This window comes from Anas acuta, chromosome 2 (genome assembly GCF_963932015.1).
Source record: "Anas acuta chromosome 2, bAnaAcu1.1, whole genome shotgun sequence".
Lineage (NCBI taxonomy): Eukaryota > Metazoa > Chordata > Aves > Anseriformes > Anatidae > Anas > Anas acuta.
This window is the reverse complement of record NC_088980.1, coordinates 109,570,679-110,122,806: the sequence shown is the minus strand read 5'-3', so window position 1 is coordinate 110,122,806 and position 552,128 is coordinate 109,570,679. Positions and strand designations below refer to the sequence as shown.

At 40.9% G+C, this 552,128-nt stretch overlaps 11 protein-coding genes and 2 long non-coding RNA genes across 33 annotated transcripts; 7 read left to right on the top strand and 6 right to left on the bottom strand.

Moving 5' to 3' along the window:
* The first annotated feature begins 26,973 nt into the window (after positions 1 to 26,973).
* PTPN2 (protein tyrosine phosphatase non-receptor type 2) lies at positions 26,974 to 58,357 on the top strand. Of its 2 annotated transcripts, XM_068671685.1 has the most exons (10): positions 26,975 to 27,194; positions 29,582 to 29,672; positions 37,312 to 37,412; positions 38,115 to 38,213; positions 39,351 to 39,488; positions 46,664 to 46,873; positions 48,447 to 48,605; positions 51,595 to 51,773; positions 53,258 to 53,359; positions 57,996 to 58,357. In XM_068671685.1, exons 1-10 carry the CDS (start codon positions 26,997 to 26,999, stop codon positions 58,015 to 58,017), a joined length of 1,299 nt encoding a protein of 432 aa, XP_068527786.1. In that variant the 5' UTR covers positions 26,975 to 26,996; the 3' UTR covers positions 58,018 to 58,357. The 2 variants fall into 2 exon arrangements, with proteins under 2 accessions (XP_068527785.1, XP_068527786.1); XM_068671684.1 differs by lacking the exon at positions 57,996 to 58,357 and having other exon boundaries at positions 26,974 to 27,194; positions 53,258 to 54,350.
* Positions 56,776 to 72,237, bottom strand: PSMG2 (proteasome assembly chaperone 2). Of its 5 annotated transcripts, none has more exons than XM_068671688.1 (8): positions 72,088 to 72,237; positions 70,422 to 70,593; positions 69,599 to 69,657; positions 68,537 to 68,655; positions 67,450 to 67,623; positions 64,272 to 64,392; positions 63,753 to 63,890; positions 56,776 to 56,863 (listed from the first exon to the last, which is right to left on the bottom strand). In XM_068671688.1, exons 1-7 carry the CDS (start codon positions 72,142 to 72,144, stop codon positions 63,771 to 63,773), a joined length of 822 nt encoding a protein of 273 aa, XP_068527789.1. In that variant the 5' UTR covers positions 72,145 to 72,237; the 3' UTR covers positions 56,776 to 56,863; positions 63,753 to 63,770. The 5 variants fall into 5 exon arrangements, with proteins under 5 accessions (XP_068527789.1, XP_068527788.1, XP_068527791.1 ...); XM_068671687.1 differs by lacking the exon at positions 56,776 to 56,863 and adding an exon at positions 61,788 to 62,407; XM_068671690.1 differs by lacking the exon at positions 56,776 to 56,863 and adding an exon at positions 71,551 to 71,687 and having other exon boundaries at positions 63,497 to 63,890; positions 72,088 to 72,217.
* Positions 72,232 to 86,026, top strand: CEP76 (centrosomal protein 76). 3 transcript variants are annotated; one of them, XM_068671680.1, is made up of 12 exons: positions 72,232 to 72,377; positions 72,646 to 72,801; positions 73,469 to 73,550; positions 73,947 to 74,171; positions 75,201 to 75,386; positions 77,109 to 77,206; positions 77,877 to 78,005; positions 79,108 to 79,299; positions 81,972 to 82,138; positions 83,369 to 83,702; positions 84,938 to 85,155; positions 85,689 to 86,026. In XM_068671680.1, exons 1-12 carry the CDS (start codon positions 72,300 to 72,302, stop codon positions 85,825 to 85,827), a joined length of 2,004 nt encoding a protein of 667 aa, XP_068527781.1. In that variant the 5' UTR covers positions 72,232 to 72,299; the 3' UTR covers positions 85,828 to 86,026. The 3 variants fall into 3 exon arrangements, with proteins under 3 accessions (XP_068527781.1, XP_068527784.1, XP_068527783.1); XM_068671682.1 differs by lacking the exon at positions 72,232 to 72,377 and adding an exon at positions 72,448 to 72,577; XM_068671683.1 differs by lacking the exon at positions 85,689 to 86,026 and having other exon boundaries at positions 84,993 to 85,130.
* A 737-nt stretch (positions 86,027 to 86,763) lies between these two features.
* On the top strand, positions 86,764 to 212,525 carry SPIRE1 (spire type actin nucleation factor 1). 4 transcript variants are annotated; one of them, XM_068671676.1, is made up of 18 exons: positions 86,764 to 87,327; positions 97,529 to 97,563; positions 143,475 to 143,711; positions 166,142 to 166,267; positions 175,899 to 175,982; positions 176,898 to 177,062; positions 183,042 to 183,128; positions 183,511 to 183,640; positions 187,509 to 187,550; positions 194,243 to 194,406; positions 198,646 to 198,736; positions 199,088 to 199,230; positions 201,884 to 202,057; positions 205,382 to 205,519; positions 207,487 to 207,557; positions 208,047 to 208,074; positions 208,164 to 208,300; positions 209,157 to 212,525. In XM_068671676.1, the coding sequence occupies exons 1-18, from the start codon at positions 86,994 to 86,996 to the stop codon at positions 209,413 to 209,415; spliced, it is 2,445 nt and encodes an 814-aa protein (XP_068527777.1). In that variant the 5' UTR covers positions 86,764 to 86,993; the 3' UTR covers positions 209,416 to 212,525. The 4 variants fall into 4 exon arrangements, with proteins under 4 accessions (XP_068527777.1, XP_068527778.1, XP_068527779.1 ...); XM_068671677.1 differs by lacking the exon at positions 187,509 to 187,550 and having other exon boundaries at positions 86,766 to 87,327; XM_068671678.1 differs by lacking the exon at positions 201,884 to 202,057 and having other exon boundaries at positions 86,766 to 87,327.
* A 5,239-nt stretch (positions 212,526 to 217,764) lies between these two features.
* Positions 217,765 to 227,517, bottom strand: PRELID3A (PRELI domain containing 3A). 2 transcript variants are annotated; one of them, XM_068671675.1, is made up of 7 exons: positions 227,361 to 227,517; positions 225,615 to 225,783; positions 225,136 to 225,225; positions 224,322 to 224,392; positions 224,113 to 224,215; positions 222,246 to 222,334; positions 217,765 to 219,231 (listed from the first exon to the last, which is right to left on the bottom strand). In XM_068671675.1, exons 1-6 carry the CDS (start codon positions 227,390 to 227,392, stop codon positions 222,281 to 222,283), a joined length of 519 nt encoding a protein of 172 aa, XP_068527776.1. In that variant the 5' UTR covers positions 227,393 to 227,517; the 3' UTR covers positions 217,765 to 219,231; positions 222,246 to 222,280. The 2 variants fall into 2 exon arrangements, with proteins under 2 accessions (XP_068527776.1, XP_068527775.1); XM_068671674.1 differs by lacking the exon at positions 222,246 to 222,334.
* Positions 227,518 to 227,574: 57 nt separating this feature from the next.
* On the top strand, positions 227,575 to 251,464 carry AFG3L2 (AFG3 like matrix AAA peptidase subunit 2). 3 transcript variants are annotated; one of them, XM_068671671.1, is made up of 17 exons: positions 227,575 to 227,795; positions 230,946 to 231,045; positions 231,521 to 231,589; positions 232,576 to 232,688; positions 233,588 to 233,740; positions 236,053 to 236,127; positions 237,730 to 237,854; positions 240,207 to 240,480; positions 241,054 to 241,191; positions 243,828 to 243,981; positions 244,608 to 244,715; positions 244,840 to 244,965; positions 245,984 to 246,094; positions 246,647 to 246,762; positions 247,691 to 247,891; positions 249,436 to 249,630; positions 250,451 to 251,464. In XM_068671671.1, the coding sequence occupies exons 1-17, from the start codon at positions 227,682 to 227,684 to the stop codon at positions 250,691 to 250,693; spliced, it is 2,415 nt and encodes an 804-aa protein (XP_068527772.1). In that variant the 5' UTR covers positions 227,575 to 227,681; the 3' UTR covers positions 250,694 to 251,464. The 3 variants fall into 3 exon arrangements, with proteins under 3 accessions (XP_068527772.1, XP_068527773.1, XP_068527771.1); XM_068671672.1 differs by having other exon boundaries at positions 232,573 to 232,688; positions 237,733 to 237,854; XM_068671670.1 differs by having other exon boundaries at positions 232,573 to 232,688.
* A 539-nt stretch (positions 251,465 to 252,003) lies between these two features.
* Positions 252,004 to 256,066, top strand: LOC137851001 (uncharacterized). Its single transcript, XR_011092945.1, has 2 exons — positions 252,004 to 252,142; positions 254,842 to 256,066. It is a non-coding gene; the product is annotated as an uncharacterized lncRNA (long non-coding RNA).
* On the bottom strand, positions 255,541 to 263,410 carry TUBB6 (tubulin beta 6 class V). Its single transcript, XM_068671673.1, has 4 exons — positions 263,251 to 263,410; positions 262,859 to 262,967; positions 261,631 to 261,741; positions 255,541 to 257,096 (listed from the first exon to the last, which is right to left on the bottom strand). The coding sequence occupies exons 1-4, from the start codon at positions 263,305 to 263,307 to the stop codon at positions 256,033 to 256,035; spliced, it is 1,341 nt and encodes a 446-aa protein (XP_068527774.1). The 5' UTR covers positions 263,308 to 263,410; the 3' UTR covers positions 255,541 to 256,032.
* An 11,314-nt stretch (positions 263,411 to 274,724) lies between these two features.
* CIDEA (cell death inducing DFFA like effector a) lies at positions 274,725 to 288,019 on the bottom strand. Of its 2 annotated transcripts, none has more exons than XM_068671668.1 (5): positions 287,866 to 288,019; positions 284,393 to 284,549; positions 284,039 to 284,185; positions 281,839 to 282,020; positions 274,725 to 278,822 (listed from the first exon to the last, which is right to left on the bottom strand). In XM_068671668.1, the coding sequence occupies exons 1-5, from the start codon at positions 287,901 to 287,903 to the stop codon at positions 278,687 to 278,689; spliced, it is 660 nt and encodes a 219-aa protein (XP_068527769.1). In that variant the 5' UTR covers positions 287,904 to 288,019; the 3' UTR covers positions 274,725 to 278,686. The 2 variants fall into 2 exon arrangements, with proteins under 2 accessions (XP_068527769.1, XP_068527770.1); XM_068671669.1 differs by lacking the exon at positions 287,866 to 288,019 and adding an exon at positions 286,560 to 286,626 and having other exon boundaries at positions 284,393 to 284,475.
* Positions 288,020 to 297,264: 9,245 nt separating this feature from the next.
* Positions 297,265 to 298,266, top strand: LOC137850995 (uncharacterized). Its single transcript, XR_011092943.1, has 2 exons — positions 297,265 to 297,526; positions 297,704 to 298,266. It is a non-coding gene; the product is annotated as an uncharacterized lncRNA (long non-coding RNA).
* A 6,735-nt stretch (positions 298,267 to 305,001) lies between these two features.
* Positions 305,002 to 325,765, bottom strand: IMPA2 (inositol monophosphatase 2). The gene is made up of 8 exons (XM_068671667.1): positions 325,618 to 325,765; positions 321,157 to 321,290; positions 315,775 to 315,879; positions 314,350 to 314,395; positions 311,888 to 311,996; positions 308,341 to 308,449; positions 308,033 to 308,184; positions 305,002 to 306,983 (listed from the first exon to the last, which is right to left on the bottom strand). Exons 1-8 carry the CDS (start codon positions 325,750 to 325,752, stop codon positions 306,868 to 306,870), a joined length of 906 nt encoding a protein of 301 aa, XP_068527768.1. The 5' UTR covers positions 325,753 to 325,765; the 3' UTR covers positions 305,002 to 306,867.
* Positions 324,904 to 353,400, top strand: MPPE1 (metallophosphoesterase 1). 4 transcript variants are annotated; one of them, XM_068671663.1, is made up of 11 exons: positions 325,796 to 325,936; positions 340,346 to 340,496; positions 344,776 to 345,160; positions 345,978 to 346,086; positions 346,408 to 346,511; positions 347,324 to 347,404; positions 349,234 to 349,342; positions 350,278 to 350,349; positions 350,461 to 350,583; positions 351,351 to 351,491; positions 352,927 to 353,400. In XM_068671663.1, the coding sequence occupies exons 3-11, from the start codon at positions 344,886 to 344,888 to the stop codon at positions 353,107 to 353,109; spliced, it is 1,197 nt and encodes a 398-aa protein (XP_068527764.1). In that variant the 5' UTR covers positions 325,796 to 325,936; positions 340,346 to 340,496; positions 344,776 to 344,885; the 3' UTR covers positions 353,110 to 353,400. The 4 variants fall into 4 exon arrangements, with proteins under 4 accessions (XP_068527767.1, XP_068527764.1, XP_068527765.1 ...); XM_068671666.1 differs by lacking the exons at positions 325,796 to 325,936; positions 340,346 to 340,496 and adding an exon at positions 324,904 to 325,204; XM_068671664.1 differs by lacking the exon at positions 340,346 to 340,496 and having other exon boundaries at positions 325,815 to 325,936.
* A 3,034-nt stretch (positions 353,401 to 356,434) lies between these two features.
* GNAL (G protein subunit alpha L) lies at positions 356,435 to 548,224 on the bottom strand. 4 transcript variants are annotated; one of them, XM_068671658.1, is made up of 12 exons: positions 547,398 to 547,693; positions 474,991 to 475,063; positions 474,076 to 474,130; positions 473,773 to 473,892; positions 412,025 to 412,122; positions 366,887 to 366,941; positions 364,646 to 364,719; positions 363,711 to 363,769; positions 363,366 to 363,486; positions 362,356 to 362,486; positions 360,639 to 360,706; positions 356,435 to 356,682 (listed from the first exon to the last, which is right to left on the bottom strand). In XM_068671658.1, the coding sequence occupies exons 2-12, from the start codon at positions 475,023 to 475,025 to the stop codon at positions 356,536 to 356,538; spliced, it is 963 nt and encodes a 320-aa protein (XP_068527759.1). In that variant the 5' UTR covers positions 475,026 to 475,063; positions 547,398 to 547,693; the 3' UTR covers positions 356,435 to 356,535. The 4 variants fall into 4 exon arrangements, with proteins under 4 accessions (XP_068527759.1, XP_068527760.1, XP_068527761.1 ...); XM_068671659.1 differs by lacking the exon at positions 547,398 to 547,693 and adding an exon at positions 475,407 to 476,271; XM_068671660.1 differs by lacking the exons at positions 356,435 to 356,682; positions 360,639 to 360,706; positions 362,356 to 362,486; ... (3 more) ...; positions 366,887 to 366,941; positions 412,025 to 412,122 and adding an exon at positions 470,980 to 472,273 and having other exon boundaries at positions 547,398 to 548,224.
* Between the last annotated feature and the right edge of the window lie 3,904 nt (positions 548,225 to 552,128).

Genomic DNA, 552,128 nt, shown 5'->3' with positions numbered 1-552,128 from the left:
GCGCAGAGTCGCTTGGGGCGCAGAGTCGCTTGGGCGCAGAGTCGCTTGGGGCGCAGAGTCGCTTGGGGCGCAGAGTCGCTTGGGGCGCAGAGTCGCTTGGGGCGCAGAGTCGCTTGGGGCGCAGAGTCGCTTGGGGCGCAGAGTCGCTTGGGGCGCAGAGTCGCTTGGGGCGCAGAGTCGCTTGGGGCGCAGAGTCGCTTGGGGCGCAGAGTCGCTTGGGGGCGCAGAGTCGCTTGGGCGCAGAGTCGCTTGGGGCGCAGAGTCGCTTGGGGCGCAGAGTCGCTTGGGGCGCAGAGTCGCTTGGGGCGCAGAGTCGCTTGGGCGCAGAGTCGCTTGGTGCGCAGAGTCGCTTGGGGCGCAGAGTCGCTTGGGGCGCAGAGTCGCTTGGGGCGCAGAGTCGCTTGGGGCGCAGAGTCGCTTGGGGCGCAGAGTCGCTTGGGGCGCAGAGTCGCTTGGGGCGCAGAGTCGCTTGGGGCGCAGAGTCGCTTGGGGCGCAGAGTCGCTTGGGGCGCAGAGTCGCTTGGGGCGCAGAGTCGCTTGGGCGCAGAGTCGCTGGGGCGCAGAGTCGCTTGGGGCGCAGAGTCGCTTGGGGCGCAGAGTCGCTTGGGGCGCAGAGTCGCTGGGCGCAGAGTCGCTTGGGGCGCAGAGTCGCTTGGGCGCAGAGTCGCTTGGGGGCGCAGAGTCGCTTGGGGCGCAGAGTCGCTTGGGGCGCAGAGTCGCTTGGGGCGCAGAGTCGCTTGGGGCGCAGAGTCGCTTGGGGCGCAGAGTCGCTTGGGGCGCAGAGTCGCTTGGGCGCAGAGTCGCTTGGGGCGCAGAGTCGCTTGGGGCGCAGAGTCGCTTGGGGCGCAGAGTCGCTTGGGGCGCAGAGTCGCTTGGGGCGCAGAGTCGCTTGGGGCGCAGAGTCGCTTGGGGCGCAGAGTCGCTTGGGGCGCAGAGTCGCTTGGGGCGCAGAGTCGCTTGGGGCGCAGAGTCGCTTGGGGCGCAGAGTCGCTTGGGGCGCAGAGTCGCTTGGGGCGCAGAGTCGCTTGGGGCGCAGAGTCGCTTGGGGCGCAGAGTCGCTTGGGGCGCAGAGTCGCTTGGGCGCAGAGTCGCTTGGGGCGCAGAGTCGCTTGGGGCGCAGAGTCGCTTGGGGCGCAGAGTCGCTTGGGGCGCAGAGTCGCTTGGGGCGCAGAGTCGCTTGGGGCGCAGAGTCGCTTGGGGCGCAGAGTCGCTTGGGGCGCAGAGTCGCTTGGGGCGCAGAGTCGCTTGGGGCGCAGAGTCGCTTGGGGCGCAGAGTCGCTTGGGGCGCAGAGTCGCTTGGGGCGCAGAGTCGCTTGGGGCGCAGAGTCGCTTGGGCGCAGAGTCGCTTGGGGCGCAGAGTCGCTTGGGGCGCAGAGTCGCTTGGGGCGCAGAGTCGCTTGGGGGCGCAGAGTCGCTTGGGGCGCAGAGTCGCTTGGGGCGCAGAGTCGCTTGGGGCGCAGAGTCGCTTGGGGCGCAGAGTCGCTTGGGGCGCAGAGTCGCTTGGGGCGCAGAGTCGCTTGGGGCGCAGAGTCGCTTGGGGCGCAGAGTCGCTTGGGGCGCAGAGTCGCTTGGGGCGCAGACCTGCCGTCGCTTGGGGCGCAGAGTCGCTTGGGGCGCAGAGGTCGCTTGGGGCGCAGAGTCGCTTGGGGCGCAGAGTCGCTTGGGGCGCAGAGTCGCTTGGGGCGCAGAGTCGCTTGGGGCGGAGTCGCTTGGGGCGCAGAGTCGGCTTGGGGCGCAGAGTCGCTTGGGGCGCAGAGTCGCTTGGGGCGCAGAGTCGCTTGGGGCGCAGAGTCGCTTGGGGCGCAGAGTCGCTTGGGGCGCAGAGTCGCTTGGGGCGCAGAGTCGCTTGGGCGCAGAGTCGCTTGGGGCGCAGAGTCGCTTGGGGCGCAGAGTCGCTTGGGGCGCAGAGTCGCTTGGGGCGCAGAGTCGCTTGGGGCGCAGAGTCGCTTGGGCGCAGAGTCGCTTGGGCGCAGAGTCGCTTGGGCGCAGAGTCGCTTGGGCGCAGAGTCGCTTGGGGCGCAGAGTCGCTTGGGGCGCAGAGTCGCTTGGGGCGCAGAGTCGCTTGGGGCGCAGAGTTGAGTCGCTTGGGGCGCAGAGTCGCTTGGGGCGCAGAGTCGCTTGGGGCGCAGAGTCGCTTGGGGCGCAGAGTCGCTTGGGGCGCAGAGTCGCTTGGGGCGCAGAGTCGCTTGGGGCGCAGAGTCGCTTGGGGCGCAGAGTCGCTTGGGGCGCAGAGTCGCTTGGGGCGCAGAGTCGCTTGGGGCGCAGAGTCGCTTGGGGCGCAGAGTCGCTTGGGGCGCAGAGTCGCTTGGGGCGCAGAGTCGCTTGGGGCGCAGAGTCGCTTGGGGCGCAGAGTCGCTTGGGGCGCAGAGTCGCTTGGGGCGCAGAGTCGCTTGGGGCGCAGAGTCGCTTGGGGCGCAGAGTCGCTTGGGGCGCAGAGTCGCTTGGGGCGCAGAGTCGCTTGGGGCGCAGAGTCGCTTGGGGCGCAGAGTCGCTTGGGGCGCAGAGTCGCTTGGGGCGCAGAGTCGCTTGGGGCGCAGAGTCGCTTGGGGCGCAGAGTCGCTTGGGGCGCAGAGTCGCTTGGGGCGCAGAGTCGCTTGGGGCGCAGAGTCGCTTGGGGCGCAGAGTCGCTTGGGGCGCAGAGTCGCTTGGGGCGCAGAGTCGCTTGGGGCGCAGAGTCGCTTGGGGCGCAGAGTCGCTTGGGCGCAGAGTCGCTTGGGGCGCAGAGTCGCTTGGGGCGCAGAGTCGCTTGGGGCGCAGAGTCGCTTGGGGCGCAGAGTCGCTTGGGGCGCAGAGTCGCTTGGGGCGCAGAGTCGCTTGGGGCGCAGAGTCGCTTGGGGCGCAGAGTCGCTTGGGGCGCAGAGTCGCTTGGGGCGCAGAGTCGCTTGGGGCGCAGAGTCGCTTGGGGCGCAGAGTCGCTTGGGGCGCAGAGTCGCTTGGGGCGCAGAGTCGCTTGGGGCGCAGAGTCGCTTGGGGCGCAGAGTCGCTTGGGGCGCAGAGTCGCTTGGGGCGCAGAGTCGCTTGGGGCGCAGAGTCGCTTGGGGCGCAGAGTCGCTTGGGGCGCAGAGTCGCTTGGGGCGCAGAGTCGCTTGGGGCGCAGAGTCGCTTGGGGCGCAGAGTCGCTTGGGGCGCAGAGTCGCTTGGGGCGCAGAGTCGCTTGGGGCGCAGAGTCGCTTGGGGCGCAGAGTCGCTTGGGGCGCAGAGTCGCTTGGGGCGCAGAGTCGCTTGGGGCGCAGAGTCGCTTGGGCGCAGAGTCGCTTGGGGCGCAGAGTCGCTTGGGGCGCAGAGTCGCTTGGGGCGCAGAGTCGCTTGGGGCGCAGAGTCGCTTGGGGCGCAGAGTCGCTTGGGGCGCAGAGTCGCTTGGGGCGCAGAGTCGCTTGGGGCGCAGAGTCGCTTGGGGCGCAGAGTCGCTTGGGCGCAGAGTCGCTTGGGGCGCAGAGTCGCTTGGGGCGCAGAGTCGCTTGGGGCGCAGAGTCGCTTGGGGCGCAGAGTCGCTTGGGGCGCAGAGTCGCTTGGGGCGCAGAGTCGCTTGGGGCGCAGAGTCGCTTGGGGCGCAGAGTCGCTTGGGGCGCAGAGTCGCTTGGGGCGCAGAGTCGCTTGGGGCGCAGAGTCGCTTGGGGCGCAGAGTCGCTTGGGGCGCAGAGTCGCTTGGGGCGCAGAGTCGCTTGGGGCGCAGAGTCGCTTGGGGCGCAGAGTCGCTTGGGGCGCAGAGTCGCTTGGGCGCAGAGTCGCTTGGGGCGCAGAGTCGCTTGGGGCGCAGAGTCGCTTGGGCGCAGAGTCGCTTGGGGCGCAGAGTCGCTTGGGGCGCAGAGTCGCTTGGGCGCAGAGTCGCTTGGGGCGCAGAGTCGCTTGGGGCGCAGAGTCGCTTGGGGCGCAGAGTCGCTTGGGGCGCAGAGTCGCTTGGGGCGCAGAGTCGCTTGGGCGCAGAGTCGCTTGGGGCGCAGAGTCGCTTGGGCGCAGAGTCGCTTGGGGCGCAGAGTCGCTTGGGCGCAGAGTCGCTTGGGGCGCAGAGTCGCTTGGGGCGCAGAGTCGCTTGGGGCGCAGAGTCGCTTGGGGCGCAGAGTCGCTTGGGGCGCAGAGTCGCTTGGGGCGCAGAGTCGCTTGGGGCGCAGAGTCGCTTGGGGCGCAGAGTCGCTTGGGGCGCAGAGTCGCTTGGGGCGCAGAGTCGCTTGGGGCGCAGAGTCGCTTGGGGCGCAGAGTCGCTTGGGGCGCAGAGTCGCTTGGGGCGCAGAGTCGCTTGGGGCGCAGAGTCGCTTGGGCGCAGAGTCGCTTGGGGCGCAGAGTCGCTTGGGGCGCAGAGTCGCTTGGGGCGCAGAGTCGCTTGGGGCGCAGAGTCGCTTGGGGCGCAGAGTCGCTTGGGGCGCAGAGTCGCTTGGGGCGCAGAGTCGCTTGGGGCGCAGAGTCGCTTGGGGCGCAGAGTCGCTTGGGGCGCAGAGTCGCTTGGGGCGCAGAGTCGCTTGGGGCGCAGAGTCGCTTGGGGCGCAGAGTCGCTTGGGGCGCAGAGTCGCTTGGGGCGCAGAGTCGCTTGGGGCGCAGAGTCGCTTGGGGCGCAGAGTCGCTTGGGGCGCAGAGTCGCTTGGGGCGCAGAGTCGCTTGGGGCGCAGAGTCGCTTGGGGCGCAGAGTCGCTTGGGGCGCAGAGTCGCTTGGGGCGCAGAGTCGCTTGGGGCGCAGAGTCGCTTGGGGCGCAGAGTCGCTTGGGGCGCAGAGTCGCTTGGGGCGCAGAGTCGCTTGGGGCGCAGAGTCGCTTGGGGCGCAGAGTCGCTTGGGGCGCAGAGTCGCTTGGGGCGCAGAGTCGCTTGGGCGCAGAGTCGCTTGGGGCGCAGAGTCGCTTGGGCGCAGAGTCGCTTGGGCGCAGAGTCGCTTGGGGCGCAGAGTCGCTTGGGGCGCAGAGTCGCTTGGGGCGCAGAGTCGCTTGGGGCGCAGAGTCGCTTGGGGCGCAGAGTCGCTTGGGCGCAGAGTCGCTTGGGGCGCAGAGTCGCTTGGGGCGCAGAGTCGCTTGGGGCGCAGAGTCGCTTGGGGCGCAGAGTCGCTTGGGGCGCAGAGTCGCTTGGGGCGCAGAGTCGCTTGGGGCGCAGAGTCGCTTGGGGCGCAGAGTCGCTTGGGGCGCAGAGTCGCTTGGGGCGCAGAGTCGCTTGGGGCGCAGAGTCGCTTGGGCGCAGAGTCGCTTGGGGCGCAGAGTCGCTTGGGGCGCAGAGTCGCTTGGGGCGCAGAGTCGCTTGGGCGCAGAGTCGCTTGGGGCGCAGAGTCGCTTGGGGCGCAGAGTCGCTTGGGGCGCAGAGTCGCTTGGGCGCAGAGTCGCTTGGGGCGCAGAGTCGCTTGGGGCGCAGAGTCGCTTGGGGCGCAGAGTCGCTTGGGGCGCAGAGTCGCTTGGGGCGCAGAGTCGCTTGGGGCGCAGAGTCGCTTGGGGCGCAGAGTCGCTTGGGGCGCAGAGTCGCTTGGGGCGCAGAGTCGCTTGGGGCGCAGAGTCGCTTGGGGCGCAGAGTCGCTTGGGGCGCAGAGTCGCTTGGGGCGCAGAGTCGCTTGGGGCGCAGAGTCGCTTGGGGCGCAGAGTCGCTTGGGGCGCAGAGTCGCTTGGGGCGCAGAGTCGCTTGGGGCGCAGAGTCGCTTGGGGCGCAGAGTCGCTTGGGGCGCAGAGTCGCTTGGGGCGCAGAGTCGCTTGGGGCGCAGAGTCGCTTGGGGCGCAGAGTCGCTTGGGGCGCAGAGTCGCTTGGGGCGCAGAGTCGCTTGGGGCGCAGAGTCGCTTGGGGCGCAGAGTCGCTTGGGGCGCAGAGTCGCTTGGGGCGCAGAGTCGCTTGGGCGCAGAGTCGCTTGGGGCGCAGAGTCGCTTGGGGCGCAGAGTCGCTTGGGGCGCAGAGTCGCTTGGGGCGCAGAGTCGCTTGGGGCGCAGAGTCGCTTGGGGCGCAGAGTCGCTTGGGGCGCAGAGTCGCTTGGGGCGCAGAGTCGCTTGGGGCGCAGAGTCGCTTGGGGCGCAGAGTCGCTTGGGGCGCAGAGTCGCTTGGGGCGCAGAGTCGCTTGGGGCGCAGAGTCGCTTGGGGCGCAGAGTCGCTTGGGGCGCAGAGTCGCTTGGGGCGCAGAGTCGCTTGGGGCGCAGAGTCGCTTGGGGCGCAGAGTCGCTTGGGGCGCAGAGTCGCTTGGGGCGCAGAGTCGCTGGGCGCAGAGTCGCTTGGGGCGCAGAGTCGCTTGGGGCGCAGAGTCGCTTGGGGCGCAGAGTCGCTTGGGGCGCAGAGTCGCTTGGGGCGCAGAGTCGCTTGGGGCGCAGAGTCGCTTGGGGCGCAGAGTCGCTTGGGGCGCAGAGTCGCTTGGGGCGCAGAGTCGCTTGGGGCGCAGAGTCGCTTGGGGCGCAGAGTCGCTTGGGGCGCAGAGTCGCTTGGGGCGCAGAGTCGCTTGGGGCGCAGAGTCGCTTGGGGCGCAGAGTCGCTTGGGGCGCAGAGTCGCTTGGGGCGCAGAGTCGCTTGGGGCGCAGAGTCGCTTGGGCGCAGAGTCGCTTGGGGCGCAGAGTCGCTTGGGGCGCAGAGTCGCTTGGGGCGCAGAGTCGCTTGGGGCGCAGAGTCGCTTGGGGCGCAGAGTCGCTTGGGGCGCAGAGTCGCTTGGGGCGCAGAGTCGCTTGGGGCGCAGAGTCGCTTGGGGCGCAGAGTCGCTTGGGGCGCAGAGTCGCTTGGGGCGCAGAGTCGCTTGGGGCGCAGAGTCGCTTGGGGCGCAGAGTCGCTTGGGGCGCAGAGTCGCTTGGGGCGCAGAGTCGCTTGGGCGCAGAGTCGCTGGGGCGCAGAGTCGCTTGGGGCGCAGAGTCGCTTGGGGCGCAGAGTCGCTTGGGGCGCAGAGTCGCTTGGGGCGCAGAGTCGCTTGGGGCGCAGAGTCGCTTGGGGCGCAGAGTCGCTTGGGGCGCAGAGTCGCTTGGGGCGCAGAGTCGCTTGGGGCGCAGAGTCGCTTGGGGCGCAGAGTCGCTTGGGGCGCAGAGTCGCTTGGGGCGCAGAGTCGCTTGGGGCGCAGAGTCGCTTGGGCGCAGAGTCGCTTGGGGCGCAGAGTCGCTTGGGGCGCAGAGTCGCTTGGGGCGCAGAGTCGCTTGGGGCGCAGAGTCGCTTGGGGCGCAGAGTCGCTTGGGGCGCAGAGTCGCTTGGGGCGCAGAGTCGCTTGGGGCGCAGAGTCGCTTGGGGCGCAGAGTCGCTTGGGCGCAGAGTCGCTTGGGGCGCAGAGTCGCTTGGGGCGCAGAGTCGCTTGGGGCGCAGAGTCGCTTGGGCGCAGAGTCGCTTGGGGCGCAGAGTCGCTTGGGGCGCAGAGTCGCTTGGGGCGCAGAGTCGCTTGGGGCGCAGAGTCGCTTGGGGCGCAGAGTCGCTTGGGGCGCAGAGTCGCTTGGGGCGCAGAGTCGCTTGGGGCGCAGAGTCGCTTGGGGCGCAGAGTGGCGCAGAGTCGCTTGGGGCGCAGAGTCGCCTTTGGGGCGCAGAGTCGCTTGGGGCGCAGAGTCGCTTGGGGCGCAGAGTCGCTTGGGGCGCAGAGTCGCTTGGGGCGCAGAGTCGCTTGGGGCGCAGAGTCGCTTGGGGCGCAGAGTCGCTTGGGGCGCAGAGTCGCTTGGGGCGCAGAGTCGCTTGGGCGCAGAGTCGCTTGGGGCGCAGAGTCGCTTGGGGCGCAGAGTCGCTTGGGGCGCAGAGTCGCTTGGGGCGCAGAGTCGCTTGTGGGGCGCAGAGTCGCTTGGGGCGCAGAGTCGCTTGGGCGCAGAGTCGCTTGGGGCGCAGAGTCGCTTGGGGCGCAGTCGCTTGGGCGCAGAGTCGCTTGGGGCGCAGAGTCGCTTGGGGCGCAGAGTCGCTTGGGCGCAGAGTCGCTTGGGGCCAGAGTCGCTTGGGGCGCAGAGTCGCTTGGGGCGCAGAGTCGCTGGGGCGCAGAGTCGCTTGGGGCGCAGAGTCGCTTGGGGCGCAGAGTCGCTTGGGGCGCAGAGTCGCTTGGGGCGCAGAGTCGCTTGGGGCGCAGAGTCGCTTGGGGCGCAGAGTCGCTTGGGGCGCAGAGTCGCTTGGGGCGCAGAGTCGCTTGGGGCGCAGAGTCGCTTGGGCGCAGAGTCGCTTGGGGCGCAGAGTCGCTTGGGGCGCAGAGTCGCTTGGGGCGCAGAGTCGCTTGGGGCGCAGAGTCGCTTGGGGCGCAGAGTCGCTTGGGGCGCAGAGTCGCTTGGGGCGCAGAGTCGCTTGGGGCGCAGAGTCGCTTGGGGCGCAGAGTCGCTTGGGGCGCAGAGTCGCTTGGGGCGCAGAGTCGCTTGGGCGCAGAGTCCGATGGGGCGCAGAGTCGCTTGGGGCGCAGAGCTCGCTTGGGGCGCAGAGTCGCTTGGGGCGCAGAGTCGCTTGGGGCGCAGAGTCAGAGTCGCTTGGGGCGCAGAGTCGCTTGGGCGCAGAGTCGCTTGGGGCGCAGAGTCGCTTGGGGCGCAGAGTCGCTTGGGGCGCAGAGTCGCTTGGGGCGCAGAGTCGCTTGGGGCGCAGAGTCGCTTGGGCGCAGAGTCGCTTGGGGCGCAGAGTCGCTTGGGGCGCAGAGTCGCTTGGGGCGCAGAGTCGCTTGGGGCGCAGAGTCGCTTGGGGCGCAGAGTCGCTTGGGGCGCAGAGTCGCTTGGGCGCAGAGTCGCTTGGGGCGCAGAGTCGCTTGGGGCGCAGAGTCGCTTGGGCGCAGAGTCGCTTGGGGCGCAGAGTCGCTTGGGGCGCAGAGTCGCTTGGGGCGCAGAGTCGCTTGGGGCGCAGAGTCGCTTGGGGCGCAGAGTCGCTGGGGCGCAGAGTCGCTTGGGGCGCAGAGTCGCTTGGGGCGCAGAGTCGCTTGGGGCGCAGAGTCGCTTGGGGCGCAGAGTCGCTTGGGGCGCAGAGTCGCTTGGGGCGCAGAGTCGCTTGGGGCGCAGAGTCGCTTGGGGCGCAGAGTCGCTTGGGGCGCAGAGTCGCTTGGGGCGCAGAGTCGCTTGGGGCGCAGAGTCGCTTGGGGCGCAGAGTCGCTTGGGGCGCAGAGTCGCTTGGGCGCAGAGTCGAGTCGCTTGGGGCGCAGAGTCGCTTGGGGCGCAGAGTCGCTTGGGGCGCAGAGTCGCTTGGGGCGCAGAGTCGCTTGGGGCGCAGAGTCGCTGGGCGCAGAGTCGCTTGGGGCGCAGAGTCGCTTGGGGCGCAGAGTCGCTTGGGGCGCAGAGTCGCTTGGGGCGCAGAGTCGCTGGGGCGCAGAGTCGCTTGGGGCGCAGAGTCGCTTGGGGCGCAGAGTCGCTTGGGGCGCAGAGTCGCTTGGGCGCAGAGTCGCTTGGGGCGCAGAGTCGCTTGGGGCGCAGAGTCGCTTGGGGCGCAGAGTCGCTTGGGGCGCAGAGTCGCTTGGGGCGCAGAGTCGCTTGGGGCGCAGAGTCGCTTGGGGCGCAGAGTCGCTTGGGGCGCAGAGTCGCTTGGGGCGCAGAGTCGCTTGGGGCGCAGAGTCGCTTGGGGCGCAGAGTCGCTTGGGGCGCAGAGTCGCTTGCCGGGGCGCAGAGTCGCTTGGGGCCCGCCAGAGTCGCTTGGGGCGCAGAGTCGCTTGGGGCGCAGAGTCGCTTGGGGCGCAGAGTCGCTTGGGGCGCAGAGTCGCTTGGGGCGCAGAGTCGCTTGGGCGCAGAGTCGCTTGGGGCGCAGAGTCGCTTGGGGCGCAGAGTCGCTTGGGGCAGAGTCGCTTGGGCGCAGAGTCGCTTGGGGCGCAGAGTCGCTTGGGGCGCAGAGTCGCTTGGGGCGCAGAGTCGCTTGGGGCGCAGAGTCGCTTGGGGCGCAGAGTCGCTTGGGGCGCAGAGTCGCTTGGGGCGCAGAGTCGCTTGGGGCGACTGGATAGCCGCACCCAAAGAGTCGTGGTAAATGGAGTCAAGTCCTGTTGGAGGCCGGTCACTAGTGGCGTCCCCAGGGCTCGGTGCTGGGGCCGGTCCTCTTTAATATCTTCATCAATGATCCGGATGAGGGCATTGAGTGCACCCTCAGTAAGTTCGCAGATGACACCAAGCTAGATGCATGTGTCGATCTGCTTGAGGGTAGGAAGGCTCTGCAGGAGGATCTGGATAGGCTGCACCGATGGGCTGAGGTCAACTGCATGAAGTTCAGCAAGGCCAAGTGCCGGGTCCTGTACCTGAGGCGCAATAACCCCAAGCAGAGCTACAGGCTGGGAGATGAGTGGTTGGAGAGCTGCCAGGCAGAGAAGGACCTGGGAGTGATGGTGGACAGTCGGCTGAATATGAGCCAGCAGTGTGCTCAGGTGGCCAAGAAGGCCAACAGCATCCTGGCTTGTGTAAGAAGCAGTGTGGCCAGCAGGGCTAGAGAAGTGATTGTCCCCCTGTACTCAGCTCTGGTGAGGCTGCACCTCGAGTAGTGTGTTCAGTTTTGGGCCCCTCGCTACAAGAAGGGCATCGAGGTGCTTGAGCGGGTCCAGAGAAGGGCAGTGAAGCTGGTGAGGGGCCTGGAGAACAAGTCCTACGAGGAGCGGCTGAGGGAGCTGGGCTTGTTCAGCCTGGAGAAAAGGAGGCTCGGGGGCGACCTTATCGCTCTCTACAGGTACCTTAAAGGAGGCTGTAGTGAGGTGGGGGTTGGCCTGTTCTCCCACGTGCCTGGTGACAGGACGAGGGGGAATGGGCTTAAGTTGCGCCAGGGGAGGTTTAGGTTGGATGTTAGGAAGAACTTCTTTACCGAAAGGGTTGTGAGGCATTGGAATGGGCTACCCAGGGAAGTGGCTGAGTCACCATCCCTGGAGGTCTTTAAAAGACGTTTAGATGTAGAGCTTAGGGATATGGTTTAGTGGAGGACTTGTTACTGTTAGGTCAGAGGTTGGACTCAGTGATCTTGGAGGTCTCTTCCAACCTGGATGATTCTGTGATTCTGTTGCAGTCTCCAAGCTCAGAGCCAACCACCTATTAGCCTGACGCAAATTAGTTTGTGTTCCTTGCATTAGCTGTTCCTTCACCTCCTCTTCAGATACAAGGACACATGTCTCTTTCATGCTCCTTTGGGAGTAAACAAGCCAGGATAGATTAAAGCCTCTTTCTTCACATCAGTAAGATACCTGCCTTTGGTTTCAGTGAGAATTCAGGCCCTAACCACTCAAGTGTCTTCTGGACGGTGTTTCTTCTCAGTAGAATAATTTCATTTCCCTTTGGAAGACTCACAGGGATGTAGTAACAAAAGCAATATACCGGTATCTGAGGCACAGGCTACTTTTCAGCCTACAGCAGACTATAGGTATGACATCATTTCAGACAACTATGGTCAACTATGGTCTACATAATGTGAAGTGTTCCAGCATGCTTACAATCTGCCAAAGGCCAGAAAATGGGACCTTAATTTTAAGACTGTATGGAAAAGAAAACAAAGACAACAACAACAGGGAAGGATCTTTTCCTTCACCTAACTTTATTATGCTGCAACTCCTTCAGGTGTCCACAAAGAATTTTGTATCTATCTTCCCCCCCCCCTGTCCCCAGCACCACCAAAAAAAAAAAAAGACAGTGTGGCATAGAGCTATAATTTCAGTTCACACCAGAAGAAAGACATTCTTCTCATTCTTCTCTGCAGTACTGTTAAGCCCCACAAAGTTTCCAAAAAAAAAAAAAGGCCAAAAAGTAATGTATTTGCAAATTAGTTTTACATGTTGGCATTATTTACTTGTCTGATCTTGCATTCAGGGCTTGATCTGTCTGGAGGGGAACATGTAATGCCATGCAAGGTTGTTTGGTTGTATGACTGACAACGGGACTTTAAAAGTTTGAACTGTTTGTATAGAAGCAAAATACAGAAGAGTACACTATCCCCAAGGGAAAAATAGAAAACTGCCTGTTGCTTCTCAGGTTTAAAGTTTTCCCTTAAAAGGTGTAAGCATCTCTTAAGGTGTAAGAAGAGGTGAAATCAGCTGTTTGATTGCAATTCTTACATAAACATGAACATTTTCCTCTCCAGTTTCCAACTTGGAGTGCAACACTTTTCGTCATACTCTTAGATCAGGATTCTGATTCTAACCATGGTTCCTAGTGCAGAGAACTTTTCCAGAGAACAGATAAGCAAACCAGTCCTGACTGCTTTGAAAGAGACGGAGATAGCAAACAAATGTATAAGAAGAAAATAAACCTGTGGGAATGTTTTCCAAGAATTGTCATAGTCCAAAAGCTTTAAATTGGTTCAATCCCTGAAAGTTAAATAGCGTAAACTCAGGTTGCATCACTGAATTTGAAGTAGTAGGTTAGACTTGCACCATTGCAGAGCCTCAGTCACAGATTAAATTGGCATTGCCTCTAACTCTATACAAGAATGAAAGTGAAAAGCACATCTTTCCAACTTGTCAGCTGCTGGCAGACCTAGAGGAAAAAAAAAATGTTGTTAATTAAAAAGTAATGTTGTTTTAAGGCATTTCACCAAATATGTAATATCTGGTAGTAACAAGACAACAAATGAAAGGGAAGAAGAAACAGTAGAAGGTTTTAATGGCCTTAATTTATGTGGCAATTTACACCACGGACAACCTGCCATGATTTCAAAGTGCCTTATACCATTCACCCTTGAGACAGAAAAATGGGATTCCTATATGATGTAAAGGGAGTGCAATCCCTCTCAAAATACAAAAGTCTGGGGTATGCTACTGAGTACTGAAAATGTAAAGACTAGGCAGCACCGAACTCAACGGAGAAGGGAGGCGGAGTCTTTCTGGCTGTTCACGTAACAGAAATGAAACTCAGATTTTAGCCCTAAGCAGCTATTTTTAGAGACGGGCTGGGAACTGGTTCTTTTTAAGCCAGGGACCATTTCAGCATCCTCAAAGCTAAAGAAAGAGTTGACTGCTCTGTCGAATTGTGTTCCGAGTAAAAAAATGCTGGGGACCAGATCTGGGGGCCAAAAAACTTCCAAAAAGTAATGTCTTTACAAGTTAGTTTTATATGTTGGCATTATAACAAGGGTCATATATCTGTTAGTCACTCTGTGAGGAAAATTTGTACTGAGCCTGATAAAAAATAAATAAATAAATAAAATAAAACAATAAAAAAATAAAAAATAATAAGAAAAAAAAAGAGAGAAGACCTTAATAGCAAAATTGCTATCACAGATTTTCATCTGTCTAGTCATGACAGATAAAGAATAGAGCAATCAGAATTAGTTTTCTTGACATGTATTTTGGAATTGGGTTCAAAATCTTCAATTATTTAATGATTAAAAAATTCAGGAAATATGTGAGGATTGTCATCCCAGGATGTTAATTTACCCTTATGTTCAATTCCAGTCAATGCCCAATTATGAAATAAACACATTTATCCCATGGTGACATTTGTATCAGGTGTTTTTTATTAGTGGAAACACTGATGCAGACCTAAAGTTCAATAGAGGAATCATCTCATGCTGAAACATCAAAATTACAAAAGGGGTGAGGGGACAAACTATACCCCTTATATTAAGGCAAGCAGTCATTAAATTGTCAAATACAGCAGATGATATCCAGTGTAACGAAGAGGGATTCACATATTCTGGGAAATGAAACAATGTTTATTTAAAAAAAAAAAAAAAAAAAGCCAGACCATCTTCTAGATTAAGAGCAAGTAAAATAAATTTTGTGGAATAAGATTAAATCTCTCTGGATCTCCTCAGGAAGACTTCAAATGCTATAAAAGAAATGGTCTATAAAAACTAACATGCTACATCAAGAGAGGGATTTTCCAATGACGAAAGATAAGTCATGTAAGACCACAGACATCTTGACATCCAAGATGTTATGAAATGGAAATAATGTGAAAACTGTATGTAGTTCAAATGTTTTACTTCCTCACGTAGGTCAAATGTAAAACTTTGTTATTATGTTGCCTATTTTTAGTCTTTTGAATAAGAAGTACAAAATTTTTTAGATCTTAAAACTTGATGAAATAAAGTTTATTCAAGAGTACTGCCTAACAATTCAAGATTACTGCCTAACAAGACATTCCCCTTTGAACGGTCCAACAAATTTAGGAAGCAAGGCATTGACTGCTGTAGTAAGTGCAGTAGCTCCCTACTGTGTTTCTTGGGTATCCAGAGGGTGGAAGCAGTGGTGCACAAAAGCATGATATGGACTGCAGAGCAGTGATAAGCACCCACCATGGCAAAGGACAGGAGGGCAGAAGCAACCCTCGTTACTGGTGGCAGACAGAACACTTTGTACCATGTAGCAAGGTAATGGGAAGCCTGCTTGAACTTATAGAAACCCCACAAGATTTGCAGTTTCCAGTTATGGAGCCACGAGTTCGACCATTAGCTAACCTCTGTGTACTTCATTTTACAGCTAGAGCTGAACAGTAAAGAAAAACATTTCCTTCGTGGTGATGGTAAGTATGAGGCAGAAAAGACAGTGTGAATTTAACCTTATTATATGTTAGATCACATACAGAGGAAGAACATACTGAATTAAGACAGTCTTGATACATATTTTTTAAAATTTAGGTTCAGTATTATCTACAGATTAGATTAAATTAAACCACAGAATAGGAGGAGAAAGAAAAATATCTATGATAAGATTAATTTTTCGCTTTTGACACATTAGGCTGATTTTATTCGTACTGTATAAACCTGTATCATTTAATTATCTTCTGCTGGAAGGTCAGTGTAACCATATTAACATTGGTAGAGGTATTCAGAATGACTCGTAACTGTCACTGCCTTTGGATTTAAAGAAAATGCAATTAATACTTTCCTTTTTTTCCCTATTGACTGCTTTCTTCTGCTTATACAGGAAGGTTTTAAAAGATACAAAGGCCTGCCAAGAAGAAAGTAAATCAAAAAAACAAATTGAGGAAGTCTGTCTTTTGTGGTTACCTTTATCACTTGCTTTGGTCTTAGCTGCACTAGGAACTGATCAATTATGGACAATCATGGATTATCATGCCAACGGCGAACAGCATATGGCATAGTGAAATGTTCCATTTCTGATAACCATTTAAAAATGTTATTGTTGACAGAGGGGATCTTCCTGGCCCTGTGGCATTCATGAGTTTTCCTGTATCATGTTTTCCTCAACGTGAAAATTCAATTCCCAATAATTCGTAATAGTTCATAGGGGGTAAAATACTTAAAATCTATTAAGTCTTCTGAAATTAACAGATTAAAGCACTCTGGAAATACAAGTATTTTGTATTTGACACAATAATAAGTGTATTACTGAACAATTAGAGTTGGTGAAAAATTCCAGTAAACCCAGTCATTAAGTAGGCTGATTAGCTCTGAGAATCTGAAGCTTAATGATTAGAATTTGGAAACGTTAGGCGCACTGCCAGCAAGTGGTCTTGTATGTGTAAAATGCTATGTCATACCAACTAGAAATCTAGAAATTGATGTTTCTGAAGAAAGCACCCATAATTGCAGAAGCATGTGAAAGATGTGGGGATATTTTCCTGTCAAGGAAAAAGAACACCAGAAATTATTGCTATGAAGAGTAAGTCAAATTAAGAGGATCACTTACCAGGCATGACTGGCAGATCATAGAAAGAAATTAGTAGCAAAATTAGATTTCATGAGCAGAAATGAGGGTAGATAAAGTCCCCAAGTCTTCATGTGAATAAAGTGAGAGTAAAACTCCTACATGTGTTTAAGGAAAGTGGAAGAACAACTCTTTCTTTATATGACATGCTGCTTTGTTGCTGCTATAATCACAGTTTGAGTTAAACCTTGTTTTGCTAGGTTGCTAGGAAATCAGTTGGATGTCCCAATCTGAAATTAAAACTTAATGTTTACTTTAAAAAGAATTCTTGCATAGACACAAGAAAAATAAACTTCAGCTCAAAAAAATTTACATTTTACCACACAATGAAAGAAATATTACAGGAAGACAAAGTAACCAAAATAGTCCTTGATTAGCCTAAGAAATGTCATCTGAGCAAAACAGTTACGCAGTTATGATCAAGTATAGCTTTGGCAGCCCAAAAAAATGAGCTAAGGGGAACCCAAAGTGATTTGATCTAAGTGGCTTATGGATGGAAAACTATTTTCAGTCAGATGAGCCTGCAAAGAAATGTAAGAGAAAATTGGGATAAGATACAGACGAGCAATATAACAGACAGCTAGGAAGGGAGCGGTAATGGCTTCGTAACAGATGAATATGAGGGTTGATCTCAGACCATATAAATACATCTGAGCTATCTTTAAACCAGTGATCTCAGGATGGGAAATAGAAACAGAACTTGTAGGAGTGAAAATGTAAAAAAGCTGGCCCTGAGAGTTTTCACGCTGAGGACAGGAAAGTCTAAACTTAGCAGCAATGACTTTCCCCTGTCTGTTTTTGTATGTATGGAAAGAAACAGCAGAAGTAGAAGACAATGTATAAATCTCTCACCAAGTTGAAGGTTAAACCATCTTTGCAGACGACACATGATGTAATATTGAATGCAATATTAAGGCTGTTGCTTACAGAAGGGGTATTTACGCTTCTTTACAAGTTAAGGAAGCCTTTGATGCTTTTACATGTGGGTGATAATGTGAATTTTTCATGATGGTAAGAAAAGATTTCAAAGCACCACCAAGTACCACAGTAATATTTAGTTATTTGGACAGTGGGGTCAGAAGAAGGCAAATATCCCACTGGTTCTCCATCTCCTCAGATGACTTACCCTTCCTAATGTCTTTGCACGCCAAAAGCTGCAGCACAGCATTGAACTATCCCACGTATCCCACGCCTGATCGAGAATCCTCTCGTGTGTCCATCTCCTCACTGTGAATACCCTTCCACCTCTGGAGCCCGTGGTCTATCTGTGCTCCTGCACACAGCCAAGTCTCATTTCCTTCTGCAGCCTGCTCATGGGGAAGAGCACTGCTGCTGAGGGAAGAAGGAAATCTTATGGCCTTCGTTCTTCTGCTTCTTGACCGTGGGATGGAGACACAGTGCAAATAACAATCCTCTGGCTCTGAGGAGGGAGGCATAGCCTGGGGGACATGCAAAGCAGGGCTGGGCCACATTACACAGGGTGGTTTCTCTCACAGGGTACTGTATGATGCCAGATATGCATCATGATGCCAGAGGTCCCTAATGTGACTTCATTTCATTTACCCAAGGCATCACATCTTCTTCATTATGTGTTTTTTTTTTGTTGTTGTTGTTTTTTTTTCCTTTCTTTGCAGCTTTCCTTTCTCACATTTTAACAGTGGGTATTCAACTTAATATAATAATGTATATTACATTGAAAAAAAGTTGATTCCTGGAGCTGACACTAGGGTTCTCCATGGGTAGGAAAATTTGAATTTTGCAGCAGTAGTTATAAGGGTCGGTATAAGAAGGAGTATGGGGTTTGTGGACAGTGGAGGCACATGAAGAAGTGTATGGGGAAGAGAGAAGAGGGACATGCAGGCAGATTCATTGTGGAGACAGGCTGAGAAGACCTGGTGGTGTTTTGGCTGACTAAGAGGAGAATTATGAGGCCCTTTTCACTCTTCTTTGGCTGCCAACCCACCAGTCTCTAGACTGAGCTTCTCCTTGCCCACACTTCTTACCACTTCAGCAGCAAACAGGGCATTTTTTACACCTCCTCCAGCATTGCCAGGGCTCAGCTGCCCTGTACAGGGAAGGGGCGGAGATAGGACTGAGTCAGAAGGGTCAGGTTTGCTACTGCTGGCACATGCTCACTCTGAGTGAGTATAAAACAACACAAATACAGCATAACAGATAGAAATAAAAGTATAAATCAGTCAGGCTGAGAGAGTTTGCTGGCAGGAGCTAGAAATCCAGTGCCCACATACCATAACAGCTTAAATGCGTCTCTCCCTCTCCACAGGAGAAAAGGCCTCGGCAGTGGAAAGAGTGAAGCCTGGCTGCTTTTTACTGAGACTGTTTTGCCACCCTGGACATCCGCATCCGTAGGCAACCTGCCTGTGTTGTCTGTACCTGCAGTTGGTCTGGCTGTTCTCTATTCAAATAAAAGAAATATTGCAAAGTTAAAATGGAAATGTCATTGGCTATCAGTAGAAATAAACCCTTTTAATACTTTTTTTTTTTTTGAAAGAGAAGAATAAGTGCTTGTAACAGAGTATACTATCTGAACTTTTGTCTGGTTAAAATCTGAATTTCAAGCGCAGCAGAAATTGTACAAGGCAGTTTGAAAGGTTTCTGGCAACAGGACCAATGTCATCATTGCAGTGTTAGCTATGGAGATAACTTCCTCATTACGTGTCACATGGTTGGTACTTTTGCTGTCAGGAAGCGTAACAAACATGCTTCATTAAAATTCTATTTAGCTGTAATAGGCTAAAGAGCTTTTGAAAGTAACATTTAAAGAAAAACAAACACCTATTCCTCAGTCCCAACAGGATCACCCACCTAAATATATATACATATATTTGAACAGGTATATAAGGTCATTAATAGATTTCTACATCCACAAGTGCAGCAGTTTAACAAACCCAGGATTCATTCAAACTGCCTTTTACATTTGACATTTAACAAAAGAATACTCCTTGAGGCCGTTTCTATGTGTCTAAAAGTAAGTGCTTATACAATCGCAATCGGAAGAACCAAATTAAATGTTGTGTTCCAGGGCTAACAGGAATCCCAGCCAGGGCAGGTGCTTGTGCACATTAGACTTGGGGAAATAAAACTGAAAGGGTAACATGAAAGGGCATAGCCAAGGTTCTCAAACTGTCAGAAGATGCTTTCATTTCTTCTTACGTAGAAGAGACCCTGCCTCTCTCAGATTTCCAGTTTCCACATAGTGTATGGGTAGAGTATGGAATGGTTTTATAATCACCTGTTTATCAATATCATATGTTTCATACAGCTTTTAGAACATTGTGAAATGACTGCAGGCATAACTGGATGGAGTTTGTTTAACTGGGACACAGTTAAATACGTATCAGCAAATATGAGCTGGACAGTGATGGAATCACTTTCTAGCGAGACCACCAAAAAAGTGGTCAAAGCTAAACCGATCTGTTGAGGAATGTTTCAGACTCCAGTAGAGAGAACATCGAAAGCCTAGAAGCCTGCTAAACACTCTTCTTCCCTCTGATGTTTCAGAAAGGAAAGAGGATGAAGCAAAGAAGTTTGCCACCCAAACTGCAGAATTAGGTTAGACAGATCTATGTAAGCCTGTAGATAGCCTGCACAGACTGTTTCATTTTTTAAAATGTGCTCACCATGTGGCTTTCACTGAAAACAGTTTAGAACTTATTGTGACAATAATTGTTCATTGTTTCCGAAGCATTTGAAATATCTGGATTAAGAGCATGCAATGATTCCAGGGAATTCCAGGGGAATCATACTTTAGCTGCTAAAAGACACATAACTGCAGAAGCTAATTTTCCATTCATTGGAAATTTTGAAAACGTTTCACTTCATGCACTTAAGGCTTCAATTCCCACCACCCCCTCCAGTCAAATTCTCAGTAACAACTATGCTGCTTTACAGTCAGCTACAACAATGTGTTCCCTTTGACGAGAAACTGTATGGTGGTTTTATACTCATCTCTGACCACTCCATTCATCCTGTCTCAACATGGAGTTGCTGTTAAATCAGAATCATAACAGGGAGAGATTTGCAACAGGAATTGCTACGAGGACAGGTTATCCAAGGGACCAATCATTAAATGCAGCAAAGAATTTATGTAATTTTAAATTGCTGCATAAAGTTTATGGTCATGGTTCTTGTTTTTATATTTTCAATTAAATTATTTCTAAACTTCACTCTTGCAAGACAAAAATGAGGTCTGCACATTGTTAAGTCTATTTTCTGCAGACTTGTACTAATTAGCATGGTTGGCTGGCCTTTCAGGAATAAGGGATGTTTGTGCTGTGACAGACATTTAAATTGAAAACTCTAGACACATGGAAAAACAAACAGAGTCCAAAGCTAAGAGAGTACCCGCCATATGAACACACTGAAAAGAGCTCTTGAGTATTTTAAGATACATTTGTATCATGACGTTAAAATAATGGCACTTCGAACATTCCCACACAGCTCTATTGTGGAGGCTTAATAGCAACTGCTGAGCAGTGAACACTCTTTTCAGCAAAGTCGAGATAAGTGATGCTAATTACCAGCAATTGCTTCCTGCCCAGGGTAACTCATATTCCACGTTATGGAGAAGACAGTGTATACCTAACAGATAGAGCTGACAAAATATTCAACATTTCACAAAAATTATCTGATTTGGAACAAGCTGAGATGCAATTCTTTCAGATTTGTGCATCCTTCATGAGTGGCTGATATACTGTCCCCAAGTACTATGTGTAACTTTTGAACCTAACAAACCACGAGGGACATCTCAAATACACAGAGAGTTCACAGCGCATTGCAGTGCTCTGTGGGAGGGTTGCAGGCAGAGATGGTTATATACACAAATATTATTCACAGAGTATAGGCACGCACACTAAATTCTGAATAAAAGTGTTTTGTGCATGGAGTTTACCTACCCACTGCCTCTTGAATTAAACAGATTAGTCAAACATGAAAATATTATTTCCATTTTCCCCCAACAATGCTATATTCTAATGTCAAAAGAGTTCAACTTCAAAGAGTTAGTCATGCAGTTAAGGACAAGCTAGTGTATCTGCCCAATTTTTTACAGAAATATTTAAAAAATATTGGGAAAAATATAATCTAGCATTTGGTAATTCCATTTGGTAATTCCAGCTAATTTAATTTCCATCACATCTGGTAATGCCTGGAAGTTTAAAATGTATACATACATGTAATTTGTGTTACAAAACAATTTGATAAAATGATGCATGTATAAGTTTCCAATTAGAGTAATCAGGGGTTATGATTTGCAGCATAGATTTCAGTAATTATTGAACCTATTAATGACTCACTCCTCTGTGCGGACAGAGCACTCCCAGATACTTCCTCTCACAGCAAAGTGAGAGAAGGGAAAGTTTTACCTTTTATATGCCCTGATAGCCATATGTATTTATGTTTTATCAGCACAATCGTTGCATTATTTCACTGAAACCTCCTTCCCAAGGTATTCAGAATTTATTCCACTTGCTGTGACAGGTTGGTGTAAATTCTACATTCACGTTGCACAGTTATTTGTATTTGACAGCAGATTTAGCAGCAACAACTAATGCAGTTACCTCCCTCACCTCTCTCCCTCATCCTACTTTCCTGAAGCTCTAGAAATGAAATGGGAATTATCCTTACACTTTGTATGGGACCAAGAAATACTAGCATCACTGGATCGGAAATGTTACCCAGAGGAAACCCCTAGAACCAAGCTTGCATGTGTAGCAGTTTCACAGATAAGGCATCTCATTTCTTCTTTCACCACCGCTGCTGCCATATTGAGAGGAATCTGACTCTGGTGATCTAACACACAGTCAAGACATTTCTCATATAAAAGGGTGACAAAATAAACTAAATGGTGCTGTAGGACACCTCAATGAACATTTTTCTTTGTGACAAGTTACTTCCACTGCACGTAGATTGTCTGGCACTAAAGGAGTTGCCGTGTTCTGCTTGAGAAATGGTGGCATGAGTTTATGAAAAAGAGAAGGACGTCTTTTGTGAACTGGTGATATCCCTTCATGTGTGCAGAAACACTGGGGAAAAGATCTAAAATTCAAAAGAACCACAGATTTCATAGGCACGTTTTGATACTGAACAGATGCTGCACCAGGTGCTTTTCTCCCCAGGTTATCAATTCCAGTAAGCGCAGCATCATGACTGGAACTGCTGGAGCTCTTCCCTGGCTAAAATAAGGCATTAAAGGCCTCGATGGCATTCCTGTTGGAAAACTTGTGTTACAGATTCTTCTTTCAGTTCATTGTACCCAGCTTTTCTTTTCTTTGAGGAAACAAATTGGTTTGGCAGTTACAGCAGTTTATGTGCCGTAAGGAGATGAATGACAAGTTTTAAATGTCTGGACCAAAGAAAATATAGCACATGTTCAGAGGCTGTAATATGCTTGTTATCCAAACCGGATTTTTTTAAGACTTCATAATTTGGTAATTACTTCAAAGCCATTGTTCTAAGACACAAACATATTATCAAAATAAGGAGGAAAGATAAGTTTTACGTGCACTACTGATTTGCTTTCATTAGGATATCATACTGCCTGACAAATCAACAATTTCATCACAGTTCTTCGCCACCTATGGGCAAAATCCATTTTCCACCTTACTTTCTGATTTACTTTGAGAGCAAGAAGAGAGGTATATCAGTTATTACAGTCCTGCCTTGCGAAGTAAATACAGTTATGCAAATTCGTATCTAGCGTTCCACAGTCCTTACGAGACCCGGTGTCTTTACGCACTGACAGGCACAAACACCTTGCTCTATATAGCATACTAAACGACATCCCAGCAGGCAAAAACTCTCCACACATTCATGGAAGCCTGCCACTGAAACAGTGACTCAGAGAACGTGGCTCCTACAGGGCTGCTGATTATCTCAATAGGATGAGCTTATACGGGAAACTGTATGAAATCAGATGTATTAAAGCCTACTTAAGAACAGACAAATACATCACAATCTTGCATAGATCTACCTCTGCTAGCACAGGAAGGGCAGAATTAATTACTGTAATATATGTTGAAGGCTCACTACCACATGGTAGATTTAAGTTTCCATGAAATTGGTAACAACAAGATTTTTAAAATAATCATTAGGTAGCAGTAAAAGAAATTCCTTTCCTGTTATTGGTACTGCAGGTTGTCTAATGCAGTAACATAAATTACAAAATGGATTACTATCCTAAATCACATTGCCAAAATTACTTTTATGACTTTATTTCAAACTATTAAAAAGAAAAATAAAATAAAAAAATAAAAATAAAAGCAAACACAATTTGCAAACTTTTACACCCACAAAACCAGGCATAATTGCTATGTTCAGATGCCAGGAAACCCAAAGAAAACCTGGAACAAAAAACTGAGAACACAGATTTACAACAGAAGCATTTACCGATACTCCTCATTACAAACTTCTTCTGCCAAAACATCATTTTCTTACAAGACTTGTCCTAGCAAATAACAGTGGTATGAGTTGTGCATTGCAACCTTTTCAGCTATAATTCAGAGAATGCCCTTAGTTGTGTAATTTGGGAGATAAGCTCAAATGCAGATGAAAATATCAAACATGGAAGCCACTATAATGCAGAATGTAAACGAGCTAGAAGATCCTGATAACATCATTAGGAAATTATGAGAGAATGTGACTTGAAGACTCACTAGCAAGGCAACATAATGCTGTTTCCAAAACTGCAGTTCAATCGCCTCTTTAACCTTTATACAGTAATGGAAAGTCATGCTTTGGAGCAACAACTGTGAGGTCAGAAGTGGTTTTAAAATGGAAGAGACCTGTGCAATCTGTGGAGGAAATACTTTGAAACTTTGATAAACTAGTGGTCTTCAAGAAATTTCAAGTCTGTAAACTTTTATTGTGTAGCCTTTATGCCAGCCTTAGGCAGTTTCTATAGGTGACTATCCAGTTTCTTCTCAAAAATCCTGAGTTTTAAATTTAAATGCTGTTTAAAGAGGCTTTAGTTAACAGCACTAAAGATCACGTACAACTTTTCAGATGTTAATTTAATGATCTTCTAACCAGTAATGTGGAATGACATTGAGCCACCCTGGACACTCGCTGCCTTAGATTTCCTCACTTGGACACTATGATTTCAATAAACATCATTGTAGCTGGGGTGTGAAGAGGAAAGAGGAACAGAAGATTGACTAGAATATACAAACCAGCCCCAGCAAGCAAGATCCCGTCTGCAAGCAAGACAAATGACAACTTCAAGTCACCTTTCTCTTGGCAACTGATTATTCTCCTCTCCCTATGGCCATACCCCACACCCCGTGCATCGACTCGCAGACATTAGGTTTTGTGTCTGACTGCACACCCCGGCTTAGATTGCTGGAAGGGCTGCTTCACAGAGCCACAGCAGAGGCTGAAGTGTTTCTACCCATTGAACAGCCTGGATGGCTGCCTTTTCAGCTAGTGAGTGCCTATTCACTCATGACAGCACATCTGCCTGTTGCAATTTCCTTATCATGCTTCACAATTATTTCAGCTTTACCACAGGAGTCCAGGAGTCCATAGGACATTGGATTGTTCTGTTCAGCTTCTGCTACTCCCTAGCAGATCCCAAAAGAGTGTCCAGCCCTTCTGGGTTTCCAGGCCATCCCCTTCTTGGGGAGAGGGAGCATCCTCTTCTCCTTTAGGCCATGGTCTATAAAACTTAAACCAGGAATGACATACTCTCATGCTCTTACACTACATAGCAAGCTTAAACACATTGCAGCTTTATTCCTTAGCAGCCAATATTGACGTGGAGTACATCTGTGAATAAAATCATATCAGGGAAGAATTTGTTCTTCATCTACTACTATCCAAAACCGTTCTAAGAAAAGCAGCACAAAACAGATCATTTCCAATAAGTGATACTTAGGTAATTACCAGTGAATGATCCAAAAAATGGACATGTGGAGTCCATTCCAGATTGGTACTAAACTTAATTGTTGTACCAAGGTCACTGGACAAATATTTTAAGTTAACTTGGTTGGTCTTTTCCATTCAGATGCGCAAGAGCATCAAAAACAATTCTGAGATCAGAACTGCTGTGGATACCAACTGCCTTGGGAAGATGATACGTCAGCACAGCAAGGGGCTTCTCAATTTATCGGATATTTTAATAAGGAAACATTACATTAATTACGTGCTTGTGTTTATACTAAGACAGAAAACTCTAATACACCACACATTCCAGCAACTCCATTATCCTGTTTTGCGTATGTCTCACGCTGACTCAAGGGTTTAAGAGTTTATATAGCAGTTTGTCTGCTAGTACAGAGCTGGAGTATGCTATTGGCAACAGAGTAAATAAAGTTGTCTAATGAGTGGACATGGATTATGTTGTATATCCAGTTTTCCTCCAAAGACCATTATGAGTCCTGGGCCTAGCCTGGGCTCAGTTCCCAAAGAAACAAAACAAAACAAAACAAAACAAAACCAGAACTGGTACAATATTTTCAGATTTGCCATAAAAAAAAATAATAATAAATAAATAAATAAATAAATAACTATCAAAGCACAAACAATAGCAATTTCTCCAAATGTCCCTGGTTTATCAATTATGCCAGAAAGACATGACAATTAATAAACTTTTATTTTTACATAAGCTGCCTCTAGGCACTGATCTGCCTACAGATTCGAAGCATGCTCTGGAAGAAGCTGGCAGCCCATGGCTTGGACAGGCACACTCTTTGCTGGGTTAAAAACTGGCCGGATGGCCTGGCCCAGAGAGTGGTGGTGAACGGGGTGAAATCCAGTTGGTGACCAGTCACCAGTGCTGTTCCCCAGGAGTCAATGTTGGGGCCCATCCTCTTTAATATCTTTATTGATGACTTGGATGAGGGAATTGACTGCACCCTCAGTACGTTTGCAGGTGACACCAAGTTGGGGGGAAGTGTCGATCTGCCGGAGGGTAGGAAGGCCCTGCAGAGGGACCTGGACAGGATGGGTCGATGGGCAGAGGCCAGTGCATTGAAGTTCAACATGGCTAAGTGCGGGGTCCTGCTCTTTGGCCACAACAACTCCATGCAGCACTACATGCTTGGGGGACAGTAGCTAGAAAGCTGTGCAGAGGAAAGGGATCTGGGGATGCTGATTGATGCTTGCCTGAACAGGAGCCAGCAGTGTGCCCAGGTGGCCAAGAAGGCCAACATGCCTGGCTTGCATCAGGAACAGTGGCCAGCAGGACCAGGGAGGTGATCGTCCCCCTGTACTCGGCTCTGGTGAGGCCACACCTCAAATACTGTGTTCAGTTTTGGACCCCCAGTACAAGAAGGACACTGAGGTCCTGGAGCGTGTCCAGAGAAGGGCTACGAAGCTGATGAAGGGGCTGGAGCACAAGTCCTGTGAGGAGCAGCTGAGGGAACTGGGATTGTTTCATGTGGAGAAAAGGAGGCTCAGGGGAGACCTCATTGCTCTCTACAACTACCTGAAAGGAAGCTGTGGGGAGCTGGGGTTGGCCTCTTCTCGCAGATAAGTAGTGATAGGGTTGGAGGTAATGGGCACAAGTTGTGCCGGGGAGGTTCAGGTTCGAAATGAGGAGACATTTCTTCTCAGAAAGAGCAGTCAGGCATTAGAACAGGTTTTCCAGGGAAGGTGGTGGCATCACTGTCCCTGGGGGCGTTTAAGGAAAGGTTGGTTTCTAGGAGTCTACATCCCCAAATATCACAAGACAAATACAAGCTTCTAACATGCATTGCGGCTGCTAATTAGAAGAGCAGAATACAGATTGATGTGTTTATGTATCCAAACTACATTTCTCCTGCACCCTTCTCAAAATACACCAATGTCCCAACGGCTGGCTCAGCTGATGCAGGCTGCTCCTTAAACGATAAGACCTGAACACCGGCTCAGTGAGGCAGGACATCTCCTCACACTCCACAGGCAGTGACCTCCACATCTCCCCTGGCCTTTGCGCTACAATTAAGAGGAAGTATCGTGTCACTGGGCAACACCGCTGCCTGTTCTTTGGACTGCCAGCCACTGGGCTTCCTTTAGGGGTGACCCGTGCCAGAGGGCTTCATGGGTGTCACGGCGCCTGCGGCATGGAGGTAGCAGAAAAAGGCAACCGTGTTTCGATACCAAACGCCACACGCACAGATCACTCAGCACGCCGCTGTCCAGAGAAAAAGACTCAGACCAGCGAGGACGTTTTGGTTTCGTTTATTAAAACTCTTTTCTATTTTTACTTCTTTATTAAAATTCGCTCCTTGGAAGACGGCTTCTATCCACCCACTTGCCGCCTCACACCTCCCGCCAGGAGCCCACCGCCCGCCCCAGCGCCCGCCCCAGCGCCCTCCCCTCAGCGCCCTCCCCTCAGCGCCCCGCCCGCCCCGCGCCGCCATTAGCGCTCGGCGGCGTGTCCCGAGGGGCGGGGCTACGCCCAGAAGGGGGCGTGGCTAAAGGCAAAGGGGGCGTGGCTTCGGGGAGGGGGCGTGGCTATCGGGCTGGGCGTGCAGAAGGGGTAGCGGCGGGCGGCGATTGGGCGCGAGGCGGAGGGGGCGGGGCCTGGGGCGGGGCGGCGCATGCGCGCTGCGCCGGCGGGCCCGGCTGCGAGCCTATGTGCGCGGGCAGCGGCGGCGGCGGGGCGGAGCGCAGCGCGCTCGGCCGCTCCCCGGGGGTGGGCAGCTCGGCGGCCGCCGGGCCAGCTGGCGCTCCGGCTGCTCCCCCTAACACCGGCAGCGGCGCCATGTCCGCCGCCATCGAGCGGGAGTTCCAGGAGATCGACGCCACGAACGACTGGCAGGCGCGGTACCTGGTGAGCGGGGCACGGGGAGGTTAAAGGCGGGGGGAGGTGGGGAATGGGGAACGGGGAACGGGGAGGGGGCCGCTCGCCGCCGGGCCGCTCCCTCCGGGCCGCCCGGCAGCGCTGAGGCAGCGCTGAGGCAGCAACGGGCCGCGAGCAGCCGTTGCGCCGCCGTTGCCGCGCGTGCGCGCCGCCTGAGGGAGGGGGCGCCGGCTGCGCGTGCGCATGCGCGGCGGACGGAGTGGAGTGAAGGGGGGGGGGAGCGCCGTGTGGTGATCCTGGGGGGGGGGGGGGGGGGGAGCAGCTCCTCGCAGCAGGATGAGGAGAAAATGAAGCAAAAAAGTGATTTTATTTATTTATTTGTTTTTAAATCACACGTAAATTTCTCACGACGTGGTTTTCACGCCGGCTGCTGGTTCGGGAAGGCCGTTTGTTTGCCTGTGGTGTCGTCACGTAGCGAGCGTCCTTGCGAGAGGTGTGCGTTCTCTGAAGGGAAAAAAAAATAAAAATAAAATAAAATTTTAGTACTAGGAGATCTTATTCGTCTTACCGAAAACCTGCGTTCGCACTGCAGTGCCGTGAATCTGCCAGGGCTCGTGGTGAAACCCCGTAAAGCTGGGAGCGTTCAGGCTGGCTCTTGGAGTTCCCGTCCAGTCCGATAAGTGACTGAATAAATAATGCAATTTCGCATATTTATTTTTCCTATGTATGCTTTTTTTCTCGTGTAATACTACACCTGGCGCCTGGCTGGTTTCTCTCGGTTGTGGCAGCTGGGTTGTGTGTGGGGAAACTGATTTCAGAACTGGTCATTAAACTTCCACGGTTTTACTTCTCCTTAGCAAGCCCCATCGCTGCAGTAATGTTTTGAACGGTTTTATTTTTTCTTGAAGAAATAACAGGCCCGTTTCTGGGCACAGAGGATGGCAATTCTTTCTAAAACAAAGTATGTTCCATTCTGCTATGGAACAATTAAATAAAAATTATCCTGGGAGAACTTGGTAGTGAATGGCTGCCATCTATTCAGTGTGTGTGTAGCTGCTCCCAAAAATTGTAAGCCGTGTAAACTAGAGGAGAACACAAGCTCCATTGTGCTGTACCAAAATAAAAATTTTGTTTTTTGTAGTAGATGAAGTGATTATTTTTTTTTTTATATACAGTTGGGTGTTGATGCTTGACAGTTGCTGCTCCACATCATGGTTGAGGTTCTTCACAGGCTGTTTTTGCACATAATCATGGCGTACAGCAGGCACTAAAAAAATGGAGTTTTACCTATATTAGATTTCCACTAGAAAGGAGTCATTTCCACGACAAAGAAGTCCTCTATTGTTGTGTTTGTTATCTGGAAGAATCTCGACTACTTAGGAAGTTTGAGAAGCCCTTCTTTGTGGTAGCGGAAGCATAGAGAAGACCGAAGAATGTTTAGTTGTCTTTGGGACATAATGATCACATACAGCAACGTCATCTAAAAGCAACAACAACAACAAAAAAATCAAATATTGTTAATCTTATGTAAAGTGTCTGCTGAGGTGACATCAGTACAGAGATACAAGGACATAGTACGGTTCATTGGGGGCTGCTTGTCAATAGCACTTCATCTGTGCTTTCATGGTTGTAAATCTGTACTTGGTTCCAAGTTGTGGAAGAGATGCTGTCACTAGAGGCAAAAAAAAACAAAACACTCAACATCGAGAATATGTGAGAAGTATTACTCCTTGAAACACTGTGTAAGTGAGTCTGTTTGATGGTCTTCCAAATGCTGATTATCAAAAGGTTTGCATTAATGCCTGGGAGGAAGCAGGCTGTGATTTCACATTGATGCAACTTGGTATTTGTGAGCCTAAAACTGTTCTTTCATATTGGATCGTGTCTAATTACAGCTATTAGGGATGAACTGTCAAATGACCTATAATAATTTGGTGGCTATTAATGAGTTTATGGCTGCAGTTAACTAGTTCAGTTACCTTTGTAACTGAACTTTGTTTACTCTGCCAGTTGGTGTAAAGGAGCTGGAGCTATACTGCTGTTAGCTCCATCTGACTCGTATTTCTATGGGAGATAACATGCAAATCCAAGGTAAACCCTGGGCGTAATCCCCGCTGTTCTCCCCTTTGTTCCTGCTGTATCAGTTGCTTACCAAATTGTGCATGTGCAAGTCTGTCACGTTAGCCAAGTGTAAAAAGATCTAAGTGGCAGTGGCATGGCCAAGAATAATGCATGTTTTCTCAGGGAAAGTAGTGTTACCTGTAATAAAAGTTCATTTAAAAATGTTAATATCTGTATTAATAACTGTGATTAAGTAAATAAGATCAAAAGCTTTGTGATTGCATGTGTAGAACACTAGCCTTACTCTGCTTAGTGTCTATATAAGTAAATTGTATTTTTTTTTTTGTCTTTTAAAGGAAATTCGACATAAATCCAGTGACTACCCTCATAGAGTTGCAAAATACCCAGAAAACAGAAATCGAAACAGATATAGAGATGTTAGTCCATGTAAGTATCTTTTCCATATTTTCTGCAGTAAACTTTTCAGACTTTTTACTTACCCCTTCAAACACCGTAGCAAATGCAGCCTTGTGGTCCTTGTGGGTTTTATATTATGTTTATTTTTGTAGGCATGTGTCGTCTGATAAATGTGTGTTTTTTCTTAACGAAACAAATAACAAAAGGGAAAAAAGCTGAAGGTTGAACTCACAGTACTGACTGGAGAACGAGAAGATTGTAAACCATAGTTGTTAGTATATAGGTAAATGTTTCTGAGCTGCAAAGCAATTCATATTTTAAAGATTTTTTTTTCTTATAAGGAAGTCATTTAATAGTGCTTTATCTGACAAAAAAAAATATCGGAACATCGACATCTGTTGAGCATGGAGATTAAGTTAATAAGTCCTTACTAACACAAACAATTTATTTTAAGACTTTTTTTTTCAAGACTGCGTAGATGGCTCTGCTTGTTTGTGTGGAGAAATGCCATTGGATTTCTACTTTGGCTTTAAAGTTGACTTGAGATTTGGTTATTTTGTTCTGTTCAAAGTATGTGTGTAACAATTTCCTATAATTTTCTCAGTGCAAGCAGGTATGTTACATAGGGCTTGGTACTTTACTAACTGACAAAAAGTGGTATTTGTGACATAATGGTGTTGTATCTCAGCTGAAAACAACTTTTTTCTTTTTTTTTTAACTTATTTGCGATTGAAGTATTGAAGTGGTGTGGACTTCTTTAAACAATGTTTACTTGAAGAAATGTTAATCCAGAACCCTTATAAAAAGACACGTGAGCAAAACATTACCAATATGTAATTATAGCTGGAGAAAGCTATCATAAACCACTTCCAAAAGGAATAGGAAAAAAATGTAGCACGACCTTAATTTTTCTACAAAATATTGAGGTTGGAACAGGCTAAATGTTTGTGTGTCCTTTCATACTAAGCTTCCCAGAGCAGCAAAATCTCTTGTTACTGGATCTAGAATTTTTGAAGGGCTGCTGATGTATTTGGGGATTTTTGTGTGAGAGCCTAAAGTGAATACCTATTGTAAGATTTGGAGAAGTGCTGAACTCCTTGTTTCCAGTTGAAAGTTGTGGTAATAGCATGTGCACGACACTTCTCAAAATCATACAGAAAGGGTCTCGAACTGAGTCATGCTGGTCAGATAGCAGTGCTGCGTGCTGATTGTTAGGCTGCTGCCAGGATCCTGACTGGCACGGTGTATTCCCACCTAACGGATCCGTCTGGCTTAATGCTGAATCTAAGTAGCACATGGCCGTGAAACTGAACCTTGATACCATACACAGCCCCTTTGCTGCGTCTGCGTGGCATTTCCCACTACCGTCCTGCCTGTGGAGCGTGCGTCTCTGAGGAGGATGCTTTGTTTGCTGAGGTTGGTTAGCTTCTGCTGTATGCTCAGCCCGATAAGCCTCTGCTAGGCGTTAGCTGACCTGTGCAGAGGGTCTCCGTTTTGCTCTCTTGCTAGAACACAGCATTAGCTTCTTAACCTGTGATAAAATAGAAACAGAAAGTGAATGAAACATAATCTATACCTACACAGAGGCAGGGGTTCTTAAGAAGAGAAGGCAGGAAATCGGTTTTGAACCCTTGAGACCCAAAGTCTATTCCTGTGTCCATTACACAAGTTCTGTCACAGAAGTTGTATTAATGTATTTGCCATTTCTGCCATCCATGTATTTCATTTCTTTTATACAACTGCAGAGAGAATGGCAGCTTGCTTTTAAAGTTGTTTTTTTTTTTCTTGCTCACAGTGTGACTTTTACAATAGTGAAGAGCACTCAACACTTCTGTCATGGCAAAGCCTGCTTCTGGAGTGCTTGTTTAGCCAGAAGGAAATTTTGTGACTGTATTGATCCATGGACTCTGTCTCTTTGCTGTTACACAAATAAAATCTAGTCCTGAAGTAGTAGCTGAATTCAGGATGGTATTGAAGTAATTACATGCTAGTTGACTGGAAGTACAACATGATGAGCTTGATGAAGCATGTCTCAGTTCTTAGCATACATGAAAGAACAGAGGCTTGAACTGGAGTGCCAAAGCAGGCCCACAGGGCTGGGCACCAGTAGCAAGGCTGTGTGAGGAGAACACAACAGTCGTCTCTGAGACAATGGTAGGAGTTGGCAGGAGAAAGAGACCTGGAAGGGAATATACGATAAATAATCTTCCAAGACACCAGGACCTAAACTGCAAAGCAGCTGGGGTAGAAGCTTTGTGGTTAGGCTGCTGTGAAGAGCCCATCTAGTCATGGTGCACGTATGGAAGGAACTGGCCTTGCAGAAATGTTGGGAGACTCAGTCTTGCACAACCTAACATTCTGGTCCTTCACTTCTTAAACCTTACTGCTGTTTAAGTGTTTAACTGCAATAGTGGTGGTAACATGCCATCTCTCATACCGAAAGGCCTTCAGAGCTAGTAGTTCATACTCCAGCTAATTAAATAAGCATATTATAAGACAGACACAACTTGATGAAAATGTTTTATGCCTCCACAGCCATGAGAAAAAGGTTTGTTTGTGTAGCAGCCAGGCAAGTCTAAAATCCCAGGTGGTACATCTGTAGGAGGAAATGCAAAGATAACTGTGTTCCAGAAGAGATGTCAACTACAAGTGCAGGAAAAAATGCTTTGGGTTGATTTGCCCCATTTCAACTATAACATACAGGGCAAGTGTGTTAAAACTAATTTGTATGGTGCATCCATTTCTAGGTGGAAGTTTATTTCTGTTAGCTGTATAAAGCTAGTTGTCTGCCTATTACAACCAGTTGAGTTTTATAGTCTCCTGTTCGTAGTAGTAAGTGTCCAGTTTTGCTGGCTAAAGAGCCGCTGTGTGGAAGTTTAGTTGCATAAAAGCCCTCAGGAGTGATTGCCTAGCCAAAAAAACAGTAGTCATGCTGTTTGGTGTTAGTGTAGAACAGGGAGAGCAATATCTTGGCTATGTAGCAGTATTGAAACAGGAAGTTAATCTGAAATAGGTTTGGTTTGACAGCCAGTCATTTCCTGACAGATGAAACCATTTCTCAGAAAACATTGTTCAGAGGAAAATAACTTGTGAGGCTATTATTTTTTTTATTGATACTGTTATTGGAACTCGAAGACTTCTGTTACTGCTTTCCTTATACATTTTATCTCTAATTAATCTCAAAGGAGTCAAATGGCTCAGATTGACTGTAAATACCCTTGGAGATCTGCTTGTGGTGTTCCCAGATTTAGGGTCAGGAGTCAGATCCCCTGGATAAAATTTGCAGGATATCTTTTCTCCTTCTTTTGGAGGGTAGAATGGGGATGACATAATAAATTTTACTTTCAGCCTTCCTTTGTAATGGCATGTGTAACCCAGTTTCTTAGGTCTTCTGAACTTTTTCACCAGGTAAATCACGTTACTGTTGGAGGTTAAGAGGTTGTGATTTTGCTGAGGCTGGTGGTAGACTTTGTGTTGGACCTTTCAACCACGGGCTTATGGTACTCAAAGCATCTCTGCCAGGGAGAGAGGAATGTGGAGAGTATCGTGCTGTACAGGGAGCAGACTCGGAGTTGATGTGCTTGGTCTTGCGCTTAATGGTGATTAATCATCATCGCAAAATGTTCCCTTTCTGTCCTGCGCTGAGAACAGGGCGATGTTCTGTCCAAAATAAGCCTACACGCTTCTTGTTGTCCGTATTAGAAGCTGGCATCAATGATTTTTTCATGATCGAACGATTTTGTAGAACATCTTGTTACCAGAAGCATGGCATAAATAAACCCCAAGTGTTGCTTTTGGAGATATTTCTTAGTCTGGGTTTGGGGGATAGAGGAGTTTCCTGGCACATCCTGATCTAAACTTCAGAATAGAGTAGTCCAGCTGGGAGGGACCTTCAGGGATCATCCAGTCCAACTGCCTGACCTCTTCAGGGCTAGCCAAAAGTTAGCGTGTTATTAAGCACATTGTCCAAATATCTCTTAACACTGACAGGCCTGGGGCATCAACCACCTCGCTAGGAAGCCTGTTCCGTGAGGGTGGTCAAACACCAGTAAAAAAAACTTATCCTAATGTACAGTCTGAACCTCCTCTGGTTCAGACATAGTTTACTGTTTGTTTGTCTTGGTTTTACTTGAAAAGTACCAGGATCCTGAGCTGATCCCAAGTTAGGGATGTGCTTCAGTGTGAATACATTTTAGCCGTGGGCTAGCCTTGACTGCTGTATCACGATGGCATTTGTTGCGTGCAGCCAGTGGCAGGGTGGGGGGCAGCCACCTCACCTTTCCTTTGCCTTAGGCTCCCTCTGAAACTGGATCTGTCTGAAGCTTGTGAGCGTATGTCCGGTGACAGCAGTGAAGTCGGGATCACCTGGCAGCTCGGGTAGACTGGATTTAGACTAGTGAAATGAAGGGGGGTTGCTGGTAGGTGGTAAAGGGTCAGGCTGGGCCACTGGGGTGGCTTATTGCTCGTGACTGTGTTTAATCCCCTAAGCAGCATTTCACCCTCCTTTGTTGCAAATAGCACCGTATTTGGCAAGCAAGAGCCGGCTCTCGGACAGAAGAGCATTTTTAAGTTACGCAGCGGTTTCACTTCTAGAAATGCAGTTGTTTTCGAATAAAAACCTTTCATTAACCAACTGCAAGAACTGCATCATGTGAAATGCCAAACGTTCCTAGCTCAGTTTTAACTGGAGATGGCACTTTGCTTTTAGCAGGGAGTGTGCAGATGGACGCGTGATGTGAAATCTTGGTCTTTTATGAGATGCAGGGCGTGCTGTCAGTGATAAGAGGGACAGGGTTTCACCTGAAGTGGGTAATAAGAGTTCCCTTATCTCGCGGGGGGGGGGGGGGGGGTTGCGGCAGTAGTTTTCTTATTGCAGGAGTCAGAATGAGAATCACTTTTAGGGTTTCCACTTCCTTTTCAGACTATGTTGAAATAGGGAAATTAACGCCTCAGAAAATGAGCGCTGTATTTTAGCTGTTGTGGGCATGGCAACATTTAAAGATAAATCTCGTAGATTAGATTTAAGATATGTTTATCATTCATATAAATCAGAAGTACTTTGTAACTGGAAATGACTTACATATGGGAAATCTGTTACAGCTAATTCACTATCAAAAGTTGGCTTGCTTCTTTTAATTCAGAAGAGCAAGCCAAGGCTTGAATGAGGTTTCTAGGTCATTGTGTCCTTTAGGAACCTTTTTCCCTTGAAAGGGAAATCAATATTTGCTAGTGGCTTTCTTTATCCTCTGGGTACACCGCTGTATTTGGAAGAGCGCCTCTGTTTTGGCTGGGGAGGAGGGAGGGAGGGTGACTGTGCACAGAACTAGTTGTGGGTTTCCTTCAACTTTCCTAAGTTTTTATAATGTTTACAAAGCAGAACCTAAAAGAGAGAAAAAGTAGGGTCAAAAACGTGTGCAAGCATTGCAGCGTGAAACCTCATTAGGGCCTCAGCAGTTATCTCCTGGCAGTAGTACAGCAGCTGCTGCCGGGTGATTAAACTGTTAACAGGGCTGGCTTACGTCACCTTTCCGAGAACACTAGTACCGGTATGTGTGATTTACTATAACAAGATCTTAAGTTTTTCCTGTTGGCAGATGACATGTAATATTTACAAAGGTCTTGGTTTCTCTCCAGCAGAAACATTTCAGATAAAGTGATACATGAAAGGAAAAAGTAACACTTTAATTTCCAGAGAAAATAGTGCAAGAGGATATGTCTTAAATCTACTGTCCTAAGTAAAATATGTTTTTGACTTTGATAATGCTTTTTACTTCATACAGATGCATCGTAAATTCTTTTAAGACTCCTGAGAGTTAAGATGGTGTTGCCTTTCAGCTGGAATGCTAATGAAAGCAGACTAACCCAGTAGCTTTCTCATACTTTTGTATTAAAAATAGCTTTTCAGCACGCTTTTATCCTCTGTTTGCATGTGACTGCATATAAAAGCTAGCAGCTAAAGGAGGTATAATGACCCCAAACCTTACTCCTGGGGTGTGTGTGGTGACTTTAAGAAATTAAAGGTTATCCATATCCAAAGAGTAAGTAATAAAAAAGTTACACCAGGGCTCGTAAAAGGGCCTGTGTATAGCTTTGTATCCCCTCTGACAGTTGCCAGTGGCAGATAGCTGAGTATAAAAGCAGATCAAGGCATAGTAAATGTATTTTTTCCAGGTTTCCAAAAATTTGGAAATTGTTTATAGAATAATATGAGCAATCCACAGAACAAGAGGCTAATTCAGTAACTATTCCCTGATTCCTCACAGCTTTTTGCCTACTGAGGGTCACATTCATGGATTTCTTCTTATGTAAGCCTTGTGCTGTATAGCCTGGCAGTAGCACAGGGGATTGATCTGATTTAACTAGCGTGACTGTACAGAATGTGGTAATTGGGAGGTGCTTGCCCAAAGCTCATGGATTTTGTGCGTTTCATAAGATACTTGTCAAAAGGAAGTCAGGGTTTTGGTGTGGCTATCTTTCAGCGAGGGTATGGGAAAGGAAAAGGGGGGCTGACATATTTTGACAGCAGCTGTGACGTAAGGCTGCTTCCTGGGTGAGTTTTGGGGGTTGCACCAGGTGAATGTAGGTGAAAAACTGGCATTGCACCCGGTTCCACTCAGCTCTGACAGTTGCTTTGTGGAATATCTTTCTGAATTATGCTGAAGTAACTTTTTTTTTTTTTTATACCCTGCTCTTAAAAGCAGTCTGTGTAGGTGGTTGAGCTTCACGGGGTTTGCAGTCAGTTGGACGATACGCAGTTATGGACAAATATTAAATGAAAGATGCTGTTTATTTAATGGAGTCTGATAAGTGGCTGACAAAGGATTATTTAATGTGAACAAGTCTGATTACCTAAATGCCTCCCAGAGGGTGATAAATTGGACTGAAAAGTCCTAAAAAAACAATCACAGTGATTTTTTTGTTGTGGTATTGTTGTATGGCATTCTGATCTTTCTCGTGTTGATGTTAAACTTTTATAAGCAGTCCTTTGAATGCTTCCCTGTCCTCTAAATAGGGGAATTTTCTGTCCTGCCTCTGCAATCATGGGAAAGGTAGAAACCATGTAATTAGATCAGGCTTTGTTTAATTGGAAGATTTGTTAAATAGGTACATATTTGCATGTGCCACTTTCTCAGTGTTTCTAATTTTCAATTGTGTTAAACAATAAATTATAAGGACAATTAAGTTCAAAGCTTGGTTTGAATTACTGCACGTAGTTTGTTTTTTTGTTGTTGTTGTTTTGTTTTTTAACCTATGTCAGTTTATGATTCTACCTTGAACTGTAAAATTTTAGTTTGCTGAAGATCTTGGCATTCTAAACTTCAAGCATGCGGTAAAGTGATCTGGTGTAATATGAGAGAATGTTACTCGTTTTGGGTTGTTGTGCTGTTATATTAAGGAAATACAGCTGTTGAGGGATGGATGTGAGCTGTTTTGGTGTGTGCCAAGGGGTTATTTCATTTTGGTGAGTTGGTTTTAGAGAAAGATGGGTATTCCAGTTACTACTCTGCATTGGAATGCTGAGGGGAGAATAAGATGGGTATGGTTACATTTGTCATTTGGTTATTACTGAAGAATTTATTTTCTAATTGCTTGTCAGACCTAAGCTTGCCTGTTAGTGTATTCATCAAGAGGGATGCATCATTAATTCTTAAGTTTCTTCTAATTTTAGATGATCACAGTCGAGTAAAACTGCAGAACACAGAAAATGACTATATCAATGCAAGCCTAGTGGTCATAGAAGAAGCCCAGAGATACTATATTTTAACACAGGTAAGCCATTCCAACTAGTAAGTAGCATGGGGATTGAAAATATGGGGGAGATAGATTTGTACAGAAGTAACTTACATTTGGAGGATTCTTTTTCACTGGATATATACCTCATACTAACTGCCTGTTTGATCTAGCTGTTAACTCATTTTATATTTTAATAAAAAAGTAAAAGAGAATATTCAAGTATATATAGTTAACGATGCATAAAGCTTTTCAAGTATTTCTTGCTGTTCTGTTCTTCAGGAAGTAGGATTTTATACTTCTATACTTTTAAATGTAAACATGAATTTTGAAATAAGGTGTAGAAGTATTTAGTTTTATACTTCTATACTCCTAAGAAGTTTTATACTTTTAGACTTCCACTTTTTATAAGTGTAAAAGTATAAAAACAATACTTCTACCCCCTACTTCTTGTTCTCTTCTTCTCTCTCTCTGCAGTATCTTCTAACTGCATAACAGTGTTGCTGCCCAAATTAAAACATTCCTTCCTGGAATTTTTACTGTTTTCTTTAAACTTCAAAGACTTGGATTATTTGGGCAGTATGGTTACTTTCCTGCATGTCTTTTCTGTCATTTTGTTGATATTTTGTTTAAACTTTTCTAGCAGAGGCTTTTTCTTGTTTGACACAGTGACATGTTAACCATGTTCGAACTCTGCTTTACCTATGCATTCTCTGACGCATTGTTCTCTTTGCCACACAGGGTCCACTGCCTAATACATGCTGTCATTTTTGGTTAATGGTATGGCAACAAAAAACCAAAGCAGTTGTCATGCTGAACAGGATTGTTGAAAAAGAATCGGTAAGTGGTGTTAGACATTTTACATATGTGGCTCACTTTACAACTTACCAAAAAGTTCAACTATATTAAAGTTATGTTAAAAGAATTTTGTTAAAACAAACTTTGACATTGGTGCAATATTTACTTAATTAAATTAAAGAAGTGATGGAGCTAAGACGCAAAATTAATTTCAGTAGAAACAACACCTAATAAATTTACATCCAGGTGAGAGTAAGGTGTTGAGAAAGAAAGGAGAGGGTAGAGACAGAAGTAAGATGGAGTAGAAGCAGTGTAATATCTTCTAAATATCTATCTTATATTATTTCTTTTGAATCCAGTAGAGCAGTGTTGTTTTTATACGGTAAACAACAAGTGTTCGTAGCAGTGGAGACAAGCTGCTGCCACCGACCATTTGGACAACTGGTCTAATTATTTTTGATTCTTTACAACTGATAGTACATGTGCAGAACGTATCAATTTTCTGTTACTACATAGTTTTTCTACTAATGTGCTAAAAACCACTGTAAATTTTAATTATAAATACATGTCACTTTGATTTGTTCTTTTTTTTTTTTTTTTTCCAGAATGGATTTGTTAGCAAAAAGGATTTGACTAGTCCATAAAAAAAGTCATTTTTTTTCCTAAGGAAAAAATTTCCTGTGGTAAGCTTGAGTGCAGGGCAGGAGGAGTAAAGGACAAGGAACAGTTTTGCATTGTTTGTTAATTCTTTGGTTTTGCTAGAATCTTCCCGTTTTCAGCCAGACGTGGGAAAATTGGCACAATGTGTTGCGTCACGTCTGTAAATGTGCAGATGTCCATGTTGGAAGTGCAGGGGAAAAACGTTGCAACAGCTGAGTATAGATCTCTGTCCACCGTAGACAACTAGGTAGAAAGGGTGGGGAGAGTGAGAATTAAGGTATGTCTCCAAACATGCCAGAACTGAGATGAAAGAAAAGCTGGAATGCGTAACAGCACTTGAAACAGTCATCATAATTTGGCTGTAAACATGATGAGAATTCCTCAAACTAGGAGCAGATCATAGGTACTTGAGTTTACTGTGTTACGTGGCAGGATCTCAGAATCCGCTAATGTGAAGCCCAAGGTGCTAAGATACTTAACCAGATTTCTTTTCCTTTTTTTTTTTTTTTAATAACTTAGGTGAAATGTGCACAGTACTGGCCAACAAAAGAAGAGGATGTTATGACATTTAGTGAAACAGGTTTCCGTGTGAGGCTAGTATCAGAAGACGTCAAATCCTATTACACAGTGCATCTACTTCAATTAGAAAATATCAACGTAAGCTTTTCTCAGTCTGTTTATCTCATATTCTTGGTCTTAAATATATAATGAAAGCTATTAAGCATACTGTCACTGCAGGTTTGATCAAGCTTTTACACTAAAAATTGTAATGCATTTTGTTTCTGATAATGTTGAAGATGTAAGTGTGGCATATAAGCAAGTGAGCAAACGCCAATCTATGTGTTAGGAGATAACGCCTTCAGCATTTTTCTATACTTCTGTTTTTCATTTGACAGTACCATTTAGCATGCTGAATTGTAATTGATGGTAGCGGTGATCCTAAGAGGAGCTTTAAGAAATACCCTAAAAGGAGGAACCTAGGATTTGCAGTTTCTGGTTTCTTTTGACTGCCAGAAATAATACTCAGTAATTCATGGGTTTTTAATGGGACTGTAATTTACCACATAATTTCAGTCCAGCTAACTAAGTTTGGGGGTTGGGGGGGAATTACCACCTGTAGACAGGTAACTTTATCTCCTCTTGCTTACCTCCCCTTTTGCTCCACAGGACCAACCATCCTTTTCTCTTAAAAATTAAGCACTTTGACAATTTAATCAAGTTAAGCACAAAAAAATTGTTCCTGGCCTGAGCTTGGGTTGGAATTTGCTGCTTCTGTTTCAGAGCTGAAGACAGGATTGAAGAGCTTGTCTGTTTGTTCCAGCTATGTCTTGTAAGATATTCTCTCTCCCTATAAACCTTGCCTTATATTAATTGAAAGTGATCATATGGCAAGTTTTATTCAAGGTTGTCTTGTCAGTGGATTTGGGAAAGGAAAGCTTGAAGATATCTTTTTGCATGTTGTTTTATACAACTAAATCTTGACATATTTAATTGAAATTATTTGAATTACACTAACTAATAATGGCACTTTGAAATAAGTACCATTTGTTCATTTGAAACCTCCCTCACGAGATAAACATGATAAAACTTGGCATGTTGTTCCTTGATCTATTCGATGTACGAAGATCTTTATGCAATTCTGTCCTCCTGAGTTGGAGCATTTCTGTCTAGTTGTTGGTTTATTAACAGCAAATACTAAGAAAAGAGGAATAGTGCTTGCAAGATAGCATCTGAGAAAGAATAACTCTCCTTTTCCAAAAAGTGAGACAAGTTTTCCTAATTGCCAAAAAGGCTTTTTGGTTGAATTATTTGGCTGACATTGGTCTGTAGTCTTGGACTTCCTGTTTTTAAAGGATACAATTTTCATGATATATGTCATAACATTAGTTGGAAAATGCAAAAATCACAAGAGGAAAGGCCCAACTTATACTGTAGGTGATGTTTTGATTAAAAGTTTTTCAGCACTTAAATTTCTGGGTTTACTTTGGACTGTTAATGCAGGCCCATCAGTGTTGTATAGACATTCTTCTATGTCATTTAACTCACTGTTACACATACTTGGCAAATGTATTGTACTGAATATTTATTTTTTAATACCCCAGTGCTCCTATAAAGCTCCGTGAATATTAATTCCAAATAATATTTTAATATTTTGTATATAAAACAGCTAGAAGAAGTAAAACATACTTGGTTACTCAAGCGGGAAAAATGCATAATTCCCAGAATAACACTGCAAATGTTAAGTGAAGCCTTTTGTAAAAAGTTGATAAGTTTTCAGTAAAAACTAGTGGGAATCTGGTATTTGCAGTGACTTGAAACGTGAGCTTAACTATGTTTATGCAACTTGCTCTGGAGGGTGCTTTTGTGGGGACAGAATAGTAAACCATCTAGCCACTTGATGCCTGGAATATAAGATGAGTCACAAATAAAATTCTGCACTGAGTTCCAAGAATACTTAAGAAATGTTAGTATTTCTCTGAAAATACAGAGAACTGAAATTGTCTTTACAATATAGCCATTATGATCTCAAGTGATTTATTTGTATTATGACAAGAAATCTGTCTAATAGACAAGGAAAATAAATATGTATGAAAAAGTGTTTCATGTTCTTACCACTAAAATAAAACCTCTGACTATATACGCTTTTTATTTACTTATTGTTAAAGAGCAGTTAGAAAGAGTGGTGGGCTTGGGGGGGGGGGGGTGTTTGTTTTTTAGGATTAGGTCATGACATTTGGCAGTTGGATTTGTTTAGATCTGTTCTGGGCGAATGTTTGTTTTTGCTGTTGTGGCTGGGATTGCCCAAAAAAATAGAAGAGATTGTTTATTGATGGTTTTCCAAAAGTTTTGAGAATATTTGAATGCGCTTAGTTTTGCTTGTGACTGTTGCAGAGCTTCCTTATTATTTTCCTGAGCTGATCTGTGTTTTAGAATATAGAAAGGCAGCTTCTGATTTCTACCGTGGTGTGCTGCGTGTCCTCCATCGCTTTGTTTGTGTCAGATGCCTTCTGAAAGTTAACCACTGCTTTCTGCTGTGAGTGTGCAGAGTCACAGCGCTTCTTGAGGGAAGACTGAATGTGAAGGCTTGTGCAAACCCTTTCCTACGTTGGAAAATTGGAAGAGAGGAAAATACTGTGCTTTTACTAAAAATCTGTAGTCGTTTCCTTGAGAAACTGTTGCCTGTCTGCAACTTGAAGTGAAGTCTTCAAGTGCACTGGAGAATGTGATAGGTGTTTTTGAGAGCCTTTTTTTTAATCTGTAAAATCATCTTACTGGATAAGCGGAAAACTTGTATTTCCAGTAACTTCTGGTGTGGTAGCCAAGTACTGTGGAGAAGGATGCAGTGTGATTTGCCTGTGGAGTATAGCATACCAAATGCTGGTGAGCAAAAAGGGACTGGGTTGGTACTGGGGAATACAGGGGAGATATGGAAGAACAAAGGGGCCACAGTATTTAAGGGAAGCTGGAGATGAGCTGGGTGTGGAAATGAAGCAGTGGAAAGGAATTAAAATTGCTAGTGGGACCTAGATGAAAGTCTCAGGCTGGATTCCTAGAAACAGGAGCAAATACGAGTACAGCTGGAGAGGTTTGCAAAGAAGATAGTTGCTGCAAGAGAAAGGACTGGAAGAAGTAAACTACATTTGTTGCAACACTGGTGGTAGGAGACCTTAGAGAAAGGTCTGTTGTAATAAATTCCGGGTGGAATCGTGAGTCTTCTGCAAATAGCAAACAGTTGGAGGAGAAAAAAGGAAGTAGCAAAATGGATTCTGAACACAGCACAAAGCCTCTGTGTGTCTGCTGTTGTCAGGTGGAGGTGACATAAGACTCCTTTGTGTCCCTCGCTGACTGGTACTTCCTGGTTGTTCATCCGCAGGATCAGTGTGTTTCAAGAAGATAAGATTAGAATTGCTGTTGATTTCCAATATCCAAAACTTTAAATGTACTGAGAAGGCATTTTGCTTCTGGAGCAATCTAATGGTAGGCGATGTTCTGGTGTCTCGTGGAATCCTTGCATATGGAAGTGTGTGTATGTGTATATACACATAAAATCAGAAATTCCTCCAAGGCTCTGTAGCAATTATAGTTTTTTGCTGTTGTGGCTGTATATGTATGTATATATGTAATTGCTACAGTGATTCGAAGGAATTTCTGAAACACAGTGTACACTTGCTTTTACACTTGTGAAAAGCTCTCATATCACTTTCACAAATTGCAGGAGTGATTAGTTCTGCTTCTCATGACCACAGAAAGAAGACTGGGATGTTAGGAAAAGTACTGCTGCCTAACAGGAAAGGAGAACCCAGACTCTTGTATGTCAACGAGACATACAAGATGATTTGCAGATTTAATGGATGTAACTATTAATCATACTGAGTTGCAGGGTATGCACTAGTTACTGAAAAACAAAGTGTTTGTGAGGATTATTTGGCTCCATTGTCCTGTTACTATTTTTATGTACAACTTCAAAATTATTTTGCCAGGCTTTGTAATAAAGAAACAGAAAACATTGCTGTAAAAGTTCATTAATATTTTGAATGTCAGTGCCTAGATCATTACCCTCAGAGAACGCCTTCTCATTTTTATGTGATCAAATTAATTGTTAATGCACTTGAGGCTTGAGCGATAAGTGCAGGACCACTGGTGGGGTGTAGGTATATTTTTATTCCCTCGTATGTTAGACCATTACAACAGCCTGTAAACTATGAAGTTGTCTTGTAAGGTGTGTGTGAAATTTGTCGGACTAGCATTTTCTGTCTTCACCTACTTGACACTGAAGGCATCAACTTCTTTTAAGTATTTTCATCGTATTTCATTCCTTTTCATACTCTCAGATGACTGAACGACCTGAAGTTGTTCTGAGACTTTTGTACCCTTTTAGTTTTTGGACGATTTGACACTCACTGTAAAAAGATTGCGATAAGGCTCATTTTGTTGTGAGTTCATCCGATTGCATTATATCACTTTTCTGCTCGAGTCCTTGTGTAGATGTTTGCTTGTATTGCGACGCTGCTGCTGGTGTTGCCAGCAGTCAGTGGAGAACCTGTGGAACCTGTGCAGTGTGGTGATAACTTTCCAAGTTAACCACTTCTAGCAGTGTTAGTTACTGGCTGTAAGTTTATCTCAGTATTTCATGAAATTTTCTCTGGAATGCTTTGACGCTTATTGAAGTTGTCTGTTTTAATATTGTCCCATAATTTTTCTAGGAGTTTGTCAAGTAGTTGGTCTTACAGAATAAATCCTGCAAGAATGTTGTAGTTACTGTAGATAAGCTGGTTCTCAGTTGTCAAGCAGAAGAGCATTCTCTGCATGTAAAAATTTATACTATATAGATCTGGTAAATTTATACTGCCTATCTGAATCTTGAAGCCCAGCTTTTTTCTTTAAAATAATATCTGGCTTCTTGGTAACATTTTAAATAGAAATGGTTGTTCCTGAAATTGAATTTCTGTTGGTCAACAGTTGTGAATCTTCAGCAAGCCAAACATTCTCTCTCTAGAGTCTTGCACAAATTCATGTAAGTGATACCTGTGGTGCAAGCTAGCCACATCGCCTAGTATTATAACAGGGGGAGCTCTCTAAGAAAGAATGGTACAGATAGTTACATAAAGACAGGATTTCAGTTGTACAGCTTAACTGCCAAGCACCACTTGAAAGAGTTTTTCTGTCTGGGAGAAAATGTGGGAGGTTTGAAATAGTCAAATGGGATTTGGCTGTACTGCAAGTTCAAAGAACACCAGCCAGTTTCAGTGTTCTGAAATCGGAATTGCAAAGAAAGATTAAGAGAGTAGATATATTTTAAATGAGCTGAAGCAAAGGAAAATTGTGAAAGGGATAAAGATTTTTTTTTAAAAAAAAAAAAAAAGGATAAAGCAGTATGGAGAAAAAGAAAAAAAATAATTCTGTGGGCCAGAGCTGTATGAGATGTACAGCAGCAGTTAGATCCTTCCTTTAGGCACACCTATTCTCAGATTAGTAGTGTATGTGCAGGGTGGTGCTTGGGCATGTGCATGAAGCCCTACTGTGTGTTTTTTTTTTGTTTTGTTTTAGGATGAGGATACACCTAGTGCTTGATACAGTCTAGGATTTAAAAAAAAAAAAAAAACACATCACCTGTATTTTTAATAGATAAGAAATGGTTTTGTTATCTTGAGGTGTAAGGGAGGCTTTGTATTTAAAAATCCTCGGGGGGGGGGGGGAGTATTAATTGCCACTTTCAGGATCATCTAGATTCAGAAGAAACAAAACTTCTCTTTACCTCCTCTCCCTGGTTTTCCTTTCTTTTGTTTGTAAATCAATGCAGTATTTTCCTTAGAAATGAAAGAAATCACTTAGCATGTTACCTTCTTTAAGATTTTATCATTTCCAGACTTCTTACGAAGAATATACCTCCTTCATGATGCCTAAAAAAATCAGCCATTTCAGTTCATAAGCAAGCTAACTCACTAGTTCAAAAACTAGATACAGAAGACCAGTAATATAATCTCAGCAGAAAACACAAACTTTTAAAAATACTTCCATTCAGACAAATAAGAAAGAGAAATCACCACTGTATTTACGCAATTTAGGAGGCTTTCGTAGATTTTACCCTCTTAAATCTCACTGCAGACTCATGTACAAAATATGATGGTTCAGACTCTGTTGTCCACGTTAAGCTCTTAGCCAAAAGATGAAATGTTCCTGTAAAATGTGCATTTGAGAATGACTGAAGTCATGCCAATATTCCCTGTTTTCTTTGAATCATTCTTGCAGCATCAGGCATCGAAGGCAAAAGACAAAATATGAGAGTATTTTCTTACTGTGGTTAACTATGAATTGAATAATTTTAGTTTAACAAAGGGTTTTCATAAGTTGTCCCTTACAAGAAGTTAAAACAGGCCGAGCAGGAGATGAACTGTAGAACTTACTTGAATTACATAGATATATTTTGGTGGTGCTGAAAAAGAAAACTGGATTTTCTGAAATATCCTGGCATTTTAAATCTACTTCTGTTTCAAATTTGTGGAGGCTTGTGTAGGTTTAAATCTGTGGAAAACCAGACGAAATGGAGGGATGGTAAAAATAAGGAAACCTTTCTAAAATTCATGAACTAAATTGGTGATCAAATTGTCTCAAAATTGCTGTAAAAATAAAAGAAGGGAGGCAAGGGGTAGTATTTTATAGAACTCACTTCAGATTTGCTGTTAAGATATGATCCAAATTTGTGATCAAAGCTTTTCAGGATACTTACAGGCTCTCTTACTGTCATTTCATTACTTGCACTTAGTTGGTTGCGTTCGCAAAGAGAGGGGAAAATGTTGCATTGTGTTAAAATCTGTATTTCCTTACACTGGGTAAATGCTTCAAGCTGGGTCTCGCAGCCTGGGCACTACAGGCCTTTGCCACAAAGCTTCCTGCTGTTGTATCGTTAGTATAAAGGAGATGCTGATACCTCTTGGTATTAAAACTTGCTCTGAACAGGAGTGGAGAGTGCTTACAATGCTGATGGGTATTTTTTCAGTCCTGTCAATGCTAGCAGCCATTAAGCTGCATTTATGGCTGAAAAAGGGATTTTGTTTGCTTTACTTCCTGCCCCAAAACATTAACACTGGAAGCTTGAGAAGAGGAAAAAAATGTTTGGTAGTAGTTGCAAAGGGGAAAGACTACTAACGTGGATGAAGAACTGCTTCAAATTGCAGTGCTGGGTGCCCTCCAACAGCAAGATCCTGGGTTGTTTGTTGAAGCGGGAGGTTTGAAATAGAGAGTAGCTATTGATTTGGATTGGGGAAATGTGTGCTAACTAAACAAACGTGGAATACTCTCTAGTTGCATTGTTTATTTGTTTTCACTTCTAGAGTGGCGAGTCCAGGATGATATCTCATTTTCATTATACTACGTGGCCAGATTTTGGAGTTCCTGAATCCCCAGCTTCATTCCTCAACTTCCTTTTTAAAGTCAGAGAATCTGGCTCACTAAGTCCTGAGCACGGACCTGCAGTAGTTCACTGTAGTGCGGGGATAGGACGATCCGGCACGTTTTCATTAGTAGACACTTGTCTTGTTCTGGTAAGTGATCAGTTGATTTCTGTCACCACTTCCCTTCCCCTGATACCCTGCCTTTCTTCCCCATTTTTGGTTGGAAGGCTTTAGAAGCACTTAAGTTAATGATGTCAGTGAAAACTTTGGTTAGGGCATCACACTTCTTTTTTTTTTTCTTCATGTTTTAATAGCTTAAAAACACAAGCCTTGCAATACATTTACAAATCCCTCTTGAAGTACTTTACATATTTTCACAGCTTCCTGGAAAGTAAATAAGAAGCACTCTTTTATGTGATGTGTGTAGAATAGATTGAGATTTTGTTTTTTAGATATTAATTTAGGCTTGCGAACCATGTCCTCTGTAATTGCTCATAATTTGGGCATATTATATATGTTAAGTATTTATTTAACATGTGTTTAAGGTTTTGTTGGATTTCCTGAAATTCTAGATTCTGACTTTGGTTAGGCTTAGTATTACCGAGCAGTATAACATGGGGTTAAGCCAGGTAAGATTTCATTAGATTGGAGGATTGGAGCACCTGTCATATGAGGACAGGCTGAGAGAACTGGGCCTGTTTAGCTTGGAAAAGAGAAGGCTGAGGGGAAACCTCATCAGTGCATGTAAATATCTGAGGGGAGCATGTTGAGGATGGAGCCAGTCTCCTTTCAGTTGTACCCAGCGAGAGGATGAGAGGTAGTGGGCATAGACCGAAGCACAAGAGGTTCGGCTGAATATGAGGAAGCATTTCTTCACTGTGAGGGTGACAGAGCACTGGAACAGGTTGCCCAGAGAGGTTGTGGGGTCTTGTTCTCCAGAGATACTCAAACCCCGCCTGGATTCATCCTGAACAACGTGCTCTAGGTGATCCTGCTCAGCAGGGGGGCTGGACTGATCATCAGAGGTCCCTTCCAGCCCTGCCCATTCTGTGATTTAAGTTCCGAAACAGTCATCTTATGTTTTGGGTAGGCCCTCTAAACTTATTCATTATTTTTCTGCAGACTTTCTTTTTTTCTGTGTTCATAAAAAACATAATGTGAATTGTGATGCAAGTATACATTAATATTAAAAACTCAAGTGAACCTTGCAACAAGCACAGGTATGCAATTAAAAATGCCCCATGAATGTGTAGTATGGGGAAAAATGTGTGTTGCTTGAATTAGAGAATCTGCTTTAATTAAAGAAACCTCTGCTTCATTCATCCCAAATTGCCATTCTATTCAGGAGCAATAGGAAATACTGTTTTATGGTTCTTACTGTGACAGTTCTATTTTGAAGTACAAATGTATGTGTGAATAAGGCATATCTAAATTTCTAAGACTTGATATGAGGGTACTGATTTATTTGGTTAAAACATGATCATAGATTTGTTCATTATAAGTTTTTGTTAATGATTAAATTATGGTAAATGGTTAATTTTTTTTTTTCCTGTGAAAACAGTTTAGAAATTTGGAGATGTTAATTTCTAACATAACTAATATAAACGTAATGTGAAGAAATACACATTTTTTTCAAATTGTGACTCATTTTTTACTTGTAATTATTTTTTGTATGTTGTCTTTATCCATACCTGTGACACTTTCAATATAACCTTCTTTACAGATGGAAAAAAAGGACCCGTTTTCTGTAGATATTAAGAAGGTATTACTGGATATGAGAAAATACCGAATGGGACTTATTCAGACACCAGATCAACTAAGGTTTTCATATATGGCTGTAATAGAAGGAGCAAAGTTTATAATGGGGGATTCAACTATACAGGTAAATATTTCCACATGTTTAAGCATAAAGAGTAGAATGCCAACAGTAGCTTAAAAATGAGCTCCAAACTATTTTAAAACAAGCGTTTTGTGAGACTTAAATGAACTGCCTTTTTCAATAGATGCCTTGAAGGTATTAGAGGTATATCTGATTAGCCTTTTCTAGCTGCTAAACTCTTAATCCTATGTAATTGTCTCCTCTGAGATAAAATACAAAAATAGCTCATTACCCTGATTTTGGAAGGGTTAAATCAATATCTTCAATACTATAAAGCAAAAGCAACACTCGGTATCGCTTGGAAAAGATAGTAAAGATCTCTGCTGTGTTTCTTGATCCTTGCTATAAGTTTATCTAACAATAAAATTGCCTGATGCTCCAGGTAAGTTTTATTAGTATAGCTTATTTTTTGTATCCTTTGCAACTTCTGTTAGAGTTACTAGAATGTAGCTGAATGTAATGAGTTTCAGGACAGAGATTAGGGTATCTCACCAGTACATTGGTGTCATTTGTGATACTTAGTGGCTACAGCTGCATTAAATGTCTGGTGCTGGGGGTGGAGGGAGGACCAGAAGGAGAGGTTGTTTAACAGACTTAATTCTGCTTTCATATGCTAAGGTTTTTTTAACAAACCAGCAAAATCATTAAAATCATGAATGAAGCAGATGAGCCGAAACACGTTTCCTCTTCTGTGGTTCAAACACTGCTAACCAACGCCTAGGGAGTTTGCTGCTGGTGTGAACACCTGTACCAAGTGCCTAGAACACCCCGTGATTCATCTTAACGTGTACAGTAGTTTAACCTCCTATATTTTCTGGAGCATTCTTTCTGGTGGTAATATTTTTTTGCTTTGTCCATTAAAAAGCTGTGCTTCAAACTGAGCAGCTCTGGTTCCCACAAATATCCACGTAGATTGCAGGATTTCTTGTTTCTGGATACAAGGAAGCTTTGTCAATTCAGGGTGCTGCTTGTCAAGTTCAAATGTGTTTTGTTTGCACTAAGAGCACACTGTGGGCACATTTCTTTACTTGCGGAGGTGGTTGTTTTGTGTTCTCTGATGGTTCAGGTGACCTTTCCTAAACCAGTGTTTTCTGCAATGTACTTAGCTATCCTGGTGCTTTCCAGGGCATCAGGGTCATACGTAGAAAATCAATACTTGTTTCACCCAAGTTGGCAGTACTTCCAGGAGCGTTTCTCCATTCAAGGACAACTAGATTACTTTTTCACCCATGGAGAACTGTCGCACTGTCCAGAGCGTCAGAGGTGTTTCCTTTTCTGCTAACGATGGGGCGAGCGTGAAGTTGTGGCAGGCTTCACTACCAGGCTACTTCTACCACTGTCCATAAGTTCAACTCTGACCTTTCCATGTTTTTTGGTAAACTCTGCAGGCAAGCACAATTGCACACTTGGACCTTCACTTGCTTAAAGTGGCTGCAACTGCAGTAGTTGTATCAGGGTGGGAGACCCTTCCTCTCATTTAGAAGGGATCAGCGCTCATCATGAAGCTGCACAGGGGTGTGTGTCAGTGTGCTGGTGCCTGGTTCTGTAGCTGAGACAATGACTTCCTTCCCAATTGTACTGCAGTATGTAAAATAAGGGAGGTGGAACAAGATTGAAATTTTCATTTCTATAAAATTCCATCTTATAATAAAGGTAAATTAATATTGTTTCAACAATGTAGTATCACTCTTTCAGGAAAAAATGTGTTGAAATGAGTAGTCGATGGAAAAATGAATTTGTGGCTTTGAAAGGACAAAGAAGGCTTAACTGCTTAGATCCATAGATGTGTTTTGCAGAGAGAACAGTAACACCACAGCTTTGTACTGAAATTTGTGAATGACAAGTACAGTTTAGAGGACTCACCTGATCCAGTCAACCGAACATCTTAACGTGCCTTTCCCTTCTCTCCATTCATTCTAAGACTTAATACAGGCCCTAAAACTTAGCTCCCTTACACAGACATCTCGGTTATAATTTTGAGGGTGACTGTCTCTGTTTCGGGTCTTCCTGTGCACTTGTTACTCCATATTTAATCAGTATTTGTCTTAGCCAGCAAGTCTCTTACTGACACAACCCTGTCTTCAGAAGGGGCTCTTTCTGTGGCAGTAAAATGAATCTACACTGTGGATTTCCATAAGTTGTCCATGTCTGTTTTTTTCACATCAGCCTCTGAGCTAGTTTAGGTTAGTCCAGCAAGCTTGAATTCATTCCACAGGCGAGAATCTAACACGAGTTTTTTGAAGAGTCAAATTACAGTTCATCTTTCTAATCGTAGACATTTAACAGCAACTAATTTTTGTTTCTGAAGTATTCAGTGTCCTTGTTGGCTGGCTGATTTGTGTGAGAAGAGCACTGGTTTGTTTGGGGGGGCAACTTTTTTTCCTTCCTGTTACATTCTGTTACCTGCAGGCTTTCTTCTGTGTAAAATTTTGTTTATGCAAGAAAGTCTTCAGGCTAGTCATAGCTGGGACAATTACCCATTAGGAAAACGATGTAGTAGACCAGTTACTACTGTCTACTATTCATCTTTTATTTTTCCTTCCATGTTATTTCAGACTACTTCTCAAAAAAAAGGTGAATTTCTTTATGAGGCAGTATGTCTTCTGGGCTGATGGACATAAAATGAATCAACTAGTAGATTGCAACTTTGGAGTAAATAACCCTAGAGGTTTTTTTATTTTTTTTTTTGAGGGACTGTAAATTTCTCCAGTTTCTCCCACCATTCTTTGGCTTCCCCATATCTCTGTAGAAAGTTCTCTTGGACATTCTGAATATTGTAGGAATTGGTTTGGGTGGCCATTTATCTGATGAGAGCTGCCTTGCCTCTAAAGATGTGATGTGAACCTCCTTGAAAACACTGTCTAGCAATTTTTTTTCTTGATCTGATAGCTCCCTTAATCTACTTCTTTGTTCAAGATGTCTTCGCGCAGAACGGTCACCGAATACCCTCAGCGTTAGGGGAATGTTTGAAATATATTCTCCTTGTTTGCAGAAACGGTGGAAGGAGCTCTCTAAGGAGGACCAAGCACCAAGTTCTGAGCAGTCTCCTCCACATCCAGCCAAAATAACCACAGAGAAGTACAATGGGAACAGCATAGGCCTGGAGAGCAAAGATCAAACGGAGAAAAATACTGACCTGCCCTCTAAAGTTCAAGATGGAAACATTGAAAGGTAGGTGAAATGAAGAAATAGTTCAGGAGGCAGAGACGTTCTTGAGAGGCTGAATTATTGTCTGTTTTTCTGATCATAGGAAACCTTCATTATCTTCCTTCAGTACAGGGAAAGGACAGGTGGTATTTGACAGTCTTATTTATTTTTTTAATAAAACAATATATTTCTTATGATAAAGTTTATTGTGTAAAGGACAAGAGAAGGAAGAACGTGTGTCAAATTGAAGCAGCTAAATTTCATGCTTGAAAGCATTTTCTTACAGACTCTCTGTGAATTCCATTGCACATGTGAATTAGGTCTAAAAATGCCCAACATAATTTGATACTAATGTTTAAATACTATACCAGCTTACCTTCGGAAAAATACATACTTCAGAAGCATGGAGGCTTTAATTACCTACCACTTCCTATGTGGTGCTTGAAATGGTGTTGTGGAAGCCGTACGTCACCCTCCATGCATGTTATATTTCTGCCATCGATAGATTTCTGTGGTCTGGTTCTGGCATCTGACTTTGTCTCACTGTCAAGTTAGCCCATGTCATGAGCACCAATGCCTCGACTCCTGGGCTTACTCTAGCCAAGGTTCCTGCACACAGCTGCATTGGGAACTGCTGTCTGGGTTGCTTTGGGATCTGTGTCACTGGGGTCTGCCTGCGGTACCGCAGACTGTTGATACACAGCCAGAGACCGGGACTGGATTGTGCAGAGCTGTGCAAGCACAGGAAGGAACAGTGCCTGTTCCAGAGGACTGCAGCCCCAGCCGGGCTGCAGACATTCCATGTAGATAGAGTGAAGTTTGGAAATAACAGATGGCTACTAACTTTTATGTCTTTATCAGTCTTTTGAGAGAGAGAAAATTGTTTTGCATGTGTCTGAAGGCTGCTCACAAGCACAGAGAGGGGTTATGGGTGTGTGTGGTGTGTGAGTGCTAGGACTGGGACGATCAGAGGCTTTTTCTTGTGGCAGATCCATGCTTTTTTAGAGATGGTGAGGATGCTTCTGGAGACAAAAATCACCAGGGCCTTCTTGTAGCATAACAGCACGTAGCTGATTTCTGCTTAGCTCACTTGGGATTTGGTTTCCAAGCTAAGACGAGCACCTTGAAAGTCTGCATGTAGACATGAGTAGGTTAGGGTCAGTATATCACTGAGTTCAGTGTGAGCTCCATAGTGGAGGCACACACTTAAATGTTTACATGTAATACCCTACACTGCACATACCTGCAGCCTGTGTGCAGTAAATCTCAGCCAGCAAGTGGGGCACTGATGGTGAAAGATACAGAGCAATTAAGCTCAATCTATTCCCCGTAAAACATTTACATCTTTACATGTGTTAGCTAATTCACGGGTCTTCACTAAACTGAAACCATCTACATTAAATTCTGTTAAAACAGATTAAACATTATGTTTGGAAGAAGTTCGTTTTAATATTTGAAAAAGCGTTTTTCCCATTGCATAACTTAACATTTATTTTTTTTTCTTTAAGTACTGTCCGAAAACGGCTGCGAGAGGATAGAAAAGCTAACACGGCACAGAAGCTGCAGCAGATGAAGCAGAAGCTAAATGAGACTGAAAGAAAAAGAAAAAGGTGGTTATATTGGAAACCTATTCTTGCTAAGATTGGGTTTGGTACACTGATTTTAGTTGGCGCTTATTCTTGCTGGAAAATGTATTTTCAAGAACATTCCTTGTAAGTAACAAGTAAGCCTGTCTGCTCCAGCAGCTAATTTTGCTGCAAGTGAATGTCCAGGGGTGTGACTTTAAGCAGTAGACTCCTTACACCTGGAATGGGTACAGACCATTACATACTATAGAGAAGTGATGTAAACTTGATCATATGTCGACATCTCAGGACTTTCCATTGCAGGTACTTACGAAAACGAACTGCTACCCTCCCAACAAAGTTTTTTGTTTATATAAGCAGGTACAAACCTGCTGCAACTGTTTATACACTTTTAAAAATGGTGATCTGCCGGATCTTGAGCAAACCCTGAACCACAGCGGTTTAGCTACTGAAGGCTGTCTGAATTTCAATTTACATGCCTGACATAAGCAATAAACAGTGTTGTATCATTTACGTTATTAATACAAATAAGTTATCCTTAAATGTGTGTAATGTGTAATGTACCAGTGAGCATAAACATTTTATATTCTTACGACCTAGGATAAATATATTTTATAATTGCATATTTAATCTTTTTGTAGTTCACTGTACTTCTAAAGGCTCAGTTTGTACAAATTTCTGACCAAAAAATTTGATTTTTGAAACTAAATGTAATTTGTGCATGGAAATAATAGTGCAAGCATTCCCCTTATTTTGACTTTCAGATTTATATGAGCAGCTAGGGGTCTGATGAAGCACTTACCAATTTCTACTCTGTTAATTTGCATTCCTTATTTATTTTTTGTAGTTTTCATTATTTAAGTAAGGCTTGGAAATTTGAATTTTTTAAGGCTTTGGAGAACTTAGCCCCCACTGAAAAGCATACTGTTAAATTGACAAATGTATTCAGACTTCAGCTACTGTTTGAAGGCCAACGTTGTTAAAGTTCTGACATTCCATTAAATGTGAAGCATAACGTTTTGTGTGTCTATAGATTTTAATTGCTATAAAGAATAAAGTCCACTTATCAGTAATATATGTAGAAAGCACAGCAAAGGAAACTAGTTTGTCTTCCAAGTGTGGTACCGATAGGAAGCGAATGTTGGTAGTATTCTCCTGCAGGCAGTATTTTCAGTTGTGCTAGCCACTTCTGGAGGCTCACAAATTCTAGAATTGCTTCTCAGGTTGCCTACCTCATTTATTTAAGAGGCATGATGGTAAAAACACTCAAGGACTAATATTTTGAGACTACCTATCCTACAGTCTTATTAATATTATTGAGTACACCCTTGCCATTACTTGGGCAATAACACTTCCCAAATAGTAACCAAACATAAATCATTTGCTGTACTTCAGGTTGTCCTCACAGAGGTCGTATGTGGCATATGTAGCTTGTTGCCATCCAAGCTGAAACTTAATCATTAGTAGTATTGGACTGCACTTGGAAACCTGGATTTTATTTATTCAAGCATTGACTTGTTGAATGACTTCAGAGAAGTTGTTTTCTTGTTCTGTTTTCCCAGTTTGTTTCCTGTTGGGTGAGGTATTTGGGATTGGTTGGGTTTTTGTTTTGTTTTCTTTGGTGGGTAGGATTTTTTTGTGCTTATTTTTTTGGTCCTTTCATAAAGCACTTTTTGGATTTGTTGCTGAAAAATACTGAGAGAGACAGATAATTACTTTGCTCCTCCTCCAAAGGATTTAACTTGAAAGGTTCCCAGTATGTTCAAGTTCAGTTGTAACGTACAGGCACGGGGCCCGAACAGTCTGACGTTAGCTACGCAAAGCTGCGTTGCGCATACACTTTGAAATCCTCGTTTCACAATAGTTAATACTATTTTGGACTGCACTGTTTATATAGTAAACAAATGCTTATGTGTCCAGATAAGGAAAAGTGTAGTTTCTTGGAACATACAGTTATGTATTTGGGAAGTCATGTGTCAGTAAAACAAAGATAATTTGTATTGTGGCATTACTGGCTGTGTAATTTGCTATTATACAGCTATAATAGCAAAATGACATGCTGATGGCTGTGACGCACTATTGGCAGCCAGCTTACATATTTTAAGGCACCCATAATTTTGAAAACCACAGTAACTTAGCCAACAACAGGTTTGCTGGAAGATTCTTTTGTTTTATTATTCTTATTTTTAAAATTGGGAAAATTTTTCTTTAAAATATTAGCTGTAGCTGACACAGTATAAATTTATGTGCCTTATAAAAGATGTTTTGGTTATGGAAAAAAAATTGTGGAATGTAACTAAATGCTTTTATAGCAAAGAAATATTCCAGATTTTATTTGAAATGCTTAAAAGCAGCTATGGAAAAAGTGCAGGCAAAAACTTTGGTGAAAACATTGTCATTTATCAACTTTCTGTCTGCATGAGAAGAATTTTCCTGGGCCACCAACATCATGCAGATACTGAGTTCAACTTGTGTCTTGTCAAGTTGTCCCTTGAAATTTTCCCCGTTTCCATCTTCTAAAATTTGGCTTTTTTGTTCTTTGAATCCTGAGGAGGCATTCTGCTTTTCTGGGTGAGAGCATGTGAGGCAGGGCCTGAGGGAGCCTTCTTAGATCATCTGGCTTTCACCTTCCTGATGCAATAAAGTAGAACTAGGATATTTAGCAGTTGATAGGTAAAAATTCAGTTTGGTTGCATCCTTGTAAGGCTCTTCAAAGTCTAATTGATCTTAATTTAAGAACAACTAACTAATATAAGTCTAGGACAAAATTGTTTTGACCAGTGAATTGTGCCATGGGAGTAGGAAGGAAATTAAGCATTAGATCTTGTAGAGTATTCCAGGCAATAATTTGGGTAAAACTCTTCTGCTCCCTCAGTATCTGACTTGGGACAAAATCCTTTAAAAGCTGAACTTGCAGGAGGCTCGCTTTCTGTACTGCCAACTGAGCCCTTGTGATATTTCGTTATTCTGTAGGATTTAACTTTACAGCAGTTGTGCACAACTCGGATGTTAAATAAGAACAAATGTGGGCCAAAATGGAAGACCTGTCAATCCCAGTGACCTTTATTTTAGGAAATGCTTAAAGAAAGAGTGAAAATGAAGGAAACGCCTTCTGACAACCTACTCCTCCTTCCCTCCAGTTTCTGGCAAGCTGTTGGCTGTTTCTGTGTCACTTCCAAAATGCTGTTGTACTTTGATTCAGAGTGTTACTGTGTTGGTTTTTTTTCCCCATTTTGGAAACACATCAGTCAAAATACTTGATGCATAGTGAACTTCTTAGAATTTAATGAAAGTGTTTGACTCTCAGATGAACACTTCTATACAAATCATGCATGTTTTAGTAAATATCAATTTAAAAAAATGTTTGGACCTCAGTTGCAAGTAGTTTGCAGGTTTGGAATTAGTCGTTCAAGTTTTCTGTTTGATTATATCCTTAATGCAGGGATGGTCCACTTGATGTGATGGTACGATTTTGTTTTTCTTGAAATGTGTCAAGTAAGAGACTTGAATTCATTGTGAAACAGAATTCTGGGAAAAAAAAAAAAAGATTTTATGTAATTAAGATACTGCAAGGGAAACCTAGCCAATCTTGTTAAATCTTCAGTGAAACGGTTTACTTGCATCAATTTATATTCCACTGAATAGGGAAAAAGTGCAAATGTGTATGCATGTACGTGTGTTTGGATTGTGCAGGCAATCAGAAAGCCTGGCTAGCTTTAAGTTTAATGAATGTTAACCAAATTATTTAGTTTGCTCTTTGGCATTATTACTTAAGCCTGACACACTTGATGACTGCACAAGAAACTAAGTTAATGAATTGATGACAAAAGAGGAAGTCTTCTGCATGGCCAAGTGGCTTAACTGACAGGATGGAAGTTGTGAAGTTGACCTAACTCACGGTAGTCTTCCTGGGTTTTTTAACCCTGCTGCCCCCCAAAGGTTTAGGTCAGTCTTTCATTTTCATGTATGAAAAATAAATGCGTTCAAAATTGCACCTCTGTCTGAGTCTTTATTTAAATTGGATAAATACTTGGGAGAAAATTCTACTGTGTTCTAAATTAACAAAGAAACCTGCCGTATAAATCACTGCAGTGTTCACAGAGCTTAGAAGCATTTTACCTGTCGCACCCAGGGTGTTTTAGTGCTGTCAATACCATGGTTTTTGTGTGTTCCTTGGCGCATAGCCCTACCTTTGCTAAGAACCAGATGTCTAATGTCCGAACGTCTTCCTCGGTATGGGCATGCTTTGCCTAGAAACTGATTTCCATGCCTCTGTGCCGGGAGCGGCCCTACAAAGCTGTGACAGGTGATGATAGTCTGTTGAGATGCGGCCTTCCGTAGTCCCACTAAGGTCAAAGAAGACTCCTCAGTGCTTGTGGTCGGACGCACGAGTAAGTGGCTTGCTGGACTGACCTGTACTGGAAGCTCTCCAGCAAGTGCGTGCCGTACACTGCAATGTGGAAATCCCCTCTGGAAAGGCGACGGCTTTCCAAGAGTGCTTGCCACAGACAAACAGTAACCAATCAGTAGTCACTGCAGGGAGTGCATGAGAAGCTGCCTGGTGTTTTATAGCGAGCTGCCGACCCGTTGTCTGTTCTTGTTTCTTTTTCCTCGTACTGTGTACTGAATCCGTGACTTTCTTTTGCGTTGTATGTCGTAGGCCGAGACTGACTGACACCTAAGCCTTCGCGACTTGTGAATATTCTGCAGCTATAAACTGCAAATTATTGACATGCAAAGCGAGACATGAGCCCCTCTTCGGGAACAAAAGTGGGGTCTGTTAAGTACCAAGAAGACCTCAGTTATCTGTTTACAGCGTAAACTACAGCGAGGGGATGAAGAACACCACCAGCATGCTACTTTGCAAAACAAAATAATTTGCTGTCTTGTGTTTTTATAATGCCTGTATTAATGTAGAAAGATGTAAAAGAAATAAATTAGGAAATATTTTGTTTTGTACTGCCATTCTTATTGTATTTTTATACGTTTTTGGCAGCATTAAATATTTTTTTAAATCGACAACGTGCTGTTGTGTGCGCATTATGTTAGGAAGCAACTGTTAAGAGCCTGTTTTGAGCAAGCAGAAATGTTTCACCTTCAGATTTCCTGAAACCCTATCTTAACTAGAAAATTGTGAAATATTCTGATTAGAATGGGCTTTATGCAAATATTTTTAATTATTCCAATGCTAACTATTGTATTTTCAGCTGGGAGGAGCACTTGCACATTTCTTTTGTAATGCACCACTAAGAATATTGTTTTATTAATCTGACCAGTTGGTTTGGTAATCCTTATGTTTGCTATAAAATACTCACAAAATGTTCAGAATAACGGTGGGAGGGGAAATGTTTTGTTGTTCATCCTTTAGTGGAAGGGAAGCTGGGAAAGCCAGAGCTACCCCAGCATGCCCAATTAATGGTGCTGAGGGCGAGGTGCAAAGCACGCAGTCAATGGAGTCGTTAATTAAATAGGCTTTGGATTGTGCCATCAGTGTGTTGTACGTGTAATGTTTTGCTTCACATCTCCAGTCTGTCGGTGCTCTCCCTCTCGTTCTGAACAGCACCACTGGGAGAGGGGGGAACGGATCGCTGGCTGGAGGAGTCGGTGTAATGGCCCCAAGAGCATTTTGAGCCCTGTACCTTCTGTAACCAGGTTAACCAAATTCAGTGCTCACTCAAGTCCTCACAGTTCACTGAAAAGCTGCATGTTATTAGATACAAATGTCTAACCTAGCATGTGGTGAGGCTTTACATGTAATTTGTACTTGGCATATTTTTGTAACAGGATTTTTGGACAAACCATGAGGTCACTGAAAATAGGGAGAAGAAAAACACATGGAATCTGAGCACTGGGGACACTGTTTCTGCTACACCATGTAACCTGAAATTTTAACAAGACTTGTTTTTGAGGCTGATAGGTGAAAGCAAGTGTGTTTAGAGTTATCTTCAAGGTGAAGCCAAAAGAGGGGGGGGTACTTTATGCCATTATTTAAGCTAAAAGCCTTGGCACCATTGTGAAATGGTCTGAATTAACAGTCTCCTTTGTCTAAATACCTTAATTTAAGTGATTAGCATAGTTCAGAGTATGTATTGGAGGAGGAAACACCATCCTAATTGGATTAAGCTTTCATTTTCAACTTGTTGTGGCTGTGAGACCAGGAGTACCTATAATGAAGGGTCAAGGTCTGGCCAAAACCACTGCAATAAACCCCAGCACTGCTGAATACGGGCACAGGGCCTGTCCTTATCACTTGACACATCTTTGGATACAGCTTTCAGCAATTCAGGGCTTTTAATTTAAGCTTAAGATTTATGAAGATTTATATTTTCATTATTTTTGTTATCTTTGGATTGCAAGTGAACATAATGTGTAGGACTAAGTGGGAATGCATGTGTACACTTCATTATGACCCGCTGCCATCTCAGATAGCTATCAACTGCGCAACTCATTTGTCTTACTGCATGGAGTGCTGACTGCTGAATGTACCTTGGCCCTTCTCCACGCTGGACTCTGTTTTCAAAATGTTCTTGAAGTTTTTCAGACTGCTTCCCTCAGCTGAGCTGCCTGCCTTTGGTTTTAGGCTTAGCTTCGTGAGCAGGCGCAGGGGCGAAGAGCGAGTGGTCCTGAAAGTGGGGCCGTGTCTGGTGGCTTTTATCGAGGGCTGGCTCAGGGGGTTCCTGCAGGTGCCTCCCGCCTGCTGGCTCTGTGCAGAGCTGTGGGTCTTGGCTGCTTTGAAACCTGCGTGCATAAAGAGGAAGCGGGGAGGCTGCCAGCTGAGGGGGGAAACGGGTTTCTAGCCCTGGGGCTGGAAGGAGTGGGAGCCCAGAGGACAAAGCAGCCCCTTCTCCTTCTTGAGGCTTTAGGCTGCTGCGCTCCCCCGTTACTGCTTCCCAAAGTTGTCAGTACTCACCACTCTACTCTGTGCCAAGCTGCTAAATCTTCCATCAGAAGATTAAAGAAAATAATAAAAGCTTAGGCTCTGATGCATTTCTTGCAGCTGAGGCATAGTTTCAGTGTATTTTTTTGTATCTAAAACACATTTCTGCCTCCCAGCTAGCTCCATTAGTCAGTTCCTAGACTCCAAGGAACTCCTGTAACTGCAGCATTTTGCAAACAGTTCCAGTCGCTGCTTTAGGAATCATCTTTGCCACAATCTGGCCTCTGCTGCCTGGGTTTCAGATAGATGCTGGGTACTTGTAGTTGCAAGAGACACTACAGTTATGACCCTGAATTAAAAAAAAATTTTTTTTTTTGAACAATGAGCACTACTCTAGGGAATCCTATCATCTGGTTGTGCCACGGGGTTCACTGTTTCTAATAATATATGAAGAAAAATAGTTTGTGTCATGTCTGGAATGCTCAAGGCTTCATCCTGACTATTGGTAAGTAGCTCATAGCCCAAGAACTAGAACAGGTATTTCTACAGTAGTGATAATTGTGTGCTGCTTCTGCCTCATTTGAAGAAACACACAGACCAGTTCTCACAACAGAGGATGGCTGACAAACGTAAGCCAAGGCATCATGCTGGTTAAAAACACCAAGCTGAGGTAATATTCTCATGCCTGCAAACTCCTAACTGGAAGATGCAGTAATTGAGCTCACAGTTGGTCTGACAGGCTGTGCAAGGTGGAGGGAAAGACTTCTGCATTAGAGGGGCAGAGCTGTCCTCAGACTTGGGGAAACGAGGTGGATAAAGCATCGCCTGCAGGTCAAGGAAGATGATCCTTCCCCTCAGCACTGGTGAGACTGCACCTGTAGTGCTGTGTCCAGTGCCAGGCTCCCCAGTACAAGAGAGACGGGGATACAGTGGAGAGAGCCCAACACAGGGCCATGAAGGTGATGAAGTTTTTGGAGCACCTCTATGGGAAAGCTGGGACTGCTCAGTTTGAGAACAGGAAACTCAGGGTGATCTCATCAGTGTCTGTAAATACCTGAGGGGAAGGCGCCATGAGGATGGAGCCAGGCTCTTTGCAGTGCAGAGCCAGGCTCTTTGCAGTGGTGCTCAGCACCAGGACAAGGAGCAGTAGGCACAGGCTCTGAGCCCCAGGCCACCCTTGTGTGCTGTGTGGGTGGCCGAGCACTGGCACAGGCTGCCCAGAGAGGCCGTGGGGTCTCCTCATGGAGACCTTCAGAAGCTGCCTGGCCGTGGTGCTGGGCACCCTGCTCTGGGTGGCCCTGCTGGGGCAGGGCTCCAAGAGGGCCCTGACAGTGCCAGCTGCTTTGGGAGTCTGTGAAGTTTTGAGCGTGGAGTTCACCAAAACCTTCAAGAGCATACAGAATTTTAAAAGAGCTCTAGGTGATAAAAATAATAACTATGAGCCTTTTAACTGCTTGCAAATACTAGATTTCATGCCTCTTCTGGTTAATAGCTGAAAAGAGATTCTAGTAGTGTAAATCTTTGTGTGACTAGTACCACTATAAAGTTCAGTCAATTCAACAAACTAGAACCAAATATCATTTTGTATTTTCCATTACCTTTTTTTTTTCACAAATTTATTGCAAGATTTAGAATAAAAGATTAAGAAACTGTAGAAGAATATGTTAGGGGGACAGGAAGTTCACCCTGATTACTGATAGTTAACCACATGAAGGTGCATTTAGGTTAAAATACATTCAAGTGTTACGTAGCATTTTCTTAGAGATCTTGTCACCGTGTTATAAATAGGAACTTACCTCGTACCTTCACGCATTATATGTTCTCCAAGTTATAGCACAAATGGATTTTAGAACAGGAATATAGAAGAATATGTACTTTTGAAGGAATAGCAGTTGGAAGGACAGCATCTTCTCTGAAACCAAGTGGATACATTTTCCAAAGATGTTTTTAACGTAAGTAAGTACTGGTTTATTCAAAATGACAGCAATAAAAACTACTAAACTATCTGAGTATCTAAGCTATCCAAGAGACTATTTTCCTGAAAAATTGTACCTTAATCTGTCATCTGTAAAAGAAAGAAAGACAAAACTTCCATGCCTCAGAAAACTTCTGAATGCTTCTGCTGTGGTCCAGTGGTCCAACTCCCCCTTGCTGTTGCTTTCCCTCTCCTAGATTTTTATCATGGCTTCTCCTTGCTGCAAACAAAATTAGTAAGGCTTGGAATTTAATTTATCACAGCTGCTTTTTGATGAAAATTGCTCTGCACCTAAGTACCTTCTGAAATGCTGCATCCCACCCCCATTACCATTCAGCATACCTAACACTGCATCCTGATCAATACAACCAATTAATACATTTTACTATTTGATTAATTTTCTGTGCATGCCCAAGCAACACTACTTGTTGCCTAAATAAGGTTTTAACCTTCAGATTTTTTTTGTGTCACTTAAAAAATCACAGAAGTTGACTTAGTATTCCAAATGCTTTTTTTAGAACCTTGCTTATTTCATATTTACACAAAATATTCCAGACCTTGAACAAAGTTGATGCCTGCTGTTAGCAGCTGCAGGAAACCCCGGTCGGGCTTGTTATTTGTATGTAGCAAAATGCCAAAGGTTATACACACTGCCTCCCTGCAGGCTGAGTTTTTTTGAAAAAAAAAAAATAAAATAAAATAAAAGACTGTGAGCCAAAATAAATAAAAGACCAAAACTGAACATGCAGCTTAACAATGCAACAAGTACCATTACAAACATTAAACATGTGAATTACTCCTCACCAAACCCGCACTGCATGCTAGGCTGATACAATACCCAGGTAGCAGCAGGCTGCCTGCTACCAAGGCAGCGTTTTACTTCCTTTGTGTTTCAGGGCACTATAAATGTCCTCAAGTTAGTCTGAGACGGCTTGTCTACCTAGGAAGCTTTAATTTCAGCATCTCAGCAGTGCTTGGAAGAAGGATGGAAATTATACCGTGGAGGTAGGCTAGAAGAGAGAGAACAGGCTGCCATGCAGCACTTAGTCCCCTCAGCTGAAGCTACTACACCAGCATTGGGAAAAAAAGGCAGAAAGATCACTTCTGAGCTTTACTTAGATCAATGGGGGGGGGGGGGGGGGGGGGGGGAAGGAGGGGTTGGAAACAAGATCCACAGTTAACACGGAACAACAGGATCTTATCTTTCTATAAAGATCTAAAAAAACCTGCACATCTATCTCAAGTTTTCAGCTATGGAAGGGTACCATGAGCTTTTCCAGTGCAATAATACTTAACCAAATAATTGTTGTTGTTGTTGTTTTTAACATTTTATTTAAAAAATAAAAAAATAACCAAACTTATTCAATAAACTGTACAGAACATATTACTTTGGTCAATTTCTGAAAGTTACCTTTATTTCCTTTGTTAGCCACATATATGAAAGGGTTTTTTTCCTAAACCAGGAATTTATGTACCTAACAAATTAAGTTGCTGTTGCTTGGCAATTACTATAAAATCATCTTTTCAAGGGGTGTTTGAGACTAGGCTGTACATATGCAACTTACAGAGGAATTCAAAATGGATCAGAAGAGTGCAGGTGGAAGACCGTTGCCAAAAAGTAAGCGCCAAGAACTCGGTATTTTCCATTGTGAAGAAGTATCTGGTATTTCCTGTTCTGGAGAAATATCTGTGGAATGGCTTCCCTGCAACAACGACAGAGTAACTCTCAAGTTTTAAACATTAAAGCAATTTAATGTAATTCACTCTCTGGCATACATATTAAAATAACAGGCAGCCTTTCAAATGTCAGTATCACTGTGGATTGCTTTAGAGAAGAGTTCTGGAAGATTAAACTAGATCAAAACTTTACACAATTTCCCTCCCACACCTGTTAAACAAGGCTGTAGTGTTTTTTGTTGTTTGTTTTTTTGTGGGAAACTTCCTAGTGAGATTTTAATCAAAATATATCTTTAATTTTGCCCATTCTTTATAACCAAGGGCAAAATTTGACCCAATTGATGCAAAAAATGAAAATAAACAATACAAAATATTAAAGCAAGAACTCTAGATCAAACAGCACTTACTTTGCTTTTAGTTAGCTGGAGCCATTCATTAAGATAATTAACAAGAGCAAATGCATCAGGGATATTGTCCCCTTCCGAGCAGAATTTCAGAAGAACTGCCATTTGGATTCCTTTTGAACAACTGCAACAAGAAGCAAGCAGGCATTTCTGTTTCTTTTATAAATCCAGAACAGAAATATTTATTTATTAAGTGCAACAATCTGCATGTTGTCTGTTTAAAAAAAAATATACAAAAATAGGAAAATACAGACTTTTATATATATATATACACACAATCCTTACATATGCCTATGAAATATATTTCTCTTTCCCCCCCCCCCGCTCAAGATTTGCTTGTTTGCGTTTTCATACTTCATGATTTCCTTCTAAATCTTGAACTTGTTCTTTGCTTTGTAAGGCAAGAATCCTAGGTCATGGCAGGGTTATTTGGGGATCCTTTCATATCCTTGGTTTGCATTTTTGCACTGTTGGGGCATTTATACAGATCGTTTTACAGATCTGTTATACAGATCCCTCCTTCTCTTTCTATGTGCTTCAAACAGCAGTTTTGCAGGCTGCATATCACTACTTTATTCACAATATTCCCATTTTAAGAAAGCACGTGGTGGAACATGAGAAAACAAGCTCCAAGCAGGCAGAGCAGGAGAGCTGACAGTTAAGAGTAGGAAGAAATTTATTGCTAATTACTATTATTAATATCTAGGAAGGAAACTGACAACAGTGTCAGAAAAAGAACATTAAAATCTAGCCAAGGACAGCTACCTGAGAAAATGAAATTAACACATACATTCTTGAAATACCTCTTTTGATACAATGGCCTTACACATTCAGCATTAATCTCACATGGAACAATTTCCATTGTATCTGAGCCTGAAGGCTTCTCACTTCCTGTAATATTTAGCTGAAATTCTACTAGTATTTCAAAACAAATTAAAAGTTTCACTTTTCCCCCCAAAATCAATAGGGAGAAGAGAAGGATTCTATGAACTATGTGAACTTAAATATTCATGTAGTTCAAATCAAAGCATGTACGTACCAACTGAACAAGTCATTAAAGCAAAAATAAAACGTGTCTGGATTTCTTTTTTTTGCCCAAGTCTTTTAAAGCAAAACATCAGACATATAGTCACATTCAATTATGACATGAATAAAGACTTTTTTAAAGGCAAAGCATTACCAATATCAGAGAGAATAAAGAGATATTTAGGATGCATCTTTAAACATAAACACAGTAAAAATGTGTATGACATTGTTTAAAAGCCAATCTCCAACTTAATGAGATGAATTTAAAGACAGCACAACAGAGCTTGGAAATATTTCTCAGAGGGATGATGTTACACATCCACCTCTGCCTGCTACCAATGAACAAACCTTTCCGAGCCCTGTTTGCTATTTAAACATTCAGGGAAAAGTCATTCAAACCAGAAGTCAGAGCAGATTTAAGCATATATTTTGCAAAAACACATGCTGAAGTTCACAATTTCCTTCGTTAGACCAGGAATACTATTTGTGGTAAAATATTTGTGGTCAAATCAGATATGTAACAGCTGTCAGGTTAATAAGTTAGGTATATCCAAGAGACTGCATTTTTTTTTTTTTTTTTGGAAAGTGATACCAGCTATTCAAAGGGCCACAAAAGAGAGTTAATCAGTGTTGTGGTTGAAGATGGCAGGTGACTGGGCACCACACAGCCTTCACTCATTGCCCCCCATCTCACAGCAAGATGTGGGAGAGAATCAGGGGGGAAAAACAAATCAAAAAAACCTCATGGGCTGAGATAAAGACCGTTTAATAGAACACAAAAGGAAGGGAGAAAAATAATAAAATAATATACAAAGCATGTGATGCGCAATGCAATTGCTCAGCACCTGCTGACTGATGCTCAGCCCCTCCCTAGCAGCAGCAGCCCCCAGCTGTTGTTGCTCAGCATGACCCCACACAGTGTGGGACATCCCCTTGGCCAGCCCAGGCCAGCTGTCCTGGCTGTGTCCCCCTCAGCCCCTGGTGCACCCCCAGCCTCCTTGCTGGCAGAGCAGCATGAGGAGCAGAAAGGCCCCTGGTGCTGTGTAGGCACTGCTCTGCAGCAACTGACACATCCCCATGTTATCAACACTGTTTTCATCAACAATCCACACCACAGCACTGTACCAGCTATAAAGAGGAAAGTTAACTCTATCCCAGCCAAAACCAGGACAGTTTAAACTAAATGCAATTTCTACTATGGATGTGCCACAGCAACTTAATTAATTTTCTATCCTCACAGTTCAGTTTCCTTTAACATCACCATGGTTTATTCATTTAGGCGTGAAGGTTTTTGTGTTCCCCCACCCCGCAAGTGCTGAGAGGTCTTATCTTTTGCATTTATATATTGCTTCCATAACTGAAATTAATACAAACATATGCATCATATTAGTATCATTCTTGCTGTTAGATGCAGCTCTTTAGATGGGTGTCAAAAAGAACAGCTAAGGAAAAAATTCTTAAATTTTCCACCTGACACTTACAAAACAAACACCTTTTGCACAGCTAACCCTATTTACCACGAGTTTTACTATCCAAAATTTGACACTTGGACATGCTTTTGCCACAATTTTGAATGCACACATCTTTTAACTAACTAAATAAATAAAGAAGTAAAAAAAAAAAATGCACAACTAATCAGTTTTGTTTGCTGGCCCTGAAATCTGAACTCTTTCTGAGTGTTCAGAATTTCTTTGCAACTGGTGATGGAACTATTTGTCACAAGGGTCTGACTGTTTTATTTAAAATGGCACAGGGTATCTCACTACCATTTGTGGTCTGCATAAAATCAGATGCAAAATTAACAATGATCTTAATTGTAAAGGATTTATTATCTCCTTTAGCCCATTCATTCATATTTTTATCATATTTTAAGCTTTCTGATGCAGAATTCCCTATTTTCCATTGCCTAGAATAGAATTCCCTGTTACATCAATTTTTGGGAACTGCAGATTTCCCTATTTTATAAATACAATATATTATATTCTCTAAATGTGCTCTTAGTTATGGGCTGGATCTGCAAGTTCTATTCCTACAAAACTGTTCTATGAGAAGAGGACTTTTTTTTCCTACAACTTTCCACTTTAAAAGATAATTTAATCATGCACTAAAATCAGGACCTCTGATACCTTTCTGTGTTTATCTTCAGGCAACTCACCTCTCAGTAAATAGTAGTTTTGTGATGCCACCTCCAGGAATATGTAGAACTTTTTCTCTATCATTTATTCCAGGGTAAGCTGCTATTTTTTCCATTTCTTTCCACTTTAGCTCCTGCATACGGCCTTCAACTGCTTTCTCGAGAGCTGGTGTAAGCAGGTAGCGCAGTGGTGTCCTAGGAACAGATCAAGAACACACTCAGGGTGACAATAAGAGACAGCACTGAAGTTAGCGCTTGTGACAGAAAGGAAGTACAAGCACGGAGGACCTCTAACCTGCAATGATATATTGCAGTGACATTCTCTTCCTCCCCAAGTCACAGTTAAAAAGTACTTCTGGGTTCAAAACAATATACCCAACTTTCTGCCACAAATATAACCAAATATACCTGTTACAGGGTAAGTACCAGATACATAAGCACATGAGTAGGAGAACTGTTGCTGTTAAAATGATGTACATACAAAAGGTTTTTATTCCTTCAGATGGGAACTGATTCTATTAAAGTTAGTTAAAGTAAGCTCAGACTTCACTGTGTGTATTTTTAAAAGCTCACACTACAGATACCTGCAGGCTTCATTAAAGTTGAATGTTTTCTGAATGTGTTACCAGCACTCTTCAGTGAGTCTGGTGACAGAGTTATTCTGTGGTGCTAGAAAATCCTCAAAATGCAAAATAATCAACAAGAGGTTAAGAGAAACTAACATTCTAATTAAATGTTAAATATATAATCTGTGGCCTGTATGTTAGCAGCTAATCCTTGACGTAGCTTGCAGCCACAAGAAATGAAGAAGTTAAAACTGATGTTCTGAGGCCAACTGATGGTGCAGGCCAAGTGCAATTCACTGTTACTACCTAAGCTGTTAATAAGCTGTTACTAACAAAGTTCAGAGAAAAGTGCTGTACAATGTTCTGTTTTAATAATATTTTAGTATTTATTTATTTAATACATAATAGTATTTTATGACCTACCTACACCGCAAAGCAGAAGAACCCTACCAAAAGTACTACACAGAGGGAAACACGCCAGTTTGCCAGAGAACATGAACATTAATTAGATCTTTCAAGATCTAATTAATACACAAACATACCCAAGAAGTTGCTCATCATCGCGCTGGTACGCGTGGCTGCTGGACAAAAGAATGACTCTGGCACATTTGCTGCTTTCTACCCAAGAAAGCAGTGCTCGGCAGAATGGCCTGTATTTGTTCTTCATGCAGAGACAAAGAAAAAAAGAGAAATGTATTGTGTCCTTAAAAAAAGAAAAGCCCAAAGCTGACAATACTAGATGTTATATTTAATACTCAGCAATGATCTCGATTTTTCTTCATATCCCTTTAGTTTTTCACTTCCAGATTTGTTTTTAGAAAGCAGAGGACTGGCTGTTTACTTGATCAAAACTACAATTTAAAATACAGAACTACAGTTTAAAATACAAAACTACAGTTTTGAATAACAGTACTCCCCGCTTTGCATGCCATTGATACTAATGCTAAATTCACACTCTATTTTGCCAAACTTTGCCAAAAACTGCGGTACCATTTCTTGTCTGGAGTGGTATTCTGCTAATTTAACATTACAGCCCGTGTCTAGTTAATGAGTAGTTTTAAAGTCTTCACTTTTACACAATGAGTGTAATGAGTGCAGTTTAAATGAATGCTGAACACTGAAATAATTCAATTGGAGTGACAGGGAAAACTTAAGCTATTACAATAAAAGACAAATACACAAAGAGAATAACTGTAAGGAAAAAAAAAGAGAAATGGATAAGACCCACAAAATTTTGTGTTTTGTTTTGTTCCAGGCTATTAATAACTAAGGTCACATGAACACCAGAATCTACTGATATAAGTGCTCTGGGCCTTGGAAGAACAAAACAAAACCTCAATCCTTTTTGAAAGCAGACATCAGCTTTGATCTAAAATTGTATTAGCAGCAAAAGGTGTTGCAGCAGCAATGACAAAAACATTTTGTTAGTGTTTGGTCTGTGTTGTTTTTAACAAAATGCCTTTTAACCTGGCAGAGTTCTGGTTGTGCTTCTTTAGTCTGTTTGAATAATGCCATAAAATTCACCCATGCCACTTAAATGATTTGCCAGCAGAACCAAAGAAACTACTGAATAGTGAATTCAGAACAATGGTGAACATACATACCTTTATGAAAGGTGATCTGATCTGCAGAACTACAAGTTTCTTCGAAGGTAACGAATACACTACAAGGAGAAATAACTGAGTTTCACAAGAAAGCACGTAAGAAATCCAGACTTAGAAGTATCCAGATTTATCCACTTTACAAACCTGAGGACGGTAAACCTTTCAGCTATCAAATCCAATTACTGTAAAGCCTGACTACTGTTAAAAATAAATACCTATTTTATGCACTGTCTTCATTGAACTTAATTTTACTCGTTATAAATTCAAAGGATTGAATGAAGTAAAATATTTGAAGATCTGCTTCCTGTAATCATTCAGATAATCTCTTTATACAGCTTTGCAAAGATCATTTTGAAATTTCTGTGATTTAGGAGAAAAAGAAATGAAAACAATAGAAATTTAGTGACGCAGACAGGGAAAAATCCTGAGAATTTAAAGGGGGCAGAAGATCACCAATGCAAACACAGGTGATGAGGAAGAAGTGAAATATCTTTCTCCACAGAATGCAGCTTGCATGTGCACACCGTATGTTGCTTAGGGTTAGAACTATGGATAGCTTTGGCTGCACTGTAATATGGTCAAGAGTCAACATTTCTTACTGGTTCCATATGCCAAACTGGTTATCCAAAATAACACGAGTAACAGTTTCCTCTGCGAAGTGTAAATACATTCTTATCTGTAAGTCAGAGATTTAGTTATTGAAGTTGTTATTCCTGACCTTAGTTTAAACATTTTTCACGTAAGCAAAGTGTAACACCACAAGTAAATGTAACCTTCTTGCACTGGATGCATCTTGCCAATATCACCAGCGTTCAATACACACCTTCAGCATTTATACTCAGCTCCACCGAATTTTCGTTTGATGTTGCATACGGATTATTGCCAACCATTGGCACCAGGCAGTCCGTGTAGAAGTAACCAATTTTAGTCATGCGAAGCGTGGAAATCACTAGATCAATTGCCAGTTGACCAACATTTCCCACTGACACTGCTGGCTGTAAAAGAAGTTACAGAATCAAGGTGTGTTTTTTACAGTGTGTTTTACGGACAAAACAATACACCCTTCAAATAGCAAAGGTTCAAGTTAGAATAATTCTGGTTAAACACAGGATTTCTTAAAGTGGCAGCTCATCTTCTAACAAAGGTGACTATTAGGTTGGTCCCTGTCCCACAGAAACCCACTGTCCACTTCTGTGACTAATGGTGTCTTGCTGTAAACTTAAACCAAGGCTTGGAAACTTGTCCCCTCCCTTCCTCTTTTTGGGTACAGGGTAGGTAAAAGTCACTCTAAAAATTAACGCAGAGATTGGGTGGCCTCAAGTGACACCTAATGGTAATGTTGATATTACACCTAAGACTGTAAGCGTCAGTTTGACCAATATACACAGGGCATTTTCCATTTTCTTGTAAGGATGGGTGTCATCTTGGATATTCGTTTTGTAGGAATTGCCACGGGTTATCACCAAGCCCGGCAGACACTGTCTTAATTAAAACAGCACAGAAAGAGAATTTCAAGCATTTGTGTCCTTTTACAGATACCAGCAATGACAGATGACATTTTCAGTTGCTTCCCTGTGACTTCTAGGCAAGTCCGTGCCTACAACTTTGCTAATGCCCAAACTGCCACCACACGCGGAAACACAGCGGACCTGATCCTGACAAGCTCACAGCAAAAGCGGCCTTACAGGTGCTTAGAGACTGTCACTACAAGCCGGCTGCTCGGTACCCTAGCTGAAGGAAACGCTGTGACCTGTTTCCTCTGACTAGTCAGCTGATCCGGAATGATTTCCTGCACCCATGTGAGTTCGCAGTCACAGAATCACAGAATACCCCGAGCTGGAAGGGACCCACAAGGATCATCGAGCCCAACTCATCGAGTCACAAGGGGCTGAGTAGCTCTCGAGATGAACAGTGGTGAAGCTGCTTATAAATAAGACACTAAAGGAACTTACGAGAAGGAAAATTAATGGCTTAGTACCTCCCAGCCTGACAGGAACTCTTATCCCAAAATAAACTAAGTAGTCTCAGGCTGATCATCGTCAATTGGTTTCACAGCAGGCTTGAAAACGATTAAAATACTTTCTTAATCCTAAAAAAAAATGATTATTTCATGATCTGAATTTGAATACAGCACAAATGAGGATTTTTTTCCACAGAAAACGTAAATACAACAACTAAGTGAAAAAAAAAATGCATATATTTATTCCAGTGCCGACCCACAGGTCCTGCAAACGTCGCGAAACGAAGCGTGCCATGTTAATTAACCTGGGAGGGAGAGCACCTAACTACAGCTCTACAAACACCGCCCAGCTCCTCAGCAACGACACCGTGGGGAGGCTGAGGAGGGAGGAACCGACGGAAACGGAAAGCAACGCGCGGAGCCCTGCGGGGAGGGGGGAGGGGGAGCTGTACCCAGGCCCGCGGCCGGCTCCCCTCAGCGGCGCCCAGGGGCGGCCTCACGGCGGCAGAGCAGCCGCCGCAGCGCTTACCATGAGCAGCGTGAAGCCCTGCAGCTCGGGGCCGCCGCCCTCGCAGGGGACGAACATGCCGGCCGAGGCGCTGAGGGAGCCTCGCTGAGCCTCGCCTCCCCGGGCCGCCTCAGCGGGGCGGTAACGGCCGCTAACGGCCCCGCCTCGCGCCGCGACCGTTGGCGGGCGGCTGGGGGCGGGGTCTCTCCCCCCCTCCCCCCTCCCCTCCTCTCATGGCGGCCGGCGCCATGTCGCTGCCCCCCGAGCGAGCCGCGGAGCTGCGGGAGCTCATCCAGCGGCAGCTCCTCAAGGTGCGTGAGGGGAGGAGTCCTGCCCCTGAGCTTTTTTCCTTAAGGCTTAAGACCCGGTTACTCCAAGTGTTGGATTTTGGGAGATAATGTAACTTCTTTGACTAGTTCCTACTAAATTAAAAGACTTAACTGCGTGCAGAAAGGGAGTAATCCTCATGGAGTAGCTGTTTCCACGTTCCTGCACTCTTACAGAGTCATAAGTAAGAGTCTTTAGTCATAACTGCTATCAAGGGCTCGTAGTTGTAGCCTATCTTGCATTTTCTTTCAGATGGATGTCCACGGCAGGATCAGAGAAGTTCTTGCTGAGACCATACGTGAGGAGCTGGCACCTGAGCATCAGCAGCTGTCCACAGAAGATCTGATAAAAGCCTTAAGGCAACGAGGAATCGTTGATGATGTTATGAAAGAACTTAAATTTGTAACTGTAAGTAGCTGTCAAGGAAGGATAAAGTTCTTGCTTATTCTTCTCATTTATGTGGTGTGTTGACAAAGTTATAACTCACTGGAATCGTAGAATCACAGAATGCGTTAGGTTGGAAGGGACCTTAAAGATCACCTGATTCCTACCCACCTGCCAGGGACACCTCCCACTGGACCAGGTTGCCCAAAGCCCCATCCAGCCTGGCCTTGAACACCTCCAGAGATGGGGCATCCACAGCTTCTCTGGGCAACCTGTGCCAGGGCCTCAGCACCCTCTGAGGGAAGAATTTCTTCCAAACGTCTCATCTAGACCTCTCTTAGCTTAAAGCTGTTCCCCTTTGTCCAATCCCTGTGCTCCATGATAAAGAGTCCCTATTCATCTCTCCTGTAGGCCCCCTTTAGATGCTGGAATTTACTTCTAAAGGTTCCTGAGGGTTTACCGATTTGTGATGTTCTGAGAGCAGAGCAGCATAATGTGTGTACTAAAGTAGATCTAATGATGATACTATATTGAAAGTATTTGTTCAGTTTTAAGTCTCACGTACTAGAAGGGAGCATACACAAGGAATGACATCCATTTGAAATGGAGGATTCTTTACATTTTAGAATAATGTGGGAATAGTGCTGTTGCCTCGCTTGATACCGTAAAAGTGTCTTAATTATGATTCCAGGATGTGAATGAAAAGGAGAGGACTTCTGCTTCAAAACCATCAACACATTTTGTTGCTAGAGAACCACCAGTTCTGAAAAAAAGTATGTTGCTTGTTTATTCTTTTTTTTTTTTTTGATCATAGTCTAGAAAGAAATTTGAAGTGTATGATTATTGAATGTGAAATTAGTAGTCCAGTATGGACAGGATTCACTTAAAACCTCCAAACTGTGGAGAAATAAATGTCTTTCCTGCTTATCTAAAGGATAGCAGTTCATGTAAGCAGCAGATATTAATGTCACTTAAAGTTTGACTTGTAAGGGTTTCACTCATTTTGCATTAAGATAGTTTCTGTGTATTTTAAAATCACTTTCTTCTAAGGACTTGTTTGTGGAAAAAAAAAAATCACATTTCTATTCTCCTGTTAGGTAGCTGATATTTAATGTGCTTCCTAAGTGCTGTTTTTGTAGTCTCTTCATTTTTGTTGCTACGCTTTACAGCTAACATTGACCCAACACGAAGGTATCTTTACCTTCAGGTCCTGGGTGGGAAAGCTTTTCTGGAACATCTTCAGGAACCAGATCCTCTGCCTGGCCAAATCTGTTCTACTTTCACTCTGTGTTTACATTTCCGAAATCAGCGCTTCCGTTCTAAACCTGTTCCCTGTGCCTGTGAGCCGGACTTTAATGATGGTTTTTTACTTGAAGTACACAAGGATAGCCTAGGTAAGGAACTGGTACTGTGGTGGTTTTTTTCCTTTCCCTGACTTTATAGTTATTCTGAAATATATTTGATATTATTTAATATTATTTGGTTGTTTTTTTTCCCGTAATCATGTTTGCCTAGGGAAATTGATAGCTCTATTAGGTTTTGCTACTTCTACATCTCTCTCTATTCTTACTTCTTTTTCACTCTAAAGTTGGTCTAATTTAAAAGTTACTTTATCCAGAATTGACAGTGAGATAGTAATCTTAAGGATGGTAAGAGATGCTAAGATAGCTGTGATTTTCACAAGCTTTGTGCTTACAAGTGAAGAAGGGGGCAGTATCTCCCTGGAGGTCCTTTAGAAGCCTCCTGGACGTGATCCTGGACAAACTGCTCTTTTTAAGCAGAGGAGTTGGACCAGATGACCTCCAGAGGTCCCGTCCAACCTCAACTCTTCTGTGAAGAGAGATGTAAACTTGTCACCATACGGAAGGGAAAACGTCATTGTACATTCAGTTTGCCTACCAGGCAGGAGACGTCTGCAGAACAGGCAGCTATCTGCAGCCTGCATTACCTGTGCTGTTGGTAGCCGGGGAGCATGGTAGGAGTTAAATGGTAAGGGAAGACTTGTGGAATAAATAGGTGGGATAAAGGAAGAGCATATTGATGCTGTCTGAGTCCTATAGAAATTCAGGGAGGTATAGTAAATAGACTCAAAGTTACAAAGAGCGTGTTTGCAGTTGCTTTTACTTAGTGGTACTTTAATATTTACTTTCTTAAATGTTAATCCCATTTTTAATTTGTAGAATTAAACCATTTACACTAGGGTAGTCAAATCGAGTAATCTTTTTATCCCCTATCTGAATTGATGGTAATCTTGCTGTAGCTCCATCGTAATCTGAGTTTGATTTTAAGATAGGATTGTTGTTTATGCTTCTAGGTGCAAGATTTTCTTAAAATGCGCTGTTGATGTGTATCTTTCACTTAATTTGAAGGAGAACTTGAGATAATAATATGCTGGCTATTTTATCTTGGTTTAATAATGGCAGGTGATGGAAGTAAAATGGTGGATGCAACCACCATGTTATCTATATGTGATCCAGTGCACATGGTTCTGATCAAAACAGACACGTTTGGTGAGACAACCCTAGTAGCATCCCATTTCTTGGAGTGGCGATCTGTCCTGGCTGCAGAGAACGGCATAACAAACGTTGCTGTGGAACTCCTGGGTGTAGGTAAGAATAAATAATAGGTATATCACGATGACTTAAAATATCATGTACTAAACTTGCTTATAGGCTTAAAGCAGTATTTATGATGTTGTTTAGTCTTAGTTCAACTGGAAAATTACTGTAAGGTATCCTTAGGAAATGTTTAGGTAGGAGACTAATGGTCAGATTATTGTGTTAAGAAAATATTAAAAACGAGTGTGCCAGGTCCTGTCTGGGAATTCCTACAATTGGTTTTCTGCAGAATCTGGGTAAATTATCAAAACAAACAGACATAAATCAACCAGTGCATCTCCAGGAATCTGTCAGGCCAATGCACCAAGGGGTAAAGTCTAGCTTGTGTCCCTTGCTTAGCAAACTAGCAATTGCTGGAGAAAGTAATCTGTGCTCTGCTGCCTTGTAGTCACAGAACTGGAAGGACACCTTCTGATAGAAGGGATAAACAGCTTTGTTCAGGTGCTTAGCTGTGTCCATGTGTCACTTGTCACCACTCCCTGTTTCAGGTGTTTCATCTTAATTGTTCAGAATAATACAATTTAATGGATAAAGGTTAAATCCAGGACTCAATGTATCATGACTTCCTACTAGTTATCCCAGAGCTTGGTCAAGTTACAGCTGAGCCATTTGAGTATTCTTTATCACAGTTTCTCTACTAGTTAGTTAAGCAAGGCCCTTGCTAGTTTCAAGAGAGTAAACTGTATCTTTAAAAATATTTTGAAAATAGCATATATTGTGTAAGTCATGCTTAACTCTTACCACCTTTGCCTATTTTTTTGGATGATTTAGTGCACAGGTTTATCCAGTGAACGTAAATAGATTTATGTTTATTTACTGATATGTTTGTTTGCAATTTCAGGATAAAATAATGCTAACTTTACTAAGCAATATGGGTTTGGATAGACTCTCAGGTAGACAGTTTTTAATTTATAACAAATAACCTTTGAAATATATGAAAATAACTTGTTTGTTGCTTGTATGGGTGATGGGAGAAATTCTGATCTACTTCTCATTAACTTTTTTCTAAGTAATAAGGTACAAATCCGGTTAATCAAGTACTTTTTGTCCTCTTTTAAACTAGTCATTGTACAAAATTCATCAAGAACATCAAAGCATGCTGGCAATTCAGATATATAGACAAACCACTATGTGAGGTTTCTGTTGCTCATACTGCATGTAATTCCATATCTCTTGTAATTTATTTCTTCTCACTGTTTATGGAGTCCAAAACTTTGAGCATTATGCATTAGTATTATTTTAAACATGATTATTTGTATGGCATTCTGGGTCTTTCATAAAAGAACATATATTGAGTGAAATGAAATTGACCCTATTCTAACTCCTTAAATCTGAGCTACCTGTGTTGTCAGTAGGAACAGGCACTCTTGCAGTGTGGCTCTTCTAATCAATTTTAGATGCCTCAAAATAGATGCCTTTTCTAGACACTTACAGAACACCATTCAACACATTGTATGTCCTGATATTGGCTGCATTGAAAGCCACGGGTATTTTCTCAGGTCTAGGTGTCTGCTTCTTTGGCCGTGTAACCCTTTCTTTCAGTCTTACGTGAGTTTGAACTATGAAAGAAGATGCTTATGTTTTAAGTATTTAAATAAGTTTTAGTTGTTTTTTGTGATAATATAATTAAAACAATAATTTGTTCCTGTCTCACTGATGTGTCTGAGTAAAAGGAATTTAAAGGGACTGATTGATATATATTTTGGTTCGAAGGTTCAGAATCAAAGGTTTCTGTTGGTGTTTTGAACATCAGACTTGAAATGTATCCACAACTCAGTAAGACGCTGTCTCCAGAAATAACTAATACTCAAGTAAGTAATTCTTGGGAAGGCTGACCTATTCTTTTGGGAGGAGGAAGAGGGGGATCTCAGTATAGAATTACTCGTGGACATTGGGGACTGTGGGTTTTTGAGCATTCAATAGTATTTTTTTTGACTCAATTTAAATATAATTGCCTCTTTTAAACTACTTTGTTTATACTGATCATTACTTTATTTGAAATATTACTGTATGTAGTTTTCTAATTGCCCGTATCAAAGCTTCAAGAAGAGAAATGAGTATGAAATACTTAAGTTTCTTCAGATAGTGTTTCCTTGCTCTCTTTTTCCATTTGAAAAATAATTTCAACAGTCAGCTATTCTGCTTGAAAAGCCAGTAAATGGTGGCCTGAAGGCGCATGCAGATATTACTCCACACTTCACAAGCTGAGTAATCCTTCTGTACAGACATGCATCACTGAAGATGAACACTACTCCAGTCAAGCCTGAGCCTACAAACGAGAAATGTAAATTGAGGTTTTCACTCGTTGGATTTTCATTTAAAAATACTATTCTTTTGCATTGGTGTGGGCATGCCATGTAAATATTAAGCTGTATTTTACCTAAGACAGGATTTGGTGTTGATACACTCATTGATTACATTTTTGTTCTTGTTTGGAATTAGTATATGTGTCATCTGTTATGTTTATTTTCTTACCTGCAGTTTACTTTGGAACGTCAGAAGACAGCAGAAAAAGAACGACTGTTTCTTGTGTATGCTAAACAGTGGTGGAGGGAATACCTACAGATTAGGCCTACACACAACACGAGGCTAGTAAAGATCTTTGCACAGGTTTGTAAATTTTATGAATATGTTTACCTGTTCTTTAAGTTATCTTTTTATTCTTAGATAGATACTTAAAGTTTATGTACGTAGAATCTGTATAGATTTATGATGTGGCCATGTTCTAGTCAGGGCTACATGTGGTTTAGCATGCTGAAGATGAAATTTTAAGGATTAAACTTGCGTGTGTTCGTGTGTTTACTGAAGCTTAATACCATTATGTAGAAACAAGTCCTCCTGGCACCCCTACAGAGGAGGTAATAAAGCCTCCTTAGTCCTTTCCTGAATAACTACAAATGTCAAAGGCTTAAGACAATAAAGACAATAAGAATTTAAGTCAGTAGAGATCATAAATGAAAGAAAGAAATGGGGATGGAAAGATGATGCAAGGGCAATCACCACCTCCTACCAGCAGACTGATGACCAGCCAGTCTCCAAGTAGCAGTGGGAACACATGAGATTATCAGAATTGTGTGATAACTCCGTTATTATCCACTTTTTACATGTAGTGCAGAAGCATATATTACGTGCTTTTTTTTTGTTTTGCTTGATGACAATGTGGAAACTGACAGCAGATGGAGCACAAACTGTTCTTTTCTGTCTAGAATATCCTAACAGTTACAGAGCCAGTAGAAAAATCTAGCTGTAGTGTCTCTCTGAATTAATTGCATTAATGGTCTTGTCTTAATTTTAAAAGAATTTTTCTGTCTCAGTATTTTTGAGTTACAATTATTTGGGAGAGAATAAATTCTATCGCAAAAAAAGGTGGTCTAAAATCTATCTTTTGAGATATTTTCATTGCTGCAAAGTAACTGTACTTTATATTTACATCGATTGCAGCCCTCCCCTTTTTCCTATTATTCCCCCATGAGTTTTTCTCGCTTGCACCTTTCCCCTTCTCTTCCTCAGCCCTGCTGCAGGAGAATTAGAGAGCGACTGGGTGGGGGCTCACCGCCACTGGTGGGGCTATGAACACCACACCCTTGTTTGGAAGGTGATGCTGCTACTGAACACACCTGGTACAGCCAGAATGGGAGGTGTCACTTCCGTGAAGAGAAACAGGAGGCACTTCAGGAAGTTTTAACAGTGCTGTTTGTTTTTATATGTTAAGGATGAAAATGGAGTGAACCGTCCAGTGTGTTCGTATGTCAGACCGCTTCGAGCAGGCCGCTTGCTAGACACACCTAGGCAAGCAGCGCGGTTTGTCAGTGTCCTGGGTTATGAAAGAGCTCCTGTCATTGGAGGAGGAGGTGGCAAACAGGAACAGTGGTGCACCCTTCTTGCTTTCATATGTAGAAACAAGGTATGTGCAAATAGTCAGTGTATGACACCTTGTCATTGGTATGTTCTAACTGAGGTTAGTCATTAAAAACAGGCTGTGAAAGGTGGATTCGGTCCATCTCAAAGAATTCTCTGTTGCAGATGGCTCATTTAAGATATTTTTAGAGACCCAGCTATTAAATGGTAGATGAGCAGGCTCTCGAGCAGGCTTGCTTTCTTTTCTGCTCTTGTTGAGGTCCATGTTCCAATACGTTTTTCAGTTCTGTTGGACAATGAGGTTGCTACATTGGCTCTAAGATCCTATACGGTTATGCAGTGAATTGATCCTAGTGTGTAGGCCACTAGTTTTCTTCCTGGATTAGCCTAGAATTATTGGAAAAGTGTTTTGAAAAACATATTTTGTATGTATATGTGCTAAAACTTATTGATGGTAAGTCTTTGTATTCAGTTTTTGCAAGGTAAGGTTTTTCACTAGAAGTTACTGCCTAGTCCAATATTTGTATCACATGGCTATAATAAATGAAATAATTCGTAACTCATTCTGGATTATAATTCTCAGGTATCAGTACAAGTAATACCACTCCCTTTTAATAGCTCTTTGGAGTGATCACTGTTTTTCATCAGCACTGAGATACTTCTGCATTCAAAAACTGTCTCACTGATGTGTTTATAATTAAAAAGATCTGCTGTTCTTGGCAGCAGGAGCTATATCTCATTTTTTAGACCAGTCTCAAGGACCACACAGGAAAGGCATTAACTATTGTCTCTGAATATAGATTTAGATGAGATGTTTGGAAGAAATTCTTCCCTCAAAGAGTGGTTAGGCACTAGCATAGGTTGCCCAGAGAAGCCGTGGATGCTCCATCCCTGGAGGTGTTTAAGGCCAGGCTGGATGGGGCTTTGGGCAACCTGGTCTGGTGGGAGGTGTCCCTGCCCATGGTGGGGGGCTGGAAGCAGGTGACCTTTAAGGTCCCTTCCTACCCAAACCATCCTGTGACTATAACACGGTATCACACACAGGTACCAGCCGTGTAAAGGAAAGCTCTGAGCTACCTGCTGGCTTTCAGATGAAAGTGATGATAGTGACTGAGTTTGAGGACTGTTACACGTGGAGGTACAGAAAAAGGGTTTTCACCAAGGCAGCGTAGTGGAAAGCTATGCAGAAAATAACTGAATTTAGCTCCTGAGACACCAGGTGGACCATTATTAATTTTCTTAAGAAAAACAGCGTGACATTATATTGTGTTTTAGCAATAGTAGTGAGTTAAGCAGCACACAGCTTCTCACCCACTCGCCCCAAGTGGGATAGGAGAGAGAATTGGAAAGGTAAGAAAGAACTCATGGGTCAAGGTAAAGTCGTTTTAATAAGTAAAGCAAATGCTGCATGCACAAGCGAAGCAGAGCACGGAGTTTGTTCACTGCTTCCCATCAGCAGGCAGGTGTTCAGCCACTCCCAGCCAAGCAGGGCTCATCACACATAATGATTTCTTGGGAAGACAAACACCATCACTCCCAGTGTCCCCCCCCTCTTTCTCCTCCTTTCCCCCAGCTGTTATTGCTGAGCATTGGCCCCACACGGTGTGGGACAGCCCCTGGGCCAGCTGTCCTGGCTGTGACCTCCCCAGCCTGGTGGCTGGCAGGACATGAGAAGCAGAAAGTTCCTTGGCTCTGTGCAAGCACTACTCTGCAGCGACTGAAACATCCCTCTGTTATCACCACTATTGTCATCAAAAGTCCAAAACACAGAATTGTGTGAGCCTTTATGAAGAAAATTAACTCTATCCCAGCCAAAACCATGACACATTATTAACACAGTTACAACAAAAACCTGTTTTAGATCTACTTATTTGGATATTTGCTTTGTACATTATGGTAGGGGAAGATTGTGCTATTTATGTAATTAATGCTGTGCTTTATATTATGAAGGCTTTGTTGCATTAGGAACTCTTTTCTGTTACAGCTAACAGTTGTGAAGAGCATTTAATTAGACATTAAAAAATTGGTAGCAATAAATTGATGAAGAAAACTTTTTTTCTGCTTTGAAGGAAATGTAGCTGACATGCCTTTCAGCTTTTCCATAGTCACATCTGTGGGAGATCTTAAATTAAAAAAGTAAAGTAAAATTACAGTAGATCTATGTTTTATTCGGTGACTATATTTCCTAACTATGAAAATACTGAATAATTTCTGATACTGTCTTGGGTATTTGCCTTATATGCATACTTATTTTTAATTTGAACATTGATCTGTGAGGTTCTGGTTTTGTTTTACTTGAAGTTATCCTTAAAAGATATGTTTTCCAGTATTAGTCACACACTATACTTAAATCAAAAATAAAAATAGTCTGCAATGAGACTAAAACAACTTATTCTGTTACAGAAAACCAAAACTTTACCACAAGAAAGAATTCTTTACTTATCAGAGAAGCTAACCAGCTACTGGTATGGGATAACAAGATTTTTTTGTAAAATTAGCCTGGAAATTTCAGAATAGTTTGTACTGGTTAGTTTTCACATTATACAGTTAGCAGAATTAAACTAGTTCATGATTTTGGCCATCTTTGCTTCTCCTGCCTAAATAGGAGGGAAGTGTGAGTTATTAAATAACAATTGGAGACATAGAATTGTTTTTCTTTCTTTAATATTTTTAGCTGTGCCTGATACTTAAGCCAACTTACAAATGCTTACTGTCTAGGGTGACTGTGAAGACCATGCTAACCTGCTGTGCAGCCTTCTTCTTGGATATGGACTGGAAGCCTTTGTGTGCGTGGGAACAAAAGCAAAAGGAGTCCCCCACACTTGGGTAATGACTTGTGGAACCGACGGAATGATTACCTTTTGGGAGAGCTTAACAGGGCATAGGTGAGTTAACAGAATGTGAGAAAACTGAACAAGGTGTACTGAGATTTGTGTAGTTCTTTGGTTATTTTTTTTTTTTTTTTAGTCTCTACATTCTGTCATATAACTAAGTATTTAAGTGTCTAGGAGGCTTTTGTCTTTGAATTTGTGTTCTGTGTTCTGCTGCTGTTTGAAGAGTAACTGGTTCAGCATGAGGTGAAGTAGTTCATCAGTTTGTAATGTACTTTTCAGTAGTTTAATACAGTGTAGTAGCTGTTTTGTCTTAGGGCAGCTGATCATCTTAATTTATGAAGAAGGAGATAAAAGCTGATATGATTGTTTAGGAGTCCATATGTGGTTTTTTTTTTGTTTGGTTTTTTAATCTTAGTTCATCTGTGAAATCAGCATTGCATTACTTTGTTCCCCTACAGAAATCTCTGTGCAAGTTCTCTGAACTCCTCTCACACTTGAGTCATTTTAGAAGGGCACATTGTTGTTCTGTATTCTAAAGCTTCTGGTACCTGTTTGTTAAAATTCTTTCCCTTTTTTGTCATTCTGCATGTCCTGTTGCTCAAGGGCATAGAGTGGTATTCAGTCCCAATTTTTATATCAAAATGAAAAAAAAAAATTGTTCAGAACTTCAATGATAAGAAATTCCCATTTACAGATGACGCTCAGCACTATGGTCCAGACCGCTATACTTCTTAGTGCTGTTTGAAGCAGTAAATTTCTTTGGAAACATAATTTTTGTAATATATAGCTTCAAGTTGTAAGTACAGTGGGACCATATATGTGAATGTAAAACTTCTGGCTTTGTGAAAGGAGCTGATTAATAACCAGTTTTGAAAGTGAGCAATTATGTTTTTTGCCAGTGATTATGTATGCTGTGATTAGCATTTTAAGCTGTACTTCCCAAAATGTGATGAACAGTGTGGAAGCTGTACGGACATGTTTTTATAGTTGCAAAATGTAATTGTTATTCCACATCTCCTTGATTAATCAGAATATTTTCCTACATATAAAGAAGAAAAGTGATGTATTATTGCATTGTATGCTACGCCTCCAAAAATGTGTGTAATTACTTTCCTGTATTAGAATTAATTATTAGAATAAATAATGGGGAGGAAGTTTTATTAACAAATTTGCATTATATTTTAAAATGGATAAATGACTTACTTCTGTCTCATCTACATATTTTTACCTTCACATGAAATAACGTGCATTAATAAATAAAAACTGAATGTTTCTGATCAGGTATATCCACAGGCCTATCAACCCTGATGACCCTCCGCTAGTTGAACAACCCAAGCCATTGTATCCCTATCGCACAATAGGTTGTGTCTTCAACCATCACAAGTTCTTTGGAAATTGTCAGCCCACTGATGCTGTGGAGGTCTGCGTGTTTGACCTGCATGATGAGTCTAAATGGAAGCCCATGAGTGGAGAAGCAATAAAATCTGTCTGTTCTCCTGGAGCAGCATCTTCAGTTCCCCCTTTTCCTCCTCTGTGTGCTTCTGCAATAGATGCTGCCGTAACAAGCAATGAGATAGAGTTGCAGCTGAGATTACTGGTCTCAGAACACAGGAAGGTAATCTGCTTAGAAAACTATTACCGATCTGCTGAGGTGGTAAAGGTGCATGTTTTTTGTGTGTTTGTTTTGCACAGATGTTTGTTGGTTTAAGTAGTTGGGCCTTTGTAACGTGTTTTCTGTCACCTTTTGCCATAATGCAAGATGTGAAAACTGAAGTAACTGAAAAACATCTGGGATGACTGCACTGAGCTACTTTAGACATCATACTGACCGTTTGCTGTGACAGAGCTGCAGTCACGTGTGGGCTTATTTCCCCCTTTCCTCTCTTTCCTGGTCTGTGATTTTTGGCCTACTGGCATCTGCAGACCGCTTATGAGTGGTTTGTAAAAGGGCTGAGAAGATAAGCATCCTTAGCACATCTATCACATTATTATATCTTATTTTATATGTGTGTCTCTTCCCTTGATGAAAGCAGTCTTTCAGTTTTCAGAGTCTTACTCTGAGTGCTATCCAAAATTAGCAGATATTTTTAGAAGTTAGTTTTGTCCTTTATCAAGATTTCTACGTGACATAATATACCAGAAATTATTCTTCCTGGACTGAGTATGAAGGAGATGATACTCTCAGTTCCTGATGGCTGATAGCTCTTTTAGCTGATAGCTGATTGAAAAAAAAAAAAAAAGAAAATAAAGAAACAATGTTAGCAATATCTTTACTTTTTAATCTCTCCTACCACATAATGCTCAACCTGAGGGTGTCAAGTAATTCTCAGAGTATGAATCCTGTGCAATGTTGAACACTGAAGTGGTTAGATTTTTCTACTTGCTTGCATTTGTGTGATGGTAAGAGTGCACATACATACGTATCCGTGTTTTGGGAACTTGGTGTGCATTGTTTTTTGTAGTGAATTTCCAGGAGACATTAGGAGAACGTGAGGTGATTCCTTGTTGATCTTTCCCGTATTTCTGCTGCCTATCTTACGCACCAGCACTGTAGTCTTAAATTTCTTCCAAATATACTGTAGCTAAAATATATAGTTTCAAAACTCTGCTGGTCTTGTTTAGTCTGACTTAATTTCTTGTTAAGTGTTAAATATTTTGTTGGTGGTGGTTGATTCTTCTGGTTTGGTGTGTGAATGAGTACCTAACCCTTACTGCTTTATGGATTCACATCCATGAACTGCAAGTTAAAGGTTGGTCATGATTTTATTTGAATCTGTACGTTATGCAAGCTGATTAACATCCTTGTATACTTTCTGCATGGTTGTCATCATGTTGTGGCTTGCCTCGCAGGATCTTGGCCTTTCTACTGTTTGGGATGACCATCTATCCTATCTGTTGTCACCAGCGTTAGCAGCCTACGAGCTCGAACGTACCACGAGTATTTCTGCTGGAAACGAAGAGTTTCAAGATGCTGTACGAAGAGCAGTACCTGACGGTCACACATTTAAAGGGTTTCCTATCCATTTTGTATACAGAAATGCCAGGAGAGCATTTGCCACATGTCTTCGGTAAGACTAAGTATAAATTACAACGTATATGTGAAAACCAAGTAGGAACACGCAATTATGAATTGCAGGGGTTTTTTTGTTTGCTTTGATAGTAAAATTTAAAGAAAATCAAGTTCCTTACATAAGATCTGGAACAATAAAGAATAGTTGTTTGATGCACATAATGAATTGAACATCGGGTGTAGAGCTTTTGTGTTAAATGGGTGAGTTCAGTGATGATAGACTGCTGATGGGTTAAATCAAATACTGAGGAGTGTGTTGTCCTTTCCCCTGAAATACAGTTCATTTAATTTCTCTGCTCTTGCTAAGTGATCGTCAGTGGTCTTGTTCTTCTCCAAGACAACAGCCCTTGCGCTATAAAACAATATTGTTTGTATTGACAGATTTGGGATGCTTGTTGTATGTTAATCATGTTTCAAATAATTGCACTTGTATAACTGAAAACTTTAATAGTAGCTTATTGATATTCGTTGTTACTGTTATTTTTCTTCTCTGTGATATTTGTTACTCTTGTTTTTCTTCTTTTGTCATAGGTCTCCTTTCTGTGAAGAAATAATCTGTTGTAGGGGTGACCAGGTGCGACTTGCAGTTCGTGTACGAGTGTTTACGTACCCTGAATCCGCATGTGCTGTTTGGATCATGTTTGCTTGTAAATACCGCTCTGTCCTTTGAAAAAGAAAATCATGCATGCCTCTTTGGATCTGCAAAATAATGTATCTGCATATCAAATGATGCAATTAAACTAATATTGTATTTTTATATAGGTGCCACGGATTTTGAATACTGTATTGTGTGAAGTGAATTGTATACATGATAATAATTGTATTTATAAAGAGAGTTTATTTTAATAAAAGCAACTTTAATACTTACAGGAATGTTGTATGTTTCCTTTCCACCGTGGAAATGTATTTCCATCTCTCTTGGAGCTAGCGATAGCTTCTAAGTTCAGCACCTAGGAACAGTGCAGTCGGGTATAGGTAATTTTATTAATCTATGAATGTGATAATTTATGGGGGTTCTTTGTACTTTCAAAATTAAGACTTGGATACCAGAACATGTGAATAGCTGTGCTGAGTTAGATGAAGTCTGTCTAACATCATGCCTTTTCCCTGAAAATAATATCACAGAATTGTCTAGGTTGGAAGAGACCTCAAGATCATCAAGTCCAACCTCTAAAATATGTCATGGATGATTGGAGGAAGAAAAAAAAAAAAACTGCAGGGGCTCATTTCTGTAATACCTCTCCCCTTTCTGACACTCAACCTTAGCCTGCTGCTGAGATAGAAGTTGTTCTGTGTAATACCCCTCTGTGATTTTGTCAGAGGCTGATACTCTCACCTACGCTTATCCATGTGTGGTTTTGGTTGTCTTAAACATGTGGATCGGTCAACACCGATCTCATCGCATCTAGTGTAATGTAGAGGGCTGGATAGGGATGAATCAAAGCCCTTTCCTGCACCACCCCCTCGGCGCAGCGCTTGGCAGGGGGCAGTCCCAGCTCCCCGCCCTTACAGGCAGGGTCCCCCCCTCCCGCAGCAGCAGGGGCCGTGCGGGCGCTGCGGTGCCGGGGTGCGGGCGGCAGGGGGCGCTGCGTGGCGCGGGGCGGCCATTGCGCGGCTCGGAGCCGTTCCCCCCGCGGCGGCGGCGGCGGCAGCGCCAGCGCCGGGGCCGCTCCTCCCGCCCCGGCCGCCCGCTGCCCGCCCGCCTGGCTGGGCCGGGCTGTCCGGCGGCCTGGCGGCACTGGCGGGGCGGGGAGGATGAGCGCTAGGAGCGGCAGCAGCGGCACAAGGAGGAGCAGCAGCAGCAGCAGCAGCGCTGGGCGCTGAGCCGCGCAGGGCATGGCGCTGCCGGGGGAGCGCGGCGCAGAGCCGCAGCCCGGCGCCTCCCGCCCCGCCGCCGCCGATGAGGACGGAGAACCAGGAGGAGGAGGAGGAGGAGGGCAACCGGAGGCGCTGTCGCTGGAGGAGATCCTGCGGCTGTACAACCAGCCCATCAACGAGGAGCAGGCGTGGGCCGTCTGCTACCAGTGCTGCGGCTGGCTGCGGGCCCGCGCCCGCCGCCGGGAGACCCCCGCGGGCAGACCGGGGGCAGCCGCGCACCTCCGCGTCTGGAGGGACGGAGCCGTCAGCATGGAGCAGGGCGAGCCCCGGCGGCCGCCCCACAGCGCAGAGGGTAAGGGGAGAGCGCCCCCGAAAGCCCCCCCTCCGCCGCCTTTGGCCGCGGGACCCGCGCCCGGGGAGGTCCGGCTGGGGGCTGCGGGGTGTGCGGGGTCTGTCTGGGGTCATCTGGGTTTATTTGGGTTTGTCTAGGTTTGGGGGTTTAGGGGGGTTTCAGCCCAAACCCAGCCGGCACGGGGATGAGGCATCCATGGTGCTCCCCGCTGTCAGGCTAGCCGGATTCAGCATCGCTGAAATTGGGGGGAAATTCAGAAAATTTGGGGTTTTTCAGGCTGGTGCATGCACAGTGGGGTCAGTGCGTGGATGTTGTGCTGCGTGCTATGGGTCAGTACCCCCAAATAGCGAAAAATGCAGAATGGAAGAGGGGCTGCGACTGCCCCCCACAGCTTCAGTGGGTCTCATAACCATTTCCACCTGAATACAGGCTGCTGTGCTCTCGTATTTTTAACAAATAGGTGATGGTAATGTTAATAAAATTAACATTTTATTAACGGGGGAAGCATTTGCCTGGCCAGTGGGTTTGTGTGCCGGGCAAATTGCACCCCGCATGCTGCTTTTGCTTTTAGTGTTTTGGGGTGGGATCAGGCTTCTTCCCCTCTCTCACGTCAGCTGTAGGAAAGGCAGTGATTTAGTAGGTGTTTCTTTTTGTTGTTACCATTTCCTTGCTGTTTGTGGCCTCATTCTGTTGCCTCTTCATGTTTCTAAAGGCCTGTGGGGTGTATCTGAACGTGAGGCTCAGGCCCCGCTCTGGCACACACACGCAGATGTCCGTAACCTCCTGGGAGGGCATGAGGGGACCACCAGGCACGCACCCCTCCGATACCTGTAATTAACAGGCGAGGAAGGGAGCTCGGGGCCAGATGTCAGCTGCCAGACCATGCTCAGCGATCCCACGTCTGTATCTGCCTGCCCCAAGTCATCCCAGCATCCACACCTCCCAATACGCCCGTGCAGCACGGGCTGTGCTCGGCCTTCACGCTTTTACAGAGGATTTGTAGGACTACCTGGCAACAACATGAATCCAGGATTCTATTTTTCTTTGGTTTTCGGAGCCTGTGGCAGGTTTCCATTGGAAATCGCCATCTGCATGGTGCAGTGGATGCTGCGTGGAAGAGCTGGCAGCAGGCTTGCTGCTCTTTGGTATCTTTTGAACTGTCCCAGTTCTGTGCTGTATTGCTCCCTGCAACGTCCTTGGATGATGATTAATGAGCGTTGCGAGCCTCCTTCATCTCAAGCCTCTCAAAGGGATAGTTATTCTTACGCTCGGGTATTCAGCTTAGCAGCAATGAAAACTTGAGAGCTGCTGCCCCGGTGCTATGGCTAGGGGAGCCCTGTGCAGCAGCACAGGCCCTGAAGCCGTCTGGCCACGTTAATTTTACTCTTGAGATACAAATTAAAGCTGTCCTAAGAAGTGCTGATTATGTAGAAATGGGTGGTGCGTTTCCAGACCCATTTCTTGTGAATCAGTTCCCCGGCTAATGTGCAATACTTGAAATTCCGACTGAAAATACCTAGAAATTGAACAAAATGTCCTTGAGGTAGGAAAGAAAGATGAGTTTCACTGATACGGATGGCAGGAAAACAACCTTGAAGTCAAATCCCTGTCATTAACCAAAACCAGAGAACAATTTTAAAATGTTTGTCTCAGTGTTACCTGCGTAGTCTGCTAATCCTCGGATCCTTAGTTATCTCTTTTTTTTTTTTTTTTCCTTTAATCAGTTATGTTTTGGTTATATAAAAGTAAAAAAAAGATCGAGAATGGAAACCTTTCTCAGCTGTTCATTTTCATGCAAGTGTTTGTGTTACCTGACCGTCTGAATCCCCAGCAGGAGGAGGATCAGGAAGGATTCCTGGTAATTGTTTTCCTGCCTTCGTGGCTCAGACAACTTAGGTTTAAGTGGCTGTGTCAGAAGATTTGCTGGAGCAGTAGGGATTCTGCGGGCTAATAACTCTGAGCTGTGAAACTATTCTGTTACTGCAGTGCACGAAAAATGTATAGCTGTAGGTTGGCGTGTAGGTTTGGGTCATCCCAGCATCAAATATTGGCTGTTGGTGCCTGTTTCGGTAAACAAGAGGATCCTGTGTGGCAAATAAAGGAGTCCCTACAGAATGGTGTCTTTGGGTCGCCAACATTCAGGCTTTGTTCAGGGCCGGGAGAAGGACGCGATCGGTCACGCCTGTCAGCAGAGCTCCGGCTAATTCAGGAGCCAACGCGGCCGCGTCGCGGACTTTGCTTCAGGGACACTTACAAAAGAGCTGCTTTCACAGTGCCTTGCAAACCTTACCGTCCTGCCAGAGGTGGAGCGAGTAAGAAATAAACATGAACATGCAAAAAAAATGGAGAGTTCCCCGTGGTCATCTTGGTATGAATCATTGCAGCTGTCTGACATCTAAACACCACAGAAATGTGGGCTGCTCGGACAGATGAATTTGGAGATACGGCGTATTTTACCTAATGGATGTTTTTGTCTTCTCTGTTTTGCTTGCAGTTTATATGGAAGGAACTAACAGTGGCATCTAGTAAAGTGCCAGATGTGATAAAAAAATATCTTCTGAATGAGTTAAAATGTTGGTTGTAAACGTGCGGTTTGACTGCTTCGAGCCCTCTCCTCGAGGAACAGTGCTTACAAGCGGTGGCGGTGTTTTTAGACGTGAAGCAGTAACAAAGTGATGGGTATGCGAGTAGGAAACCAGCGCCAGAACAACCTCCTCATCGTCCCCCTCCTCCTTTTGTGTCCTCCTCCAGCCCCAGAGGAGGAAGCGCAGAGGGAAGCTACTGAAGTGCCATGCAGATTTTCCTCCTGGGCAGCTGCCAGGTCTTCAGGGCAGGGTATAACACATGAAGAGCTCTGGCTCTGAATCAAAAAGATCGCAGAAAAGTTGACTGCGTGGTGGCTTTCACGGGACTCAGAGGGCTCGGGGTGAGACGTGGTAGAGAGGAATAACGCAGTGTTGGCAGCTGTAATGGCTTTCACATCCTTCTTTGTGTGCCCAGGTATTGGAAGGCAGGGAGGAGAAATATAGGACTAATAAATGCAAATTTTCCTTGTGTGCATCAAGAGGTTCTCATTTATCAGCCTCTTGAAGAGTGCTTATGAAAGATATGCGTGCTTTTCAGAAGAAGATGAATGTCCTGGCATTGTCCTTCTAATTTGGTTGACCCTTTTGAAAGATAATGGATGGGAGTAGCCGTGTTTGCTGCCTAAACTTCAAAACAGGGGCCGCCGTGACTACTGCTGAAATAAATCCTGCTTCTAGAATTAACGCTTAATTATGCTCTGAACTCAGATTTTGTTCAGGGATATTCAGAAACATCTGTGTTTATGATGTATTAAACCTCACAGTTTCTTGTTAGAGTTGTAAGATGTGTATCTATTAGTGGTGGAGGTCAAGATAGGAAGAAAATGTAATGCCTTTGGCTTGGAGTAAATAAGTAAATAAAATCACATTCCAGATGCCTGCACAAAACAAGTGGAAGGAAGTTACCAATGGGCAACCTCGGTTGCCAGATTTGTTCACAAAAACGAAAAGATGGGAATCAGGCTGTGAAGGCAGAGTGACTAGTTTGGTGTTGTCCGAAATCTGCATTTATTGTTCCTAAGGAAAGCTGAACAGCAAGGAACTTTGAGGAGCTGTGGGCTCCAGATGCTCATGACTTAGTGAAAGATAATACTTTTGTGATTTAATGGGACTTTTCTTTACTAGTGCAATGAAATGTTGCTGTATAAGGAAAAGTAGAATTGTAATTGTCATTGTGAACAGTGATTGAAGAGTGAGAAATGAGACGTCTTCGTGATGTTGCGGGGAATTAATATGAGGTCTGTAAGGGGCATCACAGCAGAAGGAACAAAGGTGGGGTTTTTGGTTGTGGAGTCCAGCGTCAGGGCCTGGCTGGAGGTGGCAGTGACCGCACGGCAAGAAGTGACGGGTAGGAGATGATCCTGGAGTCCCGAGCCTGGCCGGAGCGTGAATGCCTTGGCGAGGCTGGGGAAGGTGCCTTGCAGTGAGGGAGGCGATGAGGGGATTAAGGCACGTAGCATCCTGGGTCCTTGTTGAATGTGGCTTTGAAAACCAGGGAAGCTTTTTCATCATCTCTGTTGAAAGAAAACTGCAGTGTTCGCGTTTTGTTAATTTATTAGGTTACAGCACTGGATCCAGTAAGGAGACAAAACGATTATTGTCCCACCACTGATAAAATCTGCAGGTAGCTTGCGTGACACGCGCAGAGGTATGAGCATGCCACCGATTTTATTGCTGCACGCTTTAAGAGCAACAGAAAGATGAGTCAGTCTGTGCACTGTAAATACCAGGCTCCAAAGACATAGCCAAGGTAGAGAGAGGCTGGGAAACTGCTTTTCCATCTGCTTGAGAGAGCTTATTAGCAGCGGGTAAAAGCTCGTAACTGGTCCAGCAGTGCTGTGGTATCAATTTAGAAAATCCATAACGTGCTTGAAGTTCCCTCAGACTTCAGTGGATTCAGCTTTCTGCCACAAGCACCCGTGCTTGTTGGACCAGCAAGTAAGTGGATGGCTCTAGGAAAAATGAGAGTATGATTAGAATAACAGAACTAAGAACAAACAAACAAAAAAAAAGCTTTTTGAGACGTGAAGTCTAAGTGCATATTCATTTTTTATTTTTTTTTTGTGGAGAGTTGATAAATGGACATGCCAAAGAAGAGCAAGCGTAGTATCTGTACTCAAATAAGCATCTGTGGAAGAGGATGGCAGCTCTGCATAGAGCTCAGCAGCACTTTGAGATGCATTTCTAACACAGTATTTATCTTAGAATAACAAAAATTGTCTCGATCCCTAGGTAGACGTATGGGTTTGCTGTAGAGGGTGAGCAGTGGATGTAGAAAGAATTGGACGGTGACCGGAGCCAGTTTCCTTGTGCCGAGTAAAAATGGGACAAGACAGTGAGCAATCACTGTGTGGTACCTTACAGGGTGGCATTAAGGTAGTGTGGGTTCCTTAATTTGGTATTAAGGAAAATTATTATTTTAAAAACTTTTATTACAAAACTTTACTGGGTGAAGACCTCTTAGTCATTATCTGCTGTGGACATTGTGCAGAGGATTACTTATGACTGTACAAAATGAGGAGTAACTTCAGTGAACCTGGGTTGAACGGAGAAAGATGAAGTCATGAAAAAAAAAACATTGACACGAGCCCTGGCCTCCTTCAGTATGTTAACACCTCTAAGAGTTTTCCTTGTATTTTCTTAAAATTTCCTTTCTCTCCTCTTCGTCCTCTCCCAGTCTGAGAAGTGCGGCATACCAGGTCTAAGTCACCTGCTGGAGGCTGATACATAAATCGTGAGTCAGATCCAAAAAGCCATGGGCTGTGAGGACTCACCCCATTACCTGTTGTCCCCTAATTACACAGTTTAAAGGAGGGATATGTTGACTCTTTAGGCCTAAGTGTTTTCCTTAAAAACGTCAGCCTCTGCTGGTTGCTCCGGGGAGGTCTCCTGTTTCCCCTCCAACCCCCTCTGCTTCCTCCACGGCCTCATCTTCTCAGCCTTCCTCCCCGCAGCCTGATGGCCATCTTCAAGCTTTGTTTATATTTTCTTCGCCATTTTCACGTTTTTCTTTTCATTACCCAGGCTTGCTTTCTGTCCTCCCATGCCTTTCATCTGTGTGTCCTGTAATAGCCATCCTGTGCCAGAAGCCTGGCTCACTCCTGCCACATCATTGCTTTCCCCTCCGTGTAATTACTAACCCCGTGCTTTACATATCATCTCCTGTCTTTATGTCGCTTGGGTGCCTTTTGCTGCCTTTATTCTCGTCCTTTCCTTTTATTGGCACTAATCTTGACTCCTGGATTGAAAACCTTGTCAGCTTTGGTGAGGACTGCCCCAGTTCCTGCAATCAGGTGATTACAATGGGTGCTTGTTGTTGTTATGGTTTTTAAGGAGTTCCTTGTTCTCTTAAGGCCAGGGAAAAGCCTCCTCTTGTAGCTAGAGTGCCTCTTGCAGACTTGAAAGCCAGAAAATACACATAAATTCAGCTTAATCTGGGGGCCTGACTAAGGCCTGTTGAATTTGTGTGTCTTGAGTTAGTGACTCCCATATTGTCCCTCTCTCCTTCAGGTAGGCCCCATGATCCTTCTGCCACCTCTGTCCTCCGGCACGAATGGGCAGTGGCTGTCTTTCCTGAGGGCACCCTGAGGTCTGCTAGTGTGGAAATAATAGGTTTAGTTCTCCCCAGACCTGCAGCAATAGGTTGTGATATTTAAGTCGAATATTAATCTTTAACACGAAATGACTTCCAGGCTCATTGCTAGCTCACGCACCAGCTACGCTGCTGTCTGAACGTGAGTGCTGACGATCTCCCTTCTGCAATCAGGATCGAAGCTGTCTGGAAGGAAATGTTTTCGGATCGGAGCAGAGGAGTCTCAGATGTTGCTGGAAGGCCGGGAAGGGGCTCACAGGCTCTTGGGGCAGCTGCTCGCAGTGGAAGCAGCAGCAGCCGTGTGGCTGCGGTGCCGGGACACAGACATCGACTCCCTAGTTTTATTTTGGGTAGAGGAGTGCAAATGGTTTGGCACATCCAGCAGCCTTTCTCGCAAATATCTGTATCAGTCACTCCTTTTTAACATACTGAATTACCCACTCCAGCTTTAAAATGATGTCTTAAATGCGTGCCTCATACTTTTTGCACCAGTACATGATAGGCTTGCTGTTTGTTTTTAAATCAGTGAAGACCTTTATCTGTGATATATTAATCCTTGCAAGGCATGGAAATGGCCCTTCAGTGAAGCATGGGCTATTGGTTAGTTGAGTACAGTCTTTTTAAAACCGCATTCCAAAATGATTATTTGGAAATAGTTATTTCTCCCTGTCTAATCAGCGACCTGAAGCTCCTGCCTCGAGGGACGAGTCAGAGCGCCCTAACGCTCAATGAAAGTTTGGCCTGACTCAGCTTGCTGGGGGCTTGAAATATGAATAATTTTCAAATAGAAATTTTGAGAAATGAAAAATGGTGGTCAAAGGTTTTTGTTGGCTTTGTTTTGTTGTTATTGTTGTTCCATGGCCTATACGTCTCTTTGAAGGCTATTTTCAGGCATACGGGAAACCTCCAATGAAAGCCTCTTGCCTTCTTTCAAAAACTGCATTTTTTTGCATTTCAACAACCCATGAGGGAAAAATCATACGATCTCCCAAACTGAAGAAAAAATGAAGTTTAAAAATTGAAGTTAATTTGACAGTTAAAGTTGTGCTGTTTACTAGTAACGAATGCATTAGTCACTAATGGAAAGCTGTCACGGGAAAACACTTTTGATATATATCTTTTGGCATTAAGAATGGTAGAAACGCACAGGTTAGCAGCTGGTTGAATGGTTTTGAAGGGCAAAGAGGTTTGGATCTATGTAAAGAAGCAGCTGCTGACATAAATTTGTAAACCTTCACTTATTTACGAGATAAACAATTCTGCCTGCGGAGATGGTTTTATGACTTCTTATAAGTGTGTATATATATATATATATATATTATATATAAATGTGTTTTTTTTTTTCTCTCTCCCAGTGCGAATTAGGAAAGTGTGACCCTTAGGCTATGTTTAGAAGTTTTTTGTTTTTTTTTTTCAGTCATCTGAGCTGAAGAGAAGAAATTCCTATAGCTAGCCATTATGATTAAATTTTGCTTGCATGGGCCATACAAGAGCAAATTCAGCTCAGTCTTGATAGATTCATGTCAAAATGTGTTTCTTAGGTGAGTTAATACAGGTGTCTTTAATAATCTGGGAAACTTCCAAAAGAGTCACTGCAAACAGATCAGGGAAATCTGCTGAGTACATGGTTGGAATCAAGGTAGAGAGGGGCAGGGAATGGTATAGTAAATAATTTCTGTAATACAGTCTGTAGTGTTAAAATGGTGCAAGTCAACAAGTAGCTTGTGCCTGTCTAGAATACCATCTGTGGTGTGTTTGAGCTGGTGTGAGACTTAAACTACTTGTTACTCCTGTTTCCTTCCTCAGAATGTGGAATCCTGACAATACCATTGTTTTTTGAGGTGCTGGTAGAAATGTTGCTCCTCTTCTGTGGTGTTGCCCAGTTTCCAAGTAATGGGAATAAGTAATATGGCTTAAGATGTTCCCTACATTAGTTATAGTACTAAAAAAAAATAAATCTCGGTAAGCAGTAGTAAATTGTGGTAGTACCAGATAAGAGACAAGGGAAGGTTTTAAAGCTGGAGTTGAGGAACTTATTTCGTGGAAGTTTATCAAAGAAGATTTATCAGAGGCGCCGTGAGATGAGTTTCTTGCTGTTCCTTTCAGAAATGGAATTTTTGCTTTACCTCTTTCGGTGTGGGCTGATTTATTTGTTTTGTATGTAAGGGTTTGATTAAGACTTCTGTTAAAAGGATCTTCATAGGATCTCAGCGTAGCCGTGAAGTGTAGCGATGGGTCTGTGCAACTGAGAGGATCTGGTAAATGGTCTGACTCCTGTTGGTCATGCTACAGGAGACACAAGTCAAAGTACTTGAATTTATCAGTGATTGCGAGTACTGGCAGAATGGTGTGTGCCATTGCGTGATTATAGGTTTAAAATCACTTACTTTTTCTAAGTAGTAATTTTCCAAAAATACCTTTTTTTTTTTTCTTCTGAAAAGTTTTTTTTCTTCCCCATTTTGACCACATTTCTGTGAATTGGCCTTCACTTGTCTTACATTGTGGAGGTGTGTTGTTCTGGTCATCTTCATTTGAGTTTCGCAGAAGCAGCCCCCAATAGTCATAAATCTGCTAATATTTGTAGAAGTATTCAATAAATAAAAAAAGTTCTCATTTACCACCGTTTACCGTTTAAAACAATCAAATGAGTGCTACCATTTTGAACACCAGGAATGTCTCCTGTGTGGATCTTGACATGAATTGACCAGAATCACCAGTCCTTCTGCAAAGAGGATGCAGTATTTAAAAGCTGCCTTACTAAGTCACTCTCCTGTGCTTCATTTTGCAATACGCCACCGGTGTTAAGCGTTCAGCTTACACTGGCAAGAGTTCAAAATAAAGGTAAACAGCTTTCCCTCTGTTAGTTAGTTGCTCCGTATTCATTCAAGATGCATGTAACCTTTAGGTTCAAAGGGAGGGCGACTAGTTCAGCGTGAAAAATAAATCCTTTTCTGTGTGGGTGACTCTTCCCTGCTTTTGTGTGCCATTCAGATTCTACATACTAAGTCAGCACGATTGCTCCTGTGTACAAATACTATGCTAACCAGTAGGTTGAACTTCCTTGAGCTCGCTTGGGCGATCTGATGAGGACAGTCCTTCCATTTACGGCTCCCCGTTGCAGGCTCTCCTGGGGGGTCCCAAAGAGCAAAAACCACATAGGTCAAATTAAAGTTGCACGTGTTTTGAAAGTCAGGTTTTGGGGAGCTACCCTTCTCTGTGGAATGTTTCTATGGAATATTTCATTTTCCTGAATATCATTTCCCAACAGAAAATCGTCCTGCTATGTCCTACTTTGTGCTCTTCTCATATGAATTACCAACACAGAGTGATAATCTTGCAGCTGTTAGTCGAATGGTATATGATGTGAAATTTCAGTTTTATTTTTTTCATAAACTGGCAAGCCACTTGTACTTTTATACCAAAGTTTTTTGTCTTTGAGAATATTGAGATTTCAGTTTGATTAAACAATTCAGACGCTTAATTTCTCCATGTTGTGTAAATTCCAAAGTGATGTTTCTGAACTCAGAGGAAACACAAAAATTGAAAGAAAAGACCTCTGAAAATATTACAACAATATTTCTACTTTAGCTTGCTCAGACTTCATCTTGTTATTGTTGAACTCTGATATCCCAGAAGTATCAGATGAAGCAAGTGGCTTTTTCCTGGTCTATGAATTAATGGTATGTTTTCTCTTGAAATAATTACTTGCTCCTGCTTAATTTAAGCCAACATGTTTTCATGTTCCCTCCATGGCTGAGCATCATTCATACAATTTAAATAATGAAGCCAAACATTAAAGACATCTTAAAAGGGAGAGTCGTGAAGGATCCAAATAAAGAGGGCAGGGCCTTTTTGTTGTTAATTCTGTGATGCATGTATAATTGCAATATTATTGAAATGTGTGATTGAAGTAAGGCAAAGAATATTTGGCTAAAACTGGAAAAAAAGAGTTGACTTCTCAGTGTCTTGTCCATTGACTTAAACTGAAAGCTTTTCTTTCTTTTTTTTTTTTTTTTTATTACAGATAAATCAGACCGGTTACACTGCACAGAAATGGAGGTAAGAGAAGTGTTTTGTGTTCTCTGCTGGTGCTGATTTAGCTCAGTTTGTTTTTGTTACCTTAAAGTGAAAATGTAGAGTGCTTTCAGTGGGCAGTCTTACTGTGAAATGTTTGTAGTATTTATGTCTCTAAATTAACAGGTGCATAAAAGTGTCTTAACATGGGTCATTTAGTCTCACGCTCAGAAAAAGAAGAAAGAAAGTCCATGTAGTTTTCAAAAAACGAGACTGGAGCTACAGATAATGTAACCTCATTTGTTATTCAATTCTTTTAAATAAGTATCTTTGGTTTTATTTTAGAATATTTTATTTTAAATAATTTCGCTTGGATAAATTATCTCAGTGTGCTTTCTAAAGGACTAGTAGATTGTGGAATAAATACTTAGTGTTAACAGAATGGGTTGGCGATTTTTGGCAACCCAGGAATTTGGATAGAAGCAGAGAAGAAAAGTGATCTCAAGATTATTTTTCTACCTCAAGGTGTCCTTTTTTCATGTGCTTTTAGTATTTCCTTTAATTTATCACTTGGTGATATGGGGCCTAAGGAATAGTTTAGGTATGTCTTGCTGGAGTAGCAACAGAATTGTAAAACCAGTTCAAAACTGCTTGCTTTATATCTTGACCATTTTTTGACTCTGTGTCTTTGATCCTAAGCTGTTTTAAGAATGCTCAAACCACCATTTTGTCAGATCCATAGATTTAATCCAAGACTTGAATGAAAACTAGGTAGACCTTCTTGCTGGACAGGATGTGGACTCACAACTGTTTGTTATGATACAGAGCAAATCTGATGGCCTACTCCTTAACTAAACTTTTCCGGCAATAAATAAAAATATCTGTGTCCTTTGCAGGGCAGTGTTTTCTTCTTGTCTTTGAACTTTCTTTGAAATGGAAAACTGAGTTTTTACTTTAACTGTTCCATTGCTACCTCAGACTGGGCCTGGAGGTAGGGCATCTTAATTGGCAGGCTGTTTTCTCATCCCGAATATATGTGGGGGTGACAAACGGCTGTCGCTAAAAGGTTTGTACTTAGACAAAACTGGGTATGAAAACAGCTGGTTTAATAACAAAATGGAAGGCCCGCTAATTGAACTACACATGGTAAAATGCCAAAGCCGTCCAGGTTTTTGCAGCTGTTTATAACAAAATGGCAACGTTCCTTCAGCAGGAAGCAGTCTAAGGAGAAATTCCTCACTGATACAAGTCCAGAAATTGGAAGTAGGCACATTTTGTTTCTCTTTGTGCAGTTCAGATTAAGCAAATGCATCCTGTTTTTGTTTCAGCATTTGTAGAAACCCGGTTCATAAATCTCGTACCTTACTTACAAATGATAATCTAATGTGTCATTTGCTTTGCATACTAAACATTGTTTACAATTTTCCTTCGTGTTTTTTAGCAGAAGATAATGATAGGCCCTAACAGTGAAAATAGAGATGATAAACCCTGTTAAAACATATTTTTTAAGAAAACATAAAATATTTCACTTTGGTATAAAGTAAAAATGCTTTTGTTTCAAAAATGTCTAATGAGAGTCAGTTGGACATCCTTTACTTCATTATCTTCCATGGAGAGAGCTATTAAATTTTCATATTTTTAAAAAATAGTTTTGTTAATAGGTAGAAAGAACAAGTTCAGCAGGTTAGAATTTCCCATGGTACAGATGCGCCATTGAAAATTGTCTCTGATAAGCACTGTGACCATTAGCATATTGACTCTTCTGTTTATCTTTGTCATCTTGAAGGAGCCTGTGAGGGAGTCAGTAGCTTTTTTTTCTCCTCCAAAATTCCTTTGGGGCTTCAGCTTTAGCCCTGGCGGTGATGATGTTTGTGTTTTTCAGAACTAGGCATTCAGCAGAGAGCCTACTGCACATTGTTGATTCTTGTGGAAAACTGTGGCCTGATCAAATGTATTAGAATTTGTGGGAAGCTTCTTAGAATTGTAAATAATGATAATCATATTTCTTTTGCAGAACATGTAAGTGATCCTAAGTTGATATTCTATGTATTTCAAGCTAGTGATTCAAGGTGTGTGTGAAATTCTGGGTCCAGGTACCAAAGCCATAGTGGGAAGATGGGAGTAAGGAATAAGGTCACCTTATTTAATCTGTGTCTGCCTGTGTCTCTGTTTGTACATGATGATAGCATTACTTCGTTGTCTTAACCAAGGTGGTGGAGTGGTGAAGATTATTTAAAATATGCCAGCCTCATTTGTAAACACTTAGTACTCATATAGAAAGCATTCTGTGAATGCTCAGTGATTCATATGTAGGAGGGTTTAATTGCCACGTATTTCAGAAGACCCACCTAACTGAGCATAGGCTTGTTGTGTATGAATAACGTAGTTAACCAGCATCTATGCAAATATAAAGGTACCTACAAACTCTCACATTAGTTTAAAAGCCAGGCATGAATTAAATACCCTGTCCCAAACAATGGTGAATAAGCTGTTCAACATCCATCAGCTCATGTCAAATCACAAAATGAATCGTTTTTCAAAATGTTTTAAGGAGACTGCTGCGTGTTGTGTATGCAAATTCTATTTGCAAGCCATTGATTACATGTGTCTCGTAATTATTAAAGATGTTAACATACAGTGAAAATTATGGTACTTGTCTGGGAAACTAAAACTTCTCTTTCAAATCTCTTTGATTGGGAACTTAAAATATTGACTATTTCAGACAATAACTTAGGGAAATAAATGTATAGGTTACATGAGGATACTGTTTCTACTTCAGTACAAATAGGAATGTACTTGTTACTCATTATATTGACTCAAACAGAAAATCAACCACTTCTCATGCTAATGAAAATCCGAGCCTGCATTTAATAGCACAGAATGTTAGGCTTTCAAAAGATGTGTCATAATTTTGCATTAAAAATAAAGCCACACCTACATTCAAGAGTGTTGCATACTCAAAATTCAAGCAGTATAAAATGGGTTGATTTAGCATATACTAATATCTAGGATTCTTTTTTTCATCCCTGGTGCAAAGAGAAGTAAGATTGTGGTTGAGGGGCAGTTGCAGCAGTGAAGAATCACTGTCTGCACAGCGGTGATCATTAGTTCTGCTTCGCGAGCTTTACCCTTACGGTGCCAAGGGAGGAGAAATGTCACTGCAAGGAGGACAGGCAGCAATGTTCTTGAGAACAATTTCCCATAGTGAAATATGGCTGACTCTTGTCTCCCAACAAATGAGTTTTGATTATGCACTGAAAAAAAAAAAACAACACCAAAGTTCTCTGTGAGTGCTTGGGTACAAATCTGCTAATTCCATGAAAGCTCTTGGTTCCCTGTGCTGTTAAGAGGAGAATTAGCAGGGATTCAGGATTGCTTCTTAGAAATCAAAGTAGAATCACACATCTTTTCTTGACAGCATTAAGTCATGCTCCAGCATTGGGTGCCTCTTCTGATGAGTGAAGCGCTCATCACTTGCTGATGGGATTATCTCAGAGATGATGCACTTCCAGCCTTTGAGGGACCTGTTATTTTAGATACCTGGAAGCCCATTATGCTTGTTTCTTGGTGTGGTTCCTCTGTGGCAGGCAGTCATCTGACCTCCTGATTTGCCTGGATTACTTCATAGCTGCAACAAAACAACAGGCACTCGATTAAATTGAAAACACTCAGGAAAGTAGAATTCAGGTTTTGATCATCTGTGTTTTGTAACGAGCTACTTTTTGTAACGAGCTACTTTTTCAAGAGGAACTCTGTCGTCCTTGATTTGTGTAAATGTGCACAGCATACCATGAAGAGGTTGATCTTGGAGGAAAATGGATTTCTGTTGTTTGCTTGCTTTAAGCTTGGCACATCGCCCTTTTCATTCAGCGGTTTCATTAAGAATACACAATGAATATTGGGCTGGAGAACTGATCATGTATTTGACTAAGCTGATTTAGAGATAGTCGAATCCTGCCATCTGTCCAGGGTCTTAGAGGAGAAAACAACTGCTCCTTGTAAAGGCTTTGTAATTTTGCAGCGTAGTATGATGTGCCTGCAATAATCCGCTCATCCTAAAGTCACACGGGATTTGTGACAAAATCTTCGTTCGAGTGATGCCGCTGGGAAACCTTTCCGTCAGCTGGGGAAGAGCAGAGAGGCAAAAATTCAGCCCTGCTCTTCTGACAGGATTTCAGATCCTGTCATTTCAGGCTTTGATCCCTCCAAGGAGCATTGTGCATGTGAAAAGCATAAATCGCAGAACATGGAGCAGTGACTTAGGTGGTGGTGACTCTGTTAAATGTCAAAGCACAAAAATGTGAAGTCGTTAGAATTACACAGTTTTATCACAAGATTAACTAAGGAAGTAGAAGTTTGCCAATTCAGTTTACCTTACTCTGAAAGGGATCTTAGAGTGTGGGGAGAATAAGGCTGTTTGTACAAGTCTTCAGTCTTTGCAAAACCCTTCCTCTATTGGTTCTATTATGTTGTTTGATATGATACCTATCATATCAATGATATGCTGTCATATCTACAGTAGCTGTCATAGGTATTGATTGACGTGATAGCTATCATATTAATTAGCTTTAAGGTGCTAGTTTCCTAGTAGACAAGTGCCAGTTGGACTCAATGGACTTCAGAGGTTGGACTCGATGATCTTGAGGTCTCTTCCAACCTAGAAATTCTGTGATTCTGTGATTCAGTAGATAAGTTTGCTTCTGTGTTCAGACCAAGAGAAGAATCAAAGTGCTCAGTCAAACAGTAGGGAAAACTTAAGCTTTAGGTATTGGTTGAGTGCATACAATCTAGTAGTCCCTTGTATTGTCCATCTTTGTTTCTTGTGTGAAATAAAATATAATTCAGTGTATGAGAATGAAAGGAAAAATGCAATGTTTCTTTTTGTTGTTGTTTTTGTTACTGTAATAATAATAATAATAATAAGCCATAAACATTCTGGCTTTGTTCCTGGCCTAATAAAACCCTCAAAGGCTTCTGAGATTACTATGGCACTGCTTTTCCATGAAGTCTGCTGGTTACAGGTTCTGTGATAGAGATGCTGGGTTTTCCAGCCTCTTCACAAAGTACCAAATTGAGTGGGGGGATTGTGGCAAAGGTGGCAATTTTTATAAATTTACACACAATATGCACATTAAACTACTGATAGAAAGGAAGAAATCATGCTTTCCAAACAAAGAAATATATATAAAAAAAAGGCATCAGTTACATATATTTTTTATTGGTATGTCATAATTTTGATTTTATGTTTTGGGATTTTTGTAGGCAGTATCTTCATGTCATTACTGCAGTCCAACATCTACAAATCCTAAATTCTAGAAAAAGAAAACTAGAATAATACAGAGGTTAAATTATCATATACAAGTTTTTTTCATTACTTGAGCAGTTCAGACTTTTCTTACACTAATGTAATATTAGGTCTGATTTTTTTTTTTTTTTTTTTGGCGTAATGTGTTTGCCAAAATTTATTGTCGTCATGTATGTGTGGGTTAAATATTTTATGCCTCTATACTAGTATTTTGGCCTTTATACTTTACAATGCATAACTTCTGATGTGTGTAAGATTTGTGAAGCAAATCTTTTTAAAAAAAAATGTTTTGCTGTGACTTTTACTGGCTACAGATATGGCACTGCAGCAATTTTTAGGGCAATTGATATAACAGATATTCTGCAGAATGACAGTTCTTGCTTACAGTATGAAATCAAGTAGGTTTATAGGAAATTCAAACTGATTGGTCTTAACAGACAGATTTCAAAGAACTGGGGCAAGATCCCTGTAAAATACTTAATAATAAAAGCATAATCCAAACAGGGGGTACACTTTCTGGGGATGAATAGAAGCCAAATAATATTTCTTAGTATGATTTCATGGAGGGAGCTCTTCTTTTTTCTTTTTTTTTTTCTCCTTTGTGGATTTTGCCTAAGGCAATTCTGAAATTAATGTGAAATGCACCTCTGCAGTTCAGTGAGTTCGCTTTCAGTGGTAAGCTTGACCTGGTGGTATGGTGTGGGCTTTTTGATCTGGGGAAGAAGGGATGACAGCAAAAACAACCAACCATTCTTAAGCATCTCAATTATACATTCAGTACTCCAACAGCCACAATATGAAAGTATGCGGAACATTTAAAGCTGATGGAATAAAAAGTACGTAAGATGTAGATGAAAAAAGCACACAAAGAAGCTGATTTGGCATATTGTGCTGTTATCACTCTTTTCTAACTCAGTTATTTCCTATTAATTTAACGCCTGAAAGAAGCTTTTGTTTCCATCGGTAGTCCAGTGGGAGTTAGCGTATTTGTTTTTTAATGTCTAAGGTGCATAAACTTGTGCTTGATACTTGTCTCTACTGTCTAGAAGCTAAGTAATTGTTAAAAATCCAGAGGATCTTACTGGCTTCTTACCCAGTTGTGAAATACTTCTTTCATCACAAACCTTATAAATTTGTTAGTCTTCAAGTTGTTAAAACTTAATTAAGAAATGCAATGATGTGGAAGAAAAAAGTGACTCTTTTGATATTTTTTTTTTATTGTTAGCTGAGAGAAATACTAACGATCTAACATTGAATCGGAGCTTGCTTTCAGTAAGTGCTGCTGGTTTTTTATTGCCTCTGTGGTAGGTTTGAGGTATTTATTGTAGTAGGTAGGAATACAGGGTTTCATTCACATCTTAATCTCTATTTCTCCTTCTGTTGCTTTTAATCCTCAGAAAAAGACAAAACAGAGGAATGATACCAAAAATCTTGTTATTGTGCTTCCTTTTCCGAAGTCTTGTAACTTTGTGTTTCCCTTCTGCTTTGACAGTATACATGATAGGAAGTAGACGTACAGTGCAATACGAGTAGAAGAGAACAGTTGAGTTGGAAGGGACCTTCAGAGATCATGGAGTCCAACTGACTGACCTCTTTAGGGCTAGCCAAAAATTAAAGTGTCTCTTGAACACTGACAGGCATGGGGCTCCAACCACCTCTCTAGGAAGCCTGTTCCACTCTTTGACCACTCTCAAAGTGAAGAACTGTTCTCCCAAAAAGTGTTTCTCTCTGAAGATTTCCTTTTATTTAAGCCATTCTTTCCCTAGGTGTCCATGAGTGGAACCTGTACCGCTTCCATCCACGGAGCACTTGTGCTTCCCGTGATGAAGTCAGAGTGCTGAATAGGTTCAGTGGGAAGTTTGATTGAGAAGCCAAGGGAAGTCAGGCTTCTCCACATCATTTTTTTGGAAGACTGAAGTGTACTTTGGTGACCTGTTTAAGTATCTAAATATAATATTGCATTTTTCTTTCCAGATACGCTTACTTTAGCTAGGTTAGCTGTATCACTGCAGGGCACAAGTAACCTTCTCTGACTAAAGTTGGGTATTAGTGGCGTTCTGTGAAAAATAAACATCAAATTTTTGTAATATTTCATAGTTCTACTAAATTATTAAATCACTTTAAGTGAAAAAAATTGCTCATAGACCTTTTTTATTATTATTTATTTATATCTCTAATTGATCTCTAATTCTTATTTCTCAGAGGCAGGGTTTAGTGTCTTTCTCTGACTCTGATATAGAAGCCCTTGAATGTCCAAGTAGCAGTGCATCATAGTTGGCATGCCAAGAAATATGACGTGGTTAATGGATTAGGCTTATTTTAACATAGTTAAGATAACATAGTTACTTTTTTATCAGTTTTGAATTTGGTCAGTGGTCAAAGCAATCAGGAATTCAAGAGAGCTGAAGATTTAATTTCACTTCAGTTCAGTTACCGGGTACCAGCTTCCCAACCTAAAACATCCTCTGCATTTAAATTGTAAATTTAACCATTAAGAAAATGACACAAGGATAGCAAGATAAAACTAATAATATCAGTAAGTTCATTTTTTGAATACTGGAGAGATTTGAAGTGAGAGAAATACTTATTTATGAATGAAGTAGATCCAGAGTGTTCCCACCTACTTGAACAACACCTACGCTTTTCAGTACTAGCTTGCACTACCGTTGAGTCATTTTAACATTCCTGCTTTGAATCCGCTTGGAAATATTGATCCAGTTTATCTAAACTGTATCTATATCAGATTTAGTTTATCTGTATCTATTATCCTGTGAAGTAAATGATGTTTTAATGTAGAAATTCTCATTAGTCACTCCCACTTCTTTTAATGTGTAGAACTCCCAACAATTTATAGTTGGGAAAATAACATTATGAAAGGCTTTCTTCTTTAAATGCAGCTTTAGCTAATGTAATGAAAACAAACGCATGGAATTTTTATGTACTAGTAGACAGCGTGGCTCTGTTTAGCCTTCGGTTTCTCTTGCCTTCATATGCTGCCCTGGCTATCCGCTGGGAGGAAGAAGAGCTGTTGTCATCTGGTTTTGATCATGCAGAAGCTTCAGTTATTGCAAGAGAAGGGAAGAGAAATGTGGTCTCCCCTCTTGGGATTTCCAAAGGTCATTTGAGGGAAATACTGTGAATGAAGCTTAACTGTAATTTTAGTCAGATGTGCATTTTCAGTAGGTTAGTAACAGAGCGGATCAGATGTTCCCAGTAACACCATCCCTGAGCATTAAAAACCACAAGACATGTACAATGAGATCATCAGAAATTGGTTAATACATACTTAAATGCTTTTTTTTTTTTTCCCAATTCTATGACTAAATGCTTTTCTTCTAATGAACACTAATACGTAAATTCTGATTTAAAGCACTTGACCTGAGAAGTTGAGACCTTCAACAAAGCAAGGTTTGCTGTTGAGTCATGAGAGCTTGCAGCACTGTGAACTTTCTTTGCCAAAGAGGGTACAGAATCTGTCTTGGGGCTTGCTGAGGGAAAAAGGAGTTTTTGTTAGTTTGTACTTTCTTTTGTTGGACTTGACACAGTGCAACCCATTTGAGCTTTTGTTCTGGAGTGAGCTCTTTAGCAACTGGTAAGTTTCAGTGCGCCCCATGACCTACTAGTGTGGATGTTTTCATCTTATATTGCTTAATTTTGTCTGGCATTTACCTGTTTGTAATATTAATCATTATAAAGAAAGCAAGCTCCAAGATCTCTCCGTAATGGCATGAGTGGAAGACCCTAAGAATGTTTCTTGGATTATCCTTCAGTGTTGCTGTATGCTGCAGCAGGTGGATTAAAATACTTAGATTTACTAAAATGAAATACAAATGGTAAATTAAACACGCAGATAAAACAAAGGGGTGACTGCATTCTAAATGTGTCATCATGTCCCTTTCTTCTATTAACCAGAGGTTAATATAGCTACATAATAAATTATGAAGTACCTGTAACACCTTCACCTTCAGCAAAAAGTTAAGGTTAAATAATTAACTAGGATAAGGCAAGCTGTTCACGCTTCATAGATTAGCTGTTGCTTCAGTTAAGGAGGTAGGGACACTGTTAAACTAATAGGGAGGAACATGTGAGGGAGAAAAACTCAGCCTGAAACACCCCTGTCCAGGTCTCTGTTTCCCACTTTTAGCATACCTTCACTTCCAAGCCTCCCTCTCCTGTTTTCTCTCAAAATCTCTTATAGTTCATGCATTAACTTCCTTTATATCCGTTTCTCTCTGACCAAAAAGTTAGTCACCTGCTTTTGTGGGTGTCTGTTACTGTCTCTGCCTAATATTTGATGATTGTCGATGTTGCCATCTCTGCTCCAAGTGTGTTTTTTTTTGTTGTTTTTTTGTTTTTTTTTATAGCCCCCTGCACCTCTGCTTGTTTGCTCTGTAGGGCCTTGTGGATGTTGTACTGCTGCCTGAATACATTACTTCGCCGCCGTGCATTTCTCATTGTGTCTCTATCTTTCTCTGCTATCTCAACTTGAGATATTAGCGTTATCTTTGACTCACACTCTTTCCTTTCCTCCAGATGCTTGCCAAGTCCTTAATTGCCGTCTGCTAAAAGCACCCCTCTCTTCTCTGTTGCCAACATGTTAATTCAGGCTTTGTTTTTTGTTGTTTTTTTTTTCTTTTTTCTTTCTTTCTTTTTTGGTATTGGCTAATGCAGGCTGCCCACCACCTACTCCTTTCTAGGTAATGATGAAAAATATGTCTTCAGAGTTTGTTTAGAAGACTCTTCTCTGGCTGCATGGTGGCTTTGGGTCGGTGCATGCTGCCTTCCTGTTCACCTCTGGCCTGCAGATTCAGGTTATCTCCTTCATGCTGTTGCAAGTCTGGAGCAGACTTGCACTGCACAGTAAACAAGTTGCCTTCAGAAGCTCCATCTGGTCTGTTCCTTGAGGAGGATGTGCCATTCCTCGTGCTGTGGGCTCCACTTGCTTTGGAGCCAAGGCGGTACGAATGTTAGAGAGAACATGGATGTCCACGTAATCTTCTAAACTATGTTATCACTAACCCCAAATCACCATTTGGTGATTGTGAATCAATGCTTGCTTTTGAATATGCTTTGCACCATATCAGATTACATTTATTTTTTTTTTCTGGAGTGTGCTGCTTGTGCTTCAATATCCCATTGAGCCTTTCACTTTTGTCCTTGGACTGAAAGCTTTGTGCAATTCCTAGATCTTCAAGGAATGTTTCATCTAGTTGGGCATGGAGAAAACAAATCCAGCTGAAACTATGAAAACAGTGAAGTAATTTGTGGTCTCTGGCCATCGGCCACTGTCTTACCTTGTAATTTTCCAGAAGAGTTGCTCCTGTTTATAACTCTTTGTATGGCTTACTGCTGGAGCTTGCTTTAAACCTACAACTAGTAAAGCATGCAGAAAATAATTCTTTTCCCTTTTCTTCTTTTTCTTTTTTTTTAAATCTGTTCATATGCTAACAGGAGTAATGTTCTTAATGAACGTTGTTGGCCAGGATGGGTTTATAATATTGAACATCCTGCATTGTTTTGTTTAAATTGTTCTTGTTTTCTGTTCAGTGTAACCTACTTTGAGGACTTCTGCTGTGGTTTTGTTTAGTAAACAGACTTCTTATTTTGATACATTTTTCTTCAAAATCTGGCCTTTACTTTTGTCAGCTTTCATTAATCTTTTTATGCAGATCTAGTACTCAGAGGTAATGCTGAACCTAACCTCATTTTATCAGTCTGGCGCTTTCATCACGAATTGTAAAGGACCTTTGACAAGTAGCACTGCACGTACAAGGAGAGTCAGTTGCATAGGTGTACCTATAACATTTAAAGCACTGGCACTAGGAAAATGTATGGAAATACAACTTGTTTTTACCATTGCAGAGTTGGTCCTAGATGTTAAATAAAAAGTTAATCTGAAAAATTTAGGTAAAGACAGTTAAATGAGAGAAAAGTAGAAAAACATGCTATTGTGATGGATGAGTTTTACCACTTATTTGGACATATTAGAGCAAAATTATTTTTCAATTTAAAGTACTTCATTCTCTTACATAATGAAAATGCTTATTTAAAAGTTAAGATCTTCTCAATTCCTGGCCTCCCAGCTTTCTGGAATGTTGTCTGTTTGCAAATCTCAGATCCTGCAGTTGATGTCTGTCTGTTATGCTACTTATATATGCAAATGCAATGGCATACTTAATAGCTTAAAACCCAGAGCAGCAGTAGATAGATGAAGAGTGTGCTGAACCTGAGGTTCTCCGAGTAGTCCCGGTGACTTAATTATGTGGTAGCCAAGATGAATGACTTTTGGGAGAAAATAAAAGCTGTTCTCATTTTAGAGAAGGAAAAATCAAGCTCAAGACATCAGGGAAATTGTGACATTCAGTCTGTGTGGCAGAGCCAGCGCAGAATCCAGATTTTTTAAGCCCTGATCACAGAACCAAAAACCTTTCTGTAGATTTTACATACTACCTGAAATAATAAGCCTATTTTTCTTTGCTGCCAAAACAATTCTAATACCCTTGAGAGACGTTTCATCAAAATACTGTGAATTTACTTTCAGGCTAGACTATCCCCTCTCCCCCCTCCCTTTTTTTTTTCTCCTGTGTAAATTTCATAAATACTTTGAAAACCTATAAAAGCAGTAATCCATTCTCTTTCAAATAAATCTCTTATCTTTCAGGGTTATATATGTGTGTGTTACTGTGCTAGTACAAAAGCAGACTTTGCTTTTCTATTGTTTACTTGCTCTCTGGCAGTAGATGGACTGAGTGTTGTTCCTACACAGAAGACAAACTCACCCCTATCTTTCCTGTAAATATTTCAGGAAGTGTTTCAAAACTGAAGTAGAATGTTAGGGGGAAATCAAAATGAACAGCTTTATGAAAGAAAAAAACAAACTTTGGGGGATATGGAGCAGGAGTCTTATTTAGGTACAAGTAAAGGAAGAAGTTCAGTAAGAAGGCAAAGACACATCAAAAACTAATACAGAATGGGGAAACAAAGGTACCTTTTATTTACTGCAGCATTTGGAAAGGCAGTGAAATACATGAAGAGTGTTGTCATTAAAATGCAAATGAAATAATGTTTAGCTTCACAGTGTGGTAATACTCCACTAGTAAGTAGTAGGGCAGAGAACTCGAAGGGGAAAAAAAAAAAGTCTGACAAAATTGAGCAAGTTCATGGTCCTAAAAATAGTATTTCATTTTACAGAATCTGCCTCAGAGGGCTGGTATCATTTTTCAGCAGATGTATCACGAACAAAGATATAATCATTAAAAACAGCCTGAACCTCACTGCGGATTTACATTTCAACAGCACTTCTATATTCTTCCAGCGCTTCAAATGTCATATTGAGATACAAACTGTCAAATTAATGAGATACCAGGCACCTTCCTGTCAGTTTTTCTTTCTTTCTTTTTTTTTTTTTTTTTTTTTTTTTTTCAGATTGCTCATATATGTATGAAGATCTTGGTCCTTCTATCTTGTATCTGTATGAATATCAAGATAGCTTTTGCCAGGCAGCGGGCACTGCAGCAGATACTGCAGATGCTGTCTTTCAGTTCCTATCTTGGCATGGAAACTTGAGTGTTATTAACAGGCAATTGTATTTGTGTTTTTGTTGTGTGTAACTAAAAATACACCGTTCACCGAAGGTGATAGAATTTATATGACACTGCTTTCTGTTTGGTTTGTTTGGGCTTTTTTTTTTTTTTAAGTGGCCTATTCCAGTTTTTCAAAAGTGAGTGTGATGGCAAGTTTTTAAAAGCTTCCTGAACACAAAACAAAAGTGCTGTTTGCTGTGCTTTATCCCTGTTTAATGGCTGTAGGAACAAAGAACAAGAGCTGCTTCAGGTGTTACGATAGTTGCAACCTTTGCAGCTTTGATGCAGTGAAACTGAGAAATGTTAGGCTTGGAAATTGCGTTCTTCAGAACAGTTGAGCAGAAATTATAAAACAGTATTGTTTTGTTAAAATCTGAGTTCTTACAGTCCCAATCCCCTATCTAAAGCAACTACACATGTGCTTATGTTTACGCTGATAGTAAGTTTGCTCAGGATATGACAGTTCGTCTCTCCGAGATAGCTCCCGTGTTTGTTCAGAGTCTGGGTTACTGGGCAGCACCAACACCCGAGAGCAGGGATTCTCGTGGTGCTCATCGAAGCTCCTCTGTTGTGGCTCCCCTGTGACACGCAGAAGTTGTGGTTAAGAGCGTGTCATCCCTCTGACTCATCCAGCACAACAGGAACTGTGTTTTATGGATGTGTCCTTTTCTGAATTTACTTTTTTATGACTCATTGGATTCATAATAGAGTGATCTTGACTCATTTATTCTGTTTTTTTACATCTCTCTATCCTCAAATAATTATTTTCTAATTAATTTGCCTGTCAGCCCTTCAGTTCCTCGGTGAATGAGGATCCCAGTCTGCTTTTCCTTTGACAGTCTAGCAGGCAGCAGTCTACCTCCTGAGCACAGTCTCATCAAGTCATACTTCTTGGTATCCAGCCCACATCGAGTATTGCTGCTGCTCTGGAGAGGTCCGGGCACTAAGCACAGAGCTGTCAGCGGTCTCGTGTCCCACAGCCAGAGGGAACAGAGCCCACGCCTGCAGAATCCCTCCTTTGAAGAGTGATGGGTTTCTGTTTGGGTCGTGTTGACCCCATTGGTGTCGCAGTCTAATGCCGGCGTTGTCCCTGGCTTGGCCTCCTTAAATTGTGGCCTTGGGCACTGCAAATCTCAGATGTCCTCAGCATCCCAGTGCAGGATTTCACCTGCAGATCTCACAACAGTACCCTGAGGGGGAAAAAAGACATTAAAAAAAATGGCCTGATCAAAAGAAGCTGCTCTGAATGGGTGCAGCAAAGGATTGTCCTTGGCCACTAGTTCTGCTGAAGTCTGGCTGCAGCTGCAACCATTCCACTCTCTGATAACACTGACAGCTAGAGATTCAGGATCCTCAATGTACAGCTGACTCTTAGGGATGCTTTGTCCCTCTTACCATCTCCTCTCCATCTGTTGTGTGTTCTTGGGAATCTGACCATGACCTACAGACTCATGCTGCATGACACTTGGTCCTGTTGCCATTGAGAAGGGGTAATAAGCCTCCTGCAGTCCATTTTAGAGATCTAAAAGTCTCAGATTTCCTTAGCTTTGTCCATTATAGCAACTGACTTGAGGATGTCTTTTTCCTGGGTCAAGAAAAGCAAGCCTCATCTTCTTCCAGCCTGCAGAGAACACTATTAGATCATAAGATGTTAAACAACCTGATTCCTGTGTCATGAGACACTGAACAACACAATATCCTATTGAATTTGTACCTATGACTACATATTTACTTGTGTGTTTTTCTGTGAAGTTTGTCTTCCTGTTAACCACATCATTATTAATGAAGAGACATCGAACTGCTCCTCTATAAGCAATTCACGTGTGTTTTCCTTCTGGATGCACAAAGTTTGAGCCGTATTATTTGCTCTGAATGTGAAGAACTGTCTTTTAATATCCACAAGTACAACCCTTCAGATATTTGTCTCCAGTGTGGAGTAACTGTGGGGGTTGGCCATCCCTATTCAAATCCTTTTGTCATGGCTAATGTGTTGTGCCATGACTGATCTGTATGAGCTAAGGCCTTGCTGAAAAGTCTGTCCACAGTGTTTTCTGTTAAGGACTGCTCTGGGCTTTGGATACTTACCTGTATGAAGGCCTCTGTGATCTGCTCTTTGATAAATGTAAATCTGTGGCACCAGGCTTGAAATTGGCCCTAATTATAATATCAATGAATCATAATAGAGGTTAGAAGGGAGCTTTGGAGGTCATCTGGTCCATCCCTAGTGACCAAAGATGCTCAAGACAATGCTAACCTCAAAGTTAATGGGGTTGATGAGGACCTTGCCCAGTCAGGTTTTGATGGCATCCAGGGATGGAGATCCCACAGGCTCTCTAGGCAATCTCTTGCAGTATTTTGCCACCCTCACTGTGGAGAACACACATGCAGGCAGTCACCCAAACACAGAAAAAGAAATTCATAGCAGTAGCTGTAGTTACTTGAAAATAAAATCCACAGGTATGGGTACATTCTTTCTGTCTTCCCTTTAATCTTAGTACTTGTTTGAATTGCAGGTTGAGAAATACTGAGGGCATGGAGGTTAGTGCTCGGAGCAGAGCGTTGATGCAGCAGCACAACATGAAAGGTGACTCTGTGAGCTCCTTCTCATGATGCTGTAAAAGCCAGAAACACTTCCCAAACTCGAGTGCTTATGGTACACAGTTGGTGCTGTATACTGAAACTCTGGATCACAGATAGTAAAGAACTCGCTTCACTGGTAATAAATCTTTTGCTCCTAGTTTTGTTCCTTGTATTTCTCTGTTTGGAAAATGGCTGGTTTTGATCCAGCAATTTCACACCAGTCCTCAATGAGTGATCTTATTTGAACTTTGCAAATCATTCTGAGATTTCTTGGATGCAAAGCCCATACTGGATTATGCATAGTAAACAAAAATGCACGTGTGTGCATATGTATATGTATTTGGTTTTGTCATGGTAAAATAGTAGACAAAAAGATGGTGTAGTGGATATATTGGTGTTTGCTATTAACAGTGGACTTGTATTGTTTGTATTTTACACATGTAAAACCCCTCCAGGAATTAGTTTGCATTGTACATGTAAAAAGTCAAGTTAGACTTGATAGCATTTTGTTAAGCTGTGGTAGGTAGATACATGCTCATTCTGAATATGTAAGTATCAGGGAGGAAAAAAAAAAAAGTTTCCCTTTAAGATCATGTCAAGAGGCATAGAGCCTTGTGACTGGTCACGAGTTTTAGAAGAGACTTCAAATCGCTGAGTCTAATGTAAAGTTTACTGTTATTTAACAAGTCTTATGGATAGTAGTATTTAAAATACCAGCATGTTTTATCATAATGTATCCAAATGTAATCGAATGATCTTGAAAAGACTGTTAGGTAACCATTGTTATTAGACAGTTGGATATACTTCATTTTCTGGTTTAGATGGTATCACTGTTTATTTGCAGTAACGCCGATGATGAAATGTTTTCCAGGCGTATGAGACTGGACAGTTTCTACATTAACTCAGAGCCATTTGTGTAACCTAGATCTCTCTCACTTTGTTGTGTGCATCTTTTTTTTTCCCCGTCCCACGTGGATGTCTCAAATTTAGATATGTGTTTTCCAATGATTGCTTGTATTGACGTTGCATACCTGAGATTATTTCATATTTTCTTATAGAAGGATAGCTGCTCAATAACAACACTTTGTGTTATAAACCATTTACTCATAGATATGCCTATTTATAAAATTCAGTTTTTAAAATGAGAAGGTTTCAAGGTTGGCAAATACTTTTATGTATTTCTCAAATATTAGTGATGTTTTCTTAGCTACTTATTTTGTTAAGCTAGCCTAAACATGTGCTGTTTGGAACATTTTGGTGATCTGTTAGTTCATGTTGCTGTAATGAAATAATTTATTTTAAAAAGACGAGGCCTGTGTGTGTAAATCAATCCTTTTTATTGCTTCTCGAATGCTGTGAGTCAGGGTTATTTTAGCTGTGTATTTGCCTGCATTATCCTCTCCAAGTATTTGATGGAAAGAAAGTTCATTTGTTTTCCAAGTGCAGAGAGGAGAGAGAGAGAGACTGATGCATGGGAGTCCTGAAATATTTTAATAGCTTGGGACGCCCACATTGACCTCGCGTATGGAGATGAGGTGTCAGAGATGATGCAGGGAGGTTTCAGGGAGGAGGCAGGAGCATTGCCCTGGCCACACAGGCTTTCGCTGACTCACTGAGTGTCACTGGGAGTGTAGGCTGGTCAGATGGCTAGGAGGAGCGAGCCCTGATAGCGGCCAAAACAGGCTTTAGTTTCCTTAAGGAAAGTCAAGAGGCCTGTAGGAAGAACAGAGTAAGAATGGGACAGAGGAGACAGCACCCGTGTGTGCACTGGGGGGGCTCATGCACACCAAAATGAGTGTGAAATCACAGGAGTCACAGTAACACGACAGGCAAGAATGATTTGCAGATGTGAAAGTTGTATATGTGGTTGTTTTCGGTGATTCCTTCAGTAGTTGTTGATATCCTTTCTTTTAAAGTAAGGCCTTGTTTATGTGATACTGTTGATGGATATAATTGATATTTTCTAAACAATACAAATAAAAAAGCTTTTGTTCTCTTACCACAAAACCATCAGTGAATTTATTACTTTTTTTTTTTTTCCCTGGGAGATTCCTACATATAATAAACTTCATTTAATTAAAAAACAGACAACATGGGCTTGTTACTAGATCTCATGATCAGTTATGAAACGAGTATAGTGAGCAAATTACCAAATCTTCTTTATTCAGCAAGATGAAGTTTCTGCTTTCTTCCTCAAGAAAATAACGCATATTTTGTCTCAAAGGTTCTACAGAGTTAGGAAAATTCAAGATAGCTTGTGAGAGAGCTACACTGAACTCTTAACTTTCAGAGCCCACGTATATTTCAGAATCATGCATTGCACAGTAAGTCTGGACACCAGGATTGTTCTTGATGTTGACTTCAGACATCTGATTTTCAGTATCATTTTGTTTCCTCATAGTTGCCACATACCGTTCAGTAGAAGAATACACCTTTTTTTTTTTTTTTTCCCTACCGAAGACAGTGCTTTGGGGTTTCCTGGCACCAAGGCACCGTGCCTGTGTCAGGGCCCTGCACACCCACCCCGAGGAGAGGCCAGGCTTCCTGTGCTCAGGGCTGGCCCTGCTGTGGTAGAGCTGCAGCCTCGGATCAGATTGCTATAAAAACAGCCATGTGAGGGCTGTGGTATAGAGCCATGAGAAGTCTCATCCCCCATGTTCCTCCTTCCTGCTCAGGAACAGCATTTAAGCTGAGCCTTCGCATTTTGTCTCTTGAGCTGTGCTGCAGCTCAGCCTGTGCCCTGCCATGTCCCTCGCTGAGCCTGACCTGCTGACTTGCCTTCCTGGCTAAACCTTAACCTGCCTCGTCACCGTGGGACTTCTCTGCTGATTGTGGACTGTGGCTGACCCTGGTTTCTGTCACCAGACCTGCTCTTCTTTTCCTGTTTGGGTACCTGGGGCTGTGTCCCTAGTCAATGAGGGCACTGCCCCTGCCTGTGTTGTGGTCACCCTCAGCTCCTGACTCGCCTTCCCTTGCTGCGTTTGCTGCTTCCTCACACTGTTTTCCTTACTCCTTCAAAAACAGGCAAGCATGTGTCCTTTCTCTGGCCACAGCATAGAAATTACCAGTACAGTAATTACAGACACAAATGGATGGTGAACCCTGTAGGTGGAGATGTGAGTGCTTGTTTTCTCCCCCAACTTGTGCTTGTGAGTAGAGGTGCGCAGACCACAGTATACAAAGGATTTTATGGCAAAGTTATGAATGATCTGGAAAAGTCATAACTTTAATGCCTCATCCAGCTTGAGAGTATCGTAGTGGGATATTGAATTAAATACTGAGGAGTTGTCTCGTGTTTGTTGTGGTACTTTACCATGCCCTACCTGCTGACAGGAATTAAGGTGCCCCAGTGTTTGAGAAACTGATTCTGGTTTTGTTGCATTATTTTACCTCCACATCCTGTTACCAGCTAGTGGAGATGGTGTGACAATAGGGGCAGCAGTCCATCTGTGGAAGAGCCTCCAGCCAGTGGGGTGTTGGTGGCCTACCTGCTTTTTCATCTTTCCACTCCTGGTGTCCATTTTATGTGGCCATTGTGAACGAGTCACAATTTAATTTTAGATTATTACTTAGGATCATTGTGCCTGTTCGCCTGAAGGTCAAGGACTTGTTTGTGAGAGAAATTCCTGTGTGGAAAAGCAAACATCTCAATCATTTCACAGCGAATTGTATTCAGAAAGAAATGGGCTCACTGAACTTCTGAGAAGAGAAATTACGATGCCTACACTTTATGAGTCAGAAAAGAGCAAGCTGAAACTCTCAGGCCAACAAAAATAACGCAACAAAGTACTAAATGTCAAGTAATACTCTGAGTGCCCCTCACATACTTTCCTTGGTAGTGTTAACAGCAGTATTGCAAGGACAGTCCCAGTTTTAATGCAAACTAGTATGTTTTGTGCACCCTTCTCTCTGAAAAAAGGAATAATGCACTCAGGGAGGGAACTTCATTAACTTGTAAACAAGAGCATGAAAAGCCTGACCTTTCTAAAGAGACACACCAAAATCAATACTCCTGTCCTTTCTTCTCTTGCAACAGATGAATTGACAGTTGTTTTCAAGGGACATCAGTTTTGTACCTTCAACAGTATTAAGGTATTTGTCAAAACCAGCCCAGCTTTCATACTGAAATTAATGTTGGTCTCTACAGAACAAAGAAAATCATCCTTTGCCATTTTTATTGCACTCCAAAGGCCGGTGATGGCATACTTCTGACACCTGTGGTGAAGCTCCAAGTTAAATGTATTTATTAGATCACTGTGCTTATTGTTATTATTGCAAAGGAAAAAAAATAAATAAATCTTCCCTTTTTACGTTGCTATGAGGTAATCAAAAAAAAAAAGCCCATATAACACTTCGTTATCTGAGATGTGGTTGTTCTGTGAATAAAAAAATCGTATGTGTTAAATGCAGAATCTGTTTGTTATTTACTCAACTGGTTCTCTAACAAATCCTGCAATGTCAACTTCCCATCATTATCTGATGTCACCTTTTTCACGTCTTTATGCCAGACTCCTCTAATCAGGCACTGCTATTTTACAAACACAGGCCTTCCACTAAAAACAAGAACAGAAAATATCCATATACTACGTGAAAATTATTTTCTGGACTTAAGATAACTCAGGTCCACTGCATATTGGCTGGGGCTGTGAGTCAGGGAGCGTTGCTGAAGTATGAATTGGCCTACAGATTATTGTTGTACCCATTTTGCAAGAGGACTGCTCTATTCAGTGTGACTGCGTCATTTCCTGACTGATGTGGAATGGGCAGAAATTTCCCAACCCGTCAGTCGTGCTTGAGATTCTTCTGTCTTGAGGTGACTGATGTATTCGGGTTGCCTTCAAGGCTTAAGGGAGCAGAAGATACAATGCTTTGGATTTGAGCATGCAGTTTTTCCATAGAAATTTTCAAATACATATATTTAAATGAATATCCATGTATCTCTGATGTTGCCATCTACGTAGTAATATTTAATATAGAAGGACCAGTGTAGGAAAGGAAGAAGGGGGATGACTGAATTTCCTAAGTTACTTTCTAATTGATGTAGCCCTAGTGTTGGTGTAGGGCTAATAGATCCAATTTGAGGTTCTACCTAAAGGATATTAATCATAGTAAAATGTAATCTAGGATTATATTTAAGTAGATATATGCCTCTTATCACAGTCTGAAGCATAACTGCCTCTCAACAATTGCCTCGTAATGTACGAGTTTCAGTGTTTGTGCATGAGTTCTGGCCCCGAGTCTGTCTTGCCACAATTTTCAAATATAAAATACACAATTTTGTGTATCAACCACAGGGAAGGCCGGTGGTATTCAGTTTGACACATCTCAGTTGTATATCTGAATGCATGTAACCATGGTGGTCCTCAACTCCACATGGGCAATATGACTGTGAACCAGTTTGATCATAGTGCTGGGCTAGTGCAACAGGCTGCTTTTCTCTTTGTTTCACAGAATTCCATGTAAGAGAGTAATGCAATGCCATTACATCTGCCTTTTAGGAAGAAGGGTGCAAATATTTTTTTTTAGAATATTGCTGTCTTCCCAGAATAACAGAAAATGCTACTTCTTAGGTTTTATGACATCTTGCATACTCAGTGAGAGTCTTTGGTGATTAGCAGCCTCAAGCTGCATCAATCAAAGAATCGTAAAAATATAGATAGAAGGGACTTCTGGAAAATTTGTTGAATTTTCTCTTCCACATGGAAGCGGAAAAAAGTCTATCTAAGTGATGCCAAACACCCTTCACTAGGTGTTTTTTAGAAAAGTGATTGATTTGTTTGTTTATTCCTCTGCTGCTACTCTGTGCTTGTCTTCCCTACCAAGAATACGAATCTTTATCTTTTGCTTTCTATGTGGTTCCCTTTCATGCCTTTGAGTGAACACAAGAGATTTGTTACCTGGGCTGTAAATGTTTTATCTGCTTGTTAATATTTCCTGATTCTTTCAATCCTTTAGATACAATGAAGGGGTGCCTGTTCTACATCTGAGGAAATTACAGGATATGTAACCAGCTAAGGTTAAGTTCAGTTTTAGTATAAAAACTGTTTCTTAAAAGCACGACCACCTTTGAAGAATGGTGCAGGTTCTTTTTTCTTCTGCTGCTTTTATTTTGTATCTTACACTGAGTAAATTACTTGAAAGTCTGAATTTTCTGCATGTGATTGAAAGAAGGTACAGTAAATTTTTTGGTAATAGTGTGTTTTGGCCTTCGGTAGTTAGATACACGGAAAGTATATGATAATTGCTAATGAGACTGCTCTTTTTGGGTAGGATTTGACTGGTGTTTAAAAATAGCTTAACATTGCAGGAGCAGAAGTGTTGGTGCTGGGATAGTGTGAGAGTGATTTTTTTTTCTGTTTTCTAGGTGTTTTTTTACACTAGTATTGTTGTAAAAAGTGTGCAGAGCCTGTATATTCTAAACATCACTCGGAAATCTGCAACTGTTAAAAAGAAGTTATATAATGATTATTATGGGAATGGTAAATCTGAGGTGGTACAAAGCAGCATTATAAAACACAAACATTTGAAATCGGGTCAGGCTTTATAACAGACCTTTTGCTCAGAAATTCCTAAGTTTGAGTTCTTTCTTTTCCTCCTTAAAGCCCCAGCCGCTTCAGAATACACGCTTTCCTTCTTTCTCTGCTTGCACTTTAAAGGCTAAAACCACCACTTTTAAATAAACAGCAAAAAGGCAGAAACTTGCTCAACTCGGGAATTTGGGCTGTAAGGAACAGGCTAAATTGCATGAGCCTTTTGATTTCAAGAGCAGTTGGAAAAAATGTATCATGACAGAACAGGTTTTAGTACAAACATGGCTAGATAGTTTTTTGTAGCTGCTGTGCTACAAACCTCCTCAGTTGCCATAAACCGAGGCCTGTGTGGTTTAAGGGTTTGTCTTTTTACATTTTCATTAAAAACCTTTCAAGGCAGGTTTTGCTGGACTCCCAAGGAATGCCTCCACCATAAATTGTGTTACTGCATTCATCTGATACATGTCACCTTTCATACTTTCTGTGATGAATAAAATAGGCTATCCCATATTCACAGAATGAAAAATAATATAAAATATTTTAGAAAAACACTGGTAGACGATGTAGCTTTTTTATGCTATAAAAACTAGCATCATGATCATCATAGTAACAAGTGTCCTTGAAAAGAGAGACATCTGAAGAGATGTATTTTTGTAATGAGGCCTCCTCTTCTTGCAGGGAAGAATCAGGTATTTTTTGTGAACTGTTCCTGGAGATGACCTAGAAACTAAACCTTCATCTGGTTAAGTCAGGCTGTATTGGCCTAATTTCTGCTTTTAAAAAATAATGTTTTCGTGATGCTGATGCAGACTGGCTGTTCTGGTGGGAACATCTCATGCCTTTTGTGATGGCTGAGACAAAGGAGTGGCCTCCTGGATTTTATAGCATGACTCTCTAGGATTTCAGTGTCAGCTGTGTCAAACAGCAGCACGCCTGTGAGTCAGTTAAAGTATTTGGTTGTTCAGAAGAGGAAAACTTGATGAAACTAGGCAATATTGAGTTTTGCCCTACTCCATCTCATAATCAATTACCACGTAACCCAGGGGTCCTCCTGAATACGCCAGAATCCTTCTAGATGCGTTCCCCCTTACCTCCAATTGATTTGTACTTCAAACATAAGGTGCCGTGCCACCTTCAGCTGAAGTTGTCTGTTTTCAAGTTAGCCTTCCCTCTGCCAAGATACAGGATTGGAAAAAAATAAAAAAAAAAAAGCCGCATTTATGTCTGCTGCTATGCAATATGCAGCCACATCAGATGCACAAAAAGGATTTACCGCATCAGGAGTGGATTCCAGCTCATACAGATTTTTAATGACTTTTAGTTCTGTGGTACGTTTGATGACTTTCCCCTGGTTTAATTTAGCACAATGATTTTTTTGTTTGTTTGTTTATTTGGAAGTTCTTCAGAACATTGCTGTCATCTGGACACCCAAAATAGTAATAGGAAAAAAAAAAAAAACAAGAATTCAAGTAACATAACTGCTTATATTTACTATTCTAAAAACAAAGGGAGGGAAGATCTTTTATAAATAAGGATTTGCATTCTATTTGATGTAAACTGTACTTCAGGACTCTATAAAGTAACAAATTATAATTATAAATTATTTACATAAATTGTCGTGTGCAAATTTTTAATCAGTTTGAAGGAAAATTCTTTTTTCTGGGAGCCAGACAAAACACCAGCCCTGTCAACTGTTTTATTCCAAAATATTCATATGTAAATGTGCAATGACTTTTATATTTTCATATAAATAGCACACAACAATAGGATTTATTCCATAAAAAGTTAATAGTACTGTGTGCACATGCATGAAATATGCCATCTTAAGAAGAGCTAAAAGCCTAATAAATAATGACAGCCTCTAATTTATTTTTTTAAGGGACAGCTGGGACAGCTTTCTTTTTTTTTTTTTTTTTTAACATATCTATGACAACCAATCAGTATATTTCTATAAAAAGAAAATTCCTCACTTCTGCATTTGTTACTGCTAACAAGTTAGCTTATGTGGCCATCACGATCAATACAATTGCTTTATGTCAGCTACTTTTTCCACTGCAATTGCAACATTAAAATTTTAAGATAAATGTTTGGTTGAAAAATTCCAAACCATGACACTGGAAGGGTCAGCCCTGGTCAGCCCATGTTGCTCTGGACTTTTTTTCTATTTGGGGTTTGAAAACCTTCAAGGACAGCATTTCTGCAGCATCATCTCTGAGCAGCCTGTTCTAGGGCTTGGGTATTTCCAGGGGAATTTTTTGTTTCCTTACATGCAGCCCAAGCCTCCCCTGTTTCAACCTATGATCACCGTCTCTTGTTCTCACACCATGCAGTTCAGTGAAGAGCCTGGCTCCTTCTTCTCAATTACCACCTCGCAGGTATTAGCTGGCCGTGCTTAGGTCCCTCAAAATCTTCTCTTCTCCAGCTTTAAAGAAGCCCAGGCCCATCGTTCTCTCCTCGAATGGCAAGTGCTCCAACACCCAACCATCTACAATAAAGGTGATAATCCCTGGGTGTGACTCATTTCCTTGTCTTTTCTGTTCTTCTCTGATTATTATTTTTTTTTAATTTTCAACAAATTATACTTTAAGAGACTGTAAAATAACAATAAAGGGCCAACTAGAGGAGAGAGGAGTGGTGGGAAGGAACGCCTCCGGAGCTTTGTGCAGTGGATCAGCGAGGAAGCTCTGCCTATTCACACCCAAAGGCTGGTCTGGGGAACTCAGTGCTTTGAAAGTGTGTCATTACAAAGATGTAAGAACCTTATTATGATAGGGATAACAGAGTATTTTGATGATTAAAAATGAAATCTTAATGAGGAGGGGTTTTAGGCTTTTGAACCATGCAGTGTAATAGGCTCTCCCACATTATCTGATTATCTGTTTGCTTGACTCTTGAATCTGCTGTAAGCACTCTTTCTTTTTTTTTTAAAAGACTTTCCTGGATTGCTTTTTCAAGGCTTTGTTTAAATGAACTCAAAGAATAAGAGAGGATGTATGAAATACATCAATACTTCTGAATTAATGTTCATGGAAATGGCATATCATGGTGGAAAGCAGTGTCTAAATAAAATAAACATATTCTGAAGGAAGGTCCATGTACTTATAAACACAAAAGACGTTTATCATTGATTTTACTGGCACTTTTTCTGTGCCAGTAAAAAAAATTACTTTTTTTTTGAAAGCAAGGAAGAAAAGAAAAATCCTTACGTGATGCCTTCTTTAACCTTTGTTCTTCCTGCTCATAAAAAGAGAGCTTTGTGCTCTTGCCCCTTCTGCCCTTGCAGGCATAGAGCCATATTTCCTAGTCTATGTGTTTACTAAAAACTCTCTAATTGAGAGGCATCAGAAGGTCATTTTTGGTGATATTTTTCTGTACACTTGCAATGCTAATGGTCAGATGATTTTCCTTAATAAGCAGAATATTTGCATTTGTTTCCCAAATTATTATTTTTTAACTGTCGTGTACTCTAATCCCACAGAAGCCAGCAGAATCGTATTGTAAATTGCTCTGAATGGAACAGTACGGATGTAATCATCCCTGACTTCTTTTTCTGGCTGTTAATGGCAAAATGATTTGAAATGAGGTTGAAATAGAATCCAGCAGAGTGTTTTGATGTGAATGGGTGCACAATGGGTAGAAGCATGTGCAAAAGATTAAGCCATTCTCGTCAGGACAACATTTTTCAATTCAGCTTCCCTGGTAGTGCTTTCATTAGCTGAACTGGTTATGGTGCTCTTAATACGTCTTTGAAGAGGTGTGGAAGTTCACATGTTCTTCCATGATCTTATTAAGAGCTGATTTAAAAATCTTTAAGGCTGTTAAATGTCTCAAAATAATTGCTCTTTTGTTCCCTGTATAGCATAGTTAATTTGAAAGAGCAATAGGATTATGAAGGTTTGCCTTTTTACATGCATTATGGCTCTTCCTTTTAAAAACAAAACCAAAAGAGCAGTATATTAGATACGAACTGACTAATTCTGGGTAGCTGTGAATTGGCAGAGGTTTTCATTTTTAAAATGTAATTACCCTTTTCTAGATGATTATTATTTTTTTCCCAATTAGTTTTATGCAATACCTATGCAAATCACATTTTGTAAGTAGAACTTTTGTAGGGTCAGACTTATGGTTGGATTTACAATTTGCATAATTGCACCGTGAAACACTCGTAAACAAGACTAGCCAAAATTAAAAATAATAAAAAAAAAGTGAGCTGATCTTCACAAGCTCTACAGGACTGACCTAATGTTTGAAGCTTTTAGGTGACACTAGCAGCAGGTAGTTAAAGGAGTGATACAGACTCTTCTTTAATGATCTGTTTTAATTTAAAGCAAGCTGGTAGAAAATGGTGATGGTTAACATCTGATACCTCTTGCTGATGGAGCTCCAGACCCCTTCCTCTTGAACGTGCCTTTGGCTGGAGTTAATCGTCGTCTTGTGAAGGACTCAATTAGGGTATCTGTAGCTCGCTATGGCATGACTAAGAGGCCACATGAAAGGAAGAAACGCTGGTTCTCCTCCATGGAGTGACTGATGAGAGCACTTAGTGCTGCATCTGTACTCTGCACAGGCTCTCAGCTGCCGGTCACATCCTGGGTGCGGCTCTAAATCGGGCTATTTATGTTCAAAGCCCTAAATGGGCTCAGACAGCGTTATCTCAGAGGCTGCCTGTCATCTCCATAGTAGCTTTGCCCGCAGAAGCAAAGCTAATGAAGGATAGGCTTGGTCTCCACTTTGTTACATATTCAGGCACTAGGAAGGGTTGAACATGTTATGGTCTTCTGAAAAGGGCTGAACCATTAGTTTTGTTTTGTTTTTAAGCAAATATCCCTCCAGCAGTTCCAGTGTAAAATTGCTGCCCCTAATAAGCTTCCATAGTAAATAGGGTAGGTTCAACTCTTCTTAAATAAGCAGCTTAACTTCAAAGCCGTGGCAGGGGATAGATGGGACAATCACTTACTGCTGCAGATAATGGTGTTCCTATGTGTACGTGTGCATGTATGCTCGTATGTGTGCACACATTTCAAAACATCATTAAAGTGGACTGTGTCCGCACATATTTTCAAGGATCATTTTGAAGGAGGGCCTGTGTATGACACTACTTCAACACATACACATACTAAAAAAGAAAGCGCAACAAAACCCATCACCAACAACTTGATGAGGCTGTAAATTCAGGTGTTCACAAGCGAAGAATGCCCGTCCTTGGTGGTGCTCTTGGAAGAGCAGTTTCGTTCCTTTCCATACTTATATAACCCTACAGGATTTTCAGGGAGTGGTCCTATTTGTGACATTCAGAACATTCAGGACATTCAGAGATGGGCTAACTCTGGCTATCATGGCCACTTATGGCCATTATATTAACTAATCACTGTAATTTCGAAATGCTATACAAATATGCATTTTCATAATGTGTTTTCATCTTGTCCTACAAATTTGACTGCTACTCTTTGAGTGTGCCCATCAGAGTCGCATCATGATGAGGCTTTGTATATTTTCAAAACTTAATGTGATTTTAAAGTTTTATACTTTGCAGTTGTTACCATATATCAGCTACTAGTAACATCCTTGCTAGTTATTCCTGGTCTGCCTATCCCTGTAAAATGTAAAATTAATGACAGAGACCCGCAGTATTACTTTGTTGGTGTAACATGAACCATGCAATGGTCCAATGCATGGATTACATGTATTTTTGTGTTGTTGGTTTTAATTAATTCTGTTCAGTGTTGATAGTCAATAGTAAAAGCAAAAGATGCAAGTGTTTCTCTTCAACACTTTAACATTTTATGAAGCCTCCCATTATTTTTTCATGTTGCCTGGAGAAGCTCTGAAAAAGAGACCTGATACCTGAAACTAAAATTAGGCATCGAACAATGCCTGATGGTTTGGGGACAGGAGAGGGGAGTCAAAAATACAGAGCCAATTCTTTGTTACCAACACAAACTTCCCTTCTGTTTTCCTTTGCTCTCTGTTGGAATCAGATACTCGGGAGACACTAAAGCTTTCTCTCTATATTGAACTGCAGTGATCTGAACTCCGCCAGAGTTCAAGTTACAACCAGCTCAAGATACCTGACCTTGACAGCCCAAAGCCCTGCAGAACAGGTGTCGACCACCTGAGATTGCATCTCACAGGCTGGGCTTTTTGTTAATTGTGGAATAACTACAATTGGCTGCTTGTAAAGTAGGGTTGTACATCAATGCTGCTTTGTGAGTCAAGTCCTCATTAGAGTCCTTTATAGTCTCTGGTAGTGTAGATCCAGCCTGGCAAACTGCTCAAGGTGATGTCGGACAAATGCTGATCTGCTCAGAAGTTATCTCCCATTAAAATAAATGCTCATTGGAGAAGGATCTCTCTGGTAAAGATCTACGTGATAAAGTGGCTTAGAGCACCGTGTCCGCTTGTGTTCCCAATGTCTTTTGTCTTGGGGACCTTGGATCACAATTAATCACCGTATTGTCAGCTACTTAGCACACAGGTTATCAGGTTTTGCCTTTTTTTTTATTATTTATTATTCCTCCTTTTCCCCAGAGATTCAGCAGTGCAGTTTCACATGTGTAAGTTACTCTCAAGCATCCTGTTTCCTTGCAGTCCCCATTGCCTTCCCCTCCCCCCCCGATTCTCATCCCTCAAAAGCTCCTTCACCCCTCTTTGTCAGTGATGTAACCCCAAGTGCAGGTTTTCTGAGATGATGCACCGTCCATGATTTGTTTTCAATTACAGCTATTTTCTATAGGAAGCAGACCGTCTTAGGTGAGGGTTACTTAGAGTAGATTTTTTTTTGGTCTGTATAGAATTATTAACCCATTACAAAGTCTGTGGTTTAAGGAAAATTTTGGAAGAGTAGAGTGACTGTATCAACCACCAAGATGGGATTTGGAAAATACTATTAGTGTCCAAAGTCATCTGATAATATCTGTTGACACGTAGCAAGTGTTTGTTAGTGTTTGAGAGGCTCTGTCAAGCAGAGAAAAGGAGCCTTCTTTTCTACCCTGAGGAATGTTTTGGTGGGGAATATTTTTGCTCCACTATTTGTTTTAATCGAGCATGTCATTTCTGCTGAGTAGCTCTTTTTGTATGCCTCCTTTGCTGCTTTTTGAGCATTACAAACATCATGATTTCATTTTGCGGGGGTGAAGGGACGCATTTTGGAGAATTTGACTTGAATCCCTGCTTGTGTTAAGTAATTGTACCTTGGAGTGGAAAGAGGACTAGATTTGGTGCCTGTGGAGAATCCAGAATCCATCTGGCTTTCCTGAATGCTTTGGTTTAGGTACTGGAAGATGTAGCCACCCTCTGGTTGTAGTGTTGGCCAAGTCTTGGTGAGTTCCTTCTCCCGCATCCCTCCCATCTCACAGTCTGCTGCTCACAGACCTCTGCTCAGGACTCAGCAGAGAGATCTCTGTGCTGAGTGCTGGATACTACATAGGTGAAAAGAATCCTGTACGGGGAGGGTGTGGCTTGGGAGATGGTAATTACAGTGCCTAATTATTCATACGATGTTACAAACCTTCAGCATGTAACTAACCTTATTGCATCCGTATTTCACTGTAGCCTGGCTGAAGTTGAACCTGCAGTAAGAAACGTAATGGCCTAACATACAGATTTTAAAAAAAACATGTTTGTCATTATTGTTAATTTTTTCATTTCTTTTCTTTAAGTCAAAGTATCCATTGCTGAGTCTGCGTATCATTTCCTTCACATGGTGTAAAGGTGGAAGGTGCTGGTTTGACCTGCAATATCGGTGGACCCGTATTATTTCACCTTTTAATGTACAGAGCTCCAAATTACATTTTAGCTGTGTTACATTATGATGGTTGTTACATTCCTCTTGTAATTCTGCATGGGTGATAATTGCTTTCAGTTGCACAACATTGTAGCAGGAAGAAAATTTACTAATGTTGTTAGAGGACAAAAAACAGGCTGTTTTGTTTAGGAAGTTCAAATTGTTGACTATAAAAAACAAACAACAAAAACAACCCACAAACCTAGTTATTCTGCTTGTTCCAGTAGATTTAAAGTATTTTTAAATGATGATAACCATCTTCTCCATTATTTTTTTTTAAGAATTTCTGAACTTTTCATCAGAAGCCAATGCATAAGAAAGCATTTAATGTACTTTGTAAAAATCTGGTGAAAGGCATCGTCTTCTACTGTATGTATGGGAGGATTAAAGTTTGCAAAGCAGGGCTGTGGTACTCATCTTAAAGAGAATTTTCCTGTTCTGTCAGTATTTTCACTTCAAAAAAAAAAAGCAATATTTTAAAGGTATTTCTAAGGTATATTATGCATCAAATTTGTGTTCTCTTTACAATGTACTTTGTGATTAAGGCAAAAGTTGTAAAACACATTTTCTTTCTTTCCCATTACCTTGCTGATTGTTTGCATTGACTCAAAGTAGAATGCTTTAACGTTAATGTTTATAGATTATGTTTATACCTTATAAATATTGATAATACAGGTGTTATTAAACTGTCTCCCCTACCATCAGCATACCCAGACATAATGATAATCATCTCCTTTCAGCTAGGGGAAAGATCCTCAGTGGATGCAGCCAAATTTTCATCAGAGGGTTCAAGTACCTCTCCTGATATACCAGAAGTACAGCCAGCTGCCTTAAATTTCCAGTTAGACAGAAACTAGGTAAAGACTGCATCTGAGCTGCCCAACTGAAGACAAAATGTTCTGCTTAAAAGTATTATGAAAATTTATGCAAGCTGTTGGCAGCATTATTCTTTCTATGCTGGCTTAATACTTTTATGGTTATTTTAGAACTTTTCAGTTGTCCTTTAGTCTTGCGTTGAAGGTATTTTTGATGTTTCATTCTCAGATCAATCTGTTGCATTAACAAGAAGCGTGTTGCAAGTCTGTAGAGCAAGAAAGTTGGTGTTGAGGACACGGTGTCCACAGAATGTGTGCCAGTTGCTTCACGGCAGATTACCTCTAATCCGAGAGCTTTAGGCTGAGAATGCCATCAGCACAGTGAGTGTCTTAGGTGAGCTCTTGGATTTTATCTTCTGTTTTAGCTTCATTCCGAAGGAGCCCCATTTTGCACCACATCCATGATGCAAACCAAAAGCACAATGAGGGACGAGGAAGAGGTTTGCTTCAAAGATGCTTTTCTTTGACAAAATGCTTTTTTTTTTTTTCTTTTTTCCCACAAGTGCTGCTTTCTTTGCTCGGAGAAACAGTTGGGGCTTTGAGCAACCTGGCCTAGTGGGAGGTGTCCCTGCCCATGGCAGGGGGTTGGCATTACATGGTGTTTAAGGTCCCTTCCAACCCAAACCATTCTGTGCTTCTAAGATTCTGTGATCTGCTAACGTAAACACTAATGTGAGTTCCACAAAGTGGAATATGGTTGGTCAAAAATCTGTTCCAGTAGGGTTAGCAGAAGCCCATCTTACTTGAAACCTGAAGTGTAGTAGTACCCTTTATCACTAAAGGGGTACTTTTGGGTACTTGGGACCTTTATCCAAGTATGTGCTGCCTTAGTTTAGCAACCCTTAGTAACCCTTTAGTAAGTCTGGGATATCATTCCACATTGTAGTGCAGCACATTCATCAAAGGATGGGTAATGAAGGCAGAAACAAGACTGTGAATTTATTTTCTATGCTTCTATAATTGATGAGCAGTTACTTCTTAATTGGTGAGTTATAGAAGACCAAATGTTTTTAACAGGTTTAGTTTTTCTTAGTACAATAGCACAAAAACTGTGACTGAACAAGAAACAATAGGAGCCTTCAATAATAAATTCTGCAGGAATTGTAAAAGCTCATAGGATGCTTGGTAGGTCTGGTAATTGTCTCAAGTTTCCTTTCCTAGGTTTAATGGCTGTTGTTGCATACAAAACAGTGTCGGGTTGAGAACATGACATGTTAATGTTAACATGATTTTATTTTTTATTTTTTAATTTTGGAAAAGAGCAAAACAGAAGTTTCATACTAAAGTGAAGTACAGTTTGGAGGAAGGAGCTGTAAAACAGTCCAGAATAATTGGCTGTAGTCCAATGGCTAGAAGGAGAGATTTGGGCAAATAACATGTATGCTCTGAAAATATTAAGTCTTGCCTTCAGGAATTGTTATGGTCCATATCTGTGGTGGCTACTAGCCATCCTGCCTGGCACACATTTCATCTAGTGTTCCCACGGGAGCAGCACCGACCGAAGCATCTGCACACTGGAGGAAGTTTCTCCCTGAACGTGTGCTTTCTGCTGAGCAGTAACCCACAGCTCTAAGGTGTACCTTCTGCATAGGGAAAGAAAAATATTTTTCTCTTGAAATTGCTATGTGCAAGTTTCTAGGTCACAGTGTGGTGTTAAGGCATTTGTACATGGTTCCATTGCTTCGTCAATTCCTGGAAAATACGTTTTAGCTGGGAGCTGTGTTGAAAATGGTTATAAACATTATTCATTACCTCAGTTTTACCATCTAAATATAGAGAGCTTTCTGGGACAGAGAAAAAAAGCTTGATTTCTTCTGGTAGAATACTCTTCATTAGCTTAATTAGGTAAGGGGGATGAGCACGGAAGGCTGCGTTTCCAATCTGCTTGTTCCTTTGCACCTGGCTTCTGTTAGGATGTCAGGAAAAACACCTTTAAGCGTAATGGGCGAATACTTACACATTTGATTTTAAGGGTTTTAAAAATTAAGTTCTTTAAAAATCTAAAGGGAAACACTGTATTTTTGGAGTATTGTGCTCTACTATGAAAATAAATGCTAGTTTAAAATATGTTATTACATTATAAGTTATGGTTTATTTTATTGTGTCTTGCTTTTGATTGATTAATTTTATGTAATTTTAAAATAACCCAAACTTTTTTTTTCAAGTCTTAACGGTAGAATGCAAGGACTTTCCCCCCTTCCAACTCTAATTATAATAATTATTTGGTAAAAAGTAACGTTCACAGATATAATTGGAGATGAGGGAGGACAGTCTACAGTAAAAAGGTAGGAAAATTGTCAGAGGAAGAATTCCGTTCATACCAAACATCTAATCTAAATATATTAAGTAGCTACTGCACAGTCATCCTTGTGATGGACAATCCTAGCTCCTCCAGCTGAAATAGACATTTCTTTCACCTGCAAGTATAGCTGTGAGGTTTCTGCAGTGCTGTGCCTTCTCTTGGCCTGAAGCCACAGCTGATGTAAGGCGGCACAGAGGGGGCAGCTCCTCCGCTATAAGCTTCAGCCAGGCCCCATCTGGGCTCCCCTGGCCTCACTCCCAGGAGCTCAAGCACTGGGGAGGAGGCTGTGTGGTCAGCCTGGTTGAGGATGTTATCTGGCTGATTATTTCTCTCTTAGTGTTTTTTGTGTTTTTTTTTTTTTCTTCCCTTTTTCAGGTCAGGAAACCCCGATGTTTTTCAGCAGTCAGTTTTCTGTTCTGGAAGACCAAATTGCCACACAAGCACTGTAACATTAGCACAGGAGAGGTGGAGAGGTGAGGATGACACACTCACAGAGCTAGACAAGTAATAGTTATGCCTTAAGACCAGTGTTCACTGAAATGGTGTCAGTGCTGTTTGCCTGCCACTTACTCATGGTCCCAGTACATACGGCAGACTCACCTCCTCTCTAAGGTTTCACCTTCTCATAAGCCAACAATTGCATGTTGCTGCCTGTTGTGTAGTTTACATGAGCACATGTGGCTTAATGAAGGATAGTAAGACTCAACAACGTTACTGGACAAATGAGAAAAGTAGTCCATGAAAAAAGGGTTAATGAGGAGGAAATAAAAACAATTTTGGCCATCACTCTGAGCTCCAGACTTCACAGATATAAATTGTTTACTGGCATTAGAAATACTGTACGTTTGATTTCCTAGAGGTAGCTGAGCAGATGCTCTTTCAAACTGATTTGATTGATCTCTAACTCCTTCAAGAGTGTTGACTATTATGCTCATTTAATTAAAGAAATCTAGGCTTATGTTTGTAATACAACCATACCTGTATTTATTCTTAAATATCTTCAACTTTTGGGGCACTGCAAAATAAAACAAGGAAAAAAGAGTTCTCTGACTGAATGAAATGACTGTTTCAACAGAGTTAAAGAGATTACTTTTGATTAACCTGTTTCTCTGCTATTCCATAACTTTTTTGCCTTTCCAAATCTGTGGTTCCTCCGGAATTCCAGCAAAAATTTAGTATTTCTTCTCTAATGGACCTTGTGACCGGTACACAAAATGATTTACCTTGTTAGAGAACTTAGAGAACTATCTAAAGAAACAACCTCTTTTTTTTTTTTTTTTTTTTTTTTTTTTCCTTTTTGATTTTGTCTGAAGAAATTGCCAGGCAATTTCTTTTGCAACTATATTGTGACCTGTCATGTTGTGTCTATTACAAAAGCTATTCCTAAAAGGGTGTGTGGATGTGATCAGATTTATAGAATGTTAAAAGCTTAAAGAGTATTAAAAGTAATTAGGGATTATTAATTAAATTCAGGACCAAGATTTAAAGCTACAACGTCTAAAATCTTTAAAAACATGCATGTTGTCCTTTTTTCTATTTCTTAAACTTCAAGACATTCATTCTCTAGGAAGTAGACTGGTAGACATAATTGCATTGGTATAATGAGAGGAAGGGCTGATGCTGTCAGAGTTTATTTCCTGTGAAATTTAGAACAATCTGATAGTCTAATCTTAGCTATTTTCTCTGGCTACCTTTGCTATTTACATTTAAATAAATTACTCTTACATCTTGCTTTATATTCTCAAAGAAAAGCAGTTTTGTGTGTCGCATTGCACCCAGCTGATAAGCCTAACCATTAGCCTCAGGCATGTACTTTTCTTCATTTTTCCTTCCCCTATTTTATAGGGAACAAAAGTCGTAGGGAAAAGAGGATGATTAGAGGGGCTTCCAGCTGAGTTTGTCTTTGTGTGTGACGTGTAGAAATATAATTTAGACTCGCACAGCACTTCTCATCCAAAGCTTTTAAACTGGGTCAATATCCTCATATAACAGGTGGTGAAACTGCTATAGGAAAGGGGAAATGGCCAGTGTGAGGTCTCTCAAGAAATGGGCAATTAGGAAAATCCCACATGACCTTCAGTCCCATTAATTTCTTACATTTGAAATTGGCTGCAGTAATGGGTGGACAATGTGATGTCTTCTTTGTTTGTGTGAAGAAAATTGTGTAGGCAACTATGTTCTGACTCAGAGGTGCTATGGCAATGCTTGCCTAGAAATTATAACTCTGAATTGTAGTCAATACCACAAAGTTGATGTTACAAAGGAACGTGTGATGTTTTCAAAATCAGGAAACTCATCAGTACAAACATAACACTTTAACTTTCTTTTTCCAGGTAGGGTTCCCATTCTATCACTGAAAGGGTGATTAGGTGGTTAGAAAGACAGGGTAATACTGCAGCAGCATTTTATTTTCTGAAGCCTGAGAGGTCTAAGGGGGCTGGTATTCCCTGTATGTCTAAGCTGAGCTTTATTTTTTTTGCTAGCCAGAGAGGAAGCTCTAAGGAGATAGCTGTGAATCTTTGATTCAAGGATGAATGGCATAGGAGCACATTATAGCTCTCCTGTAATGCTCCTCTGGATGTGGTAGATTGCTCTGCCCTGGTGTTTCCCCTTCCACTTGCTACCATGTTATGTTTCATATACATCTTTATGTACCTGGCTTTTCCTTGAGCTAGGACGGAGAGAATGGCAGCACACCCCTTTACGAGGGTTCAGCACAGGAGAATCTCAGGGTTGGCTCTTCTAGGCCTTGAACTGATGTGACTCTTGAGATCCCTTGGCAGTGCAAAGTAGGGCAGCGAATCTGAGTACCAGTTTTGAGGGACTAAGTCTAGTTAATTGGCATACTTTTAGCTTTTTATATACATATATATATATATATATATATATTATTTAATCAATTTTTTAATTGTAGTTGCTCTGAAGTACCTGGGCAGCGTACATAGATCCCAGTGTTTAAATTAACCTTTCCCCACCAGTGGTTGGATATTAAGAAACTTGGCTGCTATCTCAGCAGCTAAATGAATTATCTAGATAATATCTCGTAATATCTCTATTAGAAGGCCAAGGGCTGAGCATTGTAGAAAATCTGACTGTATGATCTAGGTTTCTGTGGGAAATCAGAGTTGGGAATGCTTGCTTGCTTTGCTTCCTTCTTTCTTTCTTTCTTTCTTTCTTTCTTTCTTTCTTTCTTTCTTTCTTTCCTTCTTTCTTTTTGTAATCTTAACGTAAAATGGAGATGGATTTTTTGGAAATAGCATAACATTTCTGAACTGTGATTATAAGCAGATCTTTACCATCATCTCTGTACTAGAATTCATGGATATTATCATCATTGACAAAGGGCAATAGGGCAATGCCCAGCCATTTGTAGTCCAGGAATATGTCTATGCCATTAGGGGTAATAAATTGTTATAGTTCAGCACTTTCTGATGACGTGGGGAGGCATCAGGTACTAGAATATCTTTCCCTAAGGTACTTCATACCTGAGGATATAAGCTGTATGTTTAATTTTTCAGTAACTTTGAATTGTGATAGAGGTATGCTTTAATCTGGTTTTCTTTGGCAGAAGATTTCACTGTTCAGAAGGAACAATGAAGGAAACAGAAAACTGAATGTCACTTCATATATGGTTTCTCTGTGGTTTTACAGCCCAAAGAGTAGGTGGTAAATTTTCTGCTGAGGCTTAGCCACAGGTTCTGTTTCCTCTTTGGTGTAGGGAAAGTCAGCCTCCCATGCTATCATTGTATCTGAATTTCTGATCTAAAAAATAATGTCAGGTTTGTATCTTCTTATGAGAAAATAACTTGATCAACAGTGCCTGCTGGTGCTTTCTTGCATTATTCTGGGGAATGCTTGTCTTCTCAATGAGGCCATTGTGAGAGCTCAAAGGTAATTGTGCAGTAACTCCCTTTGCTCATTACTAAAATACTTTATGTTCACTTAGGCATTCAGTCTTGGAGGAGTATTTGAATGCCAGTGATCCAGAAGCTTGTGTCTGATGTTGCTGCTTATTGGGAAGAGGGCATGGAGTAATATTCATATGAGTAGGAGCTTTGCACAGGCTTTGTCATCCTGCAGCATTATGTTTGTATGACAGGGTTAGAGATCATACATGCCCTAAATGAATAGCTGTCTGACACGTAAGTAACTCCTTGGGCTATCATGTTAGCCCATGTGAAAATTCACGTATTTCATGATCAAGTCATGTCCTTCATGCCAAGCTCGTGTTTCCTTGCACATCTACTACAGGGCTACACAGATGGTGCAGGGTCTGGAGAGGAAGATGTATGAGGAGCAGCTGAGGCCCCTTGGTTTGCTCAGTCCCGAGCAGAGCAGGTTGGCTGAGGGGAGGCCTCATGGCGGCCTGCAGCTCCCTCACGAGGGGAGCGGAGGGGCAGGTGCTGAGCTCTGCTCTCTGGGGACAGCGACAGGACCTGAGGGCACGGCATGGAGCTGGGACAGGGGAGGGTCAGGCTGGGGGTTAGGGAAAAGGTCTGCACCCAGAGAGGCTCCTCAGGACAGTGGTCATGGCACCGAGCTGCCAGAGTTCAAGCATTTGGACAACACTCTCAGACATGTCGTCAATTATTTCAGTGGTCCTGTGTGGAGCCAAGAGTTGGACTCCTTGTGGGTCCCTTCCGATTTGGGATATTCTGTGATTCTGTGATCTGACTAACAAAAAGCATCTCAGTAAGTCTCCAACTTTTCAGCTTTTTGTTCCCAGGCCATTTCTGCAGATTCCGACTAGTTTCTTTAGGAAATACATCCTGTGTAGATACCTGCCTAGGTGTGGCTGAGTGCTTATCCATGAGACAGTAGAGGTAGCCATGCATCATTAATCTTGGGCTGCTGTGTAGTAAAAGCCAGTGTCCCATGGAAGAAGATGGATTTTAGGAAAGCTACGCTTAACCCAGAAGAGGTGTCGTATTCCTGACTCTGCAGACTTGTTCAGATGCTTCAGATCTGTCTCTGTTAAGTTCGTTGTCTGCAAAATGCTTGAAATGCACACGTACATCTGCAAGACATGGTGAAAGCAGCCTGACTTCTGTCAGTCTGCTGAGAGCCTCTGGTGGAAAGCTTATAAGACATACATGCAAATGTGAAGTTTTAATTAATCTAGAATTTGTATTTAAAAGAACAGCTTTCATTGTACAGTTATTTTATTTGCTTGGCTTTTATAATTGTTAATTTTGGGGGGAAATAGATGTGAGAAAGTTCTTGAGTCACCAGAGGAGAAGTGGTTTACATTGCAACTGGAGTCTACTCACTTCATTTTTGGATTAATTAAATGGGGGCTGAGGCTGTAGCAGACGACTCTAGTGGCTGGAATGAAATCTGTGTGGGAAGGCTGAGAAGTTAATACAAATAACTTGTTGAGGAGATTAGTTGAACTGTCTAGATAGATACTTTGAATAAAAGTGGCATTGGTTCTGTATTGCTTCATGACTAAAGTAAATTGGACTGAATCAAAGCTACTCAAAATGTTTTCAAGTGAGGTTATTTTATTATCTTGCATCTATAGCTTGTATTACAGACTGTGGGCAGATATGCAATATCAGCCAAATTTAAACCAGTCACACGTGAACTCTGAGGATCTGAGCCACTGAACTTGTTTTCTTTTTCTTTCTACAAGTTTTACTTGAGCTGGTCACCTACCTCTCACTACAAATGGTTTTGCTGTAGTTAATCTGATATTGTATTGTAATACAGATAAATTTATTCAAAAGGCTGATACAAAAAATGACAATTTCTGTTCACATGATTGATTTCTACTTCTAGGCCAACCTATATATGTTAAAAACAACAACTAAAACCACAGAAATTTTGTTTGGACCTCATTTTATTTAGTAAAATCAGGTATACTGAAGGATTACGTGCTAAAAAGAATGACTTTTTTTCAGTTGCATAGGTACAGTATTAAATGACTCTGATGTAATATACTACTACTTTGAGTTTTACCAGCTTAATACTGGATTCAAAACTTTTCTTAAAAAACAAACAAACAAACAAAAACTCTCATGTGCAAGAAGCATTAGTTTGAAGAGTTAGAGCATTATAAGGCTTTTACAGAATCCTAGCAGGGCTGAGGCTGTCAGGGCCCTCTGGAGGCCCCCTGCCCCAGCCCCTTGCCCCAGCAGGGCCACCCAGAGCAGGGTGCCCAGCACCACGGCCAGGCAGCTTCTGAAGGTCTCCAAGGAGGGAGATATTTTGCATGAGAGGGGAACTAGGGCAGTAGTTTGTGACATGCTCTGATTTTGTATCTTGAACTTAAAGTAAAAAGCATGTTCTAAGGAGCATTTCCATAGTCCTTGAGGCATTTGCAAACTAAATTTTGATGTGCTGAATTTTGAAGCCTCTAAGATTTTAAGTGAATTTTGGGGAAAATTATCTTTATAGACAATGACAATAAGGTGCTTCTAAAACCCCAAGATGAGACAACATGCCTAAAGTTCTAAATACATAAGATATTTTAAGACATTTTTCAGATAATTTTAAGCCTGCAGTGGGGAAATATAACAACATATCTGCTCTGCCTTTGTTTCAGCAAATATATTCCATCTCAAAACTCTTTATGTCATTGCTATTTCTGCTGTTTACTTAAATTAGATCTGGCTAAAGGTCTTAATATGACCTGTATTTCAAACCATGATATGAACAGAGGTGTATGTACGAACTTTAAAATGACTTTCACCATCTGTGTTACTTAATTATTGCACCTAATTCTTTTATTGGAGCTTCAGCTATTACTAGAGTTTTCACAGTTAAATCAGGGAATCTAATTTCGTTTTTCTCTGGGGATGAGCTGTCACTTTGGTGAAATTCCTTCAGGTTGGATAAATTCTTTAATAACAGACTAAATATTTCTCTGAAGCTCGGAGATTATAATGTATGAATGAAAACTAGAAGAAAAAATGATTTTTTCCTAATGTTTTGATGCAGCAGATAAAATGTAAATTGAGACTGATACAGTGGAAGAAATTCTGTTTTCATTTATACTAATGAATGGTAGTTCTCCATAGATAATCTCTAGAGGGAAACCTAGACAACCAAAAACATGTTTATAATTATCAGAACCCCTGAATAAGCTGGAGAGTTATATTATTACACTTGAGCCTTAATAAACATAGTTAAATTACTGCCATTTTCTAGGAGGCAACTGGGTCCAAGCACATTTTAACTGTTTAGATTTTTACATATTCGCTGGGGAGGGAACAAAGAAAAGGAAAAAAAAAAAAAAAAGCTGGCATTGCCTTTGTACATTTAAGCTTGTTCTGTGTCTTTGATCAGTTCTTCCACTGAACCTCTTTATTGTGTGCCTGAATAGTAAAATGATTCAGCAAGTAGGTCTCAGTACCTATGTTGTGCATTCACAGACTTGCGGATATAAAGTCAATTTGGAAAAGATCTACCCTGAATATGATAGAGAAGTTTTCCTAAATCTGAATATATCTAAAACAAATTGAATTTAATTAAGTTTGCATTTCATTTCTTTTCATATTTATTTTCTGTTGTATCCTGTACATTCTGATTTATTTTTTTTTTGCTTTATATTAAATAGGAAATAATAGTATTTTATTACTGCTTTGTATTAAATAGCAAGGCTCATTATATTGCAGAAAACAGTATCTCATTATTTCAGTCGCGAACCAACACCACCCAGAAGTTAAATAATCCTGTCTCTTATGTCTATATTTGTTGGTTATGAGTAATTCTGATTCACTGCAAATACTCCGAATCCTTGCTGCTCAACTGGGAGCAGCTGAAAGCTTTCACTTTTTCTTGTTTGACCGTCTGTTTTCACTAATGTAATGAATCTGTCCCCCCTAATTTAGTGAAGGTCGTATTTAAATGTAGCGATGTCCCCTGCTATTAAAACCCAGGCGATGCTGGCCTGTTACCACCAGGGAATGAACGTTGTGGTAAAACTGCCATGAGTGTACCTGAGGTATGCAGGGACAGCAGCGAGTCCTACAACAACCTATTTGGGTGTACTCTGCTGTGAGTTATTCTTGAGAGTTACCCAGGGCACTAATGATGAGGTAAATAACCAGAAAGGGTACCTGGGTTTATCCTAACCGTGTTATTTGCTCATTCTCCCTAAAAGCGGGATCTTTCTCAGCTACAGAATTAGATTCTGAAGAAACAGGCAAATTGCTCTGTTACAGAGAGAAATGGCAATCAGAGCAGCAGCCTGCTGGCTTTGGTGGAGGTGAGCAGTCTGTTTTCCACTCGCTTGCATACACCCACCTTTTGGATTGCGTTGCAGAATTTTATCACAAAAACTTGTGCGTGCCCTAATGCGCAATAGAAAACGTCAGGCACACAACCCTTGAAATTGGAGTTGTCCATGGACAGGTCTCCACGGCGTGTTACACCACCAGAAACACGGCGTGGAGCCCCTGGCAGGCTAATACAAAGCCAGCAGTAGGGCAGGTGGAGGTCGGTGTTTGCGTGCTGTCTTGGTGGGTGGCAGCAGTGCGGCCACTGCTCTTACCCTAAGACAGTGATTCTCTTTCATAAATCCTCTGGAGAACTGCTGGTAAGAAAGTTGAGAGTTTAATGATAATAATTGTAGTGTAAATTTTTTTAATTAAGAAAAAAAAATTAGAATTCGTGAAAGTTGGTACAGAAGAAATGCAAATATTATCGTGACTGGGTGCTGTATTTGAGGTCCCTGTGGGAAAGTTCAAAGTTAGTTGACTCACCTTAGGAGCTGGAGCTTTACGGCTTCTTTAATCCCAATTTTGGGCTACGAAACCTGCGTGGCTTTGGGCGAAAGGGAGAACGTTAGGGAGGGACAGGAATTTGAGCAGAAAAAAAGCCCTTTGCTGCTGTAAGGACGAGCCTGTCCTTAGGCTTTGTTGCTTTGTTTAAAAATTGAAGCAAACCCTAGGAAGGGGATGAAAGCTTAGACAGTGCCCTATTGTGTGTGCCGTGAGTGGGGGGAACGGCACGCAGATTCTGCCTCTCCTCTAAGCTTCAGAAAGATTCAGAAACATCTACGTCCAGGGGAAAAAAGGATTCTTCTCAGGTTAAAAAATAAATAAATAAGTGAAATGCAGTGATTTCACCTGAAACTTTTGGCAAGTCTTTGTATGGGAGCAAGTTTTGCTCCTATACAAAGGCTGCCTATGTGAAGAGTTAAAGAATGCGAAATTGGCGGCGGTCACTAGATGAACATAACTTAATGTCCCATAAAAGACCTGGGAAGTAAAGAGCCCCTTTCCAAGAGGCGTGCCTCAGCGTCTTGGAGGGACGTATGCAGCATGGAAAGTTTTGGTGTTTGCTTTTGAAACAAACTTGGTGCTTGTTTATGAAAATGATCTGAATGGTTGGGCTTTTGTTTTAGTGTGTGTGTAGAAGGAGCGCGGGGATGTTGTTTTTACAGCATGCATCAAGTCCAAATGTTCTGGCAAAGTGTCTCGCAAGTTTATCGCAGGTTGTTATAAAGTAATAGTAAAATACAAGTCCAGACCGGTGTCGGAACTGAAAGAACACTCACTGCGAGACAAAATTCCCCTTTCACTAATGATTTAAGCACAACGGAGTGCAAGTTCAGTCTGTGGGAAATGTTTGGTGTGTGGGTTTTTTTTTCTTTGGTCTGAAGCCATGCCTTTCAAAAGAACTCGGGGAGAAGGTGTAAAGCTTAATAACACAGATTTCCATGTTTATTTTTTTAAGTTATTTAGCTACTGATTGATTTGTAGAGATCAGGTCCTTTGCCAAAATTTAAGTCAGCCAGGAACAAACGAGTTCTAAAACTGGAGAGGCAGAACTTGATTTATTTATTTTTAATCTGAATCGAGCAGCCTTGTTTATCATTTCTACTGGCATTTGTTCCAGTGGCATGTAGCTGTTTTGATGTGTCAATGTACATCTGTCTGGCTTAAAACAGGGCTTCACTAAATCCCACTTTAAATTTCACTTTCTTTTCATGCTGTACCTCTGCTTTCATGGACATAAATCAAAAGTGTGTCAGTACTTGTCACCTGTTAGGTGCTGGAAGTATTTACTTTGTGTTAAATTAACAAACAGTGCAATTTAGAACCAGTCATTTCTTTTTAAATAACTGATGCTTTTTTAACAATAATATGTTAGTCCCTGATTATCCAGCTCAATAAACCATGTATTATCAATTCACCCATTCAACCATGAACAGGTTTCCCGTTTTCTGTTTGCATTTGATTTATGTTACAGGCAAAGTGTCAGTGCTCGTGAGATTAGTCAGCAGTGAGCTGTCTAACTTTGTACGTTGTGTTTCTAGTTATATAGACACAGAAGTTTTATTTGTGTACAGGTACATTAGCAGTGCCGTCCTGGTGAAGAAGTTTGGACGGTTCTGGGACTTTTGTTTGATATTCATGCCACACTCGTGGTTTGACAAGGTCCTTGGTAAACCAGGGTTACTCAGGGCGCTGAACGTTCTCAGTTTTAATGCAAGCCAACTAAAGTTGCTCGATTAAGAAGCGTGGTGCTTTGTCTCTCGGCAAGATGAACCTGTGATACTGACAGACACCAAATAAACACGGTTTTGACCATGGCTCCTAAATGAGGAGCTGAAAGCTTGAAATCTGGGTCTGAATTTGAGCCATTTCAGGTTTTCGTGTTGTGTCTGCCTTGCATGTATTAGGAAATCTGTACATAGCATGGAAAAACACACAAGCTGTGGTACTGAACTACAAGAGCCCCGCTGTGGATACATCAAAGAAAGCAGCAGCTGTCACCCAGCTTTAGCCATGGTGCTTTTGAATGCCTTAATCCTGTTCCCAAACAGGAGGAGGCAGAGGGAGTGCACTTTCTTTATACCCCTCTTCCATGGGTTTTTTAAAATGTTGGTCTAGCTAAATCCAAAATCTGTCTTCAGCAGCCATCTCTGTATGGCACAAGAAGTGATTTTCTTTGCATCCAATTCAGACATCTCAGTCCTTCTCAGGTATGCTAAGCTCTTTTAAAGTTAGGCTTTATTAAAGTTAGAAATGACCTTGTTTACTCCCAAGTGTTTAAAATATCAAAGCAATTATTCAGCTGTACTTCATTTTTCATTTGGGTCCACTTCAGGTTGGAATTAACGTGCTGTTCTTTTGTTCCCTGTCAGCAGAAGGGGTATACGTTGAGATTGTACTGAGAGCCTGAGGTATAGGGAACAGGTACCTGTGTACCAGTAGAATTTATTTTATTTTATGTAATTCCCATTTCTGTAAGAGGCAAACCAGAAACATTGCAAACATAGGTTTTAATAAGTTAAGGCAGTTGTTAAGGTCTGTATGGTGCTGGGTCCTGTCTCCAAAGCGGGTCACAGCAGATGTCTGGGGAAGTGCGTGAGAACTGAGCTAGCATACGGTGATGCTTCCCTGGTGTACCTGGCTGTCTCACTGGCATTTACTGAGTCAGAAGCTATTCTTTGATCTAAATAAATCAAGACGAATTTTTCTTCATTAATTTGCCTAATCACTTTTCTGAGCTATATCTTAAGAATATTTTTCAAGTAAGTATAAACACATTTCAGAAGAATAGCGTAGGAAAAAAAAAACATTTATATTGATCAAGTTATTAGAATTATTGGAAATAGATTCTAAAAGGGTTGTTTTATTTATTGGGTTTTATGTTTGATTGCTTATTAACCACTGTTTTGCAAAATGGATTTGCACTGCAATGAGATCTCAGCAGAGGAATGAATATAAGCGTAAAGCCATCAGGCTACAGCTGGTGCATGAAATTGTCCGTTCAGCTATCATTTTTAAGTCTTTGTAAACCTCCAAGCATTCATACAAAAATACTTTGCTGTGTAAGAATGAGTAAGCTGCTAGGGTTAATTTTAACATTTTAAGAATCTGTTTATGTTATCCTATGTACCAAAATGGACCTGGAAAAATCTACATCAAAAAAATGTGTTGACCAGGGTAGTACTGAAAGCCAGATGAGAGCAAATGGCATTTGATGACAAGGTTTGGTATGTTTAGAAATACTTCTGTTATTAAAGTTGCTCTAGTGCCAACTACTCCTACACGGGAGTCTGCTCGTTTGTGTGACACGCTAGCCATCATAACACACCAGGAAGATCAGAGATCACATGCAATAGCTCCAGTCCTACTTTCCTTGTCAGACAAGCATCTACGTTGCCTTACTGTGGTTTACTCTTGCAGCCCATTTTCCCTTCCTTCTCCATTAATACCACTTTCCAAACTCCTCTGTTTGAAATGCCATCTCTTTACATCTCTAACAAAGCTGCTAGCTTCGGTGTTTACTGTAAGGAAAATAATTGATGCCAAGAAAGGAAATGTGCATTTAGCATTTTAGGATGTTTGTGACAATTTATTGTTAGCTTTCACTGAGTAAGGGTTCATCTGCTTGCTTTGCTCTTGAAAGAGCACAAAAAGGCAACCTTGAATTCAATGAAAAATCAAGGTACAATGAATCAAAAATCATTACAATGAAATCCAGGTGTTGGTAGCTTCAGTGGAGCATGTGCAGAAGGTAAAAGAGTTCCTGTGTGCAGATGTCCCAGTGCTCAGAGAGTTAATACTAGGATGCCCACAGCTGGCTGCAGACATTTCTCAGGTCTATGGAGAAATGCAGAAAGTAAAGGCCAGTTTCCAAGTGTTGTAACCATTTGTGGGAGGAAGGAGGCATCTCATGTTAAACTGTTCTTTCTTTTCATTTTATTTTTGTTTTCCCAAGAGAGAAAGATTGTATATAAAAATCTATAGTACTGTTTTTTTTGAGTACTTTTTTTTTTTTTTAGTCAAAAAGGGCCTGGATTTATTTTTATATTAATACTTTTATTTCAAAATTTGAAATAATGACCTGTATGTTGTGTGCTACATTACTGAAGTATTACTGTAGATAGCGGATGTTCATTTTTCTCTTTAATTTTGATGTTTGTTGTCTTCTCCATTGCTACGCTTGTAATATAAGCACCAGAAAAGAGCATTTCTAATCTAGCCTATTTGTGCGTTTGAATAGCATTAATAAATACTTCTTTTTTACTTTTATAGGTTATCGAATCCCTCGGGATTATTATATACAAAGCCTTGGACTATGGTTTGAAGGACAATGAAGAGCGGGAATTAAGTCCTCCTCTGGAGCAGCTTATAGACCACATGACTAACACCACAGAAACTGATGGGGGTAGAGATGAAGGATATGATGCTCTGGATGAGGGAGTGGAGGACGATGACGATGATGACAAAGCAGAAGTTGAGGCTATTCATTCCTACAAAGATGTCATGAAGGTACAGTAATAGGCAGATAAAATGGTGTTTCACTGTTCTTATCAATGAGAAATTCAACTCTGTTTTCCGTGTTTTTGTCCACTATCATACTAGCTATGCCTTTTTTTTTTTTTCTGATTTTCCTGGTCATTCTGTAAAGTTTGCTTTCAAGAATTACATGCAATATAGTATTTCATTATGAAAGTTAGCAACAGAAGGTCCATGATCAACTTTACTGTAGGATCTGCCATTAATATCACATTCTTATTTCATCTGTGTGCTGGATATTGAGCCTTCCAGTGTAATATCTGTTGAGTTATTTTGTGTGCACTTGGTTACTTCATGGGCTGCTTAAATTATTTCACCTTTTCATTAGTGCAGTGTTACTTTAATTATTCTTTATCAGTTTCTCCCTTTGCCTTCCTTGTCTACCGAAGCAGAGGACTGCTTCTATAAGTGCAGCCTATTTGTATGGAGTGAGTCAGGGTGTAGTATTTCATGGATGATAATTATGATTGTGGTTCTTGACCTGAGTTGTGAGATTTGGAAATACAGCTTATGATTTTTGATTGCAACAGGTTTGCTAATGTTATCTAGGCTACTGTGAACAATGATTTAGAAGTTTTTAACCCTCTATTTTCTTTAGAGTAGAAATTTTAGAGCCCAGCGAGCCCCTTGTAGAGACAAAGGTGTTAATAAGCATGGGTTTTGTCAAAAGCTGTGTGATTGATTTGCCTCATAAGTAATCTGAGAGTTAATAGAGGTTGGAAAATTATATGTTAAATTGTACCAGTGCAATGAACACTATTATTGCTTGTACTTAAGTGCAAATCATATCTGAGGACCAGAAGCTGAGTGTGGACAGAGAAATTAAGAACATAGTGGTGAAAGCTGAGAGCATCCTGAATAGCACATCAGGACACATTAGCACACAGAAAGAAGACCCCACTGAAACCTGCCACTTCTGATGGGCTGGCCATAAAGAGGAAAGCTCTCAGGAGGTTGGAATGGAGGTAGTTTTTGTGTGAGGCTTTTGCATTTGTAGTTAAACTTGTGGTGTTATTTGGGAAAGTATCACTGACAGCCACACTCGTAAACCTGGTTAAAATTAATGCTTATGTTCCCATCCTGGAGGATTTACATCCCGCTGTTCCTGCTTTTCCCTGTGACAGGGCTCTCATGCTTCACCGCAGTCCTCTCACCACCCAGCACATGGACTTGTGTCATGTATGTATAACTGCAGTCTAGCATTTCCCCTGCCCAAACTATCGTCTTTTCCTCCCTGCAGTGGAAATGATGCCGTACACTTAAAGCTTTCGTTTTCCCTCATCCCCCAGCACAGCAGGGGTCAGCAGGAGCAGTGAACGAAGCAGCTTTTGGCTCCCCACCGATGGGGAAGGCCTGGCCATGTGTAGGCCTGCCTCTCCCCATCGAGCCCCTTCTGCTCTTGGGCTTTCCAAGTCACTGCCCTGTCAGCGGGAAGGAGCGAAGGTTACTTTTCTCTCCTCTCCCTCCGCCACTCCCTTCTGCCCAGCCATCTTCCCCGAAAATGGCCAGCAGTGGAGAAGGCCGGGAGCACCCCCTGAGCCCCCGTGGGGGCTGCTCCAGCCAGCCTAGCTTTATGTCCCGAGTGGCTGCTGGAGAGGGTAGGTGCAGCGTGTCCTCTCTCCCTCCATTCTGGCACTAATGCTGTGTCGTGGTGAGACAGCCAAAGGTGGATCATTAGAGGAAGTTTTGCTTGGTGTAGAGACAGCAGAGACATCTGCCTACGCAGAGCTGAGGTTAGAGGTTTGTAGAAGTGACTATTTTGCACATTCTTTACCTAATGTCTGCAAACAAGAAAAGAAGTTTGGAAAACATCTCTGGAATCCTTCGATTACACTGGTACACGTCTGAAACACAAGAGGCATAAGAAAATGTTCAGTCAGACTTCAACCATTAAGGCTGCTGAACGGTGGCTTTTCTGGTTCAGCTTTGTCCATGAGCATCTCTGCTGGTCTGAGGCACCTGCATATTTGTGGTTGAAAATCAGCATCTTAATTTTTATCATTTTTTTGCTATTAGTTTCATATTGTTCTGGAAATGTACTCCTTTTGTGATTTCACCTTAATACACTGAACTTCAGCTGTTGGTCCTACGTTATCCAAACTTTAACTCCTAACTGCCTTGGAATTCCCTTTTGTTGCTGTTGTCGCTTTTACTTAAATTACTTGCTGCAGGCTTATCTCTATGACTTGCCTTTATTCCCTATTCTGTCTCATTAGGCCATCGACATGTCTCACCTTTATTTCCTATTCTATTTCATTAATCCATTGACAGTATTAGAACAGCAGCATCATTCTTGCCACATTTTTGGTGCCCATGCATATTTGTGTGATTTTTTTTCTTGACTCTGTACCTTTTCAAGGATAAGACCATGTTTTGGATGTGGCTTTTTTTTTTTTTCCTCCAGTCCTGAGCTATATTGCAGGCTACACCCTTATTTACCCACTGACTGTTTCACAACAGTAGTGTGTGGTCTTGTGACCATAAGGCTTGATTATTGTAATTCCCTCTTGGCAAGACTCACTGTGAAGCTTTCTCCTCTGCAGTCTGTAGTGAATGCCGAAGCAGGTTTGCTTGTTGAATTGAGCAACTATCATTTTTGCCTGCCCTGCATTCTCCAAATTGCAAGCTTGAAAATTGGTAGAGGTGGGCCGTGTGCTACTCGTGTTGATTTGTAAAGTTTTAACTATATAGTTTCCAGCATGGACATGATTTTGTCCTTGAAATGTGATTAAATCATAAAATCATAGAATCATTCAAGTTGGAAAGATTGAAAGGTTGAACATCTAGTCCAACCTTTTAATCTACTAAACCATGCTGCTAAGTTCTACATCTGTAAGTTTCTTAAAGACTTATTTCATCCTTCCCCAAAAAGTGCTGTTGTCAGGTCCAAGGCCTCTCTTACCACTAAGATTGAATTTTTCCTTAAATTGCTAATATGGGTGAGCCTATCTAGTGATTAAAACACAGAGATAGAGAAGATACGCATCAGGTTTTGCTGTAATGTAAATTAGGCGGGTCAATCCTGAACCCTTCCCTGACACAGAAAATTCTGAGTAATGTGGTAGATATCTACTCCCAGGAACTGGGAAAAAGGTTAGCACTAAATAGCGCTGCCAAGGTCAGCACTGGCAAAGTTCAAGTTTGGAGAAGACAATGATGATTTTTCATGCTGCATCTCTGTATATGTGGTTGATCTGGCTTTTGATTTCCTTAGCAGGACCGACCCACTGTGCAGACTTGATCAACTCTTTTAAAAAATGTATCTATGAAGACAGGAAATATTGTTTGCCATACACTTACGTTTTTTAGACTATGATGTATTTCAGACATGGCAGACGTAGTACAAATGAAGGAAGAAATAGAGACAGAAAGGACTGGATGTTTTCAGACATCTTGTCCACGCCAGGTTTACTATGCACCTGTGCAAAGAAAGGTAAACTCGCATATGGGGTGATCTAAAGGGGTCTGGTGCACATCAGATTCACATCACACGTACAGCTCAACAGGGAGCCTTGCATCAACAGAGGATATATGCAGAGTGGGCCTGGCATGCCAGGAGGTGTGTTAGGCTTGCTAAGGGTGTGTGGAGTCCTGTCATGTGGGACCTTTATCATGGCATGTTGCCCTCCCTGATATTGAAACGAGATGATGCAGTTCATCAACTTTTTCTAGAGCATGCTCAAACCCTAATTCCACTCCTAATCTTAGCATTATCTCACTCCCGATCCCACAAATCTCTGCAGTCAGATAGTCTAAGCCAGCTCCACTTCTCGTATTAACCCTGAGTTTCCTTTTAAGCTGCAGCTTAACAGTATCTGCTGGCCTGAGCCCCATCTCTAAACCCAGTTCTAGTGCTATCCTTCATTCTAAGTCAGCAACCTCTTCTAATTCCAGGTATAAATAACGCCCCATGAACTTTCTTAGTGCATTTGATACCAGGTTTTGTTCTGTGCTGGTGTTTGCTAGGCTGAACTGCCATCATAGCTCTGTCATTTCTTTCAGCTTTGAACATCATCACAGCTGAATTGCTTCTGCCAGTACTCGCCCTTAGCTTAGCTCTACTTCAGAGAAGGGGTATAGCCAGTAATATCTGCAAATCAAGACACCGATCTCTCTGCTATTACCTTTTTCTTCAGGTTTCATGCAGTATAAGTAAGGAGGCGGTGGTCTTCCTGAACCAATACCCTACTCTTCCTTATGTTTACCTTGCAGCCCTAAAGTTAACTCAGCTTTAGCAGGAAACTTACCTGTGGCTGAGCCACACCTTGGCCCAGAGACAAATAAAGCTGGGTGGCCCCAAGGTGCTCGGTGTCCTCTGGTCCCTGGCCTCACTGAAGAAATCACTTTGAGGTCATTCACTAATAGCGTTAGTTAATTCTGACCGAACATTAACTGTCATCCAGCTGCTGCTTCACAAAGATGATTTCGTGACACTTGTCCCATAGTAAGCAAGACTCATACTTGAGAAATCTCCATGCTAACCTTTTAATTTGTATGAAAATTATGAAAATTATTTTCTGAGCAGTTTGTGCAGTACTGAGTTACCTTGCTGTAACAAATGTGAACAAGATTACAGTTTGTTGGTAGAAATTCATGTTTGTGATTTGCTCAAAGAGGAAGAAAAAGTTACGTTTCTGTGAAAAAAGCAAACATAATGTCAGCTATTTTAATTGGCCTCTAAAATAATGTTGCAAATTTACGTGATTCATGCTTTGGTAGTTTAAATGTAGAATATCTTCTTTGAGCTGGAAGGAATTGAAGTGTACAGGGGTGACACCGATGCACTTTTTTCTGTTTTCAGTACTCTTGTAGTACAGATCAACTATCTTTGGCATGTGTCGAGCTGTAGAGTAAAAGAAGAATATGTCCTGTTTCCATGCAATTACAGGTGGGATGAAACAATCAACATTTAGATCTACATGTTCTGGAGGCACCCTTCTTGAGTGTGAGGACATATATTATTATCATGTATGTGGTATGACCCCATATAAGTGTAATATGGGAACCTGTTAGAGAGGAACCAGAAAATGCAGTTAAAAACAAGTCTGGGCATTTGTTTATGACAGACAGTTAAAGAGTTCATGTGGCTGGAATTCGGAGGCCCATCATTTTGCCTAGTTCGTGAGGTTAGAATTAGTAAGATGCAGCTTTCTGCAAGTATAATTCTCTTTAGGGCTGGATTGGCTTTATCATTTCTATATGAGCCTGCAGAGCAGTATTTATGCATCATTTCAAAACAACCAACTTGCAGTGTACCCTGTCACTCTATCTGAAGCTGCTGCAGATTTTGAAACCTTACTGAGATGGTAAGCAATGCCCCAAATGTCAGGTTATTTTATATTAAAAAGAAATGCAACAGTGCTGGGAATTTGTGAAAATCATTACGCTTCAAGATAACAAGTGGTCAGCTCTCTTCCCTTGGGTCCTGTTCTTAGCATACTCAAATGTCACATGCTTATCTTTATTTTGGTGTATCTTGTTTTAGAAAAAGGCAATTTGTGTGTCTGAATGTTGATGGGGTGACGTAATCAGTGGGTTGGAAGTCCTCCTGTGCTGACCAAAAGTTAATCATCTTCTACCTCTGGATCTTCAGTTGTGCATGCAGTCCTGGTGCATGAGACCCTTGTTCTAATGTTGGGGAACCTCCTGAACCAACCACTGGGTTTCTGGAAGTGCCAATATCTAGTTTTACCTAGTTTTTGTACCTCTTCAGTTTTGAGGGGGGCAGGCTCTCCTTTGGGTATATCTGTTTGCACTTTATCTCTTTGTAAGCTAGAAAGAAACCCAAAGACCTCCCCAAATGATTTTGTGAACACACCCTCATGCCACAGGGCTGTGACATGTTAGCCTTTGGGAGGATCTCCATGGTTGGCACTGGTCTGAGCCGGTAGGTGGCTTGTTTTGGCACACTGCCTGACCAAAATCTTTGCTGGAATCTTCACACCAGAGCTTCTGGTTCTTGGACCTCTTGGCGACCCCTCTTCTCTCTGTGCTACATTCACAGAAGTGGGACCTCTGCGTTCAGCCATGTAAAGTCCCAAAGACCAGTGCTCAAAACCCATTCTTAGGAGGCTTAAAAACATTCCCTTTTGGGCTCCAGCCTTCCCAAGGCATGCTGACTGACAGTACACCTTTTTGGGTCAACTACTCCATGTCTTCACACAGGTGCACAGACACTGTGAAGGTCCAGGAGAACAATTTGTCAGATTTGGTTAACAAAGGGATATATAGATCTTGACAAAATCAGGCCCATCCAGGGGCACTTTCTTATTCCTTCACCATTCTTTGAACCAATTCTGAGTTGTCTTAAAAATGCAGTAAACCTGCTATTTTTTTTCTTGCCCAAGCCTTGCATGTCATGGCTATTGATTCAAACCATAGCATGTTTCTTCTGTCTGTTTGTCACTTTGGCTAACATCCTTATCACTTGTATTTAGTCAAAGCATCACAAAAGGTTTTTCTGTTTGTTTGATTTGTTCTTTAACCCCATCAGATTCTTCTGATTCTTCTGTTTTGCCATAAGACTCCTCGAACATTTGTGCAGACACAAGCAAAGGACTAGAGGAGTAAACTGTGCTGCTGGCTGAGCCATGAGAGGGTTTGGAGCTTCAGCACTGTGCAGGCACAGGGAGCTGAGCGGAGAACAGAGTCTGCACAAAAAAGCCTCTCTCTCTACCCATATTTGAGTCTTGATAGTGCATAAGCAATAGCTATGTTTGTTGGTTTTAAAATAAAGTTGTTTAACAATAATAGTGTAGTTTTGATATGGAGGGCTTTCTAAACAGCTGCAGAGCAAGTAGTGTGACAGTGGAGGACTCTGCAAGTGAAAGTAGAAGTAGTAGTAATTTTGTACTGATCACAACTTTTAAAGTTTTTTTCTGTTTTTGCTTAGAAACACATTATACCAAATGTACTCATGAGGAAGCTACCCCACAGGATTTAGGTCTTTCCATCAAAAAACAACAACAACGGGAATTTTTTTTTCTTGCTTTAGTAATTCTTATATAGAATGGTTGAAATATCCCTTATGTTGATGACAACTTAGCTGGATTAGAGTGTTTTATTCCAGGTTGAGATAGAAACCAAAGTCAACTTTTCTGCAATGATTTTTGTGTTCGCATTATGGCTCATAGTAATGCATCAACACCGGTTAAAAAAACCCGGTACCCATAATTCACATAATTATACTGGTATAACCTGTCCAAGGTCTAAAATAGTCTGAGGAATCCAAGGAGTTGTCCAACAAAAACAGGAAACACAGATTGAGTGTTCAGATAATTTTTATACATTGGTAAGTTAGAATAGGTCTGAAATCTGTGTGTGGCCTTTAGGTCTTTATGCATCTAAAAGAAGCAGAGCAAGGTATTAACTTTTTTTCTCATCTGTTTTTTTTTTGCTGAAGTTGCTGTAAATAATTTATACATGGGTACAAATAAAGTTCCAGCTTTCAGTAGAAGGATTCTTTGGTGGCAATGGTGTCCCACACTGCATAAAATGCAGAATTTTTCATTAAAGAGCTCTGGTTTTCTCTTTAAAAATATAAATGTCTGAAATGTGCAAAGCAGTCTGTCAGAAATAACACGCTGATTATGAGTTTTAATCCGAATTATCGAAGAACATGTATTATCCTGTGCTGCCTAAAATGGACTCAGGAGGCCAAAACAGATCAATGAGTGTTTACTTCCATGAGGTACGTTTTGTTTGATTGGATTAATCTAAAATGCTAACTAATGAGTGGAAATCAGGGTAATGGTTGGTCAATTAATACCGTAACATTGTAGTGACCTGTTACGAAGTCAAAAAGAGCAGAGCTGCCCTTAATTACCACAGTGTCCCTATCTTCTCGGCCCTGCAGAGTGGCTCTGGCACTCGGCCAGGGAGTGCAGACTGGCAGTGCAATCTGTCCAGAGCTGCCCAATCAGCTCGAGAGACTCTTCAGCTTGCAAATGCCTCCCCTCTCCGGGTGTTGAAACTGATAAGAGCACAGAAGGCCATGAAGGATTTCTCAGATTCACTGTCATGTCATGTTCATGCATGCCAGCATCCCCTAGGGAACGTCCCAGGTACCTTACCAGTACTGCTTGTAGCATTTACATGATGTATGTGATACATGCGGTAGTAGACAAGTGAATTAATGGTGACATGCAGAATTGCTGTGCAGCATTTTCTCTCATACAGTGCTATGTGTTGAAAATCCCCAGTAGCTGCACTTGCAGACCATGTTCAGAACAGTAGATGACCTTGTTTCTGCAGTTTGAAGTTGTCCATGTGCAGCTCATGTCGGAAACAGGCAGGATGAGCTTTGTTTTAATGCTCAAAGGATACAAGAGAAGCAGGATTTATGGGGGGGCAACTGATACATCTGGGTGAAAACACCTTATCCCTGAAATAAAGGCATGAATGGCAGGGTCTCCAACTCTTGTCTGCTATCAAGTGTGTAGTCTAACTTTTGTAAGGTGAGAGAGGTGAAGAAGAAAAGAGCCAGTGGAAGCTTTGTCTTTTCCTCTTCTTGCCAGGACACGAATGACCAGGTTTGAGGATGCTCAGAGCATTTTCTTGTTAGTCTTGTGTCAGACCCGTGGGTATTTCAGTTGTTAATGTTGTGTCATTATGTAAAATTATGTTTATATTAAAGTTTGGTGTCACTATGAGGACGATTTCACTGCATTGTAAAAGAAAAGGGAAGCAGCGTAGTTGCTACAAAATTCCTTAATTCCTGATAGAGGCATATTGTGCTACAACAGTACCATGGGAAAAGTGAAGAAACTGAGCAAGGGCCCTTTAATTAAGCCACTGTGATCTTCTTGCTTTTGAATTATTCAAGAGGGAGCCTTGGGCTTCAGGCAAAGTTCCTTTTGGTGTATTTGTTTCAGTGCTGGTAACAGTAGTAAAAGAAATGAAACATTTGGAGGAAAGTTGTTTGAATTGACTTAAAAGTACCACTAATTTTCCAGAATAATAAACTCTCTGTTTGAGCTAGACAATTTTTTTTAATATGTTCTTGTTTGTTGTGTTACCATGATGCTATTTTCTGCTCCCCTTTTCTTAGTGTACTGTTGCATGCTGTATTTTAGAAAAAAATATTTGAGTGAGATAAGGACATTTAATACAAAGAAGTAAACTGTGTGTTAGATAGTACTGACCCCTGAAGATCTGAATCTAAAAGTCAGAATTTATCTCAAATACTGGTCTTGAAGACCGGGAACGTTTTACATTTCTTAATGAAAATAATTTTACAGTAGGTTTTTGTTTAAAAGATGTGGTTGCAACATTTTTAAATAGTATTGTAAGTGAAGTAGTCTTACAGAGTGGCTTTCAAAAGACTGTTGCAGGTTTCATAGCCCTGAGTGTATTTTAAAGGATTGATTTGTAAGTATTTTTAATGAAATAACACAGTGGGAAAACAAGTATTTTTCTGGGTGATAGTTGCGTTGGATTTCTTAGGTAGTTTTATCTTTGCCTTGCTGCATTGCTTGGGCTATACATTCTCAAAGATTGTGCGTCTGTGCAGATGAGTTTTGAATGCTTATTTGTGCAAAACTATTTGTACATTTTTACCTAGCAGGCTTCTTAATGACTTATACTAACTTGAGCAACTAAACAAAATGATCCCAAGAGATAAACTCCTTGACTGTATCTACCAAGTTTGGCAGAGCATTTGTTGAAGAGAAGATGTAGACCAGCCTGGAAGGTATATGAAGACAGCAGGCATGGGACTTGAGGGCTTTTGCTGAGTAGTGTCCATCACTACTGGTCACCCAAAACAATCATATAAAGAAGAAGATAGAGCTGATTGTCAAGGGCAGAGGGCTAAGTGCTCCTTCTAAGGGAAGCCAGCAATGGGGGCAATGCTTCATACACAGGTCTGAGTTTGCCTTGTTTGAAGTCTGTGAAGAAGACACTTGGAAACCTGGTTTGATGGAAAACAGCTGTTTGTTGTTTTGCTTTGTTTTGTTTTGTTTTTCTATTTTTCCTGTGGAGGGAACAAAACCTTCTGCTTTATTTATGTGCTTGCTTCTGGGAAAAAAGAGGATTGACACTAAACACTAAATTAAACTAGGAGTTGTTTTTTTTATTGTTTTTGAGTTCCTGGTGGCAAGGAAGAGCAAGACACTTTGAGTGATTGAACCCAAAAGACATAACTATGTCTTTTTTGCCTGGCTTACCCTTAAGGCAAAGGAAGCTTGGAGCTAGGACAAGAAGGTCCTAATGAGCAATTGTATTTGCTTTTCCTTTTTGGCATGCCTAGATTTCTTGAGGTGAACAGTAAGATCAACACTTGTGAGGTTGCTCTAGACGAGATGAGAATTATTTGCTAAGAAATAATAATTAAAAAAAGGGTCTTTATGAACTGTTCTCTTCTGATCAATTCATGCTGATCAGTCTACTGTACTGTGTGTAGCAAGCCCCCATCTATGTATTTTATACATTTACACACACTTGTAAAGGTAGATGTAAAGTATCATTGTCCTCAATCCACTATTTAAAATTGAAAGACTATAAGGTGATAATTGAAAACATGGCAGAGAAGAGCCATAGGGTTTGTTTTTTTACAAAAGCTTTGACTTCTGTGGCAGCATGTAATATTAACAAACAGATGAAAAAACTCTGAAGTTCAGGAGAGTATTAGTCAGCATGATTTATTAAGGCTTTTCATGTCTGGACGGAGGAATTGTGTCACAGCAGAAATATTTTTAATGGCTCAAAGGTAAAAAGTAGAAAATATGTTTTCCAGGCAGCACACACAAAAAAAATCAGTAGTTTAATTTTTCTTTTCTGTTTGTAATTTCTTATAAATCTATATAGGAAGTGAAGGGATTCATGTGCCTCAGCATGATCAAGAAAACTAGGGAAAGCTTGTGTAAATCCCTTTAATGTAATTTTAAAGCTGCTCTGAACATGACAAGTGTTTTAGTGAATTATGTTGATGGGCAGGTTTCATTAATTAAAGTGATGTCATTTGGTGTCTTAAAGATTCTTCATTCTGGGCAGTGTAATTGGAGGTCAACACATAGTCTGCTTTCCTTTGAAATTAACCACTGTTCTCTTTTTAAGAATGTGATGTCAGCCTTCCTAACATCTGAATGTGTTAGGGGGCAAAGAAGGGGGTGCTGATGGCAGCGCGTTGTCCTGGAAATGGTGTCTTGTGTTCAGAGCCAAAGGCACTTGGCCATGGATTTTCCAATGAAGAATCCGTTTGCAGGTTGCCAAAAGCACTGGGCTGCATGGTGCCAGCTTCAGGAGAAATGGTGAAATCTTCGTGCCAGAGCTTTTATATTTATATTTATATTAGCCTCCAGTTCTGCCATTTTGGGATGAGGAGGCCCTACCTCCTGCTTAAGCAGTCTGTCAGCCGTGGAGAACCTTTAAGTTCAAACAAATTGCAAAACAGCTGCAAATAACATATCGTTGAACACCTTTTCTTTTTTTTTTTTTTTCCCCAGTTATTCCTCCCTGGGCCTGTTTTTTGTCACGAGTGCCTGGAGGAGAAAGGAGGGAGATGGGAGCCACCCCGCTCCCTGCGGGAATGGCACCCCCCTGCCTGCTCACACTGATCAAGCGATCACTTAAAGCTGGACGGGTGTTTCTGTCACCTCCAGGACACTTTCTGCTATAAAAAAAAAATGGGTCTGGAGAGGTCTGTAATCTCCCAGCAGATATTAATTCTGCCTGGGTGCGGGGAGCAAACTGCTGAGGTGAGGTAACTGGTGAGGTAACTAGGCCATCCCCCACTAATCTCTGTTGTCTTATGTGCCTACCACAATAACGTGATTAGTAATTTTCTTTACCGCTTGGACAGATAAAGATAACCTTGCTAATTTGGCAGCCATTGAGGTCTTTTAATAAAGATGCTGTAAGCAAGATGCTTTCTTGGCAGCTCTCTGTTGGTGTCTCGTAGAGTTTGAGGGAACTGGGGCCCCCTTTGCTTTCCCCCACCCTCCATTTACATTTGAAGTCTTCTTTCTTGTGGGACCCTAATGTATACTAACAGTACTGCTAAGAAGTCCTGTAGAACCACTTAATTTGGGGCTTTTTGACACCACAGTAATGTTTTCAGCTGTCTTTGCTGACAAAACAAGCTGCAAGCTTTCACACTCATCAGTTTTACGCTAGGCTCTTTGTAGATGTGAGGGCACATCCTAAATCCAGTTTACAGCTGTCAACAAACTCCAATTTAGCCACTTTGCCAGCATCTTAGATTTGTCCCTCCATCTATCACAGTCAAGCCCTTCTATATGAAGCTGATGTTAAACAGGCTTTTGTCTTGCCTAAGGTGGCAAGGTGTGAAATAGATTTTTGCATGTGCATTTCTGGTTACTTGTGCTTTGCTCTTAAGTCTTACTTGTTTTCAAAATAACTGCCCCGAGTTTTATCCCTCAAAACTGTCTCTCTCATGAAAAATGTCGGTACAAAAAAGAGCTACCTAAGAGAAACAATTGGTTTTTGACTAAATACAGGAGAGTGCTCTGCAGTGATCGCCTCTTTGATAACCTTACTCTCCACGGATTGAGGTCACTACAGTATTAATTACCACCCAGAGATTCAATTCCTTTTTATGTTTCTTCTTTGGAAGGCATTGGTAAACGTATCATGAAAAGGAATCTATTTCAATGGACTTGTAGTGGGTGCCTCTGCAAGTGCCAGTGGTTTTAAAGCTAACTTTGAAGTTGAAAAACTGAGCTGGGAGTTCCTGCCTCCCTTGCAGAGATATGTCTTTCATGATATGTAACTGAGAACAGGTAAATAATTATCTATGGCACAGGTCCTTGGAATACTTGGCATGAAATGGTTTAATTATTTTGAGAGCTCTGTTTGAAAACAAAGCTCTCATGCAGTGGTTGACTGGAGAATTAGGAATGTGATTAGCCTCTCTCCATCTTCTCCTTTTCCCTTCAGATAATAAGCTTTTGATGAAGGGCTGGCTTGTAGCTTGGTTGTGGTGTGTGTATGTATGTTTTTTGTTTTTCCTTAAATCTTCTGTGTCAAGGATGTATCCCTTTAACTGTAGATTGTTTGTTTCCACAAGACTCTTTCGTGGATAAGAACGGTAAGGCTTACGTGATGTGGTTGCAATAAGCTGAAGTGCAAAATTATTTTATCTGATTTAAAAGCAATGTAATAAGAGTTGGGAATACCCATCAGATAATTAAAGGTATGTTTTTTTTCTGTTCCAGTGCTTTTTTTTTTTTTTTTTTTGAGAATGCAAGGGAATTTCTTTTCAAAGTAATACTCAGCATTTTCAAGTACAAGTAGTTATCTTTAAAAATACAACATATTTTGTTTGGTTTTGCAATCCGAGACTGGCCAAAGCTTTGCTTTCTTCTACAAGTGGCATATTTTGGCATAAGGAAGCTCACTTATAGTAAAAAAAAAAAAAAAAAAAAAAAAAGGCAAAAATTAGGGAAGAATAAATGCTTCTGAATATAGTTTGTCAGCAACAGAGGATATCTCGTGCTTTTTATCTTTGGGTTCTCATCTTCTGTTATATATTTTTTGGCCTTGTTAGAAAGAAAGACTCATTCCTATCCCAGCGAGTCATGATATTAAAATAAAATTAATGTTAATAAATTTTAAGATTGGGGCAAGAGGTCAGTCTTTATTTTGCCCTAGAATCTCCACCGTCTCTTAATTAGAAATAATGAACATTACATTTCATATGTACTCCTATGAGTCTGCGACCTAAGATTTCCAGAAACAATTCCAATTACTACAAGATGTGTAATAACTCACTACAAGACATGTAATATCTCCCTACAGTTGTTCAATCCAGATTTTCAAAAAGAGATTGCAAGCTTTTTGGCAAATAGAAGTGCAAATGAACCCACAAAGCAGAGATATAATGGAAAAATAACGTACCATTCTATATGTTTTTTTTTTTGATCCAAAGGTTTTTTTTTATTTTCTTAGTCAGAAAAGCTTCCTGACCAATGCAGTTAGCTTTGTATCTGGCAAAAGAGGAATGATAAATTCAGAGTGTCCCAAAGATGAGAGAACACGTGCAGGCTGTGAGGCATCTACTGCGATGCAGCCCCTGTAGTGACTGCAGTCTCCACAGCGTAGACTTTGGGTCGTTTTGGGTATATGAAGAGGCCCTGAATGTTTGTCGGAGTGGTGGTTCTACTTCTAATGCTGCCACTGGCAAGAAATGTGTGGAGGCCAAGAAGAGCTTGAGGGCTGCCTTTCCCTCACCTCTCTGAGCAGTCAGGGCAGTATAAACACCATCTGCAGCCCCTACAGGTGGTTAATCCCACCTGTGTAAAGGACGTATGTCAAACCCACTGATGCTAGATAATTCAATTTCTAGTGATTACCATACTAGAGGCAATTTCCAGGAATAACGTGTGCATAGAGGAGGTGGACAAAGAGCTCTCCACCACCTGAATTGGGGTGAATTGAGGAGAAAATAACACCTTTTGAGTTCCATCTTACTGGATATCTTCTTTTGCTTGAATAAGCAAGGATATGTATTTGGTTCAGAAATACAATATTTTATTTCTGATGAAAATACAATCCATTGTGGATTAAATAATTTCCTTCAAATTTATCTTCAAGTAGCATATGTTTTAAGTATTAACATTTATGTAACTGATTTGTTTTGTAAGACAGTTGTAAATGGAGATTCAATGGCTAAAAATTTTAAGCATGCTTTCTTAGAAGAAGAGGAGGAAGAATTTTTCTGTAGGCATTCTGGTGCCATCAGTTTCAAGACTTGATTTCCCTGACAAAGGTACTACAAATAAGGAGTACAGCATACATAAAGGAATGGCTTTCCATATGCTGAGATCTAACGAAAGCAAAACGAGACTGGTTAGAAGTTGCTGGATTTATTCATTGGGAATGAAGTTTAAAAGCTTGCTATGTTTAGTAATGCAGGTTGTTTGGTTATGCAGCTGGAAATCTGTTTTTTTGGATAGGAATGAAAAGTCATGCTTCAGGACAAGACATGAAAGCAAATTATTATTATGCCTACCAAGAGAAGTTTCAGTGCTTTACATAAAAATAAACAAGCTTCCCACACACATACATGTTAAAGCTCTATACACAAACTGTAAATTGCTGCCCAGGAAAGTGCATGTTTTTATTTTAGCTGATATATTTTAATTGGTTTTTAAGTGCCTCATGAATAATACTGCTTTGCATTAATACACTGTCTCGTACTTACTGAGTATGCAAACATCTGAACTGTTTAATAATGAGATTAATGGGCATTATTGAAAAATTGGTGTAGAAACAATCTTGTCTGTGTTATTCTCCCCTTTCTTTTCTGTATGTATCAGTGAGATTGAGTTTTCTGATTTAAGAGTCATTCCCAGCTATTTTGTTGTCTTTTGATATTTTTTTTTCCTCTTTTATTCTTCACTGCTTTTCCAGAGATGCCCTGTTTTGTTCAGGCTTGCACTGAAGGCACTGACTGCTTTCTGTGTTTGTGTGGAGGCCTGGGGAGAGGGAAATGGAGAAGGGCGTCTGTGCTGTTCTCATTCACTGCCACGTACGCCGAGCATCCGGGTACAAAACCAACTCTCTTCTCTTCTCTGCTGAGCAGAAGCAGTAGGTCCAGTAAGAAGGCACCTGCCAGTCCTAAGGAGGACCTGAGAAGCATGTCTGACAGCCATACAAAATCACATTGCAGGGCTGCAACTCGTTGCTATCAGTTGTTCGGGTCTAAGTTATTTAATAATATAAAGGGTGTTTCCACAGTTTAATGGGCTGCTAGTTAAACAACTGTGCAGGTAACCCTGGTAATATGTACAGACACTCCCCTTCTCCTTTAATTATCCGATTTTATCACGTTTCCCCATCTACGCTTCTACTCCACTTCTGAAGCGAGCTTCCTCACCGAGATGCCTCCATCCCATCCTTCACGCTGCTGCTCTGCAGGAAAGGCAGATAAATGCGTGAGTGGTGCAGATGAGAGCTGCTGAGTGTACACAGAGCTGTTGCCTTGTTATGAGGCAGACAGCTTTAGAAAATGGTTGCTGCTGACAGGCTAACGAGTGGCTTTGCTGTTTGTTGCAGGGATTGACATTTACTGTAGAAAAAAAAGGGGGAAATATCATTTGTAGGATTTCACCCTTGCTCATCAATAATCCCATTGATGTTCCACTGAATAGTCAAAGAACAAGAGCTAGCAAATTCAGATTGCTGCATATTTATATTATTAATTCCTCCATTATTCTGCTAAGGAACAACGGAGCACAGTTTCTCTGAAACTGGGAGAGAATGCAGAATTGGTTTTCACTTAATTGGCTCCTTTGAAACAAGCTCCTTTGGGAAGCAGGATGTTGTTAGTCCAGAGGCACTGCAGAAAAACAGGCTAGCAGTACACACAACACATTCTAGCACAGCTGTATGCTGGGGGTATATTTGAGGTGTAATAATGGCTAAATAGCTTTCAAGAAGAAACGTGAGTTTACATGAAGGCAGCTTTGTCGAGAAGTCTGCACAGTAGCACATAAAATTAGTTAGACATTTAAAAATTAATGTTGTCAAATTACCTGGTGGAGATACCGTCTCACAAAAATACCTGCTGACCTTCATTTGAAATCTTTATTTTGATGATCAAAAAGTCAAGTTACTTAGGAAGCTAACAAAGAGTAAGAATAAGGATCACTAAGCATGAAAAATATGGGATCAGGCTGACAAATAGTCTGTAATGTATACAGTAGTGCCATTTCCCTTTCTTAACACCCATGAAAGTTTTAAATGCTGTCAGAAGTGTTAGCAATTGTGTTAGGTATTTGTGAGACTTTTTCTTCCTAAATCTGGCATCATGTAAATGTAACAGAGTGAAAACCATCCTCACCTTTAATTTGTTTCTGTTGTTGGAAAAGGTTCAAGTTTATAAATGAGACAAGTCAGTGAGGTGTTAGTTTTGTGTTGCTGTCTTATTGAAATTTTATCAAGATTGTCATCGCCGCTTAAATTGTCTCATATCAAGGAGAAGTAGTTAGGCCTATTTTCAAACAGTTGTGAAATGTACTAAAGTGAATCATCGCACTCAGCTTCTGAAGACAATTGGTACCTGTAAGAAATGTCAGGACGGGTATTCTTTTTAGAAGAAAATAGTTGAGGAGAGCCCTTTGCTGTGCACCAGTTTCATACTGAGTGTTGTTGAATTGCTCAATTTTGGCTTTTTTATATTGAAAGATAAATTCAAAAATAAACACACATTTCAGTGTAGGAAACGGTACTTCAGCCTTCCCAAACACAGTCTACCCACATGAATCTTTCTCTTTTTCTTCCACGCCGAACTAAGTTTTGATTCAGGAGAGCATTTGCAAATGTTTGTTAGCCCATTCCTGTTCGGCATTTCAGTTTATACGTAAATAATTTGCTTGAAGCCTTTAATCCTCAGAGGTTGCAGAGCTGAGCATGGTTAACGATGATACAGACAACCGGACACTTCTTTAAGGATCCAGAATCCAGAGCACTGTTTTCAGTCCTTTTGTCATCTAATTCCCACGTGCAGTTTTGATTTGCATTTCAGTTGCTACGTTTTTTCCTCTTTTTATGATCCTGCGAGAGGGAACCAAGGCAGGCCATTACTTAGTCAAGCTGTACCTGTTATTGTTAAGTGCAGTAGCTTTGGTGGTTCATTTAGGTTTTTTATATTAGAAAAATCACTGAGGTGAAAATGTGTGTGATAGGCCATATTATGGGGAGGACTGACTTCTGATCGTGTGTAACAGAGCTGTTAAGCACTACACGGTTTTTCTCTTGTCCACCTCAAAGCAATGGAAAAAATGGAAAACAACAAATCCCCGCGTGAGGGGAAAGCCTTACCGGATTGCTAGGGAGCACTTCAATAATGAGGTAGGTCTGCTTGACACCACAAACAGTAGCTATTTGCATCACTTTTCACAAATTGCCTCTTCCTTGAGGTGTGAAATTAATTAGGAACTCACACGTTGAGCAATTGGACATTCCACTGCTCTTGCGACTGATCATTTGAAAGATCGGTGTAAAATTCACAAAAGGCTCTGAAGGCAGCTTTACAGGAATCGTAACTTTCTCTGAATACTTTCTGTACTTTCATTGATTTTGTGGATTAATAGCTGACTCTGCTCCCATTCCTTTTGCATTACCACAGTCTTACCTCATTAGTCTTCCCCTGAAGTCCTTTATCGCAGTACCTCAGGGATCAGCTCATTCTTGGCCCACTGCAGTTATAAGCCGTGGAGCCCGGGGCAAATCTCTGCCCAGAAAGCTCGGGAGGAAGGTGAGTGGCTCCATCCAGGTCCTGTGAAACCTGCCTCAAAACTAGCACTGAGCAAAAGTCCCTTGTACAAAGCACGAGTGTGGTTGTAGCAGGCAGGACCATCTTCCAGACTCCTGTCAAACCACGTCTCGGTGCTCTGAACAGTCCATCCCTGTAACTTTATTCTGGATAATAAACTAAACAAGTGCTAGGTTGACTTGTACAAATACACAGGTGTTGTTTCAAGCAAGATTGTCTGCTTTTCAGTGCCAGGCTTCGATGCTCCTTGAAGTTCACATTAATAGGAATAAAATTACATATATATATATATATATTATTTTTTTAAAACAAAACAAATCACTACCCCAAAATAATCATGAGGTCTAGTTCATGTGCACGGAGACAAAATCTTTCTGAAAGTAACCTTGAGCTGGAAGGACAATCTCAAGCTGAGTTTTATTCTTGGAGCCTGTTGCAGCGCAGTGCTGCAGAGGATGAGGCCGATGCCCAGTCCAGTTGCATGTTCAGTGATCTGTTGGTTACAAGTCATTTCTTCTAGTTGGTTAAGAAAAAAGCATGTTTTTTAAGTCTTATGTTAATACTCCAGGGCTTTAAAATCACTTAACAAGCCTGGCATTTGCAGCCTGGTAGTGCGTTTTGCATAATATCAATAGCTTGCCTTTGTGTCCCATGGGAAAAAAAAGAGATCCTTTTATTCTCTGTGGCACATTCATTCAGGCACTCTGCCCGAGATGATTGCAAGTGGAAACACTGTTTGTCTTCTAAAATCAGAATTCCAAAAAGCCAGGTGTTTGGGTAAAGTTTGCAGCATGTATTGAGCCAAATAGAAGGTTTTGCAAAACCTACCTGGATTTTAGTGGATGAGTCTGCTGTGAGAATGCATTGTAATTTTATGTGGTCCCTAATGTTGAAATGCATCCAAGAAACGCTGTTTGATCTCTTCTGATGGTTAAATTGTGATTTCTGTTAACGCTGGTTTGGCTTGATGCGCTCTGTTTCCTAGTCAATCGAGGGTGAATTTGGACAGAGGAGCTGGCAAGGCTCCGGTATTTACATAATGCCTTTTTTCTGTGAACCCTGAATGTGGATGGAAACAGTCTCTAATCTTCTTAGTGATCTAAGCAAAGATTGAATGGTTTGGGTCAAGCTGGTTTTTGGATAGGCTTAGTTAAGGGAAAAAAGGAAAAAGAAAAAAAAAAATCCCAGTTCTTCACAGTGATTACAAATGGAAATATTACAGAGCGACCCATTTCAGCAGTTGACAATATTTTTGATATTCCACCAGTTTGTGAAGACCACATCATTGGATTTCACCCATGCTGTGTGAGACTTGTTGGAAGCAGAACAAGCAGTCCTTGTGTTATGCTCTGGATGCTGGTCGCATTCGTTCCCCGTAGGATAGTTTTAGGTTATATCAGGAGGGATGAACAGGCAAGTGTCAGAATAAGCAGGGTACAGAGGCTGCCTTTCCTTGACGAGCGTTGAATGGCTGGAAAAGACCGCAGACCTGCAGTCCTGCACCACGGCTGCTATGACACGGTAAGAGGAGGAGGAGCTCCTTAGGTGCCTGTGCTTTCCTACCTCAGGTATTAAAGCATTCTGACTGATTTTTGTGGTGCATTTCAGAAACACAGCTTCTCAGACACTGCTAATACCAAATTAAAGATGTGATTTAAAAAAGCACAGGGGGATAAATACGCTAAACTTAGGCTAGAAACATCACGTTTCACACTTCGTGTGCCTTGACTGCCTACATTTTTACTTCTGAACAACGTGCCAGTGGAATAGATCCCAGGGAAGAAAAATCAGTCTGGCTTATTTGCATTTTCCTTCTTCTTCAGGCTCATCTTCCGCTATCCAAAAAATTATGCTAAGTCATTTAATGTTACCACAAGGGTGTTGCTTTTTGTTATGTAGTGTGTCTTCACATGATCTAAGATCACTCAGATACTGATTTTTTACAACATGAAAGTTAGCAGGAGCTACTGGGCCTCTTTTCATACCTGTATTCGAATGATTACAAACCAAATGGTTGATTTCTTATGTGGTTATGTTTCTGGTAGCTTTTGCAGCAGGCATTTAATTTTATTTTTTGCTTTACTTCATGTTCAATCATAGAATCATGATTATATCCATCCCCTGCTTGAACTTGCCACTGCTGCATTTCATTAACTTGCTGAATATTTGATGCAAATTGTTTCTAATTAACATGCTTCTAAATAAAGAAAAAAGGCATTCTTAAAAACCTATCTGCAATCTGAATAATGAAGTTTTATTCTTTCTGATGAAGACTTGTGCCATTTGAGGACTTTTTTGAAATTGCTGTTGTTATTAGCTCATTATAGTTATTATTATTATTCCTGTAAGTGGTGTATTGTAGAATGAAATCCTTTTTATCCATGCTGCAGTTAATAACTAGAAATAGCTTACCCAAACATAGTAAGGCAGGTAAGGACCTGATTAGTTATTGAGAGAAAGGAACACGAATTAAGCATACTCTGAATTTGATGTGTTTTAATGAAGCATAATTCTGAGTTTTCATTAGGTCAAGGGAAATACCTAACAGCTTCTCTCTTTGTGGTAGGTGTTGTTACTGTAGCACACATTAGAGACACGTCTCTTTCATCGTTTCTCCCTTTACCTGCAAAGGAGAAGATACGATTTGCTAAAAAAAAGTAATTGAAAAATGTGAACTATGCCACTCTGATTACCCAGAAATAAATATGAAGTGTGTAACAAAATGTTGGCTGTCATCAGAAAGCAGTATAAAATTTGAAAGCGGTGAATTGAGGGTAGATTTTGAATGTCTGTCTTACTTTCCTTACATATAAGGATAGTCTTAGATCTAAGGATATAAGAATAATCCTTATATCCTTAGATATAAGGAAAGTATATGGGAAGGAAGGAAAAAATATATACATACACTTTCCATATATATGTATATGTAGATCCTTTTTTTAGAGCTAAAAGGATTTAATATACGCACACACATGGTTACAACAATCAGAGCAGGATATTGCAGGAGTCCAGATGGTGCTTGTGAAATTTTATCGAGTTGATCAAATCTGACCGTCGGACTCCGTATTGTTACACTAATTGGAGGAAATCAAAAACAACAAAGAGGTTGTGGCCTTAGAAAGCAATTTGTCAGCGAGATTAAGCCAATCTAAATGTGACTGCAACCCAAAGAAATTGTTCAGCCCATCCTCCCTTCCCCTCTCGCTCCCTGTTTCGGCAGGGTGTTCCCATTGCTCCTTTTTGCCTGCGCTACTGCACATGCGTCTGAGCCATGAAGAATAATTCTCCCCTGCCCTGCTTCCTTCACTGTGATAAATTTTTGCCTGGGTGAGGAGTCCCCTCTGTGTTAGGGCACAAACTCAATTGCCAGCATAAGGGCATCAGTGGGAGCCTGTGGCCAGAGGCCTCAGGATCATGCCTTGTAGTGTCAGTGTGGATCTAAATCAGATGGGAAACAATATGGAAATGCAGTCTGAGCTTTACTGGTATTGTGCCCTTTGTGCCCACAGTGTACAGTGTAATGCAGGAGAGATTTAGAGAAATATGCCACTAGGCTAATTAAGGGCTCTTCTCTAAAGAGGCTTTTGTTTCAAGCCTTACTGCTGGAGATCTTCTCAGTGTAGCCACCCGTTTCCTCAGGTTCTGGCTTGATCATTGTTTTAGCTCCAGCTGTTATGAAACCACAGTAATAAGGCACATTTTAAAGCCTTGTTTAAGATTTTGTTGTATTTTAATATATACCCCAGAATGATACATGATACAGTTTTTTTAGTTTTGGTATTGGGAATTTTTTGGTATTAAGACTTTAGCAAATTGATTATAGACATTATTTTGGTTCTGTCTGTTTCCAGCAAAGATTTCTGTGAAGAATACTTACAAGCGATGGATGTGACTTAGGGGATGTTGTAAGCAAAAGATTATGTCTACCAGCATCAGTGCTGATCTATTCTATTACAGTTCTCTTCATGAAACTCATGAATATAAAATAAATGGGAGCAGAAAAATTAAAAAGTGCACCCCAATTTCCACCTAAGCTTAAACATTGTTCATGGATTTTTGTGCCTTAAATATCCCATTGTGTTCCCTTTCATGTTATCTCATGCTCTGCAGCAATAATTAAGGCAATGAGGGATTGTTTGTAATTGCTGTTTATTTTTCTCTCTAGCTGTGTGCTGCCCACCTGCCAACCCGATCAGAGGCAGCGAACCACTATCAAGCAGTATGTCGGGCTCTGTTTGCTGAAACAATGGAGCTGTACACTTTCTTGGCCAAAATTAAAAGTGCAAAAGAGGTAAGTTTTTAAATCTGTTATAATGTGTTTTAGGCTTACAGAATCACTTCCGTACCCAGCCAGCAGTGGATGTCAGATACGTGGGGAAATTATTTGTCGTGTTCAGGGAGAGTAGTTCTACAGCTGTGTTGTTTGTATTTTGTTTTCTCGTTTGGCCTGTAACCATTTACAGATGTCTCAGAAATAGTTATTAATTGTGACTAGACTATTTGGAAGGAAAACAGAAAAATTTCTTGGGATGTTATGCAGTACTATTCCATTCCAACATGCATGCATGCAAGCAATGTATTTGAGTCTGAAAACTGCTCTGGTGTTGTGAACTATCAGAGCTTTCCCTGTCCTTCCTCAGTTCCTTCTCATGCCTTGTCTTTGGCTGAGAATTATCTGAGATTCTCCTTGCTCGTAATTTGTCCTCAGTCAGCAGCTTTCCTTGCCTTTGATGTATGATTGTCTTGTTTGTCAGTCGCACAGGCTTCACAGCAGAGCCAGCTTAACATAAATAAATACATAAACAATTCCACCTGTAGGTCATGGTGTCTGTGTTCACTGCCTGCTTGGTTGTCCTGTTGACCGAAAGGCCATCCTATGAACCACTTCAATTAAACGATCTGGCTGAAGAATAACTTTGAGGGTGGGTGGATTAGTTTTAATGAAGATAGTTTCAGTGATCTGGTCTGCAACGTAGCTCCATCAACAGATGTATTAACACAGTGTGGGTGTTGGTTACAATGGAAAACCCATGGGTGAGGGCAGGAAGGGAGCGATAGTTCTCAAGGATGGTTTCTTCATCAAAGTCAACCGGTCAAGTAACAGCACTTGCATAATTTTCCTTTTTAATAAAGACCTGAAGGATTTGATTTGCTTCTCTAAGGTCCAAAGTGCCTTTTGAAAAGATTTTATAGGCTGATGTAACAATTTTGCTACTGAAAGAGGCAGAGCTGTTCCACACATTCATACGTGCTCCCACTGCTTTACTTCCTCTGATTCTAGAAAACAAACACAGAAAATAAATAAATGAATTAAAAATAATAACCAAGGCTTTCTTGTCAGGTTCATGAGCTGAATCAGCTCATCATTGGGTCAGGTGTGCTTCAGTGCAGCACAAGAGAGCTCTGTTGTTGCACTGGTGGAAGATGCAAACCAGTCGGAGGCATAAGAGACTGCTGCTGTCTTTCCACCTCTTCAGAGATGCATCCGTCCAAGGGGCCAAATCCTTCAGAGATGGTTTTCTGTTGCCCAGGGTCAAGCTTCACTTCCATTTTTCCTCCAGCCCTACTCAAACTGAAAGCAATTTCTAAACTGAAGTGGTATCATACACAGATAATTTTGACGGTGTCAGCATGGCTAAAGAGCCTCTTGTTTTCTGAAGCGCCTGCATTACAGTGCAGCTGACGCAGAGAGTTGACAGAATGCAGCGTCTCGGTGCTAAAACCTTGACATCATTAGTTTCACATCTTGGCATTTGACTGCTCCTTGGTGTTCCGACCGCTGGATAATTGAAGGATCTGTGCTATAAACACTTCAGCTAACAGCTAGTGCAAGGTCCATGCTGAAGCCCAAAGATAAGGCCCTTTGGAGTTCTTGTTTCTGCCTAGAGAGGAGCTACATTTCCAGTAGTCCATAAACATTTTGACTGCAGTAAGCAGTAATAAGATGTCAGTGCTGTCAATGTTGAAGTAAAATATTGCATATTGTGATTCTTTAAAACATTTTTTTTTCAATTTATTAAAATAATTACAGGGGTGTTTTAGAATTTGCAGATTATTTATCATCTTGTAATTGGAAATGAAAACACAGCATTTGACAACACCATAGAGCATACTATGAGTTAATCTCAAATGAAAGGAACCATTTGCCTCTCAAAGGCTATTAGGGATTGTTTCAGACCACATTTAGGTCAAAGGAAGTAATCCTTGTAGATGAAATTCTGGCCCTACTGAAATCAATGAGACTTTTATCACTGCCCTTATCTAAAGCCAGAATTTTGATCATTTGATTTCATTTTACCCTGGATCAGTCCCCTAGCAGGCATACAAGAAGTGACCAAGAAAATTATCTTACAAGCAGCTTATGGAATATAAATATTTTTTATGATATTCCTGATCCTTGCTTATAGCTTTTATCCAACTATAGATTCAAAAACAATGTGATTCTTGAAAATAATGTAGTACACAAAGGAAAAATAGGTGTGAAGCAAATACAGGCTGGAATGCTGTAAATCTTGTTATTCCATTTTAAAATTACCTCTATAGTTTATACTCAAGGCAAGCAGGAATCATGTAATCATGCTAGGTTTGCGCCAGTGAAAACTGAGGTATTATGTACGTTTTGCTTTTTCAAATACATAGAAGAGTCTTAATTCATGAGGAATACAGTTAAATAAAATTCAAGTTAATAAAATCCTTTTTCTTTTCCTTTTGTATTGTCATATGAGTATGGGTATAATGGAGAGAAACACTTAATACTCTAGTAAGGATATTTTATTGTCATCGATTCATGGTGATTGCAATGTTGGAGAATTAGGGAAAAAACTACCTATATATATCAGCTCCAATTAAAACCACAAACTTATACAATGTACTATTGTGTCTGTGACCCTAAGGGTACCAGGAGTTTTAAACTTTATTTTAAAAACTGAGAACTTAATTTGGAGAGCCTTAGAACCCCTCAGACCTAGTTGTAGCTATGAGATCAAAATGAAAAACATGGCTTAAAATAACTTTTCCTATGAATAAAAAAAAAAAAAAAAAAAAAACTTTAAAATTCCCTGGGCTCTTCCTGGGGCCACTGTGTTGTATCTGGGTATCTGTTCCCCAGCTATATAAAGCTCGTGCTTTTTGCTCGGTAGGCACTTTAAACAGCCAATGCCACTGTAGTGGAAGAGGGAGAATTTTTATCTGCAGAAATTCATTTACTAGGATTGTACCAAATCTGATCTTATGCTGCAGCCCAGGGCGGGTTTAGCAGGAAAGCGCGCTTTGAAAGAGACAGAAGAAACTATTGCTGTGATGCTGTTTTCAGTTTGTATAAAAACATTTCAGGGCTTTGAAGGTTACTGGAATTACGAGGGATGGATCAGGAGGCAGGAGGTGCAGGCCTGTAGTGCTCCCCAGTCTGTCCTGTGAGCATCACTGCCTTGGCAAATGGAGCACAGTTTCAGAAAGGGCTTTACTGGCTGCACTTGGGTGAGTGCATTACTCAGAAATGATGAAGCGATGAGTGAGCTGTTAAGGTCATCTCAATGGATGTCGAATATAATGTCTCAGGCACTTTGTCACATACTTGGTGCCATGTGGATTTTATTTCCAGTTTGATTCTCTGTGTGTGAGAGGTCAGCAGTGGAGATGACTTGCAGACAGGCAGACGACATTTCCATTCTTAAAGACAAAGAAATGTTATGTCAAGTAGTTGTACAGGGCAGTGCTCAAGACAGAGATGAGAAAGGTGCAATACTACTGTTATAATTTTTTAAAAATGATAAAGAATAAAAGGAGTAAAAATACATATTTATTGGGAATAGCAGCAACTCCAGGCTGAAATTCAGTTAACTAATCTGACCTAACTTTGCATCTTTTTGCAAGATGAAGGTTTTGTAGAAAGTATAGTGGGGTGTCTTTTCAGCTTGCTGGCAGCACCTGTATGCTACTCGAGCTCTGTGAAAGGAGATCCACCCCGTGTACTGTCTGATGCCATCCAGAAGTGGTCTTTGATGGGCCAGGACCTCCTGACTCCATGGTCCTGCAGTTCATGTTTATAGCTGATGGCAAAAACAGGGTACAGCTTATTTCTCATCTCAGGCAGTGAGCTTTATAAATTACAATCAAATTTTTCCACAAAAGCAGAATCTTGCCCTATGTTTTGGATAGTGTGTGTGGAAACGTGGACAACAAGGTGGAGGAAATGTATCTGTGTGTGAGGCAAAGACAGTTTGAATATCTGCTAAAATGAACCTCATCTGAAAGAAAAGATTAATGTTGTTCAGGATCATCAAAAAGTCATTGAGATCATTTTTGTTGGCCCCTAGCCATAGGCAGAAGTGAGGGATGTCCACCAGATAAAACAAATGTTCCTGTTGTGGAGTATCTGGAAAGGTCTCACACGTTGCTCGGAGACAGCAGAGAGCATGACTGTGAGAAACAGGGAGAGACTGTGCGAGCACAGGAGTAAAGAAATTGTATTGGATCTGGGTTGGACCATGGATCTGTTTGGTCTGCTGGCCACTTTGTGAACCTGCTTAATTGACCCTGGTCCTCCTTCAGCTCCCTGTTACTGCCCAGGCTCTCTTCCCACTGGGGTGGATGCTCCACACCTGCTTACTGCCTGAGGGGGCCAGCAATGTGCCCTTGCCACAAAGTAGGCAATGGTGCCCTGGGCTGTAGTTGGCAAAGCACTGCCAGCAGGTCAAGGGAGGTGATCCTTCCCCTTCACTCAGCACTGGTGAGGCCACACCTGGAGTACTGGGCCCAGTTCTGGGCTCCCCAGCACAAGAGAGATGAGGACACACTGGAGAGAGCCCAACAGGGGCCATGAAGGTGGTAAAGGGCCTGTAGCCCTTCTCCAGTGCAAAGAGGCTGAGCGAGGTGGGACTGTTCAACCTGGAGAAGAGGAGGCTTGGGGGGATCTCAATGTGTATGAATTGGGCTCTGAGCCCCAGGCCGCACTTGTGTGCTGTGCGGGTGGCCGAGCACTGGCACAGGCTGCCCAGAGAGGCCGTGGGGTCTCCTCATGGAGGCCTTCAGAAGCTGCCTGGCCGTGGTGCTGGGCACCCTGCTCTGGGCGGCCCTGCTGGGGCAGGGGGCTGGGGCAGGGGGCCTCCAGATGGCCCTGACAGCCTCAGCTGTGCTGGGACCCTGCGAGCGGTACCAGTAAATACTGATGTCAGCCTGCAGCAGAGCTAAGCGTTCGTGAGTGGGCTGGGAGTGTTGAACTCATGACTGGTACCACCTCAGGTCCTAAAAGACAGCATGGGATGCTGGGCACCATAAGATAAAGGCATTGTCTTGTAGGCAGATGTCTTCATCTGCCGCAGTAGGTTTGACTTGTATCTCAAAAATTTGTTGAAATGGATGTATATCCTAGAGCATTACAATTAATATTCCTTCCAAATTCTATAAAATTGTGTATAGTTTTATAATTGCCTACCTCATCAATTGCAGTTAAAGTCCATGTTCATCAAAAACTTGTCCATAATTTCATTATCCACGGTATGCCTTTTAATTAACCAAGTTTTTGGTAGAATACAGAAAAAGCCTTCAGTCTGTCATTTTTGTACTGATCTTACTGATCTTTTAAACAATGCCCCCTATGATTTCTTTCCTGTCTAATCTAATAGCTTAATTTTTTTCAGTCTGTCTGGATATATTCCAACCTGACCTGTATGAAAACATAAACCTTCCAAGGTCTAATTAAGTACATAAATAGAAATGAAATCATTCCTTTCTACTTTTTTTTTTTTCTTTTCCCCTATCTTCATGCCATCTAGAGACTCAGCTGGAAAACAGCTAATTAAAAAAGTAAATTACTTTTTATATAACATGGCTATACTGGTGTATTATTTGTACAAAATATGGTTATACGGGTATTTAGTTAATAGATACCTAAATAACGTTAATGGCTAACTTATTTCACAAATACGGTCACTAGCCAAGTTACTCTTAATAGTCTTGTGACCATAATAGCTGTTAAACAAACTGCTGAGTGGATTTCCAGAAAGGACAGTTGGAGAAACTGATTCCCAATTTTTTCTGCCAATAACCTCGCCTCTGCTTCCACTTCCAGGCTTCCAGTGACTCCACTTTCACAATTGTGTTGTCATTAGGCTTGCAACTCCATCATGATTTGTTTGATCCCTCCATTTAGGACCAATTTAAATGGCAACCCTTCAAATGAGGGAAAATACTGGGATTTTTTGTTTGTTCTGTTGTGTGTTGCAGCCACTGTAATTCTGTAAGTGTTCCATGCATTTGTTTTTTGCTTGTTTTTGTCTCTTCTTTAATAGTTTTTTTTTGAGCAGCACGGTAACTTGCTCTTAAAGGGGGCTTGGGGATCTTCAAAGAACTGAAGTAATGCTGCTGGCCAAGCCCTTGGAATTTAAATTCAGAATGGATGGTTGTATACATGAAAGCATTTTTCCCCTATATGCAGGTTATGCATTTTTAAATTGACTACAAAGGTGCAAGAAAATTTTATTAGTTTCCCAGATACCAGCATAGGAATCACTTGCATCAGTGACCAAATTACCAAGAATGTAAAGCAGGAGCTGCGGTAGGTTTTGTCCTGAAACCGGTGAAAGATGAAGTGAAGATCTGGATTCCTGAAATACCATCTTCACTAAAATGTTGCATTTTAGGGAGCATTTTGTGGAAGCAAGCTCCTGACGCTGTGCTGACAAGTGTCTTATATAACCTCCCATCTGTCGCAGGCGCGGGAGAACGTGTCCCAAATGTGGGACAAATGTGGGACACGTGGCAGCAGCGAATCAGCTGCCTGCTTTTAATAGCGCAGGAAGAAATTTGAAGAAATTCACTATTTCTGTTACTAGAATTTGTCGCAAAATGCAGCTGAAGAAAAAATGGCCAAGTGCTGTAATGGTTTAAAAAAGCCAGAGCTATTGAAAGGCTTGCTCCCTACACGTCCGACCCTTATTTCGTGAACATATGCCCAGGCTGTAATAGGTGAATCAGATCTGTGGTACGGGTTTGAGGTTCTGGGATCATTTAGAAAAACCCTTTTAAGATGTTTTTGCTTTCTGAAAAGGAAACCCATTTAGGCTATGTATTTATTACACCATAATAGCTTTCCTTAATCCATTGTCCCAAGGGTACGTACAAATGGATACAGCAGCTGAGGTTACTCATAGGTTTTGGATCCCAGTTCTGACAAGCGGTCTGTTGTATTGTAAATGTTTTGGTTTCCATAATTTACGATTGCAGCAGATTCTGAAACCCACGGACACTGACTGGGGATGCTGGAGGGAAATGATAATATTTCATTTTGTCCAGAAGTTTAAATGCAATCATTTGTCACCCTGAATTGATTCCTTCCTAAGCAGCACCTGGCAGATGGAGGAGAGTCAAAGACACCTAATTCATGGCTGCAAGGATAAAGCACTTTGTTTCTTTTTTCTCCCCAGTCTTCCAAAGCTTTCCCAATTTTATAGTGGTGGAAACTACCATCTATGGTGAGCTGCAGTTAGGGGTCCGAGCCAGTTGAGTTGTGGGTAGGGGAGAAACTATTCCTATGAAAAAATGAGTGTTTTCCCCGCAGATTTTCCTCGCTACACAACTCCCTGTCAGGCAGAGTGAGTGGCTCTGTCAGTGCTCAGGAAGCATCCAGAGCACCCAGACCCTCACTTTGGCTGTATCCTGAGCTTATGCCAGCTCATTTGTGTCAAAAAAGGGCACTTTGAGAAATGTACCTTGTGGCTGGTGGGTTTGGCTCTCAGCTCTTGAGTGTGTGGTAGCCAGCAGCACCCACACCTGCACTTTCTAAAGTAGAAGCTCCCCCTCCAGCTATGTTCCAGAGAAACTAATTAGATGGCTGCCTTGTTCAGAAGATCTTTCAGCTGTTCAGTTATGTGTGTTCTTCCCCCCCCCTTCCTCCCCTTCTTATTTTTTGTTGTTAAGAAAAATAGGTTGTAGTCTTTTTAGCTTCATGGAATATTTACATCAGTCAAAGGCATCAGCCTTTGGGCATAAACCAGCCCCGTTAAGTGTATGGTAGGGAGCATGGCTGCTGAAAGGGGTAATTGCTGCAGATGTTGTTGGACAGTCAAAGTAAAGGTTAAGCAGCTGGAACATGTTATTTTTTTTTTTTTAATTGATAAATACCTCCCAGTATGGAAAGGAGGAGCGACTCTGACAGCTGTGAGCTAATTTACTGCAGATCATTTTTTGATTAAGAAGAGAAAAAGGAGAAAGTACCAGAACAATTGTGTATTTTGCAATTTATTAGTAAAGGTTAAATGTTCACACAAAAGCAGGTAGCTCACAGTTCACATATACCATCATAGAAATGGCTACTGCAACTTCAAAAATGATACAGAGAAGAAGAAACACGGGGTGGCAAAATAGGTATAAATGAGGCCTTCATGTTACTTGGTTTTGTGTTTTTTGTTTGTTTTTTTTTTTCCCCTTGGAAAAAGATTACGGCTTGCTAGAGTTAGACTCCCACAGCAGCAGGACCAGCCCAAGTTTCCATACAACCATTCTTTCCCAGTTGGGCATCCTGCGGCAATACTGCGAGTTGTGCCAAAATGTGCCCTCATTGTGCAATGATGGATGTGCTTCTGCAGCATAGGTGATTTATGACTTTTTAAGAGTCTTCCTCTAAATTATATATATTTTTTTTTAATAGGGCAGCGGTAATATTTCTTCACTGATGTGAAAGCAAATGTGTTACTTGCTTAAATAAGATAATAAATTATCCATCTGCTGTTTTTCCAAAACTTCCATGGTGGCTGACTCACATGTGCTGTCTCTGTTAGCACATGTGGTAGATACACTCCTTTATGTGTGCGAGTTAAGCACTTTTCCAGTGCTTGCATTTCTTCCCTTGAAATGGTTACGGTTTAGGAACTACTTGCAGGAAAAAAATGTTTTACCAAATATGCTTATTTTTAAGCTTTCTGGGAAGCTCCAAGGCTTGTTCAGTTCCATTAAAGGAAGAGCTTGAGTGCTCAAAAGTGAGACAAATATTTTTAATACATTAATACATAAAACTCTGTCAGACCTGTGGGTTTAGTCTCATAAAATAACGAAGTCGTTAGCAGATTTAACTATCCTTTTTAATACATTAATAAGTAACAAGAAAACAGATCAAATTAAACATTGGTAAAGATATCCCGGAAAATCCTCTGTAGAAGTGGAACGGAGTATTGAGAATGCATTTGTGTGTGCAAGCTGGCCTGTTCTTTTGTTGACTGTAATTTTTGATCATTTTTCATCTTCTTGTTAGTATGAAAGCTTTGTTTTCCCCCTTTGTAAACAATCTTTTCCATATTTGCATCATCTAATCTTGTTCATAAATAAGAGTTTACTCCTGACAGATCAGTTTCTCTTCCTTACTTACAGATTTTGGGATCTGAGTCATAAAATCATAAAACTATGTTATACAGGCTGCTTAATGTCAATATAAATGCAAGTCTGTCACTATTCTGTTTGAAGGATTTCTCATAGTTGATTTCACCTTGCAACTGACTTTCTGGGGATTTCTCCTTCAACAAAAAGGAGCTGTCTTGCATTTGGCAAGTAGCAGTAATTTTGTTATGAATGGATTCTTGCTAAGTCTGTAACCTTTTCTGTGTTGGAGTTTAACAAGCTTGCTACTTTTTTTTTTCAGATAGTAGCTCAACTGTAGGCATAGTACAATTTCTGTGTATAGTTTTTTCTGTTATGCTGTTATCTGAAGTATTCTCATACTTAGAAATTAAGACTTTTTGCAGCAGTGAAGGTCCATTTTTCAATTAAGAGAAATATTCAAATAATATTTCAAATTATTTTTGCAGTATTACTATTCAAGTTATAAAATACTCAGTAGAATACCCAAACAACATCATACAAAAGATGCTTCTGCTTTACTGTAAAGTAATGCCACCATTCAGTTCATTGACTAATTTTCTTTTCAATTGCAGAATCTGAAAAAGATTCAAGAAATGGACAAAGAGGCAAGTGACGAATCCAGTACAGACCTTGATGACTTAAAGAATGCTGACTGGGTAAGACAACAATTGAATAATGATTCAGCACCATTATTAGCAATTTATATTTCTTTATAATGGTTACCTAAAGTTGTTTGGTTTATGTTAAAATTGGTGTCTGTTGGTTGTTTTTGTGTTTATTTTGTTGTTTCTTTTTTTAACATATTAACTAGTACTAAATTATGACAAGCTAGTACCAAATGGAATTTCAGCCTTCCTTCACAGATAGATGAAATAATGTAAGTATCCAAGCATCACACTATTTCTTTAGACTCAGCTTTCATGTAGAAGCTTTTGCAATTTAAAAGGCTGGACATTTAGACAGGTATCATGCTAACTCCCCTTCAGAGAGGCAGCCAGGAAGTAGGCAGAGCCACCAGCTGAGTTTCTTTAGTGATGAAAGAAAAAATGCTACAGAGAACAGTCAGTAGCTTGTATTGTTTTCTATGTACTTTTTTGGCCAGTATGTAGAGGAACATTAAGACATTCTTAAAAGTTCTTAATTTCATTTTCCTGATCTTCTGTCTACTACCTGTTCTTACTCCTCTCTACCCATTCCCCAGTAATAAGAGGGAAATGTTAGCATGTGGTAGGCAGAGCAAAAAAACAAATTGAGTACCAAGAGGGTATTGCTAGACCTGTATTTGTGTTTAGAATTGTCCGAGCCCAGATGCAGGACCTTGCACTTGGCCTTGTTGAATTTGGAACTACTACACGGAGAACAAATACATGAGTCCTGTTACGTTCAGGGTTAAAAATAGGCTTACCTAAAGTCACCATGGACAAAATGGATTTGGTTGATGTGTTAAAAATAAAATGATAAAGCTGTACATATTTGGTGGTGTCCTGAAAGGGGAGTGAGCAACTTTAGTTTAATCTTAGTTGGTATGCAAGGGTAAGGTATTAAATAAAATTTTGCTCTCCTCTCTTCAGGCTCGTTTCTGGGTACAGGTGATGCGAGATTTACGGAATGGTGTCAAACTTAAGAAGGTTCAAGAGCGTCAGTACAACCCACTCCCCATAGAATATCAGCTTACACCCTATGAAATGCTGATGGATGATATTAGATCCAAACGCTATACCTTAAGAAAGGTCATGGTAAGTCAAGAGAATTACTAGAATTTGTCAAATCTGAAATAATTCTCTTTATTTTTTTTCCTTTGTTTACTGTTTCTTTTTATATTTTTTCATTCCTTCAATTTTTTTTTATTTTCTTTTTTTTTTCCTGAGAACCCTGAAATTATGATGTCAAGTAGATATTACTAATGTTCATGGGTTTTATATGGCATCTTAAATCTATGTAGTATTTTGAGGGGAAAAATGTGAAGCCAACAAATATGGAGTATTTTGTTTTCCATGTGGCAGGAAAAAAAATTAAATTTTGAAAGAAATTCCTACATATCATATGCTTGAAGAAGTGATTTATGTTGGTTCATGATAACCTTAAGAGTCATTTCAACAGTCCTGTCATATTTTCTACTGAGAGATGGTGTTAGGCTTTTGCTGGGGAGAACATTTATGGTGAAATACAGCATAATTTTTGGAATAAATGTGGCATTCCAGAATATAAGGTGCCACCAAGTTGTTATATGAACTGTGACAGGAAATGAAAACCTACAGTGTTTGAAAACTTGTAGTACCATGATCTGCTAGGAATTGACAAGGAACACATAGGGTAAAACATTTTAAACCTTCGATTTGTAGAAACTGAGCTCAGTTGTTTTCAGCATATCATATTGCTACTTTCAAGTGGAAAATTAAAAAAAAGAAGCAAAGGCAAGCTGGAGAGTGTTGATGAGTCTCCTCGTAGATACTCATGAAAGTGCATGTAAGATTGACCTGAGGCACTCTTTTTATCAGAGCCCATTTGATATTTACTGGCGTCTCCTTGTTCTTTTATTCCTTTTAGTTTATACTGTGTTCATCATAAAGATGTTCTTCCTGATAAGGCAGCAACTGATCTAAAAGGATCCTTATCCTTAGTAAAACATTTTAAACCCCTTTGTCAGAGGCATGTGTTTGGATGTGTTTGGTCATTGTCAGCATTTATATCTGACATTTATTTATGTTTGCTTGTTATTAGTTACAATGGAAACATCTTGTTAGAATATCTTGTATTCAACTATACTTGTGTTCCTGAAAAAAAATCACAAAACCTTTGCTAGTAGGAAGGCCAGGACTCCACCAGAAAAATTGAGAGAGGAAAGAGACAGAAATCATTTATTTGAGATAGTTAAAAAAAAGAACAGAGGAGGAAAAAATTTAAATTACTTCCATGGAGAACAAATACATGAGTCCTGTTACAAATATAAAGGCCTTTTGTGTATGAAGTGAAAGTATTTTCATAACCAAAGTGTGGATGCAGACTATCAGACTATTTTCATTTTCTGCAGCAGCTTTCTGTTGCTTAAATATTAATAGGGGGAAATACATACCCAGGAATGGTATCTATCTATCTTTACACTCGCAGTTCAGAAAACCAAGCTAACTGACCCTATTATCCACTGCAAAAGTCACCTCAGGACCTTGCTTACTGTATGCAATCAGGGTAGTAGTTTCATCTGAATAGGTACCCTTGGGTGATCTGATTTTGCTTTTGGCAAGCTGGGCTTTAATTCATCTTCTGTTGAGCGAGCTCCTGCCTCTTCTGAAGAGATTTTCTTCATTATGTTGTAGGTCTTGGAGGCACAGCTGCTCTCCTCTTCATCCAGACTCTTGCCATATGCAAAATCCCTGAAAACATCTATTTTTGTCCTGCTATCTTGTCTACTAGGTTGATTGTCCAAAATGACCTCTGGGCATAAACGTGAATTGGGATTATGATCAGCTGTAGGTACAAGACCTGTAGTGCTGTCTCTGATGCAATTGTTGGCCTTATCTGCTGCTGGTGACTGTGTGTTAGAAAACTAACTTTTTTTTTCCTTATAATAAACCTTCCATCCAGTAATTTGGATTCTGCTGCAGGGTCTGCCTGAAGAATGTGCCAAATATGCCCAATAGAAGGCGGTTTGATATGAAATGTGTGGAGCCTGGAGGATTCATACAGAATTACAAGTTCGGTTAGATGTCATAAATACAGCATCGTTTAGCTGACTTTTATGGGTCAGAGCTAATTATATATATTCCCGTCAGAGAGAACTGTCATGCTTCTTGAGAAGAGGAGGAAATGACAAGAGTCCTAAATCTGAATTTTAAAGCAGCCTGGGAAAGATGGATTATGTTTCTTTCTATCAGCCAAAGCAGATGTTTGGCAAAATCTTTATTAAAAACATTTTGTTGCTTTAAAGTTATGGGTGGTATTTTTAGAACTGACGGCTCGTGAAAATGCATGCCACTGAAGGTAACAGGAGGTGGATCGTTTTCCAGTAAATAAAATGTTAGATAAAGGCTTTGCTCTTCTTTTTACGAATGTAATGCTGTGTTTAAAAGAGTATCTCGATCTGTCCCTGACTGCTCGGTATTCCTAGTAAAAATTAGGAAAGGAACAGATGTTCCTGTTAGGTGCATCACTTAGGAACTATTTTGGTGGTTTAGACTGTCAGCAGTGTTAACAGATCCCAATAATGGGAGCTGTCTGTTCTCACAAGTCTTCTGTCATGGGGCAATCCTTCAAAATGTCTTGATGTAAAATGTCACATTCTGGGCTTTTTGCAAATAACTGGTTTCACTAGTTTCAGTGACCTCTGCATTTCTATTTTAGTCGATACGAAAATAATTTCAAATTTGTCATCTCTCCGTCCCCCTGATGCAGGAGTCTTTGTTTCCGTGGTTGTCATGGGAACAAGATGACTTTCATCCTGGCATTTTGTAATCCTGGCATGTTTGCTTTAGCAGCTTTAATGGCTTTTTTTTTTTTTTTTTTTCTCCTACAAAACACTCCCAGAAATCCTAGGTATAGCAGCGAGCTTTACAGTTCTTAATCATGCTTTAGGGCTACCCAAGGAAGTAGTGGCTCTGTGTGAGTACCACAATTATTATATGGGATCATAAACTTGTATCTGTAATAGACGTGCAGGTGCAGCAGCACGAATACAGTGGTTTACAATGTGCAGTATCAAAGAACAGACACTGCTGCTTGACCTTTCTGCATGGAGCTAAATCAGAAAATTGATATGCACCGTGTAACAACTAGGTGACAACTAAAGCACTACACAGTCTGCATAACGAAATTTGACAAATGCATATATATCTACTTACAGTGCTTGAATTCACAGCCGGACTGTATCATGGGCTGTTTTGGGAATGATGTAGCACATCCCCTCTGATGATGTCAGCCTTCGCAATTTCATCTCAAGTGAAAATTTCTGGATGGCACGAAACCATCGGTTTTATTTTATCAGTTACTAAGAGATAGGACTCTTCTACTTAATACTGTCACCTTTTATAGTGTGAAAAATAAATGGCTGAGATAGGTGAATGTCAGTGATAAGTGACATAGCTCTTGTGAGTCGTGCACAGATCACCAAGTACCATTTGAAGTTATTATTTTAACTGCAAGTCTCTTTATATATTAAAATTTGATGGAGGCAATGATTATGTGGTAATTTCTCTGTGCTGTAGCTGTTCAGATCTCTAAATTTCTGGCTGATTTTTGTAATCATTGATTATGCTTTTCCCACCTGACCAGTTTTAATGCATGTACAAAAGCCATTTTATACACATGAAGATTTAGGACAGCATTACAGTGTTTAGAGGTATTTATTCAGGTACTGGTTTGCAGTTCAGGGCAGTGTGGTATGTGAGCACCAAGAACATTTTGCTTGTGTTCTGCATGTGCCGCGGCTGCATCTGTGCAGTGCAGCTCTGATTTAGACTCTAATTGAGCCATGAATTTTAATTAATTAATTAAAAGATGCATGTTAAATTGCTCATTACAGGGAGAGTCGGTTTGAGTGAAGAAATAGATCTAGCATGGACGGAGAAGATAAAAGCTTCCCTTCAGTGTCTTTCCTGTCAACATCTTGTCTGGGAGCAGAGTATGAGCAGGGAGCTTCTGCTGGCGCTCCCGATCCTGGCTTCTTGGCTGAAGCAACTGATAAACATCCACTTGCTTTGCCACCAGCTTCCTCAGCATCCTGTGGAAAATCACTTAAGCAAACCTTACTTTTCCCCTTTTCCAATCCAATGGAAATAGTGATACTAATTACACTCTGGTGGCATTAAGTCAGTGCAGAGAGTGCCCTGAGGTGAAAGGCTCAGAGCCATGTATTATTTATTTCCTAGCGTGGTGCAGAGAGCTGCTCCCCAAGGCTGGAATTGAGATTATCAGCGTACAAAATGGCTGTTCTGATGCTAATAGCTCACAACTTAAGCTATCAGCCTTGACATCTGATGAGCAGTAACCTGGGGATGAGAGACTCACCATTTCATTAAGGATCCTGCAAACCACGCTGGCCTTGAAGAACTGCTCAGTCTTTAAACAGGAGAAATCAATCACATCACTTAAAATAATTTCCTGCTTATCATAAAATGCCAAATCACCATTTAATATAAATCTTTCCCCTTTTAATTTTTCCGTACTGTTTCTAGGAAGATGTCACGCCACGTGGTGTAGCAGCTTGGTATTCTGTGCCACGCTGCATCAAGTTCCCTCTGAGGAAGCTAATGTGGTGGGGAACAAATGGAAATTAGACCATGTAGGTAGGATACCTCCAAAAAGAGTCCCAAAGGAAGCAATGAAACGTTCCCCTGAAGGCACTCGGCATCTGATCCCATTTCAGGGAAGGGATGAGCCTTCGATGGGAGGCTGTCGCTCTGCCTCAGCCCAGAAACAGGGCACGTCCCAGGTCAGCAGAGCTTATGTGGGAGCTGCATGGTATTAGTGAAGTTCAGTGAGGGGTCATGCTCCGGTGACCACGTGGGGATGTAAAATTTCTTTCAAATTGGAGGACGGGGCTGATAGCCAGGTACTGTGTGGTAAGACAAGGTGCCAGAAAGATGTATGGCATAGGATGCTCTCTGACAGTGTGCTTGGGCACTGTGCCACACAGGCTGAACCCGACAGATGGATTTCTTAAGCAAATCCATACAATTATTCCCAGCTTACAATTCATAAATTCTTCAGATGATAGGAAAGCTCCCGTCGCCTTGTTTATATTCTGTGCATGTAGTGAGTTGTTGGCTGTTTCCTGTGATGTGCTGTGTATGGTCTTACCTTCAGAACGAGATACCTGAGGAAGAAATGCCTGTCTCTTCAGATAAAAGCAAGCAAACAAGAACAACTCCCACCCAGCCCCTCCTCTGGTCCCTCCCTGTACTCTCAGTGTCATGCCATGGCATTCTAGCAACTTGACTTTCTGGACATATTGGCTAATTCTGCTTTACTCTTGAGTAACTTACTGAAGTGCAGGTGAAGAGGTGTCTATAAAACCATGCCCAGGGGTTTTCTCTCCTTCTGCTGGGATTTCTACACCAGGGCACCTTGTCATGGCCAGAACAGCAGAGACAGGTTACAAAATCACAGAATCACAGAATCATCTAGGTTGGAAGAGACCTCCAAGATCACCTTGTCCAACCTCTGACAAAAAACAAGGGGAGCTTATCTTCATCCATTGCTAAAAGCAAATCGTTGGTGATAGTCCTGGTGCGGTGCTTTCTTTCATATCAGAGTTTGAGAGATGTTAAGCGGATCAGAAAACTGGGCTCAAAACCTAAGAGCAGGCTGTTAGAGACTGTGTAATGGTTGGCAGAGAGCCATGGTTCAAATAGATGTTCCTGAAGAAATGGTCCTGGCACCTTTTCCTCCAAACGAGATACGAGCTTTGTCTGCATTCTCTCATACACATGGTTGTAGCCTTGAGACTTAATTCCATCATTTCAAAATCCTAAGTACTGCTGATTGATGCTGCTGGAACTGTGGTTATTCTGGAGCTATCTGCAAAGCTGAAAAGCTTTCCCTTAAGTCTTTGCTTGCCTGTGCTGTGCATACAGATCGTTGTTGTGTTCAGGACTGTTGGGATTTTACATCAAGTGCAGGTGTCAGAACTCTGCAGGCTCTGCCAGGGATGTTGCAGATTGTCTTTTTGTCATCTGCATGAGTATCAATGCAAGACGTGTGTTTCCCTTTCTCCTTTTCAGGTCAACGGTGACATTCCACCTCGATTAAAAAAGAGTGCCCATGAAATAATCCTGGATTTCATCCGATCACGACCTCCATTAAATCCTGTATGTAATCCAGCGTACTTCTTTCCTAACGAAAATGTGTCGTTTTAAAAAATGTCTGTGTTCAGGGAATGTGTTAAATATTATATTTTCTGACACGGTCTTTCAGAAATATTGATCTATGTATATAGAATGTGGTCTCTTGAAGAACAGTGTGTGATGCCTTGCAGCTGCCAATAGCTGTTCTTACCAGCAGCCCTTTATCTCTGAGTCACGGAAAAATGCATTTCTCCTTCTGTTTTCTGTGAGTTTTACAAATGAGTGCACATAAAATCCTATCACAACATGCCACATTTTATTGTGTCGTTCCCCCCTCCCCCCAATGTGACATCTGCTTTCAAGGGAAAACTGTTTTATGTAAATCTAATTATCTGCATATACCAAGGCCTCTGCAAGAAAACTGAAACCAACCCCACCACGGCCACGCAGCCTTCACGAGAGGATATTGGAGGAAATCAAGGCAGAGAGGAAGTTGCGTCCAGTCTCACCTGATGAGATCAGGCGTAGCAGGCTGGGTAAGTCCATTCCAAGTTTTTACCAGCAACATTCACAGAAAAATTCCCACATAGGGAGCAGCAATATAAGCAATATCTATGCAGATGTCACTGAAGACAAAAATTATTTTTACCCGTTCAGATGAAGAGAGCATAAACCTAATGGCTTTGCTAGGGCTGTGTAGTCTTTGTGCTAAATTATTTTCAAAATAAGGTACTGTATGATTCAACTTGATCCCATCTTGCTTTTAATGTAAGCATTAGATAAATTTAATGACATTAGATTGCTCGTTAGATGTGACAGTTAATGTTAGATTTGCTCAGACTGGAATGGATATTAGTTCTCCCCAGTGCAATATCTCTTACCTATCTGTGTAAGTATTCTTTACATGTCTGTCCTTAATTTTTTTTCTCTTCATTTCCTGTTGCTAGCATCATCAATTATTTTATTATTTTACATGAAAATCTGCTTTGATTTTGTTTGTTGAAAGTATTGCTTCTATTTTGAATCTGAATCTTTGCTTCATATTACAAGTTATGGAGCATGTGCTTGTATATGTTTTGAGTTGATCAAATAATTTAGACCTTTGCTGCAAATCTGTTAGTTTCTGCAGTGTACATTCAACAACCCACTATGAAATTATACCAATATTACACTTTGCAATGATCACCAATTCGCCTTAGTGCAATGGTTCTGACATTGACAAAAGCGTGACAAATGCAGCCTTACATTGTGGCATACTTTACTTTAAAAGCATGGTATTTAAACTGCGTTAGGAAAACTGAAGTAGCTTGATTTTTGAAGAGCAAAAGTGGCATCTTATGGTTGAAAAAGCATGAAATAATCCACGTGTGTGCTCTGTTGTTGCTTTTGCAGAATATTTGTGCCTGCCACATGTGCTTAAAGGCACTGATGCAAGTGGATTGTGACAACCCATTCATTCTCTCTAGAGGAAAACAGTTTCATTAGCTGTTCTGTTGCATTGTTCTTTGATAGAGTACATTGTAAAGTTTGGTGAATGCTTGGGTGCATTTTAAAATGCATGGTGCTTTGAATATTGTTTCTTTGGGCCTTCCAGCTTCTGGTTTTGATTCAATTTATGCTTGCTGTATCAACTAATGATTCTAATAGCCCTAGACATTTTTCCAAATGTAGGATGTTTGTAGAAACGTGGAACAATTCTTTGCTTTTCTTTCAAACATTAAACTTCAGTATTTTACACGTTCTCCATTTGGAAACTATCATGTCCTGTAAGGGGCAGCAAATTTGATCTAATAATTTTTTACAATTTTTAACTGATACAAATTACATCAAACCCACTTAGTAAACAGTTTCTAAAAACAATCTTAGATTTTGGAGTATTACTGGTTAATTCAGATTTTGGGGTATGTCTTTCAGTAAAGGATACCTGTCTTCCAGCAATTCTTCTTTTTTAAGAGAATTCTTTTTTTTTTAAACTTGGGAATTGTGATAATTCCCCTTCAGTCCAGTGAAATGTTTGGGTTAAATGTCATATTACTGGAGGTGTAAAAGGGGATGTGAGTTTTACTTCCCAACCATAGTGTTGAAGATTTTATTTTTTTAATGTGGAATCATATATATTTTTATTTGTTGCTGGCATGCAGAAGAAAAAAAGAGCCAGGATCTTGAAGATAATTGCTTCTTATGTTGAAATATGAGGCTTGGGGTTTTGTCACATTGAAATGATTGTTTTGCCCAAAGTTCCTTTTAGAATACAATGTGTTTGTGCAGAACTGGGGACAGAATAATGCTAGTAACCTTCAATATGATACTGATAGATCTACCATATAGTTTAGGTGACCACTGAATGTAATTTAGTGTAGCAAAATGTAAGGCAAAAAGATTTAAGGATTGCAAATCTAAGGAGAAGCACGGTGTGGGACACTTGTACCATTTGGACAGAAATATTTGTTGCTATTAAAAAGAAAAGAAAAAAAGGAGCTTTATAATGAAAAATTTGGGAGTCTGTGGTACACTCCACACATCCCAGAGTTACTCAGTGTTGCCCAGTTTATAGCAGTAAAGCACAAAGCTACATTTGAATAGTCTCTGCAATATGAGTGGACCTGTGGCTTCCCAGCTTTGTCTCCTTGCTTTGCACAACCCACACATACAGGTGAGATCTGCTCCATCCCAAGTCACCATCGAGCAAAGGGAGAAGCTGGAAGCAAAGTGCCAGCCCCTGAGCCTTGCTGGTGGGCTGTGTGGCTGGCCCAGGGCTGGCTGCTGTTAAACCAAAACTTCTTCGGAAATGGCAATTTAATCTTGGTAGCTGCACTTACAGAGGGGGACACTGGGTTGAAGAATTTGAATCAGTTTTCAGACAAGCTCAGCGGATCATCAGAATAAACTATCAAGGCAAACACAGCCTTGAGGTACATCCCCTTTTAATTAAAAGTATGGATTTATGACTCAAGTTGAGCTAATGGAGCTTGGAGAAAACTTTGTTTCATGCTCTTGTTTTATTAACCTTCAGTTGGGACACAGCATTAGGTGATAACAACCCTATGCTTTAAAATGCATTTGCCTTTATGTTAAGTTTGGACAGCAGTTTAGATACTGTTCTGCTCTGCTGTCTGTGGCTGATGTTGTCTAGCTAATAAACTACAGGAGAAATGCCCTGACTCCCAAATTTGTCTCAGCGTCAGCCACCTACTGTGCTCCCCACCTAAATTTGCTCTCATGAGCAAAAGTTGTCCCAGTACAATGCTTTTTCAACCTGTTTTCACATAGAGGACCCTTTCATACCAACGCTGCATGTTTATCAGCCACAGGTATCACAGGTAAGCTGATGTCAGTTTTCACGTGTCCTGGTACATTCTGGTAGTTGGGCCTTGCCTGCTTATCTGGATTAGTATGCCGAAATTTTGGTTTCAGTTGAGAATATGTCGAGTGTCTACTCCCCGAATTACACTGCACAGCTCGAAATGTGGGTAGGTTGAACACAGCAGAGGTTTGTGTGCGTTTGGAGCTAGGATCATGGGCAGACCAAAGGCCCGGAGGAATGTTCAACAGCTATGCCATGTGATTTTCTTCTATCCAGAGCTTTTATTTTCATATGTGATTTTGTTGTTATTAAGCTGGCAAGGAACGAAGCTATTGGTTATGTAAACTTTCTAGAAATAAAGAGCATCTGACCACTTTATTGTCTAGGGATAAAACTGCTAGTGGCCCTAAAAAGAGAGGGTAATATTAAGGATACATTGTAAAGGCTAAATCCACCTAAGTTTTGTTGTTTTTTGTTTTTAAAGAATAAGAATCAGCACAAATCATACTGTTAGGCCTTTTTTTTTTCCTGTTCAAGGAAAGAAATGCTCAAGCTTAGCTTGAGTGTCTCTCTTTATTAGTTTAATTATAATCATTGGAGATTATGCTTAAAAAAATTAGAAATATTTATTTCAGGTCACTGAAACTTGTGTGAAATGTGGCTTTGTACTTTCAACTTTTTTTTCTCTCTCTTTCTGTACTTTTTGTCTCTCTCTCTTTTTCCCTTCCCCATTCTTTCTTCATGGCATTTTATTTGAAAATACTGTGGTTTTAAGATCCTTGCCTCTTGTTTTGGTATTTGATTTATTGATTTCCAAAAATCTAGTTCTATAACTCTAAAAATATCTTTATAACTCTACAAATATCTTTATGCTTGCTCTGTTTGCAAGTCCCATTTATGCTACTGTAGTTTTCAGACTTCAGGCTTTACTCCAGTAAAGCAATAGTATGTCTGACAAATTTTGGATTTAGGCAACAGAATCCAAAATGCCTCAAGTGGAGTTAATCTTTTGTTTTCATTACCTCTCTGCTTTTCTAACAGCTGAATTATTTTCTTTTTGTTGTTTTTTTTGTTTGTGTGTTTGTTTCTTTTTTTTACAGCAATGCGGCCTCTTAGCATGTCTTACAGTTTTGACTTGTCAGGTAAAAGGTGCAACAACACCTGACGTGGTTATTGTGCTTATTGTGAAATCTGTTCCATCTGTTTGTTGAATTCCCATTTAACAAAGAAACTTGAAGGGATTCTTCCAACGTATGGTCAGTGAAAATAAAACTTGAGACAAATTACTTTTGTTAATACCTGCATTTCCCCTCTGAGAAAAGGATACTTAGGTATAGGAGACAGCTGTGTTTCACCTGAAATAAAGTGCTGGAATTCTGTTTAAGTAAATAAGTGTAATAAGGTGGCCTGGAGCTATTCCAAACTCTTAAAGGGATTGTAGAAAACAGCGTCACCTTCAAGTCTGAGTTGCTTATTATTTATTAATCTGACATTAGTGTCTTTACAGTCACTTTTTGACTAGCCCGTTTTCTGCAGTACTTTATTTTTCTTGAGCATCCAAAACCAAGTTTTGAGTTCTTTTGCCTTTCTAGATTTAACAAAATACACCTGTGACACTAATCTAGAAAGGAACTGTCAATTCTACCGAGTGTCTTTATAGTACGTATTTTGTGAGTTATAAAGTGAAAGACATTCACTGAAACCAGGTTAAAGCTTCCAGCTTTCCTGGTTAGCAAAGTAAGTTGCTAAGGTTTGCTGCTAACAATCCTTGTAGCCCTAAAGTAAATTTGGTCGTCCTTCAATGTGCACTAACAGGATGCTCAAGCCCAAAGACTCCATCATTCAGGCTATAAATATTCTGTATTATCCTCAAAGATTTGTGCACTGAGGAGAGCTCTTGTGCTGGCTATTACCTAATTTCCCTAGGGTGAGTCCTTAAAAAAAAAAAAAAGTTACCAAATAAATCCATGCCCTCATTTTGTGAAGCAGCAACACCAGCTGTACCCTCCCCTCCCTCCTGCCAGCTGCACACAGAAACATCTCACCCCGTACTTTTGCAGAGTTTTCTTCCCCTGTTTCTCTATCCACTCTCTAACCTCGCTTTCCCTTAAAAAGGCATAGTCTGACTGAAATGCTGGCCCACTGCGAACTAGAAAGACCATATAGAGGTTATTTGATTGTCATGATATAATAAAATACAATAGCTTTGTAATACAGGCATGAGGTTCACAAATGATCTATATCTGAACGTGGTTTCATGTTATGGCCAAGTATAAAGCTTGCCATTGCCAAGAAGAGGGAGGGCAGGCTCTTGCTCCTTCCTTCCCCTCCCAAAAATCCCCCCCAAACATGTGATTTCCCCCTCCTCCTTTGCATTCATTTATTCACAAGATAAACTGGTTCAACTCACGTAACCCAGGCACAAATACTTGCATTTTTTTTGCGAGGTTGGTTTTCTGCTATTTTAGGGTTTTAAACCTGCCCACTATCTGATCAGATGATCGGAGAGCTGGGTAGATAATGAGCATGGGTGGATGGGAGGAAGGAACAGGCTCTCCCCGTCAGAGGCGGCAGCACGCTGTTGATCCAGCTCCAGCCCTTTTGTGAAACCTTACGCTGAAGTTGTATGGTCCAGCTGCCACGGCTGTCTGCTGGGATCCAAATCCTGCATGCACTCGGTGTCATGTTTGACTCCACTGAAAGAGGAAGCGTCCCCTGGAAGCCAGATAACATCATAAGCTGTCAAACTTCGGTTTTCAAAAACTTGCTACTTTCAGATATGCCTGAAAATTGTAAAACCCTTCAGTTTTAAGGCTATAAAACTGAATGTGCCAGTGACCAATGAAAGGGAAACGTTCAGATCTGTCTTTCTGCATGTATCTGTTTGCTTCTTCTTTTGCCTTTTATTTTCTAAGAATCCCGAGGCATCCTCATTTGTCGAAATCTCCAAAATATTTTGTAAATGCTCCCTTCATAACCCATTAATTCGTTACCATGATGTTTTTATTTTGAAGAAGTAGCATCGTAGCAATCTATGCTGTACTTGGATTTGCACTTTTTTACTGACCACTGAAGAACTCTTCCTGTTTTCTTTATCCATCTGCTAAATGTGATTGGTTTTGTGTTATTTTTCCAAGTCATGTGGCTCTAAGCAAGTAGTATCATTGCGTGACTGAGTGAGCTGATAAATTGTCTTTAGAATTTAATTCAGGATGATTAAAACATTCCAGTTAGCGGGGTGTGAGGTGCTGGATGTGCAGTACAAATGAAATGGATGTGTTGGGATGTAGGTGGTAAGCAGACAAGCAGTTGTTTTCAGTGTTGTTGCTTTGTGTGTTTTTACTTTTTTTTTTCTTCATTATTTTGGAGGTGGGGTAGTCTGTGCTTTCATTCTGTGATCACTCTTTCCACATATTTGCTCTTGCACTGCTTTCATTGCTCTCTGCTTGACAGAATTGCTGTCACAAATGCACAAACCTGCTGAATATCAGAATTGTTTTATTCTAAGTGCTAAAGGACAGGTTCAGGGCTTTATTACATTTGCTGTTTGCCTCTTTCTCTGGCACCACACCGGTATAGTTGATATGTCAATGTCATGCCGCCCAGCGCCACGTATCTCCCTGCTGCTGTCATCCTGAGGAGAGGAGGAGGAGAGCATTTTCCTGATGGTGAATAGAAGGAGCGAGCAGTAGCCATGTGTAATGAGAGTAATCTGAGACATACTCTGGTATCAACTAGGGAACAAGGCAGGCACTGGGCTGCTTTCTCTCATAGAAAAATAGCTTAAGAGCAGCTTTACTTCTATGGACTGCGTTAAATATACTCAAAAGCCCAGTTGTTCATACTCGTAACACTCAACTTCTTACCTCAAAGCTGTGTGCACGCCTCTTTGAAGCTGTTATGTAAGCAACAGGGAACAGGGGAGAAGAGAGAGAAAAAAAAAATCCATATTTCACAGGGATTATTCCTGTTATTTCCAATGCCGGGAGATGGCATGTATTACTGTTGGTTTTACACAACCTATGCCTCACCAGTGTGAGGAAGGAACTCCACCAAGTCCCAGTAATCTCTTCATTTAGATAACATAATAAAGAATGAGATGCAAGCACCACCAAAACACCAGCCATTTGGATTTATTAGTTCTCATGTTGGACTTTGCTAGCCCAGTCCATTAGAAGGAGCAGCATACCTCTGTTACCATTATCCGTTATATATTTCCTAGCATATTGGCATCATACCTAGCAAAATGTAAACGAGTATTAATTCTGCAAACCCGTTTTATCCTTCTTTCCATTTCAGCCTTCTTTCAAACTCAGTGTAGAAATGATGAGGTTGAGGAGTACACTTGTTGTACAGAACCAAATTCAGGTTTCTGTTGTCGTCATTTGCTAAGGAGAGGTGCTTAGGAGCAGACAACATCTAGTTAGTTACATGACTGCTGTAGTTTGCATGTAATGTGTGGTCTGCTTAATTCTTTGTTTCATAAGAAACAATCTTACATGTAGATCAAGGTGAATTTCTTATTATCCTGTGTGGGTTTTTTTTCTCCCCCTTCTTAAGGCTAGTTAGGGAAGGCCAACACAAAGCTCAAGTAATCAAATCCAAGACCTCTTTCATTTGCCTGGTGTAATGATAGTTTAAAAGAATCTCAGAAGAAACCAAACATTACTTCAATTTGCAGGTACTGTGCATTGTACTCACTGCCTGAAAACATGGAGAAATGACACTCTCCCAGTGTGTCTGATTATCTATTAAGGTCTTAATTCTAGGCTGTTTTAAAAAATAATAATAATAATAACATTATTTTTTGCTTCAGTGAATTTTTAATGAATTTCTTCTGTCGTACTCATTTTAATAAGCATCAGTCTACTTAATGTTTCTGACTTGTTTATCCTGATTGGTTTTACCTTGTTTATGGTGATACATGATTATTTGCCACATGGTAATGTTTCTGCTGCCTGAGTACATCAAGAAAATAGCTTATACGAAGTGATACTATTTTTGCTCTGTACCAGCTAACAAATTCTGTTTTTAATTTTGGAACAAGTTATTTTTGTTGAAATCTGCTGGATGAAACTAAATTTTCATGATCCTTTCCTTAAATTACAATAATCCATTTAAATCCAGTACTAAACTGCAGGAGTGATAAACTGAACTCAATCACTGTTGTCCAAAAACATTTTATAAATGGATGAGTTTTTAGTTTTATTTGGGGGAGGGAGGTATTCTTTAGTGTTTGCAAATTCTAAAAACATTCCCTGTTTTTGTCTTTAGAGGAAAGAATGACGATAAATGATTAGTCCCTACTGAAGAGCCCTTCAAAACAAATACTGTGGATTGTCTTCTAGATTCACCTAAAGCTTCACTGGCTATTCAAGAAGTCATAAACAATGTGTTTCTAAACAACTCCTACATATGTAAGCTGAAATAAAAACAGTTTTAGGCTTTCTAGAAGGTGATTGGCTACATAAATTACCTCTAAAATGGTTTGGAAATTCCCATTTCTGGGGCCTATGTTCTTGGAAAACAAACCAGGCAAACATAAAACAACAAGAGCAAACAAATTATGTCACGGACCTTGAATATCCAGTTCCCTATATCACATCCCTTAGTGCTAGGGGATGTCGGGTGGACTTTCCCTCCTGTCTGCTTTCCCCAAGCCTATTGTGTGTACTGCTTTTTGCAAGGAGGGCAATCCTGTTGGCTGTCCCATCGATTTTCTCCCAGTGACTCCAACAATATTTCCAGTCCATGCTCCAGCCTCCCTACCACTGGGCGGGGAGTCACCATCCAGGAAGGTTTGAGAGGAGGAACATCACCTTTGGTGCTGGGGCTGCTGCTTTGGCCGGTCTGGCCAGGTACCACCCTGTGCGATCAAAAGGCAAATCAAAGGTTTTTCTCTTGCTCATTTGGGAAACCATGAGCTTCTTCAATCAACTGCGTGCCAGCTAATTACGAGGTCTCGAGCAGTATTGGCAGCAGGGAGGTGAGGCAGTTTGGTTTTCGTTTTCCTGCTGTCGCTTTCTGGGATTGCATGAAGCGATCGTTACGGCAGGAATGCATTTGATGTGGAGGACACCCATGCTGTACTCGCAAAAATCTAGCAGGGAAAAAAAAACATGACCTAGAAGCCATAGCGCTAGTCAGGACATCCATTAGGAAAGCCTTTGAAGATAGGAACTAAAGGTTAGAGAGTCTAAGTCTTTGATTGCAATTCTTTGTAGGGAGGACCTGAAGGCAGTAATAACACTGTAGTACACGATTCATAGGCTTGGAATGCCACCATGGCTTTAATAGCCCAAATCATCCCCTTTTCTTACATTCCTAGTTGAAGGTATGATTTAGAGAGGAACTGTAATACGTCCCCTGTCCTTTCTCTCTGTTTTCAGCGTTTAACAATGACCTAATTAATTCTTTAACATATATATTCATTTAACTTATTCTTCCTATTATTCCTTTTAAATAGCTGCTCCGGTGAGAACGTTGTAAAAGTGACCTACTGCTGCCACAGATGCTTTGTCTGCACTGTGCAGTTTTAACTTACCTAGTGCAAGAACAGCTGTTATCAATGCAAATTGTGTTGTGGTAGCAGTGACCGTGCCTGTTTAAGCCAGGGCAGCGATGCAAGTGACTCCAGACGATGTGTGAGTACTTGTGCTGTCGGCACTGGGGATACCTGGATTGTATCATTGCTCTGTCATAGTCCCCCTGGTAACCTAAGGTACGAGTCACTCGGCCGTCCCTGCCTCTCGTCACCGTGTGTAAAAATGGGAATAATGACCCTTCATTACACTAACCCTGAAATACCTGGAGGTGCTTTGTTATTACAAGACGGGGGAAGGAGTCATATAATTAGATGTGTAGAAAAACACATTTGTAGAAAGACCAGATGCTTAGGCATACGATGCAAATGGGAGATTAAAAGCTTCTCTTCCTTCTCCCTCCAACATAATTTTCTTCAGATTGGAACAGTGCACTTTCTACGTTTACAGGGATAAAACTGAATTACCAGACCAAACCTAAACCCTCCTAAAATATCAAAGCCTAGGTCATTATCTGAATGTGTAAGCTAAGCGAGGCTAAGCCCAGCTGACCCTGGGCTTACGTTACAAGTGCTGCATCTTCATTGCACACTGGCAGAAATCCTGAGTAATTTATTTGGTGGAGTTACATCCTTGTAAAACTCATGTAGATGAAAATAGAACAGGATCCTCATGTTGCTGCTGTTACATGAAGATTTGGCATCGCAGACATATTTTTAATACAAATGACCATGCAAACCAGGGAACTGCGCATATTTTTGATGACTGCTAGTTACTTAGCTCGTTCTCATTTATATCTGTATACTGCAGAACAAAGTGTAATTCTCTCCTTGCAGGAATAACTAGGTTTACTCCATGCTTAACCTCATAATTTCTGTGTGGCATTGTCTTCAGATTCTCTGGAAACCCACTTGTCCAGATACGGTTGTGCATTCTTCTGATACTTAGTTAATTATAGACTATAAGTTGAAGGAAGAATATTTTTGGTTTCAACATGGGAATTATTTTTTAGAGCTGCTTGGGATTAGTCTGAGGTCGTTTTTTAGTATTTTGCACTGCTGCTTTTTCCACTGCTTTCATTCCTCCATATTGCTTCTGTAGCACAAGCCATTGCCTGTAGTTCTGAGCAGTGTATTGCTGGAGTAAAATAATTGCACACGTATAACTATCACAGTATTTTTCCCTTTTGTGTGAATTGCCTTGACAGTAAGTTCTGAGAAGGCAGAATTAAAGTTGATTGTTCTATTTAGCACTTGAGGTCCAAGCACCAACTGTTCTGTTTCTTTTGCTAGATGTATCTGCGCCAGAGGCTGGAAGAAAATCAGTGGATGCCTCTGTAGCAAACGGTGGCCTGGCACCACAAGGAAAGCAGAAGGGGGCCGCACAAGTGACAGTACAACGAAAGAGACTCCTTAAGGCTCCCACGTTGGCTGAACTTGACAGCTCAGATTCAGAGGTAAAACATCAGGACACAACTTCTTGTTTGCCAGAATTCGCTCTTATTCCTTAATTTGCTGAACTGATCCCCTAAGAAGTGTCTGTGTAGATTGTCATATGAATTCTCCATGACTGTTTTGCCAGCCTGCAGAACTTCAAGAATATTAGATCAGACCTCAGAAATGAGAGTATTCTTTAAAAAGCTTAAATGATGATTTTGTCTTTAATCCTAATATTTAATTATGTATTTATTTATCTATCTATCTATCTATTTATTTATTTATTGTAAATGCCCATTTATTGTAAATGTCCACAGTGCATATGCAGCAATTACGCTTTTGGGAATGATGCAGGAAAATAACTGGCTTGTATCCATCCTTCTGGCACCCATGCAGGAGCTGTCATGGAAGGCCTCAGATGTAAGCCCAGCCTCGTTGTCCCAGCTGTTAAATAAAGAGCATCAGCCATGCCGGGGAGGTTGCAGTTCAGTGCAAATTCAGTGGGTTAGTTTGTCATGTAGGCTTGGGAACTAACACCCAGCAAATGCTTCACAGATTGAAACAAGTAAATACCACTTAGCTGGGGACAGAATGTTGAATCCATTCTCTCTCAAAGGGAGAGATAATGATTTTTAAAAACCATAAAACGGAGAATGGATTAAAAAAGCTCTCTAGCTTAAAAGCCACATTATATGTAGTCCTCGAGAAGCACCAGTATTATATCCTCAAGAAAGAATTTTGCTTTCTGGACCAGTAATATTACTGCTTTTGAACCTTTCTAAAAGTTAAGCTGTCTGGAAAGCACATTCAGGCAGGGTTTTGAATAAAGAGGCTAATTTTAGCCTGGGGAAGGCAGTCTTCCCTGATTCTTTCTCTCTGTTAAATCAGGAGGGTGGGGTTTCCTGACAGGGAGCTTACAATTGGAACTAAGCTGAGAGATAGGAGGCTGGAGAGAAATAAATGTGGGGATAAATATATCTTCTTGCACGCTTTCTTCATCCATGGGAAGTTGGCCCTCTTTGTGTTAGGGGTTATCCTATGGGTGACTTGTATGGGTGCATAATTTGGTGCATCTAGTCTGAAAGCAAAAGCAATTTGCATTCTGAAATCTCTCAGCAGTGTTTAAAATTACAATAGAGGCTATATGAGGTTTTGTTAATATTAATGAAGCTGGGCAGAATGCAGGAATATTAAGACTCGTCAATGAAAGAGTTGGATCTTGAACTCGGCTTGGAGGTCCGTGCATCCTGAAGCTAATGCAGCATGATGTTTCGCATGGAAAAAAGAGCAGAAATCACTAAAGAAAATACTGTAAAGGGAAACATTAAGTGATTCTTGTGGGTGGGGAATAAAATGTGTGGCTATAGCTATTGATTAGGGAATATGGTGTAGGCAAGCAAAATCATAAGGGATAAGCTTTGGGGCATACAGCAAAAAATAAATTGAAAAATAAATCAGCTACATCGAGCTGTCACAGAGAACAGATGCTTTATTGGTTTGAGTCAACAGAAGTAGCTGGTGAAGCAAGTCAGATGATTAAGATGCCCAGCAGAGTACTGGTTGGGTTTCAGGAACAGCACTGAAGTGGTGTAAATAAACATACTGGAGAGATTTGGGGTGAAATCTTCCAAGCTTACAAAGGGGATGGGACATAGAATGTTTGACAAAAGTGACCTTTGCTCTGTAAAAATGTCTTTTTTTGCTGATTTTTGCTTTATAGGTAACACACAGAAGAGCGAGTGTTTTGTCCTGTTTGTCTTTAAGCCACTCGGGCACCTCTTTGCCTGCAATTTGAATTGGGCTTAACCTATTTAGAGTTATTCACTGGGAGTTAAATTATGACTGTTATGCCCTAATTACAGGCTGCAAATATCTGCACTGCTGAGCTATGGACCTCCAAATGGGCTGAGATGCAGATGCATTTTTTTTCCTCTGCAACCCCTTTGTTCTCACAGCTGTATTGTGATTCTGACTACACCCCAACACTCTGCATTGCCAGCCAGAGGTGAAAGAAAAGGTCTGATACAGCCCTATACCCATTTGCTGGCAAGGATGAATATTGTACAAACCGTTCCTACATTCTGTCCTTGCTTTTTTCTTCATTGCCACTAAAATCATGGTTTTGGATGGGGAGCAGGGAGTGCCATACTCCTGGTGTGATTAATGGTAATAAATAATAATAGTAATAAATAATAATAGTAATAGTTAATAGTAATTTTTGATACAGCTAGGAAAATATCTTGCTAATGAAACTGCAGGATTATTCTGATTGTTTAGTTCTCTGTGGAGAAGCATACAATCCCAGATGTTAGGGTTATCTAACCTCACATGTAAGGTGTCTGATTGCCTACCGTAATAGTCAACAGTTACTGTATCGATGTGAAGAAGCTTGTAGGAAGGTTTGGCACAAGATTTGATTCCTGCACAAGATTTCATTCTCGAAAAAAAAAAAAAAAAAAGCTTTCCATGTCTGAGAAACTGTAGGGCAGTAATAGCACTTCCCTTGCATGTGTTTGTGCGCAGAAGTAATTAGAAACGACAAACTTGGAATACCTGTTGTCCAGGTAGGATAATATCTCAAACAATGTACTCCTGGTTTCCATTCTCTCCGAAGTGCTGGCTGCTCTTCATTCATAGAAATAAGCAGCAGAGCAGCGTGGTTATGGTTTTTGATTGACAGCTCACTTAGTTCTTCATCTGAGCTTTTTAGCTTCTCTGGCAATGGAAAAGTAATGGCTTTGACTCCTAGAGAGTGAATAGTTCAATGATTCATTTTGTACAGGGGTTATTCTCCATCACAAAATTTAAATGTTTAACTTCAGACTTGTGAGCTCTGTTGGACCACACCTGGAGAACGGTGCACCCAGTTGTCCCGTAAGTTCTGCAGTGGTCTTTTAGGGCAACCATGTGGTGTGAACCCGAAGTCCGCAAAGATCTCTGAGCTGGCTCCGTAGCTAAATTCTGTTGGTTTCTGGAAACACGGCAGCTGTTGTAATTAAATACGCTGTTCAAAATTTCTTACAGTCTTCCTACCTCAAACACTAGGAAGGAGCACATTGGGTATGTTAAAGCGAAAGTATTGTTCTGGGAGCTGAGCTGGTTGGGGTCTCTTTGCAGACTGTTGTGTTGAGGCATGCACACTGGAAAAATATACATCACAGTATCCTTGCATACAGCTCATCCGTGCCCTTGGGCTAAGCACACAGTACAGATCACCTGGTGGGAGTTTATAAGGGCCCCTGTCCTGTGGTGCACGGTGTCCATTGAGGTGACCCTGCCGGCTTTGCTGTTCTGACTTGCTGCTACCAAAGGCTGCTTTTTCAGTCAGTGGGGGTTTTCCTGCCTGCAGTTTGAGTAACTAAAGAAATCCATGAGAGAGAGGCTCAGCCGCGTGCTGGATTTTAGAGCAGGTCACTTGTTCGATCAGTAAATCTTGACATCTTAAACGATGTGAATTTCCTCAGTTAAAAGCATTCACATTAGAGCTAAACAGCATTCACGATCAGCCCTTCAACTCCATTCCTTTGGGAGGCTCCTGTGATGGTCTGTATCTTCCTAGTATCTGGTGGCCGAAGACAGAGGTTTGGGGTGAAAGGATTGGTTAATTTTGGAGGCATGCTGTGTTAGATAGCTGAAGGATGTTAGTCAAAGCCTTTCATTCATCGTGCAGGACTTGCTCTTGGCTGTTGTGACGAAACAGATAATGAATAAGAGTTCCTTTAAATACAGAAGAAAGGAGAGAAATGCACCAAGATTAGGAATTAGGGAACAGTACAGGGGAGATCAGATTCACTTCTGTTTATCTGAGTCACTTGTATGAGGATCTCTCATTCCTTTGAAGACCAGAGAAATCCGAGTGCTGGTTCCTTACTAATGTGAGACACAAAGTTGGTTTAATGTGTCTCCTGTAGTTAACAAATCCTTAGAAGGCCTTGAGTACAATGAGCAGTTACTGGTGGAATAGTAACAGGTTACAGTGGATTCATGCACCTCCATTTTGATCCTAACATTACATGCAGTGCTTAAATACACTGAATTCCAATCACATACCATTTATTCCAGTTGATGAAAAAGTTGAGCTTAGAAAGTTATGCAGTGCTGTGTAGAGTCAACATTTAGCTCGGGACTTCTTCCAGGACTGTGAGTTATTTAACATTGTAAAATGCCTTTGATAGCTTGAGATTTCTGTGTGCTAAGAAGCAGTAAGAGAAGAAAAAACAATTTCTGAGGAATTCTATTTTTTTTCTCTTTCCACACAGGAGGAATCAGTGCATAAATCAACAAGTAGCAGCAGCATCTCCCCCTCACAAGTGGAAGACCCCTCTCAGGAAGGCACCAGCAGCAGAAAGAGTAAGTTTTGATTAGAGAGCTCAGCAACTGCTTTTACACACTTTATTGCCTTCTGTTACGTGAACTTTGCTTGAAGTTTTTATCGGAAGCTTAAATTGAACATTAATGGAATAAATCTGTAAAGATGAACCCTAGAACAAGCTGAATCGATCAAATGTGATTACTGAGTGCAAGGCATTCGCCTGTACTGTAGTACTGTACTGTACTGAAGATGATCTGGTGGTGTATGTGTAACTTGAGCCACCAGTAGTAGAAATTCCAGTAAATCAATGTTTGTTTCAAGTACTGAGCAATGTTATCCAGCAGTCTGTCTTCAGAGAACTGATTTTTTTATACCGGTTGAATCTTCAGCGCCTCCAAAGTTCTTGCCCATATCATCTACGCCACAGCCAGAGAGACGGCAGCCGCCTCAGAGACGACACTCCATCGAAAAGGAAACGCCAACCAATGTGAGACAGTTTCTACCACCTTCAAAACAGAGCTCCAGATCACTTGTAAGTGGAGTGGGTGGTAGGAGAGAGAAAAAGAGGCATTCTAAGAGTATAATGAAAATTAAAACTTGGCTTCAGTGTGATTAGAACTTGACTCAAAGAAAACTCCTGAATTCAGAAACTACTTTGGCTACTAAAGACGTTTTGAAATCAAGATTTGAACTTTCTCTCTCTCTATCATTTTGATCCAAAACCCCGGGTATAGGTGCCTCAAAAAATGTGTGCACTTTGATTAGGACTCTGGGTAACGCCATGTGCCTTGCTTTTATTTCAAAATATTACCAACACAGGCAAACTTCACCTTACTGATTTTCAATCTGAATAGAGATGACTCCAAAGCTCTGGATTATTTTTTTTTATGTTATTTTTTTCTTTTTTTTTTTTTTTTTAATCTGTTGATAGTATTTTAGTTAATGGCTGAATGAATGGAATGGTTTCTTTTCTTCCCGTCCTAAGAACTTGTGTGGTTAATGTTTATACATGTGAAAGTCCTTTCAGTAATCCAAATCAAGGTTTCTCTGTGTTGCTTTGTTAAAGTCACTGAGGCAAAAAAACTGTGTTACTACTTGAAAAGAAAGTACAGTACATTTGATCAATTAGCTTTAATTGAGAGCTGTTTTCCAACAGAGTATAAGCAGCAAAGGGTATGAAATCCTGGTTCTTTTATGCTGACATACTGATTAGTGCTTTGTAATTTCATGCAGGATATGTTCTTCGTCTCTTTTCCTACCAGCAGGGTTTTGAAGTATGCCCCATGAGGTGCTGGTGAATAGAGAAATCAATAAACACATCCTGGTTTTGAAAGGAAGGGAATATTCACTCACCCTGTCTTCTAGAGCAGTTGCATTAGTGGGTTTTGAAGAGTGTTCTTGTTGGCCCAAGCAATGGTAGCTGGGATCTGAACCTATTAGTTGAAGAAATTAAACTGTAACAAGAAAATAATCTCCAAATATTCCCACCACATGCTTCCTCCTCTTCATTTCAGAAGGTCTGCTGGATTTTCTTTATTATATCCTTCCACAAGAATGTAGTTTCTTGTTCAAAGTGAAGTTCAAGTGGTAGCGTATTGATAAACACTAAACACAAGTAGACTTCTGCTGAAATGAACTCGGAGTGTAGCATGCTGCACCAGAACCAAGTTGGAAGGTTCCTCCACCACGTGTTTGAAGATGCTGTTGTACAAAGTGGATTGCTCTGTCATTGCCTGCTGCACTCACTATATAGGGAAGCACAGGGCTTATTTTCTGGCAGGTCCAAAGTCATTCATGTATATACTGTTTTAAGGCAGGAGGGAAGAAAGCATCTTCTATTATTATAGTGAGGTATCTGCTCCATCACACTTTTAAGGTATCTAAATATGGTACATCGTAATACTGATCTCATCTCATGTATTTGGGAGGATCATGCAACTTAAAAATCTAATTTGTGAGGCTGTTATTTTAAATAGGTGAAACAAGTTCTTAATAGAAGCTTTTTGGCCACCTATGTATTTTCTTGTATATACCTATTTCTAGGCATATGGTTACTGACATATGCCTAGAAAGATAATATCTGAAATAAAACCACTAAAGAACGTTTAATTCAATTGTTCTACTCCTGCTTAAAAATATTAAAGGAAGAGGGAGGAAAAGACTTTAGTCAGGCAAATGTGGGAACAGATGGGAAGGATTTTTACTAGTTTCTTTTCTGCTTGATTTTTTTTGATCTCTGAAGAACTGTCACCTAGCTGGGTTTTGGCTACGAAGCGAGAAAGAAGGGAAAGCAGTACTGAAATGACGCTCCTTTAATAAGAACCTATTTTTATTTGATGCCTGGAGAGTGAATTCTTTAACTTGGCAATAGTGCCCTCTAGGGTGTGACAGACAACTCCCACAATACTTTTGTTTTTAGTTTTGGTAGATGGTTTCTGATATGGTGGCACTGTCCCAGTTACACGCGTTGGCTTGCTGCAGAGTTTTTCCTTCCCCGGAGGATGCCGGCTCCGTTCAGTGGCTGCGCCAAGTGCTGCCTACGTAACGTTGCAGTTCCTTCCCTGAACGCCTCGCAATGCCTGCAGAACATTACTTCCTTTTTATTTGACTTCACACTTCTTCGTCCCTTCCTCCAGGACTGATGGAGTTTCATTTCTTATCAGCTGCTCCTGTGACTGCGGTTCCTCTTCAAGGTGAAAGAGGCCTCGCCAATAAATAGCTCTCAATACCAGTGAGAACAGGCAGGAGTTTTCTACTGTCTCTTAGCAGGATTAGCAAGAAACTGGTCTGTCTTGCATACTAACTATGGTTTTGTGAACTGGCATCTCATCAGACAGAAGGAGTTAGAGCTAAGTAGGTGGGGAAGGGAAACAAATTTGGAAAAATGCCAAATATCATCCTTCTGATATGTCACCCTACCAGTGCTACGCGGAAAGGCAGGGCAGCTCAGTGAGTTTTGGGGGGATCGCCCTGGTGGTGCGCTTGCTGCAGTGAGCTGACTTGGTGCTTAATCAGTGAGATGAAGCCAGTGTCCTGAGATGTACATATGAATGTCTTTGTAGTTTGTTTGCTTTTTTTTTTTTTTAATCATCATCGTCGTTTTATTTTTCATGACCCAGAGGACCAAAGCTAATGATTTCATTCATACACAGCATTCGCTTCTCTGCTTCCTATCTATTGTTCAGGTTCCTAGGATAACGAGTTTATTTCCAAGGATGACTTTCAGACCACTTTTTTCAACTATGCAAACAGCTTCTCTGCTCAGCTCTCATCCCGTTGAAGCAGCCATGTGTGGGGTGGCAGGGGCTATGTACTATCTCTGTGAGAGAGCTTTTGCCAGCAGGTGGAAACCCGCAAAGGTTTGCCTCTTTTTGCTGGCTTTGGAAATCACCTTCACCAGCATGTTCCCTCTTAGGGGAGCACTTCCTAAGCTGTGGCAAGAATTAAAGCTTAGGCTGGGACATTGCACCTGATTGACGTTGATTTCAATGTGTGTAGGATATTTGTGTGTCTTCAATCACCTCACGGGGAAAAAGAAATCAGTTCTGAAAGGACAGCAAACTAAAAATGCAACATCACAAGATTATCAATGGGACAGACCTTAAATGTTACAGCACATGAAGATCCTGCAGCAAAAGCCCAGCAAAAATATTGTAATCCTTGGACTGTCGAAAAGAATAAGCTCTTGTGTTTCTAACAAGTTATACTATGTAGAATGGAAGGGCATTTGCAATCTGTTTTACTTGAAAACCTACATACGGTTTTGGTCCTCAGCACACTTATGTATCAGAACTTGCAGCATAACTAATAGCTGTGTACCAGGGAAGGCAAACTGACTAACAAGAAAAACTGATTCATCTACCCCTATGTAGAATCAAACGTGAAAAATTTCAATTTATCCTTCTTTTTCTTCTTGACCCAACCAATAAGTCAGAATGGGAAACCTTCTTCTGCAGGAGAGTTTATACTTGAGATATCCAGCTGAGCTTCTTAGAAACATTTAGTCTGCAACATCAGTGAGAGTTTAGAGTGCGTGATTAACCATTAATTGCAGAATTTAGAGGCCAATCCGGCACATGTTCATATTGCAATTTATTAGTGCAGCCCATTTGATTGCCTAGTGACACATTTTAATGAGAAATTTTACAAGGAATATATTAGTTTTTTAAAAAAAAAAAGTCGTAAGGACCTATTAGGTGTGTGCATGCTGAGAATGACCTACAAAGCACTTTATTTCACATAATAAGTATATAATTCTTACTACTTGTTTTTCATGAGTAAAAAAAAAAATTAGTTACACATATACACATTAAGCTACTGTGGTGCATATAATGACTGCACAGTCCAAGTGTAAAGCCAATTCTCATGAAGATCCTGGAAACTCCAAGTTCAAATTAGTGTTTTAAGTATTTTTTTTCCTTTAAAAAATAAGAATACTGATCACCTTTAATATTGAAATAAGTACTGAGTACAATTCAAGCCACAGTTTGTCTTTAGTATGTTCTGTTGTCTGTAAATGTTGCAGAGAACTAAAGTTCTCTGGTTTGGAGCTGCCTAACTTGGGTGTAGATTATTGTTGAAGTTTGAGCAATAACTCCAAAGCATCGTTGTTTAATGAAGTTTAGTCAGTGCTTAGTGTAATTTTAACTAATTTCAGTGCCTTAGAGCTAGCGTTGAACCAAAAGATTTTCTTGTGTACTTATTTCTATTCCGAAAAGGGAAAAAAAAATTCAAGCAGTTTTCTGAAATCAGTATAATATTTATCTTTCATTTAATGTTGCATTAACATTTTGTTGTCCTTGTGTAACCTCTGGAATTAAAACATTAGCATTTAAACTTGTGAACATTTTTCTATGTTTCCCCTGTTGCCTGCTAGCTATTTCTATTTGCCGAAGCAGTAATCATTTTTGATTGGTACCGCAGCAGAGCCACCCTATTCCCCTAGTAGCTGCTCTACACCTATAGTAGATCTACAGCCTGTCTTCAAAGGAGCAATACTCACTGACATCATCGTCCTATAAATTAAAGGAGTGGGCGCTCATGAGGGGGAAGGAAGTGCCTTCAAGTAAGAAACCTATTTCTAAAGGACTTAAAGCTCTGATTGATCGGAAGCATTCAGTCCGCCTCATTCACTACAGACAGTTTCCCAGTCTCCCACGATGCAGAACTGAGGTCTTTGGCTGGCATTGTGCGCACCCTGCTTTCCCACCCACTTCCTCTCCCGTCTCGCCCCGGCCGGCGGCCGTGCTTTTCTCTGTAGCGAGGCAGTTGCTATGGGAAGGACCCCGAGTGAAATGCTGATAGCTGGGACGTTCCTCCTAACGAGCACAAGTCATTTTGTTTGGCTGGGCTGTGTTACACCTCCGAGCAAATTGCGGTTGCTTGTGACATAGTTTGTTCTTTGCGGAAAACGAGCGATTATACGCCCCAAAGATTGAGCTGGCAAATCTAACAAAGTTAACTCAATTCTAGTCTTTTGTGGGGTACCTTAAACAGAGTGAAGTTTCTTTGTGTTCCCTTTCTAGATAGGTAAGACAACAGTTTTTAAAAATGTGGTGGTTCCTAAATGCTAATGTTTGCCAGGTCTGCAACGTAGAAAAATTTTCCTTTTAATCTAATGGAAAGACAGAACAGCACTCTGAATACAAGCAAATCGAGCATTGCACAATTAATCTGAATCATGGCTTCAATTTATAAATTAGATCTCCAGACTGTCAGCCGTGTCTTTGTACTTGCAGGAGAAATTTCCTTCCTTTATTCAGAAGGCATTAGATGTCATTGTCATTGCCACACAGTAGCCCCTCTGGGCGGACTGAAAAGGTTTCACCAAGCATAAAGCGATGGGAATTCCCACAGAGGTTTCTGTCTTTCTGTTGGAACTGTATAATCAACTACAGGGCTGGATTACAAATTGGGTTGGTGCTTTTTATTCTCTGGTACCAAATTCAGGCGCTCTCTACTCAATATTCTCCAGCACGCTGTAATACTGAATATACAGAAATTTTGCAGATGGGTCATTTGTGGTTGTTGGGGTTTTATTCTCTATTTGATCCTCTTCCATTAGTAATTCAACACTGGGTGACCAATTCTCATGCTTTATGTTTGAAGATTATTCTTTCCATAAAGCCTAACTTGCTGTTGTTACTCTCTAGGGGTAGGGAGGAGAGCCTTTCTGCCTGAACTGCCTCGACTTTTTGTAGGCCTGCTCATGTGAGCGCCAAAATGTGGTACCACTGAATAAAAAATTCTGCTAGAAGGGGCAACTAACAACTTTCCTTGGCCACTCTGGGCACCACAAAGTCTCAGGGAAATTGTGCGTCTTCAACAATACTTAAAATAAATATCATGTGCCAAATTACCTTTTCCTTTTCAAATTATAAACCTGAACATTGATTTGTTAAAATAATCTTCATAAGAAAAGACAAATGGTCAAGTGGCTTGAGGAGGAAAAACAAAGGAAACTGTAATTGTTGTGAGGGCTGAGCATCAGACCATGTAGATCACACCTGAGGAGTCTCAAACAGTTTGAAACTCGTGTGATGCCCACGAATGAGCCAGTGCCATTCCAGTTTAAAGGGAGAAACCCTCTGTTTCTGGAGCTACTAACCAGGTGGTTGGTTGTCTAGGTTGAAATTTGGAAGAAGCAACTTGGCTTTGAGTTCATATGTTTTTTTGGCTTCCAGGAGGAGTTCTGTTACCCGGTGGAATGTCTGGCTCTGACGGTGGAGGAAGTCATGCACATCCGTCAGGTGCTGGTGAAGGCAGAGCTGGAAAAGTACCAGCAGTATAAAGATGTCTACACTGCTCTCAAAAAAGGAAAGGTATGGCTGAGTCTGCAGGGGTGCCCAAGCTTTTGGAGGGAGGTTGGTCACACAAGCCTCCCCTTTGCACGTTCGAGCCGATAGAAAGCTGGGTGCTGGCATCAAGGCTTGCCATTGCTTCCTTCCCTGGACTGGAGAAAAGTTGCTATCCACTGATGTATCGTGTATAACAGATGGGTCAGCTTCCTTGAGTTATGTACAGAAACATCAAAACTTTTATCAGAAATACCTAGTTTGTTTATATCTTCTATAAAAATGCAGCAGGTTTTGCAACGATCAGAGCACATCTCTAACTGTATGTTTAAACTTCACTAAGGTGTCTTCTGCCTCCATGTCTTCTGCAGTATTACTTTAAAGCACGCTAAAGAACTGCAAGTATGTGAAAGCCAAAACAATCCTAAATATAAGTCCCAAATCTGATTTCTTCCCAACTTTGCTGCAAAGCAGTTTCAGTAAAATTCTTGTAAATTGGCCAGTGTCTCTCTCCTTGTACCTAGCTGTTAATACTTCAGTAATGGAGTTCCCTTTTAAATATAGTCTCCTACAGCTTCCAGTCTGGCATATAATGATTTCTGTCTCTGAACTGTTGGTTTTGTGGTGGTGGCTTTGTTTGGTTGGTTTGTTTTGTTTTCCACACACCAAAAAAAAAAGAAAAGGATCCAGTCTTTCAATTCCAGTATGTCATCTTCTGTTTGACAGAAGACCATTTTCTCTGTTCAAAGCCTTTTTTTCTATAAATGTTATTGGGATCCCTGCCTCCTTTGACTAAGCTAAACATACGGGACTATAAAACCAGTTTTCCTCAAGTATGATAGCTATAATAGCTCGTTCCTGGACTTTCTCTAGTTTTCAGTAACGTAAGATTGGAAGAAAATCATCAAATCTTATCACAGGCAACTACCTAATATTCCAGAACTTGACTTGGATGGTTAGGAATAATTTCCAGCCCAAATTTATTTATGGCTGAATTTGTCCCCATTTTTTTCCTGTGTTCTTCAGTTATAATAGTTACTGTTGTTACTTTTACTTTCCTGTTCTGTTTTGATTTGGTTTTGTTCTTGCTTTTATATAGCACTCATATGAACACCGCTGAGGGAGGAGGAAAATAAGTTAATAATTAACTGCCAGGTATTTAATTTAGGTAGGAAATTAAAAGAATATTTCTAAATACATGAAGATATAATTCTGGACTCAGCCCTGCAGGCCCCACATTGGGTGCCAGAAAGGACTGCTGTGGTTTAGCCCAGCAGGCAGCTCAGCACCACGCAGCCGCTCGCTCACTCTCCCCTGGTGGGACGGGGGGGAGAATTGGAAAGGTAAAAGTGTGGGAACTCATGGGCTGAGATTAAGGCAGTTCAGGTAAAGCAAAAGCTGTACACGCAAGCAAAGCAAGACCAGGAATTCATTTGCTAGTTCCCATCAGCAGGCAGGTGTTCAGCCACTCCCAGGAAAGCAGGGCTCATCACACCTAATGGCTTCTTGGGAAGACAAACACCATCACTCCCAGTGTCCGCCCTTCCTCCTCCTTTCCCCCAGCTGTTATTTGTGAGCATGACTCCACACGGTGTGGGACAGCCCCTGGCTGTGGGACAGCTGTCCTGGCCGTGTCCCCTCCTGCTCCTGGTGCACCCCCAGCCTGGTCGCAGGCAGGGCAGCACAAGGAGCAGAAAGGTCCTTGGCTCTGTGCAAGCACTGCTCTGCAGCAACTGAAACATCCCTGTGCTGTCACCACTGTTTTCACCAAAAATACAAAAGACAGCATTGTGTGAGCCTCTGTGGGGAAAAAAAAAAAAAAAAAAGCTCTGTCCCAGCCAAAACCATGACACTTTTCAATATCCTCTTGGAAATATGGACCACAGAATTGGATGTAGTATTGCAACTCCGGTCTCACTAATGGCAGCTCTTGGATAAGATCATTGTTGTGTGGGATTTTGTCTAACATTGTGAACTCTCTGTTCTTCTTCTAGCTCTGCTTTTGCTGTCGAACAAGAAGGTTTTCTTTCTTTACCTGGTCTTACACTTGTCAGTTCTGTAAAAGGTAAATATTTAATATCTGTTAATAAATAAGTACCATTTCAGAGTGAAAAATATGAGTTTGTACCTTAGATACCCCCAAATGTTTCTGCTGCACACTGCTGATTGCTTTCATTTCTATAACAGTGAAAGTTTAAAAACAAACCAGCAAAAAAAGTATACTAAAACAGATCTTTCCTAAGTGTCAGTCTTGCTTCTTTGGACTGAAACTCTTGGCCAGAAGTGAAAGAAACGTGAATTTTTGAACAGTAAGACAGTAAGTCTGAAGATCTATGGAATCACTGATTTATTGCATCAGTTACCAAAGGATGTTTCTTTAGAGGAAAAACAGTTCCTTTTCTTCTTTTTTTTTTTTTTTTTTTTGAGGTGTAGTTCTTTAGAAGCTTTAAAAATAAAAATGTTTGTTTAAGGGGTTGGGATATTTATTCATTTTTCTTTATTTAAATAAAGTTTTACCCAATGAAATGATTCGTGCTTTCATTTTCTTATGCAGGCCCGTATGCTCACAGTGCTGTAAAAAAGTAAGTACACAAATTCATGGATTGCCCAGTTCTGAAAAGCTGTGATCTTTGGTAATAATACTGCATGTTCCTTCTGCTGTTCTCAACAGATGCGATTGCCATCAAAGCCATACTCTACTCTCCCCATTTTCTCACTGGGACCTTCTACCTTGCAAAGAGGAGAAAGCTTTATGAGGCCAGAGAAACCCTCCACCAGTCACCACCGATCACTGCGGAGCATGCCCAGGTGAGGATCAGCCCTAACTCATGTATGTATTGAAAGAGCTTACCAAGTCTTTCATCTTGAGTTATAAATCACTAAGAAGACACTTTCTGCTTGTTTCGTAGTTTTAAATGTTTCTAATGCTTTTAAGTAACCTTTCTGAAGCCTTCTGAAATCCTTGTTTCTCCATTTACTTCTTCAACTACCAGAAACAACAATATTAACAGTGTGTCTTAAAACCTTTTCACACTACAGGTGAAAAACAACATGACATGGGGACAACTGTTGTTTCTGTAGTACCTCTGGGACTTTATAGCTTAGAAGAGGAGGCTCCGGGTGGGATCTCATCAATGTCTATAAATATCCAAAGGGAAGGTGCAATGAAGATGGAGCCAGGCTCTTTGCAGTGGTGCCCAGCGCCAGGACAGGAGGCAGTGGGCACAGGCTCTGAGCCCCAGGCCGCCCTTGTGTGCTGTGCGGGTGGCCGAGCACTGGCACAGGCTGCCCAGAGAGGCCGTGGGGTCTCCTCATGGAGGCCTTCAGAAGCTGCCTGGCCGTGGTGCTGGGCACCCTGCTCTGGGTGGCCCTGCTGGGGCAGGGGGCTGGGGCAAGTGGCTGGGGCAGGGCCCTTCCACTCAAGCATTTTGTTCTTTAAAAGGTAGACTTTACACATACCTTCAGTTAGTGACCCTACAATCTCGCTGAACCAGACCAAAGCCATCCTCTGTAGTGTTTGCTTTCCTGGTGTCATTTTTGGGATAGGAAAAAAGGATAACTGGAGTCAAGACCATTCTGTCTTGGCTGTTTCCTGAAGGCATCCCTGGGTGCCCACTGCCATGCTGCTAAATAGTGAGATGAGTCCTGCTCTTTTGCCTTTCAGGTTGGCCTCAAGGTCCAAATCCGTGGATAAGTCCAATGAAGAGCTGCAGTTTCCCAAAGAATTAATGGAGGACTGGAGCACGATGGAGGTGTGCGTGGACTGCAAGAAGTTTATTTCAGAAATCATCAATTCAAGCCGGCGCAGCCTCTCTCTGGCCAACAAGAGAGCCAGGTTAAAAAGGAAAACGCAGTCCTTCTACATGTCCTCACCAGGAACCTCTGAATACTGCCCCTCTGAAAGGACTATCAATGAGATCTGAGCCTTGTGCCTTTTGCTTTGCTTTTGTCTTCATGAGGTCATCGTCCATAAGAAAGGTCACGAAAACTGGATTCTCACTCCGTTGCTTCGTTTCACTTGACAGGCCTGAATTTGCATTAGATCACAGGATTTCCTACTCCAATGCTTTCCAGAGACACAGAAGGCTGTTTTTATCTGTACAGAATGGGATGCAATGGGTCAGCACTGGAAGAAAATCAATAGTTTGAAATTGTTGCCTCTTTTGTACGTGTGCATTGAAACTAGAAAGCTTTTTCTTGCTTTCAGTCCTTTTTTTTTTTTTTTAACCACCCTTCGAATCATTTTTCAGGAGATGAGCTAAAACATGTTTGATGGAGAACCAAACCTAACAAAGTGTCAGTGTTAGCACGGTAGCAAACAGTAAGTCATATTGGCATTACCAGGCTAGTAATGCTCACATCCTAGATTAAAAAACAAGGAGTCAACTCGCACACCAGGCACCTAGCATGAGCAATTGTGGTTCGAATTGTCTTTCTTTGAACCATTTCTGTTGCTCTGAGATCAGGGCCCAGCCCAGGACCTCACCGTCTGTGTACTGGGGCAAAATAACGTGACAGCTGTCTGCCCGTGCGGCCGGCTGTTCCCCTGAGCTGCTCTACTTCTTAAGCCTTAGTGTTCGTCTGAGCGTCTCCTGAGCAGGTTTTAGTGGTTCACATTCTGTCTCGAATGTACGATGATGAATACTGGTAAATTTTAGTAGCAGACAGTTGTACAGCATGTGGGGAGGAAATAAGGGAGGCTTCTCAACTGGAAACCTGTCAAGCTGTTCTCGTGGTTCCTCAGAGGAGAGGGTGGGTGAAGGTGTACATTTGTATTATAGTGGAGCACGCAAATACTGCTATCGTTATGTCTGACAGCATATCCACTGGTATCCCCATTTTTTCTGGGGTTTATAACTTGGCTGTAAAAATTAGGATTCTGCTGAAATTTGGGACGGCGCGGTCTCAGATTGGGAGCAGTCTCTCTGTTCCCCCCCCCATCCCCTTTTTTCTTTCTTTTTCCTTTTTTAATTTGCTCACAGAAGAATGCTAGACTAGTTGGTTAGAAGTCCCAACGGTGGTACACTACTAACTGACATCACATGTTTTTTTTGCACTTTTTTTTTAATTTTCAAAGTACTTTTTTTTTTTTTAAATGCAGGCGTAGCCGGAGTTTAGTCTGTGATTTGGGGCCGGATTGTTTTGGTATTTAAAAACAAGCTAATATAGCCAAGTTATTAATACTTGAAAATCAACTACTGTAACTTTTTTCATAAATTTTTTAATACCCTGAGGCGTATTTAATATCTATATAGCAGTGTATTATAGAGTGACATAGCAGAAAAAAAAAAAGTTTCAGATCTATTTATTAACATTTCTATACTAAGGATTAATGAGAGATACCTCAGAACTGCTCCAAAGTAGCTGGGACTGGATTTAACCCGATGTGATTTGGATGGTACATTCACCAAAACAAATCCTCCTGGTGCGTTTGGGAGCCCGGGGGGAGGCAGACGGCCCCGTCAGCCCTGGCGTGGTGCCGTGCGCTGCTGCTGCCCTGGGGAGGATGATTCCCCTTTCCCCATCCTCTTTCCCATCCCCTTCCCCTTCCCTTTCCCTTTCCCCAAATGTCTGTTCTCATGTAACGTTGCAGCCTTCGGAGCAGCCACTCGTGTATATCCACGGTGATTCGAAAAGCACAGGCGAAAGTCTCCTTAAGCCTTCCCAGAGATTCGTCCCTCCTCCTTTTTCTCTGAATGGAAAACGAGGATTGTGCGTACGCAGAGCTGATGGAAATAACGTTTTAGCATCTTTCTGACCCAATCTGAACGGGAAAGGCCAGGGCCAGCTCTCCCTCTTCAGCTGCCCCGTGTAAGGTCGGGTGTCAGGGCCTTTCTGGGGTGCCTCTGGAAGCGTTTGGCGTGGGAGGGTGAGGACGTAGGATTGCAGGGACAGCTTGAAAGGGCCCTGGTGCTGCTGGAAGGGCCGCCTGATCTCAGCCCCGTCAGCACTTTCTCTCATTTCTGTGCCAAAACCAGGCCTCGGGTTTGCTGCAGCGTGCACCGGGAGAGCTAGGCCGACAGAAACGCGTGACGTCTCACTCCGAGCTCCCCCATCCTTTTCTTCAGCATCTTCAAGCCTCTTAGCCCAGCAGCTTATCTTCCCCTTCGAGAAGGGTCTCGGGCATCACAGAGCTGACAGCAAGGACCAAGAAATCCCGAGCGATCCCCCGGGACGTGCCAAGGCCCCTCCGCCTCGGCAGCGCTACGGGGCAGCGGCTGAGCCTCCGGGCAGCTGCGCAGGGGTAGCATGGAGGGGGAGCTCACCTCGCATGCTTTCTGCCTCCCTGCAGAGAGCGAGGGCTGCTCTGAGCTTTCCATCTCGCTGTTGTTTTCAGCTTTCCACCTCACTGCTTGCGCTGGCATCCCCGGTCCCCTCCCGTCACCCGCCTGCACGTCCCGGCCCTGCTCTGAGCTTCGAAAGCGGGAGCCTGTAAATAGGTGTAATATATTTATTAACGTGTAGGGAGTCTCCATCAATCATGCAGTGGGAACCGAGCTTCCCGTGGTGTTTTAAAAAGAAAACGAGTCCTATTTATATGTGTGTTGGCTGTTACCTTTATTAGAGTTACTGCTTTCGGCCCCTCCAGGCAGTTCGCGCCCCATAGGCATTTTAGAGTGAATTATTGCCGAAAGGAAGGTGGGACCAGCACAGTGAGCTCCCTTCTGGGAATTTTTACCATCTCGTTACTTTTCTAGCTTCGTTAATATGCCCACAGCCTGTTCAGATGGATCGTGGGAGACCCAAGGAGTTAAAAATGCCGCCGGCAGCGTCGGTCTTGTTTCATCTCTGACCCCAGTTGCGGAGGATTCAAAGCCAGCTGAGCCTCGCTGCTGCGACGGAGGGAGCAAGCAGAGCCTTGCTGCAGCTCTCACACCTACAGGACCTGAAGCTGCAAATGTTCATGGTGACATTATTGCTTATGGGGTTTGTTGGCTGTTTGTTGTTTTTTTTTTTTTTCCTCCCTTTCCCCTTATTTCTGTTATACTGGGAGGGGTGTTACTGGGCGAAAATAAAATGCCTTTCCATTACAGCCTTTGTCTGTGTTAATTATTCATGTGGAAGCAAATGTAAAATGTCTATCAGCTCGCCTTTTTGTGTGTGTGTTTTTTTTTTTTTCATGCTTTTATGGGTTTGTAAAGCTCGGTCAGCTGGTTCTTCTGGCACAGGTTTGTTAATGAAAATGATTGAACAGCAGCCGAGCACTGGCTGGGCTGCACGAAGGGAAGGAAGCACTCGTAGAATAGCAATAAAATAAAACTGTTCGTGTCACCCAGCAGCGCGCTGAGCGTGCAGTCATCATTTCCAGCCCGGTGCTGTAACCCAGGTGTGGTTACTTCAAGCACTGACGGGGGGCAGCTGAGGAGCACCGACCTTCCCTGCACACAGCGCAGGTGTTCAGGCATCGCCAGCCCTCAGCTTTGAGAGAGAAACGCTGGCAATCACTTGGAGAGGGTTTTTTCTTGTTAGGTTGCTTGGTTTTATTTTGTTTTTTAAACCAGAAGCGGGGAGAACGTTTTTATCACAGCCACGGTGTTGTTCCCTCTTCTCTTTCAAGTGTCCCTCTGTCTCCCGGGCAAGTTCAGCATCAGCGCCCACCATTAGCCACTGGCTGCATGCTGTAGAGTTTAAAACTAATTCAAAAGCTCCGGCTTTCCTGTCATGACTGCTGTCTCCGTGCTTTACCTCCTCCAGCACTACGTCCATCTCCTAGGCTCAGCTGCACAGCCCTGACACCACACAGACACAAGGGACGGCTGCTGCAGCCTCATGCTCGTATGGGTCCTGTTAACATAACCGAAACATTTTACAGTATTTCCGTGTTGCTAACTTGGAGCTGCTCTAGTTTATTATTTTTTTTTCTCTTTTGTATCTGTGTGTAGATCTTAAGGTAAATCTGGGAATGTTTATGAGTATTGAGTCCAGCTATAAAGATCTGTTTAGTTGTTTCTGTCTGATTATTTTTTTATTTATTACTATCTTTTGGTAACTACTTGCTGAAAATAGTAAAGGTAGGAAAACAAGCAGAGAGGGGCATTAGCTCGGTCTGATGTCATACAGAAAGACACGGCCCCTGTTTCCTGATGCATACGTGTAAGTTTGTGAGCACTGCCCTCCTGGCAGCTTGGCCCGCGCTCCCTCCTGCTGGCAGGCCTGGTGTCAGCCCAGGGCAGAGCGAGCCCTGGCTGCTGCCTCTTGGCTTGACACTGAACGATTTGCAGTAAGGATTTGGCCGGGCTGTTTTGCAGCAGCACGCCCGGCTGGCCTGAAGCTGAGCTCTGTCCGTAGCCTGCGCTCTGCATCTTGAGGCAACAGAAGCAGCACCGCAGGCTGTGCTGGCGGTACAGACAGGCTGCGTACAGCAGTCCCAGGGGAAGGCCTTTGGGGCAGACAGCTCTGTAATCAGAACACATTGCCTAAGCAAACGGTCCTTATCTCGAGGTGCTGCTTAAGGGACAGTCATAGCTGAAAAAAGACCTGTTGGATTATTAACCTATTTGATTAAAAAAAAACAAACATCATCACCACCAACAACAAAACCACCACTGAGTGCAAAATACAAGCAGCCATTAGGAAAAATGCATTCCTGGTGCCTCCTACGTGGGGGTAGCATTTACATCAAGCTTTGGGTCCTCCCTGTGTCTCAGCCCAGAGCTGTGCCAGTGCTACATACACACTGTGGGCCGGCAGCGTTTTGGATTTTGCAGGACAGGGTGCATGGGGCTGCTAAACTGGATTTCACGGGGTGCTAAAGCTAGACTCAAAGGACACAGGCTTTAGTTGATGCAAGTTTGGCTTCCAAAGATTGGTGGGCATAGGCAATCCCATTGACATGTGAGCATAAAGTGGCTGCATCCTCGGGACCCAGCCTACAGGGCAGCGAGAGGCCACGGCCCTGGTTTGGCTCAAACCATTTTAAGACAAGCACATTTCTACCGAAGGGGTGGTGGTTACATTGCCTAATCAGAAAGCAAGACAAAGATGAAAGGAGGCATGTATTACTTGAGCTGTGTTTCTAATAAAGTTGGTTTCCCTGACCCTTTCCCCTCCTTAAGAAAAAAGAAAAGGCCAAGCAGGAGATGCACTTTTTGGACACTAACAGTCCTAAAGCACAAACCCTTCCCCTCTGAACTTCTCTTGCTTCTATGCTGTCGCTGCACATGTACCTTCCGTGTGGCTTCAGGTACACCAGGGGCATCAGCTGTCACCACAGGGAAGGGCAGTAGAATCGTTTTCTGCTTGTTTTCATGTTATGCGGTACTAAAATGCAATTTCTTGTTTATGCATTGCTAATAAAAAGTTGTTTAAAATAGCATTTCGTTGCTCTGGCTTGATCTACTTGTGAAAATGGGACGCATCGTATGTTACACAGCACAGCTGAGTCATTCAGTGTTTGGCTGGTTAGAGCCCTGAGCCTCAGCTGCTGCCCATTTCAACCAGGTTAGAAACAAAAATCACGGAGGAGTCAGAACTGTTCTGCCAGCGGGGCCCCAAATTAGGAACTGGTGATCTTCCTTGCAGGTGCCTTCCAAATGAGCATCGTGCCTCAATCACCCTAACTGAGGACAGGCGGCGTTTCACAGCAGTGCCTTTCATTAACAAATTCAATGACCTCCCCCCGGAGCTGCAAGGAAAAGGCGAACACGTACCTGCGTAATTCCGACCTGTGGCAAGTGGTGTTGGGAGGGGTAAGAAAACACCTTATTAGCTAAGTAAGGTCTCGGGTACCAGTCACAGTTAATTTAGGTAACTCCTTCCTGCTGTACTGCTAAATGAAGCAGCCGACAGTGGAATTACCAGTTCAGACAGACTTTTGAGCAGGGTGCTGCATGGCTTACAGCTACTTCCAGAAAGCCTCTTACTCCGTCCTGGCGTTTCCCAGCACAGAGTAACTCAAGCAGTTTTTCTGCAGACTCCTCTAAAAAGCAACAGTCCATACCCAGGACACTTTTTTTTTTTTTAACAGAGGACATCTTTTATTTAAGATAGCACCATAGTGTACACAGACACTTTACAGATTCCTGGCCTTCACAGCTTACAGTCTAGGAAGATGCAAGAATAGTACAGGTGTTACCAACTGCTCCGCTCGAGGATTTATATGAAAACTGCCACAGCAAGGAATGTCACTGTTCAGGTTCCTCTTTCTCAGCGCTGCTTTATTACATGGTCACACACAGGATAAGCAGGACACACTCTTCAAAGCAAAGCTCCTCTCCACACACACATCCCCCCACCTCCCTTCCTCTTGAATTGCAACCTGGTGGTTGAGAAATACGTGAACAGCAGCAAACCACCTCCATCCCCCAGCGCACAAAACACTACTTTCATTCAATTTCTAACTCTCAAAGTGCAGGATTATCATTCGAGACAGCACTTGCTACCCATTCATGGTCACACATGCTGAGCTTTCTTCTGCTTGGTGCCCAGCGCTTCAAGATCCCTCCAAGTTAATGAGTTAGCACTATTTCTGCTTTATGAACGTCTTTCCTTCTGCACACCAGGCTGTTTCTGCACTGATACGAAAAGCTGCCCCAGCAATCTCCCTAGCACCTCCCATTAGGTGGCTTTCCACCTCTGACACTCAGTCAGTGCACATGACATAAAACCAACTTCAGAAATATGTTGTAGCCATTACCAGTAAGTAAAAGAGATGGGAGCTTCTCTAGGGAAGGATAGGTGTACAAGACCAAGACATGCAATTCCAAAAAATTTTCCCAAAAAGGTAAACTCAGACTATAACAGTGCCAGAACCGGGGTGGGAAGCGGCATGCTTGAAAAATGGTTGTGTACAGCAGGGCTGAACATGCAGCTGCTGATCCCAGCAGAGCCCACGGACAAGACTCACGTGGTCAGAGCAGGAGAGCAAAAGCTGTGTGCAAACCCAATGAGCAGAAAGCAGAAAGTCCAGCTCTCCACAGAAGCTCAGAGGAAATTAAGAGCTACTTCCCCTGCTAAACACTGCAGCCTGCCTGGTCGCAGCATGACCACCGACTGCGAGGGCCCTTTGTACACACGGGCAAAGTGAGCAATCGCAGGAAGGGCAACAAGCCCAGAGCTGCAGGAGTGCCACCTACCCCAAAGAAACAGCAGCACTCTTCTGGCAGTCGCGAGAGGCAGCTGGCTGCCAGAACTGACCTCTGAAGAAGTTAGGCTCCTCCTTACCCTAAACTTCCCCTCTCCCATTTAGCTTAGAGACCAGCAGAGGGCTGAGCACCAGAAGACAAGGTGTTGAGCGGTGGCAAGAGGAGCAGCGGAGAGACTGGAAAGCCAAGTGCATGCTGTCTAGCTCCTGAGTCGCATGAAATGTGGAGAGAAACCAGCAGGGAACGAAAACAGAAAGGAGATGCTGCAACACAAGCAGGTAAGGATGTTTCTGGAAGAAGGAAACAAAGTGCAAAGTAATCAATAAAAACAGAAGCACAGTTAGCACTGACCCTAAGGCAGAGCAGACAAGTTTGGCCCCGGGCACGATGCAGGTGCTCGCAGTGACCTTTCTGGGAGGGCAGCCAGTGCTGAAGGTGATGTGCACAAATCAGTCAGGTTAAGACAGCACTAAGCAATTACTTCAAACCTGATGTAAGAAGCAGCTTTAGACAATTCTTCCTCTGAACCAAAGCCATACACGAACCCCTCAAAAAAAAAAAAAAAAAAACAACAACTTTTCCACTCCCTCACAGTTTAGTTTTCACCATCTCCAAGCAGCACCTACTGAAATGCTGCAGTACAGGTCTCCACATGCATAAACACTTACTCATCCTTGCATATGCAGAGCTTCGCAACAGCTGCGCTCCCCTTGCTAGCCCAACGTCACAAGGTGCTACAACAGCTTCTGCATTCTTTGCACAGGAAGTGGCGTTGCTCACCGGGGAAGCATGACCATGACTTGCACCACAACTATCCAGCAGATCTTCCAGAAAGGAGCTGCTATCAGCAGACTTTCAAGTCTAAGTTTCTGTTCCGAAACGAGAAAGGCTTAAGGTCCGTATAAAAATAGCAATGTAAATATCAGCTACTCATTTCATTACTTTTTACTAATAGCTAGATATATACCTTAAGTTTATTAGGATCATGTAATTTAGCTTGACTATACTGACAGCCAAATTAATATTCACTTTCAAGCTAAACAGAATGCAAACACTGAGATTCCCTTAAGCTACAGACATTTTAAATGACCAGATCAAAACAATGACCACATTTTACTCTTTTTTTTTTTTTTTTTTAAAGAAGTCAGTCATGCTCTTTAACAGCTTCCTAAACACACGGTTTGCCACTTGAACAAGTAAACATCCTTGCAACATTTATTTCAGTTTGTGCACACAAAAAAATAATTTAAAATGCCCCAACAGAGGGCTGTCTAAGAAACACATACTACACCTGACCGAGTAAGAAAGCTTTGTGAACTTCTGACAAAGGCTGGTACCCATTTCCAGTATCTATTTCTGTATATTTTAAGAGAGGCAATTTCAATAGTTACTGCGGTATTTTTCGAGATAACGAGAAGCAGTTAAAAGAATTCTAAAAACATTTGTACCAATGTGGCAAAGTGTTGAAAAGATCAGTTACGCTAGTAGTCAGTAGTTTGTAGAAAGCACTCAAAAAGGAGAGTCCGCTTGTTTTTCTTGTGCTCTTTGTTTTCTCCTTTTAGGCCGTGAAAAACACGTGTTTATGAAACATCACCCTTCGGATTTCAAACTTCCTGCTTATTTTGACTCTTCTGGTTATTGCATCAGTCTCTTCCTCAGTTAAGACATTCTGTGAAGAGCAAGGAGCAGTGGAACAGCACAGCCTCTTCATTCAAGTAGCCTACGAGTGCCCTTCTTACAGCTAAATAAGAGAAGTATTTTCCAGCACCTTCCAGGAATTACCACTCATCTTCTGGTAGTGAGGGGAGGAACTAGGGGAAGTTAATAAATAGGAACATAAATTATAACCTCCCCCCAAAAGAAAAAAAAAACAACCATCTGTTTAGGCTATTAACATCAAACATCAACAGAAACTTTGTCTTCGTTGGGATATAAACATCTAAGAGGTAAAGCATCCGTCACGTTCAGACAGTACATTTAAACAACAGAAGAGTTAGCATCACACAAGTGTTAGCTTTTGGGAATGATTCTCTAGATAGGTATCTTGCTCTAGAGTATCACGTCCTGTCTCATGTAGTTCCCTTTAAATGGTTGTAAGATGCTGCCAGGTTACAAACCAAACAAAATTCAGTGCTCTAGTATCCACAGGCCCTTCACAGAACAAATGCTCACGTGGAGAACCCTCAACAAACACGAGTTCTTTTCAAGTTTCAGTATGAAAAACCGAGATGGTGTAAAATATAACATACTCTCAATCTTTGTTACACAAGGCACATTTAGGCAGTTTTAAATGTGCTAAACATTTTGTTTCCAGTGTTTAAAAGAAATCGTTTACATGAAAAGAGCATCTGCAGGTGGTCAGTTCAGCCTTCGGTAGGCCACAGGAGCTGCTGTGGAGATGAAAGATGAGGTTACTTTTCTGCTGATCCTATGTTCTTACAAATGTATAAAAACTATGCAGATCAGCCTTGGAAGGGAGATCTATAAAGCAGTCGGCAGAATAATATATCTTTTTTGTCAGTTACGTGGTACTTTTGGCTTTTATTTTTCTGCTGATGCCGCTGCCATGGCTGGTTTCACGCCCTCGCGCGTTGACTTCAGCTCCTCCAGTTCTGTGTTTAGTTTGCTGATCACCCACTCCAGGGCGTCTCGACCCTGCCAAGAAAATACTGAAATTTAGGATCAGAACAAACACAACGTCGCTGCTAACGCTTCTATAGTTCTTCCTCTGTCAGACACGAGATTTGTTTCAAAATTAGTTCTGTACCCTGCGTGGTTCCATACGGGATTGTATTGATTATTTCTCATCTAACTGAAATTTCACTGCAAAGGCATCTGTGCAATCCATAAACAAGAAGTAAATGCAATATTGCTGTGAGCTCGCAGCCGTGCATCTCTGCAAAAAGCCTCACTCTGTATTTAAGGTCCCTTGTGGATGAGGATTGCCATTTTTACTGTTTGCTGCTCCCACCACCTAGAAATACCAGCAAATTTATGGAAGAGTCTACACACTGTTTGCAGATTCATTAATCAAGATATATAGGGACACTTTTTGAGAAGTTCCAGGACAAAGAAAGACAGTCTTCCAAGCTCTCTTTGACGTAGCAGCTGATTGATTTGATCTCTAGCTAGAGTTCAAAGAGATGGCCTTGCACTCACTTCTGTATTCATGCAGTGACTTTTCAGCATATAAAACAGACTGTTTGGAGAGATAACAGCTGCACCCTGTATATCAAGGGACGGTCTTTCTTCACCCAGTTCTCAGAAAGGGTCGGGAGTGCCTCAAAGCCAGGCACTGGCAGCCTACGTTTTAGTAAGAGTGGTGGAATCCAGCAAAGCAAGCAGGTCAGAAGTCTTCTGCCTTAAGAAGACACCGCAGCACCTGCGCTCCATTGACCACAAGAGGTAGAACCGGTGGAAAGCATGAACTGGCAGACAGGGGTTCTGGAAGTAAAAGGTTTATCTCAAGACTCATTAAGTTCAGAGAAGGGCCAGCATTGGTTCCCTTCAGGTTTTTCATTCTACAGGGACTCACAGAAAAAACACGAAGTCTTTAAACAGAGAAAAGTCACCCACTTAAGGGTGAAAAGCCAGCCACACAACAGAGCATTCAGCCTTTGGCCAGAGCTCAAGCAAGGGGGATTTGTCTGTACCCTGACCTACCTCAAGAGCTAATAGCTTCAAGTTCTCTTATTATATGATATGCCTTCAAAAAAAATGAACAAAATTGAAAAAGGAATTGTTTCTACTGTCCCGTTTAAGCATGGGCTACTGGAAAAATTCCTTAGAAGAGCACAAGCATGGTTTAATTTCTGAGTTCCTCTACTTGCATCATGCTTCAGCGGGTGATTACTTCCACCACATCTACGTCCTGTGTGAGACCAGGGAACGCCAGCAAAGCATGTGTAAAAGCACCCTGACGAGAGCAGGCTACTGCACAGCAACGCGGTGTAACTGGCCATGAATTAGCTGAGTAGAGTGCTCGATCAGGAACAAAGTGGGGGGAGAGGGAGGGAATCATCTTTCAGCGAGCGTGCACTGGGTATTTACAAGTCAGGTTAAAATGTCCTCTCCTGGGTGACACACAGGAACGGAGAACTGAGTAAGACAGCAGTGCCTTCTACGTTTTATTTATGTAATCACACAGAGGGAGCTGGTCAGGAAGTCAAACACCTCTGATGCAGAGAAATGCTTAGTAGAAAAATAGAGATTCTTTCAGGCCCTGACTACCAGGTCACAGCGTTTTAGTTAATATAATCTACTTGTTGAGGAGACAAAACAGCAGGAGTAACATTCAACTCGAGTGCTAAAACATTTCCTGCAGCTTTAACAGCTACGGAGGTCTGCACATGTTTCCTTAGACCTGCATACGCTGTTTGCTATAATTTGCAGCTAAGAATAAACTCGTGGTGCTGGCAAGGAAGGTCTCAGGAGTATTCTGCATGGGAAATTACGTTACAAAATTTAACAAGGTGTAAAACCTCCGAGTATTGCAGAGCTACCCGTTTTGAGAAAAAATCTGACAGAGGATTGGTCTATAAAGTTTTACGGTGCACAACGATTTCTGTAGTAACTGATTAAGCAAGCACATTCATAACCAGGCATGCAGGGTACATTAGTCTTCGTTGCACGTGTTAGCAGCGTGATGGGTTCAGTGGACCACACACCACATATGAAGGTTTGTTGGTATAGCTGAAGTGGTTGATAAATGCTGAGCCTGCGTAGTTGACGTTTTCTAGAGAAACAGCCATCAAAGCTTAGTGGAATGAGAACATAGAAGCAAACACTCGTTACATACACTGACCTCGAAGTAAGCAGTGTACAAAGACCCTGCACTCTTAACAGACAGAAGCAGCACGATGGGCTATTTTTTAAAATTTAGTCTTGTCAGTGGAAGTGTGAGCTAATACAGGAATGACAGAGACAGGCTACACTGGCTAGCAGAAGGAAAACCATCCACAGAGGCATCAGAGGCAACTGCACTCAGTTCTCTCAGCCTTGAAGTCAGACTTTGTCACAGTTGATAGCTTAAGGGACACACCATTACCAAAAAGAATACATGTATAACTACAGATTGAGTGAAAAACAGCAAGAGAGTTCAAACTTTGTACAGATTTCCACAGAGGCTGACAGAAGGGCAACAATACTCCTCAGGCATAAGAAAAGCAAAATACAATTGCACCATGCGAAAGATTGCCCTTCTTAGGCAACCTGTTTTAAGAAACCAATTTTATATCCTAGGAGTTTGATTCTGCTTCATTTTTATCATGCCAATTTCATTAAACAATGTGCTAATAATTCCTTTGGGCACCTGTGTTACACACTGGAATCACCAAACTAGGACCAGAGCAAACACGTGATAGAGGGGCTCGTTCCCCTGCCCAGGTGTTTGCAGTCATCATTCCACTTCCATACCACACGCAATAACGTGGCACAAGACAGAGCTGCAGCAGGTTGATGGTTCAGTGACACGAGCACAGGCTAACTGATCCCGTCCAGGTGTGACCGACTCCCTGCAGCTGCAGCGTAATGAACGTTTGCCATTCCTGTATGTAACGCGTACCAAACATACGTGCAGGTTAATTAATGGCATCCACGTCACAACAATCCATGCACACGTCTGCCAGAAAGCTGAAATGCTGCGCCAAGAAGAAGAAGGCTGGCATTACCACTAGTTAGTGCAAACTGCAGGTGTGGAGAACTGCTAGCTTAGAGCGCTTTCAGAATTTTGAATTATCCACTCAATAGCATCCCACCCCTGGAGTAACACAGAAAACATCGACAACATAGGGCAAAAGATTTTTCCATTGTAAGTGCAATAACAAAGCATAATCTGCCACCTCCACCTCAGAGAAAAACCTCAATACTTATTTCTTCAGAAACAATGCATATTTCAGCAGCTGTCATGAAGTTTAAGAAGGGTGCTAAGAACCCAGAAGGGTAGCACAGCATGCCAGAAGAGCTAGTAATAGCAGAATAGGTTACTGGGTAGCAAAGAAAAGGGCTTCAAGTACAAATTCCTGCCAAGTTCACTATCAGTAAAGAAACTCTTCGGGGAAACAGACAGAACGAGATGATATTTTTCCTCTGTAAGAATATTGTGAGACAGTGTGTTATTTGAAAGAGGCAGAATAGAGGAACAGCTTTAAAAAAAAAAATGAGCTTTCACACAGCAGCACATGAATGGTACCAAGAAATATTCCCACACTTTCTCTGAGTTCAGTGGAGCCATGCAAATGTGACAGATGCCACAAGAGGAAATCAGCTGGCACTTCTAGGCGTGCCCAGTTGTTGTGGCCACTCCAGCAAGTTAGTGCTTTGCTATCTCTGAGTCAGGCTGAGGTTTTGTTGTGAGCCAGAGTCCAGACTACTGTTGTAAAATCAAAATAAATGCCCAGCACAGACTTTTAAATGGAAGCTGGATCAAAAGTGAATTGGAATTTATCTGAAACACATTCCATTTATGATCTTTTAATCAACACAGAGAGCACTCACCTAGGTAATGTTACTCTTCAGTGTCTAAAAACTACCCATTGCTCCTTCTTCATCCCCCCATTTTAAGCTGCCTTCCTCTCATTTTTGGAGAAGCACAAAGACTGGAGGCAAAGGAGACTTTCTCCTTCTCTAATATATTGGTCAATACCTCCTACTAAGTCAGGTTACTCTGTCTCCGTCAAGCAACATCTCTCACAGGGACAAAGGGGCTGTCTCTCTGGCCTAGAAGTTACCTGGGCCAAATTCCCAGTGTGCAGAACCTCCCCAGCAATGCAGAGCACAAGCTCACATTTCAGCTGCACTCATCCTGCTGCTAGGCAGTGATGTCAATGCTTCTCCATCAACTCCACTTCTTCCCCACCTCCCCCAAAGAAGTGTAGGACAAAGTGTCCAGGAACAAGCACTCTGGAAACTCTGTCTGTGCTGGAGTTCATCTCTATGGCTGCAGGCCAAAAAGAAAAAGCGAGCACAAGACAGAGGAGTGGGTGTAGTGTTACCTACAAAGGCCAGCATAGTTTCCTCTCTTCAGAGAATATGCCTCTGCTGACATGACACTACTTTCAGCCAAAGGCAAGGAGACAGCTCAATAATGGATAGGAGCTATGCAAAGAGGCACAGAAAATATGCTGGCATTACCTGCTAAATCCAGATTACAAAGGCTGAAAAGGAAGTAACCTACTAACACTAACTCCTGTAAATACATGGCTGGTGCTTAAAAAGGTACTTTGAAAAAAGAAAAAAAAAAAAAGCACTAATAATATGTTTCTGGTGTGCGTTGCTGTAGCATACACATGGAGGTTGGTTTGTTCCGATGTGCAATTCCAGCTGAAAACCAGATACTTAGTAGTGAAACCTTTTCATACATTGGTAAATTATATTCTACTTCCTGAGGTCCTACAAAAAGTCAATTGGAATTCTGTGCACAAAGTTTAGAGAAACTGAATATAGTACTCAGCACACACGCTTGACAATTCGGATTTCAACAATAAGAAAGGTGTTTGTGGGGGGAGAGAGGGAGAAAACAAAATAAAGGATACACACCTTTCTGGCATTAGAAGATATTGTGTTTGCCATTAAGCTTTCCAAATAACTGCTCAAGCTAATGCCTTTAACGGTAATAATTGCTTCTTGCGTTAGCACAGTTCTGTAAGAGAATAAAGAGGAGTTAATACTTAAACTGAATTTGACTAACTTACTGTCTCCTGTACATAAAAAAGCACCATAAAAAAGCACACAATATCCTTACTTACTTTTCAGGGTTCTCAGGATGAGGCGTGTAAACCAGTCTCTCATCAACAGACACCAAGTTTGTGAGAGTAATCTTAAAGAGAAAGAAAGACCTGAAATTCTGACTTCCAACTTTTTTGCATTATCGACAGCACCACTCAATAGCAGAGCAGTCATTTTAATGTCAGAGACAAAACAGCATACACAGAATATGAAACCCAGAACACAGTCAATAAAAATACCTATACAGGGTGATGCATCTTGTCCTATCCTAGATCTAATTATAACCATCTAAGTCCCTATTCACAGTAAGCTGCACAAGCAGTTTTCTGTTTGTTTTCTGTTAATGTTGAGCCATATCAGATTTAGGTAATGCCATTCAGAGAGGCTCTTTAAGACCAAGACCACTGCAACACTATTCTGAGGGTAAAGAAAATTAATATTCAGGAAAGAAAATGCCTCTTGTACAGAGACCAGACTCTCCTACAGATAACTCTACATCACATCTGGTAAGTACGAGTTCCCTTCAAAAATTAGGGAAATGCTTCGTTTACACTTGTGGAAAAAAGGCATTTCAAAGTAAAATATTTGTTGTTAATAGACTTTAATGTGTTTAACATTACCCTGCTGTCACGTGCATTCTGAGAAATAATTTTATTAAAAACACAATCGTATAAGCTTGATCCCAAAGTATTTGTGAAGAAGAAGAAGAAAAAAGAGCCAACTAAGACACGTCCCTCCTTCTAATGAAAGATGTAAACACATTTCCAGATGTTAAGAGACGAAACATCTAATCTCCAGAACTACTAATCAGAAACTTCTTAAGCTATCACTCACATTAGTTGAGCAAAGCTCCATCTTTTTTTCTACTGGATCTACCACAGAATGTTCTTCAATGTAAGTCAGAGTTCTGCTTGTTCCTAAAATCTGAAAGTGAAGAAAGACAACGATAAAGAATAAAGTTTAGTACTAAAACCAAACAAACAACAAAAAAGAAAGCATAAATCCCAAATGAATACACCTCTCAAATACCCAGACACTGTGATCAGTGGTAAGATTACATGGCGGTAATTTGCATCAGTCATACAGAATGACACAGACCAGTCTAGAAAGCATGTACAGACGTAAAAAACACTGTGGGCATATTAAAGCCTACAATGTATTATAGCTACAAACTGTGCTGATTACAGCTTGCATGATACTTGTGGATGACGCTTCCTATCAATCAAGCTTTTACTTTGAATTCAGCCCCAGTTCACCTGATGACATAAATGCATCACACCCCCTAATAAAGCATTAAGCCTGTAAAATCATACCGCTTTCACAATGCTCGGCAATCCCCACTCTGTGCTGAGCAGGCGGTGACTGTGCAACCTCCCCTGGTTGTCAAGGCTCCTGTCGAGGACATCTACTCCTACCACACATGGATTCATCGGGTTGGGGTACTTTCTCATCGCAGCTTTGATCACCGTGTCCCAGGGGTGCCTGGAAAAAGAAGAAAATACACCATTTGTAACTATTTTGCATTTAATTGTGAGTATTCAAGCAACTAGCCTGCTCGAGCTTTCACAACATGACACATGCTGTACAATTTCCTAGCTGCCACATCAAATATTCCTTCAGGATTCAGTGATGCTTGGAAAGACCATGAGAAAGCATTGGTACACAAACAGGAAAACAACATATATCCCTATCTTCAGAGCGAAGAAAAGAATTATTAACCCATGACTAACAGAAATAAGGGCAAGGGGCAGCAGGCAAGCTGCTACGTGTGCCATTCCAATTAGCGATACAAAAAAAAAAGGGTGACTGACCACAGAGGCTGTTGAATCTCCACCTATTCAGAACTCAGCTGGAAAAGAAACCTGGCCCAATATTTGAGTTATCCCTGCTAGGAGAGGGAAGCTGGGCTAGATGTCGCCACAAGCCCACTCCAGCCTGAATGCTTCTGTAATGTTACCCACACCAAACAAACGACAACTACTTTTTTACCTTCTGTTTCCTCCTAGAGTAAAAACAAAAAAAAACAAAGTGAAGTTTACTTCATTTTTTTAAAGTAATCAGGAAGTTCAAAATAGAGAAATGGATTTTCAGAAACCACCTCAAACCTGCTGCCTTAAGCCTGCGCCTTTCCTGCTGGTTTTGGCAGCCTGGTAGCACGAGGTACAGCTACGGATACCCTTCTCAGTACAGAACCGTTCTGGTGAAAGATGTTTTGAAAAGTTTGGTTTGTGAAAAGCGTTCTGAGGTTATTAAGCTCTGATAATCTCCAGCTATGTAGACAGAGCAGCCCCACCACCGGAGGACAGCCCGTCCACAGGCTGAGGGACTTCATGTACCCTTGTACCAAGGCTAGGGCCCCAGCAGGGGCCGGATACACCAAGGACTTGATCCAACACAGGGATTTTGTTCCTGAAGACCTGTTTCTGTACGCGGGGTACCTGGCAGACCTGCAGCCTTGGAAGGCACCCCCACAAACCCGCTGTGGGTGCCCAGCCAGGGGGTTACGGGTGCCAGCAGCCACTCTCGTGGCCCTACAGGGATTTCATTTTTCGGCTCGCTACTTTTTGGTCTTAAAGGCGGTGCAGAAGGGCGAGAAGCAGCAGGATGGGGCAAAACCCAGCTTATATTTTGTGGCAGGGGGCAGGAGGAGGCTGCTCGCCCTCACATCCCACAGCCCGGAGGGGGGGGGGGAGGGCTGCAGGACCCCCCCCCGCTGCCTGCAGCGCCCACACGAGCACAGCAGCAGCAGATAGCGGAGCTGATAAGGTCAGGGAGCCCACAGCAGCCCCAGGGGGGGGGTTTGGGGCCGCGATGCGACACGGCTCGGCACCTCACAGCCCTGCCCTACCCGCACAGCACCACTGCGCGATGCGGGGGGGGCAGCGTTAAACTGCCAAACCCAAACCCAAACGCCAAACACCGGCTGCACCCTGCCCCAGCAGCCCTGCCGAGCCCCCTGCCGAGCCCCCTGCCCGCTGTTAGCGCCCGGCCCCCCGCCCAGCCACAGCCAGCCCCGGCGCCGCCAACACCCGCCCGCCCGCGCGGCTTTGGGCGCTCACCCGAAGACGTGCTCCGAGCTCCAGATTTTCATGGCCGGGGCGAATTCGGGTGCGGGCGGGCGCAGGGCAGCGCGCGCCGGCACCCAGCAGCCGGCGAGGGGGCGGGGCGGGGAGGGTGACGTCACCCCCCGCGTGAACCACGGCGGGGGGAGGGGGGAGGGGGGAGGAGGAGCGAGGCAAGCTGGCGGCGTGATGACGTCACGCGTCGCGCGCTGAGGGGGGGGGCGGGGCTGAGGCGGCGGCTGTGGCGGCGGCGGAGGGGCCGGGGGGCGGTTGGCGGCCGTTAGGAGCCGTTAGGGCCGTTGGGAGCCGTTAGGGGCCATGGCGCACCGCTACCTGCTGCTGGCCCGGGGCGGTTGCGGCCGCCGGGGGCTGCCCGGGGCCCGGCTGCTGTGCGGGAGGGGCCTGCTGGCCGCCAGGCCCGGCCTGCTGCAGGTGAGGGGGGTGCGGGGCCGGGTGCTGAGGGCAGGGGGGTGCCGTGGGGCTGGGGCTGGGGCTGGGGCTGGGGCTGGGACTGGGCAGCCGTTGTATCGTCGCGTCGCTGCTTTTGTTGTTTTTAATGCTGGAATTGCGGTGTTCAACGGCCCTGTGGTTCTATGAGGAGCAAAACAAGGGTGTATATATTGTTAAGAAAGGTTTAAACAAAAAGCAACAGCTTTTAGCAAAACAAAATAAGTAACTCACCTAAAATTAGATCTCTGTATCAGCTTTCTTTTCCTTCCGCAACATAATTTGATGTAGTATTTTGGAGTCTGTTGGGTACTAGAGGTAACTTTGCCCTTAACCTTCTGTTCCATTTAAGAATTCTGACTTGGACCTTGTCTAGGGATAAAGCTGTAAACTCACAACTCTTCTGAATTAGTGGATTCTTGATCTTTTGCTTACGCAACTGAAAGTGGATTTTCTGTTCTTGCTTAGTGTGTCCCTGATTTAAACAAGAAACAACACGTGGACGATGATCACAGTGTTTGTGTGCAGTCAGTAGTTCTGTTTAAGATTTGCTTCGCTGAACATTGGAATTGTGGAGAAGGCCTTTCTTGGGTGGTAGAGGCCGTGTGTTTGTTATGTGCAGGAGTAGCAACATTTTCTGGGGTGTTTTAGCTGTAGAACTGATTTTGGCATACTTCAAACTTGCTTATCTTGAATTTCTATTTAAAACAAAACGTTCATTTTCAGGCAGCTGTCACAAGGTTTGTCTGAAATACCAAACTACCAGGGTGTTTGCATGTGCTGTCTCTCTGCTTTGACAGCTCTTCCATCTCCAACTGGGAGAAGCTCACAAAGTCTCCTGCTACACACCCCACGGAGCCACGGTGCTACTTGAGCATCCAGCCCAGGCCTGTGCTGTTTGCCTGCGCTGCGCTTGGGCACTGGGTGTGCTGCTCTCAGCTGAGGCTGCTGTGGCACTGCTGTGCCAGCCAGCTCAGGGAGAGGTCCTAGAGCAGGGTCAACACGATAGGTTCTCACGTTGGCGACCTCCCCAGTCAGAGCAATAACCCCACGTGTGCAGCGTGTCGCTACCAGCTTCTGCGTTTCTGGAATGCTGCGGAAAGGAAAGGGCGTTTTGCAGGGGGTAGACTTCGGTGAGTCAGCAGGCAGGATGGAAGTGTGCCTCCCAGCCTCGGTCAGGTGATTTGCTGGATGTGTGGTGAAACTGGTTGCTTCCTTTTCTCACAAAATCAACTTTGAAACGCTTATGTCTGCTACTTTGCCTGCCTCCATCTCCCTCTCTCACTTTAAACCTGATTAAACTGTAACTTAATGTTGTAACAAACCTGTGCTGGCCTAGCTCAGCCAGGCAGTTGGATCTGGCTTACTTAAACTTTTCCTTTGAACATGAGCAGTTACTTTACCTTTTATTTCTAAAGAAACAGGAATATTCAGAAACCTTCACTCCAATTAAAGTAATCTGAGTTTGCTGAATAAATACATCTTAATTTTTTGTTGTTGTAGGAGCCCGGTGATGTAGAACAGAAGCCAGTATTGGCGGACATGGCTTTGAGTTTCATCTCAAAGTTTCATCTTTGAGTTGCTGCGTTCGCTGCCTGTTTGCATTTGAACTAAAGATGGGTTGGTCTGTGGCAAACTGTTTTTGTTTTCCCTCACAGATTTCATCCCACTTGTCCTAAAGCTTCTCCCAGGAAGAAGCACGCATGCCATTGTTCCTGTTGGAGGTCATGGCATATTGGCCCTGGTGGCTGTTCTCTAGAGTAGCAGTTTTCCGGGTTATCTGCACTGCACGTGCTTTATATGATCAGTAAAATACCCTTTTGTATTTCCAGTGTCAGCCTTTGCTTAAAGACACACCTTGGCTGTGCCAAGCGGCTGAAGAATTCCCCTGACCTCAGTCTAGAGCAAAATAAACAAGGACGTTTTGGCATTCCTCGAGGTTCCAGCAGGTGGAACTAGATGACTGCTCACAATAACTCCGTGCTATTTCCTCAGTTAGCAGGGCATGGAAGGGGAAGCTCCCAGGCAGAAGGCTTCAGGAGAATTAGAATTTAATTTACGATGTGCCCGTATCTCTAGGGTAGACTCAGCATGTAAGCTAGTATCCTGCAAGCTCACAGGTGCTGTCTGTAGCCACTGAAATATAACAAAATAGTTACGGGGATACTAACATTGAGCTTTGCTCTCTCTGTTGTGTGTGGTTTTTACTATTTCTCAGGTAAATCGCTTCTGATCAAAAATAACAGGGGACTGAGCGTTCCTTTGGGGCAAAAGGAAACTGAGACAATAATAAAGTTAATTTCATGAGAAGACATAAGAGGATTCAGTCTCTGGGGAAGTCTTGATATGAATTTTTTAGAAGTGATGGGAAAGCTTAAGAAGGGGATAAAGTGTGTGTTTGTTTTTGGAATTTGAAGTATGTCCTAGAAGAAAAGAAGTTTGAACTCTGTAATAATATTAGGTTTCACTGTTTTAAAACATTTGGTAACAGTGCCTAAAGTTTCCTTAAGAATTAGTCATTTACTTTTATTTTTCTTCGTTGCACTTAAATGGCAAATATCTTTGTTTTTTAATAGATCTCCACCTATACAGGGGCTTAGGTCCTCTTTCTGAGGTGTCACTCCTTCCATGCCTTGGTTTCTTAGCTAGACCTAAGCACTGACTGATGTGTCCTTTTGGATTCAAGCAGATTTTTCTTATTCAGCAGTTGTGTTCTTAACTGTTTGGAAAAAGCTGCAGTTCTTTCATGAAAAATAATCCAGTACTGCGTAGGTCGTGTTTGCACAGTCACAGTTAACATTGCACTTAAGTAGCATTCAGGGGGTATTATGAAATACTTCCTGTAGCATCAGTGTACAGGTGTACATCAGTGTGCGTGTTCGTACCTTGTGGCATTTCCTGCTTGATTTTTCTGTTTTACTAAAGAGTATTGTGTTTTTTGTTTTGTGAGACAAATCTCTGCAAATGTAAAGATTATCAATGTGATTGCTTTTTCCTTATTTCATTGTTCTCTTACTCTCTGGACTGCAGCAGTTCTTTACCAAAACTCTACAACAGACCTTATAGTACCTGTTAGAGAGCTTGAAGACTTCACTGAACTTTCTTGTTGTTTTATATTTATTTTTCATCTTTCAGTTCCGTGAAGAAGTTACCAGCGGTGTTACTACTGACAGAAGTACCGTCTTGGCGAGTGTAATTGCTGCTTGCAGAAGGCTCTTCTCTCAGCCTCCCAAAGGTGAGGGTGACTTTGATCACTCGCATGAAGCAAACAGCCTGTCTTGCTGAGGACTGCGCGTGGTTGCGTACCATTTAGGTTTGTTGTCTGTGGGGCAGTAAGTTTTCTTATTAAACAGCCATTAATCTTAAGATGGAGCATTGATTTTATGGCGTTTTTAGGAGCTATTAAAGAGTGACTGCAGTTTGTTCACCTTAATATTAAGCCATGCAACTTTCTGTTCAACTATGCTTGTCTGTCTGGTGTAAAGGACAACTTCAGTTTATTAAATACATCTGATTTTTTTTATATCAGTAGTAGATTTGTTTATGGGAACCTGGGAGAGCTCTTCAACAACAAGGCAAGAATAAGTTCATTTTTTGTAGTTGTGTTGCTTGCTTCTTTTTTTGTAGTATACGTTCAGCTTGTGACTACTGAGGTGTAATGATAGAATTGTAAACTAAAGGTTACTTGCTTTCTAACTCTTTCTTGATAGGATTTGAAAAATATTTTCCCAATGGGAAGAAAGGTAATGGAACTAAAGGCGCAGCTGGAGAAACAAAAGGTACAAAAAGCTGCTTGATTTCAGCTCTTTTACTCATTTATTAGGATGTGTATTCATTAGATTTTAGCATATCCTTGGGTTTAGCGTTTTTTCATTCATTTTTCAGGGAAGATATTTCTATACCAGATCAGTTTAAAAGTACAAAATGTTTTTATAATGTTACTTTGCTTTCACGACATGTATTTCTTCTGGGATAATACTTATTCTTATCTCTCATTCTTTCGCTTAAGTGCTTGTCCTTAACTTCTTGCTTTACAATCTCCTGTTAGCTGACAGTCATGTATTCAGATATTCTCTATAGTTCTCAGCTTCTCCTAGAGCAACATGAAGTACGGTCTTTGCTGTCTGGAATAACCAGAATTGTCATTCTGGGTGGGGATCCAGAACCAGCGCTTTAGTAAGGACCAGCCATGTAGCCTGGTGCTTGAAAGAGGAACGAGTAGTGTCGGTCTGATACCATGCTGTGCTTGTTTCTAAAATATGAAACAGGACTCCAACCTGTGATGTCCTTAAACCCCGAACTTCAAGAGGAGCATATTATGACCAGAGGGGAGGGGTGAATTCTGGGAGGAGGTGTTGCTTGCAGAATGTGGGGGTTTTGTTCGGTTTTTAAGAATATGTATATTTTTAAGAATAGTCTTCAGTATACTAGTGCCGTGGAAATATATTTCAGGTAGTCTCCATAACATGTTTCTTTATGTATTTGGGGTGTTTTTCTAGTTATTCTTATCCAAGTGTCATCAGTTACACAATTAACAGACCCATCTACTGTGTGAGACAGATGTCTGTCTGCCAACTAATGGACTATATATTTGTTTTTCTATGAAAAATGTAGTTCCATGTTCTCTAATTACTGAAGCATTATAAACTAGTTCATTTTGCATAACTCTTTAAAATTAAAACTAATATGAAGTAAAGAAAGCCCTGGTGTAAGATTGTTATAAGATACAAAGATGTGCTTTTTGTCTTTTATTTTCTGTTAGAAGCAAAGCAAGCTAGTGCTCGACAGCCTAGTGGGACTAGTAGTGGAGGAGGTGGCACTGGTGGAAAAAAAGGTGGCAAGAAAGAAGACACTAACTGGTGGACCAGATTACAAAAGGTCTGGACTTGAAAATATATTCCTTTTTGGTACTATCTTAGTATAACCTGGTGTGCTTTTTAGGCTTTTTTTCTGATTCCATAAGTTCATCTTAAGCTTCCAGTGACTACTGTTTTGTTATAACTGGCTCTAGGTGGCTTCCCCGCTCAGTGCCTTACATAAATAATTGTTTTGGATGAACCTAACAGAGGCATCCAACTCTGCTTTATCAGTTTGTGAACATTAACAGAACGGTAAGGTATCTGAATATTGTTGCTAGGAGTCGGTATTTTTGTAGTGGAGCCTTTAAAGGTTTCATATTTTGTCTCAAAAGGTCAATTTGAAAATTTCTGCTGACTACACAATGCTTGGTAAAGAAGCTAAATAAGTTTCCTGTTGGCCCTTGTAATATTAATGGAGTATTTATTTATATCAGTTTAATTTTGTAACTTGTATTAACTGTTTTTAGCTGTAGCACAAAGATTATAGCATCTAGCAGCACGAGAATATTTATTGGAATTTACTTCGTATGCAGACTTTTTTCATCCCTCCTGTTTTTTTCTCTTAGTTTCTTCTGTTATTTTTGTCGGGCTTGCATGTAGTCCTAGAGTACAGGGAAAATTGTGTTAAAATGGAGGGGGGAGAGGTCAGATAACAGATGACAAGATTTTTTTCTAAAGAGTAGTTCATAGATGAAAATTTGTTACTTTTTGTAAAATGTTTAATGTTTTTTTGTACTAACTTTGTCATTTCTCAGTATCTGAAGCTACTGCAGTGTGTTCATACAATATAGTTTTGCCTTGCATTCTCTGTGGTAACCTTGAGGACAGGAGAAGAAGTCAGAAATAGATACTGGAACTTGTCTGTTATGAACTTACTGTGTTACAGACTCTAAAACTCTTTCTTTTTTCTCCCCATAGGGTGACATTCCTTGGGATGTCAGGGAGTTTCGTATGTACGTAGTGGGAAGTTCTTTCTTCTGGACGATGGTTGTCTATTACTTCTTCTTCAGGGTTCCTGGGAGAGAAATCACCTGGAAAGACTTTGTCAATAGCTACCTTTCTAAAGGAGTGGTGAGTAGTTAGGGGAATCAAAATGACAAGTCAGCACGCTGCTTCCCCACTTACGCTTGTATTCGATTAGCTGTGGAGTGAGAACTAGCTCAGGGGTAACTTTTGAGGGAGAGAGGATTTAATTTTCATCTTAATCAGTTCCTTGTCTGATGTTCTGAGTAGCTGTTTTGAAGGCTTCAAGGGAAGAAAGGGAACGGGCAACTTGGGATAGGGCAGCTTTGTTGGGTAGCTCATCTTTATGCTGCCTTAAGGAGGCAGTGTAGCCACAGTCTCTCAGGGGATGATTTTATAGTACGTGTAAGTTGATTCAATGGTTTAAGCAGACATGCCAGCTGTTCCCAGAAGAAACTTACTCCCATCCCTAAATGCTTCCATTAGCCCATCCCTGGGCTGGGGGGTGGAATTCCGCTTGTTTAATTCCTTACCTTAAATCATTTCACCAGGGCATCTGAAGAACAGCGGTGCTAACAGAAAGGTAGGGGTGGGAATTTTAAGAACCCCTTCCAGGGGCAGTGAACTGGGATAACCATATTGCAAAATAGTCTCCTTCACTTGCTTTCTCCTTTTATTTCTTCTTTCCCTCTTACATAAAGTTACTCCTGGAGCAGTCAGTTTTATCATCAGTATCCTATCTCTATGTCTAACTTGGCAGCTTTCCACACTTGGAATAATAGGTTGGTGATGCCCTGAAGTTCAGAAATTTGAATGCCTTGTACAGGCCTTTTCCTCTTCAGGAGTCACTAGTGCTTGGGTGTGTTAATTCCATATTTGTAGCTTCTGCTGCAGCTTGGGAAAACACGGACTTACTTCCTCCTCTAGGTTCCAGACGTAGGATTTCATGTTAACAGCATGCTCCCTACCCCTTTGTTGTTTTCATAAACTACCAAGCCGGCTGTTTCCTACCTTTTTTTTGTCTTAGAGAGCAGCTCTGCATTGCATATTATGCTTCTGCCCTTCTGCCCAGACTGTATCTCGTAGTTCTGTTCTTACTTGGCAACTGTGTGTGCGCCTTATGGTAGAAAACCACACAGATTTTACTTGTAAAGCAGCTAAGACACTCGCTCAGTAAATATTAGTTTAGCTGTAACAGTGAACGAAGCCTGAACCCTTGTTGCAGAAAAGCATTATGAAAGGGGGCTGTTGCATAAAACCAAGTCTCTTGAGCCTTTGTAAGATGTCGTCTGGGTATTCCGATAAGCTAAATATGTAGCCATCAAGAGCTATGGGCTGCCATGGTGGTGGCCAGTTAATTGAGAGAAGACATCAGCAATACTCAGGTGACGTGGTTTTTCAAAGCAAAGATGTTCAAGTAGTCCTGTGGGAAGGCAGGCTAGATCTAGAGTGGCTTCTTAGCTTGTGTTTTGCGTCACTTCTGCCACAAATGGCCACGTGTAGTGAGTTCAGGGAAGCCTTTCTAACCTGCATACAGCTCAGGCCCTACTTATAGAACCATTGTTAGTTTTAAAAACTTGAAAAATGCTGAAAGCTGTTATTTTATGGAAAGGAGAAAAAGAAATGGAAGTAACTTTTTCTGTTTCATTTTCACTAGCAATGGTAAGCTTTAACTGACTTCTGAAGAGATCCTGTCAAGTTCAAGAAGCTAATCATTTGAGCTCTTTTCCATCCAAAAAAGAAAGCTTAATGTTTTTGTATGGAAATACATGGAAATAGTTAAATATTGTTTAACTATTGTATTGCACCTCTGATTTGAGCCAAGGTGTGTGGCTTTTTGTGCTCTTTTTAAAAAATAATAATAATAAAAAAAAAACTATGAGGTTGTCATTTCCATCTAATTTATTAACTATGTACTAGCTTCCTTATGTTGGAATTAATGAAATTCAATTGAATTGTCATTGAAAGAAGTTAAGTGAAAATGAACCTGGTGAACAGCGTTCCTAGTACGTAAGTTTGGGCTGGAAGGGAGGTTTTGCTATGTCAGCTCATGATTAAAATTGAGTCTAGTTTGAGATTTTTAAAACAGAGCTGTTTATAAGCTACCAAGCAAAAACATGTGACAGTGTGTAAAACTTTGTACGTGTGTCTGAAACAATTCAGTATACTTTGGAACTTTATTTAAGTTTATTATAAGATTTTTTTTTCCTTAATAGTAAACTTATCTTATAAAGAAAAAACTTGACACTTTGCAGAATGCAAACTACAGATCGTGGAACCATCCTGATCTATAATGTGGATTTTATTCTTACTGGAAAACAGAAGAACATACCTGGCATATGTAGCTCTGTTAGCTGTGGTGAAAGTATAGTGGTCGTATATTCAAACACATAACGAGTTTTCTCCTTTTCATCCCGCAGGTGGACAGACTTGAAGTGGTGAACAAGCGCTTTGTTAGAGTGATCTTTGTTTTGGGAAAGTCTCCTCATGAATGGGTAAACACTTAATAATGTCTCATGTATATGTATTAAAACAGCAAAGTGATCTTTTTAGATAAAGCTTGATGCAGAAAACTTAAGAGCATTGATACTCTTTTAATGGAAAACATGTTGTTTGCCTTTTTGCTACATTATCACACACACAGTGTGAGTTTGTGGCTTTACTGTATTGATTATGTTTTGCCACAAATATCTTAAACTATGCCAAGTACTTCCTATCCAGCACCACGCTCTTAATACAAATATGCAAACAGGAAGAATGAGAGATTGTTGAAAGCTTTGAATTGCTAACTGCTGTTTTCCATCTGCTCCGGGAAGTCCCAGCCTTAAACATACATTCTTTTGGATCTTTTCTGTCCCAGAAAAATCAGAAACTTTTAGCCAGTTACTTGATAAACAAGCAGACTTTTAACTTTGTTGCCATTTGATACTATAGTCTTTAAAATTAAGCTAAGGGCTCTTATTCTCGAGCAGAGTACTTATTTCAGGGAGTGTGTTTCCCGGTAACACAGTAAGGTAATACAGACTGATGAAGATGAAAGTTTTCCAAATAGGAATACTCAGAGGCAGAGACCTATTGGGGAAAAAAATAATAATAAAGCTCATATACATAAATATGGAAACTGATTTCGTGCACAGTCTCTGCCAGCTTCAGACCTGTTTAATATACAGGTGGATGCCATTTCTTTCTTACTGTGTTTCATGGTTTAAAGAAGCTTTATCCAGTTGCATCTTCCTGGGTGGTGGGTTGGTTGGTTGTTTCAGTTTTGGAGTTTTTGTTGACTTTCTGAAATAAGGTCTGCAAGTCCCTCCAGGGTAGAGTGAAATCTGCAGCAATTACTTCATCCGTGGGTTTCAGTGTGACTTATTTATACACCTACTCTTTAGCCCACATACCATAAGTTGCCTTAGTTTCTCAATCAAATAATGCTTAGGATTACTTTTTTTTTCTCCAATGTTAGAGTAAATCGAGGCAAGTCAGGCAGGTCACGGTGCAAAAGGGGAGATTCTTTTGAAACTGTCTGGGTCTCAACACTGCTAGAAAGTAGCCTGGAGTATTTTTCAGGTGTATATATATATGATACAAGCTCATGCTATCTTTTGTGTGAAGACAGCTAACTTGAAAGTTAATATGGACTCCAAAAATAGAGAATTGCCTTTCTCAACCAGGAAGGCTGAGACCCGGTGAAATTGTAGGTTGTGTGACCACTGTGTGTGCTGGTCCAGTGCTCTGTATTGTTCTGACTGTATAGCTCCCTTCTATTTAATCCATTTATCAATTATCTTCTAAACATCTCTCCCTCCCTTTTTTCATGGAGGAAATGCCAGGATTTCAGTCTGCTTAAAGTGCATAAAAAAAATCTGTTGGGTATATGGTTTCTACAGAAGCAGTGACAGATTCGGGCTGATATTGCCTTAGATTTGTTAGGATTTATCTTGCATCAGTTGCATGCTTTACAAGGCGACTTAAAATGATATCTTTGATCTGAATACGTTCTGAGGTTTGCTTGTGTATGTGTTAGAAGAAGTTGGCTGGCTTGTGATGAAGCTGAGGTAAGATAGGGCATTTTGTGGTGATCTCTGCTTTTTTTCTTGTAGCAGTATGTCTGGTTTAATATCGGCAGTGTGGACACTTTTGAACGGAATCTGGAAACTGTGCAGCAGGACCTGGGAATAGAAGTGGAGAACAGGTTACCTGTAGTCTACTCAACAGAGAGCGATGGGTAAGAAACTGTTTTTTTTTAGTTGTTTTATTTTTTAAAAGTATCATGGTGTCTTGATAAGAAATTGTTATCTTTACAGTGGAAAAGTGGAGTTAGAAGACATGCACTTTATGCTACACTGGGTGGCAGTATTATCAGAACAATAATCTTGGGTTTGTTTCTGAACATCAGATGTAAGAGGACCTGTTCTCAGTACCTTATCGATGTAGAAATCTTAGTCCGTAAATATTTCTGTTCACAATTAACCCTTCCTTTTAAGCTCTTCCTTCACATGACTTGGACAAGAGCAAGAGTCAGCAAAGCACAGCAGTAAGGCTTCACGGAGGGTGCTCATTTAGATTTTAGAGTGGACAAAACATGGCATAGAACTACAGTATATCGACCAAGTTAGAAGATGGACAGCTTTCTGCCTGTAAATTCAACAGAATCCAAATTCTCTGGCCTTGCAAAAAGGCAAGATATTGGTGATTAAGGAAATCACATTATTGTGCTTGTTAGCAGGAACTTGAAGATGTATCATGCTTTTAATCACCAAAATTGCATACGCAAAATAGTACTAACGTCTGATTTATGGCATTGTTGCTACACTGGTAGGGAATAACTGCTCCAATATTAGATTTGTGTTCTTTGAATTGGTCTTCTGTTGATGGGGTTTATTGACTTGGGCTTTAGCAGAGACTAGAAGTCTCTGATGTGGTTTTCTGAATGGCTTAGAAGCCTTGTCTTTAATCCCAAGAATTATTTTCCTTTTCATCTGAGTCAACATGTTAAAAACAAATCCTGCTCATGTCTATGAAATAGGTCTGTCCCATCAGAAAATTCAGCTTTGGATATAGTAGCTCTACTGGACCTGCTCCTGGATAACCTGCTCTGGGTGGCCCTGCTTGAGCAGGGGCTTGGACCAGGTGACCTCCAGAGGTCCCCGCTGACCTCAGCCATTCTGAGTTTACTGGTGATAAATGGTTGTTTGCTGACTGTGTTTTCATTCTTGATATAGTGGTATGGGTTTTTTTCAATTTTGGGGAAGGGAGGGGAAAGTTTGGTTTATTTCTGCAACATGTTTTACGAAACTGTTGCGTGTTTGTGGCAACAGGAAAAATAGTACACTTAACTCTGGACCATCCTGGGACTTCACAGAGGATTTCTGTTCCCTGTTCTGCTACAAGCTCTCTGCCTTACTTCTGTGTTCCTCTCTAGTGGGGTGTGCTCTTAAGTGCACTCATAAACCTGTTAAGTTGTTGCTTAAAGAAATCTGGAAAAAAAGAGTGGCCAGGGCAGTACTGTGCTTGTGTGAAGAGGCTGCACATCAGCCTGAGGCTTCTCACAGTAGACTGGAAAAAGCGTGTCAGTTCTGTGTCATCTTCATCCTCATACAAATTGCTCACTAAATTCTTTTTTCTGGTCATGGTCTCTCTGGCCTTCTACTCCTCAGAGTCTGTGCTTCAGAGGATACAGTTGCCTGCCACTTCTTGCTTTGCCCCAGCAATGCCACAGGAAACAGGAGAGAGCAGCAGATGTATAACAGATTTGGAATCTTCTAGATACCATAGGGTGATGAAAAGTCCAGCTTTTCCTTTTCATCCCAGGAGTCTGGAATATCAGTAGAGCTTGGAATTATTCTGGTAACCTGTGCTCGTGCCTCAGTTCAGTATTTTCTTATTGCTGAGAGTTGACAGAGCATCTTGTGAGCTGTTCTTACCAGAGGAGGAAAAAAAGAGAAAGACCTAAGGGGAACGGGAATGGGTTACATATATGAGAGAAACTTCTGCTTGAAGGGGCAGCACATACTGATTATGTGTTACCCAATACAACTTATACAAATGGTTACTTTATCACAATTCTAGTCCTGTGAATTTAGCTTTAAAGGGCAAGAAAAATGAGCTACTTTTGTTTACTAGGTAATGCAGTTTTCCTCTGTAAACATCTCACTGTCACTTGATGTCATGCTTGCTTTAAAAACAAACAACAAAACCCCAAACTGTCACTTGTGAAGCACTGAGAGTAGGGATGTGTTTCTCTCTAAGACTATTAATTTTCATTTTCCTATGGTCATGGGCTAATGAGGATGGGCAATGAAAAATTAATTCCAGTTCTTTTAATTATAAGAATTATAATTATTTTTTGGCTAGTTTAACTTCTGTAGTTCAGAATCTTCTTTGTTCTCACATTTTTGTTTATTCCCCAATGTGCATAACTTGTAATGTTTACAAGATGTTAGCAAGTTCTTAGAGTATTGGTGCTGAATTTGTTCAGGGTTGCTTATCGTGGAACCAGTGTTTCGTACATGTGATGTCCAGTCATGGGTTTTTATAATCTATGTGGTTTTCTCCTTTGTTTTGTTTTTCTTCATAGATCATTTCTCCTGAGTTTGCTGCCTACGATCCTTATTATCGGGTCTTTACTGTACACATTAAGAAGAGGTCCTGCAGGCCTAGGTCGAGCAGGGCGTGGAATGGGTGGACTTTTCAGCGTGGGTGAAACCACAGCCAAAGTCCTTAAGGATGAAATAGATGTTAAATTCAAAGATGTAGCTGGCTGTGAGGAGGCCAAACTAGAGATAATGGAGTTCGTTAACTTTCTGAAAAATCCCAAGCAATATGAGGATCTGGGAGCAAAAATTCCAAAGGTAACCGAGTGATGACTTAACAGATGATGACTTGATTCTTTTGGTAGTCCTTGGTATTTTGAATTGGACTGTGAATGTTTATGTAGGCAGTGCTGCCCAGCATCTTCTCACAATTAGAAAAAAGTAAAGAGGCATTAAGGGCCAACAGCATAGCTATAATGCCAGAAGATTTCTCATAGAGTACTTTATCTGTTTGCATGAGTCAGAAATGACACATGGCATGCATGTGTACCATCGCTGTATGTGATGGTTATAGAATTGCCTGTCATTTTTTGGTTGTGTTGTAGTGGCAGCCCAACTGGTGACAGGCTGTTTGTGTTTTTTTTCAGTGTTAGATGAAGAAATCACTGTTGCCATAATTCTAAGACAATGTGGCTGTGTTGTATCTAATTTTTTTCCTTTTGCTGGTTTAAATGACAGATTAAGCTTCAGTTTATTTTCTCGTGCAATTTTAACTGTGATAGAAGAAAAGCCAGTGGACTCGACATCGTAACGTGTAGAAGATCTTTAAGTAGGACGTTTCATAGGGTTATATTATTTTCTTCTTGAGGAAAATACCTGTTTCTCTTGCAGGGGGCAATCCTGACCGGTCCTCCAGGTACTGGGAAAACACTTCTAGCTAAAGCTACAGCTGGAGAAGCTAATGTACCTTTTATCACAGTCAACGGCTCTGAGTTCTTAGAGATGTTTGTTGGTGTCGGTCCAGCTCGAGTAAGTCTTTGGCCTTGCTGTTTATTTGTGTTGGTTGTTGAAAGGATGCTGTCAAATTTGGTAGGCTGCTTAATTATAGCTTCAAGCTATAATTAAACATTCATAGCTTTAAGTTACTTCATCTATGCAGATTATCAGTGATGCCAGATGCTTGCTTAAACACAAGGATCTTAGATGTGCCTTTCATAAAAGGAGCTAACCCGCTTCAATATCTGGTTGTAGAAATTAGAAACAAAAAAACATACAAATAAACAGAGCAGAACTCTCTTCAAGCTCTGCTCCAATCTGAACATACCAGCTGGGTCAGAAATAGGTAGCTCATTTGACCACTGCTGTGGGAATATCTCCCACTCTAAATCATTCATATTTCTCTGAAGAACTTTGTTTTCTTTGTAGGGTCAAACTCTTAAATATAGTTGTCTGGGACACACAAATGAGCTTCTGGTTGAAATAGGAGTCCAAGGAGCATGAGGCTGATGATTTAATTTCTGGAGATCAGGTGATTTAAATAACAAAAGTGTAAGACAGACAGATACTCTTTAGCAATAATTTTTATTTTATTAATGAGCTATTTCAAGTAAAAGGTATTAACTCTGTTCCAGTACATCTCTTTTTTTTTTTTTTTTTACTACTACACTTCAGACATTCAGTTTTATATCTATTTGTGCCTAGGAAGAAGGAACACTTATATCTGCCTGATTAAAAAATATTCGTAATATTCATAATTCATAAAATATTCATTAATTATTCATTGAAATATGAAAATATTTTGTGAGGCTGGTAACAAACACCGCAAAGTAAGTTTCCTCGTAATGTCCAAAATTACACCTCATTTCCAACAGCTCTTACCTTCACTAAATTCCAACCTCTGGTCTTAAGCTTCAGAAAGTATATTTTCAAGCTGATGTTCTTTTGGAAAAGTTGAGTTAAAATTACTTTGCTACAAGTTCTAAGAATAGAAGTAAAGAAGCTTACCCATTTTTCACTTCTGTTTAAAAACTAATTCCTCTAGCATGATGTGGAAATGCTCTAGAATCTTGATTTGAATTTGAAATATATAGGGAGTGACTTTTACCAGATACATGCAGTGTTTGTCCTGTGAAAAATCACTGGGAAACTCATTCTAAGTACTGTAAAGCCTTGGAAAAACTACAGTTTGCATATGGCTGGACTTAAAAGCTAGCAGTTAAACTTTTCCAAGATTTGTTCCTGTTTGTCAGAGCTGTGTGTGCAAATACTTCTTGCTTGCCTAGGTCTCTTCTGATAATCTTTTCAGGGACTTCTCCCAGTAATACAGGTGGAAAAAGGTAATTGAAGGCAGGTACTTGTGGGTCTTCTGTAAAGAGAAAAGGGAATGGTTTTGGACACACCACCGGTAGGTACAGAGTTTCCAAGAAAGAGTTTGCCTGGATCTCTCAGACTAAAAGATAGGAGTTTACCTTGAGCATCTGACACTTCCCTTGTCTATCACATTTCTCCATGCTTCTGTTTGTTGTACTTGTTTTTTTTCTTCAAACTCCAGTTACAAATCAGAATGACTTTCCATGGTACAGCATCCTGTCCAAAATTTATATCATGTCACATCTAATGTGCTCTGTATGTCTTCAGGGAAGTCTTCTGTAGTGTACCAAGCTCTGAGCTGCATATAAGTCTCACTCAGCTCAAAGTTCATCCATCATTTTTCATTTCCTGTTTGTGCCAGTTAGATCCCTCAGTTGTAGGACTTGGTGACTTGCTGAACTGGTTTTAATGGAGTCCTTCTGATACGTTTCCGAATGGAATATTGTAATGTTGCATCTTAAAGCCAATCACATTTGTGACATAACTATTACACTAGGGTTTGATAGGCAATATCTCATCTGGAAAAAAAATCGGGCTTTCAGATTTTAGATTTTTCGCATGACTTAGCCATTTTTTTCAGAATTCTTCTAGAAGAAGTTAATTTAACTTCAGAATAAATGTTTGGAGGTGAATTCAGTTTTCCTAGCCCATGTAATGGAGAGACAGGATGGCTAAGAGTCAATATTTATAACTGCATATTGTTAGAGTATAATGGTAAGTGCTTGTAAATAAGCCTTAGTTTCACTGTAGGAGCTACATCTCTCTGTTGTAACTGCAGGAAAACTTAAGATATTTTTCTTCCTGGATATAAAGAACATTTGTGTTGTAGCGTGCTTATTTTCATTTCATTTCTCCGTGTAGGATTTTTCATTAAAGAAGGACTTAAGAGTAATCTTGCTTTAAATCGTAGAAGTTTGTAGGCCTTTAGTGTTGATGTAATCAACTCTAATAATTACATCTTCAAGAGAAGATGTGGTAATTACATCTACATAAGATGTAATTATTCAGGGAAAATGGTTATTTCTTAAGGCTTTTAATTTATTTAATTTATATTCTTAATTTATAGATTGAGAAAGGATTTGTCTATCAAAGGGCTTCCACATTAATGATTCTTACTGAGTAACAGCTGGAGTATAACTTCCTGTTGCATTGAGAGCTGGCTGGGGGATTTGGAAAACTTATTAACAGCCACAGTCAACCACAGTGATATTGTTAGTGATGTACGTGCCCCTGCTCCAGACCCATTTTTGACCAATTGCTAACTTAGCTGATGCTTGTTCTGTTCTCCTGTTAAGGTCCGAGACTTATTTGCTCTTGCTCGTAAAAATGCCCCGTGCATTCTCTTCATTGATGAAATAGATGCAGTAGGAAGGAAGAGAGGAAGGGGAAACTTCGGAGGACAAAGTGAACAAGAGAACACGCTAAATCAGCTCCTGGTAGAAATGGATGGTAAGTGCAGAGTTTCTAATATTACATTATAGCAGCAGGGATCTAATCATAGCTCCTTATAGCCTTAAGTACTGACTGCATTGACCATTACATTAACGTTTGTAGTTTGAGATGCACGGCGTCAGTGTGCAGGTGACAGCAGAGGGAGAAACCGATAAATGAAAGAACTGATAGGCTTTTCAGACCTGTTAACCAACAGTTGGGTTCAATTTAAATACAAATTGTGTTTGTATTAGGAAGCAAATGTTTCCTAAAATGAATAATGCTTGCTTCTTTGAATGAATAGTGGTGAATTATTTTGTTGCAGCCTGATAATTGCTAAAATTTGTTTAGAAAAAAGACACATACCCCCCAGAGACACCACCCATGCTTGTTCTGCAGTTTACTCAGCACTTATTTTGTCTTCAAATGGAACAATAGATGAGGCTTTTGTATAGTGCTTTGCAAAGCCCAAGGCCAGTTTTGCTTGTTATGGACAATACTGTAAGGAAAGGAAGTATTTGCAGATTTAAGATCACTTCTTTGAAGTGTTAGTTCTTCTGTGGCCCTGTGAAGTTGACAGTTTATTTCTATTCTTTTATTCTTGAAAGTTCTTTACACATTTTTTCATTGTATTTCTTCAACAGGATTTAATACAACCACAAATGTAGTAATTTTGGCAGGCACCAACAGGCCGGATATTTTAGACCCTGCTCTAATGAGGCCAGGACGCTTTGACAGGCAGATCTACATTGGTAAGTGTATTTGCATCAGTGGATGCTTCTGCTTGGGTAGCTATTTACATATGGATACGTATATTCCTTGCACACATTCAGTTATATGTGAAAAGTCAAAATGTTTATTTCTTTAATGTTAAAGGCCCCCCTGATATAAAAGGAAGAGCATCTATTTTCAAAGTTCACCTTAGACCTCTGAAACTAGACACCGTCTTAAATAAAGATAACCTAGCAAGAAAACTCGCGTCGTTGACGCCTGGATTTTCTGGTAAGCAATTCTTAAATCCACTATTCTTTGCATTTACTACATAAGCATATGCTATTTTTTTTCCATATTATTTTGGTTTTTTTCTTGCATTTGATCTTATCTGGCTGGTTCTCTTATTTTCCTTTTGTTTGCTGGTACAGTGTGAAATACCCTTTGCCTGTTTGATCAGCTCAGAGACTTCTGAGAGTTTTAAGTTTGTCTCCCTCAGTCAGGGTGACATGAAATGGCAGTTTCTTCTCTCTTCAGCAAAAACATCCCAGAAATTTCTCACTGCTAACACTGGTATGCATGTTTTTCCTTTTAACATGTTCGGTTTTTTGAACATTACTTACAGAAGGGTTTGGTTTTTGGAGTCTCAGTGCACATTCCCTGGGGGAAGTTTCAGTTTCTGGATGTAGAATCTTCTCGCTGAAAAATGTACTGTAACTGTGTGCTGAATTAGGGATGGGTGTGCGAGCTTTCATTATTGGCTTGTGGTTTAATCTATTTAATATCTGCGGTGACTGACAGTTGAATTTTTCACTCTTTTTGTGGTCTTTAATAAAACTTTTTTCCTAGCATCTGATTGTCAATATCTTTGGCAACCGCACCGATGTGGTTTTTCACTTGTTTTGAAACCAAGCTATCTCAATAGTATTGCCGTAAATAATGTTAAAGAGAAGTGTGATGGCTTGAAGCCAGTAGTGTCCCCAGAAGGAATCCTTTCTCATCAAGACCTGAGCTACACTGGATCCATAATGAAGGAAAATTATTCTCCTAAATAATCAAAGAAGTACCTCACCAGTCATGAGATCAATTCTTTACCTAAGAGATAAATTCTAAAGCAGAGAACCATGGTGAATGTATTGAAGTCCGTGTCACAAAATTATCATATACATAATGAATTATTTCAGGGTGCATTACCTTTTAGTTTTAAGCTGTATGAGGATCTGTAAAAATCTAATCCTAGGCAAGATTATGCTAGACTGAGAGAAAACTTTTGAAAATGATCAGTAATTCATGCCTTCTCTGTCTTTAGGTGCTGATATTGCTAATGTTTGTAACGAAGCTGCTTTAATTGCTGCAAGGCATCTCTCAGATGCTATAAACCAAAAGCATTTTGAGCAAGCAATTGAAAGAGTTATTGGAGGTAGGTGTGAATTTCATCAGTCATTTTATCAAGAAATGTTTTGTTTCAAATTCAAAGCCATGCTTTGAATTTTCTGTTCTTAAGGACTGTATTCTTTTCCCCCTAAACGCACATGGGATTTAGCAAGTAAGTTGCTGGTCTGTTTTGCTGACTTCTGAAATGAAGAAGGAGCAGAGATGCAAATTTCATCAGGGCACTTTCTAATTTTTTCCAAATTCTTTCCAGGAAAAATAGCTGTTTGGATTTAGCAATGCTTTTAACTGCTTCTAGCCTTAATAGTCTAGAAGATTATTTGATTTTTAAAGAGCAAATGTTTATATGAACATTTGAATATTCTTAAGAACTTACGCTTGAAAACTAGAAAATCTAATCAAAGACAAGGTTACTATAAAACGCGAAAGATAATATCTAGAAGCTGCAAGTTTTTTGTTTAACTTTTCCTATAGATTGGGTACATGGCGTCTAAGTATCGCTCACTGCATTTCTAAGTAAATAAGGGATTCGGTAGAGAAAAGTATGTCTGAAACTATTAATCAAATTTATTTTGTAAAGGTTTGGAAAAGAAAACACAAGTACTGCAACCAGAGGAGAAAAAGACTGTAGCATATCATGAGGCAGGGCATGCAGTTGCAGGATGGTTTTTGGAACATGCTGACCCACTCCTAAAGGTAAAGGAAGTTAATATGAACTGGTAATTTAAAAGTAGCATGGACAGCATCTCTTTGTCCTGTTTGTTTGTTTTCCCTAATGTTGGAAGGTTATCAAAATATGTAATCTTGCAAAAGACCTTGAAAGTGTGTCAATGTTAGCATCTGTTTTGGTTCGCTTCTTGTAGCTTTCTTAACTGTTTTCTGACTGGTAGGGTGTTACGGGGTTTGTAGTATGAACAACTCTTGCAAGTGAAAGGGACATGATCTTCCCCTGAGACTGCCTGATTTGATAGCTGTTTTTTCTCTGGGGCTTTTAGTCCAGGTCAGATGTTTAAATTAATCTTACGAGATTATGCAGGTGCATGCCGCCTCAGTAATACAACTACAGAAATGATCATCCAGAAGCTGATTTAAATTTGGATGCACAGCTTGACGAGTTGAAGATAAAGAAAAGGCAGCCAGACTTGCTGTGATACCCATAGTTTTTCCTTGGCTGTGTTCTTAATGTTGTCTGGCTTTCAAGCTTAAAATTTGTCTAGTACGGTTTTGTGCTGGAAGGGCTGTAGTGAACATGGAAACCACCTGCTCAGAATATTAGAGGTACAGAAATGGGGTGTCTGCTATGGAAATACTTACAGGCCAGTATGTAACTAAAAGCTTTAAATTATCAGATTTTAAAATGCCATGCAATCTTTGGAAAAGATATTACAGTGGTCTTACCTTTCTTTTCCAGATATTCTAGTAGTTGTTATCCCAGTTTAGAGCTAGCCAGGGCTTTTAAGGATAAATCACAATGAGGGCAAAAATGTAAACGGAGATAATGTCTGAATTAAACTTCAAGGGTGAGTATGGTATAGGTTGTGGTATTCAATAATTAAGTCAAACCAGCAAATACCTTGTTTTTCCACACTGTTCAGTTTTATCATGCTGTTAATTTTGATTGCAGGTATCTATTATCCCACGTGGTAAAGGGCTGGGCTACGCTCAGTATTTACCAAAAGAACAGTATCTTTATACCAAAGAGCAGCTACTTGACAGAATGTGCATGACTCTGGGAGGACGTGTATCTGAGCAAATCTTCTTTGGAAGAATTACCACTGGTGCCCAAGATGACTTGAAGAAGGTGACACAGAGTGCGTATGCTCAGGTACGTGCTTAAGTAATACTCCTCCTCCTTACAGGTTTCTATTTCTACTGTTCAACGTTAATGTTTTTAAAGGATGTGATTTAATCAGGTATGTCCCTTGAAAGCTGACTCAATAAAAGATTGTATGACTAAATGTTATGCTGTTGTATAGAGACGCTGATGATTCCAGAGTCTTAGGGTAGTCTTACAGCAACAGTCTGTGTAATGGGCTTTGAACACTGTCGTGCATCCACCTGCAGGAACACGCATGCTGTGGTTGTGTTCAAATACACATGGAAAATGCATGCTTTCAATATCAAATTTAGGCACAGATCTGATCCTCTGATGCTACTTCTAGAATTGCACTGTTTGAAAACACAATTTAAGTTTGCATGTGTAACTAAATCCAGAAAACCTTGTATTTAAGCACTGTTTGCTGTCAATGAAGGCACTAGTTTGTACCATATTAACTAGCATAGGTGAGCAATTTGAAATCTTATCAATGTAGTGACTCATCTAATTGTAGCTATGTACTAGATGTTTATTCCATTTCCTGCATCAACATAAAAGCTGCCATTTTATAAGATGCTTATGAGGTGAGCAAGGGAAATATGTTGGAGTACTTTTCCCTCACATGTCATGTTCCCCCTGCTGTCCACCTCCTGCTGTAACCGCTTGCTGGTCTCTGGCAAACTCCTTGCTTTCCCAGTTCTGAACATTAAATGTGTAGTGAAATCTTTGGTAATGCTAATGTTTATCTGGCCTTCAGTGCCTCTTGGTCAATTCTAAATAGAAAATGTTCAGTATGTATAAATTGCTTTTCATAATAAGCAGACGTTGTCTCCAGAGAGATCTAGGGACTTAAGGTTTTGAACATATCTTTAGGAAGCAGGTTAAGATGCTTCTTTCTAGTGCTGAAAGCTTTCTCAGTTCTGAATACTGTTTGTCACACCGATTTTCATCTTGCAAGGCTGAGCAGTAGAGTATTGCTTTAGTAACCTTCAAATTGACAGTGGTGATGGAGTGAACCTGTAAATAGTAGTGTGAATGTATATTTCTGCCTCTGCTGGAGTAAAATGCAAAATGCCTATATTTGGCAGCCTGAGGAGCTGATGCTCATTAATGAGTAAAGCAAGATGAGATTTATGTCCCCTTTGTAGGGTGTGGTTGGAGTAAAATACAGCATGTGATAGAACAATATCTTTGAGACCCTATACTTTCGTCCTTAAACTGAATTTCTGGTAAAGGAAAAGAGTTAGCTTAAGGAAGGTTGAAATGTTTTTCTCTAATCTCTTAGTATTTAAACAGGAAAGCATTATGTACATCACGAGAGTAACCACCTCCAAATGATGGTATTTGGATGCTTCAGTTTTAATCATTAACAAGGAATAAGTGAAGGTTAACTAAGGAACTTAAGCTTAGGTAGGCTGGAGCTCTCAGAGGAGGATTGGCTCTAGAGGAAAAGGTTGGGTCATAGTAAAATGCCTTCCTTGCTTCAGTTCTGTCTACCAGATTTATGTCAACGTACCCTGAAGTCTCACCATCTCCCCTCTGTTTGTTTGCAGATTGTCCAGTTTGGGATGAATGAAAAAGTCGGGCAGATTTCCTTTGATCTCCCCCGTCAAGGAGACATGGTATTAGAGAAACCTTACAGCGAGGCAACTGCCAGATTGATAGATGAAGAAGTTCGGTCGCTTATTAACATTGCGTACGACCGGACATTAACCCTTCTGACTGAGAAGAAAGCAGAAGTAGAGAAGGTAAGCATTACAGTATTTTCAGCTGGTTAGGCAGTATTTGAATTGAACTGAATAGATTAAAAATAATGTGTGTGTATAAGACAATTTCCTTGAAAATTATTCAATATAACTTTTAGAGTGTGCCACAAGATTTAAGTGAATAAAAATCTTTGTGTTGGAACACCCCAGGGTTCTAACGGATGTTTTGTTTAACATCCCTTCACCACTATGGTAAATACTCATTTGCAAAGTTGGAGAGAAGAGTCCATCTACTAAAGTAGGTGTCAGGAAATGTATGAGGCCAGTGTGAAGGGAGAAAACAAGCCAAAACCAACCACCACCCACGACATAACCCATCCTGGTCACCATCCTGAAAAAGATCACTGAATATTGTTTCTGCTGAACAGTAGCTCACTGGCCCAAGAAGGTTACAAACTACACATGCACAGTATTATGCACACGGATCTTTTATGGTGCTCTGTAGCTTATAACCTAACAGCAGCCTTGCCAAACCATCAGGCCTGATAGGGAGAGAACACTTGTTGATGTATTGCATCAGGAACCTTTTGGCAGCAGCCAAAGACTCCTTCTGAAGTAACAATAACTGCAACAGAGGCCTGTAGCAGGGGTGTTCTGCCAGATCTATTAAGTAGGATTCTTTTTTAATGGAATTTTTGCTACCTGAGGAGAAAAACTATGTATTAAGTGAACCCTGAGCAACCTGTTCCTTCATTCAGCACAGATTCATTTTGATAAATCTTGTCCCAAGCTGCCCTAAGCTCTCTCCAAGGAAGAGAACCAACTGGTGTTTTGTGTGTGACGTAACTTTCTGCTCTTCCAGGTTGCCCTACGACTGCTGGAGAAGGAAGTGCTGGATAAAAGTGATATGCTAGACCTGCTTGGCCCGAGACCGTTTGCAGAAAAGTCCACTTACGAAGAATTTGTCGAAGGTACAGGAAGCTTGGATGAGGATACTTCACTGCCAGAAGGCCTTAAAGACTGGAACAAAGAGAGAGAAAAAGAGAAAGAGGAGACAACAGATGAACAGGTCGCTAGGCAGATCACCGGAGGGATGCCCTTTTAACTGCAACGTGTTCGGCGAGGCTGACTTGCACTCTGAAAGAGAAAGAAACTCACCTAGTTTGTACTTCCAAAACAAATATTTATTCAACCAAACTGTATTAGGGATGGCTGGAAGAGTGGTGCCTGGTGATGAGACAAGGATGTTCTGCTCCCGGCTTACATATGTGATATCATCAGTTCACTGGTAAAAGATGATCATCCTTCATTTGTCAGCTGAAGAAACATGCATTGGATTTGAGCTGCAGTGGAATGCCAGAACTGAACCTCTCAAACACAGAAACAGTTCAGATTCATGCACAAACTTTGTGGCACTGGTCTCTTTTTTTTCAAATGTATGTATGCTTATTTAAAAAAAAAAACAAAAACATTTTTGATTATTGATCTAAAATAGACCTGTATGTGACTCGTTTCCAAAGCAGAATCATACAAAATGCATTGTTGAATACTTGGCCAACAGTCTGATCTTAGAAAGCGCTAGCTTTGCAGAAAAGAACAGCTTTTTCATCTGACCCTTTTTCTCCCCGCCCCTGATTTTGATTTTAAAAAGAACTTGTTTACAGAGAACTGCCATGTAAGTTGACAGTGAAACTGAACACCCGCTTAAATATCTTAAAATGTACTCGTGGTTCAGTGTCCTTGAGTCTGAAACTTAGTTCGGCTCCTGCAGTTTTACTGGTCAGGTTTTTTTACAGAGTTCTGTAAGATATTGAACATATGAATGTGTTGTGTAAATACAGTTTGAGACAATAAAATCAGTACTTTTCTGAGCAAAGTTTCTTTTTTTTTTTCTTTTGATGATTTCTTGGTACAGAATTCAGTTTAGTACAAAATGACTGGAACATAAAACTTTATTTGTGAGAACAATTTTGCTATCCTAATTTACCAAAACCAGCAGCCAAAGATACTAAATCAGACTGAGTGTCATATTGGTTTGCTGAACCAAAGGGCAATAATTGTCTCTGCCTAGTTTAGCACAGTTGTCTGAGCACAGCAATTGCCTCTGGTTTACCTGCTGCATGCTGAGGCTGTGCTAGTTAGAGAACTCAGCTGTTGAGAAGCTAACTGGCAGTCTCCCACTCTTTAAAAAAAAAAAAAAAAAAGAGGGAGTGTGGGTGTGGGCTGTGTTGTTTTGTTTTTTATAAGGGAAGGAGAAGAAACAAAGCCTCCGCTGGATAACAAATTATTCGAGGCTTAATCTGCCCTCTCAGTTGTAAGGGAACAATTAGTGACTGATTCCATCTGCACGTTGCAACATGCTGGAAAGCGGTAGGGTGGTAAGGGGGAGGTGGAAGTGTCTATGAAAGGTCAGACATTAGCTCTTTGCTTGAGTTATTTGAAGTAAATTGTTTATGGAAATCATTCTTTCAGGATTATTTTACTTTTTCATGATGAAGCTGTTGCCATCAGTGATGTTGCCTGGCTTGCAGTGAAGGGGAACAAGGGGCACAAGGTAAGGAGCAATTCAGGGTGTACTTACTGCACCTCTTTTAGTTGTTAAACAATGTTTCCGTGTGCTACTTTCAAATTTCTTGTTGCAGAATGCACAATAAACAAGCAAACGTCCCAAATAAAACTAAACTTCAGTTCTTTCCTTACTGGAATTAAAGTTTAGAGTGACTGACTTACTGCTATAGTAAACTATTTTATGTCACAGAAGTGACTCAATGTCTGTGACTGAGGAAACAAGACTGAGGGGTAGATTTACAAAGCTTTTACTAAACGTGAGTCATGAGACCCCTACTCCTTGAAAGAGAGAGACACCCCCACGAAAATTTGCAGTAACTTATACATGACTTGCAGCAGACTACTGGGCAAACACATCCCACCACTACTACACTGCTCCTGGTGCTGCAGATCCCTGCCCTTTCCCTGCCCAGCAGAGCTCCCGGTGGTGCAGGGCAGGTGCCTGGACTTGGGCTGGCTCCAGCCCTCTGTTTATGCCTCCCCAAGGCCTTGCTCTTCTCCAAGGCTGCTTATCTCAGACCAGGGTTTGGGGTGTTTTTGTCACATAATCCCTTTGTTGCTCCTGGTACAGCCTGTGAAAGTGCTCAGGGGGTGTTTACAGCACTGGGTGCCTGACTTCTTGGTGGAACAGTTAACCCTTTCCTCACATCTATAAACTTCAAATATGCTTGTATTTAATTCCATGTGTTTTTTCCTCCCGTTTCCCATTAAGTGGAACTTTTTTTCCTTGTTTCTCATAGGTGATGTGCAGCCAGTGCTGAGGACTAAATGTGGTTATGACTTAGAGGTCCCCATCCCATGTTTCCTCATTCTTTGTTTAGCCCCCAACCACCCCTAAAAATCAGGCACAAGCCATACCCAACCACTCCAAAAATGCCCTAACTGAATTCTTTTCAGTCTTTACCTGACTGTAAAAGAATCCCCTCCTCTCTGGGAAGTGTTACCCTACACCCTGTTTGTGCTGTCTGTGTAGTGCTTATACTTCACTCTAATTGTGGTGTGCAATTAGTAAGTCTCTGATACTGTTAGGGAGATGCAAGTTCCTTTGCCCCATTTTCAGAGCATCAGCCTGATTTGTGCAGCCTCACCTAAGTTTTTGTATTTTGTGCCAAAAGTGGCAGAAATTGACTGTGCTGGGATCTTGGAATCCAAAGATAGCAAAGCTAATTAAACTCTGCCCAACCTGCTCCTTTAAAGAGGACTCTTAGCCTACAACTGCAAGGCTTCAAGTGGTTTAGCTTAAATCCAGAAAATCAAGTTTAGTCTGTGCTGTGGCTGCTAATAAAGGCAGATTATTTTTGTTTGCAAACGCAGCGCAGTGCTGCTTCAACTAGCAGGGGCTTGTGCAGCACGAGGGGAGCCACCGCCTTCCCTGGTCCTCCTGCTGCTAGACCCGTGCCCTCTCCCGGCCTTGCCCCTGTTCCCAAGGGGTCACCGCCCTTTCCTTAGAGACTTGTATCCTTAGAGATCAAATGCAAGAGAGGAAAATGAGAAGAACAAGCTCAGGAGGGGAAAAATCCAGAGCCTACAGGCGCTTGGCCCACGCAGCACGTGCAGAAAGGAAGGCTGCTGGGGACTAGGTCGGAAAAACAGCAGGGAATTGAAAAACAAAAGTGGGGAATGTGGAAAAGACAAACAAAGCCAGTTCAGCAGGTACAGTTCAAAATAAGAGACATTCCAAAGTAAAGAGCAGAAACTTGCTTGAAAGGAAACGCAACTGAAGGAAATGTCCAGCAAACCTATTAATGAAAGAGATGGCTGGTTTATGTCAAAAAATAGGAAGGTGATTAGAAAGATGCTTGAGTGAAAAGGAACAGGAAACCTTCTGGCTTCCCGGGGCTCTTACTGCTCTCATGCAAGCTGGTCCTCTGGTGATGTTCCTAGTAAAGGATGCTGGGTCATAAGGGCGCTTTTGGTTGTGTTTTTTTTTTTTCTTTGCTAAAATCACATTCAAGAGCTGTCTCCCCTTTTTCCCCTCTAAAGGTGGCATCAAGTTGCCTCCCTCGTCACAATACAGTCTAGAAATCCTCATCCAACGGTTGCAAGTAAACACGTGTAAAAGAATGACTGAGTCAAACCAGGAGCCGGGGACGTTGCAAACTTGGCTTCCACAGGTTCTGGGTGGAATTCTGGCTTGAGCCCATGTAGGAAAAACAAGAGGCTGGCTCACTAAGCAAACACTCAGTTATTCAGGATCTCCAAGATCCCTGGCATTTTTAAAGTATTAACTTTTTAAAAATTAATTTTATTAATACTACCAGAATTTATGGCTGAGACCTAGTAATGAATTCTGTGTGACGATGAAACAAAGTTCCAGAAGCTAAGAGATGGATGGTCCTACCTCACTCGAAGAAGCTGGGCTAGGGCTTCTACGTGTCCTTGATGAAAATTCGGTTTGTTCCAGCTGTGTATGGAACAAAACTGAGCCGACATCTTCTGCTTACACAATAAACAGTTACACGGCTCAGGCACTTTACAGTCTTATTCCCTGAATCCCTAACAAACGATCACCTCTTTAGGATCCTTGGAAATTATGCTTGTAAAGTGCCTTTTTAAGTATTGAGCAACGCCATTGCTTAGAAAGTGCTTCAGAAGGCGAGAAGACAAAGAGCAAAGAGTTCCTGAAACACATGAAGTTTGGATTTCCACAGGGTTTTTCCTTTGTTTGCTTGTTTTGTTGCCTAGAAACTGACCTAAATAAGACTCTCCGTGTAGACAGAGTGTTCTGGTGGAGGCTCTCTGATGGAGAAGGGCTGTTTAATTGATACGACCAGAAGCACAAGGCACGCGTGAAGAGTGGATACCCGATGGTCCTTCTGTCAAAGCAGCAAGCCAGGGGGGTAAGACAGAGACCTTTCGGGTTGAGCTGCCGTGTAAGCAGATTAGCTGCTGTTTATCTTTCATTTTGCCAGCTGTTTTGAGTATCATAAATACTTTTATCTGTACTTCAACCTCAGCCTACCCAGTGATTTGAACAAGTTTTGGTTACGAGATGTCCACAGCACCCCTAGGGGTGGTGAACTAAACCCGGGTAGAGCGCTGCAGCAGCATGCAGCTCCTCTCCCACCACCTTCCCTGGAGCATCTGACTTTGGGGCGAGGTGGAGTGGAGACAGGCACCAGAACCACCATCAGCTGCTGCCAGTTTACACCCCGCAGGTCCTTAAAGCCCATACCCCCAGTGGATGGATTTCATTCATGTAATCCACGATTACCCAGCAACAAGTGATGAAGCCACACAGCTCAGCTCCAGCCTGCAGCTCACTTGGTATTCATATAGCACTGACCGCCCAAAACACTTTTGCTTGAGCATACTAATCTTCTTTATTCCATTTTTAGAGAATTCGAGTCAAATGCCATCATTAATACTTACTGTACAGAAACATTAACAGCTTTTTCTTCTTTTTATTATCAGTAAATTTTTGTTCCTGGCAGTTCAGTATTGTACATTCAGTACAGAATGAATACTTCAAACCCACAAGATTTTCTTACTCAAAATTGGATGAGAATAGTGCAGCTCCATTTGGTAGATATTCATGCAGAATTTTACTTCTTCTCTTGTACAACTTTATGGAAGACGAATTTGTTTGGAAAAAAAAGATCCCAAACTAGCACTCTGTGTTCAGACTCCTAGGCCAAAGTCTTAACCGAATGCCTTACATTTGTCTCATGAACAGAAATAGCCTGATTTTCAGAAACACTGAATGTCCTCAGTTCCCAGGGACCTCAATGTACTCAGAAGAGCACCACCACGAGCATCTGAGACTCATGTTTCTTTTTTCTTTTTTTTTTTGAAGCCTAGATACAGATTTATAAGCCTAATTATTACAAATCCAGATGTGAGAGTTTGGCCTGGAAAACAGCATACCTAATTTCTTTATTCATTGATTTCTTCTTCCTCATCTTCAAACGCTTCATCTCCATCATTTGCTGTTGCCTCTTGGTACTGCTGATACTCCGACACCAGATCATTCATGTTGCTTTCTGCTTCCGTGAATTCCATTTCATCCATTCCTTCTCCCGTGAACCAGTGGAGGAAGGCCTTTCTCCTGAACATGGCTGAAAACTGCTCCGAGATCCTTTTGAAGAGCTCCTGGATAGCAGTACTGTTGCCGATGAACGTGGAAGCCATTTTGAGGCCACGGGGCGGAATGTCACAAACCGCCACCTTGACGTTGTTTGGGATCCACTCCACGAAGTAGCTGCTGTTCTTATTCTGGATGGCCAGCATCTGCTCGTCAACCTCCTTCATCGACATGGGACCCCGGAAGACGGTAGCCACCGTCAAGTATCTCCCGTGCCTTGGGTCACAGGCTGCCATCATGTTTTTGGCGTCAAACATCTGCTGTGTGAGCTCGGGAACGGTGAGTGCGCGGTACTGCTGGCTGCCTCGGGCTGTCAACGGGGCGAAGCCTGGCATGAAGAAGTGAAGGCGGGGGAACGGGACCATGTTTACTGCCAGCTTCCGGAGGTCAGCGTTGAGCTGGCCAGGGAAACGCAGGGATGTGGTTACCCCGCTCATGGTAGCGGAGACCAAGTGGTTTAAGTCGCCGTACGTCGGAGTGGTGAGCTTCAGCGTGCGGAAGCAAATGTCATACAGAGCTTCGTTGTCAATGCAGTAGGTTTCATCTGTATTTTCAACCAGCTGGTGGACCGAGAGCGTAGCATTATAAGGCTCCACCACAGTATCAGAGACCTTTGGGGAGGGCATGACGCTGAAGGTATTCATTATCCTGTCAGGATATTCCTCTCGTATCTTACTGATGAGCAGGGTTCCCATGCCAGACCCTGTCCCTCCTCCCAGGGAATGAGTGAGCTGAAATCCTTGCAAACAATCGCAGTGTTCACACTCTTTTCTTACTACATCAAGTACGGAATCAACCAGCTCTGCCCCTTCTGTGTAGTGTCCTTTGGCCCAGTTGTTTCCTGCACCAGTTTGTCCTAAAGCAACATACAATAGGGAAAAATTATATATGAAGTTATTGGTAGGGTTTGGCATTTGGACACCAAATAGATTCACATCACATCTGGAAAAAAAAAAAAGCTGCTATAAATCTGTCAGGTAGGTAACTGGACTCTTCAGTTTTGCCTACAAATGTTTTCAGCAGTATCCACAAGCTTTTTAAGACAGTCTCCTTTTGCCTCAAATCCCCCTTAGTTTTCATTTATGCCTCTGGGTGGCTTTCTGGTTTTTGGTATTTAACTTTCCATAATTGCAAAGATGGCATTGACTCCATGCTTTGAAAGCTCTCACACTCCCAATCCTGCTTATTCCATAAACACAAGGAGACTGTTTATATTTAAATGCTCTCAGTTTATAAGGACCATGATGTATACAAAGCTAAATCACAGATACGCATTGCTAAATGAAAGGTTCTTGGACTGTTCCCATGAGTTGCTACTGCCAGACAGGAGGCACTGTTGTCATTCAAGGGTAAGGTTGGGCTTCTGAAGGCCTTTTTAACTTGCTATATCAAGAACTGCAGCTTTTTAAATTTGCAGTTACCTAGCCTGAATCAAAATAGCGATCAACAGAAACTTCACAAATGTTATTTCAAAAATTTGTGAGTTACTAAGTGCCTTCTAACTTACACTCGTTTCCCTAGAAACTCACTGTTCTTCAGGATCTGCAAAGCAACCTGCAAAATTGGATTATTTGCATTTCAAGAGCCCTTGATTTTCTCCCCCAGCTTCCATTTTCCTTTAATATTCCCATTCCTCCCAGTGACCACTACATACGCTCGTTGTGCCACCAAACACAGCCAGCAGTGCTATTGTGAGAGGCCATCAGAAGGAGCGATAGTTTCAGAACCAGGTACAGGGCTGTCAACTCCCGCATTGTTCTCCAAGTCCTCCCTTCCTTCCTACTACCATGTCTCAATTTCCAGTGTGTGTGTGTTGATGCAGAACATACAAACTAGGGAAACTGCCTGCTGGGGCATTGTTCAAATATGATACGCTTCATTTTCACTGCAGAAATGCTTGGTTTCCTCATGATGTATTCCGTTAGTTGATGCATTGTTCTACACGCTGCTGTATTTTTCTCACTTTGACTCTAGGAAGCTCAGCTCTTCCTGTCCAGCTGGGCAAAGCAAAGTAATATCCTTTCACAATTAAATATGCTTGCAACAACCTGCGGTGTGCTTGAGCAGGTCTCCTACTACAGACAGGGATCCATATAACACATCAGGCTGCATGTTAACAAGACATTGCTCTAAGATGCAGAAGGATTTTATCAAGGCCAAATTCTGAGCTTAGAACTGTATTTTGCAGACTGTCCCTTGTGCAAGCACTGTATCATCCTCCTCCAGTAGGCAGGAAGATAAGGAGAGAATAGGAGAGAACAGAGAATAGAAACAAAGAATGAGGAAAGAAAATAATGGTAATTACTCTTGAAAACGTGGAAAATATATGTTTATGGAAAAAAAAATAATTGGAGACTGATTTTACTTGCTTTTTCTTAGCTTGCAGAGTAAGTTAGGAGGTAAAATGGCTAATCCAGAGGTGGACCTGTTCTCCTTCAGGCTAACCACTGCATCAGACTCCCTCAGAATCCAAGTCACACAGACTCCTGGAGGCCCACAGGATCGCTGCCACCTCTCTCTGTTGCACTAGCAGCACCTTTGTATTTAACTCACAGTTTAACTGTAGCAGCGGCTGCCTTCACCAATCCTAATTGTTTCCCTCCACCCTGTAACTATCAGCTGCCCCTGCGATAACATCCCACTCCACCTATTTACTCAGCTACCTGCCTAGGATCTCATTTCCTTGGAAGATTTCCTGCTGGGCAGAATCTCTGGCTCTGTAGCACCATAAAACCACCGCCAGAAACCTACCATAATCCCTGGAAGCTCCAGATTTATCCATTATAACACCACACAGTGTGGAGGTGCCATGGGTATGACAAGGCTGCCATACACCTGGACGTCTTGACCATGACTGTGAACCCCACTGCATGCCTCCCACTACCAGATACCCACTGAACCTCTGAAAAATCTTAGGCAAACACATAAAATCATCAAACTCCAGCTACACTAAATCTAAGCAAGGAAAACGAGTGTGTATCCACAAAAATCAGGACTTGGCAGACCTCTCACCAGTCCCGGAAGCTCTGTATTGTATGGAGCCAGTCTCTAGCATCCTGCCTCTTCTCACTGTGCATTTTCTGAGATGTAAAGGAAGTCTACAAGTAACCCCACAACCGATCTGTGCTGTTGGTACCCTCAAATCTTCCCACCACTATTTCTTTCCTCCAGTGAATTGTGGAACTATTACATATGCTCAGGCTGACCTGCACACGCACAGAAGCCATTTGTTTAAAAGACTATTTATTTTTTAATCTCCAGAATAGCAACTATTTCCTGCAGTCTTCTTTCTCTCTTTTCCGCTCTCCACTGCTCGAAATAAACGACAAATCTGGGAAGAGAGACTGGTGGCTTGCATACTACTGCTTAAAAGTCCATTAAAAAAGAAAAAAAAATTTTTAAAAAAAGCTATATCAGACCGCCAACAGTGGGTCCTGGTGAGCAACCCTATGCCATTAGGAGGCCAGGAGATCTGCTCTCCTGCAGCAGGCTCGTTCCACCTGTGTCTTCACCTTTTGGACCAGTATTCTGTCAACACAAACATTACAGCACAAGGAATATGTCTCCATCTACCTCAATCTCCTGCTGGTCCTGGTTAAAATTCTTCTATCTGGAGCGTGTGACTAGGTTCCCAGTATACCTGAACGAAGTTCTGATTGATGGTCGAGAGCTACTCACTATAGAGATGTGCACACAGATGTGTTTATACAAGCAGGGGCTGCAAACATCTCCATCAGAATGAGCCCTAACAGCCTGTGACACAGCAAGTAGGGAACAGCCAGCTTCTGTCACAAAATCCTCTGTTAGCCAGGCTGGATTTTTAAAAGAGAAAACAAAATGCTTTGTTGGCTTTTGACACAGAAGATCATTACTTCAGCACTCAGGCAGCCATTCTGCATTATTCAGCAGGTTGGGAGGACAGTGCCTGATGCTGGCAGGGGCCTCCGTCAGATCCAAATCCATCACATGCTGTTGGTTCATTGTTAGCTTGGCAGGAAGGGAGTGCAGTGAACTGAACTGCTGCATTGTACTGAAGACACTGAATTGATTTTGCTCTGGCATTACTGGTGACATGCCAAACGGTGAAGTTCCAGCTCAGGTATTTCCAAAGGTCAACTGATTTCACTTTCAAGGGGCTGCTGTGGTCCATGCAAGAGAAAGGGAGTAAAAGCAGAAGCCTGAATATAAAAACATTTTGTACAGCTGCCTATGGCTTTTTATCCCAGGCTTACTTCTAAATATTGTAACTTAAAATTCCTTTGTAAGATGCCTTCAAAAACACTGCCATGAAGTATATGGGAGAAGAAGAGGGACAGCATTAAAAGCTTGAAGTTAAAGACTTAAAGACTCGCTATGGCTTCCTATTCCCTACCTCAACAGGGACAGTCTGGTCTGCAGTGTTTCATACCACCCAAATAATGTTTATCTTTTCTGTCTGTCCCTGGCATTGTTCCTTCTTCATGTTAACACAATATACCAAACTAACTTGCAACCTAAGCTTGCCTTGGCAAGAGGAAATGTGTTTTGTGGCTAGTACAGACTTGGAAACCCGAAGGACATGAGAGTTCTCATGGTGGCTTTCATTCAGACTTCCTGTTTGAGCAAGTGGATCACTGGACTTTCACACGCTGCTTCATCTTTAGTGCAAAGGAACCGATAATGCTTCTGTACTTCACAAGCATGCTATGAAGCTGAATCATGGTAATGTGCACTTTTAAGCTTCAGCAGAAAGTACTACAGAAGTGCAAAGTGAAACAGCCAAGGCCAGAACCACCCTGCCCAAGAACACTGCAAAACCTGAAGTTCCTCACATGCTCTCAGGCTGTTCCTCATTATGTTGGAAAATAACCTAATAACCAGCCATATATAAGCATTTTTCATATTAGAGTCGGTCTTCTTCTGTTTACTATGCTGTACTGTAAGACTCTGCTGAAGAAGTTAAACTACACAGCCTTTAAACAATTTCACATCAAGAACTTAACATCAATTCAAGCCAAGAACAGTCTGGTTGGTTTGTGGTTGAGGGTTTTTCTTTCCCCCTTTACATTTTCTGCGGAATTTCCACGCACTTTGTCGTAAATAAGTAGTCTCAGGATTTCTGTATAGTTCACATGTGTTGAAAGCAAGTGTACACTATCCAAGTATCATAGGAAACTTTCAGTCATTTCCTAATTGAAGGGTCAATTAACAGAAGAACGATTCTTTCAGTTAATGAAATCTTTTGGCTGACTTAGATAATTGGAACTGCTTTGTTAAGCTATTAAGGTTTGTGAGTACTAACGATCACTTGGGAATAGGGAGGAGGCAACATAGTTGAAATGCTTTTGGACCATTCATTCTGTAATTGAACACCTGTTGGATTTTTTTTTTTTTAAGTGACATCTACATACCAAAGATGAAGTTATCAGGCCGAAAGAGCTGACCAAAAGGACCAGATCTCACACTATCCATGGTTCCCGGCTCCAAGTCCACTAAGACTGCTCTTGGTACAAATTTCTGGGCTGCAAACCAAAAAATAAATATATGCTTAATGTTAAAAAAAATAAAACATTTACAGCTCTTTACATACAGAGATGTTGTATTGCATATTAGCTTAATATAAATTGCACATACATATTTCCTAAACAGGAAGTCATGGTGGTAAAAAAAAAAAAAAAAAATCTCAGCATCACAGAAAGAAATCAGTTCCACTAGAACAACAGATTTGACATCAGATGTCAACGGTACGTGATATTTTGTAAGTTGTTTTTTCTGTGTATGATGGGGTGAGTGGAGAGTTTATGTCCAAACGTTCCTAAAACATGTCACAAGCTTGATGCTTGAAGGAATCACCTCCAATGAAAGCGCTACTTGGTGTAGGTGCAAACAATAGTAGATCAGCATCTCTACCACAAAGCACAAAAAAAAAGAATCACAGAATGGTTTGGGTTGGAAGGGACCTTAAAGATCACCTGGTTCCAGCCCCCCATGGGCAGGGGCACCTCCCACTAGACCAGGTTGCTCAAAGCCCCATCCATCCTGGCCTTGAACACCTTCCGGGATAGGGCATTCACAGCTTCTCTGGGCAACCAAAATAGTTGAAACTGTTCAAGGAAACCAAGGTTAATAATATACATTAACCTAAGCTGAAATGCTTGCACTCTTGGGTTCTTCTCAAGAGCTGAAAGGACTCCTGGTCCCCAGTTTACTCCCAACACCAGACTGCCTCACAGGATTTGGGCACTTTCAGCAACTTATTAATGAATCGCCATTAGCTACGGCCCAACCCTCTCCATCCTGAAATTAGCGTACTGCAGATGCGGGCTCGTATAACCAACAGTTTAATTTGGGACAACCGATATGACACATCTGATGAAATAATCATATGCTAAAAGAACAAACACCCAGCACAAACAAACTTCCACCTCCAGACCCTGTGGCCGTGCCCACACTGGGACATCCCCTCGTGCTACATCTCCCCACTTGGGGAGATGCTGGCAGGTGCTGGGGGGCTGATGGCAAGCAAGGAGGGAAGCCAGATATGTGGGGCAGTCCCACTTAGAGCCATTCTCTCCCAACTTTCTGCTTCTCTCCCAACTTTCCGCGTCCCTTCCCGCAGGCTCCCCGCCCCGCACTCACAGGATGATTCATTATAGTAGACGTTGATCCGCTCCAGCTGCAGCGCTGAGTCACCCACGTAGCCTCCGGCTGGGTCGATGCCGTGCTCATCGCTGATCACTTCCCAAAACTAGGGGAGGAGAAGGAGCAGGAGGGGAGGCTCAGTGCTGGGGGCGGCGGCCGGGCAGCTGCCGGATTCCTGGCGTGCCCCACGGCCCCTGCCCTCCCCGCCATCCCGCCGCCGGGAGGGGGCTGCTCGGCCTCTCCCCTCGGCGCTGAAGGCAAATATTTTAAATAAAAAGTGTAAAAAGTTGGCTTGAGGCGCTTCCCAACGCCTTTTATGTCCAGCAGGGCTCCTCTCAGCCGCGGCTCCCTCAGCAGAAGCAGCGGCAGCCCCCCACCCCCCGGCTCACCTTGGTCCCGATCTGGTTGCCGCACTGGCCCGCCTGGATGTGCACGATCTCCCTCATGGCGACGGCCGCCCCCAGCCCCGGCACGATCGCCTCAGCCTCGCCCAGCCCTGCCCTGCCCGGCTCTGCCCCCCGCAGGCGGCGCTTTATGGGCTCCGAGGCGGCGCGGACCCCCCCTCCCCACACCCCTCCGCCCGCCCAACGGCTGCCTAACGGCCGCCCAACGGCCGCCCCCGTCCCGGCCATGGCTCGGCCCCCGCTGAGGCGGGGGGGGGGGTAGAAAGGCTCGGCAGGGGCGCTGAGGAGATTTTTTGGAGCAACCTCCCAAAAAGCTCGTGTGGCCGCAAGAGCATGCCCTGCAAGATGCATGGCTTGAACAACTTGGTTTTTAATGAAAAGGGAGGCTCCCTGCCCCCTCCAGACAGGAAACGAGTTCCCAGAACTGCTGTGTCCCCTTTAGGGATCTTAAAATCCCCTTAGAGATCCTTTAAGATCCCTTTAGGGATCCCTGTTTCGTGATTTCCCAGCCTGGCTGGCTTGGCTGTCCATTTTAATATCCCTGTGACTCTTCGGTGGAAAGCCACTTCCAGTGCCCCTTAGATAGCCTGTCCTGATACACAGCCTGGTAGGAGGCATTCGTCTATCCCTGCGCATCCCTACTGCCTGAACACAGCTCTCTGGTTGTGCAAGATCAGCCCCGAGGCGACAGTTGCAGAACCTCACTCATGTTTTAAAAGAATTTGTTTTAAGCATTATGTTTTAAGCATTAAAGAAACACGTTAGGTTGAAGGTGACCCAGCTGGAATCCTCCAGGACGAAAATCTTGGGTGCTCCCTCCAGTCTGAACACAGTTAAAATAAGCCCAATAGGTTAATATATGACCCCTAAATAACCCCAAATCTGTACCAAGATTTGTACATCTGGCAGGCCTCCTCTTTTCTACCTGCCCCTATGCTGCTGTGACATGACTGATATCAGCTAGACCATGCACTCTGGGCACCAAACTTGCTTTTCCCTAAATGTTTTTCAGTGGAGCTAGCAGTTTCTTGCAGATGACCTCTGAGCAGCCCACAAACACCACGCTAGGCTGAGTCAAATGCCTTTCTGACATCCATGAAGCAGCTGGAGGATCAGCGCGTTTGCCTTGCAAGCAGTCAGCACCACAGGATTGGATACTATGTGCCTTTTTCTCTGCAGAAGGACTCAAATAAATGTCCTTCTGTCTGTGATCTGCATTTTTGGAAGAGATCCATGAGCAAGTCATTTGCTCAGCAGCCTGCTTATTGAGGTCATCTTGGGCTCTGCTTGAGTCTATATGTCCTTGAATATGCCTTCAGGCCTGGCTTTCCCCATGCTTTGCAGATCCTTTAATACACCGTTGTGTCTCATACTTGCCATCAGAGCATTGTTATCTTGTTAGGATCATTTCTGCTAGTATGCCACTTCCAAAAGTCAGTCTCTGGATTGCTCTCTCCACCAATCCAGTGTGTCTGTCATCTGGGCTTTGCTTTTTACTAATCTCAATCAAGGACAGATTAATACCCCTTCTGTTAATCAGGCACAGCTATCAGCTATGAAATCCACCTGTGGAAGACCTGCATGAATAAGGACTTTCAACTTTAAACCCTGTGTGCAAGAGCAGCATTAAGCTTCTCAGTGGCAAGCTATCCTGCATTCTGATGGCAGGATCTCAGATCATTCCTATAACCATTACAACACTGGAATTAGGATTTTTAAAACAGGTTTACTCTCGTGGCACAAAAGAGCCTAGGCATAGTTCAAGAACCTGCTATGTTAAGTGGTATAATGACATAAAACCAAAAGGTAGTTGTTAGGGTTGCCAAATTTGCTAGCTGGATAGAGGTGCCGCTGCCACAGCTCGATGCCACTAGCGCAAGTCCAGCTAGTGGAGAGACTGAGTGTGTGTTCCCAATGGGCACACACACATCCCACACCTATACACACACATGTCCAGCCACACCGATTGGCATGAACAGAAAAGCTTCTTACGTTGCTCTCCAGCACGGCCTGGCTTGATTTTTACTGGTGAACGCACTGACATACAGGCCCATACAATGTACATGCACTCTGGTCTCTTCAGGTGCTGGCAGCACAGACACAAAAGCCCCTGTGTCCTGTGGCCCCTACTCCAATTGCTGACACCACACACACATACAAGGGGAATGGAGGGTCCCCTGGCCCAGGAAAATAATCAAAATAGAGTTTAATGAGACAAGCCAGGCTGAGGTGATGAGTACAGGGCATAGCCAGACAAGACTTTTTACACCTAGTGGGTCCATTTTAACCCCTAATCCTTTTATTTTTCCATGCTTGTTACTCACCAAACCTTCCCCTCCAGCCCCTCATTTCGCTACCTCTGACTCCTCCTCTAAGCATTCCCTGGTAAGTCTTGCCTGACCCCACAGACTCTGCTCCCCTGCATTCCCTACTGAGTCCCATACCCCCAGGCAGCAAGGCCCAGGAGCACAGGGAGCCTCTCCCATTGACTCACGGTGATGGGTGTCACACCTGGCCCATGGGCTGATCCCTCTCTGGGAGGAGTCGGGGCCAAGGCTCCTTTTCCATGGGTATGTTATTGGGGTTCCCCCACCTGCCATTGTTCTTAAAATAAGCCTTTAATCCCATAACCCAACAGCAGCCTTCTGAATCAAATCATAGTTTTAGATTGAAAATAGGGAGAAAAAAATAGACTTATGTAGGCCAGTGAAGGGGTAAAAGAAGCAGTAAGACTACTGCAGTAGAGCCTTTAGTCCACACGTGTCCTGAAAAGCTGTATGTACCAGCCAGTGGCTGTCTTCTTCAGAAGGTTCATCTGCAGTTGGTCCAATGTCCTTCAGAGGCCAAAGCTTCAGCCAGTTTCCCACGCATACAAAGCAACCAAGTGAAATGAACGTCAGACTGTGGAATTGTCAGCGGTGAGCAAGTTTACCCAGAGTATTTGCATCTCACTTTAACACATTTTAAAACGATTTAAATATGTTCTCATATTCAGTCAGGCCTGAACCAACCTGCAGCTTCCCTGTGTTTTATTGCTAGTAATCTGAAAAGAAGCAACACCCATTTCTTGGTCACTGAATGTAAATGTCCCTTTGAATCCCTTTCATCCGAGCTGGTGTTTACTTAGCAGTTCAGCTGACTTTGGAGGTGCAGTTGCCATTATAATGTGCATCTTCAAAAGCCTGCATTCTCTTTAAGTCTTCGTAGGCTTGGTCCAGGATTTTTAAAGGCACTTAGGTGTTTCAAAATCCTACCTGAGCTTAACTGCCACAGCTTGCTTATGGATGTGTTTTAAAACCCAGTAAGTGCCTCTGGAAGTTTAAGGCACCTAAAAGTCTAAAGATTTCTTTCTAGGTGCTTCATCTGACCGAGTCCACAAGGTTCATTCTATAAATAGACTAACATAAGAACACAATGTAAATTCTCTGAAATGGATTTTTACATGATATCTTTTCCCAAGTGAGGAAGCAAAAGATTAAATAGGTAAAGAGGTCCATGCTTATGTTTTAGGGAGTGTCACGACCCTTTATGACAGAAAGGATGTGGATTAAGGAACATCTGGCTGCTAGGCCAAGTCTGGATTAGTTTGAGATTAGTTTGAGGCTGGTGTAAGCCTAGGGCAGTTCATTTCCACTGGACAGTTCTTTGGTGCTCCAACGTGACGGGCAGAGAGATCCCAGGTGGTTCCTAACTCCTGGTAGTCAGTGCTGACAAGGATCTTAGCAGTCAGTCCTAGCAGCGGTATCACAGAGTAACAGCAAATGAAATCCTTATATTACTCATGTGGGAGATCCAGCTTTCACAAAAAGAGCTACAGGCCCTCATGGTCCAGACAAAATGTGGGGTTGTATGGAGCTGCAGACCCTTGAGTGTTCTCAGCTTACGCCTTTCACAAGGCGAAGGTGGAAATGGAGCCCTACAAGGTGATGAATGTGGACGCGGTGAGTAGGGACACAGTTTGGTGGCAATGTTAGGTTGATGGTTGGATTTGATGATCCTAAGGGTGTTTTCCAACCTAAATGAGTCTATGATTCTATGGTTTTAATTTCATAAAGCAGGATAAAATGTGTAAAGCACCTCTGTTACAGAGAAGGATTTTCCAGTAATAGCAGACCAGGCAGTAGTCATCTCCCACAAGGTCACGTGGAAATGTGCTTTAATGTCCTGGAAAAACCCCAGCAAAGTTCTTCTGTATTTAGCAGGTCATATGATATGATTGTTAGCTGCTTCCTGCTTTTCAGGAAACACATTTGTGTTTATATCAGGGTTGTTGCTAGGACTATTTCTATTTACTGGAGGAGTTTTTAAGGACTAGAGAAAAATTCATGTCATAGCAGAACCGTTAACATGATAGTTACTACTCCCTTTTTCAGAAGGATAATGTGCTCTGTTTCCATATGTAGGAGTATCAGCAAGGGTCCCTGCAGGTTTATAAAGCCTGTTAGCACTTACATTAATGACCAAAGCAGTAAATATAATCCATAGACTAGATTCATTCTGACAGCTCTTAGTAGGCTGGTAAATGCTACTTACACGATACTTGCCTTGAGGAGAAAGGTCTCGGGGTGAGCGTAGCCTCTGTAGTTTTCATGTAGGTTAAAAATAAAGAAAAAAATCTTTAAATTATTAGGCTTTTGTGTGTGTGTGTGCGTTTTTGTTTTGCCTGGCTTCCCGAGGAAACAAAAAGTGGAAGTCATGCTCTGTGCAAGTGTGTGTCCATGTATCTCCATGACCACATTTTCAATCTGTCAACATATTGTGACAAAATCGGACAGAGGCACATGAGTCCCAGAGATAGTGCAGCTGCAGAAGAGCCCAGAATCAGCCCTAGAACCTGACGGCATGGTCTTTCAATACCCAGAAGCATACAGTCAAATAAGGCCGGAGCCAGCATACACATTTATCATAGGTGTTTTGGAGTTTTTGGTATTCCTGTCTTGCCTAGAAAAGCCACCACATTTCATTTAGCCTTCAAAGAGTTTCCTGTTTTGTTCCCATGTTAGGCTCGTTGCTGTGGAAGCTGCAGTGTCACTAATTGCCACCTATGCCCAAACATCCTTGGGAGTTTGTTTTAATGCTGTTCACCTATCTGCTTTATAACTGCAGCTGTCAGGGGAGGTAATGCTGTTGGTTTTGGTCTGAGCCTTGGGATGCTAAGGCAAAGGTTACTACATCAGGTCAGGGTTAGATATGTTTATGGGTGCAATGCCTGTGAGAGCTTGAAGCAACACTGGGAGAATCCCACCATCCCAGCAGAAGGTGTTTCTAGCTACCTTCTCACATACTTTTCTCACTGTGACAAGTCGAATGAAAAAAAAAAAAAGAAAAAAAAAAAAACACTAAAAATCTACCCATGAATATTAACATGTTTGAGTTCAGTCGCCTTTTCACTTTCACACACTGGAAGCCTTACTGACTTTTCATTTGTAACACATTTTTTGTCCTTTGGAAACAAGGATTTTCTTTCAGCCCTTTGTTTCTCCCTGCATTTAGCCTCGATACCAGCAATAACTCACCCATGACTTTTCGCAGGGTTGGTCGTGGTGATTTTTTTGTGCAACAGCTGTAGCAGCTGTAGAGGAGAGAGGCATGTACCTGCCTGTTATGTCAGGCAGAATGCGTGTTTGGTGTGGCTGTTTTAACTTCCATTTTAATAGGTCACTTAGCTACATAAACAAACAGATGCAGAGAACAGGCTTTGTGTTCGAGAAAGCTGGTAAATGATCTAGCTTAATGTTTACTTACAGCCACAACCAAAAAAAAGTGTGGGAATACAAAATCAAGTCAGGAATTTATCTACATTCAACTCTGCAGCCTCTCTGCATATCGGAGACTTGGGGGAGCTGAATTCTTCGAAGAACAGAGCGAAAACACATTTTATCTGGAATGTGTGCTCTCCGTTATCTGTAACACACAGTGAGTGAGTGGTGCAGCTGCAAGAGGACGATGAATCTGAGATACTGCTGACTTGCTTTTGGAGCTCATTCAGGGTCTGAATAGATACAATGCGGAGCTTATCAGTAAAGTCCTGGTGTTTTGAGTGGGGGACACCAGAATGAGGACAAAACTGAAGATTATCAAGAGAAAAAGCATGATCTCTCTGAGTACACCAACAGCAACTGATCTTGATGACATGGAAGATCCAGCTGGTCCATTACATCTCTGGCAGTAGCCAGTGGAGGGCACGAGGGAAGGAGTATGACAACACTTCCCCCAAAATGCCCTTCTGCATCCTGGCAGTCAGTGATTAAGGATTTATTGAACCAAAGACCGGATCCAGACCATCACATTCAATAGTCCTTGTGAAGCGCGTATTACGTCCTGTGGCATTACCACAGGTAATGGCCATACAGCTGAGTTCGCTCTCATGAAGTACTTCGTTCTGTTGAAAAGTCAATGCCTTAACTTGGTGCCCCAAAATTCCTCTATTTTGGGAAACAGGGACTGACTTCCTAATGACCATTGTAGCTTTGTGTAAGGCGAAGGTTTTAGTTTTTATACAACAAGATTTTTATACAACCAAAAAGCTTCACCTGTTCATCACATTTTTGAAGCTTTAGCACTGTGCCATTAGCATTATGCCAGTCAGATCCAAGCATAACCAATGCATCTGTTCCAGACCTTTTTTCTTCTTTATTATTAAAGCAGAAGAGCACTTGTATGGGATCATATCTGATCCAGCTCAGTCTGCTGAAGGCTCTTGACTAAAGCACCTTGCAACACTTGACAGCAGAGATTTGTACTGCCATGCGTGGGAGGGAAGGGGAGAAAGGGGGGGTGTGGGGGGCATTACACAGAATGACTTCTCCTGGTTTTATTCTCTGAGAGAAAAAAAAAAAGTAATAGACCTCTAAGAGAAAGCGTTGGAGTCCTGCCTAGGCTGCCAGTTATTTAATCCTTACTAAGCACGGTGTATGTGTGAGCTGAGATGGGGAGCTTTTCAAGCCAAGTGATTCACCTCACTGTGAGAAGCACTAATTTTATAAGAATAATTTCACAGCTAAAAATCAATTATATATTGCTCCAGTCGGGCCCCAGGTTTCGCAGGTGAGTCACAGCTTTCTGCCTTACCCTTTCTTGGGTGGTGAGAGGCTCCTGGCTGCCACCCTTCACTCACTGAGACGGGTCCTGTTCATCTGTCACACGTGTCCGAACCCGGCCAGCATGCTGCTGCTGGCTGCCTGACAAATGATTCTCTCACGTTACACTTGGAGGGAGAAGGGAAGCATCCCTCCCAGCTCCGTCAGCCCAGTACAAAGAGCACAGCAGAGGCCACAGCTTGACAAAGCCCGGCTTATTTTTACCAAGACAATCTGTAACGCAGTCCAGGGCGGGCGGGTGCTGCCGCTGGAGGAATGCGGGCTGATACGGACAGGGCGAGAGCAGCTGAAGAATTCCCCTCCCAGCACAACACCCTTGGGCTCGAGAGCTACAAAGGGAAGACAGCATTTACACACAGCGACCTGATCGTGTTTCTTTCAGAAAATTATTCTGCAGCGGTGAAGACGAGGGAGTATGCCGCTGCCTCGGACTGCGGCCTTAGCAGCATTACCATATTCATGATTCAAGAGCTCACGAATGCTGAGAATGTAAGAGGTCAGTTTGGCCCACGGCCAGGACTCAGCCCACTGCCCGCCCACGTCGAATGATCTGTCTCATGGTCTGTGTGTTAAACAGTACGGGAGGATATGGGATTGCGGGGCACGCAGACCGCAGAGCAGAATGCCGCTGCCTTGCGGGACGGGTGTGGAGGCACAGTTGCTGCCTGCGCACAGAAAACTCATGGAGAGATACAGCTCCATTGTGTAAAATGCTTTCATCATGGTGCCACATCGCCGTGCTGAATAGGAGCTTTACACTAAGTGTGGCCTGTATGATCTGTCAGGAATAGAGAGCAGCTCGAAGCAGCCAAAACCTTTTTATCTCTCTATTTTTAGCATGGAAGACAGCTATGCAGAAATTGCCATATAAACAAGGAGGCTGACAATTTCTACCTACAGACTTGATACGATCTACATATAGAACAGGACAGATACACACACATATATTTAAATTCACATTTGCTTAAAAAAAATATTGTTGTGTCATTCCCCTCCCCTTTTCCTCAGTCATTAAGTATTTTTTTTTGTTGGCATGTGGCCTCAGGGAATCTGGCAAAGGTGATGGAAGGTCACAAGAGTAGCCCAAGAGCTGCAGAACAAGCCGCATGTGCAAAAGGAGCAAGGCACGGGTAAAATAGCAAAGGAAATTGCATGCTTGAAGGTGGTGACATCTAGATAACAGCGTCAGACATAGAGGAAGATTTAGGTGAAGGGAAACTAGAGTGGTTTGAAAAGATCTGGGAGCTTCCAAGTGAGAAGCAGAGGTTTTCTATCAGGAGTTGGAAATTTCTGGAGAAAAGAAAAAAAAAAAATCAGAGAAGTGGAAGTCCTGGAGGCAGAAGTGGCTTTTATCCATGGAGTTGCTACTGCCTTTAGTCATTAGTGACAAAAGCTGCTTTGTTTTCAGTGATCACAACTCCTGTGAAAACTAAACACGGTACCAACACGTCAGCGACAGATAAGACAAGGAGGTACTGAGAGAGCTGTTTACTGAATTCGGTGGTCACAGAGGTGAAACTCGATTAGAGACTGCACATTTTTATCTGGACGAAATTCTGCTCTTAATGCAGTTTACATATTATGCTTACCATGACAAGCAAAACCAGCCTGGCCATCCCATCCAACGATGAGATGACTTTCTGTATAGGAAACTGGAATAGCTAGCTATTTGCAGAAACTATTCTGTAATTTCTGGTTTCAAACAAAAGAGGTTTATTGTTACATAATCAATCATCTCTGAAAACACATTAGTTGTTCTGGAAGATACTGGCTTTTGTTGGGAAAGCATATTTACTTGGAGAGTCAAGTGCAGATGAGAACAATATTCCACAACTGTTCTGGGCAGCTTTACCAGGCAAATTCCTTACTTAGGCAAGAAGGCCTGGAAACTGCAACTGGCAGCACATAAATTAAGCACATTTGGTACAGGGATCACCAAAACAATGCCATCTGCACTTTAGCTCTTCAGGAGAAAAAAAGAGAGCACTTCTGTAGACTTCAGCTTGCCTAGTTCAATAGCAAACCAATAGTCTTTCTTATACGTAAATAAGATTATTTATTTTCTTTCTTACTCTTTCTTGGTTTTTGACATGCAGGAAGAGCATCTGGAAACACTGCTTAATAAAGCGCAGCAGCAAACCAAGTCAAGTAGCTGTGTGAGGGAAGATGCTCTGTAATTACAGTGTTTTTAACATAAATGACTACGGACTTCGCAGCGTAACTGCAAAATGTGTCAGAAATAATTACACCTAACTGGGCTTTAAAGGACTTCTTAGATGTCTGAGATTTCTCTACTTCTATAATAGACTGTGTATGTCATTACGCTAATGCTTTCTTAAATATAGTTGTTTTCTAAGGATCTAAACTTATTTATTTTTTAACTCGTAAACACACAGGTTCACAACCAACCTGTGGTGCTGCTGATAGTTATTTTACGTAAAAAAAAAAAAAAAAAAAAAAAAAAGCCAAACCTAATCTATGCATAACGTATGCTAATTATAAAACTTTTTAGGGAACTGATGATCAATCAACTTCTTATACTGGGACTGCATAGAATGCATTATCCTGAGCCCAGATTTTATTATGACATTTTGTATTTCTAGTGGTACATTTCATTATCTTTTATAAAATAGCAGTACTACGTCAATGTTCTCTTTCAAATGGTTATTAATGCTTAATAATAAATATTCCTAACCCAGAATACGTTTGGAGTGGAGCCTAGCATGAACAATTCAGATTGATGGGTGACCTTTGATATACCTAAAAACAGTGCTTGAGATGGAGGCCAGTAAATATTTTGTATCATGACAACTGAAAATATTAACACCGTACTGTGTATAGCTGGAGTTTGTCTCTGCAAACACAGCTATGAAAAAAACAACAGAAAATACTCTGAAAGATTTGCTTCCAATGTTACTGGCCACCTACAGCACAGGCAACTTGTTTTTTTTGCTTATTCTTACTGCTACTGTTTTGTGCTTGTGGTGGGTTAACATCTGCTGGCTGCCACACACACACACACACAGCTGATCTCCCTCCTCAATAGCACTTGGAGGAGAAAATAAGATGAAAAAGCTCCTGGGACGGGATAAATCCAGGGAGACAGGGAGATCGTTTACCAGTTGCCATCGGGGGCAATGCGGACTTGACTTGGAGAAGATTGACTTTATTTCTTGAAAATTAAAAACAGGATAGTAAGAAACACAAACACACAACTACAAACACCTTCCTCCCCCACAACAAAGCAGACATAAGTTGCCTCTGAGGATAAGGGGAGAAGACCATGAGGAATATTTCTCAGGTTGAATACATTGCCATTTCCTTAAAGAAATATTATTAATGGGATAAAAAGAAAGAAATTCTTCACTCAGAGGGCGGTGAGGCACTGGAACAGGTTTCCCACAGAAGCTGTGGATGCCCCATCCCTAGAGGTGTTCAAGGCCAGGCTGGATGGGGCTTTGGGCAACCTGGTCTGGTGGGAGGTGTCCCTGCCCATGGCAGGGGGTTGGGACTGGGTGGTCTTCAAGGTCCCTTCCAACCCAAACCATTCTGTGATCTCCAAGGAGGAGACTCCATAAAATCTCTGGGCGACCTGTGCCAGTGCTCATTGACTGCTACAGCTTCCTTCAGGGCACATCCACCTGCAGTGGCGTGGGCTTCTCCACGGGCTGCAGCATGGAGATCTCCTCCAGTGTGGTCCTCTGCAGGCTGCCAGGGGACAGCCTGCTCCACTATAGTCTTCTTCAGAGGCTGCAGGGGAAACCTCTGCTCTGGTGCCTGGAACACCTCCTCCCCCTCCATCTTCAGTGACCTTGGTGTCTGCAGGGCTGTTTCTCTCATTTTTCCCCTTTCTCTCACAGCTGCTGCACAGTGTTTGTTTTTTTTTTTTTTTTTTTGTCTTTTCTTGATGCATGAGTTAACTGTGGATTAGACAAATTTAATTTACTTCAGTGAAACATTAATATCTTTATGCAATCAAAATGTGTGCTAGTGTAGCTGTAGGCAAATGACTGCAGAGAGTTTTCCACAAGGCATTTCCATGACCCTTACTGTACTTCGTGAAAAGAGGCAGCTCCTGCCAGATATTTCCCAAGCCTTCTATCTCCTGTACACTGTAGTCTTTTGCAACTTTGGTAGAAGATGGAGGAGGGCACTCCTTTTGAATAGAAAGAAGCAGTTTGCATGTTTTCTCCGAGGCCAGAAAGTGAGTCAGCAGTAGAGTTCAGAGCCACATAATAGTCTCCAGTTACTTCACTGCTGCAGTGCAGCATTTGGAAGCTTTCTGTGGCAGACCATGGCTCCATTAACACCCATGATTATTTCAGGAATAAGTTGTTCTGAAAATTAATAGACACGACATCCAAAGCCACCATTCAAATTTATTCATAGACATTGAAGTGTTCCTTAAAATTGGCACCACGTATCAGAAAATATTGCCATTGCTGACCGTATCGTTCTCCCTCATCACAATTTTCATAGCAAGTTCAAAAGTTTTGAAAAGGTAAAATATCCTCTTTTCCCTCAGAAAGACAGCAGCCCTCATGGTTTATAAATATCTTATGGCAAGGTAAGGTACAGAAAGCAGAGTGATATATGCTAAACCCTACAAGGATAATTACTAGCATGTAACTAAAATGGATCAATAATTACATTAATACCTCCAGTAAAGCTTGAGGCATTAAGTTCAAAATATACTTTGTGCTTTGGTTTTAAATGTTTTTAATTAAAGAAGCTTACGCCTTTAGTTCAAGTGCTGTCTGAAAGAAGTACGCTGAAATGATTTAGCTATAGTGCTAGTCAGTCACACATAGCCCTATGCAGTTATCTTCACAGTTCATATTCAGAATTATCAACATTTCCTACATTGTTAACGCCTACCTCTCTACTTACTGTGCTGAAAAAGCTTCCAGCCCAAAGTCCCGTTTTCCTTTCTTTAACCCCTTCCCTCCCTACAGAGAAGGGATTCGGGATGTTTCCTAGTGAATATTCCTAAGGGTCTAAAGAATTTAGACACTGCCTTATCCTCTCCCCTAGGCAGAAAATCTTGTAATCCTGTTTTTCCTGAAAGAATAGGAAGGTGCAAGAAAGCAGCAACTTCATGGGTTGATGAAAGGAAGGAAATGAAGTAAGCTACACACACACAAAAGCTACCAGATTCTTCATTCTAGGCATGGAGAGAGCAACTTTGTTTTGCCGGCAGAACATGAACAGTGCCTGAGTCAACAAGATCCAGTACTTCAGTGAAAATTCCTTTTTTGGTAACTGCAGAGCACGACTTGGTGCATTGTTAGCAAGTGATGCAAAGCAACAGGCAGAAAGGGACAGGGCAAGCAAGGAGGGAGTAAACACGTTTCACACCTTTGAAATTTCAGTGCTACCAGCCTGGACTGCAAGAGGAGCAAGTGCAGATTAACTGAGCCTATAGTGTGAAAAAATAAAAACTAAAAATTTGAAGTAGAAAAGCTGGTTTCATTTCTACATACCTGCAGTTAGGAGCCTGTGCTTTTAGATTTTGTCTCACTACATACTGCACGCCACTCACAGAGTTTTCTGAAAGCTAGATAATGCTGAAGTTCTCTGCTGTGTACCACATACTGCTGAAGTAAAAACTACGCATCTTCAGAAGGCTGTAAAAAGCAAACTGGCTCCAGCTCAGAAAATCATGAACTCCTCTGGTTTGACCCAAAGCCAAAAGCTTCTCTGGAAAGAAGTCGGTATAGCAGCAAGTATCTTCCTAGCACTAAATCTGTAGCAAACCCCAGATTCAGAAGCAATGGAACAATTTCACAGTCTCAAAAATTTCCAAGAGACTTCTCTTCAGCCTGAGAAAATATCAAAGCTGAGTTATTTTGTTCATCTGTTTGCATTTTGAACTACAGAGAGATGCTCTGAGATGGAGACTTTGCAGCTCACATGACCTTCAGCAGCTTGTTTTAAGCGAGGCTGCCAAAGAAGCAGCTGCTTAAAAACATTTCAAATTCATACTGAGTTAGCCTTTTAGACCGTGTTCAGTTCTACAGCAATACCACTGAGAACTATGGCGTGTGTTAGTTCTGTGATAACTGCCTCTGGCTGTAGATGGGAGGCATTTGGTATCTGCACACTTCAGACTTGCAGATGCTTTTGTATTACATATGTGGAAGATGCAATTCACACTAATTAATGCAATATTGAACTATGCAAGTTCTGTTTGCTTTTTCTTTACATTGGTGCTTCCACTATTAGCAACCTATATATTATTAGAAGCATTACATGTAGTGTACTTTCAATAAATGGTCTTATTTTAATGGAATAAATGGTTCTTAAAAGCTGAAAGAATTAATGACAAAGTCCTTGCACTGAATCAGCTAAATGCAATTCCTTAGGGAGAACTGGGGTTAGAAAGATGCGGGCCATCAGTTATCATGGTATCACTTGGGGGGAGGTAGAGGGAGGTGGTGAGCAAGAACAACACAGATAAAGTCTAAAGTCTCCATTTTAACATAACCTTTTTCTCATTAAGTTTCTTCTTAGCTGTCTACTTATCTGTAATATCAGTAGTGAAAAGGCAGACCCTAGAAAACTTGGGTCTGTCAGTTCCTTTAAGATTGATTTTAGGCTGCTTTTCACTACAGCGGTTATTTGAAAGATGCAGCTCCAGCTGCCTAAGTCAGATCCATAAAGGGAAGGCAAAAATCCTTCAACTTCATGAAGCTGAAGTTTGCAGATAAACAAGAAAGCAATATTCCCATGTGTAGGTAACATTTGAAGGGAACAGGTTCAGCTGACAGATCAGAATGAATACCAGTAACCATGATGCTTGGTCTTTTCAGCCCATCTGTTCCTCTTTTTGCACATCAGGTTTTCCTTCACCTTATCGGCGCACTTGATGCACGTGGTTAAAGGATTATTGTCTCAGCAGAAGCACAGCAAGGACCTTGGGGCCCACGTTGGTCTCCTTCCCTTTTGCTCCCACTACTTTCTTCCCCCATCCCACTTGTTCACCCTCTCACTGCCTGGGTGGCACCTGCTGTCAGGTCAGACATTTACCTGTGTCTGTCATCTCTTTAACAGCTTTCAGTCTTAAGCAAGAAAATAATTTATTAAAATTCAACATAAGAAAGCAAATGAAAATCTCAAAAGCCACACCTGTGAAAAACAGAAGTCAGACTTTTCCCCATCAGCAACAGGTTGAGTTTGAATTTTGACACAAGATGCCTACATCACTGCTTGTTTTCTGGTTTGTCTTACTGTTAAGGAGACCCTTACTGGAATCTGGTCATATTAGCTGTTCACAAAGCTGTTAAAAACTTTCTGGACAACTCTATCTAAAAATTAAAAACTTTGCCCTTTAAATACAACTTGTCTTGTGAGACTGTCAGATTGCAAATACCCAGTTTAGAGCATATACATGTTACACAGCAGTGTCCCACTCCCCTCCCCTGAATGCAGGGACGTTAAAATCTAATGCCTCTTCCAGATTCACATCACATGCACTTTAAGTACAGCTTAGGATGTAGTGTCATCTTGTAGCTGAAGAGCAAAAATTACAGAAGTGAAGGTCAACACCTGAAAGCAGCTTCAGGTTTCCTTTAAGCCATGTGCATAGAACTATGGCAAGGTATTTAATACTTTAAGCAGAGTGGGACATCGAACACATTAAAGAAATGATTGTTCTTCAAGTGGTATGAGCTATACTCACCAGAACTTTCTGTATATTTGAAGAAAAATATAAAGAGTTACTTGATTTTTTAAAACTAGTTTTAAGGGAAGAAAGGTTAAGTTTTAAGCTTCTGTATAGTAGTTGCATTTTCTCCACTTAAAATTCATGAGATTAGTCAGTCACTGAACCAGGATTCAGCTGTACTATGTATTTCCATCATTAGAAGTAGTAAATAAGTACATTTCACCCTTTTGTACCTCAGTGCCAGCTGGGCACCAACACCAGCAGTGTTAAGGATTAAAACCAAAACCAACCACAGCCCTGTCTGCTCAGAAGGCAAGTGGACAGCCATGAAAAAAACAACCATGTTTTGATCAGTGCAAGAGAAGGATCCAGTGGTTACAAAGCATGCATATTTCTAAGTGTTCTTATTTCCTACTGAATTGCTGGGGGTAAAAACTTGCCCTCTCTTCCTTTGCCCAGTTCTCAGACATCAGGCACCCACCCTTTTGCTGTGCTAAGAGCCTATGAACACCGAACACTTTATGACTAAGGCCCAAACGGGAAAACTGTTAGTTCACCTCAGTGGACATCTCCCCACTATAACATCATTACAATCAAACTTGGGCAAGGGAATGTCTTTAGGCAAAAGGATCCAATATCAGGAGTGCAGCTGTGGTTATTGCTTGTGCTGTGTTCTTGCACAGGTGCCGTCTTCATCATATTCATCCATCAGCTGCAACATGTATGTTCCAGTATAGAGCAGAAACTGTCCAGTTATTTGTGCCGCGTGGGACATCAGCTGAAGCACCTTCCTGGAAGAAAAGCCATTTGTTTAAAAAATGTCAACAACAGGGCAACGTAGCCTAAATCCCTGCCTCCCCCAGCACCTTCAGGATGAATTAGGGAGGTATATTTAGGAATCCTCTTGTTCCTTTTCACTTTTGAGAGGATGGTCATCTCCATACCTTCCTTAGTGCGATTACTTCTGTCTGTGGCCATTGACTGACAGAAAACTGTTGGCGTGTTGTAGACACGGGCAGAATCAGAAAATGCATTTAATGAATCATTCTGTAATCCCATTAGGCCACCTGGAAAGCCATCACTCAAACTACCAGAGCACCACTGGAGATGTAACATTGCCTGGCAGCCCCGCAGCATGACCTGATCTTGCTTCTCACCTTTAGGCAGGTCACCAAGAAGCCTGCGTGCACCTCCAAGGTGCAGATCGAACTTGATTAGCACTGAAGCTCAGCAATCACAGTACAGTGGATGCCCAACAGCAATATAAGTGAAGCCAATCGAATTAACTGTCCAAGCTGCAAACATTAGTAACTCTCAATTCACAACTATTTTAACGTATTAGTATTTATCAGAACTGAAATATATGGTGTGAGAATTTAGGCAGATCCATAAATCAAGATCAAGAGAGCATCAGAAGTCAATATAATACATACTGTGGATCACCACAGGACAAAGGAACAGAGATCATCACATTTGAGTGGTCATTTATTCAACCTACTTATAGCTTTTTTTTCCTTCCAGTCTCCAAGAAACAAGGACATTAATGCTGAGAGAGATATTCAAGCTTTAATCATTATATGTACAAAGGCCTATTTTCAAAGTTAAGGCACTGGGGAAGTGGCACACGAGAACTGGAACCACTCCAAAACTGGAAGGGGATCAGTTTCTGAAGATGCAGAAACCATACCAGTGCTCCCCCTCTCAAAAGGGAACGTGCACTTTTTGTATCCCTGTCCAAGTCAACTGTGAACCCTCTGTTGCTATACTCCCCTCAGCTCTAGCAGAGAGCACAAAGTCCTCTTCTTACATTTTTTATTTTTTTTTCCACTTTGATGAAAGGTTTGTAGTCAAAATCCAGTGTTTCAAAAGAGCTGAATACCCTGGTACTTAGAGCCTTTTTAAAAAAAAAACAAAAAAAAAACCTGTACTTTTATTCATGCTCCCCACACACATGCCATTTCAGCATGTCCTTCCCTCTGCGGGACAGCGCAGGCAAAGGAGCTGCAGAGTCACAGCAAGCTGCACCTGGTACCGAGCTTTTGGGCAGCTGCAGTGTGTCACTTGCACATGAGAGCAGTTGTCACTTAAGCCGTGGAGGAAGTTATTTGTTGAACTGGACATTTGATCCTTCAGTTGGGCCAGACAGGGAGAAACCCTTAACAGAAATGCACTAATGAGATCTGGCAGGCTCCGAGCCCCTCCCACCGATGAACAACTGCAGAATTTAAAGGTTTTTTTTCCTCCCTCACATTCCACAGGTGGGCGCGGGAAGAGGGCATCAGGGCTGGCAACTTGTGACTCATTAGCAGAGGCACTATGCTGAGAATCCAACACCGTGTGTCTCCAGTTTAAATAGCAAACTGAGGCAGATGTCTGCCCTATTCAAGAGCACCCAAGGTTCTCTTCTCTCTCCCCTGCTCCTTGCTGGTGGACCATTTTTCCCAGCCTCCCACCGGCACTTCCCCTTCAACTCTTTGTAGTGTAGCAGCACTTCTAGAAGAGCTCCGCACTACTTCAGCTGCTTGCCAGAACTTCTTTCTCACCAGCTGCACTGTGCTGGCAGGCAGGCAGAACCATCACTTCAAGTTCTCCTCAACGGTGCAAGTTCCAGTGCTGACACAGCCCCATAACAGATAGCCAGAGATCTGGAGTTTGCTCTGGCTCAAGAGGCCTAAACACAGGAACTGGAGGAGTGCAGCTGTCTGAGGGTGGACCTTTGCTTTGAAGGGACTCCAGTGAAACCAGTGCTACGGGTGGGTGTAGCATGTAGCTGGAACATCACTGCAGCCTGGCCAGAGATGAGCCTCATCTACAGCAGCTGTAGGCTGAAGGATTAAGCAAGAGACCACCAGAGCAGAATGGCAGAGGTCAGACGGGGAATAAGATTAGCATTACAATGCTTAATACCTGCATGCGTGAGTCTAGGGGCCACTTGAAAACTTCAAACCGAAGACTACTTGCTGCCCAAGTGAAATAAACCCATTTACAGGCCATATCATCTGTTCTGAACAGTGTACATGTAGGTCTGGTTCTCAAGTAACAAAACGCAGCAACTACACCACTGCATCTCAAACAGAATTTGACAGGTCAGGCAGAGAAATTCAGGGCTGTAGCTTAAACAGCTGTTAAAATCAGAGTATGGCATCTCTGTGAAGGGGTCTGAACTCAAAGTTTTCTTCCATCAGGGAAAAACATAGCTGGTTTTGACATGGCACTAACTTTCACAGTTGAAAGGACAGATTATTTCGAGGCAGTATTTCCCAACAGCCCGTTCTACCAAACTTGCAACCCACTACAGCTCAGTCCTGAGGAAGACAGCAGTGCTTGCTAGGCTCTCTTAGAGACTAAGGCAATCTTCTCCCCCTTCTTTTGTCTCCATGTACCTTTCAGGAGGTGAATCTGACAGCCATCATGAAGACCTCCATCATTAGATCTCCAATTCCTGTCTTATTTCACCTCATTGAAGTTCCCCTCCTAAGAGCCTTCCTCAGCACCCTGAGTTCTTTAAACAAGTCAAAGAAACCTAAAGGAATTCTCTCAGGAGATTGTACCCAGTCTCTTGATATGAGTAAAAGCTATTAGGGTTTTGTCCTGGGGGAAATTTAAGATTCAACCATGAAAACCTACGAGCCATAAGCTTAGAAAGCTTAAAGCTGTAAGTTTTTACAAGACAGCTATTAAAGGAAGATTCAGCATATCAGATATAAGAATTAATAAAATATTATATTTATATAAATGTCTTAGAACTGATAAGCAAACAGGTTTTCATTAACGAGCAAGCCTGATCAGCACTGGAAGCATACTTACCGCAGTACATTTTTTGCTGCCATACACTTGATGTCATACGACACAGAGTAGATCTCATAGAAGGTTGCCTTCACATTTAAGCAGCCAATAAAATCCTTAGGGTTCAGCTTGTACAGATCGAATGTGATGTTAGCTACTCCCATTTTCTTCTTTTGCTTTGCAGGGACGACTCCATTTCTTGTCTAATTTAAAAAGAGGGAGATAGTTTAGATCCTAAGCCAGGGAACTAAAGCAAGACAACTGTTAATGGTGCAGTTCTTTAGAAGTAACTCACTTATTCTTAACCAATTCTAAATTAGAAATAAAAAGCACTGAGATAAGCCAGTCTGTAGCTTAGGCAATTTTGTTCAAGTCCTGATTAGGCTTCTGAAACTATTCCAAAAAGACAGCACAGCAAGTCCACACAAACAGGACACCAAAATAACAAGACATTAGGTTGTTTTGTTTAGGAATGAACACAATAGTGATCAGCAACCTTGGAGATAGCTGTAAAGACTACATGTTGTTCAGGTGAAGTAAAAACCTCACTTCTTGTGTAAACCTGTGAAAAAAGTCAAGTTCACATTTCAAATGCTAGCTCACCTTTCTTTTCCTTCTTTCTACAAAGTAAATGGAAGAAGAAGCCACTACTGATTAGGCCTAGGTTTTAATACTGAGTTTAAGCTGGAAAAATAAGAGAAAGAAGACTGTGGAAAGTCATCTTCTACCTCTTACTAAAAGCAGCCCTTGCTCTCTTTCAGGAGTGGGTTATTTGCTTCGAGAAAAAGAAAAAAAAAAAGAGAAATAGTAATGAATACCCTTATTTAGGGAGACACCTAGTGGATACACGGGTTGCTCTGCTCAGCACGTTCAGTTCAAGGATTGTAATGTGTAGCACCTGCTTTTTGCATGCTAAATGAAGCAACAAAGTTGTGTAAGGCTGGGGCCTTTTGTACTTGTCATCCCGGTGCTCAGACAGTGCCATGGTAAGCTAGACCAACTTAAACAGTGCAGTGTATCACCAGCCAGCAATTTTATGCCTGTTTTACTCCGACAGCCTCTGAGCTCCCAGCTCCAGCAAGCAGAATCCTTAACAACAAGTTTTGTACATGTACATGCAGTCGGGTTTGCTTGGGAGCACACAAGACATTTGGACCAAGCAAGACAATTTGTGCTACACTCCAGTTTATTTGTAAAGCTTTGGCATTCTCCTTCTGCACTTAAACTTGTTCTGCCGCCATGCAGAAACAGGACATGAAGCAGGGGAAGAAGGAGCAAGGTGCAGTCATACCCTGGCTGCAACTCCTTTTCTGCTTTTGGAGCTCATGGCCAGGTGCAGCAGGTTAAGTCAGTGAGTTATCTTGGGGAAAAACACACAAGCTTCCCACACTGCAGTAAGAGAAACAACGGGGCCATGCGATTGAGCCACACACCCACAGGCAGGAGCAGTGGGTCAGCTTGCAGCTACTAAGCTAACTCTGCACCTGGCAGAAGAAATTTTAATGCTAGCTTTCTAACAAAAATCATTTCATTGTGAGAAACTTCAGAGTTGACTATCTTACTAATGCACTCCTCCATAAAACTAACTGGAAATTAAATTTACGCTATTAAAGGCTGAAAGCTAGGCAATCTTAACATATCTTGTAAAATATCTAGAAGCATGAAGACTAACATTAGGTTTTGATGACAACTTTTAGCTGTTTGCAAGATTAGTACAGGCATTTTTCTCATCTTCACTATTAATGCATTTGCAAGGCAAAGCTTTTTTTATATGGCTTAATTTTGGCAATCTACCCCCTCTAAAACTACATGAAGTTTGTGCTTTTAGCTTAAGGAAATCAAAGTTCTCATTCCCTGTATGTTATGCAACAGCTCAAGAACTAAGTTATTCCTGAGGTGTTCCAAAAGTGGGATTTTTCCCCATAATTCTGTGAAAATATGAGAAAATTCTTTTCCCCATAGCTCAGTGGGTCTACCACTGAACACAGTGGTAGCATTTCAGTTCAGTTCTTGGCACATCTTTGTCAACCATCTTATGTCCCAGCAGGGGACAAAGAAATGAACTTGTTAAGCCTTCCTGGATGATAAAACAAGAAGTTGATACTTTCCCTTTCACAGGGGAAGTTTTCTTCCTCATCTACCCTCTTCCCAAGAATTTAAGTACCACAGACCTTTTTCCATCCACTTCTACTCAAGTAGGAGGGAGGCAGTGAACACTTACTTGTGTCCATTTCTGTCCCTTTTGTAGGACCACGAAGTGTGTGTTATCATCCAAGGACTGAAAGAACTCTTCTGTGTCCACAACCGTGCCATCTTCTTCCAAAACCAGAGTAACTGCTCCAGTGGTGATAAGGAAGGCTTCTAAAGTCTGCAAAAAAAAAAAAACAGCAGATTGGAGAATTCAAAAGGGAGCCTATCACTGTCATATTTTTCCCCCCATCATTTAATATTTAGACTTGCATTCTCCTGAACTTCCCCACTAACGATATTTGGAAGAACAACAGTCTGTGGGTTGCCTGCCTGCAATACTGCACTTCAGTGCAAGTTTCAGCCAGAGCAGGAACGTTTGCTGTACCTTGCTGATGAGCTCTTTCAGGCTGCTTGCAACAATTCCTTTCCGGCTGCTCCTGGAGGCATTTGACACACGGAAAGGTCGCCCTGCAGGCATGAGAGGAGGGAACAGGGTCTGTTTTGTTACTGCTCCCACAGATGCTCCCATGGATACCAAAGATCTAAGACAAATAAAAATTCAGTGTAGTTATAAAAATAGTCATGTCAAGTACCACAAGGAGGAGGAGGGCCGTTGAGTTTGGTACACAAGGACATAGTACAAGTAATTCACAGGTCACCTTAGACTTGTGGAGCTTGCTTTCAAAATTAAACACTACATAGCCCTACAGTTGTGTCTCTGAACTTTCCCTGGCTGGTGACATTTGAAAACACTTCTCAAATGAAAACCATTTCGAGCAGATGTGGGCCAAGTTGCTGCTGAGCTGAGCTGACGTCAAGGTCACAGTGAGGTCGACAGGTTTTAACACTACAGTGAATGAGAAAGGCAGCAGCTCGTACTGCAGTCACCCATACAAATCACTCCCTTTTCCTGCAAGATAAACACTCGGTCAGATGGTACACACTACTTTCAACTATTTATTTATGATAAGAGTTAGCTTTAGGGAGACTGAACACACTATCCATATGCAAAACACCTGGTTTCAGAACACAAGTGGAGCTTTCTGATAGTTATGCTTGACTTGCAAATGGCAGAGATGCTTATAAATAACATCTACAGTCTGTAAAACCTCATTCAGCTTAGAGAATGGCAAAATAAGACTTGTTTGTGCCCTAATGTATCAAAGAAAGCTGAATGAAATGAAATTAAGATCCAAGTACACGAGCGGATAGCATTGGAGCAGGCTACCAGAGGCTAGGAGTTCAAACACTTTTTTGGAAAGGCATAGAGCTGGGACAGGGCAGGGTCAGGCTGGGGGTTAGGGAAAGGTTCTGCACCCAGAGGGTGGTCGGGCACTGGGACAGGCTCCCCGGGGATGGGGTCACAGCACTGAGCCTGCCAGAGTTCAAGAAGTGTTTGGACAGCGCTCTCAGACACACGGTCTGATTTTTGGGTGGTCCTGTGCAGAGCCAGGAGTTGGACTCGATAGTCCTTGTGGGTCCCTTCCAACTTGGGATATTCTGTAATTCTTTTAGAAAGAGGTTTTGAGTTTTCCTTGACAATCACATCTTCAACAGTGACTGTTTATGTTCTTGAGTTATATTCCCCTAAATATCACCAGCGATAGCTTTTTACTGCCAAATTGTATTGATTAATTTAATACCCAGCCAACTTGCCAAAAATCACCACCTGGAAGAGAATGAATCTTTTCCAAATCTCATACCTGGTCTTTAAGCATATTTTTGAGATGCACGAGAAGTAATTTTTGTAACTAGCTAGCTAATTACAGTAATTAACTCCTTTCCTGCTCTCATTCCAAACCACTATTCTACAGGGCTTTGGGATACTACTTTTCCTCTGTACGCTGAAGAGCTTCTCTTCCTCAAAAACTCATTAGTATTATTGAAACGTATATATATATATACACACATATTTTAAAGGAGTGAGGTGTTCAAGTGTTAGTTCTGGCTGAACCTAATATCATCTTGGTAGTGCTGTCTCAACACTAGGTCTCTGGCTTTCAACACTTTGCAAGTATGTTCATGTGGCATAACAAAGCAGGTGCGGGTGAGGATTCAGAAAGGTTTTTAGGAGACTTTCATTGTTTCAAATTAAAAAGCTAAGCATTTTCCTCCTGGATCACAACCAGGGAGGAAGGCAAGATGACAAAATAGCAGAGGAAGACGCTGTAACTTCCCCTCCATAGACGGAAAGTGTGCTAGGACAGGGCGTGTGTGTGTGTGTGTTAATCTCTGCACTGACTAAGCAGTGCCCCAATCACCCTGCCAGTCTGCAGGCAGCTCCCACTCTGAATCACTCCAGTCTCTTCCTCAGGTATGAAGCCTGTGCATTTATCTCCGTGATGGTGACCCCACTTTGCTGGGCACCTGACTGTTAGCACGTGCAGCATTTAGGATTCAGGACAGAACACCTCCAGAGCTAGCACAGCCTGTTCCCCCCTCACACGTTTGAAAACTACACGTAGAATAGTTCCTTGAGTAGTATATATCACAATACTGCCAAGATGTTTTTTGTGATGACAGAAGATACCAGTCCTGTTCTTTGCTATTACCTAAGAGCAAGCGTTCATCTTGGGCATTAGCAGAGCCAACTCTATAAGCCATTTTTTGTAGCTCTAATAAAATTTTCTTCAGAGCTCAACAACCACGATCTTACACAGTTGCCTAATTCTATTGGAGGAAAGAAGTCAGAAACAAAAAGATTAATAAACCAGGACTTTCATCAGTTCAACCATACTGCCACTTCACAGCAGTCCAAGTTTCGGGTAGTTATTTAACATCGATGCTATTCCACGTATGTTTCCGTAAGACCAGTCAGTATCTTTCAAGTAAGTCTGCCCATGAAGAAGTGAGTCTAGAGCATGGTGAGGTTTCAGACAATATTAAGTACTAGGTAACAAAAGCCAGCGTATTAAAAAAAGAAAAAAAAGCCAGAAAGCCAAGTGAACCCTTCCGTTTCTGGGTCAATTACCCAAAGCCTGTTCTGCTTGTTTCCCCTCACACGTATGTACACCAGAGACTCAAAGGGGCTTGTTCATGGCTCACAGAAAGAAATATCACTTATTTTTTTGCAGGGAATTCCCCTACTAGATTGGAGTTACCGAAAATAATTGCTTACTAAAAGGTGATGGGAGTAAGTCAGGGAATAAGTGGTACAGAGCAAAGGGATGGTGCTGAAGTGCAGGTCTTTGCTCTTCCCTACAGGAGAAGGGATCCTATGTCAGTGGAAAATACAAGAACTCAGAAAAGTGTTTATAACTGACAAAGAAATTACCTTCAACATCACCCAGCTTGCCCTGTGTAACGCCAAGCACCCAGAGACCTACAAGCGCTGTCCCAAGCATTTGGTGCAGTGTCAGGGCAGGGGGCCAGCTGAGCTCTTTGTTTCAGAGGAGAAACCAGGGATTAACAACCTGCCCCAAGCCCTGTAGGCTAATTTCACCCTTTATCTTTGTTTGCCATGTGCCCTGTATGTTTGTCTAAGAACGTGGTGCAATGGTCCCCAGCCTCAGGAAAGCCAACATTGCACAACGCAAGCAGCTTCAGAATATGGCACGGCTGGATTTTTAGGGTAGAGTTCACAGTCGAGCGACAGCAGCAATAACAAAGCCAAAAATAAGTCAGAAATCCGCCGGGACACTGCGTGTCCCACCTGGCTGCCCGGTTACAACAGCCTGAGAAGACCCCACAGCCCTGAGGCGCAGAAGGGGAGCGGCGCCCGCCCAGCACACCCCAAACGCCACCACCGACCCCGGGACGAGCTGGGAGGGCGCCGAGCTCCCCCGCCAAGCAAACCTCCACTTTTCAGGCTTCTTTAAAAATAAATTAAAAGGAAACGGAGCCGTGGGGGGCACTCACCGCACCGCCGAGCCCACGTAGCCCCTCGCCCCCTCCATGTCTTGGCCCTCCCCGGCCGTCAGGCAGCGCCGGCCGCCACCGCCCTTAATGGGGAGCGGGGCCGCTCCGCCTCCACGGCCGGCCTGCCCCTGGGCCGGCCCTCAGCCCGCCCCCGGCCAAGGGGAGCCATGGCCATGAGGTGGGCTGCCTTGGGGGTGTCTTGTCCGTGTCCATGCCAGCCCCGGACCCCCTTCTTCCCCCTCCCCGAGACCCCTTTGGCTCCAGGCTGCCCCCTGGCACGACGAGTGGTGGCGGGGTTGTGCTGACAGGTGCCAGGCGAAGTACCTCAGAGGGAAGATTTATCGTTGTTATTATTATTATTCCCAATGAGTTTTTTTTTTTTTTTTTTTCCTTATTGTTTACCCAGGGAAGGAAAGATAAAGATTGCTTGTTCCGTGTATATCTGAGTTACAGCTAATATAGCAACAGCAGGAGCCAATCCCATTTGAAGCCTCTAAGCATTAAGAGTAAATCAACAGATTAAAGTGCTTCGGCTTCTGATTTTAGAGCCTGGGAATAAGCTTACAACTTGGATTAATGTATGTAGTAGCTTCACTGGAGGTATTTAGCCTTCCTAGGGCATGGGCAGCAGTGATTTCTGTTTATGGGGCAGGTAAATATGTCGTTTTTTCCTTTTCATGCCTGCCCACAGGCACAAGTACAGAATATTTCAGCTCTGACACAACATGATCATTTTGACACCTCTAAAACCATGACCACAGAGAAACCAAGTCAGATCCTGGCTGCTCTGTGCCCCACTGACCTAGGGCCAGCCGGTGAGCAGGGAGCTCTGTGCCACTGCCCGATGGCAGGAGGCTGGATCCGGAAGGTTCCACAGGGACACCTCGGTGACAGAGCCTGGACCTCGCCCAGGGTCACCCCATGGACGGGACTGTTTTTCTGGTCCATCTTGTTGAGCACAAAGGAGCCACCCACCTGATTTCTTTGCTTTCCAGGCTTCATCAGCACCCAGCCAAACCCTGCATAAATGTTCTCAAGCCTCAGCTCTAGGGACCTTATCAGCTGTAAAAGAAAACAAACCTTTTAATCTGGGACAAATTGTGTTGTGTCCCCCCACCTAGCAGAGTAAGCAATCCCACTTCCCCACAGCAAAGCTCAGACCAGCAGGCTTCCCTGGATGAACCTGAGCTCAGGCTCTTATCTCTTCTTCCTCAGGCTCCTTAGGGCTTGCAGGTGTGAGGGGCCCCCTTCTGCAAAGTTACCCCCTTCTTTTTCTATCCCCTACTGCTTGTAGTTTTGTCACAGTTCCGTGATACACCCCTGATACAAAGTCAAGGAGAATGGGAAATGGGCAGCAGCAGGTATTTCTCTGGGCGTTGGACTCAAAGCAGCCTGTTTTCCACTGGGTCTGTATCTTACACTTGCTTGTGGGCACAACTGAGGTTATTTAAGCAAAATGAGCATTTATAATGAATTCTCACTGAGTGTTTCTCTACTGTCAAGAAATGTGTATATACTGCAGCTTTCCCTGTTGTACAGGGAGAAAAGAGTGTCGAAAGAGACGTTGTGTAAGGTGGTCTGTCTCTTCTGCCACTGTGTAGAGACCTCTGCAGAGGAGCTATGCTTCAGCGACAGGAAAATCTCCTCCTGCCCCAGACATTTGTGCCCTGGCCTGTATGGAAAAATCCATAGAGTTACTGCAATTTCCATATGGTTTCAAACTGCACTTTCCCTTGTGAGTTCATGGGTCTTAGGGGAGAGAGCAGAAGAGAGGCAATGCAGACATCAAGAAAGCAGGCTTAAGTTATCTCCAAGGGCTGTGGGAGAGGACCGTGTGGGATAAGTCTCAGGTTGAAGAAATTGTCATTTTCTTAAATAATTATTATTAATGGGATGAGTATAGATCAATATAGGTTAGATATCATTAGGGAAGGGAAGGGAAGGGAAGGGAAGGGAAGGGAAGGGAAGGGAAGGGAAGGGAAGGGAAGGGAAGGGAAGGGAAGGGAAGGGAAGGGAAGGGAAGGGAAGGGAAGGGAAGGGAAGGGAAGGGAAGGGAAGGGAAGGGAAGGAAAAAAAAATCACGTGGCATATGTAACAGGCAGCAGGATGCACTTGAAGTAGTCTTGAGAAGGCCAAAATACTCAGCAATGTTTTGCTTCAGCCTTCACTGAAAACATAAATCATGCAGGGGGCAAAGTACGTGGCAGATATGAAAGGGAGTGAACACTAGAGGTGGAGTTAAATAAGCAATTGTATTGAAAATAAATTACTGTCTTACTGCCCCTTCGCTGAGGGGCATTAGCTGACTCCATACATGTCACTTGCCCATTGCTTTTCAAGTTATACAAGTTTTCTTAAGCCACTTCTCACAATAGTCAGATGATTATGAAAAAGGTTTGCACGTGGCACATATATAACAGGCAGCATGATGCACTTGAAATAGCCTTGCATGCAATTTCACATTAGTGAACAAGCAGCATCAGGCCAGGGTTTCAAGAAAAAAGGTGACAAATTGCAGCAAACTCGGTGGAAAGCAGGAATGATCAGAGACCCAGGAAACATGGTGTATGAGCTGTATAGTTTGGGAAATAAGATCGGGTGGAAAAGCAAATCACAGGCTTCAATGATGTTAGAGAGCACTGTGAAGATGGAGTAAAATTTTCTTCATGCCTGTTGTGGCCTAACCTACAGGACTGGAGAATTAAGTTCTGCATTAGGAGACATTTCAACACTAAGGGGACTGTTAGGGGCTGGGGTGAAGGTGTGTAGTCATTAGACACAGACATTACTTGGGCCAGTGTTCAAATGACACAAGGGACAAATCAGGACCCCAAGGATCAATTTGGACATTCCTCCTATTTCTCAAAGCTCTGACAAACTATGTGAGTGAGATTAATGCAGAATGAAGTGTTTCTGCATCTTACCAACCTTGATCACCCATTAAGAGTGGAGTGCAAGAAGTGGACAGATGTATTTATGGCAGTGTTACCAACAAAGATAACAGATTACAAGGACTGAGATTTGCAAAAGCCAACCTTTTGTTCTGCCTTTCTGCCCTTTCCTGTTTTCAGCTAAGTGATCTTTTGGTCAAATTTCTCCAAGAAGTGTTCTTGTGACTACCCCTAAGTAAATTTTATTATTTCTTATTGCTTCCATACAGAGCCAGCATTCTATTCTTCACTGTGTCCTATAAATAACCATATTAATTTCTGAACTTCTTTTACTTTTCAGTGGATTCCTATCTCTGTTGCCTCTGGCTCTGATTTATTCTGCCAGGCTGTTCATGACAAAGATTTGGTAGCTCATTCTTAGTATTTGTGTTAACCTCTACTACACCATCACTGAATGTTTTTAAGAGAAAGTTAGACAAGCATCTCTGAGATAAGACTGTGGAGTAAATGATCTCAAGAGGTCGCTTTTCATTGTTTTCTGCATTTTTCAGAGTCCTTGCTAATGAAACCTTTCTGTATAATGCCTAATGGATTTACAGGAGTCAGTGTTTTTATCAGCTGTGTAAGAGGGAAAGAGGCTCCTCCTAAAGGTGACTTTGTGGCTCTGCAAGACTGCGCAGAAAAGGACGAGAATATTTTTAATAGTAATTAAAATCCTTTTTAATTGGCTGGAAATGGTTCTGTGGTCTGCAAAGATTCCAATTTTGAAAGCCCCGTTTGAACAAAAGACTAATCCTTTTCTTCAGTGAACCATCTGGCACAGAAAAATGCTCTTTATTATGAGATTTCATGGGTGGGTATTTTGTTTTGTGTTGTTCTTCTGAGTTTTCAAAGATTTTAACAATAGCATCATGACAGTGTTGATGGATGGGCACATGCTGTATATATGGGAAACAATACTCTACCAAGAGTATTTCAGTGGTGTGAAATTCTTTGAACACATCCGTTTGAATTCTGATGTCTTATAGTTAGACAGGATATTAAAATCAAGGCAGGTTTTGCCCTCACATACCCCTTCTGCAATCCTGTGGATATGAATGAGTTGCAGGTATTTGTGGGCAGCATTTAACTGAAAGCTGACTTACTGAGAGCTGTATTGTGACAGCAGTAAAGAAAGGCAGAAATTTTGCCTGTGAGATCTGTTACTGAAAATAATGCACTGGGAAATTATATTTGTTTATCCCAAGCATGCAAGGATAATCTAAATGTTTTATTTTACATTTGAATGTTACAACTTCAAAAGTGTGTAAGTTCCAAATAAAACAGAATAACTGGTGAAAATATTCTTGTTTTTAACATCTCTACTATTTATTATTGTTTATTGATACTCCCTACAGGAAGAAAAGAATATCTTACTAAGAAAGAAATACGACTTTTTTTTATAAGCTTTAAATTTTATTTTAGGAGATATTTCTCTGCAAAATGAGAGGCTATCAAGTGTGGAATTGTCCCATGGTGTACAGTTGTGTTATGATTTTTACAGAAGACCTTGAAGAGCTTTAGACTCCAGGCAACACTCCAGAACTATTGACCCCCAGACTGAACGGTGAGTTCATAATTATTTGGTAGCTGTACTAATTAATTAAAAAAAAATGATATTTTAAAATCTTCTTGGAGAAGGAGTATCTGTATTTTACATCTCATATAACACCTTTTAAAAGTCTAATGAGAAATAACATTTTTAAAAATTTGTTTCTGTCAAAAATGTAAAGATTAAAGCAGTAATAGCCAGACAGCTTAACGGGTGACCTTCCTGAGGGTCCTACTGCCTCTAAATCAATGTTTTTCAACCTGTGGTGTGTTAACCTCTGAGCAACATCAGTTATTTCTAAGGGATGCACAGACAGGTACTAGGCTCACAGATACTGCACAGTAATCTGCGCACATGAAATTTCCAAAGCAGCTCCACCAGAAAACATTTAGGGACCACAAATTGAAAGAGATTGAGGAAAATATTGCAGCCACTTAGTGGTTTAATATCTTGCCTGGGTACATTCACTCTCTAGATAAAGAAGCTCTTGGTGAGCTGTGGGAGCTCTCAGAGTCTCTCAACAACTCTCGGACCTAGAGTGGACCTAAAGCCTTCGGACTCTAACTGCTTTGCATTTTCCTTCCTTTTTAGCAGGTCTCCTTCTATACAGTGTTTTTGTACATGCAGCTGTGTCCTTCTGTTAGGAACAGGAGTGGTCATTAGGCACTGGGCTGGTCTGTGGTACACCTCAATGCTCCTTGTTTCCCTCAGGCTTGCCCTCATCTGGGTCAGGTTGCAGAAGAAGGAGAATGGGTTTGTCCTGTGAGCAGCTGAACATCACTATGCTCCCCTTGCTTTCCACCACCACTCAGAAGCGGCTTCCTGGTCACTGTGGCTCCAAAGTCCTTGTCCTCTCCCACCTCATGACCTTGGATTTGCATTAGTGCCACCCAAAGCGATGCCCAGCCTGGGCAGATCTCTCCTGGCCTGTCCACCCCTCAGCTTTGCCTTTGTTGGTTTTGGTTCCAACCTAAAGTAACAAGCCTGACAAAGCTAAGTCCTTTGGCACTTAGTCTTTATATGTATGTCACTGTGACAGTAATGCCCTTCTGTGCTAGGAACTGACACTTCAGGCCACAGATTTACGATAGCCTCTCACTTACATTGAGACTAGAGCAAGTGAGCATTGATAGTGAGTCTGGATTGATTCCTGAGAAATCCTACAGTTCATCACTTTGCTCCAAGCAGCCTTCTTTTCCTCATAGGCTACCAGCCAAGTCTTGCTTAATTTCTGAAATGAAGTGAATGCGACATGTTGAGGAGGATATGGGGCTGTCCGCCTTATCTCATGATCACACTTGAGCCATTCTCTTTTTGACAGATACCAGGGACGTATTACTACCACTGCAGATGTGATAAGAGAGCTCTTAAACATACCCAAAGCTGGAATATTCACTATCTTATTCATCCTTGGTCCTGTGATGAATGACTAAGTATGACTGTGTTCCCATAACACCTTATTACAGGGCAACTTTGGAGCCAAAGAGCAGATGTGAGTCTGGTTGTCAGTCATTCTGCTGGCTTTTACGAGGTTCAAAAAAAGGCATTACAGCCACGTTCACACAGCAGAGATCGTCAGCTCCTTGCACGTGAGTCACCAGGGTTAACTATTAAATCATTTGTTGCCTTTGGACTTTTGTACTGAGTTTACGTGACATACAGAGACAAATCAGTACCTTCTGAAATGCCACGGAACTCATGTAGAGTTATACAAAAACTTCATTTTGTCCATCAAATTTAGTATGCTGAGAAAAATTATAACTATTGCTTGGGTCTTCTGCAATTCTGAATTTATGAAGCGATTTGTTTTGGAGTTGGAGTCAGTAAAACCTCCTGGATGCTTCTGGAAGGTACCTCTGTGCCTCAGTTGTGTGCCTTTTTTTTATGTAACTAAACCCAAAGTAAATCTGAAGATCTATTTCTTGCAGGTCACCCTAAGTTAGTACTGAATTGTAATTATCTCAGGAAAACACGTTCACTTAGAAGGAGACTGGTTCACCCTAGTAAAGGATAGTGAGCTCTGATGAAAAGAAAACAAAACATCAGCTCCATGTCCTTAGAGTTGGGGCAGGACTTCGATAATGGAGAGAGCCAAATGATCACAGGAAATATTATTAATGTGTTATTGAAAGAGACTTAGCCATAACTCTTTTCCACCCCTAAACATACATAATGTTACTGGCCCCTCTGAATACATATATATAATTTTATAGCATCTCTTTGAGGCTAAAGAAGTCCAGTTATTTATATAACTCATATTATATGTATACATATGGATGCAACGCCAGTAGCCTCTTACTTTTGTGGTGGTTCCTTGTGATAATGTAAGGAAATACTCGGTATGGACAATGAGTGTAGCTATTCTGGAAGGTGAGAAATGCAAATGGGCCATTCTGGTGGTAATTAATGCTCTACCCATCTCACGGATTTTCTGTTCAGGCCCAGCGGAGTGGGTTAGCAAAACAAAGACAGATGGCAGCAGATTATTTGAAACACTTCTTTGTTAGCATGTAATCAGTGCAGATCCCCCCTCCCACCCCCGCCTTCACTTAGGGCTCAGGCTAAAGCCCATTAAGTAAACGGGAAGACTCCTATTGATTTTGATGGGCGCTTAGCCAAGGCCTCTGTCTCAACAACTTTCCAACTTTCTCAGCTAAACTTTAGCCTACTCGTCATTTTTGACTGTTTGGGGGCTTTTTTCTTTTTCTTTTTTTTTTTTTCTTTTTCTTTTTTTTTTTTTTTTTTTAAGAAAGAAGAAACAAATGCTGATATAGTCACTTTTGGGGACTACTAGGGGAAAGAACAAGCTCTACTTTTATACGCACAACTTAGTGCCTAAGTGTACCCAAGGTAAAAGGTCGTCCTGTTTTAACTTTGTGTTTTATGCCAATGAAGTTGAATCACAGGGAAAGTGTAGGGATGTGGGATCTGGCTGAAGTGTGTTCCTTGTCCCCCATCTGAGCTGCATCACATGGAAGAGGTAGATGAAGCTGGATTTGGGTGTGAGTAGTTGAGTACTGCCTTCAGCTCTGGGGCCCCCAGCACAAGAAGGAGATGGGCCTGTTGGAGTGGGTGCCGCCAAGGGCCATGAGGATGATCAGAGGGCTGGGCACAGGTTGCCCAGAGAAGCTGTGGATGCCCCATCCCTGGAGGTGTTCAAGGCCAGGCTGGATGGGGCTTTGGGCAACCTGGTCTGGTGGGAGGTGTCCCTGCCATGGCAGGGGGGTTGGAACTGGGTGGTCTTTAAGGTCCCTTCCAACCCAAACCACACTATGGTTCTGTGAGTGCAGGCCTGGGAGCTCTGCTCTGCTCAGGGAGAGCTCCTAAAGACTGCTGTCTGCAAGGCTTTGGCCTGGGATCTTGCTTCAGCTTTTGGGCACGCTTTCTTAGGTCAAGCTTTCATTTTGGTCTAAAACTTGTTTCTAAAACTTGTCACAACTTTCTAGAGATTGTTCACATTTGATGTTATTTCTGCAGATCTAAGTGAAGTACCTTACCCTGTGTAACTAAGAAGTGTAGAGGTGCACAGAACTGCGTGGGTCTGGCTGCTTGAGGACAGAAAAGCAGCGCAGCAGGTCCCTGAGGAAATCCAACAAAATGTAGGGCTGCCCTCTGTTGGCAAGCCAGTCCCGCCGAGTTAGCCTCTGAGGAAGGGTTTTGCTGTGTGGCCAGGACATGGATTAGGGCAACACTTTAGCTGCAGCTCCTCAAGCCCTGAGCTGCAAGGTGGTGTGGGATGGTCACTGGCATCATCACACGATTTAGGAAAGCAAGACCAGAAAAGGACCAAATATTGCTAGATCAGTACCTGCATCAGGTGTTGTTAGACTGCTTCTCTACAACCTGGAGAACCTGGTGACAGAGCACTGGGACAGGCTGCCCAGGGAGGTTGTGGAATCTCCTTCTCTGGAGATATTCAAGGACTGTCTGGACGCCCACCTGGGCAGCCTGCTCTAGGGAACCTGCTTTGGCAGGGGGGTTGGACCCGATGATCTCTTGAGGTCCCTTCCAACCCCTACAGTTCTGTGATTCTGTGAGAAGGAAATGAACAGCAACCTGAGGGATTTGTGTGTGCACCCCTCTCATCTCGTCATGCAACTCTCAGCAGAAATTAACAAACAGTCATCAGGATTTGCAGAAAATATTCTGCTTTTGCATGGCCTTCATGTGTACTTGTCACATAACACACCAGCACGTGCACTGGTTATTTGGTTTAAAAAAGGGCTGAATGCAGGTGTTTTATCCCAGCCTCTCACATACTTGTACACGGGTGATAGCATCTGAAATGTTCACAGGTGCACGAGGCAGAGCAGGCCAAATAATAAGCCTGAAAACCAGCCAATTTGAAATCTCCAGCTTGAACTTGTCTTTCAGAGTGAGCTATGCCACTGGGTGTGTTTGACCCAGGAGCTGATGAAAGGTGTGCTGCGTCACATCGTGCTGCTTTCTCTCGGGCTTTGGCAGCTCATCTCGCTACTGGACAGAGTCGGGGTGAATGGAAATTTGGCCACCACTGCGACTGACATCCAGCAGCGTCAGTAAGTGCCAAAGGTACTCTCAAATATCACACACAGTATCCGTGCCATTTTACATAAGTTTAAAGACACAGCAGGGTTGCTACGTAATTGTGTTTGTTTTTAATGATCTGCTCTTTAGCTTCTCTCCCTCAAAGCTCTTTGATGCAGATACACAGCCACAGAAAATTTGCCATGAGCTGTTTTCTAGGAAAAAGAAGCAGTGCTCCAAAATCAGCATGGGTGGACGTAGAAGATTTCTGTTGGCTAAAACTGACCTACATATTTTCTCTTCATTGGTTTCTTTTTATCACTATGTGATATGAACACCAACCCGTTCTGATTTTAAGGATTTGAAACAAATACACTTGGTTGTCAGCAGGTGGCTCTGCATTAAGTCTGAGCTCTGTTCTTGATGCTCCCACAGAACTAGAACTGTTGTGAATAATCTTTTTATTTTTATTTTTTTTTTTAGGCAACAGGAAGATAATAAAGGCCTAGGATTTGTCAGTAGGAACGATATTTGCCAGGGGAAAGATAAGAAAATGAAAATCTCTTGCTTGAAGGGAACAGTGGCAATGCTGACACAATGCTGCTAGTGAAAATGCCCAGTCATTGTAAAAGCAGCCATCTCATCTCTGCTAGATACGCAGCCAGATTTTCAGGTAATGCATCAGGCATTTTGTTTCTGTTTGAGGGTTCCTTATTTTTTGTGCTTGCTGTTGTTTTCTTTTCACATCCCTGCTACTTACATAAAGGGCATTTCTGAGGCATGATGTCACTGAGTGCCAACAGAGTCAGTGGAAGCACTGAAACTTCGGATTTTATCTGTCTTGTTGCAGGAAATGAGAAATTTTCCACGTCCTTCAGTGGGAACAGGGCTGGCTCCTCCGAGCCTCACGGTATCAGTCCGAGTGTGGCTGTGGTGACTCCAGCAGTGCTGCAAATCAGACGGTGTATGAAACTAATCCAGCTGCAGCAGTGGCTTCATGAATATACAACAATATATCCTTGTCTGAAGTTGTTCTTGTAGCTATCAAAACTGCGTTCATGCTCTTGCACAGGAAGAATGTAAAGGCCAACTCCAGGGCCCTCTGCACCCTGAGCACCACGCAGGACTGTTGCTTCTTGGTTTGGCATTTGTCAGTCTCTCTCTTTTGAAACTGAGATTGCATGCTGCCCTGTGTGTTTCTTTCCCAAAAGAAATAACAGTTTAATTAAATGAATTGTATAACATGTACTGGACAAAGCAGAGGAAGGTGTTTCCCTGTGTTTCTTCTTTTAACGGTGGGCAGCAGCTGTCTGCTATAAGCAGGTGAGAGGATCCTCGGCTAGTGTGTATGTAAAGGATTCATGAATTTATGAGAACAGTGAATTTGAGTTAGGTTTTGAGAAAAAAAAACAACTGGCCTATACCAGGTGACTGGGCAGTGGAGAAAATACAGTGTATAAGGAGGGGAGGGAACAAAAGGACAATATTTTAGCCACACCTAAGTATTCCCTGCTGTTTCCATATTGCAGCATATAGGTTGAATAGACTGTACTTACGGGACTTAGGCTGGAGCACTTTTGATCTTTTTCATGGAGAAAACAATTACATCCCTTTCTGAAATTTAGCTCCGACATGTCTTCCAGTCATACCAATCCTGTTCTGCGACAGTCGGCTTGGCAGTGAATAATTTCTCTGTAATTAGAGCTTTATTTTTTTTTTCTTTTGAGGGGAAGGAAGGATATTTGTTTTCAGGATTCTACTTCAGTCAATGTAATGATTTATCTAAGGTAACACTGAGCTACTGAAGTGAGACTTGCAGGGTGCAAAGCAGTAGGTCAGGCCCCTGAGGTTCCCTGCGTACCTTGCAACGGCAGAGGGCTACTTCTCATCACATCCCTGCCACACTGCATTGCAAAGAGGAGTTTCATAGTCTTTTGATTGCAGACTGGTGCTACCTAGCATGTGTTATCAGTTTCTTCTTTTTAAGCTTGAAAATAATGAAGATCAGTTTAGATCTCCAGGCTTCCCAGGGGACAGTTTACTGATGTTTATCTGCTGCTAACACCTGTATGCTGATGGTGCTTATTTTCTCGGTGCCTTGGACAAGATATTGTGAAAGAGCAGGTTGGAAAGCACCCCTGGGGATTCCCTAGTCCAACCCAACTGCTCTAAGCAGAATGAACTAGAACAGGTTGCTGAGGGCCATGTCCTGGGATTCTGAATATCCCCAAGGATGGAGATTTCATAGCCTTTCCAGACAACCTGCTTCAGTGCTCAGTTACCCTTAAAATAAATAAATAAATAAATAAATAAATAAATAAATAAATAAAATAAAATAAATAAACCCAAACCCTTTTCTTATGCTTAAACTGATTTATTGTATTTCATTTTGTGCCCATTGCCTCTCGTTCTATCCCTGGACATCACTGGGAAGAGCTTGGCTCCACGTTCTTTACTCCCTCGTGCCACGTATTTATGCACGTTGATAAGATCTCCCTGAGCCTTCCCTGCTCAAGGCTAAGCAATCCCAGCTCTCTCAGCCTGTCCTCCTGTGACAGATGCTCCAAGCCGTTAATCACCTTAGTGGCCCTTTGCTGGACCCGCTGCTGTATGTCCATGTCTCCCTTGTACTGGTGCGCCCAGCACCGGACACAGCACTGGCCTTGCTTGCTTCAAGGGCACATTGCTAGCTCATGGTCAATTTGTTGTCCACCAGCACTCCCAGGTCTCAGCAAGGCTGCTTTCTAGCCGGACAGCTGCTGAAGGCTGCGTGGGTGCATGGGGTTATTCTTCCCCAGATGTAGGATCTCACATTTCCTTTCACTGATCTTCATGAAGTTCCTGCCTGCACGTTTCTCCAGACTGCTGAGGTCCCTCTGGGTGGCAGCTGGCACATCAACCTCATCTCCCAGTTTTGTATCATAACTTGCTGAGGATGCACTCTGTCCCATTGTCTGGGTTATTAATAAAAAGGTTGAACAGCATTGGACCCGCTATCAACCCCAGATCCATCCACAGCAGCACTCCAGTCTTGTGAACTACCCCACTGCGTTTCCATGAAATGATTGCTCTGCGACTGCGCATAAGTTGCAATAGTTTGTTGGTAGATCATTCAGATTTTGACCTCAGATTATTTTAAGGTACATTTGCATAGATAATTGGGTTGAGTAGGAGTCAAAAAAATTCAATCTGGCTACCAGGCAAGTCCATAGTGACGAGGTGGTTCCGTGGGGATGGTTAGGGCGCCCACCAATGTGGCACACAGGCTAACACAAACACGGCCATGATGTAGCTCCACAAAGGGCAAGGGGAACTTGAAGGAACCAGAATAAAGATGAAATTTGGGGTTTTTTACTTCTGTCAGTGGGATGAACAAGAAAGGAACCATACAGAATTTACAGATTTTAATGAATTTCTACAGATTTTAATGAATTCTATTCTATATGAGTCACTCCGTATTTATTTCATCTGAGCACTCTTCACATGTGAAGTGTGACTATACTGGATTTACCGCTTCTCTGACTCTTCAGGAACTGGAAAACTGAGAACAAAACCAGCCTGATTAAAGCTCAAGAGTACACAGAACTTGCTTAACTGAGAGCAAGCATTGTGAAAGTTATTTACCACTAGAACGACACAGGCTTTATTTCTTTCTTTTGTTATTATCATATAGATAATATTTATTTGTACCTAAAATAACAACATCATGATACTTGAGAGTTTTCCTAATTTGTACACTGGTCTCAGTAAAATATAAGTAATTTTTATCATAAATTTTGGAAACTGTTAAAAAACGGTGAGCCCTTGCAGTTCGTATAATTATTTCTACATTTGCAAAGCGAATGCAAAATACTAATACTGTATTAACGCAGCATGCCTCATTCTTGTTACAAACAGTAAATGATTACACCAGGTGCAAGGCAGGAGAAGACCAGCATTAAATTTCCAGTTTCCTACAAGTACATATAATAATTATATTTTACAGTAAAGAAATTCAGTAAAATATTTGTTGTCTGAAACATTAAGTGCGACCCTGAGGCATTCTGAGCACCTGAGGTAACTGTTCATTATCGCTTGCTGTCTCCAGACATCCTGGCTTCATGTCAGTACTTACATCCCAGAAGACCTAGCTGTGATTTCAGCACAAAGACAACCGATGGCTTTGCTGAGTTACAGTGGTAGTCACGTTGTGGCCTGAGCTTCATTGCCGTCACCGAAGCTGCGCCCACTTGTGCCAATAGTGGCTTTGGACCACATTTTCTTCAGCAGGGCTTACTGGCATTTTCTGGTGGCACGGCTCAACGAGAACAACATTAGACAGCACTTGGCAAGACAAAATATCTGTGTTTCTCAGGAGAACAATGTGTTGCTTATGAAAAAGGAGAAACAAAAGCAACGGAATCCTGGTTTTAGTTCCATGTTGTCTGACAGCCTGAATAATAATGCTCAAATTCATTTCAAAATAGAATAAACCAGTATTCCTATTATGAATATATTCAATTCACGGTTTTGTAAGTGACCATTAACGTCATGGTTTTTAGAAGAAATGCTATGTCATTGATACAGAAACAGCACACTTGTATATACGCTTCTACTTCCCTAAATCGTCCAAAATTCAAATACCACCATTGCACAGCTATGGCTAAAACAAAAACACAGTTAAATGACATAGACCTTTCACAGCTAATGAAGTTTCCAGCTTAACCTTATAAAGTTTATCTGTTCCCGACTGACCTCTTTAATACTACCATAATCTTGCTGTGTGAAGAACGTGTCTGCGAGCCTAAGATTTTCACCTGAGCAAACACATCTGAATAAATGTCCTTCTTTCCGTGGACTAATACTTTGAATTTTATTGCAACCGTTGGCTGAAGGTGCAGACATTCAGAAAATTAAAGAGAATTTTTGTGAGCCTTTGCATGTGTAATCTGTAAATAAAAAAAAACAGCTTGGTCTCAATTTCCATCTCTGTTTATGTATTTATATATACCATTATATATATATATATATATATATATATATATATATATATATATATATATATATAAAAAATTATTGTTCCATCATCCAAAAACTACTGGAAAATAAATATGCATGTAAGTATATGAATATATGAATAACATTTTTTCAAATTGTACTGGCAGTGATTTGGGCTGTAACTGCTAGGATTTCCTCCCAGGAGCTGAAAAGCACTCCTTTTGGAGCTGCTTAATGTTCTTCACTGTACGCCAGACGTTGCTGAGCCAGAGGAGGCTTTCCCTCCCTGCAGTCAGATTGGATCTTCTGCATGTGAAACAGGTTTTTGGCTAGGCTATTTTTTTCTACTGCAAATAGGTGCAATTCCACTGCTTTGTCCAATTCATCTCAGTACCTGTTGGCAAGATGACAGGTGCCTCTATTTTGAATCTATTTCAATGAATTGTGAAGCAATAGTTTTAAAGTCCATGTTATAAAAATCCTGAGTATTCGCTAGGAGTATACCAGCTTTCAGTAAAACTGAGTCTGTGAAGAAAGCACAGTGTATTAGGCTATAATTTTAATGGGGCACACAGTGGTAGCGTGCATAAAAGGTTACAGTGCTCTAAATTAGGGTATGCACTGAAGTATCCAGCATGATTTCAGTAATTGTATAAAACTGAATCCAATTAAAGAGCCTTCTGAACAGTCATTAATTCCCATACCATCTCTGTGAGGTGGGTCTGTCTGTCTATGTTGTTACCAGGCTGCATTGCAGTACATTGTATGTATTAACAGATTTCATAGCAGTAGACACGAGAAACAGTACGCTTTGGTAAGCTGCAATACTGAATTCTGATTCGCCGTGTTGTGAAATACTCACCTCCCAATCCCCATTCCCATTCTGTGATGACAATGGATACACTTTGACCTTCGATGCATTTTGCTGTAAATATAATGGGCTGTAAAGAACAGAAGCACCAAACCACTACCATAACACATTTTAAAATAAAAATGTTAGGGGCAAAACCCAAGGAAATCCAGTTACCATCCTTAGCAGTTATTCCTCTTTCGAAAACAAGTAGGTCTTTTGCAATTTGAACACAGCATGCATATAAAATGCATGAAAAATGCATAAAATCCTAGAGTGCTATTGTCATGCATGGTCCCTAAATTAGAGGGAGATGGAATTCCTCTTTCCAGTGTTGGTGGATGATTTGTCACATTCCTTAGCGTTGTGGGGATGCTGTATGAAAGACCTAACTGTAACGCACTGTACAATGGAAACCGCTGTAGGATACTTGATTCTGATTGCTCTACATTTTCAGTCTCGATCACACAATTCTGAAATAGAGCCTGTTTTTGAATACAGCTTCCCTTCTGGCAGAAAGAAAAAAAAATTAAACTGTCTTGGTCACTCTAGGAAGCTAAAGGGTGAGGTTTGTGTTAATTTGCTGCAGTGGTTTAAGTCTCATTCCAGTATTCAAAGATTCTCTTGCACTTCTGTGCACACGCTGTCTAGGTGCAGCAATGCTGAGGAAGTAGCATAACTCAGGTAGCTGTTGGAAGGTGATTTTATTGTTTTAACTGAAGACCTTGCCAACAGGAACAAAATTCTAGGCGAAAAATGGAGAACGCTGCCAGTGGGCCCTTAGGTAAGAGCTCCAACACACGCAATTCCTCAATGCTGTGGGATTAGCAATAGGAAAATATCAGTCCTTTGGCACATACGCAACACGCTGATACTTGTCCTGTAAGCTCTGCCGAGCTCAACAAGACACATTGCAAAGGACTCAACCACCAACCATCTTGCTGGAGTTCATGGGTATTTCCACTGCGTACTCTACCAAAATGCCCGTATTCACATGCCCACGGGAGACCAGGCTGGCCAGCTGGGAGGTGTGAAATGTTCCAAACCACCAAGCTGGTGAGGGACACGGAAACAAAATGAGAAAATGCTGAGAAGCCGAGCACTGTTTGCTTAGAGGAAATACCGATTTTTCAAAGCATAAACATATTTAAGGGTCCCTTCCAACTCAGGATATTCTATGATTCTATGATTTGTGCCACTGTTAGCAGAGAAAATCGTCCGTAAGCATCTGTCTCGGATGTCTAATTACAGATGCACATACATACTCCATCATGTATACAGTGGAAAACATTTGCAGTGTTTTACAACAGCCAGTAGGAAAAAAACCACACGTGTTTAACTAGGTATTTAGAGGGATTTAAGGTTCTGGCTTATGCCCTGCACACGCTAGAAGGGAAGGCTGACAGATATGCGTGCTGAGCAAAGTTTCGGCTGGCTAGCAAGACAAAACAACGGAAGGACAAACTCCTGTACAGTTTATTTCCATCAACATGTGTAATCAAGTAGTTTTAAAGCTGTACCTTGATCAAAACTTTGAACTGGTGTAATTTGGCTCTGTCCTGCCTGCCCCCTCGACACCCCCCTTTGCTGCCTGAAGTCAGCTGCTGCTGGTGGCCAGGGGAAGAATTGGCTTGGGAAAGCGATCTGTCTGTAAAATAATCCCGTTTTTGTTTACCAGGGTACTTTGCAGGCAGATCACTTCACTCATCTGGTCCACTGGAAGGATTCAGAAACGCCTGTCCTGGCACACAGGAGGCAGGGGAGGCGGGGAAAGGCGGGATTGCTGCTTCGCGCACACAGCGCTGGTTTAACGGGCTTGAACGACGAAATACAACCTCATGCAGGGCACCAACGAGAGAGTTTGTGACTGGGTTCCCGCACCTCTCCCTTCCCACCACCTTCAGGTTAGCATTTCAGGCAACACCCAGCTCTCCCGGCCTGGCTGAGCCCTGTGCCACGGGGCCTGAAGCGGGTCAGAGCCTCCCCGTGCCCGCAGGCCGAGCTGACAGGAAACCTCGCAGGAGATGGGGCTGCCTCAGATCCTTCCAGCAGCTCCTTTCCCAGAGTGAACGGGGACATAACGAGGACAGGCAGGGGATGCCGTGGTGCTGGGCTTCTGCCACATTGATCCCCTGCCAGCCTAAGCTTCCTTACAGAGCTTATAGCACGGGCCGAGGCTCGAGCAAAGCCCCTGCTGCTCCCACAGCAGCCGAGGCGACGCGCCCCGGGATCAGAGCGGTGCCAGCAAGCTCTGCGTCTGCTCGCATCTCAGCTGAGCTCAGAAAGTAGGGGGAAGGGAGAAGAAGAGACGAGAGAGCCTATTAGTATTTATTATTTGTATTTTTATAGCACCTCAGTGCCTAGTCACGGACCAGAACTGCATCCTATTAGCACTGTGCAAACCCCGAACCGAAGTACTACAGTCCCTGCCCCAACGGGCTTACAATCTAAGTTTCTGAACAGAGGGATGCAAGGAGATGGAGAGGTCAAAGGGAACGGTGACAAAACGCTGATCACTGTGACAGACAGCATTGTTTTTCTGTTAACGGCTATCAGAGCTCTCAAATGCTTAGTTGAACTTAGGCATTCTTCACCTGGTCAATACTTCGTATTTCTTGTGAAAAAAAAAAAGCATTAAGAAATCCCACAGAATTCACGTTATGTTCACTGAAAACATTTTGCAAGAAACACATGTAAGGTTATTTTAAAAAATTACTTAGTTTATATGTTCTAAGTAGATGTCTGAACACGTTTACAAAGTCTACACATGCAGTGTAAAATTAATTTTTTAACAAACTGTTACTTTCTGACTAATTTAATTTGCACTGTTGAAAAAAAAAAGATACCTTTTAATTCAACTTTTAAGAAAAAGAAGTGATTTCATCTCAACTACTACTGTTCTGGGCACTGTTGTATCTCTTTTGTGCCCAAGATTTTAAAAATAATTGGAACAGAACTGATCACCTGGGCAGAACTAAAACCAATACTAAATACTAGGACAGAGAACTACTGGGTATTTAGGAGATGTACGTAACTGATTTAACAGGTTTCTCTGATCAAAAAAGTGTGATTACAACTTTATGTGAGAAGGGCATGTGATTCACAACTATCTTTTTTGCAAGCGTATTCTATGTGCATATTAATAACTTCCCTGTAAGGGGGCCAATCCTAGTGCTCTGCTCCAAGTTTCCCTAACATCAACACCTCTTTGACTCTGCACTCGTACTCTGCTGGCCTGCCACTGTGTGTCATAGCTAATACTGCGAATAACTCAGTGGAGTTCAATATTCCTGCTTTTACCTGTAATTACTCTGTGGTAGTAAAAGTTTTAACATCTTGTAGAGGCCTGCACGATGGTATGATTTACACCCGTGAAAAGGGATGAGAGGAAATAAGAATTAGATGGACAGTTTGTAAGGTCATTAAACATGTTCCATGATCAGCTCTGTCGCTAGCCATTTAGATGGCCTCCTCCACTGAAGTCACATAAGTTACGTACACTCTACCTGAAAAGAACTTCCGATATTAGCTTTCCTCTATGCATTCTCTAAATTGCTGTAAACATCCAAGGTACCCATATAGGTATATGCACACAGAGATACATGTCTATGTCTGTGTGTATACACACGCATTTACATGTCTAGGTGTACATATATATTTATACACACAGACATACACATATATATGCATATACATGGATAATATAGCTATGACATAGTTAGAAACAATAATGTCATTTTTATTGCATTTTTAAGTATCATAGAACAAGGGTATTATAGGCACACATCTTAACTACTCATCCTTACTACAGTCCTAAAGCTCATTTACCTGAGATCTGCATCTGTAAAAATAGTTCCATTTTTAGCTGCATGTTACAAAAGACTAAATATCAGCCCCACAGATATGAAATTACAACTTATTTTCAAACTAGTGCTACAAGTAAAATATGCTATCTTATAAAAAAGATACTGCTGAAAGAGATACATATTAAAAAGGAAACACGATTCTTAGAGGTTTAAAAATCTCCTTATGCCTTCCCATATTGTAATAAATTTATAAAAAATATTTGACACAGAAAATCTCCACAGAAAGCATCCTACTGAAATCACGTACCCTTTAAGCCACCCACCTTGCAAAATTACATAGTTCAGGAGGGCAGACTCAATATTAAAAGTACTTAATTTCCATCAGTTTTCATCATCCCGTCTGTAGTGAATAGTTTGTATTTCCTGAGCTATGAACATAGCCATCTCTCTGGTGCCCGCAGCGATCACTCGGCAGGACATCAGATCCAGAGGTCCCCCTGAGGACAAGAAGGTTAATAAGAACTGTCTTAGGTGATGTAAAAAGGTAACGTACTCTTAAATATAAACCACACTGTAATTAGATAGGTTCAGAGACACCGAAGCAACTTCATGCATAGCTTCATAGGGTGAGAAGGACAACTCCTTCTCATAGCTCTTTTCGGGGTGAGAAGGAGTTCATGAACTCCTATCTTGAAATCTCTTGCACAAAAATGATTTCAGAAGATTCTCATAAGGGGGTGTCGAGAGGCAGGAGACCTTTTCTCCATTAACACCAGCGACAGGACCCGCGGGAATGGAGTTAAGCTGAGGCAGGGGAAGTTTAGGCTGGACATCAGGAAGGGGTTCTTCACAGAGAGAGTGGTTGCACACTGGAACAGGCTCCCCAGGGAAGTGGTCACTGCACCGAGCCTGACTGAATTTAAGAAGAGATTGGACTGTGCACTTAGTCACATGGTCTGAACTTGGGTAGACCTGTGCGGTGTCAAGAGTTGGACTTGATGATCCTTAAGGGTCCCTTCCAACTCAGGATATTCTATGATTCTATGATTCTTAATGCACAATATCTTTTCACAGTATTGACCAGTAAACCATTATTCTGAGATGTGTACCATATAAATGAATAAAATAATAAGCCAGGGACTGTGCTGTCCTTTACTCCTTCTGAGCAGTTCCTACTCACATATGTTCAGACATGTACTTGAGAGTCCCTCTTTCTTGGGAAGTCGTCTCTGCTGAAATCTGTTTGTAGTCTGAGCATGTCTACCAATTTCCCAGGCTAGTCCTTTACAGTAAATCTGATGCTTTGAAGGAATTACAAAGTTACGGAAATACAGTTTGACTCAGAAGGCCTTTGATGTGATGAAACCCCAAGCTGGAATTACATCACTGTGGTATGAATAACCAGCCAGTCTAGTGGAGAGTGCAGGCGTTTCTGCAGAATAGTGCCAGAAATGAGATTGGGCCACAGGAGGAGGACTGTACTGAGGTAACTCGAGGTGCCATGTGGTCCTCAAAAAGTCAGTGAAAACAGGAATATCTCACTCACCTGAAGTGTCTATCACAGTGCCGCCTGCCTCTCTAATGATGACAGTAGCTGCTGCCAAGTCCCAGCAGTGTAACCCAAACTGATAATACGCATCTGCGGCACCGGATGCCAAGTGGCACAGAGCCAGGGTGGAGCTTCCAATTACACGGACCCTAAATATAGCAAGAAGGGGACAATGAAATGTAAAGAGGAAAAAGCCTTTGATTTCAGCCTATGCATCAAGATTGAAAAATATGCAACAAACTTGATTTTTTTTTTTAAATTACTTTTGGTCACAAATGTGAGACATATATTGTAAGGTATCTTACCCATGTGCTTGGGCCTTGAGCAATCTCTCAATGTTACCAAGGAACAGTTTCAAAGTTGCAGGGTCACGTTTTGGACCAATTTCTGTTAAAATTAAGGCCTTCGAGATATCTGCAAAGTAGGTAGTTGTTTTCATTAATTCAACAGTTTCCAGATAGCTTCTGGAAATTTGTTCAAAGTAAACAATAAAGGACTTTTCACAGAAAAACAATTATCATGTCCCTTTTTTTTATCCCAAAGTCTTTCTAGTGATAAGGATAATTGAAAATTTCACATAAAAAAAATTAAGCAAGACTAGATTTCTCTTATCAAATGGTCTGATTTAAAAACTTTTTTTTTTTTTTTTTAAAAAAAAAAGGGAGAAAAAAGAACAGGAATATTAAAACTAAGAATGCATCCTTTAATTCCTGCAGTTTTCATACATTGTTTTATTTCATTGACCTGCCAGCTTTTGGCAAATTCACAAACTTCAGCAACCAATGAAAAATAATACAGTGACATAGTAACTATTAATGATATTAGAATAATTATGTTTGAAAACAGAATGGTTCTTGAATAGGAAATTTCAATGTAAATTATAAACAAATTCTAAGGAATTCTAAGGGAATACAGGAAGATGAGTAAATGATTCTACTTAAAACACCAGTCATCAGTAATAGCTCCCTTTTATTATGCCATTTTAAAGACTGAAGACACCTTATGACTGAAAACCCCTCTTACCATAAAATAAAATAGTTTTAATAATAATAATAATACGTGAATATTGCTTTTGTATTGTGTACAGCAAAGACAATTCCAGTTTTTGTCAGATAAGGTTATCAGCTTTGTGTACAAAGGAAAGACTCACAGTGACTTGCAAGGTGTTGAAGTAGTCCTCGCATGAGATCTGCATGTTACTAGAATATAACAAGCGTATCCCAATTTAGGAGGAGATGGTTGATCGAACACCAAGTGTCCCTGCTTCTGCTGTGCCAGTGGAATTTGGAGGCATTAAATATATACCAAATCTCAAAGGTTTATCTGTTGATTACTTGCTAACTAGGCTGTGCCCAAATGTCAGGTGTCACCTTCTACCCTGCGTTAAAGGCGAGGCATTCATTCACACAGGGAATGTCTACCTGGCTATTACAGCTAATTGCATAAGTTGAAAGCTCTTAGCAGAAGTAGCAAGGAGGTTTTCAAAAGCAAATGCAGGTGGAGCAAGACGTCATTTAATTAAACAGGCTACCGGTGAATTTAGTATTGCGGAGAAACAATCTGGATTCAAGCAATGTGGTAAGTGGTTGGTGAGTAGCAGGGATGCAATTAGATTGAAAGTTACAGGACATCACAAAGCTGAACTGTAGGAACATATTTAACAATCACTTTTTAAATTAATGCCTTAAAATAGAGCAACACTGATCCAGACACACTGCAGGGTGTTTGCTGCTTCAGTCACAAATGGAAAGTCTGGATGGTGAAAGCAAGCTGCCTTAGATGTTTTTGCATAACATACTCAATTTACAGTTACAGAATATTTAATGCAAGCCTCATTGCTAAAATGCACCAAGCATTCAGTCTGCACTAGTCATAGCTAGGTCATGACTAAGACAGTTGTTGAGTTATTAAGTATATTTCTGATGAATAAACGGATCTTTCCAATTTTAGTCAAAGCTATAGCCAGGTAGAAATCGAATGAAGAGACTAAGACAAGCTAGAGGGAGGTCTCTGCTTAGAAGAAGGAGCAGGCTGATCACAAAACCCAACAGAGTTTTGGGTGTTCAAGGTACAAGAGAAAATTTGCTTTCTACTCCTCACTTTCATAGAGATTTAACAGGGACAAGGATACATTTATGACAAAAAGACCCAATCTGTTGACCATAGAAGACTAAGAAAAGAAAATGCATTTACACTATTAGCACGTGTAAGGACAGACCTGAATCTAAGTGTGAGAAGAAAGTAAAACTCAAGGTCAAAGGGAAGATGGAGCCTTCGTTTAAGCATATTCTGACTGCTTGTACTCCCAAACCAGACCTCTACAAAATTTGTCACTGATGAACAGTTTTTGCCTGTACTGTAATTTCAAATGATTAAATCTCAGCAATGAATGTGTAGTGTAGATCAGCGTTATACAGAGTTACACAACAACCACATTTCCTGAAAACAAAAGGCATGAAGTAACATGACAGCCCAGCACTCCAACACATCATGCATTGGTGAAGGCTACTTGAATTCCAGCTGTAGATACAGGGAAAAACACACTCTTTTCCAAGCTTGGTTTATTTGACTGAAGCCACAGTCCTTACAGGAAAACAACAACTGTGACCATATACACTTAAAACAGGGGTAGAAGTAAGACTAAAGAAGGTCCATCTTCACTGATGAAAGCACCCACCACCAAATGATGTCTCTCAAAACAAAGGGAAATTTCAAAGCATTTGAAAGGGCAGAAGGTTTGCTTCCCTCGCTGTGTTCTAAGCACCCACACAGACTGGAAGCCCAGAGGAAGAAGGACGAAAGTGGTATATGCCAAAATTATTCCTTGCTCAACTGGAGACCAGAAATTTTGGACTGCAAAAGCAAGTGAGGCTATTCTGACAGCGGCTCAGACAGCCCAACCAGGAGTACTCCTGGTTTTCCTCGTAGTCTCTGCCAGAACAGGCTCTTGTGGATTACGGGATATTCAAGTACAGACAAAAAATTTGTGCATAATCAGGGATTAAAATCTTAGGTGCCACTGACTTTACAATTTGCTCCATCTCTCCAAATGGGCAGACCCTTGCTCACTATCAATTTAGGTGAATAGCCAAACTTCCCCAAATTTTGAGCTCATTAAATATTTCAAGACCATTAAAATCTCTTTTTGTGGTGTAATTTTAACCATCTCCAGAGTATAATGATGTACATTTCTAGCACATGTAGGCTGCTGTCTGTAACTGAATGTTACGTTCTCCTCTGCACTTTCATTGATTAAAAGGAAACCTCTACACACATTTGATTATTGTTGATTTATCAGTAAAAGGATTCCATTAAGTGCTAAGTGCTGCTATCTATTTGTATGTTGAAACATACCTCACACAGGAAAGCAAGCTGTTAAAGAACCCCTCTGAAGCATGCATCCTTTAGTTTACTGTTAACATTTATGCCTACAGACATAACACACCTTATGAAATACAAATTTATTGGGAAAAGAAAGAGAATGACAGTCACCGTAGTACTGTGAATTTGATTCACCATTCCCATTGCATCTCGCTCATAAATAGTGATGCCAGTGTACAGCTGGAATGAAACTGGTGAATCTACTCATTCTTCCTTATTTTGAACAATAGTTCTGAATCAAAATAATTTAGGATTATTTAAATAGTTCAAATTCAGCTGTATATTTCAAAAAGAGAAGGAGGAAAATTGTGATTTTTCAGCAAAACAACAAACACATAACAACAAAATCATCATGCAGGAGAAATACCTTCCATCAGGATAATGATGTTCATTATCCTAATGATGATTTGCAACAACTCTGAAACAAAATTAACATATTCCTTTTAGAGTTCTAACAAAATCTAGACCAACCTGTCTCTTTTGATACCTGAAGCCTTTTGTCATTACAAAATGCCCCTTGACCTCTTCTACCAGTGTATAATCGTTCTTCAGTGCAGTGGTAAATTACACCAAATTCAAGCTTTAAGATTTTGAAAAGGAAAGAAATGAATGCAACTCAAATTACTCATCATAAATATAAACAACTACTAACGGCAGAAAGATCAGCAATATTTTAATTGGTACATGTAATCAAAGATTATATTGATGCTAATAAACTGGAATAATTTTACTATTACTACGATATTTGAGATACAGGCCATATAAAACTCAGTTTATAAAGAGAAGTTAGTGCAATCTGTTCATGATCTTCTAACCTCTTACTTGCAGCTTCTTTGCGTTCACATTAGAATAGATTAAATGTTAAACTGAATTCAAATTCAATTATATATTTTTATTGAAAATATGCAAGTCCTCTAAGGCCGGATTCTGAATGATTTATTTTCACTGGTGAGCAGTTACATCTTGAAGTCCCATTAACTTTGGCTGGGCCCTGAAGATATGCAACCCCAAATACACAGATATGACTATTCAGGTATTCAAACTCTGAAGTCACGGCACGCTGTTTTCCAACAATGGATTATTTTATATGTGCTACACCTTTCATGAGGCATTTCATTTGCCTGCCTTTTCAACCAAAGTAATAACTTCCAGTCAGTTTTTCAGATGTTTCTCTGCAAAATCATTTTCTTAAAACATAAAAGTGAGAATCTCATTAAATCACAGGACTCAAAGAGATGGAATTTGAAGAGAAATATCATATTGTGACCTTCAATGAAGGGTTGAGAATGAGTAACACTGGACTCTCTGGGGGAATATCTTCTTACCAACAAGAAGGTCACAACCTTGACCCTTGATTTGAATGCAAGATATTTAATATTTCTATTATTTTAATAGTTTTCAACAAAACATCTTTAAACACTTTACAAACTTCAGTGACCAGCTCCTAAAATCACCCTTAGGTGAGTACAACTAACTAGTTTCTATCTAGGGGTAGGGAAGCTGCACAAAAACTAAATGACTTGTCCAAGGGCACTTGTCCAAGTCACTAACAAGATCAAGGAAACATCTCAGATGTTCTAGACTCCAAAATCTTTTCCTGCTGCCCTCCTCCATTCAACATGATGTTCATCAGAGATAATTCAAAGGGAAAAGGTTGTCCTTGCTGCTTATCCTAAGGTCCCATGTAAACCAAGTGGTAATATTACTTCTTTTTTTTTTTTTTGAGGAATATTATTAATAGACTCTTTCCCTGAATACATCTGCAGGAATTTCTTCAGTACTGTTCAAGGCTTACATTCAGGCCAGTTCCCCTGTGTGCTCTCCTTTGGCTCCTTTTCAGCCTGCTATTTTTTTGTTTTGTTTTGTTTTTTCCCATCTGTTTATGAAGGGAGTTTTAACATCATTCTTTATTTTTGTTTCAGCTTTGTTTAGTTTACATAACCCCAAATATGCAGCATCAAAATCATGATGGTGTTCTAGAAAACATAAATATTAGATAAAACTGTCTGGTAATAATATGTAGTACTCAGAAGGACCTCTGGGAATGAATACACTTCAGGAAAGCATGGAAGTGCTTCTTTGCAGTTTCCATGTTTGAAAAGTCTAACCTGAGAAGTACACAACATTATTTTGTTTAAATCTGTAAGTGCTGCTAGCACATCTGAAAACTATGTTATTATTGCACAGAATTCTTGTTGGCTTCAGTTATAGCTATATATATATATAAGACTGTGGACTTAGGCTGAAAGAGGCACATTTCTTGGCAGTCTGAATAGCTATTTCTTCTGTATATATATCAAACTTTAAAATGGCAACATTTGGAGAAAAGCCTTTATGAGTACAGCTAGGAAACTCAAAAAAAGACAGCATATATGAAAGCTAGGTACTTTTTTTCCCCTTGTAATCAAGCTCTCATGAGGGAAATATAGTCATTTTACTGCATTAAGAAAACCTCAAAGGCAGACTAAGTGAACTAGGCCCGTAATTTTGCACTCTTCATAAAAAGCAATTCTGAATTGCCTCAGAGCAGCAGTCAGCTTTCACAGATACTGCTAGCAGCAGGAAAGAAGCAATCACAATCAACGTAAGAACACTGAGAGAGATGTTTAAATTTTGAACAGGCAGCACTATATTTAACTCATTATGGTTTTGTCTTACAAAACCTTGCTTACACAAGTACCCCCTTTTTTAGTCACATAAATCCTATAATATTTATAATAATTTATAGGAATTATCCTGTAATTGCTAGTTTGCATAAGTGAAGTTTTGCAGGACTGGGATTTTAGACTAGTGGAGTATGACCAAATGCATTTAAAAAGCATATAAAAGCCTGACCAGTGCCTGATTTTTCTTTCTTTCTTTTTAAGTTCCCACATGGTTTTGAGACTTCTAACCAAATCTCAGGTACCCATCTTAAAGAACATACTGCATACCTCTTTGTTAACAGCAAATCCAATGCTCACTGCCACTGTTGGAAATCTGTGTAAAACAAGAAATAAAGTATTATTGATGAAAAATCTCTCAGTTTGATACTTAAGCAACTTGCTAAGGCAGCAAAATCCCACATGGAGCTCTGCAACTTTACCTGTGTCAAAAATACTCTTGATATCATACTATTTATCCTTTGCCAGATTCTTTAACCATCATTTCCACTTAAAGCATAACTTAATATTTGAAAAAAATGCAAGAAATAAACTCTTGAAAATATCAGGGTTTTTATACCGTGTTGTATAATTTAGTAAACTTTTTTCTTTATTGTAATTGAACCACCCAGTGTAAAATCATTAACATTATAACAAGTCATCACTTTTAAAAGCACATTTTGTTCATGTGAACTGAGAGCATCTGAAACAGCAATTAAGTTACAAGGAGATACCTTGTTGCTGACCTCAACAAAAGAGAAACTAGTTTCTCTACTGTCTCTTTTGCTAAAAGTGGTGGTCACATATTCAATTTGATCCTTTTGAATAAAGTATAATTACCGCTTTTTAAACAATGAAATAAATTCATTTCTTACAAACATGTTTTTAAAAAGTTTGTAGAAGTCCAGAAAATAAAAAAAAAAGAACAAGAAAATTTCATTTAGTTGAATAAAACACTAGCATATGACCTCCCCCAGACTGAATTCTACGTAATTGCAACAGAAGTCAGAGAAATGCTTTTTTATTTTCTTGAAATGATAACTGCAGTTCAATTAAGCTGCTAACTGTAAGGCAGAATATAATTTAGGTTTTTAAGTAAAAGTGTTATAAACAACCATTAAGTTTACAACTCCTAGCATTCAAATGATGAATTAAAACTTTTGATTTTTGCAATACTGATCCCTAGATCTCCTTTTTTACAGAGCAATACTTTAGGAGTTTAAAACCAATATCTACATATGGCTTACTTTTCAGTTATACTCTACATGTATGCAGTGGTTGTACTTCTCAGGAAAAATGAAGCACTTGTATTTGAAAGGGAGAAAACACCACTATGAAAAGGAATGTGTAGCAACCACACAAGGAGTGAGGCCAAATGTCATCATAGTACAGCCTTGTTTCTTCAGTTCAGCTCAAGTCTCTACATGTTAATGTGTGGTATATATAAATGAGCTGTGAGTCAAGAGCTTCTGGGTCATTAAGCAATCAGCGAAAACTTTAGCTTACCTTTAGATAACAGTACAGAGCTCTCTCCAGCACAAACACACACTCCCTCAGATATACTGTGTGAGGCATAAAGCAACAGAGGGATGACTCCTACTTACGTGTCGCAGGAACAAATTTACCACAGTGAATTTAATCTTTGAGCAGAAGGGAGGATTTGTGAGAAGCTAAATTTTGCTATTTTATGCATTTCCAGTTCCCCCATCCACTCACCTATGTACAAAATTGCAGGTTCCATCAACAGGGTCAATAATCCAGGTAGGACTGTCAGTGAGGACACATTTTGAACCAGCAGCAGTGGATTCTTCTGCAATAAACCTGTATTTAATGTGGAATAAAAACACGTCTCAGAACACTGGCTGAAATATACACTCATTAAGTATAATTCCATCTTTCTGTCTTTTGAAGAGGTATTTGTTTTTATATAAATATACATTTCATATGTATGTACATATATGAGTACATACGTATTTCTTTTTTCATTGGGGAATGGGAAACTTTTACAGAAACTTCAGAGGAGAGTTCTCGAATTCATAGCATACTATTTCAATGGTAAAAAAGAACTCTATTCATGTTCACTTTCCTAATGTACCATTAAGAAATTCATGAAAATGAATGCAGAAATGGATCTGAACTGGCAGCTCTGGAACTCTAAAGGAGGTTTTTCTGTAGAATGTAATTTTATGGGTTAGGTCTGTTGCTTGCACTAAGGAATATAAACTGCGAAATGCAGCTGCTTCTTTTTGCAGTCTAATTCAGTCAGCAGGGAGTAACGAACTCTTAGAGAATCCACAGTCTCACTCCTACTAGATTTTTTTTTACAGTAGTCAGAGTTGGGAAATTAAAAAGTTTGAACAGTTGAACTTGCTTCTTCCCATGACCCAGAGAATTTTTTTTTTATTATTATTATTTTTTGGATGCACAAGGCACACACTGAAATCTGAGCTTGTCTTCTGTTCTGCTCTGATTTCTTTCAAAGATATGTTTTATTGTTGTTGTTGTTTTTCCCCTGGGAAATCTGCATCCAGTTGTGGAGCATTTCCTGATGACCTTACTTATCCTTGCTCTCCCATAAACTGCTCAGGGTCTGTTTCTCTAAGAGCTGTGCAGGTGCTACTCTCACAGATCTGAATATGGTCCTGTGTATACAGGATGTGTAGAATCAGACTGCTGGTACTTAATCTCACTTTTGGTTTCACATTTAAACAACTGGTATTGGTTTTCACAGCATCTACAAATGCCTGAGGACAAAAAAGCTTCCCTTAAAGACATAAAGAGAGAGGAAAAAAAATATAAAATAAAGGAAAAAAAATCGTTTGCAGAAATAGTTGTTTTCCTAGGACTATTTGCTTTTGTGCCCTGAACACGTGCTGCCTGATGCTCCATAATACTGCAAGTACAAGTTTAAAACATCCTGCAGACAGCACAGGAGGAGTCTTCTTGAATTTCCCAAATGCTGTTTTGCCTTTCCCTCAGCAGCAAGGGACTATTTTGACAGCATTATGGGCCCCCAGTTGATATGAGAAGGGAAGTAGCAAGTGCTTGTTACTATTTTAATCTCCTTTAAAGAGAACAGCTGAAGGACACTTAAAAGTGTTAGTGTGCAACCAGGAAGCCAGAAAAACCTTGAACAAGTGCTTGAAGTTCTCAGTCAAACGCAACACGTTGCAGATTCCTCGCTTTATATATTCCATTATTTTGCCTTGTTAGTGCTGAACCGTTTGACTTTTCCTTCCAAAAATCTTGTAAGTAGCACCTAAACCCAAGCATAAGCTTCAGCTGCACTGCTGGCTGCAGGCGAAACTGATCTTCCTGCAGAGCACCTAACAGCTGGCCTCAGACTGTCCATCTTCACCCTCAAATTTTGTCTATTTTCCACCTTCTGACAGCTCCACCAGCCAGAGACTGAATTGTAGCTGTTGTCTTGCCAATCAAGAAGGTGAAATGAGAATTCCCATAAAACAAGAGTGTTTCTGTGTAAGGTGTTTTACCCTCGCCTATCACGAACCTGTCCCTTTCCTTTTCCTTACTGCAGTCCTCAAGAACAAAAGCTTTACCATGAAGCTGGGGTACAGCAGTGCCCTTGACGTCCAAGGTCAATTTTCCAAAGCAGGTGTAGGCCAAATTAGGTGCACATTTTATGAAATTTTGCTAGCAGGTTAAATTAAGCCCATAGCTGCTATGCAATACCGGGCACTGTGACTGTTCCTAAAGGCCAACATCTGATGTATTGCCCTAATGGCTCCGTGTCCTGTAAAAACATGCACATGGAGCAAAACATTCAGGCTGAAGTATTGAACACCAGATATTAGGAACATTTTAAGATGTGTGTATGTCTGTGTGCGTGTTGAACCTCCCCCGTTTCATTACAGTAGTTAATTTAGTATGCCAGCCTCTCAGCTCTCCTCAAATCTGGATTAAAGTTTTCTCCCACTGAAAACGAGTCTGGTAATTTTAGCCTAGCCTGAGCAGACATCTGTTCGCGCCACAAAGCCACTCTGAAATTCATTGCTGGGACAGCAGGGAAGCTGTAGCACAGCCTAAACTGCAGGAAGAGCGATATCCAGCGGTGCACAGCACGTTCAAACCGGGGCTGCCCCTCCGCTATCCCACCAAGGGGGTCTGAGGGCAAAATCCAGGCAGCTGGGGTTGGATGTCATGGCTGAGTCCTGCTTGTAATGGCTCCAGGATTAAGGCCACAATTAACACCAAAGATGACAACTTGTGTAACAATAACACAGGCAAATGCCACAATAGGCTTTTACAGCCTGTAGTCCATGATACTCTGGCTGTGCCTATTTGTGCTTCAGAGGTCGTCCAGAGAAAATACCCTTTTGGAAAGACTCACTTGGAGTACATCAGAGTGCCAGAGAGAGACAGCAAAGATGAAAACTCAAGTGAAGCATGAATGAGGATGATACACATCCCTTGGCCAAGCAGAGACAAGAAAGAAGCACGGGGCAGAATCACTTTTTTTACAGGTTTTCCTAATATTTCTCTTTACTTCTGAGCACTTTTCCAGTACCTCAAGACACACCACTGCCACAGCACAAATGGCATAGGTTCCAGAGAGATCTCCTCTATTTTTTTTCTAACTCCCAAGATATGTTTCTAAAGTGTGGTGCAGTCAACATGTTGGAAGGCAGAGATGCCGTCCAGAGGAACCTGGACAGGCTGGAGAGGTGGGCCTGTGCGAACCTCATGGAGTTCAACAAGGCCCAGTGCAAGGTCCTGCACCTGGGCCATGGCAACCTTAAGCACAAATGGAGGCTGGGTGGAGAACAAATTGAGAGCAGCCCTGAGGAGAAGGACCTAGGGGTGCTTGTTGATGAGAAGCTTGACATGAGCTAGCAATGTGCGCTTGCAGCCCAAAAAGCCAACCGTATCCTGGGCTGAGGCAGGTGATCGTTCCCCTCTGCTCTGCTCTTGTGAGACCCCACCTGGAGCACTGCGTTCAGCTCTGGGGTCCCCAGCACAAGAAGGACATGGACCTATTAGAACAAGGTCCAGAGAAAGGCCATGAAGATAATCAGAGAGCTGGAGCACCTCTCCTATGAAGACAGGCTGAGGGAGCTGGGGTTGTTCAGCCTGGAGAAGAGAAGGCTCCGGGGAGACCTCACAGCAGCCTTCCGGTACCTAAAGGGGGCCTGCAGGAAAGCTGGGGAGGGACTCTGTGTCAGGGAGTGGAGTGACAGGGCAAGGAGTAATTTTGGCTTTAAACTAAAAGAGGATAGGTTAAAACTAGATATGAAGAATAAATTCTTTTACTATGAGGCACCGGACCAGGTTGTCCAGAGAAGCTGTGGATGCCCCATCCCTGGAGGTGCTCAAGGCCAGGCTGGATGGGGCTTTGGGCAACCTGGTCTGGTGGGAGGTGTCCCTGCCCATGGCAGGGGGATGTAATTAGATGGGCTTTTAAGGTCCCTTCCAACCAAACCATTCTGTGACTCTATGATAATTTAAGAGAAATAACAGAAACCTTCACTGATGCTTTCAACAACTAGATTAGACTGAACACAATTTAAATGATCTTTCGATGTTTTCATTGTACTTAAACCTTGATTCCTACTGTGGATTCCTCATCGCAAGTGTCTAAATTTAGTCTTTTAAATCCAGTTTTAAGCTACTGTTTAATCTAAATGCATTCACTGTCTGAACAAATTCTGACCAAAATAAACAACCACTATCTGCAAAAAAAACCACAATTGTTTTGAAGAAATTCATTTATTTGCTTATGGAGGCATACGTTAACTGCAAAGAGTTAATAAAAGTCAGAGATTTTTCCATTTCTACTTCTCTGTTGACCTTACAACTTTTGTTTCCATTTTGAGTAACCTGAGTGCTTCTGATGATTCCCACTTTATGTGAAATGTATATGTTTTATGTTCACTGCCAGACTGTTCAAGGAAAAAAGAAACAACACACAGTGGAGATGAGAAAAGAGCACAACCAGCAATACTAGATGGAATATTACACAAATAATAGGCTTGTAAACCCTGGCAGTCTCTTGAGAATTGCAGCCAAGAACCACACATTGTGCTGTACAGTACTGCTTCAATACGTGATCACATACAACACGTATTTACAAAGCTATATTTAGTATGTAATGTTCTTTTAACACATTCATTTTTTTTCTTTGTTATTTTCTTTACAAGAGCATAGCTGACAAGCAGATTAGTAGCTGAGCCCTCCAGATTCTCATCTTTGTTGATTTCTGCACTGTGCTAGAGTGCAAGGCTCTTTTCCATTAGAGACGTGCACAGTTAGAAAGAAGTCATACAGTATTTAAGTGATACACAGGCTCTGCAGCAAGATGAATTTATCCTCCTGTACTGAATTCAACTGTGGAAATCAACTGTGGAGTCTCTGCATCAAACCAAATCTGGCCAACTAATACAAAACCTCTCTCTAATCTGTGTACGTACTAGGAGGAGTTATTTTCAAATTGACCTTAATAATTCAAGAGGAGTCAACAATCTGATTATTTTCAAAACCTTGGGTTCAAACCCCATAAAATAATTTATATCTTATTTAAATGTATCGAATGATGATGATAAACAACCCTGCTTATCACCAACTTTAGGATTCTATGCAACACAAGGTAAATGTGCTTAAATATGATGGTTGTCCTGATCTGGCAAACACCTACCTATGATGGCAAAAGAAAGTGATAGGAAGGTCTGCAGGATGGGATCTTTGCTATTATTAATTACAGCTATATTTTAATGGGTGTCATACACAATATCCTCACAGGGGGAACACCAATATTAAATACATTTCAGGAAGTTAAGAAACAAAGAATTTACATGCACAGGTCATAGTAGAAATATTAGAAAATATAAAGTAATCAGTATAGGGTAGTGGTAGCTCTTTAAAATGGAATCCTACAAACGCGTCCAACAGTAATAATATATGTAATATATGAGAGATACATAAACCTGAAAGAAGCTACTACTGAATTAAGAAAAAATAACGTTTTCCAATGATAATCTGACTTCCAGGGATAGATTTTTATATTCCCTTCAAAATCCAGTCAAATATAAAACTCTTATAGGACAAAATGGTCATTCATAGTTTCTTTCTATAGACACTCACCTGTGGGAGGGAAATTTCTCTTTCAGAACAGAAATAATTAAGTTTTCCACAAAATGATCAGTCTCGGTCACGAGGTCTGCTGCAGATGTCTTTGTAGACACTTGTTTTTCCTCTGTTAGAGCTTTCCTAATAATCTGAAAGAGAATTTCACAAATCAGATTTGGTTTCCATTCACGCTGTGGACATAAAAATACTCTATTTACTAGCAACATCATAGCTAACCCTGAAAAACGGTAGTAGGTCTAATTCTCCCAGAATCTATTCTAGCTCTTCTGAGTAAAAACCTTTTTGAGATAAGGAATGTTCTCTTTGGGAACACGGCATTTGGAATCACTCTGCAGGAACCTCTCTTGACAGTTCAGAAAGGGATTAAGAACGGGACGCAACTGATGGAATAGAAGTGTGATAGTAGACATTGTGATTTAGGAAATTAAAGAAAATACATGTAAGATATGAAAGAAACTCGAGGCCCATAATTTCTCTCACAAAAAAAACAAAAAAAACAAAAAAAAAAACAACACTTTTTTCCATTAAAAAAAAAAAAAAGTATTTACAGGGCCAATACCCCACAGCTCCTTTACTTCAAAATACAATAAAGCAAACCTCATTGGTTTCTTTTTGCCAACAAAGACACAATATTTATTTTTTCTTGTGTATATGGGTGTTTGGAACTTCAAGTGTGGACCACCCACTAGTCTCAAAGAATTGCTTTATGTTTAACAAAAACAAAGATTTAGGTTTTTCCCCAGATATGGAGCCGGTGATCTAACTCTGGATTCTCTTTTGGAAAAGTCTCCACATCCTTTTAAAGGGTTTTAACTGCTGTAAATTTGGAACTAAACCACATCAACTGCAAATGCACATATGGGAACACAGTTGATAAAAGCTTTTCTCCGATTTTACCGTTTTTTTCCCATCCCTTCATTAAGAAAATTGCAGAAGGGGGTAGAGTGATAATGCTCAACTTGAAAAAGGAGATGCCTTCTTTTTTAACCAGTGACCATTATAAACTATTTGAAATTAGGAAAACCAAACCAAAGATTAGACTTATTTCTATGGAATTATATTAAATGAAAAACAACACCAGGGAGGCTAATATTCTGAGTCCCTTCTAAAACATAAATTTTAATTTATGAGATTACAGAGAAATGTTTCAAGACCAAACCAAACTGTCCTGCTGTATTATGCACGGGAAAGGAAATGGGGAACTCCCTAATTTCAGTCTCAGCTCTTGGTTTTCGTAGCCTAAAATGCTTCATTTGAAGGCTTTTCAGATTGCTCTGACACGTAATTGACTTTGTCGGCCGTTGCCTTAGCATTAGTATCTGGACTAATGTTTCTGCTTCATGTGCTGCAGAGCATTAGTTCTGCCTCTTTCCCGAGCTGCTGAGGCCAGATTAAAACATTTCGGTTTGAACTTTTGCTGGAGTTCATTACTGTATACCCAAACGTTCACTTAATCATCTTCATTCCCCCAGTGCTCTGCTATGGTTTTCTTCAGGCTTTAACCGCACCACTGCCATAAAAGCGCCGCCCTAGGAAGGCCCTCAGGCTGCTCTGCAGCCCGAAGCACTGCAACCATCTCAGCCGCCGTGTGTAACCTATTCGGCAGCACCTGCTATGCTCACGCCTTGTATTTTCACCACTCTTTACTCCTGTCCTGCCTACATACGAGTTAAATGCTCTGCGTCACGTAGCCAGGCAGCTGAGGAATACTACCTCTCGTTTCTTGCCCTACACTCTCTGCAGAAGGGTCTGAATTTCTCTTTAGCAGTGCCATGTTCTTGACTCCTATTCAGCTTTAATACCCAGTGGATGGAAGAGATTTGTGCAGCCGTGTAAATCAGTACATGCGACCATTCATTCGGCAGGGGACTGCGGTCACACCTGGCCCCCGATGCAGAAAGAGCAGCGGCTGCGAGGGCTCTTCTGGGGACGTGCTGCAATCTCCTGCTTCTGTTGTGTGCTCCAGCACTCGAGCTTTCCTTTTTAAAGGCAATACTTTGCATGACTTTGTTAAACTCGATTCCTGTCCTCCAAAGTGCTCACTTAGACCTGCTTGTGGATTTTAGATGTGGCATACACATTAAAACACTCAACGTTACCAGGTCCCAAACTGGATTTTTGCAGGATCCTACTCGATGTGTGCCGCCTGCTCGACAGCTATCAAAAATACCCCGATTTCCCAGGTTGTTGTGTGCTAGCATTATGGTAACGAGACTCACAATGTGCCTACACCTTTCCTTTTGGAAAGAGAAGCTGTGCTGGGGCCACCAGCAGCAAATGGGTGCCACGTCTGTGTTAGCTCACCCAGCGCACCAGGCGGTGCTGTGGGGTGGACAGGTCCGTGCCACCTCACGGCCTCTTATAAAACATCTGACAAAGGAATTCATGTGGGTTTGCACTGACCCGCGTGGGCGTGTAATCCAAGTCAGAGCCCGACACGCAAAGACCTGCAAAGACCACGTGTATTCCCTGCATCATCGATGAAGCGGCTTTTATTCTTCCCAAATTTATCCCACAGCTCTGAGCGGTCCATGACTCTGCTTACACTGAACAACCCCCAGGAGTCCTCTGCCTCCCAGGAGTATCAGAGGCTAGTGCCCCTCAGGGGACATCACTCAGCTCCTCCCCGTGCTGAAGCCTTATGACAAGGTCTGTAGATACCTACCACAACTGCCTGCTCTTCTCAGCTGGGCATTTTAGCCCATGCTGCCCCTCCACTAGATCATGGCACATTTGGGGGTTCGTGCAATGCAAGAGGCATCTACACCAGTACATTCTTGAAGACCACAACTGCAAGAAATGGACAGCCCCTGCTGCCTTGTTCATTTGCCATGGAGCAGAGGAAATGGAGCTGCAGGGGCTCGGTGCAGTCATGATTCCTTTCCTTACACCTTTGTGAAATTAAGACACGCAAAGGAAAATGGAGAGGACAAAGGGCCCAGATGCCTCCTCCCCCAACACCTGCCAGGAGAGCCACCTGCAGCAAGGAGCAAGGTGCTTGCTGTTTCGTTTCACCATACTGCTTGCACTTCCCACACTCTTCTGGGAGCCCCAAGGTGGAATTACACGCTTGCAATGTTGTACTTTGATATTTGCTTACTGGGAAAACCAAACATCTAGATGAGGAGCGTAACTATCTGCACATAATTTAGGAAATACCAATCTGCTTTGCTAAAAATAAATAAATAAAATGAAATAAAAACTATGTTTCATAGAAAATAGCCTAAAATATCCCCTGGAAGCTAACACTGGGAAGAAATCTTTTTTTTTTTTTCCTGCCAGTTTCCTGCCAGTTGCAGGGTAGCAATGGCAGATTGCAAACTGATGCAAATTGAAAAGATGCAAACATCAGTCCTCTGGAATGTTATTTCTTCCAGGAAAACATGCTCAGCTATGGTCTTCTGGGTGACTAAAATGGTTGGAGATGATTAAGGCTGTCCTCAAACCTCGATATTTTGAGAAATTAGGTGTGGAAGCTTGAGTCATGAGAGGCTTTCTTGTGAAATGGCTGGCAGAAGGAGCACGCCGGGGAACCTCCCGTTTGGCGATTCTGTGAGAGCACGACCTGTCATTGCAATTTGGATTATCCACTGACTCCTCGTATCACCACAACAAGTCCCCTCTCCTCTGGCATGCTGCTAATCTTTGCCTACGCGCATGTGCGCCTACGGAGGGGGAAACAGGTTTAATGACACACACTAAGGAAGAAGTAAAGGTCACAGTGTGCGGGTACACGGTGCTGTGTAGTGCGATAGAAGCAGAAGAGCAACGCACGGTGCAGATCTGTGCTCTACCCCCTTTCTCCTCTGCTGACCCCACTTCTTGGCTCCGTGAGAGCCGGTGGAAGTTCTGCTGTGGCACTCCACGGGGCCAAGGAGCTAACTAACCTCCTGCTGTGGTGAAACATCTCTGTAGAGGGATAAAATGCTGGTTTATCCCTGTTGGTGTATTTTGGCTGCCCTGAAGACACTGGCATAGCCAGAGGACGACACCTCTGTGGCACAACTATTTCTTCCCCGCACAAACGCCGGCATTGCCACAGGTAAGCCCACCACGCTAAACCGTGACAGCAGCAGCTTGGTGTCTGAAAAAGTTACGTGGAAAGCATCCACACTGAGCAGATTTTGGTGACATCCAAGCACTTCAAACCACAACCCAACCCCGCAATGCCCGGAGGCGCCTCCTGGTCCTTCGGTCGGCTGCAGCCCCCGGGCTCTGCAACCACCCCCGGGACCCCTCCTCAGCCCCGGGGACCCCTCCTCAGCCCCCGGGGGGAGCAGGCACGGAGCTGCTGCCGTCTCTGACAGCCCTGCCTCCCCCCCCCCCACCAGCCCAGCGCCCACAGACGGCCTCCCCTCGCCGCTTCACCTCTTCATTTTGTCATTTCTACCCCCAAAACGCAGCAGCCCCCCGGTGGTGGTGGTTGGGGGGGGGGCTGCGAGGGGCGGCTCTCACCTGCCCGGCGCGCAGCGCCAGCTGCACCGCCAGCTCCAGGCACTCCTTCCAGGGGTCCCCGCCGCCTCCTCCTCCTCCTCCTCCTCCTCCTCCCGCAGCCCCTTCCTCCTCCTCCTCCTCCCCGCACGGCTTCATAGCGGCGGCGGCGGCGCCGGCTCCGCCGAGGAGCGGCGCGGAGGAGGAGGCAGGGAGGGAAGGGAGGAGGAGGAGGAGGAGGAGGAGGGCGGCTGCTGTCACTCGCAGCCCCAGCACCGCCCCAGCCGAGGGAGCGGCGGCTGCAGGGGGAAGGCGGGCTGAGGCAGCTGGCCCCTCATTTGAGGTGAGCCCCAGGAGGGCGGAGAGGGGCTGGGGGTGCTCTATGGGGCGGCATGTGGGGGCTGCCCGGCTCCCCCCCCCCCCCCACCGCCATCACCGTCCCCGTCCCGCCCCGCCTGACATGGCCGCCGCTGGGCCTGCAGCGGCTCCGCGCTGCGTTGGGAGCCCCGAGCCCAGCCGAGTCCCCCAGCCCGGTTTTGCTGCCCTAGGCTAAATGGGCGGCGTTTTGCTGCCCTCGGCAGCTCTCTGGGTCGCCTGCACCGGCTGGGGGTTGTGTGAGGGAGACAGGGCGCGATCCTTATCGGGGAGTGTGGGGGGGAAACCCGCCTGGGGGCAGGGGGCGACGCGGTGCTGAGGGGAGAGGGAGCCGGCGTGAGGGGAGAAGTGGCACCAGGAAGGGCAAGGGGGCAAAAAATAAATGCCCAAGCCTCCATGGATTGTGGTGCAGGAATTCAACTTCATTCTTTCGATTTCTAAGCTGCGCTGTGGCAGTGGGTGCCGCAAAGAGAGCAACCCTGTCAGTCTACTTAGCAAAACGCCTTGTACCCCCCTTCCTAAAAAACAAACCAGCAATGAACTCTTAGAAGGTAAATTAACTAATACCCTAAATTTAAAAATTCACTTAAGGTGTGAAATTATGATTTTTTGCTTGAAGGAATCATTACCAAACATCTGTCGATCCTTTTGCTTATTGTGCTGTTTCTAAGTCATTTCCTCAGACCTCGTATCCTTATATAAGATCAGTTCGCTAAGTGCTATAGCCCTATAAACGTCGTATAATTTGGGATAGAATCGCTCTGGATTCTTCCCTAAGCTCAGCTACCTCCAGGTTTTAGAAATTTGGGCCTTTTATTGGTGCTGTGCTCAGCACAGCTTGAAGTGACTTCAGGGCCTTGCCAAGAGAGCTTCTGTGCTGGGGCACCAACAAACTGGTGAGATGTAGTGAAAACAGCCTTAACTTGGTAAAAAAGAAAACCTGTAGCTACCTATGGCTTTGCAATCTAAGAAGCATCTCAGACCGTGGTAGAGCGTCTGTGTTTTCTCACTTTTTCCATTAAAAAGCAACTTTTAGTTACCATTTTGGCCAACGGTAAAACAGCGTGTACCTTCAGCAGAAACTGAGTGGATGTTACTGTGATGCAGAGCAGATGGCTTCCTCTCTCGTGTCTCAGACCTGCTGCAACATTTGGAGTTTGTTGTGGTTAGGCTGCTATCTGAAACATCTCCTTAACCTGTGCTTTACAAACAGGGCAGTGTGAATGACAGTACAGTAGGTGGGATGCAGAAATACCCTCACTAGAGATGGTTGTAGGAAGTCAGTGGCACGGTGAGATACTGTTGCAAAGAGGGGAAAGTGCTCCTCTCAATATTTTTCCAAGCAGGAGGAAGTTCTCTGTAAGTAACGTGTGAGTGGCACTTGGAAAATGAGCGACTCCGTCTGGCTCTGTAAAACTTCCCCAACTTTCTTTTCCCTCTGGTGGTAGAGTATTAGTAAAAGGGTCACAGAAGACTGAATTTCAAAGGCTAAAATAACAACTGAATGAACCCTCGGATTTTACAAATTCATTCCAGTTGTGGTAAAAGATTGGAAAACGAAACTAAAAAGCCAAGAAGAGTATTTTGAAAAATACTGACTGCAGCTATTATTTTAAGACCCTTCAAAGTCCTTTGCAAAAAATATCGTTGCCTGTAAGTCTTATGAAGAGATGGCAATACTTCTCTTCATCCTTCTATTCAGTGGTGACTGCTTTCTGACTACTGTTCTGAAGTTTTTTCAAACCTTCCTTCGTCTAGACCTGCAGGGCAGCGTGAGCTGCCAGGTGCTGCTGAACATCCGTGTGGTTCAGGGTAAGCTGCAGTTGCTCTCTGCCTGCTGGATCAGGCTCGTGGCTCACCTTTCGCAGCTGCCAAGCTCTTTCATAACCTCTGATCTTTCATAACCCTAAGTGCTAGCCAGTTCCCCTCACATGCCTTTCATAATCTACACACACACACACGCCACACGTTTCATGTCCTCGACTTGCTGTAGACTCATCCTAGATGAACTAGAAATACTGGTGCTTCGTCGGTCTGAATTCTTCCCAGCCTTGACCTGGTTCTTGCAGAGGTCGGGTTTCCTTCCCCGAGACCCAGGACGCTCAACAGAGGGGAAAACCTGTTACAAAACGGAGAGCAGAGCGTAAACCTGCATTTCCTTTTCTCACAGGCTGTGAAGCCCTTATTGACTTGCATGTTACCTAGCGGGTGTACCGTGTGGTATTCTCTTTCATTTCCATTTCTACACTGTCACATGGTATTTCTCGGTGGGGCCGCTGTCTGTGCCACCCGGAGATCCAGCCTGTCCCACAGCCAGCCTGGTCTGCACTACCAAAAGCAGGGTCACTCGGAAGGGAAGCTGCTGCAGCTGAAATTGGTTTAATTACGCCTCAGCCGACAGTTCCCCATTCTCTTCTTTGACAGTAATTGCACGCTGTGGTGATGCAATCACATTTGTTGGAGTTTTTACAGAAAGGGAGAGTGACCTCCTCTAGCTCGCCAGCCAGTGCTGTGGAAGCCACAGATGTCTTCATACACACGCAGCTGTCACTTCGCGGGCCTGATGGATGATCTCTTAATAGGAAATTAAACGGGAGAGCAAGTGACTAACAGCTTTAATAAAAACAGAGAGGGGAGGGGGGGGAAAAGGGAAGTAATCTTTTGGAATTATTAGCCTGATGGTGTGAAAGAGCATTTCCTCAGCATGACAGCCAGGGGCTTGCTGCACTGTTATTAAAGCACTTCAGTGTGATTCCGTACAGATGGTCTTTTTACACAGCATAGGATTATATCGGATTAGTCACATAAAATTGTTGTTTACTGTTTTCAGCCCTTTTCCCTGGAGCTTCTCTCAGTATCCCATGAAGAATGAAGTTTGAGGCTGAGGGCCTGCCTGTAAGAGGCAACCTGATGATGAGAAACCTCTTGTTTGTGCAGAGTGCTACGGTACTGTAGTAGTTTTGTGTAATGGCCATCTTGCAGTGAACAGACTTGATAGCTGATAAAGAGGTTACTTGGCCCAGCTTTTTGTTTCGTCCTGGGAATACAAGAAGGGAATGTAAACTGTAAGGAGATGTTCTCGTTTCTTGCTGGATTCCCCTGAAGAACTGTGCAGATGCCAGTTCTGCTCCATCAGAAACAATTAGGAGTTTCCGACGTTGGCACCGTTTCTCGTAATGCTCATTAGTGACTGTGGTCCGCTCATTAGTGGCTCTGGTCTGCACTGTTCTCTGTGGTGTGTTAGTTGTTTCCTGTGTTTCTTTTCTGTCATTCAGAGTCACATCCTGACGGCTTTTCTTCTCTACATGCAGGAGGCCCCAAGATCACTGCTCGGGGAGTGCACATTCTCCCTCCTGCCACAAATTAACAAAAATTCTGCAGCAGAACATGGCCTTCAAATCTGTTCTGAGAGCTCGTTAGTGTGGAAATCAAGATTTTGGCTTCAAGATCTGACAGATAATGGTGAAAGGGCCTCCTTCGGTGTTTTCAAGCTGGTTCAGTCACTCCGGGAAATTTTCCCTTCCAGGAAGGACAGCTGAGATAGCTTTCCTGGGGTGTGATTGCCTTTGATTCTCCACTGAAAGGTGGTTTTCCTCTCCAGAGGGAGATCTGGGGACAAGGTAATACAGTCCTGAGCTGTTACTGTTTTTCCTAGATATCTCTGAATGTAGAATAAGGTGTGGGTCTTTTTTCCTGGCCTCGAGGGGAGAAGTGGCAGACAGTCTCTGCCTTAGTCTCTGTAGCCTAGTTTTGTGTAAAAAGTGTTACCTTCGTTTGGCTTTTTCAACTTAAAGGCTAAATTGATGTCCTCTTATTCTTATGTATTATGAGGAAAGATTCATTGTTTCTAATTCTGCAAATCCAACCATGTTTTTGTGCTTTTTCTCTTGACGTGTGGGACATACTGCTCAACTTTTGAATGGAATTCTGAACTTCGTATTATTTAGCTCTCAATTTTATATTAATCTCCCATCTTGTGGTTGTGCCGTGGCTCAGGAAAGCCAGACTGCTTCTTCTCCCTGTTTGAGGGAAGGTTCCTGAATGAAAGCTGGGTTATTGCTTTCAGATCCAAGCTTAAGACAAGATGAGGGCCTTTCCTACCCCCACGTTGGCCCATCGGTTTGAGGTTGTGCCATGATGTTTCAGTCTGTCAGATTGGCAGTGGATTAGGCCAAGGAGCCTAATGGGGAGTGGTGGTTTTACCCTGCTGGGTAGCTGCTCTCTCACTCCCTCTCCTCAAAGGAAAAGGGAGAAAATACAATGGAAAGGGCTCAGGCGTTGAGGTAAGGACAGGGAGATCACTACCAGACCAGAACACTGAGAAACTAAAAGCAAACTAAAAACACCTCCCCACCATCTACCCTTTTCTTCCTCCTCCCCCAGGGGAATGGGAAATGGGGGCTGTGGTCATTCCCTAGCGCTTCGTCTCTGCTGTTCCTTCAGGGTCGCTCTTTCCCCCTGCTCCACGTGGGGTCCCTCCCACAGGACAGCCTGCTGCACCAGGGGCCTCTCCACAGGCCGCAGGGGAACTGCTGCGCCAGCGCTGGAGCACCTCCTGACCTCCTTCTGCACTGACCTTGGGGTCTGCAGGGCTGCTTCTCATCCCTCTCTCCCAGCTGCAGTTGCACAGCAGTTTTTTTCCCTTTCCTAAATCTTCTTTCCCAGAGGCCCAACGAGCCTCACTCCCTCGCTCAGCTCTGGCCAGCAGCAGGTCCTTTTTGGAGCCGGCTGGAGCTGGCTCTGCTCTGACATGGGGCAGCTGCTGGGCTCTGCTCACAGAGGCCACCCCTGCAGCCCCCTGCTACCAAAACCTTGCCATGTGAACCCAATACATTACATTTCTACGTGTTTTTCCAAAGACGTGTAGATTTTCACAGGAGAATTTAATTCCTGGAAAATCTCATGAGGCTAGTCTTGCGAGGGTCAAAATGACATACGCTGTCCTTTAATCTGTGTGGAAAAAAGGCTGTGCTTGGAGTTATCATGGGGTTGCATCAAGTAATCCTGTGCTCAGAGATTTTCTGACAAATTAAATCAATGATTTTGGTGCACATGTAGCTGAAAAAATGCTACGGGTCACATTCCTGCCGCTTGGCAATAAGTAGTGGGCTCAACACCAGTGGAATCAATGACATTGTCATTCGTGTGTGCCAGCATGAAATGTGTCTCAGTTCAAGCCAAGCTGAGTTAGAAATGCAAGAAAAAAGGAATATGTTCAACAAACTGCTTGAGTAACAGCGCAGGGAAATGCTTCTGCTGTAATTATTTACAATGAAAAATAAGTATTTTAATGGCATTTCATACAGTTATTGACAAGTTCTTAAAAAATTGCGTATTGCTAATCTCTGGAAAATGATTGTTTCCTAATGAAGTACAGAAAATCCATTTATTGTTTGTATATACATGCAGGCTAACATTATCTTTTGATTTTGAATGCTTTGATATCTGATGTCTTGTGTTACCTAGCCTTGGGCCATTTTTGTAGATCTATTGAGTATCTTTAATTTGGAGGAATGGATGCTTGCTTTGAAGTGGAGCCACCCAGAATCAGTGATTGTTTTTGAAAGCGTTTGCTCATAGCGTGCATGAACCTACAAGAGATTCAGCTGTAGCTTTTTCCAAGAGTTTGAAGATACAAGTGGTGTTTTTTTTTTTTTTTTTTTTTTTTTTTTCATTTAAACCAGTGCTTGTTTGATTAAAATTTGAATCTTATGTAGGCTCCTTGCAGGTCTAGCTGCATAGTTCTGGCTGTCATAGACCTGGCTGTCATCATCTTCATCCATCTATCTTTGATTCCCACACCAGCTCTGGAAAAGCAGGACAGAGGGAGGCTGTGTAGCTTGTTTTCTCAGTCAGAAATCAAGAATTCTGGTTTCCTTTTAACTCTCTTCACTCGTTTCCCTACTTTTCTGCATGTTGGTTTCCAGTCCACAGAAGATGTTCTGCTTGTAACATTTTCAAGTTCTGAAAATATTTGGATCTTACAAAGCGTGCATAGCCGCTGCACTGTTGTCTGCTCCTATTTATTTTTTTTTGTGGAAGGGTCAAAGAAAAAGGGTCTGCAGATTGCACATCTGAGAATGACCCAAGACATACTGTGGGCCCGTTTTCTTTGCTACTTCTGACCTATCTAGGATGCTGCCTGAGTTCTGCCCAGTGCTGCACCTTCCATGCCTGCTCTAGTTTCTCTGGAAGCCCTGCCTTCATCCATCTGTGCTTCCTCCTCTTGTTTTAGTCCACCAGTAGTATTAAAAATATCCCAAACACTTGCATACCATAAGGATATAAGTCATAACAATGCTTGCACGTTTTTTATAAAATAACCATATTCAAGTGGCCTTGCTTTCTATACTATGGCTATCAATTTTGACTACTCCTGACGTTCCCAGTGTTGAGGAAAAAATAGTTATCGTACTCACACTATGAGGTACTGCTGTGTTGGATGCATCGGGGACCACTGTGCTGATCATTCTTCACCACACTGCCTTATCCTTTGGCTTCCCTTTGTCTTTATTTTTGAAATAGTCATTTTAAAAAGTAATTTTGCAAAATATCAGAATTATAGATGGGTATTCTCTTCTTTTAAGTTTACTCTTTAAAGTTAATAGCAGAATCATTGAAATGTTGTCCCTGCTCCGTTTGTGAAAACCTGTGGTGAGGGAGGGAGAAGTACACAAATTTTTCTGCCTTTATGTTAAGGGATGTTTCCCTGCCATCCAACTGAAATAATCTCTGTTTGAAAGCAACTTTATTTCTGCTCATCCTTCCTGTAGAGGATATAAGGAGCTATTATTACCGTCGTTGCAATAACCAAAGATTAAAAAGAGAGTGACAAGGATTCTTGGCAGTCTACTTTATTGACTAAACCCTTCCTGATAACCTGTATTTTCTGCCTCGTGTCATTTTTATTCCTGTTTTCTGGACTCCTCAGGACCTTACCACCATGGCACTACTGGCCTGTGTTCAGCTTGAGGTCTATTACATCCCCTCTCCCCTTTTTTTTTCTATTTTTTTTTTTTGTCTTTGTACTGCTACTGTAGATGTTTACATCCAGCTTTCTTTCAATAAAAGACTTTGTAGTTTTTACAGCACTAAGTTTCAAGGGGTGGTTCAGCAATGTTAGTAGCTGATCAGAATAGCAATTTTATTGTCGGGTTTCTTGGGGACAAGGCGGTTTGTCAGGGGCCCCCAAAATTAGGAGTGGTTCGTCTGTTAATTACGGAGCCATGAAGAAACCCTCAGGGACAGCAGGCCTGGCAGCTGCCAGCGCCTGGCCACGCCATTTCCCCCCAGGTGCTCAGGGCTTGCTGCTCCACGAACACCACATGCCAAATACACACACACGCGAAAAAATAAAGGACAAAAAAGCCCCTAATATCGGTTAACACCACAGGAGCCGCGGCCGCCTCAGGGCCGTGCCCGCCGGAGGGCCCCGCCGTTGCCATGGCGACCGCGGCCATGGCGCTGCCGCCGGCCCACCGCTGCCTGCAGGTGAGCTCAATATCAAGTTTGAAGCCAATTACTTCTGTTTTATTTTATTTTATTTTTTTATTTTTATTTATTTTTTTTGCTTATATATTTATACAGCTCCTGGTAAACGTAGCAAAACTCGCAAGAGAGACTTTTAATCGGGAATGTTATCTGTCCCATTAGTACGTGATCTGAGCACGTTGCTTGGTTTTTCTTTTCTGCCTCTCCTGCCTTTCAGCTCAGCGACGAAAACGAACGCTTACTCAAGAAGCTGAAAAAGCTGCAAACGAGAAATAAGGAGCTGGAAAAGAACCTGGCTCAGGTTCAAGAAAAACTGCGTCTGCAGCAGTTAATGCGTGACTATGTCACGAGCAGAGAGTAAGAATTAATTGTCAAATTGGTGTTTCCTATTTGGGTCAGAAGAAGCGCAGGACTTCAAGACTTGCATGTTGTGATTCCTCAGATGCACTGGGCCTTGTCTGCTCTGCACGCTTTAAGCTACTGTCTGTGAACAGGATGGGGGGGGAAGGACAGAGCTGGAGGCAGGTAAAGGAGTGAAGGATGCCTGTGTAAAATTGCCATCATTGTAGTAAAACAAACAGTTTTAATATCAGTAAGTAATAGCCCTGCTTAGCCATCCTGCTCTCTGTGTCTAGTTAAAGAGTTCTAGTATATTTTGCCAATGAACAGTGAGTGGTAAGAGAGTTAAAGAGCATTGGTACTGTTTAAAAGACTTGGAAGCTGTGACCCTGAGTACCTGAAAAACTGTAGATCTACTGTTCTGAAAAGTGTCCTGCCAGGATTTACATAAATTTTTTTACAAAATTTTTCAAGTTAAAATTTGGTGTGTTTATAGTCCTGCCTGAATCTCTATTGTAAAATCAAGCTGAAAAGTAGTTTAGCCTTTTTCAGTTGCTTTATATGGTTCCAATTAAATTTGTAAAGTCTCATTTTATTAAGTTGTGTTTATTTTGGTTAAGTGTTCAGGTTCAAACAGAAACACACTTATGGCATAAAAGTGGATACAGCAAGGATCTTAATCTAGAAGGTGAAAGTGTCAGGTGAGTTCTTGGAAATTGTTTCTTCACAGAATTAAATGTATTATCAGTTGTAGGATAAAATATGTTGCTCATGGTTGAGTCAACAGGCTTCTTGTTAACTTCCCTGGAAGCTGATCATTTCCTTTGAAACAGATTAGAAAATTATTTATGTTTTTAAAGAAAATACTAAATCTTAAACTTGAAAATAGCACTGAACAAAGAACAAAATGGATTTATTTGACAAATCTTTCATTGAGAAAAATGGTAAGATCCTTCATGTATGTATGTGTTTTATGTATACACACATAGACTGCATACATGACTTTCTGAGTAGATTTTTAATAGTCTAAATTATATAGTTTCTGTTTCTCTTCCATGGGAGCTTCCATAGCTCATTTTATGTCGCTCGATTTTATATGTATACAAAAATCCATAGACTTTCAAAATAAGCCACACACGTGGTGCTATATTTCAGTCTTAGTTGACTTTAGAAGTGAGACACTATTGGTTTGCCAACTGATGTTAAATATAAACTTTAAGAACAGTTTTTTTTTGATGAAAAAGAAACGTTTTTGTTTTAAGAAAATGTATATCAAAACATTGTAAAAACATTGTAGCAATTAGGCCTGCTACATCAAATGTACATAACAGGCTGCTGCATTCTTTCAAAGGCTCTTGTCCATTTACAGAAATAAATTCCTGGCTGTGGATCTTGCATCGAGGTGCACTGTTTCTAGTGTTCCCTTTAGGTGGCTGCAGAATGCCTGTTTTATTATTATTATTTTTTAAATTACCTTACAGGGGATCAGTCTGTCCTCAAGAACTATGTAGGATGGCTGAATGTCTAGCTCTGGGTTTGAACTGAGTGCCTAATTAGATGCTTATGTTGAAGATGTCTGAGCTATTCTTTGAAACTAGTGCTGGAATTAGGTATTGTTTCCTATTAGGTTGCACATAAGATAACCTAACTTTGCTTTTTCTCTCATCATTGTGTTATTTTACAAAGTTACTCTGTGCTTGGGGTGTGCAGTCATAACTTAGTGTGAATGCCAGCTCTTATTTGAATTCTTAATAAAATAGGAAAACTTATCTACTCGTATTCATCAGTTGCTTCATGAGTCTGCTATGTGTACATCGAATGCTAGGAAATACTGTGGGAAATAAGTGTAGCAGAAACTGATGCTTGATGATATCAAAGGGAAAATAACATTAATCTTTCAAGTCTGCTGATATTAACATTGGGTTTATGTCGATTTTTGCCCATTTGTACTCGTTGTGTCATAGGTTTCCTTCACTCTTGCTCAGAAGCAATGAGATGTGTGTTCAAGTGATGTTGCCAGGATTGTTTGGGAGTAGAATGGAGAGGTGGGGATGCTGCCTTACGAGTTCCCATTGTCTCTTGGGTTTGTGATGGGTGCTAAGAAACTAGTTTAAGCAATCTTATTTATATCCTTTAGGAGTATAGAAGTCTATTTCTAACAGGCAGAAGTGACATACAAGATAGATGTCTGCAGATTTGCTCCCACCCTTCTGCTACTAGTGCACGGGTCATCCCTCAACAAGTTGCTTGTGCTGAGTGTGGCTATATGGGTTGGAGAAAAGAACAGGGTCCTCAGCCTGAGTGAAAGCATCTCTTTGCCATCGATACAGACCATTCTTTTGCCTCTTGCCTTGCAGCTTCTTACAGTGCTTACTCCTCCTGTGCTGCTGGTCACACTTCATTCAGAACAATATGTCCATTACGAGTCTCTACCGTAAAACGCATTCCAAATGATTTCTTTGGGACTTCTAGAATACCTTTGTGATAAAGGACGCATGTTCCGTTGGCTTTCGTATTTTATTGCCATTTATGCATTTCTTCTGTTTTAGACTACTGCAGATGTATGATAACCTACAGAAGCGTTTTGTTAAAGAAATCAAAACAAACCAGGAACAAAGTGAAACAATTGCAAATCTCACTGTAAGTAGAATCTGTAGGAGGAGTTATCAAATAAACATTTTTTTTCAGTAGACTGAAAAATAGTTCTTAGTTTTGCAAAATGGACCATGTTTCTCTTTTCATACTCATTCTTGTTCCTGCTGTTTCCTATGCCATCGAGATAATACGAAATAATTCGTATGCTCACTTTGAGAGTGAACTCAGGTATTTCTGTAACGTGGTCTCTTTCCTTGCTTTTTCTTTAATCATCTGCCTACCCCTCCAACCTACTGTATAGGTGTTTTATCCCTGTTGCACCAGTCCGGATATTTTTCTGTATCTTGTGAGGTGATTTATTTCAGGAATCCAGCAGCAAGCTAACCAAAAAAGGCAAATATTTTCCTGTTAGGCAGCAAGATCCATCATCTTGCTCTACAATGAGAATAGCATCACTGAGGCAAAGGCAGGGTTGCGTGGCTAAGAGTGCTCCAAGAAGCTGCCTCAAGTAGACTTTACGTCTTTAGGTATTGATCAAGCATCACAGCTGACCAGTATAATTAATTTCCTCCTAGGAGTTCATGCATACATGCTTCATGTGTATTTGTTTGGAAATTAATTTTTGTTATGGCTGGATTATATCTTCTTTTTCTTAGAAGATGGCAGTTGCTGCTGTAAAAGGACACTGTATTGTGAGAAAGGGTTAGAATCTTCGTGTACATTTCTCCTTTCTTGCGTGTGAGCATGCAGCAACAGTTGTCTTTTAAAATACTTCTGTTGTATGCAAAACTTTACCTTTTTTTCCTTTCAGACTCTTCTGGATGAATGTAGGTTTGCATTCAGGATGTGTTTCCAGTTGTTCTCAGTTGAACTCTGTTTGTTCTATGCGTTTTAAAAAAAATCGGTTTCTTGACAGATTAAAATTCATGAGCTCGAGCATAATCTTCAAGAACAGAGGCAAAGAATTGAGCAATTGGAACGTAAAAAGGTTTCTTGGAAAACCAGTGCTGTTTCTAGAAAAAAAAGTCAAACTCCAGAGAAAGAAGTAACGTCTTGCAAAGACATATCTGAAAAGAAGGAATCCTGTTGCACTAAGTATTTAGGTAATGGTACAGTTAATTCTGTGATGTTCCAATATGCCCACCAGAGGGGATGCATTTCATTTCTGATCCAAAGGCATGCTCCAGGTTTTTTCCTCCACTTTAATGTGCAAAATCCAAAATATTTTTCATTTTTGAAAAACTTGCATTGGTTATGAGATGCCATTTTAATGTATCTGTGGATCCAGTTCTGTATTTGGTTTAGTGGTAAAAATAAATATTCGCTGATTTTTCCCCCCCCCCTTTCTGTAAGTAGTATGTCAGTATAATTGTGGGTGGGAGGGCATGGCTGTAATGAGTAGTGTTTATTATTTATTCCGTTAAGTTCTATAGGTACAAAACTTAGTGACTCCATTATTTGGTTTTCGGACAATGATCCACAAGATAAACTGTTTTTAGTCTTAAAACTTTGGATTAAATCCATGCAATGTTGGTCTGAGCATGTCTTCCTTGCCTCACAAAATCCACAAGTTAAGGTGCAAGCCTGCTCTGCTTCAAAGCATTTAAAAAAAAAAAACAAAAAACAAAAAAAATAAAAACCAAAATACCTGAGGAGATCATATAATGTAGGTTATAATTCCCAGGAAGCGAGCTGTCAGTGATGGCTGATGTGACCCTCTCAGAAGTCAGAAAAAGGCAATCAAGCTGTGATGCATGTTTTGTAACTTTTAAAGGAAGATAACCCACATTCTAAGAATCTGTGCAGAAATACCCAATTTGCAGATCCTGTCACCTTTCATAGTAGCTGGGAATGTGCCGGGCCAATTCTTAAGAATAAATCACTTTATGAAAAAGGTACTTTAAAAAGCTGAACCATAATTTTCTAATATCACAAAACGTAGGCAGCTCTTTAGCTGTAATATGATTCATGTGAGGGGGAGGTTGACTGTAATGGTTGAAGTCTATATTTTGTTATTTGAATATAGAGCTGTTGCTGAAGGAGATTAAAAAGCTGAAGAAGGAAAATGAAAAGTTGTCTTCAGAAAGGAGAGCACTAAAAAATGAACTAGCTGGATTAGACAAGGTAATTTGTTTTAGGACAAGTTTAAGAACAGGAGTTTTTTGAAAAGCTAACTTTTTGGTCTTATTTGAAACTAGGCTGAACGTATGCTGTTATCAGGCAAAACATGTTAAAAAAATCAAATACTGCATGAAGTAAGAAAGAGGAATAATAATAAGAACAATACCCTTTTTAATTTTGCTTCAGAATGCTGGATTTTCTTGTAGATGCTTTTTTTTTTTATATATATATATTTGGAGAGTTTGGTTTTCTTCATAAGAGATTGTCTTCTATTATGATATTGAAAATGAAACTGCAAGTAACTGTACAAATTCCTTTCAAAAAAACATTTTCACAGCCTGGGAAAATACTTTGGCAAATTATCACTTCTGTTGCCTCTTGATGTCAGTGAGAGAACTATTTTCTCGTGGACTTAAACATACCAAAATTATTCCTGTGGCAGAAGTTTTGGGAGAGCCATGAAGTTTTCATGGTAGATCGTCCCTACAGGTGAAGGAGGACAATGGGTGAAAAGTTGATAATTCTTGAAATCATGTGAGAAGATGAAGAGATCCTATCTAGTTTTGGGTGATTATATTCTGTTTACTGTCCTTGCATTGGCCAACAGCTTCTTACAAAGCATCTGAATTTTACTCAATAGACTTGAGCTGGGGAAGCTGAACAGAAAATAGTTTTGTCTAAGCTATAGACCATCAGTACTTGTAATAATTGAAGTTTATTTCTGTAAAGCTTATCTTCTAATTAAACTAGGTACAGATAGAAATACTTGTTAAGTTACGAATTCTGAGGTAATATAATTACAAAAGGATACGTCTGAAGAAGTGAACCATGTAGGCTGCCATTCAAGGGGGTTAATTTCCATGGGTCTCTTAAAGGACTGTCTCTACATTCTGCGTAGCCTTACATATTGCTCCTTTTCATTCCCTGCTTTATAGTAAATTGCTTTTATCTGAACTAGTTGAATCCATTGGATAGAGTTATCTGTTTGATACTCTATCATAATGCATCATAAATGTTGTCCATTTGAATAAGAATATCAAACTTTTTAGCATAGTGCAATCATAAATTATAGATCTGAAGTAGAATTCGTTAACACAGTGTAGCTGTACTTACGGTTCTAAACTGATCTGACCAACTTATATTAAATTCAAGGTCTAAATATATATATATATGTATATATATATCCTTCTTTCTCTAAATGTAGTATCTTTTTTCATAGTTTAGTCTCCCCATAGCTCTTCTTATTTATTTTCCCTTTCTTATAGTCTTGCAGCTTTAATTTCTTCAGAGTTAATGGTGTGTTATCTGCTAATGTCTGGCTTTTGCATGTAGGGTGAAGTGTTACTTTTTGTCTTATTTGGCCTTGTCTTATTCCAGCTCTCATGGAAACCTCTCTGTTTCAGTGCTTCACTGCCTTTTTTCAGATGTCTTTTGAGTCTACAGTGTTTCTGGCTCTGTTCCTGGGTTGCTAGCTTCTAGGATGCTTTTGCAGAGATGAATTTGTGATGTTATTCACCGTGTCATTTTAGGCTGCTATTTTGTAGCCTTTTGATAAATCAAGATTTTTTTTTTTTTCCTTCTCTTGCATCTTTTCTATTATTGATACATGTTTCAGGCTCTAAAGTAATTTAAATTGTATTTGCATTGCCTCTTCAGTGCAAAGTTTTAAATTGTTACATATGGTTGACTGTTGCGTGCTGTGTTTGCATAACTTGGCCATACACAAATAAAAACATCAAGTGTCTTTGGACATGGAAACAACTGAAATGCTGACCAGCTCTTATTGACAACGTCTTTGAAAGAATCTAAAGTGATTTTTTCTTTTCCCTAGGATTTTTTTGAAGAGATAGAAGATCTAAAGCATGCAGTACAGAAATCTGTCAAACTGAATAACCAGTATGAAAAGTGCTTGAAACAAATAACTGATATGTATGGACTTCCTTTTACAGCACATTTGTAACTACTAATTAATCTGATGGCAAGTAGGTTTTCTACCTGTTTTTCATACTTACTGCAACACTGAAACCTAACACGGTTCACGTAGTACCATGTTTTGATAGTACTATGAATTCAATATGATCTAAATGTAGCAAGCTATTCTGAGATGTTTTATTTTTATCTTATGTATTTGATTTTGCTTATATAGTTTTAAAATAAACTGTGGTCTGTATAACTTACAACTAAGTTTTCTAAACTCACTCTCTTTTTCACGCTCATAAAACCCATTAATTGCAGGAGTGGTTGTGGGTGTTTATGGGAAAATAATAAAACTTTTGGATTTCAATTTCAAGAATTTCCAAATTTATCCTTTTCTGTAAACTATTAAGAAAAAAAGTATTCTTTTATTATTTTTCAAACTTCAGCCCTAAGGATATGCTAATGCAGGCATAAAATAGTTCTATCATCAAGTTATTACAAAGGGATGTCTTAAAAGAAAGATTACTAAATCCCCACTTGGAGACTTTTTTAAAAAATTATGACAAGGAGTTAAAATTTGTGGTTGAAGGAAGGATTTAGGATTCAGAATTGGAAATAATGTATTCCAAAAGATGGTCAGGCTTGTCTTGCAGTATCAAAACAATAACTCATCAGAAGCTCTTATTTGATTGAAGAGCGAGGAGTAAGTACTCTGGTATTTGGAGTGCTGAAAGGAAGTGAATGCTGAGAGTTGCAGCTGAGAAGGTAGAAATGTCACGTTGCTTCAGAGGGAGATGTTGAGAAAACTTGAAATGATAGGAGAAATCCGCTTGCGAGTGTGGAGTTAGACAGGGAAAGCCTGTAGGATTTGAACCCAAACCTGTTTGTAACTACGTGACACTTCTGTGACGCACACAAATACCCAGAATTATATTTTCTGAATGTTGTGAACATGCACCTGTGTGACATTACAATGGGAGAACTGAGTGAAAACTTGAGATTATCACAAGGTTAGGAATACTGAGCTTATTCATACCCTAATTCAGCTTCTTTACTATAATAAAAATACTGACTGACTGGAGTTAGGACTAGGACTCTTGTATCCTACATGATGACAGTTTTATATAGTTGTAAATTAATAAACAAATTGGCCTCAAAGAAGATGGTGGTATTCAGAGTTATACATCCACTAAGTAAGAGGAAGGATAAAGCTCTGAGCGACTTGCTTCCTGGTCTGTCTGTGGGCCACTGTATCATGCTTTCCTTGCTTTATTCCTGGCTCGCTTGTAAATTAAAGCTGGATAATGTCCTGAACAGAGATAGAGAAGGGAAAGAAGAGTTTGTGTGGCCAGTAAACTTGACAGGTGAAAACAGGAGGAGTAGTATGTACGATTAAGTGTTTTAAGTACAAAAATGTATCTGATATGTGGTAATAAGCGAAATAAACACTGCTGCTGGAGAAGGGAAGCATCACACTTCTAAAGCTTGAGCATTAGTCAGCTGAGCATTTTTTCCCATAGCTTTGTGGTTTAACATTATTCTTCTAGCATGTTTAAACTTTGGTGACAGTATTATTAAATCAGCAGTTCTCCTTATCCACAAGCTGGCAAAGTTCTGCTCTTGGCCAGGTAGTGAAGATCACAGTTTTTCCATTACAGTATGTTTGTTGCCCAAACAATTGAAATAGCGAGTAGGATGAAAATCTTGATCTTGCCTTCGTGATGAGCTCATAAAACTCTTAAAATCAAGCCACTGCCACTTACTTAAACCAAGAAATGGGGAGAAATCGTTCACTCTTGTCTGATCACTTAGATCCTTAAGCCCCAGCAACAAAACATATCCTAGGCAAATCTTAAAAACCAGCCATGCTAGGAGGAGGAGTAGCAATAGATCTATCCCACAGCAGCGACGTGTTGAACCACAGCTCCATCTTGCAGCGTGTGTGCGGTCTGACAGTGTTATTTCTGACCTTTCCATCACGTGCGAGAGGACAGCTTGCTTCCGTGTGGCTCTCCAGTTCTGGTGTACCTGTATGTGAGGTTGAGAGAGCTGGTGCATGAGCTCACTTCTGGTTAAACTGCTCGGACTTTGGGGTGCAGAGATGTCCAGCCACAGACCTGAGCAGCCATCAGCTTGCAGGTGGCAGAGCGAGGTAGGCTGGAGGGAGAAACATCTGATGCAGATGGGTGTTTCTGTCAGCTGGCAGTAGGGGCTGTCTTTCAGCTCATTCTGCCTCGCAGACTTGGTGATTTATTTTTCCTTTAGCCGGAAATGTAGGGTGCAGATGGGAGACCTCCGACATCTTCCCCGTCTGTGGCACGACTCCCGGATCATAACAGCTAGCAGCAGACATGCTGTGACAGGGAACGTGTACAAAAACAACAGCATCTCTGCGTGTTTTTTGATTAGCTCTTTTCTACTAACTGCATTTATTATTATTATTGCTATTATTGGTATTTTATGAGACCATTAGACTTCAGGGGAGATTTTTATTTCCCTCTGGTCTGTAATAGTGGCTTTTTGCTGCAGCTCTGTAGCTGTTTGGACAGCTTCTGAAGACATTTGATGAGTGAAGAATCATGTAACAAAAATCTACTAGAAAATACAGTAGCACCAATAGCAAAACAACAGGTTGCATTGGTTTTAAGCTTTGTGTGGGCTGTGAATACAGACACACAGGGCTTTTGGTTTTAGTAACTTACTAGTGATTCAGTACTATTTTTCTTAGTAGAGAAGGCTGTTTAGGACTACCAAAATCTGCTTCCAAATTCTGGGGTAGGTACAGTTTGTTCAGGATTAGGCTGTATGAAATTGGGTTCTTACAGTTAAGAATGTACTCGTCTTTTGTGCTTGTTGCTGTATCTGTTGAACAGATATTTTTTAGTCTTGTCCTGTTGTGAGATGTACAGACCAGATCTCATTGATTTTTATTGCCAGATACAGATGAGTTTTATGTTAAAGAAGTTAATCAGCCTTTATTTGTAGTTCCTCTGTGCCATGAAATCGTGATGTCTGGCCAGTAGCCTTCTCATGTAAAACTAAGTTTAGATAGAACTGAATTACATGCAATTATCTATTAGTCATGCTAACGTTAAATAATGCACACTGGAAATGTTACATGATGAAGATGAATGGCTCTTTGTCTCGAACAAGTACTTTGTAATGTTGATATGGGAAGCTCGTGTTTGAAAATAGGTGGCTGTTATCAAATAGAGGTTTGGGTTGGGAAAAAAAAAATATATTTTTGATTTCTGTGAAACATCAATCAAATGGGCTAGGACGTAGGGCAGTAAAACAAGCTGAGTTTTGTTCCTGTGGTCAGCATGTGACTGTGGCCAGGATTTTGAAACAGAACCACACAAAATTAATGGATCTTTAATTTTATCTCAGTGTTCCTAAGACTTAGGGTCTGAATATTCAAATGTACCCGGTGTTCACAGTTCAGATCAGCTTTAGGCAACACAAATTAACGTTGACTGCTAATCACCGTCTGCCTTCAATAACTGCCAGTATCCAGGACCTTAGTATCATGTTACAATTTCTCTGTTGTAGTAATCAAAAACAGGGGGAGGGCAACAAGACTTTTTGTGGTTTCCTCTCAAAGTTTGTGAGCCTGTGAAGTAACACCTGATAGCCCTGCTGCAGTCCCTGTTACACCGCTGACCTTTAAAGAGTGGGTCTGCCAGAGCTGCAGCACTCTTCAGATTGAAACCCGGAGAGGTTGCATGTGGAACCTCTAATTTCAGTTAAAGTAAGGCTGGTATCCCTGTCCTCTCATTTGGGATACTTGTTTCTTGTAGGCATTGGCACAGAAAAAGTGTTTGTGTGAGGGACTTCAGAAGCAGAATTGTGAAAGTGGGGGTATTGCCTCCTTAACCCAGAAATAATGAGTTTCTCTCAAATGTCTGTGAACAAGTGAAACAATCCATGAGCCCTGTTACAGCTGTGGGTTATCAGAGTGAAGTCATTTGCTTTAAATTAGTCTTTAAAATGGCGTAAAATAAAATTACAGTTTTAAAAGGGATAAGTTTCCTCTTTGGGCCGCAAACTATCCAGGGTGGAAGAAGGCAGGAATGACAGTATAGTTGCCAACTTGGAAAGGCTTGTTTTCCCACATGGCTTCTGAAGGAGAAGACCAAATTAGCAATTTTGGACAAACAGATATATTTATCCTTTTCAGGAAAGTACCTCAAGGTGTTTTCCAACCTAGCTGATTCTGTGCATATGCATAGGTATGTGCATTTTTATTACAGCAAAGCTTTCATGCTGATGGGAAACCAACATGGTAGCTTTTCACAGGGACTGCTGGCTTTATGAATATTATATTTTATATTTTCTCCACAGGGATTTTGTACTGATATGAAGTCCCGCTTGGTCCTCTGACAAGACCTTACTGTTTTCACCTTGGAGAGGAGAACTTAGCCACTGGGAAAGACTCTGATGCTGGTACTGCAATGCTGACTTCCAGCTTGACCACTATGAAGAATCTTCCTTCGAAGAAGAGGATCTATTTCCTGCTGAAACTTGTGTGCTTTGTCAGCTCCGTGTTAATGTTTTGTGAATTTTTAATTTACTATGTGGTAATTTTTCAATGTCAATGGCCAGAAGTGAAAGGTGGAGCTCACACAGGTAACACAGAGACTTCAGCTTCAGTCTTGAAGGCCATAATTTTAGCTGATACTCACCTGCTTGGTGAAATCAAAGGACATTGGCTGGACAAACTACGAAGGTAGTAATTTAATTTTTTGAATCTCTATCCTGTTTTTAGAGTTTTTAATAGTAACTAACGGGACAGATGTTTAAAACCAATGTTGCTGTAGTCTTAAGAAATGCGCATACTGCTTCTGAGTGCCAGTCTGTACCTGGACTAGATAATAAAGGCATTAATGAATGGGACTTAGGTGGTGCAGTCTTAACTGTTCAAGTGAGTATAGGTACCTGAGCATTTTAGATAGGTCAGACAGTCTTTTCCAGTGTGTAATTATTTTTTACAGTGCCTTAAAAACGAGCCAGATAACATTTATATCCCCACCTGTTAACACCTTCAACTGCAGAGGTAAGGAAGCCAGTAGAAATTTATTTCTGCAGTAAAAGAATGGGCACCAAAATTGTATTTAAAAACAAAGGTAACCCAATCCTATGCCTACTGCACAAAGGCATGGCTTTTTGGTCTAAAAAAATGCTAAAAGAAAGTATGATTCTAACATTATATGAACCTTGTAAACTTTTGCTGAAGAAACAATTGCATAGTAAAACACATTAAATAATTCCATGTTCTAATAAATTGTTATTTAATGGAATTGTAGTGAATAAAAATAAACAAACTGATATTACTTCTTGCATGACTCTGTTATGATTGTGTTGCTGTGGAATTACCCAGCAGGTAAGATGCACCTACTGCACTTAAACCTGGTTTCTAAGTGTTTAATTTGAATTTCATAGTGTGTAGGAGCCATCTTCACATTCCTGTCAGGCCGTGTTCGTGTATTATGACGTGAGGATCTAGAGGTTTTGCAGTGATGACTGGGTATGTATTCTCTCTTTAGGGAATGGCAAATGGAGAGATCTTTCCAATCTGCCATGTGGTTACTGCAACCAGATATTGTTTTTATTCTGGGAGATGTCTTTGATGAAGGAAAATGGAGCTCACCTCAGGTATGACATGAACAGCTCTCTTATTTGAAAAAATGAGGATTGCTTGAAGGAAATGGAAGGCAGAAGGAAGCACACACTAGGTATGCAAGGCTTTGTTTCATGTTACTGCAATTGTCCTACTGATAGTTTCTAGTGTTTTAGATACTAGTTGAGATGTTGTGATTCTCCTTCATTTTTGGTGGTATCTTGACATTTTTACCTTTTTACAAAACTTGGAAAATGAGAGCATCTCCCTGAGTGTGTGCTTCTGTGTTATACATTATTGATTCCTTTTGATATTGTGGAACAGCATTAATTTCTTCATTTTTTATTTTCATGCAGGCATGGGCTGATGATGTCAGGAGATTTCGCAAAATGTTTAAGTATCCAGCTTCTACTGAACTGGTGGTTATCGTTGGAAATCATGACATTGGATTTCATTATGAGTAAGTCCTTTCAAGTGCCAACATGTGCAACAGCAGCCTGGCTGGTATCAGGAATAGTGCAGCCAGCAGGACCAGGGAGGTGATCGTCTGCCTGTACTCTGCTCTGGTGAGGCCGCACCTCGAGTGCTGTGCTCAGTTTTGGGTCCCTCAGTACAAGAAGGACACCGAGGCCCTGGAGTGTGGAGCCATTTCTCCTCAGAAAGAGCAGTCAGGCATTGGGACAGGTTGCCCAGGGAGGTGGTGGAGTCACCGTCCCTGGGGGTGTTCAAGGAGAGGTTGGACGTGGTGCTTGGGGACATGAGTTAGTGGGTGATATTGGTAGGAGGGAGATAGTTGGACTAGATGAACTTGGAGGTCTCTTCCAACCTTAATGATTCTGTGATCTACAGACAACACACCACAGGAATACATTTTAGAATAGTTTTTAGGCTACTTTTGTGCTTCTTGAAACACATGTGAGGTTGTTCAGGGCTAGTTTTTCTGCATGGGCAAAGTCTTGAAGCTACTTTTCCTTGTTTTGGGCTTCATTGTCTGCAAAGTGCTTAGTCTAAGCATATTCCCTTTCCCATTTCCTCAGCGTGGAAGAGTGTAAGTGTGCTTGCTCTGCTGTGCTTCGGTTGGATGTCTGCTTACACTGATGTGACTAGGGCAGAATTTCAGAGCTTCCCTGTGATTTTGCTGAATGAATACATGGTGTAAATAACGGAGCTGTAAGCTGCATGAATGGTCTAAAAAATGCAAAGCGACTGTGTCAGGTTATTTATTATAATGCCAATTTCTTACCTCAGTTGTATTTTTGTCCTGTCACACAGAATGACCACATACAAGGTAAAGCGATTTGAAAAAATTTTCAACTTTACTTCAGGAAAGCTAATAACTCGAAAAGGAATAAAGTGAGTATGTATATATATATATTTTCAATGTTTAGAGTAGTTATTAGTGGGCTAGGAGACCTAAGCGATGAAGAATGAGAACTAGAAGTGAATTTCTTATAAAATAGTATGAGAATATTATTAATATGCCTAAGTTCTGTTATGATTATTATTTTTGATCTAGCTTGTGATACGTTAAACATGAAGCACTTTGAATAAACTCATAGTTTGATGTGGAGGAGAAGCTTTTGCTTTAAGCTAGGCCAATTTTCTTCTAAATGGAAAAGTACTGAGGAGTCGGAATGAAATTCTCTGGTTTGCGATTTTACTTCCTTGCAGCTGGTAATGACCCATGGCTGTAAACATAGCAGAAGAATAGGATCCAGTAAAGAAACACAAACAACCCCCCCTCCGTGCTTGCAAGTTAAGAGTTTCATTAATTTTAATAACTTCTTTAGTCTGCAAAACTTAACTCTTGTTCGAGGAACTTGGGAGCACAGCAGCTGCTTGTCCACAGGTTTTCCACAGGGTGGGGCAATGATGCACAGGCTGGTTTTGACTTTGACTAGACCTTGTTACAGGGCTTGTTCTCATCCTTGTCTCTTTCTGTAGCTGTCTGTGTGTGCCCTTCTGGTACTTTTGTATATCATGCAGGAGTCTGATGTGAGAAAACAGTAGTAGGTTTGTGGAAAAGCATTGGCGTGATTAGGTTATAATCACTCCTGTGAATGTAAGATTAAAAAACTGGAAGGTTACACTAGTTCCCTTAATTAAGCAGACATTTAGAATATGCTGAAAAGATCCAGAATAGTGTTGTCTTCACCATCTCCCCCCCCAAAGATATATGAGCTTAGTGAATGCCCAGTGTAATGCTGTTGTTTATCATGCAGATATAGGGTCCTCTAGAAATGTATTCCAGCTGTTCAAAATAAAAGTTTTTTAAGGAATATCTCCATGTCCCCTTCCATTAATCAGCACAGCAGAATTCCTGCTTCCAGTTGCAGATTGTACGTCTAGTATCATATTCATTAATTGAAAAGAGACGTGTTATTAATGAAATGTTACTGAATAAACTCTTTTTATAATAAATCTGTTAGAAAAGCAGATTAATCTGATGAAAGAGGATTAAAATTTGGGGGGGTGGGAGGTAGCATCTCTTAAACGGAGGCAATCAACTCATTCATGTCTGGTAAACGTTCTGAGTTGAGCTGGAAATGCAGCTCCTCCTGCAGTTCTGACCGAGGGACTAAACAGGTACCAATCTTGTGGTAGAAAGTCCGTAGAAAGTTGGTTTGAAACCTACAGGGAAATCTTTACAACTGTAAATGCAGTTTTCTGTGTGACAGACCACAAAGTATGGAACAGTGTTCAGGGTAGACAGTCAAGTACAGTGATATATTGCTTTTCAGTTGTTCGAAAGGAATTGGATGTCTGAAGTGATGTCCCAGATGCCTGAAATGTGCGTGGGGCTAGAAGCAGGTTCTCCTTTCCTTCAGAATTCCCATTAGTTGGCTTCTAACACTCCACTAAAATACCACTTAGGAATTGATAATAGTAATAAAAAAAAGGTGTAAGCATGAAATACAGCATACAGAGTATCGTGCAACCTAATTAATAACTGATTTATAAAGCAGCCTACCAGGTAGAGAAATGTCTATGGTATGGGTACTCCAAAGAGGATTTATAACATTGTGGCTTCTGAAGCCACAATATCCTTTCATTTTGTTGAGCTGTGTTCAATTTTGGATCACTTGCATTCCATAAAGTAAGGTTTATCCACATGTGCACGAACAGCAAATGCTTTATTGTCCTCACTTCTTTCTCCCTGCCCACGCCCTGGTGTTTTCCAGCTTTGTCGTAGTGAACAGTGTAGCCATGGAGGGTGACGGCTGCGCTATCTGCAGTACCTCAGAGGCAAAGCTTGTGGCGCTTTCTCACAAACTGAATTGCTCCCAGCAGGTAAGAATTTATTCAAGATGTGATTATAGCCAGCAACTTGGCCACTGGAATTGAAATATTGATACTGCAGAAAGAGTCAAGATATAATGAAGGCTTTCTTCTGAAAAAAATCAGCTTCCAATTCGTGTTGTGACTTGTTAGCAAATCTCTCTTCCTCATTTTCACTTATCATTTTTACCGAACTGCTCGCTGTGTTGCTCTGCACTAATGGTGTTAACTTCCTTGTAAGTGCTGCCAACTAGCAGAGGGTGCAATTTCTTCTGTTCCAAGGAATGGCAGAAGCCCTGTAACCCTGCACTTTCTGTGAGGTGTATAGTAACCCATGCATTTAATTTTTTGCATGTTGTTCTGTTCTATATCCTTTCAACTGATTTTTTGTATAAGTTTTCTGATTCTACTGGAGTCCTAGCTCAATGGCCTAGTAATGTTTTTGTCATATTTTGTCATCAAATCCAGTTGCTCCTCATTTCGTTCCTCTTCCCGTTTTCATAGGCAGACTGGACACAAGGTAGGCAGCATGATTTACAGGGTTGGCAGTCAATCAGGAAACCGTCTCTCAGTGGAAAAATGGTCAGACACTATCTGCTGTCTCTCTCAGGCTGCCCTATTTGTCTTTTGCCTTGCATGTGGAAAGATTGACAACAGATTCTACTGTTACTTCCCATGTTCAGAAAGAATGTAATTGTATTCACAGCACATACAGAAAGAGAAATTCAAGCACTGCCCATTGACCCACCGTAGCGGCTCTTAAAATTTCATACAGTGGACAGTATTTAAATACTATACTCTGAGCTGTTACTGCTTTTCTCAAAACATGAAAAAAAAAAAGGCAAAAAAACCCAACCCCTCAAAACCTAGCTATTGTGTAATTCCCTTCCCCAACTCTTTGGCGTACGTAGGTGAAGACAATATGTATGGATTGATTTTATTCACAGAACTGGAATCATTCCAACAAAGGGTGCAGTGACGTGGAAAAGCTTCCAGCTTCGGAACCAATCCTTTTACAGGTGTGTTGGAGAGGGGGTGAGGCAACACGTTGAGGTGTTTTTAGTGCATCTGTGACCTTTCAGGAAAGGCCGGACCATTAACAACTGATCCTTGCTTTGATTTTCTCCCAGCATTACCCTCTCTATCGGAAAAGTGATGCTGAGTGCAGTGGAGAAGATTCTGCCCCTCCAGAGGAGAAGAACATCCCATTTAAAGAGAAGTACGATGTACTGTCTCAGGAGGCATCACAAAAGGTTTATACATTAGGAGATCGAGTATCGGTGGGTGGGTGGGAGGGACTGTGGCACGGGTATACAGGTACCTATAGATTAGAACCTTTTGGAAAGGACAAACGTTAGCTGAAACACAACGACCACAACTGCTCCTGCTTTAATGTGGCCTTTGTGAGGCTGCTTGTTAGAGCTGTTCCCTTGAGGATCATCACGATCATGGCCTTGATTCTGCAGGTGATAAATCCCGGTGCTCTTAAGTGTGTTGCGCTGCTCTTATCTCTAGTGTTTTGCAACCTATGTGATGTGTAGATTATTGACAAACCCAGCAGAAAGTCCAATGCTTTGAGAGTACTGCTCTTGCTGCAATAGGAGCTACAATAAAATGTAAAGTCAAAACATTTCCAGAAAATCTAGTGGGCAGTGTTTATTTCCTTCTGCATAAATGTCTTTGCTCAAGACTGGCAGTACAAGATTCTCTCTTAGACAAGAAATCAGCATTGCTTTATTAAAAACAAGATCTTTCTATTTGTAACTGTTGACACAGCATGCTATTGGCTTTGTTTTTCTGATCAGTATGGCCAGAAAAAGTCTGGTACTTGTGATAAGGGCTAAAGGGGAGTGATATTACAATATCAACAGATGTCTTACCGGAAAACAAAAGTTTATACAAAACACTTGGTAAGATTATTAGAATTCCCACATATTCATTCTGGCAGAAGAAAAACTGGGTCTTACGCTCAGTGTCTTTTCAGTCATGACTTGCTGTGCTTTACCATTTTGTTTTCTAGCTGCTGTGGTGGTTTCGTCCCCGTCTGATTCTCAGTGGGCACACCCATAGTGCTTGTGAAGTGCTGCATGCGGGGAAAATTCCAGAGATCAGCGTCCCATCGTTCAGTTGGAGGAATAGAAACAATCCTAGTTTCATCATGGTAAGTTTTAATTTTTTTTTTTTTATTTTTGTCAGATAACTTTCATAAATAAATCAACATGGCAGTCAGCTATATTTTAGAACTGATTCTACCTGTAAAAACAAAAAATAATAATAAAAAAAAAATTGCCTACCCACCCAACCCACTCAGTACACTGCATCCACTTTATAAAGTACATCTGTGGGAGCCACATGTTCCGTGTGGTACAAAGCAATGCTGTTCAAGGTCTAATTAGTATATGGGTACAAGCATCTAACAGTTTCTTATAAAGAGGGTGCATTGTAAACTATTGACTTGTAAAAATAATCAGTATTGTGCACGGAACAGTAGAAAGACTCATTTTGCTCGGTTGATTTACCAACTACGAAAACAAGACCGCGTCCACCTCAAAGTTTCGCGTGGTGATCATGGTTTTCAAACTCATGCATTAACCACTTCACACAGTGAAAACGTTGGTCACATGCCAATAGTCTGTCTCCTTGTGTCCAATTCACATTTTATACAGTGTGTTGGTTATGCTCTCGCAGGCAGTTCCAGTGCTCAGTATATCCTTAGAGGTAAAACAATTAGTTCCCCAGTTCAAAAATAAAACAGAACTCCTAGAAACTTGGAGTAAGAAGCAAAACCTACAATCTGCTTAGAGTAGTCTGTGACTCGGGCTGGTGGGGGGAGAATCTTTTCTGTATTTTTGCTGCTGTTGAGTTTAGGCTGCTTAATACACAGATAGCCCCAAACTTTTAAATTCGTTTTTATGCAACTGTTAGTATTTCTTGTTGAAAAGTAGTTCTGTTTATTCCATATTCCTGAGAGTAGCTGCCTTCAAACCACATAGGCTCTCTGCACACACCAGACAGTGCATCTTCACTGCAAAACAAGAGGTTGGCTAATTAAAGTTGCATCATCTTCACTACTGTTTTAAATCAGCCTCAGACTGTTGTAAACTTTAATTAGAAGTCAAGCCAAAACCCAATGAAGTTCCCTGTTGCTGAAGTTCACGTACACAATTTGGATTAGCCAATGTGTTTTTTGCAGCATGTACTGGGTAGGAGGAGGGTTCGGGGTGAGGAAGGGGCACATTCACAAAACCTAACTTTAGCCTGGGAAGGCTCCTTCCAGGTTGGTTAACAGCAGCTAAAGTTAGGCTTCTCTAGAAGGCAGATCCAATGAGGAGCCCAGCTCTCTGGTTACTCTAGATGGAATAGAGGGAAGATTGGCATCTGGGCTAACGTTGGCCTGGTGACTGTTCCAGTTAGTGCCCAGCACCACAAGTATGGGCTCTTCAGCCCCCTGGAGAAGGCACTGGTACTAGGAAACTGGCCCCAACCCTTGCCACCCAACACCGAATTTAGAAATCGGGAGGTCTGACAGCCATGGTGTTACTCCTGATTTAGAACCTACTGTAACAGCAAAGTGACAGTCTTCGTTTCTTTTCCAGGGCAGCATAACACCAACTGACTTCTCCCTCCAAAAATGCTTCCTTCCGCATGAGAGCACAGTCTTTACTATATACTGTGCAGCAGGTGCTCTGCTCGTAATCCTGATACTAGCTCATTTTCAGCTTCTCACTCCACCATTTTATTTTGCTCAGCATTTAATCAGTAAGCATAAAGCAGTATGAAGAGCCAAACATCTGCATTCAGTCACTGAAATACCAAAGCTGAGAACAGTCAAACATCAGACTATATTCATGCCAGCAAATGACCTAATTTGATTGCTAGTCTGAAGGCAGGTTGCATTTACACATACCATAGAAGTCCTATACAGCTGATATGACTACTACAGGATAAATAATTAACCAAAATGAACGTTTCATGCTGTACAAAAATACTGTATTCTACAATCAAATGAGTCCTTTTCCTGCTATAATTTTTGTATCAAATATGTATATTAAAAGTTTAACTGTACATTATGTAAATCCTATAGCCTCATCACTTATCTGCACTAGTGTCTTACCCTGGTGGAGGCTCAGTCCTGCAAACTGGAAACGTTTCTCTGTTTTATTGCTGCATGGCCCTTCTAATGTCATAGGTCTGTTTGTTAGGGTCAGGCAGAAGCTAGATACATCAGCACTGAGAGATGCAGATTTCCGTAACCTTTATAGGATGTCATATGTAAGGGACTGTAGTTTGGGACAAGAAATCTTCCAGTTCCTGACATATTAAACTGTTAGCTGACTACAAATTGCAGTTATCGCCTACCAGACAACAACAGGAAGAAGCCTCGCAGATCCAGTTTGCTGATACACACCTGAAACCTGCTTTAAAAAAAAAATAAATTAGGGCGACACCTCAAGCTGCTATTTTTAAAAAGATGTGCTATGATGAGCTTAAAAAAGAGGGCCCTATTGCATCCCAGAGATCTGTGTGGTGAGGGGCCCTCCAGTTGCCGATCTTCTGCAAGAAGGAAGGTCAAATACAGCTGCAGTAACATTATCCTATGCCTTGGCCCTCAGTCTACAGACAGCTAGGGATAGGAATGCACGTTAGTTTGGATTCCTGCAGGGCCGCCAAGTTTTGTTAGCTTTCTTGTAGAGTCACATTTTGAACTGCACTAGCTCTTCGCTGGGGAGGGGGAGACTGCCAGCACCGGCAGCAGCATGGAGGGTGTAAGGTCTGAGCTCAGCCTCGTTGCGTGCCGTGTCTCAGGGAGGATGCGACAAATCCTGACCGCTTCTCCCCACCCGCCCCAGGAAGAACAGAGGGGCTGCTGCACACCAGGACCGGCTTTCCTTCTGGCATTCCTGCAGCGGCTGGGAGCTCTAGCCTGAACTCTTGGGGTAGGGGTTGTTTTTGGAGAAAAGCCTATCCTTTGTTGTTCGTTCTGATTCTTTGGCATGGGAAGCGAGGGGATCTTTGCATCTGGGGATCTTGTTTGCTAGCTTAGTCCACCCAGCCTTCCGCTTTCTGGGAAATATCTGCTGACTAAATTGAACTGACACGTATTAAAATATACACCTTTCTGAGAAGAGGAGATGCTCATATTAGAGTATCTAAAAGGGGGTTATTTATCATCAAATAGAAACAAGTACAGAATTTGGCTGTAGTCTGACTTTAAAAGATGACTGATTAAGGTTTCTAACTAGCAACGATGTGGATAGTAAATCATTAATCAAACCTGCTGATTTATAATGCCAATGCTGGGAATGTGTTAGCTCTTAATCTCTCCCTAAATTTAAAATGAAGAGTGGGAATGGTCCGAAGTGTGGTAAAACACTCTATAAAGTAATGTAGTCTAACACTTCTCTAGGTTTCTGTTATTGCAACTGTAATTTTAGACATTTGTACAGGTTATCTTGGACACAGGAAAAGTATATAGTCACAGACATAAAACACCTATGTATAAAATATAAAGCAGTGTTATAGTTACTAAAAAGGACATGCCTTATTGCTACAGCAATTCTTGCTTTTTATATATTGTACTGTACCACAACTTGTTTTGAGAATGTCATTTGCATAAATTATTCAAGTTTGAGAAATATTCACACATTTTGATTCTACAATATTTAAAATAAAACAATTTTCTAATGTGTCTCTTTATTAAAAGAGAAATAAAAATGTCATCTTGTAATTCTCTTAGGCCAGACACAAGGGTTTATACACCTTTTTTCTTCTTTCTCGCTATTTACTTGCACAATGAAAGCCGCTGTTGGTACAAAGATTGAAGAGCTCTATATAATGGTGCTTTACACATTCACAATCGGTCTGTGCAATTGTGAAGTTCTATGAATGACCAAAGAATTACCAAACATATTTTCTAAATATAAAGGAAAAAAAAAAAAAAAAGAATCCTTGGTTCCCATTAAAACAACACCAGGTTGCAATTTGGACACTCGAATGAATTCCAATGTTTTAAAGCTGAGACTTCAAAAGAGAAAGGCATGTTTGCTGCAACATCCGGTGACTGTAATACCTTACTTGGAAAGGTAAGTGGTTAATTTGCATAATTTATAATTTTTATACTAAAGAGCATTTTTTTTTATATAAACCAGAAAAAAACCCCTAAACTCTACAGATAAAGTTCTTACCTCCAGTCACTGCTGCAGGTAAGGTTGACATCAAGCTGTACAGCGCAATCAAAAACATACTTACATCTTAGCTCATTTTACAGGTACAGCCATAATCAAGGCACAAAGATCTTCTACAAGTATTTTTCTTCAATAAAGTTGTACAAAATAATATTACATTTTACAGTCTGTACAATATAATAAACCAGCAGTAAAACAAAAAAATATATATAGGGAGAGGACTGTTGTCCAAGAATGATCGGAACTAAAAGGATCATTTGTGGACAGCACAAATAACGTAAGTGAGGGTGGTAAATTTTCTGCCTAGATGCAACAGGCTGAAAAGTAGCTGTAATTCAAATGCCTGAGGTGTGCAGAGACACTTAGCTCCAAAACCCCAGAAAAATTGCTTTGTCTTCACTATTCCTCTCATTATCTACTCTACTTCCTGTGCCAGTAACGGCTTAAAAGAGGAGGTCACTTTATCAGTTGACCTGCAACTCAGAAATGCTAAAAACTGTGACAGAGTAATAAATATTGTGGTGCTGCTACATTGTGTGTCTACTTCCTCAACAGTATTTAATAACCTGATACAAAGTGCATTAATCTTTTTTTCACCCATCAAGTACTCTTCAATGTCATGTTAAAAAGGAAACCCACACAGAGGGATAGCTATGACTTTTAGTGTCATCCAGCTAACATACCAGTTTGAACTGACGTTAACCTGCTGGAAAAAATTTAGCAGGTCATGCTCAGTTAAAAAAAAAACAACAAAACCTAAGGGAACAGAGGTAGCCAAAGGGCTTAGTGGAATGACGAAGAAGTGGCATGTCAAAATAAAGCACAAAAATAGTCCCAAAAAGCATGAAGGAAAAACAACCCAAACTTGCTTCGAATCAGCTTTAAGGTTAAATAATTAAAGTAAACAAAGTGAAGAGACTGACATTTCTATAGTATATTCTTCCACCCTGTGTGGGGTAGTATCAAGAGAAAGAGTAAGGAGCAAAGAATTTAAAACCACAGGTTCCACGGTGATCCCCCTCACAAGAGTTCGTACTGGCGAAGATGCATTCTTTGAATGATGTCTCGACAGTCGTTGAACACTCTGCGGATATTTTCTGTGTCCACTGCACACGTAAAGTGTGGGTAGCAATAATGCCGGCCGTCTCCACTCGCTGTACTTATCCTCTGTGGAAACAGAGAAAAAAACATGGTAAGGAGTTGTTCCTCACAGGTTTCCCCTCCCGGTGACCTGGGGACTTACTGGAGGCCAAGAAACTTGGACACGTTACATATATATAATACTTTAAATAAATAAAGTGGAATTACCAATACAGTGGCTGGGTTCACGTAAAATAATAAAACAAGCACAAAGCCAGCAAACATCAGACCACTCAGAAATAAATTTTCATAAGGCTGCTGCACAACTCTTTAGGTTGCTGACTTAAGCTCCAATGTTATTTTGTTGAAATGCCCCAGGACCTTAAAATATGTTAAAAGTGACAGTTTTGTTCTGTGCGGCTATAGGGCTGAGATCGGTAAATCCTAGTCCAGATCCTGCAGACATAGAAGATACAGAAATTCATCAAAGATGGAGGCCAGTTGTTGGGAGAAACCTTTTTGTAAACTTTTTCTGAATGTTAATACAAATTACAATGGCTAAATAACGAAAGGCAATGGTCTTTTCTCTGTGGCTACACTGTACATTTTTAATACGGTGATTTATTTTACAAGTGGGAGTAAGCTTTTAAGTATGTCCAGCTAAAGATATGCAAAACTACTGGCATCTAGAAGCAGTGTTTTATATAAATAGAGCAATAAGAAGTTGCAGATATTTGCAGGTAAAATTAGATATTCAACATTACTTAAACAGAAGGCTCTTAAATATATATTAAAAAATATTTTCTTCTTACTAAGCTACACTCAGTATCTAGTTCAAGGATTACCCTCATGAGAAATATTAATTTAATAGCCCATGCAACTCACGGGTAAGTTGTTCAGACCATATCTGAAGCATGAAGTACATTAAATAATAATGAAGTTTAAATAATAAAGTAAATAATAAAGTTTTATGAACTACTTCAATGGTGGCAAAATTCTGAAACAATTGCAATTTTGATTGTATTTTTCCACCTGCAGGACACAGGCTTCCAGATCTCCTAGAGTTGTTTGGGGAGATCAGTGTCTTGTAAATTTGGAGGAAATCTGACCCCTAGGGCTGGAAAGATGATGGCGTGCATGGAAAGTAACAATGACTGGGAACACTAAAAAGTGCAGCAGTGTTTCTGGTTTTGATGCAACAGCTGCTTTGCATCTTTTCCCCTGCAGATCTATATGAAAGTCTGTCCCCTGACACTTCTCTCATTTTAGGACGTGAGATTTTTACCCCACTCAAAACTCAGTCTGAAGAGTAGTGTTTTACTCGGCACCAGGTCAGAGGGGAAAAATACGCTCTGGGCCAATGGAAGAACATTTCCTTTCCTAGAACACCAGAGGGAACGCTTAATGTCAGCGTCCCTGTACTCCAGGGGTGGGGATGACAAACAATTTTCAGTGAGGAGCCAGGCAAACTAGCCGAGGAAGCTCAGCCTGTGTATCCGAACAGCTGCTCCTACAACTCCAAAATAGAGCTTTTTAAAAACCAGAAGGAACCAGAGGAGCCGGGCCAATGTTTTAAAGGGTGTTACCTTTATACTGGGGATGTATTAAAACAAAACATCACCAGCTGGAGAATCCTGTGTACAAAACACCAAAATTGGGATAGGGAGTGTTTTGAACAATGAGTTCAAAAGAGCTTGGCAGGAGAAAGGATGTACGGAGAGCTTGGGAGGAGAAAGGATGTGCCTGCACCTTCAGCCTGTGTCAGAAGGAAGGAGAATTTCCTCTAAAACACATTTCCTGCTACGGGAGCTGCTGTCACCAGCTGGGGGGCAAGCGGCGAGAGCTGCCTGGGAGAGAAAACACCATCGTCGAAAGCCGAGCTGGATTGCCAGCCCGGCAGCAGCAGCGTGCTTCCTGCCAGGCCTCACCCAGTGCTTTCCCCGGTTAAAAATTAATCACTTTGGTTTCATCGGTGCTCGCAGCCGACCTCCTGCTGAAGCCTGCAGACACCACGGGCAGCCACACTGGTTCTGAAATGAGCAGCCGATGCGTTTTGCCTTCCTAATGCTCGTATGTTACCTTTTAGCTGTATTTGTTGGGGATGTTTTTATACTTATCTGCAGGTTGAAAATGATTGATCACTACTTCTTCCTTTCACCTGGCTAAGGACATGAGACCCCTTCCCCAGTCTGTACGCTGCGTCTATTTGTCTTGTACCCCTCTCTCCAGAACCACAGCCTCTCCCCAGGACCATTTCTGCTGGGCCTGAGCACCAACCTCTGTCCCTGCGTGGCCCTGTTGTTGCCACCACCCACCAGGCTCATTCAGGCTCTTCAGACCCCTTACCTGACCAGAAACACCTCGCTTGCAAGACTTCCCGTTCAAACAGATGAAAAGTTTAAAGTAACTGTTCAAATAACTACGTTTCTCTATTTTTTTTTAAAGCTGAATAAAACAAAGCACAAAACCAGGAGAGAGAAACCCAGGAATCATTTATGGAGGAGATGCTCTCTGCCAAGCCTACAGTGCACGGGTGGCACTGGGGAGAAGCAGTTTTGGCCCCATGCCCAAGCCCCGGGAGCTGCTGGCAGGTGCTGGTCCCAGCCCAAACTCTGCTCCTGCACCCCAAACCCATGGCACCCACGGCTGCCAAGGGCCTCTGCAGCTCTGTGGTTGTTTTTTTTTAATGTGGTTGCAATGCCTACACCCCCTTCCCTCCCTACCTGCTTCGTAGGTGGCCTCTTTATATAACGCACGTGAGTCATCGCAGGTAAGGATCTCGCCCTTGAAGTATTTTTTTTGATAATGAAGAAACAAAAAGGCGGGGAGTTTCACCCTAGTTTTCCTTTCACCTGGTTCCCTTGGACCCTCCTTCCTAACTGGACACCCTCCCTGTCTGCCTCACAGCACGTCGGCATGACTGCCAGAGAGCCTTGGCTCAAAGTGCTCTTTTTTTGGTGACTCTTATTTCAGAGCAGTGCAATCTGATGGTTTTCCTCATAATCCGGAAGGTTAAGGCAGTGAGTGGAAATCCCCCAAGTGTGAACATAATTAATTGCTTCTTTCTCAGTTGTTGATTCAACAGCTGTAAATCCTAACAATGCTCCTAAACGCATGACTTCAAACTTCTTAATTCTAATGATTACACTTGTTCTCGCGAACACCCCCATATAGGTTCTATAAGTAGGGCAGGATTTGAAGTGCTAAGCTTTAGTTCTGGTCTCCGTTACTACTTTGCAGGGTTGGAATGACTCAATATGACTGAAACCGTAAGTTATTTTGGATTAAGCCCCTGTTTCTGGTAGGAATGCTGGGCTGTGATTGTGTGACTGATAATTGCCTGTATCTGTGATATGTAGATAACACCTCTTCGGTTCCAGCTTCAGAGGAAATCTTAATCACAAAAATAACTGTGACCAAACAAGTCAGCTTCCTTACTGATTCCTCAGTAGGGCGAGGCAAACCTCCTAACTCACACAACAGTCAACAGAATTACATTTTAAGGATAAAATCTGCTTTCTCGTTTATTCCCTCTTGCCAGCTAAACACCGCCAAAGCCCTTGGAAGACTGCAGGTTAAAAAACCAAAAGCTGATTTGCTTGGGCACGGACTGGACTGACACGCAAAATAAACATCCAAGGCAACAGTCCGTGGCATCTTACAGGTGAAGCCAACCACAGGAAATCTCACTAACTTGCAATGGAAATAGTCCGCGGCGCTGCCTTCCCGAGCACAGTGTGATGCTGGCAGCACCCACAGTGAACCTGGCAACGAGCTGGCAGCCAGACACCTGATTCCAGCTCCTACCTACCTGTTGTGAGGTACTTTGCAAGGCAGGTGACTTTGTATTAAATGGGCATTAAAAACCTGTGAGCGCCGGAGAAAGTTCTGCAAGATGGGCGGATGAAAGGAGTTAGGGAATTGCCAGACACGCTCCTCTCCTTCTAGCTTTCTGCAAAACCCCGTCAGTTTTCCCTAAATAAACTATGCCATCTGCCAGTATTTCCTATGATAGAATCATGCATAAGATCAAAATTACTCACTAAAAACTCATCCCGGATGAAGAACTTGGCTCTTGTGACTTTGGGGTCTTCTCCTGCATCTGGTGTTGCTGTTCAATTAAAAACAAATTACATCAGAAACATGAAAAGCAAACAATCCTCCATTTTTCATAATAAAAGATTTAATAAAGAGGAAGTAGTCCTTCAATACAGAAATTAAAGCCACAGGAGACTCCTGATGCACAGTTCTGAAATGGAAGCAGACTGTAAAATCTGAAATAAACTTCTAAACATCTTTTAGGGTCCTGAAAATTGCTGAAACTTGTGCAAGCGTCATTGGTCATACCATGATGAAGAGGCTTACTCACATCCATAAATTTGTTCACATAAAAGCAAACCAAATGGGGGTTAGGGTTTAAAGTTTATCAGAAAATCTGACTAGAAAAAGCAGCTGAGCTGTTTGATTTGTGCAACACAAGAGCACCTCTGTAAGAAAAGATTCTGAAGGCAGGGATTTGGGTTTAAAAATGGCTAGAGCAAGATTACGCTTGGAAAAAAAAAAGTCATACTATTAAAAGATCTTTTAAAATGTATCTTTTTCTTCCAGGCCCCAAGTCAGCAGAATTCTTAGATGTATTGCCACTTAAATGTACGAGATTAAATTCTTGTTGCACTGGAGGCTAATTCCTTGGTACTAGTTGTTCGTCATGAAGTCGTCTCTATCCAGACCATATAACAACTGTATTTACTCTAAGTGTAAAAATCAAACAATGCAGTGAAGAGATAATCTCTTCATTTCCCTTTGGTGTGGTTTCTCCTCAACTAAGGTACCACATCAAATGCTAATAAACGTAATATTGTAAAGGACAAAATTTATTGGGATATGGAAACATTTTCTACTCTTATCTACAGCAGTAGGCATAAACCGAGAGCAGCTGCATAACCAGCGGCATCTTAGAGTTCAGTGCTGCTGACCTTAAATAATGTGGTCTGAAATTAGAGAATAAATGAACAGGTTAAAGACAGAGCTGCTTCATATGTAAATATTCCGGATCACTCAGGATTATCTGCTGTGAAATCCCACTGAGAAACATGAAAAGCGACTTTATCCTGACAACTTGCTTACTATGAAAAATGTTGATTTGAACAATTTACCCAAACTCGATGTATATGGAGTGTATGCTTGGGAGAGAGAGATTGATGTGATAGTGACAAAAGATTTCTGTAAGTCCTTAGGGTTATAAAACTGGTGCCAGGTTAACTCAGATTTTAGGAACGTTTATTTATCCTCTGCACTTGAAACTCAGTATCATACTCTTGAAATTCCAGGCCTGAATGGAAGGTGAAAATCGCTTATTCTTTTCACTTCCATAATTTAGGCTGCTGTTGATGGTGAGTGGAGGATGTAAGCCTTTTCTGACAGGTCACCTCGAGCCCTGTGGCAGGGAAAATGTCAACTGGCTGAAACAGAGGCTATAGTGGTCATAAAGTGCAAGTTTTACTCCTTTTACTGGACACAGACTTGAAGCATTTGGCAAACAGTCTGCCTGGTATAAAACAGGTGTAACACTTGATCACAAACCCAGCAGCCTGAACAGCACAGGGCAGAGCAGGCTGCTTTGCCTTGTACACTCCTGTAACAACATTTCATGTGAAAGAGCTGTGTGTGAGTTTGTGTGCGTGTGTGACAGAGACAGAGAGGTGCTGTGGACTGGGCCATGCCAGTTAGCCAAAGCCCTGAAGTGGTGAAAAAACTTACCATCCTCAGGTACAGTGTAATGCGCGTATTCAGGAAAGTAATCTTCAATTTTTGATTTCCCTGCCAAGACTTTTTCAGCCAGCATGTCCTGTTTATTCAAGAACAAAATGATAGAAATGGTCCGTAACCACCTGTCAAAAACAAACCAAATGTTTGGGTTATCTCCGACACATTAATCAAAGAAAACATATCACATCAATGGAAAATTTATGGACTGTCTCTGCATGGGTTATTTGGAACATACTTCTACAGAAAAGAAATAAAATCTAAAATTATTATTTCAGTTGAGTTTTATCTATGCTGGTGGATATATTTATAGGATCTGTATATAAACTTATAAAATCTCCAATAGACATAACTGAAAGGAATGGTCTTCAAACATTGTTTTCTAAACTATCCTTTTGATATCAAGTTGGGAAATTGATGATGGTTCCTGAAAGCACCACAGTCCAAAAACTGACATTTCTGTCTACTTTGTTTGGTTTTGCTGAAGCAAAAGACAAAGGCTGGAAAACTCTGTTCTCCCAGTCTGCTCTGTCTTAACCAATATCTCATCCACAGAAATATCCTGCCTGCTAGGATGACCTGTATGGCACCTGATGAATCAAAAGTAAATAATCCCTCTTCTTCCCCAATTAGTACCTAGCCATCACTGTGGCAATGCACCTTTGGGACCTCACTTAATGTTTCTCCTCACTTTACCTTCAGTCAGCTCACAGTGCAAAGCACTGTGAAGTATGTGTGCTAAAAAAAATTTCATTAACTTAAGTATTGTTTTTATTTATTCTCTGCTAGGAACACAGTTAGACTGCTATTTGGTCTCGTATTTATGTGTCACTCTGGCAGCAGTGGTGAAGCAATGTGTGCCACTCCACATGCACCCTGTGACCTGGCCCCACCTGGACATTTTCTGAATAATCAATACGAGTATTTGCTAAAATGGGTTCTAATTTGTAGGGAGTTGAAATGTAGCTAAACTTGCAGGGGGTGAAGAAAGAAGTATATTTTACCTGTTATTCCAGATACTTTTGAAAAGGTCCAGGGATTCCCGTAGTCTGTTTGTGTTATTGTCTTCCCTTATTACCATGTTGTAGCTGCTGCAAGCCACAACGAAGATTATAGCCGTGACGTCTGGACAAAGCACACAGAAGAAAGGAGAGGGAAAAGAAACTGTTATCGCAGCACATACACCTCGGGGTAATACCACCATTACTCCCCGAATTGCCCCAGACACCTGAAGAAAATATTTATAACATTGGATTTCTGCATTAGTGACACACTATGTTCTCAGCGTAAGGAAAACGATGTAAATGTAAAGTATATTCAAAATAAAACCATGGAATATTTTCACTTACCATTGAAGCATTGAATCCATTTTCTTCTCTCGTCTCTCTGGCCACCTACATCAAACATGCTGTTAAAAAGCCATAGGATGTTATATCACTCATGTGCACTAGGGAAGTCACATGAAGCATGCAGCACAAGTGTTCATTTTATGAATCTGACAGCTCCAAGGGCAGCGGCACTAAAGTACTGCCTGAAGGGAAGAGAGACCTGCGGACGCTGAGCTGCATGTCAGAGCGCTGCACCACTCCACCTGCCCTGCTCTGCCGGGAGAACGCTACCATAAAGTGAGAAATACTCTTTTTCCAGGAAAAGTGCTGGCCTTTCTGGTGTGCGGAAACGCACGTGACATGTTTGGTTGGGGCTACTGCATTACAAACAAGCACAGGTTTCATCATATTTCGAAGCATGGTGGAGAGAGTGCATTGTCTACAAGGAGGAGGACACAGGCAGCTCTTCAGTTCACCAGCACTGTCACCTTTTTGCGTGAGAACCAGTGAGTGGAGGCAGCCCAGTGGGAAATGTTTTAACAGAAATTAACACAAATTAATAAAATTTCGAGACACAGAGCTTGCAGCCTTCCAGAAGGAAGACATTTAACTCTCTTTGTCCCACTGTACCAATTGTGACTTGTGGCAAGATACCGAGTGCTGTGAGACCTTACCCCAAAAGTATTTTATGAGTTTACAGTGCTCTATCAACAAAACAGTTGGCAAAAACAGCCCCATGAGAGAGCAGTGTTAATATACATGACTAGTATCAGCTTTTTTATGAAGTACGAGGCAATTTTACTGGGACCTACTGAAACTGCTAAAAAACAAACTAAATCAAACAGTCCTTGCCCCCTCCCTACACCTCACTTTACCAAGAACAGACGAACACAGACATCTGAACTAAGTTGTTAAGGATTAGTAAGATAATCATAAATTATAACTAATAGACTTACTGGAAATTTACTTTATCTACTTGAAATCTTGTTTCAAAAATCCCTGATGTCAAAACTCTGCATCTTAATAGGTCCTGGAAATGAGAACACGGAAGCTGATTAGTGACATTTTTTTTTCTATCCTGATTTTCTTTCTAAATACATGCAATAATATTTTCCATTAAAAGTCTTAAATGTTCCATTTAATTAGAGTTCAATCAGACTTGGTAAACCCGCATTTGTCCATACTGACACGGTAGATACACAAACAACATCTCTGAATTTGGCTTGTGCACACTCTGGAAGCAGAACAATACCCTATGTGTGTTCTCCTTTGTGCACACTGAAACCAATAATTGATTATCATATAATTTTATATGTGACGTGGATAATGAATTCTGAAGTTACATAAAACTAAGAAAAATATGTTGTTCATGTTGTAAAGTCAAGTATTCAAATGTTAGAAAACTCCAGATTTACAGTTGCCCAGGCAACCTTAATTCTGCCCTCTTTTGTACTGAATGAGACAGGAATCCTATTGAAATAATAGCTTCTGACTAAGTAATTAAAGCTCTATTACAGTGCACAGGGGAACAGAATTTAGGCTGCAGGTAAATTTGGCATTTCTTTCTTATTTTTCATGCTAGCAGTACTTTACACTTAAATAACATTCTTTTAATAATTAAAAAAAAAATAATTTCCTGCTTTCTCAAAGGAAGTAGGTAAAAGCAATTTATGATGCATACCTGAAGAAACTAGCTTTCCCTGTGCCATTACCATCACTAGCAGGTATTTTAGCCTTGACTATCCAGCACTGCTGCTGGAGCAAAAGTTTTCTGCCTGCCGAACACCGAAGGCCTCGTCTGATCTTCAGAGACATAGGGCATTTCTTCCCAAAGGAAACGTCAGGAAAAAAATTTGAGACAGCTAAATAACAGAGCAAATCCTCCTGTGACGAATGATTGCTCAAGGTAGAGGAAGGCCTCACAAGAACAAATATAGGGCAACACTAACATAAATAATAAAAGCAAAAATGAAGCTTTGCTTCACTGATTTCTCTCTCCAGCTGAGCAATACTGATGCTACAGTCAGGCCACGGGGTCTACATGGAGTAAATCTCACTGCAACCACTTTTGTCTGGAAATGTCCTGAGGGCTTTAATAATTGATTCTATGTCGGGTCGACTACATGAGTTTCACCTCATAGTACAACGTGTATTATTTTTTATTGCTTTCTATTTCAGGATACTTGTCAGAGTAATTGGACAGGCTTATGGTTATAGACTTGAACTAGGTCTGAAGGTACAGGTTCTGCTCCACATACTTCCCTGTGTGTTCCCTGGCAAGTCACTTCATTTCTCTGAATTTCAGTCCTTGATTACACAATGAGATTCAACAGTTTGATTTCATTGTTTTAAGAGCATCCACGCATCATACACCTTGGGTAGTTAGACTGAATTACCCAGTGTAGGGATTCTCTTTTACTATGAGTATTTGCAGTTTACCACGTGGCCTGCAATCTTGATGGAGACTACTAGATGATAGCAGGATGCTGGCACTGAAAAATAACAGCCTCTGAATAAGTTGGCTGAGGAGATGTCCTGCCCAAGGAAACCAGGCAGCCTGAGCTCAGGGAAGCCAGCTGAAGCCATGCATCATGCCGAAGCCTCTTCTCACTCCAAGGCTGCACCATTTCACATGTCCTGCAAGTACGGCTTAAATGGAAACTACTCTGCCCACAGGAGATGGGCACAGGCTGAAAAGAAGGTGTCTGCATGCCCGCAGGGAAATCCATGAGGTCTGCTGCTGCTTTGGTGCTCCCCGCTGAGTTTGGACATGGGACCCACTGCAGGCTGCTGTCCCTGAAGGACCCTGCTGACGGACACGGGATGCCTCCCTTCAGGTTTCCATCACCTCCACTGCTGCAATAAAACACTCCTTCTGTGTAGCAAAGGCTGGTGATGGAAACCCTAGGCTTTTACATGAATGTTTTGTTTGCTTTGTTTGTGGGACACAGAATGGAAGGCAAGGAGAAATAACAGACATATTACAGAAACCACCAACCTGCATGTAACAACACTAAAATACAAGCTTACCCCCACCAAAAGGCCTCTTTAACACCCATTACTTGAACTGCTAGACTGTATTTTGATAGTATGGGGCATGGCATATTTCAGCTGCTGGTGGGACTAAACTAAATTACCTGAAGAATTCATACAAACGGGTGACTTGGTTCAGACCCTATCCCATTAGTTACACTAACCTGATCTGTGGGTGTGTAGTCATCCATGCTGACGCTGTCAATTCTTTCTAAAAAGCTGGAAGAGAAAAAAAAATGCACTTAGATATGTAAAATCCTGTCTAGTATAGCACTTTTCATGCTACTTTTTCCGATTTAGATTTCAGCTGCAAAGTAAAATCACAAGTCTGATAGTAAAGCTACGAGCCCAATGCTTTACTTATATTGCTTGGGGTTGTAATTTCTGAGCCCCAAATCTCTTTACCTAGACTTTGCTTCAGTATAGCACTTTTACACTTACCATTATGCAGTACTCACAAGCAGTCCAAATGCAGTTAAATGTCACAATTTTGTGAAATCCAGGTCTATCCATGTGTCATAACATTATGAGGTTGCTTAAACATACACAAGATTCTGGGTTTTTTCAGAAAGAAAATGGGGAGAAGGGTTTCCTTTATTTAGCTGGCTTAGCACAATGCCATGTTGATTACAGTCTCAGCAATGTTAGCAGAACTGTTAGTTAATGTATACGAGGAGCTTTGGCCTGAAATGTTTCCCCTGAACACTGCAGCTAAAGCGTAAGAACTGGAAAAGAAAACTGCACGAAATGGAGGTTACCCAGTCTGCCTGTTTACATTGCCGGAACTCAGTGAAATCCATGAGGTGAAACACAACTGCAGAGAAGAGCAAGAGGAAAGGGAACCAGAAAAAAAGGGGGACTACATCTCCAATTATTTTAAAGATCCTTTCGAGCTCTAATTCTTTCCTAGGACATGTTAGAATAGCAGTAATAAGGATATAAAAATGGGATTTTCTATGCAGAGCTAAAATAGACAGGTTCTCCTCCTTCACTTTCACCCATTTCTTAGATTTGTGTGAGCCCAGATGGCTCATTTTCCCGGACTGCCTGTATGACTTAGAAGCTTTCTTGAATTTCTGCATTGTTATTTGGTATTTGACAGTGAATACCCCACCGGCTGACTCATCCTGCTACAACATTATCAAGATTTCTTTATCAACTGGCATTTTTTTTTTCCAATTTTACTTGGAATCTATGTGGAATCTATTTAATTGCAGTGGGAAAGAAGAAAAAACAGTGAACTCCTGCCTGGCACTGTGACTCACTGTTAACACAAGGGTCACACACACTGACCAGTTGAAAAAATACCCCCTAAAAGCCTGACTGTACTTGTCATAGTACTTTCCCACGGATACTAGCTGAAAGGAAAAGAAAATACGCCACGTTTATATTTACTTATACTATTTTTCCTTTTTGAACCCCAATTGTTATAACAGGGGAAAAAAACAGTACATAAAGTTAGAATATACAGTTTTTCTTTCTGTACCATCAAGGTGTGACGTCCGAACACCGCATTTAAAAACCACTTGTTTATACAACAACACGACGGGTGCCTAATTACAAAATGATCCTGAACAAACTTGAAAGAAAAAGGATCTCTTTCCTAAACCTCCTCCCCCAGCAAAAGTAACCATCAGCTTACACAGAGATGGAAAAGTGCATCTTTACAGCTGCAGTCACCACTAGACAGCGGCTGTATTCAGCAGAACCTTCCGCTCTGATGTTTTCCTCACCTCGAGAACAGCGATCGAACCAAGTTTTACTTGTTACCCCCGCAGTTAACGCAGACGCAGGAGCGGAGAGATGTATTTTTAACAGGTGCACTTGTCGTTAACCCAGCTCTCATCTCAAGCTCACAGCACGCAGCAAGATGAAGAAAGATGGCAAAAATTGACACCCCCCCAATGCCCCCAAGCTGCACCTCTTCCTAAACAAGCAGCCTGAGCGAGGCTGTTGAGGCAGCGTTCCTGTTTTTCCAAGTCTGTCACAAAGTTTTCTTAACAGTTTGATGTGGTTAACGCTGTGGACAGAGCCAAGTGTTTGTGCACAAACACGACTCCATCACAAACCCCACGAGACAATGTGAATCAGCATTTTTCTTGGAGGAGCATAACTTCTGGAGATGATCTATAAACCACAGGTGATACATCTTGACTCTCTGACACCAAGGCCACGCTGGTAGCACTGATCCAAAATGATGAGATAAGGTGATATTCAGTACCAGTGCACACCTCTCTCTCCTCTACAAGCACTTCAGGAAGGTTATCGTTGTTAGCATTTGCATTTATGTGCTGTGTGTCGGCCCAAGTCATCTTCCACTTAGAAAGTGTCAGCCTCCTCCAGGTAAAAAAATATGTTTCAAACATTCTCAGTGGCAATACCACAGGTAAGAGAGAAAGCGCTCTGTTAAATCACCTGTGCTTAAAAACCTCTGTTTAGATAGCCATGTTTTATGTTCCTAAGGTTGCTGGCCACACGTCATCTACAATGAAATGAAAGCAGTGATTTACAAAGTTAACTGCCATCCTGCTGTATCAACCTGCTCTGCTATCACTGGCACCCAATAAATCAGCACAAGACTGGGCTAAATTTCATAGCTTTTCGTAAGGTGTGTGAGGGACAGCTTTCCTAGGATTTCTTTTGGAAGGACACTGGGTGTGCACTGAGTTTTCTAGACACTGAAACATAAAAAGCCATACTCTGACTTTTTGGAAAGAAAATCAGTTCCTGAACATCCTTCATAATAAGCTCCTTACTTCGCTAATTAGCACAGTATCAAAAAATAGCTCTGACAGGCGAATTTATATAGTAGGTTCAAGTAATGGATTCCAGATGAGATAAGGAGGCAGTACTGCCTCATTACTAAACACACTAGCTTCATCCTCATTAAAATGTGAAGATGGGACTCACCCTTCTAAGTTGCTTTTCAAAAGAACATTAATTTCTACTAATTCCAAATGCCTCTACTAATAATTATGTCCTGGTGTAATATACATTTTTATATATGGAAATGTACATATATACACCCCAGGAAATTTTGCATTTACATGAATAAAAATTCAACTTGCAATGCTTAAAATACGAAGATTCCTCTCAGCTGGGGCAGCTCCTACGTCTCCACTCAAAAGATCAGCGTGAGGAAAACACAATAGCAGAAAAATGTATAAAAATGGACACCAGCATCACCAATTCTCTCTTTTTAGCTCTTTTTAGCTCATGTTTTTTTCAGCTCAGGGATAGAATTTTTTTCACAGAACCATGTCTTTTTACAATCCTGACAGGTCTTCTATTTATGCATCTTTTTTAGAAACCTGTACTCAGGATTGATGTTAATTCTGCAGTAACTGCTTTGCATGTAAGTGCAATGAACTTTCAACTCATGCATTCAATTCAAGTGTGAATACAACTATAACGTGATCTAATATTTATATTTCTCGTTCACAATTGTGATTTTATTTATGCAGGATTCAGTCTGATAACCAGTACAACACTTAGGTTCTTCTTAATTTTACAGCAGGATGGTCCACATTTCCTCATGTGGAACAGCACAACCCGTCTTTTTTTTTTTTTTAATTTTACTTTTATCTTTTTTAATAAGACAAGCAAGATATTGGAAGGAAGGTCTTCACTGCTCTGTTTGGAAATGCAGTGGTTTGATTTGCCAACAAATTAAAGCAAAAGAAAAATGGACTGATAAAGTTAAAAAAAAAAGAAACGATCACGAGCTACTGACATTATTATATCTATTATTAAGCTGATCTGTAGTTTTATAAATATCTTCAGTGAGTTTCCTAGGAAACTCAGCTGACACTTAGTTTGACAAGCAATCTCTACATTTTATATTATGCAAGCTGTGAACACAAAAGTACAGGTTTTAGATGTGCCTGCCAGTGCATGTGGGAACTATCAATAAGCATTATTCTCTTTAAAAACCATGGCAATTTGAGCAGCATTAGCAGCTATACAAGAATTTCTGGAAAAAGGATTCATAAATGCACAAATAAAGAGGAGGTAATCGCACACGAAAATCCTCTTCTCACTGGGTAAATCACTGCGCTGTTCTGTACAGATATTCTGACCCCACAAACAAAATCACAATTAATAGAAAATCATGTCTTGAGAATAATACTATAGACACAGAAAACATGCTACATTTATAACTGTATTTTGACAGTCAAAGAATTGGAAAGATGAAGTGCTAAACTACAGATCGATACACATTTTAATACATCTTTTTCTACCCCAACCGTTTTTTATGCTCTCTCCCTAACATTTCAAAGCCCTTGTATCAAAAAGAGGCTGTGGAAAACAAGAAATCGAACTCAAATCACAATAATCCTCTCTTTAAACGAGGAAGGTAAAATGGTAACTCTATAGCTGAAAGTTCTCAGAATGAAGATTCTCAAATTTATCCTCAGGTAAGTTGTCAGGGTCTGCAAACCTTTATGTTTCTGATGGACTATTAAGGGCTTTTCAAACTCTTTGCATTAAGGGCCAGGCCCCCAAACCAACAGAAACACCTATACTTCTACTACATGAAACGATGCAAGACCAGGACTTTGAATTCCCTACCTTTGCATTGTAATAACTCATCTATCCCAGTTCTCTAGTGAGCAGAAAAAAAAAATTACTTTTTTTTTTTTCTTCCCTGCTGCAGTTATCAGAGACAAAATCAACACGTGATTTTTTTAATATATATTAGATATATATGTATTTTAATCAGATAAGGGATTACAAACTTGTTAGTGCCTCCTGCAGTACTTGAAGTAGGAAGCTACGGATTTCTGGTTTGGAGCATACCTTAGGCTCCACGGCTGGGCTTCAAGCACCCTCACATTATTCTGATGCGCTTCCTGGTAACTGAGAAAGACTTAATGAAAATAGCCCCCAGCAACCTAACCCCTAAAGGATTATTTTTTTCCTAAGTCATTTACTGAAGATATCGGTAGAAATCCCTCAAAAGACATGGGTAAAATCTAATCGCTGAGGATTTTCCTGTCAAGTTTAAATAGGCACGATGTTTTCCATACGGCTTCCATTTGGTAGCACCTTCCCTGCTCCCTCCGTACGGCTCCGCTGCCGTCGCCCATGGGGACTGAGTGCAGCAGGAGCACAGGGAGGCTGAAATCTGTCTTGAATCCACTCTGGATCACGCATCTCTTTCTCATTTTGTACGACCGACTGCAGCTTAAGCTGGCGCAGAGAAAAACAGCCAGCGCAAACGCTGAAGATGCTATTGAAATTTTGTATTTATTTATAAAGCGTTGGAGATTTAGGTATTGGTATTGATTGACGGGTATTTTTGGCATCTTCTGAGAGCGGCGGTTTCCCAGGACTTCCCTTTTGTTCCTATTTCAATACCAACACTAACTCGCTAAAACCGTCTCTTCAGCCTCTCATGTGGGTGTAACGTATTTGGAGAGGGAGATTAAAAAATGGGCTATCAAAAAAAGCCGTGAAACCGCATGCAGGCTGGATCCGAGGCGCAGAAAAGGAGACTGCAGAGGGCAGCATTTGTTAAATCACGCTCCCTCCCCGCTGCAGCCCTTACGCTTGAGGCCTCTTTGCTGGAGCAGCGCTCGAGGACTGAAGTTCAGCTACATCTCACGGTGACGGTCCACTAAAACACAGGTAGAATCTGAATTTAATGAAGATCTCCGCAATTTACGTTGGTAACCCCTTGCCTTGTCACAAACCAATGTTTTTTTCCTCATCTTTTCATGCATTCTCTAACACAGGGGCCTGCAGGCTAGTCAAAATGTGGGACTTACCCAGAGAAACAGATCTGCAGCCATGCGTAACCGCTGGCAAGGAAATCATTACAGCCAGGACACGAAAAGGTTAAAGCTGAGGCAGGGAGCGAGAGCAAAGTACAATTGTGCCTGAAACCAGCCGGCGCGTTAACAGGCCAGTGAAGTTGGAGGATTTGTGGTCTGAAGCCTGTTGCCAGCCCTCGGCTTGGGTGGCTGCAGCCGGATTGCTCCCGAGCCCACCAAGGACCACGCACAGGACGGCTGCTCGGCCACCAGGTGTGACTGGTACGTGGGCACGACAAGTTTGCCTGGTACGCCTGGGTTTTCAAGAAGCTGTCTCCTCAGAGTAGGAGCTGTCAGTGCGATGGATGGGCTTCAGAAAGAGTGGTGAACATGCTGCAATGGACCCCAGGCGAGCAATGGACCCCCAGGTGGCTGAGCACTGGCACAGGCTGCCCAGAGAGGCCGTGGGGTCTCCTCATGGAGACCTTCAGAAGCCGCCTGGCCGTGGTGCTGGGCACCCTGCTCTGGGTGGCCCTGCTGGGGCAGGGGGCTGGGGCAGGGGGCCTCCAGAGGGCCCTGCCAACCACAACCGATTTCTGATTCTGCAGTGAAAATCTTGCCCAGATCTACGTGTCCACCTACCTGCCACCCACCAGCGGTACCAGTAGCTTGGCAGGGGAAGCACATGCCTGGCCCATTTCATTGTCATGGCTACAACTACTGCCAGACATGGCCCAAAGCATGGCAAAGTCATCAAGTGCCAAGTCACCACAGCAGCCCTGTGAAGCAGGAGAGCTCTAGCTTAAACTCAATGTACAGGTGATGACTTTAGCTCAGACATCAAAAGCAACGACAGGTCACGACTATCGCAACCGCGGGCTCGTCACAATTCGGCAGGAGACGCTTCCCCCACAAGTCAGAGGGCTGGCAGGAATCAGAAGCCAGTTTGACAAGGATTAGAAAAAGGGCTAAAACCTGTAAAAGAATGCTTCTTGTATACGGGCTTGGTTAAGAGAGTTTCCTAGCAGACGCCCGTTTCAACCTCGCTTTCTAAGCCGCTCAATAGCCTTTTCTCAGTAAGTACTGCAGAGCATCTCTACAGAAAGGCTTCACAGGCTTTGGCATGTGTCCAGCTATTAACCTAAACAAATACATGAAAAGTTCAACTACATTAAACGTTTCAGACGCACGTTTTAGTGCTTTCCTTCTGCTTAATAATAGTGCTCTAATTTTATTTTTTTGATAATTGAAAAAGCATGAACTAAACTCAAAATGAGTAAACAGTATGGCTTCCATAACTGCTTGCCCCCACTGTTCCCTAAATTTGTTAAGAAGCAGTGTGAATTTTGGGAAATGCATTTTTTCCTTCTAAATTTAGCAAACTAACCACTTTTTGGCTTAGCAGATGTTTTTGCTTTCCGAGCGAGAGGCCTATGGGGATCATCATTAACCCTCTTCTTAACATAAACACTGGCTAAGACTTAAATCTGGAAAACTGTCATTCACACAGAAAGGTTAACAGGCTCCAGCAGAAACGAGACATCATCTGCAGCTTCTGTTATGTGGGATCTCAGAGAAGAGGGAAGAGGACGGACAGAGAGAGAAGGAAGAGGAAAGGTTACTTATTTATTTTACAAAGGACAATATTTTTTTATTGCGTGCGATCAGACATTTTATTCCCAGGGGCGCAAGCGGCTGAACTGCTGCAAAACACGAACTAAGAATGAAGCACTGAAAAAACTGAAGGCGTGGACTGACACAGGCAAACCCTGCTCCTAACCGCACTCACACCAGCTCGAATCCATAGGATTCAGCTCCCTTGCTTCTTCCTTGTGAGAGGACAGTCCCAGGCTCATAATCTTTTGGTATCTTGATATACCCATGCAGAAACAGATTTGAGTTCTGTAATATAAAGGCTACACAGAGCGCATTCTGTAATTATAAATGCAATTTTGAAGAGAGGACCAAAAGATAATAACCTGAAAACAGAAAGATCATATTGCATTATCTGGAGAGATCTGGATCCTGACTGCTTTCTGAGCTGATATTTGACAGACTGGGATCATTTTATCCGCTGTCTGAACGAAATAACTGTTTAATATCTTCCAGCAAGTATACAAACCAGCTCAGGAAGGGAAGTAAAGAATACCTGAAACATCAGAAGTATTACATGAGAGTCTCTCTCTCAGTCAGGAGATTGAACTTCTTCAAACAACAGAAGAGTCAAGAGAGGAAGAAAACAGCTGACCCGTTACAATCTGGAAAACATACCTTTAGAGATAATGATATATCAAAACCTTGGTTTTACATTTTACATCCCACTAACTGAAGTGCACATCTGCCTCTTTAGTTAAATTCTTCAAATATAACTTTGACTTTTATGTTCAAGAAAGCCAAACTACGGGCAAAAGATAATATTTGGAGCTGTCAAATGCTTCAGATTTACAAGAACCAACTTTATACCACAAGGTTGCCAAAGTTACCAAAATTTATTTTCACAGGGTGTTGCAAATACAGCTTCCTCTGTCATTTGCAAGCTTAGCTTGCTGTGATACAGGGAAAAAAAAATCAATGCAACTTACACATTCTGGTTGATGGTTTTGTTTTTAAAGATTGTTGTGCTGTGGATATACTTAGTGTATATGAAATATAAGTGTGGTGAGCCCTGAAGAATGCCAAATCCAGGTTAGAAAGAGCACTGGTTGTTGGAAATTAATGATCACTTAGTCCAGTGGAAGTGGTTTGGAATAATGTCTGCTACAGTGACTGCGGAAAGGAAAAACCAGTTTGACTGGAGTTTTCTATAGGAGGGTGATAAAAGAGAAAGCAGAAAATCCTCAGACAGGAGAAGCAAAGTGGCACCAGTCCAAGCTCCTTGCAATGGGAACTTGCTGCCAAAAGATCTCACATCTAAAAGTCAAACCAGATGACTCAAAAAGAGGATGCTAGTAGCCCCCAGAAAACCCAGATGAAGAAAAGTGAACTCTTCAGGGTGGCAAATGCTCCTGGCCAGGAAAAGCACATGCCTGTTTATTATACTCTTCAGATCTATGTATTTTTGTGACATTAAGTGAGACAAACAATATGTTAAAACTCCGTGCAAAGTGTGAGTGTATCTGTTTGCTTTTGCCTAGCACGTGCTTGTCAAGTGTTGACTTGACCCAGAGAATTGACATGGCTGGAGTCCTGGTGAGTGCTGGGGTTGAGCTGGAGAACTGGCATTAGTTTCAATGCCCAACATTTGGATCACAGAACCAGTTCTCATGAGGTTGTATTATAGACTCCAAGACATGAGACAAGATCTGGACTTCCTGTAGATGCCTAAAATTTAAGGAACGCAAGGGCTTCTAACACACATCCTACCAGAGATGAAGCTTTCTAGGGTTGCTTGTAAGATGTGAAGTACATCATCAGTACAAGCCATGAAAAATGAACAAATGGCTCTATGCAAAACTCAGGAAAATGTCTAGCTTCCTAGACAGCGGGAACAGAGAAGGTGCTAAAGCAGCCCCTGCAGAGCATCCAGTGAAATTTCTTTTTCCTTATTCCAGTTTATGAGGTGTAGCGGCAGGCCATTTCTCTTCTGCACTCGTTCTTCCTTGTCCCAGCTCTAATGCTGCACTCTCATACCTTTACGTTGCGTGAAGGACATGCAGGATGCAAACTCTATCTGCAGCCCTTCAGTGGCTCACCAGCATGCTTTGTTACTGAAATAGGTAGGATACTGCCTTGTCAATGTTCAAGGCAAGAAAACTTACACAAGAGAAAAATCAATGCCTTAGAAGTATGACGACTGACATCCTTCCAGCAGTTTCAGATCATTTCACCCCAAAATACCCAAAAGAACCACTTCACCCATTGCTCAGACATAGATCTCTTGACGTCCCTTTTGTGGAGCTAAGAGGCATGGTAACCTTTCTCAGGGACTTTTGATGGGATGGATAAAGCCTGCTCTTCCCAAAGTTCTTGCCATGTACCAGAATACATTTGGGCTTCTCTAAGTGTAATTTCGAGCAAACAGGTTATCCTTCTTCCCATCCACAACACACTTCAGAGCTGTACATGAAAAAAATCTGTAAATGATCAGCTGTCTTAGAAATTATCAGGAGAAAACAAGAAAAATATCAAGCAGAGGTCTAGAAGGTGGATACAAGTGCTAGACATCACCATTAGGCTCATAAGAAAGTTCTTATATCCTTACAAATGATGCTGCTGAAATGTTTTCATTAAATCACTATTATCCTGCCCATTTTAGAGCAGGATATATTTAACCACTGAATGTACTCAAGCAATTGGTCACAACACCTACGGTTTGGCTGAGCGATTATCTTGGTTAGCTGATGGAAGGCATGAAGCTGAAGTGAGGAGAGGAATTGTTACTACAAAAAAGTAAGTAAGGGTACAGTGACCAGGTCCAACTTGTGAACTATTGGCTTAATTCCACTTAATATTTAAAGCTATTTAACTAAGACATGGGTTATAAAACCTGGTGTTCAAAACTAGCCCTACAACCCCGCTACCTATACATTTGACAGGAAGTCATGTTAACACTAACATTTGCTATTAATAAGACGTTTTGTGAGAAGCCTGACAAACTCTGCACTCTCTGTACCTTTCTTTCATTCCTGTTAACTTTCCACGTATTTTTTTTCAGTGTACAGTGCATTTGTACTATTAAAACAACAATACAATGAGCTGAGTTTGAGGAATGAGGAAAACAATTATGCAACAACCTGATTAGGTCCTGCTTCATGTTACTTCAAACATTGCGTTACGCTCTTGTTTTTTAATTGCTCTGTCCTGTACCCGAGACACGGCTGCTATTTTGGGGGCCTGGTTTATGAAAAGCTGGAGCAAAGGGATGCTAGTTTGTTGATAACAGAGGGTTTGGCACTGTGGGTCATCCTCAGAGAGCCGTGGCTCTCTGCGTGGGCTCCTTGCCGAGATCCGTGCTTCCAATGCCAGCACACCACCTGCAGCAGGAGGTGGGAAAGCTCCAGACAGAGGGGCTGAGCAGCACGGGGAAGGTTGGTGATGGTGCTACAACGCAGCAGCAGAGCCCACGCCAGCCTGAGAGCCTGCCGGGAGCCACCTGAAAGCCTTTGGTGCAGGGCTGTGACCCTAGGTTTCCTGCAGGATATCACGGTGCTACCAGGAGAGTGACTTCAGCCTTTAGGGCTAAATCAGCCCTGGCACACTGCGGAAGCTGTTGCATTGTACCACATCTACATCTGCAAGGAAGATGAGAATTCTTATAAAGTTTACTTGAAATATCCAGGGAGGCCTGTTTAAATCCTGGACAACTTCTAAAGCTCCTAAAAACAGGGACAGAGAAGGAAGTTAAACTTCCTAATCTGTCTTCTCCACCCATACAGCTAGTGGAAAAAAACTTGGAAGATTTATGGAATAGCAGCTGTAAAATGCTGAAAAGGAATATATAAATAAGGTAAAAATGTCAGCAACCCAAAGCCACTTGTCAGTTCAGATTTCAAAATGTTGTATTTTCTCTCTTTCTTCTCTCTCCCCCTTCCTTTCTTCCTCCTTTCTTTCCTTCCTTTCTTTTTTAAGAAACGATTAAAAACACCACTCCCAACTTGCATGTAATCTGTGGAAATGAAAACCAGGAGCGCTTTGGAAATCATTTGTTCTCTAAATATGGAACTGTCACTCACACGCTGACATAGTGACACATGGCTCACAATATACTGGCAGGTCACCCTGCAGTTGGGCTGTGAGCACAGGTACAAGTTTAGCATTTTCAGGGAGAGAAGGAGCAGCATTTTTACCCTTTCGCCTTTTTTTTTTTTTTTTTTTTTTTCTGTTCAAAGCTGAGGGCTCCTAGAACAACAAATTCTGTATCAGAATATTTTTCCCACGAAACTCAGTGGGTGATGTTGCGGCTCGGATTCTAGGAAATGCTCTGAGAAGGAACGTGTCCAATACCTGTCCTGAGGGAGAGAACCACTTTTGTGATGGCCTTAAAAGACCTGACCTTTTTTTGGCCCAGGAGTATCCACATTAAACCAAATTCTAATATAAAAGTTCTTCGTAATATTGCTTGAGGGAGTGTATGCCCTTAAGAGGTAGTGCTAGAAGGATCTAAGGTAGGCTGTAAAGAGTGAGGACCTTTTGCTTTAGTCTCTGGGAACTTGGCTCCACGATGAGATGAAACTCTCAGTCGCTCTAAGTTGGACATTTTTCAAACAATAAATCTGAGAAGTTTCACTAAGCGATACCAGACCTGCAAACTTTTGCCTGCAAACTTACAGACAAAAACCTCGGCCCTATGCAAAGGAATAGCCTTTATCATGCCACCCTTGTGTGCTGTGCGGGTGGCTGAGCACTGGCACAGGCTGCCCAGAGAGGCCGTGGGGTCTCCTCATGGAGGCCTTCAGAAGCCACCTGGACCAGAAGCTGCCACAACGAATTTCTGGTTCTGTGATCCCACAGAATTACTGTCTCCAATACCTCATAACTTAATTTTTAAATTAAAGGCATAGCATTTTAAAAGACTCTCTTCCCTCCTCTGGAAAAACAACAAATGAACAAACAAAAAAACCCCACAACCTAAAAAGCCTTTCTTCAAAACGGCTTTCAGTAAGGTATATTGTACTTCAGTGCAAATAAAGCAAAGACTAATTAGGGACTAGTCATGTAATTAACGTCATCACTAAACCAGAATCAAAACATAAAGTTTTGTTGTTGTTGTTTGGTTTTCTGCTTCCAAATAAACGGGAGTTCTGATCCCAAATACCAGAGCACAGGTATGGCAGCCAAATCCGCTGGCATTTGTTTTAATCAAATAATCACGTAGATAATTGTTAATCTTATAATCCCTTCAAACTGTTAGTAACCTTCGTAATTAGATTACAGATAATCCGGCCCTAACACCAGCATGGTAAACACTGATCTCCTGCTCTCAGCTAAAGTCTGTCTTGAAACAGGCTATCCCGCATTAGGCTACAAAGCACCCAAAGTTCACAATTCCTTCAAACAAGTAATTACTTTCCACTGCAGAGGGCCAGGCTGACGAAAATGTTAAGTAAATCGAAAAGTACGTGTTTACAACATAACTGTGACGGCATTTGGAAAACAAAACCCGTTGTTTAATTAGGCAGGTGCAGACGCTTTCCCCATTTTGCAAGAAGCTTCTTTTGGAAGGTCTCTGTTACTCATATTCCAAACCCACAAAGTAATACATTTAAAGGAACTGCTTCTGATCCCGGTTTTTAATTTCATTATTTTGTTACGTGTTATTAATACCTCCAGCACAAATCCTTGGAAACTTGTATAAGTAATTAGCAACCACACATTCATAAGACATGTACCTTCACTTACTGGTTATATGTCAGACCTCAGCCTGCTCTGATGTAAATTCAGTTCAGCCATTGCAATGCACTTCTGAGCAGAGCCAGTATCATAATATTATACGGACAAACACCCATTCACAGAAGTGAGGAAACAGGGAAAATTCCAATTATTTTTTATGCCCTTTGCTATAGTTTCCTCCTGTCTCAGAACTGAAAAACATTATGGATGGGTTTCATTATGAAACTCTAAAAGTGTCCTCAGCTACCTCTGCCCCTCCAGACAAGATGCAAAAGTTGGGTATACCGACAGCCAATGGGAAAAAAATACGACTAGGATTAATCTAAAGCATATTAAAAATACACTGAAAAACTGCTGACCTGTTCTTCCAAAGTGACACCATTTTCAAGGTGACTCATTTTCTCATAGAGGCTACTGATAAGAAAGATTTTTTAATAACTGCAGAACAAATACAGATAAAATAAGTGAATATAAACAAATGCCAAGATATTCTGACTGCGGGGCACGATTTTTTTCTTTTGTCATAATGGTTAAATATTTCAGGTATACAGAAGGACCAACAAATTCAGTGCAATCAAAGCTTTCATTCTACAAAGACTCACCCATGAGCACAGTTCTAAGGATATAGGTAATCCTACTCAATGCAACAGGACCTCGGAAGTCAATGGGACTACTCATACGCTTAAAGGATCAGTAACACACGCAGAATTTTGGACGTGCAGTGCCTGAATGAAGGTCTTTCCCTCAAAGCAAATGGGGACCCAGCTATTTGCTTAGTGCAGCCCAACCTCCAAACATCCAAATCTGAGCAACAGGATGCCAACATGTGACATTGCACTGCACGTTTCGGGTACAGATGTTGCCTTCTGTCCTGAGGAATGATCATGCTCGTGTGATTCTCCACAAGTATAATTATCTTGCTATTGAGGGTAATCTGCAAATAGATTTTCCTAAATTTTGCAACTTTAGATATGGTTTCCCTTCTTGTATCTTCCTTGTAGCACCCCCTCATATCTTCCAAGTTGCACACTTTAAAAAGTATATAACCAATGTAAACCCACAATAAGTAGTGGTTTTGCCAGCACTCGAGCTATGGGATTCTTCAGTGTACAGCAAGACACTGGCACTAGCAGGTTCCCGTGCAACCTGGCTCCAGCCACCAGGAGCGAGACAGGCTCTAGCATCACCTCCTGGTGTGGCATATGATGTTTTAAATACTTCTCCTCAACACGTCATGAATGAATTAAATAATCCTATGAGGATGCTGGAACAAAGCCACAACCTGGCCCCCCTGCCTGCTCCAGCCCAGGCGCAGTCCTGGCAGAGTACTCAAGGAAGCGGCGTTATACACCTGCTACACACTGTATTTGCTTAAGGAGCATTTTTAAGAGAAAACTTCCTTGTGTTGACAGACGGAATGAGTAGGGTCTTTAACTCTATGCAAGACAGCAGCATTAATTCCACAAGAGGTGCCTGGAAGCAGGATTCAGGCTGAGCCAACTGGGTGAACCAGCTAGACTTTTCTGCACGTTGTGCTTCAAAACACAGCCCTGCTGATTAGCACCATGAGTTTGGTATAGATAATGCATAGACACTAGTTGTCAAGGACATGCCCATGCATAATGCTGAAAATATTATCCAGTACAGTAATGGATTGGTAGCGAGGTTTCATAAAGGAGCCAGTCCATTATATGTCACTGTTTCTGACAAAATGTCCAACATTATAAAAACATGATCTACAATTGCTAAGGTAAATAACAGAATGTAAGACGTAATAAGAAACCAATGTATTAGTATTAATTAATAACAATAATATTGTAAAATGATACTTAACTGAGACAGTTAATTAGGACAAGAAAAATGGATGGGAACGTTCTGAAGGAAACAAAATGCATTTCACATAAACCCGCAACCAACCTTTTCAGGCCGTGCATAAAAAACTCTTTCTCTCTAATTGTCAATAAAACCATTTATCTAGATAGCACCCAGTCATCTTTTAAGACAGCAAGGTATATTTGTTCTAACTTTCCCTAAAATATACATTTGAATGGTCAGGACACCCCCAGCTAGCCACACAGCATGTTATATACACACACACCTGAATCGGTGTCGAAGACCTTTGTTCAGTTCATTACATCATCTACCAAATATTGGAAAAAACATCTCTGAACCCAGCAGTACAAGGAAAATTGGGGAAGGAGCAATTTAGAAAGAAATATATCAAAACTGAAGTCATGAAAAGAAGGAATGGTTTGGTTATTTATAGTATAAAGAAATTCCATCTGGTTAGGCTGTAGGGTTTTTCTTTCAAAATTCAAACAGGAAATTAATCTTTCCCCCTCCCCTCTTATAAAGCAAGGCATTTTCATTTATGACGCCAAAACCTTGATATTTGCAGCTTTGTCTCCATCAGTTGTTAATCAGCCTTATAGCATTTATGGGTAGAAGGATATCTCCTGACAGATACAAAAAACAGATTTAGAAGCCAAGCCGAAAATTATATAAAGACAGATATATAGATACACGTTTTAGCACCCTGGAGTACATTTCCAAAAATAAACTAGTCAAATGGATATCTTCCTAAAAAAGCTGATTGCATAAGCATAATTACACTAAACACAAGTACCTGCACTATCTCTCTGCATGTTATAAATAGTTCAAAGTTACATTACACAGTCTTATTCTAAAACACTATTGTTCAGAAGTTCATGCGTGCTGTCCCAAGTACTATTTTCCTAATATTGATATGTAACTTCTTGGAACCTAAATATCTTATTTTCACCTTGCAACTCACTGATTATCAGAAGAAAACCAGAGTATTCCAGCAGTTAAGAAAGTTGCTTAACCAGACCATTCTCTCTAGTTTAGAACGACATAGTAGCACTTATTAACCAATTCTAATATAACTTTATTAATTCTTGAGATTCCTCTGCTCGCTTACAGAATTTTAATTTCATAACTTAACAACTTCTTGTCATCTTGGAAACACCAGCTGATAAAGGCATGCATTTCAGTATTTCAGGATGCAATTTATTAGAAGGGTGAGATCCTTCTCAGAGGAGGATCCTTACGCTAAGACCACTGAGCAGGATATTGAGTTGGATCCAAGAATTCCCCCTGGAATTCCTGTTGAGCAGTAGTTGAGGGCAACTACCTGAGCTGTTACCTGCAACATGCACGCTCTGGGGAGAGTTGTTTTTTTTTTCTTCTCCTGCCTTGCTTTGATGTAAAATCCCATTTACTTAATTTGTGCAAAAAGGGCTGATTTTTGTTTTAGCAACAAGTAGAGAGTAAGCATAAAAATCATTTCTGGAAGGAAGCAGATGAACTGGCAATGCCAAGCATTAACACGTAGCGCTGCTTATCAGTGCCAAGGTGCCACTTGAACAAGATGGTCTAAACTCCCTTTCAGATACTACAAAATAAATATATTTTTTCCTTAAGTTCTTCTGTCCGTCTGATATATGCAAGTGCCTGACACAAATTCTAACTGTTCTGCCATTTCAGGGTGAAAAACAGGAGGCAAACGTAACTCCAAGGAGGAAGCCAGCAACAGCAGTTTTACTGTAAGATACAAACATGACAGTGCTGTGGGAGGGGACCTTTTGCATGACATGTTGCTTACATCAAGGGCTTTGCTTAGATTGAGGGTATAGATGAGCTGTGGCTTGTAGTACTGCTGATGACAATCCAGATAACACCACCTCACAGGCTCTATCTACTTCTGTATGTTGGTTATGGCATTATATTCATAGTATGCACTTCCTCCTGTTTGTGGTATGAATGTTAACAGTATCTATTAGAAGAACCAGCAGATATTTAAAGCTACTGAAGTAACAGACTACGTATTTCAGGAAAAAAAGTGCAAAGGAGAAACAAAGAAAACACAATCCGTAGGAGCAGAGTAATACCTATGTGCTTTACTCAGTACCTAGTATGCAAAATAATTGATATAAGGAACTTTCTGCTTCCGGTTTGTGACACAGTTTATGAGACACTTAATCCGAAGGGGAAGACTTCTTTTTGGTCTGCATCCCACTTCTGGAACAGGAATGTACCAATATTTCAGATACTCAAAGAATTACATGAATATACAGCTATGACCTGATTCTACTCGCAGTAAAATCAATGCAGCAACCTCACCTTCTTGCTTCGAATGGAATGAGGCACACTTTGCAATTTACCTTTAAAGTTCAGCAAGGTGTATAGAAGCTGCTGAATACATCACGTTTGCAGAATAACTAAGAGGGGCTTTCCCTATGTGCTGCAAAACATCATTATTATTAAACCCAGTATCATCATTTCAAATGATAAGAGTTGAGAATAATGCTGCAAGATGTATCAAGCAGCAAGAAATAGAGAAAGAAAAAGAGATAAAATCAAAGAAAGGTTGGTTCAGATGAAGAAGAGGAAACGCTGAACTAGAAATTAAGAAACAAACAAAACCAAACCAAAACAAAAACCCACAGGATAGATACACAACCATGGGTAAAAGAGAGAAAATGATAACAGATGTTATCTTCATGGTGATCCACAGGCACACAGAGAATTAAGGCAGACATCTACTGAAATTTGCATTAGCTAGTGCAATTATGGTATCTGCTACTGAGCCCAGTACTTTAGACAGGCTTGTCGTGGCTAAATTTAAGCTTTTTCTTTCTGTACAGGTGCCCAAACTGGTTAGGTTAATGGAAAGCTGGGTGTGCCCAGACAGGCTGCAATCACACCTATACGCTGTGTCAAAAGGTTCAAAGAGCCTGAAAAAGCATTGGCAAGTCATGTGTAGCAGCTTCTTTACAGAAGATTATGGAACAGAAAAATCACAGCTATTATGATCCGATTACAAATACTATGTCCTTGAAAAGGTTTTTCGACTATATATAATAATGCAAGCTTTGATGTACTTATATTTATTTTACTACATAATTAAAACAGCCCTACAAGACAAATTTAATTTAAGCAGTCATATGTTAACCAGCAAAATTTTCAAGAAATCCTCTTCCTTTTCAATTATATTGCCATATGTTAATATGGAAGATTTTTATAGATATATATTTTTTTATTTACATACATGTCATAACTGACCTGCTGAAGGACTAGATTTCATAATATCCCAGTAAAGAAGCATCTGTTCCAATTCTCCTGCTGATGGCAGACTCACAGCAACTATTATTTTTTTTAACTTGCAATTTTTCCACGTCACTCAGAAGGTAACTCAATGCAATATTTCTGAATAACTACATAATTTCAGTTGTATACTTCATTTGTAAAACATCACACCTCACAGGCACACCGTTTTATTTATTTGGCATACTACTGATAACATGAGGTTGTGTGTTTGAAAGGCCTATCTGGCATCCAGCAAGTAAGAGATTCCCCACCCTTGTTGTGTGCTTCGGTTTCCTCTCAGAGCTGGGACAGGAAGCCTGGTTGTTGTAATACACGCAACTGAGAATCACTTTGTAAGCAGCCTTAGCATTGCAGAGGTTACCTCGTTTGGCCACAAACACGTAGGTGATTACTAACTTTGGTTTAAGAGAAAAAAACAGCAAGTTGTTTGTTACAGAAAACACACCTTTATTTATTTATTTATTTTTGCTAGCATCAGCAAAATCACACTTAGGTCGTGTGAAAAAATCTCTTTTTCTGAGGTCTAGAAACACCATTAAATTGACAGCTCAAGGCATACTCTTTTCCTGTGATTTATAGGTATTTAAAATTAAAATGTGTTCAGCTTGTTTTCTTTTAAAGCTACAATTGAGGCTGGTAGGGCCCATTCTAGCAAAACCACACATGAGAATGTTTTGCAGTTTGCATTTTAGGGGATTTTTTTTTTCCCCTGCAGTATTTGAGATTACAAAGATTATGAATACTGGAATTAGGTGGCAGGATCTCTGCGCTAGGGAATGGTCAGACCAGAAGTAGCTGACATTCAGGTTGTGCAAAGGGCCACTGGAGTGCATGCGGGTGTTGCCAGGCAGTGGGGAACACGGATTTCTTAAACAAAACCCCCTAGCCCAGGGGAAAAAAACACAGGAGCACAGGGAGGCAACAAGAAGGACTCGCTGCACCTGAAGAATCCCTTTGTGACATAGTGACATAACTGGCATCGATGTTTGCATTTGTCTTCATGTGCCTGTTGTGTATTAATCTCACCTAAACCTTCTTTTTTGCATAGGCTTCTATCACACGGATATTGCATTATTCAGGTTTCTCATGCTGACATCCTTTTTCCTAGGTCACCTTTTTCACAGCTATTTACATTTACTGTAAGAGCAGCGATCAGTCTCATGATCCCCAAGATCCCAAAAGAGAAACCCCTACAAACCCCACTGTATTAAAATATTTGCACTTGTGGGACCGACAGAGGACCTAAACAGATGGTTTTAAAGGAGAAGGAAAGCATGATTTTTTCCCCTTTCAATTGCAATGTAAGTTTTTGACACCTTTTTTTATCTTCATAAAGGCTGCATCTCATTGCTCACAATAAACTGATCTTACTGACTGCTACGAGCTCTCTCATCATGGACTTTGCAAGTGATTTTAAGACACTCTTACTGCTGAGTCAAAATAGATTTGTGCCTTCAAAAGCATGCAGACACTTGGAAACCAAAGCAAACGTAAATGAAAGTTAATGTTTGAAAGGTTCAGTGAGTATTTACTTAGGTTAATGTATAATTGCTGAGGACAGGTGTATTACATGCAAAAAATCCATAAAATAATAAAAAAAATAATTAGGAAGGGAAAACTTCACAGCTGAACATGTGAATCCAATTTAAGTGTACGAATAAAGCCTTAGCCCACTCTCCTCTCCTCCTTGCTGAAAAGCAGCCTCTCACATGCTGCAAAGCAGTGCTTCCGTGGCAAGGACATCCCCTACGCAGTGGCAATGCAGGCAGCTGCATCTGCTTTTGCTATGCATGTGTGTCTTGCGACAACAACTACACTTGATAGAATATACAGCCAAAAAATAGATTTCTAAATAAAATGCCTGATGGTAAGGGCTGCAGCAAGCAAGACAATGGGACACCAGGAAACGCAGAATTATTATTACGCTCGCCTGTTTTCAAAATAGGAAAATCTCCTAAGAAACCCAGTCCCTAAGTTAGTGCATTTGCTTCTAGCGTGCGGCTTTGATTTGGGCTTTTTAGGTACCTGAAGCTTGTTTTCTGCCAGCGCCCTTGTTTTGTTTACAGCACATTGCTGGGATACTCCCTTTGATTCAGCCTGACACACGTGACGCTCCGCCAGCTTCTGTTCTGCAGTGCTGCTGCTGCACTAAAAATAGCTTCCGCTTGCTTTGGCTCCACATCTAATTTATGGAAACTCACAGAAAAGAAGGCCCCTGTTAGTGGGTGAGCGACGTACGATTTTGCAGCTTGTGCTGTTCCATCTCCCCGAGCGGCGTGAAACGCGCCGCGGAGAAGCTAAATTTGAGCCTGCAGTTGATGTCAGTTAGGGGGAAAAAAAGATAACGCTTAACAGGTCTTGCTTATTTTTAAGGTGGTTTATTGCTAACTTACCTGAAAGCACAGAACAGTGAGACTAGCTTTTGTAAAAATGCTTAGAATTTAGAACGGGAATTAATAAAGGGCTACCAGTGCCCTTTCTTTAGGGTAAACACTGTAAATATTTTCTTAATTAGTTTGCAAATTACAGTAAAATTACAACCCTTCTGTTTGTTTTTACAGCTTTTATGTGTTCTATACAAACCTCACGGTGTCACAAAAAACATAATTTATGTACGTCCGTCAAGAAATGCTGATGTTTCAAACTTTGACACAAAACCTACTTCTGTGCTGAACAATATTTACATGCATAGCCCAACTCAAACCTGACTTACACCATTCTCCAAAAAAAAAATAGTTTCTTTTAAAATTCAAACACCAAAGTAAGGTGTACACCAAAGTAAAGTGAGGGGATATTTTTCTTTCTACAAAACCAGTTTATTTTTCGCAGCTGGAATTTTTCAGGTAGTCCTTTTTAACACCACGTCTAAGAGAGTCATGAGCTGCTCTGGAGCTAGTTTCAAGGGAAAAATGAATCAGAAACAGGGATCGCCTAAGTCTGGCACTAATGCACTATTTTTTAATGGTTAAATGCAAAGACAGGAACACTGAAGTGATGGATAAAAAATTCCCAAACTGGAAAAGGCGGCTAGTTTTTCTTTAAAGTTTTTAGAGCGAGTAGTGAAGACGATAAGGAAATTGGGATTCAGATTTTATTTCAGATAGGAACTTTTAAGTTCAGGAAATTTAGATGGCAATCAGCAGCCTAAGCAGAGAGAGATTTCAAGGCTTTAATCTTGTAAAAACCAGCAAATAAACTGACCGGCTTTGTCCAGAAAGGCTCCCTGCACAAATTTAGCAGTCTGTTTGCAAGCTATCAATTTAAGGATTGGTATCTGAACTGTTATCCAAGTAGGGACATTACTTAGCAACTACCATGGCTTAAAAGGAATTTTCATAAGTCTCATGAGAGGTTATGATTTATTGACCAAAAAACTCAAACAAAATCCCCAAACCAGTTCAGACTGGCTACAGTTAGCTTCTTACAAGTTACAGGATTAAGTAATGGTCACAGTGAGTCTATATCAACTTATTTACGCAGAGAGTACTCTGGCGTATTAATGTTAAAAGGTCTTTAATTGAACAGAGAATCATTAATGTGAAGACATCCTTTAGGCAAAACCCTTTTTTACATCCCACTGAGGGGGAAAAGCACAAACAAAAACCCATCACATGCATGCACATTCAGAAAAAGGATATAGCCTAAGCAAGAAAAGGAAAAAGAGGAGCTCTGGAGCAGTATCTGTAAGCAACTGTGTGTGATAGAGAGGGAGAGGAAGCGAGTGAGGTAATGGCATGATTTAACGCTAGCAGGAGCGTCATTTGCTTTTTTACCCCAATTCTTTTATTTTTAAAGAGTTCAAATCGGAGCTTTGAAAGCCTCTTTTTGTATCTGGAGCATATAAACATGCAATGCTGTTTACATTCTTAATTATAAACACATATTGAAAATCCCTGGTCTATCTCCAAAAGCAGATCTCTTTGACAGCATTGGGATCAATGTTTACAGCCCGGCACTTGTTGCTCTCCTAGCCTCAGCTCCGGGCCTCCATCCTTGCAGCCTCACAGCCCCCAGCCTCGCACCCTCACTGCTGGAAAGCGAAATGGGGCTACGGCACGGCGCTGAGCTTAGGGGAGGCAGGAGAGCGGAGGCAGCCATCCCTTTACCCGCACTGCACGCCGCTCCCCTCATCTCTCCTATCAGCGCTGGGATAACAGCATGCGAACACAAAGCTTGGCCCTGCCTTAATATAATTCAGAACGTTACATAAGTGCTTGATAAACAGAGCAGGCAGCTAGCAATGAGATAACCTAGCGATGTGTATATTCAGCTGACTTCTTATTTAGATTCCCAGCGAGTAAGCCGTGACTGTGATAAAGGCAAAGAAAATGGCTGTAAATACCAATCTCTGAAGGCATTCTTGCTTCTTTCAGGACACCTCAATTTTTAACACCGCATGCAGGATAAACGTGTCAAAATTTTAAGTATGGCCAGATTACAGTTTTGATTTCCTTTTTCCTTCCCTGCTTCTGAAGGGCGAAATGGTTTGTAATACAGGAAGCATTTCAAAATAATTTTCCTACTTACCAATAGCTACACAGGGGAGGTTGCATCTTTAACCGGCACCCTTAGAAATGTACTACTAGCTACCCTGTGCTTACAACATTTCTCAGCTTTACAATGTTAATTCTGGATAATAATTAGGACGGAAGCTACCAGACACATTATTCTTAATGTTCCCCTTAGCGTCCTGTTCAAAATGCATGTGCAATGTCATAAAAGATCCTGGAAAATAAATCACAATCTCCAATGTATACCTTTCCTGGCCAGGAGAAGAAAAACATTTAAAACAACATTAATCGTATCTGTTGCCTTATTACTGAGCCAGGCAATGGAAATAAAAGCATGAAAGCGAACTGACAGCTTCACACTGATAAGCAATTACTGAAGACAGTGTATTTCTAGACAAGTAAAAACCTACTTTCAAAAAAGTTTAAAAATACCTAAAAATAAAAGCATGCTGCTCTGGATCAGCAGCTAGAAAAGCCTAGAAAAGGAAAGAAGGAACGTATGGAAAGTGCTGATAAAAATAAAACAAAACAACAACATGAAACGAACCAAGAACCCCAAATGAAGGTTAAAACGTAAGCTGCAGTTCCAGAAACCTTGTGGAAGCTGTACCGAAAATACACACCAAAATGCCCACGGCTGCTATCTGAAGCTCCCTTCTGCTGGGCCCTCTTCCTTTAGAGCAAACAAAGTAGTACTAATAGCTAGCTTTCCTCCAACTTCCCCTATGAACAAGATCCGCTGGTGGATTTAAGCGGTCAACCGCTGCCACCAATTCTACAAACTTCCACATTTCTCTAATCCTATTCATTGTCTTGTGCTATTATATTTCTAAGTGGTTTAACAGCTCATGCCAGTATTTTTCATAACTCCTTAGAGGGGCGGCTGTTACTTCTCACCCATTGCCATCCCAGTTCATACACAAGGCATGAAGAGGAAGAGAGAAACAATCCTGATCTTTCATATTCGATACGTCTAGGCTCGTACTTTCTCATATATTACAGCCTTTTTAGGACCACAGTTTTTGGCTGCCCTACAGAAAAAGAAAGGGAGCATTCTCCCAGCTGCCGTGTGAAGTAGTGCTTCCCAGAAGAAAAGTTTTCAGTGATTTTTTTTTTTTCTAGGAAAGAATTCTGTATTTTTATGCACGTTCTTAACTGATGGAAGGAAGTTGCTTGCTGTGAGATTTAGCTTGTAGCTGCAAAATAGGCCCTGCGGCCATCTGGACATGTGCTGCAGAGTTGAGGCTGACGAAGCAAAGGGATACAGAGATGTATTCAATCACCTTCCTCCTCCTGGGCCTAGCAAAAGGCTTTATCTACCACAACTCCATGCCTTGGTTTGTCTCGGGCTCAAGTGGGGGGAGTAGCAGAGAGCAAACCCATCTCTCCACATGTGCAACTCTAAAGGCTTGCCACAGGTCATCTCACCACCTGCACCAGAATGGGTGGGGAAGGGGTTTGGGAAGCGATTCGGAGTTTGACTGGTTTTGGCCTTCTTCAACCCAGAAAAGGTTATTTTTTACTGTAATTTTGGGACTGCTCTTCACACTGATAAACAATTATTGAGCAAAAATGTTGTATACTTGTGAATTACACAGATGTTGGTCTGTGCAACTCTGCCATGTGCAATCAATAACTCCTGTAAAGAGCTGCTGTATAATTCAACTATATTACTGCTTTTGCTATGCTTCTTGGCTGGCCTACTATTTGTTCTAGAAGAGGTACCCTTGAATTTGCAGAAATAAGTCAATTTTTGGAGCTGCCACACATGCACGGATCAGCCAGTACATGGGCAGTGTCTCTAGTATCAGCTGGAAAATCCACAGCAAAAATAGCAAGGCCGGTTGTAAAGCTGGTGACAAGTCTGGAAGCTGTTCACATGCAAACCTTAAATGCAGACATGATTTACAGTGGGACTCCTCACTGCGTGACAAAGAAAAAAAGTATAAGCCTCACCAGTGGACAATAAGTCTATGTTAAGAGTTGTTATCATTATTTACTGCTTACCTTCCCAGTTCTATTGTACCACAAATAAAATATGTAGATCTTTTCCTAGCAGGCTTTGACTACCAACAAAAGCAACTGAAAGAAAATAATTATTTGAAGAGGATGAAATATTGTGTGGCAGTGAAGCCCTATGCTATTTGTGTTCTTACCCCTTAATGGATTCCTCTATAAAAATCAAAGCTACTCAGAAAAGGTTTTTAAAAGGTCAGCTCAAACACGGGGCCTAATAAAAAAAATGTAAAGAAGACTGAGCCAGCTTAAGGAAATGATATTTCTGAACTAAAAAGCACAGAAAATCATTTGTGCTTTAGTGATAGGCCTTCTAACACTTATGAAAAGGCTCTTTTCTTTCTGCAAGTCCTCTCTTTCTTCTCCTCTAGCTCCAAGGAGATTTTTTTGTACCTTCTGCAGTAGATGGTGCAAACAGCTGGACATGAGAGCACAGCTGCTCTGGCTGCGTGAAGCAAGGACACATGACGGCTGCATCGCTGTAAAGAATACAAGAAGTTGTTTCCACCACAGCTTGTGGGTGGGGGAGATCACTGAGGATGATTTCCTAAGGCCTTTTCAGCACTGGAAAGACCCTTTCTGGAAAAGTGTTTTAGGAAGAGACCTTGTACCAATATAGCCATATTTGATAAAGGGGGTGACTCTTTTCACACTCCTTTTCCAGTAGAACATTTCAGGAAAGGGCAAGCCTTTCTGTAAAGCACAGTCCATCCGGGTCTATTGCTTAGCAAGCCTAAAATGGACAGATGGCAGATGAAATTGTAGTATCGTTTAATCAACAGGATACCGAATAGCATATATAATTTTAGCAGTCAGTCCTACAAAAGGACACTCAGTTCAAACCCATACGACCTGCACTCCATGTATTAAAACAAGAGATGCCTTCCTGCACCTATTCTAAATGCAATGACCGCAGATTATACAGTGCTGTTCATTTTGAGGGGCAAATAACTGGATCTAACAATTCAGAGCTGCGAATCGTCACTTTCTCTCCAGGCTTGCTGGATCACTGGAAATCCATGGCAAACAGCCACAAGATTAACTCTTCTAAGAGATGCGGTGGCTATACCATTTCACTGCCTTTCCTGATGCTTCTGAAATGCAGCTCTAGCTAATGGGTAGCCTTTGGAAGATGCTATTTTTCACTCAGTTAGGCATACACGGGTGCATTCCTATCATCTGGCTTGGCTCCTTTCAAGCATCCTTCACAGAAGACATCTGTCTACTGAGGGGAGTGAAGATTCCTAACTTTGGCTGGCTGTATTATGTTGATTTTACATAGTCTACAGCAAATAAGTCTCGAGGTCATTACTGGAAAATATCTACATAATATCTACATTGTCCCCCACAGTCCCATAAAGCATTTATGTTGGTCATAGACTCACCAAGTTTAAAAGCTCTTTGGTGTACATGTTTCATGAGGAACAACTTGGATTTTGTCTACACTTCAAACACAGTAAAAACTCACTGAACACAATTTTACTGGTCGTATAGACAGGGAAAGTGGTAGTAGTTAATGACATTTGAATCACTCATGTTATACACTGGCTATTATGTACATTAAAGACAAAACTGTTGGCTGACCATTTTCCAACATGGTGGATTTTCCCAGTGTGGACAAAGAGTTGAGCTGGTTAGGAAAAAACATTCCTAAATCATTTCCATTTTTTCCCCATCTTGTTCAGGGGGTCTTGCAATAGCCTATGCATAGCAGATTATGTTGTCTATCATGAGTCCTATCATGAATTCCAGTGTAAGTATTTTTTCTGAAACCTTGAACACATTTGCAGTATTAAAATAAAACTCATTTAAAGTACACCGTGGAACTACAAGATTCTGGCCACATTTACTTATGCTAAATCTGATTATTTTGAGTTCTCCCGAACTTATAATTTGATCTCATCTATAGCTGCATGAGCAGAGTTCATTTGATGTGCTGTACAAAAAGAATTGAGAAGGACCAGACCTGTACCTGTACCTCACCAAACACTTTCCAGGAAGTAATGAAGCTGTCCTGATACTTTCTAGACAGAATAATGATGTCTTTGGCAAAGAGCAGCACTAACAATTATTTCACAGCGATCGGAAAGACAAGCCAATACCTATGACTGCATTGTACCGAAAAAAACCTATGACTCCTGCAGAACAACCTTTAATGTCAAACACCGGAACAGGTTTTACAAGGTCTTAAGGAAGGCACTACACCTTTTCTCACAGATGGGTGAACTGAAAGGCAGGGATAAACTACCCCAAGGCCAAAACAGATAATGCATTCTCCAGAGTAAAGCTACGACTCCAAGCACTTTTCTTCCTGAAGAAGTTTGCCCTTTTGCTTCCTCTGTGTAAATAAGGAAGACAAAAGTCAGAAGAAACTGAAATAATGCATAACAGAGACCAAAAATCAGCATGATACATGATTACAGCCTGCTGTAAGCAGCTCAGAAATTGAGGAGAATGCAAACAATAGCACATGTTCTATGACTTGGACATGGAGAATTCCCTGGACTCCTATTCATATGAGCAAGCTATTGAGAAACACTGACATTTGGGCAATAAAAAAAATAATAATAAAAAAAACCACCACCAAGAGAACATTGATTTCCCAATACAACTGCCATTGTAGTTTTCCTAGCTGTAAACTGATTCCTTCCCCCACTCCTCTGCTGATTTGTCACAGCATCTTTAACTGGTGCTGACAACAGGCCATTCAGATCTCTGTGCATTGTACTGCAGGTTCAGACTGATCCTCAGAAATGCATCTAACTCTAGCCTGAACTACCAAGATAAACACAAAGCAACATGCCATGATTTCCAAAAGAGAGGGAACGAGATTTAAAACAAATAAAAAATAAAAAAAAGAGGAATGCTTTGAATTTAGTCCTGCTCTTCAAACAGGACTGAATATTACAAATAAAACAGCCAAAGGATCCCCAAACCTGTATAATTGCACTAAATGGGTTTACCACCAAGCCCGCTGTAAAACTGACAGTCAAATAAGATTAGCAAAAAAAGCAGCTTCTATACTGTTTTATCTTACCACAATCAGACAACTGTCAGAACAAAAATCAGCCTTGAGCTTTGTGAACAGAATACAATGCAACATGAGCACGGTCATTCCAAGAAACCCAAACCAATTTACCTCTAATTTAATCTTGCACAAAGACAGAAAGTCATGCAGTGACCTGCAAGGATTTTTGTTGTTGTTTTTGAAACGAAGGAACACTGCTGCTTAAGATATTCTAGGAATATGCATAACACTAGGCTGGCATACTTAGTTTCAAAGGCTGCATAATTTCTCTGGCATTATCTGACTCCAGCACGAAGCTGCAGACTTGGCTTTATACCACATCTCAGCATACTCCTCTGGAAACCACCATCCCAAATAATCTGTGGAATATTTATGAAGTAGAGTCGAAACAGTGCTTCAGGGAGGCATCAGTGCAGGGAAGTGGCAGAGGAAACTGGGAGGTAAAATGAGGGATGAAAAGGCAGACTGGCATTTAGTGCAGCAGCGAGGTAGGGAGGAGGACAGAAAGCAGCTTACTTCCAGAGCCCCCATACCTTCTCAAGTTAGTAGCAGATCTGGAAGACATGGCTTAGGGGATAAATCGTCTGAACTACCTGCATATATGCAACACATACACTCTTCCTCATACAACTGCATGCATCTTAAAAACACGTAATTTTCAGTGCAGGTAATTGCAACTGAGAGGTTGCTTCTTGCTCAGAGCACTGAAGAAGATGGAGATGAGTAAGGTACTGAATGGGCAACTGTATTACATTTAACCCAGAGGAGAGATGCTTTGACAAACTTCTTGAGTTTAAACATGTGAGCAGCTACAGGGCTGTCATGCAAAAGCCAACTGGGGGCCCCGTCATGGAACAAAGAAGGCAATGGAGAAGCTGGGGATAGGAGGAACAACTCCTCTGCATGGCCAGCCACCCCCATCGTGCCACACACAATCCACTGTCACATTCCCCATTGCTCAAAATCTTGAACTGTTGATGCAGAGCATTTTTATTGCTGTTATTTTTCTTAGCTTGAGGGTTAATGTAATTCCTTATATTTTCTTTCCTTCACAGTAAGCTGGCCTCAAGCACATAGCAAACACATGATTTATTTCAATGCCCTCTTTGCTTTCACTTTGGGAAACAATTAGGATTTGATTATTTCACCTTTTAGCAACAGAAGAACAAATAAGGAGTCCTCACATTCCTCAGAAAAAAGCTAAAGTGCTTATTCCAACTCGCCACTATAGGATTTGAGAATTTCAGCTGAGGACATACAATTGGAGTAGAAACGATCCTTTCAATTGAAAAGGTAGCTACTTACAGAACAAGAGCGTTTCACACCTAAATAAATATTTAAAGGTATTACGGTTCTAGGAAGTTTCTTTCCTGAAAGCAGGCTCTACTTGTTACTTTATTTCTCCAAGGTTGCCATCAACTTCTGAGAAAAAGAGATATTACCTAATTACTTTTAAACTATACAACAATAGAAGCAGAAATGCATATAAAAAGTAATATTCAAATTGTGAACAGCTTGAATATTTATGCACACTATGCGACGTTTGGGAATTTCCAGCATACTTCAGTGTGAGTTCCTGATGGGTTGTTTTCACTTGAGAATCATACTGCAAGAATCAATTTGGTAAAAAAATGAAAACTTCTGTTCTGAATGAAATAGTGACTTCTCCCCTTTCCTCTCCTGTTGGTATGTTTTGTCTGGTAACATCAGCAGAATGAGCACATATTGCTTACCTTGCAAGTGAGGTGGCACCGTAAAGATCTTGGTGTCTTCTCTGCCGCTAGGTTATGAACTGTCATGTGGAAACCATCTGCAGCATATGCTGCGGGTACCAAGACACACTGCACTGAATCCTCTCAGGGATATGGCTAAGGGTTTGTAAATGCTCACAACACCCACAACGGTTTTCAGCTGCCATTATTTCCCTATTGGATTTATGGCTGACTCCTAGTAGGAAGCAGAATCAAAATGCATGGAATACTGACTGTATTGCTGAATTTGTTCTAAAATGAAAAGAAGTCTATTTTTATTATTATTATTCTTTTTCCTTTTGCTTTTTTTCCTGCCTTTCTATACTTGTTTTTGTGGTTCCTCTGGAAACAGTGCTCTCTCTGTCATGCATGTCTCGATCTAGTATTTATCGAGCAAATCGCTACATATGACACTCTGTTCCTTCATCACAAGGTATGGAGAAGTAGCCACATGCCTGGATAAAGCAGAATTACCACAGCATGAATTACGTGAAAAGCAGACCTCTGTTAAGATATTTTTTTAGAGAAAAATGAAAAAAAAATCCTAATGTATTATGAACAGTAGAAAAATATAATTGTATTAGACAATAGAAAGGTAATTTCACGTTTAGATCTGATGGGTCAGATAATGGTCTGTTCCCTAACAGAATACAGTAGGATAACAGAGATAAAAATTCCTTCAGTGCATAAGTGCAAAGACTTCAAATGATTGAAAACTGCTACAGTGCTTTCTAGTCTTTACAGATACATGACAGTTTTTGAACAGACACCCCAATATTCTGCCTCTGGAAATTACATAAAATTATACTGTATAAAATAATTTTAAAAAGTCAAAGGAAGCTTGGGAATAAGTAGTAGGTAAAATGAGCCAACTTTACATATCCAAGCAGACAGGTGAATCTCACTGTTTGTTGACCAAGTGGATGCATTACGTATCTATCTCAAGAGCACAGAGATCCGTGTCATAGCAAATGGCCCGTCTGCCAAGAATAAAACAATGAACAAACAAAACGAGGTAAAGCAAAGAAATGGATCTGCAGATACTATTAGTAAATGGAAAGAAGAAAAGGAAATACAAATGTCGACAAACAAAAAGAGATCCAGTTGTAATTCAAATCAAGACCACAAGTAACTCAGCGAGCTGTGCACTGGAACAGAGCAAAAGGACAATGCAAATGCAAGCCTACACATGCAGGATTCTGCTCAGAAGACTTTCAACCAGTGCTGCAATATCTGTTGCATGTAAGGTGATACTGTAGTTCTTTATACACTGCAGAATACAAGTAGTTTTTATGTTGAAATCTCTCCAAAGCAGTGTGACAACAAGATATGCCTCTGATTCTAGTTTGAGAGAGAAAATGGAGAAACATTGGTAATTTGTATTTTGCAAGGGGTTGCAGAAAGCAAGCAAGTCTTCTGAAGGCATAGTCTCTTTCACAGGTTTTCAAGGACTTCTGACAAGGTACAGAAAGATACAGAGTGTTCTTGCCCATTTTTTTGAGGTGGGCTTATGCTTTGTCTCAAGACAAAGAGGACAGCAACATACCTGTTAGAAGAATCTCTCCCCAGTACTCTGAGGTCCACAAAGTAAGATGACTACAGTCAGTGCGATGAAAGGCAGAATAAAAGTGAGACCTTTCACTGGGAAAGTCTTTTCTATTTTTCCTCCACAAAGAAATTTAGTTGTGCTTCTAGCAGCTATTGCAGAAGATAACCATCTTCTGGAACAACGAGGCTAGATGAGATGAAACAAGTCTTGCTTGGGGAGAAAAACACTTGTTTTAAACTCATCACATGCTCTGAAGGGTTTGGAAGATGAAATATTTTGGAATCACTTATTCCCTTTCTAAAATTCACATAATGTCTTTAGATTTTTTTTTTTCTGAATATTTTTTCTCTGTTATTAAAGGCATTTCCTTCTATATTCCAGTTTTCATGGTCTCCTTTAAATCCACGATAAATTCACAATAACAATACCAATTTCACTTACTATAACTGCCTTTTAGCCAGGCTTACAAGCTGCTCAGAGTGCAGCAGTGTATTTACTCATGTTTCTGAACATTTATCTGCATTGTGTTCTTCATATGATGTAAAAACAGATTTCTCTAGCAAAGTTTTCTTCAGTTGTTTTCAGGATTTTATGTATTTCTGTTTGTTTGTTTGTTTTCCATGTCCATTCTGCTCATTTCCATTCAGGACATAGATTAAAAAACCTCTCACTGTGCAATCTCATACATTTCAAATTATGTCTTCATAAAACAGACATAAGAGACTACTACCAAGGTCCAATGCTTTAAGACTCTTCAATCTTGCCTAAAAATACTTTATTATTTTTGCCTTACTTGGGAACCCTCTATTTATTATCTTCACCCACCTACAATCTTTTCTTCTTCTTTTCCACACTCTAAATTGGTATGACTTGTTTACAACTTATGTAAGAACATTCCTAAAATCAGTTTTAATCATCATATAATCATTCTTTCAACATATTGTATATTATGATGAGCTCCCTGCCAGAGGTACAGAATTGTGTATTTATAAATATGCTAAGCAATTTTTCTGAATGAGCTTAAATAGAGGTCTCACCCTTGCCAGTTTTTCATAATGTAATTTGATGATGATTACTTTTAAAGTACTATCAGGTCAAAAACCTCAACTGTTGACTGTGTTGTTTGGTACTGATGGAAGCGATGTGCACTCTGCATTCCCTCTGCACCACAATCTCTTCCCTCTCACCTTGCAGTGACAGCCCTACAAACGTCAGCTGCCTTCCAACTACAGAGGATGAGGTGAGGTGAGTAACCAGTGCATAATGCAAGTTAAAGCAGGGGGGAAAAAGAAGACCTCCATGCATGTCTGAACAGAAAATGAAACTGGAGAAAAACGAGTGACTACGTTTGTCTTTTTTTTTTTCTACAGCAGTAGCAATGCTGATATAGTGAACTATAGTTTACTGTGATTGCTTCATAACTGGGCCTGCCAATTTTGTACAATGTAGTAAACGTTTGTTAACTGGCATCTGTTTCTTTATACAAAAGCTTTTCAAAACAGAATCCAACATGTTAGTGGAGAAAATCTAGTATATGGCAAATTTATCAAAAAAAAAAAAGTTCCTAAGATCCTTACAATGTAAGGCAACATGCCAACAAACTTAACGAAGGCAGAAGTTATACTGGATAAAGAAGTCCCTTTAATACCACAGCTTACTTCTGTATTCCCTAAATAGAACAAACCCTAGTGGTTACAGCACTCTCCTCACTCTGACACTCTGCTGCTCATGAACAACCCATTTTTTAATAATTTGATATAGTAGTGTAAGCAACTGCAAGTCTGGCATAGCTATGCCAGTATATAAGTCCAAGAAATTACAGCCAGGCTGATCATTGCATTTCTTCACAAAGTATTTGGAAATAAATGGTGTATCTATATCATCATACTTTCAGAATGCTAATGCCCAGAATGCAGATTTTCCCAACTCCAAATGCTTTATTTTATACCAGAGGAAAGGTATGGAAGCCTTCTATTATACAGAAAAAAAAAAAAAAAAAAAGAAGGAGCTGAAGGCAGGCAGTAAAGAAATGTATTAAATGTCAGCAATCTTCAGTTAGAAAAATGTACAGAAATATTATCTGGATATTCAGTACAATTCATTTTTTAAGTATTAATTCATTTTAAAGTATTTGAAAAATAAAAATATACACCTCAACCTCTCCTGCAATGGTCACAAAAGGAGACTAAATCTGAAAACTCTTCTCAGAAAACCAATACAACTGATTTCAATATTCATCTTTTCATGTTTGGCAGGGAAGTATGGTAACTGCTTAATATCATCTGTCTTTTTTGATTACAAATGGAGGAATTTTCAAGGGAGCAAAATGAAAACAGTAATTTTTGAACTAGTTCTAGAACAAATTAACGTTTTAAAATTTTTCTCTGGAAGACAATTATTTGGTCAATTACACAGGAAGTCTACTGACAGATATTACACATATTTTCTTTTCCACTGCTTAATTTATGCTCAAATAAAACTTTGTGTAAATACCCACCATTATAACAAACATTTCTAATTAAATCAGAAAGAATACTTCCACAATAGACACAATTGAAATGGCTTCTCTGAAGTCAAATAAACTTTTTCAAAAATCTGGCAGTATCATTATTGTTTTGTATTAAAAAGGAACAAAATTAGATTTAACTTAATTACAAGAAGTAAAGAGACACTGTTAAACTGCTTAGTCTCCCAGTCTGACTTACCTTAAAATTGGGATTACAACCAAAATGATAAATACCAAGACCCCATCTTCGTTTAGTCTGCGGTGTAAAATTTCTTTTTTAAGCACAGGGGCTTAGTCTCTACATTTTTCCAACACAGTATAAACTTAATTTTATTTTCTTATTTCTTAACTTCTGCATTCCACCGTTTTCCTTTTTTTCGATGTGTTGGTGTAGCACTAATTTAGAAAAACACCACCACCCAAACCCTGGCTTCGTGTAGATCCTAACATAAACAAGGCTGGGCACGTATGTAAGTGCAGAGGAGCCCATGGATGCAGAGTCTGGTCAGTGAATATTTCCTCATAGAAGAAAAATGACTCTTAGTCTTTCATTATCTTGTGGTGTGAAATGGTCTACTTGTAAAATGAAAAGCTGACCATCTCTAAGTGAAAAAATGTATATAAAGTTTCAGGGAAGTCAAACCCCAATTATAAGTAAGTTGACAACACCACGTATTACCTGGCATTAAATTTTGCTCTTGCTTCTTTTTTAAATATTCAACTTACAGGTATTACAGTTATTATACAGCTATTGTATTACATAATGTTATGTAAACAAATGTTTCACAGTAGGTTAGTTTTAAGGCAACAGAACAAAAACCACACTTATCTTTGGAGCACAGTGAAAAAAAAATCCCACAGAAGAATTTAAAATACATTTGTGTTACATAATGATAAGCTTATTAATAGGCTAAAGTATTCTTTAACCAGTTGATCTTTTCCATCGAGAAGATGCACACATTCAACAATGAATTGTAAACGAACAGACCGAATTAAATTCCGTATTGATTGACAGAAACTGGAGAAGTGGAATAAATATGTATCTCTTAATGTCCTCTACAATATAATAAAGAAGGCTGTGGTCATACTTCACTTTCTCCCATGCATACATTGGAACAGTCCTAAACCAAGAAAAACATATAAATAACACTACAGATGACAGAATGACCTACAACTTCCTTCTGAAAGGTACTCATAAATCCTGCATGTAGATCCTAGATAACCAACAGTTGCAGTTTTATTTCATTTGAAGAAGTTTTGAGACACTGACACCAAGCAATGACTCACAATAAGGACTTCTAGAGCTGAGCTGTATCAGCATGATTACTACAAGAGTTTTTCTCTCTCTTTGATTCAGCAGCAGGGAAATGCTCAGTTTTAAAGGTTCTCTTCACTGGTAGTTATCTGTACTCTAGGTAGAAATCAACTTTCAAAGTTATTTTCGAGGCCTGCTTTTTAACAACCACATTATTTCACACTGTTATATTTGAAAAGTACTTCATATTATTTATACTTAACAAAAATTAAAAGGAAATAGCCCTCAATGAAACCAATTCTATGGAGAAGGCCTCCCTTCTTGTCACTCGACATCCCAGATGTTGGCCACTTTCACCAGTCACTGGCCCACTGTGCCAGCTCACCGAGTCAATCCTGTACCTGCATCTCTCCTTGCTTCTTGGCCTCTAAGAGATCCTCTTTGCTGTGATATAAAGTACACACAGCTTCTGTAACAACACATACACAGAATGCTCTTTCTTTGGGTTAAGGGACATCAACACTTGGAGACCGTGCGCACTGAGACCGATGCTAAGTGTGTTGACACTTCAGTGGGTTTTGCTTGGGCTCTAAGAGTGCTTGAAGTCTGTATCATAAATGCATATAAGCCTCTGAGAGTCTGCAGTACAACTCTGCAGAAGGGATATGGAAAATGCATCTCTAAGTTAAATAGAGGATACTAACACAGACATGCAGATGGGCTCAGCTGACAGATCTCTGCAATCCTCTCTTTTGGTTAATGGATTTTATTTCCAAATGAAGTTGAGTTGCTCTGTCAGAGAAACATGTTCTGCACTATAACAACGTGTGTGCAAACGGTCTGGAAAAAAATTAAGAATCTTATAATCAGCATTCATCTGGCTTTCAGGAAAGAAAAATATAGTTGAATGAGGAAAGAACTCTTTCCTCAGCAGAATAAAAGTCAGCTTTGCTGTATTTTTAAAGTGAAAGTAGGAATGTTTAATAAAACATCTTTAAAAAGCAGATACTTTCAGGTGTTTGTCACAACTTCGCTTGGCCTTTAGACTCCAAAAGTCGATGCTCATCACTACTTACTGTCTGCTTTCTCTGACAGTTGTAGCAGCTTCTTACCACAGTTACTGCTTTGGCAAAAATGTATCAGAGAGGAGTAAACATGTAAAATGCCATTCACTTCTTGTCTGGAAAAACAATGCAGGAAGACCTGACATTTCATAAATGCTAAAATGCAGAGGAAAAAGGAAAACCTTAATACTGCTGCATTTAAAGTTATGTATGTTGTCATAGTGGGTAACAAATTTTTCTGATATTCTGTATGGCAAAGGAAACCTGTATCAGGAGCATTTGTTTTTGCTAGTTCTTGTGAAACCAATCACTTCTATGATGGCCAGATATGAAATAAACCCAAATTCTAATATGGACATTTTATTTATCTGTAAAAGGAAATTAAAAGAAAGAGAGAGAGAGAGAGAGAGAGAGAGAGAGAGAGAGAGAGAAAGAAAGAAAGAAAGAAAGAAAGAAAGAAAAAAAGAAGGAAAGAAAGAAACAAAAAGAAAAAGAAAAAGTACAACTATCTTACTACTTCAAATTGAGGTTAAGGAATACTTTATGGTTTTCTGCCTTACCTTTTCAAACTTTCTGCCTATTCTTACACTATAGAAAACATTGTCGTGCATGTAGAAGCATGTGGGAAAACGTACAGTTTAGTTTAATGTTTGAGCATCCCATCTAGGGCTGCTTAAATGCTTCTCCAATGATAAGTAGTTAATAGGAAAAATGATTTTTCATATTAATATTTAGAAGATGGAGAAGGTCCTGTGTGTATAGCCTATTTTCTTTCTTATTTTTTAATTGAGAAATATTGTTGCTTTTTACCCTATAAATCACTTGTTAATTCAGGTGGCTAAAGACGTGGGTGCATGCCCAAATACCATACTATTGGGGAACGGTATTTTCATATTGCTACTTCCCACAAACCGGGAATACAAAGGTATTTTGGCAGCTTCTACAGCAGCTTCTTCTTCCACATTTTTGTACTTCTAAATAACAGTATTATATGATCATGGTCACATTTTGATTAATAAAATTAAGACAGAATTGGTAAAGTCTTATGGTATTTTTTCATGAGTGAGGGTAAAAAGGGGAACAAAAACAAAACATCACAACAGATGAAATGGTTATTTCAGAAAATTCCCAGTGTGTATTTTAAGAAACCACAATTCTGCCTCTCAAGAGTGTGGTCTGGTAGTTAGTAAACAGTGAAAAATGTAAGCCTAACACACACCAGAATGACTTTTGTCCTATCTGGCAAACACCTCTTTTACAAGACTCATCAGTAAGGCTAAAGTAATTACTCTATAATTATAACCTCTCTCCTTTTTTCTATCATTAAAGAACAATTTACTTTCTGGTTAAGTTTAAATCAGGTAAGTGAAGAAACCCTGCTCATCAGTTAACCAAAGACAATTTGCTTCTAACTTATATACTGAATTTTGTATGGTTTGAAAGTGATGCTGTATAAAGGAAAAGCAAGAAACTTTATCCTCATAGTGAGTTGTCTTTAAACAGAAGTGAACTTTAGATGGAAGAAAATTGTCATTTACACATATCACCATTAAAATTTCAGTAATACAAGGAATGAAACATTTCTCTTTGATTAATACTTTTCATCTTTTCTCTAAGTAAAAAACATTAAGTTCTATACTTAATAAATCAATACCAAGGTTAAAAAGAATCACCAGTTTAAAAAATATATTATCTAGCTTATAATCAGTGTGTTTACCTTAATCTATACAAAGACCTGCATTTACTTATTACTCCAGTATGATGAAGAAAATCTATTAAACATAAAAAGCAACGATGAAAGGAGGTTCTGAGTTGTTTCACACCTTCTGGTTCTAATCTGCCAATAAAAAGCATGCTTCAAATATGAATCTGAAGCTACACTCATACTCTATTACATTTGAAAATAAATGTTACAACTGTGCTTAAAGCACTTCAAAGAGATTTCAGCCATGTTTCTTTGATCGGTATGCAAGGCGACTTCTCTCCGCCTGCGTAATCCTTCAGCTACTCCTTCCCACTCTCCCTCTGCTCTCTTCCCTTCCACAACAAAAACACGATTTTAGCAGCCATATTTCATCGGTCCACTTCCCTTTCAATACGCCTTCTCACTTTCTCAAGACACGCATGAAGAAACACCAAGGTGTCTTGAAAGTAGGCGGCTATCAGAAAGCACAACAAGAGCTCTGCAAGCCCAGGCTGTGTATTTCAAGCTCCAGGACGGATGTGAGCACTCCCTCTCAGGAGCATTCCTGTTTCCCACGTGCAGTCAGCATGGTCTGAACAAGAGCAAAGCACGGCACCAGGACTGCTAAAACATAGGCAATGCATTGTGGATCAACAAGGCATCAAAATCATTCCAAACACAGAGACGGCAGTGGAAAGGAAGTAATTTTGGATTTTGTTTCAAAAGGTGTCCCAACACAGATACCATACTGCTCTTTCAGGGACAAAAATTAAAGACTTAAGTTCCTTAACATCTCTTCCTTAGATGGTGCAGGTACTCTGATTATTGATTGTTGCTCCTTGTCAGTGTAGAAATACAATGCTGGATTGACGATTTAACAGAAAATACAACCATGTCAGTTTGAAAACCCCAGTTGCTTGTTCAGCAGTAACTTCATTTACATGTTCTGTTGCAGTTTTGTCATGCAGTATGCAAGCACACCAGGTCAGACTCTTTTGGTCTCATGCTGGCCATCTTCCCAGAGAAAGTTAATGATGAGGAAATTTTCTAGGTCCCTTCAGTGATCCCTTCTCCTTTCCAGGAATACCCAGTGGCAGGGAAGATGCCACAGTGAATGAGCCACAGAGGATGTACAGATGGGATCGTTTTCAAGCTACGATATCACAACCCCCTTTTCCTTCTTCACATACAGTTTTGATTCCGGTGGTTTGTAAACAGTTGCCATCACAAATGGGAGATGCTCAGTAGGTGGCTGGACATCTTTTTGTATGTTCAAAGACTACAGCGGGTCTAGGCATAGAAATGCAAAATCCACTGCTCCTGACACTCTATAAAAGGCACATGTAATTTTACCTGTAACAGTGTGGGTCACCAATGGATTTGCAGTGATAATGTATTTCAGTACTTCAACAGGCTGCAAAGCTTCTTCTAAGCATATATTTAATTCCTTAAAATTATTTTTTCCTACCGGAATTCCCTCCTCAGCTTTGGAAAGTCTCAATTTTTTTTTAGATGTCTTTACATGACCTCTACTGTCTGTGTAACTCCTACAATGCAGTACTATGAAGAAACCTGGGACAAGCCAGAAAGTATACAAATTTAGTTGAAGGCACTCAGTTCCATGTATCTACTTTGTCAAAGACATATGACATGAGATATGTCAAAAATCTTTGATGGGCTGCAACAATCAGTCACTAACTGATACAGCCAATTACCAGTGACAGTTTTATGTAAAATATTAAGTAGTTTGTAGAATTTTTTAGCGAAATTTCAACTCAGATCTCAAGGGTGCCCATGACACTATTTTTCCTCATGTTTCAATGATCTTGAATTAGACAGAACTGAACAGTGTATGATGATGGGGAGGCACAGGAACATAAAGAGGGCGTAATCCCTAGATTTAATCTTGTATACAGTGAAAATTATAAAACAAACAAAAATGCTGAGATGATGCATTTCCTTCCTACACTCTAATGATAAGGAAAAATGAAAAAAGAGAAACAGTTCTGCTATTTAACTACCAAAGTTGATGCCTCCCACATTGTCAGAATAGAAAAGCTGCTTGCTGCTGTACAGACACTGGTAGTTATCACTGTGTACAGCACTTTCAAAGGAGACAGAATTAGTAACTAATAAAGACCTTGGTCTTGAAAAGGTTAATATTGAGGACAACGGCAGTGTTACGAGTCGATTGGGTTCATTGGAAACTGGTGTTGGGAAGGCACCACAGGAAGGACTTAGCTGCCACTGAGTCAACACAGCCTGTTTGTGACCTCTCTGTGTGAGAGCTTTAGCAGAATCCAATTTGGAGTATGAAGCTGCCAATTCTAGGAAAATCCCTAGAAGTAGTATTAAACAGCAAATCCCAAAGCCACACTAAGTGAAGGTATGAGAATTACACTAACACATGTATTTATTTACAGTCATGCATGCAGCCTGTGTATGTATCAACACGAGACTGAAGTGACAGTCTAGACAAAAGACACAAATAATGACAAAGTAGGCTCTTTGACCTCAGACTGCAAGAGGGAATTGAGGAGTGATTATGTCCATACTAATGATTAAGCCATATCTAGGAGAGAACACAGTAACCTAGAAATATAACGTGTTTTCAAGACATGTTGCTAAGACTGAAAACGAAAGAAAAAGTTTTCACACGTCAGGAGTTGATGGACAACAACTTAAAAAACTTTTTTAATTACTTCACCTAATAACAGGATAGATGCCTCATAGGTTGGCTGAAACCCTTCGCATAGAAAGAATAACTGCAAAGAAAAGGAACTTGAGATGTGTCCTTTGCATGTATATTAGCTCAAATATAAAATCAATTTTCTTTGGCCAAGTTCACATCCCTTGTGTTTGCTTTTCTGAGAACTTGCATAATCAAGTTTTATTAGCACAAATGTTTGTACAGAGACCAATTTAGGCCTTCACACTTGAGGATATCAGGAGTGGCGTTTTTTATCAGGGAAAGGAGATTGGTAGTCAAATGGGGATAAACTACTGGCTGAGGACAGTGCTCCCTTAAGCCCTTGGTTTAGTTCTTAAACAGAGGAACACAGCGAGCGAAGTACAACCTTTCCAGCTAGGGCCACCCACCCACGTGCACAAACACACACACACACAGCTATTTTGTGTGAATGCATTGAGACAAAATAAAATTCTGGAAGTTTCCAGTAAACCTTAAAGTAGTTTTTTCAATTTTTTTTTTTTTTCCTGAAAAGATGACTTGAGCAAACTGTATGTGACCTAAAAAGAGAATTAGATTTTCTGCTTTTTCTTTTTTTTTTTCCCTCCCTAATTCGTCTTTTCTGCTCTACAAACCACTATCTTTCCCTGATACTGCCTAGGTGCTGTAGTATCCCCACACCTTATGTCTCATCACTGCAACCAATTTACCAATTTTACCTGGTCAACTGAGCAAACTGACATGTGACCAACCAAAACTAAGATAACTCAACCCTTACTTCGTCAAGACAACAGATGTATGTCACCAGACTGTTCCTGATGTTCCCCAATGCTGACTGACGATCTGCAGAGTTCTTCAACTTCACTGCTGTCATTAGGCACATGTATTAGTTTACAAGCAAAATGTAACTGCAACAGCTTTTCTGGGATTGCTAAAGAAGCCACCAACAAGTGCATAGTATGGTTGGCAGTGAAGAAAATGGACTCTGAATGCAGAAAACTAGCATTAGAATGAAGTCAACCCACTTACATGCATATTACCAAACAGGCAGTAACAACCTGTAACTCTGCCTCGTGGTATGTTATTGTAAAATAGTTTTATGCCTCTTCATTGCCACAGACATTAATTTTCTTAAAAGATGCAAACATGTTTATGAAGACACATAATCAGCTCACCAACTCTTTGTCCTTTTTTTTTTTTTAAAACAAAGGTCACCATAATTGGACCTTTATTTTTGTTGATCTCTTCCATATTCAAGGCGATTTGCTAGGCAGTTCCCTTCCATGGATACAATAAAATTTGACATTAAGTAACAAGTATGAAGAAAATACAGTATTTTAAAAAAAAGGAGTTGTATTCATCTTACAGAAAACTATTTTGCTTTTAGGAAACTGTTCCAGAATGACAAGAAATTTTTAATGAATTATTTTGGTCTTCAATTTATATGCTAGACAGTTCAGTGCTAAAACAACACTAAAGCACAATCTGAGAGTCCCTTACAGAGCTAGAATTTGCTGAATATAAAGTATGTGAATACAGACATAATCACAGCAGTTTAAAGTAGGTTAAAGATAACCAAAGTAACTTAAGTATGATTTTTGAAATGAAATTTGAAACTTAGCTTCAAAGAAACACTAAAGCAGAAGACAGGACATACAATAACCTGCCGGTCTTATGATACTATGCTCTAAGAAATATATGACGGTCATTAAGGAAAAAAAAAGTTTGATAGCAGTGCAATATTCTCAACCCCTGCAAGAGTTACGTAAATATGTAAATATGTATTTGTGGTTAGTGATGAAGAACAATTCAGATCGTTGGTTATAATATATCTACACTTGTCAGGCCACCATGTCTGACCTCCTGTCTGGTCACAGTCTCACATTTGCTACAAATACCACATTATGTACTAGCATGACACTAAGAAGTGCAGATGTACGCAGCAGTCACATCAGAATATTAAAATGGCCCGACAAGCAGGCCCTGATTCTCACTTCCATGGAGGATCGGTATCCTGGTAATTTAAAAAGGCATTAAAGATAATAGAAAAGCAACTTTCATGGCCCAACATAAATAAAGAATTTGCCTTTGTGTCTTCCTACTACCTCTCTTTCCAGAAAAATATTTTTCCCAGAGTAATAAAATTAAGTTAAGTTTTAAAAACAGAGAGGCTAAGTATTGTAGCCAAATTAAACTCTTTTAAAATACACTGTAGTGGTAACTCATTTAAAAGTCAGGAAGCTGGGTTGCTGACTTCATAATATGCTAATAACGCTTTTAAGTATTTCAAGTCAGCAATCCAACTTGTAATCCAACGATATTTTTAATACAAATTGGGATTTTTTTTCTTTTAAGCAGAGAAATTAGTAGTGACCTACTGATAATGTTCTTCCTGAACTAACAGGTAGGAGATTGGGATTTAGCTGACAGCCTGAGATGCATTCTCCCAAAGCCTGTGCAATGAAAACAATGTAGATATTTAAAAATACCCAGTAAGCATGTGTATCAACATTGTGCTTCTTCCCCTTTGTTCTTCACCCATAAAAGGTGACCATGGACAGGTTCTGAAAAAAAGGTCATCCACTTGTACTGAACCAGAAGGACAGCACCTTCACTGTCAGTATTCTCTACACGTTTTCTCACATAAGTATTCTCACATAAGAAAACATCCGAGCTTATGAGTATTGTATTTCTAACCCAGTCTCAAATGCTTCAGCTACAGGTCTGACCTCACCTCATCACTCTGAGTAAGATCCATCTAATGCTAACACAGAGGTGTTCTTGGTAAAGCAACTACTGCTGTGCAGTATATAAACTCAAGCATGCAGCAAAGATACAACAGCTTGAAAATCTCCTTTTCATTGACTCTCTTAGTACCATTTTGATTTTCAAGGAATGATGGAGGGGCAGATAAAAGCTGGGTGCATTTTTAGTATCTCCTCTAAGATTACACTTCATTATATTAACGTCAACACCTTTGAAGAAAAAGTTGTTTGATCAGATCAATGACACTGGTATTCCTGAGTTTCAAGTCTCCATGCGAAGACTGAACACTTGAAAATGTGGGTGAATTGCTTAACTATTACATTTTCAGGCAGATCACAAAATATAAAGCACACATGTTTAAAGGATATTTAAGCATTAAACACTATTTCATAAACCGTCTTGAAGGTGGAGGGCTATGCAAGTGTTGTAGTAAGTACAATAGTGAATGACCTTGACAACACAAAAAGAAAGCCTGTTGGAAGAGATGGAAAAAATATACAGAAAAAAAAAATAATAACAATAATCTTCCTTCAAGCTTTTAGGAAAACAAGTAGTGGGATTTAATTTTATGTTTCAGAAGAGTGGACTTCATTCTAGACCCACATTTTTCCCATTTTTTGTTTTGTTTTTGGATGCACCATGAAACAGCCTTCTCGTTGAAATCTGTAGTTAGGCACCATTTTTTAAGGGAAAATACAGTGCCATTAATACTATAATCCAGTGTCTTTGCTGGGTCCTTTAAAAGTCTCTTTTTCCAAAGCAGGACTGGGAGATACATGTCTTTACTGATCATTACAGTAAACTTTATATTCATTTACTTTAAATACATGTCATTATTCTATTTCACTGGTCTGAGGTCTTATTTGAGTGTATTAATAGAACAGTCAGCCTGGACTTTTCAGCAAGCATAGCTCAGATTTGTACCATGGTGGTCATGGTGGTAGCAGTGGGCAAGGGTGGAGGGGACACCCACCAACCACAATTTAGGACAACTTTTTTTTTTTTTTTTTTTTTTACTATACAGAACTATTGCTTGGCTGGACTGTTGCAAGGCAAATGCTTGAGCTTTGGTAAGCTCAATCCATTGAGGTCAAATGAGTTATTTCCTACACATATGCAATTTTCCCTCGCTTCCATGTGCTGATGAATCATTATTGGATCCTTCTCTTTCCCCAAAATAGTCTGGAATAAGGGAAAAGAAAATACAACCCACAGCACCGAAATTCCCCATTGTGGCAGAAGCATGACAATTCCTTTAGCTACACAGCCCATTTTCTCTGCTTGAGCCTAGGCCCTGGGAGCAGAGAGGACAGAAAAACAAAACACTGAGTGCTACAACAGACTTGCGGTATTGTTGCTGACCATACTGCCAATTAGACAAATCATAACACACTGGAGTGTGTTCTCTGAAAACCCTAAATCACATAGCAACTGTAAGAGTACACATTTTCGCAATAGCAGTTCACATGAAATGTGTATTTTTGGTCAAAGTCTAATTCAGAGCTGGGTTATTACTAAGGACAGCGGAGTTTTGTAGCCCTGGCACGTTAATGTACTACTTCCTGATTAATCTGTTTTCATCAATGTACTACGTATTTATGATTTGCACCTTCACAAGCTACTACATATCTCTTTTCCAAACACTCCCAATCAGACAAACCTGTTCAAGGATTACTACTGTTATGCACAAATGTACTGTTTGACTTGATTGATATGAAAGAGAGAATAACAAACATATTACTACCTTGCATGAAATAGTGCTTATCATTTTTTTCCCAGAGAATACACTAGAGACACAATAGTAAAGGAGGTATGCATCCTGTTAGGTAAAAATCTCAGAAGCTTTAGTGAAATATGAAAAAAACAGAGGTATTTCAGCACTGGGGCATAGAATTTAAAACAGAGCATTTTCCTCAGATTGGTTCTAACTTTTTAAAACTTAATAGTTTCAATCAAAATTATTCTGTGTAAATGTATTTCAAAGGGGATACAGATACTTATTTGATTTTTCCTTTCATATTGGCCTTTATTAAGTATCTAAAGTATATAAAAAGTACCTAAAGTATTAAAGTATCTAAAGCAGAATATTTAGGTGTGTAATAATGACAGGCTATGATAAAGCCATCAATTACTTTTGCTATACACAGAGAAACAAAATGTTAATTGCTGCATTGCCAAACACCCAGATCTTGCAAACATAAATATATTTCATAACTTGTTAGAAAAGATTACATTCTTGGCTATTAATTCAATAGAAGAAACACTTACTACTGTGCACAGTCAATCAGTTGATACTCGTTTGACCTCTCGAAGCATGCCTTCACACCTTCGTCATCCCAGAGCTTTTTTGCATGTTCAAAGAATTCCTGAAAATTGGAAATACAACAAATAAGAGAACATTTCTCAATCTTTTGAATCCCCAACCTAGATTTGTTCCTCCTTCACTCAACCTTCCTGCTTGGAAATTTTGTGGAATGAGAAATTACATCTTTAAAGAAGAAAAGGAAAAAAAACACAACACACATTCATTAGCAAAAATGTAGTAAAATATACTGTACATATGGTTGCTGGCAGTTCCCAGTACATGCTATGTAATCAAGACTGTCTTCAAAATTCAGAGTACTTGTACTGTAAGTACAAACATCACCCAGAAGCATGCTCACTTATTTTTTAACTGAATTTATGTTTCTGACATGGAAAGGGCATGAAAGTGGCGCAAAAAGCTGCTCAGCTTATAATCACTAGCTTCTCAGAGAAAGACCAGTCTGTAACTTTAAAAAGATTGTGTAACTTTTCCTGAAAAACACAACTCTCCGCTGTTCAGTATTTTCTCATGCAACATAATTTAATTGCAAGAATTTCAGAGCCTTTGCTCAACACCGCTTCCTCTGAGCAGCCGCCTGGCACAACACACTTTTCCTAGCTATCCCAAGCAACCCAGCCCAGAACTATGTGCCGGCCAGCTTATTTCAGAATTACTTGAAAGAGGAATCGCAGCCCTCCTGGGTGATGGGGAGGCTGTAGCTCAGCTGGACGAAGCCCGCAGGTGCACAACGATGGGTCGGACTCTGCCTGACAGCTCTGGCCGTAGGGCCATATGCACTCCGGCTCTTTTTTAAGCTGGGAGTCAGCTTGCTGTTAAATTGTTGCTGGAATGCCAAACCATAACCGAGTTTTTCCAACCAGATCTTTCTCAAATTGAATGAAGAATGGTTAGATAAATGAAAGAATTTCCAAACCGAGTTGTTAAAGTTTGGTGTCAATTTAAACACAGAAGTTGTTTGCAACTTCTTAACACCTTAACACATCTACCAAATCACCAGAGACCTCTGGTCAATCACAAATTTGTGAAACTTAACAAAATGCTTCACTCTTCCACAATTCAAGTTAGCTCTGTGTAAAACGGGTGCAGCACCACTACTCACTTCATAACCCTGTTGGTATATACATGAAATTTCTGCAATTGTTTCCTAGTCCCTCATGCCCACCTTGTTAGGATTAAAAACTCTCAAAAAACAACATTGCTAGCAAAATATCTCGACAGCACAGTAACTTTACTTCTCCTCTGCATGGGTTTCCTATCTTGAACCCCACCTCTGTAGTGTACCACAAGAGGTAACGCTGTGCTCCTCACAAACCGGTTGTGAGCTGCCGGAGTTCTCAGCAGAGCAGAAGAAGCTCATACTAAAAAATTTTAGTTAAGCTTTGAACATGAGCAACTAATTAAATACTTTATATTTTTTTTCCAGTTTCCCCCAGTTATATGCAAAGAGAGAAAAATCCATTCTTTCAGAAGCCTTTGAGCTTTAGAGAAAAGGAGATGCTAAAGTAGGCATGAAAAATCTTCACCAGAAAGTCTTGGAAGAAAAGAGGAATCACTGGAGATTGGCAGATGCTTGTACTGCCCTTGGAATTATTTCTTCATCGTGATGAGGACATGTTTATTTTGTCTTTGTTATTTTAACAACTTATGTAATGATTGTTTAAAACACTGCAGATCCACCTTTTGAAGTTAGGCTGTGGCTATTATAAACTCTCTGTTCCTGCAGCAGAAAGAAAGCAAAAACAAGCTCAAGAAAGGACAAGTTATCAAACTAAATAAATAGGACAAAATGGACAAATGTAAAAGAGAAAGCTGCTGCAAGAAAAAGAAAAGAATTGGCAAAACAAGTGGAGCAAAGTCAAAATGATAAACACCAGAAAATGCGGAACACATTTTTAATTTGAAGCTTCTGCTCGGTTGATATTTAGCTCATTAACTGAACGCATGTTTGCTGGCAGCTTCGTCTAAACAAAAGCACTGCCTTTTCACTGGAAAGAAAGTGCTCTGGGTAAGCAGGAGGGTCCCAGGGCAAGAGGACTGAGTTGTCCCTCCCGCTCGGATGGGTGTGTGTGTGGCAGCGTACCACCTCGGTGCTCCCTCCTGGAGGGGTTTCCTTGCTGCCGACCCCGGGGGGCCAAGCATGGTGCTGCCTTCCCCTCCTCGCCATGCACCGGTGCCACCGGTGGTGTGAGTTCCCATACCCGAGGGGAACTGCTCCCGCATCTAAAAAATGGCTCCATTCAGCCCTACAGGATGGGGATGGGAAGAGGTCTGGGATGCTAGCATGAAAGCTTCCTTTCCTACAGGGTGGTATGGTTTGAGAGATGGCTGCAGTCGTAAATAAGTACATAAATAAGTGAAATTCAATAGCTACAGCAGTTTCTGACTTTACTTCTGTTTTTACATCCTTTACACAAGCTTTATTTACTCTTTAAACTCTTCTGGAAAAGAGGCAATCTTCTGGTGAAAATAACACAGTTTCTAAGCCCCTACAAATATGTTGTAAATACATGGCTTCCATATTATATGCTTCGAATATTTCCACCTGACCATTATATCTCAAAGCAGTCTATTTAAAACGACTTCCAGACTTTTAGTCCAAAGCAAATCCTATAAAACAGAGCAAATATACTTACCTCATTAAAATGTACCGATCTACTGCAGAGGAGTACACTTGCCTGCAAATTGCCTCCCACACAGCTACCCAATCCTTCTTTCCCAGGTGACTAAAGCTTTCCAGAAAAATCCTGCTTCATTTCAAGACACCAAGTACCATGATCCAACTTTTCACACTCGTTTTTAACCCTTTTCTCTTCTCTTAAGTTCTTCAGCACTTTCTTTCCTCCTTAGCTGCTGAAGGCTCTCACTGCACACACAAGCACGCTGGACGATGCTCATGCATGCCACAAATTTATCTGCTCTGCCTGGACCCTACCTGCTCTCTGTCACAGGACAACATCCACTCAGAGCAGCAACCACATTTAGCAACGCCTGTCCTGGGTCATTCAGATGATGGAGAAACCAGATTTGTTCCAGCTGATAAAAGAAGTATGGCTAAAGCTTTTTGATTAACATGTCTGGGGAACAACACACAAAGTATTACCTTCGGTTAGTACAAAACAAATTAGATTTTATGAGTAAATTGTGACCTTAGCATTTTAGATTACGAGATGTCCAAACTAAGATATTCTTAAGGGTGCTGGTTTCTACAAAGTGGCTATTCAGAAGTTCTAACTTAGAAGTCAAGGGTCAGGTCCTTTAAGAAACCTCAGCTGGAACATAAAACGGCGACATGGAAAATCACCAGGGACATCTGATGCACTCGGTTTGCAAACACATGCAGCTGACCTCTATCAGATCAAAGTCACCAAGATCTACCAAAAATATTTAGCATACCGAAGAGAACCAGGAATAACGTACTATGCCTCAAAGCAGAAAAACACCTACATCGTGACATGTCTACGAAAACAAAGCAAAACAAAAGAGAGTTGTTCCATCTAAACTTTTCCTTAGAGACAGTGGCATATAAATATTTGCACCTATTAATATAAATATATATATATTTGATACAGTATTCTAATTAGAGCATTAGAAGCAAATGATGATGCCTACGGTATCATGAACAACAGGACTCATTAATTACAGATACTTTTTTACCTTACACACTTTAATTTACACCAGTTACCCACAAATTTATAGCAATCATCAGGCCATACGAGCACCAAAACTTTGATGTGATCAGAAGAAGATGTGATATACAATACCTCAAATATTCACTAATAAAAATTTATCTGGAAAATTTCCACCCTTTCCCGGAGTCCAAAACACTCACCCCCACATTTCGGAGCTTCTTTTTCACTTGCATATCATTTTTTCTATACATAAACATTCACACATCAACTGAAAATCAAGAAGCGATGTAAACAGGTTCTGATTCCTTTTTTTTCAAAATAAAGTAAGTTTAAGAAACACCCTGAGCTGATGTCACTGACAGAAACAGTATCATATTTTTACTACATTTTAAAAAGGTGTTGAAGAAGCATTTCTGCTTACCCAGTTCTGAGGACACTTTTAGACTGAAAAAAAAAATGGGGGGAACATATTCCTACACAAAACATTCTAAGAAACCAATACAGATAACAAATGCAGATGCACTACAGCTAAGTCGCAAAGCATTATTTTTCAATGTTGTCCGACCAGAAGTTACAGTATGTTCTTGAGATTTATTTTCCTTATTTTGGAAATAAACTTATTTATTGGTAGGTTACCTTAGAAACCTCCTCCTTACAACTCCTACAAAAAATTTTCAAGTAGATAAAAAATGAAATTGTTTCACTTTTCAGCCGCCTAAATCAGGAATAAGTATTAGTAAAGATTAAACAACGACATATCTTCAAGAACATTTCTTTACGTATTTTGGAAACAGAGCTTTTCGTCTAATTGCTTTACAAACCACGTAAGTTCAGGCAAGGTCAGTAATACAATTTTTTATTCTATTAAGATTCCTTCCTGTCTTACTTCCAGATGGAGCATACATTTAACAGCTATCCTGATGTCACCTTTCAGTCTCCCAGAAACTGGGATGTGGAAGACTCCACTATATTTTCCACTCCACATATTTCTGCTGTTAATATCTTGTAAACCTGGAAACATCTGGTGAGATAAACAGGAAATACGATCGATTTCCCTTGAACCCAAACCCATGCTCTTATTTTCCTAGGCTTCAGGTCTAAGATGCAAGACCTAAGATGTTATTTCTCATCTAAACTACAGTTTAAACCCATCTGATCAGCATGACAACAAGTGCAACTGAGGTAGCAAGCACTATAGGTTTTCACAGTTCAGCCACTGCGGGTGAGAAATGCAGTTGCCACTTCGGTTCTTAATTTCAGTTACTACTTTTCTCTTTTTCAGGTGCTTAACCACAGAAAACCTAAACAAGATGACTCATTACCAGTTCCCACCCCAACCTCCCCCAGACACGAGCAGCACAAGGTGACTTCTGCTGTCAGCCCTATTGAGCAGGGCCTACCCCAGGTGGTGCCACTCAAGGCATGGGGCCACGGGCATGCAGGCTGTCCCGTCCCGGTCCCTGCACTGTCCTGGTCCCCTGGCACTGCCCCCCTCACCCACCCGCTGTAGGAAGGGTTTGGGGAATGGAGTGACAACTGATGGGCAACCACATTCCTTACTTTGGATGTAAAAGCTGATACCATAGGGATGACACCCTAAGGAGTCAAATTAAGGTCGCTTAAGGAAGCTATAGTTGGGTTTCCTACATGTGGAGCACTTGGCTCTGCAGTTGAAACCAGATCTTTCCAACCATCCTTTCCTATGTATCTGAAGTCAGAATGGACCTGGTCCCTTCAGCACTAAGCAGGCAGCAGGATGCTGTGCTGTAACAGGGAGGACGGGCGGCAACATGGCGTGGGAGAGCTGACTAGCCTAGCACTCTCTCCACCTCCCCAGGAGTTGTGAGGAAGCCCTTTTCCATGCAGTGCCTGTGGGAAGACGATGGGGACCCCAGCCCTGGGGAGAGAAAGCTCAGTTGAGCTCCAGAATGCTTCATGGCTGCTCTGGGTGTCGCAGCAGTGGTCTGCCGCCGCTCCAGTGGCAACAGATGCCATAAATCAGATTAGTGCATTGGTATTATGTTTTTTTTTTTTTTTTTTTTTTTTTTTTTTTTTTTTTTCAGCATAAGCCATGTAAAGTACCAGAACAGCAATTAAAAAAATATTCTATTTCAGCCAAATGAAACCTAGAAAAAGAAGAAGCATCTTTTGCAGCTCCAAGACTCTCTGTAAGCCACTATACTATGTTCTCTTTCTGCAAAATATGCAGGTGAAAGCAGTTTTCAGCCACTCAGGTTAAGACAAGGGCAAATTAAATTTAAATTCTTGTACCCACTTTTTTTTTTTCTTTTCTTTTCCCTTGATGTTCATTTTCCCATTAATTAAAGGCTTGTGCATTTGGAGTCAAACTTTCAAAACACTGCTGTTCTGACTGGGTTGTGCTTGAAATTAAACTTTCTCTGACATAACTTAAGAATGAAGGGGAAAAAGAAAAACAACAGAGAAATTCTCTGTGTTTCTAAACACACATCCTGACCAGTATACTCATTAGAGAGCTAAAAATATGCTCAAAGAACCAAAAGGACTTTTGCCTTTGGAGGCTACTGATACACATTGGATATTGCTACAGTCTGTCTTCATGCTTATCTATATACACATCTCTTAATCTCTGAATAGGACAGTATTTTAGTAGTTTCTTAATCTCTCAAAGTGTTTATATCACATACAATTATCTTTCTGTAACATATACATGACATCTCAACATAATATAATCCAGCAGCTAAGACTTCCTAGAATGTACAGAAGAATAAATCTATTTTAAAGAGCATAGAGAATAAATGTAATAATGGAAACTTGTTGAGTGAATAAACTTGAAGGAGTAACACACAGTCCTTCACATGAATAATGACAATCAGAAAAAGTATTTTAGGCAGCGAACACCATCTACTCTGTGCAAGAAATGAGGTAGACAGTAAAGAGATGAGTTGAAGGCAAATAAACAACCCTGTACTACAATTTTTTAAAAATAGTATTTATTTCCATTGCCTAGGCTTCTCTGCTATGGATGCTACAGGACTGTACAGAAAAACAAACAAACAAACAAAAACAATAAAAATCTAAAAACTATTAGTATAATCTTATACATAGGGGAGTTGCACAAACAATCGTAATTTTTAGAGTCCAACTTCACAACTTGAGTCATAACCCAGTGTTTAACTGAGGCAGTTGTTAGCTGATGTTATGAGAAACCCACAATGGATGGTTAAAGATAATTTGCCCCAGTGCCTCCAATTATAATTAGTTTGCTTGTGCCAAGTGTAGCAACTCATCTTCTATTAAAAATACTCACCACCCTCCAAAATTTACAAACAGTAATTAGAGAGGTAGGAATAGAAAAATTTAAATGGACCTAATGCAGAAATTATGGGGTAAGGTAGCAGGTAAGAGGCCCAAGAGAGAAGGGAGCCTGCTCAGTTACCTCTTCCACAAACAAGTACAGTCTCTTGATAATCAGCTTCTTGTTTATGAGACAAAAGTGTTCCCTATGGCTCAGCCAGTTCCACTTCTTAATCCTTTATGAAACACTCCGCTTAACAAGAGAACTGTTTTGCTGCAGGTACAGAAAATGCAGCTGCTCAAACTCTGAATGCCCATAACAAAGACAGGCAAACAGAATTGCAATTTAAAAACAGAAGTTGAAGACATTACTTTAATATTTCCAACAGCAGTGGCATCAAAACCTTCATTAGCATCCAAGAGATAGTGTGAGAAACGTTTGAAACCATGTGAGAGTGGTCAACTGGCATGCAAAGACCATGCTTAACAGTCAGGTTCAGATCTTTCTAAAGTACCAGCACTTACAGTAGGTTAATTATACAGAAACCTTTAGGGAAAGTATAACCTCCAGCCCTGAAAGGTATTTTCAGTTGTAATTTGTGGGTGTGCAATAATCAATGCAATTCCTTCACGAGCTGGTGACTCATTCTGATAGGCAAATCAGCAGTTTGGCCTCTAACCCTCCTCCAAAACCTAAGTTTGGATCCATCTAAGAGAGGTAAAAAGTAATACATCCCGATCTACCTTCTCTCCCTGTTCACTGGAGTTGTTTTGCCTATTTTAGGACGGAGATGACAGCCTTGAAGCATGCTCAGCCTGCACTAAACTGCCGTTCATCAGAACTGAACACAGTAAAAACCTTGTGTTGGTTCACCTTAAGTTCCAAGAAAACAAAATCACTTTATTAACTTCTAGGAGAATCTTTTCTAACTTGGAAGTGTAAGGAAAGAATCTGGGGAAACAAACAGCATTTATAAACATATAAAAGCACCATTTTCATGTATCTACCATATACTGCTGCATCTAGAGAAAATTTATGATTATAGAGCTAGTTGACAGTGTTCAAAAACCAAGAGTGCAACGAACACAGAACATTTTAAGTCCCTTTCTTGAACTATTTTTGTGACTTGACTTTTAAGCTTTTACTCTACACTCCATTTCCAAGAAGTGTGTACACAGTTAGGATATCAGCCTGATTGCCTGAGCAGTTCTATTTCTGCCTTCTAGAAACATGTTCCATCTGCCATGATATTTTATAGAAATCAACAAGTTCACTTTCATAGATCACAGAACTTGTCTACTAAATTTGAGAAACATATACTTCTCATAACTTAAATGTGTCAAAAGAGATGCTCTCAAACACTAAAAGAGGTCTGAGAATTCTTCAGATCATGCTAGCAAAAACAAAAGTAAAATAATGATCTTGTGTTTTCACTACATCAATATTTAGAGGCCAGCACTGTGGGTACGATAGGCTTTGAGGTTAAAAATGCATTAGAAGTCAAAGTGCAGTTCCATGTTTTTCCTTCACTACTTATTAAATATTTTTTGTTGTTGTTTAAAAAAAAAGCTTTTATCATATTTAAAACAACCACCTCTGAATCAATCTTCTAGCTTCCATTTTAATTGTGTATTTTGACTTTCAAGTCTGACATCATGAATCCTTGAACCACCTTGCCTACCTGCTGTTTTGAGGGAAGTCATCAAGCCCTCTACAAAGGAAAGCAGGACATACAATTTAAGCAAATTAGTTAGTGTATGTAATGCCCAAAAAAGGTGTTGTGCCAAGGATGCAAAGCTCATACACGGTCTTCTCCTTGAAGGTATTTTCTTTAACACAGAAAATCTCTCAGTACAGACTGAACAGAAAAATCAGAAATATGTTATGACTTCACAACTTTGTTAGCAGGTAGTTTATCACTGTGACTGAAATGCTGATTACATACATTTCTTTGTAGGGCACTGACCTTTCAAACTCAAAAAATTACTGAAAAACATAATTCAGGTGTTATATGTACTGGAAGATGTTTGCCTACTGTTTATTGAAAACCACAACAGTGTTGCATAAGCCTACAGGTTCTGTATGTCAAAATTTGAATCTTCACCTCATAATGTAAGATTAGTGGAGTCTGTTCAGAGTAGAGGACAGCAAAGCAACCCAGAGTGGTTTTATTATCGCTTCTCCTTCTGTAATCATTTAGCTTTGAGGCCTCTGTGTAAAAAACTATAATGAACATGATACTTTGGTATCTTGTAAGTCAATAAAATGTTTACTTAGTGACCTCGAACAAAGAATTCTGCAATTCCTGATGAAGGGACTATGTCACTACTGCTATAAAACATCTACTAAAAATTGGTAAACTTCAGGTTTTTCACACCAGGAAGATTTTTGTTTTTGGAATACAAGGTAATAATAATAACTTACATCTCTGACTAACATGTCAGGCTTAGATCTGAATCCTGTATGGTTTTTAATCTTGAGAAGCATTGTATCTGATCACAGTTTCTATTAGCTGCATAGTAAGACAGCTGTCATTTTCATGCCACAATGCACTTCCACAAGAATCAGTACAAAAAATTGAGATCTTCTGGAGGATTGTTATTTCAGTGAGCAGAGAAAATTGTGTAGTTAATTCCTGGCCACTGCTTTGAAGATATGAAGCTAAATGTGTGGTTTGACACCTTTTGAGGTGAGAACCCCAATGAAAGTTATTCCTGGGGTGCTCTCAGCACTTCTTACAAATCTGTCTTGGTTTTCTTTACTCAGATGTTGGGAAAACCCCAACTAAGTCAGAACAGTGGATTACAAAACTGAGGGAGTCAGCTCTGCAGTGTCCCCAGGCAGCTTGCCTGTCCTGCCCACAGGGAACCCCTGCTGGCTCAGTAAATACAGCTTCATAGTGAGGACAACCATCAAGCGAGCTGAAAAAACAGAAGCCTGAAGATTATTATCCTGACGGTATGAGAAGTTTCTACTCCTCACAGCTTCAACTGTTTTCCTTAAGCCAGTTTTGAAGGTCATACATCACGGAACTATTTCATCCTCCACTATGGACTTTATTATTTGTAAGTGATTTCCTACCAGACAAGTGGTTTGCAAGGACTGAGAACTCTCATTTCCTTTTATAGATTTGATTCGGAAATAAATGCTGGCAGCATCATGTGACTAGCGAGCACAACTTAAGCAACTCTCATAATTACATCAGAAAGTAATGGAAAACTCAGTCCACCATTGCTAGATCTATTTAGCCTCCTAGTCTTCCACATAAGTTTTATCTATATTTTTCATCTCTCTTTCCCTGCCTTCATCCATATGCAAAAGACTGACTAGTTTCATCAGCTAGTTACTTATTCTGAAATATGTGTGACAGCAGGAAAAGGAATTACAAAGCCTTATTAGATATCCCTGACTAAACTAAATTGAATTTAAGCAAATGGATTTTTTTTTTAATTAACAACCACAGACAGATACCTGAATAATAGATACAAATGAAAAACTTTTTGTCTCTTCTTTCTGACCTCTGTTGTTTTAAAGAGCTATTTGGGGAAAAGACTATGGATACAACTGTAGGAACTAGCAATTTAGACTATCTGAAAGCAATAGACTTAGGAGGAACCCCATTATTTGAAGGTAAGTACTCACAATTTTCATAGAAGCTGAACTACTGCAACATATCTAATTAGTCATTAAGACAAAGATTTCTTAGTAAAGCACTGAAAAAATAATACAAACTTGTAAAATTCTTGGCCACATTTTAAATAAATGTTCAAAAAATTCCAGTTGCCAACTACCATGAATTCTAGTGCTGATGAGCCCCAGAACTCAACCTTTTCAGATTAATTTAAAAGGAATTCAGATATTTTATATATATTTATTTTATATAATATCCCATTATATGTAATATAGAAAGAATATATATATAATAACAAATAAAATTCCTGAGGCTTCAAAACCTAAGTATTTTTTATTAGCCCATAAATATTCTCGCAACTCAAAAATAATGTCTTGCTCCACCTCCTAGGAGCCCAGAAGAACAGCAGGAAGTTAAAAGAAACTTGTATCTATAGGAATATGAATCCGTATCTGTGTCCGTAAGAGTATAGATAACCAGAGAGAATGAAATATTTGTGGATGGGAAATTCTGTTTTAATTTCAGAGCTGGAAGCTGTTACGGGGGTCGAGCTGATTAGGATGCAGAAGTTTATGGGGTACCTGAAAATCCTATTTTATATAGCCTAAGCAAGCATCTTGCTTTGCTTACCAGTCCTTTGTTTACTATTCACTGCAGGATTATTTCTCACTTCCAATGTAATTTAACATGAAAGCAGCTGATCAATATTGTAAACAGATGATTAGTGTCTTGTGACTGCCAAAGAACTGTTAATGAATCTCACTCAGCACATGATGTTGAAGCAAGGGCATATGATAAAATAATTGAATTGAATGAAATAATAAAAACAGGTAATTCCCTCATTTTAGAAGGCAAATATTACTACAGTTCCTTAAACAGAAAGAAATGATTCATGCTCATCTCAGAAATAGTAGGAAATAAATTTATTAGGATTAATTAAAATCTGCAACTTCTATCAACTGAAGCATTGCCTACTGAAGTAAAACACAAAACTTCTCTGTTTGAAGTCATTTTTGTTGGATTACTCCTGCAGTAATTGAGGTAAGACCACTGTGCAAGTCCCCATGGAGCATCCCAGCACCTTCTTCCCCAGCTTCCTTCAGGTATTGCTTGTGCCAAAGAGCCCAGCAGGGCCACCACAGCACCAACAGCAAGATGGCTGGTTGTACATGAAGAATAATGGGCTACGCAGTGTAGTATCTGGCAGAATAAAAATGTGAATCAACAATATTTAATTCTTTTTGGACCTGGGCAGAAAACCTCAGGCAGATACGTGCAAACAGTGAGGAATGCCTTGAAACAATTCAAAGACAATTCAGACAAGGGGATTTTTGCCTTCTGTTAGAAAACCCAACAAACTGACTCAAAAACAAAACAGAGAAATAACTTTTTCAGCAGCAAAGTTTCTAGGAAAAATCCATTCTTACTTCCTGGTGAATGACCGAGAGAGAAAATATGGCTAGGATATGAATGCATACAGGCAATTCCTGACTCTCTAAGTATCTCCCGGAAGGATATCAAAAACAGGAGCATCACTGAGTGTAGCCTTTGAGCTCAAAGGCTACACTCAATGAGTACAGCCATGAACTTCTGAGACCTGAAGACAGTAAAATCATCAGTAGTTACTTTTAACTAAAGAAAGAAGTAACACCCAAACTTCGCTTTGTTTTTATGTAACCACAACCCATTGTTTTTGACCCACAGCCTTTTCGATTTTCCAAGCTGAAATGAATTTCACTAGTTATGGGAAGAGCCTTCTTCGTTATTCCTATCATAGATCTTTTCTGAAGTTAAACAAGAAAATGTATGTAAACATCAGAAGTGAATGCTCAGTTTGTAAGATGAGGAAATTCAATTAAAAACTTAGCTTTCACAATTTGCTTTTACAAGAACATACTTTGAAGCTGTATTTACACTGCCGTTAAAATAGGAACTAAATAATAAAGCCTTTTGCCTATTACCCTTTTGCTTGGATGCTATTTTTCCACACAGGAATCTTTACAAGAAGCTATAATAAAATGTGGATGAAGAGGAGAGAGCTCTTCAGGTCAGAATAATGATCCATGTAATGAAGTTCTGTGATTTTGCTACTCAAAACTAAAGGGCACCTATATCCCTTATGCCAACTACGTTTTTTATGACTCAGAAATAATTACAAAAATATAAGCTAAATCTTACCACTTTTTAGAAACTGGAAATCTGTTAGAGAATAGGCATGCATTTTAACAAATTGGATCTTCAATGTACTGTATTTGTATGATTTACAGCTTCTTAGTGTCTACGATCAGTGCCTAATAGGAAGTCTGGTCTTCAAGCGATGTACGGCTTCACACACAAAATGGCTCTGCACCCAGCACGTGCAGGCCTCAGACCTCTCACCTTTGCAGGTTGAGAAGACATTTTGCTTTTGTGCTCCTGAGGATGTGCCACAATGGGACCTTGATGTTAATTTGAACCTTCAGATACATTTATAATTTAAGTACATAAATCACAAGCGTTATGCAAGGCTCCACCAGCCAGCGATTTCAGTCACAACAGATTACGCAAGGCTTTTCAAGCACTGACGTACTTGTGGTATAGGCTGTATCCTAAATGCTAGTGCTGTGTCAAAGCTAACACAGCCACCAAAAGGAACGACTCAATTCCACCCCAATTTCTTCTGGAGGAAAGTGCAACTTATTTTCTCGACAGTCTGCATGCTGTTGAGTCTTGTAGACTAACATTTTGAAAATAGCCCCTGGACAAGTACCATCACTTGCTGGTCATGAGCAGGTTGGCAGAGCTGTCCCCTCAACACAGCTTCAGCAGAGTGCCAGTACCCCCTGCACAATTATTTAGAGGTTAGTTAAAACGCTGAGCTCCTAAAAGAGCATTTTAATACAACAGAAATCTTATATTTCTGTTTATGGTGACTGACATGGACATCTATCAATACTTTTATTTCTGCATTTCTAGTAGAGCAATCATACTGCCCAAGTTGATCAATAGTAACGGAATCTCCCCTGACCCCCCAGCCTTCCAAGATAAAATGTATTTGCACAAAGAAACCCTTAAAATAGCATAAATAAACATAGTTGTCTGTTGTCAATAATTAATCTATGATGGTATCTGTTTATCATATACTTGTAAATTACAAGTCATTGTTGACAGTCCCTTAACGTACAATTACAGTCTGGTTCATTACTAGAGTTATTTCTAATGGTACAAGCTAGTAAATTAAAAGATATATATTATCAAGAGAATACTGAAAATTGGTTTTCCCTTTAGAAGCAAGTCACAAGATAAACATAATAACATACCTGCTTCTACTGAGGTAAACTAACTAGCAGGATTCAAGAGCCACTTCATTTTTTTTTTTTTTTGGGGGGGGGGGGGGGAAGCAACAGGCAGCCAGAGTATGAATTTTTTAATTTGCCACACTTCTGTTATACAAATTATAAAGTCTCTCGCTAAAATACTGTCAGAGTTTAGACAGCTAAATGAACCAACTTCATCAAAAATGCTAAATGGCTCACATCAACTGGTTTCAGGTAAGTTGAATTACCTAAACATTTCCAAAAGGAAAATTACATTAAGTCCCTAATGAAGGTACTATGGAGTTTTATTAAATAGATTCAAACTTCGAAATAAAATGTACACCTTTGATATGTAACTCATCAACTATGTTGGCTTAATCACTACAAGAATAGAGTTTTTATGTGTCAAAGACAGAAACAAAAACCAGCAAAGGTGTAAACTGTTATTTTGCTTGGAGGGAGAGAAAAGTTGTATATCATGAAATCTTGCTAGAATACCCCTGACTGGCGTCTGAAGAACTCATGCCTAATACATAACTGCAGTGTAAGAGCAAAAACCTAGTGTAAACACAAATACTTGATATGAGTGAGTCTCTGTTTAATTGTGTAATTCAAAAAGAAAGCATGACTATGTGATGGACAAATTCTTTGGGTCAGAATACACATCTACGCTACACGGGTCCATCAGCAAAGATACACTAGCAAGTACATATGCATTTAACTTGAGAGACAAGTGGAGACACTCCTGGAAGAAATTTGATTGATATCACATTTCCACATATTTTATGCTCCCTATGACTAGAACAAAATGGTTAGTTAAACTTTTCAATGAAATGGTGATATCTAACAACCTCCTCCATTAATCCTACAGAATTTTGTATTTTAAGTATACAACAAATGGTCCTTGTTAAATTTTAGTTCTCAAAATTTCTAGATTTGCAATCATTATCTACAGTAAGCAAGTTTTAAACCTGTTATTAAATTGTATGTATTATCACTACTTTAAATCAATAAATTCCAATGGCAACTTTGAAAACAATTGTAGCATTCTTGTAAATATGGAAAACTCCTTTCCCTTTATTTTGTCCCGCATAAATCTGGTACATTCTAAAATGCAGTCAAACCTTTGGCTCAGAAACTTTTTGTTTGCAGATTTATAGCTGCATTAGCAACTCCCAAATGTAATTTACTACTATACAACACTGTATTCCCATGCAGCAGCTGTAAAGATATCTGCTCATAATGTTCTTAGCAGAATGAAAGATAAAATTTCCAGGAACTAAGTTAGAAAACCTACAGATTATCTAACGTACCTCACAGAATGCAGCTGCTATATCATTATATCACAGATTAGATGTTATAAAATATAGAGGTATTCACATCCATCTTCCAGCTCCCTCATTAAAACATTAAGTAAACAGATAAAAGAAAGCATTTCAATCTGAAAATGTTTCCCTCATCTTTTGCATAGTGGTAGTCATCAAACCTTAATAAAAATCTAACCAAAATAAACCACATTTTTAAAATTAGCACATGTATGATTAACATACCTAGTTGCATATTAGCCTCCAATTGCTCTTCCAGAGCCAGGGTATTTAGTGTCAGTGCTAACATCTCAAAAGTCTTAGAAGAAAAATATGCACTTGATTTGTGGGTGGACTGAATTTTCCATAAGAAGTTTCAGAACAAACCTGGCACCTCTTGTCTATTCCGGGGCTCCCACGCTGTTATGCCCGAGCCAGAAGATGGCTTTCCCTAGAGGCACACGCCTGCTCTATGGGGTAAATACCCACAAGAAACAACTTGGCCAAAATGTTCACCTCCTTCCCAAGGGCTGCTGCCCTGGGAAAGACAATGATCTGCACAGACAACTTTGCAACAGCCTCCATCCTGGTGAAGAAGCCCAGCTGGGGCCAATGTGCCAAGTGTGATGGGGACACAACAGGGATGTAGTGTCCAAGCTTGGGCTAGGAATGACTGTGCCCAAGGGAAACACAGCTTGAAGCATATGAAGAAACTACACTTAGACTTGGTTTAGTGTTGAAACCTGAGATAAGGTTTAGAGATAAATCAAATACTGCCCTAACTAACGGGACAACTGATCCCATTCTCTTTGGCTTTACAACATAGACTTGTTAGGATGTATGAAGAAACAATTTTTTTTTAATGAAAGTTAAATAACAAGTAATAAGTTCTGCACTGATATCTCATGGAAAAACATTATTTTCCAATATACTTTACAAAGCATAAACTGTAAGAACTTGTGTACACTTCCAAAATGAATCTTAAGTACAGGTCTCAAAGCACTTCAGTTGCAATGGAAGCTCTACATTAAATTCTTTTGCTAACTTTTCAGATTTAAAGGTTAAATTTATCCAGGATCATGTACCTTGTTTAAATCACTCAGTGAGTCAAGGCAAGTATACAGTAGAATCCCAATACATCTTTGCCAGCATATAGCCTAATACTTTCCTGAAAGAGATACAATATGCTTTTGCCCTTTCTTCAATAATTTTCTGTTTTAGAGACTTTTGTTTATAAATTATTAAAAAAAATAAGTAAGCTTTTTGTTATCTGGATCACTGCAGAAATGACAAAAAGAGGGGAAAACTGGGTATTATTATTGACTTTATTAACTATTCTATCATTTAACTGAAAATGACTAAATATTCTGTAAATTCTATTGCCCAATCTTACTTCTTCAGTTTCTGCTCAGTTTGGACCATGCACTCTATACATTTGTTAGAATTTATTATTTTTTAACACCTATTTTAGTATTTAACAGGAATAACAGACTAGTAATAATGTAACAGTAAAGCAATAAATAACGTTGCTAGAAGTACAGTACACTACTGTAAATACCTGCTTATAGAGATTATTTGGATTGTATGACTACAATCCTGATTGTATGTGAACTATGGACAGAAATTGAAGAATGCCCTTTCATAGGTTTTTCAACGTGAGTAGGTTACGCATACTGCTGGATTTTATGTTACATTTTGCAGCCCAGAGCAGTAGAAATACGAACTGAGAATACTTCTACTATACCCAAAACCAAAAACGCTCCCCAAATCAACCAAACAAAACATAAAAACTTCAGCTTTTCAATATGGAGAGATTTTCCTACTGACATGGTGTCCCAGTACAGCCAAACTGGCTCTAGTTGAGTACCAGAGGATCCTCAAGCTGATGCAATGGTATTTGGAAGATAAACGTATGGCACAAGAATAGAAAAATTAGCAACATATTTGAGAGGCCAAATAAGAAGAGTTAATTCTAAATCAAAAGTACTAAAAATATATTTAGAATATCACCAAACCACAGCTATTTCATTAAGCTGGATTACTGGGCCTCCAAATTTGAATTTATCCCAAGATAACTAATACAGAAAAGCCATGTAAATTATTAAAAAAAAAATAAAAATATATATATATATATATATAAAATACATACTGAATATGAGTTTGTGTGCAAACTTCCATGCAATAAACCTTTACCTAAGCAATTTTAAAATGTTGCAAAAATGGGTTTTGAAGATGATCTGGGAAAATGAATTCTCCCTATGAAGTATTTTTTGTATTAAACTCTCTGTATATATTTGAGCCAGATTCCCCAAACCACTGAAACTATGGGCAACAGGCTAATGAAAGAGAACCATAACACTTTAATTATGGAGTACTAGGACAAAAATAAATAGGTACTGCCAAGGACAAATCAGTTTTTCTGAGTGAAACATCCTGGGGAGTGGAAGATTGCCTAACTGGGGATTTTGCCTGTTAAAGGGGTAGAAACTGTAAAGACACACTTCTCCTTGGCTACTTGAGGAAAAGGGTAGTACGTATGTCAAAGAGATAAACCGAAACGATAAACAGGGCAGGCATTTCAGAGGGAAGATTCCTTTAACCTTACAAGCATCTGACTTTGGCTTAGCAAATCCTTTAGAACAGAGACTAACCTGAGGCAGAAACGTGCTCACTACAATTATATTTGTTTCCAGGTCTGTTTATTCTTTCCCTTTTTATTTATTTATTTTTTTTATTTTCTTATTTTTAAAAGCTAAAGTACAGGTTTTGGATAAAAACCTTCTTAGACTTTTATATATGTTCTCTTTGAGAACCTGCCTGGATAAAGTAACAATACTCCAATTTATACCAGGTGCAGCACTCATCTCCCTTCAGGGAAGGAGGAAAATTTGAAACAATATTCAGGAGTGCATTTAAGTCTAGGTCCCACAATTACATGTGGGACCAATATTTAATAATATTTAATATTTAATAATAAAGCAATAAAATTGCTTTATTTAGCAATTTATTAAATTTAGCAATAAAATTTTAAATCAGTGGCATATTTGAACCTCCAGAACCCTTAATTTCTCTCACATTTCTAAAGCTCATCTAATATGGATGAGATCTTCCCTAGGAGCAATTAACACACCTTTTATACCATCTAGCAAATGGATTCATGTGATTAGCCAGTATTAATTGCTGAGTGTAGCTCCACAGCCTCTCTGAACTAGGGGCACAGGTTCCACCCATCCAATGCCCACAGGCAGATTGACTGGGGACAGAAGCATAGATCCAGGTGCTTTTTCCTGAGACAAAAACTCTGGTCTTCCAGTCAAGCTGCAGAAAATCACTGGAGGTCTTCTCTCTCTTCTTAACAAGCCAGCTCTCCAACAAGATAGAGTTTTCAGCATGATTTTACTTGATGTATTAACATGAGGAATAGCTGGGAGGTTTTCTTTGAATTGGTTATTTATTTCAGTATACAGCTGGGAGAAGGGGGAGAAGGGAGAGAACTTGGGGAGAGAGCAAACATTCCAAATAATCTGAATAGGTGACAAAAATCAAATAAATATTCCTAACAGGAAATTAAGCTTTCTTAAGAAGCACTTTTGAAACTTGAAGGGAAAAAGGTCAGCCTTAATAACCAATTTATTCATTTGATAAGAATTTACAACCATCACAATTGAACAAAAATGCTCTGACTGGTGCTGTTTTGTGACTTATGCAGCGTTCTTCAAAAAAGTATGAAAGAGTGGTTTTTAGTATGTTTTTTTTTTTTTTTTTTTTTTTTTTTTTTTTTTTTTTCTGCCATTAAAACATCTCTCTTTAATTTCTGAGGTCCCAAGGACACCTCAATCAACAAAAATTTTAAATGTGTTAAGTATTTCACTTAAGCCATATTAGTGTGTGCAACTCAAAATCTGTAGCAGATAGCTTAAGGAGCACTGTGACAATCAAATAACAAAAGCTGGCATAAAACTAGGCTTATAGATAGGTTGAAATAGCTGTAAGGCATTTTAAATTATTTGAAATCAACTAAGTTTGGGATGAACAAAGTTATGCTGTGTCCCACTGATGTTGACATATGATCTGAAAATGACCAGAAATTAAGAATTACTTCTTTAATCCTACACTTAATCGACATTCGGTTTGCACTCTGTCTCTTAGTGGTCTTTCTTTAGTTCTAAATATTTTTTTTAGGAGAAAGACTTAAAAATGCAATCATTTAAAAAAAGTTTACTTACATCTTTTTAAACTCATGGCTTACTATAAACTTTTCTTGAAATAGCGTGTTCTCATAAAATTGTTTAACAGCAGAAGAACTGTTTTGAATCTTGCAAAATGAATTTTAGACTAAAATAATATATCTGTTAAGGTTCATAATCCTATAGTCTGGCCTGCTTTTATCTAAACTTATCACTTGCAATCTTCATACCCCTTATCATCTAATGAAATGTTAATGCTAAAAATCCACTAATGCAATACTCATAGCAATTCACCTTTCCTGAGGCCAAAATGTGTTTGACTCTCCATGTGGTAAAACAACATGAGAAATTTACTAATATCCTAGAACTTTTAGATTATGATTATTTTAAAGTTTATCTGTTTTACATGTTTTGCTGGATAAGAGCTCAATATCAGTAAGGCAAAGCATTTTGATGTACATTTTGCAAAACGACAGAGAATAAATAATTTATAGAATGTATTCTGATTTTGTTTTTAAAGGAAGGGAAAAGAGGTAGTAGTTTGGTTATGATGATGTTGTACAGATTGTAACAGCACGATATCAAGAGAAAAAAACGCAAAAGAACACCAAAGCACAAATGAAAATTCAGAAAATATTATATGCTGGAGTAAATGCAGTGACTGAAAACTGCATTCTTCCTTTACACTTTTATGAACATCTGATTAACTTGGTAGAGTATGTCTCAACTTTGTTTTCTTGCTCATAAGGAAAGAAGCAAATCTGCAACAACCATGATGATGAGAGAAAAATAATAAATAAAAGCATTCCATGATTTCCAATATTCATCCTGGAACTGAATCTTTGTTTTATGAATCAGCCTCCACTCCAATCCTAAGCATCATCCTGACAGTAACTAAGGGAAAAGAGCTAACAAGTGCCAAAGATTTGGTCTTTTGGAATTATCATAGGCAATAAAATGAAAAAAGCTGCTGGATCTTTGAGAGTTAGCATGAGAATTACCTGTCTTTGTTGTTCTTCTATGGACAAGGAGAAGAAAAAAAGTTATTACTTAAAGTGCTCTAGTTGAGGGGAGATCCGAAATGTCTACATGCAATTCTGCCCTATGACTCTTAACAGTGTTCTCTGTAAAAAAACAAAACAAAACAAAACAAAAAAGCAACAAACAGTAAATGTAGCTGCATTTAACATTTGGTTCCTGCAGTGTCCTGTTGTCCTTGTGCTATTGGACATCAGAATTTAGTTCATGTATTACAACACATGCCCATTTTATCTCCATTGTGATTTACGATGTTTACACTTGAACCAAGAGGATGTTCCCTACTGTATTTTCCAATTTCACTGAAACAATTTAGGCACATCCTTCTTTCCCCATTTCCAATTAAATAACAAATAAAACAAATAAAAAAGTATTGACAACCTATTGCAGAGATTTCTTCCAAGAAACTAGCAGTATCCTTGAATAGGATATCAAGATTCAGGAGTTCTCAATTTAAGGTTAACATTTTTCTTCTTAACCAATATATGCTATCTATCTTCAAAAACAAGGGACGATAGGAATGAATTGCAAAATTAAAAAACAAAGCAAAACAAACAAAACACCCTAGCTGATCTGCAACATGCAGCTTAAGTTGGTGAGAGTCGCTTCAAGTTTTTCTTCACCGGTTCTGTAATAGTCTTGTATGCATTTGGTTTCCAACTTTTATCGCCATTAGCCAAATTAAAAAATGATCCTTGGTTTTGTAAGACTAGAAATAACAGAGAGAGAATGACTTTCCACAAGAGTCTGTGCTGCTGATCTTAAAAGCCAAAATATATCTATTGTTTTGTTCTTCCTGCTAAATTTAATTTCACATTTAAAATACTAATTAAGATATATTCCTTAGTTATTTACCAATACATTCTTTTTCCTTATTTGACTCGCCACTTCAAAAGTTACCACTAATTTATACAAAATAAAGCAAAAGTAAGCTGCAGCTATAAACCACATATTTCCCAATTTAGCAACACCACTACATGAGGAGAATGTAAGCAGTATCTTGATTTCTATAGATATGTTTGCATAAAGACTAAGAAAACATTTTGCAAACCGCTCACAGAATATTCAACCCAGGACTTATTTCTGCAATTCCTGATGGTTTTAAGTGAACCACACACATAACTGGAAAAATGCATTCTGTGGAATGTACACATGCTTACACAAGTAGATTGTTATGAACACTATCAGTAAGAATCACTATTTGCAAATGATTAAACTGCAGAGATAAATTGGAGGTTAACTTTTATAACTCGAATCTGGCTTTGCCGAAAAGGATTGATGAGGAGTTGGGACAAATGTCAACTAAATACGTGAATCCCCATTTTAGGAATCTATTTATTTCAACAAAAGTCCTAAGAGATATTCCGTTTATAAGAATTAATATTTTCTATGGTCAAAGAATTTTGAGGCTATTCTTTATATGGAACATAACTTCTGTATTTTTATTCAGTTTCTCATGCAAGACTTACTTGAGTCCTTATTTATGAAGTCGTTATACCGGGGCTATTTTTCTTAAGATTCAGAAACAGAAATGCTCTGGTATTTTTTTTGTATTATCCTATCTCACTGTGCCCAAGGTTCAACACTCATCCTCATCCTCATAAATATATCATAATTCTTCCATATCACTGCAGAGATGCTCTCTTGCTATTGGAATTCTCTAATTTCTCTGTAAAAATCAAGCTCACGAGTCTTTTCATTTTTTTCTTCTGCCCTTTACAGGTTATCTTAGCTAGTACAGTAATGCTTGTGAATATGGAATCATATATGGAAGTATGCAGCATGTAAATTATTACAAATCAGCCTAACACATCAACACCCAACCATGCAGCACAGGAGCCAAGACTACACCCTTTTCAGTCTGAAGGCCCTGGTGCGTAGGCTATGATTAAGGGAACAAACTAGTTGAGGGTGAAAGTGTTTTCTAGCAAGTGAAACCGTAGATGAAGAGCATAATATCTGACCTTGTTATTTCCTGGTTACTGCTCTCTGTGCTGAGGGGATAGGCAGTTTAGAAACAACAGCTGAAGCGAGCTGAGACTGGCAGTTTTTAAGGGATTTAGATGATTTTTCCTTATAGTGTGACCTTCACTTTGTTTGGACAGTAAAATGACAATACACTATGAACTGGGGCTGTGTTTGTTCGCTTTTTCCAGCAGGAAACCTCTTTTATGAGATGTACGCTTAAAAAATAGTATGATAGTATGCATTCTTTATCTCAACACACATCAGAGTTAAGCCTATACTTACTACCCAGTACAGAGAAACAGTTCCTGCATATCCAGCAAGCTGGTGGTCCTGTTGGTCCCCTGGGGAAAGAGAGATCTTGCTTTGCCCTCTGAGTGAAAACCAGGCAGAGCAGAAATCTGAATTTCCCAGGCGAGTGCTCTGCCTGCCTGCCTGGGAAGTTCTCCTGGGCTGTGCATTCAGCCCGTTTTATTAGGAAATGCTTCTCCGTGTTTTGTTGGATTCTTGAAAAACTTCTGGTTTCAAAGAGTCATCATTTACAGAAAAAAGGGCTGCTGCCCTGAAAAATTACTGAGCATCTGTATTTATAATGATTGCTGGGATTGTATTTATCAGTTTTGTAGTTTTCTCCTGAACTGAACAGTTCACAGAGTAACATGCCCTCCTCCCCTCCAAATTCATTTAGGATTTAAATAAGTAACTTACCAAGAACTTTAAAATTTTATTGTTTCAAATAAATTGTAATTTCAAGAATGTGTATTCTTATGAAGTTGATGTATTTGTGACATTATAAAATTGAGGAGTATTACAACTTAAATACCAAATTTCCTCTTATGGAAATGGCTGCAAAATATAAACCTACAGATACAGAATACAGAAATAGACACAGATACAGAAACCTACAGATACAGAATACAAACCTACTCCAATGCAGGAAACAATCAAGGTATATTAAAAATGACCAATCTGTTCTCTTTCATAATGTACCATTTAAGTAAAGATAAACTGTAAAGGACTTAAATGACAAGAATGTTTTAGTAAAATATACCTTGTTTCTGCTGTTATTGTAAAGCAAAATCTACAAAAGAACCACTTACAATTTTCTCGTTCTACAGGTATAAAATGTTTGTTCTGGGTATGGTCAGCCCTATCTTCTTGCCATTCTCAAAGGTCTATGCAAATATTTGAGATTAAAGACTGAGTTTAATTTTATGTGGACTACAGAATGCCATTCATGACCTGACAGAAGACCCCCTGAAACTGTATTAATGCATTCATCCTTTGGTTACACTGAGGATCTAAGCAAAAGCTTTCACCTGCCAAGATGAGAGGGGCAGTTTATGAACACTATTCCTGGCTGGCAGGGATGGAAAAACACGAAAGAAAACCCTTCTACATATTTGTCAATACTAATTCAAGCAGAAAACAATGTGTAATTTCAAAACACCACTTCAAAACTAGCGATGACTGGCACATGTGTAGCATTACACTACAGTCCCACCTACATAGGGCACATAGCAATAAAACCATTCCATGAAACTTGGTGCTTTAAGTTAACAGCACAGCAAGTTTACATATGCATTTTGATGTTACTACAGGAAATTGATTCCTACAGCAGCAGTAACCTTTTTTTTTTACCTAAGTAAAATCAGGTTATAGTAGAAAAGTTAAATGCAGCTTATATCTCCAAAATCTTTGTCTCTACTTTTTTATTTTTATTTTTAACTATCATTTAATTGGATATTAAATCAGACTATTCAGAAACATGGAATAAACTATTACAAAATAACATCTGTCCACAACACTTTTCTGAAAAGAACAAAACAAAACCTCAGCAACTCTGAATCCAAACATTTCATCTTGTAGTTAAGCTAACAGAAAAAAACAGAAAATTCACAAACTATATTGTGACACATGGAAAATACTGCCTTGTGCTTTCCTACACGACTGCCCTCTCAAGACAGTGCAATGTTTCTTTAGTGGTCATATTCTTGAAAGCAAATGTAGGTTCACAAAGACACGTTTTCTTATGAAGATTTCATTACTACTAAAATAGCCCGTTTCAGTAAAGTCATGTTCAGGTTTCAAGAGTTCTTCTTCAACTGTAACAGTATGTACTGCTTTCTATGAAGCATTCTTGGAGCACTCATTGTCTGCAAAGCAGAAGTGTGACATCTAAGTGACATCTAAGTCTAAAAGACTCAGAACACACTGGCAGGATACCAGCTTATGTCTTGCATTAACAAAACAATGAAAAGTCATTTAGAAAAGTACTATGGAAAAGCCAACTACTGGTTTTTTTTTGGACTTTACCATCACAAACATGTAGTTCTTATGCAAGGAAAGAGCATTTAATTAAACTCAAACAAATACACACACAAACTCGAGCACACACACATACAGCTACTTGAATACAAATGCCTTGATTTATTTCAGGAAGAAGATTCAAGGATATTTCTAAAAACTGCTTCCTGTCCCCAGGTCCCCTCAACTGTTGTGATAGGTGGAGTCAAAAAAAAAAAAAAGTCTACGTATGGTACTGCTCCCACTGATGTAACTACAGCCAACAATTACTGCAAATGTTAATCTTACAATGCTTTCTTAAGATCCCAAACACTGATTCCCTTGATCAACATGAATATATCATTTAATTTTCAAATAATAACACAAAACACTTCAGCCACAGTGCACCACGTGTGGTAGAATGGATATTCTAAACAAGCAACATGGATTTCTTAAGTTTTCTGCCTCCCAGGGAAATCATGTTGCAAAAGTTTATGCTCAAATCTTAATCTTTTCTTCTGCAAGCTGTCACAGCATTATTCTTCTAAGATGCTGCTTCTAAAATAGTTTTATAGCTGATGACAGCAGACCTGTGCTTAGGATCTGTCACTAATGTCGCAACAAATAGAATGAAAAGAAAGAGAATGAAAAGAGTTTCCATCATAATGAGAAAGAATACAAAGTTTTTCTCTACTACAATAAATTGAAACAGCATTTTTAAAAATAAATGGCTCTTGTAAGATTTAAATTGTTGCTGGAACATTACAGGATCAGTCAAAATTACTGAGCCCACTGAAGCCAACTTTCCCACAACAGAAATTAATGTCTGGTATCAAAGAATTAACACTTTTTTGACACCAGAAAACAACTGAAATACTTGGTCTCAGGTGTGCAGAGACAAGTGAAATTCTCAGCAGTTCATTTTCAAAGCCTAAGAGAAATGGTTCCATCCAGGATAAAAGGAAAACAAAATAATAACACCACTAACCTTGTGCTACCACTGTCTTGAATCTGTTAGCTAGCTAGAAGGAGCACAGTCAGACCCATGTCCCTGAAATGGGCTCCTGCAAATGATCACAGACTTTCTAATGAGAAAAAGCTAAAACCTCTAAATGAAACCTCTGCTCAACACAATGAATAAGGCAACTGCACACTCTTTTCCTGGTATACATGATTCCAATTTGACCTTGTCCAATTCCCATCTGAAGAGCTGACTAGAATACCTTTTACCACAACCGTATCCTCCTTACCCTGTGTGAGTCACAGACATGCCCACAGTGAGTCTTTAATAAGAACAATCTACAGAAGATATTTTATATATATACATACTATAGGAGGAATATATATATATATTAAGAAGATGGTATTATGTTTGAAGTTCTTTACAACCTTGTTATTCCTTTTAAAATAAATATTTGATTCTAATGTCATAACAGCTTCTATCGTAATTAATCTATTTAGATTTGTACCATCTTACATATAAAACCAGCTTTAAAAAAGAGCATACATAAATGATACTAAATAAAATTAAAAATAACAGGAATCAGATGTGTATTTTCAAAGTCTTAGCATTACTACAGAAAAAAGAGAAACAGTCTTCCAAAATCATCAACATTTTTCTGACAGACTTCTTATGAATTCATTAAAATATACTAATTTGAGAAATTCTTCTTAAGAAAGCCCAGCAAAACCAGCTTCTCTTTCTGGCACTGTTACCATAAAAACAGAATATTACGATAGAAAATATCACTTGAAAGGAGGAAGTAAATAGTTTCTTTCTCTATATATGGAACAGCTACTAATTGGTTATTACACAATAGCATTTAATATTAAGTTTCATATCTTGAAAAGGACTTTGCAAGCCATTTTAGTGATCAAAACAACTGTGTGTATATAAATTGTAAAGAAATTTGAAACAGTGCCCCAAAGAGAGACTAATAATCTTAAAAAGCATGCAAAACTTCATCTTCCAATAGTCAAAAGATAATTTAAGACAGATTTGCAATTAAATATTTTACTCTGAAGCAAGCTTACAAAAAAAATTATAAAAAACAACATGTTTGTAAATGAACACCAGCAACGACATAAGCCAGCAATGTGCCCTTGCTACGAAGAAGGCTAATGGTATTCTAGGTTGAATTAGGCAAAGTATTGACAGCAGGTGATCCTGCCGTTCAATTCAGCATCTGTGAGGCCGCACCTGCAGTAATGGGTCCTGTGCCGGCACCTCAGTACATGAGAGATGTGGACACACTGCAGAGAGCCCAGTGAACAGCCACGAAGATGACTGGAGCACCTCTCCTGTGAGGAGAGGCAGAGAGAGCTGGGACTGTTCAGCATGGAGAAGAGGAGGCTCTGTGGGATCTATAGCATCTCTAAGTACCTGAAGGGAAGGTGCAATGAGGATGGAGCCAGGCTCTTTGCCCAGCACCAGGACAAGGAGCAGTGGGCACAGGCTGTGAGCCCCAGGCCGCACTTGTGTGCTGTGCGGGTGGCCGAGCACTGGCACAGGCTGCCCAGAGAGGCCGTGGGGTCTCCTCATGGAGACCTTCAGAAGCTGCCTGGCCGTGGTGCTGGGCACCCTGCTCTGGGTGGCCCTGCTGGGGCAGGGGTTGAGGCAGGGGGCCTCCAGAGGGCCCTGACAGCCTCAGCCCTGCTGGGATTCTGTGACGTGCTGCAGGTGCACAGTTTCAAACTCAACAGTTCAAGCTTGAAACCACAATGCAAACATATCTGCCATAAAAATTAACCATCAGGAAAGAAAACGGTATTGGGGTAGAACGACTTTTTTTTTTTTTTTTTTTTAAATTCAGATTACACAGTAATTAAATCTGGTTAATTTCCAAGGATAACTGAAGTATGTCAGGAACTTTTCTGTTTTGGTTATGTTTGTATAACCACTGTTTCTTTGAACTATTTTGTTTTGCTTGCTTCCCAATGAATAAAAAGAAAGGCAATAACAGGTATAAGAAAGAAAGACTTTGCCCCTATTCTGTCAGGAATTCATACATACCAGATCATCTCTTTCCCTAGTTTGAGCAAAAACTGGGAGAAGTCACACCTTGCTTGTTTGTAGAGAGAACTGTATCAGACTACACAGTAACATGAATATTGCACTGCTGTTGATATGCATATCTTATGACCACGTAAGAGGAAACCTGCATGGCTGGTTCACAAGACATAGATCATTGACTAGATCACTTACTCAGTGTACCATTCCCACCACAGCACTACCTATTTGTCCAGCTGAATGGGACACACTCATCCTTAACCACTTTCATCATATATCTCTATAGTAGGGTTGCCTCGAACAGTCTGGATTATGTGCAGTGACAGAGATGAGGTAAAGATTTGACTTGGTAACAGGTTGTGCTCAGGTCTTACAAAGCCTGTAAGTGTTGAGATACTAAAAGCCTGCATGAAAATGACTCTTACTGATCACCATCTGTGTCATTTTGGAATAAAAGGAGTAACCATCTGCCCATATAGGTGCAGTGGAATAGACGCAAAGTGCCACCAAGTTCACAAAACATAACTTTTTCTTAATAGGTTAGTATCATAGGGTATCTTTAAAAACCTTCCCTCTTGAAGATCTGTCTCCTTGAGCATGGAGCACCAACACGCTAAAAAGGGCTGCAATGGAGAGAGCAACTGTGTCTTTTTCCAGCCTACCCTCGACCCCCATTTCTGAGAAAAGAATATGCAGTTGTCTTAGATGGTATTTAAGAAATCTGAGTCAGGAGCTTAAAACTATGACAACATGCAAAGGAAAAATTATATATCTAGTGAGAAAGGAATGTATGAGGGAGGGATACTCTGTCAGGCTGCCAGCCCAGTGAGTAACAGCAAATGGCTCAAAGCGGAAGGGCCTTTCCCCTAAAGAACTGGTTGGTCTCCTTTATTTGGAAGATCCAGAGTGTTTTGCAGGTTTGGAGCTCTGCAATAATCTGCTCTACACTCTCCGAGGATGCCATCTGACCCACTTCGGTTTACTGGCTCCTGCCTGGCCTAATCCATTCTGGAGTTTTGAGATTTAAAGCTGGAAACATCTCCTGTTTTTTTTTTCTTTCTTTTTTTTTTTTTTTCTATAGTTAGAAATCATCTCACAGAAATAAGAGGAAAATGTATAAAGCAATCCTGTCTTTATTGTGCTATTATATACTAACATACTGCCACGTAGCTGTAATTTTTTTTATATCTTGCATCTTTATATCATTATATACCTTCATTTTTCATCATGTAAAGGGTTCAAAACTATATTTATCTTTATCCCTCGCAACAAATAGAAGTTTACAATAAATGTGAACATAATAAACAGTCAACACCTCTCTCTAAATGATCTGCAATACATTTTAATTTGTACTAATTTCCTATATGGAAGGATAAGATTTTTTTTAAAATCTAATATATAGAGGTAAAGTATCTTTGCCCAGCAGTGCATACTGACAGTCTGATTACAGTTTCTGGAGTTAAAAACTAATGTCCTGTAAACACAAAGTGAAATACGACCATACAAAAGCCAACAACCAGAAACATTCTAAGTTTGCTATAACTGTTGTCTCCCACCCTTATATATTTCGTTGTGATCTGGGCACAGGAAAGTAAAATCCTTCTCTATTTCATAACTGTTAAAATAATAACTCTCTTAGATTTCTAAAATTTTCTCCATTATGTTCCGTTTCAGGAAATCACTAGTTCTTTTAAGTTTTGTTTAAGCAACAGAATCTCATGAGACGCATATATGAACTGACAGCAATGGGATATTTTTTTGAGAACTTCATCTTAGATTCTGACAGGTTTTCTATGCCTTCAATAGCATCTGGGAACTGATTTTCCACCCACCTTCATAGCCATCTATCCTTTCACTGGATAGTATCTCTAAACAGTCCCATTGTCCAGTGCTTTTTGATTTCAGAATAGGAATTTCCTCTCCTAGAGCAATAAAAATAGTGTCGTATTCCCTCTTCATCCAGTTCAGATTATTCTCTGTAGTAGAAGACATCTCTAACACATTGAGATAAACTCACACAGTTTCTTTCCAGCCCTTTAATTTCAGGCAGGTATCACATTTGACTTTGGCATCAATGTTCATTCCAACTGCAACAGTTCTGCATCAACCTTACTGATTGCTGCTGCAGCCCTCTCTAATGAAGCACTGCTGAAATATTATTCTTCACATACAACCATCTTTCTTTAGATATTTTTTGTCATTTTAGTAGGTTTTTGCAGATAGCTTCATTTCTTGGAAAAAAAATTAACTGCTAGACTAAGTGCTCTTTAGATTCTCTTTGTCCCCCTTACTGACAGCCTTACTTGATTCTGCTTTACTACCCGATGATTTTAAAAAAATACTTCTTTAAATCACAGTCGCCTTAATCATCGTATTTTTCTTACTTTGGGGTCTTTGATCCTTATTTTTATCTCTTTAAATAAGAAATTAATTGCCTCTGAAAAAACGTTTTTTTGCATGTCAACTTGGGAGAAATACACATCCTTCTTGGAGAGAGTCACAAACAATCTTTGATTAAAAGGAAAGATAATATATATGCCTAAATGCTTTACTTCTGTTTTCTGAGATAAAAAGAACTTGGAAACAAACAAACAAACAAAAACAAACACAAACTACCACCTTTCCTAAAATTCCACGAGCTCTTCTTTTTCTCTAGGAGAAAAAGGTTTCCATGAGAAAATAAACATTTGATTGTAACAGGGCTGAAGGAGGTAAGATTGAGAGAAAGAGAGAATTTAAATGGGACAATAGTATGTACTCCTTTTAATGTCTGAATTTTCCTTCTCTCTGAGAAACAATACAGGAGCTTTCAAAAAGGATTCAAAAAGTCCTATTAGACTGCTCGTATTTATGCATTGAACTGAAGGCTGCCCCTTTTAGTGACACCAGAAAGACTGATATTAGTGTTACTGCTTTTTTATTTTCTAATATATTTGAGAAAAAGATGTAGGAATATAGATAACTTGGCCATTCCTATGAACTGTTAACGCATTCTTAAGTGTCTATGAACTTTATGGTTTTCATTTTCTCTAAAGATTTTGTTTTCATTTACCGAAGGAAACCGTATTCATCAATTGGAACTTCTTCCACCTATCATAGATTCTGGAAAGTAAAATAACAGATTAAATGGGAAGCCCAACAGAAAAAGCTAAAAACCCTCCCCTCATACTACAAAAGCCTTACAGAAATCAGAAGACCTCCCAAAACTTCAACGTCATCTTGTGCAATAAGCCTACTATGCAAAAAGGAGATCACCAGGTAAGTTTCTTTTGTTCTGTTCTACATAGATTTTGCATAACAGTAAAGAAGAAAGCAGTATTTTTTTTCTTCTTATAAATAACATACAATATCCAACAGTGGCAAAAAGTTTTGACATGCTTATTAACAATACTGCTAATAAAATTATTTTCCTGTCCACAGTTCTATACAGTGACTTAAATTACATGTGCTCACTTCTGTCTCTAAACAATTGTATACACCAACTAGAGATGCATAGGTTGAGAGAACTGAAAACCAGTACACTAGTATACTTGGTGTAATTGAGCTGTTTTCCGTATTACTTTTTCAACATGTGCAGGAGTGAAAAAACGTTTTCCTTTGTTACTTGTGTTTCTCCAGAAATAAAGGTGTGGTTTTGGTGTTGGAAGGAAAATCCAGGATGGCTGTGGCTGGAGAACCCTGGGGTTTCACCCTGACTCCAGATGCTGTTCCTTCCACTGATCCATCATGCAGGGAAAGTCCTTCAAAGGGATGACGAAGTGGGACTTCTTTTTTGGCCTGTCTGATCCATTAAGTTTGGATGACAGCTTCTCTTCCCAGAGAGAAGGGAAAGTACTTCTGAGAGTTTGACTGTTTTTAAATGAGATAGATAGAAAGATGTGGAAATTATTTTGTTTTTCGGTCTGATAAGAATCCAGCTTCTCATGATGAATTAATTTGTTGAAGTCTGATCAGTGGAATTTTTCAGACTTTTGTTTTCACTGAATCATGGAATGGCTGAGGTTGCCATTGCCTCTGAAGGTCATCTGGTCCAGTCCCCTGCTCCAGCAGGAACAACCAGAGATCGTTGCCTGGGACCATGTCCAGATGTCGTTTAAATATCTTCAAAAATACTCCACAACTTCTCTGGGCAATCTGTGCCAGTGCTCGGTCACCTGCACAGCACAGAAACGCTTCAGAGGGAACCTCCCGTGTCAGCTGTCCTTTGTCCTGGCACTGGGCATCACTGGAAAAGAGCCTGGCTCCAGCCTTATCGCAGCTTCCCTGGAATATTTATATTTATAGACATTGATAAGGTTCCCCTGGAGCCTCTTCTTCTCCAGGCTGAACAGTCCCAGCTCTCTCAGCCTCTCCTCACAGGGGAGGTGCTCCAGTCCTTTCATCGCATTCATGGGCCTGCGTTGGGTTCTCTCCAGTGCGTCCATGTCTCTTATCTCTTACATCCTGGGGTGCTCAGCACTGGACCCACTACTGCAGGTGCAGCCTCACAAATGCTGAATTGAACAGAAAGATCACCTCTGTTGACCTGCTGGTGATACTTTGCCCAGTGCAGCCAAGAATACCATTAGCCTTCTTAGCAGCAAGAGCACATTGCTGACTCATGGTCAACTGCTATCTGTCAGGCCTCCTAGGTCCTTTTCTGCCAAGCTGCTTTCCAGCAGGTCGACCACAGAAAATATCGATGTCTGGGGTTGTTCCTCCTCTCCTTGTTGAACTTTATGAGGTTTTTGTTGCTGTTGTTTTGTTGGTTTTGTTTGTTTTTGACATGCAGTGAACAAGGATCATCTTTGGGAGATCAATAATAAAGAAGACACCATGTGCAGAGCTTCGTATTAGTTCTATTACCTTCTGGGAAAAGAAGCGAATGCCCATTTATGAAAGTGACAGATCTATGTGAAGAATCAGATTCAGCAGACCTTGGTGACAAAACCTCTTTCATAAACAACACTTTGAGCTTTGTGCCCTTTGCTCAAAAGTTTGGCAAACTCAGCATTTTCAAAGAAGGGTTCCCCTTCAAGTCAGCCTGTGCAGTTTGCACAGGCCTCAGCTGCCAATGAGAACAAGGCATGAAAAAGGGCATAGCTCCTGACCCCTTAAAAGCATGGATAGGTTTTCAGTAGCTGAAGAAAGTACTTGAAATTCTGTTTATTACTTTCCTCTGGAAAGAAAACTTTACACTGAATTTAACCAAAACCACTAATCTGTGCTTAAAGCAAAGGGTACTTGAATTCTACGGTTCTTAGTTTTGTTTTAGATCCATTAGGTGTTGTAGGAAGAGACCAATGAGGTTAGCATCTTAGGTCTTCTTTTATGGCCTCAAAATGTTTGGCAACAGTGACAAGTAAGGGTAATATGGCATGCATGTGCATATACACGTAAAAGCAGGTAAATGGGAATTACAGATAGGCTGTACAACTAGGATCATGGAGAGACCTTGTACAAAAAAAAAAAAAAAAAAAAAAGAAAGCCTAGCTGCCAACTATTGGTTATCTGCACTGCTCAGACAATAGGTCCAGTGTTTTCAGTGGACAGTGTCAACGTTCTTAGTCTTAAATTAGAGCAAGCAGCTGTTTTAGTGTACAGCTGAGCATGACATAAGCCTGTGTAAACACTCTCCTCTGCCACATTCTTCTAAATGGATGGGGGTTGTTTTTTTCCCTCCACTCATGTACAGTAATCAGAAGTTCAGAATAATACTTATATCACACTTCAGTTCTGCTACTAGAAAGTAAAAGGAAAAAACAGAGGGACAATAAGGTTTGTCAGGCGGGTGTATGTACTATGCATTAAAATGCCCAGTTTTAAGGTTTGCAACCTCAACAGCATTCCACAAACACATTGTTCTTATTCCCTGGAATCTATGCTTTCCAGTCTTAACTCGTTTGGCAGATTCCAAAGTCAGTTTTGATTGCAGTGATAGGAAATCCCTTCTTCTGGTTCCTTCTGGTTTAGTATACAAAATAATCATAAAAGCACAGTAATACATGTAGGTACTTACAAAAAAAAAATATACTAGAAGAATCAGTTAATTTTGTTTCATGAAGTTCCATGCTCTCCTCACATTTTAAGTGCACTATAGTTAAGATTTTTTTAAAGTGCAACTTTAAAATTGCATAACCAACACTGGTAAAATCTGAAAATCCTAGTAGAGATTATGATAAACATCTCTCTCCTTTCTCCTCCACCCAGAAGTTTTATATACTTTTTGGGGCATTTAGAGGTCAAGCAAAGAAACTTGAGAACATACTGCAACAAATGACCAACAATTTCCACAGTACCAAAATTATTAAATTGAAACCATGACATTGATTTGCATGAAAAGGCAGCTGACCTCCATCTCATGACTTATTTTTAAACCAAATGAACTTTGAAGCTGACAGACAAAGACAGATAGATTGCCCAGTCTTCCAATGCTAAGTTAAAGCCTGTAGAGATGGGAGAGCCCATTCCAGACTTGCCTGGCTCCTTTTTTCTGCTATAGAGAGACAAAACCAGTGGCAGTGGACAAACAAGGGCCAAGAGAAAACAGAATTCTCAGAAAAGCTGCAGCAAAGGTGATGGGTCACAGGAAAGACCAAACTGTCGAAGCTGATGGCTTAATATTAAATTGCCTGTTTCTCACTCTTACCTCTACATGCTATCTCTTAAAATGCCTTGCCCCTTGAAGAAGCTCCTGTAATTTGCTCCTTTATCACTCTGTCTCTTGTAGGACTGTGCATCTTGCTTCTTGGTGAGTTGTTTTGGGGACGGTGGCCAACCACTACACAATGGTGGGGATGGTACAAGAAATGGACTGGCAATGGAAAATAGCTTCACCTAGGGTACCTGAAACAGACGAGCAACTCTGACACAAGTAAGCAGACACCTTGCCTGTCTGTTGTCATCTTTCACCATCATCACTGTGGCAATGTCTTCACAGGTTTACTTGGCTCTCAGGCAACGGAGATCCCCACAGCTGAGCTACAGCTGTTCATCAGATGCTAATCTAGATGCTTTTTGTTGATGATTCTATCTGTATAGATTGAGTGTTGCTTCATGAGGTGCTCTTTCTAGCTAAGTTAAAAAAAAATAATAATCCAAAAGTACAAACTCCATTTATGAGTTGTACAAGCTGTAGAAAAACATAAGTTTAGGTGAGAACAAAAAATATATGCAAGCTGTTTATTGCTTCAGAATTCTTGGTTCTGTCATATCTGTTATACCCTTCTTGTTGGAGTTTGTGTCTGCTGTCTCATCACTGTGCACCTCTGAGAGGGCTGCAGCTCCATTTGTGTTATTCTCCTCCTCCTTCACGTGGGAGCTGACTGTTATTAAATCCTGCCTCCTCTTTTCCAGACTAAGCAAGATTATTCCCCTCAGCCTCTCCTCACATGCCATGTGCTTCATCCTCCAAACCTTGTTTGTGGTTTCTCCACTGGACAGGCTGCAGTCTTCTGACATTTCTCATCCTGGATGGGTGGAAAGCTGGACGTATGCCCTAGATGTGACCTCTTGAGTGCTGTGTAGAGGGGAATAATCCCTTCCACTGACCAGCTGACACTCTTCCTAATGCAACTCACTATGCACAAGACACTGCTGACTCATGTTTAACTTCTCCTCCAAACCTCCAAGACTGCTTTTGGCAGAGTTGCTACTTGTCCAGCTGGTCCTCTGTCCATACAGATGCTCAAGGCTGTTTTCTTCCATATACTGGATGTAGCATTTACCTCTGTCAAACTCTTTGAGGTTTCTGGTAGCCCAGACCTTCAGCATGTGCCAAGGTCCTTGAGAACTGCTTCCATCAGATTGGAGAATACCAGTTAAATGCCATTCCAGTGAGATGGTTTATCTACTTTGTGGTTCCTGCAGGGCATTAGGTTCCTGCAGTTTACCTGGTTTGGAAGAAGCTGAGTTTTTGCAAAACACTGGCAGCATAACTCTAGTAGCAATGTGAATTGAGGAAAGCTGCCATTGGTCAGCATTTTGAATTATGCTACTAAACCTCCCAAGAAAAGAATACTAGTCTCATGGGGGTTAGATTAGGTACATGTATATAAGGCACATATTATGGTATAGTCAAATCCTGAAGAACTGAAGAGCCATGAAAACCCTCCCCAAAATAGGTGCAATCAAAAGGCGTATGAACTAGGAATTGAAGAAGTCAATTAAGAGGGACCAGAAAACAGTTTGTTTTCTAGTCATGAACCTCCTCTCCCATCTGGTATTTATGTTACACACACACACACATGCATATACAAGCATATATATATATATATATCCTCTGAATTTCAAGACACACAGACAGTAACAATTTAGCAATCCAGATTTCAAAAGCAGATAAAATATTTCTTTAGAAAGTCTTCAGACATCTGCAGGCAGTTATCAGAAGAGGGCTTTTTTCCTTTAAATCAGATTGTTTGCCTCAAGCATACACAGAGAGTTTTACATACAAAAGTACGTTATGTCACAGAAAAGAACTGCTAAAAATGGTGGTAGAGAAGGGATTGTTCTGCTTGGTAAAGCTGGTGAACCTGCAGAATAAAAGATTGCTCAATGGGGCCAGCTACAGCATTACCTGCCAAGTCAGTCACTCTCACAGACTGGGAACTAGCAAGCGTGAGACGCAGCCAGTTGGCTTTGGCAGAATATTTATGGAGGATGCAGAGGCTTATTTACTGAATAATCTGGAGACCATCTGGTGGTATCCAGTGACAAGAACATTGAGCTGAAAGTGGAAAAGCCTGAGCTCTATTTCTGGCTCTGCCAACTATTCTCTGTGACCTCTGGTGGCTCAGTTTCCCCAACTATATATTGGAAAAAAACCCTACTGCTGTCTCTAAGAATTTTTGAGGTATTTCAATCAAAATCACAATTTATTACTGTTTAAGGGTATTAGTAACGACTTCAAAGTTAATTATTGGAATATTATTTTGACTCTGAGGCTTCCACCTGTATTAACAAGATCAAATCAATCTCAACAGAGATAGTACATAATTTGGGAGAGAGACAGAAGTTTGCCAAAGAATTTCAAAACAAGCTGGACAGTTTTTTTTTTGTTTTGTTTTGTTTTGTTTTTTTTTTTAACCATGACATTTCCAAAATAATTAAGTTCATTTTTCCTCTTTTCCTTTTTTTTTAATAAAAAAATAATAATTCTTTATAAAAGAATAAAAGAATGTACATCAATCAGGAAAAGACACCACCTATGCACCTGAGACATTCCTAACACCCAGCTCAGTGCTTGTAACCATAACTGGTTTGACAGAAGGATTTGTTATCATCTTGCTGACCCTGTAAACTAAGAATCTGTAAAAGAGGCAATGGAGTACCCTGATCAATAGTCACAAGACTTGTTGATTGCCTTCCTCACCACCAATCTATGCTGGTCAGAAGCCCACAGACTTTCTGCCTGATAGCAATCCTTTTAGGCGGGCTTTCCAACATGTATTAATAGATATTACTATATTTGCTTTCTTTTCTCCAAACTCTATTGACAATTTAGGTCATGGAGGCAATGCAAAATCACACATAAGCATGAAAAAACCTCCAAACCAAGAAACAGAAGTCTCTGAAAATGAGAAAATCTCCAGATGACTGAAAACTACGAATAATCTGGATCTTAACTTAAGTCAAAAAGACAACTTCTGCTGCAAGCAAAAAACTTAAATCCCTATTTAAAGAGTTTTGTTGGGTTCTCCCATAGGTGATAACATAGCGAAAGGAAAGTTTCTGCCTACTAGAGAGGATTCCCACACAAACAGAATCCATGTGTGTCCCACTTTCCCCTCGCAGAACTGGTCACCCTTGTCTCATCTCCTTAAGTCATCTGGTGTCTCACTGGGGAAGTGCTATCTAGGACAAAGAAATCTGTAGGGATGCTGGCAACAGTGGAAAGTGAATCTTGTGACAGAGTGTGCTGGGGCTGGGTTGCTCAGGAAAATGAAAATAAAGTGGAAGAGTTCTATTTTTAATGAGGGAGCAGGAAAGAGGAAGAAAGGTAGCGGGAGGACCAGACCTCCCTCGGTAGGGAGGGAGAGGAAGACAGAGAGGAAGGAAGAAATGTACTTCTCTTCACAGATACATGGGTCAATAACTAAACACGTAACAATGAGGTTTAAATATAAACACTAAGTTATTTTTCAACAATGCTCCTGCATATGATAGTTCCAAACTATGACCTTTCTGTGCTGGAGCTGGACGAGATCCAAGATATTTCAGGAAGAAGTTGGGTCTTCAGGTAAGTAGATTAACTTTTATGTAGTGTAAGATTTTCCAGACAATGTGTGGATTGGAAAAAAAGGTTCTGCCGACATCCACATTTCTTAGGAAGTGGAATAAAAATAGTCAGAGACTGTAACAACTAAACTGACTCCCAGAAAGTCAGCATTAGGCTTCCAAAATGAAAACAAGAAATATTGTTTCGACGTGCATTTCAAGAGGACAATTATGTGAATTTATAAAATGTAGTCATTTTTTTTTTTTTTTGTACTGCAACTATACCACTGCTTGAGCTTTCATGATACTGTATATTTTAGTGTTTTGTATCCCTGCAATCTTCAGTACAGATTAATAAATTATGGCAGGATATACTTACAAACTATTTAGGCAGATTTACAGTTCAAGCAACCCTGCTGACAGGGGAACAGGAAAGGGGAAAGTCCTTTATTATTCACCCAGTGAACTGAAAAAAAAGACTGTATGAGCTAGAAGGAACGTCATTAAGAGGTCAGCAGAGACGGTGTAGTTCTTTACGCCACCTGCTAATTCCTTTTATTCTTAAAGCCACACCAAGTCACGGCAGAGAATGTAATGCCCAACTCTTCGTACTCAGTTACAAAGACTGTTAACCACCAAAAGTGCACACTGCATGATGAAACTAGAAAAATTAAACAAAAGGTTGCTGAAGGACTTTCAAAAGACCACGTTTTTAAGTCTGCTTATCCTAGTGTATTTTGTATATATTTTTACAATAAGATTTTATTAAGGAAGATGAGAGTCTTCCAATCTATTTTCAACTCTGCTAGACTAAGACTAAAACAATGAATTTTTGTTGATTATATGGATGTGCAAATCCATCAAACATTTTGTGAAATAATTCTGTACCACAAGCAATATAATGCTGCAAATCATCATCGTTGGCTGTTGATACAGTATAAAAGCCCAGGTACATGAAAAGCATACACTTATTTTTCTCACCTCTCAATTCCCTTGAAATTTCAGTGTCCACCTTGAAAACCCGAACAAGACAACTCTCCACAAATATTCATGGGATTCTGGTTAAGCGTGCAACAGTACCAAATAAACAAAGAATCACAGCTGTTATCTTCAAAGTTTCTCACCTACTTAACCAGTCTTTTCAATTCTCTATCTACAACAAATATTTTTAGAATAAGGTTTGCTTTTGCCCATACAAAACCTATGGCTATGCTATGAAAATTGAAATTATACCTGCAGCTTTTCGTGAAGGGCTGTTTGAATAAAGCATACCTTAAGCTATCTAGCTTTTACCTGAATAATCACATCTCAAATCAATTCATTAAGTTTTCAGGAATCTGAAAAGCACAACACTGCTTGTGTCTTATCTGCATTACGGAAAAGCAGAACTCCATTGTAATTCACTAAACCTCAGCAATATCACATTGCACTTGTACAATTTACAATCACATACAAAAGAACAACCTAATATTACAAAATGAAAAACAAACAGAACAACAAAACAAACAAAAGAAACACAAACAAAAGAAACAAAACCAAAACAAACAAAACCAAAACAACAACAAAAAAGCACTAATGTAGTATTCAGGCATCAAAACAAGTTTTTAAGGCAGGACAAATTTTAGAGCATCCCTACTGTCAGGAACTCTCTCTCTGCAAGTTCCCCACCAACAACAATAACATTCCCCTACTTTTAATAGCACAGCATGAAAATGATGGCTATAGATGTGTATTAAGTACCATGCATGGTCATTCTGGCCAGTTCAGAACAACAATGAATTCGTGTGACATACCTAATATCTTTTCTTGGGTGAAAATATGTTGGAATATGTGGATTGGCTCTTGGTAACACTGAAGTCGCTGGCAGTCTTGTCATTGACTTCAGAAGAGCCAATTTCCAACTGAAATATGTGAATGGATGAACTGCACTTCATCTGAATATTTTTTCAAATAATAACTCAAAGCTTGTCTGTTTAGCCATTAAGCTCTGCCTAATTTAGAACAGCTATTGAAGGTTATTTTTGTTTTGACATACCATTAGATCTCATGTTTTACATATTTCATAGTAACAACTTTCCACAACAACTATCTTCTTCCTCTTACATTCTTTTTATGAATCACAAGGAAAAGGGACACTGAACATTTCTAAGTAGCATCATACACTTCAACCATACGTTTTATGCAAATAGAATAGATGTGTTTTACTGTGGGGACTTAACAGCATTTAGTTAAAATCATAAACCTGGGAATTTAGCAAGCTGCTAAAAAAAGCCTTACCTATTCAGCCATTTTCTACATAATTTGGGATTTTAATGCATATTTTTTAAAGGGAGAGCCAAATAAAATGTAGTAATTCATTAATTTGTAAAAGCAGTTAAGAACACTATGTTTTTTATATTATAAAAGTTATTATTTTCTTTATCAACAGTACAGTATTTAAAGAAAATCTTCCTGGAATGTTGCATAGGGAAAATAAAAAAGTGAAAAACTAGATAGCACAATAAATGCAGTCACCATCCATTAAAGGTCAATCGCTATTGATGAGACCTTAGAATTTCTTGAGGCAGCTGCTCTGAATCTCACTGGCACTGGTGATGCTGCACACCAGCCCCAAACCATACTCTGATCTCCATCTTATCACACTCTTTCTGTTGAGTATTCTGCAGTCACAAGACAGGGTCTAGTCTATTTTATTTGGCTGTAAAACATCTTCCCCCCCAGTATGCTCCATGAGTTTTCTTCCTGGGCTTAAAAAAAAAAAAAAAAAAAGATAACCTTTTGCCCTGATTAATCCATGTAAAACTTGAATTTTCATTTACTTCTAAAAATTCATATTGTACGCTGGGCATAATTAGATGGATAGAAATCAAGGTGTGTTATGCTTTAATGAAGTAGATTGGCAGAAAAGCCCACTCGAAAAAGGAAAAGGAACTGAACTGAAAACACAGCTAGTCAACACCAACATCTTACAAGTTGCTGGAAAGGCGAAAGAGATACACCACCAATGAAGGCATCAGATCCATTTTTATACAGAACAACTGCCTAAAGACACTGTACATCTAGACCAGACAGGCTCAAGTAGCAACACAGTGGGATGCACTTGGGTTCATCGTAGCACCCATTGGTTTGCAAGAATTCATTTCCTTAAAACTTTTTGTGAGCAGTAAATATTCCATTCTCCTTGAGAAGGAACAGATTATGTAACACCCTAGGTTTCTTAAGACATATATTGTACCCAAAGGAGAAAGGTTATCTGCAAACATAAGCATAAAATGTGGCTGTTGGCATAAAGTGTAAATGTTACATTTGTATTTCAGTCATAGTCTAACTTACTGAACTGTTTAAACCCTACTGAAACATATGCTGTCTCATTAGCTTGGTTTCATTAAGATAGAAGACTGCCAAATGGGCCAAGGAGGCAGAGGACGCAAAGGTGCCGCTCAGTGGCAAGTCTAACAGGAACATCGTTGGCTGGAGGAAGGAGCTGGTTCAACATCAATGCTAAAAGGAAAGTTTTAGCTTGATTTCAATGAGTTATCTGCTTTCCTGGATTAGCTACTGACCAATACACATGGTCTGACCAGGCAGTCGGCATGTATTTACCAAAAGGTGCCCTGACATATACCCCCACTTACTCATCTGGAGGGGGACTGGGACAACTCCAAGGGAAATCAAGCAATAGGAGACCTGAGGGAGACACGGACGATCTATCATCACTGGAGGAGTAGGCTGGACACCTACCTGCACAGGCAACCTGAATTTATTAGCTCCATTACTTATGGAACAAATTACAACTCACAGGACTAAGAACAACGCTTGGAGTTCCCAGTGAAGATCCAAAAGAATGTTATACCAGGCACATACCCCCTTCTGATTAAGCTAAGAAGAAAGGCAGGAGAAGGAAGGGAAAAAACAAGATTAATTTCTTTGTTGGAATCTCACATGAGATCAGTGCCAAAACAGGCCTTCTTTTTCCACTCCAGTATTATCTATTGACTACTTGAACCTACAGTTCAAGTACTAGTACTATGTACCAAAGATGGTCATATAAAATGGCTTATTTGTATAATATTCAGATACATAAATATTGACTTCAGATACCTAAATATTGACTTATTGATATTATATATAACTTAATATTATATATTGCTTTTATATACTATAAAAAAACTGACAGAAACATTCCCCAAATGTATACAAAACTTTTACAATGCACATCATTACCATAATTACAAATAAAAAAGCAAGATACAAACCACAGGTAGGTTAACAGCTTTGGCAAACTCATGCTAACCCACTAACTCATTGGGGTGGATATAAACAGACTTCTGAAACAAAATACATAAACACTGTGGTAGTCGGAGATAAAGTAAAAATTAGATTTAGATTGGATTTCTAAACCAAACTACTCATCAGAGACATACTATGCTTACTGCTATACTGCAAAATGTATAAAAAACTGCTTCCACAGCAGCAAACATTTATTAATAACTTGAGGGAATGTTTCCATCCCATGAAAAGAACGATCTTTGTTTTAGAAGATGTTCACTTCAAGAGTCCCAAATATAACATTCTCTTCTAGTTTACCCTTGAAAGTGAATTCATACAAATCAAAATAAAAGTTAAAATTTGGCTGAATCCTAAGAAACATTGCTTGCTACCACCACTCGCTACCACTCACTAAAATTTTTGGTATATGACAAGTGAAGAACAAAAGGGGCAAAACAGGACAAGGACAGCAAAAAGTCTATTCTAAACTACAGAACAGAATAACTAATAATTTTGAAGTTTACCATAGTATTGAAAAAGGTAAGGGAAATCCATAAACAGAAGTTACCCAATTTCATATTGCATTTAAAGGTATCAGCTCGTTACACACTATTTTACTTAGCATTTTCTATATTATTATATAAAAGATGTAAAACAACATTTCTAAAATGCACTTTTACTAGAGAAGTCTATTTTCTGGACTAAGAACAAATGGCAATGTAAATTTGGTCGTTACTTTTTCTAGTATCACTACTTGCTCTTTGTCTGCATTTAAGCCTTTTAAAATATTTTTTAGTAAATTTTCACACTTTTACGTAGATATAGGCTGTGCTTCCAGCTCCTAAATGACCTGCAGTGCAATTTACTGTAGTGTGCACTGTACAAAGTTCTTCGGTATCCACAGGAACAGTTACCAACTGATGTGAACTTCCTTCCCTAAAGAGCTTGTTTTGAATAACAAACTACTCCAGGGGGAAATACATTATCTTGTCTAATCAAATGTTCAAGTGAGGCTCATTTCATTCCAGGGTTTTACTATGTGTTGTGGAAATGTGTGTGACACTGACCTTTAATTAAAGTCTCAACCCTAAAGGAAGACAGCAAAAGCTGAGCAGCCAAGACTGCACACATGAGTTTAAAGCTACATTTAAATGGTTTAAACAATTAGTCAGGATCTCTTATTTTTTAGTGCATGTGTTCTCTAAGATATTTATTTTCACATAACGTATAAAAAAAGGTTTTTGAAAGCGTCAGCAGTTATTTATTCTTTCTTTGTGTAGTCAGCTCTAAAATACAGATGTTAAGCATACCACCTGACGTATAGTTTGTATTATCAACATGCCTGCTTTTATCCAAGTGTATTTATTCAGTGTCTTTTCATTAGTTAAAAATGTTCCACACTGAGAAATACGTACTTTAGACAGAGAACAATTCAACAGGACGGCATTGCATATATGCAGGGCAAAAGTTCATTTTTCGCATCAGAGAGCTTGTGTCAGGTAAAAATATAACTTGGCCGCTCGTGATCTCTTTCTCCCCAGTTGGCACGAGGCAGAAGCAGCCAAGCACCATCCGAGAGGCCTTCTGCTGGGAGGACAACCTGGGGAACCTCCTTGCCCAGGTCCCACCAGGGAAGGAAATGACAAGTCATGGACAGGGAAGAAAGAAAAAGAAACCAAGGGAGATACTGGGGAACTTTCCTTCAGTATCCCCCTTCTTCTTTGCCTCTGTCATCCCACAGCAGATGGGGATGAGCAGGCAGGAGATGAGAGGATCTGGCAAGCCCATGGAGAGCTCAGAAAGCAGAGAGGGAAGGTCTTGCTGACACTGTGAAAATCACTAATAAATCATCTGATGAACAAGAATGTAGTGGTGATTACATGTGTCCACAAGGTAAAAAAAAACACTATGCAATTTTTTTGGTTAAACAGATAACAGTATTGAAATTTTTGCCACTTTTCTTTCTTTTTTTCTTTTTTTTTTTCTTTTTTTCAGACAATCAAGGACACTACAAATACAATGAATACTACAATAAACAAAATGTCAAGAACTAGTTCCATATTAAGGTGTTACTATACTTGTGATGTGCTGGTCAAATACTATGTTAATAGTCAACACTTCAAACATGCACTCAAGGTATAATGGTCTTGGTAAATCAGAAAGAAAAACACTGTACCACAAACAAATACTTAGATTTTTTTCACTTGATGCAGAACAGTTGCACTATGTCCCTTGAACATTCTCTGCTTATAAAGTTAAAAGTCTCAAGTTGAAGGTAGCTAAGCTCTCCAATGCAGCAAAGTTGCATCTTTAAAATTTTCTTAAAATAATTCGTGATGATTCAGTTCTAAGTTTTACTCTGCTCTGGAAAAAAATTTGACATCCATCCATATAAACCGGAAAACAAACCAGATACTTTTTTTCTTTCTCACCTACAATTTTTAGTTGTTGTTGGCTGCAGAGCTTAGTTCTAAGTTGGATTGCTTTAAATCACCCTTTTTTATCTATCACTTTGAAACGATCTTGGAAACACATTCTGATCTTAAAAAAATAAAAATCAGAACAAAACTTGCTTAAATTAAACCTTTAGCTTTGAGTTCAACGTGAATTCTGCTTTTTTGGATGCTTCTGCTGAAGAATAACGTACCAACATTGGCTCCTATTGTGCATCATTGTACCAATTTTTAACACATTTTTGTATATTTGTATTTTAGAGAAACTGTGTTTATACACAGCTTGAGAGTACTTTTATTCTAGCCTAAAGATCTACGTGTAATTTTTTTAAACAAGTCTGGTGACAAACATGCTCGTGCCAATCTTTTACTTCACATAATAATAATAAAAAAATAACTTCCTTTCCCTGTGTCTCTCTTTTTACATGCTCAGGAAACATCACTCGGACGTTTTCCTTGTGATAACGTGGCATTCAGAGTTTCGAGAAGTGAACATGGAAACTAAGGCAAAGAATAGCAGTAATACAATTTGAAACAAATTACAAACACCGCTAGATGCAGAGAAGCTTTCAGGCTGCCTCCACGCAGTACTCCTTATTCAAGTATTCAGCTAAGACAGTCTCTGTATTTTTGTAAAGATGGATATATTCCCCTTCTATTTTTTCAGGTTACATAAATCTAGGCTGAGATGCAAGAAAGAGGTTTTAATTCTTCCCTTCTTCCCTCTGTGAGAAAATACATGAGATTCTTTACTGCTTCTGCTAATATAGGTGCAGATACCAGAGGTCATATTTTAACATTTTTAGCAGGAATTCAGGAGTTCAACTCAAAGGCTTCAGTGGACTTTATGAAGACAAAACAAAAACATTAGAACACACCATATTTGCTCTCAATTCGTTTCCTAAACTCCACAATTTTGCTTAGCTATACTCTGAGGTGACCTTCAGACTTTTAAAATGTATACCTTAGACCCAAGTGTGCCTCTCCTGTAGCACCTAGAGCTTGTGAAACTTCTGAAGTCTCACTGTTGAGGATGTGCAAAATGGTCTTACTCTTTTTGAAACTCGTACTGAGAGCATTTACCTCTCTAGCCAGCCACAGGGTCTCTTATGTTATTCAGTAACAGCCTATACAAAAGCTGATAGACACAGGCTGATGATTCTCTTTTGGTAGCAGACTTTCCTAGCTTACAGAAGGAAAACCATCAGGCATTCTGGTAAGAAAGGTGGTGTGCTCTCTCACACTCATGCTGCAACTGGAAAAACGGAATCATGGCTAATAGAGACATCTCACTGGCACATCAGGCAAAACTTTCACCTGAACAACACCTACTATTTTTGTGTTCATTCAGTTAACCTATTTAAAATGAAACAGCGTAGTTCTGATTTAGATGTGTTAGAGAGTAATCCAACAAAGTTGATTTCTGTGAACTTGCTGTGCCTCCCCCAGAGGCCATGCAAAATCTACAAAACAGCTTCATTTCTACAGACTGTCACCGACATGGCACCCACGGCCACAATGCTCCATTCTGCCTTTACATCCACAGCAGCACTATTGTGCTTGCTCAACCCATGCCCTGGGAACAAGTAAACAGAATTTAAACATATACATACCTATATGTACACCCCCTCTGCTATGTCTTTGATGGCCAAATGACCACTCACAGGGTTTTTGCATACCTATCTATCGTGTTCCCAGTGAAGATGATATGGAAACACAGAGGAAGTGGCTTGTAGTTATGCAACGAAGCCAGCAGAGAAGAGTTCTTGTTACATGAGGCTCATACAGCCTGTAAGTTTTTTGTATACTGCACTTCATGTCAGTCGATTGCTGTTGAAACCCAGCAGACTAAGCCTTAAAGCCCCAGTCCACAACGTTAAGTTTAGGAATAACTGCAGTGCAGGTAGCACTGTTTACTTACTGAAGGGTGAACAAGCCAGACCTGTTCTCATACCACCTAACCCCTGCAAGAAATGGCAGGCAGCAAATCAGGAGGAACAAAACTAACACACAGCACCGGCTTTCTCCTACCACACAGATTGTCAGTGGCTTCTGGTCTGACCATAATCTCTGAGAGTAGATACAGAGGTGGAGGAAGTAAGCTTTCACCCTCCCATTACGTCCTATCACTTGTTCCCACCTCTGCTTTCTTCTTCCCCATTTTGTGTCACTCCACCAGTGTAATACAAAGGGGAACGATCTGCGTGAAAACTAACATTTCCCTCCACCTCATCTGGTCAGGCCAAGCAAACAGCTTTACCAGGACAGCTGAGGGCATGGTGCAGGCATAAAAATGGGAAAGTGGAGTGGGTAGCGACAGGGGAGGCTTACAGGGAGGGAAGGAGCACAGCTCAGCCCAGCAGCGCTGCTTGAACAAATGCTCATGAAATTACACTGTGAGCCCTCCTTAGTATGCATGCTCAGCAGTGTGATGCAGAGTTGCTTCGAGTATGAAACCTGTGGAGAAAAATTGATGGAGGGAGGAAGAAAAGGTACCATATGCACATAAACATCGCAAAAAAGGTAAACGAATTAGAATGTCCGTCAGCCAGTAAAATGCCCTCCAGTTTTGAAAGCCATCAGGTCCCAACAAGAATCCACCCTAAAAACACTGGGAAAACCTGCCCAGAAATAGTAGGCACCGACTGAATTCAGCCCGTCAATAAGTACAGCAAACAAAGACAAAGATTAAAGGAGCTCTCTTGCTAGAAGCAACTGCCTGGAATTTCCCCCGTGCGCAAGCCTACTGTCAGAGTCAGGATTTTCTCCTGATTACATCCTCAAATTCCATAAAGCAGCCCTTCATAAACTGATTAACCAATATTTTCTTTTACACTTCCCTTTTGGTGTCTGGAAGCATGCAAAGCAAAACATTCTTACAAAAAAAAAAAAAAAAAAAAAAAAATCCACCTGCCTAATTATATTATTTGCAAGGATTTTTGTTTGTATTTATCGCAGGCAGAAAGGAAATACAGAAAATTTTGATTTACTGCATACTTTTAAGCTCCATTTCCCCCCCAGAATTCACACCCTAGGATCTGAGTATGCAACAAGTTTGTATCTGTCATGTAATCATGGATCAGGAGCAGTATTAGCATGGGTTTTGGCTGTAATTATAAGGCATTAAGGCAATAATTCTTCTGATTATGGAACCAAACCATCAGAGGTTGGACTCGATGATCTTGAGGTCTCTTCCAACCTAGACAATTCTGTGATTCTGTGAAACAAGATGATGTACCTTTCAATGTGATCATACTTCAAATCAGCAGTATTGCAAGATCTGTTTCACCATTTTTCATTAAATGCACTCCTTTAGGAAAGTAGGGAGCTATCCCTAACAGCAATATGAAATGGGAGTTGCTTCTCCTTTCTACAGAATTTGTTATGAGGAGCATGATAACTAACGAAACCCGTTCCCCTATGATGTGTCCTTAGTTCCTTAAACCTCTCACTAGCGAAAGCACAAACTTTACCACAACTCTCCTCTCCAGCCCCTCTTATGAAGCCAAATGCACAACATGCATTGTCATGTGGTGGCACTTACCAGAGCACCCACATACAGACCTGCCAGCTTCTATAACTGGGAGCTGTCACCAGTGCTTCAAAACTACTCCCCTGTCACCACTGACCTGGAGAACTTTTCCTTTAATGCCACAGATTTGAGATAAACTTGTTTTATTCTCCCAATCCTTTTTTTTTTTTTTTTTCCCATAGACTGGCTTGAGGTTCTACACCTAGTAGATTACTGTTAGCCACCAAATGTCCTATTTCATGGAAAGGTAAGATTAGAACCTGGGACAGAAAGATACACATAAAATCTTATACCTAAATGCACGTGTTTGTCAGTGCAGAAGTGGAGGAAAACAAAAACTCATGCTTCCTGCTTTTAACTGAAAGTACCTGAAAGTGTGCTGTTTGTTGCTTTGAACCTTTACAGCTCTTGCCTTCTGAAGTTTTCCAGATCTTCAGGTTTTTAACTTGAGCAGGTGGTTCACATAACTGCAAATAGAGCCTTACAGGCCTGAAACAGGGCATACATATTTCAACACATTTAAGAGACTGTGATCCCTAGACTCACTGTTATCTTGAAAACGTAGACCTCCGTACAAAACAGAAGAGAGGAATTTTCTCCTCTCCTCAAGCTCATTTCCTTCCTCTGAATAGGCAGCCACAAGAATACATAATTACAGATTTTTACATACTTAAAATTGTATTCAGCTCCCTTTTCCATTCAACCTGGAGTGTTCTCTTTTCAAGAGGAAGCATACCCAGTTTTCTTAGTCTTTTCTCATTCTTGATGCTGTCCCCTAGACACCATTTGTGTCTTCTTGTTGTTGTTCAGTTCCCAATACTAGACACAATATCCCAGCTGAGGACCCACCAGCACCAAGAGAATGACATAATTTAGTCATGTCTTCATACAAGAGCCTTGTTAATTCGTCCTAGAATGCATTAACTCATTGTCTGTGGTCCATTACTACAAAGAATTTTTCCTGAACTACAAGCAGTTATTTTGCATCCTCTGTCCTCTTCCACCCCCTTTCCTAGAGACTTTCTGTTTATTCCTGAGGGGCTGTCAAAAGGGGATTAGTGGCTGACCTGCTGGAGGCAACCACGTTTGACAGATTTAAATTAACAGATTGAGTATTATCAAGATCCTAAAGTGACTTGTTGTTGTAAATTCTCTTTGAAGTGTACAAGTCATAACTAACAGAGAAAATATGAGGAATTGAGATAGACGTTTAAAAATGAAAAGCCAATCCAAAAAAATATTTTAACAGTAAGAAGATGCCTGCTCTAGTAGCCACTCTTTACTATTTCTGCTCCTTTAATCATAATCTACAACTCATTTTCCCACAAACCACAAGTGCTGAATCATGTAAGACCTAAATTGACATAAAAATAACAAAATTCTGCTACTTGCAGCGTTTCCCCAAGGGAGATCAAAAAGTTCAAAACATTTTCTCTCAGTGACACACAGTGTTAGGGACTGCAAAAAAAAATGGCAGTTTGATTTTTTTAAAACATTTTCTTTTTTTTATAAGGGTTCCAAACAATGGCCTTCTTTTCTGCTAAATCAGGCAAATCATAAAGCACAATTAAGGAACGATGAGCAGATTTGAAAGCATAAATGTCCTTCGTGGTACTGTAAACATTGCCTCTCCAAAATCAGGCTGAAGACCAATTTTTTTCCATTTTAAGAACAAAAATAAAGTGTGTTCTCCTTCTGCACATAAGAAAATATTAGTCATGGTAGATAATTTTAAAAATGCTTTTTCATAAGGAATACATGGCAGCATAGCAAATGAGAAGATGTCATTACACATGAAAGCATGAAACAGTTGAATGCAATGGATTTTTTGAACAAACTAATCAAAATATATGACAAATCTGGTAATACCTGAGAAGAATAAGGCTAATTGTCATTAACAGTACCCTTTGGACTGTGCTAATGGTGATGCAGAGACCTTCATACATATGCCTCTTACCCTCAACTGTGTTCAAGTTCTCTTAGAATTATAAAATCCTCTACTATAACTGTATAAAAATAGAAAAATAATTCTATAAGAATACCAAGTCAGTGCGTGTCCCCCCCCCCAAAAAAAAAAGCCATGTTAGGAATTATTAGGAAAGGAGTAGAGAATGAAAAAGAAAATATAATTCTACTGTATAAATACACAATGTACCTACATCTTGAACGGTGTGTACAGCTATGGCCAAACAGTGTCTAGTAAAACCAGAAGATACATGGAAGGGAAACAAGAACGAGCAAAGATATGGAAGAAGTCCTGTGAGAGAACCAGTTAAACAGACTCTTTAAGCTCAAAGATAAATATTTGGAGGGATATGGTATGTAATGAGAAGGGCAATGTGGAAAAGACGGAATACTTCTAATAGACGAACTAGGGAAGACCATCTAGCTTAAACAGAAAAAAAAAAAAAAAAAAGAAAAAATCAATCAAGTGGTACTTCCTCATACAACACATACTTAAACTGCAGGACTCACAGCTGCAACTGAAAGTTCACTCAGGTTGCAAAGGGGAAAAAAAAAAAAGAGAGAGAGAAATTCCTGGTAGAAAAAAAAATCACTGAAATTATTAAGTTATTAAATACAGAAATACTACTTGAAGTCAAAAAATACCAAATACCTCAGCCATAAATCCATGGAGACTAGGAGAATAAATGGAGGAAAGAGAGGCAATATTACTATGTGATTGCCCCACTCTTAAACTGTTTTTCCAGTGCCACTACTGGCCATCGTCAGAGATGAGATTCAGTGCTAAATTAACCCATGAACTGAGCTCATATTCTTCTGGTATTATCGAGCTGTGCAAATCAATTGGAGGTAAATTATCTAAGATTCCGTGCATGAACCCTTTCCTTCTGCACAGAAAGTTATGCTGGTGCAGCCTACTGTTCAGCAAGCCTTTTAAAGATATTATTATTAAGAAAAAAAAAAAACACAATATGAAAATGAATCACAGTGATTATTGAAAAGACCTACTGTTCGCAGCTTAATAGCATCCAGAGAACTGTCACTTATCTGAAAAAGATTTTGCTTATTTCAAGTTTTGTGCCAATCTCTAACCTACACAAGTTTTCCCACCCCCAAGAAAATCCATAAAAGTGCTCAACGACCTCCCAGATATAAATTTAACACGGAGAAACGGTTCGCTGGTTTTGTTTTTCAGTTGGAAGTATTTGGGATTTCGATATTAATATCACTGCGTAACCGGAAGTTCAGATGCACGAACGCTGTGCTAATTGCGAACCAGCAATGCATTTAGGTCCCCATATACGCAAATGTTTAAGCATTTGCAAGATCATATAGACAATATAGGATTTTAGGACGAGCTTTGTTTTTCTTGGAACATTTTATGTCTTGCTAGGCTTTCATTCACTGGGGAGAAGAATCACAACTTGCTCTGTAGAACATATGGTCATTTGTAGGACAAGCACCAAATTTAATCCCTTATTTCTGAAAAAAAAAAAACATAAATTCTTCGCAGTTTGGATAGCTGATTTTCAGACACGTTTAGAGCCACCTTTGTCTACTGACATGATTTTGAATCCATCAGATTTTCTCATTATCATTTCAGACTTATGTATTCCCTGACTAATTATTCTTTTTGTCCACAATATACCCACATTCTTGTTTGTTAGTTATATTTTTTAGTTTACTGTTATTGCAATCTAGAAAGAAAGTCGGCAGATGATAACAGAAAAAAATGTTACTTCTGGAAGTGGAAAAATAAAAGCTCTGCTGTTGAATTGGAAGTATGCTAACCAAAATACAACAGTCCATTCTTCCCAAAAAGGACAGGCAACAATGGCATCATGAAAAGGAAGCAGAGACTAAAGCCCAAGTTAAAGGACATCTGTCTGCCAGAAAGGAAATTCTCACCCCAAAGGCTACCAAAACCTGCTGGGAAGCAACAGTCTTCTGCAGCATCTGCTAGGAACCTGGTAATTGATGACATGGTTTCAGGAACAAGTGGAAATATTTGACCTCTTCCTCTCTCCAATGACAAAATAAATGACCATGCATTCATAGCTTAATTTTGTTATCGTTATTATTTACATTTGCCTTCTGCCTTTTCTTTTTGCCTCCGGTTGTGCACTCCTCAAGGCACCCAGCCTGCACCCAAGGTGGACCCGCCTGACAACCTGGAGCTGCTACTCGTGGCCAGCTTCAGCTTCGTAGGTTGGCTGCAGAGGGAAATGAGGATACGCTTCTCCCTATTTTACTTAACCATTCTTTGCCTTTTCTTGTTTTTCCTACCTGACAGTTCTTAAATTTGATATTATTTAGCTGATATGAAAGAAAGTATGTGGGTGTATGTTAAGAAAAGAATGATCTGCACAGCTCTGTCACTTAACATCCTATGGAAGTGAGGGTGGACGTGATCAAAAAGCATTCACCAAATTAACGGAGAGAAGAGGGCTTGCATATCCTTAGCCTATTTTATCCTGCTAAACACTTTCGCAGTTCAAAACAGTGGGATAATTATTTGCATTAAAATATGTTTAAGTCCTACTGACAGCAATAAGAAAACTGAAATGGAATGAATTGGCAGAAGTGTCAGAGAACGTTTACTTTTAAAAGATTTAAAAGGCAAAGTTCATCTCTAATGTCGACATAACAGATAAAAATTCCAATATTCTTCTTGCCTAAGGATAAATATCCTTTCAAAACATCCAACATAGGTTTTTAAAACAAATACTAGCAGATTAATTACAAGAGTGCACTTTAAACCAACCAAAATTAATCTACTGATTTAAAGCAAGAAAGCATAATCTCCATGCTTCAAATGATAGCTGGCACGCTTACAACCAGATGTAGCTCTGTTCCAAGAAATTACTGCAAGACTTTCCAAAGTAGAAGACAGTATAAACTTGAGACTGTGTTGTACAAATTACATCTTCCTTCTGCCTCCTTTTTAAGAGAAGGTCCTAGAACTTGACTAAAACACTTGAATTAAATCGTTTAGCTACAGAAAAGCAAATGAAATTAAATAGGTGGCAAAACAAAAAATACAACCAGATTATGGAAACTTTCAGCATAAACTGCAAATGTGCACTGTTCTTGTCCTAAAACTGCTTTAGAGTCCCATTTACACTTTTTGTAGAGCTGCTTCAATACTCTGTGTGTGTGTGTGGGGGGGAGATGTCCATAATACTTGCAAGTTTTCAATTTATTTACTTAATTTTGGGGAAGGTACACACAGAATCTTCTGTTCATACTGTTGAGCTTGTTCTCCATTCCTCAGCTCAGGTTGCTACCTTCCTCAAACAAAATATCGCGTCTGTTGGTGTAGTCTATAATGACAATAAAAAGATAATCCACTGCTGACAATAAGTACAAGCAATGGATTAAGCTATGGAAGTGATGAAAAAAAAGAATTTGCAAAGGTCTAAGCTGGCAACGCTCAACGCTGTTCTAGAAACTCCAGTTAGAATTGCATCACATGGTGAAGAAAGGGCACGCAGCTCAGATTTATGGCTGTCGGGCTAATGAACACTCACTTCTTTGAACCTCTAAACAATGACACTATTATTGAGTAGGTGATATCCTCTGGTCCATAGGTCTCCGCTGGCTTTGGTGATGATATGCATACATACAATGATTTATCTCTGGCGTACTTTTTTTTTTTTTTTAATATTATGGCCACTGAAGTAGAAAGAAAGATTCTCCTTGGCTACTAAACACATTATTTTTATAAAGCACTCAAAAATGGCAAAAGTAGTGCATCAACCAGCCATCTTTGGCTTAAAACATTAAAAGAATTAATTGATAGTGAGGACAATTGTTCCACATATTCTGCTATGTTTACCTTTTCCCTGGCTGCGATGGAAAATTTGTTTTAATGCAGTTTATAAATAATGATAATTTATTAAATATTTTACTGCCCTTCCTCTGCAAACTGCCACTTGTGAAAGTATGAAATGTCAGCATCCTCAGACTAATGGGATAGTGTGTCTTCATTAAGACTGTGGTTACCATTCGTGTGTATTTACATTTAGTTTCACTATAATTCAGTTTTATCTACACTTGAGGGAACAAACAAATGAAGTTCTTGCAAAGGTTTTAAAATGAATGTTAAGTCTTAGTAAACTAAATACTAATTTGTAATTAGATCTTCTAGAGATTTCAATGCCAATCAACCTGAGTGCTGAAAACTGAAATAATTTCCTTCCTGTTTCTTCCTTGAAGGAAGACAAGGAATCAACATCAATCTGTGATCCCAGGCAGGCTGTTCATCTCCTTCAGGCACCAGATGAGCCAACAACATTACTCCTTCAGCTGCTCTTCAGCATCTCACTGTCTGAGGTAGAGAAGGACTGCTGCCACCTGCACAGCTTACGAAAGACACCTAGGCAGCAGCCAAGAGTTTGGGATTGAATACAAAACAGCAACCACACCTGTAAATAAATCAGGAAGCTTCACAGACCTGGGGCTAGTTTAAAGACAATGATCAGACTAACTTATCACTTCCAATTTTTCCTCAACTTAAAATTAGGGTACACACTGAAAAATACCTGATGAACAAAAATATTCTAAAGCTCATAAATAATCCTGTAATATATTTTTGGTTCAGCAAGGAAAATCAGTCACTCCTACTTAAAATGATAATTCAAGTTATTAGTCTTCCAGTTGCCATCAAATCAAATATCCAAATTTAGAAGTAAAAATATTTTTATCCTTCTAAAGTGCTATGGAAGTATATAAAGTTTCTGGCTAAAATTGTAGCAGAAAAGACAAAATGTGAAATTTATTATTATTAGTTTACAGTATTAGGCTGGATGCTGGCTTGGCTTTCAAAAAGCCCCCAACTAATTTGTATTCGTAGGTACAGAATGTGAAGTAAGACAAGTCAATAATCTTGGAGACAAGAGAAGTTTTAGTTAGCAATAATAATGAATGACAATATGTTTCCAGTTTCACAGTGAAAGCCTCTGTGTTGTGTGATGATAATAAGAAAGGCAGGTTGGGTGAAGCGTGAATCCAACCCCACTACCTGGGAAATCAGATTCACGACGTAAAATAGCAAACACTCAATTTGGTGTCGCTATGATGATGTAATATTGAATATTAACGCTACTGTTGATTCATAAGCAGCATTGTTCTTAACACTTTCTCAAATCATTCTTAACACTTTCTCAAACAAGTCTTTTCAGACTGAAATTCATTATTTTACATTGAAAGCTATGCAAAAATATATTCTAAAGAAAGCATAGACATGGGAAAGGTGAACATCTTCTGTGTATTTTGTCTTAAAAATACCGAGATAGCAAGACCTAGAATCACTGACTCCAATACCTACTTCTATTTTTCCTGCATACTGCAGCTCATTTGTGATTATGCATGAGACTTCCCATGGCTCTCAGTCTCAGCATTTCTGCTGTTAACCATCTGGGGCCTAAGCAGATCTCCAGCTCCTTTCCAGGGACACATTTTTTTTTCATTTACTTATCTTTGGTATAAGTTGTTAACAGTTGTGGTTCAGTGACTTTGGAACAAGGGAAGGAAGAACTATGTTCTGTGCTTTTATTAAACAGAGTGGTCTTTTGCTAAAGGAAAAATCTCACCTTATTTTTATGCTTGATCATAAAGAATTCCTTCATCCTAAGGCAAGCACATCCTCCCTCCTGCCCCCCAAAACAAAGCCTGTATTTTAAGCAAGAAATCCTGAGCCTCATGGAAGAGCTATAATTTTCACAAACCACTTCCATTTTAGGCATCAATTGTGTTTTCAGTATTTTCTGAGTATTTATTAAAGAATTAAAATAAATTAAAATTATGGTAGATTTTAATACTTTTGATGTTTCATAATATATTATCAATTCAAGAAAGGTTTTGTTTGTTTGTTTGATTTTCAACATTGCCCTATACTCGTTTGCAATACAATCCACATTCTAGTTTTGAAACTACATGGTTAAAATAATACCTAATTATTTCTGAAAGCACTACTGGATGGACTGATCCATTAACAGCAAACTTAATCCTTAGAGAGAATGCAAACAACGTAACATATAACACTGAAGTCTACTCTTGATCTCAGGTATGTGATGTTTACAATTTTGTACTTTAACATTGACTAGTCAGAACATTAGGGCCATGGCTTGACGATTTAATGAAAACCAGACACGCTTACACAGAATCTGTATGCAAACAGGTATTTCGTACTGAGGGAAAGGTATCACCGGGCATCAGTAGAATCTGCTCTTAACATGACAAGAGCTCAACTTCAGTATCTGCTGTTAATTAATCATTAGTGCATAGCATAAAAACGAGTGCTCCCACAACAAAGAAATTTCATCTCTTGCATAATTGCTACTTCTCCCCAATATTCACTACTTTTCAGTATCAGTGCTCTTGACAATATCAACCTGTGTGTGACGACTATGAGTTGCCAACAACTCCATGAGCATATGTAGTATTTTCAGCTGTCCTTCTCTGACAGTCTTCTTCATTAGTTTTTGAAGGGTTTTTAATTCAGGGTAGTAATAATGTTGTTGGACCTATGCAATTTGATCAGCATCCAGCACTCCAGATCCTTTCCAAGTTTGCGAAAACAAGAACAAATGAAGAACAACCAGTGCGCATCTTTGACCAAGGTAAAAGGCAAACGTCAATGTTTAAACGTTGACTTGATTCTTAAAAGTTAATTTTGACTTGAAACTATAGTAATAATAAGAATTATGATTACAGGTAATTATAAAAATTTGTGGCTGTTCATCTTACCCAAAATGCTAAATGAAGCCCTAAAGTAAAAACTGAGACAGAAAGAAAAATCAAATCAAGTCATTTCTAGCAATATTCACTGTATTGTCTCTTTTATGATATTTTTATGTAAAACTTGGTATCTTTTCATACTCCTGAGAAACATGGAAATACTGCAAGTAATTTGAAAACCAAAAAATGTTAGATGATGTTGTTTTGTAACTCCTTTGGGCTACATCAAGTACATATTACAGGGAAACCTAAACACGTTGTGGCCAAATAGGATATTAAAGTCACAGCATTAACTGCACAACCCGAGGAAGTTTAACCATATATGAACCCTATTTATCATGTTTTTCATCTTTTATTTAACTATTTATTTAGCATAAAGATTTTCTGGAGCCCAGCGATATACTTCCCTTCAGCAAGATCTCCAGTTACTCCAAACACCAAGACACATGCTGTGTAAACCAGCAATCACCAGGCAAAAGTGGAATTTGAGTACTATGTCTAAGAAGAACTTGAAATGCCTAACAGAAGTCTACGTAACTTCCAATTCTGACCATAAATAATTTTTTCTTTCTTGTGTTTTTACGTTACAAACATGAAGTCCTGATTTTTACAAAGAAAACGTGGAGGAAAATTAAAGTCATAAAATTGAATTCAAACTGCCATATCTGAAAATGCAGAGCAAACCACAGACCAGATTAATCTAAAGCACTTTCCCTGTCAATGCCTACATTAACATTTCACTTTTGAAAGCTGAATTAAAGAGCTTGCCTGATTGATAAAATAGCTTTACAAATTATTTTTAAAACCAGCATTCTAAAATCAGCACAAGGGACTACATTTGCACAATTTCATGTTTTATAAAGGTTTAACAAAATAATTTTCCTCCCTAAAAACATTCTCAGCAAAGAAAAATGAGTCTTTTGAGAAGTCTCCCCTCTCCCCAATAACTGGATGAAGTGTTTGCATGTTCTCTATTAAGCAAATGATTCACGTTTACTGGTGACTAGTTTGTGCAGGCAAACACTTGACTACACTCTTGGGCTGTAGCTAATTGACTACCTGCTGTATACAGACACACAACTGTTCACATGAGCCCGATCCGAGAGGTATATTATGAAAAACAATTTGACTAAATCTGGGAGGAAGACAAAGGGTAAAGGAATTACGTACCAAGCAGATTTGTCGCGCCCACAAAATTCAAATACTTTAATAAAGACAACTGAACGTGGGTAAACACATGCTTACATAATACACCATGTTTTTCCACAGCTACTAGCATAATATGCCCTTAATATGTTCACTCTGTTTCACAAAGGACAAAATAAATCCCCATCAATAAAGGATTAAAAATGGCGCAGGTCAATTCCTGTTAACTTTAGCAAATATCAATCAACACTTTGCCAAAAATAATAAAAAATCCTTTCCGATATGCTGTGCTTGCTTCCATTTCAGTTTTAAAGCCTTTCTGCAGACTCCGTCCTGGAATACAGTGCTAAGATAATGTCTAAAGTAGCCATCGGAAGAAAATTTATCTTGATTCCTTTCATGACTTCAAGGAAGAAACTACAATGGACACGTGACTTATTCACATTAATTCACTTAAAAAACAAACAAGCAAACCTCAAGTATTATTTATATAATTAGACCGCATCAGTCACCCAGGTATTTTTGGGGGTAAAAATTGTATTATATTATAATTAAAATTATATTTTATTACTTTTAACAAAACTAATGAAAGGCAACACAAGAATCATAAAAGTAAGCAAGAAACTTTTGTTTGTTTGTTTTTTAATAGCAATAAGGTAAGTCATCAAGGTAGCATAACTAAACCAAATTAAGGACTAGTTTTTAAAAAGTCAAACTACTGGGGGTCAATTCACAGATCCTTAAAGCAATGCTGAAATGATGTATAGAGAAAATGTGTTTTAAAATGTTTACCACTAAGAACGTAAGATGAGTGGCTTGCATTTTGTAGAGAGCTATATAATTAAAAAAAACAACAAACAAAAACCCAAAATACAGATCTCAGTACAAATGCCAATCCCATCCTCACTTAAGTTCTTGGAATTTTCAGTCATAATTTTTAATTAGAATATGATTTCACCCACAGGAAATCAGTATTTTCAAATCCATTTATTTCAAAGGACAATTTTCACAATTAAATGTATATTAGTTAATTTGTATGCAATTTAAGTACGCATATCCAAGCATATCCAATATGTCACAAATATATTTAAATTAGTGTCTCATGAGTGTTGGCCATATTGTACCATCAGTGAAGTTTTTGCATATTATGAGGGATCTCTCTGTAAAGACTCATGGTACAGTGCACTCATTCTACCACATTTTGCATGCAATTTATTTAAAATACATCTGAAACTAAAATACATTGATTTCTAAGACAAAGATTACACAACTAACATTATCCAAAAAAATAACACATCTGTAATTCATATTGCAACAATAGGGGCTGCTGTCTTAAACTGCTCACTACCATCCATACTGCTAAAAATCCTAAAATTACCTCTTCCCTCATTCAGATGAAGAAGGGTCACATTTGTCATGTTTTAGAATGTGCCAAAATTTATCCCAGAGGCAATACCTAAGCACTGCTTAAGTCAGCATTTTTTGGTTTAGATCTGCTTTTAAATACAGATGATAGAATAGCAAGCCTTGAGTGAACACTATTAAATACTTTATTAGTTTCTCTGGTTCAGAAGGCCTTATTCCATACATCAGGTATTAATTAGAGAATCAGTAATGCTTGACACGGGATGCACTGATTAATGTCCAAGTATTTATTTTTATATCTGTCCTTATCCAAAAATACAAAATGGGTCAAAAGTTATTTCAGCTGGAAACATAAATTTACTTTAAGTTATCATTGACTTAAACTGGAGTGGAATCAAGCCCTGAAGCACAATAGCACTTTTTTTTTTTTTTTTTTTAAATCTGTCTTGCTCACACATCTTCATGGAGAAAAACAATATTCTAAACCAAGACACTAAAAAAACCACATCTATGTATTTTACAATTACTAAACCTATGAATTGGGAAGAGAAGAAAACAGAAATAGACAAAAGTGGTACATAAAATATATTTACTTCTAAAACAGCATTAGATTTGTCTTCCCTTTTTAAGCTTGCAAAAGCTATTTTTTTCTACTAGGACTATTATTTGACACTATTTCAAATAATGTGATAGATTTATCGGAAATCCTACTTAATTAAAAAGCAGAGTTATTAGTTTTTATTATTTTAAACAAAAATGGACTTTGGAATCAAGATTTCAAATGAATTATTACTTGCTTCATAGTCCCTGGGGCCCCATTCTTTTTCTCCTCCAAGAAGAATAAGCTTTTCCCCTCCAAAACTATCAAACTGTGACTTCAGTTTTCCCAGATACAGACAACTTCTGCGAAAAAGGAGAATTTTTGTAAAAAATAATAATAATGAATATTTCTCCAACCCCATGGAAAGCCTGCTTCAGTTTTCTTACCCCCCAAGAGCTCAGAAAAACAGATGTACTGCAGAGAATGACAAAAAATATATGCAACTAGTTATTTTACCCAAACAAATAACAAACAAATTTGTTTCACCCAACAGAAATTGAAGGAAAGAGATAATATGAGCAACAAATGCCTGAGAACTGAAATACCTGCATAAGACAAACAATTCATGTCAAATTTGATTTCCAATTCTAAAAAGAGTTTCTCATTTTCACCAACTTACTTCTACCAATTGAGCAATTATGCCATATGTGGGTGTACCTTACAGTCGTTTTCTTAACATCTGCATTCTGTGTTAAATTCTAACTGTACAAGATGTCTGATATTTTTTCTTTATCTTGAACCTTCAAAGTGGTAGCTTTACCAGAGGCAAAACCACACACCAGAGAATATGAGTCATATAATAAAGAAACGGCTCTTCCCCTTCTCCCTCTTCCACCCTGAAGCTATAATAACCTAAAGACACTCTATTGTAAATGGCTTCTTCGGTAATATTGATAGCATGAAGAACTCATAATCATTTAGCCAATGAAGGAAGATATTTATAGTCCTTATTGTATCCATAACAAATTGTTATTGATATATACTGACTTTATATATATATAAGATTCTAAGTCCAGTTCCAAATTGTTCAACTGCAAAAATATTTTAAAATAATATTCATTATGTCTGTGCAGTTGCTTTCATGTCATGCATAAAACATCAATCATACTACAGACATTTCTATAAATAATAATGTAAAAAGATAAAAATAATCAAAAGTAAGATGCCTATGCGAGTTAATCCAAATGGTATCTCTAAGCTGAGTACCAAAGAGTAACCTCCATATAGAAATCCCTAGTTTTCATGTGGTTCCACATCAAACGATGGCTCACACTCACAAACAACTAAACCACTGCTAAGGCCAACTACAATAAACAGATAAGGAAGCAAACCACCTTACTCAACCACTGCTTATGGGAGTGCAGTAAGTATGGTAAATGCTACTGGGGCCACTCCAGCCTTTTAAATCTTTTTCTGCAGGTAAACTGTAACTCCTCAGACTGAGATCCTGCATTTAATTCCATGCAGGAAAACAACTTGCAACAGAGTCTTATTTCAAGCTTCAGTATGTCGTAACTGTATCAGAAATTTTAAAGAGAAGAACTAAATACAGAAGCAGCATTTACAAACATCAGCAAATAAATCAGTAACAACAAAACCAAGCAACACTAAAACAGGTGCAACCACCACAGTCTTGTAAGAAAGTTAACCCAGTGGTAATTCTGGCTTGAGCTCTTCTCATGACCATCATCCAAAAAGTCAAACAACAACAACAACAACAAAAAAGCAACATTTCAGCAAATGAAAGTGAATCGATGTGTTCCCCCTTAAAGCAGAATAAAGCGGTGGTTTCTAGTCTTACCTGTGTATAGTCAAAGTCAGAAAGAGGAGCTATACTCTTGATGTAGTCCATTCGAAATTGGTTTTCTGGGTTGGCCAATGGAACTGGGGGTATTAAAGTGCTCATAGCTGAAACTATAGTCTAGAATTGGATAAAACAAAAACAAATGCATTAATCTGGATAAATCTAAGATGCAGGATCAATAGAAGCTAATCCAATCTGATCAGCAAAATGGGATTTCTCTCTGCTCAGTCTTAGAGAGCACAATCCTTATCATTTCCAGCACACCCAAGCATTGAAGAACAGTATAAAGTGTGTTCTTACCACAATCGCATCTTTAACATTTTTCCGAATATCCAGTATTTTCTGTTTCTTTTCTCTGCATTAAAACAGAAATATTAACGCTTTGATTTCTTTCTTCCAAATCAGCTCAGTCTGTTGCATTTATTTTTTTTTCTTACTGATCGCTTGTTTATCTGCTCCTCAGTCATTACAACATACTAACTGAAAACAATAGCAAGACAAATATGTCTCACCACTCATCCCTTTCCTCACACGGTATGAAGAGCAATCCACGTTCATCTCTATTTTGGTTTTTGTTTTTATAATCAGACAATGATAGCCACATCTGCAAAGCCCCCCCCCAATGAAACTAGAAGTCATTCTTTCATTCCTACAGCATGCTGCAGATACGCTCAAAATTAATAACATCTAGGTGAAAGTCAGCAGATACCTAAAATTAACGCTATAGATTAATAACGATTTCCGGGAAAGAGTTCTTGAGAGAGAAGATGATGTAGCCTCAGAAATCAGGAGGATTTCTAACAAACGTGCAGAATCAGTTTCAGTTTTACACTCAGCCCAGTACCGGAAAAACAGCAGCCACTGTCATCCTGAGTGTGACTTGACATGTATTTTTGTGTCACGGACAGATGCAATATTTAGTTATTTGCTTCTATGCAAAAAGTAGTCGCCATGTTGTTGCTACACAGGGGCCTGTCAAGCGCTGCAGTAGCAACAGTGTGAAAATACAGTAAAGGGGCCAGGAGGAGAAAATGCAAACAGACAACAGCAGCAATTTCCTTATCCTCGCTCCCCTTTCCCCCCCCCCCCCTCCCTCCCCCGAAACGCAGTGCCCAGCCACCAAAAGGCGGAGGATGCCAGGAGAAATTTCCTGAGCCTGAACCTGCTTGGAGCATGCAAGGCAAGAAGCGGCCACGACGCCAGCGCGAGCCTTACTCTGAATTAAAGCCGTTGACATGCAGGATCCGCATCTGTTTCACAATCGTGCTTTTCCCTGACTCACCAGCCCCTGGAAGAGAAGGGAGGGAAGGGAGAGCATTAGGAGACGAGGCTCGGGATGGCCTTTTTGTTGTGGTTATGATGATCGGGGTTTATTTTGGTTGTTTTCGGCCGCGGGAGCATCTCCCACCTCCGGCGCCGTTTCCCCGCGGTCGCATCCGTGGCTCCAGCCCCGACCCCGACCCCGGTCCCGATCCGGGCTGGCTTTGGGGCTGCTTTTGGGCTTGGGGTGGCAGCACCCCGCTTCTCCACGGCCCCCATCCTTTATTTTTTATTTTTTATTTGGGGAGGGGGGGGGGGGCTCGCTCGGCCGCCCCCCCACCCCCCCCTTGCCCCCGTCCCCGCCGCCTTACCCAGCAGGAGCAAGCGGTGCGTCGCTTTGTAAGCCAGCCGCTCCTTCTGCAACTGCTTCTCTATTTTTTTGTTGGCTTCTCGCTGCGCTTTCTCATCGATACGCTGGTCCTCCGTTTTGCTGTTGCCCAAACACCCCATAGCCGCTGCCGGGGAGGGATGTCAAAGCGCCGGGCTTTTTGCGCAGCGGGTTATTTACAGAGGGGAAGGGGAGGGAAAAAGGGGGTAGGGGGGTGAGGGGCTGGGGGGGGGGGGGGAGCAGGGAGGGAGGGAGGGAGGGAGGGAGGCGTCGAAGACCAGGCTCTAAAATCCCGATATCCCTGCGGCGGTTTCTCTTCGCTCCTGGCCCCCGCCTCGCTCCGGTAAAATGGTCTCTGGCCGCCCTCTGATCAAAGCAGGAGTTTGTCCGCTGCCCTCCCCGGAGGAGATGCGGGGAGCAGCCGGCGGAGGTGGCCGTGGCCGTGCCCGAGCAGGGAGGGGGCGGGGGGGGGGGTGGGCAGCGATCCGCCGGCGAACATGCAAGGGCGGCGAGGCAGCGCAGGGCTCCTCCTGGAAACCAGCCCTGCTGCCGCTCGCTCCCTCCCCGCCGCGCACACAATCCCTATGCTGCTCGCTCTCTCTCTCTCTCTCTCTCTCTCTCCTCTCCGAAGGGCTATTTTTGTCTCTCCAACTCAGCACTGCCTCTCGCTGCCAGACCAGGAAACGGGCAGGCTGCAAGCCCTGCGCGCAGGGCGGGCAGAGCACACACACCAGGCACCAGCCGGACCCCGACACCTGGGGGGGGGGCTCCGAGCCCTCAGCCCCCTCACCCACCGCCGCCGCCAAGCCCCGGCCCCGGGGCCGAGGTCCTCGCCCGCCCTCCTGCCGGCCCTGCTGCCGCCAAAACCTGGCGCTGGCACCCGCTGGACGCAGCCTTTCGGCCTTCCTCCTCCTCCTCCTCTTCCTCCTCCTCCTCCTCCTCCTCCTCCATCCCCCCCCGTGGTCCTGCCCCGAAGCCTGTGGGGCCCGGTGGCCTGGAGCCCACGCAGCCATGGAGGTGGAGGAAAGGCGCGGCCCCCCCTTCCTTCAGCTGTCACGGGCAGGTTTTGGGGTCCCCCCCAGCCTTAAATGTTCCCAACCCCATCAGCTGAACGGGGAAGCGAAGCTGTCCCAACAGCCCGCAGTGCTGTTTAGCCCGAAACACCATTACATCCCACCACCCACCTCTGAAGCCCACGGTCCGTTCGTCGCTTCGTTTACCTCCATTTTAGGTCTGGAGGTGAAACACCAAACCGGACAAAATTATCGGTGCCCCTACTTGATTCACATCTCCCGCCTTGCAGGCTGGCATCTTGGTGCAAATTCATGGCTTTGGCCTCTTCCTAAAACTCTTAAAGGACACGTTCCCGTTCACCGAGCCGCAAAACCACCAGAAGGATGGACACACAACCTCCGACCCCTCAGCGATGTTTTCACCCTTTACTTCCAAATATTATTATCTGCCCAGGCTTCTGAAGCTGGATTAGTAAATAAATAAATAAATAAATAAATATTTTGATAGCTATGTACATGTGAAACCCTGGTTGGTTCTGACTAAAATCAGAGAGGTGCCCTCTATAAAACGAAATATCCTTTTTTTATCTAAAAAAGCCTGAGCTGGCCGTGTCCAGAAGAGCCTAGATGTCACAGACTGGAGGACGGAGGGTGATTAATTGCTCTCCCTCGGGCAGGAAGTGCTGGATCTGAGCTCAAGGAAGAGGAACTGGTGCTGCCTGCCATGGAAGCGCGCCGTGGGGAGGTGAAATGGGCAGGAGCCAGAAGACAAGCGGGTACTGCTCTGGTACCCGTGGCTGCAGCTTTCCAGAGAGACACTACGGGATTCAAGTGCCCGACACGTGTTTTGGTGGATCTACATCATGGGAACCATTTTATTTTCCTCCTTATATAGGCAGTGTGTGTATGAGGAGAAAAGTATAGGTACGAAGTCACAGGATCTGCCAGGCCAAAACACACATTTTTTTTAGCATCAATCCATTTTTTAAGACAGAATGCTTTTTTTCCTATTTTGTGTCTGGAGAGCACAAAAACTTCCTCTGACACAGATAGGTTTAGAAGCACAGTTCAGGACCACTGCTGTTTTTTGAGGCTGTCAGGCATGGGATACAGGATGAGCAGCTCTGGTGAAGAGCAGTCACACTTGCTCTGGGCTCCAAGCAGAACAGGCTTTGCTGGAAATCAGCTGCTGGCTGTTCATTGCTCTTTACCATCAGAAGCCAAAAGTTGGAATGCACAAGATGCGTGTATCCTTTTTCATTTCCTATGAAAATACTTCAGTTTGAGACCTATGTCCCAAATCTGGCTAGTGTTGCTTGCCCCCAGGAGATAAATCTGCCTTGTTTTTTTGCCCTCCCCTCCTCAGCGGTTTTGTTCCTGCATGTACTAACATAGGGATTTTGGGTGCAGGTTTGTTCCCAGCTTTGATGAGGCTCAGTGCCAATAAATAGGATTTGACAGGATCCTGGAATATCCTGCTTTTACCTTTCTCCAAAAGAGGGAAAGTGTTTCTCATTTCCTCTCTCCCCCTTGCAAACCCCATGACCCCTCTGGGTTTCTTCCTCCTGAGAAAAGATCACACAGTTCAAGAATGACACGCGCAAGTGACCTGTGTCCAGAAAGAACTTTTGCCTGTAATTATATTCCCAATCCTCCTTTTCCCCTTCCCAAATGCTCCTTATCTCAGCACATTCAAAACTACAAAATCCTGGAAATAATAATACACACAGGAGCAGCTCTCACCATCTTTGGACACAGATTTTTTTTTTTTTTTTCAGAGAGTAATCACAGCTACCCCATGCATATGTGAATCTTCTACACACAGACAAACCCAGACTGTAAGCCTGGTATTCAGACATATTTGTATCCAGACACAGTTCAACCCACCTCTATAAATGGTTTCAGCAATGCTGCTTTACCAAACAAGCTTCTGGTACAAATCACACGTGAATAAAGCCAAAATCCTGAGCAAGGAAAAGGAGATTCTCCTTGCTCTTCCCGGTCAGACAACATAGCAGCCTCCTTAAATTCCTGGTCCTCTTGAAAATGAGATACTTCCACTGCTCCTGCCCCATCAGATCAGCCAATGGACATATACGTACATATATTTCTATGTACACTAATAAATATATAAACATAAATACGTACTCAGTGCATGTGCAAAAATCAGATTCGGCTTCTCCTGCTTCATGCTCGAATGTGGCGGTGTCCCACTGTGAAAGCAGGCAGTGAAGCGTGAGCCCTCCTGGAGGGAAACCAGAGCCACCTTCACATCCCCTCTCCTTTGCAAGTTGCCGCTGCGGTGAGCCCCAGGCTGAGTGCTGGGGAGCCCAAGCCACGTGCGTGGAGGCTGTGTCTGTGTGCTTGAATGGACGGAAACCGACAACCCAGCTGAGGCTGATCAGGGCAACAGCCACAACCAGCTGCCACAAAGTCACAGAGTTGTTTCTCTTGCCCATTCTGTTTGGACGGAAGTGTTTGAAGGAGGAGAAAAACTCAGGGAGAATCAATAAGGAGCTCCTGCAGGTAGGGCTCCAGAGACCCTGTTGCTCCTTGCTCGTCTTATCCACAGCAGGACTGATGCAGAAGTTTTTCTTGAAAACATTACGTAGAGGTGGAGAAGGGTTTTCTACAGAAACCCTGCAGACCCTTTGCAGACCATCTTGCCTTTACAACACCCCTATTTTGGCTTTGGAGGTGTTTCTCAAAGACAAAGCAAATGGAGAAATTGATAAAAATAAAAGCTTACGGGGAGGTAAGCAGTGGGAGAACAGACTCTTCCTGCTTGTCACTCTTCCTGCCTCAGCTTTCACAGGTGTCTCTGAACTCTCACTGTCCTCAAGTATGCACTAGGTGGGTAACACTGTGGTGATCTGCCTTGCCTCACTGACTTTTTTTTCATGCTTTGCACTGAACATCAGGATATGCAACTCACTAGTACTCACATTTTTTACTCCACCTCATCCTCAAACCATGGTCTGAAAAGAGAAAAATAAACTGGTATTTGCATAGGTATTCAAGAAAAATAATTCTCTCTGGTAATAAATTCTTGGTAATTTTGTCTCCCTGCAGATGTCAAATATTAACACAAAAGTACACACTCCCTGGAATGCTACATTTGGATTTTTTACGATACATGAACCAGGAACCAGAAAAATTATGACTTTGACTGCATGAAAAATACTGACTATGGATCTAGTACGTACACAGCACGTGCTACACAGAGACACAAATGTCATGCTACAAAACCCAACCTTTATCCTGGCGTTTTTATAACTGTCACCTCAGAAAATTCCTTAAAACAATTAAAAAAATAGAAATAAAAAAAAATTAAAGGGTCAGCCTCGGGAAGGGGCAGTTCCTCAGCTCCCTGACCCAGTTTTGGTGTCCCCATGCCTGTGCCATGCTTCTCCACTTGGCAATGTCACCAGGTAACTGGCCTGACAAAGCCAGTGACCCGCAGCTGCTTCTCTCCCCCAGCACCCAGCTCCTGTCTCCACGAGATGCTCAGGAGCACAGGTGAGTAACAGAAGGAAGAAAGCAGGTGAAGTGAGAGACTGTGGAGTAAAAGTAATAGGGTTTGAAGATGAAGAAGAGTTTTCCCGAGAAAAACTGCAGGCAACAGAAATAAGGACAGTAGCCTTTTGCCCCAAGTGAGCAGTTGTGAAGGGGAGGATTAGCTCCAAGAAGCTTGCTCGTGGGTCTGATGCTCCATGGAAGCCTGCACAGAAAAGCATCGGGTGAAAAGCACCTTTACAGCACGACCACGTTAAAGAAAGAGGACAATCCTCTTTCATTCAAGCGAGTCATTGCTCATCCAGGCTAGTTACTACTTGTCCTAACGCGCATGGAAACAGGGAAAGGGAAATTTCTGGTGTGGACATCCCAGTGAGCTCAGAGCTTGCATTCAGACACTTACTGGTAAGATAATGCATGTGTTTATTACTTGGCTTTTCAGACTAGAAACCCCTTTCTGTGAAGTCAGACCCGCACAGCAGCACTGCATGCACTTCTATCTGTCGGTACTGGAGGCAGAAGTTGCTGATTGAGACTAACTGAAATCCAGCAAGGGCCTAATAATGTATAACAGACTGAGCAACCTTTTGTGGTTTAGATATGTTTACATATTACAATCAAATAATACTGTTAAACTCTGCAACACGGAAGCTTTTGCAAAGGCAAAAGGACAAGCTCTCATTTAATGAATTTGTGAGCCTCTATTACGGGATATATTACATGGTTAGCAAAACTGGAGACACTTTTATGACAGTATCCCCAGTTACGGGAAGTTTCACTTGATTTGGCACCCCCCCAACCATTCCTAAACTGAATAAACCAAGGAATACATTCACATTTCAGTTCTAATCAGTTTTTCAAGGGTATCCTCAAGATTAAATAGATTTAAAGAAAGCCAAGCAAAATATGCTAATACCACCCTAATCTAGGAGGTAATTCATAAACAATTATAAGGAAATATGCTAGAATTATAACTGTAGTTGCTGCTTGAAAAAAAAATAGAGGGAAAAATCTATATGGGAGACAGCCTGGATTCTCTGCAACATGCTGACCAATACCTTGCACCGCTGTAGCAATGAAGCTGACTTATTTATCTTCAGTTTATAAAGGATTTTGTATATGATATCAAATTTTGTATATAATAGTAAATGCTCAGGTCAGCTATTATGAGCTCCCTATTTGTTTAGCAGTGGAAAACTGGTGAAAAATATCTGTTAAGACACTCAACATGTGCAATATGTGCCTTAATCTCACCTTTAACTCACATGCGTCAGCAAAACCCTGACAGTCACAGCATGCCTGACACCACTCCTATTTATTAGACCACATTCTGCGAAGCTAGGTAGTTTCTACATTTACCACAAACATATCTCATCTGTAAGTTAAGTGTGCTTGTATCACCTCCTTTCCTGATACAGAGATACACTTTAGTTTTTTGTTTTTTAGCTCTTCTGCTTGAGAAATTAAGTTCTAGCTATCCCAGCATATGGCTGATTTTCAAAAAACGAAGTCTCTACATAGTTTCTACATGCTGAAACCTAACCAAAATGATGCTGTAAGTCTTCTGAATGCCTGCTGTAATAGTCACTGGTGTCTGTCACCTGAAATTTTTTACAAATCAATATGATCCTCTCATACACCTACATTTACATGAATCAAGTAAGTCTACGACTATTTTTTAGTGAGTGCACATTTATGCAATTATGAGACTCAAAAGTACTGGTAAATTCAGAGCAAGTAAGTCTATTTCCTAACCTTATTTAAGTATCCCAACATGTTGCTCCACAGAAGAGTCATTGGTAAAAAATGGCTTCAGGAAATAATGTTAGCAAGATGTGTGTAGCCTCACACCCTGATCTGTGTCAGTAACCCCTGTTGCAGAAGTATAGCTTGTGTCTGACTGCATGAGTCTGAACTAGCAAACCCGGATGAAACACCACACTCACTGAATAAACACACGACGTTTTTCTCCTTATCCATCCATCTTTTTTTACCCTATACATCTGCATGTAACACGGACTTGTTGAGTCATGCTCTGCCTAGACTTTTGTGGTATAGATCTTAGGTTTGTTATAGGTATTTTTGTGGTATACGTGTGTAAAGACGATCTCTTGGATTTAGGAGCTATCACACTTTTGTTTGTAATTGAAGAGATGTGACTTGTTGACCCAAACAGTCCTTTCCAAAGCCAGGTTTGTGTTGCAATTCAACTTCCGTGCTTTCAAGACATGGATTTATTTATTTCTCTGGACAGCTGAAATAGTAGATAAGAAGACTAAGCAGACTGACTACTATTCTATTAGTATACCTATGCAGGGGAGGAGAAAAACAATTATAAATGTAGTGTGACTATTTCCTGGGAAATAGGTCTACTTATTCTTCTATTCACTTGTTCTATTCCCTGCTAGTCCCTAAATTACAAGGGTATTCTGACGGAACCCTTACAGAACGAGTCAATGAAAGTCAAACCCATATAATTTTACTGATGTATTTTTACTAAAAAGCAAAAGCTTTTTTCAGCATGCTCTGGGTTGTTTGTGTAATATCAGTTAGCGTCTTTGGAGCAAATATTAGTTTATTTGTTTATTATCTAAAGATAAAGAGTATGGATGAAATCTCACAGGAAGTACATCAGGATCATTTTATTTGGAATGAAAGGTGACAAAAAATATTGGTGAATGCATGAAGGAGAAGGGGAAAAGTCGAGTGAACTTGCAGGCATTTTGGAACAGGTCACTTAAAAATATTGAGTTACTGAAGAATCTGTATTTTTCACATACTTTGGGAAATAAAGTTTGTTTTTAAATTAAAAATGCATAACAAGAGAAAACTTCCTAAAATATGGCAACATTTTCTCTGGGTTTAAAGTCTCAGATAGATCAACATTGGTATCATATTTCCATGCCAATATGCATAATTTCAGACAGTTTTGTTTGTTTATTCATTAGTTTTTAGGAGAATCATTCTAGCTTGGTGCCTTGCAACCTCCTTGGAATTGTAAAGCTTTGCTGATGTCCACATAATGTAGTGCAATGCTACGCTGACCTGTCACAGCAGTGTCTAAGACTAGCAATAGTCCAAGTGCAGAAGTAATGTGGTCTAATCCAGATATCTCACCTCATGCAGCTGTTCAGAAACCACACTATAAGTTTTAAAACTTCAAGAGGGTTTTTCAAAGTTCAGAGCTGCTTGAAGTTTTTAACAACTCCGAACAATGCTCCCCTAGCCTTAATTTTCATACACAATATGCAAATACCTTCCAAGCCTGAAGCACTTAAAGGCATTTAAACCTACCTATATGCAAGTTCTTCCTGCTCAGAGCCAACTATAGCAACCTGTCACCTGCATCACTAAACACAATGGCAAGATGTGCTTCCATTTCTTTGCAGCCTGTTCTTCATAATAGGCAAGTCTTCAGGAACTGCATTTCTGATCCTGATGCAACAGCACAAAAGCTATTGTAGTAAGAAATGGCTTAACCTGTCAGCAACACTGTCAGCACAATTACCAACACTAATAAAGATACGATCACAATCTGCTAATAAAGGATCATTAGATACATTATGACTATTGTGTTCTTTTAGATAGCTCTTTTACATGGACGCTAATTGAGAACACTTGATTTAAATAAAAATAACCACTATAAATTTCCATTTACAAATCCGTTCTTAACCTTTAGACAGCTTAGGATACTGCCTGCTCATGTAGGGAAAACCAGCTATTAATAGGTTAGCCCTGCAAAACATTTACCAGAAATACAAACCAGTGTAATGCTCTGTGTACAAAGGAGACAGCTCGGAAGAATACACTTCAGGATGCTCTGTCTGAACATGTAAATGACTTACACTGAGCTGGCTTAAAACTTTTCTGTGTCATGCAAATTCTTGTGGTCCATACCACAACTTAGAGAGTTTGGTAATGGACATCAGAAAGATTCAAGAATTACATCTGTAAAATACCCAGGCTCCCCAGGGCAGTGATCATGGCAACAAGTCTGCCAGAGTTCAAGAAGTTTTTGGACAATGCTGTCAGACACACGGTCTGATTTTGGGGAGGTCCCGTGTGGAGCCAGGAGTTGGACTTGATGGTCTTTGCGGGCCCTTTCCAGCTTGGGATATTCTGTGGTTCTATGAAAGTGAAACAAAAAAAAAAACAACAACAAAGGTAAAAATAAAAGAAATGGAGGCCCAGCAAATATTGTATAAGGTATTCCTCACACAGAGGAAGGTATTAACATTATATTCGTAAGAATTCATGGGAAACATGATTAACTGAGGTCACTCCATTCAGGAGATAAGACGGCATGCTGGCACAGGTACAGACGAGAGCTATGAAGACAGTAAGGAAGGACAGCCGGCCTCAGTGAAGAGATGAGGAGTGGGGTCGATCAGACCTATGATCCCTGTGGGTGCATGCAATGCCAACACTAAGCGTGCAGTGGGCTGGGGCTTGAATTGTCAACTTAGGCCACCAGGGCTGGGGCTCTCCACCAGAGCCAGCATGCTGTGAGAGCAGCTGTGGGCAATGCTGTGTCCAGAACCACAGGCCAGGGGCCCTGTTTTCTCCTGATGGAAATCAAAGGCATAATGTTGCTTTCCAGAGAAGAGAGCTTTCCCTTTAACTAGAAAAAAAAAACCTTGAATACAATACAATCCAAACTGCTTCATCTAATTTAATAACTGTCTTGAGATGTAGAGAGACAGGAAAAAACAGCGTTTTGAGCCCTCAGAAGAGTATGGTTCTGGAAGAGCTGCCTGAAGAAAACAAAATCCCCAGACTCATCCGTGTTACACCCCTGTCGTGAGGAGATGGGCCTGGTGAAGGAGAGGCCCCTCTCCTCGCCACCTGCCTCACCACCACGACCTGGAAGCCCTGTCCTGCTGAGTGGAAGGAGGCCGCATGTGGCAGGCGTCCACACACCTTCCCGAACTTGTTCCTTCTATTGTGTCAACGAACAATAGCCTCGGCGCTAATCTGTGAATCAACTCAGGCTCGCTTCATGCCTTTACCATACTGCTTCCCTCGCCTGATTTACCTTTTCTATTATTTGCTGCTTTCTAAGCCGTCAGATTATTTCTCTGCATGTCCTGCAAGACGGTAAGTAGAAAGGAGAAGAAATACCACTCAGTCAAGTGCCTAAACTTCCAAGTTTAACTCTGTTACTTTCTGTAGATTGTCTCTAGGATTTTATATGATGTACAGTGTGAGCTGGTGGTTGTCTTCTGTGAACTGTACAGAGCTCACAGCCAAAGATTAACACAAAAAAATTAAAAAAGTGATGCTCTGGCAAAATACTTTCAATAATGCCAAATTCTATGCTTCTTTTCCTGTAAACTGCAAGTAATTTCTATTGCCTAAGGAAATCTGAACTAGTGTTAGCATACAACTTACATTACCTAAAGTTGTAGTTTATATTTACAGCACTTGAGCTTATTGAATGTGTAGCAATCTTGCTTCTATGTTTTTTGAAATACACTGAATGGATAGGTTGCACTTCAAAAATTCAAAATATTGACAGACATACAGATACATACCTATTAAGCAAGGGACTTTATTTTTTTGTTTCTGAAGGATACTATCCAATTTTAAAAATTAAATCTTAGAATTATTTGAAGATTTAGAACAACCTTAGAAATGATCGTTCTTTTTGTTTGTTATCAAAACCATTACGGCATTATGACGAAGTCATTCTTTACGCTGACCAATACTTTGGATGACTTGTAAGTTAAGCAAATCCATGCTGTATTATGCATATGTAATGATAGCAAAAAATGTATTTTTTTTTCTACAGCCTGCTCTGTTTCAAATGGGTGCTATGATGTTTTCATTCATTTATTTATTTTTTACTTTGCATGTGAAAACCATGACATCAGGTTTAAATACTAAGCCTATGCTTGGAAGCTGCTCACTTGAACATTTTCGGGGGTAATATACTACCAATACGAAGAGCAACCTCCGAAATGAGCCACATAGAAAAGACACTATAATCATGCATAGTATGGACCCAACATTATGTCCAGTATGGGTTAAAACCATAGACATTATGTAAAACTCTATCATCAATACCAATTTTGACCAACTGCAGTGAAAGGGGCTGACTCTTTTAATGCAGCTTATCTGGCTCAACACTGATTTCTACAGCTGAGCTTTGTACCAGATGTCAAGTTAATATATCAAATGTAGGGTGTAAAGTGTCTCAGTAATGCAGATGTTTAAAATCTAAGAATTATGAAAATGATTATATTATTATCTAATAAATTTCTCCCCTGAAATGCATATTTCTCTTCTCTTCTCCTCTTCTCATAGACTATAAATGATTCAAAGTGAGTTCATCTAGAGATATAATAGTGATCAGAAATCACTGTGAAATGGACATAAAGGTTACTAGCAGGAAATACAGTTGAGCAACTGCATTGCATGGCAGCAAGCCAAAACTACTGTATTCTTAGTGATGTGTTAATAACTTGGAAAGTAAGAGGGCAGAGCTGGTGACCAGTGGATTTCACCATAAGAAAGGCTTCTGCATTTAATTTAGCACCTGATCAATCATTTCTAGTGACATTTATGAATCCACTTCTTTCATAAGTAAAGAAGTGTATGTTAATACATCTTAATGCTTTTCTTCATTTAAAAAGGACCCACAGTTCTTTCCATATGGTGCTGTTCAACATGATAATTGGTACCTGCTGAATCCATTGACTCCATCTGTTGATATGCTGTCCATTGACCTCAGGCAGTAAGAAATGCTGTAAGAGCAAAGAGTTAACACCCCCAGATCTCATGGAACAACCCCAACCTCAGTGATCCTTCATAAAGGTCTAAGGAGACACTGGAAGAAAAATGCTGAAAATGTAAGCTACCCTGCATCTGTTCACTACAGGGATAACAGAGATACAGTTTTCCTTTCAGAAGCTGGCATCCCGACCTTTTGGAATCTGACAAAATTCCTCCCTTCCAGATTCTACCACAGCTACAGGTTTGTACAATTTGAATAAAATGCCTCATGAACACTGATTCCAATACAAATGAAAATTAGCATGTACCTATCAGTGCACTCAGGTAATCCTTAATTTCCCTAAAGATAAACATGAAAAGCAAGCAGCAGATAACAACTTCCTCCTTCTCCCTGTAGAATGACGTAAATGAAAATCTAACAGGTATGTTGTCAGCATATTACTGACAACACACATGCACAACAGAATTTTCTGTCTTTTGATATGAATTCACCTCATACAGCTGTTTCCTGTAAGTTTAGGATTATTCTTGCTTTCTTTCAATCCCTTCACCTCCTCCTCATCCCCCCCAAAAAAACCTCACCAGTAATAAACCTTTAGTCTGTCTGTGTGCCTGTCTCATGTGTGAGTGAATGTTTCTCCACTCTGTTGGTGGCATATATTGTATGAGAGTTCAGAAATAATCACCCCGTGAGTTCTTAATTAAGAAATTAAAAGCTGAAATCTGAGTCTTCTTTACGGAACAGAACCTTTCATCAAAGTGAGACTAAGTATATGTCCAAGCTAATCTATTTTGGGTAAACATCAGCTTGAAACTTAAAAAAGATTATTGTAGAATGCTGCAATTAAGTAACAATGGACAATATCAAAGTAACTGAAAAGTGCCAATATGAGTATCTGAAATTTTGGAAAACAGACAATTAAAATATTTGCTTATGATCATTGTATATGCTCATTAATGGCTAAGGATTTCTGTCAGTTTTCATTCTAAAATAAGGACAGGGCCATTAAACAGATCCTAAAGTTATGGTAATTATATAATTAATAAATAAACAATAAATAAATAAACAATAAATAAATATAAATAATGAATATAATAATAATAAATATAATAAATAAAATTTATGGTATGCTCTAAACAAATCAGGAAACAGCAGTCAATTGATGGGACATTCACATATTTCTGTGTCCTTCACATCTACACAAGGACATTTTCACATACAGCTTTTCACAGTATTCGTTCTAAAAATATATTCAAGAATTTCACAGAACTTTTTAAAAAACAAAACCCAGATTCCATTAAGTTTTGAACAACTTTTCATTGGTGGCATTTTGTTTGAAATTCAAAAGTCACACGCTGAAATTGTTCAACAAAATGGATTGACAAACACAGAAAGTCCTTCATTTTTCACAATCTTCCAACACCAGTTAAGCCAAATATATTATGTTTATGAGAAGTCGGCAGAACCCCGGGACAATCTCATTCTGATATTCTATTAGAAATACTTGTCAATTCATTCACAGTCCACAATATCTCCTCTGATCTCTGGCACCAATTCAAGCCAGAGACTTGAACTACATGTTTTTCTCCTACACCACTTCTAGATAAATCACATTCATCTTGATGGAAACAAGAATTTTAATTCTGTCTGAGTAATCACTCCATACCATCATTTTTTTTTTTTCTAGCACAGGTTTCTTAACTGACTGTGCATGGTATACTTGCCGCATTCAATTTCTGGGAATGCTTATTTTGCTTTCTTCATGATCAAATTAATTTTCTTAGTTCAAGGGCCAAAATCCCAATTTCCAGTTCTTCCCCCATGTGGTTTTGTATTTTTATTATTCTTATTTTCCCAGCTACTTTTTGAGGTCTTGACTGTGGATCCTAACTTCCGTAACTTCTGTATTAAAAGAGTTGTCGGCATACTGACCACTTACAGATCAGATATACATGCTCCCAAAAATCCTGCAAGGAAGAAGACAGGTATACCTCTGCGGAGTATGCAGATCTATGAAAACACATAAAGAACAGCTTTCAAACCTGAAACTAACAGGTTAAGTTGAAGTATCCCTTAATATGTTCGAGTTTTTGCAATCCACTTGCAACTACCAGGAGTTTTGACATGCAGCTTCAGTGTGCAAGACAGACCTCGCTCTTTGATACACCTTTTCTGGGGAGAAGAAGGTGGCACAAAAAGAAGGATCTGTAGTTCCTACATAAAAATGCCACATAACCTAGAATCAGACTACTCAAAGATGGCAGAAATTCAGCAAGACTGGCTGTGCTGTGAAGTGACAGCCCAGTGATGAGGTTATCTGCAAGAGAAGCTGCACCCTTGCTTGTGTTTTAATCCTTAGCTCCTGACAGGCCAGACAGCCCAAATATGAATTACTGCAGGCATGACAGAGCTGAAAAAACGGCCGAGGTTTGCTTTGAATGTGAAAAATCTGCAGCAAATCTGCAGCAAATCTGCAGCCCCCAGATTTCGTAGAGTCACTGATGGATGTTCACACACCTTTCCACAGCAGCCCAGGGAAAGTGCTGGTCACACCAGGGATTGCTTCATTTCAGTCAACAGCTAGGCAAGGTCAAGCAGCTGGAGCAAACTGAATACATCCTGGTCTACAATTGCTCCATAGCACCACTGAAATTTTTATTTAGATGGCTATCTTTAGAATAGGAAGTGAGTGCATTAAGCAATACTACCTCCCTTTTCTTTCTGTGCCCTGATCTCCCTTACTCAATTTCCATGTCTAATTGTCAGAAGTAATCTATCACTTTAGGAAAGGTTACATTCACTAATTCTTACACATTCCTTCTCTGATAAATCTCTCACTCTCCTTTTTTCTTTGAAAAACCTCTGCTCTTATTTCCACACTTTTTACTTTCTTACTTGGGGCCTCTTCAAACCTGCCATCCGCAGTGACAATCAGTGCCAGCAGCATTGGTTTTTCAGGAAATCATGTAGATGATTTCACAGAGCCGTATAAGAGCTTGTAACCATTATAAAAGAACAATATAAACTTAAAAAAAAACCCTCCCTCCCAATTTTCATGCTTATGAGATAGAGCTGTCAGTAGCAGTCTGTTTTCCTTCGTGACACAAATGATACATGTTTCAGAAGATTGCACTGAATCTGTAATTACCTAGAGACAGGAGCTAACCCTTGAGACTCTCCTTCCTGATTTATGGGGCATAAAAATCTCTCAGTCGAAAAAGGCAATATGTAAAACTTCTGTTTCCTGAAAAAGTTACGTTCGGGTATCAGTATATAAAACCCTAGACATGGACTCCACTTCTCAGAATACCTTTTAAGTGGTAGACAAGGTTTGGAATGATCTTTAAGAAAAGAAAAACAGACCTCCTACCCTCAAATAGACATTTCAAGAAGAATTTGATTAGAAAGTTCTTGTTTAGAAATGACTTGGAACACTCTGGACAGAAACCAATGTATACCGGCAAGCCTGTTGTCATTAGATGGAGCATGTTGTTAGGTATCTCCTCAACAACCACCGTTCCCGAAAAATCAGATGTGAAAACAAGAAAAACAAAGCAAACATACTGGATGCTGGATTATTATTTTTCGCTCAAGCAGAAATACATAACAATTCAAAAATACTTTCCCTATCTTTCAGTACCTTATCCATATCTTAGAAGTAGGGGCAATTATCATATGCAATAATAATCAGCGCATTTCTGTTGGAGTACAGAAAGAATAACCTTTAACCCAAGGCTGAAGGCCAGGTGGCTAACATGAGAGATAAATTTACATTACTGCTTTTTAAATACATTTTAAGCCATATATTTAATTAAAAATTTTTAGATTCCAAGTCTGAAAGAGGGACATAAATTAAACACAATAAACGTGACTTATGGAGATGACCTCAGAGTTAGAGCATAGGAGGGACTTGGCTGTGGAACAAACAACTCCTGGAGCAGTTCCAGGACAACAAACTCCTTTTTTTTTTCAATTAGATGATCTAACAGACCCCGTGATGATCCAGCACAACAAACAAATTGTCTGAGGACATGCCAAATAGTAAAAAAATAAACAGTAAAACATGATTTTTGGCTCTTAGTACCAGGAATTCACACTCATTAAAAGGGGGCTCTTCTGCAAAAAAAATCCAGTACTGTAATACAGAGTACTGGGTTCCACCCTTACTAAGATAATAAGATCCTCTTGTTCTAAGAAACTGACAAAGTTTGTTTCAAGAGATTAACAAGTTTTATATAGGTCTTCATCAAAGCGGTGAAATGTTTAGCAAGCTTCCAAGTCAGGCACATTTCAGTGTTTAGGAAGAAGACAGTCTGAAATCAAAATCAAAACAAAAACAAACCCTAAACAAGATTGCCTAAGAAGTGATAGCTGTGTAAAAACAGCTCGAGTGTTTGATTTTCAGTTATGACAACACAGTACAGAAACCTGAAAAAAAAAAAAAAGGTACATTCTCTCGGGCACAGAAACATGTAGACTTTCGAACAGCAAAAATATCCAGCCCAGAAGTAAGCTAAAAGTTGAAATAAAGCCGTGGTGTGTGTTACACAGGAAAAAAACAACAGCAGTTTACCAGTGGGAAGAACGTGCTGCCCAGGGCTTAGCTGGCTGCTTGTCTCCCAGTGTGGCCCACTGCACAAGTCAGGGATTAGAAGTGCATTTTCCCCCACTCGTTTTCTCAGCTGAAAAGCTAATGAAGTCTCAACAAACAGACTTAAGTTCAAACATCATTAATTCTGCTATTAAGGTATATCACTGAGAGGTTCTCCCACTTATATAGTTATCAAGTGCTTGGCAACAAGGACATTTATAATTCATTTCTCTGAAGAAGGAAAGAAAGACCTGAATTTTATTGCAGATCACTAGCTGTGTAATTCTTTACAGTTTCAAGCACCCGAACAGCAGCAAGAAGAAGACAAAAACCCCCAAATAAGTACAGAATAGGCTGCTGCCGAAACGGCATCGGCAATTATGCTGTAGATCCATATAACAGAATGTATCAATCAATCTTTCTCAGCACTACTTCATATAAAAATTAACAAGGAGCTTCAGAATAGGATGATACCAAGCACCTCTATCTTGATAATGAAGGCCTCAGTGAAGCCATAGCATATTAATACATGTATGGCTGCTGAAGATGCCAGAAGACATCCTCCCCAAAGCTGTCCTTTACCTCTCCTCTCCTACCCAGGAGCAAGTAGCTGACTGGGGAGGACCTGTTCCACTCCTCCTTATTGCCCCCTCCCTTCATTCTCCGTGGTGTCTCCACTGCCACATGCATTAAGTGTCCAAACCTAATATTCCCCTGGCCAGACATTTGGCACACTTTAGTCATAGGACAGCCAGCAGATACTTAAGTTTCCTTCCAAAAGTATGAGATGCACGACTGCATTTTGCCCACAGAAGATACGTGCCTGGTAGTTTGATGGGGTGGGATTGTAACACACGAGACTTCCACAGGCACTTGAGAACATGTACGAAAGTACACTTCACAAAACCTGGCACAAAAAAGACAAGGATCTGCTGGAAACAGTCCAGCAGAGGATCACAAGGATGACTCTGGGCCTGGAGCATCTCCCGTGTGAGGAACGGCTGAGAGACCTGGGTCTGTTCAGCCTTGAGGAAAGAAGACTAAGGGGAGGTCTTATCAATGTTTATAAATACCTTAAGTGTGGGAGACAGGCAGAGAGATTTGGCCAACCTCCTTTCAGTGGTTTGTGGGGACAGGACAAGGGGCAATGGCCACAAAATGGAGCACAGGAAGTTCCGCACCAACATGTGAAAGAACTTCTTCACGGTGAGGGTGACAGAGCACTGGAACAGGCTGCCCAGGGAGGTTGTGGAGTCTCCTTCTCTGGAGATATTCAAGGCCCGTCTGGACGCCTACCTGGGCAACCTGCTCTAGGGAACCTGCTTTGGCAGGGGGGTTGGACCCGACGATCTCTCGAGGTCCCTTCCAACCCCTACAGTTCTGTGATTCTGTGAATGTGTGGCCTGCTGCAGCTGGAAGATGGGCATCACCGTACACAGCAGTGTGGTTTCTGCAGAAGGCATAAAATGGGTGCTTGAACCGTAGATCACTTTTGGATTAAAAAAGAAATACAAATCTAAAGTTGCACTGAACATTTCTGTTTCCTGTTCAATTTTCCCTTGTTTCAAAGCCACTTTTTCAGTTGTAGTACTAAAGCCGAACACCATGCAAAGAACTGGAGCCAAATTATTGCTCTAAGGTACCAATAAGCAATTAGGGCTGTCCATTGTGGGTTCTTAAAGGCAAAAAGATGGGTTTCCACAGCAGTTGCTCCCTAAGCTCTCTGCCTAAATGAAAGGGAAAAAGAAAAAACAATTCATTAATTTGGGGGTTTTAGGCACCAGATTTAGTACAAGGTGGATATAAAACGTGCCGTTAGGTTGAAGTGTGTAATACTGTATGGTGTACAGATGGTAAAGTCCTCCTTGTAACTGATGATCTTGGAGCAATATTTACACATTCAAGTAATTTTCAAGCAGGCTTTCACAATGCAGGCAGGAGACTGCACTGTGAGGAAGAACTCAACAATCTCTACTTCAGAGACTACAAGACTTTGGAGCACTTGACGAAGCATAGTTAGTTACAGTTGTAGTTTGGTCATCTAGATGAAACAGCAATGGTGGCTGAAGTTCTGGTGTGAATAAGCAGAGGTATTTAACCATAGGACAATGACTTCCATGAATGTAGACCTCCCCCACTGATGCTTGAAATTGTGGAAAACAGCAGCTCTCTACCTAACCATACACTTATTATAACACAACAGAACTGGTAAGCAGCCCCGTTATCATTACCACGTCATAACTGCAGCCACATTCACCCATGCATCCTAAGGAAGGTGCTCCACCACCCTGCAGCTGTTTCTCCATTTCCAGTTCCTTCTGCTTTCCACATAAGTTCTCTGATCTCAGCACCAACCCATCCAACTCCCACAGATCCGTTTCCTGCCTAGTATATGTCATCAAAACATTCCTACCCATCTTAGTTTCTTAATCTCTGAAGAATACCTGACAACCATTGAGGTTGAGGGGGCAGAATTTTTCCTAGATACCTCATGACTTCATTAATATTTAATTTCAACATTCCTTTGATCCCCTCTCCCAAAATAGTCTCTACAAACATGAATTCTAGAATCTCTAGTACTGACATCAAAGCAAGGATCCATATTTTCTCTCTAAATCTATGGATGCATACGTATTAAATTTAAAAATACTGACATTTTAAGAGGCATCTCTAATATATTTACTGACTCGATTCAGCTCTAGCTTGCACATTTCTCAAGAACACAGGTATGAAGGCAACTTTTAATACAACTATTTGTCTTTAAATATTTCAAGCTAAATTTTAAATCCGAAAAAGCTTTGGTAGATAACAGAGGTGGATTAATGGAAATAACAGTGAGATGGTGAGAGGTTTGATGCAAAACACCAAGGAGAAGAGAGACTGAAAGAATATATACCTGGCCAGACCTCAGCACTGCATTAACTGGGGAAAAAATGCAACAACTGAGATGCTGAACAGGTAAAAGCATCAGTGAGAAGACCCCTGTGAGAGAGTACCTGAAATGCTATTTGCCACATACATCAAAGTTAGAATTGTTCAGATTGAGATCAGCAGATACAAACAGGTCTGAGATCTGTCCACTGCAAACCCAGGAACAACTGCAAAAAACAGTTCTTCTGAAGAGAGTTTCAAATGTGATTACAGGTATTGGAACTGCTTTTTGAAATTGAAAAAAATATGTTATATGTTTTTTTTTTTTTTTTAAATATTAATATACGACTATATGTCTCAAAAGCAAAAATCTATCTCTATTTCTCTTACTGTGCCAAAATTACAGACTCTCTAATGACATAAATACAGAAATCTTCATGCTCACTCCCCTAGTTTGGTTCCTTTCCAAGTTTCTCAGCCTTTCCTTCAGCAGCCAAACATCTCCTTTGCCTCCTGACAGATACATAAAGATAAAACTTTCTCGTAAATCCATTGTTAAAACAGAGAATCAGACAAAACATGACTATCAGGAGATTACTCTACCACTCTCCCTGTGACTATTTCACTTCCTCAGTTGACCCCCAGATAAAACTTATGGGAGGCCTTTTAAAGTATAAGAAATCATATGCTGATTTTCTTTGAGCCACTACTCCCTAAAAACATTCAAAGAACTCAAGAAGAGCAGTGAGACACTACCATCCTGCCAAAACGAATACTTAACTTCTTCCTGAGTAGCAGACTAGCTCATCCAAGCAATCCATTTTGGGCTCTGTTTGTGTTTATGACAGCTTTTTTGTTTGTTTGTTTTATTTTCTTTGCCTTTTTTTTTTTTTTTCAACCAATCTGTAAAATCTTAAGATGGAATGCTTGACCAGAAAAAAAAACTACAAATTCTAGCACACAAAGAGAAACTTCAGAGATTGTCCTGGATGAGAACCAAGAGTATTTAACATACTTAACAGCCACCAACCCCCCAAAATGAAGAACCACCTTCTCAGTATCTTTACAAAGCCAAATTTGTAATGTCATATGTAAGCAGATAACTCCCTTCTATTAAAAAAGGTACTTTTCCAATAGTTCAGAAAACGAAACAAAACATATGACTTTTTTGGACTGCTCCAAAGTCTGGCACATTCATCTGGGACTGGGGCAGAGGCAGGGAGAGGAATCTGTTAGCAGTAATGCTCCTAACTTGAGCATCTGTAATTAAATGCATATATAAGCCTGAGATACAGCTGACTTTCTCTTTCCCTCCAAAATTTAACTCTTCAAAATGTTGCCTTTTTTTTTTTTCCTTTTTTTTTATTTTTTTTTATTTCTGCAGGACTGAAGTGACAGATCAACTGCTGGGCTCTGACTGTGAAAATGCTGTTGGTCTCAACGCTTTCCCCCTTACTCACAGTATTTGCATTCATGGTGTGGTCACAAAAGTTAAACAGAAAACAAGATTTAGAGCCCAAATGTTAGCATAAACTTTATACTCGTGAGACAGCACATTTATGAATACTATATATACAAATGAATTTCTAGCTTATCAGTTTTCACTTGAGCAGAGTACACGGAAGAGACAGGCTAAGCACTGAATTTGAACTGTGCTCAATCAGTTTACATAAAATGACTGGCAGAAATTTGAAAAATAGTGAGAAAAAATGCTACAACAGGCATTTCTCAACCTTTTTTTTTTATTTTGAAGAAATGTGTCAGACTGTAACAAAATTCGGAAGAATTAAACCACTTCTGAAAGGAAAACAAACTGCATACATCAACACATACTTGCAAGGCTGAGAAAAATAAAGAATGAAGAAAAGGGCTAATAAGAAAAGGGGATTGAAGCTGTGGTGAAAGACAATGGGAATAAAAGGGTTATGAGCAGCAGCAGTAAAATGTAGCTTGGCTCGGGGGAGGAAGGGAGAAGAGAGAAGATCCTGATCCAGATCCAGAGAATCCAGATGACAAAGAGACTAATATAGGTATTTGACAGAAGAGGGAAATTAGTGGGACAAATGCTTATCAGCTCCATATTTCATTCTCCTCGATGCCGAATCTGAGTAACCCTTTCCTCTCAGTTTCTTTAAGACCGTCTCCCTGCTCCCCAAATGTGAGCATCACAGTTTGTCACTGGTAAATCCAAGGAAGGGAGCAGGGGTGGTGGCTGTGGGGAGGGAGTATAAGGGATTTGGCTCTATTTTAGAAAAGCCCTGAGCCTTCATGTAGTTTTAACCTCTTCCCTGACCAGCGTGTGTTTCATGATCTAGGGCAAACCAAAAGAAAATCCAAGTGCAAGAGTCCTGGAGTTCAGGGACTACAAATTTAAATGCTGTCAAATCTCTACCGTGTTCCTCCCTGTGGAATGAAATACCTGCCAAATTTCACAGTTTCTTCACTCTTCTGCCACTAACAACACACTTTTCACTAATGTCTCACTAAGCCTCCAAACCACAATCACCTCCCCTTCGCTGCTGACAGACATTTATGAAATCAGATCTTTTTCAGAACATATGCACGATCTTCCGCATCACGTTACAGCCGCAGTTCTGCCAGCTCCTGCTCCAGCTGCTCCCCACGCCGCTCAGGAGGGCTGCAGGGCAGCTGCAGCATTCCCCCAAGGATGTCCAGGCTCCTGCTAGCACTTGTCAGGGACAGAGCAGAGATGGCAAGTGTACGTAACTCATGTGCTCCTCACCAAATTTTATAAAACTCATCGCTCTGGAAGATCATGAATTACCATCACAAAACCTCTGAACGTGTCACATCTGGACTGCAAATCTGGGCTGTGCCTCCCAACATGTAGCACATTTCATTACAGAGAGGTACTGAGCCTTGAGATCTGCCTACAGTTATGTTAAAGGTATATAAAGCTTTCTAACTAGGAATTTGCAAACTGACCCCAAAGATACAAAATCTGATTTTAGACCTTGGTAAGGTCATGGAGGTTGGGTTGTGAGCATCACATTTAGCAAATACAGGAATGACAACCTGGAATGAGCTAAAAGAAGGACTGCATCGATTCCAATTGCAAACACTTGTATTCTTTATGACCTTTTTTTTTTTTTTTTTTCCCCACACACATTTAGAGTTTTGATATTTGAGGAAAGGATGTGGTTATTTCCCTCCACATCAACAGCCCTCAAAATTCTAACACAGTAATTTGAATGGAATTCACTATCTTCATGAATTACATAAATACAATGTATTACACAAATTATATACAATGCACTACATAAATACGACATATTATATAAATGATTGAACTATCCAGCTAGGAGCATTAGTGAATCAGCAAAGATGATGCTTTAAATCAATAGTGATTCAATGCCTTGGCAGCCTCCCGGGAGTACTGCACTGGTGAAAGGCTTGGCATGTTGGTGGGGAGGGAGAAGAGAAGTAAGAAGTAAGAAAGAGGGAAGAAGAAGTCAAGCTAAAGAGAAATAAAAGAAATATAATAAATAATGCAAAAAAGACTTTGCCTACAGAAAATTTCATGCAGATTTTGGGAAGTGAGGGGAAAACAGGGTTAGGAGGGGCTGATGTTCATCCCAGACAAAAATCTTCATATAGCATATTTATCTAGTAATTATATTCTCCTTAGTTTTCACCTCTCTGAGTGGACACCTATTCTATTTCTGGTACTAAAAACCTGCCGTATTTCACCAGTGGGCAATATTGACATCTTTCCCTCCAAAAAAACTACTGTGATTTTCTCTAGTATAGGATTTTGTGATCCCATACTATAGTAATCAATTTTTCCTTGAAACAGTATTTCAATGTTTACAATAAAATCAGAATTTCTCTTAGAAAAGCATGTGGAATAAGCCACACAATGCATTCTTTAGAAAATATAATGCTTTGTTCAATATTGGAAAAGAAGGAAAATGTGAAGAAAATAGTAAGATGGTGCTTTAAAGTCAAGATCAGAATCATTTACAGCATTTTACTGGATGAATCAAAACTTGGAGATGAGCTTAAATTTCTGACAAAGTTTTGCTCAGTCCAAGCCAGAAGAGCCTCAAGCAACTCGCCTGTTCTGAATTGTTTTAGCTTTTCTAAACAAATCAGAACAGCAAGTGCTATTGGAGGCATAAACAGATTTCCTATTTAAAATGCTCAACTTTAAGGCTATTGACCACATTCCCTCCCTTCCTGTCCCAATTTAAACTTGGCTTTCACAGCTCCTGCTGAAATCTGAGGTGAGCCAGCTTTGAACCAAATTTAGTTTTGTCTGCTTTTAATTTGATTGGACTGGCTTTCAAAACAAACCAAGCAAACCCTCACAATATAGGGATTTGAAGTTGCTGAACTCGTTTTGCATAATCTCCCCTTTTCTATCCCAACATTACCCCTTATTCAAAGCTGAGAAAATATGAAAAAAAGTATTTTCAGAAGGAGTTTCTGCTTAGAGGTTATGAAACCACTTAAGAAAATGAGGGGTAAGCATTGAAAATTAAATCAATATGCTCATTAACACTTTTAAGTAACACTCAGTATGTAGAGAGGATGAGCAGAAAACGTGGCCTGAAGCTAGAGTTGTGTAAAGAAGACACTCACTGAGAGTGGAAATAATCTCAAATCAGGCAGCCTTTAAAATCATTGGTATGAAAAAGGTCCCTCTTGCCTTTTCCAGGCCAACGAGCAGGCATGTTCCCACCACCCAGCAGTTTTTTAGGTATTGCCTTACCTACCAGCCCCACTCTTAGATGCCCCAATAATTTCTCCCCTCCCAACTCCTGGAAAAGGTTATGAAATCTTGTTAAAGATAACCCTATGTAATTTATTAAGCAGAACTCAGATAAAATGCTCCTGTTTCTCTGAGAAGTTCAAACTGATTCCTCCTTATAGAAACTGGCCTCACCCAGCATACACTGTTGCTTTCACAACAGATGCCCTGCCACTGCATGGACTAACCAGCTGAACATGCATGAGGTTGGCATGAAGTTGTATGATAAGCTAAAAATACAAAAGAATGATACACGATACATTTTGCCAGTGGGAAAAAGAATATTCATTGAAGACTGAATTCTTACTCCTATGTCTCATAATTCTCAGGAAGCTTTGTCCAGCTCTGTCTATCTATTTGCTCCCTTATACTGCAGGAAGAGTTTGGAAAAACAAAAAAAGTATTCTTATCAAGAGAAGAAGTCAAGAAAATGGACCCACCAGTCAATCTTTCCTTTTGCTTGCTCAGATTCATCTTATGCTCAGAGAAATAAGATGTGCACCTATGCATCAGGTGAAAGAAAAGCTTCTACCGACCACGGTTGGACCAAGATTTTATGCTTACCACTCACCTGTTTAGAAAGCAAGGAGAAAAATGTATGTTTTGAAAATTAAGTTTTAAACTATCAATCTCCTGGCTGACTAAGGTAATCTAAGGAAACAGGTATCTAAGTATAGAAGCAGCTTGCATCTCAAGCATTACTTAAGGTGATGCGATAGGCTAATTATACAGTTTTAAAATACTGTGTCCCACATGCAGGTAATATAATAAATATAGCTGAGCTAGCAGCAAGGATATTAAAGATGTTTGCTTTGTTTCATTATTCACAATAGACTTCATTGCTCTGGTAGCAGTGTGTTAATATTAGGCAAATGCCCAAACAGTTAATGATCAACCCCTGCTCTTTTTTTCACTATTGGCAGTGGCTCAGCTTTGGAGTACCACCACCAGTGGCTCAGAAGCAACAGTTAGTCCAGCTTTTAATCTTCCTAACTCTTCCAAGCGAGCTCTTTTCTGCAGTCCAGTTTACTGAAGATTTTAGCCACCAGTCTTCTCCAAAGCCCTATTTCTTGCCGAACTGTCAAGTTCCAGTTTCCCCAGGCAAAGGGATGGTCGTAACGCCGTTCTGCGCTAACCTCTGTGAAATATTTTTTTTTCCTCCTCCAGGTTCAGCGTATGTTTGTTATTTCTTTCCCATACGCTTCACACAGGAACAGTTTCCAGCACCAAAATAGCTCTTCCACCACTGGGAAAAGAGAAAGTAGACCCATTTTCCTGTACACTTCTTGAAATGGTCTTCTTGCCAAGCATTGTTTCTCATCTGTTGTGGAACATGACACCCTATTTAAATGTCAACAGGAGTTCAACTCAGGCAACTAGCATATTTTTGAAGTGGCTACAGTCCGAGCTTCTGCCCTACTACAGGCAGGTTACCAAGAGACTATGTTTACAGTCTCTGGATTAATAATAAGCCTAATGTGCGTGTTATTTTAACCTTTATATACAATGAAATAAGAGGAACTGTTAAATTAAGGATTTCTCATCTGTGCACAGCAATTGGTACTACGCTTTATATAGAATGAAGTAAGAGGAACTGTTAAATTAAGGATTTCTCATCTGTGCATGGCTATTGGTATTATGCCATATATGCACTCCTAAAAACTGCAGTCACCTAATAGCTCCATGGTCTATGAGTTAAAGCAGCGTGCCCTGCTCATCTGTGCTGTGGCTAGTGTAGCTTCACTTAAAAAGCAAAGGAATCTGACACAGAAGTCTAAACATGCAGTGGTAAGGCTCCAAATGTGCATTATGACTGATAAAGAATGAAATATACACATTAAAAACAATACACAAAAAAAGTATTGTTTAGGTGGTCACTTAGGCACTACACACTTCGTTCTAAAACACTGAAAGTGTGAAAAAACCTCACTTAATAGAAGTAGGATAATTCTTATATCCTACTGCTTTATTAAATCTAACATGCCTCTGAATGTTTGCTCAAGTGCTCACAGGCGATTATTTTAGTGTGGTTTAAACTTTTCTTTCTTTTAAAATAATTAAGCTCTAGCAAACATAGCTATTGAAAATGAACTGGAAAGAGCTTTTTATAAATCCTTAAATCCTCAAGCTCTTTGGTTAGTTTCCAAAGAAAGGTGAAGCATATATATACAACTACCCATAAAAGAAATACAAATAACATGTGCAATTAGTATATAGTATTTCAGTATAGCTTGACAAAAAATATACCTATTTAAGATCTCAAAATACCATGCCTTTACCTGTTCTGGCTTCTGCTTTTGTGCCAAAACTACCAAAACTCAACACCTGAGAGGAAAATCAAAAATATTTTTTTCTTTTTTCCTTTTGTTTATTTTTAGAGTTTCTCTGCCTAAGCAAGCATGACTCTCATAAAACATATCAAGTTCTTGAAGATGAACTGTGTGGCATTTGATAGTTACGGCAAAACACTTCTCGAGGAGATCAAAGAAGATTCTCCATAACGAAAGTGAGCTTCCACTGTGATCTCAGTGTATCGAGAGTATTTCAGAGGCACCTTTGAGAAGAGGGTTTCCTGTAGCCCAAGCACACAGTCAAGAAGAGTCTGGTTCTAGGAAGGACTTGTTCAGGAACTCTCCTGGTAAAGTATTCAGTCACAGGGAAGACAGGGGGAAGACACTGACACAGTAACAGCTGCAAGTAAGCCTGACTCTTAGAAGCCAGTGGATTTCCTACAATGGATTTTGGTGAAATTGTAAGCAGTCAAGTGGTTACTTTTCAGATACAGTTGGCAATATGTACTCTTGCTTCAAAGCTAAGTTTTGGGAGATCTTCATTATGAAACCTTATGGCTAAAGTGTATGGGGTTAGCTCTCATACATGCTTCAAACCTTGTTTCAAAATACAAACTAGAAGACAAAAGTATCTTCCAAAGAAAATACATATAACCTCTAAACCAAGAAATTACATTAAAAACTAACAAACAAAAAAGAGAGTATACAGTAACTTAGGAGAGATACAAAGGGTTAATGGGAGGCCAGAGCACTGAAATCATGGAATTTATTTTACAATTGAAGGTGCTGCATAAAAAGAAAATAGTCCAAATCAGTCAATACGAAGTAGGATGAGATACTGCTATTTCCCACGAGGTGCGTTCATGTCTTTAACAAAAGCTATGCTTCTGAAATCTCCACAATTCATGGCTGACAAAATCGGAAACACAGAACTGATGAAGAACTCTGCACCCAGAAAATTTATTACTGTATTGTAGCTTGTAATTTCTGCAAACTATTCCATTTTTCTCAGGAAATGTAAAATCTGTTGTCCCAAGACAAGGGAGTCTTTGGTTGTCATTTTAATTACAAGATCACAAGAACTATAGTCAAATAATACTACTGACTTTGACAAGAAAAAAAAAAAAAGCACTAAAAATAAAGCATAAATAAAATGAAATTTATAAAATAAAATTATAAAATGAAAAAAAAAAAGCCAGAACAATCATATTTTGGTCCTTTGTGGAGACAGTAAGATCTAAGACTCAAACTGAAGACTGGTATATCAGCTTTCCTATAGGTGATTTCTTTCAGTGAGCAAGACAGCTGCTTTCAGAATGATTCAGGGCAAAGTTAAGAACTGTCCTGAGTCCCACTTCATCTCCACTGAAACTGTGTGGAAAACTGCATGCAAAACAAGGACAGCAGCAAGGAAAGACTACAAAGCAAGCTCCTGGTCAAACAATATGAACAAACAGGTGGAGAACAGGACAGCAGAAGGAAAAAACAGCTTCTCTTATTTCAATCTCTGAACTTTTTTTTTTTGAGAACTGGAGCCTATCCTCATCTCTAGATCTAATGTAAGTCTGACATTTGATCGGCATCTGATTTGAAAAACAGTGATGCTTAGATAAAAGAGGCTGGCTGAATACCTTTCTGGTTGTTTTTTAATTTAGAAACAGCGTCTAAACATTTGCTCTATTATTAACGTATCATAGATTTGCTAACAAACTTAGCAACCATTAGTTCTTGTACTATAGAACCACCTCCCGGCTCTGTAAAATTACACACTAGAAACCTCTTCCCTGCATATACCTTTAATTAAACCCTAAAACATTTCATTCTTAAATCATGAACAAAATTAAATGCATATAAAACCTCACATTTTTGGTTATGAACCTTTCAAATTGTGTAACTTACTTCTTTTGATTTCTGCTTCCTTTGCATCCTCTATCACCAGAGCCACGGTGATCTTAAAATGTTTTACAGATTTCTGAAAAAAGCCCAGCTGAACTTGACTCATGCCTCATAATACACTTAATACTAAAAGACTCCTATTGCCAGGATTTGAAATGTTGTATGTCAACTCATTACCATGAACTGTGAACTTTGTATTAAACCGCTGCACATCAATTTAACTCCATTCAAGGTCCCAATTATTATTCTCTCTCTCAAAAGCTTTAGTTCTTAAAAAAAGAAAACAACAACAACAAAACACCAAAGGAAAAAAACAAAAACAAAACCACAAAAAACAACAAAACCCATCCTTCACTGGCTTCCATTTGTGGACCTAATATTGCAAAATGCCTTAACATAAATAAATGTACGTAGTCAGCAGAAAGTGGTGCCTGCTCTGCAGAACAGAGAGCACTCACAGCTACAACCAAAGCCAAGGGAAGGGGGGGCGGGGGGAAGAGGGAGGGAGAGCTGGCCGAGGGGGCAGGGAAGGAAGCTGTGCTCTGAAGATATGGTAGAAATTTTGTAATTGTTTAAAATTTGGCAAAGAACGAACATCTGGCAACCTCAGCAGCAGCAGGTCCTGAGTCCTGCCTATCTCTCGGTCCCTTATGCAATGCAGCAGGAAGACAGTCATACACTTGATCTAGCCTGAAATGACATTTCGCTTTAGTAATAATAACTAATAATAACCACTCCGTTTCCCAGTAAAGGCGAAACTAAGCCTAAACACACAAGAACATCAGTTGTGCTAGTGTGTGTGCCAACATGGAAAACCCAGAATCAAAGAGTCTCACGAAACTGGAAGAGAGTAGACGTATGAGTAAACTAGGTCTGACTTCTGCACGTTTAAGGAATATTTATTTTTAAGGACAGAGATTTTAAGAGTGTCTTTTTCTCCTTGGAATCTGGTCTCCAAGGAATTTAGGTCTGCTTAGGCTTTGCTTTCCACATTTTTCTACTAATTTAGAAGCTATATATATATAGTTAATAAATATAACAAGCCACGTAAAGCATAAGACATGCCAAACTACCTTCTTTTTTCAATATTTTTAGATTTGGCTTAATATATGAACATGGTTAGACCACGGTTAGGTAAGGGCAGCTCTCACTGCAATGAAAAGGGCAAGGTTTAACTTCAGCTGTAGGTAGTGTGGAGGTTCTTATGTTCTATAAAAAGAAGTTGCCCAATTTAGCATTTTTAAATTTAAATATGGATTTTGAACTCTATTTTAAGGCTAAGTTTTCAGTCTTGAATGAGTGAATACTTGATCTAAGGCCCTTGGAGCTTTAGAACACTTTTGAGAATAATTTTCCTTAGTGAAAAAAGATTATTTCTCATTTAAGAAATGATAGGAAAAGTGCCTCTTACATTACAGCCTTCACACAGGAAACTTTTCTCATGGATTTTTCACTCTGAGAACAGAGCATTTTTCAAAAAATTTCAATTAAGGTGTGTTTCTCCATGCTCAGACTGTCTTTGGAAAATTCATTTACTGTTTTCTCTTCATTTCAAGCTAATGAACTGGAAAACATAAAGAGGGGCTGGTCTTCGGAGGGTGGGGAAAGAAAATATTGGGCACTGGTGGAAGGAAAAGTGAAAAGTATCACTCACAGCTCCCAGAGACAGTGACAGAATGCAGAACACACCAAGAATAATTTTACTATGTAAAAATATATTCTATTATTTGCTTAATTTAATTTAATTGGCAGAACACAGTTAAGAGCTATCTTTTTGGCTTTCTTTAAACATGAACAGAGACAGCTTGCTTCTTGTCCCATTTAGAGCAGATGAAGCAACCAGTGAATGCCATCCTTGAACAAACATGCTGCTCAGGGTTTCCCACTCACCAAAATCAGCCTCGATTCAGATAAACACATCAGCCCTGCTTTCATGGTATACTTCAAATGCTAGTTCTCAATGCTTTTTAAAGAGTTGGTTTCCTTGAAGGTGCATGGATTGCTTCATAACGAAATATGCAGTGACCAGGACACAGTGACACAGCAATGTCCTGTGACATGTATTTGCCAAATATTTGTTGTAAAAACAGGCATATGAATACTGCAAGAATAAAAAAAGGTAATGTAGTGCACAAAGCAAATGCACCCACTTCCTACAAAGAAAAAAAGAAATAAACATTTAGACAATTTAGTAGGTTAAATGATGTAAGGCTATTATAACAGATGTATTAAGCATTACCTTCTTTATTTGTGCTTATTTTCCAACAAAATATAATCCCTTCCTCCACAGTCCCAAATTAGAAATATTATTCTGCCTAACATCAAAAAAAAAAAAAAAAGTAAAAAAAAAAGTCAGGTTTCCACCAACAACTCCATTAAAGAGCACCTTAATGTAGTCCTTTTCCACTAAGAGCCAAATACTCGATTTTACAGTCTCACGGAGGCTTTGTCTGAGTGGGATCCTCTGCAGGGGGAAGGATGCTGCCAGGAGGATGGCAGTGTGATGGGGTGTCCATCTCAGGTGCCTATGGGCACTGGACTGGGGATCTGGCATGTGCATCATCAGTAGGTACAGGGTGAAATTGGGCAGAGGAGGTAGGTCTGAGAAGGGAGTGGGGAAGGGAAGGAGTGCAGAATTGCATTGTGCTTTGGAAAGAGCAGGACCTACTAGACGAATGGGGAGACCTCATGGCTGGGTTGTCACGTGCAACTAGACACGGGCTGGGGTCCACGTTTGGAGAAGCTGGGGGCGTGGGGCTTAGGATGTTGAAACAGGCACTAGGGATGCCGGAGGTAAACAGCACCTGGAGCCAGATTGCTTTCTGCTTTGGAAATGGGTTTCATGTATGTTTAGGACTACCACAGTTGGATGGGATTTCCTCAACAGAAATAAACATAGAAGCATAGAATCATTAAAGTTGGACAAGACCTCCAAGATACGTGGCCTTTGCTTGTACATGGGTCTTGCTGCAGCTGTACCGCACAGCTGATTTACACCTGTGCACAAAAATGCCTGGGATTTCTCCATTTATTGCAGCCTGCATAATAGCTTGAGCAAGCTTCCCACAGTTTGGAAATCCTTGGGGAATACTCAGAGACGGTTTTATGCCCAAAATGTTGTTAAAGACGGGGATGAATGTGCAGTTGATGCAAGTGGAGTGGGAAGCTGAAGGCTCCTCCACCAGCACTGTTGACAGCAGCAGCGAAGCGCATGAAGTCTGGAAATTCCTCATCCATCCCTTAGCCCATTTCATCCCCCAGGCATAATTTCTATATGGGGAAGAATTGGAGAAAGATGACAATACCAGGCATGTTAACATAATTACAGAGCAAAGCCTTCAGCCGTAGAGAAAGCAATTACTGCCTGACCATCCAGCCCCAGAACACACGCAGAGGACAGATGAAATGTCTGCTGCAGTGAACAGGGCCTCACATTATCCCTGAAGTGATTTAGAACCCCTCAGAGGATCAGCAGCTGCCAAAAATCTATTCTTAGATATCTGAAAAAGTTACAGCATATTTGAAGATGGGATACTTTTTCTAGTTCATAAACATCATTTTTATTTTAGAGGAGAGTTACATAAAGTGCATTATTGTAAGCCATATTTAGTAAACCTCTAAGGAAGAGATGCAAATCCATTCCATCATATACCAAAACATTTTTTTAATAAAATCAGTTTGAAAAACATAAAGGTACAGTCTAAACAAATTCTTAACGCTGTTTTCTGGCGGGCTGGCCCGTACAGAATTCAACCCTTCCTCTGAAATGCATAAACAACGTCTCCCACCACACGCCAAAATAAAGAGTGGGGTGAAGGCAGACGGACGATGACACTTAAAGGATTCCACTACAGCCCTCACATGCTTCATGGTACCCTTTAATGTTTGAAATGTGCTATAAAACCAGGTACAGCCATAGTATTTTTGGATTACAGGGACATCATACTAACGTCCCTACAAGGCAAGTTACAACACAGTTCCAATCCTCATTTGAAACTTCTAGGCACCAACACAACCGAGATTTACAGCAAATGAAATGGAGAAAACAAAAGGTGCATATCAACAATGGTAGTGCAAAAAGTCATCTTCGATAGCTTAAGCCTCAGATGCGAGCAAAACCTACTGAAAGAAGAATTTCTTCAAGAGCATTTTATTTTTGAAGCCAATGAAATTTGGGTGATGTTGCTTGTGTTGTAGCACACTGTGTAAAACAGGTTAGGAAACACACTCCAAGAAAAATTACTACTCATCTACGGATTACAGTAACAGGAAATCAAATTATATAGACAATTTGGCCAAGGAAAGGTTGTCACGTCAGAGCACTTGGCAGGACTGTCTTGGCACGCGGCTGATGTGCAATTCTCCCTACGTGCCTTCCCTAGCCAGGGAAAGAGGGAAATTTCCCTGAGGACAATACAGAGCAGGTAGGAGGGTGATGACCTGGGGACAAAGGAAAACTGAATTCCAGAGCTGAAACATGCATTGCTTTGAGGCATCCTAGGAAGAACGGTCCTATGGTGGAGAGAGTTACATCCCATTTAAAGAGCCCAGAATTGGGCAGTGATTACTTTTTTGATAATTATGTGAAACTAGCTCTGAATTTAATACATTTATCGTAGTTTTTCTTGAGATGTACATCTATGCAGTATTTTACTAATTTCTTTTTCTTGTCTTGCTGAAGTACTGGTTCAAACATCTGCCACAGGTGGCCCTCAATACACATTTCTCCATATTTAATATTCAAGTTCTTTTTTTTTCCTAGACAGTTTACTATCAGGCTTTTTATAAAAAGTACTTGCACAACTTGAGGTGAGTATATTTTGAAGATTAACTATGTCTATTCTGGGTATTAAAAGAACTCCTGAAGTCTATTGTATTTTGATGCTGTAGAGAAACAGTGATGGAAAACCCCCCAAAATAATGTATTTTAGAAGAATTTAAACTTACTTGATCTCACAAATGCAAAATATCTTAAACATAGATAGCTATCTTAAATTTGAGATGGAAATATTTGGTATTGTGATAACACTATATTCAAAAATGAGAATATTTAAATACTGTGAAATACTTAAAACAGTCTGCCAGTTTTAATTCCCTTTTAGAAGAGAGATTCGTTGTGGTGGCAAAGTAATTTTTTTTTGGACAGAAAATCAGATAAACAGTGGATTCCAAATAATCCAAACACAGTTGCTTATTTTGCCATAAATGCCTAAATACTTCTGATTTCTTAAAATCTCTGGATTTTAATTGTAAAGGGTTGTAAGAACAGATAAGTTATGTGATTAGTAAGAAGTCTATGCTTATTAGGTTTGCTGAGGAACTCATTCTCTAGAGTTCTGGCACACTTGCTTCACTTCAGACTTTGGTTCAAGCAAAACATAATTTTCACCAAGTTATTCATTGTGGTCAGGAAAAATAACTAGAAAGAACTTGTAGTATTATCCATTTTAAGGAGTTTAGCATGTTTCTGTATTAATTTAGTCTGTCCTTTTCAGGCTCCCTTGTTACCATATGCTGAATACATTAAAAACCTATTACACATACTCAGTATTTCCTCGTTGTGGTATTTTTGACATAATTATAGCTTTTTTAAAAATAGGCAAAAACATGTTTAGAGTATTTCCACAAATTAACAGAAAACAAAAAAAAAACACGCCTCTTCTAAAGCCTCAGGATCTTGCAAAAATATTACAGTAAGCAAGGACAGAAGCCTTTCTCAGACTGCAAGCCCCTTCAAGGCAGACATCAACACTGTAAATGCAGTCTGAAATGAAATACATTTCAAAGGTATAACTCAGAACTATAACCATTCTGGATTTGACTTTATTTTTTAATTGTTTTCAGTCTAGAGCTGGAGTGCTAGTGTAGCTCGTATGAATTCATATGTAACATCTTACTATATAAGTACATTTTGTATTATATTCAGGAATCCAAACACTAATGTTTTTTAAAAAAGAATCAGTTTCTATTTTGAAAGTGGTAAGTGATGTGGCAGGAAAGAGAAAAAACTCAAAAATTTAAATAAGGTCATATTCTGGGCAACCTATTAGTGTTACGCAAGATCAGCACTGATCCATTTGCAGTAAGAATGCTCATTTATTGTTTCACAGGTTAGAAGAGTACTACGTATGCATGAACCTACAGGTTTAACAACTTTTTTTTTTTTGAAAATTCAGTAAGAATTTGTAATGGATGTTTTCTAAAAGTGTGTTATGTTAAAAACAAACAACAAAAAGTATGTATTAGTAGTTGCCTGCAGACAAAAGTTCAGATTACAAGTGTTCATAGGCCTCATAGATATTTAAAATGGAAACTCTTGATAAAAATGCCTAAAGCTACCATGTATACACCTGGTCATATCTGATACCCAGAATCTCAAGATTTGGCCCTACTAGAGAGGGATCTTACTACAACTTCGGACGTGGTCTAAGTTGTTATCTAATGCGGACTCTGGACTTCAGTCCTCTGAATGGCACTTCAGTGCTCTGCATTATCAGTCGGAGAGAAGCAGGTTTGCAAGGAATATGGAGATAAAAGAAACATTTCTGAGTTCTTAAGATGCTTAAAGTAGCAGCTAGGAACAGACCCCTCACTGTTGTTTCATTAAACAAGTCCACCCATAAAGCACAGCACTGCTCAGTTATAGAAGATACCTTGCATCTTGTTTGTGCTTAAATTTGTGGAATGTTTCCATTTCTAGAATCTCAAAACAAGACTGAAAGCTTGATTCGTATTAAACGGGGCTCTTTTTGTTTTTCCCTTGTGCTGGCATGAACCAGTGGCATATCAAAAATGTTCTGAACAAGTATATTTTCAAGACATACACAGAAGGTGAAGGAAGAAGTGCCCCTAAGGAAAAAAAAAAACAAAAAACAAAAAAGTACCCCCAAAAGAAAAAAATCCACATAAAACCACCTACAAGGACAATTCAGAATGGAAGGTTAGACAGAATTGGGTGGTGCTTCCAGGAGCAGAGATCTGCAAGACAAGACTAAAGCTACCGGCTCATGCAGCCACAGAAAACCATTCCACAGGGAGCTGGCTTAGTAGAGTCCAGAGTATGCTAGAAGAGCTCGCTTGCCTCCACCAGCCATAAAAGTGACATACTGATCTATGGGAAACGTGTCAGAAAAGAGCAAAAGTCACAGCTCTCAGTTGTTCCAGGAAGAAAGGCAAGGCTGAGGGCAGCACTGGCAGCTGAGGCTCCTGCGAGAGCAGGAAACGCGACCGTGAACTTGTGAGCAGCACACACAGCTGGGTACCTGGAGCAACGCAAGAAACCACAAACAGCAGTACGTTGGACATTTATATTCTGAGCAAATCTTCTGCGTACTCGTGAAATACTTCTTTGAAAGACGAAATTAGAAGGCTGAACTCCAGTTATGCACCGAGTATAATTTAGAAAGGAAAGTGAAATTCCCCATGGTCCCCTCCCAGGTTAGGAATACTGAGACAGAATTAGTCTCACACAAATACAAAGAACATAAAGTAAACAAATGAACAGCTTTGCCGCCTTTCAAAACTCACTGGTATCTCGACACAGATAAGGATCCCTATCACAGATGCATTTTTTTTTTTTCTCCCAGAACTTTCCTCATCTCTCACAAAGTGCTTTGTAGAAGCTTGATAGTATAAAATAATTCAAGCTCATTGCAAACTGGTGGGCCTATTTGCAATAAACACTATTCCAGTGGAACTTTTCACTTCTATCCTGCAGTTACTTGTGACCAGCCCCCTTACAATTTCTTTAATACGCAAGTCAAAAATAGAGAGCCATGATGTCAAGAAGTCAAACCACCATTTACAAAGCAATTGGATATTTTAGGTAACACTCAAGTGGTTGTGCTAGTTACTGGCCACTATCCCACCTGTTAATAGAATATATAAATCCATCACTTTTCCTGGAATGTTGGAATAAAGATTTTAAAAAGAAAGGGGAAAATTCAGCTATTAGGTAGAGACCGGATTCCTTTAAAGCATTTTACAGGAATTACCAACGAGATGGAGTTTTCACAAATCAATACTGGAGAAGTCTCTCAGAATAATGTCCAAAAACTGTAGGATATATAAAAAAACCTTACATGTGAAGAAAGACTGAAAGAATTGTATTTAACACAGAAGAGATTAACCTGAGAGAAGTATGCAATACTTTTTTAAGATGCAGGAGACTACTGCAAAGAAGATACTGATCAACTCAGCCAGAGAGAACAGGAATTACTCAACTTAATTTGTAGCAAGAGAGAGTTCAGTGGACACTGGAAGAAGATTTAATTACAAGAATCAAATAAGCAGTGCAACTAGTTAATTCAGGAGGTCACAATCTTCTGCAATGGGGAATTTTAAAGCATAAGTTAGATACACGTCTGTCCAGTAGAGCTTATATACACCTATTTATCAGGGAAATGTCTATCTGAAAAAGTCTTCTCCAGTCCCATGTTTTTATGATTTTAAGGCACACCTTATTTTACCCTAAATCCAACCGCTGCAAATCAAATGTGTTTGTGTAGCATACTTTGAATTTTATAATAGTACATGGAATGTATCAACAAAATGGAACTTTTCAACAGTTATTCAGGACAGCCCATTATTAAATCTGCATTGCTCCAACAACAAACCTGATCTTTCTTTTGATTTGATGGATGTAAGCTCAGGGTTCAAGTTTATTATTATTATTTTAAATAATGATAAACACATGAAATTTTCCAAGACCAAACTTCCCTGCAGGCAGGAAGTTGGGTACATGGTTATGCGTTCACTTTCATGGCTTTAAACAGCTCAACTGCAGTTCCTATATTAAAGAGGATATGCAGGCTGTCAGCATCACTGAGAAGTTACAGTTTGACATCTCAGCCCAAATACAGTCTCTCTTTCTGAATCCAGATTTCCTAAGAACATTGTATCAAACACATTCATCACCAAACTATAAAAACAATTTTGAAAATGTTGGTGAACTGCTTAATTGTAGACATTGAAAACCAACTCCTAAAACTTCTTACAATCCCTAGTCTATCAACAAAACTATAGTAATGCTGAGGCTTTTTGTTTCCTCTTAAATGTGTCATGTATTAAAAATCATTAAACATACCATATTGCTGCAAAAGCGACATAACTAATTGAGAATAATATGTAACTATCTACCTAAGTTTTATAGAAACGTACATACACTTCAGCAGTTCAAAGTGTCATAGATGATAGCAGCAGCATAACGCTGGATTGTTCCACTCATATGTTTGTGTACAATTACAGATCTTAAAAAAAATATACTTGCGCCTTTATTAAAAATAAATAAATAAATCAACACTATGCACATCTCATGACTCTTAAGGACAAGGTATATCAGCATGATAAACTAAAGAAAAGAGGTATACTTGCCTGAAATCAAACAGGACAGTAAAGAGAAATTTAAATAATTATCTTTTAATTGACTACAAAAATGTTAGTTCAAGGAAGAACCTGCATGCTTACAAAATTGAAGACTTCCACAACAAGAAACTGCTTGGCAATATTTGCACCAGACTCTTCCTTTTGTAGTCAACCATAAGATGAATTTTTTAATTCTATACCTTTAGATTGGCAGTGGAGAGGAGGATATCCTCTTCAGAGAAGAGAGGAGATATTCCTTACTTAGGCTGCAACTTTCTCTACCAATGCAATAACTGAAGCTGTACCTTTAGTAAATCCAAATTCATTTTTTGACTTGTTCATGGTGAAAACTTTAATTAATTTATTTGCAGCCTTAAATTCTGAGGGACTCATAAACATTAGTTTCACATTTGGGATCAAAGGTGCAGTAGCTGTATTGTGACAGTTTCTCATACCTTTCTTATACAGAAGAAAGCCTGCTATGACAGCAGAGATTGTTTCGTTGAATTGCATCAGTTTAGAGTAAAATTCTACCTTTGGCACAAAGAAGAACACCCGGGCACCTCAAAGAAAAAAAGGTCTGTGGATATATCAGCAGCAGTGTGTCCAAGCTTGCCTATTAATAAAACTATTTGACAACTTCCATTGTAAGACCCTGCTTGCTTTCAACTGCTTGCGACTTAGCCAAATGTTAGCTACTGCGATTAAATTTTCTGTGCTGGGAATCATGTCAGACTGAACTGTTTGGAAAATTTAGGCAAAACAGGTCAGTCATTTCCGTGAACAGAGAGGAAAGTATATTGCTTTGTCTGATTTAATATGTTCAGATGACATCTGAAAAACAAACAAAAAGCCCATGAACATCACAATCTACTCCTGCAAGCTTTGAGACAGAATTTGGAAGTCCACAGGGCAATGTAAACTCTAGGACAACACATCTGCCAACCAAGTGAAAATCTCCCAGAATTAGTCAGTTTTCCAAGACTTTTCCATTGGAAGTGGAGTCAAGGAGGAGAAGAATGCCACACGTGTTTGGTACATGCTCATTCTCCCTTCCTGTAACACTCCAATCCACAAGGAACTCTTTATTCCCAAAGCTTCAGTTGCCCTTGATTTGAGACCATGGAAATCTAGAATGGAGATATGCTCCCAGTGTCTCCCGTGCAAGGTTCAAGCATGGTGCAACTAGAAGCAGCACTGTCAAAATGCAAAACGGGAGCAGGGTCTGCTAAAAGAGAAGCTACTGGGACTTCAACCAGCTGAAGAGGTTAGGGGGAACCTAGAATTGGTAACTGTGTAGGACAGACTGACTAGGCATGATGAAATGCCTGAAAACCTGGCCACAGAGAGAAAACAAACTTGTACCTCAAGGAGACTGGGACTAAGGAAAAAATGAGATGAAATGAATCTGGCAAACTATGGAACTGAGACTGATGAGCACCTTGACAACCACAGAACATCCTCTCAGAAAGGTTCTGTGAAAATGTATTCATTTGTGACATCCATAGATCAACAAATCACAGAATATCCCAAGTTGGAAAGGACCCCCAAGGTTCATCAAAGTCCAACTGCTACTGTATGCTGTGTAGGTACAGACATTGTAATGATGGAATGATGGAGGTTAGGGAAGTGGAACCAGATTGTACTTTGGTCACGCTGACATGACTGCACCTGAGATCAGTATGGGAGAGAAATAAGACTGAAATATCATCAAGCTGGGAAAGAAGTAGAGGAAGATGTGATAATGGAGGAATCATGTGGAAGTGCCTGTGGTCACTGCAGTCTACCCCAGCAGACTCCCACATTGCTGCGACTCAGCACTCCTCTACAGCTAACACCAGGTGTCTTTTCCCCAGCCCCAAATGCTGATCTGCATGAAAGATAACATGCCACCTCTAACATGGTTTCTTTTCTTATTTCAAATGTCATAGGATGCACAGTAGATCCAGAACCTTTTTGATGGCCCGTGCCTCAATCATAGGAAAGATAATCTGGTATGTCTCCTAGGTTTGTCTTAAAAAGGAGTACCATGAACAAGAAAAACGGCTGGCAAGCCATATACAAAAAACATAAAGATGCAGAAGCCATGCTTCTAAACTAAGGGTACCAGTGCAACATTAATTCTCTCTTCACCATCATCCCTCAAGTATCTGTTTTATGACGCAACCTCCAATTAAGTGACAACATGCTGGTTTTCCCAGGCGGTTTCCTTCCTCATTCTAAGCACACAACTGACTTCCTCTGGGAACGAACAAGTGCTACACGGCAAGGGACACTTGTTTCTAGGACTCTTCACTCCTCTCTTGCAAAGCTGTAGTGAATGAGTTCATGAACTGCAAAAGTAGTTAGAGCAATTGAACATTTATTAAAAACAAAACAGAACATAAAACACAACTTCTCTCTTCTAATGTCACAGGGTTTCTCGGTGAATTTTGGCAAGTAGTTTAAACCAAGCATTCATCTCATGGCTTTTCTTATTTTCCAGATGCTAGACTTGGCACCCAAGTCATTAATATCATAGAATCACAGAATATCCCCAGTTGGAAGGGATCCACAGGGATCATCAAGTCTAACTCCCAGCACCATGCAGGTCTACCCAAAAATTGGTATATGTGACTAAGTGCACAGTTCAAAGGCTTCTTGAACTCTGACAGGCTTGGTGCCATGACTATGTCCCTGGGGAACCTGCTCCAGTGTGCGACAACCCTCTCAGTGAAGAACCTCTTCCTGATGTCCAGCCTCAACCTCCCCTGCCTCAGCTTGACACCATTCCCACAGGTCCTATCGCTGGTCACTAAAGAGAATAGATCAGCTCCTGCCCCTCCACTCCCCCCTCATGAGGGAGCTGTAGACCGCGATGAGGTCTCCCCTCAGCCTCCTCTTTTCCAGGCTGAACAGGCCAAGTGACCTCAGCCGCTCCTCATACGCCTTCCCCTCTAGGCCCTTCACCATCTTTGTAGCCCTTCTCTGGACAACTGGTATATATACTGGTATCAAGCTCTCAGTACCTAAAGCATAACATAAAATTCAAAGAAACAAGTTTGAGGTGCCCTAAAATAGATAAATACCCCTCTCACCACCACAAAAAAAAAAAAAAAAAAAAAAAAAAGAAACACAACCAAACAAAAAAAAAACACCTATGGATGAAAACCAGTTGATGATGAGAAGAGGGATTTTCTAAAGGCTCAGACTCCAGATAGTTATGCTCCTTGGATTTCATCTTGACAAACATTACACAAATTAATTTATCAGTACTTGCAAAATCCACACACCTGGTGGTGGTGAGAGCTGCATGAACCCTCAGAACTACAATTCAGTCTTCAAAGCCTTGTTTGAATGGTTTATAGCATGGCACCCAAGCCTTGCAGCCAGGAAGGGCACGTGACACCTTTCCTCACTGTGCAGGTAAGATTACTGTGTATGTTCAGTGCCTCTGACCTGTGAAGTCTGTGCAAACAGTGCTGTGTAAAGCCAGAGAAGAGCTCCTCCTACGTCAGCCTCCTTCACGCCAATGATCTCCTGTGAAAGAGGATGCCTGAAGAAGAGACTGGCAGAATCACAGCCATTTAGGCAGCTTGTAAGGAGCTGCCTATTAACAGGGCAGCCAGAAGTGCATTCACCAGCAGGCTTGCAGGCTACAGGCTGCTTATCCCAATAAATAAAAGAGGTGGCCTTCCGAATATCAACAAGAAAACAACAATAACAACAACAACAAAATAGTTTTTACATGTCTTAAATGTGCACCCCCCATCCTGTGCTCACAACATTAACAGTTATGAATGATCTACCACTTCACTTCTGCTCTACAAAAAGTGAGAACGTGTCACCGACTTCAATTGGCAAACAGGAAAATGAGTTAGGAAGAGCTTCTCCCTGCCCTGAATATTCACAGTAGTGTACCGGCACTCTTCTGGTAGAGAAGTTCAGCCTTCAGTTCCAGAGAGGTGTTTCTCATGCTCGTGTTCTAAAAAGCTGACTATCTGAGAAGAGAACATTTTCACTTATTTCTGTTCATGAAAGTTAAGTTCTTCATGCAAAAATGATTAAAGAAAGACTTCAAGGATATTAAGCTGTTAACTGACATGTGAGTTATGACAGCCTATATAAACTTCTTCTAAAGCAATCTTTGGGAATTGTTAAAACACATTTCCAACATTTGACAAAAATAGCTTTCAGACCAGTGATATTTGCTGAAATACATGCAAATCTACTGCATTAATATTATGAAACAAAGAACCCAAACCCAGGAGCTCTGATATCCTAGACACAAATCACACGATTCCCAGTCCACAGAATAAATTCAACAGTCTACCCTGCAAACCCTAACTGTAATCCAATCTACACCATTGGACACCAAGAAGTGACATAAGGTCAGATCCCAGGATATGAAAATTTTATTTTCCCTTCTCTCTTCAGTGTTTTTGTACAGCGATTTCCAAAGCGCTTGAAAGTAAGTGCATGTGATGCTTTGTGAATTCTAAAGCATTTAATGAAACATTACAGAAGCGTTCAGAATGACAAGTTAAGTAACCTTAACTTAAAGCAGACCTTCAGCTATGGCACACCAAAAATATATTTGCCTTTTGAAACAGCTTGATTTACCATTTGAAAAACATTATTTAAAAATGGGTGCAGTGCTAGGTCAGGAGATAACTTTCAATGAGACTGAAGTACACAGCTCTAGCATTCACTTTCATTTGCCTTCTTCCATCCTCATTTGAGTTCACGTTCTACTAAAGAAGCTAAAAATGAGATCTGTAGTGTGGGGGCTACTTTGCAGCTGCATGAACATTTCTGTCCTGCTTTTCCTACGCTACACCTGTCCATTTCCCAGAAATTTCCCATGTTTCCAACAATGCAGACAAACATGTCACAGTATATGAAAACAGCTCTGGTGTTCAAAAATGGCTACCAGAAAGACATCTAGGAACACAATATATGAACCTGATTTTTCCTTGATTTTTTGGTGAAAGGGAAGATCCACTGGAAATAAAATGAAGTAAAAACATTATTTTTTGTAGGAAATCAATTGAAAACCAGCAGTGTCTTTTGATGAAGATGGGTCACTGTAACCAATGGCTCACCCTTGCACTGAGCTTTCAAGGTACTCTAAGAAGAACCAAGGTACAACAGGTGGCTTAAGTATTTTATTTATTAGGTAATGTTCTAATATCCTTGGCCATCAGCTCCCAAAGTACTGTTGTCAAGGTTCATCATACCCTGTAAAACAACAACCAATCCTCTCTCAGAGCTTTTTTATTTTTTTTGCTTTTTTTTTTTTTTTTTTTTTTTTTGATATTGACTACTTAAAAAGTACTGGATTAAAAATTAAAAGATCTAGTATTTTTTAATCTGGAGTTATTTTCTTTAAACGCATTTTAAGACAAAAGAATGCTTGAGTTCATTCCAAGTCACATTAATAAAAACATTAAAGTAGAACAGTTTTCCCGCACCCAGGATAAGTAATTGTGGATCACAAGTTCAGGAGTTCATGACTTAAATCCTCTTTTGGATGCGAAGACCAACATTTCATCATGTTTCCTTCTTAACTCCTTACTATTCCCTTATGGAATTCACAGTCTAAGCAAGAATGAACTTTGGCTCTGATGAAAATAAATCTGTCTCATTAAAAAACACACATTAACCCCAGCTATTAACTTGGAGAACTATTGGCAATTTCTCCCTTGCAAAATATGACCAAAAAGTTTTATCTCATTCATTCTCTATATAAATTATTATTTTTAAAGTGGCAATCTGCAAGACTAAGAAGATGTACCTGTCACAGTAGAAAAGTATAACGAAGATAATTTTCCTTCCTTTTGAACAGGTCTATTAGCCATAACCACACATTTAAAAACTGATAAAAATACAGCGCTTGACATATTACACATTTACATAGTGCCCTGTTGACAACATGATAACTTCCAAAAAAGCAAAAGCCTGCCTTCATAATATTTACTTTCATTTTATTTACATAAGAGATTTTTAAGAGTTTCAGGCACTTTTTCAAAATATGGTAACAGATAAGCACTCAAAATGTGTGCCTCATAAACAGAAAATTTGCCACCATATCACAAACTTGACATTGCTCTGAGACTTTATTTTCAAACCTTAAATTTAGTAACAATGCCAGTAATATTTTTCTCATGTAATTCATGCACTTTCACATATTCTGAAAATGCACAACCATTCATTAAAAATTGCAATACTAATTTGTGGCAGAGCTGAAATATTCTTGAGTGGCCAGTAAATCTTTCTTTCAGTAAAGCATTAAAGCTTAATTACAGACCAGGACCAGGATTCCCAAGCCCTGGTGTATGTTGTGTAGTGCACCATAAGATAGGTTTCCAAATGGTAGATGGTGGCTTAGTACAGGCAACAGCCGGTCTCCTGCTGGTGGCTTTCTTCTGACAGCGAGGCACCTCACGAAAGACATTTATGAAATCTCGATACAGATGACTTACTGCTGTTTTGTTTTTTTTTTTTTCTTCTCTTTCTTTTTTTCCCCAGGCACTTACATACAGTCAAAAGTTATTAATTACCAAAGCATGGGAATAACTTTGCTGCCAGTGGCCCATCTTGAACTCTCTCAGGAAACTCGGGGTAGAAGGTGGAGCAGTCAATACAGCTGTCTAAGGCACCAGTTTCCTAGGGGGGTTACTCAGCAGCCCTCATTCACAGCCGTTTGCCAGGCTGCTTCAGGTCTCCCATGACCTTTTGCAAATCCACTTAATACCTACCCACGCATACTATTACGGCCAAGGTTGCTGCAATCTTTAAGCCTTCAGTTTTGCATCACTGGTGCAGGGCACTCCAGAACATAAAAATGATTTCAGGACCTTCTTGCAACATTTAAGTTATTCTTCTAATAGACCTACTTTTCCTTCAGCTGCAAGACTGTCGACAGGCTCACTAAGATTCGTTGTGCCAGTTTTCTTGCAGCAGCGAATGCCAAAAGATCCTAGAGATACAAACGAAAGCTGGCTCTGGAAATCCCTTTTTATATACCTGAGGTGGGCTGTGTTAGTGGAGAAAGGGAGGTAAGTTGGTATGGGAGTATATTTAAAAGAAGGGGGTGTATCAAGAAAAAAAGCACAACACCCTGCAGCTATGATAAGACACTGCCAAGATTTCAGGAAAGTGCATTTAACTGTCATTAAGTCTGGAAGGGAAGCTGATCTACAGTCTGAATTCCCATAGTGCTGGTTGAAGCCCTACCCCTGTTACGAAAAACACGCTGTGCTTGGCTGCACGGCAGATGAGGAAGACGTTGGGTAACACCTGCATTCACTGGAGTGGGTTTTAATGAAGAAAGGCTTTATAAATCGCATCTTTTTGCAAAGCATGGCTGTAAACAGGCTGTGGCACATACTATATTCTCCCGAAGGTCCTAAGTAGGCAGGATTTCATCTGATGAGTTGATTGAGGAGATTAGTTTGCTTAGGCACGTCATTAGAGTGAGTGTCACATTTCTTGCAAGTACAAGAAAAGGCCCAGGCTGCGGCAGAAAAAGGGCTCGCTTTACCAACACCGGCTGAGATGTCTATCAACTACAAGCAAATCAGAGGTTGCCAACCAGAATTTTTAAAAAATCATTTTTAGGCCGAAGAGATTTTTCAAGATACGGTCCACCTCCTTCTCGTTACGCTAAGAAATAGGAACAAAGCACGTACTTAGCATAACCCTGGGAAAAAGGCAAGACCAGCTTTTTTTCTTTTCTTTTCTTTTCTTTTCTTTTTTTTTTTTTTTAATATTAACTCTGTTGCTCTCAGTTCACTGCCTGCTCTAGCATCATTTTGTTTACTGTGAATTCTGGGTCCTTCGAGACCAAGAAAAGAAGCAAGCAAGCAAAAAATATGGCTGTCTTCTGCAACACCAGGTACTCCTTGGCCTTCTTGCTCTTCCCCGGGTCCTGGCTAAATCTGATCTGAGGGATTTTCTTAGTACCACAGCCCCACGACAAGAAGTCAGTAAGTGGGAAACGTTCCATTGCTGCTACCGTGATGAAGCTGAAGACAGATATAACAAATAATTGTAAAGGGGATTTTATGTTTTAAATTGTATAATATCTACCTTATGAAGGCGTTCTTACTGAAGATTGACAAGTGTGGGAAGTGTGAATTGTGCAAGTGTTCACAAATTATAAGGATCCAAAAAAAGTTGAAATGCATGTGTTATAATATTGGGGAGAGGGGAAGAGAGTGGAGGTGTCAAAAAAAAAAAAAGAAAAGAAAAAAAGAAAAAAGGGAGGCATTTTGTGAAAAATTTACCTATCAAAATTAAAATGGTACTGCTTCTTCATTGAATTTCACATTTTGCCAAACCCCACCTCCAGCACTTTTCACGTATTTCTTTGAATGTACATTCCAGAGTCTCTTTAAAAATACCTTTTTTATAACAAGCACTAATAGCAACTTCATGATTGCATAATAAAAATACAGCACTCTCATAACATGTACGGTTTATCTACCAAATTTATGTGAGGTCTATAGCCACATAATCAAATTAAAAATTAATTCACCTACCTCTCACTTTTTTTAGAAAGTGCAAAATCCTAGGAAATGCTAAACAAATAGCTATTATTAAAGTATATGACTCAACATTAATGAGAAATACAGACAGACTGACTGCTACAGTACTGTCATAACTGAAAAACACCGAAATATAACGTTTTTATGAACAGTGCATATCATCCCTTAAAAGGTAAAGCTTCTATATATTTAGATGGATTATTGAAATCACCCTGTTAGCTGATTATACTGATACAGCTTATACTCTCTTATGCTTTAATTCTGTAGAGCCTGTTCATAACACCACCAAAATGGCTTACTACACAAAAAATGTTCAAGGTGAAAGAGCACAAAGGAAGCTGCATAGTTCAATAAACCTGTGCTCCGTCTCCAGCAAAGCACAGCGCTCATTTGTGAAAGGCACTGCTCCAAAATGAAACAGAAAGAACAGTCTGGAATTGAGAAGCTCTACTGCACGAAAACCAAAATGAAATTAAAAAAATAAATAAAAATAATAATAAAAAAAAAGAAGCTGATGTGTGTCAATTGTAAAAACAAGGAGACTGATGTGGAAGAAGAGGTCTGTAGAGGGAAGCTGCTGTGACCTCCCAAATCCAGAAAGGAGACGAGCAGTCTTCTAGATGCATTGATGGTTTTAAAAAGCCATTCTCTAAGATTTTTTTTTCCCCTTTTAACAGAAGTGCCGTGCCTTCAAAAGACTCCTCAGTCACGGGTTAATAATCCTCTTTCTTCTATAAGGAACAAAGTCTCAAAATCTGGATGCAAGACAGACATGCTAAAAGCATCACAGTTTATATATCCAGCATTTAAACCCAGGGCCCTGTCAGAACGGGAGAAATGACCAATCCCTCTTGGAATCGAATGGATTACTGGAACTCATGAGGGAATGATTAACAAAAAGGAAGGGGAAAGGACATGAGCTCAGTGACTGTGACACAGATAACCTAAAACAGATTTCTTAACATTATGCTGTATTTTTTCGTCCTTTTATAAATGATGCAGATGAATGGCTTTTTAAGGATTCAGTTAAGATTTTAAACAAAAGTTAATTTACTACATCCAATACCCTCATACATATACACCTTTTGTGCTTATATAAGCAAAATTTGTAAATGCAACTGAAGACAAAAAGACTCTCAATTCTGCAGCGAGACCACTCCCAGCTAATAAAAATACTTCAATTTCTTGCACTAAGGCCCTGACTTATGCTTCAAAGAATCTTCAAGACACAAATGACTGTGCATTTACAGAAGGATTTCAAAATAGACTCAGGGAATTTATTTACTTAATCAGAAACTCACCTTCTCCAAAGAAATAGCCTAAGTAAGTGATACAAACCTGTAGGTAGGCTATAAATGCTGTCAAATGGCTACACACGTATTTTCTGCTTCGAGAAGGTCACTCTATGTAAGAACTGAGTTCAGAAGAATCTTTATTCTACATAACTTCCAATTTCCCAGTAACAGCAAAAGGAAGTCAACAGATTCCCTCCCAATGCAACACAGTACAGGACAGCATAACATGTTCAAATACTTGTTTTTGAACACAGCTAGACTCCATAAAGCAAGAAGTGTCCATATTAGCTTTACTGTGTAATAACAAAGTGGGGAGTCACTGGATTTGCACTTAACTATTTGGTAACAGACTCTGTGTATGAGATGGAAGACATAATATCATATGTCATTTAATATGGATTCGCTTACTAAGTCTGGAAAGTAAATCTTGCCAGTCTCAGCTGCCAACATTTTGTACAGAAATCTTTTTGACTCCACCCATAAGCAATATTAGTCTTCAAATGTTGCCAATACCACTGAAACATTGTGGTTTGAAAACCACAATGTTTTAAATGCAAGATATGTAACAGATGAGGCAAACAGCCTGTTTCTTAAGCAATTACTCTTTGTGTACTATACACCTATTGAACTTGGGAATTATTTCTTATATGATCCAAGTTACAAATATTGTGGATTAGTGTTGTCCAAAGACTAGCAGTTACATATGCTGAAAAGCCTTAAAAAAAAAAAAAAGTACCAGAGGATAATAAAGTCACATTTAACCCAGTCAACACAAGTACATCGCTTCATAGAAATAAAGACTGAAGTGCCACTGCCCATCAATTCTCTGCAGAAAACATGTAGTTCACAGAGACCAAGTACTTTAAAGCAACTGCAGCAATTACATCTGATTTTCTGCACCCATCCAATTTTCCATGCAACTCCAATCATGCATTAAAACAGCATTATTTGATGGATGTGTATAACATTGGCTTATTTTTACTGAATCTACAATAGTCACAAATGTACACCATCCAAATCCTCCCTCCCAGCTAAAAAGCAGTAACCACTTCTTCACAACAAATAACACATTATAGTCTATGTGCTAAGGTGCTTCAAAGAAAAGCCAATTTCCCCAAACTTCAAGAACTGACTGTGTTTCTCACGTCCTGCATCTTGTCCATTTTCTCTGTGGATTTTCAGTCTGGGACACTGCGTGTCAGGCAGTCCTTGAACAGGACCTTTTCTATTACCAGATCGCTTCTTGACTGAGACAGAACTTAGGGTGCCCTGCAGTTATGACAACCTGAACTTTTCAAACACTCAGTGAACAAGAAAAGGTAAAACAAAAACCATACACAAAGGAAAAAAAAATCCTAAACAGTCAAAAAAATCCTCCTTTCCTGATGACACAGAAAAAAAAAACAGCCACACTTGCATTCCTTAAAAGGCGACTCAGCTCTTGCAGTATATCGGGTTGTAGAATGAAAGTGATGCTCTGACCATAAAAGACACAAAACTTTATGTGCACAACAGTTTGCCCAGTTTCTTCCAACTATACTGGTTGGTGTAATGCAAGTTCTCTTCCCACAAACTTGCTTTATCCTGTGTAATTAGCAAGAGGAACAAAGGAAAAGAATACCCATCTCAGTCACAAAGAAAGAAAGAGGGCTTTTATGTGTTCTCTGCTCCATAACCACACTGCATCAAATAGTGCTTTTTCAGCAGTGAAGGTTAGTAGGCTGTGCTATATTTATATTTACACAAAACGGCAATCCCATCATTAACACTTACAATACAAGTAGTGATTTGGGGACTGAAAGTCCATAAATCTACCACATTTAACAACATAAAACAAGGCTTATCAAGCTTCAAACATTTTTTGGACGAGATGGTGGCAAGACGGCAAAATGTGAGTTATGAAAAAGGAAATGAGATCTGCCAATTGTTGAGCAACGCTGCAGTTTTAAGACCTACCACTGTGGTTTTCTGGAGAATTGCTGGTTTAGATCTTAAACTTGCGTGATGGCAATGAAAATCTGCACACACCAGTCTGTCCCCCTCAGGACACATCAACTTGATCTCATGTACAAGTTACCTCATTATTACAAAGAATGCTCCTTGCCTTACTTGAGTCGGGCTTGATGCATGCCAATATGAATATGAATAACATTTTTATTTTTTCCTGGTAGTATATTAATGCCCTTTAGAGTATAAGAAATGAAAGATACTCTTTTCAGTTCTCATACATTATCAGTTTATCCTGGATCTATACCTAGTTCTGCAGAGTTTTCTGTCTTGAGCTCTCAAATTTATCTGGAATGAGATTTCAAACAATTAAAAAAAGATAATCAAAGGAAAATGAGCAATGTCTACAGGCACAATGGTTTATCTCTTCAACTTTTATTATTTTTTAAAATGCATTTTATCCTAAGCAGTTCAGGAAGGTTGGCCTTAGCAGGAAGGCTGGCATTAAGCTGGCCTTTTAGCCCACTTCTGAGATAAAGAAAATAGCCTCATATAAATATCTCTTACTTGTTTCCCATCTCTTGAGTTTTCTGACTGTAGCACAGCCCAGAGACAAAATTTTAATCCCTGAGTGTGAGACACCCAAACTAGTTTTAAACAAATTAAGCTCAGATACCAGAAGCAGTCCTGCTACTACTGCGTGCAGACTGTATTTACCCGTTTTCTACATGAACTGCTGTTTGCTTAGCTACTCATTTTCTTCTGCTTGATATGTTATGAACTTCAACAGTATGGGCTTAAGTTCTAATAGTTTGATACATTACGAGATCTTCACCGCATGCCAACAAAACACAGAAGACAGCCAGAACAAACAACTGACGGCTTAGGGTAGGGGAAAAAGGTAACAAGAAACTGACGTGTGACTCTAAGGTTAGTGAGATGACATGGAGTGAACCCATTTCCATGCTGATACTCAAATCAACACGACTACCCTGAGATAACTGTCCATTCACATATAAACAAAGTAGAATAAAGTGAGAAATTCCCCTACACGTGACCAAGCCAAGTGACCCTACCTTGGAAAAGGTTGCTTCAGAGACTTAAAGTTCTATCTTCCTTCCTTAATTAGCACAGTATTAAATCCACAGCCAACTTTTTAAGGTATTAGTATTTTCTCTCTTCAATCACTAGGTTATCAGTATCTTATTACTAACAGTCAATATTTCTTTCTTTGCCTTGCATGGATGGGCTTTGCTGGATTCCAAACCTGACAACAGTTGTGCCACTATCGGTCATCCAGGCTGATACTGTCTCGCTGATTCCCTTTGGCATTCACCAGACAGACCACGACTTTGTGTGCAAATTGTTGTTTTGAGGAACGACTATGGCAGTGCAGTGCCTAGTACAACAGAGTCCTGGGACTTGTGTTATGGTTAACGAAAAACAACCTCACGGTTCTCGTTGTAGAATAGCTTTTGGACAACATTGCAAAGAAAAACCTGAAACTCTGAGCCTGCCGTGTAAGCTTTCTCAACAGTTGAGGAAGACTTCACTAGTGCTATCTTTACCTACTGATGTTGGGGTAAAGAGAAAAAGAGGAAATATTTCTTCCAACTTAATGGCTCCCAGAAGTTCACACAAACTGAAGTGAAGTCTCAGATAAGGATATTTTGCAGCTTGAGTTGACCTTTTGTTTTTGAGCTGCTCCACTGGAAACAAAAGCTAAAAATATGAGTGTGCTCCTTTTAACTGTAATTAAAATACAGTTCATCTGCACTAGATATGTTTCTTTCCTCTTAGTATTTGCTGCCACCACGAGGATCAAAGACACAACGCAATGAACATATGAATTCATCAAGGAGAAACCACAATGAAGAGGAATACTCGACTGCAAACCTTTTTCTGGTCAGTCCTCTCTCTGGGTTTGTTACCCCGTTTGAGACTATGCCTCCTAATGCCCTCTGATGTCCTTGAAAAGACGAAAGTAGGGAGAAGTGATGAGTTGTGGTGGTTTTACCCAGCTAGTTTTACCCAAGCTCCACCACAACCGCTCTCTCACTCCCCCTCCTCAGAAGAGGAGGGGAAGAATAAAGTATAGTGGAAAGGGAAAAAATAACTCACAGGTTGAGATAAGGGTTAACTTAATTAAAGGGAAAAGGAAGAGGGAAAAACAAAACAAAACAAAACAAAAAACAGGAAACAAACAGGCAAAGGCCATGTGGAAGGACAGAGAGAGAAGAAAGAAATCGCCCACCCCTCCTCTCTCCTTCCTTTTCCCACCTTTTATTGCTGAGTGTGACACCACAAGGCATGGAATATCCCTTTGGTTGGTTTAGGTCAGCTGCCCTGGTGATGTCCCCTGCCCACCTCTTGCCCACCCAAGTTGGAGGGAGTCTTGATGTGGTGCCAGCTCTGCTCAGCAGCAGACACAACACTGGTGTGATACCAGTGCTGTTCTGGCTACAGGTACAGAGCACAGCACTGTGTGGGCTGCTGCAGGGAAAGGTAACTCCATACCAGCCAGAGCCAGTATGTGAGTGGTGCAGGGAATCTCTCCAAATCAGCTGAGACATTGTAAGCCAAGTCTGCAGCTGAAATTCTACACATCTCTCACTCCTCCTGCCATGTCTCCATATACAGACGCATTATCTATGCATCCAAGTTTTATTTAAAATGAAGGGCCCCTGAATGTATCACCTTAGTGGTCCACCTAAGCCATACAGTCATGCAAATTTTGGTAAAGAGTTTGGTATCAATTGCTACTGTTGGACCACTTCCATAACATCAGACCACAGTGTGACACTGTTTTCATAAAAAATGGCATACTGTTTTGATTTTTAAAAATGCTTATTTATAAATATACAAAAAAAAAAAAGTCTCAAGTAGTCAGTTCTCAAAATATAACAGGAGAACCACTTTCAACGTTTTTTTTGTTTTTTTTGTTTTTTTTCTTTTTTTTTAAATATCAGAAGAACAATGCACTGGTAGTTTAATATTATGGATTATTGGGATGGATAGATTTTTCTTGCATTGTTCATCTATACTTTTTTCTACACCAGAAAAGAACAGCCTTAAGAAGATTTTGCATATGAATATTATTCATGATGTTGATAAGCTGATATACATGTAGACAAAACCTTAGTAGTTAAGGACGTATCACCCCCTGAGAAGATTAATCTCTTGCTTATATCGAAACACTGACGCTCTTTGGAAAATGATCTTTAAACTGATGTTTAAATAGTTCTTCATTTTCACATGTGCAATGTTTAAAGTCTTAGGGAAGAAAAGTCTTTGATCAGAAGAAAGGGAAAGGTGTGCAGAGAGAGAAGATTGTGCTGAGAAGCTGTTACAGTTAGTGAAGAAGGTCAGGTCTTCTCTGCTGTTTCTGAGGATCTCTTCCTCAGGACAGGAAGATGAGCAGTATAAGAAAGCATTCACATCAGACTAAAATATTTTAAAGCTAGCTCAGCCTCTCTATTGCTACACCCAAAACAGCTGACTCCAATGTGAGGGAAATGATTTCAAAAATGTTTTGGGTATTCCAACTATACCTTGTTTAATCTTGATCAGAATTCACAATACTAGTGAACTGTCAAGAAATATGAATGTATTTCTGGATATGTTTCATCTTAGTATCAGAGACTTCCTGATAAGGAGTATGAAGGGTAGGGAAAATTGTTAAATGAACTATTTTACTGTTTCTTCAAAGGTGTTTAACTCAGAAGATCAGCCCAACAGAGATTCAAAGCTCTCTGTGGCTCTTCCATCAAAGTTGCAAGGCCCTGGAATACAACAAACCTCTGAACTGTCTGGGAATCAATCACACAGGATAATCACTTCCTGGCAAAGCAGACGTGAGCTCCTCGCTTGTGGCTCTAACACATCACAGCTTTGTGTCCATCATAGCTTTGAAGTGCAGATCTCCTGTGGTAGACCAGAATGCTTTGTGTGCCTCAGGAACAGCTAAGGATGCTAGTGTGAAGCTTCAGTTCTTCCCAAGGTTATAACCTCTGCATAACAACTGCTTAGGTGAAGAGGAGTGACCATTGGATACTGGCAGGATTGTTTTGTGGCTCGAAGAGCAAATAATGAGAGAAAAGCCACTGAATGCACATACCGCTCACATCAGAAACCACCTCAACCCCATCCTTCCTTTTTTTCTGCTAGGGCAATGAATGCATGTGTATCATGAATACAGACTCCGGTATCCTGAAAATGCTAAAAGTGATTTTAGCATAATGACCAGCCAAGAGATGTACTACATCTTATGTTAAACTAGATGAGCTGCAGGAAGAGGACTAAGATGCATATTGAATTAACCCTGATCTTGTCTGAGTTGGTCAGACTTACTGCTACATAGGATTCACACAGAATTTCAAGGTTGGAAGAGACCTCAAGATCATCGAGTCCAACCTCTGACCTAACACTAACAGTCCCCACTAAACCATATCCCTAAGCTCTACATCTAAACGTCTTTTAAAGACTTCCAGGGATGGTGACTCCACCACTTCCCTGGGCAGCCTGTTCCAATGTCTAACAACCCTTTCAGTAAAGAAGTTCTTCCTAGAATCCAACCTAAAACTCCCCTGGCGCAACTTCAGCCCATTCCCCCTCGTCCTGTCACCAGGCACGTGGGAGAACAGGCCAACCCCCACCTCACTACAGCCTCCTTTGAGGTACCTGTAGAGAGCAATAAGGTCGCCCCTGAGCATCCTTTTCTCCAGGCTGAACAAGCCCAGCTCCCTCAGCCGCTCCTTGTAGGACTTGTTCTCCAGGCCCCTCACCAGCTTCGTCGCCCTTCTCTGGACCCGCTCAAGCACCTCGATGTCCTTCTTGTAGCGAGGGGCCCAAAACTGAACACAGTACTCGAGGTGCGGCCGCACCAGAGCCGAGTACAGGGGGACGATCACCTCCCTAGCCCTGCTGGCCACACTGTTTCTTATGCAAGCCAGGATGCCGTTGGCCTTCTTGGCCACCTGAGCACACTGCTGGCTCATATTCAGCCGACTGTCCACCATCACTCCCAGGTCCTTCTCCGCCTGGCAGCTCTCCAACCACTCATCTCCCAGCCTGTAGCTCTGATTGTGGTTATTGCACCCCAGGTACAGGACTCAGCACTTGGCCTTGTTGAACTTCATGCAGTTGACCTCAGCCCATCGGTGCAGCCTACCCAGATCCTCCTGCAGAGCCTTCCTACCCTCGAGCAGATCGACACATGCACCTAACTTGGTGTCATCTGCAAACTTACTGAGGGTGCACTCAATGCCTTCATCCAAATCATCGATGAAGATATTAAAGAGGACCGGCCCCAGCACCGAGCCCTGGGGAACGCCTCTAGTGACTGGCCTCCAACTGGATTTGACTCCATTCACCATGACTCTTTGGGCCCGGCTATCCAGCCAGTTTCTAACCCAACGAAGCGTGCGCCAGGCCAAGCCAAGAGCAGCCAGTTTCTTGAGGAGAATGCTGTGGGAGACGGTGTCAAAAGCCTTGCTGAAGTCAAGGTAGACCACATCCACAGCCTTTCCCTCATCCACCCAGCGCATCACTTTGTCATAGAAGGAGATCAGGTTCGTCAAGCAGGACCTGCCTTTCATAAACCCATGCTGACTGGGCCTGATCGCCTGCTTGCCCTGCAAGTGCCGCATGATGACTCTCAAGATAATCTGCTCCATGAGCTTCCCTGGCACTGAGGTCAAACTGACAGGCCTGTAGTTCCCTGGGTCTGCCCTCCAGCCCTTCTTGTAGATGGGCGTCATGTTTGCTAGCCGCCAGTTAGCTGGGACCTCCCCCGATAGCCAGGACTGTTGATGAGACAGTTATCGACATGAATAACTGGCTACTATCACCATTTTAATTTGAACCACTTCTACCAGAAGGTGGAAAGAATCTACTAAGACAAAGACAGTCATCGATCTTCCTTCTTTCCCATATGGCTTCAGGAACAGCAGCCATAGATGTGAAGAGTTCATGAATTGGTTAAACAGCTCTTGATAACAAGTTAATACCTCTCTTTAGCCAGAGCAACTCCATGAAAGGAGTTGCTAAAAATTGATTAATTGGTAAACTGAGACAGCAAGGAAGCAAGGAAATAATTGAATTGCCTGACTTGTTATCTAGTACCCAACCATAATAATACGACCTAACATAATTTCACAATCAATACAGAAGTGCATGCATTTCACCCCAAACATGGTGTGAACTGAAGGTGAAGGGGAGTGGAAAATAAAAGAAAAAAAAAGTCATGAGCTGTAATTATCTGTGACAAGTGTCTTCAGAGCTGTTGTTTTCATGCTCATTGTTCACCACTAGTAAACTAAAAAGCACAAATGCAACCTGTAGCACTTCAACTGACACTGTTCAGAGTAGTCTTCACAATTACGGTTTCGTTGACAACAGATTTATCTGAGTTCTTGCTGCAAGAGGGTGATCTTCTTCATATAAAGGCACAGAAAAGACCAAGAAACACTTAAAGAAGTTAACAATCAATGTGTGTGAACAGTGAGAGACCATCAAATGCAAGATCCTGTACTTAGGCCTTCATGTCTCTGGATCTATGGATATTGCATCTGCCTTTCTGATGGGATACTACAGTGTTCAAGCTGCTGCATCTACTGTAACATGGTGTGATGAACTAATGCCAATTCAGAGTGTCCTGCTACATCAAAGTGCTCTTTGGGACCACTTGGCTTTCCAAAAGGAACTACTCCGTAGTGTTAGTTGGAAGAATGTCTTGCAGAAAAGTTTTAACATATGTTTGGCAGAAGGTGACAGAAAATACAGTAGTCTGAAAAATAAGGAGGACAACAGGAAACAAAAGCTGATTTGGGGATATTCTCATTTGCAGGTAGTAGATTGAAAAATGTGGAGGAAACTGATGAAGAGCATCCACTAAGCCATGTGAAAGCTGCAGCTCTTTATTAAGGAACCATCAGGAAGCTGAGGATTTGCTTCCACAGGAGCTAAAAAAATGGTTACTGTTATGAAAAAGCCAGACCAGTGTTTGTCTTGTACAAAATTTCACCAGAAGATGACCTTTCATGAGCTGATCTTGAAGTTAACCACTATGCCTTCCCCCGTTGAGAAAAAAAAAAGAGATAAATCCAAGCTGCGCTTAAAATCTACACAGAAATAAAGTTTTCTTTTGAGGTTTACTTCAAAGTTTACTTGCAAAATAGCAAAGATAGCATGAACACCTCTAATTATGCGGTGGGGCAAGCCATGGCCATTTAGATAGAGAATCCTTCGTTCAGTGCAGAGCTGATGGTGAGCAAAGAGCAAATCAAGGTGATAACAGCAGATGACAATGGTTCCTATAAACTGTTGAACTGGTTGAAATCGGTGTAACGAAAGACTCCTGTCACTGCCAACAGGCTGATAGGTTTTCTTTAAGGAAGAACCGCGGCCTCTGCCACAGAGGTTTGCTTCCCTGCACATGTTTGTATGATTGCACAGCCAACTCACACCCAAACGCCTTCATACCCAGTTCTCCACACCCGGACTAGCAGATAGCTCTGAGGACACAGGATAACATTTGAGTGCTACCCCAGAAGTTATCTGACACCTTAGCTATTCTGATGCAGGTCTTCTCTTTGCAGTCATCACAACTTCTTTTGACTACAGACCCACTCACTCAGACACAAATTCTGCCAAATTCCTTCCACAGTTGTGGACAAATCATTAAATTTAAGGTGCTGATAATCTTGCTTTCTTCAGCATTCCTCTACACTTTTTAAAGCAATCATCAACAGCCTGAAGTCAGAAACAGTCAGAAGCCAGCTCTACAGTTCGGTCATTACTGAATTACTGACACTTATCCAACACTGACCCCAGCTTAGATAAGATCCCACAGGATTTATTAGTTCAAGGCACAGTATGACAGATACAAAACAAGCCCTAAGCAACAAAATAGATGTGGGATCTAGAATATTAAAACAAAGTTGCATCATGTTTTGAATGGGATTTGGATCCTAGATTGCTCCAATTAAGGAGTACAGGATTTTCAGTCTCCCTTGCTCTCAAGTCCACTGAGGACATTTGATAATCATATGGCTCACAGAAAGATTAGAGAGGTTATTTTTTTTGTAGTTGTGCACATTTACTAGGCTAAAATGGCAATCCTAATAATTGTCCAGAAGCTCTATACTAAAAATTGTACCACTATACAAATAGTTTTGTTGCCAGAGATGGTAAACCAAAGCTCTTAAGTATTACGAAGGAGCCTGACCACATAAAGAAAATCCTGGTAACATCCAATTCATTTACTACTAGTCTGCTTCAGCTTGAGGTAAATCAGCTTAAGGACTTCAAGAACAAGCTGTTTCTTAATTTTTTGCAGACAGTCTTGTCGTGCACTAGCAGTGAGGGGCAGGGAAAAAGTCTTCCCTCATAGGAATACGAGTGTCCATCTGTCTAGGCTCAGAGCACTTTGCTTGGAGCAGTACGAGTCCCTGTATTCTTTGCTGATCCTCTTGCTCCCAAAGCTGGTCACATAGAGACTTTCCAGTTACCAAAATCTGCATTATGCACAACCAAAATCTGCACAGTGCAGAGTGGGATAGTTTTCCCAACACGATGTGCTGCTGCTAAAATATCCTCTACTACTCTGTGTTTCATGCTTATCTTTAGGGAGGTGAAAGGATATCAACAGTGGCTACAAGTCACTCTTCACTTGAATAGAAATAACATTTTAGACAGGAAAACCAAGAGCGGTGTACTTTAGGATTTCAAAACTTTTTCATGCTGTCACGACAGGGAACTTGTCCAAACTGGATCCGAGGGACCTAGATCATTAGGCTAGCACTGGGACATAAGAATAGTACCAGAAGGTTTAATTTCTTCCCAGTTCAGTTTTCTTATATCTGATGCCTTGCCATCAGAGGAGTTCCATGTAGAGTTGCAGTGCTACCATTACCTTTCCTCATTTTTACTTAGAGTGTTCCATTTGAGAAGCAGTTTTCAGAAAGTCTAGAAAACATTAATTGACATAGTAATTCAGCCACCAAAGGGAATAGCTCTCCAAAATAAATTTATAACGAAAATAGGCTGGAGACATCTAAACTAGTAACTGGAATTTAGATGATATGCAAGTTCAATCTTGTTCCACTTCTACCCCAATTTTTTATCTGCTATACAGGAAAATATATCTGTGGTTAAATCCTTAGAAAAAGCCACATGAGACTAATAACTCCTATATATAATGAAAGAATTATTCCAAAAAAAATTAAAAAAAAATAAAATCAAAGCTGACATGCAGTCAACATGTCTTATTCAGTTGCTATTACGTATTCTATACTGTATATGCTGTAAGGTAGGCAGGGACCTATGAGGCATGTAGAAAGGAGGAACAGATGTAATTATAGATAACACAGCACATGCTGATATAAAGCATATATACCAAAGGTTTGAACTGAGTTTGAACAGACGCCCCTCATGTTGGAAATAGCTAATCTTTGTGTGTATATTATACAGATTAACTACAGTCAGGCTCAAACCATACTGATTATTGTACCTGAGTCTTCCTAATGATTTTCATTATATGATTCTGTTCAGTTTATTAGGTTTTAGCCTTTCAGTCTGAAGTTTTTCATGATGAATACCAATGGACATTTATGGTCACAAGGGAAAATAAAAAATAAAAACAATTAAGTACTTCTGTCAGTATTATAAGAAGTCTGCCATTCTTAAACTTAAGTAGATTTATCAGCATGCAGCTCCTGAGTCAGGGTTTGCATATTGCACTGGGCTTTATGAATCATAGAATCATTAAGGTTGGAAAAGACTTCCATGATCATCATGTCCAACCAGATACCATCTATTTAGTGTTAAGCCTCAGACTGAAAGCTCTCTAAAAAGTAAAAGAAAATTAAACAATCCTATTTTAAGCTAATGAAATATCATTGTAACTTAAATAGGTCCTCAGTGACTGAACCCAGTACAAAGTGACAAAAATAATACTGAAGAAAACTAAGAAATATGCTTCCAAGATGAATTAATATATTCTGAGTAGGCAGCTTAACACTTGTGTGTGCAAATCTTCAACAATGACCATCTGACTCCAGTTGAAGTTGGTGGAAGTTAAAACTGCTCAGTACTTTTGAAGCACTTCTGCTGACGTACTATATTCAAACTGAAAAAAATTAGACATTCAAAGATAAGGACATTTACAAAAAGCATTTTCTGCCATGCTTCTGGGTCTCAGCTCTTTATTCTACCTTGATCAGTAAATCCCAGACTGATGAGACGGCTGTGTTAAGCTCCCATCTGGGATTCTTGCAATCACAGCTTGACTTGCTGTCCTTTCAATGGAAGTATGCTTTTTACGTATTTGTACATCACACTGACCTACAACGTCAGATACTTGCATACATTATGACATCAGAATCAATAACAGAACTGCTCCTACATTTCAAAGTGGTTTTCCTCCTCCATTGTTTGCAATCACAATTTATTTTGGAAGCCCTTTTTAGAGAAAATACATGTTTCCTCCACAGGAAGGCTCCCTGTGTGGAGAGTTAATTAAAATGCTAGAAGACCTGGCCCTAGTTAGAGTATTTACCAGAACACCCATGGAGGAAGGGCTATCCTTTGAAATGTTAAATAAATTGCCAACTGTGGATGGGGGTCAAGAAAGCTTTTCAAGCCACCCAGTGCTCTGAAAAATGTATACACCTGAGAACAAAAACCAAGTGAACCCTGTCTATGATGACAGGATGATGGACTTAGTCGAGTATTTTATAAATTAACTGTTGCAGTGCATTTAGTGTGAGCTGAAGAATTAGAATACTTGAGGGTGATCAGAAACACTTAATTCTTCATTAAAATATGTATTAAGAAAGAATAATAATATGAAGGTAAGAACTTTTCTGCCCATATCATAATAGAGGATAGCATAAAGTGTTGACTACCAACATACATACAACAATTAATTTCTGACAGGTAAGCAGTTCTCGTAACAGACACTAATCATCTTTCCAGCTACCAAACATTACCAAAGCCACCAAAGAGTCACCTGAAAATAAAGCTGTTAATTTACTAAGGGTTTGGATTTAAGAGCTTTGCATTTTGAGTTGGATTCCTTTATGGTGAAGATGATTTCAAAACCTGAACAATCAGTAATTCTCTAGCCATAAACAAGCACTGAAAAAAGTAACTGGATTCGGTTGATTTAAAAGACAAGAGCTCAAAAAAGGTCCAAGCAAATACCTGCGAGATCTAACATGGCACAAAAACCACTTTGGGTCCACAATCAGTTACAAATACAAGAAGGAAAAAAAAGCATCAAGATTATTTTTTTTTCTCCTCTGATCTGTAATAGTAGTACGTATTCCATTGGTTTAATATTTCATCTTGACAAAATATTTTCAGCTTGTTGAAAGTTATTAGTTTAAATACGAATCTTGTTTCTTCTTTTAAGAAAAGGAAAGGGAAGTAGATTGGGCCACTCAAAAAACAGACTATATTCCAGAGATGGAACAGACCGAGCAAAACACAGCTGTTTCCAAAATATTTCCTCAAGTTAATTGAATTAGTTTGTTTTGCTAGAAATCGTAATATCACCATGCTCTAACGACCGGAGCACTGTGGATGACCAGCTGCATTGTTTAATGAAAACATTCCCCCAGAAATTTCAGGTTGTGTTCTTCACCTTAAAACAGTAGCAGCAAGTAATGCTGTGTATGTCAACACAACCCATTCTTTGAACAGATTCTTGTCCTCTTGCTTCACAAGGTGATCTAAACCACTGGGCTTGTTTGTTTGGGTTTTAAATTGTTTGTTTGTTTACAGAAGAATTCATCGCAGAAAGGATCCAAGCATGCCCTGCAAGCCACCATAAATGATGGCATAAAGAATGTCAACTATGTTTACTGGTGCTCCATGAAATAGCCTCAGAGAATCAGAAAAGTGTTTCTAAGGTATGAGAGAATGATTTGGATTACACAGGTTGAGAAAAATCATGTTCCAACAAGCAAAGGACTGGTGTCTACCGCTTAAGGTCAATACACCAGTAATAAGCAAGTTATTTGCTTAATTAAATACTTGTGGTGTATTGATAACAAACATAGCTGTTCAAGGCTTGTGTCAATATAAGACATTTATTATTATAAATAAGCAGCTTGTATGTCTGATGTTATTCTACGAAAGACCAATAAAGCATGTTTCAAGTGAATCAGGTATCAGTCAATAGATGTATTTCAGAACTAATTGTGAATTGTAAACTAATTACAGTACTGCTAAAGAGGTCCTTATGGGATTCGTAAAATTTTAGTCAATGACTAAAAATACCACTGTGAGTAACACTGGCTTATGAAAAGATTAATGTGTGGAGGAGAAATGCTGTTGGAGAACAGTAACTCCCAGATAAGCACGGCACTGTCAAATAATACTTTTTAATGAGCCACTGCAACGTTTGTATCTCCAGAAGCAGATTTTTATAGACCAGTTTCAGAAAGACTTGGATATATAATCATTATGTATCATCTGATAAAGTGAGTCAAAATAAAACCTTCCTCTAGAAAATAAATACAATAAGCCATGACAAGTGGACACGGTCCACTTCTGATATATTGAAAAAACCAAGGAGAGTTCAGACAAGAGCAAAAGGTTAAGAGCACATTTAGCTTTTCAGGAATATTTTTCAATCCGTTTTCTTTCAAGGAATGGAATAACTATGCAAGTTCAATTACAAACAACCAAGAGAAAACAAGTGTATTATGAATTCCAGCCAGGAAGAAATTGGGAAGTTACTACTGGGAAGTAAAATGATTTGTTGATTTCATAAGTAGTCCAATATAAAAACCTTACTGGTCACTGCTATACTTTCAAATCTGCTTATAAATAAATTCCCTAAATCTACCCCCCACTGTCTGCTTGCTTAGCTCATGTTGACAGAGCAGCTACCGACAGTAACATCTTTATGAACCTAGCTTTAGAGAGCACAGAGTTGGGGGATGAAAGACTGAACTCAAAAGATGCTGTACATTTACTGCAAACTCGGTGGTATCTTCAAACTGATTTTTCTCATGCAAGATTAAAAGAGATTAATTCAGCATTTCTTTGCACATCATGTAAACAGCCAGTTCATTCAACTTTCTAATTACTTCTTATATTGGTGTTATCAGAATACATAGAAAAAAACAGTGGCAGAAGTTCTTACTTTTAAATAAGATTACTTGACCTGCAAAGAAACACCGAGCAACATTATAGGGCTTCAGATTTACTTAAAGTATGATTTCAGATTTACTAAAAGGAAGGAAAAACAAAAAAAACACAAGAAAACTTTGACTCCTATATTTTTTTCAGCTATCTTCATCTTGCCAGAGATATGTTGTCATTAAAAGAAGATTAAATTTCAATGGCAGTCAATATGTAGTGATGTTAAGACTGTTTAGACTTGAGAAAATTATATTTGTTTTGCCCTGCACCCAATCTACACACAGCAGAACGCAAAGAGCTAGAGAACCTTTGCAGGCAGTGCCATTGCTTAGACAAACAATGCACAAGACAATGAGGAAATGTGGTGTTAAGGTGAATGTTTTCCCTCAGGAGCAGAACAAGGTGTTGACACGTACCTGTTCTTACCTTAAGTAAGAGTCACATAGGGAGGCAGACTGAGTGTGAAACATCTACACATTGTCACTCACAAAATGGTCTTTGGAGTGGATTACTCTTAAAATGAGTACTCTTCTACCTTAAATTATGAGCTACCTGAAGTATCAAGAAACTGTTCTCTGCTTCTTCTCAGTTTTTTCCCTGAAAGAGGTTTCCTTCTGTCTCTAGTAGTTCAAAGGCCTGGTTGACATTACACCTGGAACCAGAATCCATTGACATAGAAGAGTTCTGCATACAGCAAACAATCCTAAGCATTTTTTTCTCCCCCCACCCTTAACTCTGCCAAGTCAATATCCTCGCTTTAAGAGTTAAGAAGCAGAAGGTTCCAGAAGTGAATACGTTGCCTCCATAAGTATTACCATAGTTTTCCCACTTAAAAATGGGGCTCGTACTGTGTCAATGATAAATCAGTGTGGAAAGACACCACTGGACAAACTCAGGAATCCAGATGCCACATCAGGTAGAATAAGAAAACGTGAGGAAGCAGCAGTGGAATTTGGACCAACAGCCTCCTCCTGGGTGCACCTTGAAGCTTACAGAAACTTCAGAAAGTTGCTATAGCTCCTGATCTAAACAGCAAGAAACCAGGAAGCATGAAACTAAACCCACCTCCACTGCTTCTTTATCAGTCTTCCATGAACAGACACTAGAGGCTATAGAGCACTGAAGAATCACAGCAAGCATGAGGCTGTTCAAAATATTCTTATACGTATGAACAGAAACATCCTTACTAGAAGGAACAGTGCATGACAGTGATTTTAATGCAGTGTTTTATCCCATCTTTCTCCAAGTGTCAAAAGCTTTTGTGTTCACTTCCCAGGACAATTGCATCTACAAACATCTATGATCCAGGTCCATATGCACTTGAAGTTCAGTTCTGCTAAACAGACCAAAGTGATCAGAATTTACATGAAAGAAGGATGTTTTCCAGAAAAAAAAAAAAAGCTATTTTCTTCATTAACCAATGCTCACAAGTCAGTACACCCAATATACAAAAGGATCTGAAAGACACCTTAGTTTATAGTTGATCCTTAATGCTATTCTCCTGATTGTTTATACAAGGCAGTTGCAGAGCGTCACACAGAACAGTAGTTTACTTGTATACTACTACAAGTATACTTGTCGTATCCTACTAAGTTCCTAAGTACAGCTGAAACAGAAAAGCCTGTTTTGTACACAAAAAGGTGCATTTTTTTTTCTTTCTCCTTTAATCACCTTTTAATGTTAGGTGATTACATGATTGGGGGAAACGGACGCATTACGAGACAGAGGCATGTCTTCTACAGTCTTGCCATTTGGAAAGGTAAAAATAAATGTTTTATATAAAAACCATCTTAACCACACCTTTTCAGATTATTTCAAGATACATGTACAGTCTTCATATAAATTATTTACTTCTCCTGCACTAAAACTAAGGGTCTAGAGTTTGTACAACAACACAAAGAAGTTTGTCTGTGCAAAGGCTGGCACATGTTGGAAGTGCTTAGTATCTTGCTCACATCTCTCTTAGAGAGTTAGACAAGTACAGCAAGCTCTGAACTGGCAGAAGATAGCACTGTAAGCATACTTTGTAATTCAAATGTCCAGTGAGTCAACAGAGGAAAACAAACAAACAAACAAACAAACAAAACCAACAATCCTGTTACAGGAGCCACTGAACTTTCTCTATTCCTACGAAGCTTTAACCCTATGAGATACACCAGGATCAAATCCAACCCCGTGCTCCTGAAGGCTGCTTTACCCACCTAGACTCCTGATGGTGATCTACCATGCCTTAGAAGAACAAGTAATTGCACGTTTGTGTGCGCACACAGGCATGCCATGTGTGTTCATATCTGAAGAGGCATTATCTAGAATAGAGGATTATCCTTAAATCAACATGAAATGAATTCAAGCATGTAAAATATGAATGAGTGCTCAAGAAAAAAAAAAAAAAGCGATTTGCTTCTGTTGGATCTTAGTCTTCCACGTGAGGCATTGAAGAAAATAAAGGTGATCTCCATTAGAAAGGCAGTGTATAACACCATGCAGTGCATTCTGCGTTTGCTTCAAGACACAGAATGACTAATTCTCCGTAATTAAGCGAACTGTAGCATAACAGAGTTGGTAATGCCTCCAGCAATATTAATCACAGTTTTCAACAAAAGATTAAGTTACTTAATATAAATTACGCTTGCACAGAAGAATATGGAGCCATGATCACCCACACTTTCGGCAGTTTAACCTACTCTTTGTTCTTCATAATGGAAAAACAAAACTGTTTCTACCCATTTTAATTCATATATGACATAAATTAAATACAGCTTAAATTACACGTATCAAAAAGAATGCATTTTTCAAATAATTAAAAAAGGCCGGGAAAATGACACCAGCAGAGAGTAGGGACTCAAATTATTGTCAGATTGTTATTACAGATATTTTCCAGCCTGCTATGTATCTCCATTGTGTGCACTAACCCAAATCACAGAGGGAAAGTTTCCCTTTGCTACATCTTCTGAAGACCAACTAGACTAATTAGTTTAAATTGATTGTTGAGAAGAGCTTCCCTTTCACCTTTTATAGGAGTGGAGTCTTCTTAAAGGAAACAGTCAAAATTTTATTGCCTATACAAAGAAAGACTTTTCATTTCTAGTTATTTTAAATGTCTGGGAAACAAAATAAAACAACATAAAAACAATAACACCTGCTTTCTACTTTTAAACAGTTTTCTAAGTTCAAAAATGCACATTGTTCCCACATGATGTAAATTCTTGGCTAAAGTAAAGCTAACAGTACAGTATTTAAAACATGACCTGGATTTGACTTACTACAGAAATGGTATTTTGGGAAAAAATAATTTATTGTTCTTGAAGCCTAGCATTGCTTTAAATGTAAATGGCATTTATAATTATTTAAACTTAACTTTATAAACAAACAACTGGGGAATATCAGATTATGGGGAAGCAATTCAAGTTTGGCTTCAAAGAGATCTTATCAGTAAAGATCTTTCACTACAGGTGATTGATGTTATGCCTTACATTATGAACATTAAGTGGCAGGGTTTTTCTTGGATTTTTTGATGCTTTGCATGTGAACATGGAAAAAATAAATCTCCTAACTACAGTTTTATTTACTCTAGTCACAACCAGCATGTCCTTCCTTCTTAATACAGCTTACCCAGCGAGGCCTTAATTCCTTCAACTTTTATTCCATATTTGTGTGCATACAAATCACATGAGACAGAAGGTTCACGTATAGCTGTGCAATGCAACAGGGATAACACAAAATACTGCTGGTCAGTACACTTAACATGCTCATCTGCTTTTGAAAGAGGCCTAAATAGGACGTGTGCAGGTGAGGTACGAGGCTTCACTTCTTCCAGACCCTGCACTCCTCAATATTAAAAACCAAACAAATAGAACATCCAGATTTACTGATTTATGGTATTACTGTGACTATAAAAGAAAACATCCAACATATTTAAAGCCAGTTGTGTCAGACAGTTATAAGTAACAGAACAGCCAGACAAAGCTTCTGCCCATAAAATGGAAGAAATGTTGATCATTGCAGCAAAACAAATACCTCACAGGGTTGAAGAACCATCCAAGGCTGTAAATTTTAACAATAGCTGAATGATTTTAACTTTCTGCAGAAGACCATTTCTATTAACAAAATTGTAAGTGATAACTACAGACATAAATTTTCTTTCTCTTAAAAATAGATCTGCATATTCAGTGGAAAGACGGCTTTAGATTTCTTTTGGACTGTGGTCCCGCTCTGTGCTCAGTCCTGCTCAGTCCATCGAGTGCTTACTCAAAAAAAGTCTATTACTAGACATTAAAAAAATCCAAAGTACACAGAATTTAAGGAAGCACCAAGAAATACAGTTAAGACCCAATGCAAAATGATAATTCAGAAGTTTCCATCTCTTCTGCTGGGAGCAAGCAACAGCTCTGAGACGATCCTTGCACTAAGTTTCTCTGCCATTAGACAGAAGCCTATGGAGAAGAACCATTTCCAGATCATTTTGTAGAGGCAAAATGCTTCTAGTCTATCAAATACATTAAATTTGGTAAGTGGAGGAAGGGACGGGTTTTCTGCACAGCTCAGCCCAGTTGTTGGGGGAAAAAGCATAAAATTAAAAATTAGTTCAACTTTGAAAGTTCAAATACTAACTGACATGAAAAGCAAGCTGAAGGAAGCCATGAGTCTACGAAGACAAAACAGAAAACAACAGTAAATATTACCCCAAATTTGTACAGTTTCACTGTGTCAAAGATGCTAGAATGCAAATAGTAATAGTTATATTGTGGGATGGTTATTATTTACATAGTTATCTTGGGGATGGAAAAAAATCTTGTATGACTCACTCAAGGAATGCCAGGTTAAGAAATAGGAGGTGTGTGGTTGGGCAGTGGAGAGGGATGAACATGGGAACAAGTTTCAAAGTATTTCCTCGAAACTGGGAGGAAAAAAAAAGGATCGTCTGGGAAAGGAAAACAAGTTTACGTCCCATTCAAAATTTCCACAGCAGGGAAATGACAATGGTAGCAGGAGCTTAGGATGACAAAAGACATTAGCAGAGTTTGCTTAAGGAAGACGCAGTGTCACAACAAACACTTGTGGGATTTGCAGAGCCCCAGTGCCCTGTGCTTGCCTCCGAACCAGAAGCTGGCGATGTGCAAGCGGCAGAGCCATCCCTGCACAGTGGTCAGACCACTGACCTCTGTTGTGCCTAAGGTGGAACAAAAAAAGAAAGTCCTTTTGTTCTTCTTAACTATAAAGGGATATTCAAACAAGCAAAATTAATCACGGAGTGGAAACTGGTTAGAACAGGGAAACAAAGGCTAAATGGAGCCCGTAATCCCCAGAAGGAAGGAAGGCAAAGTGTTGCAAGTTGAGGATCGCTTGCGGTACGCTTTAAAAATAAAAGCTAACAAAACCCAACGTGTCCTGATGACTTCTGCTTATTGGCTTCCTCACCTGTGAGGAATGTATATACCACTCCAAATAGCACCATAAGTTACAGACAAAAACAGAAGAGTAGTTGGAAAGGCATGCAAATGATGCAAAGGATTAGGGATTATAAAATCCATTTACTTTATTACATTGCTCAGTATTTGCAGCCCATTGTCTCCAAGTCCTGGAAACATCTGTTCCTACCAATTATATATCCACTATCTACATGATATAACTACCTTGCCATAGGGACCCTACATCTACCAGCACAAAGGAGTGAGCTTTTCTGCAAGGACAAGCATGCAGTAGGGGATGGAAAAGGAGTGTGTACACCACCCAGGAACACACGTGGTGGTGCCCGGCTCAGTTATGGACCTGGGCAGGCATCAGTTCTGGTGGTAACGGGAAAATACCCCAAGCACACAGCCTTATGGAGGCCCAGAAGAAGTATCTTAGCACATGAAGCTCAAACAAATTCTGGTATTTATCAATAAGCATGAGTTGGCACTATATAAAGTTGGAATTAAAGAGAAAAAAAAAAAAAAATTGTCAAGTTTAATTTTGATGCTTGAATTGGTTTGGGGATGGTAAGCTTGAGCTGAGGGTTTGCTGATAGAGTATACTTAACTAACGAACTGCAGTTTTAGCCTAAAAGCCACCGTCTGAGCAGAAATCCTCTCTCGATGCAGTTTAATTCTGACAGCAGTCAATAGGAGGTGTCTCATTAGGCAAGTAACTCAGTAATGCACTACTATCATCATACACACCTGCACTTCCAGGCACCTACTGCTTAGCTTGACATGGCACCTTTATGTGTGATTTCCACGAACTAAAGGGTGATATGTTTCTTTGTACTTTTTTATACACTTATGTACAGAAATATAATGAAATGTCTAGATTTCACTATCAAGTCTTAATAGTTAAATACCCCGTAAGTGGCTACCATACCTTTTAAACGAAGAAAATGAACATTTCCATTTTCCCTTTAAGCCCTATCATCACTTTCAGTTTCTGTTGAATGGAAAAGCTTTCACTCCCAGCACTTTCAGTTTCAGTTTAGCTAGGAAGTGCAGAAGAATGGGCTCTGTTTGAGAAAGTCACCCAAAGTTAGGGCAGCGACTGAAAGTCTAGGGAAAGGGAAAAAAACAGGAGCCAGAGGATGCTAGAAGAAAACCATCCAGGAACAAAAAAATAAAAATGATTTCTGGCTATGGCTTACTTCAGCATTACATTAATTATACCTTAATTATACCGCCATGGCTAGCACTTTGTTTAAAGCCAATCCCCCTTCACACACCACTTACTCCCAAAATAGTTTAAAAGATGAGATTGGAAACAAGAACTTAAATTGGCTCCATTAAGCGATTTGTAATGTTTTTTGCTGGCGATTTCCTGTACAAACAATCTTGTACAAGGGAGTATTTGCAGTTCTCTGCAAAAAAAAAAAAAAGACCAAACAGAAAACAAGGAGAAAAAAAAACAACACAGAAACATCACCTCCAACAAGAAAATAAATCACAAAGCTAGGACCCACTGACCAAGCCCTGTAAGGCTGTGCAATATGTATGTATGCTTAAAAAATATATCCTCATCTCAGGGCTAGCAAAAGCATCCTAAAAATTCTGCACAGACGAACATTTTTGCTTATTAAAAATAAAAGGAAATAAAAATAAAAGGCAAGGTATACTGTGCGCAAGAATGAACTCCAGGTTTCCAGCCTTTTCTCCTCTTTGTAGCAGACATTAAACAAGAAACAGGCAATCACAATGGAAAGCAAGTTTCCATTTTATGTCAGTTCATCTCGTTGCAGAAGAGGAAAAACAAACAAATGAAATAAAAGCCAACACCAAAGCTCCTCTGCTATTATCCCAGTGCCCCAGCACGGCTCCAGCCACCTGCCACAGACCTACCTACTTGTGTGCGGGGCACACGCAGGTGGCTGATCTTGAGGACCGCTCTCCTCACCACGCACAACCCTTCTCACGGCTACTGGCTATGACAAAATGCATCAAAGCATTTCCGAACAGGTTCAGGGGGAGCTCCAAACATCACGTGAAGCAGGAGACAGCGGCTGGGGGTGAAGCTGCGACAAGCAGGAGGGTGTTCTTGGAGAGCGGCTCAGCACTGCACACGAGCAGAAGCCTTCAGGAATTCCTAATGTTTTGGTAACTGATACACAGGGCTCATCACGAAGCTGAGTGTTTTCGTTTGCCATAATAAATGGAGAGCTGGCATGCTTTTAGGGGAAGGTCGTTTTCAAACACTTACAGAGGAAGCCTCCCTTCTAATACCCTACTTATTTACAACTCTAGAGATTATCAGCGTGCATAGATTAACATAATTATTTTGCATATCTTTTTGATATTTAACAGTAGCTCCTTAGAACATACACTGCATTTTTTATCCTAAATTTCTATAAAATCCTCTAAACTTGTCCCAGTTCATGTAGAAGACAAACAAGAACAAATCAAAATGGAGCTATTATTTACAAACTTGTACCTAAAAAAGAAACAAGCAAAACCCACACCAACCCTGTTGCTCAACTTTGTTTATTCTGTGACGGTGCTCTGCTGTCCCTGCGTTCACCGCTTCCCCTCTGATACCCATTTCCTCCATGTTGATCTACAAAAATATTCCTCTTCCCTGTAGCAAAGGTATGCTTCCAGGTTCACGCTGCCAGGAAGATCTTAGGGACAGGGATGGAGACGCTTACCATCAGAAATGCTATAAAATATCAACCTGATAATATTCTTTAAAAGACCTTTGCGTACATCCTAAGCCTTTTTTTTCGTGCAAGACTGGAAACAATCCCCTTCTGCAAAGCAATTTTACTTCACTCCTTCTCTGACAAATAAACCTTTCACCACTCTAAATATTTTCCCCTTAACTAGAGCAGCATTTCCACTTTACAAACAGCAACACAAAGCACCTGCAGCTCTCCCTACATCCAAATCAGACGTTTATGTCAGGCCCTGATCTGCCAGGGATGAAACAATAATCCAGCACTTCCTCCCTGCAATACGGAGATCAGAGAGTATTTCATGATTATGACATGTATTTAATACAAAATTCAGTGCAGAGAGCCTGAGGAGCATTGGGTTTCTTTTAGGGTGCCAGGGGTTGGCGACGGTTTATTTTTTTAATGGCATTGTTTCTGAACAGGTGCTGGCTGCTCTGGTTTACTATGACAACCACCCATGCCGTGGACTACAGGCAGTGCCTATGTGTTCGGCTCCCTTTGTTCGAGCAGTTACATTGCTCTCTGGAGGAAGACCACCAGCCAGGATCTCTGCCTGCATGTGGCCATATTGGCAATGTTATACTTCCAGTGATTATGGGAAGAGAAATCTTTAAAAACACTATTTTTTAAATGGAATATAGTATTTGAGATACCAGAGCAGTTCAAGCATCAGGAGAAGCGCTTTACCATGAATATTATTAATCCAATGGAGTAGGAATCGCATCTTCTCCCTCTGCCCTTTTCCTGGCTGCACTGGTATCCTACGGACTGGCTTTTTGTGGATAATAATAGAACCCGTGATTTGTTTTTAGCAATGGAGCACTACGGTCCTGGCAAACACCGCTTGTACCTTCAGTGCTCTGGCGTATTTCATTATTTTCTCCTCCCCTCACCCACCAAGAGGAACGAAGGAATCCAATGACATGGAAGTACGGCGCTGTGAGGAATGATGGACGGCCCCCCAAATTGGGGACGACGTGCAGATAACCACCCAAACTCCACACCGCCAGGCGCGGCGAGCACAGGCCAAGCCAGCTAACGCCGGGGCAAAGCAGTATTTCCACGCTAACACAAATCAAAGGATTTATGACCACGCTGAAGAGGCCAAATAAGCCCGCCGCTGCTCAGACCATTAAAAAAAAAAAAAAAAAAAAAAGAAAAGCCAAGCCCTGCAGTATGACTGTTCTGTTTCCTGCAGGAAATGAGATGCTTGTGTTAGATACCCCTGTGGTTTTCGTACTGTAAGTGTACCAGCTGCTACGAAGCCCCTGGAGAGGGCTGCCTGCGCGCTGCTGCTTGGAAAGAGCAGTGCCCAAGGGGCGGCGGAGGGGGGGGGGGGGGCACGAAAGCAGACAGGTCACCCCCCAAAAAAAAAAACTGGGAGGCAACCTCTGCAGGTCTCACCCCGTAGCAAAGGCCAGGACGTGCCCACCCCACTGCTTTTCCCTGCTTCTTTAACCGAGGGGACCGCGGCTGGCCTCCAGGAGCCGCCACTCGAGGACCATCCATCCATCCATCCATCCATCCCTGGGGAGCACGCCTGACGGATGGCCATTGACATATCTATATCTATATATTTATTTTTAACAATATTTGTATTTTCTCCTTTCCCCGCCCCGCTCCCCCCGCAGGACCCCGCCGCTCCCCGTGCCTCCTGCCGGGGTGGAGCCGGCAGGACGGGCTGAAACCCCCGATCTCCATCGCAAAGCCACAGCTGGGGGAGGAGGAGGAGGAGGAGGAGGAAGAGGAGGGGGAGGAAGGTGGAAACCCGTCTGGGGAAAGCCTGGCACGGGCCGGGGAGGGGGGGGACACACAAAAAGGGGGGGCCGGGGAGCCCCCTGCGGGCACCTGCCGCACGTACCCAGCAGCAGCAGGCGGTGCGTCTGCTTGTACTCCCGCTTCTGCTCCTTGAGCGCCCGGTCGATGCTCTTGCTGACTTTCCTCGCCTCCTTCTCCGCCTCCCGCTCCTCCAGCCGCAGCTTCTCCCAGGGTCTCTGCAGCGCCGGCGGCTGCTGCTGCTGCTGCTGCTGCTGCTGCTGCTGCCGCGCCGCCTTCCCCCCGCCGGCCTTGGGCAGCGGCGGCCGCTCGGGGGCCGCCCCGTTGCCGCCGCCGTTCTGCAGCACCAGCGGCGGCCCGACCCCGTCCCCGTCCCCGTCCCCGTCCCCGTCCCCGTCCCTCTGGCCGCCGCCGGGCTTGCTGCCGGCCCGGAGCAACGCGCCCTGGGCCAGCGGCTGCTGCTGCTGCTGCTGCTGCTGCTGCGGCGGCGGCGGGGCGGCGTGCGGCTCGGCCGGCGGCTCGGGCTCCGAGGCGGCGCCGGCGCTGGACGAGATGGAGCCGCCGCCGCCGCCGGCGTCGCCGAAGAGCCGCGGGCGCAGGCTGTAGCAGAGCCCCATGGCTCGCTGCCCCCGCCGGGGACGGGCTGCGGCGAGGCGCGGCGGGGCTGGGCTGGGCGCTCGCCGCCGGCCCTAGGCGCCGCGCTGCTGCTGCTGCTGCTGCTGCTGCTGCTGCTGCTGCTGGCGGTGGCGGCGGCGGCGGGGGGCGCGGGCGGGCGGGGAGGGGGCGCCGCGGAGCCCCTCACGGCCCCGCCGGGCCATCTTGCATTTTCCTCCCCGGGCGGTGCTGGTGGTGGCGGTGGCGGTGGTGGCTCCGCGGCGATCACCTGACGCCGAGCTGCCACCGCCGGGGCCACCTTACCGTAAATACCCCAGCGCCAGCCCACCGCGCAGCGCCGGGCGAGGGGCGGGGGCTGCCCGCCCTCACACACACACACACACACACACACAGACACACTCACACACAGCCCCACACACTCACACTCCCCCCCCACACACGCGCACTGGCACACGCAGGCAGGCCGCGAAGCCCTGGCTCACGCACGAAGCCCTCTCCCGCTCCCCAAGCCCAAGCCCCCAGCCCCGAGCTCTGTCCCCTCTGAGGGAGCCGGGCCTGTGTGCACCGAGGGTCCCCCCGTTGTCCCCCCAGAGCACAAAGAGGGTTTTCAGCCCCGGCACACGCCGCCCTACTACGCGCGCTTCCCTCGGCGTGCCGCCCGCACGCTGAGTAACTGTGCCGTGGGAGGCAGGCATCCCGCTTGGATGTGATGGCGCGGGGAAATAATAGGCAATATTGGGGCTTGCTCGCTCGCCCACTCGGCGTGAGCAGTTGTAGTACTCCACGAGCAAGGAGGGAAGGCTGTGGAGCAACGCCGCGCTGCTCAAAGGCAGCCCTCGTGGCGACACGTCGCGGACAAATTCGGGTCGCCCCATCCGCTGCGTGGCTCTAGATGTGGGGCAGACAGGATGCACTGCAGCTCCTTCTGTCTCCCTGGGCTCCACAACTTGAGACATTTTTCTACTCTAACATTTCATAAAATTTAAAATACGTTTTGGCGAGTGGACAGCATTCTTAGATGAAACAATATGTCTATATCATAAGTCAAAGGTCGTATGTTGACTGTAACAATCAAAGAACACACAAGCATAATTTAGAGTTTGGGATCTATCTCCAGCAATCTTAACTGCATTAACAAACCTCTTTACCCATGCACACCGCCGGATACCATACAAACTCTGTTGTACCAACTCATGGTTTTGGTCATCTATTTTTTTTTCCAGTGACCAGTAGTAGATGCCTATCCTTACAGACTGCAGTATGAAGAAATGGAGGGAGGCGCAATCTCTAAATTTCTTTACGATGAGCAAATCAGAGCAAATTGGCCACAGTTTTTAGTTCCTGGATATGGGAAACACAACTGCATCGTGACAGATCTATTCATGTCAAGCAATCTAATGAAGGTCCTCTAAAAACATGTATTTAGCAAGCGGCAAGTTGTGTGTCAACATTGGCCCCCCAAAAGAGCAAACCACCCTACATTAATGTAAACTAAATGGATGCCTTTTAACTGAAAGCATCAACTGTCTGTTATTGCACAAAGAAAACTTTGCCAGTGAAAATATTAGCAGGATCCAACACACTGTAGACGTTGTTCTCTTATACCCTTCAACATGCTTACCAACTATTTGGACAGATGCCTTAGCACCACGATGAGACTCCAGTAGCTCTGACTTCCATGGTAAGTTGTAATACACGATTGTTTGGTGTTCTGGTTGAAGATTTGTTGCAAAATATATAAATGGTTACCTAACATCAGAGGACATTTCACCATTGCTGCAACGCCGCTGTGTCTTGACTGAAAGTTCTCTGGCATTTTTACAGGCCACAACAACATCCCATCCCTTGGGCTATGAATGAAAGATTTCAGTTTTTGGCTGAAAAGAGAACAGAAATTTGGGCAGGTGGAATCTCGGTGTTCAATCTGGACCAAATAGCTGGGATCTCGGGATTAGTGGCTGTACACTTGTAAGTGTAATGAGATCAGAAAGGAGAAATTGCCTCTCATCCAACAATGCTATAAGAGCATGAAAAACAAACAAACAAAAAAGAAAAAAAAAAACGGTGAAAATCAGGGAGTTAATATTTGGGGCCCAAATGTCAATGCACATGCTTAGCTCTGTGAAGGGGATTCTTAGAGTCCAGTGTGAACAGCAACATTTGAAGAATGATTATGTACTTTCCAAATAGTAAATTAAATGCCATAATCTGGCAAAATTAGTTCAGATTAGGTGAAATTTATCCTAGCAAAATGTTCCTAAGCACGTATGGGTTATGCTCAGTGACTCACCTATCAGTCAGGGAGGCGAGTGATATATCCGGGGTTACAGGGGAGACCCTTACAAAATAAGCACCATAAAACAACATCATTTAGATGAAGTTCTGAAACAGCAGTTAATGTAACACAACTGTGGATAGTTAGCATTCTTGAAAAAAAAGAGGCCACTCAGCCAGACATTAGTATGTCTGCTGTGCCAGTAAGCCTGTCTACTAATTTATTTATTTATTATTACCAGAGGAGTAGTTATTATCACTACTTCTGGATTACTGTGGACTGGGATTTTCAAGAATTTAACGTGAGAAAGTCAGTATCATGATGTTTTCTGATCTGAATACCCTTTGGGGAACCTTTTGTGGAATAATGTTCAGTACTTTCTAAGATGAGTCATCTAAATCAAAGCTTAACAAGTGGCTTAGTTTTTTAGTGGTACTAAAAACTTATGATTTCATTAACTGAAATTAATGAATATATATATATATATACACACATATATGTAGTTGGGTTTGAACTGAAAGCAAGACACTTACCTTCTCGTTGCTGTCAATGCATAGTTCCACCTAAGAATTAAAGAATTCATCATCCCATTGTATGCAGCAACTAGGTATGCCCACAAGATGGCTCTACTCACTTCAAGGAGTAATAATACTGTTCTGCTAAGCAAATATAGAAATATTATTTTTAAGAAGAATTATCTTTTCTCTTTCTTTAAAAGGAGCTTTGTCTTTTTCCATTTCTTGAATGCTTTGTATGAAGATAATTTGTATTCTTTTTCTGTTTTTACAGTAGTTTTGATTTAGGATTGTTTCCTCAATAGCTATTTTTTTTGACACTTATAAAACGTTCCAAATTTTAACCAAGGGATTGATGTTTGTGATCTAACTTAAACAAATGTAGTACCAGCAGTTGTCTTGAAAATTTAACCATGAGGGAACAGAAGAAGGCCCAGTTCAGTGGATATCTGTATGAAGTTTGAAAAGGCAAGGATCTAAAGTCAAGGAGAAGCTTTCCTCAGGCTGGAAATCCTTTTGTTTTCTTCTTGTTGCTCTGTTTAGTCGCTGTAGTAGTTAATTGATATTGATAGTAGTTAATTGATATTGATACTCTGACTAGTGCTTTGCAGTGTTGTTTTTCTATATCCTGATCAAAATTATGCTATGAGTAGTTCTGGCCATAAGTTCAGAGCCTGCACTGGAATATTCTGTATAACAGATTTCAACATTTTTTCCTCAATCCCTTTCAAGACCTCAGTGATGATTAGTGAAAATGTTGCAAGGTTTTATGTTTACTAATGAGGAAAACTATGCAACAGAAGAAAAAAAAAAAGCCACAAAACATGCTGTAACAAAAAAATAGATAATTGCATTTGCTTAGACAATTCCTCAGTTCCTATTGAGATTAATTTTCTTTATGGATACAGGTTCTAGGATGTACCTAGCTTTCATTAGATGATGAACATCACTTATATTCTTTGATAGGCACTTATCAAAAAAACCCTACTTGGTTCTTGTGGGTTAAATATTATTAGTTTTGGGGAATTATGGTTTATAATAATAGGCACTAAAATGTATACCTAGTGTGCCTGTACTGCCCTGTTGGTAAATGGGGAAAGAAAATAGAGAAAATAGAGTTCTTTGATATAAGCCTTGTTCCCTAATGGCTGGAAACTATGACTAGTGTTGCTGACACAAATCCTATCAGTAAGCACAGCTACACCAATAGACCCTCTGTATGTGAGGTGTACAGAGATGAGGTGAATCTCCTGGCTTTCTGCAAATCTCAGGTTGTCCAAACACAGAAGACCAGAGGAAAACTGTATCTTTTGCCTTGGTCTTCTCTTTGAGAGGTACCCTAGACCTGCAGAGTAGTTCCCTTCCTCACGACCTGACAAGCTATGCTATGCCTGTTCACTGGAACAGGCTC

Excerpts from the sequence above, each read along its gene's own strand:
- PTPN2 (XM_068671684.1), top strand. The coding sequence starts at position 26,997 with ATGTGCGCGGGCAGCGGCGGCGGCGGGGCGGAGCGCAGCGCGCTCGGC. Across the intron at positions 38,214-39,350 it reads GGATTGTTGAAAAAGAATCG|GTGAAATGTGCACAGTACTG; the intron begins GTAAGTGGTGTT and ends TTAATAACTTAG. Across the intron at positions 48,606-51,594 it reads TGGGGGATTCAACTATACAG|AAACGGTGGAAGGAGCTCTC; the intron begins GTAAATATTTCC and ends CCTTGTTTGCAG.
- PSMG2 (XM_068671688.1), bottom strand. The coding sequence starts at position 72,144 with ATGTTCGTCCCCTGCGAGGGCGGCGGCCCCGAGCTGCAGGGCTTCACG. Across the intron at positions 67,624-68,536 it reads GATGATGAGCAACTTCTTGG|GACACCACTGCGCTACCTGC; the intron begins GTATGTTTGTGT and ends ATCTGTTCCTAG. Across the intron at positions 63,891-64,271 it reads TCCAGCTAACTAAAAGCAAA|GGAAGCCATTCCACAGATAT; the intron begins GTAAGTGCTGTT and ends TCGTTGTTGCAG.
- CEP76 (XM_068671680.1), top strand. The coding sequence starts at position 72,300 with ATGGCGGCCGGCGCCATGTCGCTGCCCCCCGAGCGAGCCGCGGAGCTG. Across the intron at positions 72,802-73,468 it reads AAGAACTTAAATTTGTAACT|GATGTGAATGAAAAGGAGAG; the intron begins GTAAGTAGCTGT and ends TTATGATTCCAG. Across the intron at positions 78,006-79,107 it reads TAGTAAAGATCTTTGCACAG|GATGAAAATGGAGTGAACCG; the intron begins GTTTGTAAATTT and ends TTATATGTTAAG.
- SPIRE1 (XM_068671676.1), top strand. The coding sequence starts at position 86,994 with ATGGCGCTGCCGGGGGAGCGCGGCGCAGAGCCGCAGCCCGGCGCCTCC. Across the intron at positions 187,551-194,242 it reads TTACAGTTTTGACTTGTCAG|ATGTATCTGCGCCAGAGGCT; the intron begins GTAAAAGGTGCA and ends TTCTTTTGCTAG. Across the intron at positions 205,520-207,486 it reads CTGCTCTCAAAAAAGGAAAG|CTCTGCTTTTGCTGTCGAAC; the intron begins GTATGGCTGAGT and ends TTCTTCTTCTAG.
- PRELID3A (XM_068671674.1), bottom strand. The coding sequence starts at position 227,392 with ATGAAAATCTGGAGCTCGGAGCACGTCTTCGG. Across the intron at positions 225,226-225,614 it reads TGCCGAGCATTGTGAAAGCG|ATTTTAGGAACAAGCAGAAC; the intron begins GTATGATTTTAC and ends CTTCACTTTCAG. Across the intron at positions 219,232-224,112 it reads TATCTTCTAATGCCAGAAAG|GGTCGAGACGCCCTGGAGTG; the intron begins GTGTGTATCCTT and ends TTTTCTTGGCAG.
- AFG3L2 (XM_068671670.1), top strand. The coding sequence starts at position 227,682 with ATGGCGCACCGCTACCTGCTGCTGGCCCGGGGCGGTTGCGGCCGCCGG. Across the intron at positions 231,046-231,520 it reads CTTCTCTCAGCCTCCCAAAG|GATTTGAAAAATATTTTCCC; the intron begins GTGAGGGTGACT and ends CTTTCTTGATAG. Across the intron at positions 243,982-244,607 it reads GCTCCTGGTAGAAATGGATG|GATTTAATACAACCACAAAT; the intron begins GTAAGTGCAGAG and ends TTTCTTCAACAG.
- TUBB6 (XM_068671673.1), bottom strand. The coding sequence starts at position 263,307 with ATGAGGGAGATCGTGCACATCCAGGCGGGCCAGTGCGGCAACCAGATC. Across the intron at positions 261,742-262,858 it reads CTACTATAATGAATCATCCT|CCCAGAAATTTGTACCAAGA; the intron begins GTGAGTGCGGGG and ends TTTGGTTTGCAG. Across the intron at positions 257,097-261,630 it reads GCCTGATAACTTCATCTTTG|GACAAACTGGTGCAGGAAAC; the intron begins GTATGTAGATGT and ends ATGTTGCTTTAG.
- CIDEA (XM_068671668.1), bottom strand. The coding sequence starts at position 287,903 with ATGGAGGGGGCGAGGGGCTACGTGGGCTCGGCGGTGCG. Across the intron at positions 284,550-287,865 it reads TACGTGGGCTCGGCGGTGCG|ATCTTTGGTATCCATGGGAG; the intron begins GTGAGTGCCCCC and ends TATTTGTCTTAG. Across the intron at positions 284,186-284,392 it reads TGAAAGAGCTCATCAGCAAG|ACTTTAGAAGCCTTCCTTAT; the intron begins GTACAGCAAACG and ends TTTTTTTTGCAG.
- IMPA2 (XM_068671667.1), bottom strand. The coding sequence starts at position 325,752 with ATGAAGCCGTGCGGGGAGGAGGAGGAGGAGGAAGGGGCTGCGGGAGGA. Across the intron at positions 314,396-315,774 it reads ACCTGCAATTTTGTACATAG|ATTTCCAACAGTGGCAGTGA; the intron begins GTGAGTGGATGG and ends TGTTTTACACAG. Across the intron at positions 308,185-308,340 it reads CTCAAGGCCCAAGCACATGG|GGTCCGTGTAATTGGAAGCT; the intron begins GTAAGATACCTT and ends TGCTATATTTAG.
- MPPE1 (XM_068671666.1), top strand. The coding sequence starts at position 344,886 with ATGCTGACTTCCAGCTTGACCACTATGAAGAATCTTCCTTCGAAGAAG. Across the intron at positions 349,343-350,277 it reads AACTGAATTGCTCCCAGCAG|AACTGGAATCATTCCAACAA; the intron begins GTAAGAATTTAT and ends TTTTATTCACAG. Across the intron at positions 350,584-351,350 it reads CTCAGGAGGCATCACAAAAG|CTGCTGTGGTGGTTTCGTCC; the intron begins GTTTATACATTA and ends TTTGTTTTCTAG.
- GNAL (XM_068671659.1), bottom strand. The coding sequence starts at position 475,545 with ATGGGGTGTTTGGGCAACAGCAAAACGGAGGACCAGCGTATCGATGAG. Across the intron at positions 475,064-475,406 it reads GCACCGCTTGCTCCTGCTGG|GGGCTGGTGAGTCAGGGAAA; the intron begins GTAAGGCGGCGG and ends CTTCTCTTCCAG. Across the intron at positions 356,683-360,638 it reads TCATCCGGGATGAGTTTTTA|AGGATAAGTACAGCGAGTGG; the intron begins GTGAGTAATTTT and ends CTGTTTCCACAG.